This window comes from Callorhinchus milii, unplaced genomic scaffold, assembly GCF_018977255.1.
Source record: "Callorhinchus milii isolate IMCB2004 unplaced genomic scaffold, IMCB_Cmil_1.0 Scaffold1, whole genome shotgun sequence".
In the NCBI taxonomy this organism is placed as follows: domain Eukaryota; kingdom Metazoa; phylum Chordata; class Chondrichthyes; order Chimaeriformes; family Callorhinchidae; genus Callorhinchus; species Callorhinchus milii.
Genome location: NW_024704742.1, coordinates 122,015,881 through 122,592,596, shown reverse-complemented (window position 1 = coordinate 122,592,596; position 576,716 = coordinate 122,015,881). Strand labels below are relative to the sequence as shown.

At 41.2% G+C, this 576,716-nt stretch overlaps 2 protein-coding genes across 7 annotated transcripts; one reads left to right on the top strand and one right to left on the bottom strand.

Annotated features, from left to right (window-relative positions):
* The first annotated feature begins 47,545 nt into the window (after positions 1 to 47,545).
* Positions 47,546 to 159,058, top strand: rab3c (RAB3C, member RAS oncogene family). 3 transcript variants are annotated; one of them, XM_042335187.1, is made up of 5 exons: positions 47,546 to 47,799; positions 54,885 to 55,112; positions 137,229 to 137,347; positions 154,291 to 154,415; positions 156,273 to 159,058. In XM_042335187.1, the coding sequence occupies exons 1-5, from the start codon at positions 47,782 to 47,784 to the stop codon at positions 156,458 to 156,460; spliced, it is 678 nt and encodes a 225-aa protein (XP_042191121.1). In that variant the 5' UTR covers positions 47,546 to 47,781; the 3' UTR covers positions 156,461 to 159,058. The 3 variants fall into 3 exon arrangements, with proteins under 3 accessions (XP_042191121.1, XP_007890351.1, XP_007890352.1); XM_007892160.2 differs by lacking the exon at positions 47,546 to 47,799 and adding an exon at positions 49,919 to 49,959; XM_007892161.2 differs by lacking the exon at positions 47,546 to 47,799 and adding an exon at positions 51,376 to 51,475.
* A 22,528-nt stretch (positions 159,059 to 181,586) lies between these two features.
* On the bottom strand, positions 181,587 to 542,162 carry pde4d (phosphodiesterase 4D, cAMP-specific). Of its 4 annotated transcripts, none has more exons than XM_007892156.2 (17): positions 542,077 to 542,162; positions 298,983 to 299,174; positions 288,892 to 288,951; positions 284,010 to 284,081; positions 273,086 to 273,122; positions 271,341 to 271,417; positions 268,911 to 268,960; positions 232,224 to 232,336; positions 205,352 to 205,445; positions 194,631 to 194,803; positions 193,192 to 193,290; positions 192,270 to 192,434; positions 189,787 to 189,886; positions 187,195 to 187,349; positions 186,187 to 186,309; positions 185,417 to 185,599; positions 181,587 to 184,122 (listed from the first exon to the last, which is right to left on the bottom strand). In XM_007892156.2, the coding sequence occupies exons 1-17, from the start codon at positions 542,121 to 542,123 to the stop codon at positions 183,703 to 183,705; spliced, it is 2,160 nt and encodes a 719-aa protein (XP_007890347.1). In that variant the 5' UTR covers positions 542,124 to 542,162; the 3' UTR covers positions 181,587 to 183,702. The 4 variants fall into 4 exon arrangements, with proteins under 4 accessions (XP_007890347.1, XP_042191079.1, XP_007890348.1 ...); XM_042335145.1 differs by lacking the exon at positions 542,077 to 542,162 and adding an exon at positions 331,336 to 331,371; XM_007892157.2 differs by lacking the exons at positions 284,010 to 284,081; positions 288,892 to 288,951.
* Positions 542,163 to 576,716: the final 34,554 nt, after the last annotated feature.

Sequence of the window (576,716 nt, the reverse complement as noted above, 5' to 3'; positions counted from 1 at the left end):
AAAATCACCGCCTCATTCTTTTAGAATCGTTTTGCGTTTAATTGGTCATACTTAAAATTCACAGATTAATGAAACAAGCCAGAGGCATTGAATAATTTAAAATTTGCAGTTGAGCCTTTTTGAATGAGGAAATACTCTGAGCTCCGATCAAAGAGATAACTGATTTCCTTCTGTGGTTACAAGATCCGTTTGGTCATGTATATGGTCATTTTTCATGCTAAAGTATATAGTTCTTCACAGCTAGAGTTTTCTTGCACTTGGACTGTTCTGTGACCTACTGAATTATCACAAACAATCATAAGACGACTGCCTCTCTTTCACTGAAAGGTAAGCAAGTTGACTGGTCTCTAGACTTTTCTATCTCTGCAAACATTTAGTTAAGTGTGGATTTTTACTTCTAAGGGCAAAACAATTGGCATATTAATAATATGAAAAAAGAGTTGATCTATCCGTGCTTACCCTTTGAGTTTTGCTCCTTATTTCAGTTTGAAAATGATTTTCTCTGAGGAATCTCAAGCGTTTCAGGAAATCATCATGGAGTTTGTGAGCATTGGATATTCAGTAGATTTCAACCATTAGAGTTACTTTCCAAATACAAAGTAAGGCTAATCTGTGAAGAACAGAAAAGAGCGTTTGGTATTCTGTCTTTATAATTCAAGTTAGTCAAAAGGGATAAACTACAATAATCAGTTTTACCCATTATAACAATAATAATCACATTTGATACAGTGTCTGTAGTGTCGAAAGGTCTCAAAGGCCTGTACAAAAATTACTGTTAAGTGTAATGCTGTATTTGTGAGCAAACACGGAAGCTAATTTGCACATAGCAATGTCCCACATATAGCCCGCAGGTGAATGATCAATTTGTTTGATAGTTTGTTGGCCAGGACTCTAAGAGAAACTCTCTTCCCTTCTACCAATATCAAACTTCCATTGTAAATATTAATACAGAGGTGGTCCTCTTTTACTGAGAATATAAAGGGATGAATTGCATTGAAGTTGTGTACCTTGCCTTGTGTACTAGAGGAGTGCGTTTTAAGTAATAGGTGGCAAATGGATCAACTGAAGCTAAATAAAGGGACAACAAGCATATCTATTATAAAGGGTATCCTTTAGCAAAGGCTGAAAATAAATAATATTTTGTTGCATTATTTATAATCACTGCTTCAAGACAAATCATTTACTGAGATGGATCTTAAAGACATTTTGAGTATCCTACCTTTAATACACTTACTGGAAAGGGTCCAGATAAAAGTGACTATGATGATTCTGGGACATATAAACTCAAAAAACTGAGCTTGTTTTATAATAATAATAATACTTCTTGCATTTGATATAGCATCTTATCATGTCTTCGCGACGTCTCAAAGCCCTTCACACAATATACTGTAAAGTGAATTGACTATATTTTGTGGGCAAAATGCGGCAGCCAATTGAGCACAACAGTGTCCCACAAACAATTGTGGATTGAGTGACCAATTTATTATTTTTTTAAGGAATTATTAACGCTAGAAAAGCGATCCACCAATCAACTACTAACCGTGTTCCTACTTACTGCTAGGTAAACAGAAGCGTGTGGAGTAAGAAAATTTGCCCAATGCTTTGACCTATTGGGAATTAAACCCAGGTCTCTCGCTCACGAGGAGAGTATTCTCAGGAGTCCTGTAACTCTAACCACTGAATTATAGGACTCCTCTTTTAAATGAAGATGCATAACTGAAGAATGCGAAAATACTACCAACTGAGTTAGGCACAATGTAGAAACCCTTGCTATTAATGAATATCTTTTGTAAAATAGGGAGATCAGTAAGGATATGCGGCACTCAAAATCCGTATGTTGTCTCACCAAGGCTGGATACAATTTTAAAATCACTTCTCGACTTAACCAGGGGAACAAGTTGTCCACTTCTTTTTGGAGTACTGAGAGAAAGGCATAGAAATTAACCATTACAGTATATGTTCCTCACTGCAATAGATTCTATACAGAATAAAGCCATTCAGAATTGCTGCTGTGTGTTATCACAAGCAACACCAGCAAACAACATTGTCAGAGGAAAGAACAGGTGAAGTAGCAGAGGAGATAGATTATGCCCACTCCAGGTGCCTTAGCACAGATAAATTCAAAACAAATCCTATGAATGTTTCACTGAATAATATGATGCAGTTTAAGCACCTGCAAATTTCTGCAGTGTTCCCAAATTAAGCTAAACTGTGAGGATTAAATGCTGAGGGGAGGGGAATTCTAATTGTTTTCATATAATTTCATATAAGCATTAGTTATTGTGGCACCACCACAGTTCTATTGTCTGTACTGCTGAATAATATGAATAAGGATAAAGATAATTACAGGTATAATATTGATGTAGAATTTGATGTTGCATAACGCAATTTCTTGTTTGCTTCTATTGTCAGATATTAATTTGTCTCAGAGTTTAATACTCGCAATTCTCACTCTCATTATGGATAACTACAGATTAAATATTATTGCCGTATCAATCACTGTCCCCTTGTTGCTGATTGCCATTGCTGGATTCTTCATCTGGTACTGCGTATGTGTCCGTTCAAATGGCTTACATTTACCAAGAATGAGGAAGTTCAGAATTAACAGAACCAGCAAGCGTGTGTCATTTCAGCTAGATGATCAGGTTTTCTGCAATCAAGTGGCAACCAGTTGCACAACTGAGCAGTTTTCCAACTCAATCGATTCATCGATCAACAATGTATTATATTCAAAGTATTCCCATCCATATGCAAACATCACAATTGGTCCTCTTAACCCAATGGAAGGAGATGATTTGAAGGAATCATTCTCATCTATAGACCCTCAACAATTTGACGATGTCCAGGCCGAAGAATATAGCAACCACATTTATGGCAATGACGAATCAGTGGAGGATTCATTGTATTACAATTATAGAGGTCCTCACAATGAATATATTGAAGAAGACGATATTTATATTATTCCAAGGGAATAGACACTTGTTATGGACCTAAGGATAAAACAATACAAGTATGTCCACTTTAATGCTTTGGCCAAGCAAATTAGATGCAAAGGCCAAACAAATCCGTTTTAACAAACTGCATAACACTGTATTACTTTTGCAATACAATTTTCAATACAGTAATAGAAGAATGATGAACATAATGAACAAAGAAGCAGAATGAGGAAATAACATTGCCCTTTATTGCACCAAAGAAAAGTCAATCAGCAACGTATTGAGGTACATGCATTAATTCCCAACGTTGGACATTGTGGAAGCAGGAAAATGTATTGTTTCAGATTAGTGTATTAAACTTGATTAAAATGGTGTTGTCAGCAAATTCAATACTTCCTCTACAGAGACTTGTTGGCACAAATATATTGCATTCCAAATCTCCTCAGCAGATTGATGGCCGCTGAGGAAAAAGAAATTCAAAGCTATCTCTCAGTCGTGAAAGGTAGTTCATCTGATCATTTTTTCTGAAGCAGCTCTACAGTTTTGTAAAACATATGTTCAACATTACAAACATTTTGGTCACCCAAGTGTCTGACACATGTGGAAACCTATCACGATGTTCAAGAGTTCCAAACCAGAATGATTTCCAAATAAGTACATGTACATAATAATAATAATCCTTGCATTTGATATAGAGCCTTATCACATCTTCGAGATGTCTCAAAGCGCTTCACAGAATATACTGTAAAGTGAATAGACTATATATTTTTGTGGGCGAAACGCGGCAGCCAATTGCACACAACAGTGTCCCACAAATAGTAGTGGATTAAGTGACCAAATTATTATTATTTATTTTTGTGAAGGGATTATTACCCCCGGAACAGCAATCCGCCAATCGACTAACAACTGGGTTCCTACTTACTGCTAGGTAAACATCGGCGTGTGGAGTAAGGAAACTTGCCCAACATTTCGTATCTACACATGTACACCTGTGACTGGAATGAAGTACGCAGTCTCTCCCTAAATTTACCCCATTTACCTACTTTCAGAAAGTATTAGGCACAGGCAATGTTATTTTATATACTTCACAAAGTGTCATTTTGGCTTAGTTCGTAGAACACTCACTTTTGAGATTAGAAAAAAGTATTTGTGGGTTCAAGGCCTACAGTGAGACTTTGATCAAGCCCTATAGTTGGACAGGATAGACTTTAAGATCCTCACTCTTACATATAATAAATCCCTTCACACCCTATCATCTTGTTACCTCTCTGATTTGCCCATACCTCACTCTTCTGTCACACCCTCCATTCAGCTAATAAGGGCCTGTCATGTATCCTCCGACTCCTCCACACCCCCTTTGGCAGCTGTGCCTTCAGGCACTATGATCATAAACTCTGGAACTTCCTACCTCAATCCCTCCTGCCATCCCCTCTTTATCTATCTTTAAATTCTACTTTAAGTCTGGCTGCCATGTTTTGCCCACAAAATACACAGTCAATCCACTTTACAGTAAATCAAGAGAAGTGCTTTGAGACATCTCGATGATGTGATGAGGAACTGCATAAAATACAAGGATTATTTATAACAATCCCCCAGATAATAATGATCATTCACTTCATGGTTGTTTGTGGGACATTGCTGAGTGAAAATTAGCTACCATATTTGCCTACAAATACACAGTCACTGTTCTTTACAGTAAAATCCTAGTGGAGCTCTCTGAAACATTTTCCCAATGAGATAAGATGCTAACATCAAGGATTACTGCCGTTTGACATGTTGTAATGTAAAATTTAGAAGAATATTAAATACCAAGGTAATGCATAAAACTAATAGCAACAAGTGGGGTGTCAGATAGCTTCCTTCCTTTCGCTGCATTTTTTTAATTATGTGGAAAATGATTTAAATAAATGGCGAGCTAAAGAAAAATGACAGTTGTAAATTTTGGAATCAATGCATGATGCAGTGAAAGCAAAATAGAGGCAATTACATGAAAATAGTTGTATAAAGTAACGTATAACTATAACTATATATAATTTGATTTGTACACATTTTATTTTTCTGACAAATTTTCCCTGCCTTCAATGCTTCAATTCCTTCTAAATCCTTTCAGACTCAAACTCTAGCACCTCCTTATCTTTCTAATCTTCTCCTTCCCCATTCCTTTGCTCACCCCCGCTATCTCCACTGAGTTAACACTAGTATGTTATGTTAGCCCCACCCTAGCTGCACCACCATTGGGGTTCAGCTTTCCAATTCTACTTCCTAACCTCTGGTCACCCTCCCTCGACCTCTGTCTCATCCCCTTTCTATCAAGTCTTCAAGTCTTATCTTAATACCTACCTCTTTGACCAGGTCTCTGGTTACTCCCCCTCTCCCCTGCTCAACATTCATCCCACCACTATAAAACACTCCATGACGTTATTCTATGAAGGGTGCTATATAAGTGGATGTTCACAAGATTGGTCAGGATGAAGAAGGTCCTTTTCCATCCAGACCAATCTGATCTCATCCATCCAGACCATCCACCTACCATTATTATAATAATAGTAATAATAATAATGGCATGAAGGAGCTTTTTAAATTAGTTTAATCTCCTAGCTTCTACCATCATTTCTGGCAATCTTTTCCAGTCGTTGATGCACTTAGCAATATATTTGTTCTATTCAACTACTATGTTTACCAAAGTAGGACACCTCTCTCTTTTCACAACAAAATTCAATCTGCACAAATACTTCATCAAATCCAATAGAACTTCAGAAGATTTCACCTCAGTTGATAATTATGGGTTGACCTGATTGCAATTTTACTTGCTGTATTACATCACATTACTTTTTTTGCTCCATGTTTGTAATAAATTATGACAAATTATAATAAATATTGTATGTCTAAAAGTAGTTTACATTATTTGTATGTCGCTCATGAATCATTGCATGTGACTTGTTCTGTGGGTTTACAATTGAATATCGGACGGACATCCCAAAGAGCTTGACAATTCTGGCTAGGCTGAGGGTGGGAACTGAGAGGAGGCTGAGAACTCAGAGGGCATCAATTTAGTTTTCTGTGCTGTTAGTTTCAATGATTCTGTGGACGAGAGCCATTGAAGTAACACAACAAAACTTATTTGTAGTTTCCGCATCCTTTTCCCGCAAAAGTAATATGTAAACTATTTATACATCATTTTGGTATTCTAAGGAGGATATGGGTGAAATATTACAGCACCTCTCCAATTCCAATTGCTGACAAAAAATAAGTTGGACAATGCAAATTGTTGGACCTAAATCTAACTTGTGGGAATTTCAAGGCAGCTGGCAAACAGGTCTGAAGAATTGGTTTACAGTTGTGGGATGTATTAAGCACAACTTCTGTTAAAGCTCACTAATAATAATAATAATAATCCTTGCATTTGATAAAGCGCCTTAGCACGTCTTCGAGACGTCTCAAAGTGCTTCACAGAATATACTGTAAACTGAATTGACCTTTTGGGCGATAATAAATAACACTGCTGCAAAATAACTTGAAGAACAACAATTTGCATTTATATAGTGTAATGTCTCAGAGTGCTTTATAGGGATGGGGTTCAATACAGAAACATAAAATCAGGAGAAGGCCATTCAGCCCCTTGAGCCTATTCCATCATTCTATAAGATAACAGCTGATCTGTACCTCAAGTCCAATTATTCGCCCTTGCCTCGTATCCCTTAATACCCTGACCTAACAAATAGCTATCCACCACAGTCTTGAATGGTTGGCTGAATAAAGTGGGGGGGGAAAGGGAAAGGTTACTAAAGACGCATTCGAAGAAGTAGAATATTAAGCAGGCTTGTATTTGTAATTTGCGTCACACACTGTAGCACATTTTTTCCAATTGTGAGGAAGAATTCAGTCACTTGTAAGTTTGCGAGTTATTTTTATCCACCTTCTGTATTCAATGTTCTTTTTCTACTCTGTCAGTTACATGTTCTTTGCCCCATTTTGTCCCTCCATTTCAATCAACACAGAGAGTTTGACAAAAGTTTGTTTCTGTTACGAGAGTTAAAATGTGATTGTGCAAGATTTTGTAACACGGAATTCCTCACACACACATACACATACACGCCCCTGTCCCCTACCCCTCCAGCCCCCTCTGAGTCAGGCAGATACAGGGACACACACAGAGGGGAAATCTCAACAATCTATATTTTTGAAAATATATATTTATTTATGAATATAGCATTTAGTACAACAGAAATCCAAAACAAACACAACATCTTTTGTTACAATTTTTTCCCTTTTCTCCCAGTACAAAAAACATTCCGTTGTTTACGGTACATTCCTTCCCCGCACACAGGTTGTGCACACGTTTCTTTTGGGACGCTCCCTTTGGCACAGTTGGGAGTCGCCCCTCCTACACCACATTGATCTGCGCGCCCCCACACACCCTGATAAGGCGGCCTGCCCCTTTCGGAAGGTGCCCCGAGATGCATCATACACACACATGTTTACGGTACATACATTCTCGGGTCACTCTTTGGTTACATCTCGAGCGTCCTTCTGAACCCTTACTTCAGTCAGGTTTGGGTGCCTCGTGGGCTACCCCCTGGGTGCGCCCTGAGCGGGTTGTTCTGGTGCGGCTCCTGGTGCGGTCAGGCCCCAGGCGGGAAACCTCAACAGCCCTCACACCCAGTTTCCAGAGTCTATTACTATAGTAATCCTTGCAAGGTAGAAACTTACAATGATGTCTGGAAGATATATTTTCCTTCCATTTATATGAGTCAATTTTTTTGGATTAGTTTGGATGTTTGTGTTTAAATATTAGGAGATTTTTGTTTGGCTGATGTTTACTTCTATAAGGGATATTTTAAAAGCTTTACTATGATGGAAACCACAAGCTCCTTTTATCTTTAGATCTTGAACCGGCCAACTGTTAGTACTTGACCTTCATCAAAACTCACATCACTACAAAACTGTTATTGTTCTTGCCCAGTTTCAAAATGGTATTTTTATTTAACAAACTTGTAACGTTCACTTAAACAACACGGTTTATACAATTGTTCTGAAAAAATCAATTGTTCTGAAATTTGCTTCAGAATGTAAATGTCATTTGCATCTCTCTGGTATGTAACCACTTTTGGTCGAAGAATGCAAATTTCCTTACTTCTCAATTGCAAAATAAAGTTGATTAACAGAACAATAGCTGACCAGCGCACAAACCTGCACCAATTTTTAGGACTGCACAAGTTACCTCTTATTGCAGAACCCTTATAAAATTAAACAAAGCTGCATATTTTAATGACAGCATTTTGTAAAATGTATAAATTGTATCATGCGCGTCCATTTAGAAAGTTCTCATTCTTGGCAGATGTGCCCCAATTTAACTGTATACAGTATTAATAAAATCTACCATTCTGTGGATACACAACCGTAATAAAGATACATAGTTCTCAAATGCACAGGCGTGGAATGTTGCCCAGAAGCACAAATCAAGAGGGTTACAGACAGCGCATGGTTTTGCATTTAATTTCACAGCCAAAAAATAACCCACAGTATGGGAAGGGAGAAGGCAGAGTGAATTTAATCATTTAAAAGTATAAACCTATAGACAGAGGGGGAATCACACCCAATATTTACTTAGAACAACAGAAAGTCGTAGGTGTAATGCAGGAGGATGGCCTCAGTGTGTCTTGCCTCACATTTGGCCTTAAGTTAAAAAATATGATCTTTCAAAAGTATGAACATTTCATTTCTTATCTATATATTCTGAAGAGAGAAACTATAGAGATAATATCACAGGAAAACAATGTTGTGATCACAAGTTGACCTTTGAGCAAACTAGATGGTTTATTTTCACAAGCACAGAGACTGCTGAGAGGAAAACTGATAGAGGTCTTTAAAATAATGAGGGGTTTTGATAGAGTCAATAGGGAGAAATTATTTCCACTGGTCGGAGAGTCAGTGACTAGAGGGCATCAATTTAAGATAGTTACCAAAGGTACAAAGGGGGGATTAGGAGGATTCATTTGACACAGAGAGTTGTTAGGTTGTACACTGGATAGATATCTAAAAACAATTTTTTTGCAGGGGGTTTGGGGTAAAGGCACGTAAATGGGACTGAATGGATTGTTTTTCTTGTAAAAGGGAATTTATATTCTTATTCTTTCATAAAATAACATATGGGGAATGAGCAAGAGAGTGAGATTAGTTTGAATGACATTGTGGAGAACAGCACCAGACATGATGGGGCATAAAGCAGGTCTCTGTGCTGTAACATAACATGACTGTAACATTATACGACTAGTTTTCAGTTGTTATGCAGTATTAATAATAATACTTTCATTTGATATAGTGCCCTATCATGTCGTCGACATGTCTCAAAGCTCTTCACAGGATGTACTGAAGCGCTTTGAGACGTATCACAATGTGATAAGGCGCTACATTAAGTGCAAGTATTATTATATTATTACTGTAAACTGGTGTGACTGTGTGTATTTTGTGGGTGAACAGGGCAGTTTTCTCAGAATGGACATAGCCCTGAAGCTGTTTCTATGATGGAAAACCTAAAAGTCCTGCATATCAAAAGCAAAGATAATAAAAATAATAATAATTGTCTCTGGTTTCTAGCCTTCACACTGTGTGCCAGCCTGGCTCAATGGTAACACCTGGCTTCTGAATCCGAAGGTTGTGATTACTAACTCCAAATGGGGTCTTTGGAATCACATACTCTAAGCTGATGCTCCAATGCAGTGCTAGCGGTGTTTTGAATTGTGGGAGTCCCATACTTCGGATTAAACATTAAACTGAGGTCCCGTCTGCCTATTCAGGTAGATGTTATAGGTCCCATGGCCCTATTCAAAAAGAAAAGGCAGTTTCTCCTGGTGTCCTGGGGAACAAATCCCCCAAATAAAATTGATCACACACACCATGGCTGTTTATGGGAGGGATCCTCCTGTGCGTGAATTAGCTGCTGTGTTTTGCCCATAAAGTACACAGTCAATCCACTTTACAGTATATTCTGTGAAGCACTTTGAGACGTAGTGCTTTAGTGATAAAGCATATAGCAAATGCAAGGATTATTATTGTATTATTATTATGATTATTCTGTACAATTTTTCTCTCCTCCTCAAATACAGTAACAATAATTTGTATTTACATAACACCTTTCACATTACATTTAAAAGACCTTTACAAATCAAATTCTGATATTTCACTATTTTCCTTTATGATGCAAGATAAAGGATTAAATACATGAGGCTGAAGGAGAAAATGACAAGTTTATTGAACATCTGTAACACGCCAACTAAAGAAATACTACTAATGATAATCCTTGCATTTGATATAGCGCCTTATCACATCTTTGAGATGTTTAAAAGCGCTTCACAGAATATATTGTAAAGTAAATTGACTGTATATTTTATGAGCGAAATAAGTAACACAGTGTCCACACCTTCAAAGCCCTCCATGGTCTTGCTCCCCCCTACCTCTGCGACCTCCTAACCCCCTACCACCCTGCTCACTCCCTCTGCTCAGCGGGCTCCAGCTTGCTTCAATCCCCCACCTCACTCGCCCCAACATTGGCAGGCGAGCCTTCCGCTAGTCTGCCCCCACCCTCTGGAACTCCATCCTGCAGTCCCTCCACCTTGACCCCTCCCTCGCCACTTTCAAGATGTGTCTCAAGACCCTCCTCTTCGACCGTAACTTTGATCTCCCAGCTTCCCCCACTGCCCCCCCACCCTCCCCCACCCCAACCCCTAGCTCGAGTCCGTAACCCTGTCTATCCAGCACCATGGGACGTCCTCCCGATGTGAAAGGCACTATACAAATGTAATTTTGTTGTTGTTTTTGTGTTCTTCAGATCATTCATTCATGTGATCATTCATTTCATTAATTTTTGGGGGGGCATTATTATGTGCAAATTGACTGCCACTTTTGCCCTTTACAAAGATTTTTGAGATGTCCTCACTTGGATATAGCAAAATATCTAAAACACCTCACCCTAAGGTTAAATTTTTTCCAGTATACCAGCTATTGCTTATTCATATTTTCAATAGTGTTCATATTTACAGATTTTATTGTTTCAATTAAAACACTGACAGAGGATATTGAATTACAACCGTCCTTCAAAAGGTTCCCTTTTTCTTCTGATTCAGCAAATTCTATACTTTTGTATAAACAGGGTAGGGAAGATGATGAGTGTGAAGTCCATGGTAATTAACAGGCATTTACAGAAGTGCCATACATTACGATTTCACAGAATAACCTGACCTGCAGTTCCCTCTTTTAAACTCACCAACGTCAAGTCTGATTACTATAAGATGTTAAATTAAGGTTTCATCTGATTGTTCGGGTGGACCACAGTCTTAATAAGGGACACCATACTGTGGATGTAGTTGTCAATTCAGTCACACCTTTCCTGACCCAGGAATTTAATCTGTTCAGTCCTATCAGGTGATTAACACCCGATCTGAATAAATGTAGTATCATAGTAATTTACAGTTCAGAATAAGGCTATTCGGCCTATCAGGTTTGTACCGGCTCTCAGAGCAAGCTGCAGTTTCAATTTCACTGCCCACAACCCTTCAAGCCTCTATCTTTCATATACCCGTCTACTTCCTTCTTGAAATCTACAATGGAGTCTGCCTCTAGCACCTAATTTGGCAGCGCATTCCACATTCCAACAATGCTCTGTGTGAAACAAAATCTCCTAAACTCATCTTTTGCTCTTCATTTGATTATCTTATATCTATGTCCCCGAGTCACTGATTTCCTCTTCAACCTCTTCACCTTCTACAATTTTTATATCTCTATCAACAACAACAACAATTTGCATTTATATAGCGCCTTTCAAGCGGGGTAACGCCCTCCTTGGGATGTCCTCCTGATGTGAAGGGCACAATACATTTGTATAGCACCCTTCACGTCAGGAGGATGTCCCAAGGCACTGGACTGTCAATATTTCGGACCCGAGCTGGGGGTTGGGATTTGCGAGGGTGGAGGGCAAAGGGGGAAGCGGGGTAATCAAAAGCACGGATGAAAAGAAGGGACTTGAGATGGGTCTTGAAGGAGGAAAGGGAGGGTCAACATGGAGGAACTGCAGGATAGAGTTCCAGAGGGTGGGGGCAGAGTGGCAGAAGGCCTGCCCACCATAGATGGGGTGGGCGAGGTGGGGGACGTGAAGCAGGCCGGAGCCCACTGAGCGGAGGGAACGGGCAGGATGGTAGGGGTTTAGGAGGTTGCAGAGGTAGTGGAGCGTAAATGGAGGGCTTTGTAGGTGAGGACCAGGATCTTGAACTGTATCCTCTGTGTGATGGGAAGCCAGTGAAGTTGGGCAAGGATGGGGTTGTTAGGGTCACGGAATCTGCTGTGGGAGAGAACACGGGTTGCAGAGTTCTGGATGATCTGCAGCCTTTGGAGAGAGGAGTTGGTGAGGCCGACAAGCAATGAGTTTGCATAGTCAAGCCTGGATGTTATGAAAGCGTGTATGAGGATTTTGCAGCCTGCGGTGTGAGACAGTGTTGGAGCCGGGTGATGTTGCAGAAGTGGGGGAAGGCAGAGCGGGTCATGGCACAGATGTGGGGTAGAAAGGATAGTTGAGGGTCAAACAAGACCCTAAGGTTCCGGACTGGCTCAGTAAGGTGGAGTGTGCAACCATGGATGGTGATGCTGTCAGCGCCTGAGCTGTGGAGGCGCTGATAGGAGCCAATCAGGAGAGCCTCGATCTTGTTGATGTTCAACTGAAGAAAGTTAGCTCTCATCCAGGACTTGATGTCTGACAGACATTCTGTCAGGACAGCAGAGCATACCAGGGCATGTGGAGAGTTTTAATAGGTCACAGAGTGGGCAGTTTACACAGTTTTTTCTTACTGCTGTGTTTCCAGAAAGCACTTCCCTTAAGTGCTGTGTGGTCTTTAAGTGAATGTTTCACTTTGTGGCTTGTTATATGGGCTGAAGTTAATCTTGTTCAAATGTCATATCGTTTCACAGGCAAACAGGAAATGTAGGGCAGTATTTCCAATTAGCCCACTGCCAGTTGCTGGGGTGATTTATAATTAATATACGTTCATCTGCAAGGAAACAGCTTGGAAACTAATAATGGCAGCCTTTAAGCTCCAGACTGTCCTTTGAGAACAGAGGGATTTAACGGGCACCACACAATTCAGTCTGCATCCCCAAATTAAACATGTCTAAAGAATAGAAAACTGTTTCATTAAAGCAGTAAAATATTGTTGTGTTTTGACAGTGGGGTTCAAATATAAGCTGGCAATATGGCAATATAAGCTAGATTGTAGAATCTTAAAGGGAGTGAAGGAAGTGAGAGATTTGGGGGTTCATATAAGTAAATCTTTGAAGTTGGCAGGACAGGTAGATAAAGCTGTTAATAAAGCATACGGGATACTAGGCTTTATAAATAGGAATAGAATAAGTAAAATATAAAAGTCAGAAAGTTATAATGAACCTTTATAAAACACTGGTTAGGCCTCAGCTAGCGTACTGGTATCAGTTCTGGGCACCACACTTTAGGAAGGATGTCAAGTCATTGGAGAGGGTGCAAAGGAGATTTACCAGGATGGTACCAGGAATGAGGGATTTTCAGCTATCAGGACAGGCGAGAGAAGCTAGGATTATTCTCCTTGGAGCACAGAAGGTTAAGAGGAGACTTAATAGAAATTTTCAAAATTATGAGAGTATTCGATAGGGCGAACAAGGAGAAACTACTTCCATTGATGGGTGGGTCGGTAACCCGAGGACACCGATTTAAAATAGTTGTTAAAAGAAACAGAGGGGAGACGAGGAGAAATTTTTTCACACAGCGAGTCGTTCGGATCTGGAATGCATTGCCTGAAAGGATGGTGGAAGCCGATTCAATAACAACTTTTAAGAGAGAAGTAGATAATTATTTGGGGAGGACAAGTTTGCAGGGCTATAGGGAGAGCGCGGGGCAGTGGGATTGATTTGGAAAAGCTCTTTTCAAAGAGCCGGCACAGACAGGATGAGCCAAATGGCCTCCTTCTGTGCTGAATAATTCTATGATTCTATGAATAACAACCAACAGCAACTTGCATTTATACAGCAAATAGGGAAACATCTCAGAAAGCTTCACAAGGACAAGGTCAGATACTGAGCAAGACAGAAGGTGGAATGGGAGGCCTAAGGGGGAGGTGACCATAAACGTGGACATAAAGGTAAGTTATAGATGGAATTCAGAAAAAAAGCAACGAATTATGACGTTTCGCAAAACAAAATATAAAGTAAATCCACTTACCAATATATTCTGAAGTGTTTTGAGACGTCTCAATGACATAATAAGGCACTATATCAAATGTAAGGATTGTTATTATTGATATAGTCCCCTTCATGTGGGATAGAATCTTGGAATGATTAGAGAAATAGAGAGAGTGAGATGGAGGGATGCAGACAGGAAATTATAAATTATAAATTTGTGGAGTCCTGTAGCTCAGTGGTTAGAGCACTCGCTTTGCAAGCGAGAGACCTGAGTTCAATTCCAGGCAGGGCGAAACCTTGAGCAAGTTTCCTTACTCCACATAGAGCCTAATAATAATCCCTCCAAAACCAAAAACAATAATGAAATTGGTCATTTTCAATCTACGATTGTTTGTGGGACATTGCTGTGCGCAATTGGCTGCCGCGTTCGCCCACAAATATAGTCAATTCACTTTACAGTGTGTTCTTTGAAGCGCTTTGGGGCGTCCTCCTGACGTGAAAAGCGCTATATCAAATGCAAGGATTATTATTATTATTAAAGATTAGGGGTAAAGTGAACTGAACGCTCAGCAAATAGCGGTGGCAAGGAAGGGCTCAATTCTCATATTGTTTAGTGTAGATTTGGCTTCTGGAAGAAAAGTAATACTGCTTTTATATTTCATATTTTGCTCCGTTACCAAGCCTTTCTCTAGATGTACATTGCATATGTGAGCGAGAACGGAACAGAGGTTTATAAGAGGAAGCTAGGGAGGGGCGGGGTGGAGGCTCATGTGGAATGTATACACTGGCGTAGAGGGGATGGGCCAAATGGCCTATTTTAGTGGCAGATTCTATGTAATTCTATTTTTGTCAGCCAGATATCTGACACCAAGCTTAAAACGATCCAAATAAGACTGAGAGTAGCATGTTTGCCACCTACATATGGACATTCCCAAGTCTGTAATGAAATCACACTGTTTCCCCAGAGGGACAGATCCTGCTTATCTAATCCCTGAGGGTATTAAGTACAGGTTGATGAGAGACATGTCTTAGCTCCACATTAGGTTCAGGGTGAATCCTAACCCAAACTATAATACAGGGACCCCAGAATGTTCACTGAAGTACTGCTGTAGTTTAACTAATTAAAACCATATAACTGTCCACTGAAAGCATTGTATTTCATACCATATGCAACTCTCCATCTGATTTGGATAATTTTAAGATTGGTGTCAGATACCTAGCTAACAAAAAATTAGAATTACATGGAATCTGCAGCACTAAAGTAGGCACAGTAGGCTTAACTATTCCACGCCAGTGTGTACATTCCACATGAGCACTTCACAGGATTTACTGTAAAGTGCAGTGACTGTGTATTTTGTAGATGAGTGCGGCAGTCAATTTGCTCAAAGTAATTTCCCCACAAATAGCCATAAAGCAAATGTATATGGGGAGAAACTGCCTTCTCTAATCAAATAGTACCATGGGAAGGCAGACAGGGCCTTGGTTTAACATCTCATTTGAAGAAAGACAATGCAGCACCCAGTATTATTTTGGAGTGAGATCGTAAACCAGTCCTACTCAAATACATCTTGTTGTTGGCCTCATTGTGTGGTCGACCTCACACTGTGGGAAGGAGAGGGTCATGGTGGGGAGGATGCAGCCACAGTAGTCACATTTGAGAACCACTGGCCTGAGCCTATATGAGTTTAAAGTCTCAATGAGAGTCTTCAAAGCACAACCTTCAGTGCGTTGGGACGTCCTCCTGACATGAAAGGTGCTATACAACTCTATTATGTTGTAATATGTTATAACTCAGAGGTAAGCGTGCTGCTAACTGAGCCAGGCTGACTCACATATGAAATAAAATGCTGATGTGAAATGATGCAACAATACGTCTAACCTCGTAACCATGGTAAGTGATTGTGATTGCAACAGAGGTCTCCCACCTCAATTTCCTGTAAATCATGCTCATTGCTCATGCTCAAAGTGAAATCATCAAATCAACTTTTGGGGTAAAATTCCCCCTGGGTCTAGATTTACATATTATCTTATTTACTCTACTAATTTATTTACTCTGAGCGTTTCGGAGCATCCCAAATTGGGTCAATTGTTGAATTCAGTTTTCGCTTTGAAGTTGGTTCAATAGATTTTAATATAACATAGAAACATAATCTACAGTGCAGGAGGACAGAGCAAGGAGATCACTTCAAACCTGCTGGCCCAAATTATACGCATATTCATTCAAGCCCCTCCCTTTCATTTCCTGTGGACTCCACCACCATGACTGTACTTAGCATGAACTTACAGAAAAACAATCTCTCAAAATTAAGGCTTTATTAAAGAATTTGCTAAATTCTGGATGCTCTGAAATACTACGTTAATAAATCAAATCTATCAATGAGCATGATTTACAAGAGGTGGGAGACCTCTGTTGCAATCATTTTCTGTGGTTAAGAGAACCTAACGTGTTGGTTTCAAAATTATGAGGGGATTTGATAGGGTGAACAAGGAGCAACTATCTCCGCTGGCGGGTGCGTTGATAACCCAAGGACACTGATTTAAAATAGTTGTTTAAAGGGGAGGTGAGAAGAAGTTTTTTCACACAGCGGAGTTGTTCGGATCTGGAATGCATTGTGGTGGAAACCGATTTGATAATAACAACAACAAGATTACATTTGCATATCTTAAAAGATAACAACTTTTATTTGGGGAGGACAAGTTTGCAGGGTTATGGGGAGAGCGCGGGTGAGTGGGATTGATTTGGATAGATCATTCCAAAGAGCAAGCACAGACACAATGTCCTTACTCCACACACCGAATAATAATCCCTCCAAAACCAAAAACAATAATAAATTGGTCATTTTCAATCTACAACTGTTTGTGGGACATTGCTGTGCGCAATTGGCTGCCGCGTTCGCCCACAAATATACACAATGTCCTTACTCCTCACACCGAATAATAATCCCTCCAAAACCAAAAACAATAATAAATTGGTCATTTTCAATCTACGACTGTTTGTGGGACATTGCTGTGCGCAATTGGCTGCCGCGTTCGCCCACAAATATACAGTCAATTCACTTTACAGTGTGTTCTGTGAAGCGCTTTGGGACCTCCTCCCAACGTGAAAAGCGCTATATCAAATGCAAGAATTATTATTATTATTATTAAATGGCCTCCTCCTGTGTTGTATAATTCTATGATTCTCTAAATCAAGACCCAGGTAAAATGTTACCCCTATAACACATTATTAAATGTATTCTCAAATCTGTTAATATATTAATAAACATTGCATTTGTGTGTCTACTTGGCAAATTTGGTAACACTCCCGCTCTTGAGTCAGTTGTGAAATGTTTTCTGTACCTGAGAATCACTTTTTAACAAGTTAGTATGGTGCTTGTTTGCTTCAAACATCTATCATAGCAGCTTGTTACTTACTTACACTACAGTAAAATGTTCTCCTATAAGCTGTGAAGGTTATTACAGGCAAGGTTCTTTATGTATTGATTAAACAGAGCTAGAGTTTAAAGCTGGTCTATGTTAATGAATGTGTTTGTTGGTTTGTTATTATTTGCTGATACTGTGGGTCATTTCTTCCTCCTTGAATCTGCACTGCTCCTTCACTGCCAACAGGGGACCTCCTAATCCCATTACAGAGGCAATTAAATTAATTTACGTGTTATCTACCAACAGAGAAGTGTCCCTGCAAGAAATGGCTGGAGAACACTGCTGGAGGAAAGGGAAATCCTGCAAAACAACATTTTGCTGCCCACCAGAGACTGCGAACAGCTCCCACTGAAAATGAATATACTGATAAATTGCTGGAAGTTGTTGCCAGTGCAGCCGATTCATGTACATATATAAAACAACAACAACAAAAAGCACCTTTTACGTTGGGAGGACGTTTCAAGGCACTGGACAGACAGAGTTTCAAACATGAGCTGGGGTTCAGGATCAGGGAGGGTGGAGGGCAGGTGGGGGAAGTAGGGCGATCGAGGAGGATCTTGAGGTGGGTCTTGAAGGTGGCAAAGGTGGGGCGAGGCGGAGGGACTATGAGATGGAGTTCCAGAGGGTGGGGGCAGAGTGACAGAAGGCCCACCCACCAATAGTGGGGCGAGTGAGGCAGGAGACGTGAAACAGGCTGGAGCCTGCTGAGTGGAGGGAGTGAGCAGGATGGTAGGGGTTAGGAGGTTGCAGGGGTAGGGAGGAGCAAGTCCATGGAGGGCTTTGAAGGTGAGGACCAGGATCTTGAACTGTATCCTCTGTGTGATGGGAAGCCAGTGGAGTCAGGCAAGGTTGGGGGTGATAGGGTCACGGAGCCTAGTGCAGGCGAGGCCATGGGTTGCAGAGTTCCGGAATTTCTGCAGCCTATTGATGAAGGAGTTGGGAAGGCCGACAAGCAATGAGTTTGCGTAGTTGAGCCTCGATGTAATCATGTATGAGATTTTTGGTGGCCTGCAACAACAACAACAACAACAAGATTCCATTTATAAAGCGCCTTTCACGTCAGGAGGACGTCCCAAGGCGCTGCACAGTTGGGTCATGACCCGAGCAGGGGGAAAATGGTCAGGGTGAGGGAAGGGAGGGAGCAAGGAGGGGGGAAATGGTCAGGGTGAGGGGAGGGAAGGGAGGGAGTGAGGAGGGGGAAGAGAGTCGAGAGGGGAGCTGAAGGCACGGTCAAAGAGAAAGGTTTTGAGACCGGCCTTGAAGGAGGAAAGGGAGGAAGCAAGGCGAAGGCACTGGGGGATGGAGTTCCAGAGCCTGGGGGCTGAGAGGCTGAAGGCCCGACCACCGATGGTAGGGCGGTTGGGGCGGGGGACGTGGAGCAGACCAGAGCCAGAGGAACGGAGGGTACGGGCAGGTAGGTAGGGGGATAGTAGGTTGGAGAGGTAGGAGGGAGCAAGGCCTTGTAGGTGAGGATGAGGATCTTGAAATCAATCCTCTGGGGGATGCGGAGCCAGTGGAGGCGAGCGAGGGTGGGAGTGATGTGGTCCCGAAGCCTGGTGCGGGACAGTACACGAGCTGCAGAGTTCTGAATGACCTGCAGCTTGTGGAGGGAGGTGGCGGGAAGGCCGGCGAGGAGAGAGTTCCCATAGTCCAGCCTTGAGGTGACAAAGGCGTGGACCAGGGTTTCAGCAGCGTGAGGGGTGAGGTAGTGCCGTAGTCTGGCGATGTTCCGAAGGTGATGGAAGGCGGTGCCAGTTGTAGTGCGGATGTGAGGGAGAAAGGACAGCTCAGGGTCGAACAAGACGCCGAGGTTCCTGACTGGGTTTGAGAGGTGGAGAGTGCAGCCTTGGATGCTGATGGTGTCAGCGCCTGAGGTGCGGAGGCGCTGACGCGAGCCAATCAGGAGGGCCTCGGTTTTTCGCACGTTGAGCTGAAGAAAGTTGTCTCTCGTCCAGGACTCGATGTCGGACAGGCAGACTGTCAGGACATCGGTGGTCGTGGAGTTGAGAGTAGAGGAGGAAAGGTAGAGTTGGGTGTCATCCGCATACATGTGGAAGTTAACTCCATGTCTGCGGATGATGTCACCGAGGGGGAGCATATAGAGGGTGAAGAGGAGGGGACCGAGGACAGAGCCCTGAGGGACACCACCTGTGGTGGAGCCTTGGTTCAGACTGGGTCTGAAGCAAGGCTTCTTTAGATTTCCACATATATCACTCTGAAGCTTCACTCAGAATGCTCAGATTACACCATGCACTTTTACTGGGAATGCAGATTAGGTGGTACATATTAACTGGGATCATTCAGTATTTAAGTGCTCTGAGACGCTATCTAGCGTGAAGGGCGCTATATAAATGCAAGTAATAGAATTTTTCAATGAGGTAAGGGAGAGGGTGGATAAAGGTAGTGCAGTTGATGTGGTTTATATGGACTTTCAAAAGGCATTTGACAAAGTGCCACATGAAAGACTTGTAAGAAAGATAGAAGCTCATGGTATGAAAGGGAGAGTGGCAGCATGGATCCAGAACTGGCTGGGAGACAAAAAGCAGAGAGTTGTGGTGAACAGCTGCTTTTGTGACTGGAGGGAAGTGTACAGTGGCATCCCCCAGAGATCGGTATTAGGACCACTGCTCTTCGTAATATACATAAATGATCTGGACTTGGGTATAGCAAGTTAGATAGGGTGGTAAACAATGAGAAGGATAGTAGCCAACTGCAGGAAGACATAGACACAATGGTAAAATGGGCAGACACATGGCAGATGAATTTCAATGTAGAGAAATGCGAGGTAATGCATTTTGGTAGAAAGAATGAGGGGAGGCAATATAGGCTGGTAATACAATCTTAAGGAGGGGTAAAAGAACAGAGAGAGCTGGGGTTGCAGGTAAATGAATCCTTAAAGATGGCAGGACAGGTAGATAAAGCTGTAAAAAGGGCATATGGGATACTAGGCTTTATAAATAGGGGCGTAGAGTACAAGAGTCAGGAGGTTATGATTAACCCATATAAAACACTGGTTAGGCCTCAGTTAGAATACTGCGCCCAGTTCTGGGTACCACACTATAGGAAGGATGTTAAGGCATTGGAAAGGGTGCAGAGGAGATTTACGAGGATGGTACCAGGAATGAGGGACCCTGATTATGAGGAAAGGCGAGAGAGGTTAGGATTATTCTCATTGGAGCAGAGAAGGTTACGAGGAGACCTAATAGAAGTCTTCAAAATCATGAGGGAATTTGATAGGTTAGAAAGGGAAAAACTGTTTCTACTGGTGGGTGTGTCGGTGACTCGAGGTCACAGATTTAAAATAGTCTCTAAAAGAAGCAGAGGGGAGGTGAGAAGAAATTTTTTCACGCAGCGAGTTGTTCAAATCTGGAACGCATTGCCTGAAAGGGTGGTGGAGGCCGATTCGATAACAACTTTTAAAAATGCAGTAGATAGCTATTTGAGGAGGACGGGTTTGCAGCATTATGGGGAAAGGGCTGGGGAGTGGGACTGACATTAATTGCTCTTTTCAAAGAACCGGCACAGACTCGATGGGCCAAATGGCCTCTTTTTATGCTGTACGATTCTATGATTCTAAGTTGTTGTTGTTGATCCAGTATACATGGTGCACATCTATTGGGGATGTACAGTTTACATTGTATGCGGATAATAGCCAACTCTACCTCTCTGCCTCCACCCTTGAACCAGGACCACTGCTGTGCTGACAGAATGTCTGTCAGACATCAAGTCCTGGATGAGAGCTAACTTTCTTCAGTTGAACATCAACAAGACCGAGGCCCTCCTGATTGGCTCCACAGCTCAGGCGCTGACAGCATCACCATCCATGGTTGCATACTCCACCTTGCTAAGCCAGTCCGGAACCTTGGGGTCTTGTTTGAGCCTCAGCTATCCTTTCTACCTCACATCTGTGCCATGACCTGTTCTGCCTTCCCCCACCTCTGCAAGATCACCCGACTCTGCTACTGTCTCACACCGCAGGCCGCCGAAACCCTCATACACACTTTCATTATATCAAGGCTCGACTATACAAACTCATTGCTTGTCAGCCTCCCCAACTCCTTCCTTCACAGGCTGCAGATCATCCAGAACTCTGCAGCCCGTGTCCACTCCCGCACTAGGCTCTGCGACCCTATCACCCCCATCCTCGCCCAACTCCACTGGCTTCCCATCACACAGAGGATACAATTCAAAATCCTGGTCCTCACCTTCAAAGCCCTCCACGGTCTTGCTCCCCCCTACCTCTGCGACCTCCTAACCCCCTACCTCGTTGTTCGTTCCCTCCACTCAGTGGGCTCCAGCCTGCTTCATATCCCCAGCCTTACTCGCCCCACTATCGGCGGGCAGGCCTTCTGCCCCACTCTGCCCCCACCCTCTGGAATTCAATCCCGCAGTCCCTCCACCTCGCCCCCTCCCTCACCACCTTCAAGATCCATCTCAAGCTTCTCCTCTTCGACCGTGCTTTTGATCTCCCTGCTTCACCCCGCCCTTCACCCTCACCCACCCCGACCCCCAGTTTGGGTCCGTAACTCTGTCAGTCTAGTGCCTTGGAACGTCATGTTTGATGATAATAATAGCAATCATTGGATTTGCTATAGCGCCTTTCAAGTCAGGAAGATGTCTCAAAGTGATTGACAGGATTTACTGTAAAGTTTAATGACTGTGTATTTCTAGGTAAACGCGACAGCCCATTTGCGCACAGCAACATTCCACAAACAGCCATGAAGAGAATGATTACTTTTGTTTGGGGAATTATTGACCAGGACACCAAGAGAAATATCCTTTTTTCAAATAGTGCCACAGGACCTTTAATGTCCACCAGAACAGGTAGACATGACCTTGGTTTAACATCCCTTCCAAAGGATGGCACCTCCACTGATGCAACGCACCCCCAGCACTGCACTGGAACATCAGCATAGACGATTTACATTGAAAGAAATGTATCTGTTGTGTCGTTCTCAAAAGATTCTATGGTTCCTGACACATCACCTATGCTCCCTGCTCTGCAGTATCACTCTAATAACCTGATTTCACTCTGGAGTCTTGCTCGCAACTTTTAAGGGGTAGTATGGTGGACAGTCGCAAATGGAAAGAGATTGATCTGATTGCAGTGTTCAGGGCTGATTGCTGAAATGGAACCGTAAATTCAAACTGATGCTTCAAATAAAAGGTCTTCTCAGAGGTCGCCCACCAAATTTTCTTGTGTTTGAAACTAGTTTGTTTTGCTAAAAACCTTGTTTATTTTCATTGCCTGGGGTCAGTTGGGTATGCTTGTGGCTACACACTTCCATTAATTGTTGCTGCATTTTACCAGAAATGTTACCTGTTTTATTGGAAAACGGGTAACAGAAGAGGCTATTCAGCCCTTCGAGCCAGTTCCAACTGTCTATTAGATGTTTCAATGTTCTAATGTTTTTTTACCCTGATGTGAACAGCCCTGAAATGAAAGTGACAATGTGCAAATAGTGGGGGCTGAGTCTCTACTTCAGCACTGAATTAAAAGTACACCACCAACGTTTAATTACATCCATGCACCACTTGCCCACATTTATACTGAGGTGGAGGGAGTGTTTGTATGAATTCAAGAAAATAAATGCTGAAGCTCTTTTATAAATAGGTCCCCAGAATTGTCTCTGGTTGATCAGCTAGAACTCCCCTCAGGTGATGGTGGTTCTGTGAAGCTGGGTTGCAGCCAAAGTAGGTATCGAGACGGAGATTGATGTCTAAGCAGAATGCAGAATAGTTTGTCTGAAGCAACAGTAACAATAACAGCTTGCATTTGCATTTGTACAGCACCCTTCACACAGGGTAGCATCTTGTGGAGACACATTCAGGTACTCTTAAGATTCACTCTTGTCATAATGTATGCCCCCGCTCCCTAATTCAATCGAAAATTACATTTGTATAGCATCTTTCATGTCGGGAGAATGTCACAAGACAGATTTGCACCCAAGCAGGGGATTGGGATCAGGGAGGGTAGGAGCATATTAACAATATGGACAAATAATTCTGAATTTGCCTGGATTTTGACCACTCCTCCGATCAGGTTTCCGTGTTGCATGGAAACTGCTCTGGTCAAAGTCACAAACGACATCCTGACCATGTGTGACCAAGGCTCCCTCTGCCTCTTCGTCCTCCTCAACCTCTCCACCAGCTTTGACACCGTGGACGACTCAATCCTCCTCCACCACCTCTCCTCCCATCTCAACCTTCAAGGTTCTGTCCTTGACTGGTTCAGGTCCTACCTTTCACACCGCCTCCACTTCATCGCGGCAAACGGTTCTCATCCAGCCCCTGCACTGTCTTGTGAGGTGTTCCTCAGGGCTCTGTCCTCGGTCCCCTCCTCTTTACCCTCTACATGCTCCCCTTTGGTGACGTCATCTGCAGACATGGGGTAAATTTCCACATGTATGCGAATGACACCAAACTCTAACTCTGCCTCCACCCTGAACTCCAGGATTACTGAGGTTCTGACCGACTGCCTGTCCAACATCAAGTCCTGGACGAGGGCCAACTTTCTCCCACTCAACGTCAGCAAGACTGAGGCCCTCCTGATTGGCTCGTGCCTAAATGTTTTCCTGATAGTAGCCTTAAAACGACTATCATAACATTTAACACTGTGCAGAAGGTTGGAAACATTTTACATTGAGTAGTAATTTGGTAACTGGTTTTCTGCAGTTCTTAAACCAGAATTTTTCCCAAATTTTTCCAAAATTCTGGACAAACTTAAATTTTCAGAAAGTTGACTTAAGGCTGCAACCTGGTGGAATTGTGAGCCTTAGGTGTGGCTTCACCAGATTACTGTACAATTTGAGCAGGCGGATTGAAACTGAATGTTCGTACCTATAGGTACGAAGGGAATTCATCAAGGGAATTCGCTACGCGGTCACTTCACCTCCAACATCCGCCAACCCCCCACCCCCTCACTCCCACACTCCGACTGCTATCCATCCTCCACTACTCACTTTTGTACCCGTTTCCCCACCCTCTGTCACCAAACTCATCTTATCCCTGAAACTAACCACCTGCTCCCTTGACCCCATCCCCACTCCACTCCTTATATCCCAGCTCCACTTTCGTGCCCCACATATCACCGACATCGTCAACCTGTCCCTCTCCTCTGGCTCTGTCCCCATTCCCTTAAAAACTGCCACCGTGATGCCCACCCTGAAAAAACCCTCCCTTGATGCGTCGCAGCTATCAAGCTACCGGCCCATCTCCAACCTCCCCTTTCTCTCCAAGGTCCTGGAAAGAGTTGTCGCCTCCCAACTGCGCTCTTTCCTTTCCACCCATTCACTTTTCGAACCCCTTCAGTCAGGTTTCCGTGCTGCCCATAGCACAGAAACTGCCCTGGTCAAGGTCACCAACGATATCCTGACCATCTGTGACCAGGGCTCCCTCTGCTTCCTCGTCCTCCTCAACCTATCAGCAGCATTCGATACGGTCGACCACGCTATCCTACTCCACCGCTTGTCCTCCCACCTCAACCTTCAAGGCACTGTCCTTGAGTGGTTTAGGTCGTACCTTTCTCACTGTCTTCACTTTGTCTCAACAAATAGCTTCTCCTCCACCCCCCGTATTGTCTCATGTGGTGTCCCTCAGGGCTCTGTCCTCGGTCCCCTCCTCTTCACCCTCTATATGCTCCCCCTTGGTGACATCATCCGCAGACATGGAGTTAACTTCCACATGTATGCGGATGACACCCAACTCTACCTTTTCTCCTCTACTCTCAACTCCACGACCACCGATGTCCTGACAGCTGCCTGTCTGACATTGAGTCTTGGACGAGAGACAACTTTCTTCAGCTCAACGTGCGAAAAACCGAGGCCCTCCTGATTGGCTCGTGCCAGCGCCTCCGCACCTCAGGTACTGGCAGCATCAGCCTCCATGGCTGCACACTCAACCTCACTAAGCCAGTCAGGAACCTGGGTGCCTTGTTTGACCCTGAGCTGTCCTTTCTCCCCCACTTCCGCACCATGACCGGCGCTGCCTACCACCACCACCGCAACATTGCCAGACTCCGCAACTGCCTCACCCCTCAGGCTGCCGAAACCCTCACCCACGCATTCATCACTTCAAGGTTTGATTACGGGAACTCCCTCCTCATCGGCCTTCCCAACTCTTCCCTTGACAAGCTGCAGATCATCCAAATCTCTCCAGCTCGTGTACTCTCATGCACCAGGCTTCATGACCCCATCACTCCCACTCTCGCCCGACTCCACTGGCTCCCCATCCCCCAGAGGATCGAGTTCAAGATCCTTGTCCTCACCTTTAAGACCATCCATGGCCTTGCCCCCTCCTACCTCTCTGACCTGTTGACTCCCTACCAACCTGTCCACTCCCTCCGCTCATCAGGCTTACGCCTGCTCCATGCCTCCCGCCCGACCTGCCCTACCATCAGTGGTCGGGCTTTCAGCCTCTCTGCCCCCACACTCTGGAACTCCATCCCACAGTCCCTTCGTCTCGCTTCCTCCCTTCCCTCCTTCAAGGCCGGTCTCAAGACCCTTCTCTTTGACCGTGCCTTTGGTCTCCCTCCCCCCTCTCTGCCTTCCCTCACCCCTACACCACCCCCATGCTTGGGCCCCGACATCATAATAATAATAATCCTTGCATTTGATATAGAGCTTTTCACGTCTTCTAGACGTCCCAAAGCGTTTCACAGAATATACTGTAAAGTGAATTGACTGTATATTTGTGGGCGAACGTGGCAGCCAATTGCGCACAGCAATGTCCCACAAACAGACGTGGATTGAAAATGACCAATTTATTATTGTTTTGTTTTGGAGGGATTATTATTAGGCTCTGTGTGGAGTAAGGAAACTTGCCCAAGGTTTCGCCCTCTGCCTGGAATTGAATTCAGGTCTCTCACTTGTAAAGCGAGTGCTCTAACCACTGAGCTACAGGACTCCAGACATCTGACTGTTCAGCGCTTTGGGACATCCTCCCGACATGAAAGGTGCTCTACAAATGTAATTTTGTTGTTGTTGTTGTTAAGGAGCGATGCGTGTCTCACAGTCACTCAGATAAGCCATTCAATATCTGTGGAACCATTTCTTCGTATGAGGCAATCCCTTTCAAAAGAGCAATTTCAACATCTAATAACATGTACCCTTTTAATTTCCAGGAACTTATCTAAATTTCTTTTTGAAAACCTTTATATTTTACCTGTTCTGCCACACTCAATAACTTAATAAGAGCTTGCCTCTTTTTCTGCTCACAAGAAAAACTACAATAATTTTTCAGCATCAGTCTCATTCACCAACTTCTGAAATATACAATTGTGCAATATGTATATATCTGTAAACACGAAGTAAGCATTATAATAATGGAGTAAGCATTACAGTAACAATACTAAAAAGCCTTACATTTGATAATATCTCCTATAATATAATAATAATTATTGCATTTAATATAGTGCTTCATCACGTCTTCTAGACATCTCAAAACCCTTCACAAAATATATTGTAAAGTGAATTGACTGTATATCTTGTGAGTGAAAAATAGTCCCTTTCATGTCAGGAGGAAGTGTCAAACGGCTTCACAGGATTCACTGTAAAGTGTAGTGACCCTGCATTTTGTAGGCAAATGATATTAGATATCCTCAAGCAATCTTAAAAGGTCTATGCTCACAAGTCTTCAAACCAATTAAACAGAAAATAAACATCAAGATGTAAAAAGGCAACTTATTCAAATCTTTTGAAATGGCAGTGGGCAGAGAGACTACAATAGTCGGATAAATAATGGTTGAGACTCATAAATAGGGACAAGGCTTGCATATGCCCAACTGTGTGAAACTTGGCTTTGTCACAGAGACAGATTAAATACGTACATGAATTGGAAGTGATATTCCTTCCAGCTTCCCCTCCAAAATCTTTATTAAAAATTAACATTTCTGCAACAATAAGTAGGATTTTAAAAGTTGTTAATATGCCAATGGCCCCACCTGCTGATTTAATTTAAATCCAAATCCTTTTAGACATTTTCACTCTCTTGATGTACTGGATATATTAATAGTCAAGAAGGACTGTCTATAGCAAAGGAACAATATTAGAAACTAATGGAAAGATCCAGTGATGGCCTAAGAGGATAAAGGCACTGTTTGTTCGGTACTAGTGAATATTGAACAGAAGGATATGAGTTTGAAGCTGTGCTGAATGACTGATCTCAGTTCATGCATTAAAATTGGTTGTGGTGCCCTTGGGTTAGGGAGAAGAAATTCAACCAAGGTCCCTGAACTGGCTCCAAGGGGACATGCCGGACAATGGAATGTCAAAATCGAGCAAGGCCTCTGCGGCAGTCTTGTTAGTCCGGTTCCTGAGCCAGGCGGGTTCGCAGTATTCTAGTGCACTGCTGATGACAGCACAGCCAGTCTGGCTCATCAGCAGGACCTGAAAGGGCAGACCAGTCGCTTGGGGCAGAGAGTCATTCCACTCAGCTCCTGTTAACTCTGCCAGCCAAAGCCCTAATGGGTAGAATTGTCCTCGCTGGACAAGGGACGTGGACCTGAAACGTTGACTCCCTTCTCCCTAGATGCTGCCTGACCTGCTGAGTTTTCCCAGCCCTCTCTATCAATGGCAAGCTATGTGGTTTTAGCTGATTAGAAACCGGTAGTACCAAAAATAATTCTATTCTGTATTGTCTCTAGGATCTGAGTGCCCCCTGTAGGTAGGGTGATCATACATCCCTGGCCAAATTTGCCCTGTCTTAACTTCAGCAATAACCTGAACAAGAACAATATAATTCTTAAACAGATACACTCATCAGAGAAATACGGCCATTAATCCAACAAGCTTCTCCAGTAATTGCCAGCATCAGGAATTGTTGCAAGTTTAATTTTTATTATATGTGTTCCTGGATTTGGTTTACAAAACCCTACTTAAGCCACAGTGTTTAGCTGTCTATGTAGTGGGTTTGAAATTCTACCCCAAAGCCTAAATGTTTTCCTGATAGTAGCCTTAAAACGACTATCATAACATTTAACACTGTGCAGAAGGTTGGAAACATTTTACATTGAGTAGTAATTTGGTAACTGGTTTTCTGCATCCTTAAACCAGAATTTTTCCCAAATTTTTCCAAAATTCTGGACAAACTTAAATTTTCAGCAAGTTGACTTAAGGCTGCAACCTGGTGGAATTGTGAGCCTTAGGTGTGGCTTCACCAGATTACTGTACAATTTGAGCAGGCGGATTGAAACTGAATGTTCGTACCTATAGGACAAGCTCAGGCTCTGTGAATAACAACAACAATAACTTACATTTATATAGCGCCCCTCACAAAGGGTAGCATCCCAGAGCACCTGATAGTGGTGGAGCATGATGCCAAGCCAGGGGGAGGGGGGAAGTGAGCGTAAGCACGGTTGAAGAGGAAGGTTTTCAGGTGTGACCTGAAGATGGAGAAGGAGGGGACAAGGTGGAGAGATTGAGGGAGAGTGTTCCAGAGTTTTGGGGGCGTAATGAAAACTATTATTTGTGGGATCTATTCAGGGAATCTTTATAAGTAGCAGGAGTCTTGCTCATCTATCAGACGCATAGCCAATATTTCTGCCGAGATCTCGGAGCAATCGTGTTTAGTTTGTGTAGCCCATCTACCCTGTGACTTTTCGCCCAAAGCTGTAGTCAAGTGGGAAGGTGCGAGACAACTTGGTCTGCCAAGAAATTATTTTGGTTTTAACAGAAAAGGAGATTTTAATAGGCAAAGTTCATTGAGTTCAGCCTCAGAGTGCAAGGTTTTGCTTTTGAATGAGATGTTGAAAACAGAAATCCTGTTTGCCTGTTCATCTGAAAGTAGAAGCTCCCAGAGCACTATTCAAAAAGAGAATGGAGTTTACCTGCCTAACAATCCCCCAAATAAAAAGAAACAGTCATTTACCTAATTTCTGTTTTGCTGCGTGCAAATTGTCTGTCAAGTTTGCCTACAAATACACAGTCACCGCATTTTACAGTGAATCCTGTGAAGCGCTTTGAGACCCTTCAGGGTGATAAAGCTGCGTATCAAATGCAAGGGTTGTTTTTATTGCTAACTGGTGCATTTCTAGTGAAATCTGTTTGAAATATTTGAAAATGATATTCAGATCCCCAGCCATTCAATAATGAATTGTGGTAAACCAGATCAATGTATAGCATTTCATTTTCTAACATAACCATCAGTTCCTTTGACATCAAAAGTTCTTATAGCAGCTTATTTCAGAAATGGTTACACACAACAACCAGTGCAATCATATCTTACTTTTGGCCTTAGTAACTATAAAAATGGCCGCAAATAAGTAGAATCCTTTTTAAAATAACTGTATTTTCTGATAACTGATTGTTCCAGGTGTAAAGATGAAGAACATTCAATGTGGACTTCAACAGACATTTATTCCATTTTTATCATGCACAAAACTGTTTTGGCATTCATACCTGGTGGCGCTGTAAACTGTAGTGCTTGTGTTTTAATAGGATTTGCATAGAGTTTATGCCCCTAGCAATATAAATGTGGTGTAAAACTTCCAGTACATTGCAGGCAAATCAGATTCTGTTTCAGTTGCCTCACTGAGAAGCAGTCACATAAGTAGTTCAATATTGAAGTAACAACTTGCCAGCAAAAGCATAAGTGCTAGAGGCAATACAACACCCAGAGACCTGTTCAAGCCACAGCATTCGTTAATCCAACATTATTTGTGCAGTGCAAATTTATTTCCCCTGGGACCAGGATACTCACATACTTGTATTCACTCCAACAGTCTTAGCTCATCTGACCATTTTGACTCACAGGATGGTGTTCAAGCAAAAGCTGGTGTCCACCACAGCCCCTGGATACAAATAAGAGTCAACAATTGGGATAGATGCTCCTTGTATATTCCAATCAATACCCTTGACGTTTCTTTTTGAGCTGTGCAGAGCCATGATCCTGCACTTGGAAGCACCCACCATCATATTCCACTGAGTGGCCCAGTGTTCAGGACAGTAAGTACAGTACATCAGATCCCCAGATGAGTTTGCCAGCAGCACAATGTCATCCACAAACAGAATTGTTGTAGTTCTGTCATTAATACCTGTGATAGATATACCCAGTCCATCCCCATCAATGTCATCTTCCAATACAAGAGGGATAGAATCGGTGCATTTACCATCAACCCTTACACAGGTTCCTGGAACTGGAAGACACATTCTCGATAAAAGGTCTAGCGACTGAATTAATAGGCGAATGCAGCAGGTAATTTTCACAGAGGAATGTCCTACCAACAGCAATGAGTGACCTCTTTTCTTTATTTGCCAGGATTGTTGATACCAGAAGAAGTTCCTTTCTCTTTTCAAAAAGTGTCAAGGGATCTTCATTGTCCATCTGAACAGGCAGACAAGGCCTTGGTTTAAAAGTCTCATCCAGAGGATGGTATTTCTGACAATTCAGTACTCCCCACTACAGTAAAGAATTGTCAGCTAGTTCATGAGCTAGTCCTGACATGGGTCTTGAACCCATGACCTTTTGACTCAGAGGCAAGACTGCTGCATACTGAGCCAGGCTGACACCATTGAGCCAGGCTGACACCTCTAAGACAGGCTGGCATCAGTTTCTATTTGCCAATATATATTCTATGGCTCTATTCAATAGCAACCTCACAGTCATACTCCTACCTTTAACATAACAATCTTTAATAGTTATGCAATGCCGGTAAGATGATGTTTTGCCTCCTTGTAATGCTGATTTATACCAGTACAGCACTGAAGTACCATAACTACAATGAAACCATTTCTGACAAACACTTCTTTATATATGTTAAATTTACTTCATAATAACATTAAACAAGAGAAATATTAATTGATAACTAGGGCATTTAATTTGGTTAGATTATTGGAAAATGATTAGAAACATACACTAACTTAAAGCAGTAGGTATGATGCCTGAAACATCTAGTCAAACATTTGTAATATAAATAATCCAGGAAGCTCTTCTTAAAATGATTATATTTCTTGAATCCTCCAGAGCAAAGTCCCAAGAGATCGGTTGGGCTCAACTGAAGTGCCGCTGTATTTTGAAAACACCTCTACCCTCTTTTCCTCTCACCTCTCACAGGTTTGCAGCAGTCCCCTACCCCCTCTGCCCCACCAATAGTGGCTCAGCCATCAGTCACTATGCCCCTAACCTCTGTAACTCCCTGCCTCTATCTCTCTATCCCTCCACCTTACTCCCTCTCTATCTGACTTTAAATCCCACCTTAAAAAATATATATTTTCGACTCGGCCTATGGTCATCTCCCCCTCCACTTCCTTCCTGCTTGATTGTGAAGCGCTCCAAGATATTGTACTATGTGAAGTGTGCTATATAAATGCAAATTACTGTTGTTGTATTTAATATTCTTGTAGAGTACAATCTGAGCAACACATGTACCGCAAAAAATATTAAAACTGCAAATTAACTTCAACTGGAAATATCTTCAGTCATAATTTCTATCAAAGATTCATGTGAATGTTGAAGAATCTGGAATCATGAGTAATTTTAGGCCTAAACTTTACGTTAATCTTAAACCACTAAATATTTTGAGCACACACAGAAGAGTAAATAACTGGGAATCACCACAAGGTATAATCTAATCAAAGGCTTCAATTTTATACCATGATCTGTAAGTACAAGTTCATGCAGTTCATAACTGCCACGTGAACTCCATTTATTTACTGCCCTGAATTATCTAATTGGTGATTATTTTTATGGTGAATTTACAATGTGTTCTATTTTATCTTTTATCCAGTGTATTTTAAACTTTTTTTCAGTTCATCAAAGCGAAGGAAGTCAGTAATGGAAAGTCTTGTACACCCAGTGTCAGCATCAAGCACATCCATGTCATCTACAGTACAGATTGGGCACAAGGTAAAGCTATTTCTACTGTCCACAGCCTGAAACACACAACGTCCCCTGTGCCAATGGGACATTTCTATTTTTTCATACAAGCGTCCCCTCTTAGCGAGATTGATTAATTGATGCCAAATTAATGGTATTTTTTGTAGTTACAGTAAACTCATTCCAAGGGAAAAGAGCTCAGTGGCTACATCCAGGGTGACTATGTAGGCACGAGTCCTCTGGGGTCACTGGGGGGCGCTGTGACCAGGAGGATCTACACCAATACATGCACAGAGAGAACAGCTGTCAACATGACAGAACGTATAAGCCAGTATAAGCATGTGTCTGTCTGTAAAAACCCTTTTGTTTATTTTGCTCATTTTAAAACCCTGAATCAATCAGACTTTAGTAATCTGGCAAAACCTCACAGAAGGCAAGGTCTAAAATCTCTACTCACAGGGATATTGAGTGGTCCAGGCATGCAGAACATTTGGCTGAGTGGCTATCTGGACAGAGAAGAAGTGATAAATTTACCCATAGTCTGCAATGGTGGGCTGGTTTGGTTTTCGCTGGTTAAATTCCATCAGTACCCCAAAGTACATTCTAGGTTCCCCAAGCATTAGTCTTTCTCAATCTGCACCTTAAAATCCCCTGGGTTAAATAAGTAGGGTGCAATCCTCGGAGGAGACAAATGGAAACCGTACATATGTGGAAATCTCATTAGTTTGGTTTGGATACATGGTAGTGTGTCAAATACCATGTTGACCAAAAACAATGACAGTCACCTGAAACCTAAGATTATTATTTGAGTCGTAGCCCTGAGAACACTTCCCAGCAGTGATCATATGTTTACCATTTGATTGTGACACATCTGGGGTTTATTCTAGCCTCGGTCAATTTTCATGCTGGCAACAGCTGCCCTTGCCAACAGTAACTGCTACTGAACACTGTGTTCATTAGCTGTGATGTACCTTGAAAATAGAATTCATGACTGTAATAGGGATTCACCAAGAAATAATCCTTGGTTAATTATATATATTATATGCAGGATAATAGATGGTTGGTAGTATGATCCGAGGCAAAAAAGTTAAATACCGGAGATCTGATGTCAAACGTAGCAGAACAACCTAAAAAGTGATGCTTACATTTGATATAGAGCCTTAATATTATTATTATTAACATATCAGAGAAATGCCTCAAAGCTTTACTGTATAGTGGAGTGACCGTATATTTGTAAGCAAACAAGACAACCAATTTACGCACAGTAATGTCGCACAAACAGCCTTGAGGTGAATGCTCGCTTTTATCTGGAAAATTACGTGAAATGGGAAAGACTGGTCAGCTGTCAAGCCTGCTGCTTTCACAGTTTGGAAAAGGTACCTTATCATGGGCTTCAACACTCGGAGGAAAGTATTATACAAACACTTCCAGAACAGCAAAGGCAAGCAAAGTAATATTATTCATCCATCCCCATCCCATCACTTTCAACTCTAAAAAACAATGAATAAGTCTTGCCATCATTGTTGCCCCAAGAAGGCTTTGCAAAGCCTCCCAGAAAGTAATAATAAAATAATTCATGCTTTTGGTATAATTTTCTCTCTCTACATCGAGACTAACATTTCATTCATAATCTGCCCAGTCTAAGTCTGGTAAATAAGCATGTACTTTACATTTTACATTTTTCTTTCAGTGAAATGTAATGAGTAACTTGACTCCCCATTCAACATTAAAGGGGTTAAAGCATTTGAATAGGCTGTGTTATACATCTTTGAATTTTAAATAAACTATTCTTAATTTTTGCATGAATTTCACATGGTGATGGTTCATGGTGTGCCATTTCAGCAATTTATCTTGTTATTGTCTTTGTGGCTTATTTTGGTTTGTGTGTTATATTGAAGTTCATTCTTCAATTTAATTGCCACTGAAAAGTTCAACTTGCACAAAAGGTCAATCTCCAACAAAATCTTTGAAACTATTGTCTCTAGCAAAACACAGACCCACCACAACTGCGAGCAGCATTCTTATCTAAAGGGTAGAAAGTTATTATCTGTTCAACCTCACAGTGAGATTGACTGTAACATTTACTATTGTTAAAACCACTTCAAAATATAATTAATGCCCAACAATACTTGCTCTCATGTTTTATAAAAGCATTTCAACATTTAATATCTTGATCTTGGAAAAGGTACCTTATCATGGGCTTCACCGCTCAGAGGAAAGTATTATACAAACACCTCCACTTCTCTCGTACCCAAAGACCTTGCTCAAGCAAGAGAACATCAATATGGTCAGTTACCTTCTGCCTACAAATATGTATTGTTTACACTTTACAGCAAGAAAGAACTTCCTCTTTGACAGCGCCTTCAGACATCTTTCCCCAGCACACGCACAACAACAATTTGCATTTATTATTATTAAAAAGAAAATAAAACCACGTTCCTTGGAATGTAAGACCTTCAGCTGGTTGAATTTATTTCATTGTCTTCTTGCAATAGTGGGACACTGCTGTGCGCAATTGGCTGCCGCATTTCGCTCACAAATATTACAGTCAATTCACTTTACAGTATATTGTGTGAAGCGCTTTGAGACGTCTAGAAGACATGAAAATCACTATATCAAATGCAAGGATTATTATATATTATATAGAATCTCAGCCATCATAACGTCAGCTCCCTTATGTCATGGCAACCAGAATTATATGCAGTACTCTAGGTGCAGTCTGATCAGAGCGCTATTTGCTTGAGTATGATTTTGGGGGATCTGAATTTAACTGATTGTTGATGGTAACAATCTGTGCCTGTTCATTTTGCAAAGTGTATGCACCTCCCATCTCCTCCGTAGAAGTGTATTCATCACCTCACTGATGCTATTGGCTAGTATTGACTATATAATGCCACTAAAATCCTTCATGAAGACTGGAAGGAGCCTGTGGCTGGTGTTAATTGCAGCAGTCACTGTGACTGATAAACCTGCATTACAGGAATGATGAATGGTGAGCATGTGGCAGATGTTAGTATCACTGGTGAGAAATAACCCAAACTGCCACTATGTCAGACTCAGCCTTCAGCCTACAGATTTTTACAGTCCAACTCCTCCTTGATAGGGTCTATCTCATTCCCTGAAATTGTCGATAATACAAAGCAGTGACCAAAGGGCACAAGTTTCTTACACGAGACAGCTCTGATTGTCACAAAAGTGGCAGTGGAATTCAGTCTCTATAGCAGTATTTACTCCTATAGTGAATGAACATAGAAGGAATGTCAATAGGAAATTGCTTTTAATAGTTATTTTTGTCAGATCGATAGTTGGTTTGCAAGGAATCTTTTGTTACATTTTCAACACCCAAATTTGGTGTCCAGAGTGTGGGCAGATTAGCAGATCTAAATGGGAGTTTAGGAGTAACTTCTTTAGGAAGAAGGTTGTGAGAATGTAGAACTCACTGCTGGAAGCTTTTGTCGAAGCAGAAAGTATTTAAGAGGAAACAACTCATATGAAGGGTGGACGGAATGTATGGTTTTGGAGAGGAGATGGGGTGGGGGGGTGGCTCATATAGAGTATATGGATGTATATGGCATGGATTAGTTGGGCTAAATGGCCTATTTTTGCAGTAACATCTGTATAATTGTATGCATCTGCTCAGAATATCAAAATTGGATATTGTTTTTTAACATATGATTTGTCCTTTAATAACATTAGGAAATGGTCAGTTGAATGATTGCGATTTAACTAATGAACAATCCAATAACTTTCAATGTTCCATTAGTGAATGAATGCACTTCAGTTCACAGGGATTATACTTATTCCGCAGTGAGTGACAACAACACAACAACATATTACACTTGTATAATGCTCTTCGTATTGGAAAGAAGTTCAATCCATTAGGACATTCGATCACCTCTATTCACACTATTCCTTAGATATATCAGTTCAATTCTTAAACCAAGTTCTATCTAGCTATTTTTCAAAAAAATTAATCATCGCAAATGCCAGGAGTCTGTAAATATCCACCACAGAGTGCCTCTTGTCTTGCTTAAGGCTGGTTGATTTTGTACTCTTGTTCTCCAATTCCCCACTCAGTCCAAAATAAAGGAGTTTATTCCCAGCTACATTTAACCATGCCTCTCAGCATTTCAAAAAGCTGGCTCACAGCTCCTCTCAAACATCTGGTCTCTTCAACTCTTACAGAATTACATAGATACATAACAATAACAAATTACATTTCCACAGTGCCTTTCATGTCAGAAGGATGTCTCCAGTGCAGGATAGTCAAGTATTTGCACCAGAGCTGGGGGTTGGGACCAGGAGCGGTGGAGGGTAGGGAGGATGAAGGTAGGAGGGTGACCGAAGATGTGGTCGAAGAGGAGGGTCTTGAGATGGATCTTGAAGGGAGGCAAGGGAGGGGGATGAGGCAAAGGGATTGTGGGATGGAGTACCAAATGGTTGGGGCAGAAAGGCTGAATGCCTGACCGTCGATGGTGGGGCAGGCAGTGTAGGGGACATGGAGCAGGCCTGAGTCTGCTGAGCATTAACAGGAACATAAACAGGAAGGAGTGGAAAAAAGGTTGAGTGGCCCATCAAATCAATTTCCAAAAGAATCCCCACACAAACCTTCCACACAATAATCACTTACACATCTCTCTCCTGGTGCTGGCCCTTCCTAGAGGAGGGGAAAAAATTGAGAGAACCCAAAATAAAAGAACATTTCATCCCAGAATCGTGCTTTCCTCATCTTCTCCGAATATTGTTTAACACACAATCGTCATTGTGTTCGTAATGTTCCAAATGTGACTTCAGCAATGACCTACATAAGGATAGAACGCCTGCTTCAGAGGATGAATTAAGAACATACATAAGAATTGCTAGATAGAAGAACACCAAGGTCCATCCACTTCACCTTCCACCATCCTGGGAGTTGCATACACTTATCATAGCCCAATCTATATACTGTATCCCGAGATACTTTTGCCTAAAAGAAAAGTATCTAATAAAATGCTCTTGCAAATACTTAACTTTCTAACAACAGACACACTTAGTGGTTACTTTCATAAGAACATAAGAAATGTTAGTCGAGAGAAGACCAAGGTCCATCTAGTTCGCCTTCCACCTTCCTGGAGGTCGCATGCCCATATGTCCCAAACTAGCTACCTTTCAATGATTGGTCAACTTGAGGTGACATTGTAATTACTCATATTCTAAAATAACAGGCAAAGTAACTTTAAAGATTGGATAATGGTAATTATTTTTGGTCCGACAAGTGGAAATCCATCATATGCCACTTACACATAGAAATTTCTCCGTGTTTAGAATGGAATGCGCACTAGAGGGTGCACCCTGTTTACTTAATTCTGGAGAGTATTAGGCACAGGATGGCAAGAGCCAAGGATTGTGGATCCCTGAGTGTGTGTTGGGGGTATTGCATGAGGTTAACCAGCTAAAACTACATGGTTTCTGTCTGGCAAGATTCTCACTGCTTATCCAGCTAAAGGACCACCATATGTGTTAGGGCTTTGGCCTGGAGGGTTAACATCAAACAAAAAAGCTGTCAATCTCAGTGCACTCCAATCAATAGAAATCAAAGGTAGGAAGAAGAAAAGGAAAATTGTCTGTCATTGTTGGTGGCATTCAATAAGGTATAAGAACCTAACAATTTTGCTATGTGAACTGAGCAAGCTACAGAATATAGTAAAAATATTCCTTGTAATAACAATAAATACCTTAAATAAATATCTTAAATCAAATTGCACATAAAATAATAGATCGTTTAAAATATGTTAGTAGACTAACACAATCTGGAGATCAGGGTGAGGTTATTAAACTGATTTAGCTTTTCTTGAGGGAATTGTTATGTCATTTTGAACCCTGAAATTATGCTACAGCCTTGTGATGTTCCAAGCCATCTGTTTTACGTTTAATGCTACAGTAAGTTCTCTCTCAGTTTGGAGATACGCAGTCCACCAGACAATTTGTTTGGAAGGTAAACAAGTGCAATCAGAATGACAGATGATCTGAACATGATGAACATATAATGCACCATAGAGAGAGTGAACAACATTAACAGTATGTTAAATGTAGTTAAAATATTTAATAGAAAATACACTATAAGGGCAATCATCCTTTATGAGTGTGCAAGCCATGCTCAAAGTAAAAGAAAACTGTAAAGAAAATAGTTGCATGGGGTTATCTGTTAACAGGGAGTTGCAAACCAATGCAGTCAGAGGATCTTGCATATTAGAGTGTGTTGTAGTGAGGTTCTACAATCGTAGTTCAAGACTGAACTTTGTAATAATACATTCAGGCTCTGCCACTGTTAAGCACTCTGAAACGCTAACCTGCGTGGAGGGTGCTATATAAGTGCAAGTTGTTGTTATTTTTGTAATAATAATAATCCTTGCATTTGATATAACGCCTTATCATGTCTTCGAGACGTCTCAAAGCGCTTCACAGGATCTACTGTAAAGTGAATTGACTGTATATTTTGTGGGTGTAACATGGCACACTGCAGTGTCCCAAAAACAGTGCATTGAAGTGACTATATTTTTAAAAAAAGATTTATTACCGCAGAAAACCGATCCGCCAATCAACTACGAACCAGATTCCTACTTACTGCTAAGTAAACAGAGGCACGTGGAGTAAGGAAACTTGCCCAACATTTCGCCCTGGCGGAAATTGAACCCGGGTCTCTCGCTTGCAAGGTGAGTGTTCTAACCACTGACTCCACTACAGTGGAGGACTCCACTACGTATTATTGTAATACCATGGTAACCTAATATGTTTGCAACAGTCACACAATGCAGTCTCTCCATCTTTTACAGTGAATCGGAAGGCTTGTTGCTTGTAATCCGAATTGCCCCTCCTGAATTCATTTTCAACTGCTGTAGCTGGGGAATTTGGCTCTGAAGATAAATCTGTTTGTTTTGCTTTATGTCAAAACAAACTGATTTATCCTCAGTTTGTGAAAACACAATGATATAATCAAAGTGCAGCTCGTTTGTTAACTCTTATCTCCTAAAGGAAGAGACTTTCCATATGGTAACTACAAGAAAAGATATTGTAAGTACAATAATACAGCCTTGCTGTAAGTCACCATGCTTTTTCATCATTAATATAACATTTATGCTGCATTTTTGATAGCAAATTGCCCTAATTATATTTGTTAGCAAATGTGCGCTATAATTGTAAATGAGGAAAGTGGGATTAGTAATAATCTTTGCATTTGATATAGTACTTTATCACATTTCAAAATGCTTCACAGAATATACTGTAAAGTGAATTGACTGTGTATTTTGTGTGCGAAATGCGGCAGCCAATTGCGCACAACAGTGCACAATGAACAGCGTGGATTGAATGACCACGTTTTTTTTGAAGAGATTATTACTCCCAGAAAGCGTTACGTCAATCGACTAACCCGGTTCCTACTTACAGTAGGTAAACAGAGGTGTGTAGAGGAATGAAACTTGCCCAAGGTTTCGCCCTGCCTGGGTTAGCAGCACAAATTATTCTGGAGTCTGGTTCCTGATACCATCTGGATTTAAGGCTGAAACCATTAGCAAGATATGTGCTTTTGTAAGATTTCAGTAGCTTGAAATGAAGACTCTTAAGCATGGCAATGGGGTTCAACGGGTGTTAGACTCCAGACTGAGAAAAACATGGACCAGCCTGGACACTGACAGTATCGGTGATACGCTCACTTCTGAGTCAAAAAGTTGTGGTTCCAAGCCCTTTGTCAGGACTTTCAACTTATGTAGTTCAGTGCAGTGACATTTTAGTGTAGTCCTGGAGAGGCGATGCGTGGTTGAGGCTTCCTTCCTTTAGGTGAGACATTAACTCGAAATACCATCTGCCTATTCAGGTAGATGTTAGTTCATATTTTTGTCAGCCTGGAAACTGGTATTTCATGCCCTGAATTTTGCCGCCCACCCCATGGATGACATAGAAACTTTGCATTGATTTTTTTGGGGTCAGTTGGGTATCTTGATACATGCAGAAACCCAGCATCATACTGAAGAGTTTGCAAACAACTAAGAGTTCCACAGTTGCATGAAAAATTCCATTTATCTCTGTCTGGAATGAAGCACATACTCTATCCCTGGATGGAATAACCCCCTCCAACTAATCCCAGAAAGTATTAGGTGCAGTTTGGAAGAGCTAAGGCTTGGGGAACCCAGATTGCATTCAGCTTGATTTTACAAACATTCTTGGTAAACTGCCTGCCAGCAAGATCAATTTAACAGTTGGAGATTTGGCTTGCAGAGTTACCAGGAACCAAGAGGGAAGAACCTGTACTCCTAGTGACAAAGACCTGCTGGCAGGTCAGGCCGGCCAGTTCAGAATCAGCAGGGTCTTGTGGATCTGCCAGGCCCAGGATGAACAAGAGTCACAGAGAATACAACACAATTTACATTTAGTTAGTGCCTTTCAAGTCTCAAAGTGCTTGATGTTGCTGGCTGGGACCACAAACTGGGGTAAAGAAAGATGACCAAAAGCTTGGTCAAAGAGGTGATTTTGAGACAAAGGAAAGGAACAAAAGGGAGTATTAACTCAATTCAGATATTCCATTGATAAGAATGTCACCAGGGAGATCTTGCTTACCTCATAGGAGGTAAGTATTTGATTATGGGGGCAGCCTGACAGCCTCAAATTTAATTTTAACGGGTCAGGCTCTGCCACTGTTAAACCCTCTGGGATGCTGCCCCGTGTGAAGGGCGCTATATAAATGCAAGTTGTTGTTGTTGTTGAACAGCCTCAGGGCCACACTCGCACACTTCCCCACAGCATTTATTGGACATTGGTCTGGAGTTGGAACTCTTGTTGAATGTTATAGCCTCTTTCAATCAAGATTACCACCACCAACAACAAAATTATATTTGTAAAGCGCCTTTCACGTCAGGAGGATGTCTCAAGGCGATGAACAGTCAGGGATCAGGACCCAAGCGTGGGGAGCAGGGTTGGGATGAGGGAGGGCAGAGAGGGTAGGAGGGCGGCCGAAGGGACGGTCAAAAAGGAGGGCCTTGAGTCGTGTCTTGAAGGAGGCAAGTGAGAGAGCAAGGCAAAGGGATTGTGGGATGGAGTTCCAAAGAATGGGGCAGGGAGGCTGAAAACCTGGCCGCCAATGGTAGGGCGGGTTGGGCGGGATTCTGGAGCAGGCCGAAGCAGAAAGCGTGGACTGGTTGATAGGGGGTCAGCGGGTGAGAGAGGTAGGAAAGGTCAAGGCCATGGAGGGCCTTGAATGTGAGGATGAGGATTTTGAACTCTATCATCTGAGTGATGGGGAGTCATTGGGGTTGGGCAAGGGTGCAGGTGATGGGGTCACGGAGCCTGGTGCAGGAGAGAACACGAGTTGCAGAGTTCTAGATGCTGCAGCTTGTGGAGGGAAGAGTTGGGGAGGCTGACAAGGAGGGACTTTCCGTAGTCTAGCCTTGAGGTGACGAATGTGTGTATGAGGATTTTGGCAGCCGGAGGGGTGAGGCAGTGGCGGAGTCGGGTAATGTTGCGGAGGTGGGGGAAAGCAGAACGGTTCATGGTACGGATATGGGAGAGAAAGGACAGTTAAAGGTTGAGCAAGATGCCCAGGTTCCTAATTGGCTTAGTGAGGTGTGCAAATGTGGAAGCTGAAGCAAGGAAAGGCAGATTGAAGCTCCCCTACTGCGTTCTCAACTGACATCGGCAAATGCATCACAGACCAATGACTTTATGACTCAAACTTCAATAACTCAGCATAGTGCAGGCACCACTCACTCTAAAAAACGGCATTAAGCCACTTTACACCTGCTTAAATAAACGGTTGTTTGATTGGCTGTTAAAAAAAATCATAATAATAATAATACCTGCATTTCGTATAGCATCTATAACATTAAAATGTCTCAAACCACTTTACAGGCAATTACTGTAAAGTGAAGTGACTGCATAAATGTAACTCAATGCAGCAGCCAATTTGCACACAGCAATGACTGTCCCTCCTGCACTGAGTAGGTAAATTTCACACATCATAATTGAATTAATCTTTCTGAAGGTTTTAATAGGTTTGTTAAGGCATTTCATTGGTGTAAACCATGGAAGATGTATTTGCATTGGAGAAGTCTCAGCAGATCTTATTGAGATATTCAAGCTCCATAATTGCATAAGCCTAACACTCAGTTCATGTTTTACTGAGTCATAAACCCTATAAAGGGGGACTCAAAGTCTCACAGTTCAGATTGATGAACATAAATTTCCTGCAGCTGAATGTCAACAACACAGAAGCCATACTCTTTAGCTCCTGTCAACAATTTCATTCCTGTGGGTCTGAACTCCTCAACCTCAGACTCTCTGAACCCATGCACAACGTAGGCGTTAGGTTCAATCCCCAGCTTTTTTTTCTACCACACATCTGTTCCCTGACCAGGACCATTTTTCTACCTCCACCACATTGCCGGACTTCGTCCGTACCTCACAACCAATGCAGCCAAACTCTTGTTCACCCCTTTGTCACGTCCTGTCTATTCCAATACCCTCCTCGCTGGTCTCCCCAGCTCCACCATACACAAAATCTAATTAATTGAAAACTCCACCACCCGGATACTCACCTGCACAAAACCCTGAACCCCCATCACACCAGTCCTTGCCAGGCTCCACTGGCTCCCAATTACCGAATGGATCGATTTCAAAATGTTCTCACTCGTTTTCAAATCCCTTCATACCCTCGCACTTCCCTACCTATCCAATCTGCTTACCTCCCACTCCGCTCGCCTGGCTTCAGCTTTGTTTGTCCTTCGTCCCCTCTACTCCACCACCAGTAACCGCACCTTCGTCCACTAAGCCCCAAAACTCTGGAACCCACGCCCTCCCCAATCGCTCCACCTTGTCCCCTCCCACCCCACCTTCAAAACCCACCTAAAGACCTTCCTTTTTAATCGTGCTTACTGCCACCTCCCATTTCCCTCTCCCCCGGCTCATTGTCTGACTCTGCCAGTTCCAAGCGCTCTGGGATGCTACCCCACATATATATAATATATAAAAATATATATAAATGCAAATTGCTGTTATTGTTGAATTACTTTACATAGAGGGTGGTGCTGATAGTATGTGGAATGTATTATCTGGCTAGGTCGGCAGTGGATGCAAATTATATCAGCAAATTCAAAAGGGAATTAAATTACTATTTGACCATGAAATCGATTGAGGTGGTATGAGAAGCAGAGTGTAGTCTTTTTGTTTGTTTTGTGACCGATCATATGAATCTTTCTTGTCCTGTATCCCTGATCCTAAATTCGAATGACACTGGGTCATCAGAATTAATGCCATCCCATTACCCCTGCTCAACACTAAGGTTTTCAGTGCTAATATGATGTTGTTAACTTGCCACATGCAGAGTGCAAAATATTCTGCACGCATATTTTTAATGCTCACAGCAATATCACCTCCTTAATTTTTACACTAATTAGATTCAGGCACCTTTATATTAATTCAGCAAAGCTGTAAAAAAACAATAAGCATATGAGGTGTTATGAGTGTTTGTTTAATCTATGTCAAGCTGTACCAGAAACCCTTAAGCACTGTATATTTACATTTAGTTGCCATAGCAAGCCAAAGAATATTACCTAGAAGGGTAAAAAAACAAAACCTTATGTAAACAACCAGTTATCATTTATCTACCCTGCTTTATATTACATTTAAAATGTTAAACTAATGTACTGCATAACATTTACATTGTCAGTTCCCCCGATATATAATAACCATGAGCGTGGAACCTAAACTGTGGTCCTTTTTGAATTATCGACTCCTCTTTATTTTTGACCGCTGTGGATTGTATTTTCCCCCATGACGGTATTTGTTGAAAATCAATCATTGTCTGTGGTTGATTCTGCCTTTTACAATTTGCTGCTGCAATTGGCAGAGACCAGCATGGTTACCTTCTGATCAGCTCACAAAAGCTTTTGCTTAACCATTGCGTTTGTGTTTGCCACCATATATTTTATGGGGTTTTGTATGTATTGGGTTATTGTATAGGAAGGAGGTGACCATAGGCATAGTCAAAAAGGTAGGTTTTAAGACAGGACTTGAAGATGGATAGTGAGGGGATGAGACAGAACGGATGAAAGGAAAAAGTTCTAGAGGCTAGGATTATAGAATTGGAAAAGATGGGGGATTGGGTAGGCTAGGGGACATGCAGTAAGCCTAAGTTACCTAAGTGGGCAAGCAGAGGAACGGTGTAGGAGGGGATCACACAGTAGGGAGGTGCTAAAATATGAAGGGATTTATAGGTAAGGGTGAGGATCTTATAGGTAAGGGTGAGGATCTTTAAATCAATCCACTGGGAAATGGATACTGAATGGAGATTGGTGAGGACTGGGGTGATGAACATATGGTGTTTGGTGGAGGTGAGGATGCAGACAGCGGGGTTTTGAGATGTGTTAGTTTGTGGATGGTGGAGCTTGGGAGACCAACAATTTGTGGGTTAGAAAAATCCAGCTGGGAGGTGATGAAGGTGTGGATAAGGATCTCAGCAGCATTTAGAGTGAAGTAGGGGCAGATGGGAGCAATGTGGTGTAGGGGGGTAATATTTTTAATTACAAGAAAAAGGGAAACAACCCCTTATAAGATAATAATCCTTGCATTTAATATACCACTTTATCATTCATCAAAATCAAAGCCCTTCATGGTATTTTACTGTGAAGCAGAGTGATTATATTTATAGAAAATCATGCTATACAAAAGATAAATAATTTGTCGAAAGCTAAACTGAGTGTCAAACGATAATGTTAAATTTCACCTTCCAGTCGACTATAGAGCCCGAGGTATGCTGATATTAAGACTGTGTGTGGCAATACACTAGGATGTCTGTAATTCCTAAAGGAGTACCACACAGTCTTTGTTGATTTCCTCCATCTAGTGGATTTATTGTTTGATTATTTGGCTTGACCCGTGGGTTAATGGAGATCAGTCAAGTTAAATGGAGTGCAGGTTTTCTGACACACACAATAACTGCATCTTATCAATATCATCGGTCTACAGTGAAGGTTAAGATAAACTCATATGGTACATTTTATTTATGCACCGTATGAGCTTATCTTACCTGCTCCCTCGACCCCTCCCTACACCTCTCCTTACCTCCCAGCTCCACCTCCTTGCCTCTCTCTTTTCACAGACATCATAAACCTCTCCCTGGATACTGGTACTGTTCTCACCCCATTAAAAACCGCCGTCATCACTCCTATCCTTAAAAAACCTTCCCTGGATTCAGCTCTACTCTTAAACTACTGCCCCATCTCCCTTTCCTCTCCAAGGTCTGGAACGATTTGTTGTTTCCAGCTTTGCTCCTTCCTCTCCTGCCACTCCCTTCACGAACCCTCCAATTGGGTTTCCATGCCACCCACAGCACAGAAACAACCCTGGTCAAAGTGACAAATGACATTCTATGCATCTGTGAGCAGGGCTCCCTCTGCCTCCTCGTCTTCCTTGATCTCTCTGCTGCCTTCAACACTGTCAACCACTCTATCCTCATCCACCACCTCTCCTCTCACCTCAACCTTCATGGCTCTGTTCTTGACTGGTTCAGATCGTACCTCTCACACCACCATGGTTTCTCCTCTAGCCCCCACACCATCTTGTGTGTTGTTCTTCGGGGCTCTGTCCTTGGTCCTCTCCTCTTCAATATCTATATGCTCTCTCTTGTTGACATCATCCGCAGACATGGGGTCAACATCCACATGTATGCAGATGACACCTAATTCTACCTCTCTGCCTCCACCCTTGACTCCAGGACCACTACTGTCCTGACAGAATGTCTGTCACACATCAAGTCGTGGATGAGAGCTAACTTTCTTCAGTTGAACGTCAACAAGACCGAGGCTCTCCTGATTGGCTCCTCAGGCGCTGACAGCATCACCATCCATGGTTGCACACCCCACCTTGCTAAGCCAGTCCAGAACCTTGGGGTCTTGTTTGACCCTCAACTATTCTTTCTACCCCACATCTGCGCCATAACCCGCTCTGCCTTCCCCCATCTCTGCAACGTCGCCCGACTCCACCACTGTCTCACACCAGAGGCCGCTGAAAGCCTCATACATGCATTCATTACGTCGAGGCTCAACTATGCTTGTCGGCCTCCCCAACTCCTCCCTTCACAGGCTGCAGATCATCCAAAACTCTGTGTTCTCTCCCACACTAGGCTCCGTGACCCTATCAACCCCATCCTCGCCCGACTCCACTGGCTTCCTGTCACACAGAGGATACAGTTCAAGATCCTGTTCCTCACCTTCAAAGCCCTCCGTGGCCTTCCTCCCCCTTACCTCTGCGACCTCCTAACCCTCTACCATCCTGCTCACTCCCTCCACTCTGCGGTTCCAGCCTGCTTCATGTCCCCCGCCTCGCTCGCCCCACTAACGCCGGACTCTGCGTCTCTGCGGACACTAACATCTGCGACTCTGCCCCCACCTTCTGGAACTCCATCCCACAGTCTCTCCGTCTCACCCCCTACTTTGCCTCCTTCAAGACCCATCTCAAGAGCCTCCTCTTTGACCGTGCTTTTGATCACTCTGCAGTTGATCACTCTCAGCTCAGGTCCGAAACTCTCTCTGTCTGTCCAGTGCCTTGGGACGTCTTCCTGACGTGAAAGGCGCTATACAAATGTAGTTATATTGTTGTTATTTTAATAATCTGACTTTTGATTTTTATTTAGCTTCCACACCACATACTGAAAGCTACTTTCAAGATTGATCTGTATTTAATAATAATAATAATCCTTGCATTCGATATAATGACTTAACACATCGTCGATACATCTGAAAGTGCTTCACAGAATATATTGTAAAGTGGATCGACTGTGTATTTTGTTGGTGAAACATTTCTTATTTGTAAAAAAAGGTGGAAAAAAATGCAATAACGATAATAATAATAATAATAATAATGCTTGCATATCGATTGATGTAGCACCTTATCGTGTCGTTGAGACGTCTCAAAGGCGCTTCCCAGAATATACTGCAAAGTGAATTGAACTGTATATTTTGTGGGAGAAACGTAGTGGCAATAATCCACACACACACACACACACATCTCTGAGTAATAAGCAGAAAAGATGTGGTAAATAATTCACTGCACTGTGTGTGTGTTGTGTGTGTGTTGCGTGTGTGCTATATCCAGAAGAGGTGGGAATAATATCCCACAGCGATGCCGAGTTTCCGCGCGTTGTTGGCGGTGCAGTGAAGAGGTTCGGGTTTTACAGTGTCCGCTTCAGAGGCAGAGAGTCGCCGCTCGGTGGCTGAGAAGCTGTGAGATCCTCCGGTCAAACCCACCGACTGGAGCAGAGGAGCGCCCGGGACTCTCCGCCTTCGCTTCGCTTCGCTTTGCTTTTCTCGGGGTCTCTTTTTTTTGGGGGGGTTGTGGGGGGGGGGGGCGCAGGAGGAGAGAATTGTTGGGTGTTGAAGTTTGGTGTGTGCAGATGGAGCTGTACGGTAAGGTAAGGCGGTGCTACTGTGGCTGCACTTCTGCACATCGATTGCTCTCTTAAATCCACCCAAACCCCCAAAAAAGACACACAAAAAAGAAAGAAAGACCTGTGGGTCCGTCCAGAGAGGGTTCGTTGACTGTGCAGATGTTAGACACACACACACACACACACACACACAGACACTGACTGACTGGGTCTCCAGTGGGAGATCAAAGTGTTTAAAAATACTGTACATAACAATTATTGTCACTGTGATAATTGTTACATATATGCAGTGCAGTTGGGGTGGGGGTGGGATGTGTGTGGGGTGTGTGGGGGTGGGGGTGGGGGGTGGGGGTGGGATGTGTGGGGTGTGTGGGGTGGGGGTGTGTGTGGGGTGTGTGTGTGTGTGGGGGGGGTGGGGATGTGTGGGGTGTGTGTGTGGGGGGGGGGGGTTGTGTGTGTGGGGGGGTGTGTGGGTTGTGTGTGTGTGGGGGGGTTGTGTGTGTGGGTGTGTGTGTGGGGGGGGGTTGTGTGTGGGGGGGGTTGTGTGTGTGGGGGGGGTTGTGTGTGTGGGGGGTGTTGTGTGTGTGGGGGTGTGTGTGTGTGGGGTGTGTGTGTGTGTGGGGGGGTGTGTGTGGGGAGTGTGGGGGGTGTGTGTGGGGATGTGTGGGGGGTGTGTGTGGGGGTGTGTGTGTGTGTGGGGTGTATGTGTGGGAGGTGTGGGTGTGTGTGTGTGGGGTGTGTGTGTGGGGGGGTATGTGTGTGTGGGGGTGTGTGTGGGTGTGTGTGGGGGGGGGTTGTGTGTGTGTGGGGGGGTGTTGTGTGTGTGGGGGTGTGTGTGTGTGGGTGTGTGTGTGTGTGGGGGTGTGGGTGTGTGTGTGTGTGGGGGGGGGGTTGTGTGTGTGTGGGGGGGTGTTGTGTGTGTGGGGGTGTGTGTGTGTGGGTGTGTGTGTGTGTGGGGGTGTGGGTGTGTGTGTGGGGGGGGGGTTGTGTGTGTGTGTGGGGGGTGTTGTGTGTGTGGGGGGTGTGTGTGTGTGGGGGTGTGTGTGTGGGGTGTATGTGTGGGAGGTGTGGGTGTGTGTGTGTGGGGTGTGTGTGGGGGGGGGTGTGTGTGTGGGGGTGTGCGTGGGTGTGTGTGGGTGGGGGGTTGTGTGTGTGTGGGGGGGTGTTGTGTGTGTGGGGGTGTGGGGGTGTGGGTGTGTGTGTGTGTGGGGTGTGGGGGTGTGTGTGTGTGGGGGTGTGTGTGTGTGGGGGGGTGTTGTATGTGTGGGAGGTGTGTGTGTGGGGTGTGTGTGTGGGGGGGGTGTGTGTGGGTGTGTGTCTGTGTGCGGTGTGTGTGTGGGGGGGGTGTGTGTGGGGGGGGGGTGTGGGGGGGGGTGTGGGATGTGTGGGGTGTGTGTGTGGGGGTGTGTGTGGGTGTGTGTGTGGGGGGGGTGTGGGGGGGGGTGGGGGGTGTGGGGGGGGGTGTGGGATGTGTGGGGTGTGTGTGTGGGGGTGTGTGTGGGTGTGTGTGTGGGGGGGGTGTGTGGGGGGGGTGGGGGGTGTGCGGGGGGGGTGTGGGGATGTGTGGGGTGTGTGTGTGGGGGGGTTGTGTGTGTGGGTGTGTGTGTCTGTGTGCGGTGTGTGTGTGTGGGGTGTGTGCGGTGTGTGGGTGTGTGCGGTGTGTGTGTATGTGTTGGGGGTAGTGGTGGGGACTTATTTTATTGTCTTTGCTATAAAAGGGGTCTGGGAAGCATTTGCAGGGCGTTTTTTTTTGGGTGGGGGATATTTCTGCGATGTGTTTTTCTTGTGCCGTTTCCTCGCAGTAATTCCCCTCCCCGCCCTTCCATGAACGCCCATCCATAAAGCGCGAGGCAGGGAATATCACAGGGAGCCATGGCTCTGAGCTCAGCACAACACACACACACACACACACACGGCAGCGAACACACAGCGAGCGCAGCAGCTGGCGCGGAGGGGGTTCTGGGAGTTGTAGTGCTCGGGACCTGGTCCTTCCCGTGCGCGGGGCCGGGCTGCTCGCGGGCCGGGGAACTACAAATCCCAGAGGGCCGAGCGACGCCGGCGCATGCGCAGAGGGGAGCCCATGCCAATACAAAAGTGTTTGGCTCTGGTCCCCAGTCAGACTGATACACACAGAGCTACTCACTCACTCACTCACTAACCATGAGACAGGAGGCTCCTCTGCAGGTCTGTATAACCTTTGCTATCTCGCACATAGCCATTTCAAAGCCACAAGGTAAACGATGACCCTTTGTACTTATTTATTTTGTATAATATTTAATAATTTGTGGTTTTTTTTGAAAAAAAAAGAACTTGTTCTATCATCACCTCCTCCCAGCAATTTTCTGTGCCCCTCTCATTTCTGTCCATCCACTTAGGATGGCATTAGTGCCATAACCAAAACTGGAATGGTGTCTGGGAAAGAAGTATTTAAGTAATTGCATGATGTTCAGTTAGTTGTTTCATTGCCCGTTTGAATCAGCTGGTCCAATAGTCTGATTTTGTTTGATTAAAAAAAATCTTATAGGATTTAATCTACATATTAAATCCAGATTTCTGCTTTTATCAGTTTTCCCTGAGAACCATCTCAGGTCAATTTAATTTCGGCTTTTACTCTCCCCACTGATGCTCTCTGTAAAATTGTCTTTTGAGTTTCAGAATTTGTAGTTATAAAGAAGAAGGACTTTTAAGGTGCGTGTAGATGAGAAATAAAATAACGGATGCATTACTGGATCCAGAGCGGATTGCATTCTTCATTTATTACTACGGGGTGTGGTATCATTCTGTTGGCAAACACTGCCTCAGATAGTCATTGCTTTCATTCCTCTTCAGCTAATTTAAGTGGTGGGCTCATTTATCAAAATGTCTGGTTGTCCGAGTTGTTAATCACCAGCTTGTAAGTCCTGCTAAATTGTACGTCCACTTTTTATAGTAAGGTCTGGAAATATTTTATGACCAAATCTTTGAATGAGGATCTTATTTTGTGTGTTTCAAAGTACACATACCTTTTATACCAACAAACCTCAGTCAAATGATCTCCTAGCAACATTTCCATGCTCACAATTGTAGAACAGCAATAGGAAATCATCTCTGGTTTGAGCTCATATTAATGTTTGTTATTAATTAAGACCCAACATTGAATATATTTTTATTTGGCAATTATATGTTTGTTCAGTAGATATTTATGATTATAATGCAAAATAAATTATATTTATTGTTAATCATGCTTTTGTGCAATTTAAATATTATATATTTGCATTGATTAACTTAGATGATAAACCATTACTCAATATCTATTTCATATTATAAAGGGGTAGAATTTGAAAGTGATCATTGGACTTTGCCACATTCAAAGCATTTTTACGCTTGGAAGAAATAAATCGTGTCAAACTGCATTCTGTTTGCTGTGATGTTTTCACACTGCATACAATGCACGCTCAGATATGAAAGCACCTGGAACATAAAGTATTGCTGATGCTGCTGCTTGGTTTTACTAATTTTGAAGATATTCTTTTAAATGTTCATTTTGATATTAAATATGTTGACGTGAGTAAAGTACCACTATTAATCCCAGCCATAAAGAAAACGTGGATCACTGGAGAATAATGGCTAAACTGTACACTATAAGTGTCAGCTATTCGAGCACTACCCAGTGAAATCTCCGATCAGCTGAGGAAGCAGTGACTTGGTGACATTGGATGTGGTTAGTATTTGGAGCAGTCCTGTCTGTACCAGGGCTTGAGTACGTTAACCTTGAAATTTGAAATCGGGGGATGGGGACAAAGAAACATCAGAAAAAGACAAGTAGCAAACTGCTGGCTGCTGTGGAGCAAAAGATAGGTTTTTCACCATCTTTTGCTCCACAGCAGCCAGCAGTTTGTAAGCGCTTTCCCAATGATTTAAACCTCTTGTTTGGTCCTTTTATGGTAGGCCTGAAATTTCACTGGTTTTAGCTTAAATTGGCCTTGAAATTCCCAACCATGCAGAATTTTCAAATTCTTCAATCCAGTCCGAATTTGGTTGTTGGTTTGCTTTAGCTCTTCATAAAAGAAATGTGGAAAAGCGGCTTCAAAATTGAGACCGAAATTAAGAATTGCCAAATTCTCCACAATTTGAAGACAATTTTTGTAGATTTAGACAGAAATTTGGAATTCCTCTGCTGATTCAATGAATTTGACTTATTTTTGCCTTCTAGTGGAATATTAATCCACTGATCCCAATCACCCTAAGGGTTGGACAAGTGGCCTTTCTTGACAGCTAATGACAGCAGGCTGACCATCGCAGCTGAGCTTGATACTGTCGTCTCCCAATATTAACATCCACACAGCTCCAGCAGGGGTCAGCTAACTGATTCCCCTCTCCCTCGTTTTGGGCACAGAGGCCAATTGTAGCACCATGCATTACCTTTGCCTGAGATGAGCTAATTCAGCACAGATCAGGGATTGAATTTGGGATGGTTTTGTATGGCTCAGTTACTAACTGAATCAATTCTCTAAGCTATCAGGAAAAGCTTTGCCAAAATCTTTATCTAATGGAAGGCAGTTTTGCTGAGTACTGGCGGATGATCCAAATGCCATCGCTCATATGTAAAGAAAATATTGCAATTAGTATTTGATTGAATTAATATTCAATTTGATATCACTTTCATTTGGCAGATAATAATTATTGAATGTGGGTTTGGACAGAATTTTTTCAATTGTGAGTAGAAAGATTCTATCCTTTTAACTGGTGGTATAAAATTGCGTTGCAAATTTATGTCTATTTGATTCAGTTTTGGGATATATTTAACATCCCAAAACTGTTTTTATGTTGTAACTTCCTGTACATTAATGTCAGTGCTGCATAATTGTTAATCATACTGAGATCATTGGCTGCTCCGGAATTTTTGTGCCAAATTAGAGAACACAAAAACAGAAGTCACTGGGAACTCTCAGCAGGTCAGGCAGCATCTATGGAGAAAGGAAAGTGAGTCAACGTTTCGAGTACACAGCCCTTCAACACAACTTGGTTGAAAATCTGTGATGAAAGTATGACCTGCTTCCATTTGTTACATCAACCAAAGTGACCCCCATTACAAAGGCGTTATTCCCAAAGGGTTGGAGGGTGATCTATGAGGAATGAGGCCAAAGTGATCCCCAACAACAACAAATTGTATTTATACAGCAGCTTTCACATTGGGAGGACATCCCAAGGAACTGGAGCTCTCGGATGGAGTTCTAGTGGGTGGGTATAGAAAGGCTAAAAGTCTGACCTACGCTGGTGATGGGGGCAGAGTGGGGGGCGTGGAGCAGGCCAATGCACACCGAGCAGAGGAAGTGGACAAATTGGTAGGAGTTTAAGAGGTCATAGAGAGAGGATGGAGCAAGATTGTAGAGGGCTTTAAAGGTGAGGGCAAGGATTTTAAACTTGATCCTCCGTTAGATGGGGATCCAGTGAAGCTGGACGAGTATAGAGGTGATCAGCTTATAGATCAATGAGGTTGTTCCCCCAGTGTTGGAGGGATAAGCTAGGCCTCTCAAGGCTTAGAAAGAAAAGGCTCAGATGTGTAGGGTGGGGGTGGGGACGTTCCTGTGGGATATTATAGATATCCTATTAGATGCTAAACAGGTTAGAAAAAGTAACCCCAGAACAATACTTTACATATCTAAAGGCAGCAGAACAAGAGAGGGGTTGTGAAGAACAACTTTAAGTCAAACACAAGGGAAGTTTCTTGACACAGAGGATGATCGACACTGGAGTAGATTACAAAGAAGAGTGGAACAGGTCAGGACATGGGATTCACTTTAAAAATCGAACATTGTAATGGGAGGACAGTAGGGGTTGGTATTTTGAACAAAGGAAATCAAATGGACAGAAGGGCTTTCTTCACCCAAATCTGTTTTATGGTTTCTTGTGCTGCAGGATTTTTGCTGGCGCTACCCTAGAGGTGTTATCATAGAATCATACAGCACAGAAAGAGGCCATTTGGCCCATCGTGTCTGCGCTGGCACCGAAAAGAGCAATCCAACTCAATCCCACTGGCCCGCTTTCTCTCCATAGCCCTGCAATCTTGTCCTCCCCAAATACCCATCTACTTCTCTCTTAAAAGTTGTTATTGAATCGGCTTCCACTACTCTTTCAGGTAATACATTCCAGATATGAACAACTCGCTGGGTGAAAAAATATTTCCTAACCTCCCATCTGTTTCTTTTAACAACTAACTTAAATTGGTGTCCTCGGGTTACTGACCCACATGCCAGTGGAAACAGTTTTTCCCGGTTCAACCTATCAAATCCTCTCATGATCTTGAAAACCTCTGTTAAATCCCCTCTTAATCTTCTTTGCTCTAGGGAGAATAATCCTAGTTTTGCTAACTTCTCCTCATAACTAAGGTCCTTCATTCCTGGTACCATCCTGGTACACCTCCTTTGCACCCACCCTCTCCAGTGCCCTAATATCTTTCCTAAAGTGCGGTCCCTGGAACTGAACGCAGTACTCGAACTGAGGCCTAACCAGCATTTTATAAATATGCTAAAAAAAATCCCTGCGTTAATGTGTCGTCAAAACATCTCAAAAGGATTTATTTTGAAACGTAGAGATGAGTGTATTTTGTAGGCAAACATGTCAGCCAATTTGTGCACAGTAACACTCCACAAAGAGCCAGGAACTGAATGATCAATTTTCTTTAATCGGTGGGGGTTGGTCAGGACATTGAGAGAAACTTCCTTCTCAGTTTGAATAGCTTTGTCAGGATCTTTAACGTCAAAGAGGTTGACAGCACCTCAGTTTAATGTCTAATCCAAAGGAGGACACTTACCAACAGTGCAGCACTCTCGCAGCACTGCACTTGAATGTCACACTGGAATGAGTTCAAAGTCCTTGCTTGGAACTCAGAGGCAGGAATGTTCCTGACTGAGCCAGGCTGACACCCACTGTTATATAACCGTTTGTGATATTTGATTAAAATTGTATCTTTGAGATGTTTATTTTTTCTGGGGAAAGCGCAATATAAATGCTCTTTGTTACTATTGTTTGTCAATGCTGTAATAGTTTGAATCTTGCAGATTCAGATTCTCCTTTGCTTCATTAATGTTTAAAGTGACTGAACCATTTGAACATATTTTATATTCCAGATGGCGGCCACACAAGATTCTCGATATGGGCAAAAGGACACGGCTGACCAGAACTTTGACTACATGTTCAAATTACTAATCATTGGCAACAGCAGTGTTGGGAAAACCTCATTTCTCTTCCGCTATGCTGATGATTCCTTTACATCTGCCTTTGTAAGCACTGTGGGTATTGACTTCAAAGTAAAGACCGTGTACAGGAATGAAAAAAGAATCAAGTTGCAGATATGGGTGAGTTGATGAATGCAGTTATGGTTTAAACCACTAAGATAAGCTTCAATATAAATGAACAGCTTGGTGACAAATGTATCTTTCTGTGTGGGTCTATTGCTTGAGGATATTTCTTTGTTCAAGGATTCGAAAGATGCCTTTGTTAAGTAGTTGTGAGAAGTTAATGCATCAATCCTGGTAATGATAAATACCTCAACCCAAAAGTTGCCGATACCCTTGTCCATGTATTTGTCACCTCTTGGCTGGAATGCTCTAATGCCCTCCTCCCCGGTCTCCCCTCCTCCACTATTCACAAAATTCAGCTCATTCAAAACTTCGCTGCCGACATTCTCACCTGCACCAAACTTTGTACTCCAGTTACTCCAGTCCTTGCCAAACTCTACTGACTCCCTGTCACAGAGCGGATCGACTTCAAGATCCTCACTCTAGTGTTTAAATCCCTCCATTCCTTGGCACCCCCCTATTTCTGCAATCTCCTCTCTCCACACAGCAGTACCCACTGCCTCCGCTCTACTGGGTCCAGCCTCCTCCATGTCCCTCGAATCCTCTGCTCCACCATCGGCGGCCATGCCTTCAGCCACTATGCCCTGAAACTTAGGAACTCACTCCCTCAACCCCTTCGCCTCGTCCCCTCCTTCCCCATCTTCAGGTCGCGTCTGAAGACCTTCCTTTTCCACCATGCCTATGATCACCTTCCCCCTCACTCGGACTCGGCCTCGGTCTCCACCATTGTTAAGCGCTCTGAGACACCGCCAGGCGTGGACAGTACTGTACAAATGTTACAAGTTATTGTTGTTAAATGGGAGGGAAACGGGGAAATCCATTTTGTTGTTGATCAGAGCAATACATCTACTCGCTCTGAAAATAATCACTATTTGCAAACCTCTTTGTAGAGAAGATTCATCACTGAAAAAATACAGCTCTAGCTCTGGTCATGTACAAGTGGTTGACACAGAATGTAGTTGAAATAGACAGGGAAATGACTACAGCTCAGTTTGTTTTAAGATCCCTTTGGTCAATGCCATGGAAACTGGGAAGAAAAACTTTGCAAATGGTAGGTTTCTATCAAGAGAACAAAATTCTCTTTTGTTGTATTGCATGTACTTTATTTTTTGCTTGTACTCAAAAGGAATCCTTTAGGAATTAGAATTCAGTGTGAATCAGTGAACATAGAGGTGGCTAGTATGTATGGTGAGGGGGAAAGTGAAGATAATAGTAATAATCCTTGCATTTGATATAGCGCTTTTCACGTCCGGAGGACGTCCCAAAGCGCTTCACAGAACACACTGTAAAGTGAATTGACTGTATATTTGTGGGCGAACGCGGCAGCCAATTGCGCACAGCAATGTCCCACAAACAGTCGTAGATTGAAAATGACCAATTTATTATTTTTGGTTTTGGAGGGATTATTATTAGACGTGTGGAGTAAGGAAACTTGCCCAAGGTTTCGCCCTGCCTGGAATTGAACTCAGGTCTCTCACTTGCAAAGTGAGTGCTCTAACCACTGAGCTACAGGACTCCACAGTCGGCTGGTCTGCAAACATCTCTCTGAGGCTGAAGGCAGATGTTCGCGTAAAATTGACAAGAAAACTCTGAGGCTTAGTACGACAGCTACTGAAAGGCTCCAGTGCCTTGGGACATCCTCCCGATGTAAAAAGCATTTTCTAAACGCAACTTTTTTGTTGTTGTCAGAACTGGAGTGAGTGACAAAGACATGCCATTTAGTGGGTACCCTAAATAGTACACTGAGCGCCAAGCAACTGCTACACAAAGTTTATATTTCTAACCAGGGTAGGAACTGTATGATGAGGTCTGCTGGGTGGTGTGAGATCTACATTTTGTGCAGCTTGTCCATATTCTTTACCATATTGTTTGAGAAGAGTACCTTGTACCAGCTAGCTCATCAACGAAGAGCTCAAACTTGAATCCGCGCAGAGCTCAAAGGTCTGATGACCAAATTGCAGCTATTTTTCTAAAGAAGTGGAGCTAAGTACTGGCTCCATAATAATAAGCCTGATGAAGATGAACAGAGCTGAGTCAACTTTCTATTGTGACTCTGTGATTCTCTGATCCAATATATAAGCCAGGCTCATTTCAGTGTATTGTTGACCGGCCAGCCTGGCATCTCACTGAAGATGTAGACTGTCACTGGGACACAGTCTTCCCACTCAACTCCTGGTAATTCTGCAAGCCAACTCCATAACGAAGATGGTGTTTTTATCTGAACAAGACCACAGGAAATCTAGCTGTTCCGTGTGTGGTTTCAGTTTGGTTGCTGCCAACCTGTACTAGACATCTAGACATGAACAAGCAGGGTGTCTCCCTCCAGAGTGTTAGAGTGATTGTACATTCCAGAACCGACAAGCAGGCAACGCTCACTCAGCTTCTGTGAATTCTCAGTTGGTGGAATCTTATGCATGGCATGTATTGTGCACGTTGAACCCCAAGCTGACCAAGAAAAATGAAAATTCTGTTAATATCTTTTTTTTCAAGTAGTGATGTTTGTAAATGATGGTTGGCAAAGGCACCAGGCTGTGCTCCACTCTCATCTCGCTCAGTGGTTAGAGCAAGCGAGAGACCTGGGTTCGATTCCCGACAGAGCGAAACCTTGGGAAAGTTTCCTTACTCCAGACAACTGATAATAATCCCTCAAGAAGAAAAAATGATGAATTGGTCACTTCAATCCACAACTGTTTGTGGGACACTGCTGTGTGCAATTGGCTGCTGCGCTTCACCCGCAAATACACAGTCAATTCACTTTACAGTATATTCTGTGAAGTACTTTGAGATGTCTACAAGATTTTATTTATAATTTGTAATTAATTTTATAATTCATTTATTTTTAATATGGTAGGGAAAAGTGTTGCTGGAGAAAAAAAAAGTTGTCAACTACTATGAGTATTCAGGAATCTGTCAGACTGGTTATTTTGTTATTAAAGGAAAAAAAAGCTTACAATTACAGCATACGTGCAGCATTAGTGATACAATTATCTGTTCATAAAGTCCTACTGCTGCTTAGTGCCTGTGTTCAGATGACGCGAATGGATAATTTCATTACAGGAGGACAGTAATCCATAGATAAGGTCATTTTCCTCTTTAAAACCAATTGGTGCTCCTCCAGTTCCATACAGATGCACATTGCAGGTTCTGTCTGGCTTTCAGAGCAATCAAATTACTATACCAACTGTATTATTGACCGTTGCTATCGGTCACGCAGCATCAACCAGTGACTTTTAATCATTTGTTAATGGTACTGTAAGATCAGATGGAACATTGTTTGAAAATTAGGTTTGATATTTGAAATATCTTTTTAATCTTATTCAGACATTAAATAATGACATATCCGTTCTGTTAAATAACATTTAAACAGCATTTTATTCAATGGCTGTGCTCCTTGCTTGCTATAGAAATGTTCTGAATGTAACCTTGTAAACTGCTCAAACAGTATGAAATTCTCCCATTACAGAATCTGGTGTAGCTCTATGGTAATTTCAAGTGAATACAACAAACCAATTACTAATTCACAAGGCAATATTTCGGTAATATTAACATGCAATTTGGGTTGTTTCACAACATCATGAGAGATATGGCTGAAGAAGCATTTTGGCTCATTTGATCATATTCCTCTTAAATGAATTTACTGTTCTGGCCTTAATCACCTTTTTAGTAACATGTGCCAGCCATTAATTATCCTCTGTGTAAATAAACGTTTCCTAATGTGTGTCCTAAAATTTCCCTTCACAACAAATAGGCACAGCATTAAATGTGCCTGTTTATCCTGCTGCCTTGCCATATCTAAATTATTGTTCTGGGTTAAACGTACATAAATCCTTAAATGTAGGATGGCAGGTGGACAAAGCTGTGAAAAAGCTAATGGAATCTTGGGTTTTATAAATGGGGGTATAGCATATAAAAGCAAAGAGGAAATGCTAAACTTATGCAAATTGTTAGTTAGACCGCAGTTAGAATACTGTGTCCAGGATTGGTCACCCCATTTTCGGAAAACTGTCAAGGTTATAGAAGGGGTGGAAAGGAGATTTACTAGGTTGATACTGGGGATGAGTGGTTTGGGCCTATGAGCAGAGACTGGAGGAACTGGGACTTTTTCTTTTGGAACAAAGAAGGTTGAGGGGCAATCTAATAGAGGTGCTTAAAATTATGGGAGGTTTTAATCGAGTCAATAGGGAGAAATTATTTCCGCTGGCCAGTGAATCAGTAACTAGATAGCATCAATTTAAAATAGTAGATGAGCAAAGGGGAGCATAGGAGAANTTTTTTTCTCACAGAGAAGAGTTAGGTTATGAAATGCCCAGACAGGAGTAGTAGTTGAGGCAAAATTCATAATTGGCCTTCAAGAAATGGTGAAAGGGACTGAAAGGAAAGCTCTTGAAGGAGCCGGCACAGACACAATGGGCTGAATGGCCTTCTCTGTGCCGTAAATTTCTATGGGTTTGCTTTCTCTATTCCATTTAGCATCTTAGACACCTCTCCCCTCTGGAGTAGTCTCTTCAAACCTGAACAGCCTTAGTTTATCTGGTCATTCTTTCCTTCTAGCATTGGGTAACAGTTCTTTGGGCTTTTCAGTGCTACCGAAAACAACAAAAAATATTTTTCTACTTGTGACTTTTAGTAATACATTCAAAATATTTCAGTAGTTTTTTTGGATCTCTTATTTGAATATTCTCATTGATTAACTTTTAATATTCTGGGAAAGATACTGAAGTTGCATTGTCCTTCTATCAGTGACTCGTTAAAGTGACTGTCAAGCGCTTTGAGAACCAACTATAATTCATGCAATTTGTATTCATTCAGAAGAACTTGGATAACAATTAAGTTGAATGATGGTGTTTCTTAACTGGATTCTTAATAAGCACTCTGAGTGACAAGTGGGGACATCTAGTAATCAAAATATGTTATACTAACTTACATCTGTTTCCATTTACAATTCAATAGTCCTTGTAAAAGAATACAATGGAGAAAAAAATATTGCAATTTAGTCTCCCATTTGTGAGTATTCTTTCAAGGATTAGTTTCATATCAAGTCTGTACCATTTTCATTTAGGTCCGGGGAGTAAGCAGTGTGGTTGATTCAATAATACTGCAAGTTGAAAATCTGATCTCCTGTAACAAGTATGTCATGCTATAAAATACACTAAGCAACAAGTTAAACTGGAAGCCCATAAATCAGTGGTCTGACTATGTAATTTGGTAGTTTCCATTATTTAACTGCACTGCAACTTTTAATGATGGTAGTTTAGTCTGCCGCTGAGAAAGGGCATTATGGAAAGAAAAACAACAAATTTGCTGCTGAGTCAATCCACTGTAGTTGTATAAATTGTATGAAAAAGGAGCTGTTCTTGAAATGGAAGAATCATGAACAACAGTGGCAGAAATGGGCTATTTATCATCCAATGATCCTAAAACGACAGGGTAGAATTTAGACATTCTAGAATATCTACAAAATACAGTCACTGTACTTTATAGTAAATCATATGAAGCGCTTTGAGAGGTCCTCTTCTCCTCTTCAATATCTATATGTTCCCTCTTGGTGACATCATCTGCAGACATGGGGTCAACTTCTACATGTATGCGGATGACACCCCTCTATCTCTCTGCCTCCACCCTTGACTCCAGGACCACTGCTGTCCTGACAGAATCTCTGTCAGACATCAAGTCCTGGATGAGAGCTAACTTTCTTCAGTTGAATGTCAGCAAGACCGAGGCTCTCCTGATTTGCTCCCGTCAGTGACTCCACAGCTCAAGTGCTGACAGCATCACCATCCATGGTTGCACACTCCACCTCACTGAGCCAATCCGGAACCTTGGGGTCCTTTTTGACCCTCAACTATCCTTTATACCCCACATCCATGCAATGACCCGATCTGCCTTCCCCCACCACCGCAACCTCACCCGGCTCCGCTATTGTCTTACACCGCAGGCTGCTGAGACCCATTATACATGCATTCATAACTGTGCATGCTTGATGATGCAAACGCTCTGCTTGTCGTGTTTACCAACTCCTCCCTCCATAGGCTGCAGATCATCCAAAACTCTGCAGACTGTGTCCTCTCATGCACCAGGCTCCATGACCCTATCAGCCCCATCTTGCCTGACTCCACTGGCTTCCCATCATACAGAGGATACAATTCAAGATCCCGGTCCTCATCTTCAAAGCTCTCCTTGGCCTTGCTCCCCCTACCTCTGTGACCGCCTAAACCCCTACCAACTTGCTCGCTCCCTCTGCTCAGTGGGCTCCGTCTTGGTTTGTGTCCCCCACCTCGCTGGCCCCACCATTGGCAGGCAGGCCTTCCATCCCACAGTCCCTCCGCCTCGCTCCCTGACGTGGAAGTTGCTATACAAATATAATTTTGTTATTGTTGTTGTGAAAAGTGCTGTATTAAAGGACAAAATGTTCTAGCAATAATTTCTCTCTTTCTATTATTTGGTGGAATGCCACATTCAAACGATGTGATTTTCTCCAAGTTACACTCAGTGTACTGGTTGACAATCTCCTGGCTATTTGTGAGACATTGCTGCCTTGTTTACCTAGAAAAATCAATATGCAGTCCAGTAAATCCTGTGCTATTGAAACAACAACAACAAAATTACAACAACAACAACAAGATTCCATTTATAGAGCGCCTTTCACGTCAGGAGGACGTCCCAAGGCGCTGTACAGTTGGGTCAGGACCCGAGCAGGGGGGAAATGGTCAGGGTGAGGGGAGGGAAGGGAGGGAGCGAGGAGGGGGTAGAGAGTCGAGAGGGGAGCTGAAGGCACGGTCGAAGAGAAAGGTCTTGAGACCGACCTTGAAGGAGGAAAGGGAGGAGGCGGTGAAGGCACTGGGGGATAGAGTTCCAGAGCCTAGGGGCTGAGAGGCTGAAGGCCCGGCCACCGATGGTAGGGCAGTTAGGGCGGGGGATGTGGAGCAGACCAGAGCCAGAGGAATGGAGGGTACGGGCAGGTAGGTAGGGGGATAGTAGGTCGGAGAGGTAGGAGGGAGCAAGGCCGTGAATGGCCTTGTAGGTGAGGATGAGGATCTTGAATTCGATCCTCTGGGGGATGGGGAGCCAGTGGAGGCGAGCGAGGGTGGGAGTGATGTGGTCCCGAAGCCTGGTGCGGGACAGTACACGAGCTGCAGAGTTCTGAATGACCTGCAGCTTGTGGAGGGAGGTGCCGGGAAGGCCGACGAGGAGAGAGTTCCCATAGTCCAGCCTTGAGGTGATAAAGATGTGGACCAGAGATTCAGCAGCGTGAGGGGTGAGGTAGTGCCGTAGTCTGGCGACATTCCGGAGGTGATGGAAGGCGGTGCCAGTTGTGGCGCAGATATGAGGAAGAAAGGACAGCTCAGGGTCGAACAGAACACCGAGGTTCCTGACCGGCTTTGAGAGGTGGAGAGTGAAGCCTTGGATGCTGTCAGCGCCTGAGGTGCGGAGGCGCTGACGTGAGCCAATCAGGAGGGCCTCAGTTTTTCGCACGTTGAGCTGAAGAAAGTTGTCTCTCGTCCAGGACTCGATGTCGGACAGGCAGCTGTCAGGACATCAGTGGTCGTGGAGTTGAGGGTAGAGGAGGAAAGCTAGAGTTGGGTGTCATCCGCATACAAGTGGACGTTAACCCCATGTCTGCGGATGATGTCACCGAGGGGGAGCATATAGAGGGTGAAGAGGAGGGGACCGAGGACAGAGCCCTGAGGGACACCGCATGAGACAGTGCGGGGGCTGGAGGAAAAGCCATTTGTGGAAACAAATTGAAGACGGTGGGAGAGGTAGGACCTAACCCACTCAAGGACAGGACCTTGAAGATTGAGGTGGGAGGACAAGCGGTGGAGGAGGATTGCGCGGTCGACCGTATTGAATGCGGTATCAAATGGACTCACTGCAATTCCTGATGTTGGCAGTCCTGGAGAAGTTTGTTAGGTTACTGGTTGTATTTCTCTAATGAATGGATCTGTTTTAGATTTTTTATTGTTCTTGCTCAGTTTGTTGCTGAATGCCAGGGAAACAATATCTAATTTGGTGATTGTCCCCGAAAATTAGGGACTTATGGTCACCCTAGCCTCTGGGCACTCTCATGTCTTCAAATGGACATTAATCCATTGCAGAGATTTTAGAGCAAGGACTCAAGGGTTTAAACTCTAAACCATGAAGAGAAGCTCACAGAATTTAGCTTGTTTTCATTGGAGAAAAGATGATTAAGAGTATTATAATCCTGATATTTCAAATGATAAGCGGGGCTGGATAATATAGATGGAAGCAAGTTATTTAACTTGGTCTGTGGTTGAGCACTGGAGGATATGAGAGTAGAATTAATAAGCCTCAAAAAGACTGCAGATTAGATGATTCTTTGCCCCCAGAGCACTAGATTTACAGAATGAATTCCCAGCAAAACCAATTAATGGTATGCCAATTACTTCCTTCATGAAAACCTTGTTAATATCTGATTTATGAAAAAAAAAGAGAAAAACTTCAGCTTTGAGTCTGGATGGAAGGGTGTTTAAAGAGAGACTTCACAGAAGTAGATAAAATATTTATTAGTATAGATCAGGTAAACTACGCTACAAGACACAACAGCACCTGAGGACACAATCGAAATAAATACAAAGTTTATTACTCAAAGTGAAATGTTTGGAAATAATCTATTAAATAATGTAATAGTGGCAAACACATTAATATTATTCAAGAGTTAGTCTGGGATTTGAGCTCAGAGTTACACTGACATTTTGGAGCATTGTTGGAAGAGTGTTGCAATATTTGAAGTGCCAACCTTCTTCAACAACAACGACCCGCTTTTATATGATGCCCTTCATGTAGGCTAATGTCTCTGGGTCGGGAGGGTAGGGAAATGGGTTCACAAAAGATATTTCCAGTTAGGAAGCTAGGACGAACAGAGGCAAGTTTGGCAATGGGCCCTTTTGGTTCTTTAAACATTCTTTGATTCAATGTCATGGATTAATACAAATTTAAATGTTACTAGTCTGTGTAATGGACAGACTATCACATCATGCTCTGGACGTAAAATTTGTGCCCTCACTCAGTCACTTATGCAAAACTCAATCGTAACTCGTGAATCTTTCACACCTCTAAGCTAAATTGAGTAATACACTCTCAGCCTTGTGATTTCTTGTGTTAGATCAGTTAACCTGTCTAACTCTACTGGCTTTCATGGGGAAAAGAAATGAAGAATGATCCTAAAGGCGGGATTGATTTTTCTTCTAGCAGCTGAATTCCCAGAGGGAACATGACAGATGAGGGTGAGTTTGCTTGGTTTTAGTGAAGCAATGGAGGTAGGCAACAGCAATTATTCATATGAATATACACCTACCCGTATCAATTGACTGAGTTACGTTCTTGGGTACAAGCTGTCAGTAAAGCCTTTTCCAGAAATCCCCACAAGCTATCCTCATATCATTAACCTCCAAATAACCTTATAGTGTAATATACAATGGCACAGTAGCAGTCTCCTGAGCAACAACTAATACTTTAAGAGAAAATTAGGAATAACATATTAACTTCTATTACAGACTTTAAAAAAAAATCTTTTTTTGTGTGCAAATCTTTGGATGCGAGGTCCTCCAAGAGCATCTTTGAGAGGCACAACATTTAAAACGTTGAAACAGTTTCAGACTAACATTGATTTCTTTATCTACAGGGCATAAAATAAGAGGAAGCATTTTGATTAGTAAAGGGCATTGAAACTGCCATGTAGAACCTCTTGATGTAATAATTTGGAATGTATATATACATTATTCAACAACGTTTTGTAAATAGTTCTTTTGGTCTACGAATGAACACGTGATAGTTTTTTAAAAAAATAATGAACTGCAAAGCCCCAGATAACCCCTGCCAGCCCCCCCACCCCCGAGGCAACATTCGGCAGTGCTATGTAGGGCATCTGGAAGAGAAATCTGGACTAATCAAGGAGAGATAATGGGGTTGAAAAATCCTTCAAACGGCATAATCACAAGAATTATTATTATATACCTGGGAATTCCCTGAAAAAACAGTTAATGTTGTGGTGCTAGTTTTGGCAATCACTCAGAGGTTAAACTGTTCACTTGAGTTTTCAAGTACAATATTTTGTGCAGATCCATGGATTAGGGAAGGGGGGGGTGCAGGCTGCAATGAATATTCTAGGTTGGATTTTCAATGATGTTCTCAAAGTGTACTATCCTGCCCAGGAAAGGAATATTGTATATAATCATTTTATTAAAGGAAAGAAAATGTCAATAATTAACATACCAGCCCATAGATTTTCCAATTTAGTTTTCTCTCCATCTTTTTCACCCCAACCCCCCTCCCCCCTCTTTCCTTAAGGCACTGATGGTTATTTGAATATGTGATTCTAGACTGTGAAGAATGGCACAGTTTAACTCTGGGGGGATTACAGCCAAGTGTTCTTGCCTAATCCATGCACATACTTCGCAGCAGGAAACGTTGGATAATGATCAAGAAGCCTTGGTTAATTTCCTTTTCTTATCCCAAGTCTACTCAAGCCAGATTTAGTGACATTATAATTGCCTCTACAAGAGTGGAAAAAAAATTGTAAATTAAAACAAATTGCAAAATCGGTTTGGTTACTGACTCTACTCAGTGGGAACCTGTCAATTTTCCATTTTCATATCTGTACAGCGATAACAATTTTACATATATGTAGCCAGTTTCACTTCGGGAGGATGTTTCAAACGCTTCACAGAATCAGCTGAGAACTCAAACTGGCGGTGTAGTTTGTTCTAACTATTTTAACACACAGACATTTAATATTTTAAGGAAATAAGTTTGCTGACCAACCACTAAGATATGATAAATGGCACCCCAAAAATCACCGGGCAACTGCTCAGGGACTTGCCTTAATTAATAATGATGCTTGGAACAGGGGCATTCAACAATGCTAACTCAGCTTGCAAATGCTGCATTCTCAAGTGGTGCCTCAGCTGTATCTTTCAGCTGGATAGTGTAGGTAACATCCATCAAAAAGCCACTGATGTAACCTTGACACACAAAATTGGTGATCTCGGATCATATATTTAGCATTTTCTGTTTTACATGAACTCACCTTTTCCGGAATCTAATTTCAGCCAGATTTGAAGGTCAGATACTACTTTTTTTGCTGCCCATATTGTCACGAACTATTAATTTTGATATTTAATAATGCAGTAATTCAGTGTTCTTACCCATGATCTAAATTGAAAAACAAGATCTTCCTTTTTCCTGAATAAGATGACCTTGAACTATATTCAATGTCTATTGCTTTCAGGAGAGTGATCAGGTTAATAAGGTAGTTTGGCTCAGTTGTTCCAATGCCTTTCATACCAGAGTATTTCAGATTCACTTTATAAATGGAACAGATAGCCATCTGTATGGATTATTTATATTACACTTCAAATGTTTCATGAGGCAGTGCATTTTCAGTCATTGTCAGAGGGGATAAAGTAGAACAGAAAACAGCTGTCAGTTTTATACATGTTAAAACTCAAAAATGAAACAACAACAACAAGATTCCATTTATAAAGCGCCTTTCACGTCAGGAGGACGTCTCAAGGCGCTGCACAGTTGGGTCATGACCCGAGCAGGGGGAAATGGTCAGGGTGAGGGGAGGGAAGGGAGGGAGCGAGGAGGGGGGAAGAGAGTCGAGAGGGGAGCTGAAGGCTCGGTCAAAGAGAAAGGTTTTGAGACCGGCCTTGAAGGAGGAGAGGGAGGAGCAAGGCGAAGGCACTGGGGGATAGAGTTCCAGAGCCTCGGGGCTGAGAGGCTGAAGGCCCGACCACTGATGGTAGGGCGATTGGGGCGGGGGACGTGGAGCAGACCGGAGCCGCAGGAATGGAGGGTGCGGGCAGGTAGGTAGGGGGATAGTAGGTTGGAGAGGTAGGAGGGAGCAAGGCCGTGAATGGCCTTGTAGGTGAGGATGAGGATCTTGAAACTCTGTATGAAGCAGGAAGTATCTTTCAATATTGTTAAAGTTATCGTTACACTTTGAATTCCAAATGAACTTTGCAATTTATTTTCCGGAGTAAAGAGTGTCTTTGTACTTTGGAGAATGATAGCAATTTACAGCATAGAAGGCGATTTGGAAATTGTGCTGGCTTTTTGAAAGAGCAATCCATTCTGACACATTTCCCTACTTTTTCCACAAACTTATGCAGATTACTCTTTTGTGTACAGTTCTGTACATAAGGGGACTGCCAGGCTCTACAGGCAGAGGAGAGCACTGATCCACAGTGATACAGGAATTAATTTATTATTCAATTAATCCAAAACTCCGCCATCCGGATATTCACCTGCACAACACTCTGACAGGCTCCACTAGCTCCCAATTACTGAATGGATCAATTTCAAAATCCTCTCGCTCGATTTCAAATCCCTTCATGCCCTCGCACCTCCCTACCTATCTGATCTGTTTACCCCCCACTCCACCACCTCCTGCCTCTGCTCGGATGGCTCTGGCCTCCTGTTTGACCCTCGTCCCCTCTGCTCCACCATTAGTGGCTGTGATTTCAGCCACTTAGCCCCAAAACTCTGAAACACTCTCCTTCAATCCCTCTGTCGAGCTGCCTTCCTTCCCACTTTCAAATCCCACCTAAAGACCTTCCTTTTTGATCGTGTTTACGGTCACGTCCCCCCTTCTCTCCCCCTGGCTTGGCATCAGACTCCTCCACTGTGAAGCCCTCCGTGACACTACCCTGTGTGAAAGGCGCTATATAAATGCAAGTTGTTGTATTATGACGAGTGCGACAAATAGACAAGCTTGGCCTCGTACATCTTTTAAATGGTAATGAAAAAATATTCTTACTGCCTATACATAGTGCCTTGCATTTATCTGTATTAAACTTTGAATGGTTGATGTTCAAATGGTCGGTGTTATCTAAATCAGTGAAATAAGAGTGAAGGTCATATCCTGTTGTATATTTTGTCTATATATTTTGGTGTGAAGTGAATTGACCAATCTTGCATGGATACTCTAACATTTATCATGTTATGGCTAGGCAAGAACAGTTTGATAAACAGTACTGAGCAAGGTAACTGAAATTACGTTGTATACTAATTAAATGAATGAGCAGAACTACAGCTGAAATATTTTTAGGATTACTGATAGAATGCATTCAGAACTCTTCAAGATACATTACTATTCTCATTAAGTTAGAGAGGCATTTTGTTACTGGACATATTACAAAGAATGTGAACTGATTGAACATATGAAAATGGGATATTTATTTTTCAGTGTCATTTATTACTGATCTTTTTATTCTGCCTAATTTGTTCCTGTGCAGTATTTAGGATATGCTAATAAGGTAATCTGCAGAAATAGCCAGCTTCCCTGGGAGTGGAACATTCTACAGCAGAGCTTGCAAGGTCCTCAGAGGTCTTGTGTATTAATTATAGCCAGTTTCAGCCGCACTGAGAAGACCTCATGATTCTCTGTCCTCTTTATACTCTATAGCTTGTCTTAGCTCAGTTTTCATGCTGTGCTTAATTAAATTAGTATCTTTCATTACCTTTTGACAAATGCAGGTAAAAATAAAAACAGCAACTTGCATTTATATAGCGCCCTTCACACTGGGTAGCGTCCCGGAGCACTTGGAAAAGGCATAGTGTGGCATATTAGAAACCCTAGTAAATAGTAATAAATCTACAGATTGTTGACTTAGGCTGTATATCCGTGTTGCTGCATAAATCTCAAGGATAACGGTAATGAAAGGCAATGCAGCTGAATCCTGTATCCTTTCAAGGGGGAAGACTAAAAATACAATTCGGAAGCATTTGCCTTTTGAATCAGGTTTGGCTGCATAATCTATGGAGAAACGAAAGTGAGTCAACGTTTCGGTTCCACGACCTTTGTTGGAACTGGGGCATGTTGAGAGGGAGAGGCTTTTAAGGACTAACAGAGAGGGGGTAAGGGGGAGGCAGGACAAAGGAGAAAATGGGATAGAGGACAGGGGATGATGGGTTAAAGAGGTGTTAGTGATGCAAAACAAAATGGGAGATTGCAACAAAACAAGGGAATAGGGAAGTTAAGAATACAAAATAAAGTGGCGGGCGAGGGGGGGGAATTGCAACAAAATAGGCAGACCAGAGAGAGAAAAGGTGTGTCTGGGACCTAGATGATGTAATGGTCACAGAAATGGGGGAGGGGGAAGGTGAGCTGTTATGGTCTGAAATTATTGAAATCAATATTGAGGTCAGAGGGCTATGAGGTCCCTGGCAGATAGATGAGGTGCTGTTTCTCGAGCTTGCGCTGTGGCTCATTGGAACAGCGTAGGAGACCATGGATGGAGAGGTCAGAGTGCGAGTGGGAGGGAGAGTTGAAGTGGCAAGAAACTGGTAGCTCAGAGTTGGGCTTGCGCACAGAACCGAGGTGTTTGGTAAATCGGTCGCCCAATCTGCGTTTCGTCTCCCCAATGTAGAGGAGACCACATCGTGAGCAGCGAATGCAGTAAATTACATTGGTGATAATGCACGTAAATCGCTGTCTCACTTGAAATCTACGTTTGGAGCCCTGGACAATGGTATGGGAGGAGGTGAAAGGACAGGTATTGCATCTCCTGCGCTGGCATGAGAAGGTGCCGGTGGGAAGAGAGCAACTGTTGGTGGTGATGGAGGAATGAACCAGGGAGTCGAGGAGGGAACGGTCCCTTCGGAATGCTGGAAGGGGAGGGAAAGGTATATTTGGCAGTTGGATCACCCTGAAGGTGCTGGAAATGGCAGAGAACTATTTGTTGGATGTTGAGACTAGTCGGGTGGAACTTATAATAATAATAATAATAATAATAATCCTTGCATTTGATATAGAGTTTTTCACGCCGGGAGGACATCCCAAAGCATTTCACAGAACACACTGTAAAGTGAATTGACTGTATATTTGTGGGCGAACGCGGCAGCCAATTGCGCACAGCAATGTCCCACAAACAGTCGTAGATTGAAAATGACCAATTTATTATTGTTTTTGGTTTTGGAGGGATTATTAGGCGTCTGGAGTAAGGAAACTTGCCCAAGGTTTCGCCCTGCCTGGAATTAAACTCAGGTCTCTCACTTGCAAAGTGAGTGCTCTAACTACTGAGCTACAGGATTCCAACTTGAGGACTAGGGGGACCCTATCATGGTCTGGGAAGAGGGGAATCCGTGAGGGCAGAGGTACGGGATATAGGGCCCACACAGTGAAGGGCCCTGCCTACTACAGTGGATGGGATTCCTTGGTCGAGGAAAAAGGAAGACATTTCAGTTACTCTGGTGTGAAAGGTGGCATCATCAGAGCAGATGCGGTGGAGGCAGAGGAACTGGGAAATGGGAACAGAATTTTAAAAGAGGTGGGGTGGGAGGAGGTATATTGCAGGTAACTGTGGGAATTGGTCAGCTTGTAAAAGATATCTGTAGATAATCTATGCCCTGAAATGGTGAGGTCGAGGAAGGGTAGAGTTGGTGATGGACCATGTGAATTTTATGGAGGGATGGAAGGTGGAAGTGAAATTGATGGATTTTCCAGCTCACTGTGAGAGCAGGAAGGAGCCCCAACAGTCATTAATGTATCTGGGGAACAGCTCAGGACACGGAAATGAGTAGGCCCACAACAAAGAGTGTTCCAGGTGGCCAACAAACAGGCAGGCATAGCTGGGACCCATGCAGGCTCCCATAACAATGCCTTTTACTGGGAGGAAGTGGTTGGAGTTGAAGATGAAGTTGTTTAATGTCAGTGCAAATTCAGCCAATGTTTTGGCTCCATGATCTCCAGCTTCCATTTTGCAAGACTCCAAAAAAAGCAACTTCAGTTTTCACAGAAATCCAGATAAAAGACAAACTGGTTGTTGGAGCTGCAGTTTCAGATGCAGCACTTTAATATGTTCCATGTAAAACTATTAAATCTGCAAGTGAAAAAGAAGCATGTCAATCAATAATAATCCTTGCATTTGGTGTAGTGCCTTATCACAGTGGCAAAATGCCTCATAGAGCTTCACAGGGTATTACTGTAAAGTGCTTATTTGTAGGCAAATGTAGCAGCCAATTTGCACACAACAATATCCCACCAGAAACTGTGAGATGAATGCGTAATTTTATCTGGGGGAGTTGTTCAGGACACTGGGAGAAATTTCCTTCTCTTTTCGAATAGTGCCATTGGATCTTTAATGTCTACTTGAACCGGCAGACAGGACTTCAGTTTAATGTCTCATCTGAAGGATGGCACTTTCAACAATGCAACACACTTCCAGCATTATATTGGTGTGTCATCCTAGACTACTATATTTAATAATAAAATCATAATAATAATTCTTGCAATTGATATAGCGCCTTATCACGTCTTCGAGACATCTCAAGGTGCTTCACCGAATATACTGTAAAGTGAGTTGACTATATATTTTGTGGGTGAAATGCGGCGCACAGCAGTGTCCCACAAACAGGAGTGGATTGAGTGACCAATTTATTATTGTTGTCATTTTTTTGAAGGAATTATTACCCCCGGAAAAGAGATCCGCCAATCGACTAACAACCAGGTTCTGACTTCTAGGTAAACAGGTGTGTGGAGTAGGGAAACTTGCCCAACGTTTCACCCGGCTGGGAATCAAACCCAGATCTTTCGCTTGTGAGACTGGTGTTCTAACTACTGAGCTACAGGACTTCAGTTTTTTTTAAAAAAAGGGTAATAGGGTATTAAGGGATATGGAGAAAGAGCAAAGGAATGGGATTAAAAATAAATTTGTGTTTTGCTTTTTGGGGACATTGCAGTGCACAGATTGGTTGCCCCGTTTGTCTACAAAATACTACCCTTTACAAGCAAATCCTGCGAAAAGGTTTGAGACTTTGCTCACAAAAATAGACACAGTCACAGCACATTGTAGTATACCCTGTGAAGCGCTTTGAGACGCCTCAATGACGTGATAATGCAACTACAAGGCATTATTATTATCCTCCTGACATGAAGGGCACTATATCAAATAATAATAATCCTTTCTTTGATATAGAGCCTTATCACACCTTCGAGACATCTCAAAGCACTTCACAGAACATACTATAACATGAATTGATTGTATATTTTGTGAGCAAAATGCAGCCAATTGCACACATCAGTGTTCCATAAATAGTCATGGATTGAGTGACCAATTTGTGGAAGGAATTATTACCTCCGGAAAAATAATCCGCCAATCGACTGACAACCAGGTTCCTAGTTACTGCTAGGTAAACAGAGGCGTGTGGAGTAAGGAAACTTACCCAAAGTCTCGCCATGCCTTAGAATCGAACCCATGTCTCTCGCTTGCTCCTGTCAGGGCCTCCACACTTCAGGCGCTGACTGCATCACCTTCCATGGATGCACACTCCACCTTACTAAGTCCAGAATCTTGCTGTCGTGTTTGACCCTCAACTATCCTTTCTACTCCACATCCGTGCCATGACCCACTCTGCTTTCCCCCACCTCTGCAACACCGCCCGGCTCCACCACTGTCTCACACCAGAGGCCGCTGAAAGCCTCATACGTGCATTCATAACATCAAGTCTTGATTATGCAAACTCATTGCTTGTCGGCCTTCCCAACTCCTCCCTCTATAGGCTGTAGATCATACAGAACTCTGCAGCCCGTGTCCTCTCCCGCACCAGGCTCCGTGACCCTATGACCCCCATTTTCGCCGGTTTCCGTTGGCTTCTCATCACTCGTAGGATACAGTTCAAGATCCTGGTCCTCACCTTCAAAGCCCTCCATGGTCTTGCTCCCCCCTACCTCTGCGATCTCCCTAACTCCCTACCATCCTGCCCGCTCCCTCCGATCAGTGAGCTCCGGCCTGCTTCATGCCTCTGCCTCGTCCGCCCCACCACTGGCGGGCAGGCCTTCTGCCACTCTGCCCCTACCTTCAGGAACGCCATCCTGTAGTCCCTCCACCTCGGCCCCTCCTTTGCTCCTCCAAGACCCATCTCAAGACCTTCCTCTTTGACCGTGCTTTGGATCACTGATTCCCCACCCTGCCCTCCACGCTCCCCAATGCAGACCCCCAGCTCAGGTTCAAAACACTGACTGTCCAGTGCCTTGGGATGTCCTCCCAACATGAAAGGCGCTATACCAATGTAATTTTGTTGTTGCGAGGCGAGTGCTCTAACCACTGAGCTACAGGACCAGTAGTTATTATTTTGCATAAAGCTACAGTGATCTAATCAGATGATAAAGTAGGTCAATGGGTCAAATTGCCTATTCCCATTCCTACGTTTACTAATAATAATATTTATGTTTGATGTAATGAGAACTGACAGATCATATTGGATTGATTCAATTCTAAATCACTTCACCTTACCCCCTCTCCCTCCACACCCAACTTAGGAGGATAAAATGACAAATTACAAAATAGCATAAAATTAAAAAATGTTGCTGGCTGATGTAACTTGCTAGTTGCTGGGACATACTGTAGGTGTGCTTTTGATTGATGCTTGGTTTTAAAAAAAGACTAATGTATGTGATGGAAAAGAACATCAAATTGAGTGTTTGGATAGAGGAATAGCAAAGGATTATTTAGCAGGTGAATTTGCAAAAAGAGGACATGAAAAGAAGAATATTACCAGAAGCATAAGGGAAAGAAGGGTTGGACACATGGGGTTAATAGGATGTGGAATGCATTGCCACAAACCACTATTGCAGTTGAGTCAATTACTCCACTAAAAAGGGAATTAGATAAACACTTGTAGGATAAGGATATAAAAGGATATGGAGAAAGTACAGTCAAATGGCATTAGAGTAGATGGTTCCAGTGGGGAAGTTAATATGGCAGAGGTATAATGGGCTCCTTCTGTGCTGAAATTTCTATAATTATTCAAGGCTTTTAACTCTCAAATCATTATCTGTGGGAGATGAGTGTACCCAGGTGAGATCAGTGTTTGAAGCATACTTAATAGAAAACTTACAGCTATTTGAAAAGACCTGTAAAATTTGATTGTTTCAAAAAATTATGAGAATGCAACTTCAGCAGTAGTGAAAGACATCACCAGAATGACTTAAGTGGCTGGAAGTCAGCACCCCCCTCCACCTCCATAATTGGCATTTATTTTACTCAGAACTGACATGGTGAGAGAGCCAGCGTGCTTGGTGATGTTTAATCATGCGTTAGTTAGTAGCTCCTGTTCTTGTCGGAAGGGTTCCCAGCCTAAGGCCAAAATGTTTCAATGTCTCAGCTTTAGTACCGTTGTCTTGTCTCACACTAAGATTGTGTAGACATTTGATAATTTCTTAAATTTATGTCGAACGCTGATTTTTTTTGCAGGTTTTAAAAGATTGAATTAGCAATTTTCTATCAATTCAGATTTTTAGCATTTTCGTTAATCCGCATGTTTGTCCTGTCACCCAGCTGTACAATGCTTAATCTTTGCTCTGAGTCGTGTAGTTTCTTCCGCACCTATTGTTGGATCATCCAAGCGTTACAGAGGCCTGGTATTTATGCCCCAAAGCTTGGCATCTCCTTTGATTCTTGGAGTTCTATTCCTACACCCAAACATGTCACGATGCTGGGTCTCAAGCGAAAACATTTGTTTTTCAGCCATTTTCACCTAGGATTCCATACTCCACAGCTACATACTCGGGCATGAATGTATGTTAAAAAATTCGATTGTTATTACTTTATTGAAATAGGCGGCAGTGAGTAGATGACCTTTGGCTACAGCCTTTGCACTTTAAAGTCTTATGTGATTTAACCACTTGATAGATAGCTATTTTGTAACGATCACAAATGAGCCTCCACATTCTACGCATTTAAAATTGCGTGTATAAACAAAACACTGCTCTTAGCTGAATGCGAGTTATAACAAATTGTATTGAAGTACATGGCTCTCTGCAGATGAGACACTTTTTGTCCCAAGGCATTTTCCTGCGCAAGGCATTATTTATGCTGCAGTGTTTTGTCATTGAAGCATTTGTTTCAACTTGAGTCCCATTTTGTCTTAAATTTAAAGATCTCACAGAATTGAGGAAAATTCAATTCCTTCATAATTTGGAGGCCGATTTTATGCTCTTCAACAGAAATGGCTTCCAAATCAATATAGAATTTAGAATTTTCCAATGATCTTAAGTTTTAAGACCAAATGTTTTTTATCAGCTATGATTAGGTGGAATTTAAGGTCTTTAGTATTTACTTTCCTTGCTTCGAAAATTCTATCAGGATAGCAGAGCAGTTAATGACTGAATTTTAAATTAAGCAGCAGGTTCCTTTTTGTTTGCTAAATTAAGAAATTTTATTTAAAAAATATGCTGTAGCATTTGTCAAAGCCTCAATTATACCTTGCTCACTGCTTATTCATGGCCCAGGGTAACTTGACTCTGAATTCTACCACTTTTGTACTCCACCAGTGAGGAATGAGTTTGTCACCTCCCATTTGGATTGCTCAAACGCACTCCTCGCCGGTTTCCCCAGCTCCACTATTCAAAAAGTCCAGCTCATTCAGAACTCTGCTGCCCGCATACTGACCCAAACCAAACTCCGTACCCACATCTCACCAGTTCTGGCCAGGTTCCACTGGCTCCCCATCACCGAATGGAACAACTTCAAGATCCTCACACTCGTGTTGAAATCCCTTCACTCCCTACCTCTCCGACCTCCTCACTCCCCAATCCACCACCCAGCACCTTCGTTCGACTGGCACCGTCTCCTGCTTGTCCCTTGCGCCCTCTGCTCCACCATGGGAGGTTGCGCATTCAACCACTGCACCTCGAAACTCTGGAACACTCTCTCTCGATCCCTCCAACTTCTCTCTCTCCACTTTTTCAAATCCCCCCTGAAAACCTTCCTTTTCGACGGTGCTTAGGATCATCTTCTGCCCCCACCTTCCCCCGGCTTGGAATCAGGCTCCGCCACTGTTAAGTGCTCTGAGACTCTACCCTCGTAAAGGGCACTATATAAGTGCAAGTTGTTGTTTCGTTCTTTTACAGATGTTGCTTTTGGTGTTAATATTCTTGAGACTCATCTTGGAATGGCCATTTTTGGTTTGGCAAGAAATACGATGGAAATCATGTTCCGTAAAGAGTGGAACTTTTTTTATATATCTTATCTATAAATTTATGTCTCTTTGAGATGAAGATGTCAGATGTGGACTCCTGTAGCTTAGTGGTTAGATCACTCGCCTCGCAAGCGAGAGGACCTGGGTTTGATTCCTGGGCAGGGCGAAATGTTGGGCAAGTTTTATTACTGCACATACCTCTGTTTACCGAGCAGTAAGTAGGAACCCAGTTGTTAGTCGATTGGTAGATCACTTTTCTGGGGGTAATAATCCCTTCAAAAAAAGAAAAATGCTTAAAAAATAATAATAATTTGGTCACTCAATCCACAATTGTTTGTGGGACACTGCTGTTTGCAATTGGCTGCCATGTTTCTACTACAAAATATATAGTCCATTCCCTTTACAGTCTATCCTGTGAAGTGCTTTGAGATGTCTCAAAGATGTGATGAAGTACTACATCAAATGCAAGGATTCTTTGACACATGCCCTCAGGGCGAAACCTTGGGCAAGTTCCCTTACTCCACATCCCTAATCATAATCCCTCCAAAAAAACAAAACAATAATAAATTGGTCATTTTCAATCCACGACTGTTTGTGGGACATTGCTGTGCGCAATTGGCTGCCGGGTTCACCCACAAATATACAGTCAATTCACTTCACAGTATATTCTGTGAAGCGCTTTGGGACGTCTAGAAGACGTGAAAAGCGCTATATCAAATGCAAGGATTATTATTATATTATAGAAACTCAGAAGCACGAGTAATAAAAAGTTATCATCACCATAATAATAATCCTTGCATTTGATACTGCACACTTCATGTTGGGAGGACATCTAAAAGTGCTTCACCGGAATTACTGTAAAGTACAGTGACTAAGTAATTTGAGGCAGTCTCTCTACTTCCTTTAATTATTGAACACAGCAGCTCAATAGCACACAGCAATATAGATAATGGAGCAGACAAAGGGGTGTCACAAATAAAGCAATTGATGCTAGCCATAAATGGTGAACAAACAAGTCAACTTTATTGAGTCCAACACCAGCAGATCAGGTAAATTAAGTAGTGCACAATTGGCTGCTGCATTTTGCCCACAAAATATACAGTAAATTCACTTTACAGTATATCCTGTGAAGTTCTTTGAGACGCCTCGAAGACGTGATAAGGCGTTATATCAAATGCAAGGATTATTATTATTCGAGGGCACCCACAGCAAAGGACATATGCTCCTCTCCAGTTCCCAGGTGTGGGAGCGCTTCTTAAATCCTTCGAGGCTTCTCCCCAGGGCCAACCACAGGCTTCCCTTTCTCAGATGAGCCTGGATTGTCTCAGTTGAAGAGCGTGGCTTCTTTGAGTTGGATTTCCAATTGACCAGCATTCCCATCATCCTCACCACCTGGTTTCATCCCCTGCACAGCAGGAGTGTCATCTCTGTGTGCTCAAATACTGCAGATTGATCGCTTCCCGGCCTCGGTCAGCCCCACTCCATCTTGGTACGCTCCCTAACTACAGTGGATGCCGCATTATAATGTGGTGGTTGAAATCCATAAAATTCCAACCTGCCCTATAAGGAGACCTCAATAGCATATGGACCCAGTGGGCTAGCTCACTTTCCGGGCTAAAACAAATGGCCTGAGCCCAGGAAATTACATTGGCGGAAACCTAATGATCTAGATACAGACATTTTTAGCATTTTTATTGAAAACTGGGTGACGCTTGGGGTGACTGTGCACATGTGCAGTGAATTGGGTCCACACGCTATTCGTTTTGTTAATAAACTATACTGGCACTAGGCTTCACAGTAAAATTGTGTAAAGCACTTTGAAATGTTTTGACAATGTGAAAAAGTGCTATATCAAATGCAAGGGTTATTATTGTAACTGGGGCTGCACTGTATCTTGTCAGAGGCCCCTTTTCATGCCACAATGTGATTGATTGCAACTCTTCCCACTTGCTGGATGATGCTATCAGCAGTGAGCACTGCCCACGGAATTTCTACACCAGTGAACTGGCTCCAAAAAATAATATAATTTCCCTTTACGTTTTTAGCACTTTGGCTCCCAGAATTTCTCCAATAGATTTCAAGTGGCTTAATTTCAGGCAATCAAAACAATCAGTTGAATCTGAATGAGTCATGTCTGAACAAACTATTTGAATGTATGGACTAATTTAATAAACTGCCGGATACTGTAAGAGAAAGTAACAACTTAATACACAGTGACAGGACTTCACAGTATATTCTGTGAACAGTGAAATACTTTGTGACATCTGGACGAAGTGCTACATCAAATGCAAGGATTATTAAGATGGCAGAGTTGGCATTATGGAAGGTTGAGATCAAATGGCCTTAAGTCTTCTTAATCCAAACTTCTCCGGTGATCTCTACCTTTACAATATTCAGCAAGGCTTCAGCCACTTTGAAATAAGTGTTCATAAATGAGCAGCAGACCAAGGACTGTGTAGACCTGCTCCAAACTCCTCTTATCTCTCTGGGCCCAAATCTTTGAGACACGTAAGGCATCCTTAGGAAGTGTGTTTGAGGCAGTCTCGATCACCTCACCGAGGCATGAAATTTCATCTCGTCTTTGAATATTTTGACTCAAAATTTAAGATTGCCCAGAATTGTGGAAAATACTTAAGTTGAGATCTTAGTTTCTAAAAAGAAAAGGCTTCTAAATCAAGACTCAGTTGAAGAGTTTTTCAGTTTTGTATGATTTTAATTTTTAAAACAAACTGATCCGACAGAGCAAGAATGTGTGAAACTTCAGGTATTCAATATGCAAGAGCCTACAGACAAAACTGTTCACACTCTGAAACAAAGGTCTTAACTATGTCTGATGAGGAAATGGGAAAAACCCTCACAATGGTGTGGTAGAGAATGCTATTCTCAGAAGATATATTGTTGGGACACATAAGAAAGAGCATTATTTCTAACCCAACTCATAACTGATCTGGGTCAACAGTACCTGATATTGACATTGGATTAAAAAATCCACAATGCGATTTACTTATCTTGATACATACCAAGATATTGCTCTTCCTTCTCCGAAAACATAAACAAAACCTCCACTGATGGAATCATAAATAAACCCTTATTTAATAACTTCCTGCATAGCAACCTGCGAGATGCAGTGCATGGCTATAGAAAGTCAATGTTACCCGTTCAATATTGCTGCTCACAAATGTTTTGGCATTATGTCATAATTCAGAAATTGAACCCATGCTACAATGTAATTCCAAATCTAATATAAAGCTATCGTAATATCATTGTTCGCCCCTTTAATCTATTTATCATGTTGCACTTTTGTAATCTAATACAGTTCTTTAGAATTATTTTTGTTGCTTATCTCCAAGAAATGTGGCGACTTGAGTGAGTATAGAAATAGAAAGGGCCACTTGATCCATCAATTCCCATTGTATAAAACCGTGTAGGATTCTCACTATCACCGCTCCTTAAAGTATTTGTTTTGGTCAGCCAAGTGTCTGACACGTGTAGAAATCAATCACCACATCTAAGAATATGTAAACTAGATTGCAAGCTCTATATGCCACCCACACATGAATTTAAATATTTAATTCCCTGCAGAAGGTGAATAATCACATGTGCAAGTTCCAAAAAGACAGAACTTTGCAATATCTCCTTCAACCTGAAAGGGATTTTAAGCAAGATTTCCAAACAATCACCTTGTACATTATTACATTACATTATTCAGCACTACCATGATAATAATAATAATAATAATCCTTGCATTTGATATAGCACTTTTCGCATCTTCTAGACAACTCAAAGCGCTTCACAGATTATACTGTGAAGTGAATTGACTGTATATTTGTGGGTGAAATGCGCAGGCAATTACGCGCAGCAGTGTCCCACAAACAGTTGTGGATTGAGTGACCAATTTATTATTGTTTTTTTCTTGAGGGGTTATTATTAGGCATGTGGAGTAAGGAAACTTGCCCAAGGCTTCACCCTGCCGGGAATCGAACCCTGGTCTCTCGCTTGAGAGGTAAGTGCTCTAAGCACTGAGCTACAGGACTCCATATGATTTCCATGGACAATTTTCCCATTATTCCAAAAGAAGTATATTGATCATCCAAGTGATAAAATACTTCCTCCATGGAAGTTATGACCTTTCACATTGGGAGGATGTCTCAAAGCATGTGTTTACCACAAGATCACCAGAATGGTTCAAATGCAGAAGGTCCATAGGCCCAATTGATCTCATCCTTCCAGGATACCCCCACCACATTGCCTTATAGAATGAAGTTGTTTCTTAAATAAATGGGGCCTCGAGGCTTCAACCACTCACCCTTTCTAGTCACTAAGTATCCTGTGGGTAAACAAAAGCTTCCTGGTGTTTCATCAGAAATTGTCATTTGCAGCTGTGAACTTGTGCCCTCTTGTTCTGATGATGTTCTTCATTTGAATGATTCTGGTGATCTTGTGGTAAGCATGTGCTTTCAGACATCCTCCCGACTATATTTTATTCTGTTTTTAGCCAGCTTCCAGCTGATTCTTAGAGGAGTTGATTGACATTTTCATGGAAATCTCTGTTCCTCTGTGGGAAAAAAAATATTTGTTCTAAAAACTACTTTCACCTGGGGTGTTCTTATTTTGTGTCACTAGACTGGATTGTAAAATGCATCAATCGCATTTTACAGCATTTTAAAGACTTGGATCAAATCTCCTCTCAATTTGTGTGTCAATATGTTAAGCCTCGTCTCGTAATTTAAGGTTTGAGTCACAGGGTCCTGCTTTCAAACTTCTGGGACGCTACCCTGCGTGAGGAGTGCTATATAAATGCATGTTGTTTTAATTGTTATTGTTAAATGAATCGATAAAGGGTTCTTAAAATAGCACATACTGGTTACTTAATTTATACAATACATTGAAGACCGACTCAATGAGACTCTAGTATATTTAACACTTTACACTCAGCCATCTATAGAATTTGGAAGTAAAACATTATTTTAATATTCATATCTATTCGTTTTGTTTTTCCAAAGCATTAAACTCGATCGTGTTTGTGTTCCAATTTTTTAACAGTCTCACTTCATCCTACCTCTACAATTACTTGTACTGCTATCAACCTGCTGCTCCCTCAGCAAACACTGACCTGTTTAATGTTACCACAATTGGTTGTAAGCTTTCAGCTATTCTGGTGCTGCTTTCTGAACCCCACCCTAGTGTGCTCCCACCTCACCTTCTCCCTCTCCATCTTCAAAACCTGCATGTGATAAGGCGCAATATCAAATGCAAGTATTATTATTAAGACCTTTCTTTTTGACCCATGTTTGGTCACCTTTCCCCTCCAGCTCAAGCTTCCAGTTGGTACGCTATGATGTGAAAAGCATGATATAATGTAAAATTATTGTTGAAACATTTATTTGATTGGTGGGAACATATATCTGATATTACAGAATTGTTAAGATTCTTTGGGACAACTTTCTGATGTGTAAGGCAATATATAAATATGGAGTCCTGTAGCTCAGTGGTTAGAGCACTCGCTTTGCAAGCGAGAGACCTGAGTTCAATTCCAGGCAGGGCGAAACCTTGGGCAACTTTCCTTACTCCACACGCCTAATAATAATTCCTCCAAAACCCCCAAAAAACAATAATAAGTTGGTCATTTTCAATCTACGACTGTTTGTAGTACATTGCTGTGCGCAATTGGCTGCCGCGTTCGCCCATAAATATACAGTCAATTCACTTTACAGTGTGTTCTGTGAAGCACTTTGGGACGTCCCCCTGACGTGAAAAGCGCTATATCAAGTGTAAGGATTATTATTATTATTAAATATATATTTTTGTTGTATTTTATTGAGTTGGGAGCAGCAAAATCAATTGTCTTTCATATTTCCAATGTTTGAGACAGTTGCTTTGGTCAGATTGTTTTCATTCCATATTTTACTGCACCAAATGCTTCTCCGAAAAAAGATGCTATTTTTTGGTAAGGATTAAATGGGGCCGTGGCATTTTAATGCACTTCAACTGACACTTTATCTGACCGTGAGGAAAAGAATATTTTTCTTTTAAAATAAATTTCCCCACATTGGAGTAATATTAGGGGGTAATGTTGGGGTAATATTATTTGTTAAAATCGTTTTGAAATATGTCAGATCAAATAAAAATATCTGTTCACAGCAGCTTGTTCAAAAGCTGCAAATATCGAGGGAAACTGGCCTGTCCTTACAATCTGAAATGAGTGATTTGATCTCATCATTCTCAATATGTTACTACTGTATTTCATTATGATGAATCTATTCACTTATTCACATGATCGATTGATAAAAAGGGAGAGAATCTTTGAAAGAGCCGATAATATTCCTAGCATTTAATTGTGAGCAAATGGAATTGAAAAAAGACATGAATTAAAATGGAATTGAGAAAGTAAACTCGAAACAGTACTTTCAGATATTAATAATACATTACATTTAATCCTTACATTTGATATAGCCTTTCACGTTAGGAGAATGTCTCAAAGGGTATATTGTAAATTAGGCGGACCTAGGCGTATTTTGTTGGTGAATGCGACAGTCAAATTGTGCACAGCAATGACCAACAAACCTGCAAAGTGAATGACCAGGATACACTGAGGGGGAAAAATAAGAGCACTTAGGTTTAGGGCTGTAAAGGGGAATTTCAGGACAGACATCAGGAAATATTTCTTTACTCAGAGAGGAAATAATATTTGACGCAGGAGAATGTCAGGAAAGGTGGTTGAGGCCATGACGATGGACCCATTTTAAAAAATATATCTCAATGCTGTGATAGGAGGACAGTAGAGTGGGTGTTCTGAAAGGATGGGGTCAAATGAGTTGAAAGACCTTCTTTATCTAAGCCTCTTTTATAATCGTGTAATATTTGTTTAAGTGTAAAATGCTTTTATTTTAAACTGACCAGGGAGCATACAAACATCCACTCGCTGTGCCAATATAAGGAGTAAAAACAGAACATTTATTATTGACTTGTTCCTGTATGTTTCTTTGGTGATTGTGAGTTTCATTGTAAAACAATGACACACTTGGGATCTAATGCTAATCTCTTGATTGTGTAGCCGAGTTGCATGGTTGTCAGGCACTGCAGTAACAGATCATTTCACTTCCCTTCCAGCAGCCTCATGGGTACAGTAGACATGATCTGTTGTGGTTTGGCACTATGCCAGTTGCACACAGCTTTCAGTGATATTGACATGTTATTGTGATTTTGTGGGAAATTAGTTTGCCTTTTATTTTGCTGATATTACAAATATAACCAGTGCAATCACTGAGAGGTCAAATTATTATCTCAAAAAATCTGAACACTTTTCTTAGGTTTTAAGCTGTGGGTTCTTTATACCAATAGAGTTTGTTTTTAGTTTATTGGTTGTTACAATAGTAACTCGCTTTTTTCTGTGTCCTTTGTTCAAAAAAAGGGCAAGTTAAAGATCCTTGACCTAACCTATGAACCTCCATGGTCTTGCCCCACCCTGCCTCTGCAACCTTCTCAAACCTCACCAACCTATCTAATCCCACCAACCAGTGAACACTGGCCTGCTTCACATTTCTCACCCTACCCGCCCCACCTCAGCGGTTGAGCTTTCACATTATCGGTTCCTACAACTCGTCCCTTCCCTCGCCTCATTCAAGGTCCATCTCAAGATCTTCCTCTGCAACCGTGCCTTTGATCATTTTTATACCTCGCTCATGTCCTCTCCCGCACCAAGCTCCGTGTTTACCCCCATCTTCGCTTGGCTTCGCTGGCTCCCTATCCCCCAGAGAATCGATTTTAAAATTCTCATCCTCACTTTCAAATCCCTCCAAGATCGATTAACACCATATCAACCTGTTGCTACCTCCACTCAGCGGGCATTGCCCTGTTCCAACTCTCTTTGACCTACCCACCCCAACATTGGCAGTCGGGCCTTCAGATTTTCTGCCCCCACCCTCTGGAGCTTGATCTCAGAATCCATCCCCATTGACCCCCTCCCTTGCCTCCTTCAAAGCCCATCTCAAGATATTCCTCTTCGGCCACCCTCCCACCCCTATGCATCTTGATTCCAATCCCTAGTTTGTGTCTCGATGTTTTGAGTCCTCCTGATGTGAAAGGCACTATATCAATGTAAATTTACTTGTTGTAGAATGAGGCAGGCATCACCAGCAAGTGTGCAAATGTGTTACAAAAATGTTACCTATCTTGAGACAGTCACTACGTTCCACAGTGTATCCTGTGAACTGTTTTTATGACATTTTGATGACACAACAAGGCACCATATTAAATGCATTCATATTGTTATAATACTTTCTGGAATTGGGTGAGTCTCCAGGAAAAAGATGTCCATTCCATTTCAGAACCAGAAAATATTTCCATGAACAGATGACATGTGTGGATCTCTTGAGTCTGGTTTGGATACTCTTTAACATAGTGATGGGTTTCTGCAAGTGTTAAACACCCAGCTGACCAAAAAGAACATTACAGCACTAAACATTGTTCTAATGATATTGTTGCTAATTCTATCATTTTGGGTTTAGCCCTGCTAATTTTACAACAGGAATTGTGTAAATTAGTAAGAAATAACCTCCATTTTTACGATTTCTTATCTCATTGAAAAGCCTATTTCAGTCCCGTTTGCTCTGTCCAGGACTCAATCCAGCATTCTGAATTGCCTGAAAGAGATAAATATAGATAAAATATGTAAGAAGGCAATACTTATACACAATTTCTCTATGACCTTGCTTCCTCCTCCCAAAATATAATCTTAACTCTTGCATTATTCAGCTTCGACTAGATACCATTCACTAATTTCTGTACTGCTAGCGGCAAAGAAAAGCTTTTCCTTTATTTTTGACCCCATTTCTGTCCTGTGCCAACTTCTGGTATGGAAGGCATTGAATAAATTATTGCAAATGACTAGACAAGCTCTTTGGTCTTGAAAAGAGACTTTTCCGAGAGGGTCTTGGAGAGCTGAATGAGACACTAAAAGGATAGACAATGTAATCCCGGAACAATATCTTCAGATACATCAAGGCAGACAAGTCAAGGGGGCACAGGTTCAGATTTACAAAGGGCAATTGCAAGACTATACCATGAAATATTTCTTTACATGAGATATTTCTTTACATTAGTGCAGATTGAAGAGTAGATGAAGCCAGTACATTTTTAATAAAAAAAAGCTTGATGCTATGGTAAGAAGTTGGTGGTGTGGGTATTCCAAAAGGATGAGATCAATGGGCCGAATGGCCTTCTTCAACCATTGCTCTCTTGTGATCTCATTATCATACTTTACGTTCATCCATTTCTATCCCATTTTAACTCAATACTGATCTAGATCTTATAATTGAGATTATTGTTTGCTTTTGATGGGCGTCTATTGCACATATTTATTAATCCTTGAAGAATATTGTTTTTTGGGATGCTGTCCTTAGTGATATAAATGCAAGTTGTTGTTCCTCTGAACTGAACACTCCCCGATCTAATCAATGGTTTCCAAATGATGATTCTTGGAATTGGACAGAGCTCTGTATAGGGTCAATTGTAGTACATTCAATAGTTACCTTATTGAATTCAACAGTCATCAAATGTACCCAGATGTATGTGTCACAGACTTCCTCCCCAATGATGTTCTCAATAATGACATCCTTCGTGATGTAACTGAGGCACTGACTGTACTTTCAGCTTGTCAATCAGGTTGTTCAACTGCAGGGAAGTGAACTTTTAAAATAAGTAAAAACTTAAAATATCTTATTCACTGTCAGTGAAATGATGTAATCCATAAGCTAACATTTCAATGCTGTTAGCCTGGCTTCATGGATGTCACCATTAAGAATCGTGTCATGGTGGGGATCTGTGACACATGCAAGTGGGTCCATCAGATGGCATTAATGTCAGCGTTCTACTTCTAAATTCACCCCCATAGTCTCACCAATGAGTTTTAGAAGGTTAGAATAATATGTTTCCCATTGTAATTATAGAATGTTATAGTGCAGAAACAGGCTATTTAGCCATCAAGTCTACACTGGTGTTTTTCTCCACATGAGGCACCTAATCAAATTTCACTCTCCTGCATGCTTTCCCCTATATTTTAATATTCTTCACTTTCAAACCTCTGCCTAATTGCCTTTTAAATGAATTAAATGGACTGAGGTTTTAACCATTACTACAATTTGAATGTCAGCCTGTCTCAGTTGGAAGCACTCTCACCTTTGAGTCACAAGGTTGTGAGTTCAAGCCCCACGTAGGGACTTTGAACTCGTATAGTATATGTTGACACTTCAGTGCAGTACGGGAGGTGTGCTGCATTGTCGGAGGTGCTGTCCTTCAGATGAGACTTTAAGACAAGTCTGCCTGTTTAGGTAAATATTAAAATCCCATTACACCATTCAAAAAAAGAAGGGCGTTTCTCCCAGTGTCCTGGCCAACAATCCTCAAGAAAAAAATGGTTATTCACTTCATGGCTGTTTGTGGGAAATCTCTGTGCACAAATTGGCTGCCGATTTGCCTACAAATACACAGTCATTACAGTTTGCAATAAAAGCACTGTAAAGCACTTTAAGATGTTTTGATGACATAAATAAGGCATTATATGAAAAAATGCAAGGATTATTATTAGATGGTGAAATATCTCCCATCCTTTGTGGAGGTATGCCTGAACTAAAGGTGGTAAGGTTACCTCTAGGTATAAAGTAAGAAATATTCCAAGCCCTGGCACAACAACAACTTACATTTTTACACCACCCCTCACACAAGGTAATGTCCCAGAGCACTTATCCATCGCCTTGATGGGCATAGCCCAGATGCTCTCTGAAAAGAGAGTGACAAGTACGTGACCTGACATAACTTTGTGTAACTTTGATGAACAGGAATATCATCTTTCCTTGATTACTATTCTGAGCCTCACATGAAAATGTCAGGTGGAAGCATCAGTCGATACGCATTATCATAGACTCTACAGCTGGATTTTCTTCTTGACAATACTGTTGAAATGTAAAGGTTGTTGCGTTAAAAGGAAACTGTCACTCAGAGAGGAGAATGTAATTTTAAAATGCACAAGTCATCAGAAATTGGCAAACTTCTCTGAAGGTTTGAATTGAACCTTAGTAACAATAAATTCTTGGTATCATGTAGTTCCCTTCACGTCAGGAGGACGACTCAAAGCAATTGATAAGATTCTACTGTAAAGTGTAGTGCCTGTGGCAAACTGTGTAAAGTACTGTCATTGTTTAAACAAATGGTTAGCTGACTTACTGAGGTTTATCTTCATCACATTGCCAGTCACTGTCCGTACCTCACACCCAACACTGCCAAAACCCTCATTCATACTTTGGTTACCTCCCACCTTAATTTCAATGCCCTCCTCGCTGGTCTCCCCAGCTCCACTATCCACAAAATTCAATTAATTAAAAAATCCGTTGCCTGTATATTCACCCACACTAAACTCCATACCCCCATCACCCCCAATCCTTTGCCAGGCTTCACTGGCTCCCTATCACAGCACGGATCGACTCCCAAGATCCTCACACATGTTTACAAATCGATTCATGCCCTGACTCTTCCCTACCTCTCTGACCTGCTTACTCCCTACTCCACCACCCTTCTACCTGTACTCGGCTGACTCTGGCCTCTGATTGTCCCTCATCCCCTCTGCTCCACCCTTAGCAGCAATGCTTTCAGCCGTTATGTCCTGAAATTTTTGAACCCTCTCCCTCAATCCCTCTGCCTCGTCTCCCCCTTCGACATCTTCAGCTCATGCCTAAAGACCTTGCTCTTCGACGGTGCCTATGGTCACATCTTCCTGGCTTGCTTTAGGCTCCACCACTGTTAAGCGCTCCTGAGTAAAGGATGCTATATAAATACAAGTTATTGTTTTAACATTCACTACAATGATTTAGACAAGGATAACGGAGAACTTGTATATGAATCTGGGAGTAAAATTAACTTAATACAGGGTGTATGCAAAATTTGAGCTATATCTAGGACGTACATGAGGAAATTAGAACAGTATTTGACTGAGATATATGGTAGCTAATGCCTTCACTGCCCATTCTTGAAACTGTAACTTGATGCACAATTTTGTACAGATATGAATTGCTAATGCTGAGTAGAGTCATTACAGTCTTAACAGGTATCCGGATGTGTCTCTGGAAATCTACTAGGATGTCCACTGAAGTCCTTCAGTAACAAGATGTCTTCACAGAAGTTGGAACTTCAGGTGGGGATTTCCAAAGGGTTGCCTCAAGTACATCTAGGTACTTGCCACACCTGCCGTTTTGAAATCCTAGTGTGAATCTCATACATTGGACCCCACCATCTCCAATTTGTCATTAGGACCTCTCCTAAAGGGAGTCAGCTTCATTTGTACATACCTCCTACTTGTCCAGAGTTCTAAATCACTGCCATTTTAGAATTTCTCAGTTTCTGCAGTTCCAGTTGAGGATTGAGACATCCTAACAGACCATTTCAGTAGATGTTCTTTCTCTGCTCTTGACTTAGATATAAAATCCCATCTTCAATGTTCTCTTTAATGTCTGACTGCTGTGTCCTAGTTGTACATCTTGCGTATTTATCACATTTCTCAGGAGATCTGAGGCAGACAATTTGTTAGATGCGATAATGAACTTGCCTTTTATTGCAAGGTCTTCCGTATTGCAACGAGTTTTAATGAGCACAACATAATTCACCAAAAAAAATGAATTGATAAGGAAATTAGTTCTGAAGCACAGCTATAAAATAATACAGAAATAAACAAGTGCAAATTACAATCCACTGTATCACAAAGATATTTGTAGAGCCCCATTCAGAGGAATACTATTTAACATGCAAGTCCAAGGAATTTTCAGTCAACCTGGCCAGTCGCTCTTTGAATTTTTCAACAAACGGTGTGACCCTGAAATAAACAATAATATTAGAGTAATTAATCTACTCAACAACAACAACTTGTATTTATATAGTGACATAGAATAACGTCTTAGAGCGCTTCACATAGATGAGGTTAGATTTGAATGTCAGGAGTAACATTAACTTTACAAAATATAATGAACATTTAAAAACCCAATTTTAAACTTTGCTTCTATTTCCCGTAATCCTTGTTCTTTCCTCTCTCTTTTCTACTCTTTATTTTAACCTTTATTTTTACATTATTGTAAAATGGACCATTTCAGTAGATGTTCTTTCTCTGCTCTTGACTTAAATATGTAGCCTAATGTAAATTAATCTACTACAACAGCAACAACTTGCATTTATATAGTGCCCCTCATGCAGGGTAGAATCCCAGAGTGTTTGAAGTGAATGGGATTAAGAATAGCTAACCTTAAAATATATATTGTAACTTGCTTCTTGTTCCCCTGCTTCCAAAGGCTATTTTTCTTGGACTAATTACAAATAATTATATTCTTAATTGTCTATAAAGACCATTTTTCTGCCAGTTGACCACCAAATGTCTGAAAAATGCCATAGTTAGTTCCCAATTGAGAGTTATCCCATAAAAACATGTCACAGCAGGAATGGCTGCTGATAGACAAATTAGGTCAATTGTAGGGAACAAACATTTAATGCACCCAGGTGATTAAGCTTACATAGTATGCTAAACTCAAAAAGACAGCAGTAAAGATACTGCAATTGGCTTTAGTACCATTAAGCTAAGGGAAACCATTGACCAGGGTTGCCAATCTTGATCACTACCCAGTGACCTGCTGTAAAGTGTGCAAATGAGGATATTGGCAGTGGATAGAATAGGGCTCAGGTGTAATATGCACACATACTTAGGTAGCTTGTGATTCCTCACTGTCTGGGTTGCACTTAATGAATGACTACTTGAGGAAAGTATCTGTGCAACTGAATGTGGAGTCCTGTAGCTCAGTGGTTAGAGCACTCGCTTTGCAAGTGAGAGACCTGAGTTCAATTCCAGGCAGGGCGAAACCTTGGGCAAGTTTCCTTACTCCACACGCCTAATAATAATCCCTCCAAAAAACCAAAAACAATAATTAAATTGGTCATTTTCAATCTACGACTGTTTGTGGGACATTGCTGTGCGCAATTGGCTGCCGCGTTCACCCACAAATATACAGTCAATTCACTTTACAGTGTGTTCTGTGAAGCGCTTTGGGACGTCCTCCTGACGTGAAAAGCGCTATATCAAATGCAAGGATTATTATTATTATTATTATTATTAACTCCAGCATGAATCATCCTTCAGGTGTGAAGCAGAGAAAATGGGAAGTTTTTTTTTAAAAAAGTAATGTAATTGGAGAGTGTGAAACAGTCTGGGTAAATAGGTCAATAAGTCATTCATCTTCACTTCACTAGACAGCGGGATTATTTCAGAAGATTGCATGTTGATATCCATCTGCTTGTTTTCAGACATTTCTAATACAAATGTACTGTCTTTTCAGCAGATCTTTAAAGTCACCGACTTGTAACCATACTGTATATGTCCATTATTCACTGGATATTGACTTCCATTGGAAAATCCCAATAATTCAGATTTATAAATTGTGTAGATAAATATACAAGGGACTGATTTTTTTTTGGTCAGCTGAATGTCTGACACATGCGGAAACCCATCATCATGCTTAGGAGAATCTAAACTAGACAGAGAACCATGCATGCCAACCACACATGAAAATTCCCACGTCTGGAATGAAATGCGCACTCTCTGCCCCAGAGGGAAACATCTTGCTTACCTGATTCTGGAGAGTATTAGTCACGGATTGGTGAGAGCCAAGACTTGGGGACTCAAAGATGTGTGTTGGGGTAACTCTGGAGTGTAACCAGCTAAAACCACCTAACTTGTCAATGAAAGCATTGTTTTGTAAGTCAAGGGATTGTTGGCCATTTCCCCCCATGTCCTGGCCAACAATCCCTCAAACAAAATTTGTCATTCACTTCATTGCTGTTTATGGGACATTGCTGTGTACAATTTGGCTGCTGGGTTTGCCCACAAAACACATAGTTACACCACTTTACAGTCTTATCCTGTGAATAATTCTCAACGTGTAAGGTACCAAATGTAAGGATTATTATTAATCCCTGCTCCAGTGACAGCAACAACAAATTGCATTTATATAGTGCCTTTCACATCGGGAGCACGTTCCAAGGCACTGTTCCAAGGCACTGAAGTCTGCCATACCACTCCTGCTAATAATAATAATACTTGCATTTGCGCTGTCTCACACCGCAGGACGCCAAAAACCTCATACGCGCCTTCATTATATCGAGGCTCGACTATGCAAACTCACTGCTTGTTGGCCTCCCCAACTCCTCCCTCCACAAGCTGCAGATCATCCAGAACTTGGCAGCCTGTGTCCTCTCCCTAGCTAGGCACAGTGACCCTATCACCCCCATCCTTGCCCAACTCCATTGGCTTCCCATCACACAGATACAGTTCAAGATCCAGGTGCTCACCTTTAAAGCCCTCCACACTCTTGCTCCCCCCTACCTCTCCGACCTCCTAACCTCCTACCAACCTGTCTGCTCCCTCCGCTCAGCGGGCTGCAGCCTGCTTCATGTCCCCGCCTTGCTCGCCCCACTATCAACAGGCGAGCTTTCAGCCGCTCTGCACCCTCTGGAACTCCATCCCGCAGTCCCTCCATCTCACCCCCTCCCCGCCACCTTCAAGACCCACCTCAAGACTCTCCTCTTCGACCATGCTTTTGATCTCCCTGCTTCTCACCCCTGCCCTCCACCCACTCCCACCCCCACACTCAGCTTGGGGCCGGAACTCTGTCTGTCCAACACTTGGGACGTCCTCCTGACGTGAAAGGCACTATACAAATGTAATCTTGTTGTTGCATTTGATATAGCGCCTTATTACGTCTTCGAACGTTTCAGAGCACTTCACAGAATATACTGTTAAGTGAATTGACTGTGTATTTGGGGGCGAAATGCAGCAGTCAATTATGCACAGCAGTGTTCCACAAACAGTCATGGATTGAGTGACCAAATTATAATTATTTTTTATTTATTTATTGTTGAAGGGATTATTACTCCCGTAAAAGTGATACACCAATCGACTAACAACCGGGTTCTTACTTACTGCTAGATAAACAGAGGGGCGTAGAGTAAGGAAACTTACCCAATGTGTCGCCCTGCCTGGGAATCGAACCCAGGTCCTCTTGCTTGTGAGGTGAGTGCTCTAACCACTGAGCTACACAATAAACCTGGCTAGCTGGTCTGTTCGACCCTGAGCTGTCCTTTCTTCCTCATATCCGCGTCACAACTGGCACTGCCTTCCATCACCTCCGAAACATCGCCAGACTACGGCACTACCTCACCCCTCACGCTGCTGAAACTCTGGTCCACGCCTTTATCACCTCAAGGCTGGACTACGGGAACTCTCTCCTCGTCGGCCTTCCCGGCACCTCCCTCCACAAGCTGCAGGTCATTCAGAACTCTGCAGCTCGTGTACTGTCCCGCACCAGGCTTCGGGACCACATCACTCCCACCCTCGCTCGCCTCCACTGGCTCCCCATCCCCGAGAGGATCGAATTCAAGATCCTCATCCTCACCTACAAGGCCATTCACGGCCTTGCTCCCTCCTACCTCTCCGACCTACTCTCCCCCTACCTACCCGCCCGTACCCTCCGTTCCTCTGGCTCCGGTCTGCTCCACATCCCCCGCCCCAACCGCCCTACCATCGGTGGCCGGGCCTTCAGCCCCGAGGCTCTGGAACTCTATCCCCCAGTGCCTTCGCCTTGCCTCCTCCCTTTCCTCCTTCAAGGCCGGTCTCAAGACCTTTCTCTTTGACCGTGCCTTCAGCTCCTCTCTCTACTCTCTACCCCCTCCTCGCTCCCTCCCTTCCCTCCCCTCACCTTGACCATTTCCCCCCTGCTCGGGTCCTGACCCAACTGTCCAGCACCTTGCGACGTTCTCCCGACGTGAAAGGCGCTCTATAAATGGAATCTTGTTGTTGTTTTATTCTCTTTAAAATGCTCGTGTTGGAATTTCTCTCTAAAGACTTTTCAACCACTGAGGGGAAATAATACCCTTTGTTCTCTTGTAAATCTGTAAAGAAGTGAGACAAAAATGGCATAAAACAGGAATAAAAGCAGGAGCATCTTTCATGTGTACATCTTTCACATATTTGGTTCTTAGCTATCTTCCATATTCTTCTCTGTGGGGAAGACTTTTGAGAATTGCTCAGATTTCTAGTCTCTCATTGTGTGCATGACATTTTCTATCCTCTTTTAATATGTTCTGTTTCCAGACAGTGCATGTGGGTTCCTGTGGTTAACTCTTGTCAGGTAATGAATGCATGGTACTGTGTCTTAGCAGGAACAAGGAAGTTAGATGCTTCATTCAGAGCTAAGAAACCATCTAATTAGCAGAGAAAACAGTGCAAGTAAGTTCTTATGACTCAGTGCTAGATTCTTCACAGTGAATAAATCAGACAGACATTCCTAGTTCTTTTAAACAGTCCATAATTCAATCCCTTACAAGCTTATTCATTTAAAAAAGCAATATATGTAATGACAATAACTACAGTCACAGTAAATATCTGTGCGGTACGGTTTGAAGTTACAGATCCTATAAAACAGGTAATTTTGCAATTAATCTTTGGAGAAAATATTCTTTTACATTGAATAACATGTGGATTATAAAATAATTTTATTAAAGCCTAGATTCTTTATGTAAATTGTGTTGCCTTTCAGATTAACATACTGCAGTTAAAATTAATAAACTATGCAAAACATTATGAACAGATGACTGTCAGGGCACAGTTATTTTTCCCCACATCAAAGAAATATGAATAATTATTTAACCTTTCAAAAGCTGCCAATTAATAAATCATTACATTCCAATGTTTGGCATGCAAATGTATAACTGTTAGAATCTAATGGTGAAATTAGATTCACGTTTCATGTAACTGAAGTCATGTCCTGATAAAGCTTCTTTATCCAGTCAAAAAGGAATTCCTTCTCTGAAGTCCTTCCTTAGCCTTCAGCAGTTCTGAACTCAGCAGAAGCTAGCAAGGGTTACTAATGGTTCCTCAGACAGCTAGTCAAATAAAAGTTAGGAAATCTGATTTTTAATCCTCTAAAACACCGAGAAGATACTTTCACTTGTCTTTTTTTCTAAATCTAGCAGTCAATTTTACGATATTGCTTAACAGATACATCACTTAATTAAGAAATCTGAACATCTATGATGCTGACGTATGGAAAAGCCACTTCACTTCAGTTTGTTTACAGAGTGGGATTTGCTTCAGTTATGATGATGTGGTGACACACTTTCAGTTACCAATAGGAGTTCCCACTTCTTATTTAAGAATTCTATTACAAAATACTTCAAAATTAACCCCACTACTTGCAGATGAACACAAAGTAAAAAATTGGAAAATGTTAGAAGAAAATGGCTATTTAATCTTGTTGCATTCATTATTTATAATAATATCATGAAAACCAGAAAAATTAATTTTCCATCACTATAGAAGCAATCTCGATCGAGCAAGAATATGACATCCATCAAAGAGAACTAGAAAGTAGCTCAACTGAACCAACAAAAATGTTGCATGGAATGAAAATTGCCCTTAAAAACTAAATTATATCCTGCAGGAAAGATGAATGGGAGAAGAAAGTCATGCATGGTCAGTTTCTAAGAGAAATGAAAGAACAACGTCTAGATATGAACCAAAGCTACAGCTCTTTGAACTAACGGCGATCTGAGAGCCAAAACAAAACTTCTCATAATATCAGCGCAGGATCAAACTATTGCTATCTGTTATTATGAAAATAAGATTTTGAAGAAAAACATTGATCTGAAATGCCGAATATGCCATCAAGCAGCAGAAATAGTCGACCGCTTATTGTCATCATATCATATCGAGCCCTAGTGCCATCAACATAACATTGTAGCTAAATATATCCAATAGACAATTTGTAAACACTTTGATATAGACTTAAAGACCAACTGCTATGAACATCAACCAACAAAACTGACATCAAAAGGTAACATCACAATAAGCTAAAACTCACAACCACATACATATAGAACAGCATCTGTAATGAACTAGACATCATCATAAAAAAAGCAACTAGATTGTGCACGCAGTATCATTGATGTGGCTGCAACATACAAAATAAGAAATTCGAGAAGATCAGGTACAAATTGAATGTGGATGCATGTGGCAGTACAGGAAACATTTCATCCAATGTGTGATGTGCATCTCTACGAATATGGGGCCAACAGTTCAATTATCCATCACAATTATTTGGATTCTTTTTTTTTTGCAGTAATATTTTCTTTATTCTTTATCCCAGCGCCCTGCTCATCGGACTCCCAAGCTCCTCCCTACACAAGCTATAGACCATCTTGAACTGTGTGTCCCGTGTCCTCCCCTGCCCTAGGCTCCATAAGCTCATTACCGCCAACCTTGCTCAGCTCTACGAACTTCCCATCCCCTAGTAGGATTGTATTCAAGAATCGTATTCAAGATTCTTGTCCTTAGTTTCAGATGCCTCCTCACCCCATTGCTACCTCTGTGCTCTCCTGGCACCCTACTGTTTAGCAACTCAGTGATTTGGCTTGGCTGTATTTTTAATTTCCATTTCCATGTAGGAATAGTGAGTCTGTTCAATATTCCCTCCCAATTGTCAGATAAAAAAACAAAGCAAAGCATGTGAGGTAAGACTAGAGAATACCTGGTTTTATCTTATGATCAGCTTCCACAGCTGCTTACGTCAGACTGCAAACAAAGAGAGAAAAGGAAACCTTGTAATGACAAAGCCACATTGAGTGTTTCCCTGACAATGTGTTAGCAGCCACCCACATGAATACGGTGATAACTGATGGAAAATATTGGTGAAGCTCATTCACAAAAGACGGACATCTGTTCTTTAAAACCCTTTGACACAATATCTCTTTTGTATTCCTAATGGCTTTCTCTGAAAGAATAACGACTATTTTCTTTCACTGATGTATGTCGACAGCAACAAATAATAAATCTGACTAAAATTACACTTATTGAACCCATCAGCAAATACACACTAGTTGGAAAAATGTTCATTGGCATGTGACCGATTTATGAGCAAGCAGAAAATCAATGAATAAGTGTCCAGTATTTTTTCCTGTGCTGTTTCAAAATAACAATTTTAATAGTGCTCATGTGAGGCTAGAAGAGTTCATGTCTTTAGACTAAATCATCGGGTAGTATTCATGTGCATTGTATGCTCGTATTGAAGCCAGTATGCAAACTATTGGTATTGGTCAAAATGCTTTACATATTTTAGGTGTTAGGACTCTCGCCTCTGAGTCAGAAGATTGTAGGTTCAAGTCTACAAGGTGGGAACTAGGCTTACACTCCTAAATAGTGCTGGGGAGTGTTGCATTGTCGGAGGTGCCATCAGATGTTAAGATGAGGTCCCCTCTGGTCTTCCAGATGTATGTTAAAGATCCCATGGCACTGCTCAAAAAGAGAAAGGCATTTGTCTCGGTGTCCTGGCCAACAATCCCCCACATAAATTTGATCATTCGTTTCATGGCTGTATCCAAAACATTGCTGTGTGAAAATGGGCTACAACATTTGGAACACAAAATACAGTCACTACACTTTACAGTAAATCCCATGAAGCACTTCGAGATGTTTTGATGACGTTTTAAGGTGCTATATCAAATACAAGGATTATTATATATTCATTTTATAAATAATTTTGTGGCTTTTGATTCCCCTGTTGGTGCATTGTTTGAGTACATGTATTTTGAGAGCCATTTGAGTTTTATGGTGAGATACAAGCAACTGTTCAGTGTGCAGACAAATCGAGTATATAGGGGAGAATTGTTCGCATTTCTATAAGCGGAAAGTCCTTTATAAATCCTTGATATTTGATATAGTGCCTTTCACATTAGAAGGACGTCTCAAAGCGTTTCACAGGATTTATTGTAAAGTTTAGTGACTGTTATTGATGTAGGTAAATGCAGCATTGACATCATGGTTATTCGTCATATAAATAGCAACGATGTGAAAGACCAATTTTATTTAGGGATTTTTGGAGAATAATGCCATGGGACCTTTCAAGTGCACCTGAAAAGGCAGTCAGGCCCTCAGTTTAACATCTCTTCTGGAGGATGGCACCTCCAACAAAGCAGTGCTGCATTGAAACATCTAACCTGTAAGCGTCAAAGTCCTGAAGTGGAGTTAATATAGAATACAAGTGGGTTATAGAAAATGTAATGATGTAATTAGGAGTTTATTAATGGGTTGCAGATGATGCTAAGCAATTCAACTCTGTACTTTTATTAGACTTGTACATCAAACCTTTCTGCTGCGAAATAGTATTGAAGTCCTGCGCTCCTTTCCTGTTCCAGCAAGTCTCATATCATTTTAATCATCCTGAGTCTGAAAAGAGGAAAGATTTGAATAGAATGTCTCAAAGCACTGCTGGCTGGGCCCCAGGCTAGGGAGACGAAGAGGCTAGGGGAAGGGAAACATGACTGAAAGGAGGGCTTTAAATGTGGGGAGGGAGGGAATGAGTTGAAGGGACTCCTGGATGGAATTCCAGAGACTGGACACAGAATGGCTGGAAGTCCACCTGCTGATGATGGGGTGGTTAGGGAGGGGGATATAAAGCAGGACTATATTCACTGAGCGAAGGGAGCAGCTGGATCAGGCGGGTTGTAGGAAGTTGTGAAACAAGAAACACCAGTTTTTCTTTCCACTGTGGTGGATCAAAGCATTTTGTTTTCCAGCCTTTTAAAGCACTGTCATGTGAATATAACCATTGCCTTGAAAGGGTTTGTGGCGTCTCTTAGCAAGGCAGTGTGTTATCTGACTATTTCTGTTTCTATTTTTTTTAATAGGAGTAATCCCAGTCGGTAGGTAGAGAGCCATTGGTTTTTGCATGGATTGACATGTGTATGTGATAATTATCACATCAAACAATGTGTCATAGAACATCTTTTACCCTTTTTTATTCACTTAAAACCTTTTTAAATGAGACCTTATCGAGTCCTAATTTTTGAAAACAAAAAGCAGGTCTTGCAAAGATAGCACCAGGCCACTTGTCTTTCTGAATGAAATATTTTTAAAAGATCATTGAATTATTTCGTTTTTTTGACCTTTGCATTCAAGACAGTTTTCGAACTCCCTTCACATTGCTTCACGTATTTTCTATACTCACAGGAAAACTTTAAACAGGTAGCTTGCTCTATTTCAATGCTGGCCACAGTGTGCTGAACACTGCCACTCTGTGCTCCAATGAGGAGATTAATCAAAGAGACAGATGGGTACCTGACTGAGACCCTCATTCAGGCATTTGTTACACAAACTCCCTGCTCACAGGAGTTCCCAACTCTTCCCTTCGCAAGCTGTACATTATCCAGAACTCTACAGCTTGTCTCCTCTCCTGTACTAAGCTCCAATGAACTGATCACCCCCATCCATACCCGGCTTCACTGGATCCCCATCCCTCAGAGGATCGAGTTTAAAACCCTTGTACTCATTTTTAAAGATCTCCTCGGCCTTGCTCCTCCCTACCTCTGTGACCTCTTAACTCTTAACACAATACTAACCTTCCCGATCACTTCATTCAGTGGGCATTGGCCTGCTCCATGTCCCCCGCCCTGCCTATCCTTACCCTTCACCCCTCTTGATTCTAACCCCCAGCTCGGTGTAAACCCTTAATTGTCTCGAGCCTTGTGATATCCTCCCGACGTGAAAGTCATTGTATAAATATTATTTTGTTTTGTTGTTGGCTCTTGCCACTAAATATTACCAACATTGACACTGCGCACTCATAAGGACAAAATTAATTTACCCTTATCATTTTGTGTGAGTATTAAAAGCACATTTTCTTCCCTCTCCCAAGCTTACTCGGTGCTTCTTATTTTGTGGTCTCTGTAACATATTAAAGAGAAAATCAGCTATCTGATTTAAGCCTAGCCAAAATTTTGGGAGTTTTTGACATTTGTATAGTGACCTTCAAGTTGGATAATGTTTCATTGTAACAACTTTACAAAGATGTAGCCAATGTCAAACGGCGTGGTGGAGGGGGGTGATGTTAAGTACAGGCAAAGATTCAGGTTTTAAAGTGGAAATGAAATTAAAGAGCAACTGTAGACTTCACCCCCTTGGGACGTCCTCCCGACGTGAAAGGCGCTATACAAATATAATCTTGTTGTTGTTGTTGTTAATGGCGGAGCTGGATTAACGGGCTGAATGGCCTACTCCTGTTCCTATTTGTCTGTCAGCCTGACTTAGTATCTCACCTCTGAGTTAGAAGTTTGTGGGTTCAAGCCCCACATCGAGTCTTGGAATCACATAGTGTATACTGACACTACATTCCAGTGCTGAGGGTGTGTTGCATTGTCCGAGGTGCCATTCTTTGGATGAGACTCTGGAACTCTATCCCCCAGTGCCTTCGCCTTGCTTCCTCCCTTTCCTCCTTCAAGGCCGGTCTCAAGACCTTTCTCTTTGACCGTGCCTTCAGCTCCCCTCTCGACTCTCTACCCCCTCCTCGCTCCCTCCCTTCCCTCCCCTCACCCTGACCATTTCCCCCCTGCTCGGGTCCTGACCCAACTGTACAGCGCCTTGGGACGTCCTCCCGACGTGAAAGGCGCTCTATAAATGGAATCTTGTTGTTGTTGTTGAGACGTTAAACTGAGGTCTTGTATACCGTTTCAGATGGACTTTAAAGATCCTATGGCACTATTCAAAAAGAGAAGAGTTTCTCCTGATGAGGGACGGCATTAAGAGGTCTTTGGCCAGCAAACCTGCCAAATAAAATTGATCACTCATTCCATGGCTGTTTGGTGGACATTGCTGTGTGTAAACTGGTTGCCATGTTTCGTACACAAGGTATACAGTCCATCCACTTTATAGTGTGTGCTGTGAAGCACTTTGAGACGACTCAATGATGTGATAAGGCGCTATATTAAATGAAAAGATTGTTATTATTCTGTCTAGCAGCCTGGGTAGTCCATCAAACTCAAGTAGTGACAAGATGGTTCAACTGATTAGTAATTGGTGTTTTACACGTGCCCCCCCCCCCCCCCCCCCCCCGATGGGAGCTCATGGTGCAAAGCATCAGTTGTTACCACTTTTATAAAGAACTGATAGTTAATGATCTGAATCCGCAACATTTGTTTTCAAGTGGAAAGAATGGATAGATCAATGGCTTTGCTTTTCTGTGGCAGGAGACATTAAATTATCATCCACTCAATAGAAAACTTCTTCCATGTTCTGATTATTCAGTGCATTTATTGAACCGTGTGAAGGTGTCTGTTTTTTCCTCTCGCTTTTAGTCAGCCAAGAAAGGTAACAAATCAAACCATCTTTATAATAAGAATTCTTGCATTTTATGTAGTGCCTTTCATGTTAAGAGGATGTCTCAAAATACTTCATAGGATTCACTGTAAAGTGTTGTGATTGGGTATTTTGAGGCGAGCTCGGCAGCCAATTTGCACACAGCACAGACCCACAAACAGCCACAAAATGAAACCTTTTGTGTTTCAGACCCTTATGATCTGATCCATTGTCCCTTTCCAAGCCTTCAAAACTCTCTTCAAAACATATTTATTTCACCACGCCTTTAGTTATCACGTCAAAATTCTCCTTCCTCTCCTCGCTATCATCTCGGTGAACATTTATTTTATGTGAAAGGTGTTAGATAAATGCAAGTTGATGTTTCGCAATTGACAAATTATAATTTATAAAAATATTCTCTTGGGTAATTTTGGTGAAAGCGTCCTGGAAGACAAAGGGACTGGATGAATCATACGTGCAAATTGCCTGCAGCAGATTTCATGCTTGCCCTGATCTGTTTTCCTTTGGGCGATGGTAGGTTGTGTTACCATCTGGGAAGCATCTGTGGGCCACATTTTAACACATGATTAGAGAGTAGCATTGAAATAAATATTCTGAGACTGTTAGACTTCATTATATGATGTCTATAATGAAGTCTACTGCAATTAATGGAACTTGCAACGTATTTGTTAGTAACTGGGGCTGAATTGGTCTTTGTTTTACTGTCAGCATCAAATGTAAACTATTATCCATTTCTACAAAACAATCCTCTTTTGTCTTGTGTGTTAGGAACAGTGAGTTTCCTGAGTGGTCACCTCCAAAGGGTTTACACTCTCAGGAGTGAACTGCATTGAAAGTACTGTCGTTACAGTTAAAGCACAATACTGTATCAAATTAATTGCTTTACAATCATTTTTTAAATGTAAAAAATCCTTGTGTTTGATATGTCGAACATCTAAAATTGCTTCACAGAGTTTCCTGTAAGTGCCTGTAAAGGTTGTGTATATGTAGGTGAATGCAACGGCCAATTTGCGTATCAGCGGTGTCCCATAAACAGTCATGAAGTGAATGGATGATTATTTTTAAATCTGGAGGATTGTTGGCCAGGACACTGGAAAAGCCTCCCTCGCTTTTCAAATTGTGCCATGGAATCTTTAGCGTCCACCTGAACAGGCAGATGGGATATTGATTTAATGCCTCATTTAAAGGACGGCACTTCTGACAATGCAGCCTTCTAACAGCACTACCCTGAAGTGTCAGCCTGGACTCTGTGAGTTCAAATTCAAGATAAAAGCCATTATATTAAAGCCAAGTATTATTACTATTACAAAAATCTTTTTATTGTCACTTCTTATTTCTGCAGCTCCATTTTATCTAAGACATATTCCATGTGATATATCTTGGGTGATGTAATCTTTCCATAGAAGAAGAGTTGGAAAGTGGGATTAATAAAAAAAAGGGTTGATTCAGTAAAGCGGCATTGGCATAATGAGCTGAATGACCCTCTTCTGTTCAGAAAGTGTCCGTGTTTGGGAACAACGAACACAAATTTTAGAACCATCTGCTTTTCCAGGCTCAAGGAACATAAACCTTATTTTTTTTCTTTAACGATTGATGGCAGAAAATTGACTTGTTTTAGTCTAAGGGGAAATTAAAACCAATTGCGCACCATCTTTATAAGTATTTTTACAAGGCAATTAAGAAGTAGCATTTTTTTAAAAGAACTGGAAACCAATTGGCCAGTTTTCATTAGGGAACCAAGATTCTTTGCAATTATTTAAGCGGAGCTTTAAACACTGATGCATTTTCTCCTCATCTTTTCAAGGAGCAGCATTGAGATAGAGATCCACAAAAGCCAACTGCTCTCTGCTATCTCACCACAGTTACTTGACTTTATGGGGAGACATTCCACCAGCGTCTCAATTTATTCTATTATGCAACAAATCGTAGCATCCAGAAATTAGCCAATTTTTGAATTCAGCCTTAATTTTTAAGTCTTTTTTTTGAGTTCTTAAAGAAACGCACAGAAAATCGGCTTCAAAACCAAGTCTTTAATTAATAATTTGCCATTTTTCCCCCTAACTCCCCCTCCTGTAGGTGTTTGATTCAACCATTCAGTCCATGCTCTCCGGATCTGCAGCCTCTCCTCCTCCCTCTTTTAAAGGTCTCCTTAAGGTTTTATCTTTTCAGCCATGCTTTTGGTCATCTTCACCCCCGCCCCCACCCTCCCTAAGCTAAGTGCCGATCAGCTGTATAAATCTTGTCTTCCTTTCGCTAAGGTATGATCCCACAGGCTCCAGTTGCTCTCTGGTTCATCACAAAGCAGACAATATTCCTATGTGTTACTTGACTGCGAATGTTGGCAGGTTGTTCGACTCGAGAGGTTATCACACCCGAGATTGATTCTGTCCTTGTCTGATGCTCACTCACACATACCTTCCAGTAGCTGTCTCTGAATTGTGAATATCTAAATTAGGATATGAATCTATAACTTTCAGATCTGTGTGAATTAATGCTGAATGGGTGGCTGGAAAGCTCCTTAATGAGCAGAATGGTCCTAGCTGGACAAACAGTGCTTTTAGCCTCGACTCCAGAATTAGGTAAGCAAGGTGTGTCCCTCCAAGGAGAGAGTTTACATTCCAGGTACACCCTCAAATCACTCATTTGTTTGAGCCTCGACAGAGAGGATCAACAACAACAGCTTGTGTTTATGTAGTGCCCTTTATGCAAGATAGCAGTTGGAGAGTTGCACAGTGGGCCTCAAGTGAGGGAGGAGGGGGAGATGACCAAAGGCGCAGTTGAGAAGGTAGATCTTAAAATGGGATTTAAAACGAGTGACTTGTTTGTGTACCCGATCCACACTTTCATCACATCCTAGCTTGACTATGCCAACTACCTGCTCGCTGGTCTTCCCAACTCCTCCCTCCACAAGCTACAGATTATTCAGAACTCTGTAGCTCGTGTCCTCTCCTGCAACAGGTTCTGCGAACCAATCACTCCTGTTCTTGCTGGCTTCACTAGCTCCCCATTCCTCAGAGAATTGAGTACAATTCTCAATTGAGTACAATTCGTTCTCACCTCGTTCTCACCAAAGCCCTCCACCATCTTGCTCCCCCCAACTCTCTGACTTACCTAAACCCATATCAACAAGAACAATAACAACTTGCACTTATATAGCGCGCTCCACGCAGGGTAGTGTCTCAGAGTGCTTAGCAATGGTGGAGCCTGACTCCGAGTTGGGGGGGGGGGGTGACCGTAAGCATGGTTGAAAAGGAAGAGAGAGAGGGATTGAGGTAGAGTGTTCCAGAGTTTTGGGCTTAATGGCTGAAATCACAACCTCCAATGGTGGAACGGGGGGAGCGAAGAATAAGCAGGAGGCCAGTGCCAGTCGAGCGGAGGCGCCGCGTGGTGGATTGTGAAGTGAGGAGGTTGGAGAGGTAGGGAGGTGCCAGGGAATGAAGGGATTTGGACACGAGTGTGAGGATCCTGAAGTCGATCTGTTCAGTGATGAGGAGCCAATGGAGCCTGACCAGAACTGGTGAGATGGAGTTACGGAGTTTGGGGGAGGAAGGACAGCTGGGGGTTGAATCGGACGCCTGGATTGCACACTGTTCAGTGAGTCTGAGGGAGAGCCTAGGGAGGCTGAAGAGTTCAGATCCGCGGGATTGAAGACATTGACGGAGCCAAGGAGTATAGCTTCTGTCTTGTCCACATTCAGCTGCAAGAAGTTTGCACTCATCCAGGGCTTGATGTCTGCCAGTCAAGCTGATAGAACATCCGCGGACCTGGTATCGATACTGGAGGATGCAAAGTAGATTTGTATCAGCCTGTTCATTTCTTCCACTCACAAACACCAGCCTGCTTCAGTTTCCCCACATTTCACGCCCCATCATTGGCAAACGGGCATTCAACATCTCTGCCCCACACTCTGTAGTTCTATCCCACAATCCTTTCATCTCATCCCCTCTCTTGTCTCCTTCAAGTCCCGTCTAAAGACCTTCTTCTTCGACCGTGTCTTCGGCCACCTTCCCACCCCACCTACCCTCCACCCCTCCTGACACCAACTCCCAGCTCGGGTCCAAAAAACCCTGATTGTCCAGTGCCCTGGTATTCTTTCCATGTGAAGGGCACTATACAAGTATCATTTGTTGTTGTTTTTGTGAGGCATCATGGCTGTGCTTGATTCTGTTCTGTATTTTGTGCCACTTTCTCTTTATTCTGCCCACAAAATATATAGTTAATTCACTTTATAATATGTTGTGTGAAGCTCTTTGAGACACCTCGTTATAAGGTACTATATCAAATGTAAGGATTATTATTATTTCTTTGACAGTGTTTTTTTTATTCAGCTTTTTGCCTTAGGTCGAGGATTGAACCTGGACCCCATATGGTCTTTATTACTCAATTCTTTATATTATTGAGCATTTATCCTCTTTCTATATACTATCCATTTTACCTAATCTGCGACATAGAATCATAGCATCATAGAATTACATATCACAGAAGGAGGCCATTCAGCCCATTATGTCTGTGCCAGTTCTTTTAAAAGAGCTATCAAAATCAATCCCACTCTCCCACTCTCTCCCCATAGCCCTGCAAACTTGTCCTCCCCAAATTACTTATCTCTCTTAAAAGTTGTTATCGAATTGGCTTCCACCACCTTTTCAGGCAATGCATTTCAGATCCGAACAGGATCCAGAACTGTACCACAGCGTACATTTATATAGCGCCCTCCATGTTGGGCAGCATCCCAGAGTACTGCATCCCAGGTCACGTACTGTTAAGTATTCCGAGATGCTATGCTACGGGAAGGACACTATTTAACAACAACAACATATTATACTTGTATAGCTCTCTTCAGATCGAAAGGCGTCCCAGGGCGCTGGACAATCAGGGTTATTTTAAATGCAAGTTGTTGTTGATGGAGAAAGCACCAATATATTTAAGAGGAAACTCGATAATGCATACATGAGAGGGAAGGGAATAGAGGGGTATAGGAGATGGGGATCAGGAGGAGTGGAGGTTAATGTGGAGTACAAATATTGGTGGAATGAACAGGACCAGATGGTCTTCAGTGCCTTGAAGTTCCCTGTCATTTACCATTACAGAGGGCATTTTTCACCCATCTGCAATTCACTGACGCGAAAGACCAATTATTTTAGTGGATAGGAGGACCAAGGTCTGTAAATGCTTTATGTTATTGAGCACTGTGCTATAACGGTAGCGAAAAGGCCTCCATGGAGCTCTGGTCTTCAAAAGTAATAAAAGAGCCAGGGCTGAAAAGTCAGTTGATGGGCACCGCAAATGACTATCAGTCTCATTTAATGAAATCAGATTCAGTGAAATGTCCTGGGATTCCACTCTCATCAGCTTAAAGCTACCTGTACTTGCCATTCAAGCTTTGAGTCTCAGTGCAATATGGCAACTTAAAATAGCTGAGGGATGTGAAATGAAAACGCCCTGACTATTTAATAATATAAAAGCTGTTGACTAAAAATAGCCATTTATTTCGCTTTCTGCAGCTTTCTATCAGGCCCCTTGGTGCTTTGTGGAAAATGTAATTAATTAACACCAGGAAATGTATTCAATGCAAATGACATGCTGATTTATAAACTACATTTCCAAACTGAATCCAACCTAGTTTCCATGGCGCCCATCTTTTATTTAAAACATTATGAGACTCCTATGTTGCAGTACAATTTGCAGATGTCCGAACCCATGCATCCTTTAAAATAATTAATAAAATTGATACAAACTGTTGCAAACTAAATGTTTTACCCAACAATAGCAGGCGAGCTTTTCTGCCCCTGCTCTTTGGAATTCCATCCAGGAATCCCTCCGGTTCACCTCCCCATGTTCAAAGCTCATCTCAAGATTTACCTTTTTGACTGCCCTTTCAGTCATTTTTCAACATTTAAAACAAATCTTTAATTCAGTCTTAATTTCAAAGTGTTTAACACTTAAGAAGTGCAGAAACTTAGCTTTTAAATTAAAACTGGATTTATGAATTTTCCACAATTATGTGCCATCTTAGATTATGATACAAAACCGCCTTAACAAGCTAAGACTAGGTAGAATCTGGATACTATTGATAGCTATATCAGCTGACTTAATCTTGCATCTTTTTGTTAGATGATCAAACCATTGTTATAACTACTAATAAAATCCTTATATTTGGTACAGTACCTTTCACATCAGGAGGACATCTCAAAGTGCTTCACAGGATTTACTATAATGTGTAGTGACTGTGTATTCTGAAGGCAAGTGCAGCTGTAAATTTGCACACAACCATGTCCCAGGATATGGGAAGAAACTCCCTTCTCTTCTCAAATACAATAGTGAAGGGATCTTTAACCTGCCTGAACAGGTAGAAAGGTACCTCAGTTTAAACTCTCATCCAAAGTTCTGCATTTCTGTCAATGCAGCAGACCCTCAGCACTGAATCAGTCTAGATTATGTGAGTTCTAAGCCCCAATGTAGTTAAACGCACAACCTTCCGACTGAGAAGCGAGAGTGGTACCACCTAAGCCAGACTGACATTCACTTTCGGTGATTAAGAATGTGGAAATGTTCGGGTCAAATCCTGAGATTTACACGCACCTGACTGGTAGACAAACCCAGACAAAAATCTGGGAGAAAGCTTGTCTGACATTCAGAATCAGCACACAGCTATTTTTTCAGTGAATGCTACCATTAGGCAGCATGTCTTTCAGATGAAGGCTTCTCCAAGTTTCCATGCTTCTGCAAGTCTTGTGATGCCATTGATCCTGTGCGTGTTTCGCAGCAAACTTGCCAATGCTTGACTTTCAGCTACCAGGAGCAGCAGCTGGAGCAGGAACTGGCAAAGACACAACAGATAACGGCAGCGTATCAGTTCAGCCGCCGATGTTTCAAGATCGACTCCCTCTTCATTTATTAATTATAGATTTAATAACCGTTTCATTGGTTATTAATTACAGAATCAAGAACGCATGTAATTCCTACTGTACACCATGGTTTGCCAATGGTTTACATAAATTGCTTAATAGAGCCCCAAATCACTTATTATAATATAAGTACAATACAATTTACGTTTAATAATAATATAATCATTCTTGCATTTGGTATAGTACCTTTCACATTGGGAAGACATCTCATTGTGTTTCACAGGATATAGTGTGAAAAGGAAGTGACTGTGTATTTTATCAGAGAATACGGCAACTACAACAACAACAACATTCCATTTATTGAGCGCCTTTCACGTCGGGAGGACGTCCCAAGGCACTGTACAGTTGGGTCAGGACCCGAGCAAAGGGGAAATGGTCAGGGTGAGGGGAGGGAAGGGAGGGAGCGAGGAGGGGGTAGCAATATCCTACAAACAGCCTAATTTATCTGAGGAATTGTTAGCCAAGACACAGGAGAAATTACCTTCTCTTTTTGAATAGTGTCATGGGAGCTTTAGCCCATGCACCCGAACAGGCAGCTGGGTCCTCAGTTAACATCTCATTCAAAGCATGGATGTAGTATGAAATGGTATGAACTGACAGACTGAATTTTACTAAGTAATACTCCACATTCATGGATCTAAGGCTTTAACAGTGTAACACAAGTGCCCCCATTGATGTGCATGTGTGCATCTGTCACTCTGGAAATGGCTTCTAATAAAGTGACATCTTTCATGATTTAATAATAATTCACACTGCTAATCAGTGACACGAAGCCCCACCCCCACACCACCCCTGCTTTCCCACTGGAGGTGTGTGTGCCTGGACATTAAACGTGGTATGCAGTGGGCTTGGTTGCAGTGGTATCTAATCCAACATCAATTATCTGAGCTCGCACCTGAATATTGGCCATTTGCACAAGGTGACCAGCAACCGTGAACTTGTACCTCAAACAGGAGGAAATAACTGCTTCAGAGGAGGAGGGGAGGGATGACAATTTTGGGAGAAATTTGCCTAGCAGTAAAAACAAATCTTAATTTATTTCTGATTTATAAAATGTATTTATAAGTTGGAAAGATGGGGTAGAGCATGGATTCTGATTCAGTGTCACACTCGTATACCTCATTGGTTCAAATCTCTTCTTTCAAAACCATCTTCCACCAGCTGCCAGAGACAGAAATGGATTTCAGATTGTGTATCCAAAGCTGTCTTTATACTCTATGATTTCTAATATCAATTTGATGCCATTTCGCTTTTGGGTCGGCATGAAAGGTGGAGTATAAATGGGGCATAATGAGTTTCTATGCTGCTGTCTTGTTGCTAAGATGGGGACGAGGCTTTAAAAATCTCTGGAGTATATAAAGTCTCTTATATTCTATTGTTATTGACCCATTGCACTGCCAGAGGCTCAAAAATAATAGGATATAAAAACACTTAATGAGGCATTGAAAGTAATCAGACTGCACAATCCATACAGTTTCTTTGCAAAACTAGTTAGTGTGCCATTCGTTTCTATACTATTATACTTTTCAGACACAAGTAAATGTATTCTAGTCATTTCTTGCTTTGTAACACTTGAAATCATTTCCTCAGAATGAAGATGATTTCAGAAAGCAAGAAGCCACACAAACCTTGCACTTACTTGTGTGTCCAGTGTCAATTGTACCTTTCCCCACAAATACACAGTTGTTACACTTTACAGTAAATCTTGTGAAGGACTTTGGGATGCCCTTCCGACATGAAAGGCGCTATATCAAATGCAGTGATTATTATTATTATTTTATTATTACGTCCATACATGTAATGGACCTGCATTATTTCCAATATAGGGGTAAAATTTACAGTCTCGGGAATTATCGGGAGTATAATTCATTAACCCTGCAATTTGCAATGGTTAGTTTATATCTCAAGATTCACACTAAATGTTGACCCTCTTCCTCTTTGACCGCGTTTCTACCATCTTTTCCCCCTCGGCCCCCCTCACCACCAGTTCGGGTGCAAACCTTGGACTGCCCAGTGCCTTGGGATGTCCTGCTGACATGAAAAACACCATATAAATGTAAAATTGTATTCTAATATCATGTGAAACCAAAGGTCACCACTAAGTGACAAAACTCCTTCTGATAGTGGTGACTTTTGACTTTTAGCTTTCTCCCTCCCTGCCTTTTTTTGGTGCACTAGTTTTGTTTTGCTTTTAAATTGTACTGCCAGAGCCTGTTGTGACTTTACGGTACTCAAATTGTCTGCCTTAGTCACCTACAAAATACAGTCACTACACTTTGTAGTATATCCTCTGAAGCACTTTGAGACATCCACCCAACGTGAAAAGGTGCATTATCAAATGCAAGGATTATTATTATTAATTTTTTAATGGCATCTTTGAAATGCCAGATTGCTTTACTTTAAATCCAGTCATATATAGTGACATTTTAGGAAGCATAAAACGATGGAGATGAAACTTTATTGAATCCATTTGCACGTAGACACAGTAGAAGTGTTTTAACCAGTTTATCTCTTTAATGTGAACTACATTTTCAGTCTTGTGGTGCAAATAATTTTGCCTGTTGGTTCAGTTATAATATATATCATTAAGAAGTCTCAAAGTGCTTTGCAGGATACAGTGTAAAGTGTGGTGGCTATACATTTTGTAGAACAATGCTGTACATAGTAATATTCAACTATCATCCATGGAGTGAGTGACCAATTTTATTTGGGGGATTGTTGAATTAGATATGTGGTCCACTCCTTGTTTTGTACATTACATTAAAGAACGTTTGTATGACGTGAGAGTAAGGACAAGGTTACGTCGAATGACATTGGCTTCTGGAAGGCAATGATTTAAATGACTAATCATTTTTGTTTGGTAGAAAGTAGTGTCAGTGAAGGATAAGCAGTGATGTTGCACTTTACTCTCTCAGAAGCTCATGCCCACTTCCATGGCAGCTGCTGGAGTGAATTAGCAGCTGCACTAAGTTAATTTTAGCCTTGTAAACTAGTTGAATTTGCTTGCTGTGATCATGTTGCAGAGCAACCTCTTCCACCTCCAGGGTATGGATTTAATTTTGCTCCACAGCAAGGTAATTCATTGTTTGACATGTAAAGTGCTCACCCCCAGAACACATTGCTTCTCCTGGAAAGAGTATTTAAAAGGGTCTGTTCAAATAAGCAAGATCCAATCAATTAAAAAAGAAGCCAGTAACATCTGGTTTTAGAATATGGCTGACTTATCACTTCATTTTCCTTTGTGTTAGTTTTAAAAATTAATATTATAATGATAAACAATAATATTCTTTGACTTTGACATTGGGAGGATGTATCAAAGCGCATTACAGGATTCCCTTTAAAGTATAGTGTCTACATTTTTTGTTGGAAAATGCAGCAGACAATTTTGCACACAGCAATATATGACAAACAATCATGAAATGAATAATCAGTTTTATTTGGGGGATTGTTGGCCAGAACATCGGGGGAAACCTCCTTTTCTTTTCGAATAATACCATAGGATCTTTAACATCTGTCTGAACCTGCAGACGGGACCTCAGATTAACACTTCATCCAAAGGTTGGAAATTGTTAAGATTTTGTCAAGCATACATCAACAACAACAACTTGGATTTATATAGCGCCCTCCACACCGGATGGCATCTCAGAGCGCTTTACAGTAACGGATCCCGGGACCGAGCCAGGGGGAGGGGGAGGAAGGTGATCAAAGACGCGGTCGAAGGGAAAGGTCTTCAGCAGAGACCTGAAAATGGAAAGGGAAGGAGCGAGACGCAGGGAGTGACGAAGGCAGTTCCAGAACCTCGGGGCATAGTGGCTGAAGACACGGCCACCGAGGGTGGGGCGGAGGACTCAGGGAACAAGGAGGAGGCCAGACCCGGAGGAACGAAGGCATCGGGTACTGTCCTGAGGAGAGAGGAGGTCAGAGAGGTAGGGGGTTGCAGAGGAGTGCAGGGACTTGAATACGAGTGTGAGGATCTTGAAAATCGATCCTCTCTGGGAAAGGCAGCCAGTGCAGTCTGACAAGGACTGGGGTGATCGGGGAGCGGAGTTTCGTGCGGGTGAGAATGCGGGCGGCAGAGTTCTGAATGAGTTGGATTTTATGGATGGTAGTGGATGGGAGACCGGCGAGGAGGGCATTTGAATAGTCCAGCCGGGAGGTGACAAAGGCATAGACCAGAGTTTCAGCAGCTTTTGGGGAGAGGTATTGGCAGAGACAGGCGATGCGTCGGAGGTAGAAGAAAGCGGTGCTGGTGAGGGACCGGATGTGAGGGAGGAAGGATAATTGGGGGTTGAACCTGATGCCTAGGTTGCGTACGGGTTCGGAGAGTTTTAGGGGGAGGTCAGGTAGGTGGAGGAGGTGAGAGCTGTGAGATTTTAGATGTTGACGAGAGCCAAAGAGTATGTCAATGTTCAGCTGAAGGAAGTTTGCGCTCATCCAGCCCCTGAGATCTGACAGCCAGGCTGACAGAACATCAGGGGACTGGGGGTCACAAAGAGAGGTGGAAAAGTAGAGTTGGGTGTCATCTGCATACATGTGGAAATGTACGCCATGTCTGCGGATGACATCCCCAAGGGGGAGCATGTAGATTAGAAAGAGGAGGGGGCCAAGGATGGATCCTTGGGGTACCCGCGGTTGACTGGGTGAGAGCGGGAGAAGCCGTTTATGCAGATGTACTGCTGGCGGTTTGTGAGGTAAGACTCGAACCAGGCGAGTGCGGTCCCACTGAGGTGGATGACGGAGGAAAGGCGGTGAAGGAGGATGGTGTGATTGACTGTGTCAAATGCGGCGGAGAGGTCCAGGAGGACAAGGAGGCAGGGGGAGCTCTGGTCACAGATAGAGAGGATGTCGTTTGTTACTTTCCCTCTGTACTGTGGGCAGGGCGGAAACCGGACTGGAGGGGTTCGGAGAGGGAGTGGGAGGAGAGGTGTGTGCGAAGTCGATTAGCAACAACGTGTTCTAGAACTTTTGAGAGGAAGGGCAGGTTAGAAATAGGGCGGTAATGGCTGGGCTTTGAGGGATCTAGGGAGGGATTTTTTCAGGAAGGGGATGATGACAGCAGTTTTGAGGGAGGCAGGGACTGATCCAGAGGAGAGGGACTGGTTGATAATGTCAGCCAGTAGTGTGCAGAGAAGGCGGAGTTGTGTGACCAGTAAGTTGGTGGGGAGGGGGTCGAGGTACAAATCCAATGCTTTCGGATACACCAAGTTGAGACCTGAACAGATTTTAAGTAAAGTATTGTGGAGTGCATAAAACGAGCTTCAAGAATAGATACATGGACATGGTATCACGCCTAAAGCAGGAGCAGCGGTAAATGGGATTAAGAAAGTAAGATCAGAACAATGCCATCTCTTGCAATAAGAACAAAAGACGCTGGTCAGATTTGCGGAGACGACTTTCACTGCTGATCTGAATTCTCCAATCTGACTTTGAATCTGACTTTCTTGGAAATTCTAATCTGCTAATAAACCTGGGCTCTGTAGTCTGTGGGAAAGATTCTGCTTTCAAATCGATTGAATAAAATAATTCACAAAAGTATCCCTCAATCCTGTGCAGTTAATATAAAGAGGGAAGTGAGGAGGTCGGAGAGCTAGGGAGGTGCCAGGGAGTGAATGGATCAAGATGTCAAAGCGAGTGAATTAGACAAGAAGTGGGAGAATTGTTAGTCAGGAGAAACTCCCTCCGCTTTTCAATTAATGCTGTGCAATCTTTAACCAGGCAGGACCTCAGTTTTATGTTTGAATTGCAGGACGGCACCTCCGGCAATTCAACACCTCCCATCACTGAATTGCTTTAGCTCAAAGTCCCAAAGTGAAGCTTGAGCCCACAACCTTTTGACCCGGAGGTGAGAGTCCTACTCACTGATCCAGGTTTACACTTGGGTGTCACCTGTCAATAATTCAGGGTGTGAAGAATCTCACTCTGTGGCAACATTGAAAAAGACACTATCTCACTTTAGTGAAATATTATTACTTGTGAACTTTTGCAGAAAGTGTTTAAAACATCAATATGCATTATCCATGAACAAATCAAATATCACACCATTGGTGATGTGCTGCTGTTTCCTTTCACTGTGTGAAAGACACCCTGAATTCCAATTAGATGGCTCATGAATAAGGACTGTTAAGTTGTTTTTCTATCCATCTAATAAAATCTTTTTTTATTCTTTCGATGTCACTTTTTTGGCAACAAACCATCCAAAGATGCACACTTCACCTCATTGAGCCAGTCCAGAATGTTGGCGTCTTGTTTGACCCTCAACTATCCTTTCTACGCCACATCCGTGGCATCACCTGCTCTGTCTTCCCCCACCTCCACAACATCGCTCGACTCCTCCACTGACTCACATTGCAGGTCGCCAAGACCCTCATGCATGCATTCATAACATCCAGGCTTGACTACGCAAACTCCCTACTTCCCCAACTCCTCCCTCCATAGGTTGCAGATCATCCAGAACTCTGCAGCCTGTGTCCTCTCCCGCACCAGACTCTGTGACCCTATCAACCTCATCCTCGCCCAACTCCACTGGCTTCCCATCACACAGAGGATATAGTTCAAGATCCTGGTCCTCACCTTTGAATCCTTCCATGGCCTCCCTCCCTACTACCTCTGCAACCTTCTAACCACCTACCAATCTGCCCAATCCCTCTGACCAGCGGGCTCCAGCCTGCTTCATGGCCCCCGCATCGCACGCCCCATCATTGGGGGCAGGCTTTCAGCCACTCTGCCCCCACCTTCTGGAACTCCATCCTGCAGTCCCTCCGCTTTGCCCCCTCCCTTGCCTCCTTCAAGACCCATCTCAAGACTCTCCACTTCAACCATACCTTTAGTCACCCTCCATGCCCCCCTGCCCTCCATCCTCACCGATCCCGACCCTCAGCTCGAGTCCAAAACACTGACTGTCCCGCGCCTTGGAACGTCCTCCCAATGTGAAAGACGCTATACAAATGTAATTTTGTTGTTGTTGTTGGATGATTTATACAGTAGGAATTACAGGGGAATATGCAGTGTCTTATAACAGATTCAATAATTATCAAATCTGAATCAGACTATTTTGAAACATCACATTCTTCCATCAATTCCTAAAGAATTCCTAAATTGCTGTATGCAAATTGGCTGCCACATTCGTCCACTAAATATATGTAGTCACACAACTTTACTGTATATCTTGTATACACATTGAGATGGCTTGATGACGTGATAAGTCCCTATATCAAATGCAAGGATCATTATACACTCCTGAAAGGGGTAGCCCTTATGGTATAGCGGATAGAGCTGCAGGTTCACATCCTGGTCCATGCCTAGTTTACTGGTTTCATCTGGGGCTGAATGAAGAGGCTAAATTATCTTAAACCTTCACAGAATTAAGGTGGATAAACCAGCCAGGGATCAGGCTCCTAGTTCTTCTACAACACCCTCTTTCTGGTTGTGAACATGTGTGTCAGCTGGGTTGGGAGAAGTCAGGCTCTATTGTGATATCTTTGACAATCTGTACTGTAAAGGATATCCCTCTGGCTCAGTGTCAGACTCCGTCACTGTCAAGCCATATAAATGCAAGTTGTTGTTGTTGTAGACTGTAGGCATTACAGGCATACTGACACACACTGCCAATCATCACACATTAACAATGGCCACTTGGGGGGGTAGCAGAGGACAACCAGGACCCATGGAACTGCACCCCAGCAAGAGGAGGTCAGATCCCTCTCCCACACCACACGGTATCTTTGGGAGCAAATAATGACACAATATATGTTCTGAAAGAGATCAGTGAAGCCACTTCATTTGATGACTGATTTCACAGTTAAAGTTCAAATTCATGGAATGCCAGTTTTATCTCAATGGTTGTCCCATGAAGCGGCATTTAAAACACCTGTTGCAAGCAAGGAAGATTTACTTACTTTTGCCCTATCCATGATAGACACTGTATTGGTGAAGTAAGTGCTAGCCCATACTGTAATACATATATATATTTATCTATAATATATATATAACCTTGTCGTTTAATAAAAAAAGAAAGTTATATTCTGGGAAACAAATTAATTCATCTGCTTAATGGCTAATGGAGACTGCCTGTGTCTAATACGTCAGAACATAAAGTAGATAGAAGTTCCTGGCCCCAAACGGCAGGAAATCAATGTGGAACACTAGTCATGTTGTGAAGACAGATTGGAGAAAGGCTGGTCACAAGGCTATTTCTGAACCAGCAGACAGGATACCATGGAGTGTGGAGAATTAGCAACCTATCCTTTAATTTAGTTAATTGCTTAAAAGAATTCATTCTCAGCATGAAAGTAATCATAGACAAAGCTTTTCATTTTTTCCAAGTGTACTGTAAGCTGTTTTAAAACCCTATAATTCTCAAGACTCTTCTAAAAGCTATAAATTTTTGAAATGTCGCAAGAGGCATACTAAAAGCTTTCCAGGATTTGCTGACTTCCCCATTCCATGACTTGTGCTGAGTGCATTTGTTTTATATTGACGTTCCGCTGAGGAACTTTACTGAACATGGCAGGTTATTTTGTGCAGGGTAGTAATGTGAACAATTATACAATGTGGTTAGTACCACACAGTATTTTTAGCAAAATCTGTTTCTGCGAGTTAGAGTACGTTATAACGGGGATTAACCTAGTAAATCTGGGAAAAGCAAATCTGATGGATTCCAGATGATACTCTGGAATTCTTCTTTAATACTGACTTCATGGAGTTCAGAGGTGTCAAAGAAAGCAAAGAATTATGAGTGAAAACTGAGAATGGAGTGTGAGCAGGGTTTCAGCGTGTTGGCAATAACACATTCAAGATTGCTATTTTCAAATGTTTTTGTGAATCTTGCAAATTGGATTTCAACATTGATCTTTCCTCTCTGGAATATTGGATTTGAATCAAGACCCGCCTGATGTGATGAATTGCTCCACTTTTTTTCTAGAATAAAAAAGATTCTATATGAAGAAAGTTGAGAAGTTTTTAATGAAAATCATAAGCAAGCAGACATGATATGAAATTTTGCTGAAGTCCTTGATATTGGTCCGGTTTGGACTGCCATACTAATTGGAACTTCGACTCACAGAGTTGATAACTGAGCTATAGGTTGGCCAACAATGCTTTGGATTCCTGATTTGGATTTATCTCCTGTGAGCCAGTTTCTTACCACTAAACATGGCAGATTATTTTGTACAGAGCAGTAATGTTGATTCTAGTGGCCACATCAGGAAGATAACAATATTTAATAGAGCAGAAAGAAGAAAGCAGAATGGCATAATTAGAGTTCTTCTCCAGCATTTGATGGAAGCAGATTTTTTAAAAAAAGCATTGTTTGAGAAAGGTATTCTGTCCCAGTGACAATGACAAATGAAAAGGAGCTGTTTCAGTTCCTTTTACAGTTCACACTGAATGATAGACTTTTCACAGATGATTCCCTGACTGTTGAAATTGTGGTTGAAGAAAAAAGAACTTTAATGATGTACTGTACTACTCTCCCAGGTGTATAATCATTGAATCCTACATAATCCTGTGAGAATAATTTATGCTTTTGTGTGTACACCAAGAAAAAAGCCAACATTTTACCGTATTTTGATGCCCTTCACTGTGTCGTGTACAGTGTATCATATAGAAAACTAAATAGAACAGTTTTGGCAGTTGTCCACTTTGCTGATGCAGTAGATGACACCAAAAAGCTTTTGACGGATGGTGCATTGACTAAAGAGACAGAATAAAGTATTATGAAAGAGATAAAAATAAACATTGTGAACATCAAACATCGGGAGTGAGGCCAACCCGGGAGCAAGGCTGACGAGGAGCGAAGCCAGTGGGGCCAGCACCTATGAGGAAGCAAAGCAGGAGTCTTTGAATTACTTCTGTCAGTATGTTAATAATCTTACCCGCAGCCCAACTAATCATAATTGTATTGTTTGTTCCATTTATGAGCTCTGTTCCCATTGCCCCAGACTTTTATCACCCCACCCGCTGCTCTCCTTAGCCCCCCGGGTTCGATTTCCAGCAGGACAAAACCCTGGGCAAGTTTCCTTACTCCACATGCCTCATAATAATCCCTTAACAAAAAAACATATTAAAAAGTAAATAGTAATAATTTGGTCACTCAATCCACAACTGTTTGTGAGACACTGGTGTGCGCAATTGACTGCCAAGGCTCGCCCACAAATATACGGTCACTACACTTTGCAGTCTATTCTGTGAAGTGCTTTGAGACGTCTAGAATACGCAAAAAGTGCTATATCAAATGCAAGGATTATTATTATCATTATTATTTACATGCTCCCACTCGGTGATGTCATCCACAAGCATGGGGTTAACTTCCACAAGTATGCAGATGATACCCAACTCTATCTCTTTGCCTCCACCCTCAATTCCAGGATTACTGCTGTCCTGTCTGTGAGACATCACGTCCTGACTGAGAGCTAGCTTTCTATAGTTGCTTTTCCATAAGACAGAGGCCCTCCTGCTTGGCTCCCGTCAGTGCCTTCTCACCTTAAGTGCTGACAGTATTACTATACATGGATGCACTCTCCACCTCACCGAACCAGAACGGACCCTCAGTGTCTTGTTCGACTTTCAACTGTCCCTCAAACCCCACACCCTTGATCCATTCACCCATCTTCGCAACATTTCCCATCACGGCAGATTATTCAGAACTCTGCAGGTCATGATTTCTCCCGCACCTCACTCCGGGAGCCTATCACCCTCATCTTTACTGGGCTCCAGTGGCTCCCCATCCATCAGAGGATCGAGTTCAAGATCCTCATTCTCACTTTCAAAGCCATCCACGGTCTTGCCCCATACTACCTCTGCGAACTACTAAAACTTTATTAACCCACCTGGGCCCCCCACTTGGCAGGCACTGGCATGCTTCACTTAAGCCTTTCTGAAACTCCATCTCGGAGTCCTTTTGACTTGTCCCTTTCCTTGCTTCCTTCAAGGTCTGGCTCAAGACCTTCCTCTTTGACCATGTGTTCAGTCATCTTGCTACCTCCAAATCCCTTGTCCCCCCCATCTCTCTTGAATTTAACTCTCAGCTTGGGTGCCAACCTTCCAACTGCCTTGGGATATCTTCCCGATATGAAAGGTGCTATATAAATGCAATGTATTGTTATTGTTGAAATGAAAATCCACAAATGCTGGAAATGAACATGATGACTGACTGCTGATGTCCAAGCCAGGAGCTTAGAGTACTGTTTTGGGGGAATATAAATGGTTTAATTTGAATTCACATGAACAAAATCTGCAAGTATCCCAGCAATTTGTCACCCACCTCCATCACCTGCAGCCACCGTGGACTGGGGAGGGGATTAACACCTGGAAATTGGAGGAACTTCAGGTCAGATATAAACTCTGTACAGCTTTGTACAGTTGTACAATTAAAGATCCTGTGATACTATTTGAAAAGAGAAGGGGGGTTCTGTCTGTCCTGACCAATGCACAGATAAATGTTGTAATTCACCCCTCGGTTGTTTTTAGGACTTTACTGTTTACATATTGGCTGCAGCTGAACCTTACAGACAGCATAGTCACTTCACTTGACAGCAATTATTGTGAAGTGCTTTGAGAGACTTTAATGTGTTTTTAGGTGTTGTATCAAATAGAAAGATTTTTATAACATCGGCTCAATTTAGTCTTTTTGTTAGAGGGCACCTCCGGTTTAACCAATTACAGTTAGGAAATATACCCAATCAAATCAGGAGTCAGCATTATTGTCCAGTAATAATAATAATAATCCTTGCATTTGATATAGCGCTTTCCACGTTGGGAGGACGTCCCAAAGCGCTTCACAGAACACACTGTAAAGTGAATTGACTGTATATTTGTGGGCTAACGCGGCAGCCAATTGCGCACAGCAATGTCCCACAAAGAGTCTTAGATTGAAAATGACCAATTTATTATTGTTTTTGGTTTTGGAGGGATTATTATTAGGCGTGTGGAGTAAGGAAACTTGCCCAAGGTTTCGCCCTGCTGGAATTGAACTCAGGTCTCTCGCTTGCAAAGCGAGTGGTCTCACCACTGAGCTGCAGGACTCCATCAGTACAACGAAACCTTCCACAAGGTGCCAGACTGAGACCTACTCAAAGTGGATCTAAAGACTATCCAGAATTGTTGATGTTGTGTTATTGGGCAGTGAATCTGAACAATTGCCACAGCAGTTTCATTGCCTAAGGAGGAGTGTGAAATGTAGCAAAAGAGGACACAAGTCAAGCAAAGTCAATATTCAAGCAAAATGATTTGCCGTCCAAGACTTAATTACCTTGGTTTCTTGAAATAGAAGTGTATAAGCTGAGAGATCATCATGAAGATCTTTGAGTTGATTACACTAGACTTGGATGCAATTTTAGTCAATCCCATTCCTTACCTGTGATAGTGAAATCTAAAAAAAGCTTTGAATTTAAAGGGCCCAAGGGTTGCTCCATGGATACCGATTATGACGTTGCTCAGAGCTTTTGTGTTCAGGAGGTTTTGGTGTTAGGCACGCATCACTTATTTCTTCAGAACAGAATTGTTAAGGCAGCAGAAGTTCAATTATTTTTCTGAATTGCTGGGTGTTCTTGAAAGAACATGCATTAAAATCAGGGTACTATCTTCAAATGTGCTGCTCTGCAATATCTGTGTGAAATGTTCTAAGTTTATGAAGCACAATATTTCATTCTGTTAATTACTACAACATTTTCTGGATCAATATCATTAACATGTAGCAAGTTGGAGAGGTAGTTGAACAGCCAGTATAAGAGGTAACTGAATGCATTTTTCATGTGAAAGGGGATTGGGGATATGTGAGGAAGGGAGAAATTGCACTACATTTGAGAAAGGAGAGTCCCTTTGCCTTGCTTCTTCCCTTGCTTCCTTCAAAATCCAACTCAAGCCCCTCTTTGACCGAACCTTTCGTCATCTTTGCCGAGAGGGTAATTAACAACTGGAATAGGCTTCCAAGAGGGTGGTTGAGACCAGGGCACTGGACTCATTTGGAAAAAAATGCTCAATACTGTAATGGAGAGATGGCAGGGTGGGTATTCTGGATGGATGAGATCAAATGGGCCAAAGAACCTTCTTCATCCAAACCAATCTTGTAATCTTGTGACTATTGTGATTCTTTCCAGTCCTGAACAGTCCTATGTTCTTATTGCATTATTCCTTCATCTTGCAATTCTAGTGTAACACCTTGGATATATTACAAACCAGATTTGGTGTGTTAATTAGCTTCTAATTAGCAAATATTGGATTATGGCATTTGTGCAAGAATGAGAAATCCCCAAATGGCAAAGTCTAAGAAAAGCGTAACCACTCACTTTATAAGAATAGTTCTGTATAATCTGAGGCTATGACCCAAATCCTTTACTGATGAGACTCCTGCTGAAGCCAGAGAATGAAGTAGAAACAAATGACAGTCTGGCAGAGAAAACTGTTGTGGAATAGGCATTTTAAAAATTTTAAATAGATTTAAAGTAAATCTGGTAGTAACTTATAAGGCCTTTAATGAAAGTATATTGCATTCCATTTCACATAATATAGTGAACATAAAATAGTGGATCTGATTGCAAAATAATGGGGAGTAAATGTGTCTAATAAATCCGAGGAGGTGGAACTCCAAAAACTAAAGTGTGAGATTGTAACATTAGCCTAAATATATTTAAGTGGTTGATTACTACTTAACATAGAAAATCTGAAATTCATTCAAGCGACAAATTTTGTTCTTTCCTATTTACTGAGGTAACATTTCATAGAATTATAGAAATTTAACAGACAAAGACTATTCAACCATTATGTCTTTGCTGGCACTTTGAAAGAGAAATCCTTTCAGCACCATTGATTTTCATTTTCATTCATTTTCCACTTTCACTGCAAATCATTCCTTCATTCCCTCATTCATTAGAATGCAGAGTGAATGCGGTTTACATGTTTAGCCATCTCACTATAGAACTATCTCACTGGCCAGCATTTTTTAAAGGATTTATTTTTATATGTACTGGTTATGTACTGGGTAACAAAATGACAGGATCAAGTTGACCAGTCTTGGTTGTCTGGTTCCTGAGCCAGGCAGATCTGCAGTACTCTAGCCACAACTGTTGATACACCAGCCTCCTTGGCAGGTTTTGGAAGGGCAGACCAGTCACTGGGAGCAGATATTCTTTTCATTCTGCACCTGTTAATCCTGCCATACAAAGCCCTAACTAGTAGGTGGTTCCAGCTGAACAGGCAGTGGCAAGTTTGCCAGCAGTGCCAAGCTATGCAGTTTTAGCTAGTTAAACTCCAGTAGCACCCCAATGCTTAGTATAGGGTCCCCAAGCCTTGGCTTTCACCAATCTGCACCTAATACTCTCCAGAATTAGATAATCAGGTGAGTCTGTCCAGGGAGATAGTATTCATTCAATTCAGAAACAGTAACATTTCCATATGTAGTTGGTAATACATATAGGGAAATCTTTGCCTGGTTTGGATACTCTTAAGCAGGTTTATAGGTTTCCTCATGTATCAAAAAAAACCTACATCATGTATTAAAATTTTGTACAATCTCAAAAAAGATTACATCAAATTTGATAAAATTGTGTCAGACATTTTTGAATTGAATTCTCCTTTTGAATTACCAGAGTGATTGCATTCTACCTTCTGTTGATGGAGGAGCAGTAACACATTGCCTATTGTTTCCAGATTCATCCTCTCTAGCCCCATCATGTTATCAAAGCCTCATCGAAAACCATTTATTCTCATTGAGTTTTGTAAAATGTCATGTGGCAACTCATTAAAAAACAGGTGATACCGATAAATAGGTAAAGGAGTACATTTTATGGTATTTCTTAATGAATTTCTGAAATCTGTTCAATATCTCAAATTTAACACTATTTAATTATTCTATCCTGATAGCTCAGGGGAAAGAGCTCAGTGACGATTAGCCAGAGTGGTGAGTTAGGCATATGTATAAATGCATAAATAAATGTGACCGGGAAATTGACAGCTATCAAACCCATTCATTTTACAATCTGACATGAGTAATTTGCTGTGTCGAGGGCTTTATCCAGCTTTTAAAGGGCCTGTTTTCCAGTGTTGTGTATTTGGAGATTGATGGAGTCTGAATGTTACCAAAGATTTGTGAACACTTGGGATCGCTGAACATTTCACATGCTAACTGTTTTTGGCCAGGTTCAGCGAATGCTATCGAGACAATCCCAGCAGACAAGAATTGGAGAACACAACCAAGACCTTGAGGAAGGACCAATGTTAATGAATTATTATTATTATTATTATTATTACTGCTCTTTCTGCGGTTGCTACTCCACACCTTTGTAGAAATGTCTGAAATGTCAGCGCTACGGAAGAATGCAGCACTCAACAACAACAATATTTCATTTATAGAGCGCCTTTTATGTCGGGAGGACGTCCCAAGGCACTGGACAGTTGGGTTGGGACCCGAGCAGGGGGGAAATGGTCAGGGTGAGGGGAGGGAAGGGAGGGAGCGATGGGCCTAGGGGCTGAGAGGCTGAAAGCCCGGCCACCGATGGTAGGGCGGTTGGGGCGGGGGATGTGGAGCTGACCAGAGCCAGAGGAACGGAGGATATGGGCAGGTACGTAGGGGGATAGTAGGTCGGAGAGGTAGGAGGGAGCAAGGCCGTGAATGGCCTTGTAGGTGAGGATGAGTATCTTGAATTCGATTCTCTGGGGGATGGGGAGCCAGTGGAGGCGAGCGAGGGTGGGAGTGATGTGGTCCCGAAGCCTGGTGCGGGACAGTACACGAGCTGCAGAGTTCTGAATGACCTGCAGCTTGTGGAGGGAGGTGCCGGGAAGGCCGACGAGGAAAGACGTAGTCCAGCCTTGAGGTGATAAAGACGTGGACCAGTGTTTCAGCAGCGTGAGGGGTGAGGTAGTTCCGTAGTCGGCGATGTTCCGGAGGTGGTGGAAGGCAGTGCCTGCTCTGACACGGATGTGGGGAAGAAAGGACAGCTCAGGGTCGAACAGAACACCGAGGTTCCTGACCGGCTTTGAGAGGTGGAGAGTGCAGCCTTGGATGCTGATGCTGTCAGCGCCTGAGGTGCGGAGGCGCTAACGCGAACCAATCAGGAGGGCCTCAGTTTTGCGCACGTTGAGCTGAAGAAAGTTGTCTCTCATCCAGGACTCGATGTCAGACAGGCAGCTGTCAGGACATCGGTGGTCGTGGAGTTGAGGGTAGAAGAGGAAAGGTAGAGTTGAGTGTCCTCTGCATACATGTGGAAGTTAACCCCATGTCTGCGGATGATGTCACCGAGGGGGAGCATATAGAGGGTGAAGAGGAGGGGACCGAGGACAGAGCCCTGAGGGACACCCATGAGACAGTGCGGGGGCTGGAGGAAAAGCTGTTTGCAGAGACAAAATGAAGAGGGTGGGAGAGGTAGGACCTAAACCTAAAATGTTTACAACATTTTCCACCTCTTAGCCATATAACCCATAACCATATCATATCAAGCGATTTACTAAACCAAAATGTTTCATTCCCATCACAATCAAAACCAGGGAAATAACAAACATGCTGGCAAATTCCCTGAGAGTAATGATGTTGATTCACATGATGATGTTGATTACTCTGCAGGTTACAATCACATGCAGCCAAGTCAGTGCCATCAGCATGTGGTGGGTCTTGTAATACACTGATACCAAGTGAAGGCCAATTCTAAACATTGGAACACTGAATAATAACAACAACATTGGTGCAACTGGGACCGTTAATAAGACTATTCAAAAATGGTTTGACAAAATACCTGGTGAACAAAATATCACTCTCCTTCAAAAGGTAGCTATTTTAGGAAGCTCAAATATATTAAGAAAAGTAACACCCATTCATATATAAAGTGTCAGTGTTATAGGTCAGGCTGACCTATCATTGAAAACCATTAAGAGATTACCTATACAGAGTGATGTAAACTGTAATAACACAATAATAATAACAATAATAAATAAGCCTTTTATTTCACATTTATTGTTATCTGTTAACAATAATAAATAAGCTTTTTATGTGCCTTTTATGTGGGACGGTGTCTCAAAGCGCTTCACAGGATGTATTGTAAAGTGGATGAATGTAGCAGCTAATTTGTGCATACCAGTGACCCACAAACAGCTATGAAGTGAATAACTAATTTTATTTGGAGAACTGATGGCTATGACACCAGGAGAAACATACCTAGAACATAAAATAGAATTGTTTTCCAAATGGCTAATTGCACAGAATTTATTCAAAAGGGGTGACACCTTATCTGCCAGAACAGGTGAAACAAAGGAATTTGTTGTCTACAGATATAACCATAAAATAGCAGCACCCTAGGCTCTAGGAAGAAGCAAATCCCTACATTTAGAGACTTTACTCAGCTTCACACAAATAAAAAATTATACATAGACATTTTGCAGCTCACTAAATGGATCAGTAGGTAAATACCATAAGTGAGGTGCATGATAATGTATGATGCGGTATTGACATGCACATAGATACTATGTTCATACTTTGGTTAGTACTAAATTAACTGATCTTAGCCAATAGTGTGGTTAGGGCAATATAGTTGGCTCGTGTCTTTGGGATGCTCAGGAGAAGTGAATTCAATTTGGGTTACCACTCACGATTGTTCCTCAATTACTAATTCTAAAAGGTGTATGTTTGGGTGAGTATGGGTGTGAGTATTGTTGTCAGTGTATGAGTGAGTATGTCAGGATGCGAGTGAAGATCAGATTCAAATGTGACACCTACAATGGCTGAATAATCAATTGGCATCTGATGCTCAACACACAAAATGAAGAAGGGCTGCTTAGCAGAGAGCTGGAGAAGAACATCTTTTGTTATTGTCCCAAATTATTAAAACTTTTACTCACACCCAGTATTCATTGGAGTTACACATTATTGAACAGTATTGAATGGATTTAAAACACTCCAGCGCAGTTTTTTTCTCTTAAATTAGATTCTATTTTGTGTAATTGTATCGATGATCTATTACCTTGATGGTTGGGAATTACTGACTGTGGCAGAGCAAATATTCTTTCTTGTTCATTATGTAAAATGTCACATTGATGCAGAAGGAATAATCTTTGGAGATTGGAATTGACGTTCATTATTGCAGTAAATTACTTGAAGCTTTAATCTACATTGTGCTGTGCCTGAGCTGAGAATGGTTTTGCCAATTTGGAGATCAAAGCACTGTGTGAGATAAATCATTCATATAATCATGTCTTCTCTTTGTCTCCTACATTTAAAACACCAAGAAAACCAAGAAAACTCTTGATATACTGAGTGAAGGAAACTTGTTATGTAGCACTGAGCCATATAGACCAAACGGTCACAGGTTTGAATCCTGATCTGAATTGAGTTAACCGATCTTAGCTGGGGAAGCAATTGGGATACTACAATTATCCTCAATGCTCCCTGGACTGAGAAGAAGTGAAATCAGCCAACTCGTAACTCGTGATTTCTAACCAGTGATCTCTGCTGGAAAGTGCAAATGTGTGGACTTTGGAAATCAATCAGATCGCTTGGCTGTAGTGCCCTCCATGGTCAAATTTCCTGCCCACATGGACTTTCTTGGCTGCAGTGAGAAGAATGGACATTTGGGCAAAGTGCTAGAGGGTGACCGATATGCATGAAGGCAATACAGCAGCAAACAGTCAGCGCTTCTGACATTGAAGAGAAAAATGGTTAAAGGTGGCTACCAAGAATAAGAAAAGGCTCTCCAATACACCATAGGAACGAGCTGATAGAGAAATAGAGAACATAGGAAAAAACTATAATTAAATAGGAAAGAAGCTTCAAGGTGACTACTTGACTCAGCTGTCAATTAGACATTTCTCATTGAAATGTCCATTGACAGATCTGATGATTTGTAGCTGATCAAACCAAGCTCTTACCTTATTGTCAAAATTGAGAGCGAGCTTTATAGATTTTAATTCTCTGATTTAACAATTTCCTGCAGCCAAAAGTTTTCTGGAAACAAATAAAATACAATAAAACTTTTCAAAATGTGCCAGGGGATTCTGATGCGCAGAGCAATAAAGTAATATAATATTCATTTGCCAGGAATACCCTGGGCAAGAAGTCTCTTTTGTGTTTTGATTAAGTGCCTTAGACGTCAACCACAAGATTTAATCAGCACAAAAGCAATTTATTGCTGGGCTTGGTTGGCGAATTTTTCTAAATAAATTTAAATTAATGTCATTTGGATTTGGTGTTTATGCCTTATTATTGTATCTCTTTTGCACCATTTTCTGCAAATTTTGGTAGTTCACATGATACAGTATAGCAACCGTTCAGAACAAAATCAAAGCAATAAATTACAATTCCTCATATCTAGTGAGTGATTGAAATAGATGTTATTCAGTATCTTCTAATTCTTATAAAACGCTGTTATAAAACACTAGTTAGGCCTCAGCTGGAGTACTGTGTTCCGTTCTGGGCACCACACTTTAGGAAGGATGTCAAGGCATTAGAGAGGGTGCAAAGAAGATTTACCAGGATGGTAGCAGGAATAAGGGATTTTAGTTATCAGGAGAGGCTAGGGAAGCTAGGATTATACTCCTTGGAGCAGAGAAGGTTAACAGGAACTAGAAGTTTTCAAAATTAAGGGGATTCAATAGGGTAAACGAGGAGTAACTATTTCCACCGGCGAGTGGGTCAGGAACCCAAGGACACCGATTTAAAAAAGTTGTTAAAAGAAACAAGGGGGAGGTGAGGAGAAATGTTTCACACAGTGAGTTGTTTGGATCTGGAATGCATTGCCTGAAAGGGAGGTGGAAGCTGATTTGATAACAACTTTTAAGAGAGCAGATAATTATTTGGGGAGGACAAGTTTGCAGGGCTATGGGGAGAAAGTGGGCGAATGGGATTGATTTGAAAAGCTCTTTTCAAAGAGCCGGCACAGACACGATGAGCTGAATGGCCTCCTTCTGTGTTGTATAATTCTATGATTCTATGATTTTCTACACTTTATCAGAGCCAAGGAGGTTTTGAAGGATTTCAGTCAAAAGTAAAATTTCAAATGCAGTTACAGTAAACCTGCATAATTCGACCCTGGTCTGGCATAACTCCTGTTTACTCAACCCTGGTTTAACTTGTCACTACCACTTAAGTCATCATGCTTTCAATATCCCAACCACATTTATTTATGTATTTATACGTATGCCTAACTTGCCACTCCAGATAACACGTTATAGAGCCCTTTTCGCTTGGAGTAACGAGTCATCAGCTGTAGCTTATTTTTTCATATTACCATGGCAACATATTAACCGCATTATAATACAACAGTAACTCCAGTCTGTCCGTTCTTTAATTCTGTTTAATTTTCTGAGCCTGACATCTCTACTTAACTTGTAAGCAATAAAATCAAGAGCAATTTACAATGGTCTCATTGATGAAAGGTGGATGGGAGAGACTCACAAAAGAATGACCTGGGAAGACGCTCATTCACTAATGACCTCCTGTTTACTTCGCTGCTCCCGACACAGTAATACCGCTTTTACATTTGGCTTCATATTGCACAATGAGTGATGCCCAGTGGTGACACATATATTTGAGTGTTCATGGTGTGTCAGCCTGGCTCTTTTTTTTGATCAGATAAAATTGGCCATTCACTTCATGGGACATTGCTGTATAGAAATTGCCTGCTGCGTTTGCCTGCAAAATAACACAGTGACTATATTTTACGGTATATACTGAATAGCATTTTAAGATGTCTTCCCAACATGAAAGATGCTGGGAAGACATCAATTGCATGGATTATTATTCTTTTTTGTTTCCTGATCAGATGCAGCCTATAAAAAGATAGTGGTGTGTGAGAGTTGTGCCTGACTGTCAGAGAACTTATGTTCCTGCTTTTTACCCTGTTCTGCTTTATTGTTGTTTAGGTAGCAGCAATTGAGAAGAACATTGCGGAAGATTCCATAATAATATGGAATCCCTTTAAGAAATGCCACAAATTGGACGCAATAGCTATCTCTTGTTATATGTTCATTCTCAATGGCCACAAATATAAGAACAATCTGTTCTGGAGATGTGCATAAAATAAGGCAGCTTTAAGTATTTTTCTTTCCGAATTGCTGTTTTAATTGTTATAACTACCAAATTACATATTTGGAGAGGTTCAAAAATGTGAAAATGTTCCTGAAGTAATCAATATGTCGCCGAATGGTAATGCAGTGACCTTTTTCAGATGTCTTGCATCGTAGGATATATCAGCCATTGGGGCCTCCATACGACTTAAAGCGCAGAGCCGACAGAAGCCAAAGATAGATAACGTTCGTGCACAGACCTGCGCAAACCAGAGCAGCTCAATTCAACTGGATTCATCTCCCCAAGGACATTGCTATGGCTAATCAAGCAGGGCTAAGATGCCACAGAGGAAGTACTAATTACTGAAAAATGCAGTCATTCTTTATTCACCCAAGCCATTAAGCTGCAAGACAAAAGTCTGTGATGCATTTATGCTCTCTTCCACTTGCACTAAAATGGTAATGCCTGGCTGAAATCAAAACAGAAACAAACCTTCACTGAAAAAGAGAGTGAAAGAAAATGAAATTTGTCTAAAAAGGCACAAATACCACTGCCGACTGCCCAAAATTTGATCTTTTGCAGAGTACAGAACATTGTATCTTTTAGGGCAAATAAATAAAATATGCACTTTGTGCGGTTAAGTGCAATTTTTGCTTGCAATTGTTTTTACTTGTTGTAAAACAATAAAAGAAACACATTCTAAAGTGTTTGGGCAATTTGTTGTTGAAGCAGAGGCCATACATTACAGTAAATTAAAAAGTAAAATGCATCGATTAATTCAAAAGAATTATATTAAAAAGTGTCAGGAGTGAGCAGGAGAATGGGATTTGATGGCTCATCTGGAGGTAAACACCTGCACAGACTTGATGGGCTGATCAGCCTGTCTCGGTGCTCTAACATTCTGAGGCGGGGGAAAAATGCGTCATGTGAAATTATTTTATGATCCGTATCAGGAATTTCATCTAGAATGATACTCCAATGCAATGCAGGTATGCTGCCCCAACCCCTCTCCCTTGCTGAATTTCCAATCCAACCACTTTGAAAAGTTCCAAGGCATGAAGGCCACTACACAAATTTTCCATATCGTACTGAAACCTGTGTCGATGCTGCCCACAAATTCTCAATGACAGACTGTGCATTGTATGATATTTTTTTCTGTTGGAGCAATTAAGAGCTTCTGGGTAAAAAAAATGGTGAGTTGTTTTATCGGGAAGTTATTTTGGCTTGTACTGTACTCAAAAAACATGGGAGCAGCAAGAACCATCCAATGTGGCTTCTTGGAATCCTCACCTTCATTGAGTTGGGAAAGAGATTGCCAGAGCCTAAATGGGAAAATGAAATGAAACACAGGTGAGGCTCAAAAGGACTTTGGAAGATGACTAGGATGACCGTAGAGAATGACTAAGAGAAAATAGCAGACATACCAATTTGGATATTTATGGTTGAACTCTGGTAGTTATTTAACATTTGGCCATAGGAAGCTATGTCGTGCGTGTAGCAAAAATGGGTTAGTGTGAAATAAGGATTGTGTATGGTTCATAAATGCTGTAACTGCTATTTTTATGGATCCCCATTTCACAATAGCAATATTTTTTGTTTTCATACTGAATGCTTGTGATTTTTACAGTATCACTTACACTGTTGATTCACTTTACTAGTTCATTTTTGTTCGTTCGTTCAGAATTCTTGTGCTTACATTGCACACCTATGATTTGTACAAATACGTTTCCATGTAAATTTGGAATTCAACACACGCATAGGCACAGTTTCAATTATTCTGTCCCGACAACCTCGGATTTTAGATCAGAAGAAAAGTCTTGTTAAGTTTTAAGAAGAATGGATGCAACACAGATGGTGAAAGACACTGCAGACATCAGAGCAAAGATCAAATAACAGGTGGCTGAATGAGGAAATCACAGAGCAGCTTATTTTCACAACATAGTGTAGCATATCCTATCAAAAAAAATCTTTGCCTTTGATACAGTGTCTGATCACGCCAGGAGGATGTCTCAAAGCGCTCCACAGAATAGAAAGTGGAGCAACTGTGCATGTTATGGATGAAAGAGGAACCATCCTGGCATCAGCCACGTTTCTGGTAACCTGATATAATAATAATAATAATAATAATAATCCTTGCATTTGATATAGCGCTTTTCACGTCGGGAGGACGTCCCAAAGCGCTTCACAGAACACACTGTAAAGTGAATTGACTGTATATTTGTGGGCGAACGCGGCAGCCAATTGCGCACAGCAATGTCCCACAAACAGTCGTTGATTGAAAATGACCAATTTATTATTGTTTTTGGTTTTGGAGGGATTATTATTAGGCGTGTGGAGTAAGGAAACTTGCCCAAGGTTTCGCTCTGTCTGGAATTGAACTCAGGTCTCTCGCTTGCAAAGCGAGTGCTCTAACCACTGAGCTACAGGACTCCACATGATTGAGCTGTTAATGACCTGAAACCTACAGGGGCAAAGGTGGTACTAAAAGTAGAGGGGGTGTTCCGAACAACCCTTCAGTTTCAGCACAATGGTTGGGCCCAAAGTTAGCTCAGTGCCTTGTGAAGAAGCAATCCAGTGCTGCCTCCAGGGCAAGTTAAATAATATTTTTGTCCTGTTATCTATCGCTGGGGAAGTATTCAAGATGACAGCCAAACAAATTTGGAAACAAACCTTCAGACCAAACGATTGTGCTCAACCTGAGCCCAACAAATATTTGGTCTCTATGTGACAGTCGACTAAAAAATAAACAGTCGCTCCACTTTACAGGAAATCCTGTGAAGCACTTTGAGATGTTCTCCCATCATGTGTATATGACACATGTGGAAACTGACCACCATGCTAGGAGCATCCAAACTAAAGTCAGAGTTCCATACATGCCACCTAAACATGGAAATATATCAAAGCAATGATTATTATTATTAATTAGGTTTATCACATCAAATACGCTGGAGACAGCGTATCAACCCCAACCCCAACCCCTGACTCCGTTCTCAGTGGTGAAGTCCAATAAGCTGAATCAGGTATGTGGGACATTCGGTTTGTACCATTCAGATATGGGGTGGAGTGTGAAGAAGGAAACCCCAACTTTGGTCTATTTAATGTGATAAATCTCACATGGAATGCAAATTTGAGCCCAAGTCCACCATGTCTGATTGATCTGCTGGAATCTGTTCAGATTTGAGACACTCCCCTACGTGAAGGACACTATATATTATAATATATATATATGTGCAAGTTGTTGTTATTGTTGAGAAAGAAACGGAAGAATGAGAGAAATTTGTGACATTAATGGCTAATCAGTGGTCTGAATTTTCAGTTGTTACAGAAAGGCCACATATAACACAGAAAGCCCTGGGCCACTGGGAACAACCTCGCTGAACACTACTCTCAGTTGCAGCTACACAACATTAGTTATGGCTCAATCATTCCAACATTTATAATTGCTTATTAATTTCTTGCTTTCTACCTCCAGCTGTCATCCTCTAAAGGTTACAGCTGTCATCTCTGAACCAGTAGCTAACTGTGAAAATAAATGTCCTGTTGTAAATATATATGGGAACAAATTATATATGCGAGTTGGACTGAAAGTTCCAAGGCTATGTCCGGACAGAAAGTCATAATATTATATGGAACATGACAGTTCTTGAGTGGCTAGGAAATGCCATCTGTGGCAAGTGATCAAACAGGGTTGAATAATATAGTGTGTAAGGTAATGTGGCTACTTTGATGTCTGACTCAATTTTCCTTGGGATTAGTTCAGAAATCTTCAGAATATTGTCTCACATATTAAATGTGTGTGTGGCGGGGGTGGGGGGAGAATTGAGAGGGGGAGTAATTTCCAGCTGATGTATATTTTGCTCACAGTATGAACACCCAAAATTAGCAGCATTGTAGGCTTTGATACGTTTCCCAGGCTTTGGTCACAGAGATTATCAGTTTGATATCTATTTATTGATAAAAATGTAAGCAAAATATCAGTTGAGCTCATTTTTAAATCCGTAAATGGATAGAACAATTAAGCAAAACTTGCAGGTAGAATCTCTCAGGTAAAAAGAAGTTCTCAAACCTCTGGCAAACTTGGTAGACATTGAGCATGAAATTAAGAGATTTNAAAAAACACAGATACTAAGAGAAGGGAGTTATTCCCAGTGTCCTGGCCTACCATCCTTCAAATAAAATTAGTCATTCACTTCATGGTTGTTTGTAGGACGTTGCTGTGTGCAAATTGGTTGCTGCGTTTGCAATACAGATACACGATCATTGCACTTCACAGTAAAATCTTTTTTAAGGCACCTCTATGATGTTATAAGGCACTGTACCAATTGCAAGATTTATCATTCAGTTTTCAAGGAGGTGTTTGAAGAGAAGACAGAGGGAGAAAGGTATTCTAGTTTTAGAAGAGATTTCCAGAGTACAAGGTCATGGTAGCTGGAGAAAGTTGTGAGAAATGAGAAATAAGAGTAAAGGATACTGGCTGGAGGGCAGGCTGGAATCTGAGAAGGCCCTGTTACTGTCTTTTCTCTACCAGCCTCAGTGCTGCTGCTGAACAAAGTGTAAAAAGCCTGTCAGAAACACTGTAAAATGAATTTCCCTCTGTCAATGCTGCCTTTATCCTGAATAGTTAGATATAGGGGAGATTGAGAGCACATAATAGCTCTCACAGTTTTCAATAGAAGACATCCCAGGGAGTAGCTGCACAAGACCACAATGTTGTACATGGGGTTGACAGAAGAGAAGTCTCTGAGGAAGATAAGGCTCTCCAAGGGATGCAATTACTTATGTATGTCAAAAAGGTTTCCTCTGTGTCTAGAACAAGAAACCTATGGCTGTGAAGGTCACAGCAGTGCTGACATTTTTGCTGCAGATCATTCCAGTCATCTGCAGGCAATATATTATACAATACAATACAAACTACATTTGTATAGCGCCTTTCACGTCAGGAGGACGTCCCATATTGGGCATTAGTCAAAGCACTGCATCCAAAATGTGAGATATAAAACGTCCACTCCCTCTGTAACAAGGCCCTGGTCATCAACGATCTCATCCTTGATGAGAGCGTTGACATCATGGCCTTAACAGAAATCTGGCTCACCCCAGGCGACATGTTTCCCCTCACGGAGGCCACACCACCCGGCTACACCTCCCACCACATCCCTCGCCCCAACCGCCATGGCGGTGGTGTAGCCCTTATCTCAAGGACACCACTTGCCCTATACCCCTACTCCTCTGGCTCTTTCCCCTCTTTTGAGCACCTTACCCTCTCCCACTCCTCCTTTCTCTCACTCAAAATCCTCCTCCTCTACCGGCCCCCTAAAACCTCTCCCACCTTCATCTCCGATATTTCTACCCTACTAACATCTCTCTGCCTCTGCTCTGATCGCCTCATCATCCTGGGCGACTTCAACCTGCACTTCACCCCTTCCTGCTCCATCTCCTCGGACTTGTCCTCCCTGCTCTCCTCGTTCAACCTCTCCCTCCACATCAACTCCGCCACTCACAGTCACGGCCACCCACTCGATTTGGTGATCACCCGGGGCCTCAGTGTCTCGGATGTCACCATTACCGACAAAGCCGTCTCTGATCACCACTTCATCTCCTTCACCACCTCCATCCACTTCCACCAGACCCACCACCATCTTCTACCGCCCCTGGAAGAAGTTACCCCCACAATCCCTAACCGTTGCCTTGGAGTCCTCTGAACTCCTCTCCCTTTGGCCTTCACCCCTCACTGACCCCTCTTCTGCTCTCACCCTCCTCCACAACACCCTCTCCTCCACACTCGACACTCTTGCCCCCATCACCTCCCGTACTGTCTCTTACTCTCGCTCCTTCCCCTGTTTCACCGCTCGCTGAACAGCCAGGTGCGGGCCGCTGAACGCACCTGCCTCAAATCTGGCCTAACGGTCCACTGACAAATCTGGCTGGACCTCCTCAAAATCTACCGCTCCACTCTAGCCTCGGCCAAGTCGTCCTTCTACTCCAGGATAATCCTGGAGGCGAAGAACAACCCCAGGCTTCTGTTCTCTACCACATCCCAACTCCTCCACCCCCCCGCCACCCCGCGCAGGTCATCTCCTCCAACCTTCACTGCAAGGAGATGCTGGATTTCCTTGAATCCATAATCAATGGAATCCGCTCCGCGGTCACTCCCCCTCCAACTTCCACCCACCACCCACCCCTTCCCTTCCACACTCTGACTCCTACCCATCCTCCACACACCTTCCAACCCGTTTCCCCACCCTCTGTCACCAAACTCATCCTGTACCTGAAACCCACCACCTGCTCTCTTGACCCCATTCCCACTCCACTCCTTATCTCCCAGCTCCACCTACTTGCCCCACTTCTCACAGACATCATCAACCTGTCCCTCTCCTCTGGCTCTGTTCCCATTCCCCTAAAAACTGCCACGATCACTCCCACTTTGAAAAAATCTTCCCTTGATGCGTCGCAGCTATCAAGCTACCGGCCCATCTCCAACCTCCCCTTCCTGTCCAAGGTCCTTGAAAGAGTTGTCACCTCCCAGCTACGCTCTTTCCTCTCCACCCATTCATTATTCAAACCCCTTCAGTCGGGTTTCCGTGCTGCCAATAGCACAGAAACCGCCCTGGTCAAGGTCACTAATGGCATCTTGACCATCTGCGACCAGGGTTCCCTCTGCCTCCTCGACCTATCGGGCGCATTCGATACGGTTGACCACGCTATCCTCCTCCACCGCCTGTCCTCCCACCTCAACCTTCAAGGCCCTGTCCTTGAGTGGTTTAGGTCCTACCTCTCCCACCGTCTTCATTTTGTTTCCACAAACGGCTTTTCCTCCAGCCCCCGCACTGTCTCGTGCGGTGTCCCTCAGGGCTCTGTCCTCGGTCCCCTCCTCTTCACCCTCTATATGCTCCCCCTCGGTGACATCATCCGCAGACATGGGGTTAACTTCCACATGTATGGGGATGACACCCAACTCTACCTTTCCCCCTCTACCCTCAACACCACGACCACTGATGTCCTGACAGCTGCCTGTCCGACATCGAGTCCTGGATGAGAGACAACTTTCTTCAGCTCAACGTGTGCAAAACTGAGGCCCTCCTGATTGGCTCACGTCAGCGCCTCCGCACCTCAGGCGCTGACACCATCAGCATCCAAGGCTGCACTCTCCACCTCTCAAAGCCGGTCAGGAACCTCGGTGTTCTGTTCGACCCTGAGCTGTCCTTTCTCCCTCATATCCGCGCCACAACTGGCACCGCCTTCCATCACCTCCGGAATATCGCCAGACTACGGCACTACCTCACCCCTCACGCTGCTGAAACACTGGTCCACGCCTTTATCACCTCAAGGCTGGACTATGCAAGCGAGAGACCTGAGTTCAATTCCAGGCAGGGCGAAACCTTAGGCAAGTTTCCTTACTCCACATGCCTAATAATAATCCCTCCAAAACCAAAAACAATAATAAATTGGTCATTTTCAATCTACGACTGTTTGTGGGACATTGCTGTGCGCAATTGGCTGCCGCGTTCGCCCACAAATATACAGTCAATTCACTTTACAGTGTGTTCTGTGAAGCGCTTTGGGACGTCCTCCCGACGTGAAAAGGGCTATATCACATGCAAGGATTATTATTTATTATTATTATTATTATTATTATTATGGGAACTCTCTCTTCGCCGACCTTCCCGGCACCTCCCTCCACAAGCTGCAGGTCGTTCAGAACTCTGCAGCTCGTGTACTGTCCCGCACCAGGCTTCGGGACCACATCACTCCCACCCTCGCTCGCCTCCACTGGCTCTCCATCCCCCAGAGGATCAAATTCAAGATCCTCATCCTCACCTACAAGGCCACTCACGGCCTTGCTCCCTCCTACCTCTCCGACCTACTATCCCTCCACGTACCTGCCCATGCCCTCCGTTCCTCTGGCTCCGGTCTGCTCCACATCCCCCGCCCTAACCGCCCTACCATCGGTGGCCGGGCTTTCAGCCTCTCAGCCCCTAGGCTCTGGAACTCCATCCCCCAATGCCTTTACCTTGCCTCCTCCCTTTCCTCCTTCAAGGTCGGTCTCAAGACCTTTCTCTTCAACCATGTCTTCAGCTCCCCTCTCGACTCTCTACCCCTTCCTCGGTCCCTCCCTTCCCTATCCTCCTCGCTCCCTCTCCCTGCTCGGGTCCCGACCCAACTGTCCAGCGCCTTGGGACATCCTCCCGATGTGAAAGGCGCTCTATAAATGCAATCTTGTTGTTGTTGTTGTAAACCCAGAATAATATTTTAAGAAGTGCCAAGGCAATTGAACAAGAGGATATAGGTTTAGACTTGCAAAGGGCAATTTAAAGATAGATACTGGGAAGCTTTTTTTAATCCAGAGGATGATTAACGATTGGAGCAAGTTGTCAGGAAGGATGGTTGAGGGCAGAGCACTAAATAAAACAGCTGGGAAGACAATAGGGATGAGATTGAATAGGCCAAAAGGTCAAACCAATCTTCTGATTGTGTGAAAATGTTTTTACCCAGAAAATAATTAATGACTGGAATGGATTGCCAAGAAGCATAGTTGAGGCCAGGACAATGGACTTGCTTAAGAAACAACTTGATGGTATGATGGGAAGATGGTAGGGTGGGTATTCTGGAAGGATAAGATCAATGGCTTTATGGACCTTCTTCATCCAAACCAAACTTGTGAACTTCTGATGTCTGCATCCAAATAATGAGACAAAAGTCTGATCAGTTCTCCCAAGAAACCATAAAATAGATTACTGCTTACCTACCTGCTTGGTTTTGCTCCCATTCTCTTGCCAAGAAGAATATTTTTAAGGGTTGGGTATGTGCATTCAAGTTCGGACATGGATTTGAATCCACAACCTCTGACTCAGAGGCGAGACTGCTACCACTGAGCCAAGCTTGACACTATAATAATTATCTGTGCTGAACCAAATGTGTTTTTCTTATAAATGTACCTTTACAATATGTGTTCATTATTCAATGCAACACTTAAACAATGTTGCACCGGAGGGGAGATTTCAAAGAAAATTGGAAGTATAGCAAAGCTTTCATTACTGCTTTTTTGTTTCATGCAGGACACAGCAGGACAGGAACGTTATAGGACTATCACCACAGCTTATTACCGTGGCGCAATGGGCTTTATTCTAATGTACGACATTACAAATGAAGATTCTTTCAACGCAGTACAAGACTGGTGAGTGGAAAAACAGAGGTTTTATGACACTGAATGTAATCCGGGTCAGGCAGAAAACGCATTACAGCTTGATATAAATGTAGCCTATTATAAAGCATTAGTTGGGGTGGTCCATAAAATTCCATTTCCATTTCACCTTGTAACCAAACGTAATGGAGAGTTAGCTTCCTCATCGTGATGCTACTGATCACATGACACCCAAAAATGTAGCACACCAGAAAGTATCAACCTCGACTTCGTGAAGTGTCAACCCCAAGGTGAGATTTGAACCCATAAGGTTCTGACTCAGAGGTGACAGTTCTACCGGCTGAGCCAAGCTGACTGGCACCATTTAACATTTTAAGAGCTAAGTTTCGCTGAAATGTTTCAGTTCCATAGACTTGAAAAGCTTGAAAAAGTGTATGGCCCATTTTGTTATACATCTGTTGACTTTAAAAAGATCCACAATACAAAATTACATTTTTATAACAAAGGCGCTGGGCATTCAGGGATTTGGACCTGAGCAGAGGGGTTGGGATCAGGGAGGGTGGAGGGCAGGGAGGGTAGGAGAGTGGCTGAAGGTCCGGTCGAAGAGGAGGGTCTTAAGATGTGCCTTGAATGCGGCAAAAGAGGGAGCGAAGTGAAGGGAATGTGGGATGGAGTTCCAAAGGGTGGGAGCAGAGAGGCTGAAGGCCTGACTGCCAATGATAGGGCTGGTGGGGCTAGGGCTGTGGAGCTGGTCAGAGCCTGCTGAGCGGAGGAAGCGGACAGGTTGATATGGGAGTAGCAGGTCACAGGGGTAGGGAAGAAGCAAGGCCATTGTAAAAGAGTAAAAAATTTACAATTCTTTATGATGTATGATCATTGTTCACAAGCTCTTACTGGCTTTGAATGTCATTTCACTGTCGAACGCCTGGTTGTAGAGCCTTAAATCATTCTGCAAAGTCCGATCGCTCACAACATTTGCTGTCTAGGAAACCATGGGAGCAATAAAGTGTTTAAATGATGCCTTTTCATAATAGGCATGGACCGTAACCACAGCAAAGACTACAGAAAATAGCAACATCTTCAACCTTAACACGTTCCAGAGTTGTTTAATAAAAATAAGTCTTGTAGGATTATTTTACTACTAAAATAATTCTCAACAGTAATTTATTAGTATGGGCTTCTACTTACCAAAATATGATATCAGTGACAGAAATCTTATTTAGTTTACCAGTTGACCCAGTGGCTAGTTTAAATGCCCTTTTTCACAATTGAGAATAGGCAATATGGTTTATCTTACACTGTATCTTTTTTATAACAGTAGCAGCAATTTGCATTTATATAGCACCCTTTGCGCAGGGCAATGCCTCAGAGCGCTTAACAATGCCAGAACCTGACACCAGGGAAGGGTGGAGGTGACTGTAAGCACAGCCGAAGAGGAAGGACTTTAGTTGTGATCTAAAAGAGGAGATGGAGGGGTTAAGGTGGAGGGATTGGGGTAGAGAATTACAAAGCTTTGGGGCGTAATGTCTGAAAGTGCAGCCACCGATGGTAGGGCAGAGGGGACGAGGGACAAGCAGGAGGCCAGAGCCAGCCGAGCAGAGGCAGCAGGTAATGGAGTGGGGAGAAAGCAACAACAACAAATTACATTTGTATAGCTCCTTTCACGTCAGGAGAGACGTCTCAATGATGTGATAAGGCATTGGTTTTGATAGACATCAAATGCAAGGATTATTATGATAAGTATAATAATAATAATAATAATAATCCTTGCATTTGATATAGCGCTTTTCACGTCGGGAGGACGTCCCAAAGCGCTTCACAGAACACACTGTAAAGTGAATTGACTGTATATTTGTGGGCGAACGCGGCAGCCAATTGCGCACAGCAATGTCCCACAAACAGTCGTAGATTGAAAATGCCCAATTTATTATTGTTTTGTTTTTTGGAGGGATTATTATTAGGCGTGTGGAGTAAGGAAACTTGCCCAAGGTTTCGCCCTGTCTGGAATTGAACTCAGGTCTCTCGCTTGCAAAGCGAGTGCTCTAACCACTGAGCTACAGGACTCCACAACAAGTATTGTTGTTAACAGCAGTCGCCATCTCAGGATTAAGGACTTTTTGTCCAACAAATCAATATCCTTTTAAAACGCAAGCTGGTTGACACCAGATCACCACATTGCAAAGTATCCTGTCTTCTTTCCTTCTCTTCCAGCTTGATATTGCTCTCCATTTATTGTCTTTTATTTTTCGCATTCATTCTGCTTTCTCTTTTTGCATATTATATAGAATTATTTTACAAAATTTATGCACATCAAAAATTAAAATTTTGTTTTGGGCACAGTGGGATCCAAAGTTTCCATCAGGGAAGTGTCTGTTATGGATTTATGTATCACTGAATCTGATAGCAATTCTAATACACAGGAAGTGACATTGGATCCATTAGAAGCAAAACTTCTCTTTGTCATTCATGTCTAAAAATTGCATTATTCCATATATTTATAACAATAATTATCCTTGAATTTGATATTGCTCCCATAGTGTCTCAAAATGCTTTCCTATAAAGTCAGTTGACTGTAGTTATAGGTGAAAGCAACAGCCAATTTGCGTGCAGCAATAAAAACAATTTACATTTATATAGCACCTTTCACCTTGAGAGGTCATTTCACTTTACTCTTCATATAGCTGAGATTGAGGGAAGAGGGGGGGTAGGTGGTGAAAGGTAACCCTGATCCAGGCTTTTAAGAACAATAGAAAAACAACTTCAAAGTTAAGAACAAGTTAAGTTCTCTCTGTGTTTCTGAGGGCGTGTCTCTCTGTGTGACTGTGTATGTGTGTCGCTCTGTGTGTCTGTGTATGCGTGTTGCTCTCTGTGTCTGTGAATGTGTGTGTCTCTGTTTGTGTATATGTGTGTCTCTATGTGTCTCTGAGTGTGTGTGTTTCTGTCTCTTTCTGAGTCTGTGTGCAGTGCTGGGCCCTGAGAGCTGTGTTCTGTGTCTGCCCTCCCCCCCCAAAAAAAAGCCACCGAGTTTTTGTTCAGAGGATCGAGTTCAAGATCCTGGCCTTCACCTGCAAAGCCCTCGATGGCCTCACCCCACCCTACCTCTGTGACATCCTATCCCCTATCAATCCACCAGCTCCTACTGCTCAGCCGGGTCTGGCCTGCTTCACGTCCCCGATCCACCTGCTCTACCATTGGCGGGAGAGCCTTCAGCCACTCTGCCCCCAACCTCTGGAATTCCATCCCCCAATCACTCCGCCTCACCCCTTCCTTAGCCTCCTTCAAGTCCCACCTCAAGGCCCTCCTCTTCGACCATACCATCGGCCAGCCCCCCTTCCGCTCCTCTCCCTTCTCCCCCCCTGACTCCAGCTCGGGTCTGAAATCCTGTACACTGTCCAGCGCTTTAGGACGTCCTCCCGACGTGAAAGGCACTATACAAGTGTAATCTTGTTGTTTGTTAAAGAAGCAATTCATTTTTTTTTGCAACAGTCTAATATGTGTTATTTCCTCATGTTTAGTTTTTATCAATAAAGTGAAAAAATGTAGGTTGGCAGTAAAATGTACCCCAATAGCACCAATCAACTCCCTGACGTTTCCTGCAAATTTGTCAAATTTGCAGGAAATTGCCCACAAAATTTTCAAATCTCCCCGCAACTTTTGGCAAATATTTCCGCACTTTTCTAATCGCCCAGGTCATGACCACCTGAGCAACTTAAGTGACCGGATTGCAAATGTACAGTCAAGTCACTTCACAGTATATTCTGTGAAGCATTTTGAGACGTCTCAGTGATCAGAGAGACGTCTCAATGAAGTGATAAGCACGGATTATTGTTATTATTATTTCCTCTCCGGCCCAGGCTCGCCTGGCTTGAGCCTGGTGGCAAAGGGCTCAAGATAGATTTGTTTTGCAGTTTCTCTTTGTGAGGCCGGATCAAACTCCTCAGATCAGACCCCGTTATCAATCCCAGCCAACAGAGGATGAAGGTATAGTCTCTGGCAGTGGCTTTGTCCCCCATGAACAATCATGCAGAGGCTTAGATTGTGGCTTCCTAACATGACTGAACCTCAAAGGGAGACCACTGACAGGTGCACAATCCAAGAAGCAATAGATCAAAATAGATACTACACTTGATCTGAGGCAAAAGGCCGAGAAGCAGTTCTGACTAGCTTGGCTCAGAATTTACGACTATGCCTCCCCTTGTAATGGATCCCTCTATCACGGAGAAAAGTCGTCTACTATTTAACCTTGTCAATTCCTTTCAATATTCTAAATACCTCAATCAAATAGCCTCTTAACCTCTTGCTCTAAGGAATATAATCCTAGGCTCCCCAGCCTCTCATCAAAGATAAACCCCTTCAGTTCACATTATTTGCACTGTTGTCATTTAAATGTAAAACTTGTGAATCATTATAGATGCAAGTCTTCAATATTTTGAATAACACCCCATCTCAGCGAATAAACATATGATTAGCTTCTAAGGAAATAATTACCATAAACCAACTGAAATTGCCATAACTGAAAGCCTATCTTACCTCTGCCTTCCATGTGGTCCGGATTCTGACCTCTGCTCAATAAAACAGCTGACAAAACCGTCCATCAGATACTCAGGGAAACTCACAGAGCACATCAATTAGGCTGTGATATAAAAACGTCGGATTAGTCATTTGGATCCTGAACTCAGCAATGCATATATTCTGATATGAGTCGTCAAACTATTGCATTTTCTAAGTCAACTATAAAGAAGATTTATTTCATTTTCTTTTTATTTTGATATATAGGAAGAGGTTATTTTAAATTCTGTTGATGTAATTGCTTTTGACATGGTCAACCTAATATCCATGCAGTGTATAACACTGAATAATAATTCTTTTAAGATAGGTTTATCGTATCACATTATGTCCTAAATCTTGCTTCTCAGGTTTACAGTGTAGCTTTTGTTTTTCAGAGTTAGCATATTTATATAAAATTGTGATAATGCATTTAGATGCTTTAAGGGGTCTGGCAAAGGGCTAGAGTATTGGAATTAAAAGATGCCAAGATCCCATAAACTGGTGCAACAGGCTCGATGGGCCGAGTTGCCTACTCCTGTTCTTTTTTTCTGTGTATTTGTACCAGCTTCCAAATTAATAATAGTTGGAACAGTATGTTTTCTAAAGTGAGATGCACTAGAACAGAAGCTCCAGCTGTACAGTAATTTGTACATTGGGTCCCATTTGACTTTAATCATTGATTTGGATAGCTCTTTTAAAAGAACCGGTACAGACACAATGGGCCGAATGGCCTCCTTCTGTTCTGTATGATTCTATGATGATACCACTAGACTGTATCCTGGCAATATTATGAAGAGAAATAGCAGGTGCCTTGGCTGTGGACTGTCAGTAGATGTGACACCAAATTTGTGCCAGCTGCCCCTTAACCCAATGATCTGAATATTTGAATAGTTTCCTTTATACTACAAACTAGCATCTTGGTACACTGAAGGGAACATGGCAGCTGGTTTTGTGGTGAGCTGCCACTACTGGTGCTGCAACCTGGTATAACACATGCCTTGAAGGATTAAATCAGATACCATCTAATTCCAGAAATATTTCCAAACATCAAAAGTAGGCAAAAAGGTGTTAGATTAAGCTTCCACCTCAGTCAAAATGCATCATTGAATTGTGTCTGACTGAAACACAGCATGAGTGAGTCATGGAGGTGTTTGTATACTGAGATGGTGTGGGGGGAAATTATTTCAAAATATAGTAGTGTCTGTTTAAAAGAGAAAGTGAGAATTTCAAGTGGCAGAAAAAGTACTGTACTTATATCTTGGGAACTCATTTATATACATTTTCACATTATGCTTTCATTATTGTCTTTTGGAGTTCTATCAAGTAAAGGAATTTAATACAAAATCAAATAGTGGTCTTCATATAATATAATATATAATAATAATCCTTGCATTTGATAAAGCGGCTTATCATGTCTTTGAGACGTCTCAACGTGTGTCACAGAATATGCTGTAAAGTGAATTGACTGTATATTTTGTGGGCAAAACCTACAAATTCAGTGTCATTCTACCCTAAATTCTGTTAAGCGCTTTGAGACATTCTCCTGTGCAGAAAGACACAATATCTGATGAGATAGTAAATCAAGAGAACGAACGTTCACAAAAACAACCAAATTACATTTGTATAGCGCTTTTCATATCGTGAGGACATCCCAAGGCGCTGGATAGTCATTGTTTCAGACTCAAGCTGGGGGTCGGGATCGGGGAGGGTGGAGGGCAGGAAGGGAAGGAGGGTGACCAAAGACACAGTCGAAAAGGAGGGTCTTGCGATTGGTCTTGAAGGAGGCAAGGGAGGGACAAGGCGCAGGGACTGTGGGATGGAGTTCCAGTGGTTGGGGGCAGAGTGGCTGAAGGCCCGCCCGCCAATGTTTATTTAATTATAAAGGGCAATTTCAGGTGAGATCCCAGAACGTTTTTCTTCACTCTGGGAGTAATTAACGACTGGAACAGCAAAGATATTTACAGCCAGGACAATGGACTCATTTAAAAAGCAGCTTGATGGGGGAACGGTAAAGTAGCTGTTCTGGAAAGTGAAATTGGATGGGCCAAAGATCCTTCTTCATCTAAATCAATCTGTGATCCCTCGAGTACTATCTCCTGTGGATTATTCTACAAAGAAACTGCATGATCCCTGTATGTAATGAAGCTAAACTCCAGAATGCTCATCCAACCCTGCATCTCTATTCTACATGGCCACCTAATAATATAATAATATAAGCACAGGGGAGTCCAGTTGGCTTAAAGTCCTAGAGCCTGCTGAGCTCTTCTACTGGAGCTATTTATAGCAATCCCATTTTCTAACTCTTCCCCTAGATCCTTTTATTTGTTCTTAAGTATTTATTCAATTCTTTTTCAAATGCTGTTCTGGCTTCAAATGCTGTTCTCAGCTTCAACACTATTTATGCTTGTGCATTTTTCATGTTCTAACAACCCTTATTTTTAAAAAAATCTTCTCACTTTACCCAATTGTATGCATGGGGGTGGTAGGTGAATGTTTCTACTTCCTAATTTCTTTCACTTTACAAGCATTTTGCAAATACCCTACAATTTAATTATCTTTTGATGACAACTATAGGTAGCCTCAGTTAAGGAGTCTTGTAGCTCAGTGGTTAGAGTACTCGCCTCGCAAGCGAAAGACCGGGGTTCGATTCCCGGCAGGTCGGAACCTTGGGTAAGTTTTCTTACTCCACATGCCCGATAATAATCCCTCAAGAAAAAAACAATAATAAATTGGTCACTTTAATCCATGACTGTTTGTGGGACACTGCTGTGAGCAATTGGCTGCTGCGTTTTGCCCACAAATATACAGTCAATTCACTTTACAGTATATACTGAGAAGCGCTTTGAGACATCTAGACGACGTGAAAAGCGTCAAATGCAAGGATTATTATTATATATTATTTATTATTAATTTGTTGTAAGTAAAGATCAGGAAACTATTATTTTAGATGATCTGTGAATTCATGGCTATCTTCATATATTGACTGTTCTGAGGTATATCAGTTCCCTCATTTATCATGATTTTGCTATGAATTTTTCTTGAGGTCTTAGATAAGGTTACAACAAGAATGTAGGGTTGCTCCTCTTTAAGGATCCGTAAAGGATATTCATCTCTGTTGCAATAATGATCTCTGTATTTGCTCTTAGTTACTCTTACATTTTTAATAACTGTTTATATCACTTTGTGATAATGGAGAAATGAATCTAATATTGAGATAGTGGCTGAGTTTTAAAATTCAGCGTGAAATGAATGTTGCTGTTACCTCTCTCACCTTCCAAAGGAGATAGTCACGAGTTAGTATTTGATCTTTGACAAATGCAGATTTCAGTCTAACTCAGTTGATAGCACTCTCACCTTTGAGTCTGAAAGTGTTAAATTTCAGTCTCAAATCAGGACTTTGAGCTCAGTCTAGGCTGAGAGTCTAGGGCAGTGCTGGGGGTTGGAGATTGTTGTTGGAGGTTCTGTCCTTTGGATAAGTCATTAAACGAAGAGCCTGTCTGCCTATTCATTGCTGGATTACATAGAAAATGATTAACATTTTTGAAAATAATATAAAGGTGATGATAGATAATAGGATAGAATAGCTAGAGAAGAAGGATCGGCAAGGTGAGCATAATTAGTGTTCACAATGTTTTCCTTTTATTTTAAAATATTGTTCCAGATGTTTATTCATGTATCTTAGGGAGTTAATATTCCAGTAATGAAACTGCTCCTAAATGTTGAGAGGCTTTATTATTAATAATGCAGGTTCTTAATTATGCGTGGAAATTGAAAACAAACCATATCAGTTGGCCCAGAGAGAGAGGAATTTCCTTGCTTCTGCAAGCAGTCAACAGTTTATGTAGCTTCTCTTGTTAGTGACTGCAACATCCATTGATTCATGTGTTTCCAAGGCAACTATTATATTCCCTGATAAAGCAGTTTTTTGTACCTGCCTGAATTGTTAATCTCAAATATCTTTTTAATTTATTGCCTGTCATTCTGAACTGTGAGTTGCAGCAGACACATCGCTTTCAATACAATATGAACAATTTGTAAAATGCACAATCCAGAAAGAAAACATTCACTTCATTCAACACCTCCTCCCAGTAGCACTAGAAAAAGACACAATCCTTTGTTCATGTTACAATAGGGACCTGATACTTTTCTATCACTTGTACAGTGCATTTGGAGATAGGTGACAACCAGATCACCTAGTGAGGGCTGAAAACTAACGGGAACAATAAAAATCTCTGAATTTAATATAGTACTTCATCACATCATGTAATCAAAATGACTCAAAGTGCTATACATGAATTACTGGCAAGTGTAGTGATTGTATTTGCGGCAGACAAGTAAATTGTCTGTATATTTTGTGGGCGAAACACAGAAGCTAATTGCGCACAGCAGTGTCCCACAATTAGTCGTGGAATGAGTGAACACTTTTTTTTGTTGGAAGGGATTATTACCCCCAGAAAAGTGATCCGCCAATCCACTAACAACTGTGTTCCTACTTACTGCAAGCTGAACAGAAGCATGTGAAGTAAGGAAACTTGCCCAACGTTTCGCCCTGATGGGAATTGAACCTAAGTTGTCTCACTTGCGAGACGAGTGCTCTAACCAATAAGCTACAGAACTGTACCATAAGCCACGAGTGAACAATTTTACCTGGAGAATTGTAGGCTAGGACACCTGGGGAAATTCTCTTTCCTTTTCAAAGTGCCTTGGGATCTTCAAGTTTCACCTGAACAGGCAGACAGACACTGCCACATCTGTAGGATAGCATCTCTGGAAGCACTACCCCCAGCACTGCACTGGAGTGAGAGCCTTGATTATGAGTCTCAAAACCCAATGTGGAGCTTGAACTCAGAACCTATGACTCAAAGGCGAGTGCTACCAGCTGAGCTGACCAAAAGAAAATAGTCAGAGCTAGAATTTCATAAGCGATTTATTGAAATCTATAAACTTTTTTTACACATAATTAAAAATGTGAACATATATACAGGGTACATAACAGCATCTTAGCTTTAGTTTTTCACTTCCATAAGTGCTAAAGGCATCAACAGCGAGGCACAGGAAATTCACACCAATTTGGAAAGTTGTTTTTAAGACTGTAATCTGAAGAACACTTTACACTGGAGTTTGAGAAAAAGAAATTGAGTTAAGAAGTGAAGTCCAGGCTGAGCTGAAGGTTATTTTCAGGATGTAATTACAGTATTAGGTGTTCTAAGTGGTTAAATGCTGTATGTTTAAACTCAACAGACCTCCATGCCTGACTCTGAGACAGTAAATATCAGTAGATGCACATGGTAATATCTGGGGATTCAATGCAGATTTACTACACAAAGAGGGAAGACTCTGTAGGATAATATTTATTTTGCCACTAAATTTATGCACACTCTTTTTTGATCAATCAGGTGTGAGACACATGCAAAAACCCATCCATCACCATGCTTAAAAGTATCCAAACCAAATGGAGAGTTCCATGCATTTCACCTAACCGTGCAAATTCTAGAGCTGTTTATTGGAATGGAATGTGTGCTCTCTCCCTGGGGGGATGTATCCTGCTTACCTAATTCTAGAGGGCATTAGGCGCAGTTTGGCAAGAGCCAGAGTCTAATTGCTGGAGTATAACCATCTAAACCCACATAGCTTGCCATTGAAAGCACTATCTGGCAAGGTTTCCCACTGCTTGTCCAGCTAGGACCACCCTACCTATTGGGGCTTTGCTTGGCAGAGTTAATGAGAGCTGAGGGGGACGAGTCCCTGCCCCCATTGACTGATCTGACCTTCCAATCCCTGCCAATGAGCCAAGTTGTGGATTGATCAGCGTGTGAAACAAAAAGCTGGGTTAACATGTCGGGCATGGAACTTCCCCAGAACTCAGCATCAGTTTCTTGTTCAAACGCTGAGCCCAGCTGTGAACTTTCAGCTTTTGTTTTTATTGTATTCTTGATTCTTCTTCTCAGGCAGTTGTGAATTGACAGAAATCCATCAGCTTCATCTTCATTGATAGCTTTTTCTGGCTGCACATCATTTGCCTGGTTGATTCCTCAACACTTGAACCCAAGAGAGCTGAGAACAATTGGAGGTGTCCCTGTTGTTTTCCAAGCTAAGAATAGCTACTTCAGCACAGAGTATGGTTTAGTCTCACACTACGCACTGATTTTACGAACTGAACCATGGGGGAGTATTATTTTTATTTAAATGGATGGTTCAAAGTAGGAATATCAATGTTAGTTGACAATTTATATCGCTTACAAAGAATGAGTCTAATTCACTGAAATCTAAAAATACATGCAGCACTCGCATGTTAATTGCGTACAATGTTAAAAGGCACTATTTCAAAAGTGAGCGTTATTATTATTATTAAATCTTGTGAAGTGTTTGAGATGCTTCAATGGCATGATAAGGCGCTAAATAAAATTGAATATCAAATCATGTTAGTATTGAAATTGGTACATGTGATGCTGGCCAGTGGTCTGATTTTTCCATCTTTAACTATACACGTCTGTGCTGTAAACTGATATTATCCCATGACATATTTTTACTTTCTATGCAATAACTGCTACTCTTTGTCAAGAATCAATGTATTCAATAGGATATTTGATGCTTACATGAGTGAGAAGGGTTATATGGAGAGGGTATTCATAGAGGTGGAGGCTCGTGTGGAGGATAAACACTGGAATAGATCAGTGATTGACATGTATAATATATAATAATAATCATTGCATTTGTTGTAGTGCCTTTCATGTTGGGAGGTTGTCTCAAAGCGCTTCACAAAGTTTACTATAATGTGTAGTGACTGTGTATTTCGTAGGTGCATGCGACAGCCAATTTGTGCACAGCATTGTCAAACGAATAGCCATGAAATTGTATGACCAATTTTATCTGAGGGATTGTTGACCACTACAAAAAGAGAAATTCCCTTCCCTTTTTAATCAGTGCCATTGGGATCTTTGACATCCAACATATTATCCAAAGGACAACACCTCTGACAATGCAGCATGCCCCCAGCAGTGCACTGGAGTGTTGGTCTAAATTTGTGAGTTCAAAGTTCTGAAGTAGTGCTTGAACCTCAACTTTCTGAATGCTACCAACTGAACTAGGCTGACGCATGAGGTTTCTGTGCTATATCAGTCTATGCAATTCTATGCATGCAATAACTTGGTCTTGTTCTTCAGATGAGACATTAAAACTAGGTCCCATCTGACTGTTCAGATGGATGTTAAAGATTCAATGGCACTATTCGAAAAAAGAAGGGAATTTGTCTAAGCCAACAGTCCCCCAAATAAAATTGGTCACTCACTCCATGGCTGTTTGTGGGACATTGCTGTGTGCAAACCGGCTGCCACATTTCAGCCACAAAATTACAAGTCACGTTAAAGTATATCCTGTGAGGTGTTTTGAGACATCTCAATGAAGTGATAAGGTGTAATATCAAATCCAAGTATTAATATTGTTACCCAGCACATTGAAGGGAGAAGCCAAGGCATCTGTTCATTGGCTGACTGAGTAACAAATCTTTTCTTGTCCACATATACAGGATGCCTGCAATTAATGCAGCAGTTACTAATAAGTAGTACTTAATCTTGTTTAAAGGTGTTAACAAACTTATTATTACTGCTCTATTATTGTCCATGTCCATCACCTGGAGTCCTGTAGCTTAATGGTTAGAGCACTCACCTCGCAAGCAAGAGGACCTGGGTTCGATTCCCAGGCAGGATGAAACGTTGGGCAAGTTTGTTTACTCCACGCTCCTCTGTTTGCCTAGAGGTAAGTAGGAACCCGTTTGTTATTTGATTGGCAGATTGCTTTTCCGGGGGTAATAATCCTCTAAAACATTTTTTTAAATAATAATAATTTGGTCAGTCAATCTATGACTGTTGGTGGGGCACTTCTGTGTGCAATTGACTGCTGCGTTTTGCCCACAAAATGTACAAGTCAATTCACTTTACAGCATATTCTGTGAAGCGCTTTGAGACATCTAGAAGACGTGAAAAGCGCTATATCAAATGCAAGGATTATTATTATTATTGTGCCATGATATCTTTTAATGATTGGGTCACCAAAATGGCATTCAGTTGATGCATGTGATCCTGAGGGCTTCCTGCTTTATTTCCTTTTCTCCAACTTGATTCTCTCACTTTTTGAACAAATTAAACAGCCCTTGCATTTGAAATAGTGCCTTTCAACTCAGGAGGACATCTCAAGGAGCTTCATAGGATTTATGGTGGAGTGCAGTACTCTATGTTGTAGGTGAATGCAGGAGCCATATATGCATACAACAGTGTTCCACAACATTTTTGGGGGGTCAACCAGCTGTCTGAGACATGACGAAACCCATTACCAGCTTAAGAGTATCCAAACCAAACTGAGAATTCCATGCATTCCATCTACACATGGTAATTCCATAAACAGCCAAACAGTGAATAACCAATTTTATTTGGGGGATTGTTGGCCAGGACACTAGGAGAAACTTCCTTCTCTTTTTGAATAGTGCCATGGGATCTTTAGCATCCACTTGAACTGGTAGAGAGGCCCTTGGTTTTACATCTCATCCGAAGGGTGGCACCTCCCAACAATGCTGCACTCCCACAACACTGTACTGGAGTGTATGCATAGAGTATGTGAGATCTATGATGGAACTCACATTCGACCCAGTTTACTCAGGGGTTTTATCATTCTGCCAGTACACCAGTCAACAATCCACATACAGCAACTTAACAATTATAACTAATAATATTTTGTTCCATATCCCCAGTCCAGTTCTATGAATTTAATTATCGTTTGGAAATGAGCTCAGATGCTAAGGAGGCATCACTAACTATTTTCCCTTAATAAAATCTTGAGGGCCAACATCTAATGTTCTTCATTATATCCTTTCCACAGAAACAGACTATTCACTAGTCTGTGCAGATGTTTATACTCCACATGAGGCTCTCTCCATCCTAATTGCCTCTCTTACACCCNTTTTTTTGCTTCTCTTTTACAAATGCATTAAGTTTACTCTTGTTGATTATAATAATAACGCCAGCATTTGATACGGCACCTTATCACATCATCAAAATGTGTCATAGCGCTTCAAAGTGACTCACCGTTCACTGTTAGAACAGTGCGCAGCAGTAAAAACAAGACAAACAGGATACTGGGCTATATTGCTAAATCAATTGAGTTTAGATCCCCAAATGTCACACTCAAACTATATAGCCAGTGATAGGCCACACCTGGAGTACTGCATACAGTTCTGATCACAGCAACATACGGGTCTGCAGAGGCAATTTAATGGAGAGAAACGAAGATGCTCCAGTGTCAGGTAAATGAACCATGAGCAATTAGACAAGGGCTCTTTAGTATTAAAGAAGATGTCTCTGCTTTGGGGTGTTAATCAAGACTGTGAGCTCAAAGTTCTGACATGGTGGTTGAATCCACAAGCCTAACTCAGTGACAGCCGTTCTCCCAAATGAGTCAGGCTGACATCTTGTTTTTTGGTATGATTGTACAAGTAGGTGATCTGGATAGCCATTTGCTTCTCCTTAAATGAGAGTAAATCAAATGTAAGATCTGCTTGGGACTGTCCTGTGTGTCTGGTTGAAGTTTTTCTTCAAATAGTATTGCAGGGACCAGATAGTCGTGTATGTGATCCCTTGACTGAGGAATCATGTAGGGAAAGATAAAGAATAGAACAAGTACAAAATGAGCACGAATGCATGCATGAGCACAGAAATCTGGTGAAAGATTAATGGTAGATGTAAAAATATTGGCCACAAGCATTTAATACAGTACTTTCTCTGCCTGCTACTAAATGTAGATTAGGTAACCCAATTTCACAAAGCCCAACATTTTTAATAGAAGACAGGTTTGTTACCTATTTATCGTGCTTCATCAACTCAAGACTTATTCAGAAGTCATATGAAAGGATTTCAGTCACAGACACTAGCTATTTTATAACCAACCTTCTATATTCTCTGTCAAGGTACAGTCACATTTTTTTTCGCAGAAACACTGTACTGCACTTACCAGTGGATCCTGTGAGGAGTTTGAGACATCCTCCCGATGTGAAAATATGTAAGAATTATTATAATAATAGGAGAGAAATGTTGTTGGAAAGTAAGTTACTAAAATCATCCACCAAAAGGCCACGTTAACAATATAAAGATGCCTTATCTGCTGAGATCATGAGCTGTTCCATTATCATTTCGCATCACAAGATTATCTGTGGAAAGGATACAATGAATAGCATCAGTTTTTGGCTCTCAATATTTTATTAACGGAAAATATTCTGTGCCACGGCTTAGCATCTGCGTCCACTTCCTGTGGATGATTAAACACAAAGAATTGCACTGGAGATATGGAACCAGGTTTTAAAAATGGATTTGCTTGATTGAGAAAGCTTTGGCTTCAAATTTGAGTTATAATAATAATTATCCTTGCATTTGATATAGCACTTTTCACGTCTTCTCGACGTCTCAAAGTGCTTCACAGAATAGTCTGTAAAGTGAATTGACCGTATATTTGTGGGCGAAATGTTGTGAGTTGTGACTGAAATGATGCAAAACATCCCTTAGAATGTCTGTTTCATTATATGTCAGATGAGATGCCATTAAAAATCTCTTACTGAAGCATGCCTGCTACTTTTCTCCAGTAAAGTGCATTATTTATTAAGATGTCAATAACAACTGACCGAGTTCTGGCACAGACAGCCAGGAATGTTGACAGAGATCTCTGGATCTTAGTTGACTCATCACTGTTTATAATAAAACAGTGTGACGCAGCAATAAACAAGGCAAACAGGATGTTGCACTACATTGCTAAATCAGGTGAGTTTCACATCCCCAGATGTCATACTCAAGCTGCACAACAACAATTACAACAAATTACATTTGTATAGCGCCTTTCAAATCAGGAGGACGTCAGAAGCACAGTGCTGTGGTCAGGCCAAGTTGCGTGAAGCTCCAGTCAGTGTTAAATAAGGAATGGCCCAGGATCTAGAAGCAGTGCAGAGGAGAGTAATGATGATAATTTCCAGTGTTAGAGGACCAAGATACGAGCAATGAGGAGATGAGCTGGGGCGCTTTAGTCTTGAAAATGTCTCAGACTGCACCTTATGGAGGTATACAATATTTTCATAGAGAAAGGAACCAACAGCAATACTTTTGGATGCAAGTTTAGGATGAAATCAACTGGATGAAACTGCTTTCTTAATCCAAACCTGTCTTGTGGTTTTATGAATCTATTTTGTTGTGCTACATCAAGAGAAAAGTATAGAACATGGCAAGTATTTGAGGGGTACATAGTAGGCTATCTATCAGAAACAGGAGTGAATTGCAGAGATAATTCTACTTTTTTTTGTATTGCCCTAAATGTTTGTGAGGATTTTTGTATAATATTAACTAAATTGTGGCATTTAAAATATGTTCCTTGTGTCAATTGGCATATGAAATATTTAATGAAACACTGTAAACCTTACCCCCAAGATTTCCTATTTAATCTGTTACATTACAGTACTTATTTGCTTGTTCAAATGTGTTCTCTGGTTCCAGCTGTCATTTGTGAAATGGTTAAAGTGCAGACGTATTTTGTACAAACAAATGAACAGATGGAGAGTCCAATCTCCAATTTCCTGCCATAGCTTTCACTTTGGCAAGCTTTGTGCCTACAGGGTGAAATGGGGGACGGGAAGGAAAAAGGTCATTATTACGAACAAAATGAAATTATCTGATCAAAAGACCATTGTTTTTGCTGATAAAACATACGCAGGTGGAATAATCTCACTGCTCTTTCCTTCATAATCATTCAGTAATCTGTGTTTAGCAGTGACAGGTGCACCACATGTTTCCCATTCCCATGATTTTTCCCACCTCTGAAAGTAGAGAATTCCTTATCAATCCCAGTTCTATCATCGTACATCTGACCACAATGGAACTAGGGTACTAATCAATTATTCACAATAAATTCACTCAGAAACTTATTATTATCCTTCAGTTATCCTCCCCTCCCCACCAATACCCTTTTCAGCTCCCCTCCTCCTGTTTGACTCAAATATCATCATGGTGCTTCTTACCCTCTGTACTATGTTGTTCTCTTTCTTAAGGTCCCATAGTTCCAGGTGTATATCTAGCCCTTCTAAAATGTTGTCTGTATTGATAGCATTACACAACGGTGTCATCTTGTCTGGCTTGATCTTTGAAATGATTCATAAACAGTAGGATCATGCTTTTGTGGAGAATAACAACTGACATGAATTTATTCCAAGAATCTTATCAATGATACACTCGTCAATATCAATATAACTGTCACGTAGCATTTACTTTCCAGAAGTGTAAGGTTTGGTGATTGGTAACTGTAATAGAAACCAGTGATAAAGTGCTATGATCTGTACAATTATAAAACTATAGAAAGTTAAACCTGCCAGTGATGTATGAACTTATTCTCATCTTTCCTTTTAGGTCAACCCAAATCAAAACGTACTCCTGGGACAATGCTCAGGTCATATTGGTTGGCAACAAATGTGACATGGAAGATGAAAGGATAGTATCTGTGGAAAGGGGCAAGCAGTTGGCCGAGCAACTTGGTATGTTTTTTTTATTATTGACTGGCAGTTTGTCCTTTAATGTTAATAAGTGTTACTATTCTGCAGAGTATGCTGTCTATGCATAAGAAAATATGATATTTCATAACTGATTTGATAACGTGTTTGTTAATTATGAATCTGTTAACAAGCACCCAATTTCAAACTTTGCTTGCTCTTATTTATTTAAGTACACTCGACATAAAACTGCATACGGACAAGAGCCTTTTATAACAGTGCTTTGAGTCCAAAAAACGAGGCAGCTTGAATCTATAATAGAAATCATAAAATCAGAATTACACAGCACAGAAGGAGGCCTCTGTTATTTCCACCCTTACTTCCCTCAGTAACCTAGGAATATAACAAGTTGCGCTACAATGCTACCTCTGGTCAGTATTTCTGGGTCATGGTGTCACTGCTGATGTCACCAAGTAGTGCGGCTATACAAGCACGCAGCGCTGAAGGAACTCGTCTACTCTCTGCAACACAGCTCAGTGATGTCAGCCCCGTGAGGTTAGAGGAAATGGGGTTATTTTCAATGTAACAGAGAATATTGAGGAGATACCTGATAGAGGTTTTTAAGATTATTGGGGAAGGAGGTTGATAGTCGATAAGGAGAAATTCTGTTGTGCTGTAGATTCTATGGTTCTATACGTGAAAACTCAGATGATGACTTCTGTTCACAAATGCTAACTTGCCTTGCCATATTTTGGAGAGGTGCAGAAAATTAATGGGTGGGGGGGAGTGGGGGGAATTCAGAGGTACACTAGATGGTGAAAGGATGGAGGTTTGAACTTCTGAATCATGGAGTGGTGGCCTTATGTCAGCCACGAAGCAATGGGGAGGTGCTGAGTCGAGTATAATACTGGACAATGGAATATATTGATTTCTCATTCTGTGCCTGACTCAGTTGTCTCTGAGTCGGAAGGTTGTGGGTTCCAGACCCACATCAGGATTTTGAACTCATATAGTCTAAGCAGTGCTAGGGGTATGTTATATTTTTTGGAAGTCCCATCTGCCTGTTCAGGTGGACATTAAAGATCTCATGGCACAATAATAATAATAATAATCCTTGCATTTGATATAGCGCTCTTCACGTCTTCTAGACGTCCCAGAGCGCTTCATAGAATGTTCTGTAAAGTGAATTAACTGTAGATTTGTGGGCTAAATGCAGCAGCCAATTGCGCACAGCAGTCTCTTACAAACAGTTGTGGATTGAGTGACCAAATTATTATTATTATTTTTTTGAGGGATTATTATCTGCCAATCAACTAACAACCGGGTTCCTACTTACTGCTAGGTAAGCAGAGGTGTGTGGAGTAAGGAAACTTGCCCAAAATTTCGCCCTGCCGGGAATCGAACCCAGGTTTCTCGATTGCGAGGCAAGTGCTGTAATCACTGAGCTACAGGACTCAAAAAGAGAAGAGGGTTTCTCCCAGTTAACAATCTCCCAAAAAAAAAAATGATTGTTCATTTCACAGCTGCTTGTGGGACATTGCTGTGTGCAATTGGTCTGCTGTGTTCATCTACAAGTACACAGCCACAGGAGTAAAATCCTGTGAAGTGCTTTGGGATGTCCTCCCGATGTGAAAGGTACCATAGCAAATGCAGGGCTTATTATTATTAAAACTGTGTCCATGGCACTGTTTGAAAAGAGGAGTTCCTCCTCGTGTCCTGACAAGAAAGCCCCAAATAAAATTGGGCATTCACTTCATGGCTGTTTGTGGGAATATTGCTATGCTCACTCACAAAATACACGGTCAAAGTGCCATGAAGTGGCTTGAGACGTCTCCCAATTTGAAAGTCAAATGAAAGAATTATTATTATAACTAACATCACAATTATTCTCCTTTACACAAGGCTTTGAATTCTTCGAAACTAGCGCCAAGGACAACATTAACGTGAAGCAAACATTCGAGAGGCTTGTCGACATCATCTGCGAGAAGATGTCGGAGAGTTTGGACACGGACCCTGCAATCGCGGCAGGAAAACAGAACACAAAACTCACAGAGACTCCTCCTGCACAGCAGCAAAACTGTGGCTGTTAGTGACTCGCCCATAGTACATGGAGGCAATGAAATTATGTCTGCATTGCAAAGATTAGTCTTTAGGTATTAGTCCATGAAAATGTTACTGTATGGCCTCTATATATTAAACAAACTAATCTATTTATTTTTTGCTAGTTTGTGCACAGTACTGTTCCCCAAGACCTCTTGCATTAAAATTGACATTTAGTCAACCTTTACTGATATCTGTACTGGTTCTGCAATTTCTCTGTAGATTTGAGATCTGTGTGACTGTTAAAAGAAATGGTGGATTCCCAGGCTTTGTACACTAGGTTTATAAATGATCTAGACCCATGTGCTCACTAGATTTATGTGGCCTTTCAAGCTTTTTCTCAATGATTAACTGCTTGCATGTTGAGCTTATCTTCAATCTGCACACACTGTGAATTCAGCAACAGAAATGCACATTTTTAAATGACCGTGTTGTTAGTTTGACCATTCAAATAAGCATTCTATATGTTGCAATAGCATACCTGCACCTCACCGTAGGAACATTCACTGACTAGAGATGTCTTTGGTAACTAATAAATGCTCTCCAAAAGTTAGGCCACAAGATTAGTTTGGATGAAGAAGGCCCTTCAGTCCATCTGATCTCATCCCTCACAGGAAGTCATGAATATAAATCTGTGAACACACCATGCCCAATAGCAATGATCTTGACCATAAGTTGTACTTACTCATAATTTTCAGTTATAATTTGACTTTTCACACCGTTTCTCTGTTATTTTGCCTCTAAGCAAAGCTCAGAGAGGACGCTGTTCCAAAGTACAAAAGGAACAGATTACCAAACTTAAGTGTTTTATCGAGACAAAATTTGCTTCCTAGTAAGATTATGCATTGAATGTACTTGAGAATTATTTTGCTGGTGTTTTTCATTGTTTTTTTTTTGCCTGAGGAGAGAAAATGTAAAATAGTGGTAGGTGCTGAAGAAATTGGAGTTTTATATCTTTGTGTAGCCTCTGTATTGGGGGACAATAGGCCACTAAGTGCAATATTTCAAAGAACACATACTACATCTCTAACTCAGTGCAGATATGAGTGCAAAATCACAGAATGCAGGGCTTCAAGTTAATGCAGATTTCTAGAAAAACACTAAATTTTCTTCTGATTCGCTTTCACTTTCATAGCTGGCAAAGGCCAGAATGTGTCACTAGAGAAGCTGTTATTTATTCTTTATCCTATCTTACCATTCCAAGCTATTGAATAAATAAGAACATAATACAGAATGAGTACAAGGAACAGCATCCATTGAAACTCAGAGAATGCTCATATCTTTTTATCATGCCACCTCTGGGTTACTTCATTGAAATCTTTCTTTTGTAGAAAAAAAACTATTGGCTTTACTGGTAGAAAAGAAAACTCACCAGAGACAGTCATAAAACTGCTATGCTACTAATATATAGAGATGTCTATTCAAGCCCTGCACATGGTGTGCTTTAGCCAATGTCTGCTAGCATGGCGTGAAGTGAGAAGTGATGTGAGAATTCATGGAGACATTTGTGGGTCCTGTGCGAATGTATGTTGTGTGATTAAAACATATTTAAGAAGATAATAAATGTGCAGCGTGCCTGTGTAATAAATGTGCTGAATCTATATGGCTCAGTGTATCCGTATAGTAATATGTCCACAACGTCCTGGATCTGTGTGGCTCAGTGTGTCTCTACAGTAAATGTGCTGAATCTGTATGGCTCAGACTGTCCGTACAGTAATCGTGACTGGTTTGTAGTGACTGCTCGTAGTTGGAGAAGCTGGAGAATAATTTACGTATGCAGATGCAGTACATGTTGCCAGCTTTTCACCATTGGTGTATGAACGGGTTTGGTTTGTGTGAGTGTATTTAGTATAATCTCTCCATAGGTCCTTAAGCATATTTTAGAAATTAATTACATTATTGATTATCGATAAGGAATCATGCAAAACTTTCTAAAGAAGTCATTAAAAGACATTTTCCAAATTAGGAGGGATGCAGCTGGAGTTAAAATAAAACAGGGCATGGTGTAGGTAGCTGGCAAAGCAACGTAGTGGAAAGAACCCCAGTTGAATGGGGATTATTCTTAAAGAAAGCTTTACAGAATATTGTGCAGACTGGAGATATACAGATCATTGTCTACTGAGGCCTTTTTGATGGACAAACTTCACCCGAAGTACAACTGCCACAACATATGAACTTTGTTACTGCCTTTCTTCAAATCACTGAATCAAGCTTGCCAGACCTCTTGCTACAGATGTACGTGTAGTTGCAATGGTTGTTTACAAACATGAGAAAAAATCCAATTCTTCAGTTCCCTACGTTTACTACGTTTACTGCCTGTGAAAGCTTAGTGAGGTGGTGCCATAACAGACATATAGTTGAAACAGCTATTTGATCAATGTTGTAATCCCTTTATATATATATACTGAAACATGAAAGGTTACCTACACTAGAAAGTTATGTATGTGCATAATATATTTTACCTCTGTTGACATTTGTTCTATATAGATTGTACAGTAGATCAGACATTTTGTGTTTGTCTGTGAGATATGTAAATGAACAATGTGTTTTTGAAAGGAAAATAAACTTGCAGAGACGATATCAATCCATTTCATTGTACTGATCGTTTTTCCGTGTTCGCTCTCTAGAATTCCACCCCCTTCCCTCCCTACCTTTAACGCCCACCTTAAGACCTTTCTTTTCAAGCACGCCTTTTCGTCAGTTTTCTTTCCCCCGACCCCCCCGCTATCCTCAGCTCCCCCCACACCAGTTAAGCTCCCAACCATCTCTGTGAAGCACATTGAAATGTCCTCCCCACATGAAGGGCACTATTTAAATGCAATATTGTTGTTTTAAATAACTGATTTTATCTCAGTTGCGACCACAGTTTTCGAAAGCAGATAATTGACATGTGGAAATCAAAACTGAGATACTTGTGTGTAAATAGTCCTACAATGAACAGTTAAACAACTCAATCAGTAGAGCTACTGTCAGGACAGAGACCACAACATGCAGAACTGAAAGTCGTCAAATCCAATTCATCACCTGGTATGAATCAGCTGATTTCAGTTGGGGCAGTAGTTCAGGGATCGGCCATCATAGAATTGCATGGAATTTATAGCACCAAAACAGGCCATTCGGTCCAATGTGAAACCCCAATCATCTTAATTGATCTGTAATTAGGTAAGCAGGATGCATTCCCTCAGGAAGAGTGTGCACATTCAATTCCACACACAGAATTTCGACGTCTAACTGGCATGCATGGAACTTCAGACTAGTTTGGATCCTTTTAAGCACAGAGATGGGTTTCCGCATTTGCCAAACACCTGGCTGACTAAAGAAAATTTATCTAGTGCTAATAGAGCCAGTTACAGCAACAAAAAGTTGCATTTATAGAGTGTCCTTCACGCCAGACAGCGTCTTGGAGTGCTTAAAGATGTCTCAAAGCATGTCACACAGTTGACTGGGAGCCCGAGCTATCGGGGGAGGGCAGCAACTCAGACTGGGAGGGGAAGATGGCCAGGATTGCAATGGAAAAGATAGTTCTTAGGATGTGTTTTGAAAGCATACAGTGTGGGGGAGCAAGGCAGAGAGACTCAGGATTGAAATTCCAATGAGTGGGTTTGTACTGTCTGAAAGCTTTTCTACCGATGATGGGGTGGATCTAATGGGAAACGTGAAGCAAATGTTACAAAGGATTCTAAAACTTCTAAGTGATGCAACTCCTGGTATGAGCCAAGTTCTGACTGATCGGGTTCCTCATTTTCAATGTTTATCCTTTTAAATTTCCTGAACTGCAATTTTTTCATGGAGATTTATTCCTTTCTAACAGCCTTCCTGGAGAGTTTACGAGAAAAACTATTCCATTCTCCCCCCAAAGTGTTATGTGTTTTGAAACATCATTCCAAGGTGACAGACATTAAAAAATGTAAATTGTATTGCATTATATACAATGGGGCTGGTCACATACTTATATGTGTGGGATATATAAATTGTATGCCATCTTTTAAGATTGCCATCAAAATGATGCGTTCTCCCCAAAGACTGCAGGTTTCACTGCCATGGAAAGATTACTGAAGACTTTCCTTGTGCTTTCTTCCATGTTAGTCACAGCCTTTACAGATCTCCTGGCTTTACATAATTTTCTTAAATCTTCACACTGTTTCTGATCAGCTGGGCTGATGCCAGCAAGCAATATTTTATAAATTTCCTGTAAATCCCCTGAAAATTGAGAAAAATTGCAATTTTATCAAATTATAACAGGGAATGAGCAGCATGTAGGAAATGTATGTACTTTTACTTTTACTGCTTAAAGCTGCAGCTGCTGGGCTGTGGCAGACTGATATCTCACCACGCATAGCACTCAGCAACTGGCTTAGCTTACTTGATAGCATCCAGTCTGGTTACTTTGAAGCTTTGTTCATCCTCCTAGAGAGGGGAGGAGCGGAGATAAACCGGGTCTTCTCAGAGCTGAACTGCCTCCAAGGTGATATGCTTAGCAACGGAATGTCATAATCAAGTTAACCCTATATGTGACGATCTGCAGTATTTCGGGGCACTGTTGGTCACGCATCAGCCAGCCTGGCTCATCGGCAGGACTTGGAGGGGCAGAACAGCCATTGGGAGCAAGGGTTCTTCCGACTCAGACATCTTTAATCCTGCAAGCTAAAGCCCTAATGCAGTACTGGCGATACTATGGCCCGCAGACCGGTTTTGGCCCACAGGGCCATCAAGAAGCAGCCCACAAACATTCGCACTAGTCTAGGTAAATCTGTGTTCGATCATTAGTGAGTTTCCAGAGTTTTCTTGATGGAATATTTCTTGATTTATTTTGTCGGCCGACCAAAAAGATTGGCCACCACTGTCCTAATGGATAGTGTGGTCCTAGCTAGACAAACAACAGCGCTCTCAAAGGCAAGCTTTATATTTTCAGCTGGTTAACCTACAGCAGTACCCCATTGCACACTCTGGGCTACCCAAGTTTTGGCTCTTGCTAGCCGCTGCCTAATATTTTTCGGAATTAGGTAAGCAGGTTGCGTCCCTCCAGGGAGAGAGTATACATTCCATTCTACACAAGGAAATTTCCGTGTGTTAGTGGCATACATATGTGGATCTCTCAGTCTGGTTAGATACTCTTAAACATGGTGATGGGTTTCTGCATGTGTGAGAGACCCAGCTGACGAAAAAAATATTTTGATATTTCTTCAATCCTTCCTTGTTGGTTGCATTAGAAACAGAAACATTCCGATAAACTGTGGAGCCAGCCAATTCTATCAATCCTCAAGAATAAGGCAATGCACATCGCACAACAGTTGGTTGCCCCGCGTTTCGCCCACAAAATATACAGGTAACTCACTTTACAGTATATTCTGTGAAGCACATTGAAACGTCTTGAAGACATAATAAGGTGCTATGTCAAATGCAAGGATTATTATTATAAGAATGGCAGTAATCCTCTCTGATTTCTGGATTAAAGGTAGAAACTCTGAGGAAGAAAATGAAGTAAATTTGGCCTTTCTATAGCTCCGTATGACATCGAAAGATCCCATATCACATGTCACATGCTTGTTTGGTCAGCCAGGTGTTTGACACAAGTGAAAAGCTATCACCACGCTTAAGAGTATCCAAACGAGACTGAGAATTCCATGTATGCCACCCATGATGTGAATAATACAAATAATAATAATTCTTACATTTGATAGAGTTCTTTTCATTTCAGGAGGACATCTCAAAGCACTTTACAGGATTTACTGCATTTTGTAGGGTTACGAATGTAGCTGCAAACCTACGTACAGCAATGGCCTACAAATAACCACAAAGTGAATAACCAATTTATCTGGGGAGAAAGTCCCTTCTCTTTTTGAATAGTGTCAGGGGATCTTTAACATCTATCTGTGCAGGCAGATGGGACTTCAATTTAACATTTTATCTAAAAAAAACGGCATTTGCAACAATGCAATGCTCCCTTGTACTGCTACCAAATGAGCCAAGATAATGTCAAGCTTACTCTAGCATCTGCTGTGCTTGTGAGACTATATGACATGAAAGCCAATGTTAACAAAAGACAGTATCCAACTTTGATCAGCAGGCTGCTTTATTTACCACTAGAAGTAAAAGGGCGAAACACATCGAAAACTAAAATCATAAGGAATTCATGCATATGCTGAATGGATTGAATTTATCAGCTTCCAGCACACCCGGGAACTGGTTGATAATCTCCACACCAAACTCATCGCTTCTTTTCACCAATGTGCTAATTAACCCATCACACGTGGCAGTTTTCAGCCTGCCATTCCATAGGCTAAATATGGGACACAAATTCGCACTGAGATTTGTCAGCTATTTCGCAATTTCGCACAAAAGAAGAAATCTCATCATTTCTTTGGATCATAGAATTTCACTGCACAAAAGAAAACCATTCAGCCCTCGCATTGCAGGCATTCTGTTCCTCGGCTACAGCCTGTTATTATTAACTCAGTCTGTCTGCAAACTCAGCCTTTCACGTAAATCCACACGTTCCTACTTAAGAAACATATGACGCTAGCAACATACTGTAGAACAACATGAACTAAGAAAACTGTGTGAGCCTTCCTGGGATTATGATGTGTCAGCACTCACTGTTAAATTCATCTGTGGTTAACCAGCACTAGAAATGATCAGATACAGCACTGCATTAAAAGAAGTGATGAATGAAAACAGCAGTGAAGCAGTGAGCTAGATACCAGACACAAGATCAAAATTTAAGAAAAATTGATTTTCTCTCCTGCCAGGAGCTATCCGAATACGAAGGTGTGCAGTGTAAACTCAGCTTCTAATCTAAGTATTATTTCCAGTTGATTTTGGCATGGGATGAGAAATTTAGAGATAAGGTTCATGTCCAAAGATATCTTGTGAACTGTGGAAATGACTTGCCTCAAGCTGTTTCAGGCTGGTTTGGTTGATAACACTCTGGTCTCTGATTCGATAGGTTCGAATTTTGAACTCACATAGTCTTGATTGACACCCCAATACCAGTGCTGGAGGTGGCCTACTTTGGATGTGACGTTAAACTGAGGTCCTGAAAGTTGAGTCTAAACCAGCTGAGGCCCGGAATACCTTGTGATTTGAGCATTACAGCAGCTGTCTTAAATTATTCAACAGTACAACATTTTAGAAATGTCTTTGTTTTTGCCTTCAATTGGATGGAATCTGACTTTCCTCGGTTCTTAAAAATAATCTAAATTTTAAATCAGCATCTTTAAGGGGTAAAACCAGGAGGAAATGTGGATCTCAGAAACCACAGTTTTATTGCCAGATATGTCTCCTCAGCAAAACAACAGCAACTTGCATTTATATAGCACCCTTTACGGCGGTGTGGTGACCCAGAGCGCTAAACCATACTCCTCGTTTGCCAATCTTGTCTGTTCACCTTCCAGTCAGAAACTTTTTGTGGGGCATTTCAAACCCCAAGTGCCCTCCCTCCAGGTATAAGGACAGCAGTGGCATGTAAAGCAACCTACGTCAGTGAGAAACTGAGCTCAACTGTGCCTATCTGTGGAGAATATCGCTTTGGTCAGCCCGGTGTCTGACACGTGTGAAAACTCATCACCACACTTAAGAGTATCCAAACCAAAGTTCTACATATGCATTCCACCTGCACATGGACATTTCCTTCTGTCTGAAATGCATTTAAGGGACACATCTTGTTTACCTAATGCTGGAGAGTATTAGACATGTCCTGCCAATGTGAAAGATCCTGTACAAATGTAATTTGTATAATTTGTACAGATAATAATAATAATAATAATAATAATCCTTGCATTTGACATAGCGCTTTTCACATCTTCTCAACGTCTCAAAGCGCTTCACAGAATATGCTGTAAAGTGAATTGACCGTATATTTGTGGGCGAAACGCGGCAGCAAATTGCGCACAGCAGTGTCCCACAAACAGTTGTGGATTGAAAATGACCAATTTATTATTGTTTTTGTTTTGGAGGTATTATTATTAGGCGTGTGGAGTAAGGAAACTTGCCCAAGGTTTCGCCCTGCAAAAGCCAAGGCTTGAGACACCAGAGTGTATAATAAGGTACTGCTGGAGTTTAATCAGATAAAACCACATACTTCCATTGAAAGTACTGCTTCCTTCTGCTTGTTAGGGTTTTGACTTGCAGGGTAGAGCATATCTTGGCAAAGATTGAGGGGAATTGGTGGTGCAGTCACCTTCGGGGGCTATCCTGAGTTCTGGCTATAAAGCACTACAGATGCCTGGCAGTAGGATGCCAGAGCACAAACGAAGGGAGTGAAATAGATTTCACGAAGTCTGACATCCACCAATTATTTTGTCTGTTAGGAAGACTGTCAGGCTGTTGTGTGCTCAACTGCGTAGCAATAGACCTCATTAAAGTGCTTCTGTGATATCTATAGCTGCCAGGTTGCAGTTGGCAAGACGTTCGAATCTGTTTGGCAAAGTTCCCCCAAATGGGATTTAGAAAATCAGGACGTTGCTGAATAAATATCAGATCATCAGCTCTCTAACATCCTGTCAAACATTTCGGCTAATGAGCTCCTATTATCTAAACAAGGATCAGTAATTGCAAGCCAGGTTGTTCCGACAGAAAACATGGACTGGACCACAATAGGAATTTCTTCTGCTTAAATCACGGTGGGGGGGCAGGTATTTGGACTTTCAGTAATTGTATCTTTCAGATTTCTGTCAGTTGAGTTATTTCTGCTGAGTCATTAAACCGTACCTTGAATGGTGTTAGCACCAATTCACATATTCCATTGTAGGATTAATGGTAAACAATTAATGTTACTACACTACATTTCACTATGGTGTCAGCTTTGCTCAGTTGGTAGGACTCTCACTTCTGAGTCTGAAGGTCATGGATTTCGCCCACAAAATATGTAGCCTATTCACTTTACAGTATATCCTGTGAAGTGCTTTGTGACATCTCTAAGACGTGATAAGGCGCTATATCAAAAGTAAGGATTATTATTATTATTCAAGACCCACGTTCCCAAATTAGATAATTATTCTGGGAGGACAAGTTTGCAGGTCTGTGGGGAGAGAGTGGGGGAGTGGGATTGATTTGGATCGATCTTTTCAAAGAGCCGGCACAGACAAGATGAGCTGAATGGCCTCCTTCTGTGCTATATAATTATATGATTCTATGATTCCGTGTCACGACTATGAATTACCAATCTAAGGCTAGATTGACCCACCAATGCAGTGCTGGGAGTGTAGTGGATTGTCGGAGGGGCTATTGTCAGAGGAGACATTAAACTGAGATCCTATCTGTATGTTCAGGTGCACAATAAAATTGGTCACTCACATGGCTGCTTGTGAGACATTGCTGTGCACAAATTGGTTTCCATGTTTGCCTGCACAATCACTTCACACTCACAGTAAATCTTGTGAAGCACTTTGAGACATTTCAGTGAAGTAATAAGGCCCATCATGGATTAAATACATGGATTATTATACAAAAAATAACAATATGGTGGAGTGAGTCCAATTAGTTGAAGTAATTCCACTGCCCAAATCCCCAACTGCCCAATGGATTGTGATGTTGTTCCGACGTGAAAGGCACTATGCAAATGCAATTTATTGTTGTTGTTAACTCAATAGCAACTGGCATTCATACAGTATATTTTACACAAAAGAATATCTTAAAGCATTTGATCAATGTACAGGTGCTCAGCGAGCATAGAAACAATATGAAATGGCATCGACCAAATAGTTGACCAAACTCATATGCTTTAAAGGTTTTTTTTGCAACATGTAGCAAGGCAAAGTGGTTTTGGGAGAGAATTCCATAGGACAAAGGCTTAATAACTGCTGATGGTACAGTGAAGGAAGTGAGGAGTGAACATTTATACCATCACTGTTTTAAGTTGTAGTCAGATCAGATTTTATTACTGAAAAATACTTAAGGCAATTAGTTTAATTTGTGATATTCACAACTAGATTAAATTGCAACTCGGATATTGCAAAGTCAACAATCAATAAGTTGTGAATCCCCAAAATGTAAATACCAAAAAAGTCAGCTATTTTCCATAGCTGTTTCCCAGAAACACAGTCGCCAATTTTGCACACAGCAATATCCCCATCCTGCCGTCTCACTTTCAACTGTTGGGCTTTCAGTCTTTCTGCCCCCACTCACTGTCCCTTTGCCGCATTCCTTCCCTTGCCTGCTTCAATGTCTGTCTCAAGGCCTACCTTTTTGACCACGCCTTCCATCATCTTTGCTCCCCCCTCATCCTTTCCAAATCCAACCCTCAGCTTGGGTGCAAACCCTCGACAGTCCAGGGCCTTGGGACATCCTCCTGCTGTGAAAGGCACTATATAAATGCAATTTGTTGTTGTTGTTGTCCAACAAACAGCCATGAAGTGAATGACCAATTTTATCTGGGGAATTGTTGGCCAGGCACTAGTGATGGACTAGCTACCTTGTAAGGGCTCGGGATTTCCATGGACAATGGGAGCCACCAATTCATAGAAACAACATACAAAGGCACCTGTTGACCAGGACCCCGGAGAAACTCCTTCTCAAATAGTGCCATGGGATCTTTAAAGTCCACCTGAACAGACAAACAGGACTTTGGTTTAATATCTCATCCAATAATGCATCTAGTAGAGACTGTGAGTTCAAAATTCCAACATTGCTTTGAACTCACAACCTTATTACTCAGAGGAAAGAGTAAGAGTGCTACCAACAGAGTCAGGCTAACACCTTTACCCCTGCAGAGGCCTTATCTTGACTGTTACTCATTCTTCCATTTATTAATCTCCCAATTAGGATTGCTAACCCTCCCGGATTGTCCTAGAGTGTCCAGGATTTAAAGATTAATCTTCCGGACACTGCTGTGAGCAACCCAGGATAAAACCATAGGAATTCTTGGGGCTTAGGGACATCATAAGGGCTTTACGACGCTTTCTGACGCTACACTAAAGTCAGTGCTGTCTTATTTTAGAATAGCAACCATTCCCCCCGGAATACCAACCAGAGAAGCAACCCTACTCCCAACACAGAACACAACCAACTGCAATATCTACTAGATCAGAGATCATTGATGAGAACTTTATTAGTGATGATACCCTCTGCCAATGGACAGTCAGTTTTGTAACATTTGTCTCTGGAAGGTGTTTAGGGTATTCTTCATAGGATAGCCCCCTCTGGTGACCATAAGCTGCCAAACAATTGATACCATCTCCACAACGCTGGAGAGACTTCTGTTGAATTTGCAAACCCAGGATCATAAATCTGCTAATGAGCTGTGTGTTTCCACTTTAAGTGCGTATTACACATGTGTTTAAATTCTGGATGCAAATTGACTGATGTGTTCACCTACAAAATACTTAGGGTTAGGGTTACCCACTATACTTTACAGTAAAAAATGTAATGAGCTTTGAGACGTCCTGCCGACATGAAAGGAGCTGTATATTATTACTATTATTCCTTCTACTAGAGAGGGCGTGGAGTAGAATATGTGGGTTAAAAAAAAAAATTCTAAAATATTGTACTTGTTTGATTTACAATTTTTTTAAAAAACAGGTTATTTTTAACTTTCTAAATACAAGAACATCAATTTGCAATTATATAACACCCTTTCAAGTGAGGTAGCTTCTGTAAAAGCTGCAAGAGAAAGCCCCAAAATGGAGAGAAAGCCTCAGTTTTGTGACTAGAATCTTTTACAGTCAGCCACTGAAAAGCTACACAGAGAAAGCACTTTACAAAATACAGTATGTATTACATTACATTAGAAATGAAAGCAAATGGTGCTGAAAAAGGCAGAAAACAGCAGCTAATCTGTACTGGAAATATCCTGTAATGAGCAATGAGATGATTTGCAAAAGAATTCAAATTTGGGGTAAATTTGGACGAAGAGAGAAATCTAAGGTAGGATAACTGGGAGAAAGATCCCATATTTCTTTGAAATAGCAAAGGCACAATGTTCACAATTAAAGAGTCTGGTTTGAACCTGGTCCGTGCTGTTTGTTTTTCTCAGCAGAAGCTGCATTGGGGAAGCTAAACTGACACCAGCCTTTCCTGGGTGAGTGAGGTTAAAATTGGATGGATTTATTGATCATTGTGCCCATTCAGCACTTGTAGTGTGTCGGAATACCGTAGCATGATGGATAGCACACTCGCCTCACAAACAAGAGGACCTTGGTTTGATTCCTGGGCGAGGTGAAACTTTAGGCAAGTTTCCCTACAGTAGTAAGTTGGAACCCCATTGAGAGTCGATTGGTGGATCGCTTTTTGGGTGTAATAATCCCTCNAAAAAAAATGTGGTCACTCAATCCACGACTGTATGTGGGACACTGTTGTGTGCTAATGGCTTGCTTCCATATTTCCCCCGTAAAATAGACGGTCAATTTACTTTACAATATATCCCGTGAAGCGCTTTGTGACATCTCAACAACGTGATAAACAACAACAACAAAATTATATTTGTATAGCGCCTTCCATGTCGGGAGGACGTCCAAAGCGCTGGACAGAGAGAGTTTTGGACCTGAGGTGGGGGTCGGGGTGGGGGAAGGTGGAGGGCTGGGGAGGAAGCAGTGAGATCGAAAGCACGGTCAAAGAGGTGGGTCTTGAAATGGGTCTTGAAGGTGGCAAGAGAGGGGGCAAGGCGGAGAGATTGCGGGATCGAGTTCGAGAGGGTGCGGGCAGAGTGCCAGAAGTCTCGCCCACCAATAGTGGGGTGAGCGAATTGGGGGACATGAAGCAGGCCATAGCCCGCTGAGCGGAGGGAGCGACTGGGCCTAGATCAAATGCAAAGATTATTATTATTAGTGTTTATGTGTGGTAGTCAGGTGACGCTCCACTGTATCACCCTCTACTGTCCAGTTGCCTGGCCACACTCACCGATAAGCTTCGTACATAAACAAAGGCAACTTGGATGGAACACTGGTGGGAAACCTGTGCCTGTGGAACCATATTCCAAAAGGAGAAGATTGAAGACCAGGAGTGGACGTTGAGAGTTACTTTTATTCAGCAGTTGGGGGGGGGACGAGCGTTACATTTCAATGACATTTCTTGAATAAGTAAAACAATGTGTTAACAATATTGTAATTTTGACCCTTCTATCTCTGTCTGGATTTGTGAATGAGGAAAAATCACTAACCACAATTAATCTGACAAGGTGAAGAACAAGCTTCGATTTTCCTTGCACCTCAAGCATAAAGAATAAATTGCCTTCATTGTTAAAGAGGATGTGGAGGGGTTATTAATTTTCTGACTGACACCAAGTCTAGTTGTGCAACCCTAATGGATCGTTGTCACAGACGCAAACCAGCTCACCTTGTATCAATTGTGCTCTGTTGGTTGGTGGAGACTGAATTTGTCTATTTAAAAGACTCACAGCTCTTGCCAATCATGCAGATAGGGTGAGTTTTCTTGTGTTCATCTGAAACCTAGATTTTTACCTGTTCATTTTTTATTTAAAAAATTGCATGACTTGTATTGTCTTGTTGGGTGGATTATTGGACAGAAACAAAGGCATTTTGTACCGCCTTTATGACGTGTGGCTTGGTTTCAAAATGTGGTACATTTTGCAGCAACTAGTTTTTTACCCCCTGATCGTGCCTCATCTTTTCCTCTCAACTTACTAAAGCTGTTGCGAGGTCAAAATTCTGGTAGTTGTGCGTTAGAAGTCTGGCCAGCCGCTCTCATGCCGAGCCCAGGGGGAGGAGGTGGTTGTTGGAGTGCCAGGGCTTGATTGATATTGATTTGGGAGGGTGGGGCCGTGCCTTTGTGTGTTGTTTCTATGAATTGGTGGCTCCCATTGTCCATGGAAATCCCGAGCCCTTACAAGGTAGCTAGTCCGTCACTTGTGCCTGGTCAACAATTCCCCCAAATAAAATTGGTCATTCACTGTTTGTGGGCTGTTTGTGGGACATTGCGGTGGTCAAATTTGTGCTGCATTCGCCTACAAACGCACAGTGAAATCCTGTGAAGTGCTGTGAGTAGTTTGGACAATGGTATAAGGTGTTGCATCAAATGCAAGGATTGTCATTAGTATTGTGGATCAGGTCCATGGCCCTTCACATGGGACCTTCAGGGTGTCACTGATGAAATAATGGAAGATGGCCAGCAGAGGGCGCCATTTTATAACCCATTTACTATGTGTGTTGCAATCTCAGTCTCCACACATTTTCAGCTCTGAAAAGATGAGGATTATTTGTCTCTTTTGATTTCTTGATCATGACGAGGACTCGAGCTGACTTCTACACAAAGATTTTTTTGTGTTGTGTCAAAAATTAACCAATTGTTGTGCGTGAAGGAGCACACAAACAATAATGTTCAGTACAGATTCATATTGGCCAAGTTTTGTTTATTCTAACTGATGTGAAGATCATGTTCTGGGATGACACCGTACAATCCTGGGGGAGCACTGCATTGTAACAGGTACTGCCCTTCGGATGAGACAAATCAAAGTCCTGTCTGCCTGTTGAAGTGGTCATTAAAGATCCCATTTCACTATTTTAAAGGAGAAGGCAGTTCTCCTGGTATCCCAGCCAACAACCCACCAAATTCAATTGGCCATTCACTTCATAGCTTTTCCTGGGACATTGCTATGTGCAGTTTAGCTGCCACATTTGCCTATTGTAGAGTCCTGCAGCTCAGTGGTTAGAGCACTCACCTCTCAAGCGAGAGACCCTCGTTCGTTTATCGGCAGGGTGAAATGTTGGGCAAGTTTCCTTACTCCACATGCCTCTGTTTACCTAGCACTAAGTAGGAACCTGGTAATTATTCGATTGGTGGATCATTTTCCAGGGGATAATAATTCCTTCCAAAAAAAAAATTGTCACTCAATCCACGACTGTTTGTGGGACTCCACTGTGTGCAATTGGCTGCCACATTTTGCCCACAAAATATACAGTCAATTCACTTTACAGTATATTCTGTGAAGTGTTTTGAGATGTCTTGACGATGTGATAAGGTGTTTAACAAATGCAATTGTTATTATCATTATTCTTATATAACATTTATTTAACATTTGCAATCTGATCCTCAGGACTGGAGACGAGTTTGCTTACTTGTGTAAAATGGGTGATTAATCTAATCCAGGTAACTATAGCCTATCGGCCTAACATGTATATTTGATCAAATAACGGCCAGAATCCACACAGCAATGAGCATCAGCCAGCAAGGCTTTGGAAGGCATGTTTCTTGGCTGTTTGTGAGTCATTGCTGTGGGCAAAATTTCCTGCCGTATTCACCAACAAAGTTTAAGACACGACCGTTTACAGTAAATTCTGTGAACACCCCCGCCCTTCATGATTATCAGCTTATGATTATCATAGCCTCTCTTGCTAAATAATTGTTCATCTTGAGCTGGGACAAATTCTTTTTTGAAATCTCGAAAGCACAGAAATTACCAGCTACGGGGTTTTGAAATCAATTAATGCTGCATCTACTGTGAGTTATGCACCTTGCCTCACCCATGAATCATTGAGCATCCTCATATCCATTTTTAAATATCAGTTGATTACAGCTGTAAATAACAGTGATTGGGGTGTGTGATTGACCTGATGGGAAAAAGCCAGAAATCTGATTATGACAGTAAATTTGGGGTTATTTGAGTTTTATCATTTCTATCACTAATATTTAACTCACTAAGACAGGAAAACCTCAGTACTGTACCTCTGCAGATAGATTTTGATAAGATACCAAAAGGTCTCTTAACAAAGCAACTCATTTAGAGCATCACTAATGTGGACAGACACTGTTTCTTACACACTGATCGGCTGAAATATCCTTTAACTAATTTAGAAGTTGGGCAAGAGCAATGCTTATACACCATGACTCAATACTTGGAACACATGTTTGGCAAATGCAATTCAGCAACCAGAGAGAGTGACTGTGTCAAAGTGTTAACCCTGGTGTGACATTATAATTTTGTTCATCAGTACTATATTGTAAAATTGGTCACTTACGATACGGCTGTTTGTGGGACATTGTTTTACGCAAATTGGTTGCTGGGTTCGCCTACAAATGAATAGCCACTGCACTTCAAAGTAAAAATCTATGAAGTGCTTTGAGACATCTCAGCAATGTGATATGGCTCTATATCAAATGCCTAGATCATTATTGCAATTATTATTACTATTCAGAGATTGAGGACGAGTCTACTTGTTCTATTATTTTGCTCTAGGTACCATCTCCCCACACAACACCACACACACAAAAAAGATCTATATATATTAATCAAAAAAATTCTTTGCATTGAACCTAGTGTCTTATCAGGACATTGAATTGTCTCAAAGGACTTCACAGAATTTTACTAAGGCTAGTGATTTTGTATTTGTAGGCAAATACAGCAGCAAACACACAACGGTGTCACACAAACAACCATCAGTGACCCAATTTTATCTGGGAGATTGGTTGCTAGGATACTGAGAGAAACTCCCTTCTCTTTTTTGAAAGTCCGCAAAACTGAGGCCCTCCTGATTGGTTCGCGTCAGCGCCTCCACACCTCAGGCGCTGACACCATCAGCATCCAAGGCTGCACTCTCCACCTCTCAAAGCCGGTCAGGAACCTCTGGGTTCTGTTCGACCCTGAGCTGTCCTTTCTCCCCCACATCCGCGCCACAACTGGCACTGCCTTCCATCACCTCTGGAACATCGCCAGACTACGGCACTACCTCACCCCTCACGCTGCTGAAACACTGGTCAACGCCTTTATCACCTCAAGGCTGGACTACAGGGACTCTCTCCTCGCCGGCCTTCCCGCCACCTCCCTCCACAAGCTGCAGGTCATTCAGAACTCTGCAGCTCGTGTACTGTCCCGCACCAGGCTTCGGGACCACATCACTCCCACCCTCGCTCGCCTCCACTGGCTCCCCATCCCCCAGAGGATCGAATTCAAGATCCTCATCCTCACCTACAAGGCCATTCACGGCCTTGCTCCCTCCTACCTCTCTGATCTACTATCCCCCTACCTACCTGCCCGTACCCTCCGTTCCTCTGGCTCCGGTCTGCTCCACATCCCCCGCCCCAACTGCCCTACCATCGGTGGCCGGGCCTTCAGCCTCTCAGCCCCCAGGCTCTGGAACTCTATCCCCCAGTACCTTCGCCGCTTCCTCCCTTTCCTCCTTCAAGGCCGGTCTCAAGACCTTTCTCTTTGACCGTGCCTTCAGCTCCCCTCTCGACTCTCTACCCCCTCCTCGCTCCCTCCCTTCCCTCCCCTCCCCTCACCCTGACCATTTCCCCCCTGCTCGGGTCCTGACCCAACTGTCCACCAACTTGGGACATCCTCCCGACGTGAAAGGCGCTCTATAAATGCAATCTTGTTGTTGTTGTTATTGAATGGGATCTTTAATGTCCATCTGAACGGGCAAACAAGTCCTCCACTTACTGTTTCATCCATAGGATGCTATTTCAACAATGCAATGCTCCCCTCATTTGTGGAGTCCTGTAGCTCAGTAGTTAGAGCCTCGCCTCGCAAGCGAGAGATTTGGGTTCAATTCCCGGCAGGGCGAAACGTTGGGCAAGTTTCCTTACTCCACACTCCTCTTTTTACCTAGCAGTAAGCAGGAACCCGGTTGTTAGTCGATTGGAAGATCGCTTTTCTGGGCAGAATAATTCGTTCAAAAAATAATAATAATAATAAATTGGTCACTTCAATCCATGACTGTTTGTGGGACACTGTTGTACGCAATTGGCTGCTGCATTTCTCCCACAAAAAATATAGTCTTTACAGTATATTCTGTGAAGCGCTTTGAGACGTCTCGGAGATGTCATAAGGTGCTGTATCAAATGCAAGGATCATTATTATTATTATTATCTTTTGAATTGGAATGTCAGCCTAGAATATGTCCTTGAGTCTTGATATGGGGCTTAAACGTACAACCTTTTTACACAGAGTCTCAGTGCTAAGCAATAGCTAGGCTGACACTACATCCATGATGTGAGCATGTAAATTGTCTATTATTTTAGACTGTTCATTGGCAACAAAATTGGCCAGTTAAAAAAGACACAGGAATAGAGCTACAGGAATAGAGCTACAGGAATAGAGCTACTGTAATAGAGCTACTGATATAGAGCTACAACAACAACAACAAGATTTCATGTATAGAGCGCCTTTCACATCGGGAGGACGTCCCAAGGCGCTGGACAGTTGGGTCGGGACCCAAGCAGGGGGGAAATGGTCAGGGTGAGGGGAGGGAAGGGAGGGAGCGAGGAGGCGGTAGAGAGTCGAGAGGGGAGCTGAAGGCACGGTTGAAGAGAAAGGTCTTGAGACCGGCCTTGAAGGAGGAAAGGGAGGAGGCGGCGAAGGCACTGGGGGATAGAGTTCCAGAGCCTGGGGGCTGAGAGGCTGAAAGCCCGGCCACTGATAGAAGGGCGGTTAGGGCGGGGGATGTGGAGCAGACCGGAGCCAGAGGAATGGAGGGTGTGGGCAGGTAGGTAGGGGGATAGTAGGTCGGAGAAGTAGGAGCGTGCAAGGCTGTGAATGGCCTTGTAGGTGAGGATGAGGATCTTGAATTCGATCCTCTGGGGGATGGGGAGCCAGTGGAGGCGAGCGAGGGTGGGAGTGATGTGGTCGCGAAGCCTGGTGCGGGACAGTACACGAGCTGCAGAGTTCTGAATGACCTGCAGCTTGTGGAGGGAGGTGGCGGGAAGGCCGGCGAGGAGAGAGTTCCCATAGTCCAGCCTTGAGGTGATAAAGGTGTGGAGCAGTGTTTCAGCAGCGTGAGGGGTGAGGTAGTGCCGTAGTCTGGCGATGTTCCGGAGGTGATGGAAGGCGGTGCCAGTTGTGGTGCGGATATGAGGAAGAAAGGACAGCTCAGGGTCGAACAGAACACCGAGGTTCCTGACCGGCTTTGAGAGATGGAGAGTGCAGCCTTGGATGCTGATGCTGTCAGCGCCTGAGGTGCGAAGGCGCTGACGTGAGCCAATCAGGAGGGCCTCAGTTTTGCGCACATTGAGCTGAAAAATGTTGTTTCTCGTCCAGGACTCGATGTCGGACAGGCAGCTGTCAGGACATCAGTGGTCGTGGAGTTGAGGGTAGAGGAGGAAAGGTAGAGTTGGGTGTCATCCGCATACAAGTGGAAGTTAACCCCATGTCTGCGGATGATGTCACCAAGGGGGAGCATATAGAGGGTGAAGAGGAGGGGACCAAGGACAGAGCCCTGAGGGACACCGCACGAGACAGTGCGGGGGGTGGAGGAAAAGCCGTTTGTGGAAACAAAATGAAGACGGTGGGAGAGGTAGGACCTAAACCACTCAAGGACAGGGCCTTGAAGGTTGAGGTGGGAGGACAAGCGGTGGAGGAGGATAGCATGGTCAACCATATCGAATGCGGCCGATAGGTCAAGGAGGACGAGGAGGCAGAGGGAGCCCTGGTCGTAGATGGTCAAGACGTCATTAGTGACCTTGACCAAGGCGGTTTCTGTGCTATGCTACAGTAATAGAACTGCTGTAGTAGAAATGCTGTTATAGAGCTACAGTAATAGAGCAACCGTAATAGCGCTCTAGTAATAGAGCTACTGATATAGAGCTACAGTAATAAAGCTACAGTAATAGAGCCACTGTAATAAAGCTACAGTAACAGAGCTACTATGATAGAGCTGCAGTGATAGATACAATTATAGACCTAGAGTAATAGAGCTGCAGTAATAGAGCTGCAGTAATAGAGCTGCAGTAATAGAGCTAAAGTAGTAGAGCTACAGTAATAGAGCTACAGTGATAGAGTTACTGTTATAGAATTACAGTAATAGAGCTACAGTAAAAGAGCTACTGTTGTAAAGATATAGTAATAGAGCTACAGTAGCAGAGCTACAGTAACACAGCTACAGTAACACAGCTACAGTAACACAGCTACAGTAACAGAGCTACAGTAACAGAGCGCTAATAAAATACTGTAACACGAACCCTAACCACAAAACGTACCAACGTAGCAATTTCAAATTAAAGCAAACATTTAAAAAATGTTGGAAACACCCAGCAGGTCAGGTAGCATCTGCGGAGAGAACTGATGAAGGGTCATTGACCTGAAACGTTAACTCACCTCACTTTCCTCTCTCTCCATAGATGCTGCCTGACCTGCAGAGTGTTCCCAGTGATTTCTGTTTTTATTTCAGATTTCCAGCATCCACAGTACTCTGCCTTTTATTTTAAAAATGTTTGTTGTCCTTGCTTTCTCATTCCTGTTTCCTATTGACTCTGTTGTTTTCTTTTTTTAAAAAATAAAATGTTCTATTTTAAGTTGAACTTTAGCTTTACTTTTATTGTACTTCTACCCATACCAGGCTCTGCAAACCCATCACCCTAATCCTTGCTCGTTCATCTCCACTGGCTCCCTATCCCCCAGCAGATCAAATTCAAGATCCTTGTTCTCACATTTAAATCCTTCTATGGTCTTGCTGCCCCTCTTCTCCTTCCCCACCCCTCCTCCCCTGCCAAAGCAATCTCCCTCACCCTTACCAACCCAGTCATTTTAGTCTGCCAACGCTCCAATTCCACATTGCACTCTGTCTGCCCCACAGTTGGTGGCCAGGCTTTCAGCCACTTGTGCCTACTCTCTGGAACTACATTCCCAGGTCGCTCTGACTTAATCCAATTTTGACTGTGCCTTCAGCTCCCCTCTCGACTCTCTACCCCCTCCTCGCTCCCTCCCTTCCCTCCCCTCACCCTGACCATTTCCCCCTGCTCGGGTCCTGACCCACTGTCCAGCGCCTTGGGACGTCCTTCCGATGTGAAAGGCGCTCTATAAATGAAATCTGGTTGTTGTTGTTGTTTTGGTCATCTTTCCCCTCCTCGCTCACCCAACCCCCGCCAGCTCTCACCCACAGCGCTGATGCCCAGTCAGAATTGTCAAGCATTTTGGGACGTCCTCCTGATGTGAATGTCCCTTCCTTCCCCATTTTCAGGTCGCGCCTGAAGACCTTCCTATTCGACCGTGCCTACGATCACCTCCCCCTTTCCCCCGGCTCTGAGTCGTGCTCCGCCACTGTCAAGCGCTCTGGGACGTCACCCTGCGTGAGGGGTGCAAGTTGTTGTTGTTGTTGAAAGATGATATATAAATGTAATTTTGTATTGTATTTAATTTTCTGTAAAGTTAATCTGCCTATTTCCTTTTTAAAAGAAAAATTTCTTCTTCACTAACTGAACGGGGTGTTTTTGGGGGGAGAATAGATACCAGGAAAAGACTGACGATGCCCAGGGTTGGTTAATGTGAACAAGCCAGTTTCTGAGGTAATAGTCATGTCAGCAGGAAACTGTAATGAATTTACTCTTTGTTACGTCAAGAGATTGCAAAGTTATGTATCACACACATCCTGTTATTGCTGTACATTTCTTTCCTTGACGTAAATACAGAGTCAAGGAACACGTCAATAACATGAGGTATGGTTTAAAGGGTGGCAACAGCTCAAAATCTATTTTCACAAGAGTCATTTGATGTTATGTTTGAACATAGAGTTTGATAAATTTGATACTTTTTTCCTTGGATGCAACAACAGAGCACTCACCTATGGGGTGAAGAAATTCAACTTTTTTTCCACAGCTGGTTTGGATACTCTTAAACACGGTGATGGGTTTCTGCGTACGGTAGGGCACCCGGCTGAGCAGAACACATGTGTTGCTTTACTTATTGAAAAAATATTTAAAAAATTCCTGAGATAGCCATGTAAATTCCTGAGATCTCCAGTATTAGCCTGGCTCAGATGGTAGCATTCTCGCCTCTGAGTCAAAAAGATTGTGGGTTCCGGCCCCATGTTGTCACTTGGAGTGCTTATAGTTTAAAGCCAGTTTAATGTTGGGGGTGTGCTGTATTGGGAGGTGCCATCATTTGGATGAGATGTTAAACTTTAGACGTCTGCCTGTTCAGGTGAATGTGAAAGATCCCATGGCATTATACAAAAAGAGACAGAAGTTTGTTTCCAGCTCAGCACAGCAATCCCCCAAAATAAAGTTGGTCCTTCTCTTCATCGCTGTTTGTGGGATACTACTGTGCATGGGTTGGTTGCCACGATTTCCCATAAACACATAGTCACTACACTATATCCTGTGAAGTGCTTTGGCACATCCTCCTATACCAAATCTAAGAAATTTTCAAAAGTTTCCTCTAAGTGTTCGCTTCAGTCTTGAGGGGTTATTTGTACTATTTGAATGTGACTGTATGTTTAGCTGTGGTGTTGACTCCGCAGATGCACTCCTTGCTGGTCTCCCCAGTTCTACAATCCACAAGGTCCAGCTCATCCAAAGCTCCGCCACCCACATCCTCACTTGCACCAACCTCCGCCTCCCATCACCGCAATCCTCACCAAGCTTCACTGGCTCCATGTCTCCAAAGGTTTCGATTTCAAAATCCTCACCCTTGCATATAAATCTCTGCATACCCTGGTACCTCCCAAACTCTCAGACCTGCTCATACCCTACTCCTCAGCCTGTCCCTAGGCACAGCTGCACATTCCCTTAGCCTTCCACGCCACGATCAGTGGTCACGCCTTCAGCCACGATGCCCCTAACTTCTGAAACTCAATGCCTCCATCTTGCGCTCTGTTTATCCATCTTTAAATTCCACCTTATGACCTACCCTCTTCAACCTCCCCACTATAGTCACCTCTGCCTTCCCCACTTGCTTGTTATTAACTTCAAACTGCCATGACGACTTTAGAATATTGCATTATCTATCCATCAATAATTCCAAAGAGTGCTGGGATTGGTGAGGTGACCAAGGAGTCTGGGCCTGAGGACACTCTCCTGCAGATACATGTGGAGAGTTTGCCTCACTAACAGCCTCCAACTTGTCTTTCAACCTCTCCTCTTTGGATAATACCACTATCCCATGCTTCGAAGACAATGTCAAAGCATTTAGGACTGTCGAGGATTTGAGATATCCTCCCAACATGAAAGGCGCTATATTGAATGCAAATTATATTGTATTACAATACCATAGCGACTACAGTTTCAGCATTTGGCATGACTTAGTGTCGACTCAACACCTGCTGCTGAAGTTGCAGCATTCTGCGAACAGATGTCTAACTTGCTGCCCACTGGGACCACACTGACATGCTCCAAAATTCAGAGAGTCTCAGAAGAGACCTGGAGACCTGTAGCTCAGTGGTTAGAGCACTCGCTTTGCAAGCGAGAGACCTGAGTTCAATTCCAGGCAGGGCGAAACCTTGGGCAAGTTTCCTCACTCCACACGCCTAATAATAATCCCTCCAAAAAACAAAACAATAATAAATTGGTCATTTTCAATCTACGACTGTTTGTGGGACACTGCTGTGCGCAAGTGGCTGCCGCGTTCGCCCACAAATATACAGTCAATTCACTTTACAATGTGTTCTGTGAAGCGCTTTGGGACATCCTCCCGACGTGAAAAGCACTATATCAAATGCAAGGATTATTATTAAGAGTGGAAAAGTGTAGTTTCACAGCAGAACCAGCCGAAGGCAACAATTAAATGCTCTGAATGCTGTTGTCAGCAACACTGCTTCTCGCTGACCATTTGTAGTTGGGAGAAAATTGGCAATTTCTCTCTTCGACAGATATCAAGAAAGATTGGATAAGTTGGAGCTTTTTTTGTCTGGAAACACGATGATTCAGAGGGGACCTGATTGAGCTGCTTAAAATTGTGAAAGGATTAATAAAGGCGGCTTCCACTCGTTAGTGAGTTCAAAACTAAGGTGTAAATATAAGATACCCAGTAGCAGAACTAAAAAGGAGTTTAGGAGGAAGCGCAGAGGGTGGTGAGAATGTGGAACTCGCTGTTGGAAGCTGTGGTGCAAGCGAAAAACATCAGTGCATTTAAGAGGAACTTGAGAAGGGAATTGAGGGATGTGGGCAAAGGGATTAGGAGGAGTGCAGACTCACACTCATATGGAGCATAAACACTGGCACATATACAGTTTGGCTGAATGTGTGCATGTTATACTGTCTATGTATCCCTTAATGTAAAATAGAGAAACCTGTTTCTCCTATTACTATTGAAGCATTAATTTTACTAGCACAAGGAAAAACTCTCTCAAAGTTCCTTAGATTCCTTAAATGAATGCATGTTGCTGTGAGATTCATAACTCCACTGTAAAGCTGAATTTCTCTGGACCAGCACCCGAGTTGCTTCAAGAATGATGAGGCAAAGGGGATGGGAAGATGAGTGAAGGCGCGGCTAGATACAAAGATTTTGAGACCGACCTTGAAAGAGGCAAGGTAAGGGCCAGGCGAAGAGACGCCAAGGATTGGGGGGCAGAAAGCCTGAAAGCTTGACCGTAGGATGGGGAGGGTGCGGGATGTGAAGCACACCATTAACTGCCAAGCAGAGTTTTTGGAGTTCAAAGAAGTAGGGTGGGGACAAGACTGTGAAGGGATCTGAAAGTGAGGACGAGGATCTCAATAACATGTATGACTTCACATACAAAGGGGCTATCAGCCACCTTTCTGGTCAGGAATGGTGAGTGATATCAGAGAAAATCTAAAGTCGGTTACAAAATCGAGGTGAGAGGAAGCCCTTTCTTTTCAAAATCATCTTGAGACTACAGCTGTTCAAAATAAGCTGAGTATAAAGATAATAAAACTGATGTCTGGATAAACACCCTCTGTGTTACATCCTCTGTTTACCTGGTCATAAAGCCCTGCTTTTGTTTCATAACAAAATAGATATTTAAACAATGGTGGTTAAGTTTGTGTTATATGGTGATCTGATTATAAAATCCTAATGCATTGATAAGTAAACTGGTGTTGTTCAAGTCTCTGTTATATGGTGATCTGTTGGCCAGCCAGGTGTCTGACACATGCAGAAACTTAAGAGTATCCAAACCAAACTGAGAATGCCATGAATTCCCACGTACGCATGGAAATCCTAGAGATGGATTGTTGGAATGGAATGTGCACTCTCCGCCTGGAAGGATGTATGCTGCTCAATTCCATAAATTCCACATTAGGCGCACTTGGCAAGAGAAAGGGTTCGGGACATCATTCAGGTACCGCTGTAGTCTAAACAAATAATGAAGTCCTAATATAATGTAATATAATGCCTGGGTAAGTAAACTGATGGGGTTCACATCTCTGTCTAATATGGTGATTTGATCATAAAGTCCTGTTTCTGTTTATAACTAAACTACTGGTATTCAGGTCTCTGTTTTACAGTCACCTGCAGGTCATTACGTCCTAATATAAACGCACGGATAAGTAAACTGGTGGTGTTCAAGTAGAATCAACTCATGCTTTTATTTTTCATTGCATATAAAAACATTTTATGAAGGTTGTGAGCATGATATACAGTACTAAACTGTAGACTGTAAGAGACTAGGAAAACACTGAAAGAGTTTTCTTCAGCAACCTCCAAACAAGTTGGCGTTCCAAAGACATATTCAAAGCAAAATGAATTGTTCAGGAGTCTCTGTAATTAGCATTTTGTTTGTGTATCCCTTTTATTACTATCGAACTCAATAAACAAAAAATTATCCAATTCCTTTGGGCCAGGGCTGCTGAAATCTACAGTTTGCGTGTCAAAAAAGGAGGCTCTTGTTTTTTTGGAAAAAGAATCTCCCCTTTCATCGAACTGTCACTCAGCTATTACGCTTTGAAATGCAGCAGATAGTAACAATACATTGGAGAAAGTTAAGGCACAGCCCTGGGGCCAAAGACCTGCAACTGTTCTACGTCAGGTTTTGATTTCCTCAAAGTTCTCCTTAGCCAAGCTGTAGGTGATAATATTACAGATAAATTTACAGGAATAAGTATATCCATTCTCTGACCAAGAGTTTCCAATACAGCAACACCACCCTGTTAGGAATTATGTTATAATAAGAATCAATAATTTACAATAAACATTACAGTATGTACAGTTCAATAAATACATGGTTGTAAACAGAGAGAAACAAGACTGGATTACAGGTAAGGTCATCTGGTGAGGAAAAAAATAGGTATGGCACCAAAAATTAAATAATGCAGTAAAACGAGCTCATTCAACAGGTGCTCCTTAACAGCCAGATCTATTCAAGTTTTACAGTTTATTCTACCTACATACTTTCATCATAATATCCATGGGGAAGGAGGTGGAGAAAGCATTCTATTGGTACAGTAACTTGCAAGCTAGAGTGTACTGATTTGGAAGCTATAAGCACTGTTATACAGTAGTCTATTAAACTCCTCACAATTTTATATGGAAAGATTTCATCAGAATCTTAAAGCCACTTAATGCAGTTTTGCTTTTTCAAAAAAAACGTTGTTTTTTTAAAAAACACACAAGCAGTGCGTCACTCACGACCGCACTTTGACAAGAAAAAGCGTGTTGTGAAATTCAGTGCATTTTATCCCCAACTCCTGAGACGGCCTACCATTCCTCTAGATCGATTATTCTGCTTTTGAGATGTTTCCATTACCTGTCTGAGCAGCATTTAAAGGAACAGTGCTTCTTATAAATCCAATGCCTTTTCGATGCCGCTAATAGATGCGATGAAGAAAGGTGTGGAGTCCAGGTGTATGGCATTTGTGTTACAAACCTACAAAGAATAATTGCCTGAAGCTATCTTAAGTGATAAAATCACAAGGTGCAACATGACCAAGAACTACTAGTACTCAGTATTTAAGATTTGTACAGAGAACTTGCAAGTTACTTGTAATATCTAGCGATTACAGATGAAAGTTCAAAGTATTTTTTAAATATAATACCTCCATAAATCTGTATTAATAAAAGTAAAATCTAAAAAAGTTCTCTGTATTACATATGATACAAAAAGAGGTCAGTACAACTTATAAGTTGTACAGTTTTTTACAGTCAGGTTTCAAGGAAGACTTGAACTTATAAAACGTCTCATGATTTCCAGAGGTGATCTTCCCACTGGTGACAGATCCTCACTGAGCTCAATCTCACACAATACTGTGCGCTTCATGCGTCATTATCGAAAGGTTTGCTGAAACCAGAGTCCGCAGCATAATCATATCAACATAAATTGATATTGTAACTTTCTTCTCATCGGTAAAAGAAAAAGCTCAAACCTCTAACAGCCTTGTGAAAACATAACCCACATTTGGTTTTTAATATTTTTGTCCTCACCAAAAAAAACAATCCATTCCTATGTCAGATTTGCGAATCTGATAGTAGCAGTGGTCAACTAGTTTTGAAATGGATTCCCCCATGCTTTAATGTTGACGTGGAGCTGAAATTCTGACGGTATTTCCTGAGTGCAAAGTCATCTAGATGATTCCAGACTTTGTGACGTACAAAGTCCTGGTAGATGAGGGTGAGACTTGGCTGTGGCTACATGTGTGCTTGGAAGCCGTTTCCAAGATATTTTTCCCGTCAACATTGTTATGTGTCTGCAGCCTCTTCCTCTTCCTCCACTGCACAAATTTCTATCGGAGCATCATCATCATCTTCTTCTTCATCTCCCTGGTCATCAAGTTGAATTTCTGTGGATTCAGAGTTCTGGGTGCAAAGTGTCTTTGAGTCACTGCAACTGTTGTCATCTTCTCCCTGACTGGCACCACTGTCCTTTTCAGTGTCTGATTCACAATCTTCCTCTAGTGTTAATTCAAACTGAAACTTGTCGACCTGTCCTGGCCGTCCCTCCTCATCCTCATCAGGTGCAGGTGAAGGGCTCTGTGGGATTGTGCTCTGATACCACTCCCTGTTATCCTCCAGTGTATCTAACATGTCCTGTGCATCAGGATGGACCAGGTCAGCCCATGTCTCCCAAAGTGGATGGACAATGTAGTCTATGAAACCCACCTGTTGTGAAGTAAATTCAAATGACATTGTTACTTCCAAGGTTCACATGGCAACACACCAAGTTTCTCAATGAAGTCAACATGTTGCAATTATTTTCTAAAAAAACTTTAGTTATGGAATGGTCTACTGATTCAGCAATGATCTATGACACCAGAATCGTGCTTGGGAACAAAGGACCCCTTCTACGCTGAGTGTCAAGAGGTCAGGCGTTGCTGTGGTTTAGTGATCAAAACAACTTCGAAAGAGAGAGAGAGAGAGAGCGTTACAGGGCATGAGAAGAGAGGAACTGAGAGGGGAAGAAGGGACGACAGACACTGAGAGCAGAGATAGAGAATGGATTAAAAACCTAGAACACATAAACAGAGAGAAAAGTAGTGAGAAACGAGGAAGAGAAAGTGAGTGTGTGATACTTCATGCTCTCCCTGACTAACTTGAAGTAGACGAGTATAGCGTACAGAGACATCCTGTACATTAATTCCTTAAAATAGCAATGCTTTCATTGCATCTTTGTAAAAAGATGTTACTTTCAGCCATCAGTGCATGATAAATTCCATCATTATTGTATGCTTATACAATAATAGTTATATTTATAAATAGCTTTTGCTCATAGTTTAACAAAATGTCGGGGAAGCTAAGATGGCTCCTTTTCAAAACCAACTCTCTGGTGTTGCCAGATACAGATTCTTCCAAAAATACAATAATGAGTACACAATCATGTAAATTACTACAGTAATTTGAATCAAGTTACATTTCTCAAAATAGAGCAGGTGAAGTTGTGGACATTTTTATTATTTCACAAAGGATTTTAGAAATTTCCTATGGAAGGATGATGACATGTTCGCTATCTTAGATTTAAAACCGAATAGTTCAAGTGTGTGACAAGTGTAGGGCATCCCACCCTACCCTGCGACCTCCTTAAAGCCAACTGACCCGGCCATTCCCTTTGCTCAGCGAACACCAGCCTGTTTCATGTACCTGCTCTGTCCATCTAACTATCAGCAGGCGGACGGGCAGCCTTTCAGGTTTTCTCCCTCCCTCCCTCCCCTTGTTAAATTCCTGTTGCAAGACCTACCTCTTCAACCACACTTTCGGTCATCTTTCCCTTCCTCACCTCCCCTAGCTACCACCCCCAGCTCGCCCAGCTAGGACTATTAAGAGCTTTGGAACATCCTCTCGATGTGAGCACTACATAAATGTAAATTTATATTGCACTGTGTGAATGGGTGTGTGAATACACTGCTGTCTGACGCAGGTCTAGGCTCAGTGTACATTACAGCTCGCTGTGCGGACCTACCTGTGTTTTTTCAATAGAAGCATTGTTCTCATCACACATGGGGCTTATTTCCATTCCCCTTTCCCTTTCTCGATCGCCTTGGCGAAAGAATTCTTCCATGATCCTGTCTGTCCACTGACGGTACAGCTGCAGAGGCTTTGTGGGGTTGCTCAAGTCTGCACAATGTACCATGTTCTGCAGAACCTATAAGATCAAAACAATATATTTTCCGTCTTACTTTATTTTTAATAGAGATTGCAAGTGAGTGTAATCCTCTACAGGGTGATTTAAAATTAGTAATTACTCTTAATGAATATGCAATCCTAAAAGCTTCATAATTAATTAATGGAGAGTTCCAATGGCTCAGTTCATAAAAAGCTCAAGCCAGAGTGAATCTGATTAATCTAATAATAATAATAATCCTTGCATTTGGTACAGTGCCTTTCATGGTCTCAAAGCAGGTCTCAAGGTGTTTCACAGGATTTACTGTGAAGCGTAATGACTGTATATTTATATGCAAACCACAGCACATTTGCGCACAGCTGACACTTGTTTTCTAATCACGAAAAATTGGAGAAGATAATCCAGGAAAGAGCACAGCAAAGAGTCAGCCTTCTCCTCAGGAGAGGAAGGGAGAACAGAAAAAAAGTTCGGAATTAAACTTATTCCAATATCCGAATAAAAAACAAATCAACTATTTTGTTCCTAACCATGCCTCCTTTATGCACACGATGCAATAAGAAGACTTCTGCCCCTCTGATTTTTGTTGATCTTAATAAAATGTTGCTTACCTGTATCCTGTCTGAGTAATTGTCCAGGAGAAGTACACCAGAGCTGGTCACTTTCTTTGTTTCTACCATGGTTTTCAAGTCAGCTAAAAGGTTCATGTGTTTGGACATATCCGTAGCAAGAACCTGAAAGATAAGGTTTGGAACCATATGAGGAAATGTTCTTAGTTATAAAATATCACACCGCCTGACAGTTAGATACCTCAAATCATACATCAGCGGCAAATTGTGTAAAATCATTTTATAGTATTCATGTCTGCAGATCTGTGGGGATTTCTTTATAATGAGTTTTCTGCACATCATAAGTGATGACACTACTGAGAAATGGAATACATTCACCCTCTGGAACTCCATCCCGCAGTCCCTCTGCCTCATCCCCTCCCTTACCTCCTTCAAGCCCCACCTAAAGACCCTCCTCTTCAACCATGCTTTCAATCTCCCTGTTCTCCTCCCTCTCCCACCCCGGGTCCGTAACTCTCTGTCTAGTGCCTTGGGACGTCCTCCCTACATGAAAGGCGCTTTACAAATGTCATTTTGTTGTTGTTGTTGTTGACTGCAGGATTCAGTATCACAAGAGCACTAGAGAGTTTCGGATGAAGAAGACCCTTAGAATTTGATCTCATCTTTCCAGTTTACCTATCCCACATCCTCCCATTGTAGCATCAAACTGTTTCTCGAATGAACGCAGTGCTTTGGCCTCAACAACCCTTCCTGGTAATCCATACCTATCATTAATTTCTCTCTATAAAGAACCACTTCCTGGTCTCTGTCATGATACTGGCCTTGCAACCCGGAACCCTTGCCTGCTTGTTCTTCGACCATAATATATGTGAAAGTAATAATAATCCTCCATTTCAAATGAAAACAAATTCAAGCTCAGCCTTGGTACATAAGCATAGTCACTGGAGTTCACATTTTATGAAACTGACCTAAATTGAGAAGATTATTGGACCAGGCTATTGCAACCTAGACTCAAACAGGGTAGCATGCCTTAGAGGCCCTTTAACTTACAATGTCAATGACCATCTTCCTCAGCAACTGTCTCTGTTTCTTGGTCAAATTCTGGAAAATGTCGCAGTTCTCTTCCTGTAGCAGCTTAAAGCCAACGGCCAAATGATGATTCTCTAGGACTGATGAATCATTGTACATCAAGGCAAGTTCTGAATCTGGAAGAGGCAGGAATTGATGGGGGAAGGGAGGGAGGAAGAGAAAGAGAAACAAAGAAGACAAAGCATTGAGCATTAGTAATGGTTGATTTTTTTTACCGCTATCTGGGTTATTTAGAGATTCTACATATCATGCTCTTGGAAAATCATGTGTATCTTTTGCCAGTGGAGTTCTGTGAATAATCAGGATTCGTTAAATTAGACTGGCAGCATTCCAAGACAGAAATCAAAGGTCCACCCTTTGGATTTATACACAATTTACCAAGAGAACTACAGTGATGCCTGGTTCTGAGACAGGAGTTGGGGGCTATAAAATTCCAACCAGCCATTTCCACATTTACTGCGTGCAGAGCTTCCTATATGCCAGCCATATAGTGGAGTCCTGTAGCTCAGTGGTTAGAGCACTCGCCTTGCAAGCGAGACACCTGGGTTCATTTCCAGACAGGACAAAAGCTTGGGCAAGTTTCCTTACTTCACACGCCTAAAACAAAACAATAATAAATTGGTCATTTTCAATCCACGACTGTCTGTGGGACACTGCTGTGCGCAATTGGCTGCCGTGTTTTGCCCACAAATATACAGTCAATTCACTTTACAGCATATTCTGTGAAGCGCTTTGAGACGTCTAGAAGACATGAAAAGCGCTAAATCAAATGCAAGGATTATTATTATTATTATTACAACTCCTCATGCTAACAAAAAGCCAACTTCTCATCAAATTAAACTCATGTGCAGAAGTCCAACTTGGGGTTAATTTTCTAATGTTATTGAAGAGTCCTTTCATGATGTTAATAGATGATACCTTGAAACTTGAGGGACGGTACCAAAGGCGACCTTGAAGACGCTTTGGTAGTTGGGGGTGGATTCTTGTATTATCTATCCTGAAGTGCTGCAAATTAAAGTGTTGCTGAAACCACCTCCTCAAGATGCTCTCAGCAGCAGGGATATCGTGCGATTTGCTTTCAAATCACACCGTTCAGCCCTGCCAATAAGCCACAAAGAGCCTGACAGCCACAGTGTTAGTGGTATGAAATAAAGATTGACAGGTTTAAAATCTGAATTTGAAGTGCTGTGATTCTATACGTGGTAATGAGATTGCTGCCTCCAAATGAAAAGCTGTCAGCAGCTGTGGGATCTGTGAATATCGCTAAATGCTTGTTATCTGCTCATCCAACACCTCAGCATTTCAGCGTCCGTGTTATTCTCATGATGTCTTCAGCATTACCAGTCTGCTCTGCTGTTTTTGTTAGCATGAGTCACTAGCAAGCTATGTAGCCATGGGACTGCGCAAGCTGTCCCCAATGAATGTCTCACAGGAACAAGTTTACAGAATCCACCAGACCTCGAAAGGATTTTAAATAATTTTTTTAAACCCCCCCCAAAAATAATTAATTTTTAAGATTTTTACAGTCTGAAATTTACAGTGACTCAACCATCCATTTAACTGCTGCTCCTTCAACCTACAATACAGTACAAATTGATATTTACATAGCGTCGTTCACGTCGGGAGGACGTCTGATGAGTGTTTATTGTCTGGGCACTCAAGCTGGGGTTTGGAAAGTGAAATTGTGGTCAAGCTAAAATCACATTGGTAAGCAGACTGCGTGGGGAACCATTGGTGATAGTAGAGATCATTTTGGTTTTATCCTTTGTGTGTGAATTCTATGCTCAACAAAGTGAGGGACGGTATTGCTCAAAGGTTTTCTATGTCAGGGACAGACTGTCAACAAGTCTACAGATTAGGAACAGCAGAGATGGTTATAATGTGCCTTAATCTTAGAATAGCTTCAGGTGACATCTGCACCTCCCAAACCAGCTATCTCATGGTATCTGTGAGTTTGCTAGTTGAACAGCAGTGCTGAATTAACAACATTTTGTGCTGTCAGAAGAATACCACTAGGATTTGAACTGAAACAGCTCAAACTCGTTACTCACAGAACCCAACAACGCATTTTGCTCCCTGAGAGAGAAATGATGACCTGCTGCCATACCTCTCACAATGTCTCAAAAATTGCCCACCAGAGATGCATAGCAGCAAAACAACTTGCATTGATATAGTGTCCTTCATGTAGGATGATATCTCAGAGTGCTAAACAATTAAAGAATCGGGCAAGGGAGGGGGAAGGGGCGTAACCAATGGCGCGGTCAAAGAGGTAGGTCTTAAGGCAGGATTTAAAGACAGACAGAGCGGGAGTCAGAGGGGTAGAGCCTCGTCATATCTCCCTCGGAGGCAGCAGATGTCTTCTGCTCCTACAGTGGTACAATTGTACAATGTTACAGCTGAGATATACATTTAGGGGCAGGATGTCAATTCCACCACAGAAATCATTTTAACAGAAGAAAACCAAGTACACCACGCGAGCATCCAAACTAAAGCCCTGGGGATTGTGTGCACTCTACTGGCCTGTAACAGTTGAACATTAAGCAGTGCACTCACTTGTGTTGATGAGGAACTGGTTTGAGACGCCAGGGTGATCAACATCATGAATAGCACTGGCAAATATTGCAGTCAGGACCTCCAGATCTGTGAAGACAGCCTGAAAAAAGAAACAAGAATCACATGTAGCACACTGAAAGGATTGCAAACTGCTTAATGCTTCCAGTCCAGCACTGTTTTTTAGTGTTGATCAATAAGTCTATGACCTCAGGCTGTAGTAGTCTACGTATAAAAAAATAAATTTTCTCCTAGCTTAGTCTAAGAATACAATGAATTTAGAAAGAACAATACTTTATGATAATAGAAAGCATCTATACTTAAATATTAAAATATCTTGGCAGGTGCTATAAATAAAGTACAGCGTAGTCGTATTTTCAAAGCTGCAAAAGCATTAAATAAGCAAAAGGTCAATCAACAATTGATGTTAGGATTTTTCCTTGGTCAGCTGAATAGGTGGCACAAGGAGAATTCCATCACCATGTTTATCAGTATCCAAACTAGACTGAGTTCCACATATGCACACGAGTGCACACTCTCTCCTCAGGGGACCATGTGGACAGACACCAGGGATTATTTGTTGCCTGATATCATAAGTGTTTTATTAAAAGTGGAATGAGCTAACTGTGCAGCCTGCTATTGTTTATTGCTTTGTCTCACAGAGTTGGCCGTGTCTAAGCCTCTAAGTCTTCATTTGATCAATTCAGTATCAGTTCATTCTAAAATGAAACCATGCTTATCAGATGCCCCCAGGAGGACATTATTAGGCAGGACTCTCATTTTATCAACTAAAAAAGCTCAAAGAACCCTGGATACGAACTCAAAACAATCAAGTCTTAAATCCTGCGCTCAACTCATTGAGGTAACCCAGAACGCTATGGGGATTTTTTTTCCTTTTGTGTGACTCAAACCAATATAATTCATGTGTTATTTATTCAGAGTGAAAATCCACCCACAAAAGAATTATTCAGTGAATATTGAAATTGGAAGTGGTACAGTTCTGTTCTCTGAGGTTCTGTGATATTGGGATGACTGCACCTCAATGTATCGGGTAAGACAGCAGAAACCTGAATCTACTGACACTGAAGTTAGGTTACTGGAGGTTTAACTCACTGGCCTGTCATTTATATGGCTTTATTCCAAATGCGCTACGTATCACTGCTCACAAAAATACTTATTTGGTGTCATGCTGGGCTGTTGAAAAGAAACCCAGCTAGAGCTCAGTTAGAGCATATAGCTCCCTGGTTAGAGCACTCGCCTCACAAGCGAGAGATCTGTGTTCGATTCCCGGCAAGGCAAAACCTTGGGCAAGTTTCCTTACTCCAAATGCCTGATAATTATCCCTCAAGAAAAAAAACAATAATAAATTAGTCACTTCAATCCATGACTGTTTGTAGGATACTGCTGTGTGCAATTGGCTGCCGTGTTTTGCCCACAAATATAGTCAATTCACTTTACCTTATATTCTGTAAAGCGCTTTGAGATGTCTAGAAGACATGAAAAGCACTATATCATATGCAAGGATTATTATTATTTAATTTCTCAAGGAAATCTTTAACAGGACTACCTTCGTATCAAGACTGATCTCGTCATCATGATATCAAAGAGAAGTCTCCAGTAATAGGAGAACCTGAATCACTTCCAAAGTTGTATTGTGTAATTCGAGAAGGGGTGGCCTTATGAAGTGAAGTAAACCAGTCAAAGCAAACTTTGTACTTATGTGCATTGGCAAAAGACTGGGTGACCTTTCCTTAAAAAACAGAAATGATCAGACATCCTATAAGAGGCACCGGTACATTTTGTGAGACTTGTCCAGCTACTTTTATCTGTTACTCACAGGGTTCAAGAGAAAGCCAACATAACCTAAAGAGTCTCTGCTTGCCTCTCCCTCCTACAAAAAGAATAGTTTAACATAGCCTAAAGGGTGAAGAACTAAATTGAACCCCCAGGAGTCGTGCCTTCTGATCTCAGGTTCACTACTCAAACAAATGAATAATAATAATAATATAATCCTTGCATTTAATATAGCGCTTTTCACGTCTTCCAGACGTCTCAAAGCGCTTCACAGAATATGCTGTAAAGTGATTTGACTATATATTTGTGGGTAAAACGCGGCAGCCAATTGCGCACAGCAGTGTCCCACAAACAGTCTTGGATTGAAAATTACCAATTTATTATTTTTTTTGGTTTTGGAGGGAATATTTGAACTACCCAGGTTGCTCTAAAGGTATTTACAAGGATGTTCCAATCTAACAATGTGGCCACTTTGGGGATCTTTCTGGTCAGATCAATCCCTGGAACAAATTTTTGCAATGCTACTGTAGCTTATGCTATATCTCTCAAATGGCAGTTAGCTGAAATCAATTTGATAGCAGACACTGAAACAATGACACTGTTGAATGCATCTCTCTACACTTCTCTACCAAAGGATAGCAATTTGACTATGGAATGAAATACTGGTGATTTAACAAGACTGCTCTGCTTACCTCCAATGCAGGTGTTGATAGTAGTACATGAGTGGATTGAGCAACATCTGCTGCGTGAATGTTGTTGTGAAAGGCCACATCTGCATGGTAATGGTCTTCCAGGGTCATTAAGTATGTAAGTAAGGTATCTACTGGAATTTTGAAGGTTTTTAACAAATCTCGCTCCTGAAAGCAGTTAAAAAATGATTCAATTTAGAACCTGGAATAAATATAAATAGGTATCTAAAGACAAATGCAATTTTTGTTTCCATGTTTTTTATCTTCTCCGCATCCTGTAAATTTTAGGTTACATTGGGTTCCGCAAGGAGGCAGGGGAAAGCCCTACTCTGACGCCTCTGTCTATACTGCTCTATGCCTGGTTGCCAATAGATGCATGAGAATGACAGCAGATTTCTCACTCACCAGTTTTCTGCCTACTTTGCACTCCCACCCTAGCAAATACTTGGCTTCCACTTTGTCCCCTCCCACAACAGTTCATTTGTAGACTTTGTCCTCAATATGTCAGCGCACAAAGGATATAAATTCCAGGCAGGTTCTTAGTAGTACGGGTTACAATGCCTCATCCAAAGATCAGTACCTCTGACAATGAGGTACACCCCCACCACCCCCAAAGTATTGTATTGGAGTTCTGACGAGAGGTTATCGACCTGAAATGTTAATTCATTTTCCTCTCTCCATAGATGCTGCCTGACCTGCTGCGTGTTTCCCAGCGACTTCTGTCTTTATTATTGTATTGGAGTTGTCAGCCTATACTGTGAGTTCAAAGTCCTGACCTGGGGCTTGAACCCACAAGCTTCTGACTCAGAAGCAAGAGTGTTACCAACTGAGCCAGGTTGACACTTGACCAGTTCTGTATAGAACTAAAAACCTCACTAAGCACAACACTTTCAAACAGTTCATGATGACTAAACTCCAAACTCACCTGAAAAATTGTATACATGACAACCGTTAAAGGTCTATTTCCAGAATGTTCTGCTACTTTAAAGATATTAAGGCCCCATTTGTTAACCTTTTCTAATTCCTGAAATAAAGAAAGCATAAATTCAAGAAAGGTTTGTATGTTAAGGACAACATTAAACAAATATAATTTTGCATGTTTCTAAAGAACAAATACTGTACTCAAATTCCACACAAATCAAGGATTGTCCACACAGCGATTAGAAATAACTACCAAGCTTTTCATTGACTAGGTACTCAGTTCATTATTTTTTTAGCAACATTATTAAATGTTAGCATCTTGGCTGTTTTGTGGGTGGAGCGATCAGTAAAATAGCATTTTGCCATTTCCTTTGGAAACTCAGGAACACTTCTTATCAAATCCCAAAGAACAAAAATCAAATATATCACAGGCGATAGAACAACAAAAACAAAATTACATTTGTATAGCGCCTTTCACTTTGGGAGGACGTCCCAAGGTGCTGGACAGTCAGTGTTTCGGACCCGAGCTGGGGGTCGGGATTGGGGAGGATGGAGGGTTGGGGGGAAGCAGGGTGATCGAAAGCACGTTCAAAATGGGTTTTGAAGGAGGCAAAAGAGTGGTGAGGCAGAGGGACTGAGGGATGGAGTTCCAGAGGGTGGGGGCAGAGTGGCAGAAGGCCCACCTGCCAATGGTGGGGCGAACGAGGCGGGGGACGTGAAGCAGGCCAGAGCCTGCTGAACGGAGGGAGCGGGTAGGTTGGTAGGGGGTTAGGAGGTCACAGAGGTAGGGGGAAGCAAGACCATGGAGTGCTTTGAAGGTGAGAACCAGGATCTTGAAATGTATCCTCTGTGTGATGGGGAGCCAGTTGCGGGAGAGGACACATACTGCAGAGCCTGGATGATCTGCAGCCTATGGAGGGAGGAGTTGGGGAGGCTGACAAACAAGGAGTTTGCATAGACAAGCCTCAATGTTATGAATACATGTATGAGGGTTTCGGCGGCCTGCGGTGTGAGACAGTGGCGAAGCCAGGCAATGTTGCAGTGAAGGCAGAGCGGGTCATGGCATAGATGTGGGGTAGAAAGGATAGTTGAGGGTCAAACAAGATGCCAAGGTTCCGGACTGGCTTAGTAAGGTGGAGTGGATGGTGATGCTGTCAGCGCCTGAGGTGTGGAGGCGCTGACAGGAGCCAATCAGGAGAGCCTCGGTCTTGTTGACATTTAACTGAAGAAAGTTAGCTCTCATCCAGGACTTCTATCAGGACAGCAGTGGTAAGCCGAAGCAACTGGTAATGCCAGTTGACCCGAATATTTAAAAACTTGGTAAATAAATGGCGACAATTTGATTTCAAACATTTTCCTAGTCTTTGTTTTTCAGATCAGCACAAGTGCGGGAAGTGAGTTGCATAAACTAAGCATCCAAACAGTGATAGGAATTAAACACACCTTTGACAGGAGTTCCTCCTGGTCAGTTTTGACACCAAACCTGGCTATACTGGAATTTGTTAAGCTCGAGCTGTGCGTGAGTTTCTTGACCCCACTGATCTGTGACATTGGCCTCTTCTTCTTGTCCTTATCTTTCTGTGAGGGTGACGGCATTTCACACTCATGTTGCTTGTCTAAACAAAAAGAAACCAAAGGAATTATTACAGCCTGGGTGAAACACAGCAAAGCATCACCGCTGTTCTGAAAGCACACTAAGAACATTAATTAGAGCGAAGCTAAAAAATAAAGTCATTGAGCCCATCTATCTAGATATATCATTCAAATTCACAGTAGGTATCTATTCAGCCTACATGGTTAGCCAGTAAAATTTTGTTCCGGGTCCATAATATCAGATCCTATGTTAAATAGAGGCATGCTAAAAATGGCCACCTTCCTGGTCATTAGGTCACTGCTATCATTACGTCCTGTGCATGTGGTGGAAGTGACATCTGCAATATCCTTATGAACTGGAAGGCAGATTTTTTTTTAATGTGTGAAGCCAGTAAGTTAGTGTTGAGGGAACCATGTTTCTGATAAAGGACAGGTCCACAGTAGACCTATGCTGTAAGTAAACCCAAGCTCAACTGTGGCCCTTTTAAATGGAGTCATCTTGCACTTCATCCTTGCCTTGGTGTCAAACCTACAACCTTCTGCTCCCTGAAACACAAAGATCACAAGAGATGTTCAAATGAACATTCAGCTCATTTGATCTGATCCTTTCAGAATATCAGCCCTACTATTTTCCCATTGTAGCATCAAACTGTTCCTTAAATGAGTCCAATATCCTGGCCTCAACTACGCTTCCTAGTATCAAATTTCAGCTGTTGGTTCCTAGTCTTTGTTGTAAATGTGCCCTTCACAACCCTCTACACAAAACTAGGCCCTGTCCTTTTACTGTAAGAAATGCACAATAATTGTGACGTTGGTTGAGTTGTCAGGTAAGCACAAAGCGCTCTTGGTTGTTATTAATTGCTGACATTGCTGTTGGAATTACAAAGTCAGGTTGCTGCCTCTTCAACTGTAGAGACGTCAGCAACATAGAATTTCTATCATGAGCCACTATATAACCAACAAAGCAGCAACGCTCAACAGAACAGAACTTTACTGTATCACCCACATAGATGGTAGATGTCAAAAGCGATTGTTCTATTGTGAGCTGGGAAATGGCAGGTGATTCTGTGGCGGGGAGAGAGGTTTTAATGAACAACTTCACAACATGCAATGTATTCATTGATGATTGGGATGACATGGCGTTAGAGAAGCAGCGATGTGCACCCTGTGTGCTGATACCTCTCACCTCAAAAACAAATGCTCTTACAAACTGAGCAGAGATTCACAAAATAGGCAGTTCAGCCCCAGGGGCATGACAAGTGAGCTTGATGCTCTCCTCACCCAACACCCACACACATATAGACACACACACCTTTTAGCAGTGATCTCTAAAGAGAGATTAGGAGTGGATAATTTAGTGGATTTTCGCTTCTTAAACCAGGAGCATCGAGGCAAATACAAACACCCCATCTGCTGTCCCAGCTAAAATCAGTTACCTCAGGATAGACTGTGATTAAATTATGCTATACTCCAGCATATATGACTTTTACACCCCGCCCGGCCACCCCTCAGTCAGCCACTGGAGAAAGTTATACTTCCTGTTGAAATAATATGAATATTGCTGTGTTCAAATTGGTTGCCGCATTCACCTACAAAATACAATTACTGTTCTATAGGGTCAAAGTGAAGGGCTCTGAGATTTCCTCCTGATGTGAAAGGCACTACATCAAATGCAAACATTATTATTATTAGCACTAGATCAAATGCAAGCATTCTTCCTCTTTTCAACATTTATTTTTTAAAGACAAACAACTAGAATTTCAAATATTCACACAATTCTTATCAGTTTTTAGGTGAGCTAAGAATGAGCCTGATTTACAGCTAGATTTATATGTTGTACAAATTGGCTGCAATGTAAAATCCAACAAGATCATACGATTGATAATGAAACAATTTATCTTCATCGAATGTGATATTTCTCACTCTGTTCCCTAAAGGTCTAATTTCCTATTCCAGAATAGTTATTTTGTCTGGGAATAGTAATAACAATAATAATCCTTACATTTGATATAGCGCATTTCAAATTAGAAGGACATCTCAAAGTGCTTCACAAGATTTACTGCAAAGTGAAGTGAGTAGTGAAGGGTGGGGAATGGAAACGAGCATTTTTGGAGGAGGTGGGGGGCAGCTTGGTTCAGGTGTGATATAGTGACTGTGTAATCGTAGGCAATCGCAGTTATCATTTAGTGCACAGCAACGTCCCACACACAGTCTTGAAATGAATGACCCATTTTAACGGGGGGAATGTTTGTCAGTACAATGGGAGAAAAAAACTCTTCTCTTTTTGAGTAGTGCCATAGATCTTTAACGTTCACCTCAACGGGCCTTAGTTTATTGCTTCATCTGAAAGACGGCATCTCTGACAACACAACACTCTCCCAGCCCTGTATTGGAGTGTCAATCTAGACAGTGTCCCCAAAGTCCCAACATGGGACTTGAAACCAAGCCTTCTTGCTCAGAGGAGATGTTACCAACTGAAGCAAGCTGACATCTATGTGACCTTTTTTGAATCTAAACTTCTTAAAACAAATACTGCATTCTTATAGCTTTTTAGTACAAGAACTAAACTCTCTTTGTCTAATTCCATACAATTTGTGTCAAGTTATATTATTTTTCTATTCAGAAGTCTCTTTTGTAACTGAGAACTTGCAAATAGGCAATTAATTGTGTATAATTAAAATCCTCAAAATAAACTGCTATCGTCATGTGCTTTTCACAAAAACTCAAATTGATTTAAGTGTTTTGCATATTGGGCTCGCACATATAATTGCAGTTGAGATCAGACTGAATAAAACATAAAATTCCAATTGTGATTTGCATTGAGCAGATTTCTTAAACCTTGTAAAATGACTCCAAATGATATCATCCAAAAGACATAATTAATGTCTGCATCTTCGCCATATAACATAGAATTACAATAGACCGTTAAAGCAGGAAAATAGACCATTCAACCCAACTCGTCCACATACTCTATATGTTTGTGCCCTACATGAGCCTCCACTCCTCCAAATCCTCCCATAACCTTTCCTTCTCCCTCATGCGTACAACTATGGATTAAAATATGGATGAGAATTATGTTTTGCACCCTCCCCAGCAAATGTTTAAACATTAATGGGAAATGATGATCTCAAGGCTTTGGACCAAAGTAAATGTAAGCAGAGGCCTGAAATTTCTCATGGTCTTAGCGTTAAGATCATTGTCTTTAAATGTAGGATTGTGTAGAATTTGGGAAAATTCTTAAATTCAGTCTTAAATTGGAAGCCAATATTCTGTCCTGGCTTCCAATTTAAAGCTGAATCGAACATATTCCGAGGCCTCTGATATCCAGTTTTAATAATTTTGACACTTATGGCTTGCTATTTAACTCCATTCCCATTTTGCACGTATGGAGAGCAATACAAAATACACATTAACTACACTTTACAGGAAATTCTGTGAACTGCTTTGAGACGTCCTCCCAATGTGAAAGAAACTGTACCAAATGCAAGGATTAATATTAACTTAACGCTGGGATATTTATTTTGAATGCAGTGAAGCTTATCAGCCATTCAAATCAGAGAGCCATGCAAAAAACATCGGAAAATGTCAGAGGGTCACATGAGGTGGTCCAGAGATATCAGAAATGGACTTGTCACTGCAGTGGTCTAATAGCAGCTGAAGAACAAGGCTGACGTTTATTGCATCTGTCATATGCTCAGAGTCTCTGTCTGTCAAAGAGGTGAAGAGTAAGTTATGCTGTCAGGTGATCTGAGGTGGAAGAGAATAAATGCCTGTGTTTTCTTAAGATCACTTGGAATTCCACGGGATTTCCTGCAGGCTTCAAAAAGCAGCCGGTGCTAACTGCTTTCATTGACCGTTTCAAGCCCGTCATTTCCCTAAAAGGTTCATTTTCCTTCATCAACCAGAACAGGAAATCAAGACATTTCCTTTTAGATTTTCCCTGCAATTCTTTGCAGCTAATGTATTTCATTACCCTCGGGACAATCTGAATCATTTTACAAACTAGACATTGACAGATGAATGAGGAATGAGTGGAAAGAATGAAAATTAGGAATACAGCAGCATTAGAAGGGACTTCTCCATAAGCAGCCCTTTAGGCTTAAAAAATGCTTATGATGCTTTGGAACAATGCTAATGAATCTTGTTATTCGCACTTCAAAGCTGTAATCTCTTGATTCTTATTGCCTATTAAGAACATTAAAATTGTCCATGTACCATTAAAAGAATTTTTTAAAAAACACATAAGCAGAACTCAAATGGATCTCCAAGATTTTACAATAAGACACTTCTACAGTCTCTGGGATAAAGAAATGAAATTCTATCTGGGTCTAGCATTTTAGAGTGTCTAGAATTTGGTAAAATCTTAAATATAGCCTTAATTTTGCTGTAGTCTCTTTTAAAAAAAGGTGCCAGAATTAAGACTGAATTCAAGAATTTGCATTTTGCTCTGAAATGCAGACATACTAGATCCAAGTAGAATTTCTCTCCACTCGCAGATTAACCTCCTTAAAGAATTATTTATATTAAAGGTTTTACAACTGCTGATTGTTGTACTCCCAGGAAACACTAATGTTTGTGATATATTTATTAGCATTACAAAGGGATCTTTACTTTGAGGATGTTTCGCGTTTTACTCAAATATCTACTTATTATCCAATCGTTACCTATTTTTGCATAAGCCATTAAACTAAGGTCCCATCTGCCTGCTGAAGTGGATGTTGTATGACATTGCTGTGCTCAAATTGGCTGTTGTGTTCATCTACAAAAAACACAATCACTACACTCTACAGTAAATCCTGTGAAGCAGTTTGAAAGATTTTGAAAACACAATAAGGTGCTATAGCTATATATTTTTGGGGGCCAGTTCGGTCTCTGACACTTGCAGAAACCCATCACCATGCCTAAGAGTATCCCAAACCAAAGATCCTGTATCAAGTGCAAGGAATATTACTATTTATAATACGACTAGAAATCTGTGCCATTCCTCCTGGAATGTTTTAAGTGTTGTTGACAAGATGGGACTTTGTTGACAAATGCCAACACATTCCATCACATCTCTGACCACAAACTTCAGCTCTTGGTGACAGCTAATTGATGGCTGCAGATCTGTTGGCAAATGAATCTAACAAACAAAAAAGAAAAACTGACCAAATTCTAAACAGCAACTCTGCTCCCCCAGCAGGCCCTTGTTAGTCAGCTTCCTCAATAGTCTGATCAGCACAGTGCGTCATAAAGAAAGCAAAATAAAAACAAGCAATGCTTCCATTTGGAATAGCGTCTTATGCAATGAGTTATTTTGAAGTGAAGTGCAGTGACTGATGCAGTGTAAGCAAGTATGCAAGTAAACTGCACAAGCAACATCCTACAAACAGCAACAACAACAACATTTCATTAATAGAGCGCCTTTCACGTCGGGAGGACGAGATAAATAAGCAATTTGTTTTAGTGAATTTGAAATATATATGTATGACATGTTTATGTTTTATAATACAAAAAATATATTTTTGTAAAATAAAATGTTTATAAAATAATATATAATTTTTAAAATATTAGATTAATAATTTTCAGTTGGTGCAGAGAGTGCGCATTCCATTTCCAGACACCAGAAATTTCCATGTGCATGTGGCATGTCCATGTAATCTCTCAGGCTGGTGATGGATTTCCATGTGTGTCAGACACCTGGCTAACCAGGAAAAATTGGACCAGAAGAATACTGACCAGGACACTGGCAAAACCTATCTGTGCTTTTCTTCGAAATAATGCCAAGGGATCTTTAATGTCCACCTAAATCATCTGAGCAGTCAGATAAGAGCCAACGTATTTGAAGGGAAATGTATTACATCCCCATATCATATAAGCACACAGGTTATTGTGGCTCAATTGCATGCCTCTTGTTTGGAAGGTACTAGGAGCCCTTTAAAATTGTAACAGGAACAAATCCTCAAATAAAAGATGTAGCTCGTGAATTATATTATTCATGGTAAATAGCTTTTGGGAGCAGCTTAGAAATGGTCCCATCTGTTTTACTCCTTTTCTATTAACTGTCAGTTAACCCTCCTTAAGCACGGAGTAGCGTGTATTTTTTCCTGACATTAGCACTTGGCTAATCTTGTCTATCTTAAAAAAAAGTTTTTCTTCTATAAACATACCATTTAATCCCTCTCTACACAAAACTGGCAAATTATTTCTTGAAAAAGAAAGTACGTTGATAACGATTTTTCATTTTCTTGTTTGTTTTTAAACAAACTATAAATATCTCAATATAATTTTTGTGGTTGGGGGAGAACATGGTCAATGAGGGTTGGCCAAATAGCTTACAATGACCTGCTCACTTGGTCGGGCCTAACCAGTGGAAGGTTTGATTCTTTTAAAGGCAATCTTAAAGTTTAAGAATAGTAGCAAGAAAAATAAAACCCTAGTTATTTTCTCTTGGTTTTCAGGCACCAAGGTCAAAATGGATTATACTTGGAATAATCCTAATTTGAAATACAAGCCAATGTTTGCTACTGCTTTGGCAACACATAATGAGATTAAGAAATCCCATCGAATGGTGTTCCCTGGCACACTTTGAAGATTACACCATGGGCTAGTATATAAAGTTCACTACAGTTAAACCTAAAGCACTTGAATGTTTGGAAACCCTTGGGTAAAAATTCTGTTTTCACTCTGCCATTGCCTCACCTCTCAGGCCGCCGAAACCCTCATACACGCATTCTTCACCTCAAGGCTCGACTACGGAAACTCCCTCCTTGTCGGCCTCCCCAACTCTTCCCTCCACAAGCTGCGGATCAACCAGAACTCTGCAGCTTGTGGCCTCTCCCGCACCAGGCTCCGTGACCCCATCATCCCCACCCTCACCCGGCTCCACTGGCTCCCCATCCCTCAGAGGATAGAATGCAAAATCCTCATCCTCATTTTCAAGGCCCTCCACGGCCTTGCCCCCTCCTACATCTCTGACCTGCTGACCCCCTATCTCCCTCCGCTCAGCAGGCTCCAGCCTGCTCCAGATCTCCCGACCCACCCTACTATTGACAGCCCTGCTTTCAGCGTCTCTGCCCACACCCTTTGGAAGTCCATCCCACAATCCCTTCGCCTTGCTCCGTCTCTTGTCTCCTTCAAGGCATGACTCAAGACCCTCGTTTTTGACCGTGCTTTAGCCGCCATCCTATCTCTGCCCTTCCTCATCCCTACCCTGCCCCCCACGCTTGGGTCCTGATCCCTGACTGTTCAGGGACTTGGGACGTCCTCCCGACGTGAAAGGTGCTTTACAAATGTAATTTTGTTGTTGTATCTTAAAATGTGACTCACAGATTGATAACATTGTTTTTTCACCATGTTCACTTTTAGTCACTACAAGTGTAGTGACTGTAATGGTGAACATGGCAGGCAATTTGTGCGCAACAATGACTCACAAACAACCAATTTTATCAACAACAACAAATTACATTTGTATATCGCCTTGTATAACATCAGGAGGACGTCCCAAGGCGTTGGGCAGTCAGGGATCTGCACCCAAGCTGGTGGTTGGGATCAGGAGGGGTGGACAATTCCTCTTGTTCTGACCGGTTAATAATGTCACATGAATTTTAACACTGGATTTTTATTTGTGTGATTATGTCCTATGTTTCTTTCCCCCCCCATCCAATCCATCCATAAGAAATCCATTTGATGAACAAACTGAGATTGAGTAAATTTTGATAAAATCTCATTCTAGCTGTCTTGCCATTTTTATTTTCTTTCCTCCGCGCATATAATGAAATTCAGAAGTCTCATCAAGCAGTGTCTCTGGAGATTAGTCAGGGGAACTGTGACTTAAGTCGGATCGTGAAGCATGCCAAAAATCTTCTCTGCGCTTGTCATAATAATCTGAGCCATTCACGCCAAGAAAGAATTACTTTGTCAGAGCAGTCACGCAGAAAATTGTTCCAGGCTTGAACTCTGCAGTACAATGGAAATAGGAAAAAAATATTTTGCACAGTAGGTGAAGTACAAAATAGTTGAAGTAAAAAAACTTACAATCAGCTCAGATCAATCTATTTTATGGGAACAGATAAATCCATTCTGTATTTTAGATGCAGTGATATTGTGCTGACGGTGTGCGATTGTTGGTATTTATTGCAAAAGGGTTAGAATACAAGAATAGGGAAGTTTTGCTGCAACTGTATAGGGCCTTGGTGAGACCACACCTAGAATATTGTGTGCAGTTTTGGTCTCCTTATTTAAGAAAGGACATACTCGCCTTAGAGGGGGTGCAGCGTAGATTCACTAGGTTAGTTCCTGGGATGAGGGGGTTGACCTATGAGGATAGGTTGAGTAAACTAGGCCTATATTCTCTAGAATATAGAAGAATTAGGGATGATCTTATAGAAACCTATAAGTAGACAGTGTGAGACTGTTTCCCCTGGTAGGAGAATCTATAACTAGGGGTCAAAGTCTTAAGATTAAGATTAAGGGTCAACCTTTACGAACAAAGTTGAGGAAACACTTCCTCACTCAGAGGGTAGTGAATTTATGGAATTCTCTACCCCAGAAGGCTGTCATTTTTATTTGCTATGAATTTGCAATCAGAAGGAATTCATCAAATCTTTGCAGGAATGCATGTTAACAGACTACTGAATAAAATAACCTGTTCCATTTAATTCCCTATTATCTACCTTCCATCCGACTACATAATTTGTTCAGGTTATAGAATCATAGATATGATAGCACAAAAGTGGATCATTCAGCCCATCTAGCCCATGTTGGTGCTAGTTCCTCTACTGGACCTAGCTACATGGAAACGTTTCTTCTATCACACCTAACCCCATTAAGATTCATACGAACGGAAAGGGATTTCCCACAGCAATGAGCTCAGATCCTGGCACTCACTGACCGGATTTATTAATGTTGGAAAGTAATGTAGAAATTTTGAAAAGACATAAGGGTAAGGTAAAGGTAATTTTTTTTAAGAGCTTCAGAATGACACTCGGGACATAAATCATTTTTTCCCATTAGCCAATTTGATTAATTCAGCTGACTTTCAAATATTTCCACCTTTCACCGCAGTCAGTGTGCACTGCATCATCATCTCACGATCTCAACTATCTGATCATCTGTTATATGTTAATAGGGTTTCTAAAGAGATGGGGGATTTATTGAGGCAGAAGGGTTTCCACAGAGTGTCTGATACAATCAGAGATTCATCTTTGCTGAAAGCGTTAGAGGTACTCTGCAGCACAAACAAGCCCTTCTCACAGAAATGGGATGCCTCCATTTAAGCAGCTCCATGGTTCATTCTCACATTCAATTAGTGTCGAGCATCTAAGCTGCCAGATCATTTATCAAACTTTACATTGCAGCACTGCAAGAACTGATTAAGTCCAAGTACATTGTTTTTGAAAACAGAACGTTGGCAGCAAACTCATCCGTCTGCAGAGAAAGCAATTACAGGACATAAAATAAAACTGTCCTAATTGCTTTTTATCATACAAAATCCTTCATTATTTCAAGCAGCAATGCATATAAAAAGATCAAAAATATTAAACATTAAAAACTAATTGGAAAACCAATCACATCCGACATTTTTTTAATGATTAATAATACTAATAATAATCTTTGTATTTGATGCAATGCCTTTCATGTTGGGAGGATGTCTCAAAGCGCTGCAAAATGTATTGACTGTATTTGTAGACAAAACGATTCCTGTGAATTCTTCGAACACAATTCCGACTACTGAAACAAGAATTTTGTTCCTGATAAAGGCAAAGGAAGCGATTTTGAGTCAAATTATCCCTATTGTTTCATATCTAGTGCAGCGTGATGGAGCAGAGGCAAACAGTAGAAAAAATAGACATGGAATGGTGTGTTATCATTCCGAATATAAATAATTCATGAAGATTAATTGATTTGGGCTTTCTGCATGACATTGTTGTCACTCCTTTTCTTGGGTACATCACAGAATAGATAATTGGCTTTCTGAAAATATACCACCAAAATCATGGTAGGCAAATGGCATTACATCTGCATGGTAGTTGAATGAGTGGGAATCTCTGCTCCATACCATGTGCACCCAGGAGAATAATGCCTGTCTACACAGTACCCAACGCCTGATTACAGTGACAAATATATTTCATTTGAAAATACATCCTGTGTTGCACGATTTGTTTTTTTTAGCAGTGCTTATGTAAGTATGAGACATAAAGAAATTTATGCTTGGGTTGGAAGTCTTGACTGATCAACACTGAATATAAGGCACATTTCCACCATTTACTTCACAAGTGGGCCAAAGGAAACCCCACCACTGCTTGCACAGGAGCTTGGAAACAGGAAGGAGAACTGTTTGAACCACAACCTTAGCTTGCATTGGGATCTTGTTATCAATGGAGGGAGATGAGAGTGACCAAAATCCCTTGCCACCATCTTAGTGGGATTGTCAGGAGGATGTCTCAAATCATTTGACACTACTAATATATAATGTATATTGAACACCAATGACAGTCTCTCATAAAATTAAACTCCACTCAAAATCTTAATTACACTTAATTCCAAAAGGTTACAAATGAAAGGAAGCTTTGAGTCTTGACAGTACTTACCCAAAAATGTACTGGATATGAATTCGGAGACCTGATTGCCAGATCGGCTCATCTCAGACAGGTGAGTAAGCTCCCGATTGAGCATTCTCTTGAACTGTAAAATAAAGCAAAAAAACATAAGAAACATTAATATTTCAGAATTTTTTTGTTATATTTTGATGCTTGGCATTTAATTTTATTCATTAAAGTTGCATGTATCAAATGCTTATTGCATATTACAATATCTGATAATCTTCTGCAAAGTCCCTTACAGCCATTCATCCAAATACACTCCATCACACAGGTTATTCAGTTCCATTTTGTACATTTCGTATCCTGGTGTTTGGTGAGAATAGCTCAGATACAATGGAGCTTTGTGAGCAAATATACATGACTCAATTTAACCTTTGGCATTGTCTGTCACTTCATTGTGATACATATTTTTAAAAGATTTAATATCCAAATACTGAAAATATTTTCACCTCAGCAATCATGAGGCATGAAATTAATTTTATTGGTAAAATCATCCAACTTGACTTTTAAGCATATAAAGAGGTGTAGTTGGCAGTATGAAAAGGTTAGTAAGATTTCAGAAAATGGATTTTAGGATCAGATGGCTTTGAAAGAGGAAAATCAACTTATTGTCTATCCATTTTTGATCTAACTATCAAACCATGTAGAATCATCATATTTATTGTATTCCATTCCATCTGCATGTACTTTAATATTAAACCTCCATAATAATAATCCTTGTATTTGATATAACGCCTTTCATGTCAGGAGGCCTTCTCAAAGCAGTTCAAGGATACACTTTAAAGCAGTGGCGGCCAACCCATGGCTTTGGGCCATCAAGAAGTGGCCCAGCAAACATTCGCACGAGTCTGGGTGAGTCTGTTTTGCATCAACGTTTTGTTTCAAGTTGTTTCTTGATTGAATAATTCTTGATTGATGAAAATTTATTTTGTTGGAGGACCAAGAAGGTTGGCCGCCACTGCTGTATATTTTTAGGCAAATGCAGCAGCCTATTTGCACACATTAATTCACAGCCATGTGAATTATCAATTTTATTTGGGGAATTGGTGGTCAAGACATTGGGACAAACTCACTTTTCTTTTCAAATAGTGCCATTGGGATTTTTAACCTCCACCTAACAGGCAAGAGGGTGATACGTAGCGCAACTAATAAAGTGTTTTTTTTAACATGCTGTAAAAAAAACACTATTTTGGAATGACCAGATTTTGTGCTGTAACATTCTGCAATTTTATGAAAACAAAATACATCAAAATAAATGTGTCAGCCTGGCGCAGTGGTAGCTCTCTCGCCTCTGAGTCAGAAGATTGTTGGTTGAAGCCCCATGTGGATCTTGGAATCACACAGTCGAAGCTGACACTATAATGCAGTGTTGGGGGAGAGGGTGTTGCATTGTTGGAGGTGTCATCTTTCATATGAGATGCTACACCCAAGATCCTGTTTGCCTGGTCAGGTGGATGTTAAAGATCCCTTGGCACTATTTCGAAAAGAGATGGGAGTTTCTCCCGGTGTCCTAGCCAATATTTCCCCGAATAAATTTGGTCACTCACTCCATGGCTGGTTGTGGTATATTGCTGTGGGCAAATAGTCTGCCATGTTTCTCACACAAAATTCACAGTCAATCCACTTTACAGGATATCCTGTGAGACGTTTCAAAAATATGAGAAGGCGCTACATCAAAGGCAAGAATTATTATTATCTATTATTAAATGGCAAGATATCACAAAAAGTATTAAATATTCACCAATGAAAATTCCCCCTTCCCATTCTAATTTCTCCCATCCTCCTCTACAGGAAACTGACACAGATGCTGGGGTTTGGTACCCAAGGTGTTAGGCAAGTGCCCGTTGTTCACGTCTCAGCCCAGTTAGTGGATACCAGCAGGCTATCTTGATCATGACAATCCAGCTCAATCCAATTTGTTCCGTACAGAGCACTTTCTTGCAATGATCAGAGGACACCATCAGGAATGTGACCCAGGCAGATCTTGCCCCCCCCCACACCCTGGGGAACTGAGCCCGCTTGTGATGCCCTCGCCACTGCCTGCGATCAGCTAACTTAGCACTCACTTAGCATCGCTAACCGCTTCCTATTGCTCTAAATCATGGGGGAAAGCTGGGTGGTGGAGGATAGGGGGAAAGCTTCATATTGTAGATTTTAATTACAAAATGATTAAGCTGTCCTTCCCTGAGGAAACCCCAGCCTATGGGAGTGGTGCTCATATTAGATAGAAGATGATTATTGTCACATTATGCTGGGTTCTTTAGAAGTGACACAATTAAAAGGCATCATTATATAAATTTGGCAAAAAATATGAATGCATAAGAGAGAATAAACTGACGGAATCACTGTTGGCACAGCGTTACTGCTTGTGGTTATTACAAGATTTCAGATTAATCAATATCAAGACCGCCTGACAAGCAAATGGATAGATCAAAGCACTGCTGCCTTAGTTGCCGTGTGTTCTCCAATTGGACCTGGACTGGCTGAAAAACACAAAGGAGCTCTTCAATACTGTAGTTATCAGGTCAGAGTACATTGTCATCATCTGAAAAGAAAATATGCTTTGGACTAATTCCAATGTCAAGAGAATGGTAGCAGGAAATATGAGGGAGGGGGGCCGTGCAAGAATCTTAATATCTAATGTAATATAGGAGCCCACCATTAATTCCATTGTTTCCACCAGAAAAGGTGATGTCGTTGAACAAGAGAAAGGGTTCTGACAATCAAAGTCATCTTCTATGATATCTTTTTTTTTGCCGGAAAAGTCAATTAACAGGACTTCAAAATATAGTTCAGACATAATATTTCACTCCAAAGAGAATCAGATCATGGTCATTTCAATTTGAAGAGGTGGTTACGTGATGGGAGAATGAATCAGTGAAGAAGGGAAAGCTCCTTCACAGATAACACTTCTCCTTCGCTATTAACCCTTCATAGTTACCATTCTTCCTTCACAATTAACTCTTTGCAGTTAACCTTTCTCCTGCATAACCAAACCTCCTCCTTCACAATTAACCCTTCTCCTGCACCATTAACCCCTCTCCTCCACAATTAACCCCTCTCCTCCACAATGAGCCTTTCTCTTTCTCTTTCTGGTTTCAAATATAAGGCAGTTTTGCTGAATGCAAACATTTTTCTTTCTTTTCTGATGAGTTTTACTCTTACGAGTGTGATTACAGCCTTGCAATGCATTTTTGTTTCTTATTTTTTTTCTTGCAAGCCCAAACCAACACAGGTTGGTTAATTTGCAACAACTTGTATTTATACAGCACCCTTCACACAGGGTAGTATCTTAAACGACTTGAAGAACTCAGTTAACTCCTTTAATTCTTAGCAAGGAACTCTGTTAATTATTAAACATTTGTTACGTTTTCATCTATTTGCTTAAATACAAATTAAGGGAGCCTGGAAAGCTTGCAATGAGTGGCTGGAAGGATTTTTGACAGATTAAAACTAAATATCAACAAATGAAGAACTTTGTATCTTTCCATTCTGGTTAACAGCACAAATATGTCAAAGGTCCTTTGCTACTGATGTTCTACTTACAGTATCTGTTGCTAAGAAAACTGACCAATTCCATTTGAAAACATGTTTCTACTTAATTTAATAAAAGGCACAAAGCGAAAGACTCAAAACCTTCATCCGATTTAGACCCCAAAATTTGCAACAGTTCAGAGAACAGAAACCTGCTTCAGCAGTTTCAGGACTGACACCATATTCCTTTACATTAACAAAGGCTATTGCAGCTGACGAAACATATGCATACAGCAAGTAGGGCAATTGCAATCAGATGCCTTGCAGTATCCTTCATTCGTATACCTATTTAACATTCAAAGCATCCAGTTAAAACTTAAATTTAACATTGCAATAAAGGTCATTTACATTTAAATTCTAGATCACAACAAAAATACATTTGGTTTGCATACCTTTATATAGCCCCAGGAAACAGAGAGCAGGTAATTAGCTTCAGGCATCTTGCAAGTGTTCTCAACAAAAACAATTCAAGAAATATGTAGAATCTGTACTCCTTCAAAGAATCGGTGTGAAACAGTTCCAGAAATCAGTAAAACTGATTACTCATAGAGCAAGTAGAATTGAAATGTGCTTATTAATTCCCATTGCTTTGTCACCTGGCTGGTGTAAAATGGCCATCGATTCAAATCCGGCTCTGAACAATGCATTAAGAGTTTTTAAAGGCATGTGGAAAGCTCTGGCCGAAAGTAATGCTTTAAAGAAGGGATTGTGGACAAGCATCTCCCTGGCAGTTGCACTGATGAATAATGTATGTGAGGATGCTTTGCTACTGGAAGGACTGCTTCTGTTAAGAGCTACCAAATAAGGGACTGAGAACACGGTTGCTATACATGCTATTCAGCAATCGCACCTACTACCCACTGTGACAGCCAATGAATTCTTTCTTTGAGGAAGAGAGAGTGCTTCTAGCAAAGCTTAGGTACCAGTTACTGATTGGCCAAATGGAGAGCGTATCCTCAGGAATAGGGATTTTCTTCATTTCTCCATTAAATGTCATTTAATGGTAATATCCCCGCAGCTTTAGCTCTTCACAATCACATTACATTTTCTCCTCTACTTATAGTATCTGTTGCTAAGCAAACTGACCAATTCCATTTGAAAACAGGTTTCTACTTAATTTAATAATTCTACTTAATTCTCTGCTGAAGACCTTTCTTTTTGACCGCGCCTTTGGTCACCTTCCTCCCCCTCCCCCTGGCTCGGCCCCGGGATCTGTTACTGTGAAGCGCTCTGAGACGCCGTCTGGCGTGGAGGTCGCTATATAAATCCAAGTTGTTGTTGTTAATAAAAGGCACAAAGCGAAAGCTTCAAAACCTTCATACGATTTAGACCCCAAAATATGCAACAGTTCATCAGAGAACAGAAACCTGCTTCAGCAGTTTCAGGACTGACTCCAGATTCCTTTACATTAACAAAGGCTATTGCAGTCGACGAAAAGGCAGTCAACATATGCACACAGCAAGCAGGGCATGATAATAATGAAAATAATAACTACCCGCTTATTCTCAAATCATAAAATAGCACAATTGATTTTGTGATTTTCTCAAAATCAAAATCAATTGATTTTGTCACTTCTCCCTGTAATGTTTAAGTCCATAATCCTAAGAATTTTTGCATTTGATATAGTGCCTTTCATGTTAGGAGGACATCTCAAAGTGCTTCACAAAATTCATTGCAGAGTTCCTGTGCATTTTGTCGCCAACCAATTTGCAAATAGCAGTGTCCCACCACCAGCCATGAATGAATGAACAATTTTATCTATTGGATTGGTGATCAGGACAATGGGAGAACTCAGATTTTTGAATAATGACCTGAAATCTGAACAGGCAGATGTGACATCTGTTTAATGACTCATCTGAAGGATGGCACCTCTGAAAATACAGCTCTTCCCGAGGGCTGCATTGAAGTGTCAGCCGAGATACCGAGCACAAAATCCCCGAATAGGGCTTGATTTGACAATCTTCTAACTCAGAGGCAAGAGTGATACCAACTGAGCCAGGATGACCCCTCTTTCAGGGTCAACTGAGGAGCCCGAGGGACAGCATGTGTGGAGGTGCCTGGAGCTGGTCGCCCACATTCATATGACCATAGCAACTGTCCTCCTTGGGAATTAGGTAAGGAATGAGGTAAACAGGATGTACCCCTACAGGGAGAGTGTGCATTCAATTCCAATAAACATCTCTGGAATTTCCATGTGTAGGTGGGAAGTATGGAATTCTCACTTTGGTTTGGATATTCTTAAACATGATGATGGGATTCTGCACCTGGTTGACCAAAAAAAACGCAAGTGAGGATAACATGGGAATAACCTTTTTATTTTAGGTGAGAAATAGGGAAAATATGGTTTAAAGTAAAACTAAGACAATGGCAGCTGTCTCCTACATCCATTTCCTTAACTACTCTTAGCTCAGCCCACGCTCGACATATCTTTAATAATTTAGAGTGTTGACATTTAGGATGGCAAAAAGGTTTGGAAAATGATTTATTCATCCAGAGGAATGGGGGAATTCATACTTAAATGCAACAATCCTCCAATATTTTTCAGAGATTCATAAATGTTTGACTAATTTGAATAAGCTCACACTAAGATATAGAACATTATAATAGTGTATTACAGGCAGAGTCCACGTAAATATATGACCCTTTTTATTTAGAAACTGTAGAAGGTGCCTTAGCAATAAGATGCAACTGGAGACAACTGGAACAAGGACAGATGTGCCCAAGATTTGACCCTGTGGTTGCTGGGGACGCAACGATCTGGAGAAATTGGACTGGCGAATCACACAGTTCCCAAAACCGATTGAATGCTTCAGCAACAGTGATTCAAGTGCGATCACGCTCCATTCACACCTCTGAATAGAAGGCACCAAATTTCAGGCAATGAGAGAGTGTCCAAAACACTTCCACAAACAGCAAAAAACAATGTGAAGCTTCATTATTAGCATCCAATGTACTTTCACTGTGGGTGTAACTGAAGTGGCTCTGATATTACTGAAACACAAAGATCTCATTTAATATTTACCAAAATTGCTTCCACTGCTCCAATATATTCTCCAACCTCCTACTAATGAATTATATAATCATGCAATTCCACACTGCAAAAAAGTGCCAATTTGCTGTTTATAACAGGGAAACCAAAATATTTTTTTAAAAAGACCCGTTGGAAAGATAAGGGCATTAGCAGACATGGCCATACCTCATTATGCACATGATTATCCCAAGCCACCTCACATCACCTTTTTATTTTAAACTATGTCGTGACAGTGGGTGTACAATCTACATGACGGAATGGGGAGTCACTGCTCAAACTCACGCACTGAGGCTTGTGCTGCTGAAAGTCATCAGCTAAATTTAGGAAACATTTTTGTTCCTAAATTCCGAATAGCGTTTAAGTCCCGGCACAGAAGCAACATCGATCACCGTAATGAAATGAGAGTAACTTTTACAGGTGCGTGCGTCTCTTCTTCAACAGTACAATTATAATCATATTTAAAACAAAATTATAATGAATTGAATTGAATTTTGTTACTCAAGGAATGTCATAGAGAACAGAAACTGGTCCCAATCTTTTTTCTCCCACAGGATTTGACTTGAGTCCAATAGGCATCATAAGGTATTAGCTGAGGAGTAGCCATGGCAACTGATAATGTATTTCAACTGGCTTTCACCACCTCAGGAACTAGGAGCGATGTAGTCACCATCTCCTTTCATGCCATGGAAGTGATACGCTTTATATCAGTGTATCGGGGGAAATACAGAGAATACCACTGCTGCTGCCCACGGCTCATCTCCCAGCGAAGGAGGAATTTTAAACAGGGTTACACATCATTAATCATGAACGTTATGTTGATTCTTTGAAATTGCATGGCATTCTGTTGAATACAGTGGAGCCCCAATCTAAAGCAGTAGTTTGGGGGTCCGTAAAATCCCTGGGCAGTGGTAGCCAGCTGGCTCGCTTTCCACGCGTTTCGCAATTGCCGCCAGGCTATAGTACGGTCAATTTCCAGTCACCGACATTACTTCTTATGAGGAGCACAGCAAGAACCCGATGACCCAGAAGTCAGCCATTTTTTAGTGCGGGAGGAGGTGAGCTGGCTACCTGTATGCATTCCAGTGAATGGAGTCCACATTCTATGTTTGCTCTGTAATTAAGCCCATGTTATAATACATATAATACAATTTGTATTTATGTAGTGCCTTTCACATTAGGAGGACATCTCAATGTGCTTAACACTGCTGGATAGGCATCTTGCTGGGTGGGAGTGTATGCCTAACGGTGTGGGGAGGGAAAGATGACCAAAAAGATGGTCAAAGTGTTATGTCTTGAAACAACACATCATTGTGAGGTTCCACTGTATCTCCAAACATTTTTCTGCAATAAACACCACCTCAAGCTGGATGGTTCTAGAAATCTCTATTTTTATTTGTTGGTGTCAAACAGCAACTTTCATTTGAAAATGTTCCAGCAAATATGATTTAAATAGAACATGTTTGAAAATTAGAGCACAACTCCATCTGCTCCTTTTTACAAATGAGGCGATCGTTCAAATCGTTGAAAACTCCTTGAAACAACCAAGTTAAAAAAAGCACGTACATCACTAATTAGGAAATGATGCACAGTTTTAAGAGACAAAGGGCAAGGGAGACTTTTTTTTAAAAAAGAGGGATGTATCATAGAGAAATATGCAAAGCAAAGCAAGATACAGAAGTTCTACTAGTTAAGGTATGACTACGTTTTCTTTGTCTGTTATTTGGAGTTTATGGTAATGTACAATATAAAATTACATTTGTGTAGCGCCTTTCACGTCCAAGGCACTGGACAGTCAGGGATTTGTGGGGCGAGGGATCGGGGAGGGTGGAGGGCAGGGAGGGTAGGAGGGTAGCCGAAGGCGCAGTCTAAGAGGAGGGTTTTGAGACAGGCCTTGAAGGAGGCAAGGGAGGGATCAAGATGAAGGGAATGTGGATGGAATTCCAAAGGGTGGGGACAGAATGGCCGAAGGCCTGATTGCCGATGGTGGGGCGGACTGGGTGGGGGACGTGGAGCAGGCCACAGCCTGCTGAGTGGAGGGAGCGGACAGGTTGATATGGGGTCAGCAGGTTGCAGAGGTAGGAAGCAGCAAGGCCGTATAGTTAGTGTTGTTGAATCCATTCAACTGCAATATTGTTGTATTTTACTAAACCAGAATATAAATTGACGTAATAATTGGTCACTCCCTATCATAGCTGTTTGTGCAACCTTGCTCTGTGCAAATTGGCTGCCGCATTCAGCTACAAAATCTAGTCACTACACTTTTCCATAAGTCCTGTGAAGCTTTTTGAGACAAAGGCATTATAGAAAATGCAAGGATTAGTATTACTATTTTATTATCATGCTATATTTTTGCCAATACTTATTGTAAAAGGTATTGTCACCATATCTTGCAAGTCACTTTGGGATTTAGCACCAGCTTGTTGGTAAATGTACCCATTTTAGCAGCTCGGTGGGTTATTTGCATTCTACATCTATCCTTGCCAAGGTCAGCCAATTGACCCCTATGTCCTGTTTTCACACAGGGGAGACATACAGTAACGGCACTGCATCACTGACTACATCTGCAGGCATATTACACTTCTGGGGTTAGGGACTGAACAAACAATAAGACTGAAACTTGAAACTGCACAAACCTGCATTGAAGGAGATGTAGTGCGAATATTACCTAACAACAACCCCTCCTCATCTGCTTTTATCAGAGCTGTCCCTTTGAAAAACCATCAGTGCAATGGCAATACATTTTTTATCATTGTTACGCTCTGCTCTTCTGCCCTCAAGTAATATTGGTATTTGATTATAGCTCGGAAAGTTATTTGGATTATTTTGTACCGGGATATACTTTATCTGTAATTCTCCAGAACTAATGGATGTTTTATGCTGAAATGCGAAACTGAGGAACAAAGTACAAGTACGGGTAGAATCAGACAGCATGGATGGGGGGGAAGGAGAGGCAAGGCCATTTGGCCCATTGAGCCTAAGATGATGCTAGCTCATTCAAAGGAGCTAAATTGCCACATTAGACCTACAGAGTCGACCGCACTTATGGTCACCTTAATTCCTCTTCAACCCTTGCTCGGCATCCAGCCCCACCACTGTGAAACATTCCCTCCGAGAGGCTATCTTACGTGAAGGGTACTATATTAATACAAGTTGTTGCTATTGTAAATTCCCTGTAAATTTCATGTATCCTTTTCTATTCATCTTAGTGAAACAAGAAGCTACAAATTGTTTCAAAAAGAAAGTAGACAAGTTAAACTCCGCAAGTTAAATTATTGATAGAGTCATCTTTGTTGCTCATTTCTGTACCATGTCCATGGTCATAATACTCTTCCTATGGTGAGGTGACCTGAACTGTGCATAATACTCTTAAGTAGAATTTGACTATTATCTTGCACAATAACAAAATAGCCAGCCACGTTTGATCTCCATGCTATCCTTTGTAGATGCAATGAAGCACCTTATTTACTTTTCTTGTACTCTGAAAGCCTTTCTTTATCTGAACCTTTCCCATGACCTTGGATGCTGCTGAATACAATCCATGTTGTATGCTTAAAAGTTTTTTTGTGTTCAGTGGTTATACTTTATTAACAAAGCAGACTGCGCAGAGTGTGCATTACTCTGTTCATAACATGGTAATGGAAACATACTGGGAGTCTTTGCTCACCACAATAGCAGCCAGTCTCTCAAATGTTGCATGTTTTTAAACCTAATGAAAGCAGAGCAGTGTCAGGTGTACTTCAGAACCAAAATGATTCAATTCATGTACAACTAGATCACATTTTCTCCTTTTATGGGAGAACAAAAAGGCAACTTCAAAGATAGCTTCATCCTGAAGTGTAGCAACCTTTGAAAAGAAGGCAAATCACAGGGAGGGAGCAGTCCACGTGTATATTGCATCGGACTGAACGCTACCATAAGCTTAGGTTTAATTATTCAACTTCTTTTTAACCTCGTAATATTAAATAAATATAAAATGATCTCATAACTAACTGTATTTTTCAGTGAAACTGTAGTATTTAGTCTCCTCTGATCACTCCATGCGTAAACACACTCACTGGATGCGTTAAAGACCAGGAAGGGCACTGGGTTCGATCATTTGTCTGGGCTGAGTTTATTGATCTCAGTCGGGGCAGCAATAGAGACTGTTATCAATGGATTCAGTGTCCCTGATGAAAGGAACAGTCTGGGGCCCCTTCCTCCCATTAGAAAGAACACGTGTGGATGGATGTGGATTTACCTCACTGTTTGTGCTCACATGGGAAGAATGGGCAATACAGGGTGCACCAGATACTGCCAGCACATGTAGCTTGTATAACACAACATGAGATTTCACCGTCAGCAGGGGAATGGAAAAACTGGGAAACAAACAGTTCTGTCAAATCTGAACTGTCACCGTGTCGATCATGCTGGCATTTTAGTTAAAATCCACAAGTTAAAATTCTTGATAGAGTTTTACCTATAGTTCAACCCTTTATAGGAAGCATTTAGACGTAGTCTATAGCACTGTGGTTTCTGTGTATTCTGTGAAGCATTTTCAGATGTATCAACAACGTGATAATGAGCTATATCAAATGCAAGGATTATTATTATTATTATCATGAAGCACAGCAAAAAGCAGGTGTCTATACTTACAGCCATGCCATGCAAAGACTGAGCAAAACCTCAATTAAAGCCCACTACAGAGTATCGAATGTGTGCATTATTTATAACAGCAGATGCCAGCGAGCAATTTCAAAGCAGTGGACTAATATCAGTGGTGCAGATGATGCACACAATTCCATTGAGCTTTGCTCTCATGACACTTGACCAACTAAAGACACAGCTTGATCCTGCAATGAGAAGAAGGTAAGCTTGGTGTTCTGGGAAGAAAAGCTCAAATGGGCTGAAAAGCATTCTTCATTCCAAGCAAGCTTGCAATTTTGTATCTGTTAAAAGTCATCTAACTTCCTTATTGGATTACCAGTATATTTTATCATCTATATATCTGCAGGAAATATCACATATGCTTTGGCTGCTGTACTACACAGCACAAAAGCATTTCAAATTATTAATAATAATCTTTACATTTGATTTAGTGCCTTTCATGTCAGGAGGATGTGTCAAATTGTTTTATGGGATTTACAACAACATAATTTTTATATTACTATTGTGTCATATTTACAATACACAGGAATTTCCCTGTGTAGGTGGAATGCATGGAACTCCCAGTTTGGTTTGGATACTCTTAAGCATAGTGATGGGTTTCTGCATGTGTCAGACACTTGGCTGATCAAAAAAGTTTCCATTTGTGATTGTGTATTTTGCCAGGCAGACAATTTGCGTACTCCAGTGTCTTACAAACAACATGAACAACAAACAACCATGAAGTGAATGACCAATTTTATCTGAGAGATTCTTGGCCAGGAGATAGGGAGCACTTCTCAGTGCTGTGGGATCTGTAATATCCACCTGAAGTTGCAGGCAGGACCTTGGTTTAACATCCGAAGGGTGGCACTTCCAATAATTCAGCACTCTGCCAAGCACTGCAATGGAATGCCAGTCCTGGACAGTGAGATCAAAGTTATTATTGAATCATAGCTTCCTGCCAACACAGCAACATTATTGAGATTATCAGGCTTGTATTTGGTCTAAAATCATCAGAAAGATATCACATTGAATGTTTTCCAGCAGTGGTGTCTTGAAATGTTGGCGTAGGAAGAAGTACAGGAAGTAAGACTGCCAATTATTAGTAGGTTGCAACAAACTAGCCAGGTGTGATGCGAATATCACTACAGTTCAAAGTGAGACTACATATGCTGAACTGACAGGAAACCTTTGAGAGCACAAGCCCAGTTGCTGGGTTTGTGTCAGGAAGTGAATGAATGACTCAATGGTCGTTTTAAATATTATTTCATACATAATTTCTATTCAAAAAGTCAGACATTGGTCTGTCCAGCTGTTCAGCAAAGCATTCCATGAAATGAACACAAGGAGGCAATTACACGCGTAATATAACCGCCACCAACTATGTAAACGCAGTCCTAAATGCGTCCTATTCTGCAAAATGGTTAAGTAACTGGTGAAGAGCACCACCTCTGACGTACAACATGCAAACCACAGTCATCAGGCAAGTAGTCATCAAGGAAGCTTCTGCACAACCTGCTCAGTTGTTGTCATAGTGGTCAACCTCCATATCGTCAATGAAAACAGCACATCGGAAGGTTTCCTTAAAGCGGTAAATTACAACAAATAATAGTGGTGCTCTGAAACTTTACCCGACATGAAGGGCGCCATAGAAATGCAAACTGTTGTTGTTGTATTATATTTGATTTGCAATTCCTGAGATGAAAAATGCTACTTTTCAATGTTTGCCATCTAAATGTCCAGTGCCTCAGCTCCAGCTCGGGTGACCCATCCCCAGCCTGGGTGCCCGGGTAGCACTGTCAAGAGTTTTGAGACGTTCTCTCAGCATGAAAGGCTCTATATAAATATAAATTGTGTTACACTGTATGTACTTATATCAAGGGTAAAATACTTAAAAAAACAAGAGAACCTCCTTACAGCATCTTTCCATAAAGCTCTATAGCTCTGCTTCACTTATAGCACACGCCTGCTGTGGATCTCTCTACCTGGAAAAGTGGTATACCCAATGTCCAGCGCTGACTAGCTGGGCTAAAGATGTCTAAACTCTGGGCTGTCAGGTTGCCAGTGAACTTGCCTGCAAGTTAAGTTCATGCGTGCTATACACAGCTATACAGCTAATGTCACAAGAGACAAGACTTGGATTTAAAATACAATATTCACAAACCTCATTTGAGTTGCTAATTTGAGACGCATGATTTGCAAGTTTCACATGAGATTTTGAGATTCATAAAACAGCAGGTTGCAAAATTCCAGGCCAGGACAGTCTGAAAATAGGCAAGGAATGAAAACTTGGATCCCAACCACAACAATAGCAATATATCCAATGTCCCATTGTGGTTGTCCTTTATTATTCCGCACCATCTCTTTATAGAGACCGTGGGATCTATTATGTGCCATATGCGAATCTTATGCATACGTGTCATTTCTGAGTCAGTCTCAGCCGAAGGGTAGAAATTTACCAACAGCACACAGAGATTTCACTGAGGACCATTAAAACATTGATCTAAACCCAGTTTCCACAGTAAAAATCTTCCTTGCAAATGAGTCTCTGTTTATTATTTCTTCTATAAAAGCAAACACGTAAGTGAGAAGTGATGGTAGACAGGATGGAGGTGGTAGGCGAATTCTCTGGGGTCTTTTGGTATTTCCTGAGGGAAGCAGACTTTGGTCTGGCCAGCTGTTCAGTAAAACATTCCATGAATTGACACAAGGAGGCTATTACACGCGTAGCATAATCAGGAAGAACTATGTAAACTAAAATGCGTCTTATTCTGCAGAATGGCAATGTAACTGCCGAAGAGCACCATTTCTGACGTACAACACGGAAACCACAGTCATCAGGGAAGTACTGACTTCCGCAAAATCCACTCAGTTGTCGTCAGACCTGCCTAACTCCAGGATCCATCTGTTGCTGGTGTTTGGAGGAAATTGCTGGATCCGGAGTATTTACTGCCCTCTAGAGTTTAATAAGGTTTCCATAATGATCACCAAATGCAAAGAAAATCGCGTGCTTTCTAGGTGTAGAAATGCTATTTGGTTGAGCCAGAAATGTTTAGTACTACAGTTATAAGGGCATGCAATAACTTTATGGTTGGAAAAGAGCATCTCAAGAGAACCTGTGCATTTTGCTCCCCTGTGGATTCCTGTCCTCTGGACAGCATGCAAAGGGCTCCAGTGTTTAACCTGACACATGACATTCAAACCAAAATGTTGATGTCTCTTTATGGAGGAAAAAAAATGTGACTTAATTCCTAAACCATAGGAGTTTATATTATTTGTATCACAGCCGCTTGAAAAGGAAATACTTTTCTGACCTTCGCACAACATGGTCTACTCTTTGGGCACCTGAAGGGCTTTCTTCCTTCACATTATACTTTATGATCAGGAGTTTCAAATACACTATAATAATATATAATAATTCTTGTATTTGATACAGCGTCTTATCATGTCTTCGAGACGTCTGAATCACAGAATATACTTTAAAGTAAATTGACTTTAAAAAATACCAAGTGACCCTGATATAAAGTGCTGCTCCAGAGAGCATGTTCACTTAGAACATGGGTGCCCTTGTGGAACTGGGGGTTACAGGAAGTGTGGTACATTTCCTGTGTGGACTAGCGCACACAGGGAAGTCAGGAACACTCACAAACGTTTTGAACATTAAGAGACATTTGGGAGAAGTGGTCACAGCTGACCAGCTGGAGTCCTGAGCGCACAGGGAGCCAGCAAGTTTGCACTGGAAGTGACATCAGCAGTGATTGTGTGACCCGAAAATGGCCATTATATTTTTGCGGATCCATTATAAACTTAATATTATGGAGCCAAAACACCACATTATAATGGGGATCACCCTGTATTCTGTCACATTGCAACATGAATAAATAAGTGGTGTTAGTAACAAGATTCACTCATAAAGAAGCACAGTCGCCAATGGTGAATCCTGTTGGGTGTATCACTGCCAATTCGAAGGAATCCTAAGATCTACTTTTAGCGGTGTGGAGTGAGGTGCCACAAACCAGCTGCAAAGTACCTGTTACAAGTAGGATTCTCCATTACTGATGCTAAGTTACGGTGAATCCGGTTGCAATTTCCAATTATAATTTTAATTTCCAATTTATAATTTCTCTGTTATATATTACTGAGAAATACAGGGCAGAGCAGGTCTTGGAACAAACTGAGAGAAAATGATGGCTAGCAGTTGTCAACGCTACACCAATTATGCAACATTCTTTGAAAATAGCCTCTCACTGCCACAGCACACCCAAGACTGGAATCCAGGACTCTACCACCATTGGCCTGAGATTCACAGCAAAAATTACCCAGCTGATGAGAATTGTAAAATGTATAACAGTGTTTAGGATATACTCCTCAAAGATTTTGATGATACGGTATTTGGTTTTGCTTCCTGTTCTCTTCCATTGCTGTTTGCAAGAGGCTGGGAGACTGATCTACTTGCCAGGCTTTCATCAGTGCTGATCAGCCACCAGGTGCTGCAAAGGATTGAAACCAGCCTGGGAGCAACTTTCACTTCCTTTGCTTGACAATCCCCATCACAACGCAGCTGAGATCAGGAACTAAAGGCGTGGCTGAACGCTGAAAAACTAACATGTTCAGCAAGAGAATTAGAATAGTGTAACTTTTGAGTAAAATGTATTTTGCAAAAAACATTGCCTTGTCCCATGAACTTCCACTATGCTGCTTGAAGAAACAAGTGTAATTCTGTGTATTATTGTTCCTTGAAATATGTTTTCTTGCATTTGATTGTGACATTCCGTAATTATAAGTTCTATCTACTGACTCCGCTCACGCTGAAATAATAATAATCCTTATGTTTGATATAAAGCCTTATCAAGTTGGAGCATGTCATCCAGAGGATCGATTTCAAGATCCTCATCCTCACCTACAAGGCCATTCACGGCCTTGCTCCCTCCTACTTTTCCGACCTACTCTCCCCCTACCTACCTGCCCGTACCCTCCGTTCCTCTGGCTCCGGTCTGCTCCACATCCCCCGCCCCAACCGCCCTACCATCGGTGGCCGGGCCTTCAGCCTCTCAGCCCGTAGGCTCTGGAACGTTATCCCCCAGTGCCTTCGCCTTGCCTCCTCTTCCTTCAAGGTCAGTCTCAAGACCTTTCTCTTTGATCGTGCCTTCAGCTTCCCTCTCGACTCTCTACCGCATCCTCGCTCCCTCCCTTCCCTCCCCTCACTCTGACCATTTCTCCCCTGCTCGGGTCCTGACCCAACTGTACAGCGCCTTGGGACGTCCTCCCGACGTGAAAGGCGCTCTATAAATGGAATCTTGTTGTTGTTGTTATCTCAAAGCTCTTCAAATTCTGTGTATTTGTAGATGGACACAGCCAGCCAGTTTGCACACAGGAATGACCCACAACCAGCCATGATGAGAGTGATCAATTGTATCTGGGGTATTGTTGGTCAGAACAATGAGAGAAAGCTCCCTACTCTTTCTGAATAGTGCAATGGGATCTTTAAGGTTCACCTGAATCGGTAAACAGGATCTTAGTTTAACATCTCAGCCAAAGCAACTCACCACATACCCAACACTGGACTATTCAATTCAAATCCAAACTTGGTGCAGTATAAAAACCCACTTAAAAACTTAACTTCCCAGGCAAAATTGTGGTGGGTTACACTGTTTAGTATGTCTCAGAAACATCTGAGCCTTTGGTCAACATTTCGATGCCAAGGACTGAGGGAAAGTGCTGATTGGATTTGGGCAGCATTGGTAGCTGGGGTGAGTCACCTGGCGCAGAGACAGGGAAAGCCTTCTGCAAAGCGGCTGGTGCAACTACGGGAGGATTATTTCTCATGACTCACAGAGTGAGGATGGAGAACTACACAAAAGAGGATTAGAATGTTTTCTTTCACATGATGCACATCAAACAAACCGCAGAAAGATATCCTCGTACTAATGATCCAGCATCTCTCTCCTCATTATGGTGTAGGCAAGGATTGAACTACATGTCAAATTTGTTTCTATTCCTGAAAAACCTGTGAAATTATAATTCCAGAACATCAAAAGTTTGTAGCTGCGAATACCACCTCATATTATGTCATATTCTTACAGGCCAGACACCCAATGGTGCTGATCTTATTTGTAGCTGCTGTCGCCTAGTAACTGTTGTCCTGAACAAGTGATCATAAATGAGAGCTCTTTCAGCAAAGGGAGATTTCTTACGGCAGTGTCAGTTCCAGTGTAAATAGGACAAGTCCTCAGCCTCCAGAAGAGGCCAAGTCAAAGCCATCACCTGGATATGTTACAACATAACAGTGTTACATCGCTGATGTACTTGGATGCTGGGCACGCTATTTATTGATTTGCTCGGGTTCAACTTAATTCTGTTTTTTACAACTGGTAGCCTGAAGATAATACTGATTGGGACAAGGAACATATTTTACTTCTTTGGAGAAAGGAAAGGAAATATGATCATCTGCTCTTCCAAGAATCTCCATATTTAGAATAGCAATGATCCTCATATTAAAAGGAGCTGGTCAAAAATGTTTGCTGCGTAGCACAGCTTCAATTACTGGACAACTTCATAAAGCCCAGTCAACCCAACCCCTCTTATATTGGTGCCAATGTGTGTTATAATATTGACCTTAATAATAATAATAGTGTGCCAGTATGGGTTGTATTAATAATAATAATAATCCTTGCATTTGATATAGTGTCTTATCAAGTCATTTGAGACGTCTCAAAGCATTTCACAGAACATACTGTAAAGTGGATTGACTGTGTTTTTTGTGGTCAAAACATGGCCCCCAGTTGCACCCAGCAACGTCCCATAAACAGCCATGGAGTAAGTGACAGATTTTATTTGGGGGATTGTTGGCCAGGACACCAGGAGAAACTCCCTTCCCTTTTCGAATAGTGCCACGGGGTCTTTAACATCTACCTGAACAGGCAGATGGGAACTCAAGTTTAATGACTTATCCCAACCAAGACGGCAACTCTGACAATACAACACCCCGCAGCACTGCATTGGAGTGTCAACTAAGTGATTCCAAGTCCCAACATGGAGCTTGAACCTACCACTCGCTATTGGTGTGGTGTGATATGTCAGTAGGTATTATATTGGTGTGCTTGTGTGTGTTAACACAATTTCACTTGAAAACTGTTGCACAAGGAAAATATCAAAGGCTACATGGAAAAAGTAGGGGAATGGAACTAGACAGAGAAGTTATAAGGCAATGAGAATCCTCAAGAGAACAAAATTTGAGAATAGCAACACAAGGTAACAAATCAAGAAAAGAAACAAATAACGATGAAGAATCAGTCCCCTGCTGCTAGATTACACAGGACTATAGTTAAAAGGAAGACTGAGGAACAGAACATACACAATCATCTTATCAGGAAGCACATTGCAGCTTTAAAGCATTCTACAGTAGAGCATGACTAGCATTTCACAGAAAGCTCACTTCAAGGAAAAAGGTCTGGTTACAGATCATTGTGAGAATCCCAATCTTCAAGCACTATTGACCTTAATAATAATAATCCTTGCATTTGATGTAGCACTTTTCACTTCTTTGAGACTTCTCAAAGCGCTTCACAGAATATACTGTAAAGTGAATTGACTGTATATTTGTGGGTGAAATGCGGCAGTCAATTGCGCACAGCAGTGTCCCACAAACAGTCGTGGATTGATATGACCAATTTGTTATTTTTTTCTTTCTTGAGTGATTATTATCAGGCATGTGGAGAAAGGAAACTTGCCCAAGGTTTCACCCTGCTGGGAATCAAACCCATGTCTCTCCCTTGCGAGACGAGTGTTCTAACCACTGAGCTACAGGACTCCATGGACTCCTTCCATTAATGGAAGATCTTGATAACCTAACACCCATTATTTTATGGCTGCTTCACTGTCTAAAATCTCAGAAACTCTCTTTTATATTGTGACTCTGAATCCGATTCCTATAGCAAGAGGTAGATTATTTTATTACTGAAAATTGGTAAAGAATGCAATGTGCTAATTAGTTTTAATTGAATATTTCCTTTCAGTGGAACTAAACCAGGCAAATGAAGGATCAGTTTACTACTCTGTTCATTTATGAACACCACTGACTCACGCAGTATTATTGAGATTCCACACCAATAATAATACATCATGACTGCTCGTGAGAACACATTAATGGAAGCGTGATTAAACTGTCTGTGTGGCTATGTTACTCAACTTTGCTTGTCATATTGTGATTGCTTTATGTTGAATTATTGCTGACATGGTACAATTACCTATTCACGTTATTTTTCTCTCCTCTTTGAATGATATGAAACAAGTCATTTCTTGTCTTGATAGTTTTCATTTCTTAAATCTAAATTGCCAAACTATCTTGTCAGATGATACACAGAACTCCAAGTACTTGATGTGCAAAGTCCTATATTCAGAGAACACCAGCCTGCTTCACAGTCCCCGTCCAACCATCGCGAGTGAGCTTCCAGCCATTCTGCCCCTGTTGTCAGAAACTCCATCTCAGAATCCCACTCATTCTCCTTTCTCCCCATCTTTAAAGCCTGCCTTGATACCATTTTCTTCTTGACTCAGGATTGTGGTCATCTCTTCAGTACATCTTTTGTCCTCTTTTTCCATGCTGGATGGCAGTGCTTTCAGTCATTATGCCCCGAATCTCTGGAACTCCCTGCCTCAATCTTATCATCTTACCCCCTCTTTGCCCATCTTCAGATCACACCTGAAGACTTTACTCTTTGACCATCACCTTCACTCTTTCCAGCTCACCATCAAACCACATTGCTCTTAAGTGCACTCAGAGGCTACCCACATCACTGTTATACTTTAGATTTATTTTAATGGGGAAAATTTTCATACCATTGATATTCCGAATAAAAGATATTTCATGGAATGAATAATTGATTCAATTTATGTGAAATACAAAAAAGCTTATCATTATATTTAAGAGGAAACTTGATGAATACATGAGGGAGAAGGGAATAGATTAAGAGGGGTGAAGGCTTGTGTGGAGTATAAACACTGACGCAGATAAATTGGGTCGCATGGCCTGTTTCCGTGCTGTAATGTTCTAAGTAATTCTATATAAAACTGCAGTGGACAATACATGCTGCATATTTGCTGGAACAATGAAAGAGCAGCCTGCCATAAGGAGCACTTTTCACACATGAAATGACCAATATTATGTTTCTGGGGATTTCATTCAAAACTGGTTAAAAGCTGCTATTTTTCAGAGACTGCCCGTTTGTGATGCATTCAAGCCGAAGGAATGATGACTCCAATGCTCTCGCTCACCTGTCATCTGAGACAATACCCAGTCAGTGCGTTTAGGCTTATAGGCACGACTGACTCCTGTCTTGTCAATATTTATCCTGACCCAGAAGTAAAGTCAGGGAAGACGTGCTCCACTATTTCAAAAAGAGCTTAAAATTCTTTATACTGTGAATAATATACTGTGAATAAATAACGGAAATTATTGTGTAATTTTTGAAACTATACTGGAGCCAATTATAATGTAATGGATGGGTTCCATAAAATCCCAATCAGTATCATAATGAGCCACAATTGCTGGTCAGCTCTTTTGCATTCAGTGTGCGTATGTGGGCAGAAAGATAAAGAAAGATGAATTTGTGGCTGGTGCGTGGAAGTTAAAATGGTCAATTTTGGGAGCATGAATCGCCACTAAAGTGACTTCCTGTGGACTGTGCACGTGTACAAGAAGTGAAAATAACAGTGATCTGATCTGATAACTCACCAAAGTCAGCAATTCTGTCTCTGCGTGTATGCAATGAAGTGGCGATCGAGTGGGATCACGCATTTTTGATATTTTGAGTAAATGTATGTCGGGGTCCACACCCCAAACACCCAATAAGCAATCTCACATTCTAATGAAATGCTTTATAATGGTCCTCCATGGTACATCTATTCCTATAGAGAACCATGCTATTTCCCAGTAATCCTCTGGAGATTCAATCAAGTAATCTTCCAGTGATTACATCTCAAACGCAATCCATCACTAAAGAGGTCAACGCACATTAACTGAGCCAGACAGCTATGTTAGTCATTATACCCATCAGCAGAAATGCTTTGTGCAGCAACACAATGGCTCATCATTAACTTTATTAAGAAAACAATAGAGCTGTACACATACTTAACAAATACAATGGAAATAATAATAATCCTTGCAATTGATATAGCGCCTTGTCACATCGTTGAGACATCTCAAAGCACTTCACAAAATATATTGTAAAGTGGATTGACTGGGTATTTTGAGGGTGAAATGCGGGAGCCAATTGCGCACAGCAGTATCCTACAAACAGTTGGGGATTGAGTGATCACACTTTTTTTTTATATAATCCAAAGCAAATCAGGGTTATTATTCCCCTCTTTGACAGGGATACTGTGTAGCATAGGATGGTATAGGATGAGATTGGGGGAAGATAAAAAGAGAGGGCTTTATTCTCATAAATAGAGAAGCTGTGTAGGGAACTGCAGTACTGCAGTTTGGAGTCTAGGTGGAGCCGATGAGCCTAAAGTGGACCTTCAGCAAACTTTATTTAAATAATAAATAATCCTTGCATTTGATATAGCACTTTTCACGTCTTCTAGATGTCTCAAAGTGCTTCACAGAATAGACTGTAAAGTGAATTGACTGTATATATTTGTGGGCGAAACGCGGCAGCCAATTGCAGTGTCCCACAAACAGTCGTGAATTGAAGTGACCCAATTTATTACTGTTTTTTTTCTTGAGGGATTATTATCAGGCGTGTGGAATAAGGAAACTTGCCCAACGTTTCACCCTGCCCGGAATCAAAGCCAGGTCTCTTGCTTGCGAGGCGAGTGCTCTAACGACTGAGCTACAGGACTCCTATTTGTTTGATCTGTTTGTGTGACCGCTCCTACGGTCATCTTCCCCCTCCCCCAGCTCAATAGGATCATTTCTCGGAGCACTAAAACTGTTAAGCTTGCTTTTTCTAACGTAAAGATTTTTTTAAGACTAAAGGTGTTTCCACAAATCCAAATCGGAAGCTCTTTACCTGAATTGTTAATGCTGGTAACCAATGATTACCTATACAAAAATAAAGAAAGGAAGAACGAGTTGGCGTCAATATTGTGGGTGTAACCCAATTTTCTGCTGGTGGTATTTGCCAAATTATTTGACATTCATTCTAAATTGCTACAGTAAATACCTTTCACGTCAGAATTAAATTCCTGGGGTCATTCAGTGACACACATCCACATGACACTCCTATTGATTTTCTCCAATAACTTCTTGAAGCAACATCCCAATGTCAAAACAAAATCTAAAGATACAGATAAGATGCATCATCACACCATAAGGAATTTCTCCTGGTGAGCTGGCCCAGACGGAATCAGTCGTTCACTTCATGGCTGTTTTGAAACAGTGCTGCATGCAAGTTGGCCTCCGCATTCACCTGGACACTTCACAATAAAACCTTGTCAAGCAATTTGAGACCTTTCAACGATGTGATAAGGCACTATATCAAATGCTAGCATTGTAAGGATTATTATTATTGTATCGGTAGTTTTCACTGGATTATAATTATCCTGCAAAAATGCAATGATTAAGGCTTTTCATCAAGGGTCAGAATGCAGTTTTGGCAAAAAGATTCAAACGGACTCGGAAATATCAAATCTTACAATTAAATAAATGTGAAATATTGTGGCGTGGCCCATGGGAGCTGTGTTCCAACATGGCTAGAAAGTGTTTGTGTCAAAGAGCTGAGTTCCTGTACGTCAACTCGACACATGTGGTTTCAGGGTGATTTCGATATTTACAAATTCGTGTTACAAGAACAGTATTTTTAACCCTTCTGTGTTCCTGTGGTCTTAGCGCTGATGAAACGTGCATATCAGTAGTTAGGTCAATTCTCTTAATGAAACTGAGCCATACGGGTCACTTAGGTCTCAGATCTGAACAGTAGTTTGCACTGAATTAGTTGATGGAGGCCAGGTCTCTCTTTGAGGCCCCTGGCTAGAGTGGAGTCGGGCACTGGGGAAGATATATTAACCAGGGTTTCTAGTTCCTACTCAAGATCAGTATTCACTGACCCATGTTGGAAGGTTTCCATTGGTGTATGGATAAACAAGCTAGGACAAAATTGGGCTTGACTGAGATGCTCTCTGCAGCTGAATAGCCGATTAACACTCACTGTCTAGACAGGTATATTAGGAGTCCTGTAGCTCAGTGGTTAGAGCACTCGCCTCACAAGTGAGAGATCGATGTTTGATTCCCAGCAGGGCAAAACCTTGGGCAAGTTTCCTTACTCCACATGCCTGATAATCTCTCAAGAAAAAAACAATAATAATTTGGTCACTTCAATCCACAACTGTTTGTGGGACACTGCTGTGCGCAATTGGCTACCGCGTTTCACCAACAAAATATACAATCAGTTCACTTTACAGTATAATCTGTGAAGCGCTTTGAGACATCTAGAAGATGTGAAATGTGCTATATCAAATGCAAGGAATATTATTATTAAGAGTGTAAGATATCAGAGGGTGACCAATGGCCATGGAACACATTATCCTACAGGTGTCAACACTTCCAGGGAAGGTCTGGGGTTGAAAATTGCAGAGGAATGCAAAAAAAAGCAACAATAGGGACCAGAAACTGTACTCAGCAGTGGCGTGCAACAAACAACAGATAAAATAAATATCATTGTAAATTCAACACATGCTGCTATCAAAATTCATCAAAAAAAATGATAATTTGTGGTCATTTTTCTCACTGCTGTTTGCTGGTTCCATTGCCTTGTTTGTCTAAATTATTTATTATTATTAAATTGCAACAGCAAGCGTGGTAATGTGCTTATCATATTAATGTTGCTTCAGAACGACCACTTCTATGTTTCTCCCATTTATTTTGGTGAAAATCTGTTAAAAAAATTGTGTGTATTATCTTACCTGCCTCTTGACCCAAAGGAAAGAACAGTCCGCAGAGAGATTTGATTTGTAAAATTGACTCTAAGTGCACTATGAACGTGGACTATGGCCATGTAAAACGTGAATGAACCAAAGTTTTATTCATGCAAAGAACTTCCCCACAGCTCAGACACAAAAAATTCACCACAGCTCGGATACATTGGTCTTTTCTAATCTAACATTTCTTATGTTCTTATTTTAGGAAATAACATTATGGGATATAGTACATAGGTAGTTTGTGACATATGTGCATGCAACCCCCAGGAAGGTGGAAGGCGAACTAGTTGGACCTTAGTCTTTTTTCGTCCAGCATTTCTTATGTTCTTAAAAGCTCCAGGAAAATACTTAAAATAAAGTATGCTGGACAAATCTCCAATGCAAATGGGCAAAAGGGAACTTGTACCAAGTTCTGAAAAAAGAACTTGTAGTATTTATCCACATTAGAGAGGTGCCCAGTGGAATAATGCCAATACTCTCTGGTGTCCACTTCAATAAGAATTAATTCAGGGGAAATATTTCAGGATAATCTCTATTCTAAACTCTATTAATGCAAAACATATTTAAAAATATTTTTAAAACATTTGATATAGCGCCTCATCACATCGTTCAGACGTCTCAAAGCGCTTCACAGAATATACTGTAAAGTGAATTGACTACATTTTGTGGGCGAAACCCGACAGCCAATTGCGCACTGCAGTGTCCCATAAACATTTGTGCACCAAATTATTATTATTATTTACATACTGAAGGTAATATTAACCCTGGAAGACAACTAACTAACCAATCGACTAACTTACTCGCTTTGCAAGTGAGAGACCTGAGTTCAATTCCAGGCAGGGCGAAACCTTGGGCAAGTTTCCTTACTCCACACGCCTAATAATAATCCCTCCAAAAAACCAAAAACAATAATTAAATTGGTCATTTTCAATCTACGACTGTTTGTGGGACATTGCTGTGCGCAATTGGCTGCCGCGTTCGCCCACAAATATACAGTCAATTCACTTTACAGTGTGTTCTGTGAAGCGCTTTGGGACGTCCTCCTGACGTGAAAAGCGCTATATCAAATGCAAGGATTATTATTATTATTATTATTACAGATTCCTACTTGCTGCTTGGAAAACACAGAAGCTTGTGGAGTAAAGAAACTTCCCTAAGGTTATGATTATTAATTATTATCAATAATTATGAATTAATGCGAATGAGATAATCCACACATGTACATCTGCATGATTAAGTGTGATTATTGAAGACAGCGAGTGTGGACAAAATAACCAAGGTCCTTGCTTTTCCTTATCTGGTGAACCTTTATAAATCTTGAAGTTAATTTTATCAAAGGATTATACATTACTGGATGTGTTCCATTGGAAACGGCTAACTGTAATCGACAGTAAGGAAGCAGTGAAAGCTGAAATCACCAACTGTGTAAATGCAACCTTGTCAATGCTTGCTTATCCATTTGTGTTATAACCTCAAAGCATTCAATCCAAAGCAAGCCACTGTACTGGACCTAATAAAATATCACATTGTTCTAAAAATAAATGCTCCATACAGTTCCACAAAGCAACTAACCTGCATGCTAGATCCACAACGAACATGATCAGGGGTAATTCCAGCAGTATACATCAGAGGATACACTATAGGTGTTTAAGGACAAGCTGGTGCTGCTCTATCATCTTAAATTTGCCAAATTACAGCTTCGTATTATAACCTGTGAAAGATGGCTTGTCGCTACTTCAAATAAACTTTGCTTCTTTAAAAATCATCTCAGTTCCCAGAAAAACAAATAAAATGGAGTGAATGTCATTGACAGATGCTATTTTTATAGATGTTTTGACATAGCATCATGCAATTGCTTTGTATTACGGTGTTTATATGACAAGTGCACACTTCCAAACCACAACCTGGCAGCTGAGGCAGACAATTATTGGCCTGACTGGCAGGATCCATTCCTCTACAGCTGTTATAATTTTAGTAATACAACCGGAAAGCCGTCCACAAGGATTACGGTCTCTCTAAGGGAAGAGAGACAAACTGGGAAAAGCTTGGCTTTAAAATGAGCTTACTCCTGTCACATTAATCCACATCTGCCTTTGCAAACACAATGATTACAAATCACTCTCCTATAATCCTGGCTGTGCAGCATTCACACAGTTGGAAATATTTAAACGCACCTATGACATGTCTCAGACTACATTGCATGTAGTAGCTTGTATTGGATTAACTTGTTGAAACTATTAACTTACTGTGAGAAAATTAAAGAGCACCAGGACTTAACTTGCAAGGCTGCTTCTACTCGACTATGATATGAAGAGGTATCCTTTTGTTTAGATAACATAACTTGCATTCACAAACAGATCTGCACCTCTTTGTATCTGGATTCCTGGAAGGGTGCAATTCTTTGCTGCAGATACACTGAAGTGATTGAAGTAGACTTCTATGCATGAGGCACAAAGGTACAATATTGAAGATATAGAGTACGGGCCAGCAACTTGACACAAATTTACCACATGGATAAAATGCTGATGTGAAGGGGTGTCTTTTAATGCAAACAGAGTACAGTACTGACAGCGTAATATTGCAGAAGGCAAATGTGAAACCAGATTGTGAAACCAGCCAAATTCTGATCACTCACATGTTTCAAACTTTTACACAATGATCGCCCAGAACTTGAATCTTGAAGATTAGTATTACATCTCAGCAGCTTGCATTTTTCTAGTCCGAAGGTTTTGTAAAGCAGCACGGTCTTACCTTATTGGATGCCATTTCACTGACAGAATTCCTGGTCTGCAGGGTCTCCAACTGGTCCAGGCACCAGTCAAGCTCCTCCAGGGTCTCAGTTGCAAGTTTTTGGTAGGCCTCCTCTGCGAATAAACAGATGAATGGGCATTCAGCTTTCGAATGTGCTACAGAGCTAGCATGGATATCAAAAGGGTCCTCCATGCCACACAAAGCCATGTCCTGATGACAAGAGCTCACACATGAGCTGTCCTTCATAGTGTTTCTAAGAAGGTAAAACACCTCGAAAAATATGCTTTCTCCGTCAAGCTAAAGTCACCGCTACAGCTTCGATATTCTCTGCTGCACAAGAAAAAGAACTGTTGTGTGACCCTCAGAGTTCAGTCAGACACACAACGTGCTGAGTGAAGAATTCTTTCTTTGTGCAGCTTTATATCTGAGGGTATTATTCAACCCAGAAATGAACAAACGTATTCAGTCTGTAGTACTTTCCATAAAATAACTCGATGCCTTTATCCTCATCCAGGTGGTTGAGTCAATTTCTTATCGCCCATGAAAACTGCTCCATGACGATTTGAAACAAATTACTTTAAACCATTCCAGAACCGCATGTTTCAAAGCATAAACCCGCCAATGAAGTCCTCTCAATGTAGTCATTTATAAAATATGCATTTCTCTGGTAATAATAACTGGGTTCACTGTTTTTTTCTCTCAGCTTCACTTTTATCAGCCAACGTGCTCACTAAGAAATTCTGAACCAGTTTCATCTTCGTAGTACAGTACTTGAGTCAGTTAGTTGATTCTTTCTTATATGGCATCACACAAGTAAAACAAAATCTGCCTCTTCCTTTGAACCACAAACCAGAACTATTAGTACATTGCACAAGGCTGTGCTGAGCACAAATCCTGGCGTGGATTTAGGCGGATTTGCTTCTGGCTATCTACCAGCAGGAGAACAAACCCTATTCAGCTTTCTAAGAAATTACTGCGGCGATAATTTCAGGGTTCAAAATATTAATGGATACAGTGTGTGAAATTTCTAACGTAGAGCTTTTTTTTAAGATTAAGTAGAATTTCAAAGCAAATAATGGTGAAGTGCATTGTAGCAATTTTCGCATGATAAAGATAGGATTTTATATGGCTCCAGGAACCCAGCTCGTTTTTCTACTAAATGGAACAAATCAGAATAAAAAGGCTGAAAACAAAACAAAAAAAAGTATAATATTAGTCTGGTATTCCTCATGTTTAATCCGGAATGTACAAGCCACTGATGTTTTGTAACTTTGCAGAAAAATGTGTTTAAAATGTCTTTCAGTGGAATTGGCTGCAGATTTCACAACTGCCTGAGCTCCAACAAAGGATGTGGGTTTTGCAGCTGACTCCCAATTGGGTCAATTCTTTATTTTGATTGTGGAGGGGTGCAGGCTGGATGATGAGAGTCGTGCAGTCGCGCTGGGCTGGTCAATAAAAAAGTAATAAAAAATAATTCTTGTATTTGACATAGCGCCTTATTACGCCTTCGAGACGTCTCAAAGCACTTCACAGAATATACTGTAAAAGTGAATTGACTATATTTTGTGGCTAAAGTACGTCAGCCAATTGCGCACAGCAGTATCCCACAAATAGTCATGGATTGAGTGACCCATTTTTTTTGAAGGACTTATTACTCCCGGAAAAGTGATCTGCCAATTGATTAACAACCAGACTCCTACTTACTGCCAGATAAACAGAGGCGTGTAGAGTAAGGAAACTTGCCTAAGGTTTCGCCCTGCCAGGAATCGAACCCGGATCTCTCACTTGCGAGGTGAGTGCTCTAACCACTGAACTACAACACTCCACATATATCCTACCATCTGGAAAGGCATTAGAAATATAGAAGTTTACCGTACAGAAGAAGGCCATTTGGCCTGTACTGGCTCACAGAGCCTTATCGCCCCCATACCTCCTCAAGCCCCTCTCTCATATGTCTGTCTACTTCCCTCCTGAAAACTGCAATAGAAAGCTCCAATATACTTGGCAGTGCATTCCACATCCCAACCACTCTCTGGGTGAAAACAATCTTCTCCTTTCACTCTTTCACTGTGGAATCCGGGCACAAACCTGTACACACAGTGCGCTAGGCCCCGCTACAAACCTGTACACACAGTGCGCTAGGCCCCGCTACAAACCTGTACACACAGTGCGCTAGGCCCCGCTACAAACCTGTACACACAGTGGTCTAGGCCCCTCTACAAACCTGTACACACAGGGTCTAGGCCCCTCTACAAACCTGTACACACAGGGTCTAGGCCCCTCTACAAACCTGTACACACAGGGTCTAGGCCCCTCTACAAACCTGTACACACAGGGTCTAGGCCCCTCTACAAACCTGTACACACAGTGGTCTAGGCCCCGCTACAAACCTGTACACACAGTGCGCTACGCCCGGGGTCTCTCGCGCTGTTTGCTTGATGCTGCTACTGCGGGCAGAGCGGCTCTGGTTGCGGATGCGCGGGAATGTGTCGGGATCATGGAAGCAGCACGAGCAGGAAATCGGCTTCGCCCAGCGCCGCGGCCTAGACTGAGCTCTTGCGACCAATTCTCGGTAAGTGCTGTACTATTCGCATTAAACGTTTTAGTATTTGGAACATAACTACATGTTCAAGAAATACTTTTTTTTTGAAAAGGTACTCTCTTTATTCAGTAAAATTAATATGTGTATATTTATGGTCATTATATGTAATACATATAAAATATTATTAGGCAGAATGAAATGAACCATCCACTATGCAACAGGTAGATTGGGAAATTATATTTCTGTAAGAAAATATTCATATTTGCCCCCTTTCTTTTGGCTGAATTATAAATTATTATAAATAATTATAACTTATACTCAATTATAAATAGGAACCATGATCTTCACATGTTAATAAATGCCACGCTTCTTGTAAGCAACACACCCTTCAGTGGTGGTTAACCACTGAATTCCTGTAATTATTCATCTCTTTCATATGCGTAACAGTGTGAACCTGGGGTTTTATTTTGATAACAGGTACTTTTTCAATGTGTCATAAAATAAATTGCTGTGTAATTTCAAGTTTAATGCTTCATTAGAGCAAGGTTTTACAGAAACACACCACCTTTAACAAGTCTTTTTTGTTGTTTGTGTTTCCTTTTAAATGTATTTATTATGCAAACTGCCTTGCAACAAATTGAAGCGGAAATTCAACGAGTCTGCAGCAATCCAGCTCAGCTGTGTACAAATTGAACAAGACATAATCTGGCCAGTCGAATACAACTGGTTTAACAACGTTTCCAGCAAGCATCCTTTTCACTTTGTTTATTGCTGCCTCACACTGTTCGGGCATGGTGAGCAAGACAATGGACTCATTTAAAAAGCAGCTCGATGCTGTGGCAGGAGGACGATGGGGTGGGTGTTCTGGAAGGATGGCCTGAAGGGACTTCTTCATCCAAACCAATCTTGTGATATTATGAACACACTAACTAACAACTCAACTTTTTTTCAACATCCTTCCTATTTCTTCCATGGAGAATGTGCACCGCTTATTTTTGCTTTTTCTCAGTAAAACAACGCATTTATAGTATCTACATATTTTTGACTCAAAGTTGCCTGAGATCAGCCAAGGTTGATATCTTATCGAGCTCAATATCTTATCAGGCTGTCTTTATCAGATGTTGGCTGCCCCCTCTGCTTCTTCAGTTTCCCCTAACGTGCTGTCACCTGCAACTTTAACTTGCATGGAGTCTGCAAAGCTAGATCATTTATGTAGGAGGAGGAAGGGTCGCAGCACATACTCGTGGGACGTCCCCATTTAATGGGGTTATAAAAAACAACAAAATAAGCCTCTAAAGACAGGAAAACCACTGTGAGTCACACTGACACTTTCTCAGGACGTCAGCTTCGACGTGATCTTGTATCAGAATTGAGATCTTGTTGGTCAATGTGGCATACATAGGCTTTCTAGATAAAGTTTGTTACAAGGCACTTTTTCTAACAGCTAGGGGACAGTAATACTGCAGCTTTTCCGAGTAGTGGTTTTCCATCCCAAAACCAACCCCGATTTCCTCCCCATGTCGACCTATCTTCCCCTTCAATTACCCAGAGGCTTTGATCACCTTCTGCTTCATTCCTTTTAACCAGTTACTAGTGCGTATCCATCTTTTACCCTTGATGTCAAAGTGATTCGTGTTTTGGATGATGCATTTCATTTTTGGACAAGAAATTGGCTTATTTCTGTGACTGAATTGCAATCTTAATGGAAATCAAAATAAACTCTTGGGTTTGTTTACACACTATTTTATCTACAGGAAGACTGGAACTGCTAGAGAGTGAATTGGCTTCACGCTGAATCAAATGCAATGGCCACAATACCTATTTTTTAACTCTAGTACAGGTAAACTTGCATAAGTCATCTTGTTATAAATCGACTAATCACCTAAGTCATACATTAACTTGAGTCCCATTCAATTTCCTACTTAAGATTTCTTTGCACTAGTTGTATTTACAATTTGGATAGATTACGTCGTAACTGCTTCTTGGTCCCAAATAATCCTAATGAAAATCATCTCCCAACTTGTATTGCAACTACCCCACTTACCTGCTGTACTGATGAAGAACTGCATGCACAGTGCTGTGCTTGACACAAGTGTGGGAAATTATCACTGCTTTCACACTTGCTGCTGCATTGATGGAAGTACTGTATGCGCATTGACTGGTTGCACTGATAAAATAACACATGCGTAGTGCTGCATTTGAAACAAGGTCTTGAACCGTCATCATGGTGTTGACATTGTAAAGGCCCAAAGACAAGTATTGTACTTATTCTTTGCTTAAGAATATCTAGTTAGTCGACAGGTAATGTAGAAAAATTTTTTAACAAAAGAGGCACTGGTTTTGAAGGCACTAATGTGGTGTCACATTACATCCCATAATTTCACGTAAGTCGTATTAAGTCAGACAATAATACTTATGGGAGTTTCCCATAACTTGTACTTTGCATAAATCATATTAAATATTTTGGTCCCAACTGATACGACTTATGTGAATTTACGTGTAATAATAATCAGGCAGCCAGTTTTGAGGCAATCTCGGATCGGGAAGCACAGTCTCTGAAAGTAGTACTTCAGAGGGGGGAGGTGGCCGTAAGCACAGTCAAACAGGAAAGTCTTCAGGCGGGACTTGAAAGAGGGCTCCACTAACTCCCCATCACTGAAAAGATCTACTTCAAGATCCCTCACTCACGTGTTCAAATCCATTCATTTCCTTGCACCTTCCTACTTCTCCAACCTCCTTATTCCCCAATCCACCACCCGGCGCCTCCACTCGACCGACACCCTCGACCGGCACCCTCCGCCCCACCATTGGAGGTCATGCTTTCAGCAACTACGCCCCCAAATTCTGGAACACTCTCCCTCAATCCTTCTGCCTTGCCCCCTCTCTCCCTTCTTTCAAGTCCCACCTGAAGACTTTCCGGTTCAACCATGCTTACGGCCACCTCCCCCTCACCCCGGCTCGACGTCAGGCTCTGCCACAATTAAGCGTTCTGAGACGCTACCCTGGGTGGAGGGTGCTATATAAGTGCAAGCTCTTGTTGTTGTTGAATACAAGATTTACAAAGGGATTGAGAAAATAAGCACAGAAGAATACTTTCAGATGCATTGAGATGGCAGTCAAGGAGACAATGGTTTAGGGTTGCAAAGGGCAATTACAGGGCAGACACCAGGAAGTATATCTTTACCTCAAGGATAATTAAATACTGGAACAGGTTACTAGGAAGAGTTGTTGAGGTCAGGATGTTGCATTTACAAGTTTAGCAAGACATGACTTGGCCATAGGAACAAAACTGGTTAAACAATGTAGCCAGCAAATATCCTCTTCACATTGTTTAAGGCCACATCACACGGTTTGGGAATGGGGAGGAAGATATTGGACTCATTTAAAAAGCATCTTGATGTTGCGATGAGGTATGGTAGGTGGATATTCTGGAAAGATGAGGTCAAATTGGTTGAAGGGCCTTCTTCATCTGAACTTCTCAGATGTGAGAAGCCCCCGTGAATAGATGTAATACACATCCCTGTAAGAGATGAACCTTAGGCACTATTGCTGCCATTTACGCTGCAGATTTCTCATTCAAGCCCTTACATTTTTTTCAAACAACTTTTAGAATTTAAATTCAATGTACAGCATATAGCCCAGGTTCTAAATGTGTGATATGACCAATCTGAAAAGTAAGAAACCCCCATATATTTGAAACCATTTTTGAATGATTTTCTAATTGTTAAATACTTTTCTATTTAGTCTATAATATTGGTGCTATCTTTGTTGATAACGATAATAAACTCAAGGATGCCTACATCCGTGTAACGATCAGAGAACGCCACAGAAAGTTTCTGTGTAAGCACAACTTGCACACTTCCTGTCCTTCAGACTTTGTTTCTCCATCCAGTCTTTATGAAATGCCTCTAGTGATAGCTACACATCTACCTCAATGTAGCGCTGTCTAAATAATGGAATCTAATGACCATACAATAGAGAGCCTAATATATGTACCAATTGGGACCTCGTTATGGATATGGAAACATTGCAGAAATGAAGTCATACTAACCAAAACCTTATTCCATGGGTGTTATACAATCAATAGAGACCAGCACACCTTTCACCCACAAAGTATACAGTCAATTCACTTTACAGTATATTCTGTGAAACGCTTTGAGACATCTCAAAGATGTGATAAGACGCTACATCAAATGCAAGGATTATTATTATTATTATTACCTTAACTTTTAAATCCTGAGGCAGCATTTGAGAGTTCCTCCACAAGTTACAAACTGAGGAAAGTCAGTACTCTATTCTTAGTGGCTTTTAAATGCTAATCTCTGATAACACTTAAGAGGCACTCCATGAAGACTGGGTGCACAAACTAATACTTCATCCGATTGACGTCATCTTCAACAAAACAGCACTCCCTCAAAGAAATGCAACTGATCAAACTGGTAATACCAGTCAAAGAATGCAACAGTTGATTTATTTATAGGGATAAATAGGATGAATGCTTGGACCTCAGCTCACTTCAAAGTGAGCTGATTACTATAATTTTCGTGAACTGAGGTTGCCCATACAGCAAATTCCGCTTTGGTTGGAAACATAGAGCTGTTCAATACACAAGGTCCATTCTTGCAAGTTCTGCTCAGGTCAGTTCTTGCAAATTCTCCACTCTTCTCACTGATCCTTGCCATATTGAGTTTGTGTATTTGAGGTGAAATGGTGAGAAGAGGAGGTTGATAGTAACAGCGCCCGGGTGCGGAGGAGTTGATGTGTGTCAAGCATGATAGCCTCGGTTTTGTTGATTCTGAGTTTGAAAACATTATGACTCATCCAGGACTTGATGTCTGGATAGGCAATCTGTCAGAACAGCAGAAGTTTGGAGTTAAGGTTGGAGACAGAAAGGTAGAGTTGGGTGTTATCCGTGTACATGTCTGTGAATGATGTCACAACGGGGGGAGCATTGATGAAAAGGTGACAACTGAGAATAATGCACTGGGAAAAATATACAAGGCCGTGTAGGGGCAGAAGGAAAAAAACACTGTGTGAGACAAAGTGGAGATCCTGGAAAGGAATAAAACCAGGAAAGTGGAAAGTCTCATGGAGGAGAGATAGTGGAGAAGGATAGAATGGTCAAGAGTAGCAAAGGCGGCCGAGAGATCGAGAAGGATTAGGAGGCACAGGAAGCACTGGTTGCAGGCAAAGAGAATGACATTTGTGAATTTGACCAGGGCTGTCTCGGTACCTGGACAGGGCGGAAGAACAACAAGATTCCATTTATAAAGCGCCTTTCACGTCAGGAGGACGTCCCAAGGCGCTGCACAGTTGGGTCATGACCCGAGCAGGGGGGAAATGGTCAGGGTGAGGGGAGGGAAGGGAGGGAGCGAGGAGGGGGGAAATGGTCAGGGTGAGGGGAGGGAAGGGAGGGATCGAGGAGGGGGAAGAGAGTCGAGAGGGGAGCTGAAGGCTCGGTCAAAAAGAAAGGTTTTGAGACCGGCCTTGAAGGAGGAGAGGGAGGAAGCAAGGCGAAGGCACTGGGGGATGGAGTTCCAGAGCCTCGGGGCTGAGAGGCGGAAGGCTCGACCACCGATGGTAGGGCGATTGGGGCGGGGGACGTGGAGCAGACCGGAGCCGGAGGAACGGAGGGTACGGGCAGGTAGGTAGGTAGGGGGATAGTAGGTCAGAGAGGTAGGAGGGTGCAAGGCCGTGGATGGCCTTATAGGTGAGGATGAGGATCTTGAAATCAATCCTCTGGGGGATGGGGAGCCAGTGGAGGCGAGCGAGGGTGGGAGTGATGTGGTCCCGAAGCCTGGTGCGGGACAGTACACGAGCTGCAGAGTTCTGGATGACCTGCAGCTTGTGGAGGGAGGTGGCGGGAAGACCGGCGAGGTGAGCGTTCCCATAGTCCAGCCTTGAGGTGACAAAGGCGTGAACCAGGGTTTCAGCAGCGTGAGGGGTGAGGTAATGCCGTAGTCTGGCGATGTTCCGGAGGTGATGAAAGGCGGTGCCAGTTGTGGTGCGGATGTGAGGGAGAAAGGACAGCTCAGGGTCGAACAAAACGCCGAGGTTCCTGACTGGCTTTGAGAGGTGGAGAGTGCAGCCTTGGATGCTGATGGTGTCGGCGCCTGAGGTGCGGAGGCGCTGACGTGAGCCAATCAGGAGGGCCTCGGTTTTTCGCACGTTGAGCTGAAGAAAGTTGTCTCTCGTCCAGGACTCGATGTCGGACAGGCAGCTGTCAGGACATCGGTGGTCGTGGAGTTTAGAGTAGAGGAGGAAAGGTAGTTAGGTGTCATCCGCATACATGTGGAAGTTAACTCCGTGTCTGCGGATGATGTCACCAAGGGGGAGCATATAGAGGGTGAAGAGGAGGGGACCGAGGACAGAGCCCTGAGGGACACCACATGAGAAGACAGATTTGGAGGGCTGTTACAGGGATGGTGGGAGAGGAAGGAACAACTGGGAGACAACAACTTGCTCCCACACCTTAGGAAGGAGGGGCAATTAGGAGTTGGGGTGATAGTTGGGAGAGTTGAGAGGGATCCAGGGTAGATTTTGTTGACAAGAAGTAATGACAATGAATCTAAATCATCAACTGGAACAAACTACTGTACTTCAATCCCACTCTCAACCCAGTGTCTCCATTCTGATTCATCCAGTTGCAATGAAAAACTAGAATTGTATTCAGAATTCCAAACACTGGAAGAGTTGTCGATGGGCTACATTAAAACACAGCAGGGCCTAAATTGCAAGATTCGAAAATAATTTTAAAAATAGCCAATTGCTAATATGTTGCAGACAACCCTCTGAAAATCAGGTGACGATCTCATTCTGACTTATGTGAGTTCAACGTTTAAATGGAGTTTCAGATAGTCAGACTTGTATATCCCAGATTTGCTATTTATTAATCCAATAGTATAAAGAATAGAGGGGAATATGGACGGGGACTTGTATTGAGTATAAACACTGGCACATACTCGTTGAGCTGAATGGTCTGGATGAATCGTAACTTTTTCCAACGTCAACAAAACTGAGGCTAGCGCACTCAATTCTCGTCAGCGCCTCTTCCTCTCAGACACTTGACAGGATGGGTCAAATGTATTTCTTCTGTGATGTAAAACATTTCTCTAATAACCACATCAACCAGTCTCTGGGGTTGTTCACTCCAGCTCATGGAGTCTGTGTTGAACCTTGGTGTTTTGTTCCATCCTCAACTCACTCCATGTAATTCTGTGTGCAAACCTCAAGTATTTGACTCAGTGGCACAGAGCCACAGGATGAATGTTTAAACCCTTTATTGAGCGGATTCCTGGCCTGAACTGTGCTGCTTCGAAGAGACAGAGAAGATACTATCAGAGGAAAAGATACGCTTTGTTTGTTAGTGCACGCTTTGGTAGTTCTCTGCAGAGCAGTGCAGGCATGGGCTTGGAAGCAGCCTGCACACACTACCTCTCAGTTGCCTGGTCCTGAAATGGGGAGAGGCAGCAGAACAAAGAAGCTTTCACGGCTTCATTCAAAAATGATAAATAAATATCACTGTCAAATATTTCCAATAAAGTCGTCAGATGCCTTTGACAAGTATTTATGTGCATTGCCTATAAATAAACGTTAAAGCAACAAGTGTCATTTAAATGTATTGCATTTGTGATATAGTGATTTGATATATGCATTTCCATCACCCACAATCTGATCTGTAAGCAGAACACACAGTGACATAGTATGCTTCGCTTACTGCATTTCCAATCGGCGTGAGAGCTGCTGGTTCGGCACACACATCAGCTTCAGTGGACTGTGTGATGGCAAGGAGTGAGCTGGCACAACACGAGGCTCCATTAAGTAAGCTTGGCGATCGCTTTCAGAAGCTAACTGTGCCAGGTTGCTTGGTGCCTGATAAGATTGTTGTTTTGTTTTCATACACCATGGTCTCAAACATCTTCTACTCATTCGCAAGACACAGCACGAGCTACAATGCCATGATAATCATTGCTTACTGTCTGATATAATGCATTAAGACTGAGAGTACACTGTTGTTTCCTAAGATGATGTCTTTCGCAGCCCTGATAAGATAATGTTTATTTTGAATCCTGTTGCAAAGAACACAGAATGGGTAATGGGTGATGTTCACTTTATCCCATTTATGTGAGTAAGATCCACTCATGTGTAGAATAATGTACAATATGTATTCCACTGTATTGTCTATTGTACAATCTGTTTAGACTGTACCAAACAAGTCAATTTCTTCTTACATTTTTTTCCTGGAACTATTGATTGCAAAGGGTGCTATAATATTCCCTATGATGCTGCATGACGCATGACGACTGCAGTCACACTGACCCTTCTTGTCTCCAATTACGCCAGGTCAGGGCTAGGAAGGAAAGGTGGACCCACAGCACAAGACGGCAGCATTTAGAAAGGTCACAGTTAGTTTACTGGAATTGAGGTGGATGATAGGAAGATGGCTCCATGGAAACAGAAAAGCCCAAGACAAGATTATTCAGACCTGAAGGTCTGTTCCCTCCTTATCTGAGGGTTCATAACAAAAGAATATAAATTGAAGATCATCACAAGAAGAAATTGGGAAGGTTAGAAAAAAATCTCTTACACAGCTAGACGTTAAGAATGAGGAATGCCTCAGCCTCAGAAGTAGTGAGACCCTGCGTGAAGGGTGCTATATAAATGTAAATTGTTGTTGTTAATGCTGAGTTCATAACATCATATAAAACAGCACTCGACCCTCACTGATTGTTTTTAAATCCTAGCTAAAATTTTACTGCTTCAATCTTATTTGTGCCTCAGCACAAGTAGCTGTTAAGTGCTCCAAGATGCTGCTCCGCTTGAAGGGCGCTATATAAATTCTGCCTAATATCTTACCACTTCAACTGAATTTACATTCAACTCCTCCTTCCTCTCGTGGGAGTCCAATGCAGTCCTTGTGAAATGCTCCAAGAGTTTATCCAAAGTAAAGGCTGCTATATAAATACAAGTTGCTATGTGGAAACGAAAAGGAAAATTATCAAAGAATAGAGAGAAAGAGCTAAGAAATGAGAGAGTAAGAAACTCCAGTCGGGGAATTGGCAGCAATACAGACATGCTGGGCTGAATTGCCTCCTGTGGGCTATAAAACATTCGATGAACCTATGTTTCTACCAGTGGCCTGTACAAGGTCAGAATAATTTATTTTGACTTATATTCATGTCTCCTCAAGATTCAATCTAGTATTTGATTAGCTTTGTTGACAGCAGCTAGTATGACAAGAAGTCATTTATGAATAGAGCAAATAGCAAGGGACCCAGAACAGACCCTTGTGTTTCGTTCTGATGATCAATCAATGTTGCACGAGTGAATTTAACAGACTGAAGACATCCTACAATGTATCATCTAAGTCAATGTTCAGCAGATAGCTCCATATCCGCACTAATTGGAACCAGCTCAAATGTGGACATGAACACAAGATGAGACATTAAACCGAAGTTCCACCTGCCTGTTTAGGTGGACATTAAAAATCCCCTGCTCGAAAAGAGAAAGGGTCTTTGCTGATGTCCTTGCTAACATTCCTGAAGCACTGCTGTGAGCGTTCATTTACAAATACACAGTAACTCCATTTTACAGTAAATCCTGTGAAGCACTTTGAGACATCCTCCCACCGTGAAAGACAAGCCAAGGATTATTATTGATTATGGTTATTATGATGTGAATGATCAATTTTATCTGGGGAATTGTTGGCCAGGACACCAGAAGAAACTCCCTTCTCTTTTAGTGCCATGTGATCTTTAACAGAAGTGCTTTGAGATGTCTCAAAGACATGATAAGGCGCTATATCAGATACAAGGATTATTATTGTAACATCCACCTGAAAAGCCAGAGGAGACCTTAATTTAATGGCTTAAACAAAGGACTGTACCTCTGGAGTGCCATCTTAGACTGTAACCTCAAAGTCCATACATGAGAGCTTGAACCCACAACCTTCTGACTCGGAGGTGAGAGCCACACAGACCAAGCCAAGCTACTGATGTGCACAAGTGCAAAGATCATCGGAGTGTAAAATTCATACAATCTTTGCACTTACGCACATCAGTCTTGCCTCTCCCTCATTTTGTTTTCTTTGATTAGGTTGCAATTGTGTTAATTTCAAACTAAGTGAATAGACAATGGAAAGAATACACGTGAGGGGGTGATACAGTTTTATGGACCAATGGTTCCTTCTGCTTTGGTACCATTGCTTATCCCTAGACTACCCATGTACCCGCAGTTATAAAACTTTGTTTTTAATTTGATGAACTCAGAGGAAAACCAAAGCAGCTTGAAGATCCTCCGGTGGATCTTTTACGTCACTATTCAAAATAAACAGCAGCTAATCCAGGCTGTTAGAAAGATCATCTTGGGAGGGAACATTATGATCACATATTTAACAGGAAGCCTTAGGGCCAGAATAGTCCCGAACAGACCAAAATAGTATTCAGCTGCAGAGTAGTAAACCTGAACTACAGAAAGGTAGTAAACCCAGAACAATTCATTCAAAAGGCAATGATAATAATCATAACTGCAAAAAGCAGTGATTTTAAGAACTCAAATATATTAAGAACATATTATTAAGAGCCCGACATAGGGCTCCCCCAACACTTCCCTGGAATATAATCACACCATGTAGGCGTGAAGCTCAAACCCACAAACCTTCTGATCTTGCGGCGAGAGTTCTACCAATTGAGGCAGTAGGACGAGACTTCACAGGTTCACACGGAAAGTACTCTGAAGAGATGAGGCAGAATGCGCTAAAGGACCTACTTCACCCGGCTCCCTCTTGATTTTATCATAAGATCTTTGTATGGTTTTTAATATTAACAATGCTAATATTAATATTAAAATGAAAGAGAAAGTTTTCACGGCACTCTGAAGTGGTTTAAAACGGAAGGTGGTACGTGGTGCAAAGAAGGCAATGGAAGTGCAGGCCAGTCAGATGCAACCAATTCCAATTTAGTTCTGTCCAACTTAAGCAAAACAGGAAATCTGGGGTTATCCCAGCTGTTTAATAACCTGATGTGAAACATTTCGCACAGGCCACAACTAGCACCTTGTTTCACTCCATGAAGAGAGCACAAACTAGGTCTAAAAATAAGGGAATTTTAGAGAGGATTTGAGGTGATAACAACTTGCATTGATATAGTGCCCTTCACGTCGGATAATATCTCAGAGCACTCGGATAACTTGCCATGAGAATGCCTGTCCTTAAAACATTTCTCATCAAGAAATCCATTAAGAAATATCACAAATCAGATTCCATAGATTTCATTCTACCACACACACACACACACACATCACAGTCTCCATCACACACACATCACAGTCTCCATTGCACACACACACCACAACCGCCATCATACACACACACCACAGCCTCTCTGTCTCTCTCTATGTGGACTTTATGGAGTCCTGTAGCTCAGTGGTTAGAGCACTCGCTTTGCAAGTGAGAGACCTGAGTTCCATTCCAGGCAGAGGGCAAAACCTTGGGCAAGTCTCCTTACTCCACACAGAGCCTAATAATAATCCTCCAAAACCAAAAACAATAATAAATTGGTCATTTTCAACCCACGACTGTTTGTGGGACATTGCTGTGCGCAATTGGCTGCTGCGTTTGCCCACAAATATACAGTCACTTCATTTTACAGTGTGTTCTGTGAAGCGCTTTGGGACGTCCTCCCGACGTGAAAAGCGCTATATCAAATGCAAGGATTATTATTATCATTACCAAACCTGTCTCCAAAGGTAGCATTTGAGTGTTAGAAGATACTAATAAGAAGATCAGGGTAAAGTACTGGTAGTTCTAGATAATAATATTAATGATAATAATCCTTGCATTTGATATAGCGCTTTTCACGTCTTCTCAATGTCTCAAAGTGTTTCACAGAATAGACTATAAAGTGAATTGACTGTGGGCGAAATGCAGAAGCCAATTGCGCACAGCAGTTTCCCACAACAGTCGTGAATTGATAATGACCATTTTTTTATTATTGTTTTTTGTTTTGGAGGGATTATTATTAGGCGTGTGAAGTAAGGAAACTTGCCCAAGGTTTCACCCTGCCTGGAATTGAACTCAGGTGACTCGCTTGCAAGGCGAGTGCTCTAACCACTGAGCTACAGGACTCCACAGATGTGTGTCAACCTGACTCAGTTGGTGATACTCGGGTTCAAAGGTTGTGGGTTGAAGCCCCAGGTCATAGTCTAGACCGGGAAAACCATGTAATCAAATATGTAACCCCTTATCCGTTTCTTCAGCCTATTAGGAAATAAAATGGCCACTAGCCCAAACACACATCCTGGATGAAACGCATAGCCACCCGCCACATAGTAACTGAGTGCACTTGTGCATAACTTCACACAGCTTCATTTCATCAGTGCCAATGTCTCTGCTCCTGCCATCCGGTTCTGGTGTTCAGCTGGTAAATTAGGGTTTGTTTTTAAATTGCAGTACAGTGCAGTACTTTGATGCAGTGCAGGGTTGGGGCCAGAAACAAATGCCTACCTTCTACAAAGTAACTAAGAAAGAAAGGTAGAGTGACTCGGAAACTGAGAGAAAGGCAGAGTTAGAGAGAGAGAACGAGAGAGAGTGGCAAAAAGAAAAAGAGTGGTACACCGTGAGAGAAAGAGACTGACACAGAGAAAGAATGGGGAAGAGAGAGAGAATGGCAGAGAGTGTGAGCGAGAGCGTAGTACAGAGTGCGAGATAAAAAAGGAACTCACTCCAAAAGGTGAACTAAGTGCAGGTGATCAAACCTGACATTGGTGGCCTCATAGCATCAAAAAGAGCATCAGCTTCTAATACTTCAACTTCTGAAGACAGACAACACTTATTGACGTCCAAGTCCAAGTATAACGTGGATGTTGTGTGGATTTGTGAACAGGGTTGTTGGCTTTCCTGTAACAGTGGAAATTATGTCAATGTCAGCTATTTTGCAGGAAATTATGCCAACAGTGGCCATTTTCACTGAAATGATGTTAGTGACAGACTTTTGTCTCCAAAAGACACCATCCAACCTGACCTATGGTTCATGCTCACCTGCTCTTGCGGCCCAAAGTCTGAATGAATTTGACACCCCTGGTCGAGGCTGTACAGTAGTGAGGAGTGATGCATTTTTGGAAGTGTGCCTTTAGGAAAGCAGTCCAACAGATAAAAGTAGTCATTTGCTTCATATTTGTGAGACATTGTTGTGCACAAATTGGCTGACTCGTTTCCCTACAAATACACAGTAATTTCCTATAAGCGCTTTGAAATGTCTTGACAAAATGATAAGCCCCTATATTAGATGCAAGAATTATTATTTTATTATAACATAACATAACATGTAGGAACAGGAGTAGGCCATTCGGCCCTTCAAGCCTACCTCGCCATTCAATCATGGCTGATCTTCTAATCTAACTCCAGATAATAACCTGACCCTGCCTTATCCCCACATCCCTTAATCCCTTTTGCAATAAGAAATCTATCTCAGTCTTGAATATGTTCAAGGACTGAGCGTCAACAGCCCTTTGGGGTAGTGAGTTCCATACATTCACCACCCTTTGAGTGAAGAAGCTCTTCTTCAACTCAGTGCGAAAGGGCTGCTTCTGATTTTAAGGTTGTGACCCCTGGTTTTAGTTTCTCCAACCAGGGGAAACAATCTCCCACTATCTACTCTATCATGCCCTTTGATGATCTTATAGGTTTCAATAAGATCCCCTCTAATTCTTCTATATTCTAGAGAATATAGGCCCAAATTGGTCAGCCTATCCTCGTAACTCATCCCCTTCATCCCTGGCACTAACCTAGTAAATCTACGCTGCACCCCCTCCAAGGCAAGTACATCCTTCCTTAAATGAGGAGACCAAAACTGGACACAGTATTCCAGGTGTGGTCTCACCAGGGTCCTATACAGTTGCAGCAAGACTTCCCTACTCTTATACTCTAATCCTGAAATGCTTGCTGGGTTCCACTGGCTCCGAAAGGATTGATTTCAAGTCAAATAATAATAATAATAATCCTCGCATTTGATATAGCACCTTACGTATAGTTCCCGGGTGCAAAACGTAATCAAGAAGGCGAATGGAAAGTTGGGCTTTATCTCAAGGGACCTGGAATACAAAGGGGAAGAAATGATGCTTCAGTTGTATAGAGCGTCAGTCAGACCCCATCTGGAGACTGCGTTCAGATTTGGGCACCACACCTCAGGAAAGATATATTAGCCCTGGAGGGGGTGCAGGGCAGGTTCAATAGAAAGTTACCAGGCCTAAAAGGGTTAAGTTACAAGGAAAGGCTGTGTAAACTTGGATTGTATTCCCTTGAGATTAGAAGGTTGAGGGGTGATTTGATTGAGGTATTTAAGATGATAAAGGGATTTGATAGGGTAGATGCAGAGAAGCTATTTCCTCTGGTGGTGGAATCCAAAACAAGGGGGCATAGTCTTAAAATTAGAATCAGGTCATTTAAGAGTGAAATCAGGAAGCATTTTTTCACTCAAAGGGTAGTAGAAATCTGGAATTCTCTCCCTCAAAATGCCGTGGATGCTGGATCCATCCACACATTCAAGAGTGAGGTTGATAGATTTTTGGTAAGTCAGGGTATTAAGGGATATGGGGAGAAAACGGGAAACTGGAATTGAAAGGATTAGTTGAGGTACAGATCAGCCATGATCTAATTAAATGGTGGAACAGGCTTGAAGGGCTGAATGGCCTACTCCTGTTCCTATGTTGTTCCAATGTGCCTCTCTGACCTACTTGTGCTCCTCTCCTCTGCCTGCTCCCTTTGTTCAGCAAATATAGACCTGCTGTGCGTCCCCGATCCCTCTGCAACCAGGAGAGGTCGAGCCTTCAGCCTTCCAATCTCTGGAATCTCAATCCCTCCATCTTGTTCCCCCCTTTATCTATCTTTAAAGACCTTCTCTTGGACCATACCTATGATCACTCTTCCACTCCTCTCCCTTGCTCGGCATCCAATCCTGCACCGTGAGTGCTCCATAACACCAGCTTGCATGAAGGGCACAATAGAAATACAACTTGATGTTGTTATTTTGTTTCAAATGTCTCTACGTCCTGACCCCACACTATAAGGTATCAACCTGGCAGAGTTGGTAGTACTCGGGTCCAAATCCCTGACTGTGACGTGCCTTGGGACGTCCTCCCAACGTGAAATGCACCATAAAAATGTAATTTTGTATTATATTGTACTCTCACCTCTGAAGCAGAAGTATGTAGGTTCAAGCCCCTCTTAGGGCTCAAAGTCTAGGCTGATACTCCAGTACAATGCTGGAGCACAATATTGTCAGATTTGCTTTCTTTCAGATGAAATGTTAAACCAAGTTCCCGCCTAGCTATTCAGGTCAAAGATCTCATGGCACTATTCGAGAAAAGAACCCTTTCCCCCTGGTATCATTCTGGTGAATCTGTGCTGCACTCTCTCCAGAGACAATATATCCTTTCTGAGGTGCAGTGCCCAAACCTGAATGCAGTACTCCAGATGGGATCTGACCAAGGCTCTATATAGTTAAAGTATCATTTCCTCTCCTTTATATTCCAGCCCCCGTGAGATAAAGGCCAACATCCCATTAGCCTTTTTGAGAACTTTTTGTACCTGTGAGCTTGTTTTTAGTGATGTGTGTACGTGGACACTCAAATCTCTTTGCTCTTCCACAGTTGTTAGTTTCTTACCATTTAGAACATATTCTGTTTTGCTATTCTTGGATCCATAGCAGATGACCTTACACTTCCCCACATTGAATTCCATCTGCCAGTTTTGCCCATTCACTTAATCTGTCTAAATCCCTTTGTAACTTCCTGCTTGAATCTACACGATTTACTGCGTTTCCTAACTTTGTGTCATCTGCAAACTTGGATATAAAACTCTCTACTCCTTTATTCAAGTCATTTATATATATTATATATAGTGAAGGCTTCCTGTTTCACACTTTCTCATTGTGCATTCAAATGTTGCCTATGGTTCTACCTCTTTGATTGTGATTTTAGCCACCTCCCCCACCATTCACAGTTCCCTACCAGGCGCTAAATAAATTGTTGTTGTGATTTAAGTTAATTCTTATTTGCCACACCTCCTCCTCACTTTTACACCATATATTGTATTATGATGCTCAATGCATAAGATATGACCCTCATTGCCTGTCATTGCATGTAACAGTTCCACTTTATTCCACTTTGCTAAGCGCTCTAAAGGCTGCAGGATGTTTGCTGCCTGCCTTGCCAGATCACTATTCAGCTTTCCATTTTTCCGGATAAAGAAGCCAAGAAATAGAAGCTTGGAAAATTCTCTGGCAGTTTTCCATTCATCATCACAAGCTTACTCTTGTTAGCGTCACCTATTGAGCCAATGTACGCCAATGAGCCCAGCACCCGCAATCTATCACATCCACTGTTTGAGTCATGAACTGTAGCTCCTTTAAGGTTACTCCTTAGTAAAACAATGCCTTCTGCAAGATCCAATTCAAGAGGTCATATTGTGGTAACTTGTTATGTTTAACAACCCTTCCTATGTTTCATTTTTACGTCTTGGATCTGTCCGAAAGGCAGCGTAGAATCACAATGTTAAAACAAAGAAAAAAGGACATTTGACCCATTAAATCATCACTGTTGTTTCACCACATGAGCCATCTAATCCATTCGCATTTTTCTACTAATTTCCCAATACCCTTTAACACTATTCACACATGCTAAAGAAATGGACGATTTCTGGATCATCAGACCGCTAGCAACGTCACTTCTTGTTTTACGCAAGTGCAGCGAACAGGAAGTGATATTGGCAGCAACCTGATGACCCAGAAGTAGTTTTTTTTTCTAGAGTAGAAATCAGCGAGAAGGTGCAGTTAAACCAGCTAGCACACCTTGTTATCGTTATTAGCACAAGTTAGGATTTTATTGATTCCAACAACCGGTGTTACAGAGGAGCTCAACTATATTTTACATGATGTCCAATTATTTGCTATGTCTGCTTATCCCCAAAGAGGCCAGTCCTAATTGGTGCAGACATTCCTTGATCTGCTCTGACCCACTTGCCACCCTTAGTCTCATTGGATTCAGAACTCTCCCTGCAGTGACAGGTTGCTCTCATTGACTGTGGATGCAAATCATTTGAAACAGCTTTGATGTTCAAAGAACTGGCTACCAGGAGAAGCTGGAACAAGAGAAGCTTCAGCCCAACAGGAGTAATATTTGATCAATGCACTGGCATCCACATGCAAAACTGACCTCTCTGTGAAATGTCATAGACAGTGCTCTGAGCACGAGCACTAAACTGAACACAAACACCAGACTAAACACAAACACCAGATTGAACATTTTCTGTTCCAATAAAAAATAGAGCTAAAGTTTGGTAAAGTTCTTGTGAATTAAACACATTAATTGCCATTTTGTTCTGAATAGCTTCCTCTTGTACTGTGGTTGATATAATTCTACGATCACACTGGGTTGTGCTCTGTGAAACTACTATAGAGGATGGTATAATGCAAGTTTGCACTGTGGACCCTACTCACTGTGCACGTATGCACCCCTGCTCACATTGGAAGTTACCAGTTAGGTGTCAGCCTCGTTGAGTTGACAGCACTCTTGCCTCTGAGTCATAAAATTGTGGATTCAAGCCCAAGTTGGAACTTTAAACTCACAGCACTGCATTGCCAGAGTTGGCCTTCTTCGGATGAAATATTAAACTGAGGTCCTGTCTGCCTGTTCAGTTGAATATTAAAGATGCCACAATGCTAATCAAAACGAGAAGGGAATTTATTCCAGTTTCCTGGTAAACAATCTCCAAGATAAAGTTGGTCATTCACTTCATGGCTGTTTGTGGGATGTTGCTTATGCAAATTGAGTGCCATGATTGTCTAGAAATACCCTGTCAGTAGAGCGCTTTGAGGTGTTTCAATGTCGTGACAAGGTGCTAGATCAAATGCAGCAAGAATTATTAAACAGCCCAAACTGAAAATCATAAATGTGAATGGGACTGACAGGAGTGTTCATAAAAGAGCCAGCACAGGCATAATGGGTCTAAAGCCTTCTTTTGTGCCTTAAATTTCTAAATATAACAATTCACCCTCACATAATGATATGACTTTTTCTTCCCAGGATATCAGGGAAATATTTGCAGTATTACTTACTGCATTATTGTTAACTTATTTAAGGATCAGCAAGTGACACCACTCTCCACGTGATTTGTTTTTCTTGTGGCGCTTTTACCCTGAGGCAAGTGTGATTTTATTTTGTAAGCTGTAGGCCCCGTCAGGCACTAGGATGATCCCAGAGGGGATCTGCCTAGCAAGGCTACAATTTTCTCCTTGGCTAAAAAAAACCTAACTTTTACCAAACAGCCAAGAGGCTTCGGACCTAACCTGTCTCATAAGTTTAAAACATTAAGGAGTGCTTTAAAGAAGTCCACAATTATTACTCCATCATTCCACAGCTGCCTGATAACAGTTAAACAAGATATGTGTAATAATGTTAATAATTATGTAATAACTCTTGCATTTAATATATCACCTTTGACATTGGGAGGACATCTCAAAGCATTTCACAAGATACACACAGGATACACATTTCACAGGATTGTGAAGTCCTGTAGCTCAGTGGTTAAAGCACTCGCCTCGCAAGCAAGAGACCTGGGTTTGATTCCTGGCAGGGCGAAATGTTGGGCAAGTTTTATTACTCCACACACCTCTGTTTACCTAGCAGTAAATAGGAACCCAGTTGTCAGTAAATTGGCAGATCGCTTTTCCGGGGATAATAATCCCTAAAAAAACCCAATAATAATTTGGTCACTCAGTCCATAACTGTTTTGTGGGACACTGCTGTGCGCAATTGGCTGCTGTGTTTCACCCACAAATATACAGTCAATTCACTTTACAGTATTTGATTTCATCCTTCCAGAATGCCTGCCCTGCCTTCTTCCCATGACAATTGTGTGGGGTTGGGAGGGAAAAATCAAAAGCAATCCTGATCCTGTGTTCGGTAATCATCTGTACATATGCACTATCCTGCAGGGTTTCTGCACAGTTAAGAGTAGTGACCCTGACTGATTGGCCTCAACCCTAGCCCAAAGGAGTACTGAATTACTACCACAGCATTAGCTAAGAACAGCACCGAACTGATTTCGAAAACATCACTTCCTAGTCTACAGGAGTTAGTCGCAAGATAAATAAACTGTAAAATATACAATTTCAGATTTTAGATCAGAAAAATAAAACGATTTGCTAAGGGCTATTAAGATGCAGTGCACTCAGATGTTTGCACACAACAGAAAGGTCATGGAGCACTCCATGGCACCTGGCCACGAGTGTTGCATTTTGTATTAAAAAAATGACTGAAGATAGACCAAGTTGTTACACACATGTTCAATAGTATTAAACCACTGAAGCCTGGAAATTCTACAAGTAGCCAAAATTACAGACTTTGACAGCATGCGCTTATCATGGGGAAATTTTCACGATGAGCTTGACTTCATGGATTATTGATTTCACTTTGTGTTAGTCAAATGCTAACTTTAATAATTCATCACAGAGGAATGTTCCGTGCAGGATTTTTCACGAATTCCAAAGGCAGTTTTTAATAATCCTTGAACTTGATATAGCACCTTATCATGTCTTTGAGATGTCTCAAAGCGCTTCACAGAATATACTGTAAAGTGAACTGACTGTATAATTTGTGGGCGAAACATGGCAGCCAATTGCTCACAGCAGTGTCCCACAAATAGTCGTGGATTGAAGTGCCCAAATTATTATTACTATATTTTAAGATCCAGCTTTGAATGTTTTAATACTGTTATTCTATTAAGCAATTTGAATGTTCTAGGTGAGAGTTAGTACAATGGAGCCCAGTTACAACTTTCTTTTAGCGTTGTTCTTTGCAGGGTCAGAGTGCATACGGAAGGTCGTCACCTCTCTCCCATCTTCAGATCTCATGTTCGTGGAGAACCCGGTGCTAAATAGCTCGCCCATGGTGTTTGAGATACATAAAATACCAACCCACACACACCATAGCGAGACGCTATTACTGCATCCTGCACATAGGCAATTCCCATGCTAAAAGATAAAGAGTTCACCATCGGGTCATCAGGTCATCGGCAACATCACTTCCTGTTTGTTTCGCTTGCGTAAAGCAGGAAGGATATTGGTGGCGTCCTGGTGACCCAGAAGCTACCTTTTTTAGTGCAGGAAGATAATGCAGAACTCTTCTGATGTTACTGCATTTTGAAAGGTCAAGAATTCCAGTGAAATGGCACTCGGGAAATTTCCCGTAGAGCTAGTCTGTCCCTGTTGATCATAACATGCCAGCGTATTGTCAGCATGCACCCTTACTGTGTATTGTGTGTTTATTCACATAGAGCAAATGTTTCAGTTAAATGTACCCGTTGAAATAAAAATCTGGATTCTATTAGGGAGAAATTCTACTTACAATACGATTTACATTTATATCATAGTTTTCACATCAAGAGGACATCCCAAAGCATATAAAGTCTAGATTTACTCTGTTTATGTAACATGTAAGAGCTACATAAGATGCCAAGGGATAAATAATCTCCCAGTGTTATATAATAGATGCAGGTAATATAATAAATAATAATCTTTGTATCCTTACCATGTTGTCGTGATGTCTCAAAGATCCACTGTGTTTTGCTGTGAGTGTGTTGTGTGAGAGAAATACAGCAGCCAATTTGCACACAGCAATCTCCCAGAAACAGCTATGAAATGAATGACCAATTTAACATGGGGAATTGTTGGCCAGAACGCTGAAAGAAACTCCCTTCTCTTTTCGAATAGTGGCAAGGGATCTTTAAGGGATCCACCTGAACACAGGAAACAGGAGGGAACACTCCAGGCTCAGTTCAGAATGCATTTTGGTCAAAGAGAACAGGCTGCAAAGGTCTTATGAAGCTGACTCACTAAATTTATTGGAAATTCCAGTTGATGGTAAACCCTTCCAAATGCGTATCAAAAAGGAGTAGGACAAAGGTATCAATTTGGTGCCTTCCCAATTCAAAAGGAATTTTATCAACAACTATGAACTCAGGTTGGAGATGAGATGTCAACTGAGCAATTAAAATGGGATTGAAGCGATAATTATATGGACAAGGCAGTAGAGGGTGAGCTCATGAACAAAAAAAATTATGAATTGGGTGGAAAGACCTTGATAGACCTGTCAAAGTGAGAGATGGCCTAGATGAGACATCACCAGTCAAAACGCGAGGGACCGCTCTGCTTATCTGCACCAGTCAAACCACGAAGAAGCAGAACTGCTAATAGTAAAACGGTTCTATTACTTGAAAAACACTTTAAATTGGGAACTGATTCTCTTGACTTATCTGTCCTGGCAAACAATCCCACAATAAAATTGGTCATTCACTTCATGGCTGTTTGTGGGACATTGCTGTGCCCAATTTGGCTGCCACGTTCACCCACAAAACACAGTCACACCACTTTACAGTATATCCTGCGAAGAACTTTGGGCTATACCAAATGTAAGGATTATTATTGTGGTTTTGTCAGTTACAACTGTTACTTTGCTGCAATAGGAAAGGAAAGTTTGGAGACTTTCAAAGAGATTGTTAAACAGAAGTAAAAGACTTATCAAATGCGCTAAAGGATCTGAGTGTTTACAATTTTGTGCTATTTTTAAAATATGCACTTGATGTCTCCTCGAATTAAACCTGGTCATAGCAGGTTGTCAGCCTCAGAAAGTTACTTTGATCAGATATGGAAATTGGTCTTTAACAGTCGAACGCAAAAACACTTTATGGTCTAAATGTGTAAATCTGTTTGTGTTTGTAAATCTAATGTGCAAATTTGGGAAGATATCAGAACTGGTAAAGATCATCTATGACGATTTAGAGCCACTTTTAGAATCACTAAAAAAAGAACAACTTTTAGCATTATGAAAGATCTCCCAAAGTCATTTCATAATTCTGTGTATTCTTCATTACTTTTTAGCATCCAGAGGTGTTTTTTATGTCAGATCTGTGCGCGCTACCTATTTCCTTGAACTTTGTCCAGCATAGAACTAATTCTCTTACAGTTTTTCCACTATATTTGAACAATTTTTATATTGGATGCTTGTTTCAAAAAATATAGAATAATCTTCCAGATGTGCTAAATGGCCTTCTACTGTTCCTGCATTCCTATGAGCCTACCTCAGCCTGGCTCAGTTAGCAGCACTCTCGCCCCTGGGGTAGAGTTGTGAGCTCAGACCCAGCATTGGGTACTTGAAGCTCATGATCTCTTTCCAGGGTAGCATTGCATCTTAACAATGGGAAATTAAACTAAGACTTCCTTTGCTTGTTTACACTGGACATTAACGACATGGCAATATGTGACAAATAAGCTAATTTTCCAGTTCAAAATAGTCGTTTATGACTGCTTGTGGCATGTTGCTGTACACAAATTGGCTGGGCTCTGTATCATATTCAAGGATTAATAATAATAACCATTTGATGCAATAGGGGACTCGATCCCACAACTTTGTAACCCACAGGTGAGAGTGCTACCAACTGAGCCAGACTGAGTTAGGCTCGCAGGAAAGTGTGAACAGAAAGCAATTCAGCCCCTCTTGAAGAGTATTATCATGTTATCGAGACCTCTCAAAGCGCCTAACAGGGTTTACTGCAAAGTGTATTGACTGTATTTTGCAGGTGAAAATAAATTATGAGACGTTCGTTACCATTGTTGGCAAGATCAAGCAGCTTCTTCTCTCAGTATAAGTCTAATGTCTTCGGATGTGTCTTTCTGGAGTATTGTATTACTTTGCTGCACACAGCCAGACAAAGGAAATCATTCCAGCTTCCAATCCACTGCAGACCCTGTTACAGTTAGGCCATTCACGTTTCCCATCCCCCTTGTTTATTGTGTTTAATTTAGCAATTACAATTGGCTTCCCGCCTAGAAACAGCACACCGCCTCATTAAAGGCTTTTCTGTTCAAACCTTTTTCACTTCAATGAAAGAAGGTTTCAGTTCCTCTGTAAAACTTGTATGGCAGACTCAAAAGGAAACACACAGGGAAATCAGAATCCAGCTGAGCCTCCTCCTCTCTCTCAGTCCCCCTCCTCCCCGGGCTTTTCTTTGCCAATAGTACTGCAATTGCTCAGTGTGGTTTCAAAAGCTCGGTTGCCATTCTCCACTAATGATGACTCTACTGACGTCAATGGCATTCTTATCATACTTAGTGCGACATCAGAAACCAGCCCTCAGAGGCCACTCTTGCTGAAAGTGATACGGTTGTGTCTAAACACTGGAGCAGAATTGCTGCACTGAACAGAAGGGATTTCATGTCAAACAAAGTGCATTATTTTACAGCTTGCAAATAGTTGAACAGCCTGGTCCCTTTAGTTCTTTGTAGAAATGTAGGAATATAAAACATTCTACAGTTATTCTAAAAGACGTCCTCCTGATGTGAAAGGCGCTTTACAAATGCAATCTTCTTGTTATTGTTGTTGTAAAAGCCACATTAGTTCTTTAGTTCGTTGGTTTGTTTAAGGCACTGTTGGGGAGAAATTCAGTCAGGTGCAAGATCGACTGTATTAACATAACATTTTAGAGCATCCCAAATTTGACACATTACTTTAATACAGGCTTAATTTTGAAGCTCGATTTTCTGTAAGATCCTTGAAAACTATAGAATCATAACTTCAAAGTTCAGACTGAATTCAACAATTTGTCAAATGCTGGACACTTTTAAAATGCAACATAAATAGAGACAATCTAAACCCACATGAATTTCTCTCTGTACATGAAGTTTGAAGAGTGTAGGTAGTTAACAGATCTAATCTTTGTGAGTACATCTCAAATGCATTATATAATACAAACAAATTCATTTCCTATTTTATAGTAAATTAATAAAAATATATAATAATATAAATATATATTTTAGATTGCTCACTCGGTTCATTTGCTATGCGCAAATTGGCTGCTGCATCTGCATACAAATACACAGTCACTACACTTCACAGTAAAACCCTGTGAAACAATTTGAGACATATCAATAGCGTGATAATCATTATATCAAATGCAATATTATCATATTAAGGATTATTACATATTATCTTAACAATATTATTAATATTAATAAAACAGTTCATATTAAAAGTACTATAAGGATTGTTTGTGTGGTTTGACTGTCACAACAACAACAACAACAACAAGATTCTATTTATAAAGCGCCTTTCACGTCAGGAGGACGTCCCATGGGATTGGCTGCCACATTTACAACATTCACTTTATTTCTAATAGATTGTATTTTGTGAAGCGCTTTGAAATGTTTAGAATGCCTGAAAAGCACTTTATAAATACAAGTTACTATTGTAAATAGAGGAAGATGAAACTGAGTTGTTTTTAAATAAACTGAAACAAGCTTGTTCTATAATTCTGAAATACTGGCATGTCAAGGGAAGGGAAGACTAGTTTTGCCCTTTTATTATAATATACAATTTTATCCAATGTCTTTAAAACATCCTGAATACTTTCAAGCTTTATGAAATGGTCAACTTTGTGGTAATCTTTGTCTAGTATTTTCAGTCTGCGGGAGTCAACCACAGAGATATCAACCTGAGTTTATTGATATCGGTAGCATTTCAATAACTATTGTTTTCTGAAGCTGTGTGTAAATAAGGACAAGGATAAATTATTTGCCCCAAATAAAATTGGTCACTCATTTCACGGCTGTTTATGAGACATTGATATATGCGCATTGACTCCCATTGTCACCTACAAGCACAGTCACTACACTTCACAATTAAATCCTGTGAAGTCCTTTGAGACATGGTAAGGCGCTACATCAAACGCAAGGTTTATTATTATCAATAGGAAAAAGATCTTGATTTTGTGTATTTACAGTAACAGACCATTGCCCAAACTCAACTCTTCACTGCAGCCCCTTCCCACGTACACACACTTCCTGGCAAGCTATCTTTAATAAATATTCCGCTGGCTAGACTAAAAGGAAACAACAGGTGGTAGTTCCAAAGCAACAATGTGTCTTGCGTCAATGCACTCTGTAAAAAAAACCTGGGGCCAGCCTTCTTACTATCTAAACTTGAAGAGATTATTTTGTGTTTGCTCTTTAGAACCAAGCAAAGGAGCTAGCTAAACTGTTTATTATCTGTCAACAAGCAGCCTTCAAAATAACCATTGCATTTTCACATTAGCTAATCCTAAGTGCCTAAAGTATATTACCTAACTGCTTAATTGTTGTGAGGACATTTAACAAATTGAGTTAAGATTTAAAGAAGGTGAAGAGGTAAAGAATAACTTTGGAGAAATTAACAAGCCATTATCATATAATTTTGGATATATGTACAGTGAGGCCCTATTATAACGGGCTTCTTTATAGCGCTGATTCCAGGTTCTCCGGGAACTCCAGCTCCAGATTTGAGCTCACAGTCTGGGTGACGCTCTATTGAGTTGGAGTGCATTGCATTGTTGGAGATGCCATTCCTCCATGAGACATTAAAACAAGGTGGAATGGAGTCCTGTAGCTCAATGGTTAGAGCACTCACCTTGCAAGCGAGAGACCTGGGTTCGATTCCCGGCAGGGTGAAACCTTGGGCAAGTTTCCTTACTCTACACACCTAATAATAATCCCTCAAGAAAAAAATAATAAATTGGTCACTTCAATCCACGACTGTTTGTGGGACACTGCAGTGCGCAACTGGCTGCTGCGTTTCGCCCACAAATATGCAGTCAGTTCACTTTACAGCATATTCTGTGAAGCGCTTTGAAATGTCGAGAAGACGTGAAAAGCGCTATATCAAATGCAAGGATTATTATTATAAGCTCCAATCTACTGGTTGTTGTGGTTCAGATGGACGTTAAAAAACAATTTCGAGCAAGAGCTGAAGACTGACCTGGTATTTTCACTAAGTTGGCTAAATTGGTATCACTCTGATCTTTGAAGACAACGCAAGGCAATTTAACAGCTCTTTACCCTGTACTGCCATGAGCATTTGTTGAGATGTTGTTCACTATTTGTAATGTCCCTGTGTGATCATTTCATTGCTTGTACTGTCAAGTGTAAGAAAACAGTTCTGAAATGGTTCTTCAGTGCTATTTTCATTCTATTTACTGTATATAACAAAACTGTCACAACAAGATTACCTAACTAGTTACTGGAAAGCACTAAAGGGTTTTGAAAACATAAGCAGCTGGAAATAGGAAAGCAAGGTCAGATGTACGATCCAAGTCACAAGCAACAGCAGTAGACAGTGTCATAAGTCAGTGTTGCTCTCATTAACGTAAACATGCTTGATGGGCTGTACAACATTCAACCGAAACAAGACAGCAATAGTTATTGTGTACTGTTTGGAAAAAAACATACATACAAACAAGTTATACTTGTTATAACCCTGTTATAATAATAATAATAATAATAATCCTTGCATTTGATATAGCGCTTTTCACGTCAGGAGGACGGCCCAAAGCGCTTCACAGAACACACTGTAAAGTGAATTGACTGTATATTTGTGGGTGAACGCGGCAGCCAATTGCGCACAGCAATGTCCCACAAACAGTCATGGATTGAAAATGACCAATTTATTATTGTTTTTGGTTTTGGAGGGATTATTATTAGGCGTGTGGAGTAAGGAAACTTGCCCAAGGTTTCGCCCTGCCTGGAATTGAACTCAGGTCTCTAGCTTGCAAAGCGAGTGCTCAACCACTGAGCTACAGGACTCCCTATAACAAGTTTGCTTATAACATGTCATAGCAACAGATTTGAAGCCCAATAGCGAGCACGCCACGGCTGTTTGTGGGACATTCCTGTACGCAATTGGCTGTTGCTTTTCACCCATAAAATACAGTCAATCCACATTACGTATATAATAATTCTTGCATTTGATTTAGTGCCTTATTATGTCTCAAAGCACGTCACAGGATTTAAAGGGAAAGAAGTGGAGTGGAAGGGGGATGGAGGGGGAGTAAGCGCCTGAGCTGGCTACAAGGTCAATCTGTGTCAATGGAATGTTGGAATTGAGTCAATCCTGGTGATCTCAGTAGTTCAGTTCCTGAACCAGGAGGGTCCACAATACCCCAGGGCACTGTGACAGAGCCAGCAGTGTGATTTATCGGCAGGATTGCAGGGACAGATTAGTCACTGGGAATAGGAAGTCTTCCCACTCAGTTCCTGTTAAACCTGCAAGCCGGAGCCCTAATGAGTAGGGTGTCTAGATGGACAAGCAGTGGTAAGCTTGCCAGACAGTGTTTTCAATGCCAGCATTATGTGATTTTAGCAGGTTAGAGCACAATGGTATCCCAACACACACTTTGGGGTCCTCACACATTGACTCATAACAAATCTGCACCTAATATTCTCCAAATGCCTCCTTTTGGAGAGAAAATGCACATTCGCTTCCAGACACAGGGAAATTTGCTTATGTAGGTGGCATATACATGTGGAACTCTTAGTCTGGTTTGGATACTCTTAAGCATGGTGATGGGTATCTGCAAGTGTCAGACACCCGGCTGACTAAACAAAGAGCAGCATCAAGCAGATGTTCGCCCACAAATTTACAGTCAATTCACTTTACAGTGTGTTCTGTGAAGCGCTTTGGGACGTCCTTCCGACGTGAAAAGCGCTATATCAAATGCAAGGATTATTATTATTATTAATGGCATACGCATCACGACTTCGCCATGCAAGGTAACATTGTCTGGTTTGCACAGGCACATCTGTCCTGGAACACTCCTTTCCACACAAGGAGATTCCAGCTCCTGATCCTCCCACATCACACCTCCCTCCTCCAGCAATAATAGAAAAGTAGAAATCCACTTACACCCTCTGTTCCTACGCCAAGCACCGAGTGACATTTATAGAGTTAAAAGTGGAATCACAGGAAGAGAAGGCCATTAAAAGGGCAAACAGGATTCTAAGTTTTATATACAAAGCCATTACATTTTCTCTTTCAAATCAACCTGAAATCTTCCTAGCATGTCAATCTAATTTTGTCAACATTAAACTGCACTTACACTGCTCACTCAGAAAGCATTTCACAGCAGTGCAGCATGTGTCCTAAGCCTGTGTCTGGGAAACCCAAATCTGGAAGCCCATCAACAACATCAACAAATTGCACTTATATATCACTACGGTTAAGAGTATCCAAACTAGATTGAGAGTTCCGTGTATGTCACCTACACATAGACACTTCCCTGTGCGTGGAATGGAATGTACACTCTCTTTCTGGAGGGAAACACCCTATTTTTAACAACAACAACTTGCATTTATATAGCGCTCTTCATGCAGGACAGCATCTCAAAGCACTTGAGCTATTTCCTTAATGCCTGAGAGCATTAGTCGCAGGTTGGCAAGAGTCAAGACTCAGGGACCCGAGTGTGCGATGGGGTACTGCTGGAGTCTAACCAGCTAAAACTGCATAGCTTGCCTTTGAGAGCACTGTCTGGCGAACTTCACACTACTTGTTCAACTAGCCCTCTCCAAGGATCCAGAATCCACGGTCAATGTGCTCTCCTATCCCTTTAAGGAGCTGTGATAAGAAGTGAGCCATGCTTCACTGCATGGTTTTATCACACTTTCTTTAGAAAACACTACTTTGAGTCTGGCAAGTGCTTAACTTGATGGCATAAAGTCAAATCATTTTCTATTAAATGAGCATTTTGCTTTGTAGCATTAAGTAATTCTAGGTTTATGAATCAAGACTTTCTTTAAATGGCATTTAGCCCATTAGTTCGGGTCCATATAATGTTGGTATCTGAGGTGTTCGATCGCCACCCACTGACACGGAAAATTCAAGTGCTTTCTCACTGGTCTGAGCAATGCAGAAACAAACACAAGCTCACAGCATTCAGTATTTGGATCTTTGTTCTGTTCATTTTGACCTTGCGACATATAGAATTGCTACAGCAAAATGACTAAGCAGCAAACCAGGAAACAGCTATTTCCCATTCCGATGATCGTCTTTTGAGTTGTCTTTGGCATCTGGTATATCTTGCAATGCATCGGAATGGCTCGTGAACACCCCACTACACCATGAGAGGACTGCCGAGGATATTAGGCTTCATTTCTATAGCAATACAATAATCCTTGAATTTGATAGAGCGCTTTTCATGTCAGGAGTCAATGTAAAGTGCAAGGAGCATGTATTTTGTAGCCAAATGTGGCAGCCTACATCCATAACCTCTGGAACTCCCCCCCACTTTCCAATGCTGCCTCTTTCTGTCTTTAAGTCCCGCCTCAGATTCTACCTCTTTGACCATGCTTGTTGCCACCTCCTATTTTCCCAAATCCTTCTTCCTTGCTCAATGACCTGTGAAGTGTTCTGAGGTGCTGCCTGGATTAAGGGTGTTTGTAAATGCAAAATACTGTTATTGCATTCTGTTTCAAACCTTTTGGTAGCACTCATCCAAAGTCCATTTCTTCCTCCTCCAGCCTGGTGATGGATTGCTACGTCTAGAGGCATTTTCCTGCACTTTTCAGCATTTGAGCATTTCAGCTTTCAGTGACTATGCCCCTAATCTCTGGAGCTCCCTCCCTCCATCCTTCCAATCTGTGCCCTCTCTATCGGTCTTTAAATCCCACTTAAAAACCGACTGCTTCAACATTGCCTATGGACACCTTCCTCTTTCCCTTTCCTTTGCACAGTGTCCGACCCTGTCTTTGAGAAATGATCCAAGATGTTATCATGTTTCAAAAGTGATGTGAAAAATGTAAGTTGTTGTTCTTGTAACTTGAGCTGTAAACTCAATGTAAGGTTATTACAAGACTGAAAATTCCTTCATGGTTTTGTAATGTACTGCCATTTGCTGTTTATCCTCAAAAAAGCTCACATTCACGTGCAACAGAATCGTATTTCTCATTTGATATAGCGCCTTATCACATCCTGAAGACGTCTCAAAGTGCTTCACAGAATCTACGATAAAGTGAAGTTACTGTGTATTTTGTGGTCAAAACTCAGCAGCCAATTGCGCGCAGCAGTGTCCCACAAACATTTGTGGATTGAGTAAATCAAACCCAGATCCTTGCGAGGCGAGCGCTCTAACCATTATGCTACAGGACTCCAGAAACCATGTATCCACATATTGACCTATTCTCATCAGGTTCTGGTGTGGAAGTGCGATGCTGGTAAAAAAAATACAATTATGCGCATAACCATGAGATAATGTATGATTATACCATGTGATCTGACCTGCAAGGATATTGAATTCTAATTTGCTAAACAACACAGGAGCCCTTTCATCGAAGTTTACATTCTGGAGCATCTCAGCCATCGTCTAATGGTAAATATTTGTTCTCTGCTACCATCTAGTGTGTTTTTGTGATATTACATCCAACTTGATCATCTCTGTTGCTGCAATTCATGCTCTGCATAGGGAGAACTCATAAGCCATTAGATTATTTAATTTGTCTCATGCTTTTTGTGGTGTACAGTTCTTGAGAGCAGCTGAAAGAAAAGCACAGCTAAAGAGAATATTTTTTTCTCCATCCCTCCCACCAATTCATGAATCCAGTTACATAAATATCTCAATTACATAATTGGGGTCTCGCCCCAGCTCCACTGCAGCTCATTAGTATAGTGTAGCACCCTCAAACCTCTGGCGCGGGGGTGGGGTTGGGGGGGGTTACATGCAGCAGGCCTGAGCTAGCCGAGAGGAAGGGGCGAGCAGATGAGTGGGGTAGGAGAAGATCAGATGGATAGGGAAGTCCTGGGGGGGTGAAAAGATTTATAGGTGATTGATGAGGACCTCATTTTTGTCACAGACTGACTTCTGTAACCAACTGTTAAGCTGCATTTAATTTTATTCAAAAGGCTAGGATGCAATTAAAAAGCGTAAACTAAAAAAAAATCTGAGTCCTGCAGATGAGGGCTCCTTCTGGTAACAGAAAGCACATCACAGAGACCCATAGGATATCTGCTCTGACCCAACCTACATTTACAATTACCATGGCCACAGCAGTTCGAGTAAGATTCCTAGGAATCTCCACCCCTGCACCCTCCCCACCTCCCCATACACACACAGAGAAAGACAGAAGTGCACAAAACCTTTTTTGGGTCAGTCAGTTAATCCAGAGATCCATCACCATGCTCAAGAGCATCCAAGTCAGAGAAACAGCCTCACGTAAGTACGCATTCCATTGACTTGGTGCACAAATGTCTGCGGTCTCAATGCAAAAGGACAAAAGACAAGCGCAAGAATGCTCACGTACTGTCACGGAAGTTAAACAGTGACAAGGCAACAAGTTTCAGATTACATAGAATATACAGGACAGAAACAGGCCGCTCGGCCCAACAAGTGCGCTCGTGTTTATATTCTTCACCCATTGATTACTTCCTCCCACACCTTCTATTCCCCTCCCTCATGTGAAGGGCTAGCTTCTTCTTAAATGCATCCACACTATCTGATTCAGCCAACTTCAGGCTGTGAGTTCCACAATCTCACCACCATCTGGTGAAGTCGATCGTCCTAAATTCTCGTTAGATCTAGACACTATATTATATTTGTGTCCCCTGGTTATGCACTCCTCAAGCAGTGGAAATAGCCTATTTACGTTAACCTTATCGAACCCTTCAAACACTGTTATTAGGTCCCCCGTTAAATGTCCCTGCTCTAGCAAAAAAAGGTCAAACCTATCCAACCTATTCTGATAAGAGATAACCTGAGAGCAGTACTCTTTCCATTTGCTACTAAATACGTCTTATAGTATGGAGAACAGAATTGGACACAATATTCCAAATGTGGTATAAATTTAACATCATCTTCTCACTTTTATATTTTATCTCTCTGGATATAAAGCCCAAGACCAAATAGGCCTTTTTATTGCCTTACATTATTATTACTATTACTATTATTACCAGTGTGGTTACTTTTAGAGATTTGTAGATGTGAATCCCCAGATCTCTTTGCTCCTCTACTCCTCCTAGGTTCCTACCATCTAGACCAGTGGTGGCCAACCAAACAAAATAATTATAGAAATAACAAAATAGCATAAATTTAGGCCATAAATCAAGAAATATTCAACCACGAAACATTTATTTTGTTGGCCAACCAAATCCTATACTGAATCCAAATCATTTATGTATATGGTGAATAGCAGGGTCTAATATGGATCATTTTGGATCAATATAGATCATTGGTCTATCCAGCATAAATCCTGTTTCCCAACTGGAACTTTCCAAAAGATTCCTGCAACACATCTGTTTCATCACCTAATAGTCCTGAATCGTTGAATAACCCGAAACTAGTTCCCTTTAGAAAGCCTTTCATAGAACCACAGAAATTTACAGTGCAGAAGAAGGGCGTTCGCCCTATTGAGTGTCTTGTAACTTAGTGTTTAGAGCACTCGCCTCACAAGCAAGAGGACCTGGGTTTGATTCCTGGGCAGGGCGAAACATTGTGTATACTCCATGCACTTCTGTTTACCTAGCAGTAAGTAGAAACTTGGTTGTTAGTTGATTGGCAGATCGCTTTTCTAGGGTCGAGTAATCATTCAAAATAAATAAATAAATAAATAAATAATAGTTTGGTCACTCAATCCACAACTGTTTGCGGGACATTGATGTGCGCAACTGGCTGTCGGGTTTCCCACACAAAATATACAATCAATCACTTTCCAGTATATTCTGGGAAGCGCTTTGAGACATCTCAAAGATGTGATCTTGCAAGGATTATTATTATTATTATCGAGTCTGCAGTAGTTCTCGTAGCAAGCTGTTGGAAACAGCTCTGAGATGCTAACCGGTGAAAAGCGTTACATAAATGCAAGTTGTTGTTCATTTAATCCCACTTCTTCACCCTATCCCTGTAACCCCTTCAAGCTCCTCTCCTTCCATGTCTATTTATCTACTTCTCTCTTGAAATCCACAATAGACTCTGCCTCGACCACCTTAATTGGCAGGGCAATTCACATCCTAATAACTCTCTGTGTAAAACGTATTCTCCTAAGATCTCCTTTTGTTCTGCTTGGTAACACCTTAATTCTATGTCCTCTACTCACTGACTCCCCTACGAGTGGAATTAGCTTCTCCCTATTTACTGACAAAACTCTTTCAAAACTCAGTGATTAGTGTAACGTAGTATGGGTGAGTCAGTTTTAAGTGTGAGCTGCCAAGTGGGGAGATGGAATTCCAGTGACAAACAGGAAATATGTAAATTACAACAGCTTGCCTTTGGCTATGTCACTCCTAAACACAGAACATGTTTTCGATTTACCAAACTCTCAAAACGTTGCACTTAACCTTTTGGTGTACAATGCATTTTCCAATTCATCTTCATAAACCAGAGCCACTGCAGTCTCAACCAATCACTGGTAATACTTCTGTTATTTTCAATAAGCTGATGATATGTGCAGCTTGTTTTGATGTCTTAAGACTTAAGCAACAAACCCATCTCTCATACCCATCAAATGCATTTCCTATCAATTGAATTACAATATGGTAATCCTGTACATAAAACCAGCAGGCTGTGCAGCAATGCACTTTCCTCTTAGACTCCACATACAAGCGCCAGATGTGGACGAAACCTTCAAACAAATAGCATCAATACAAAGCAAAGATCAAGAAAAAAATTATCAGATCATTAAAATACAAGAAGCATTTATAAAAAAAACACTACACCCCTGTTCTGTTTAAATTATGCACATTTGAAAGGGATCTGGACCAGTACTTGACTCAAATCATATTGAAATAGTATGGGGGAAAAAGCAAGAAGTGGAATGAGAGTATATAATGCCAGTTGAGGATCTGGCACAAGCACAGCCCCAATAGGCTGAATTGGTTTTCTGTGCTGCAAATTTGCTACTATTCTTCCTTCTCCTCTCTATAGTTCGCTGGGACAGGTGTAATTCATAAAATCACAAGATTGGTTTGGATCAAAAAGACCCTTCGGCGCATTTGATCTCATCCTCCCAGAATACCCACCTTACTGTCTTCACACCACATCCAGATCAAGCAATGTTTTCTTTTAAATGAGTCTAGTGTCCTGCTCTTGCTGACAAACAACACAACTGGGAGGCTGGACTGACACCACCACCACACACACACACACACACACACACACTTCAGGAATCACCACAAGATCAAATCAAAGGTACAAACCCAATGTCCTGCACACAGCATAAAAACGGCATCACTTCTGCACAGTCTTGATCTTATACTGAACAATAACACAATCTATTTTATTCCAAACGACCGTAAGAGTCACTCACCTGTAAAGTTTGTCCTAGTAATGGGTGTCTGGTTACAGATTGGTGAGCGCCTGAATCATTAAAAATAAAATGAGAAAGTTAGTGTTTCGATAACAGAAGTCCCACATCCTCATGTTCAGAGGCTCAACAAAACCTTCCCCCTGATGGGGTTGCTGGGCTTACGGTATTCACATGCCAGCGTGAGCTTCATAACAACAACTTGCATTTAGATACCCTTCACACAGGCTAATGTGCCCTGAGGAAATGGACACTGTGTAAGCTCTGAGGGATCCAAGCTTTTTTATTCAAGCCTTGGCTTTCAAGAAAGTTGAACTTTGAGCAATCTTCTGCAGTCCTACTTTCTAACCTGAGTAATGCATTTTCTGTGGCAAACCAAATGTAAATGAATCCAGTTGTTATGTTTAATTTGATGCCTTTGAATATTTCAGTATCATTGTTGGAGAGAATCATGAAATTGTACCGTTGGAGGGTTGCCAATACAAATAGTATTGTAATAATAATCTTTGCCATTTGACATTTTGCCTAATGTCGAAACGACTCAAAATACTTCACAGGAACTTTGTTGTTTAATGACTTTATTTGTAGACAATCACAGCAGCCAATTTGGACTCAGTAAAGTCCACGAACAACCATGAAGTGAATGATCAATGTATCTTTCAGGAAGGGTGAAAGGTGACTGCAGTCACGAGTCAGGCTAACTTCCACAGTGGGTAAAACTTCGAAAGCCACAAAAGGGATAACATTAATAATCATTCAGAGAGGCATGGATTAGAGACTAACTATTTTGAACTGTGTTCAAACTTGCATCTAAGGTGATCTGATCATTCTGTATCAGGTACGAAAACATGAGCCGCTAGAAATCTAGCAATCCTCGGGAACATGCAGTGAAAATTCAAGTAACTGTATGGCAAATTGCACGTGTTAATCTAGGTTTCACCACCAGAGGTCTCTGTGTTACATGAAATGATACAGCTGTACTAATTACTGCATATTGTTTAATTTTATGGTAGTTTTCTCTCTGATGTGCCTCTCAGACCCTCACGGACACTGGTGGCATGGTGGGTTAAGACTTCAATCACTTCTGATTCTTGGGTCTGAATGCAGCCCAGACAGATGGGATGTAAGTCTCCTCTGTCTGTCAGCCTACGTGAAAATGGGCTGACAAGAACTGACACTTAATCCAGCACGAGATCACCAACATCTCACCATTCAGACAGGCTACAGGACGGCTAATGTGGGAAGTGAAAATTACAGCAATGGAGCAGAACAGGGTTAGATGATTTTCTGAGGCCAGGATCTCAAACATTTGTGTTTAACTGTGTTTATAACCCTGGACATATCCTGGGAGTGCTTAATACTGATCCTGCGGTTCATTATGCATTGATTGCAGAAAACAGTGAACGTATATTATAGGAAACACAATAATCAAAATGGTATTAACATAACCCCTTGTAAAGGGTGGGAAGTGGATTCTTACTGAGCTAGTGACATGGCTGCCAATGGAATCGAATCGACCTTCTGTAGCGATCTTGGAAGTCAGGTTCCTGAGCCAGTCTGGTTCCAAAGCATTGCTGGTCCCTCAACCTTCTTTGTTCTAATGATTTTGAGCCCAGTTCCTCTAGTTTCAGAGCATAGTTTCAGCATCTCCTCTGCACGCTCTTTATGGCCCTGACATCCTTCCTAAAGTGGTGTGACCAAAAACTGGACACAATACTCTCCGTCACCTTCTCTCTCCCCACCCCCCTTGGCTCCCACCCCCAGCTCAGGTGCCCAGCAAGCAGTGTAAAACAATTTGAGGTGTCCTTTTAATGTAAAAGGAACTAATATTAAATGTAAATTTGTATTGAATTGATCGAGATTAAGCATGGTCTCTTTGATTTTATATTTTATGCCACTATTTATAAAACCTAGGATCCCATTAGCTTCCTTCACAGCTTTGTCCACCCACTATGCCACCTTTAAATCACCACTTTAATAACCAATGTGTAATAGACCCCACATGGTGTGCGAAATGGGCACTTTTTTTTCACACAGCATTAACATTCTTCATTGGGTCATGGAAGTCACGAGGGAACGAGCTAACTATGGTACCAGGCAAAGAAATCCATTGAGAGTTGTGAGCCAGATGGAGTCGAAATTCTGTGAAGCATATATGTGCAGCCCCATTGGTGATGTGGGATTTCCTATTATAACAACGCTTTGCCAAAGGTGAATGGAATTTTTACCCTACAGAGTCTTGGAGGATAATTTATTTACTGTTATTTTGGAAGCAGCCAGGTGATGTTTTCTGATTCTGTACATCCCTACTCTCCTCACCTTGCTGGGTACCAAAGATAATTTTAAAAAAGTGTTATAACACAAAAGTTCTCAGGTTTTTCTCGACCTGTGAATATTGCCACCCACTGATGCCACAGCACAAAGCACTCTTACTTGCTACTGGACGCTAGATCTTGCAGGTTGGTCAGTGCAGCAAAGTTGTTCCTTACAGTGCGCAGGCTGGCTAGCACCTATAGAGACACAAATGTACATGTTTAGATACCAAGGAAACAAACACAGTTGATTAGCACTCTGTCAATTAGAATAACTGGAACATAAAGAGAGATTACTCCTGGCCAAGTGTTTGCTATCTCATTGAGGCTGGTGCTCGGGAAATGTGGATTTGTGTTGTATAGCTGCAGTTGAATCAGACCTCAGATTTTCACACTGTATTCTTCAATTCTCCCACCCTGCGCTGAAGTGGATCTTTCTAACATCTCCAGGAACAGATCCATGACAGCAAGTGAAATAGGTTCCCAAGAGTGCATTGGTCATTCCCCAGCCACCCAGGACAGGACAGAAATGAAGGTTTGCTCAATGTTCCTCAGACATGGGGGTTGGTGTACGTTCAGATGCAAACGGTTATGAGGAGTGACTCAGAAAGAACTGTGGAGGCTTGCGTTCACACGCTATGCTCAGTTTTGGGTTCACATGTGTTGCTCAGTTTACAACAACAAATTCAATTTGTACCGCACCTTTCACGTCGGGAGGATGTCCAAAGGCCCTGGACAGTCAAGGATTTGGAACCAAATTGGGGTTGGGATCAGGAGCGCAGGGAGGGTAGACATAGAAGGGTGACTGAGGGCACGATTGAAGAACAGGCTCTTGAGATGTGCCTTGAAGGAGGCAAAGGAGGGAGTGAGGTGAAGGGACTGTGGGATGGATTTCCAAAGGTTGGAGGCAGAAAGGCTGAAACCCTGACAGTGATGGTGGGTTTTTATATACAAATTGATACAGATTGCATTCATATAGTGCCTTTCACCAGGAGGACGTCCCATGATGCTGAACTGTCAAGGGTTTGCACCAGAGCTGGAGTTTGGAGTCAAGAGGGGTGGAGGGCAAGGGGGCTGGAGGTGGGAATGTGTTAATGGAGCCCCTTGGATATTCAACCCTCAAACTGAACAAGATGGATTCCAGGCAACAGCAGCCTCAGGGTAAGCAAGACCCAGTTCTACCAGAATAGTTTCTCAAGTTGTCTGTAGGTTAAACAAAGCTTTTGCCAAACTTGAAAAACATGATTCTGCTCACAATTCTGTGTCACGGATTTTACATCACCCATGACCTATTTGAGAGTGTAAGTTCATGCGTGGAACTTAAGTCCTACTTACTGCAGAGACAAGCACTCCAAACTATGCTGTAACTTTCTATGGTTTACAGATGGTTTGCAGAACCACTGACAATGAACAAATTGTAACACCTCGTAGAGCTCTCTGATAAAGTGCAGCCTCCAATGGAATGTGTGTGGTTTATGGATCTCGTTAACAAACCACATGCACCTTCTCCGGAACACACATTACTCAATAAGACATGTCTTTGTGCGGCTCCTAAAAAAAAACCTTAGGAATAAGACCTGCCGCAAAAACTAAACCAGGAATCAAGCCTGTATTCTAAACCGAAATACATCTGTCTCCCAGATGTTTAAAATAATTCTCTGTCCACATCTCTTAACAACTTTCCTTACGCGGAAGATAGCATAAGTGTCAAACACAGCCTCTTGATGCACTGACATTTGTTTGGATTAAATTGAAAGATATGTTACAGGCTTGTTTGTATTCAAACTGGTACTTGGGCAAGAATCCTCCCATGTGGAAATGTGATCAGCAAGATTAAAACATGCAAGAAGGTGGACCAGAACCTACCTGCGCAAATGGGGTCACAATAAGGTCATCTCCATGGCTGTAAAATAGAAACATAGCAACAATTATATTTAATATTTTATCAAGGGTGTTTAGACATGCCTCACAAAGCTATTGAGAAAAGCTAACACCTTTGTTAAAGGCAACGTCATTGAACATTTCTGGATAAGCAGTGGCCTTGCTATTTGTGAATGAGCCCAAGCAAACCTCCGGGGTGCATAGGCAGCCACGTCATCGACTAGTAGCACAGGAGCATCACTGTCATCTGAAGACAATGAGAGCTCAGCTGAGGGGCTGACATGACCGCTTTTTCTGGTGCATTAGAAAGGAGTAGTGTCTCTCTCTCTCTCTCTCTCTCTCAGCACTTTCAACGCTTAAATATATGCAGGAGGAAGCAAGGATAGGATCACATTGACCACAATGTCCATCACTACAGGGTCTTGATTTACATTTTAACACAAACGCAGATACGGATACAACAGTCACATAGAAAGGGGCTCAGAGTACAACACATATGCATCTGTTGCAGCAAAAACATGCTGGAGCAGACAACATAGACATTATCATAGAGCAGCCTGTTCTGGCAACTAAATTGCCTGAAACACTCCCAATACGACAACACTGCTTTTATGGATATTTTGTCTACTTGAACCCGTGCCCATTGCAATCACTTAGGAGTGTCTCATTGGTCTGTTTCAAAAACGTTCAACATTTGCGGAAGGAAAATAAAGCGTTGACCTGAAGTTTAACAGGTTACAAATTATTCACTGTGATTCGTATTTTAATTTATGGTTTTAATCTATTTGATTTTCACCTTTCATTTGAGGTCAGATGCTACTACTTTGCAATAAGGTGCTATCTTGCTGTTCCCTGTAGAGCAGCCTGTGCAATTGACCTGTGACATCCAGAGATGCCAGGTGTCCTCAGCACCAAGTCAGAGCCTTGTTTCATTGTCAAAAAAAATCCCTGACCTTCAATCACACCGAACAAAAAGCTCAAGAGGAGGCAAGAAAGATACAGAAAAGAATCAGAAGCAGGCAGTGCAGAACAATAGACTAATATAATACAATAATCTTTGCATTTGATATAGCATCTATTACATCACCGAGACATCTCACAGGATCTTACTGTGAAGTGTAATGACTGTATATTTGTAGCCAAACAAGCAGATAATTTGCACACAGCAATATCCCACAAGAAGTCATAATATGAATGATCAATTTTATTTGGACGATTGTTGGCTAGGGCACTATGAGAAACTCTCTTCTCTTTTCAAATAGCGCCATGGGAATGTCTACCTGAATAGCAGATGGGAACTTGGTTTAATATCTCATCCAAAGGATGGCACATCAGCATTGCATTGGAGTATCAATTTAGACTAAGTAAGTTTGAACAACAACAACAAAATGACATTCTGACATGAAAGGCGCTTTATAAATGTAGTCTATAAAAGTTTGAAGTCCCTAAATGGGGCTCAACTAACAACCTTCTGATTCAATCCAGTTTATAATAATATAATAATCCTTGCATTTGATACTGCGCCTTATCACGTCCAAAACTTTGTTAAAATAATTTCACCTGAAACAAGAGGGATGAAGGGTGGGGACTGCCAAACTCTGGTTGGAAAAGTTGCAATGTATCAAGCCCACATCTTGTTTTCATTCTTGTCAGTCCATTACTGCATCAGGCACAGATGGATTATGTTTTAACACTCCTTCAATAACAAGCATTTTAAGGTTTTTTTTTGGACATATCTTCTAAATAGTCCGGTAGCTCAGTGGTTAGAGCACTCGCCTCGCAAGCGAGAACCTGTGTTCAATTCCTGGCAGGGCCAAACCTTGCACAAGTTTCTTTACTCCACACACCTGATAATAATCCCTCAAGAAAAAAACCAATAAGAAAATGGTTACTTCATTCCACGACTGTGTGTGGGACACTGCTGAGTGCAATTGGCTGCCACGTTTCACCCACAAATATACAATCAATTCACTTTACAGTATATTCTGTGAAGCGCTTTGAGACATCTAGAAGACGTGAAAACCACTGTTTAAAATGCAAGGATTATTATTTATTATCAATACTGTAATGTCCAAAATGTTAATGCGATGCAGATGTTCATTCTCATTTTCTTCCAGAAGTTTTCCTAGCGATGACCTTTGTGCATTGTTATGGGAGAGATTTGACTTTTAAAATAATGCCAGAGAAAGAAACTGTGTTATGATCTTGCCATGGCACCCACTCGCTGATAAAACAAATCGGACAACTTCATTTGGACATTTTGCTGACAGCATGCAACGTTAACCTCCTACACAGAATACCGGCCTAATGCAGAAGTCATCTGTGGGGACAGATATAATAATAATAATAATAATCCTTGCATTTGATATAGCGCTTTTCACGTCGGGAGGACGTCCCAAAGCGCTTCACAGAATATACTGTAAAGTGAATTGACTGTATATTTGTGGGCGAACGCGGCAGCCAATTGCGCACAGCAATGTCCCACAAACAGTCGTAGATTGAAAATGACCAATTTATTATTGTTTTTTGTTTTTGGAGGGATTATTATTAGGCGTTGACTATTAACAAAGGAAAGACCTGGTGCATTAGGGCAGGATCCCAACAGAATGGCTGCATTTTGCAGTGCAACACCTGTGTCAGCTCTTCCATTCCTCCGGGTAACTACCACAATACTCCGAATGGGTAAGTGATTGACAAATAACACAGAGCTGCACTTTAAAGCCCAGTTGGCAGTCATGCTCACACTGACACATTATGTCTCTGCCCCAGTCACAGATAGCAACACAGCTCTCCTCTGCATTACTTTGGGGGCTGATAAATGGCAGCATCACAAGCACATGTCATGACTCCAGCAACGAGGAATGTTCTCCAAAGAAAGTACTGTATATTCTAAATATAGCCAGTCAGGAAAAGTATCAGGGTTATGATCAAAAGATAATATAAAGGGATTGTGTCAGTAAAAGAGAGAAAAAGATCAAAACATATCGTCATTATTTTCAAATGCAGATAAAAAAGATGTCAGATTTGCATGAAATGTTGCTAACATTTTATTCGTAAATCCAAGTAGAAGAAAAATGATTATTGCAATCCTTTGGACTTATGGGCTGAAAGCTGCAGCTATAGAACAAATAAGATCTGGAATACACAGGTCAGGTTTACCAATGACAAAGTCATTGTTGTCATAGAGAAGAGTTCAGCAAACTCTGACAGTGGGGACCATGTACATGTGACACAAGACAATTGTTCGCGTGACCCTGTGTGCAACTTTTTGATCTTTTGAAAGCTTTATTTCAAAGAAAAATTGGCTAAAAAAAACTACACATTTTAAAAGCTTACATTGCAGGATACACAGCATTTAAGTATGAGCCAAGTGGAGTCCTGTAGCTCAGTGGTTAGAGCACTTGCTTTGCAAGCAAGACACCTGGGTTCAATTCCAGGCAGGGCGAAACCTTGGGCAAGTTTCCTTACTCCACACGCCTAATAATAATCCCTCCAAAAACCCAAAACAATAATAAATTGGTCATTTTCAATCTACGACTGTTTGTGGGACATTGCTGTGCGCAATTGGCTGCCGCGTTCGCCCACAAAATATACAGTCAATTCACTTTACAGTATATTCTGTGAAGCGCTTTGGGACGTCCTCCCGACGTGAAAAGCGCTATATCAAATGCAAGGATTATTATTATTATTATAAGTTCAACTGGCAGCACTCTCGCCTCTGGGTTAAAAGGTTGTAGGTTTAAGCCCCAAGTTGGGAAGTTGAACTCACAGACATTAAACCGAGGTCCCGTATGTGCCCGTTCAGGTGGATAATAAAGATCCCATGGCAATATTCAAAGAGGAGTTTCTCCTGGTGTCCTGGCCATTAATCTCCCAAATAAAATTGGTCATTCACTTCATCGCTGTCTGTGGGACATTGGTGTGCCCAAATTAGTTGCCAAATTTTGGTTACAAAATGCACAGTCACTACACTATTTATTAAAATTGCGTTTAGTGTCTTGAAGGTTCTCCCTTATTTGAAAGGCGCTATATCAAATTTAAACATAGTTTTAATTTTATTTTATTGGGCAGCATAATAGATAATAAATAATAATAATAATTTGGTCACTCAACCCACGACTGTTTGTGGGACACTGCTGCGTTTCACCCACAAAATATACAGTCAATTCACTTTAAAGTATATTTTGCAATGCTCTTTGAGATGTCTCAACGACTTGATAAGGTGCTATACCAAATGCAAGGATTATTATTATTATCCAATTTCGCTTTCCTCAGTGCAAATCTCACAGGAGTTCAATATGAAACCTTCAGAGCAAAATCCAAGCTGAGCCTGGAAGATGTCTGAAAGGTCTACCAGTGCTCTACCCACAATCTGTCCCTAGGAAGTTACTGTTCAATCAGTGCAGTAATTTGTTTTCTTTCTGTTCAGTTTAATTTGGGATAAGTATTTTCAGCTCATTAAGGCCTGGCAGCATCAGGGGAATGGAAGAGTCCCTTTTTAATATTCCCCAATGACAAACTTTGACTGCATCAGTAAATAATAATAATAATAATAATAATAATCCTTGCCTTTGATATAGCGCTTTTCACGTCGGGAGGACGTCCCAAAGCACTTCACAGAACACACTGTAAAGTGAATTGACTGTATATTTGTGGGCGAACGCGGCAGCCAATTGCGCACAGCAGTGTCCCACAAATAGTCGTAGATTGAAAATGACTGATTTATTATTGTTTTTGGTTTTGGAGGGATTATTATTAGGCTCTGTGTGGTGTAAGGAAACTTGCCCAAGGTTTTGCCCTGCCTGGAACTGAACTCACTTGCAAAGCGAGTGCTCTAACCAATGAGCTACAGGACTCCACGAAATCTTCCATCTCTCATACCAACTAACCTAAAGTTCGACTGTCAATTTGGTGCCAATTGTGAAATAATAATAACAATCCTTGCATTTGATATATCACATCTTCGAGACGACCCAAGCGTTTCACACATTATACTGTAAACTGAATTGACTGTATATTTTGTGGGCGAAACAAAACAGCCAATTGCACACAGCAGTGTCCCACAAACAGTAGTGGATTGAGTGACCAAATTATTATGTTTATTTTTTTAAACAAACATTTCTTTTAGAAGGGATTATTACCCCCGGAAAAGCGACCCACCAATCGACTAACAATCAGGTTCCTACTTACTGCTAGGTGAACAGAGGCTTGTGGAGTAAGGAAACTTGCCTAATATTTTGCTCCACCCAGGAATCAAACCTAAAATGTACCATTGACTTGGATCCACTGGGAACAGAGCTCAGTCGGTTCCAATTCCTCCCATTTAGGACCTCTGCAAACACCAGAAAGCGAGACAGAGAATCCTCTTGGTCTATCACTCTAAACCAAACTGAAACTCTGGTCCTAAAGGCAAAAGGATAATGCCTCAAAGAACTATCCAATCCCTGAAACACCTCTTGCTGTTCAGGACTTATACTATACTACAGTATTAGTGTTATTCTATACTAGTAAAATTTTATTGTCAATTCATTGATCTAACTCTGAACAGGTTGCTCTCCACACACCATTAACCTGTAGTTATTCACTTGGTTTTCTCTCTGTCTGTCATTTCCCATTGTGGTGTGTGGTTGTCCATGCATAACGTTGATAAAAGAAGCAATTCAAAGGGAAACAAATTAAAAGTGACACAAATAAACAAAAGCAGATGTCACCTGCCAGCCAGATGGTTCAGACTTGCATTTTCATTGGATTGTTTTGACATCGGACATTTTAACGTAATGAGCCAGTGAAAGTGTCACATTTTTGGGGGAATCAGAAAAACATTCAATGTACAGCTGTCCAAACATTCACATCCAATATAAAAATACATAGTTTTCTGCTACACAACACTCAAGAATACCCTCCAATGCCTCTTGTCTTAAATAGGGGCACTATTGTTGGGTACAACTGCTCAGCTATTTCGCTGAGAATTAATATAATTAATTAATTAATTAATCATTAATAGACATTAATATTATCAATTTAAGATGTGCCATTAATTCAACACATTTTGTGCCTATTACTGTAGAGGGGTAATATCCCACTTACTACCAAGTGTTCCTACTTTACCCAGTTAGGGAAAACATATTGTCTAGCCATACGACCAAATCTTCTGTAGGAAATGAGATGTCGCATCTTTTCTGTCATTTTCAAATACTGCAAAACCCATAAAACCCACTCATTTTCCAATAAGTGGATAAACGGATAAATATTTGTACAAAGACTTGTTGTGGTATGTGATTTCTCCTTTCCCACGCTGAATCCATTTCACAGGCCCATTGCACCGAGAATCATAATGGACTTTCTCAGTGGCTGTACGTGATGAAGACAGCATTTCACAAACAAGCTGTTTGATGTGTTTGCAAGGACATAAGCAATGTACCTCCATGCTTTGTCCATTTGCTGCTGATAAAGCAAGAGGTTGCATTTTTAGAGCACCTTATCATGGCTATACATCTCACAAATCTTGACAAATAATTATGTCAATGTAGTGACTGTGTTTTTGTTGGTAATTCCACCAGCCAAAAATACCAGCAAGCTCCTTCAAACAATTGAAGTGAATGAACAATTAATCTGGAGGATTATTGGCCAGCACACAAGAAGAAACCACTTTTCTCTATGAACAGGATCATGGAATCTTTAATGTCCATTTGAAAATAGGTAGATGGGTCCACAGTTTAACAGCTTATCCAAAAAATAACTCCATTGGCTGTTAAACTTTCTTTAGACTCTCTCCCACAGCTCCATTCTGCCAAAAGTGTTTCGAAGTATCTGTATTCCAGAGAAAAGTTGACGATTTTTCCAGAAAGTCTACTTTTTTCTTGCAGTAAAATGTCCTCCTTAGTAGGAAGTGCTTTGCCAATGTGCTTTCTCCAGAGGTAAAATTCTGATCAAAATCAACACCAAATTCACAGCTAACCTCACTCTACAGTAGGAAGCAATGTTGGATTACTGCTACTTCAACAAGAAGATCATACAGAATGCACACAAGTGAATGCAACAGACTTCCAATGTTACCAGGGGACTCCATCTGTGATTGTGGCTAGAGGTAGTGGTCCTTTATTTTGTATGCTTCTCTCTTGATGATTTATTTGTTCGAGTTTTCACTTGTTTGCTCTTCTTTTTCATCCCCATATTTCTTTCTTCGCTTTACTATTGGAGAGAAAACAACACAACCATAGCCCTTTTCCGGGCACCAAACTGGTTATGTTCTGCAACTGCGCTTGGTGTTGGCAGAGAAAAGGGCTGAAAATATAGTTACTTTTAGCATCATCCCAATTGTACATCATCGCATGCGTGGCTACACTCTTGTTTTGAAATGAGAGTAAAAATGGTCACTTAAGTTTTATTTTCACTCAGTGCAGCAATGCTTATGACACTGCTGCCATCCAAAATCTTTACACAGGGCAGGCGGGTACACTCAGTCTCTTTCTGGATTCCTCCTTTTACAAGAAAAGTAACGCATTTTACAGCAAAGATTGAACTGTAGATTCACAAATATTACAGCACATAAGGAGGCTCTTCAGCCCACTGAGTCTATGGCCAACTCCTCCACTGGAGATATCTGACCACACTTCCCTACTTTCTCTCTCTCTCCGTTCCCTTTCATGTTGCTCCTCTTCAAATATTTATCCATACATATTTATCTCTTTCAAGCCATTTTGCAGCTGTTCCAAGTTCCAATAACCCGTTGTGTGAAAAAACAATAAAATAATGTACGGAGCATTGCTATGCTATAATAATTGGCTCCACAATCAACTCTTCACCTACTGTAGGGATTATGCCACAATTTAACTGTTCAGAAAGGAACTGATCACAGGTTAAGTGCATGGGATATCTTGGCTATTGATGCCAGACCATGATGCCAATGTCAGGTGACGTTCATAAAATAATGAAGGGAATTGCAATTATACAGACTCATTTTTCAGCCAGAGAAATACACAGTAAAGAAAATTAATTTTAACTATAGAGCTGGGGTGGTTTGAAGTGAGATCAAATGACATTTCTTCACACAGAAGGGTTGTGGAAATGTGAACACACTGCCTCAGAAGACTGTTGAGGCGAATCAATTGGGATGTTTAAAAGGAAGATAACTGGATACATGGCAAGGAAACATATTAAAGGATATGTGGAAAAGACAGGGAAATGGGATTAAAACAATAAAAACAAAATTACATTTATATAGTGCCTTTCAAGTCGGGAGGACATCCAAGGCGCTGGACAGAGTTTCAGACCCGAGCTGAGGGTCAGGGTGGGGGAGGGTAAGGGGGGAAGCAGGGAGATCGAAAGCACGGTCGAAGAGGAGGGTCTTGAGGTGGGTTTTGAAGGAGGCAAGGGAGGGGGCGAGCCGGAGGGACTGTGAATGGAGTTCCAGAGGGTGGGTGCAGAGTGGCGGAAGGCCCACCTGCCGATAAGTGGGGCGAGCAAGGCGGGGGACAGAGTTGAGCAGAGGGAGTGAACAGAATGGTAGGGGGTTAGGAGATCAGAGAGGTAGGGGGGAGCAATACCATGAAGGGCTTTGAAGGTGAGGACCAGGATATTGAACTGTATCTTCTGTGTGATGGGAAGCCAGTGGAGTTGGGCAAGGATGGGGGTGATAGGGTCGCAGAGTCCAGTGCGGGAGAGGACATGGGCTGCAGAGTTCTGGATAATCTGCAGCCTGTGGAGGGAGGAGTTGGGGAGGCCGACAAGCAGTGAGTTTGCATAGTCGAGCCTTGATGTAATGAAGGCATGTATGAGGGTTTCCGCGGCCTGCGGTGTGAGACAGTGTTGGAGCCGGGCAATGTTGCGGAGGTGGGGGAAGGCAGAGCGGGACATGGCACAGATGTGGGGAAGAAAGGATAGTTGAGGGTTGAACAAGGCACCAAGATTCTGGACTGCCATGATCTAATAAAAGATCTGCCATGATCTAATAAACTGGCTTTAGAAATTTGCCAGGCTGAACGGCCTTCTCCTGTTTGTATATTCCTGTCCAACACAGGAAAAACAGGGCTGAATTCATGCTTAAAAGCAGTGTTGCTTATGCACATTGTAAAAAATCACAGGTTGGGAGATTGCACTGAAATAATCTCATTGTAGGTTTTAGGTGAGAATAAACCAAAGAAATTATTGGTTTGCAATCAATCTCACTCACCCATTATTCTCTCTGTAAAATAAATAATGGGAGAGACATCAGAGAAAATGTCTAGTTTACAAACTTCACCACAACACACACTTCTATCTACGGATTAGTCGCAAGGCTTTTTGTTAACCAGGAAGGAGTAAATGGAGATTTCTGACACTCAGAATAAAAATCAATAGCTGGAATTTGGTGTTGGCATGAAAGATTAGCGCCAAATCTGCCACGCTTGGATTTGGGAACGTAATCCATATCTCTAGGATTAAGTTGTTCTATTTAAGTGTATCTTTCTGTGGGGAGGACGTTATTTTAAAAAGGTGCCACTTCCATGGAAAAGTATCTGGTAAACATTTTTTTCCATTTGTTTCCTACACAAAAAAGGGACATCAATTACACTGGGGTGAATGGTTCTGAACCCGTGAAGGATGCCCCAGTAACGGAAATAACAATCAGCTTTTCTCCTTCACCAATAAAGATATGGTTGGCGCCTCTCTTGCTGATATCTGACTGGGATATGTGCCCATTCTGAGCTCAGGTGGTTACAGGCACCACATACTGTGGAACTGAGTCACAGAACATAAAGGAGCAAGTTAGCTGGTTAGATTCCAGCAGTGCCTCAAGCCTTGGCTCTTGCCAACCTGCACCTCACACGCTCCAGGAATTAGGTAAGCAGGATGTGTCCCTCCAGGGAGAGTGCACATTCCTTTCCAATAAATAGTTCTGGAATTTCCACATGTCAGTGGGATGCATGAAGCTCTTAGTTTAGTTTGGATACTCTTAAGCACAGTGATGGGTTTCCGCGTGTGTCAGACACCCGGCTTTTCAACAAAAAAAGGAGCCAATCTGGAATCCCCAGGCTGAGTTGGGAAACTTAATCTGATCCACTGCAAAGGCACAATAGGATCACTATAATTGGCCTCAGTGCCGCTGGGCTACCAAAAAGGGAATTCAGGGCAGAGTCTAGTTCCTGAATGCTGTTTAGTGTTTGTCCTGTAAAATGCCTCTATGTATGTGTGTGTGTGTGTGCGCACTCAGACCTCTTCTCTCCTTTCCTCCATATATACACAGAGTCTCATTTTGCTGTACAAATAAGGAATGACCACTGAATGATTTGATGGGTCAGATCATCACCAGATAGTGAAATGTTTAGCCAATAAGAGATGACAATGCGGCAGGTTCCACCACAGTGCCCCCTACTGGCTCGTTTGCAGAGTCGCTGGGCTAGAGCTATAAAAATGCCTGTAGATGCTACCTGCACATTCAGACCATGCTGAAATGGGGAATGTTTAGAAGAGGTCCAATAGATGTGTCAGTTTTAATACTCCCCTCCTTTTTGTAATAACTTGCACAAAATACATAAAATAATATTTTTGGTGACTTAATTGAGGGAAAATTTGAAGAGAGACATATTTCAGATTAGAAAATAAAAAAGTTATTATCGGGGCCACTTTGAGCCGTTGCTTTAGAAAGAGGCAATGAATTTCACAAACACTTTGCAATGTTAATGTACAAAAGCCATGTGACTAATTTCTTCCCACTTTAAACAATGTGAAATGTCTAAAAAATAAGATAATAAACTGAGAACGAGGGAAGACTAACACAAATATCCAAATTGTTTGTTTATTTTCTTGTTACTTGTGAGCAAAGTACTATAGAAGCAATCAGTTAAACACCACAGTAATAGTTCTAGGGGAATTGTCTAGATTTGGTTGTTAATAGTTATGGTAAGGAGCAGCTACTGCAGTCACTTACTTTCCTACAGCCAATGTAAGCACTGGTTCTGATCTCCTTGAAACCAAACCGGGTCTCTGATGGCGATTTATCCTATCAACAGGGACAGAGTCATCAAACAAATCTCAAGCAGACAAGTGATACACTTATCGATTTGGGTAGTAAAGGGGAGAAAGGAATGGAAAACCATCTCTTTATTACTCGCGGTTAAATACTGCAAAGGAGGCACACCACCATCAGTATTCCTTTAAAATTACAAAGAATTATTGATGTTAATATCTTTTGAATCTCTACGTAAAATCACTTTTTGGCTTGTCAGTTTCCCATCGCCGAACACTGAGATATGCACTATATTTCCTTTGTCTTGCTTGCTGTAGTTGGACATGCCCTGTCTATTACTGTTCCACACAGTTTTATTTTGCAAAGTAAAGTCTGTTTTGCTGCGATTGACTGAAATTATGTTCTGTTTACCTGTGTTTTGGAAACTGCATTCACTCTCGGCATTTACCACTAAATATTTTTTTTAATAATCCGTGTTATTTGTCTTATATTTCACCAACGTTTTAATCGTAATATTTTCTGGAAACAGTGAATACAAATGCTCCTAACAGTGTGAGGCACAGAATTAACACTCACAATCAAAATTGGAGAATGAAGGTTTAATGGTAAATGGAGAGTCACTACCATCTGTCCATGCTGCTTTGGTCCCTGATCTACTGAATGACAGAACCATCATCACTCTCCCAGCTTGACCAAAAACATTCAATAAAAAAAATCGGGAGAGAAAACAAAACAACAATGTTAATTCTTTGTATTTGTTTTTTTGTAAAAGGAGCACTGATGGTGTGTTTGTATTTTTTAAAATAAACTTTTCAATTTGTAGAGTACTAGGATAAGTTTTAGCAACAACAAAAACACGATGCAAGACACCATTATTGTTGTAACCAAGAGAAAACTATGTGTTCAGTGAAATGTGTGGTGCTACAGTAGTGCTTCTTCAAGGAAAACCACACTGTCATGCGTTTGCTGTCACATGCAAACCTGGTTTTGGCGTGAATCAATAATTAAAGGGTTTAAGAAGGGGCGTGGGGAGTGGAGGAAGAGGTCCCTTTAGCCCTGTGAGTACTGTGGACTAATGGCATCAGTTTCTCTGGACTTTTCCAGTTTTTGATCTCGTGTTGAGAAATTTGTGCGTGTAAAATAAAAACAAACTATGTTAACACACAGTGGGTCAGTCAGATCTGAAAGAGAAAAGTCTCTTAACCTGTATTATTCTTGTTCAAATCCCCTCGTTTTGATTATGTTATTCCCACAATGTTAAACTAAACTATCTTTATCTTTTGAATGCTCAGCATTTTCTGTTTTTACTTAATACGCACCAATCTCCATACCATCTCGATTTTTATCCATACAAGAATCTATCTCAGTCCCAGTACATAAGGTTAATAGTTATGTCATGCACAATTAAACCTGAGATAGTCAATGTATTCACTGCAGCAGACCTTGGTGTACCAAACACCAGTTGTCCTGGTTTACCAAACTACCAGTAATCTCCCAAAAACTCCCAGCACTTGGTGAACAAATTGAGAAACATCAGGGGGAAAAAAAAACATTCTCTCCATTGTACTGTAAGAGTTATAATAATCCTTGCATTTGATATATTACTTTTCACGTCTTCTAGATGTTCTCAAAGTGCTTCACAGAATAGACTGTAAAGTGAATTGACTGTATATTTGTGGACGAAATGTGGCAGCCAATTGCGCACAGCAGGGTCCCACAAACAGTTGTGGATTGAAATGACCAATTTTTTTTTCAGGGATTATCATCAAGCGTGTGGAGTAAGAAAACTTGCCGAAGGTTTCACCCTGCCGGGAATCGAACCCAGGTCTCTCGCTTGCAAAGCGAGTGCTCCAACTACTGAGCTACAGGACTCAATACCATAAGCTTAGCCAAGGAAGTGATCGCTTGAAAGTTTTTATGGTCCCAGATGCCATTTATACAACAGCATTATACAATTCAGCAAAGATTTCCTTTGTATTTTCAGTCTGAGGGACTCCCAACCAGGTAAACAGGGTTCAATTGCACTAAAACAAATACATGTGCAAGCTATCACCAAAACAGCACCAACACAGGTAATGTCTTTTGGTGTTGGGTTACAGTTAACTCATACAATTAATAGCCTTTTATGCTAATGTTGGTTAATTTCTTTAGTTCAGGAATGCCATTTGGAAATTGTAGCATTCATTTGTATTAACAGACATCTGTCCAAACTAAAGAAGGAATGGTGATTTCAAGCTTCCTACAGAGAGTATTTCCATTTCCATTGTCAATGCAGGTTAGATACTTCAGTGTTGTTTGTTTTCTTCACTGATTTATATTTCATTGGCCAACAAAGGCTTAATTCAATAGACACCATACAATTCAATAAGGCTTCAAGTGGGCAACAGTAATGTTACAGATCTCAAAGTAATCATCTGAAACAGTTATAACCATTTAAACCCATTCCTTTAATGTACATCCAAGCCTTTAGTGGCTTGTCGATATAGTGCTTATCAAGCTCTGCCTCTCATTGTTCCCCACCCAATTGTTGCTAAAGGCTTGCCAGTGTGTTTCAAAAAAGCGAAAACCTGATTTTCATAGAAGACAGATTGAAGAGCTAGCATGTTTGGCATCATAGAAATAGTTGATTCAAGTATATTAGGATGGGAGCCTTGGTTAAGTGCATCAAGAATATCCACCTACAAGGAATATAGGCTTAAACTCAGAACATGGACAATTAGAACTGAGGACAGGAAAGAAATACGGTTTTTCACAGAGGGTTGGGAACAGGCTCTGTCCCAGAAAGTTGTAAAGGCAAATCAGTAGGAATGTTTGGATAGACAGATTTTTGGGTAGAATATGTATTAAAGCGTATGAAGAAATGACAGGACATCAGGATTAAAAGATCTGTCAAGGTCCAAAAATAGTGGAATAAGCTCACTTGGTTAAATGCCTTATTTTATTCCCGTTTTCCTATGTCCCAAAGGCACGGTTGTGAAGTGTATTAGGAATAGCAACCAGTGTTTGACTTTGCTCTGTGTGTTAAGTAAAGCAGGATTAGAGACAAACTGGGCCACTCTGCAGTAACCATATTGCACTGACTGATTGTGGTCAGAAGTTACAAAGAAATAGTTTATGGGTTTTTGAGCTCTGCCAACCAAATAAAGGAGACATTGAGTTAAAACCTTGTGGGCGGTTTTATTTACTTTTAATCTCTCGTGCCTAAACAACTCAGGATTAAAGCCATTAATTCAACGCAATTCATACCATTGATCTGTATAATTAGGCTGCAGTCCCAGTGTTAGAGGAATGAGCCACAAGCAACAATTAGGCGTACGGGATTTCAGTTTTGAAAGGAGGTGTCTCTAAATGGGTGTTATAGAAGAATGCAAGATTTTAAACTAATTAGGAAAGTAAATTCAGAACAATACTGTATTTAGTTAAACAGCAAACAAAAAGATGTAAGTTTAAGAGTTGTAAAGAGCAATTTCAGGATTGATACCCAGAAGTATTTCTTTATCTAGAGGGTAATTAATAACTGGAACCAATTACTTGCTAGGGTGGTTGAGGCGAGGACACTGGATTCATTTAAAAATAGTTTGATGCTGTGATCAGAGGACAATATTCTGCAAAAAATAAGTTCAACTGGTCTGAAATACAAAATGTCACACTGATAAAATAAGAGCATTACTTTGGATTTGGAGTGAAGGCACGGGGGGGGGGGGGGGGGGGGAGGCTATTGTGAACTTTTCACAAGTTGTTGTAAATATGTTTGTCACTTGGAATAAGATTTTGTCATTACAAACAAGCAATGCCAAGTTCATTACAGCTCATTAATCAGTGGACAGTGCTCCCCCCTCCCCTCTGCTTTGGGCAGAGTCAGGGTAGCTGTGTCAGAAGCTGTGATTGTTTAATGCCCAAAATGGGGCCTTGTCCTTTTCTCAGCATAGTTGCAAAACAAGGATACAGAAGCTGTAGGTCTCACTGGGGTGGATGTAACGCCTTACCATATGTGTTGAGGCTACTTTGGATATCTGACCTTTCGGAGCAATTTGTTAGTGTAATTTTCTTTCCAAATCATGCTCACCTTGCTCACTTGTTGACCCCCCCCCCACCCAACACACAGACACACAAATAAACATTGTAGTCAAGGCTTATTCAACCTAAAATGTAATAAAAGTCTATTCAAACATCTTTCTGCTCAGGATGGGAAGAATGAAAAATGGGCAGCCCCTACCTTGATACAGAACTCCAAGAAGTATTTATGTTTCATCTCCGGGGGGGGGGGGGGGGGGGGGGAGAGGGGACAATACATCATAAACAAATCTTTTTAAACCATGTTAATTAGCCTTCAAAAACCTACTGTTTAAATGCTCATTTGAATCCTCACTGGAAAGCCTTGATGTGTGAACAACTTTGTTTGCTTAGATTTGGGCTATTAAAGAAACACTGCCTATGTTGGCCAAGAGAAATGGTTACTAAAAATATCTGTACATTCACTTAAAGCTGCAATTGTTTTCTTGTGACTTATTTCTGATGATAGAGTTTGGTAATTAGCAATTTTGTATTTTTGTCTAGTTTTACTTTTTTATTAAATTGCAATTTGTTAATTGTCGATAGTCTTCATTTTTATACACACCATTTGAGAGTCTGTAGACTTTGGACCAATTAAAACTGTTCTCCCACACAAGAGTTATTAGAACATTTTGCAACTTTAAGCACCAGGCCAGGGGAGACCTGATTTTAAAAGGATCTTGTTACATGCAAAATGCCAGGTCTCTAGACATCAATAAATCTCACAGGCACATTGTGAACAGACAATGGGGAATAAAACCAGGCAAACTTTTATTAATACGTGACTTACAAGAAATTCAACCCGGTGGAGCAGCATCGTGATCTCTCATTTGGAGGGCGTTGGGACCCTCTGATGGGTTAACATTTCATACAAACAAATAGAAAACAGTTACATTTTGGAGATTTGTTCCAATACGATCTTGCAACACTTGTGCAAGGCACACAATCATTACAGTCTCAGGGTTAGTCCCTTTATTTCTTCCAATTAGGACATGCTTTTTCAGCCAGTCATCCCTTTTTAACTTGGTCTGAGAAGCGGATTACTGCATGATATATTGAAATCCTCCTTTGTAGGTCTTTGAAAAGCTCCAAATGTTTGAGTGTAAAATATTTGTTGTGATGCATCAATGTTTGAAATCATCCAGCTACTTTAACAGACATTTACCAACGTCTCTGATGTGTCGGGTTGGCAGATATTGGAAATGCTATTTGTAGTGACAGAGTTCTTTAACCAAAAGAGCTTTTCAGTGTTTAATAAAATAAACATTTATACACTGTATATATTTAATATAAACAATTTGGTTTTGATGGTAGACATGTAAATTCAACATTAAATAACTTTCTTAAAAACTACTGATAGCACAACAGAAAGGACAGCGATCTTGATTATTTCTACTGATCTAACAATCCAATGATCACAGGTACTAAACCAATCACTATTAAAATAATGGAAACTATGGTGGGAGCTACAAGGATGTAACTACTCAGGCGGTTCTGGTGCCATCAACAACCACGAGAACAAAGGGACATCCATCTATCTTTGAGACGTCTCCACAACATGATAAGGCGCTATATCAAATGCAAAGATAATTATTACTATTATTGTTACAGCATTGAACAATAATTGCCAGAATCCAGTATTTAATATAGAATAACACAGGTAATGCGATCTGATCTACAATTCTGAAATTAAAATGGGAATGAGTAACCAGCATGATGAGACCAGGTATAGTGATGTGAGGAGATTGATGGTAGTTGTGAGTGGCATAGCACAATCCCACTAAGGAGTAATATATAAAATCAGGTTGTGCTACCTACAAAGTACAACTGAGGGCATAATGCTTTGAAACTCCTTAAATCGCTAGTATGCAGTGTATAATGCTAAAGGTCAGAACATAATCTCTGCCGACGTAAAAAGCTTAAGGATTAAGTTACATTACACCTTTTCTAGTGAATTGCTTATCAATTTCAGCTCAACCAGCCAGCCCTCTTCATGCGCACAGTCCTCACACTATCAGTAACACAAACACTTCAATAAAATTAAACCACCCATCATACTTCTCGAGAATTTTCTATTCCATAGAAATCCAAGGTATTGAATGAGATGAAGTTCTACATCATTTGGAATTTTGAACTTGTTTCATCCATTCGTAAATTTCACTTCTGCATAATCAAGTGTTATGTCTTAATTAGTTATACATTAATTAATTTTATATGTAGTAGTTTGTTAAATGAAAAAAGTTAGTTTTAAACGGTATCTTATAATAATAATAATAAATAATCTTGATTTTGATTTGGCACCTTTCATGTCGGGAGAACATCTCAACACACTTGCTTCACTGTATCTTTCTTCACCTTAAAGTGATTTACTGTAAAGTGTATTGCCTGTGTATTGTGTATGCTTATTTGTTTGACTATCATGGCTAATCTAGCTCCAGGGAGTGGTTCACTCAGTAAGTGGTTGTGAGGAGAATGAATATTTGGCCATTTATTAACTAGAGAATCGTAATTTTTAATAACTTAATTGAATTTTCTAAGACCACTTGAGTTCCAAGAACAACATGTTCGTTCTCATTTCAGCTGCATTGTACTTCTGCAATCTACAGTGATACATAAGAACATAAGAATTAAGAGCAGGAGTAGGCCATTCGGACCCTCGAGCCTGCCCTGCCATTTGATAAGATCATGGCTGATCTTCAGACCTAACTCTAATTACCTCCCATATCCCCTAATCCCTCTATTTTTAAAAATCTATCAGTCTCAGCCTTCAAGATGTTCAAGGACTGAGCATCTACAGCCTTCTGGGGTAGTGAATTCCATATATTCACTACCCTCTGTGTGAAGAAATGTTTCCTGAACTCTGTTCTAAAAGGCTGACCCTTAATTTTAAGACTGTGACCCCTGGTTATAGATTCTCCTATCAGGGGAAACAGTCCCTCAGTGTCTACTTTATCAGCCCTTTAAGAATGTTATGTTTCAATAAGATCTCCCCTAATTCTTCTGTACTCTAGAGAATATAGCCCTAGTTTATTCAGCCTATCCTCAAAGGTCAGTCCCCTCATCCCAGGAACTAACCGAGTGAATCTACGCTGCACCCTCTCTAGGGCAAGTATGTCCTTTCGTAAATAAGGAGACCAAAACTGCACACAATACTCTAGGTGCGGTCTCACCAATACTCTAAGTGTGGTCTCATACAGTTGCAGCAAGACTTCCCTACTCCTGTACTCTAAACCTTTTGCAATGAACGCTAACTTTTTGAGACTGGTGTACAAGGACACTCTCTGAACACTAACACTATCTAATCTCTCCCCCTCTAGAAAATAATCTGTTTTTCTATTTTTTTTACCTAGGTGAATAACTTCACACTTCCCCACATTAAATTCCATCTGCCACCTACTCGCCCACTCCCCTAGCCTATCTATATCCCGTTGCATCAATCTTTTTGCATCATCCTCAGAGCTTACTCTCCCACCTAGTTTAGTGTCATCCGCAAATTTAGATACGTTACATTCAATGTCCTCGTCTAGATCATTGATGTAAATAGCTGAGGCCCAAGCACTGATCCTTGTGGCACTCCACTAGTCACATCCTGCCAATTCGAGAATGACCCGTTTATCCCTACTCTCTGTTTTCTACCCGTTAGCCACTCTTCAATCCATGCTAATATGTTCCCATTAATCCCGTGGGCCTTAACCTTGTGCAATAGCCTTTTATGTGGCACTTTGTCAAATGCCTTTTTAAAATCTAAATATACTACATCTACTGGTTCCCCCCTATCTAACTGCTAGATACATCTTCAAAAAACTCTAAAAGATTAGTTAAGCATGACTTCCCTTTTGTAAAGCCATGTTGACTCTGCCTAATCTTGTTATGGTCTTCCAGGAATCCCATAACGACATCTTTAATTAAGGACTCAAGAATTTTCCCTACCACTGATGTCAGACTAACTGGTCTATAGTTCCCCATCTTTTCTCTCCCACCCTTCTTAAATAGTGGTGTTACGTTTGCAATCTTCCAATCAATGGGAACCGTTCCAGAATCCAGAGAATTTTGGAAGATCAAAGACAAGCCATCCACTATCTCAGTAGCCACCTCTTTTAAAACCCTAGGATGTAGGCCATCAGGTCCAGGAGATTTATCAGTTTTAAGACCTGACAATTTACCTAAAACCATTTCTTTACTAATATTAATTCCCCAAGTTGCTCGCTAACATTGTCTTCTTGGTTCCCCTCTATTCTTGGTAGGTTTTCAGTGTCTTCTAAGGTGAAGACAGTAGCAAAGTACTTGTTTAATGACTCTGCCATGTCTTTGTCCCCTACTGTAATTCCCCCGTCTCTGCCTGTAGTGAACCCACATTTACCTTTGACAGCCTCTTCCTCTTTATATATTTATAAAAACTCTTGCAGTCTGTCTTTATGTTCTTGCTAGTTTGCCCTCATATTCCATTTTCTCCCTCTTAATCACTTTTTTGGTTCTCCTTTGTTGATCCCTAAAGTTCTCCAAATCCTCAGGTTTACTACTCATCTTAGCTGTTTTATAGGCTTCTTCCTTTAACTTTATACTTTCCCTAACTGCTCCAGTTAGCCACGGTTGGGCCACCTTTCCCATGGCATTCTTATTCCTCAAAGGAATACGTGCTCGCTGGGAATTTTGCACTATCTCCTTAAACGTCTGCCATTGCTGGTCTACTGTCAAATCCTTAAGTCTAATTTCCCAGTTTATTTTGGCTAAATCCTCTCTCATACCAGCAAAATTGGCTCTACTTAAATTTAAAACCTTTGCTTCGGACTTAACTACTTCTCTCTCTAACTTAATGCTAAATTCCATCATATTATGATCACTTTGCCCTAGAGGAGCCTTAATTTCCAGTTTGCTGATCAGCCCTGCTTCATTGCACAAAACAAGGTCTAATATGGCTTGTTCCCTGGTTGGCTCCTCGGTATACTGATCTAGATAATTATCCCTAATACATTCTATAAACTCTTCCTCTATCATACTTTTTCCAATTTGGTTGAGCCAATCTATGTGCAGATTAAAATCACCCACAATTAATGTATTTCCTTTACTACATGCTCTGCTAATTTCCTGATTTATACCTTGAGCGATACTGTGACTGCTGTTCGGGGGTCTATAAACTACTCCCACTAGAGTTTTCTGCCCCTTGTTATTACGTACCTCTACCCATACTGACTCTACTTCCTGCTTTTCTGATTTAAAATCTTTCCTCTCTACTGTTTTTATCCCATCCTTTATTAGCAGGGCCACCCCCCATTCTCGTTTACCACATAATAATAATAATAATAATTATAATTATCCTTGCATTTGATATAGCGCTTTTCACGTCGAGAGGACGTCCCAAAGCGCTTCACAGAACACACTGTAAAGTGAATTGACCGTATATTTGTGGGCGAACGCGGCAGCCAATTGCGTACAGCGATGTCCCACAAACAGTCGTAGATTGAAGTGACCAATTTATTATTGCTTTTTGTTTTGGAGGGATTATTATTAGGCATGTGGAGTAAGGAAACTTGCCCAAGGTTTCGCCCTGCCTGGAATTGAACTCGGGTCTCTCGCTTGCAAAGTGAGTGCTCTAACCACTGAGCTACAGGATTCCAGATATTGCCTGTCTCTTCTCTATGCCAGATACCCTGGAATATTTAGCTCCCACCCTTGATCTTCCTGTAACCATGTCTCAGTGATGGCTACCAGATCATACCCGTTTGTTTTGATTTGTGCATTTAACTCATCTATCTTGTTTCGAATGCTTCGCACATTCAGATATAGCACCTTTAATTCTGACTTCGAGCTATTAGTCCTATTCACCAGTATCCTATCCCTGGGCTTCCTTTCCCCGCTTGACACACTTTGCTCATCTCCCTGGTTAATCTGCTCTCCCACTTTTATCGGTCCTAATTTTAATTGTGACGGATTACATGTGATTGAATTTACCCCCCTTAGTAGTTTAAAGCCCTGTCTACCTCCCTATTTATTCGTGTTGCCAGGACATTTGTCCCAGCCCTGTTTAGGTGGAGTCCATTCCTTTGGAATAGCTCCTGTCTCCCCCAATACTGGTGCCAGTGGCCTATAAAGTGAAACCCCTGACCTCAGCACCATTCTTTTAGCCAGGTATTCAGTTCTTTAATTTTTTTTTGCCTGTACCAATTGCCCCTGGCTCAGGTAATAATCCCGATATTAATACCTTCGAAGTTCTACTCTTTAGCTTAACTCCCAATTCCCGGAACTTGCTCCTCAACTCATCCCTACCTGTCCTACCTATATCATTGGTCCCTATGTGAATCATTACAGTTGGATCCACTCCCTCCTGCTTCAAATTTTTCTCCAGCCCAGAAGTTACGTCCTTCACCCTGGACCCAGGAAGGCAACAGAGTCTTCTTGTCTCCCTGCTACGACTGCAGAAAAGTGTGTCAGTCTTCCTGACTGTCTCATCCCCAATTACCACTATATTCCTTCTGACTATTCCCAATGTGGCCTCCTGTATAGAGGTGTTGTTTGCCCATCTTCCTCACAGACTTCCTTGTCCACACAGGTTGCAAGTATTTCATACCTGTTGGACAAGGTTAAAGCCTGGAGTTCCTCTGCCCCTCTCTTTCAGGTCCCCTTACGCGCCTGTCTGACCGTCACCCAGTCCTGTCCGTGGCTGGCAATGGAATGTTCCCTGGGACTTGTGGGAGTGTCTGGCTCCAGGATGAAACTGTCCAGGAAGCTCTCCCCATCTCTAATGCTGAGCAGTGTCTCCACCTGAGACTCCAGCTCAGCTATTCTAAGCTGGAGCTTCCTCAGTTGCAGACATTTGCTGCAGATGAAGTCGCCCAGGCTTAGGTTGCTCTCCATCAACTCCCACAATACCACATTCCTCACACATCACCTGCCAGGTCATTCTCTCCTCTCACTCTATTTATCCCTGTATTATTGTTGTTTAGAAGAAATACTTACCCCTCTGCACCTAATTCCCACTCTCACCCAATTCCTTCTCACTCTGACCTTGCCTCACTTCGGACGTAGCTCACTCTGGACTCTCTGCTCGAGAAAGGCTCTCGCAGGTATCCCCTTTTTATACCCTCTGGATGCAACCAGTTTCCAATTGGTCAGCAATAATTTAGAGATGAGAATGTATGAGAACATTACAATAATGAAGAGGCAACACTCATATTGGATTTGTGTCAATATAGATATAAAATCCTGGCATTAAGGAGGTACCAGTGATACTACCAATAGAACTGGATGAGCATCAATTTGTATTTGTATCAGTGTACTAGTACCAGATTTGGATCAAACCTGTCTGCCTGTTCTCAAGATTGGTCTGGATGAGATCTGGCATTTCTGATCTTATCGCCCCAGAACACCCACCCTACTGTTCCCCCCTCACTGCATCAAACTGCTTTTTAAAGGAGTCTAATGTCCTGGCCTCTACTACCAAATAACGTCTACTACCAACGTTACTGACAACCTGTCCCAGTCGTTCATTACCCTCTGTATAAAGAAAAACTTCCTGGTATCTGTCCTGAATTTGCCCTTTACAACTCTAAACCTATGTCCTCTTATTCTGCTGCCTTGAAAATAAAATATAGATCTGGGTTTACATTTTCAATCCCATTTAAAATTTTATACACCTCTATTAGTCCTCCTCTGAGTCATTTTCTCTCAAGACTGAAGAGCCTTAGCTTGTCTGGTCATTGCTCATATCACGAGGTTAGTTCCTGGAATGAGGGGACTGACCTATGAGGATAGGCTGAATAAACAAGAGCTATATTCTCTAGAGTACAGAAGAATTAGGGGAGATCTTATTGAAACATATAAGATTCTTAAAGGGCTGGATAAAGTAGACACTGAGGGACTGTTTCCCCTGGTAGGAGAATCTATAATTTATGGAATTCACTACCCCAGAAGGCTGTAGATGCTCAGTCCTTGAACATCTTCAAGGCTGAGACTGATAGATTTTTTAAAAATAGAGGGATTAGGGGTTATGGGGATAGGGCAGGTAATTAGAGTTAGATCTGAAGATCAGCCATGATCTTATCAAATGGCGGGGCAGGCTCGAGGGGTCGAATGGCCTATTCCTGCTCCTAATACTTATGTTCTTATGTTATTCTTATCTCATTCCCCTAATACTGGGAATCTTTCTCGTTGCTGTCTTCTGTACCGCCTCTAGAGCGTAGGCACCTTTATAATGTGATAACCAGAACTGTATGCAGTATTCAAAGTGCAGTCTGACCAGTTCACTGGACAGCCTGAATAGACATCCTGGTCTGGGACCTAAACTCAACCGACTTAGCAATACAGCCCAGCATCCTGCTCAGGTGGATGTTGAAGACCCTATGGTACTAATAAAATAGGGGAGTTTCGCTCAGACCAAATAATATTGTTAATTCATGTTATGGCCATTTGTGGAACATTGCTGAATGCAAATTGGCTGGTTTGCTAATAAAATACAGGCACTACACTTTACAGTAAATCCTGTGAAATGCTTTGAGATGTCCTCCTGATGTGAAAGGCGTTTTATCTAATATAAGGATTAGAATTAGTGGTATTGTTTTATTACTACTGATCTTAGAGCCCTGCATTAAAACAGGCACTAGATTTGTCCCAATTGCAACACTGATGCTATCCCAAGAGATCTACTATAGCTGATAGATAGATGCATTGATACAACATGTGCCGAGTGATAGTATGAGGTGTTAAACATTCAACTACCTCAATACTGATATTTGGGGCTGAACATGTGTCAATCAAGGCACCAACTATTGGCAAAGGCTTTAGACCAACAGATATCAGTGATCAGTGCTAATCATGGTATCAATTATTGCTATGAACAAGAATGTTTTATTCATGAAAGCATTAATGCTTGAACGAGGTACAATGAATTCAAACTGAGGACCAATTCAGGATGGGCTCCCTCCAGAGACCAAATGAGCTCTTGCTCTGTTTCTATTCTGGATCATATTCTGAAATTGGATCATCACTTGCTGAATTAGGTTACAACATAATGTCTGTGAGGAGCAGTTATTTTTCAAATAGTGCTAATATGGTCAGTAACCATTTACATACTTATTGATCCTGCAAAAGCATTGATCTGTTAATGGGATGAAGAAAGAGATGGGCATTGATATTAAATGAACTGGTAGAACTGGCTTAATGAGTTCTATTCTTAGAACTCATAATAGGTGGGATGCATGGAATTCTCAGCTTGATTTGGATACTCTTAAGCATGGTGAGGTTTCCGTATGTTTCCATACGTCCCACTCCAATTTTAAGGAGTGAATTATTGGAGACTAACTTCAAATCCAAATCTAGCCTTCCATTCCCAAGCCTGTGCCAGAAAGTTTATGGTAATTCATTACTGCAAAAAGAGATGGTCTTGACATAAAAAGTATTTATTACGCTTCTCGTAATAAGATTAGACCCTGACATGAATAGACTTACCACTCAGGTATTTTAATTTGGCATCAAAGGTATCTGGTGTCATGGAACTGAAAGTGAGCTTTGAAGATAATTCAATGGGATCTATATCACTGTAAAACTCTTAAGGTGAATTTGAAAGATTAGAGAGCTATTCTGTCCTGTTCTTAGTCAATGGAGTGAATTCTTTCGACAATGAAAGCCTGCAGTCTCAGTAACCTGGCCTGAAACTGCATCATTTATTGGTGATGTGGAAAAAAATAAGATTTCTGGAAAATGACATAATTTTTTCAAAAAACAAACCAAGAACCAGTTTTGGAAGGAGATGCGAGTGACAGAGTAACCTCTTTAAACTGGTGTTAAGGTACCAGTTTTTGTTCCATTAACTATTCCATTTTATAGAAAAAATTCCTAGTCCGAGAAAAAAATATTCTGAAGATTTTGTAGTCAATTAACTTTACAGTATATTTTATGAAGTGCTTTGAAACGTATCGAAGGCATGATAAGGCACTATATAAAAATGCAAGGATTATTATTATTATTTGGTAAAATCGTCATTTTTATTATTCGCATAAAAGGGTGAAAGGATTTGATGAGGTGGATGTTAATAAGCCGTTTCCACGTGTCGGTAAGTCCAAAACTATGGGCATGAATGTAAGAAAACCAGTAGCAGATCTAAAAAGGAGTTTAGAAGGAACTTATTTATGCAGAGAGATGTGATAACGTGGAACTGACTGCCAGAATCAGTGATTGAAACAGAAAACAACAAGGGAGTATTTAAGAGAAAACTGGAGAAGGGAGAAGGAAATACAGGAGTGTGGAGAGAAGGGATATAGGTTTATGTGGAGTATAAACACTGAAGCAGATTATTTGTGTTCAATGGTCTGTTTACATGCTGTAGTGCCTTATGTAATTGTATGCATGGAGAGCCTCGCCTCAGACTGGTTTGAAATCTCCCTTCCCCACTGTTTCCTCTGGAGATAGGCCAGGATTCAGAAAAACACAACCATTTAATGTCAGCCAAACAGAGAGTGAGACCCCCAATCAAGATATTTTGTTTCCACTAGAAACTTTAAATTAAAAATGTTGTTCCTTCTGAATGTTTTATCACAATATTAGATTCTAAATCATTAAAGTACTGCATCTTCCTCCCCTGACCTGGGGTTTCCAACACAGTTTATTGAAAACAAATACACGTATATTTCACAAAGAGCAAAATGATTCCATAAAAGAGTTTGTTGTCTCTGGATGAATCGTAATAAGAGCTGTAGATTGATAAGAACTAACTGATCGGAAAGGTTATGCTTAGGTATCTGTATAATATGAAACAATGCATGTTGGTAACATGCAAACGTCTCTTCATTTATCGTGGAGCATATGGATAATAATCGAGTCACCATGCTTTAACATTGTTACAATAATCATGAGCACTGGCCTGTAACTGGAGATATCAATTCTACTTACATGTCACTTGCAATGGAGGAGTTTCTGGACATAGACTTCGGAGAGAGGTCATAGTCACTGTCAGACCGGTACAGGAAGGACTCCCGCCGCTGACCATGTGCAAAGTTGGCCTGTAGAATGAGCCCCGAGCCAGGGCTCGTCATTGGGTCTAAGGGACTCCGTCCTGATGATGTGCCATTGTCTACATCGAAACTGAAAGAAAAAAAGGACATTAATGATATATACTGTAGTTCAGGGCAAGCATTCACTACTCCTGTTCTACTTTCCATGAATCTTATCAGTGACAAAGATGAATCACAATCATATTCATTCACTTTCAAAGTGCTGGGAACTAGTCAAACAAGAATAACAGTTTGTATGGTATTAGTTACAGGCAGACCCCACTGTAGCACGCCCAGAAGTTGGGTACACTTCCACTGACTGGCCAGCTTCTTGAGCTCCCAGGTGCAGAATACAATCCAGGCATTTAGCAGTCTTCCAGCAACTACTGGAAACACTCACAAGAACAGTCATTCATCTGAGAGTATTTACTTAACTTTTTATATAATATTCCTAAGAACATTGAGGCCTGAAAACAACTGGAGACGAACATCTCCTGAAGCAAATTATGAGCAGCTCATTTTTTTTTCTGAAAAAATCCAGAGATGATATTGGATACCAACTACAACAACTTACACTTATGTAGCACCTTTCACAAAGGAAAATATCTCAAAATGCTTCTCAGATTGGTGCAGGAGCCCGAATGGGGTGAGAGATTGGGAGGGTGGGCACAAAGAGAGTTTTTTTTAGACAGCAGAGAGGGTTGGTATGAAGTGGAGGGACTTAGGGAAAGAGTCCAACAACAACTAGAATTTATATAAAGCCCTTCATGCAGGGTGACGTCTCAAAGTGCTTAAAAAATCCAAGAAAGTGTCTAATATTCAGCTGTTGCAATATGAATGGCAAGCTGTGCAGTTTTAGCTGGTTAGACTCCAGCAGTACCCCAACGCACACTCTGGGGTTCCCAAGGTTTGGCTCTTGCCAACTGCCACCTAATACTTTCCGGAATTAGGTAAGCAGGATGTGTCCCTCCAGGGAGAGTGTGTGCATTCCATTCCAACAATTTATCTCTGGGATTTCCATGTGTAGGAAAAATGGAAATCTCAGCTTGGTTTGATTTCTGCATGTGTCAGACACCCGGCTGACCAAGAAAAAATGTCTCTAGTGCTGTTTCTTATTGACTTTCTCTACTTCCTTTTTGTTTCTTGAAGTTTTTTTTGACTCAGTTGTTCTTTCTTTGTTTCCGTGGGGAAGGGGGGAGAGGGCAGGGAAATATTTCAGCCAAAATCCAACCATGTCCTATGTAAAATTGATATATGGTTCAATGGACAACAATAAGAAGTCAGAACAATGGATGAATAAATATTCTTTGCATTTGATATTGCACTTTATCACGTTGGGTAGATATGATAAGCGCTTCACAGGATTTTACTGTAAAGAGTAGCGACTGTGTATTTTGTAGGTGACCCCTGGAGGGCAATTGCAGCCAAAAATAGCTAACTCACTGCAGACCTAGGATCTTCCTGCTTTTTAATCTCTGAGCATTTGGGGGCCCTATTTCTCCCTATATTGTTAAAGTACATCATTGATGAAGACTAGAAAATTCAGACCTTATATCTAGTTTTATTCCACATTTCACAGAATTATCAGTTCCAAGATGTTATAACTCTGTTTAATTACATCTGCTTGTTAGCATTGGGCAATGATTCAGAAGTACTGGGGCCAGTAATTCTGCTAAAAAAAAGGGAGTAAAGATAATTTTACAACTCCACTGTAAACTTCCGTTGGTTCTGGAAAATATTTTATATTTCAGAATAAAAGACACTCTCTTCCTTATCTTTTCAAAAAGTGCCACAAAATCTTTAAAGTCACCTGAGCGGGCAGAAAGAACCTCGGTTTAACGTTTCATCTGAAGGACAGCACCTCAGACAATGCAACGTTTCCTCCAGCACTGAACTGGAGTGCCATATTAGACTGTGATCTCAGTCCTGACGCGGAAAAAAAAATACACCCAAATACTCATGAGGAAAACAGCTGATCAGACTTTTGTGACTAGGAATGCACCAAGTAATAATTTCTGTCCTGGGAGTATTCGCTAGTATTCGCTGCACTGTGTACTCTAATGATTGTAGTATTGCAGAGCTGAAGCCAAGCTACGTCAAGCCTGATGGATTGTGTTCTCTTCAACAGCACATCTGTTTACAGTTAAATTCCAATGTTTTAATCCTTCTCCATACGAGTGCATGTTCAGGTTAAACACACTGAAATCATGAATTGTGTGCTTTTTTTTACTGGGGCGGTGGGTGATGACCTGAAAACTATTAATGCTGAAGAGTGAATTTTTGACAGATACTGATTTAGGAAACTTCTCTCTACCTGCCTCCGGGGCTTTAAACCACACCTTTCAAAGAGAAAAGAAAAGCAATCTGATGATACTCATTAAAAAAAATGCACATAACACAGTGTAACTCAGAGAACAAAAGTTACATTGAGAGAAAACGGGGCCATACATTTTAACTCTGGCAAAATGAATATTTTTGCACTTATTTTGAACGCACACTCAAATAGATCTGAAAGCAAATCTCAGTAGAGTTGCAATGTACAATTATCAGCATGCACGTCAACATGCTGCTGACCTGTCAGTGACATTGGAAGATCAAAGGATCTTTCACAAGAGGTGACTATTGATGTTAACCAATAGACATCTTGCAGCTGTTCTGTGCCTCAGTTACCAAATGTATATCTAATTTATCTTTGGGACAAGGTGTATAAGCAAATTGAAATTCAACTTGGGCATTTTGTCAGGAATTTGTACAGATTTCCTGCAACAATTTGACAAACTTAAGCACTCTGTGCTGGAAGACACTGCGCCAAAGGCCATAATTTCTCAACATCAAATTCTGAGTTTACACCATCAGCACTGTGGCCACAAACATGGAAACGCTTGATGATTTGCAACTGTAATTATCTGAGACACAAAGTTAACAAGGGACAGGCTTGAATACAGGGCAACCATGTTATAATGCCCCTTCTTAGTTTGTTTATAGTGTTGGTGTCCTGTGGACTCATGCGAATTAGATGTGCTGTCTGGGCTGATTCCCACACTAAAATATGCTTGACTTGTCATCAGGACATCGTTGACCTTATTTCCTGTGCATTGCGCACATGCAGCACTGATATCACTTCTGGTGTGCTACATGCAAAGGAAGTACCATTAACACCGCTTCCTGTGCATACACACTAGGCACATGATGCCATCACTTTGCAAAGAAACTGACGTGCATATAATCCACATGTGCAGGAAATGACAGTCACAGTGCCTCCTATGCATCGTACCCAGTGGTGTAGGAAGTGACTACCTGAAAACCTGGAAGTCAGTAATTTTTTTCACAGGTAACCAAGGGACATGTAATATTAATACACTACTGACTGTAAGAGGATGTCTTCCAAAGTAGTGAGCAACAGAGTGATTGGGATGTGAACTTTGAACTCACAGTCTGGGTTGACACTCCATTACAGTGCTGATAACTCATGCATTGCAGTTTTTCTGCTTTGTGGGCCAGGACACCCGAGAAACTCCCTTCTCCTTTCAAATGGTGCCATGGGATGCTTAACATCCACCTGCACAGGCAGATGGAACCTCGGTTTAACATCTCATCCGAAGTACAGCACTTCCGACAATGCAACAGACTCCAGTGCTACATTGGAGTGTCATCTTAGACAATGTGAGTTCAAGCCCTGATGTGGGATTTGAACCCACAACCTTTTGACTCAGAGGCAAAGTGCTAGCTAGCACCGAGCCAAGCCATATGTCAAATGCAAGCAGTATTATAACAAAGGGCAAACTTTGATTTCGTACACAATTAACTAAACCCGTACACTTTGCCCAACTTACAAATTAGACCCATGAGACACACGGGTTAACAATACTTTGCACAGTATTAGAAACAAATGATTTGAGAAATGCATTAAAAAATGAGTAGTTCCAAGCTTGAAGAGACACATGAGTAATGTGCCTGCTTTAAGTAACCTCCCAAAAAAAAGTTTGTTATGGCGTTTAGTGAGGTTTCTCAAACAGCCATCAGAACAGTCTGGGTAACACTTTTAAATCAGTACATAGGCTGTAGTCCAACAGCATTCATCTTTCAAAGAAAAATGTGCTCTGTCTACATAGCATGCACCAGGTTATTGACTGTTTTCTACAAGGCTCATATTTAACTATATCTGGATAAGGAAACACATGTAAGCCCTTCAGTTTACCTTGTCAGCTTTCTAGCCAGTTGTACATTGCTGCTTTGCAAAATTCATAGCTCGTTCCTCCCCCACCCCACCCATCTGACATTAAAACATGCCTAGTCCCATGGGAGTCTCGGAATGAGTTTAAAACGTTGCACTGATTCATCTGTGGTGAATGCTTTGCTCTGAGTCCGACCAGTACTTGCTCTGGATCTCATCAATGCGAATCGCCCTGCTTGTGGAAAATAATAGCACTCATAAAACTATTTAACATAGATATTGTTGGAGGAAAAAGCTATTTGCTTTGAACTGCTACAGCCAATAGACAAGTCAATTCAAGCCCTGGGTTGGGCTGGAACTAATGCACAAATCCTGTTGTTTATCATGTCGGGCAGCGTTGATTTGAGAAATGCATTAACAGTTTACATATAACTTGTACCACTTAGACGTAAAGTGGAATCAACATCTAGAACAATTTCCTTGTGGGGGAAGGGGAGGTGTGATGAAAGAGGCAATTCTGATGACTGAATTTGCAAAGGATTTGTAAAGCCCGATTCCTGTTGATAACTGGATTTGTAAGGACTGATTCCTGTTGAAACTGGTAGCGGCCACCATCCCAAAATCATCAATGAGGGCTCTTTTCCTGTAATTCTTATCATTGTCTGTTTATTATATAAATAAGTGCACTACTATATTGGTAGTTCTGGCTGCACCCTGACACTGGTTTACTATCTGCCAGTGCCAGTTTGGGCAGATGGTAAAACAGTTTCAGGATGCAGCCAGAGGCGTGGCAGCAGAGAGGCTGCTGTGAACCTTCTCAACAACAAATTGCATGTATGTAGCGCCTTTCACATCGGATGATGTCCCAAGGCTCTGGCATAAGACTACAAAAAGATGAGATAAATCTATGTCCTTGATTACACTGCTGAAAACATATATGAAATATATAATGTATACAGTATATATTATATGCAATATATTATGTGTATGTAGTATACATAGAATCTGCTTTGCTTTTGTATTTGATTTTTTGTACCCACCTTGACAAAAAGGAAGAGTGAAGACCATGAACCTTTATAGTGACAGCTCTATAACTGGCTGCTGGAAGATGCTCATACAGTAATCGGCAGGGTGGAGAGAGCACAGGGACTGCTTTTGCTTCCCTGTGTTAAAAGCATTGCATTCACCTCTAAATAACCAGGCTGAGATCAGGACCTGAACATACACGATACAAATCTACATTTATATAGCCTTTCACGTGGGGAGGACGTCCCAGGGCACTTAATGGGAATAAATGCAGACACCAAAATCCTACAAAATACACTACCACCAACTTGCATTTATATAGCACCTTTCACGTGGGACAGAATCTCAGAGCCCTTGACTGAGCTTAATGCTGAGCTGGGGAGAAAAGGAAGTTGACCATTGTGTCCCACAAACAGTTGTGGATTGAGTGACCAAATTACTATTTTTTATTATTTTGCAGAGAGTTCTAGAGTTTGGGCTAGTGGAGACTGAAAGCGCAGCCACCAATGGTGGAACGGAGGAGACAAAGTACACAGTAACTACACTTTCACTTTACAGTAAGATCCTGTGAAGCGTTTTGAGACAGTGTCCCTACATGGACGTTGGTCAATATAATGCAAGGATTATTATTAGTAGTAGTGATTATTATTCTCCTCTTCACAATACATGGTGCACAATAGCCCTCCCCCGACCTGACCTATCCTAACTTGTTTTTAGATTGCTTCCAGTAACACCTGCCAGCCCATGAAAACAAAGGAACTGGAGAAACAAGGATCATGTTTCCATTCTTTCAAATATTAATGGGCTGAATCATATCAGAAAGGAGCCACATGAAATCTGAAAATATCTTTCCATAAAGAAGTTTAAAGAACAGACTGCTTTTAAACAAATGATGATTAAACAAACTGATTTAGATTAAGTGTAACCATAACACCAATCTAGAAGGTAAAATAAACACTGCAATTGATATAGCACCTTTAATATAACAGAGTGCTACGTCAATTGCAATGTTTAAGATAACACGTCATCTAAATGTCTCAAAGTGCTTCACATGATTTCCGTGGAGTGTTGTGACTGTGTATTTTGTAGGCAAACTTGACAGCCAATCTGTGTACAGTAATGTCCCTCTAACAGGCATGAATTGAATGATCAATTTATTGGGGGTTTGTTAGTCAAAACACCAGGAGAAACTTCTTTCTGTTTACACACAGTGCTATGGAATCTTTAACATCCACCTGAACCTCAATCTAATGTCCAACAATGAAGCGCATGGTTGCATTGGAGTGTCAGTCTTGACTGTGAACTCAAAGTCTCGACATGGAGCTTGAAGTCACAACCTTCTGACTCAGACGTGAGAGTTTCAGGCTGACACACGGGGTGTGGTTCTGTTCATGACGTAACGAAGCATCCGGCATACAAACTTAATTAGCTGATGATTTGCAAACAAGCAGCTGCCGGCAAATTTTTTAAATTACAGTGCAACCTTGTTTGCTCAGCTTTTCTCAGTTTCGAGTACTAATGTAGGTTCATGAATAATCGCAGCCCTTCAACTGTAACACAGATGCAAATAAAATATTAGAGGTGCCCTCCTTCAGATGCGGCGTTAAACTGAGATCCTGTCTACCTGTTCGGGTGCCTGTTAAAAAATCCATGGCCACTACTCATAAAGAGAAGGGAATTTCTCCATGTGTCCTGATCAACAATCCCCCTGAGCAAATTGTTTATTCATTTCATGGCTGTTTGTGGGACATTACTCTAGTTGGCTGCCGCGCTCACTCACAAAATACAGTCACTACAATTTACAGTGTATCCCACCAGATGTCCTCCTGTCATGAAATAATAATAATAATAATAATCCTTGCATTTGATATAGCGCTTTTCACGTCGGGAGGACGTCCCAAAGCGCTTCACAGAACACACTGTAAAGTGAATTGACTGTATATTTGTGGGCGAACGCGGCAGCCAATTGCGCACAGCAATGTCCCACAAACAGTCGTAGATTGAAAATGACCAATTTATTATTGTTTTTTTTTTTTTGAAGGGATTATTATTAGGCTCTGTGTGGAAGGCACAATATCAAATGTAAGAATTATTATTATTATTATGATGAGGTATTTGGGACATCCTCCTGATGTGAAAGGCGCGCTATAAATTTTGTTGTTGTATTTCAGGCTTCTGGTGTCTATCAGTCTCAGTTCAGAAATTGTTCAATGACCAATTAAATCGACAGGGCATTTGACTTAATACACATCTCTGGAAATGTGCAGAAATAAATATTTTTGTGTAATATTATCTTTCAATTAGGAACAGTAGCACCATGTACATGCTCAGGGCAGTGATTCAGGAAAACAACTGCTCACGCACACTCCCACGGATACTAACAGCTGCTACCTCAAGAGCGGTCTCGGCAGCCTCAGCGTTTCCCTCATTTGATCTGCAACTCGGAAGTTACAACAATCTCTGCATAAACCCCAAGTGTAATCAAGTGGAGCTCTAGATTATCTATCTACCCTCCAATGTCAACCCTGGCTGGCTGCCTTACACTAGTCACAGCAGAACAGACCATCAGGCCAATTGAGTACGTGGCTCTATTTGTCTATTAATATCCTGTAAAATTCTATCCCTTTCCTCAACAGATACTTATCCACTTACATTCATTCCTTTATTCGCTTCACATTTCCATTGGAGATTTGCCAATCTAGTAATTGGGTCCTCCAATTCTATCCGCTCAGACCAATGTTCAATTAGTTGTTCACATCTACTTTATTCATCTTAGTCTTTTAATGACTTGAATCAAGTCCTGGCCCCTTTCAGGCTTGAGTTTTACATTTGATCCGCTAACAGTAAAGCTAAGAAAAATGATCTTATTATTCTTATCACAACTCTTCTCAATATGCCTAAGTCCCATGTGGAAGCACAATGACCAAACCCTACACAATATTTCAGGAGTGGTCTCAGCAGTGATAATAACAATAATAAAAATAATATTTGCATTTGATATAATAGAAATAGAAGGTACAAGAAAGGTTTAGGTTTTCTTCTGACATTTCCAATGCACTAAACATGTAAAAAAAAACTCAATTGGTGGGCAATCCAATTTCTATTCAATATATAAATATAAAATTATAATCTTTGCATTTTATAAATGCATGGGATGTTCTCCCGACGTGAAAGGCGTTTTACAAATGTAATTTTGTTGTTGTTGTTGTTGATGTTCACAAACCATACTATTCATGCATTTGCTTGACTCTGAAGTACTGAACTGTCCTAAAATATCTGAAATATCTGAAATGATAATATGAAGCCCTTCAGATTTCAAAGGATTCACACTCCATTATCCAAGTTCATCCCTGACATTGCCCCGTACATCAGGAGGATATCTCAAACTGTTCCACTTTTCTCTAGTCACTGCATTTTGAGGCTAAAACAGATTTGCGCACAATAATGCTCACAAACAACCGTGAATGAATGATCAAATTTTTCTGAGGGATTGTTGGCCAGAACATCAGAAGATGTTCCCTTCTATTTTTGAGTAGTGAGTAGTGCCATGGGTGTCCACTCGCCAGACACCTAGCTGGCCAAAAGCAAATGTAGGAAAATAATGAAGTGAAGGTTCTCCCAACAGTTCTACTGCCAGCACTCACCGTCAAGTCTCATACATGAATATTGGCAAATTGGATGATGTGGGAGTTGAGTAAGTCTAAAGGCTGTTGAACCACTCACAGAAAACAAAAAATTTATGTCAAAAGTATTCAGGAGAGTAGCTTGGAAAACACTACAAAATTATTCTTAGTAGTGATATTATCTCCCACACAGGGAGACACAATACCCTCAATCCCTTCACTCTCTGGCACCTCCCTACCTCTCCAACCAACTTACTCCCCAATCCACTATGCAGCGCCTTCACTCAGCTCTCATCCCTTACACCCTCTACCCCATCAGTGGAGGTCGTACTTTCAGGCACTACGCCCCAAAATCCCAGCCAATTATTAGTAAGAGAAGCCAGCTAGTCAGCAGCGTAAGCCAGCTGTACAGCACTTCCAGTTAGTAGAGGAGCACTGAACACCTTGTTTATAAGTGACACTGTAGGGGTGGGAGGGGGGGGGGGGTTTCTGTGGGTAATGTTCAAGAGTTTTGGAGCATAATGGCTAAAAGCATGGCCGCTGATGGTGGATCAGAGAGCAGGATGGACAAGCAGAGGGTTGGAGCCGTCGAGCGGAGGTGACGGGTAGTGGATTGGGGAGTAAGCAGGTCAGAGAGGTAGGGAGGTACCTGGGCATGATGGGATTTGAAGACAAGTGTGAGGGTCTTGAAATCAATCCATCCATGGTAGGGAGCCAGTGGAGCCTGGCAAGAACTGGTATGATAGGGATCTGGAGATTAATGCGAGTGAGTATGCGGGCGAAAGAGTTCTCGATTAACTGAATTTTGTGGATAGTGGAGCTGCAGAGACCAGCAAGGAGTGCATTGGAGTAGTCCAGATAATAATAATAATAATAATAATCCTTGCATTTGATATAGCGCTTTTCACGTCAGGAGGACGTCCCAAAGAGCTTCACAGAAACACACTGTAAAGTGAATTGACTGTATATTTGTGGGCAAACGCGGCAGCCAATTGCGCACAGCAATGTCCCACAAACAGTCGTAGATTGAAAATGACCAATTTATTATTGTTTTTGGTTTTTGGAGGGATTATTATTAGGCGTGTGGAGTAAGGAAACTTGCCCAAGGTTTCGCCCTGCCTGGAATTGAACTCAGATCTCTCGCTTACAAAGCGAGTGCTCTAACCACTGAGCCACAGGACTCCACGATGTGAGGTGACGTACACATGTATGATATTTGGGCTAAGTTTTGGGTAAGATACAATCGGAGATGGGCAACGTGATGGAAATTACTATTTGTTTTACAATGAAACATGCCTCCAGTCAACATTTCCATAGTTTTTTGCTCTCTCATTTTTCTGCTGTGTCCGAATTTTTTTGTCCAAACAAATTTGCTCCTTGTTCAAAAGAATTCAGATGCTCAATGCAATAAGCAGTTAAATGTAACTGCTAGTTTGCTATTGTCTGGTATAGGGCAGAGTCAAGGATGAAACTAGGTAATTGAAGCGTTATCCTTTGATCCCTGAAGGGTATTCATAATGGTTCTCTTTACAAGTTACACATGTGGGTGAGATTGCACACTGGTTTATTAATATCACCCAATAATGTGGGCTGTTCCTTGTACACTGGGTATTCTCTCCTCAAAGTCTCTTAAAACTAGGCTTTATGTATCAAAATATATTAAAAATGTCAAAGCAGATTAAAGAGTGGAATGATTAAAACATAGTACAGCATAAAAAATTATCTTTATTAAATGACCCATGAATAAGTGGAACGAAAGCAATAAATCATAAGTTATAATGCCAGCATTCCACTGGCTGCTACCCAAGATCAAGTCAAAACTAGTGAGCACAACAAACCCTCAGCATATCCAAACAGAATCACCAAGTTTTAAGTAGTTTTTTATACTAAATTTAACAAGAAACAGCACTTAACTTGAATCAAAATGCACTTACTGTAAAGCCTCAGGAAACAATTAGCTATAATAATAGCCGTTTCCCCGAGGCATCAACAGCAATACAAAGCCTTTAAATTCCTATCCAAAATCATACAAAGTCCAAAAGTTTTTTGGTTGAGAAAGGCTTAGTTTAAAGCCAGTTTCATTCTTCAACAATAGAACTTGAAATTAAGAGCACTATAATCTGACTCAAATTTAAATAAGAGTGTGTCCGACAGTCTTCACTTGAAACTCTTGATTGTTCAAGAAATAGTTTCTTTTTTGCTGGTATTGTTTTACATTGATAAATTGGCAATTGCTTAAATCAGAAAATGTGTGCAAAAGCTGTGAAAGCAAATTGACAAAGCTGATATCACCAATCGACATTACAGACCTTATCTCATTCGAGCAATTAAAAAAAAGTTAATACAAGCTCATGAGCAATGTTATCAAAGGCTATTATTACAGCTTGAAAGGTAGGGCACGTACAGCATTGAGTTCAATTCCATTCATTTTGTAAAGGGCTTGGTGAATATGGTTAGCACTGATGCCATCAAAATAATGCAATGCCACCAGAGGGTAAAGGCTCTCAGAAATTAATGCTTCACCAGTTGTCAGATGGATGGGACGAGAGAATGATATGTCTGGAACTAGGCTTAGTAGCAGAGGTGCTATGGTAATATTTCTATTTTTAGCCAAAATAATATTAATCAATTGGGGATTGCTTAATGGCTTGTTGGTATACTGTTGGGAGGGTAAATAACATCATTTTAGGCAGTAAAACAATGTATTGACTGACAGTTTCCCCTCCAGCCCCACACCATCTCCTGCGACGTTCCTCAGGGTTCTGTCCTTGATCCCCTCCTCTTCAAATATCTACATACACCCTCTTGGTGACATCATCTGCAGACATGGGGTCAACTTCCACCTGTATGTGGATGACACACAACTCTACCTCTCTGCCACCAACCGTGACTCCAGGACCACTGCTGTCTTGACTGTCAAGTTCTGGATGAGAGCTAATTTTCTTCAGTTGAACATCAAGAAGACCGAGGTTCTCCTGATTGGCTCCCGTCAGCGCCTCCTCACATCAGGCGCTGACAGCATCACCATCCATGGTTGCACACTCCACCTTGCTAACCCAGTCCGGAACCTTGGCATCTTGTTTGACCGTCAACTATCCTTTCTACCCCACATCTGTGCCATGACCCGCTCTGCCTTTCCCCACCTCCGCAACGTCGCCCGGCTCCACCACTGTCTCACACTGCAGGCTGCAGAAACCCTGCTCGCCCCCTCCACTCAGCAGGCTCCAACCTGCTTCACGTCCCCCGCCTCGCTTGCCCCACTATTGGCCACTCTGCCCCCACCCTCTGGAACTCCATCCAGCAGACCCTCCACCTTGCCCCCCTCCCTTGCCTCCTTCAAGACCTATCTCAAGACCCTCCTCTTCAACTGTGCTTTTGATCTCCCTGCTCCCCCCCCTGCCCTCCACCTTCCCCGATCTAGACCCCCAGCTCAGGTCCGAAACTCTGTCTGTCCAGCGCTTTGGGATGTCTTCTCGATGTGAAAGGCGCTTTACAAATATAAATTTGTTGCTGTTGTTGACTGCAACTGAGAAAAAGTCTGTGCAATACAATTCTTTATTGCCTTTAAAATGATTCCAAAAGTTCTTGGTGGTCCAGTGGATCGGAGAGTACATGGTGAGGGCTTAAAACTTAAGATTGTGGAAAATTATTAAATTCAGTCTTACTTTGGAAACTGGTTTTCTGTAGTTCTTAAAAACAAAACTGATTTCCACATTTAGACTCAACTTAAAAAATGTCCAAAATTTTTGTAAACTTAAAACTTAATGGGGTAAATGGCTGAACCTAAGTCTTCTGCTGTCCTGTAATAATTAACTGAGGAAAGTTGGAGTCCTATAGAGTGTCGATGAAATCTTCAATTTAATTTTTTCCTATGTAAAATGAAACATTCTATTTCTCTTCGAGGACAGGATGAAGAATGTCTTCTTTAAGCCCTAGTTAGGTCAACAAACCACTCGTCTCCCAGTGCTCCTGGCCAAGAATGGTATTGATGGCACTAACATCTGGCATGAGGACAAACAACCATTAACATACTAATTTGGTAATATTTAATCCCATGACAGATTCTATTATTAACAATCATAAAGGTGTACAATGTGCACTGATAAGGTCAAGAACTTCAATTAAATAGCGTTTTTCCTCTTGTTTGACAAACTTTGGTCATCAATTGCAACAGTTATAGTGCAACTTAGAGGTTCCAGAAAACAGATCCTCTTCACCTACACATCAAGATCCGTATCTCTTCAAGATTCACACAACAATCTGTGCAAAAAGGGAGACTAGGAAAGCAAACTGAGTCTGTTTTCAACGGAGCAGAGAACATCGAGAGGAAATCTAATAGAAGTCTCCAAAATTGTGAAATAGCAGTGAAGAATTCTTCCTGCTGCTTAGTAAATCTGTGACAAGAGGGTGTAAGTTCAAGATTGTCTGGAGGAGTTAAGGAAAGGTTGGAAGAAACATTTTTATGTAGAGGGTAATTGCATGGAATGTTTTGCCAGTGAGGCTGAGACTATAATAATGTTTAAAAAGAAAATGGATACATTGAGAGAGGAAGAACTATAGTAAACCTTGGATTACTCGTCACTCCAAGGGAAAAGAGCTCAGCAACAAGTTATTCAGAGTGGTAAGTCAGGCATAGGTCCTCCCAGGCCACATGGAGGCGTTGTTATTGGTGCGAGCGCTTGGCAGAGGTTGGGGGCGCATGCTCAGGCACATCGCAGAGGCCTCTGGTCTATTGGAGAGACTAGGGATCTGGAATTCGAGTAGGTAGCTCCAGCATCAGTGTTCATGGAAAGCTGAGGGAGTTGGAATTCGAGCCCTGTGATTAGCTTCACCTGCTTACGCACTGTATTGAATGGCCAGCTTCTATGCTGTCACATCTATGATTCTATGAATATTTGAACACACTCTTTAATAAGCCAAGCACAACATACTTATCCCACAAAAGCCAAGTACAACAGAGACTCCCTTTAAGCCAAAAACAATCTATCTCCCATACAACTAAGCCTTTCCCCAAGGCAAGTACGTCAAACCCAACTAAACCCACATACAATTAACCATTTGCCCAACTACATGAAGCCAAATGTAACCCACATACAAATGATCTCAAAGCCACAAATATCAGTCCCAACCTAACTCACATACAACTCACCCTTTCCCCAAGCCAAATGCGTCAGACCCAGCCAAACTCAAAATATAACTGGCCCTTTCTACCTAAGGCATTCACACCAAACCCTCTGTCTCAAGCCATGCACATCAGCCCCTCCTCACTCAAGGCACATTCAACAGACTTTCTTTAATCCATGTGCAACAAACTCACTGAATCCAACATACCCCAGACCTTCTGCTTCAACTATTTGTAACACTCTCCAAATATAATCTATAAAAACCTTCTCTACCTAAGACACATACACATATTGTCTCTAAACCTCATCCTAGAAGCCAAATAATATAGTGAGGGACGGTTTATCTATAGGAGTCTTGAATTTTTAGAGGAATATACAACAACAACAACTTGGATTTATATAGTGCCCTCCACGCCGGAGGACCTGGAGCAATAATGAAAAGTATATTTTATCCTCAAACTGCTTCAGTTAGTTCTTCTCTTAGTATAGCTATTTCAATATTTAAATACATTGATAATCTGGTTACTGATAACCTTCTATGTGAAAATGGCTCAATTTACTTTCAAAGGAACAGTCAGTGACCAATCTTAGTCTGGTTGAAAAAAATTCCAACTATGTCCAAATTTACCCAGATCCTTTTAAGGCAATTGTGGTTTGGTTTGGTCATTGGCCAAAATGATAGTTCAGTATAATGACTAGATCATCAAGTGCAGTGGAAGTGATACCTTGAATCACAGCAACCCACAAATAAATAGTTTGTGTTGTGGGATGATTTACGATCAGCTAACCACTAAAAGTAGTTGTTCAAGTGTAAAAAAAACAATAATATATGTAACACGTTTTATGAATAACACAACCTAACACATTTGCTGGTAACCGGATCTACCACACAGAGACCCAAGAGACTCGTATTCAACGCAATATGCTTCCGGTTTCATTGCAGCTGAATTCACAAGAGTCAATGTGACGTGCATTCACTTATAAGTGGAATGATTGCAAATCCTTTGTGGATCATGTTGAGAATACCATGTATCAGACTCCCCCTTCTCCCAGTGGATGACTGCAACCTTCTTGTTCTGATATGTCCAAAACAGGAGCTTTGAGATTCTTCATAACTTTACTACAGTGTATCACAATTGTGCTAAGGCAAATGCTGCTGATTCCAGCACCTTGGGAGGTACTCCTGATGTGAAAGACGCTGTATCAATGCAATCTGTGTTCTTGTTGATCCAAGGTAGAGCGTTCTCAAAGAAGATAATATCAGGCCCTGCCCTGGTATATGATATGCTTGCTCTACTGAGAAAGTCACCCAAAACACAAAGTGTGATATCGGAGTGTATCACAGTACAACAACAACAACTTGTATTTATATAGCACCCTTCACCCCGCGTAGAGTCCCAGTAACTCTATATGTATATGGAGTTTTGAGGAAATTCTAAGAATCGTGCTTTTGCAACTTATTTTATTTTAACAGCTGCTTAATTGAGCTAAATACAGTAACATGAAGATTGGGTAAGCAGTTTCTAAAGGACAACTAGTCCTTTGATCTCGGGTCGATGATCAAGCGCCCTTTAAAATCTCTTCAAGGCTGGCGAAATTATCCCAGTGACGAAGCTCATGAGGAACCAAGAATTTCACACACGAGGATGAAAGCATGACAGGAGCAATGCTGGGAGCAACGCAATAGGAGCAGCTGTCACTGCTGGTGTGAACAAACACAGCAACAGTACAACTGTGCGTAAGCAGCCTGCGTGCACATTGTGCTACACCCTTTCCATAATGTAGCTGACAGCAGATCGAATTCCCATTTTTTTCCAATGGAGTACTTGTCATTCCATTACTTAAAGAGTTAATTATTCACAAGGCTTGAGTTTTACCGTTTACCCAGATGATATATTTTTGCCAATGGCAATACCTATCAATACTAAATGTTCATTTTACTGCAATGCCTCTCTTCGTACCAAGCATGAAAAACCGCAATGTCTGTTTCAAAAATCACTCCATAAATTGATAAAATGTCTCAGGGGATACAGGCACATCCTTTACATTAAGTTGGTGAGTATATGTTTGTTTGAAACATACAAGAGGTGCCATCCTTTGGATGAGACATTAAATTTGTGGAGTCCTGTAGCTCAGTGGTTAGAGCACTCGCTTTGCAAGTGAGAGACCTGAGTTCAATTCCAGGCAGTGCGAAACCTTGGGCAAGTTTCCTTACTCCACACGCCTAATAATAATCCCTCCAAAAACCAAAAACAATAATAAATTGGTAATTTTCAATCTACGACTGTTTGTGGGACATTGATGTGCGCAATTGGCTGCCGCGTTCACCCACAAATATACGGTCAATTCACTTTACGGTGTGTTCTCTGAAGCGCTTTGCGACGTCCTCCCGACGTGAAAAGCGCTATATCAAATGCAAGGATTATTATTATTATTATAAATTAACATTCTGTTTGCCTATTCAGGTTAAAGATCCCATAGACTATTTCAAAAGAGAAGGAGTTTCTCTCTCCCGGTGTCCTGGCGAACAATTTCCTCAAATAAAAATGGTCACTCACTCCATGGTTGTTTGTGGGACTTTGCTGTGCGCAACTGGCTACTACATTTTGCCCACAAGATACACAGTCAAACAACTTTACAGTGCATCTTGTGAAGCGCTTTGACATGTTTCAACTATGTGATAAGGCGCTATATGAAATGTGAGGATTATTATAAACTAAATCCAGTCACACATGAGGTTTGTGTGCATTTTTAAAAATACGCTAATAAGCAAGTGTGTGTATTTGTGGGTGGGGGGGGAGCAATCAAGTACTATAACACAGGGAGGGGTGTGGGGGCTTCAGTGCTCAAAGTTTGAAAATCACCGCACTAGACATCACTCAGTGGGTTATTTTTAGTAAACAATGTGTCATGTTGTGTTACCTTAGCAACAGATGCTTACCCACAAATACAATGACTTGAATTTAACCTTCCCTTGGTGTTAGCATAAATGTATTATCACAAGAAAATACAACAGTTCTTTACAGTAAAGGTTGTAGATTCAACGGTGAGTTGCACCTTCTAATTATTTTAAGCATTCAGGTCAATTAGCTGCCATAATAATAATCCTTACAATTGGCATACAGCCTTTCCCATCGGGAAAACGTCTCAAAGCGCTTCACAGAATATATTGTAAAGTGTAGTAAGTGTGTACGTGTAGTTTCCCCCTCCCCCTAAAACACACTGGAAGGTTGCTATATTTGCACACACAATATCCAAATGTAAAGATTATTATTAAAGTATTATTAAAAAATAACTAACACAAAATGTCCTTAGACTTGGTGTAGAAGTATCCTAACAAACATTGACAAGTCATCAAAACACAGTAGAACTCTTAGTGATTTTTCTTCTATCCTAGATAAATATCCTTTTGTATTACACAATGTCCTATTGTACATTTTACCTGGATTGAGGGACCCTTTCATTCTACCATTCCATGAGCGGATACACATCCTTGATTTCGCCTGGAGAGACTTATGAACAGCTGACCAGTGATAAGAATAGGTTGCCAGGTGCACAATTATATTTCATAATAAACATTCCTACTTCCACTCATACTTTCAATATCCTCTCCAAACAATTGCTGACAAACTGGTTGTTTGTGTAGCAGAAAATTAGTCCTGTTACTTGGGCTTAATCTCAACGCTGTACAATTGTTTAGACTGTACAATTCTGCACAAGACACTAATCCGAAACTCTTGACTGTCCAGTGCCTTGGGATGTCCTCCCAACATGAAAGACGCTACACAAATGTAATTTTGTTGTTGTTGCAGTTACCGAAGCCACAGACCTTTACCCAAATTCAGTCAGGAGTGATGTTTTGACAATAAAGTGAAGGGCTCATATTACTGATCTGGAACTGTATTACTGATCTGGAACTGTGTCTGATCACACATCAATAACATTAAAAAGTCACAGAATAGGAAAAAGCCATTTGACTCGTGAAACCAATTCCTTTTGCAGATTGTCAAGCAATCCATCTCCATCATTTCGCCCACAAAATACAGTCAATACACTTTACAATATTGTATAAAGACCTAGACGACCTGATGAGGCTCGCTCTAAAACAAATGTATTATTATTGTATTATTATATAATAATCCTTATGATTAATATAGTGCCATATGTTGCTGAATCTTGTCAAAGCACTTCACAAGATTTTACTATAAAATGTAGTGACTGTATTTTTGTAGGTAACTAATTTGCCCACAGAATGTCCCACAGACAGCTAAAAAGCGAATGAACAATTTTGTGGAATTCCACTCTGGCACTATTTGAAAAGAGAAGGGAGTTTCTCCCAGTTTTTCTCCGGCACACTGGGAGAAACTCCTTTCTCTTTTCCAATACAGTAGTGGCGCGGGATCTTTTAACGTCTATGTGAACAGGCAGACAAGACATTAGTTTAATGTCTCATATGAAGGACCGAACACCTGGAAGAAATTTCAGTGCAGATACTCCCTGATCCCCAAAGGTGGTACAATCAATCTCTCCAAAATATTAATGTACTGAGATCTCCACTATTTAAACACTCTTTAGACCTCAACCGCACAAATATATGTCCCTGAGACCATTAGTTCATCTCAATCTGTTCTAAAGCCTCCAATGAGCACATAACAGATTTTTGTCTAACTAATCTGCAAAGGTGTTAATCATCACACTATTAGTTGTGTTTTGCTGGCAGATTTCTTCCATATATCTGCTACTCTGGAAGAAAAAAAACTTCCAATTTCTAGTTTCAAATAATGCTTTTAAAACTAATACCTAAATTCTTATTCTAGGTTAATTAGTCTTTTTACATCTGTGTCATCCATAACTGCCTGCAAGTTTAAAGAACCCCATTAGTATTCTTTCTTTTTCAATGAAAACATGATCAACCCTATAGCCTCTCCTCAAAAGCTAGCCACAACTGTAGATGACATCAAGCAAGAAAGACTCGACAGCTAAACCTTACAAATAATAATAATAATCGTTGCATTTGATATAGCACCTTATCATGTTGTTGGGACATCTCAAAGTACTTCACAGGAGTACTGCAAATAGGATGTTCAAATGGAGAACACATAATAATAATGATAATAATAATCCTTGCATTTGATATAGCGCTTTTCACGTCGGGAGGACGTCCCAAAGCGCTTCACAGAACACACTGTAAGGTGAATTGACTGTATATTTGTGGGCGAACACGGCAGCCAATTGCGCACAGCAATGTCCCACAAACAGTTGTAGATTGTTTCATTTCATTTAGCGCCTTATCACATACTTGAAACATGTCAAAGCGCTTCACAAGATGCACTGTAAAGTTGTTTGACTGTGTATCTTGTGGGCAAAATGTAATAGCCAGTTGCGCACAGCAAAGTCCCACAAACAGCCATGGAGTGAGTGACCATTTTTATTTGAGGAAATTGTTCGCCAGGACACCGGGAGAGAGAAACTCCTTCTCTTTGGAAATAGTCTATGGGATCTTTAACCTGAATAGGCAAACAGAATGTTAATTTATAATAATAATAATAATCCTTGCATTTGATATAGCGCTTTTCACGTCGGGAGGACGTCGCAAAGCGCTTCAGAGAACACACCGTAAAGTGAATTGACCGTATATTTGTGGGCGAACGCGGCAGCCAATTGCGCACAGCAATGTCCCACAAACAGTCGTAGATTGAAAATGACCAATTTATTATTGTTTTTGGGTTTGGAGGGATTATTATTAGGCGTGTGGAATAAGGAAACTTGCCCAAGGTTTCGCCCTGCCTGGAATTGAACTCAGATCTCTCACTTGCAAAGCGAGTGCTCTAACCACTGAGCTACAGGACTCCACAAATGTGCACACATGTGCTCTATGCATTAGATAGAAATTCCCAAGGCAAGCAGTGGTGAAGCGGTGGGGGTGGGGGAGGAGGGTAACTGAAGTTAAAAAAGTACAGATTTCCAGGAAAATAAATGATGTTCAGAAATCTTGCTCAAGTTGTACAGTTCTGGTCACCACGACATAAGGACCCACGCAGTCCCTAGAGGTGGTGCAGAAAGCAAGCAATGAGTCTGTTCCCAGTGTAGATGTAGATGAATTATGAAGAATGATGAGATAAACTAGGGATCTTAAATCTCAAACTGAGATATCTTGGAGGGAAAAAGGACTTTGTTTACACATGGTACACAATATGCTAACATTAAAACATGGTTTACACAGCTCGCATTATATGTTCCAAACATCAGCCTGTACAGTATATGCAAAATTAAAATAGCTTAAGGCAGGGTGGGCCAGCTGGTAGCTCTTGGGCCACATCTGGCCCCGGGAATGAGTATCTCTCGCTTCACCCCACTTCTCATCACTCTGCGATGCCTTGGGCCTCACACAACCTCACACAACACAACGGGAAGACAGGCAGATCTGGGAGTATTTGTTGCATATTCTGTAATTCTATAACTACAGAACTATGAGTAAGAAACGTAAGTTAGATGTGCAAAATAGAGGACATTGGAGCTCTGATTCAAGACAAGAATTTTCTAGTGTTATCATTATTTTGTTCACTGTTAAGGCTATTAAATTATGTGTATTTTTATGAACTTAACTATTTATTTTACTTTCATTGTTTACTCTGGATTTAATAATTATTCTTGCATATATATATATACATACACACACTTTATTGATAAATGTGTATTATTGTTTCAAAACTTGTCTAAATTTTTCTGTCACTGATTAAAAAGCTTGCATTGTCACTAAAATATAATGAGATTAAATAATACAGTGGCACAATTTAAAACATGATTAAAGGTGATTAAAACTCCCATTTCCTATTAAAGAAGTGGGTCTTAAATAGAATCATAGAAATTTACAGTGCAAAAGAAGACCATTCAGGCCAGTGTATCTGTGCTGGCTGTTTTAAGGGGCAATCCCTTCAGTTCTCACTTACCTGCCCTTTCCCCATACCTCTGTAATTTATGTATTTGAGGGACATTAATAGTCAACACACTGCACAGTATATCCTGTGAGATATCTCGACCATGTGATAAGGCACTATATTAAATCCAAGGATTATTATTAGTATTATTTAAATATTTATCAAGTTCTCTTTTGAAAGCTAATATGGATTTTGGCTCAACTATCGCTCCCGTATTCCATAGCTTAACAATTCTGGGTGTGAACATTTTTTCCCTGATCTCTCCATTTGCTCGTTTGGTAGCTATCTTAAGTTGCCCTTTAGTCACTGACTTACAGACAAGTGGATATAATTTTTCTCTATTCACTCTATCAAAACCCCTCATAATATTAAAAATTGTTAATCACATCACCCCTCAAATCTAGGGGATTCATCATAACAATGTAGAACAAAACATAAAATGTGTGTGTGTGCTCAACTTACCTGTTTGCTGCTTAAAAAGGTATACTGCAAAACTGAACCCTGCAGACAATTAGACATTTCCATTTTGTAAACAGAATGTCCTGCTTCACTAAGAATTCACAAACGATTCAACACATCCACACAAGATTGCCAGAGTGAAACCAAAACCATTTTTTAAAAAATCGCTTTCCCTCCGGGTGGGGAGTTGGCACAGTTTAGTACCATCATGTGTAAGCTGCAGGGTGACGGAATGCACATTAACACTCATTATTCACCACGTGCCAAGTTATCTATAGAAATTTACAATGCAGAAGAAGCATCTATGCTTGCTCTTTGCAAGAACAATCCATTCAGCCTCATTTACCTGCCTTTCGACCTAATCTTGCAAGATATTCCTTTCTATATATCTATTTAGTTCCATCTTGAATGCTACTGGAACCACTGAAAGGAATCAGAGCCTTTACTCACAAGTCCAAAAGAAAACTGAAAACATCGACAGACGTCTCTTTCCTAGATTGCCCTTCTGACTTGGGCCTTAGGATATCCTCTCAAGTGGGTATATAAACACAATCTGCTGTTGTTGTACTTACAGGGAACTTCATACAGCTGATAACTGAGAATTTGGAGTAGGCATTCTGCCATCGAGCATCAAAGGTAATTCAAGACTGGGGCAGACTTTGAAGGGAGGATAATAAGTGTTTTTGACAACTCAAAATATATCATTTGTCATCCTATTGCAGCATTACCTAGCAGTAAGTAGGAACCAGGTTGTTAGTCAATTGGCAGATCGCTTTCTAGGGGTAATAATCTCCCCTACAAAAAGATTAAATACTTTGGTCACTCAATCCACGACTGTTTGTGGGACACTGCTGTGCGCAATTGGCTGCCATGATCCACCCACAAAATACAGTCAATTCACTTTACAATATATTCTACAAAGCACTTTGAAACACCTCATCGACATAAGACATTATAACAAATGCAAAGATTATTATTATTATCATCATTAACCTCAGTGGGCTTTTGTGCACTGGATCGCTTCAATTTTCAAATTGGCATTCTTTCTGAATAAAAGAGACATCACCACCCAGTTTCAAACAGATGACAATTGAACACTCCCCAGCACTGTATTTGACGGTTAACCTAGACTATGAGGCTAAAGTACTCACGTGGGGATAGAACTGACTCAGATATGAGACTGCCCCAACTGAGCCAGGCTGACACTAAATAATAATAGCTCTTGCATCTGGCAGAATACCTATCACATCAGGAGGACATCTCAAAATGCTTCACAGATTTATTGTCAAGCGTAGTGACTGTGTACTTTGTAGTGGAACACGGCAACCAATTTGCACACAGTAGTGTTCCACAAATAAAATGACCTAGTACTGGTGTCTCTGTTTACCATGTTCAGTAGGCCACAATTTTCCAGCAGATAAAATATCAGAGCATTAAATCAGAAGTCATATTCACATGAGTTTGTGAACTGGCTTGGTGAGCTACAAGTGTCACTAAAATTCATACACTTAAAACACTTAAAATAACAAATTACCACTAATCAATCAGGACACAATTTCCTCCATAGAACAACCATTCAATTATTACTTGCCATAATGTAACAATTATGCAGCAGTAACAGGCACTCAGCAGACATTACACCCACAAAATGCACTTCAGTTCTCAATAGTGGCAATCATGCAACTTTAAATATTTGCAAAAGCGATTTGGGCCAGTCAGTGCTGCGACTTGCAGTTACATTGTGCAGTTCATGTAGGATAATGTCTCGGGGCACTTGACAGAGATGAAGTCGAACTATGAGCAAAGTGGGGTGGCGGGGAGAGGGTGTAGTGATTATAGGCGCAGCTGAAAAGGTAGATTTTTGGTAGGATATAAAGGAGGGGGAAGGGGAGACAGTGGGGTGGTGGCTGGGAGTTTCCAGAGGTTAAGGGTGTAGTAACTGAAGGCTTGGCCACCAACAAAGGGGCAGAGGAGGCAGGCCATGTGTTAGCCGAGTGGAGGGGCAAGCAGAAGAGTGCAATAGGGAAAGATCAGAGATTTACAGGTGAGAACTAGAGGTTGATCCGATGGGAGATTGGGAGACAATGGAACCCCAACAAGGAATGGGGTGATAGGTAATGTGACGCAAGTTAGCATGTGGGTGACAGGGTTTCGTATTAGCTGGAGCTTATGGATGGTGGAACTAGGAATGCGTTTGAGAAGGTGAGTATGACGTATGACGTATGAAGTATGACGATGGCATAAATAAGGTTTTTGGCAGCATTTGGTGTGAGATAGGGGCGGGAGGCAGGTGATGTGGTGGGAATGAAGAAAAGCAACCTTGTCAGGGACAAAGGATGGAAAGATGAGGATTAAACTGATTACCAACTCTTGCAGTGGTTCAATGAATCATACTGTGCTCCTCTGACCAGTATTGTAGCGAATGACACATTTTGACACACTTTTGAGAGAGAACCACCTTTCCATTAAATAGAAAATATAAACATGCAATAATCTGAACTCTTCATTCTTGAAAGGATATATTTCAGAAGAGCCCTTACAGAGATATATAAGGTTTTAAATGGAATTGAGAAACCCAGAACAATACTTTCAGATGCTCTGATTGCAGAAAAGGAGGATTTGTTTAGACTTACAGAAGGGTAAAGTGTTTATTTATCCAGTGGGTAAGTAATGACTTGAACAGATTACCAGGAAGGATGGTTGAGACAAGGACACTGGACTCATTTAAAACACAACTCAATGCTGTGTATGGGAGGAACATAAGATGGGTTTTCTGAAGGACGAGATCAAATGGGCTGAAGGGCCTTCTTGCTCAGAACTGATTGTGTGACCTTGTCAAGTGAAGATCTCAAAGCACTTCACAGGTTATTGCTGTGAAGTGTAATGACTAACTGTAGGCAATGTGAAGCAATGGTCTGTGCCAACAAGTAGCCATGAGATGAATGACTAATTCTATTTCAAATCATGCCTTTAGGGATCTTTAATCTTTACTTGATCAGACAGCTGGGAACTCAGATGAATATCTCAGCTAAAAGAAAGCACATTGTCGCCCCCCACCCCCCATGCCAGTAGCTTTAAAAGGCGGCCACCTCTGGGGGGTACGAGATTGTTTCAGTGGGTTCAGGGTGCACAAGGTGGTAACTAGAAAAATATCATTGCTAACAGCTCAAGCTCTTGCACCCTGTGACCATTGACAACCTCACTCTCACACAACCCTTTCCCCCTGTGGACCAATCATGGCTTCATCCTCACACACCAATCACAGTCTTTCTCCCCTGTGGACCAACCACAGTCCCTGAAGCTCCAGAAGTGGTCCGTTACTCACTGAAATCTGACCAATCGGGTGAGACAATGCCGACAACAACAACTTGTATTTATATAGTGCCCATCAAGTGGGGTGGTGTCCCGAAGAGCTTGCCAATGGCGGGTGGGGTGAGCAAAGCCTTATTCATTAGGCATACAGAACCCAGTGTTTGTGTGGTATCTGGATTAACATTGCAAGCATTACTTTGGATTTATTTTCTTTAATTTTTTTAAAAAGTTGTTTGCAGTTAACGTAAGGTATTACATTTCTATGGATTTATTGTGTGGGGGTCCTCAACACGATGCCTAACATCATGGGAGGCCTTGAGCCTAGTGAGTTTAGTTATTTGTGCCCTATACCGTATAGGACTATCGGCTCAAACCCTGACCTGGGGTTTGAATCATCAACCTTCTGACTTAGAGGCAAGTGTCACCAACTGAGCCAGGTTAACAAATTCGATGTGTTATTTGTGAACAACTTAAAACTTTGTTGCTTATACAGTAGCAAGGGATTTAGCTTTTAAGTTGCCAGCAAAGTGCTCTTGATTGATATATTTTTCATATGTATCAGCATACTGTATTTCTCAAAATTAATTTTCTCTAATAATATGATTAGATAGTATATTGAATGTTTCATGCAGCTTTGAATTGCCATGCTTTTGAATTAGAGGAGAATGTCAATATAATTAACCTAAACTGTGTATGCAAATGTTGTCTATCTGACAGCTGAGTTATCCATGTGAGCAAAATAAATATAGCCTCCAACTAAATGGAGACAAACTGAGGTCCCGTCTGCCTGTACAGGTGGACGTTAATGATCCCATGGCACTAATCAAAATGAGAAGGGAGTTTCTCCATGGCCAACAATCCCCCAGATAAAATTGCTTTGATATGATGCCTCGCATGAAGAGCACTGTATAAACCAAATTGTTGTTGTTGATCATTCACTTCAATGGCTGTTTATGGCACACTATTGTGTGCAAATTATCCCCCACATTAGCTGCAAAATACACTTTATAGTAAAATCTGGTGAAGTGCACATTTTGAGGCAGATTAACAATATGACAAGGAGCAATATCAAATGCAGGGATTATTTATATTATAAATGCGCAGCAGCAAAGGTTGTTCTGAAGATAAACCCCAAATTGTGCCTACTTTAGTATGTTGAGAAAGGAAACATATTGACTTTCAATGGAGCATTGAATTAATCAATTAAAACGTAACACATTATTAAAATTTACCTCTACACATAAGTGTTTGTTTAGAGTATTTACTAAGCAAATACAAAATACAAGTTTATGAAATTATAAACAATTGTGTCACAATGTACACCAGAAAACATACATTCACCTTGAAAATGATATCTAATTACAGAACAAAATTGTGAAATTGCTAGGCCCTACATACCATCTAATTAAAATGAAAAAAATTCAAAACTACATAAATGAATATTTAGCTGAACATCAACAACTTTATTTAGCGCCTTTCACGAACATCTCGGAGCACTTCACAGTGGCAGGGGTAGACGTTAAGCAACAGAGACAAGGGAAGGGGGAGGTAACACTAGGTGTGATCTTGAAGTGGGATTTAAAGACTGATAGAGAGGGAACGAGGTGGAAGGGTAGAGACAGGATGTTCCAGAGGTTAGGGGCATAGTGACGGAGTAGGTTCTCCTAACTACTTTGGTTGCAATCTGCTGGTGTGAAAAGGATTTTTATACAAAAAGCAACCCCGTTATAATGCTGTGATCTGGATCTATACGATCAGATCCCCTGGTCAAACACAAAGCAACGAATGGCACAGTGATGCCACTTTCAGTCAGCGGTGACCTGATGAGCCGAAAGGTGTCTATTTTTCAACACTGGAAGCCATCAAGTCCCTGCTGGAAGTGTACCGCATTTTTGTTAACCAAGGCTCCACAGGATCACTGTGTTAAAAAAACAAACTCCTGTGTTAGCAAAGCGCTTTATAATGAGGTTGCCCTGAATCAGTGCAATTGCTGGTTCAATCCCGAGTGGTGACTGATCTGTGAAATGTGCTTTTTTTTTAATGATATTAAATGGGAATTGCATTTATCGCTCTTTCAGTAACAACTATACTAATAAATGGAACATTTGATAAATTTGGGGTTTGCTCAAAATGACTCATCCTGCACTAAGAACCTATTTCAGCCCGACTCAAAATTAACAAGAATAGTTTGGCATTGGCATCTTCTGAGTATTTTGATGGTATCCCCCAACTCAGAGGCCTGAAATTGGGCCCCAAATTTCTCTATGGTGTCAACCTTAAAGTCTATCTCTTGCAATGAAATAGTGTGCAGAATTTTGGAAAATTCTTACATTCAGTCTCAATCTGAAAGTTGCTTTACTACATTTCTAAGATCCAGATTCTGAAGGCAGCTGCTGATATTGGTCAAAACATCAAAGACACTCTGGGCATAGAATAATAATAAATAATCCTTGTCACGTCATCCGAATTCTCAAAGGGGTTCATAGGATTTTTATGATGTCATTGTCGGCAAATGTGGTCGACAATTTGTGTAGAGCAATTTCCCAGAAACAGCCTTTGAAGTGAATGACCCACTTTTATCTGCAGAATTGGCGGCCAGGAAACTGTAAAATTCTCTTTTCTACGTAAATCCTGCCATGGGATGTTTAGCAGAATGCAAACTACTGCAGTTGCTGGAAATCTGTAAACAAAAATACTGGGAACACTCAGCAAATCAGGCAGCATCTATGGAGAAAGGAAAGTGAGTCAACGTTTCGGGTCCATGACCCTGGAGTTCTGATAAAGGGTCGTGGACCCAAAAGGTGGACTCACTTTCCTTTCTCCATAGATGCTGTCTGACCTGCTGAGTGTTCCCAGCGACTTTGTTTTTTGTTATGGGATCTTTAACGTTCATTTGAATATGCAGACGAGGCCTTGGTTTGTCTCATCCGAAGGACAATACCTCCAACAACGCAGCACACCTCCAGTACAGTGGATTGTCAACCGAGGTTTTTAGCATCCCAAAGAGCATATTGTTTGTTGCCCAATAGGCAAGCGTGTTTCAAACAACAGCAGCTGTTAAGCACTTGCATTGGTTCCACCATTTATATGTAATTATATAACAGATGACTGCATATTTTGATCTCCCTTGAAAAATTGTAAAAACAAATCTGTTAAACACGATACTGTTATAATGAAATATGTGATAACAGTACTAATCTTTAAAGACTTGGTATCACCATATTAGGGTGTCTGACAAGCTGAATTCTTGGATGTGGCTGCTCTGAACAACTTGCTCTTCAGCCACTGCGATGACCAGTATGTGTATACGACAGCGCACAGTGCAAACATCTATTTAAGTATATGAACATCCGTAGATTCCGCTACACGCTGATCATCGCTTTAAAAAATCCCACTGGTTCAAAAAATCAAACAAGGTTCTATCAATAATAATAATATACATAATAATCCTTGCATTTGATATAGCGCTTTTCACACCTTCTAGACGTCTCAAAGCACTTCACAGAATATGCTGTAAAGTGAATTGACTGTATATTTGTGAGCGAAAACCAAGTGGTGTTTACACATGGCTTACAGGACTCACAATGATAACCCCAATATTACAAAGTCGACACTGCAACTTTCATATGAAATTTTACTTCATGCCACTTCATTTTCGAACTGTAATCAAAAGAAAATTAATATGTAATACAAAATAACTTACTCAATTGTTACATCAAGTTTTGCCTGATACAAATGTTTATCTCTTGCTGTAATAATAAAATGTTTGTATTTGATATAGCGTCTTATCATGTCGTTGAGATGTCTCAAAGTGCTTCACAAAATATATTGCAAAGTGTATTTTGTGGGTGAAACGTTGCAGCCAATTGCGCGCAATTGATTAATTAATTAAATTGATTTATGTAATTAAAGAGCCTCCAGTTTGAGATGTTAAGAAACATGCAAAAAGGAAAGGTTTTGTTTGTTGATTGTGGACTATGCACTCACTCTCTGGGGTACACATCCTGCTTGCTTATGGACTGAAACACAATCAGGAATGGGCACTTTCCATTCTATTTTTTTCCTTTTCTTTCTCCAGACTTAACACCCCAGAGTTGTCTCAACCCAAAAGAGACCCTGCTTAATTACCTTATCCCTCCAAAGCCAGACACCTATTGCAGGAAACCATCAATTCACTGTTCATCAGTAAGTATGATGGCAATTTTTGAAAGTTTGAAACTTCCTGGAGAGTCCATTGCGCCATCTTTAAGGCTTTTAATATCTTGTCTGTCTGGCTCAGTCAGTAACATTCTTTCCTACAGGTCAGATGCTTGTAGGTTTGAGAACACACCAGAACTTGAGTTCATAAATTGCATTGACACTCCAGTACAACTATAATACTGTTTGGAGTTACTGTTCTAATCAAAGTTTAAACTGAGATCTTGTTGCCCTGTTCTGGCAGTCCAAGTACATGTTAAAGGATCTCCAAAGAGAATGCATGGAGTCCTCTCGGTGATCTGGCCAATTGTTCTTCTTCATCCAAATGAATACATTAAATAACAAATGAATTGGTCACTGGACTTCAAAGTCACTCAGTGGGGTGCTCTAGCAGCTTCATCAGTAAACAAACCTGCAGCATAAACAGTAACTCAAGGTATAATCACATTTCTCGTTTCTCTTTACAACATTTTAAAAATGTTAATGTTTTTTTCTTTACTCACAAATTCCTGTACTATTGGTAAGATCTGCTGTACGAAGAGGGTTTGGTAGTGTGACACTGAGCCTTGTACAGTTCAGGATATAGAATTCAGACATGGCAACATGCTAAGGCGCTATATCAAATGCAAGAATTATTATCACAGAATAATTGGGACAGGGTAAGGCTGGAAGGAGTCGATGGATACAAATCCAAGCTTGAAATAAGCAGGGCTATGAATTTTGTTTGCAGCAACTATTGTAAGTGCATATAAAAGGGTGAAAGTACTGAAAAAAGTCAAATTACTACCTTGTAATTCAGTTCTGACATGCGGGGTGTCACAATATGTCAGAAGTAAGCAAACTGCACGTTATGATGGTGAGCATTAAAGACCAGAAGGGTCCCAGTTTCACTGCAGTGGGAAAACAAGTTATCTCAGGTTAGGATGGAGAAAAGTAATTGAGGGTTCCTCCTCCTGATTATCCAGTGATTCATGCTGGAATGTGCACGTGTGTGGATGTCAGATGATGACAATATAAAGACCAGCTGTAAAGCCAGCCATACTCGAATACTGTACAGCCTTCCTCACTCACCATCCATGTTCACACACGTGAAGAAAATACACTTGTGTGAAGTACAGCAAGTATCCATGGAACTAAATCCATGAAAAATAGGAACAAAAATACTGCACAAACTACCTCAATAATGTAATACATCTGTATTATAAAGAGTGTCTGTGTGAACATTAAATTATTTGTTTCAAGTATACAAAAAAAAGAACCAAATGACCTGCAAGATCAGCAATAGGCTTGTTGGCTTTGTACCCAGTGCCAGATTTTGCATACGCAGAGAATTCAGCGCAAGATGTGAAAATAAATCCAAACAATATCTTTTCAAAAATTAGCAAATCCATGAATGTGTCAATTTTCAAATACAGAGTATCCTACTGGAAATCACCAGCACATTAAAGAAACCAGCATTTTGCATCCGAAAGAACTAAAACCCATGAATATTAAGAGGCTAAGACTGACCCAGCACAGAAAACCAATGACCTTAGGCACAAGACTATATATAGGAACATCATTATATGGCTCACTGCTTTAACACTATAACTGCATTTGCCGAAACAAACCCTTCACTGTATAGAGTACTACTGTCTAATAAAAAATCATTGTGTGATGGGATTTTCAAAAGCAAAACACAGGAATGATCATATTTTCTCGGCAGTATTCTGAAACGGGCTTTAAGATTTTGCAAACAAACTCTTCTTTGGATTTTTAGACTTGTACACTAATCGCTTTTAATAACAATAATAATAATCCTTGCATTTGATATAGGGCTTTATCACATCTTTGAGACATCTCAAAGCACTTCACAGAATATACTGTAAAGTGAATTGACTGTATATTTTGTGGGCGAAACGTGGCAGCCAATTGCACACAGTAGAGTCCCACAAACTGTCATGAATTGAATTTTTTTCTTTGAAGGAATTATTACCCCCGAAAAATGATCCGCCAATCGACTAACAACCAGGTTCCTGCTTTACTGCTAGGTAAACAGAGGCGCGTGGAGTAAGGAAACCTGCCCAAGGTTTCGCTCTGCTGGGAATCAAACCAAAGTCTCTCACTTGCGAGGCGAGAGCTCCAACCACTGAGCTACAGGGCTCCACATCTAGTTTGGATCATTCAAGGGTGGCCTTGCTGTTGTATTTTTATTTCCGCGACTTTATGATCTTCTATTTATTACTTAATATTAGATTTATTTCTTTTATTATTGCAGTATTTGTCATTTCACTGCTCTGCGTGTACAGTAACAGAGGGTGTGAATGGGAACACACAACTTGGGTTACACACATACACACGAAATGCAGCTGCGAGTCCAGCAACAACACAACACAGTCCTGACAGTCACACACAGAGCAAACATCGCGACCACCCTGAGCAGCCCTCCCACCTTGAGCAGCCCCCCCACCCTCCCACCCTGGGCAGCCCCCCCCACCCTCCCACCCTGGGCAGCCCCCCCCACCCTCCCATCTTGAGCAGACCGCCCCACCCTCCCACCCTGGGCAGCCCCCTCCACCCTCCCACCTTGAGCAGACCGCCCCCACCCTCCCACCCTGAGCAGCCCCCCCACCCTCCGCAGCCCCCCTACCCTCCCACCCTGTGCAGCCCCCCCTACCCTCCCACCCTGGGCAGCCCCCCCTACCCTCCCACCCTGGGCAGCCCCCCCTACCCTCCCACCCTGGGCAGCCCCCCTACCCTCCCACCCTGGGCAGCCCCCTCCACCCTCCCACCATGAGCAGACCGCCCCCACCCTCCCACCCTGAGCAGCCCCCCACCCTCCGCAGCCCCCCTACCCTCCCACCCTGGGCAGCCCCCCACCCTCCCACCCTGAGCAGCCCCCCCACCCTACGCAGCCCCCCCTACCCTCCCACCCTGAGCAGCCCCCCACCATCCGCAGCCCCCCTATCCTCCCACCCTGGGCAGCCCCCACCCTCCACCCTGAGCAGCCCCCCCACCCTGAGCAGCCCCCCCCACCCTGAGCAGCCCCCCCTACCCTCCCACCCTGGGCAGCCCCCCACCCTCCCACCCTGAGCAGCCCCCCCACCCTACCACCCTGGGCAGCCCCCCCTACCCTCCCACCCTGGGCAGCCCCACCCTCAGCACCCCCCCCCCACCCTGAGCAGCCCCCCACCCTCAGCAGCACCCCCCCCCCCCGGGCTGCCCCCACCCCCACCCTGGGCAGCCCCCCCACCCTGGGGAGCCCCCCACCCTCAGCAGCCCCCCCCCCCCGGGCTGCCCCCCCCCCCGGGCTGCCCCCCCCCCGGGCTGCCCCTGGCGGCAGAGTAAAGAGAAGTGAAGAGCCGGTGTCGGACAGCGCTGTTACACAGAGAGAGAGAGGGGGTAACGGGGTGTTTTTTACCCGAGGTTTTCCGAGGTCCTGAGAGAGCTGGTGGACCGCGATCGCGGTTTCATCACAATGTGGTGGCTCATGGTGATGGTGATGGTGATGGCTCTCTGTCTCTCTCACTCTCACATCCACATCCACCAAAGCCTCCGCTCTCCGCAAACCCGCAGCCGCTACATTGTATCTGGAGCCGTCAGTCCGCTCCGCTCCGCTCCGCTGTGGCTGTGGCTCCGCTCGGGTTGGGCTGCAATGCACAGCTCTCCCCCCACACCTCCCGCCGCCACAGACTTGTTTCTTCACTCGAGCGTGAACTTTACTTCACTGCCACCGTCAAACTGTTGGGAAGTGACGGCCACAACCTGCAGCCCCGGGGAGGGGGGGGGGGGGGGGGGGGCTGGGTGCGGGGGGGGGTGGGTGCTGGGGGAGGGTTGGGAGCTGGATGCTGGGGTGGGTGGGTGCTGGGGGGGGGGGTGCTGGGGGGGGGGTGCTGGGGTGCTGGTGGGTGCTGGGGGGGGTGCTGGTGGGTGGGGGGGTGCTGGGGTGCTGGGGGGGTGCTGGGGGTGGGGGTGCTGGGGGGGGGGTGCTGGGGGGGGTACTGGGGGTTGGGGGGGTGCTGGGGAGGGGGGGTGCTGGGGGGGGGTGCTGGGGGGGGGGGGTGGGTGGGTGCTGGGGGAGGGGGTGGGTGCTGGGGGGTGCTGGGGGGGTGCTGGGGGTGGGGGGGTGGGTGGGTGCTGGGGGGGGGGGGTGCTGGGGGTGGGGGGGGGGGGGGGTGCTGGGGTGGTGCTGGGGCTGACTATCTGAGAGCCTCTGCAGATCGCTGGCTTCAGGGTAAGTCGCACATGTCTGGTGGTCAGGAGGCACCGCTGCCTTTTTGCATCGACAAAGATCCACGTGAGTCAACCCCAGGTCCCTCTCTGTGTGTCTCTGTGTCTCTGTGTGTGTGTGTGTCTGTGTGTGTCTCTGTGTGTCTCTGTGTGTGTGTGTCTGTGTCTCTGTGTGTGTGTGTGTGTGTCTCTGTGTGTGTGTGCCTCTCTGTGTCTGTGTGTGTGGGTGTGTGTGTGTGTGTGTGTGTGCCTCTCTGGGTCTCTCTGTGTGTGTGTGTGTGTCTCTGTGTCTGTGTCTGTGTGTGTGTGTGTGTCTCTGTGTCTGTGTGTGTGTGTGTGAGTGTGTCACTGTCTGTCTGTCTCTCCGCAAAATAAAAAGGATCACATTGTGTTCAGCTCAGGACTCGCTCCTTACAAGTCACTGCAACACCATCGGCAGCAGAGACACAGAGAGAGAGAGAGGTGCGGGGGGGGTCCCGGCATTGGGGAGGGTGTCCCGGCACTGGGGGAGGGGGGTCCCGGCACTGGGAGTGGGGGGGCGTCCCGGCACTGGGGGGGGGAGGGGGGTCCCGGCACTGGGGGGGGGGGGGGGGGGGGGGGGGTCCCGGCACTGGGGGGAGGGGGGTCCCGGCACTGGGGGGGAGGGGGTCCCGGCACTGGGGGGGGGGGGGGGTCCCGGCACTGGGGGGGGGGGTCCCGGCACTGGGGGGGGGGGTCCCGGCACTGGGGGGGAGGGGGGTCCCGGCACTGGGGGGGAGGGGGGGTCCCGGCACTGGGGGGGGGGGGGGGGGTCCCGGCACTGGGGGGGGGAGGGGGGTCCCGGCACTGGGGGGGGGAGGGGGGTCCCGGCACTGGGGGGGGAGGGGGGTCCCGGCACTGGAATCGCTGCCTCTCCTCTCCTCTCCTCTGATGGTATCTCCAGACTATGGCAGACTGTTCTCCGAGGCTCCGGCACAGTGGGAGCCGCACAGCCCCTCGCCCACCCCCGCATCAAGTCCTCTCCATTCCTCTCTCCCCCTTTGACGCAAAAAGCGGCCAAGAAATGTCAACCGCAAAGATTGTTTTGATCCGAATCCACTGGAAGTGAAATGAACGCGTGTGACCAACTGCGTCAAAACCCGTGTACGGGGCGAGTTGGCTCTCACTGCCTGTGCCCTGCTCGCCCACACTGGCCCTCCTTGTTGTCCCCAGGCGGCTTCCAAGTGGCTTCTTCTTTGGCATTCACCGGTGAGTGCAAGTGAGTGTCATCCACGACCGTTTGCGGGGCATTGGTGCGCACGAATGGGCCGCCTTGTCCCGACACTCAGTCACTACAACCACTCGAGTTCACTCCACTTGGCAATAAAATCCAGTGAAGCGCTTTCAAGACTTCCGCCCTATCTCGAAGGCGCTTCAAAATGCAAAGATTATTATTGAGGCCGCAAGGCTTCAGCGCTCTACTTTATTTTTTAAGAAGAAGGATAATGTTACTAAGCAATTCTTTTTCTCAGCCTTAAACCTTTCAGAAATGATCTGCCCCGGATTGACTGAATTATAACTTTATGGTAAATCCTGTCAAGTCAAGAGTTATAATAAAAATAATCCTTGCATTTGATGTAACGCCTTAGCACGACAATGAATTATGAACTGAATGATTACTGTTCATATACATAAATAATAGCGTCAGATAGGAAGACAAAATGTCCCATCATTTAATGTAAGACAGATGAGATCACAGCACTTTAACTTTAAGATTTGGGACACAAAGTACACACTATCCATTGTTATCTCCCAGGATGGTCCCATGTTTCTTCCTACAATAAGTACATTATTCGGATTTGCAATTCATTCTAAAACAATCAAAAAGTGAGATAGTTTTAGATAGTTTTTTTTGTCAGACGGGTTCCGATTCATGCGGAAACCCATCACCGTGCAGACGAGTGTCCAAACCAGACTGAGAGATCCACATATATACAACACCCTCGTGTGAAAAATTCCCTGTGGCAAGGAAATCATCTCAGGTTACAGAAAACAATCAAGAGACCAAAGCCACTTCTGGAAGTGCATGTTATTATTATTATACCCGATGACATACTCCAATATTAAGTATTATAACAACTTGCACTTATATAGCGCTCTCCACGCAGGATAGCACTTTACATAGAATTATATAGAATGTTACAGTATAGAAGCAGGCTATTCGGTTCAACTAGTTTGTGCCAATGTTTATGCACCACACAAACCTCCTATATTAGAAATTATATTAGAAAGCATTTTTAACTGGCAGCAATTTTCAAATAAATGAACTGGAATAATAATTAACAGTGGACACTTTTTTGATTAATGTCGTTAATTTTCACCTGCTGTCTGTTGGATATATTTTTGCATTCCTGTGAATATTTTTGAGTAAATTAATGGGAAGGAAGAATAAATAACAAGATTGCCTCTAGACAGGTGAGTGTTAACAAATTTGCATCTATTTCAAATAATTAGAAATCCAAAAAGCCCACAAGAGAAAATTCAAAAAGGAATATATATTTGATTTAGTTTTCAGTGTGGTAGTTTTTATTGATAGTTGCACTAAGGAAGAATAATTAATAATCCTTAGATTTGATAAAACACCTCTCATGTCAGAAGGACGTCTCAAAGCATTTCACAAAACATACTGTAAAGTGCAATCACCCTCAAAATATAGTCAATTCACTTTACAGTATATTCTGTGAAGCACTTTGAGATGTCTCGAAGATGTGATAAGACGCCTGAATTGTGTTAGGTACAGTGAGTATACCTGAATTAGGTCCTTTCTTAAATGTTTCTTCTCTAGCGAAAAAGGTCTAACCTATCCAGTCTATCCTAATAGCAGTAACCTGCCAGCCCTGGCATAGTTCTTAGTAAAACTCTGTACTTTTCCCATTGCTGCTACATCCTTCTCGTAGTGTGGAGACCAGAATGGCACACAGTATTCCAATTGTGGTCTAACCAAACTCTTTTCAAATCATGTGATCTTTAATTTCCACCTGAATAGACAGGCTGGACCTCAGTTTAATGTCTCATCCAAGATAGCATCTTCAATAATATAGCACTCAGCAGCATGCATTGGAATGACAGCCCACAGTTCAAAGTCCTGAAGTGGGGCTTGAAGTTACAGCTCAGAAGCATCAGTGCTAACAACTGAGCTAGGCTCATAGAATTATACAGCACAGAAGGTGACCATTCGGCCCATTGTGTCTGTGCCGGCTATTTGAAAAGATCTATCCAAATCAATCCCACAACTCCACTCTCTCCCCATAGCCCTACAACAACAACAACAAGATTACATTTGTATAGCGCCTTTCACATCAGGAGGACGTCCCAAGGTGCTGGACAGTGTACAGCATTTCAGACCGAGTTGGGGTCAGGAGAGAGAAGGGAGGGGAAGGGGGGTGTCCGATGGCATGGTCGAAGGAGGGCTTTCAGGCGGGACTTGAAGGAGGCGGCGAGGCGGAATGATTGGGGGATGGAATTCCAGAGGTTGGGGGCAGAGTGGCTGAACGCTCTCCCGCCAATGGTGGGGTGGGTGGGTCAGGGGACATGGAGCAGACCAGAGCCGGCTGAGCGGAGGGAGCGGGCGGGTTGGTAGGGGGTTACGAGGGTGAGAATGGAGATGGGGTCACGGAGTTTGGTGCGGGAGAGGACACGGGCTGCAGAATACTGGATTATTTGCAGCCTGTGGAGGGAGGAGTTGGGAAGGCCGACAAGCAGGGCGTTTGCATAGTCGAGCCTGGAGGTTATGAAGACATGAACAAGAGTTTCAGTAGCCTGAGGGGTGAGGTAGTGGTGGAGTCGGGTGCTGTTACGGAGATGAGGGAAGGCAGAATGGGTCATGGCTTGGATGTGAGGGAGAAAAGATAGTTAAGGGTCGAACAAGACACCGAGGTTCCTGACTGACTTGGTGAGTTGTAGTGTGCAGCCATGGAGGTTGATGCTGCCAGAGCCTGAAGTGCAGAGGCACTGGCGTGAACCAATCAGGAGGGCCTCAGTCTTGTTCACATTCAACTGTAGGAAATTTGCCCTCATCCAGGACTTGATGACCGAACAGGCTGTCTGTCAGGACAGCAGTACAAACTTGTCCTCCCCAAATAATTATCTACTCGTAGACAGGAAATTTAGAGAATAGGGTCAAAAGAGGGCAGACATGAACTACAGCTTTTTCAATCTCATTTGTTTTTGAGATTCCTGGCCCAGGCTAGTGATGTGAGTGATCCGTTTCCTCCTATCCCTAGAAACCTCAGAGCAGTAAACAACATGAGTAATAAGCATCAATTTCTCAAAGTGTAACTTATAGGACCATAATTGTAGAAGCATAGAAGCTATCGTACTGCTCCTCTCACATTATTCACGCAGCACGGAAGAAATTCCATCCTAGTTGGTCTACAAATACACAGTCACTACACTTTACAGTTAAATCCTGTGAAGGATTTTGAGAGGTTTCAACGACATAAGACAGTCACAATATCAAATGCAATGATCCATGATCATTTTATTACAATGTGGTTACAATGCTTATCCCTGGGACCGGGGTCCTGGACATGATGAAGTGAGGCGCAGTGCTTTACTCTTGTTATACTTTGGATGGGAAGTGGCCAGCAATTGGTCATTCACCTCATTGTGCAGTCCTGTAGCTCAGTGGTTAGAGCACTCGCTTTGCAAGCGAGAGACCTGAGTTCAATTCCAGGCAGGGCGAAACCTTGGGCAAGTTTCCTTACTCCACACACCTAATGATAATCCCTCCAAAACCAAAAATAAATTGGTCATTTTCAATCTACGACTGTTTGTGGCACATTGCTGTGCGCAATTGGCTGCCGCGTTCGCCCACAAATATATAGTCAATTCACTTTACAGTGTGTTCTGTGAAGCACTTTGGGACGTCCTCCCGACGTGAAAAGCGCTATATCAAATGCAAGGATTATTATTATTATTATTACTATTGCTGTTTTGGGGGACTTTGCTTGGGCAAATGGCTGCCAAGATTGCCTTCAAAAATACTTTACTGGTCTGTTTAGAGTTCTATCTGCACAAGAGAGTTTAATAAACCACAGGGAGTGGCGGTAGTTTGGTACATAGGAAACGTCTGTTGTTGGTTTAAAAGCAGAATGATCTCTGCTATCAGTTTGATCACAACGCTGCTAATTGATTGCTCTTATTAAGTGTATATATTACAGTGTAATGTGAGTTCAGGGATGGACTGACTCTGCTCCTCTTAGCAAAAAAAAATTAAAAATGCTGATCTCCTGGGACTCAGCCTGGCAACCGCAAGAACATTCACATTCAAACTACTCATTAGGAAATAGATTCAGGCATTCAGTACAGAACTCATCTCCAAAATCAGCGATAAACCAGAGCTGGAATCATCACAATAATGATCTTTGAGATATCTTGAGCATGTGATAAGGCACTAAATCAAATGTAAGGCTTATTATTATTATTACTTACTCTTAAGCAACGGTAACAGTTTGCACATTAGGGGAAAATTAATCAGATGCTGACAGTTATTACCAAGATTGTTCAAAGTTTAAATCAGTGATTTTTATTCCCAGTTTAGTTTTCGATAAAACAACCTCCACTCATACTAGTTTTATTTTAATCTTGTCACTTGATAAATTAATTGTACTTTAAACAGTTAGCGAGGAGCAATACTGGAGTGCTTGGAAGACTTTTTTCTTGTCTATTAGCTACAAGGATTTTGCAGAGGTTTTGGTTAACACCGACACAATTAAGGAGACATTTCTATTTTTAATCCGTCTGTCTGAATATCTTCCTGTTCAAGTGCATCTGCAGCCAGAGTGATGAGGGTTTAGAATGGAATTTATTCAGCAGAGACTTTACAATGAAAGGAAAAAAAAATGAGATATAAAATAATGTCACTGCAGATCCTCTGTTGTGCACTAGAGAACAACCATTTTTCACTACCAAAGCTTTGCCACTTTTCAGAGAAAGTGTCTGCAGACAGGATCATATTGTGTACTGACTCTTGATGCAATGCTTTAGTTACTTAGTTACTTAGTTACTTATTTACATATCATCGCTAATGATGTTTTGCTCATCAGCCACTTAGTGTATAGTTTTGTTGCCATTTAGTTTTGTTTGAGCACTCTGGGACTCTACCCCATGTGAAGGGTGCTATATAAATACAAGTTGTTGTTGTTGTAGTAGAGTATTCTTGGACTGTTAAGTCATGTTATAAGAAAGTTACCAGGTTTTGCTGCAATTTTCATTGATACAGTGGTGACAGGTTATAATTGTACTCTGAACATTGATACTGAAGAAGTGAAATCCATTTGATGACATTCAGTTTTGTTTAGTTGAGTACCTTATCTCTACAGTGAAAGCTAGATTTTTAATCCTTTAGTGTGAAGTGGTTGACAAGAGTTTGAAATCCTGCCTTCTGTTTTGCACACTGAAAATGAGATACAGATCTATAAAGAAGTAGACAACAGATATGAAATATCACTACAATTTTCAGTAAATCTGAAACCAGATCAAGGCAGATAGTATCACCATGGTGAGTTGTTAATCTCTGGCTTGCCTTTAGAAAAGGAAATACTGGCTTGGCAGCAATGCTTTGTAGAATCGTAGAATGTCACAACATTGAAGAAGGTCATTCAAATTATTGTGTTAGCTCCCTGTTCGATCAGTTCACTGTAATACTATTCTTTTGCTCATTCCCCTTATTCTTCAGTGTTTTTTTGGACCAAGCAGCTATTTGGACCATCTGCTATTGATCTATTGAGGGCTCAAGCACATGCTCACAGGGTGTCAAATGACCAACTATTGTTAGGGTGTGGGGGGAGAAAGGTAAGTGGAATCTGATGTGCTTGGCAGGAGAATCTTGGAATTGAGTCAAGCCTCTGTGGCAATCTCGGTAGTTCAGTTTTTGAGCCAGGCAAGTCCACAGTACTCCTGGGGCATTGCTGATCACATCCCAGTCAGCCTGGCTCATCAGTAGGACAGACCAGTGACTGAGAACAGGGATTCTTTCCACTCAGCTCCTGTTGCCCTGCAAGCCAAAGCCCTAATGGTTAGGATAATAATAATAATAATAATAATAATAATAATCCTTGCATTTGATATAGCGCTTTTCACGTCAGGAGGACGTCCCAAAGCGCTTCACAGAACACACTGTAAAGTGAATTGACTGTATATTTGTGGGCGAACGCGGCAGCCAATTGCGCACAGCAATGTCCCACAAACAGTCGTAGATTGAAAATGACCAATTTAATTATTGTTTTGGGTTTTTTGGAGGGATTATTATTAGGCGTGTGGAGTAAGGAAACTTGCCCAAGGTTTCGCCCTGCCTGGAATTGAACTCAGATCTCTCACTTGCAAAGCGAGTGCTCTAACCACTGAGCTAGGATGGTCCCAACTGGAGAAACAGTGGGAATAATTGCAAGCTACAAGGTTTTAGTTCGTCAAACTCTGGCAATAGCCCAAACGCACAGTCTAGGGTCCCCAAGACTTGGCTCTCGCCAACATGCCCCTAATGCTCTCTGGAATTAGATAAGTAGAAGTGCATTCCTCAGGGAGGGAGTGCACATTCCATTCCACACACAAGAAATTTTCCATATGTGGAGCTCTTACTGTTCGCATATTCGTAAGCATGATGATGGATTTCCACATGCATCACATACCTGGCTGACTCAAAAAAAACAGGGACTGGCATAGGCAGCAATGTTTTGGATCTAGCAGGTACTGGTGTATAATTAATTTGTTATGATAAAATTCCTTGATGTAAAAACAGGCAGGACTTTTAAGCTCACAGTCTAAGGTGACACTTCAATGCAGTGCTGGTGGAGCGCTGCATTTTTTAGGTCCTTAAATGAGACGTTCAACCAAGGTCCCAATAACTGTCTCTTCAGGTAGACATTAAAGATTCCATGACAATATTTGAAAATGAGTTTCTCCTATCCTAGCTAAGATTCTTGCATGCTGTTTGTGGGAATCTGTGGTACGCAAAACTGGCTGCTGCATTTTGTCCACAAAATACAGTCAATCCACTTTACAATGTATACTGTGAAGCACTTTGCGATGTCTCAATGATGTGATAAGGTGCTATATCAAGTGGAAGGATTATTATTATTACGTAAGAGTATAGGCACAGGAGCAAGCCACCCAGTCCTACAAAAGAAAAATCTATACAGCATATAAGAAAAACCTTTTTGTGTGCATGTGGCTCAATAAAGGAAATTGGTTGTAAGCCTACACTTAGAATCATACAGCACAGAAAGAGGCCATTCTGTCCATCGTGCCTGTGCCGGCTCCAAAAAGAATAATCCAATTCAATCCCACTGACCTGCTTTCTCTCCATAGCCAACAACAAAAACACTTGGATTCATATAACGCCCTCCACACCAGACGGTGTTTCAGAGCGTTTCAGAGCCCTGCTATCTTGTCCTCCCCAAATACCCATCTACTCCTCTCTTAAAAGTTGTTATTGAATCGGTTTCCACTACCCTTTCAGGTAATGCATCCAGATCCGAACAACTCGCTGGGTGAAATTTTTTTCCTAACCTCCCCTCTTTTTCTTTTAACAACTAACTAAAATCGGTGTTCTCGTGTTACTGACCCACCCGCCAGTGGAAACAGTTTTTCCCGGTTCAAACTATCAAATCCTCTTATGATCTTGAAAACCTCTATTAAATCCCCTCTTAATCTTCTCGGTCTAGGGAGAATAATCCTAGTTTTGCTAATCTCTCCTCATAACTAAGGTCCTTCATTCCTGGTACCATCCTGGTAAATCTCCTTTGCACTCTCTCCAATGCCCTAACATCTTTCCTAAAGTGCGGTGCCCAGAATTGAATGCAGTACTTGAACTGAGGCCTAACCAGCATTTTATAAATATTCAACATAACCTCCTGACTTTTGAATTCTATGCCCCCATTTATAAAACCTAGTATCTCGTATGCTTTTTTAACAGCTTTATCTACCTATCCTGCCACCTTCAGAGATTTGCTTATGTGGACCCCCAGGTCTCTCTGTTCATTTGCCCCCTTTAAGATTGCACCCTCTAGCTTTTCCTACCTCTCCTAATTTTTCCTACCAAAATGCAACACTTCCCATTTCTCCACATTAAACCTCATCTGCCACGTTTCTACCTATTTTACCAAGTTCTCTTGGAGTCTGGTGCTATCCTCCTCACCATTACAACTTTTCCTAGCTTAGTATCGTCTGCAAATTTGTAAATTGTGCTCCCCATATCCAGGTCCAGATCATTAATATAGATCAGAAAGAGCAGTGGTCCCAATACCGACCCCTGTGGGTCACCACTACACACTTCCCTCCAGTCAGAAAAGCAACCATTTACTCTCTGCTTTCTGTCTCCTAGCCAGTTCTGGATCCATGTTGCCACAGGCCCTTTAATACCATGGGCTTCTATTTTGTTTATAAGTCTCTTATGTTGCACTTTGTCAAATGCCTTTTGAAAATCTAGATAAACTATGTCTACTGCACTACCTTCACCCACCCTCTCAGTCACTTCATAAAAAAATTCTATTAGGTTTGTCAGACATGATCTGCCTTTATCAAATCCGTGTGGACTGTCCTTTATTCAACTATATTTTTCTCAGTGAGAATTTATATTGTCCCAGATTATAGTCTCCAGAAGTTTCCATACTACTGATGTTAGGCTGATTGACCTGTAGTTCTCAGGTTTATCCTTCTGCCCCTTTTTGTACAGGGGAGTAACATTTGCAACCTTCCAGTCCTCTGGCACCACTCCAGTGTCCAAAGAGGATTGAAAGATTGTGGCCAGTGCCTTTGCTATTTCCACCCTTGCTTCCCTCAGTAACCTAGGATGCATCCCCGTCCGGACCAGGTGACTTATCTATGTTGAGCACCAACAGCCTTCTCCAAGGGACTCAGCTGTCTGTTTTATTAAACAATCCTTATAGTCAGGTTCACCTTTAAGAACAAGGCAAACAGGGCTATTATTGCCAAATCAGTGCAGTTCAGATCCGCAGAAGCCGTACTCCAGTACAGAGCACTGGTCAGGCCGCACTTAGAGTACAGCAAAACAGTTCTGGTCGCTGTGACATAAGAGAGCTACTCAGGCCCTAGATGCCGTGCAGAGGAGAGCAACGAGGATAACCCCCAGTGTTAGAAAACAGAATCATAAACTCATAGAAATTTACAGCACAGAATTAGAAACTAGGAACTAAAAAGAATGAACTCTGAACAGCTATTAGAAAAGTTGGACTCTTCGTTCTTGAAAAGAGTAATTTCAGAGGGAACCTTATTGTGGTATACAGGATTTTAAATGGGTTGAGAAAATAACCCAATGCACCCCTGTCAATATTCCTCGGCATTTTCAAGACAGTTGCATTCTTTTGAATAATAAACCTGAGCGGATACCTGGCTCAATTGATAGCACTCTGCAAGTTGAAGCCCATGTTGTGACTTTGAATTCACAGTCTGGACTGACACTTCAATATGATGCCGGGGGAATGCTCCATTGTTGGATGTGCTGTTCTTCGGATGAGATGGTAATCGATATACTATCTGTCTGTTCAAGTGGAGGATAATAATCCAATGCACCATTCGAAAAAGCGAAGGGAGTTTCTTGCAGTGCACTTGATTCCCCAAATTAAGTTGATCATTCACTTCATGGCTGTTAGAGGGAAATTACTGCATGCTAAATTGACTGCCATTTTCACCTACCCCACAATAAAATCCTGTTAAGATATCTCTATAATGTGATAAGGCACTACATCAAAAGGATTACTATTATATATACATTCACCAACCTGGGAAATATTGGTTGTAGGTCGGTCCAACCTTTTGGCTGCTGAGGGCTGATGCCCTATTTGAGAAACGTCCAGGGGCCAAATAAGCAATATTTTTGGGTTTCCCCTCCAGAAAAATAACAACATTTACGGGTTATGGAGGGAGCAGGTGGGCCAGATGAGATGGGGGTTTCCGGGTGAAAATGGCTCTCAGGCCACCAGTTGTACCACCCTGGGTTAGAAGAAAGCTCATCATCAGAATTGAATGAAGGCACACATGACAGGTAGGAGGGTGTTGTCACTTATGGAATTAATTCAAGTGGAGGAATGTCTACAGTCTTGTCCGTGGCTCATTGCTGTTATCTTTGGTTAAAATGGAATTTTTTCTGTCGGTTTCAGACTCTAATGACACTGAAACGTTGGCACCGACCTACCCCCTCTGTGTAGAAAATGTCTGTGTTTTCTGGCAAGTTGTGTTAAAATTGTGTTCCTTATTTAGTTCTGACTTTTAGCTAGATACAGAGAAAACAGCTACACCAAAAGCTGACGTGGGAACCAGTGAGCATGTTGTTCTCTTGTACATACTCATGTGGCTCTAACACATACAATAATATGGAATCAATCTTTCCCTGAAATAGTTATTTTTTGAGGAGGGGCAGAGATATAAGACTTGAATTTGCGATCTTCTGAGTTGCTATTATAGGGCTTAATATCTTGAGCTACAGGTCACTTCAACATAAATAGATCTTAATAGAAAGTGAGTGATACATTTTGGCAACTGCATATTGCTGTAAGAAAATGTATTAGAGTTATAGAATGGTTGACTGCACTAAGCTGAACTCCTTGTGAAGCTGCCCGTGGACCCTGCCAGTTGGAAGCTTGCCATGCGTCAGTGTCTAATACATTGGAGGATATCTTGGAATTTTTAAATTTGCCTTTACTAGAATATTTTCAGCCACATGAAGATCAGCATCACTTGTGTTTACTTTGATTTTTGGGAGCTTTAAGTTTGGATTCCAGCTTCTGTTCTGTTCCACATGTTATTTTCTGGGGATTTTGGTTCCAGCTTCGGAGGTTCTACAATTCTCCAGAGTAAAAACATACAAAAGGTTGTGTCTAACATCATGCATGGTGACAAGCCTTTTTCAATCACCTACCACTTGATATATTATAATGTGTTTGCATTACACGGTCTACACTTTAAAACAAATCCTTTGAAACTTCCGATGACGTGATAAGGTACTGTATTAAATGCAAGAATTATTATTAATAATAAAACTACAATTACAGAATTGGTTTAAACTTCATCAGAGGTCTTGAAGCAGGATTAATCCAGCATATTTCACAAATCTGCTGAATCAGTTTCCTTTTTGTTGCAAAAGTCTGCAAGTTCTGAAAAGTTCTACGCTTAGAGTTCTACTTAAAGATTTATTGTAAGTCCGTTAGAGTAGTGGTTACTGTGAACCTCACTGGGTTCAATTCCTGGTTGGGCAAATCTTAGGCAAGTTTCCTTACTTCATGTGGCTCTGTTTACCAAGCAGTAATTAGAAACGTGGTTGTTAGTCGATTGGCAGCTCGCTTTCCCGGGCCAATAATCCCTTAAAAAAAAATCATCATCATTTGGTCACTCAATTTACAAATGTTTGTGGGACACTGCTGAGTGTACTTGGCTGCTGCAATTTGCCCACAAAATATACAGACCCCATCACTCCCACCCTCGCCCGACTCCACTGGCTCCCTATCCCCCAGAGGATCGAGTTCAGGATCCTCGTCCTCATCTTTAAGGCCATTCATGGCCTTGCCCCCTCCTACCTCTCTGACCTGCTGACTCCCTACCAACCTGCCCGCTCCCTCCGTTCATCGGACTCCGGCCTGCTCCATGTCTCCCGCCCAACCCGCCCTACCATCAGTGGCCGGGCTTTCAGCCTCTCTGGCCCACACTCTGAAACTCCTCCCACGGTCCCTTTGTCTCACTTCCTCCCTTGCCTCCTTCAAGGTCGGTCTCAAGACCTTTCTCTTCGACCGTGCCTTTGGTCTTACTCCCACCTCTCTGCCTTCGCTCACCCCTACACCACCCCTCCCCCATACTCGGGCCCCAACAGCTGACTGTTCAGCGCTTTGGGACATCCTCCCGACGTGAAAGGTGCTCTATAAATGTAATTTTGTTGTTGTGATAAGGCGCTATATCATAAATCCACAAACAGTTGCTGGCAGCTACCTATTATCCCCGTAAAGTACGATGATTCCCTGCTGGAATATTATGTCAGACATTCTGTAAACCTTTAAATCATGAAGGTAAGGCAAGATGCTGGTGTATAGACACGGTGAGGATAGGGCAAGATGAAATGGGTGACACAGTGAGATGATCTGTGGCACCCATTTCATCTTGCCCTATCTTCACTGGGTGTATACACCAGCGTCTTGCCTTATCTTCATGATTTAATTTCACCTTACCCCATCCTCACTCCACTGCTTCTACTACTGATAATCCTTCAATCTGATACAGAGCCTGTAACATCTAAACATGGTTCATAGATAATTACAATCAAGTGTAGTGACTGTTGTAGGAAAATGTAGTAGCCAATTTGCACACAGTAAACAGCCATGGAATGATCAAAGATTATGGCCCAGAAACTCCTTTCACTTTTCAGTCATAGAACATTTAAAAGTTTTCATCTGAAGAATGGTACCTCTGATAATGCTGTGCTCCAGTACTGCCCAGGAGCATCAACCTGGACTGGGAACTCAAAGTGCCCACTTAAAAGCTTGAACCCATCACCTTCTGACCTCAGCCAGGCCAACACCAAGCTGACTACTGTTATTAGGGGAGCTAAAAGGTATCGCTTTAAGGCTACTGTCGCAGCAGATACATTACCTGCTTAACTTACAATAGCGAGCAGCATGTGACAGGCGCAATTTCTGATCAAGCTATTTCAATCTGTTCCAGTCTGTCTGGAAGCTGAGTGAAGAGGCACCAACACCATTTAAATACAGCAATAGTGAAAAGTTGCTGTTCATTCCAGACACAGTAATTTATTGTATCGCCCCAAACTCGGCATACCAACAAAACAAAAGCAGTCTGGCACTGTAAAAAACAATCCTTAGGTAAGGCAGCATATGCCATCCTGAGTGAATGGCATCGTTGAATCAATACTTTTGATCAAAAGAAGAGAATTTAATGTTAGGGTTCAATCCATTTTCTTTTGGTTTTCTATATACTTCCTGGCCTCTGAGATATTTAGTTGCTTTTGTGCCCAGCCAGACTATGGTTGGAAAAGATTGAGGCTTCTGGCAGTATAATTTGGTCTCGGGCTTGTAAGCTTCACAAAAATTACACAACAACAACTTGCATTTATATAACACCCTTCACGCGGGTAGCCTCCCGGAGCACTTATACCGCTATTACTACTTGGGCTAAACATCTGTAAGGCCGCAGTGGCTCACAAATAAATGATATTGTTTTAAAGCTTGTTATTCAATCACTTTACTTATCAAAAATCACCTTTGAAACATGATCTGTTTACGAGATTTAAAAATGGAGGTCGAGATTCCACATCTTGCATTTTGCTCACAAATAGTGGCGTGACTGACCGACTCTGACCTTCCTCCCAGCAGTCAAAGGCGCAAGAAACGGAAAGAGGAGCTCAGCATCTGTACCCAAAAACTACACTGTAGAAACATGAAGAGTTTCTTTTAGGAAGCAGAGCAAAGTTTCTGTAACACAATGTTAGTATTACTCTGTAGAGAAGGGCACTGCAACTTGAAATCAGCAAACTGATTGAGGGTCTTAGTGAGAAATTAACCTCATTCACAGAGCAACTGGAGTCCTGTAGCTCAGTGGTTAGAGCACTCGCTTTGCAAGCGAGAGACCTGAGTTCAATTCCAGGCAGGACAAAACCTTGGGCAAGTTTCCTTACTCCACACGGAGCCTAATAATAATCCCTCCAAAACAAAAAACAATAATAAATTGGTCATTTTCAATCTACGACTGTTTGTTGGACATTGCTGTGCGCAATTGGCTGCCGCGTTCGCCCACAAATATACAGTCAATTCACTTTACAGTGTGTTCTGTGAAGCGCTTTGGGACGTCCTCCCGACGTGAAAAGCGCTATATCAAATGCAAGGATTATTATTATTATTATTATAACTGAAAGCCATCATTTCAGATTATGGTTCTTTTTTGTACGTTGTTGGTTTGTTCTTATTAACACCATACTGACCTGACTGCTCAGTGGGCACTGGCCTGCCACATGTCCTACCCCTGCCCATCCCATCTATGGTGGTCAGGCCTTCATTTCTTTCAGTTAGCTAGTTATAATAATAATAATCCTTGCATTTGATATAGCGCTTTTCACGCATTCTCGACGTCTCAAAGCGCTTCACAGAATAGACTGTAAAGTGAATTGACCGTATATTTGTGGGCGGTGGAGTTATACCACCGCTGCATCTGCACCAATGCACTATGAATCGATCTACAAACACTGCATTGTCCAAGTGAACAGACTGGTCTGCCAAACAGAACTTCTTTGTACATATATGGCCATGATTTGTCACTTTTAGCATCTTTCATAACAGGCAGTTATTTAACTTATTATGAAGAAAAAGTAGAAAGAACTTGCATTTTATTACAAGTATTACTGTCAAATGTAGTGACTGTTTTTGTAGGCAAATAAGGCCACTATTTTGTACACAACAACCTGCTCAAACAACAATGAGACTCGATGGGATGAATGACCCTGTTCCTATTTCCCTATGTTCTCAACCCGGTTCCGTCAAACTGCAGATGAAAATAGATACTGTGATGATGGGTTATGAAAACTATGGTTGAATGTACGGTATAAACCCATCCCATAACCTCATTGAACTTCACTCTTATGGTTTGCATCTCATCAGCCCCTTATCAGATTCCTTGTAATTGTTCTCAGGTAACAGGAACAATCTTACAATGTTTTTATTCATTCCACTGACCAAGCTCTCTTTAAACAAGTTTGTGCATGACATGCCTCAGGCTGGTATATTTAATAATGCTCAAGTCTACAAACATACATTGAAATCAATAGATTATGAATGTACAAAACTCTGCGGTTTCACAAAGATTTCTGAATACAATGGAGATATTATCATCATAACAACAACAACAAGATTACATTTGTATAGCGCCTTTCACGTTGGGAGGACGTCCCAAGGCACTGGACAGTGTACAGCATTTCAGACCCGAGCTGGGGTCGGGGGGGGGGGGGGGGAGAAGGGAGGGGAAGGGGGATGACCAATGGCATGGTCGAAAAGGAGGGTCTTGAGGCGGGACTTGAAGGAGGCTAAGGAGAGGGCGAGGCGGAGTGATTGAGGGATGGAGTTCCAGAGTTTGGGGGCAGAGTGGCTGAACGCTCTCCCGCCAATGGTGGGGCGGGTGGGTCGGGGGAACGTGGAGCAGGCCGGATCCGGCTGAGCAGAGGGAGCGGGCGGGTTGGTAGGGCGTTAGGAGGTCACAGAGATAAGGTGGGGCGAGATCATTGAGGGCTTTGTAGGTGAGGACCAGGATTTTGTACTGGATCCTCTGAAGGACAGGGAGCCAGTGGAGTTGGGCAAGAATGGGGGAGATGGGGTCACGGAGTTTGGTGCGGGAGAGGACACGGGCTGCAGAGTTCTGGAGTATCTGCAGCCTGTGGAGGGAGGAATTGGGAAGGTCGACAAGCATGCTGCATAGTACAGTAATAATATTCCTTATATTTAATACAGCACCTTTCACATCAGGAGGATGTCTCAAAGCACCTCACAGGATTCAATGTAATATGTAGTGTGTATTTTTTGTAGGCAGCCAATTTGTGCATTGCAATATCCCACAAACAGCTAATTGAGTAAGCAAGTTAGACCAAGTTCTTGGACTGGTTATCAACAGAGAAAATGCAGAATATTCTTTGGAGCTCTCACTACCCAACATCACCTGCATCAAGTGGCTGATAACTTCACCTTGAACCTTCAGCCTGAACTTCTTCCACCTCAAGCAGGCCTTGACAATTTTAATAGGCAGTGAAGCTGTCTGCCAGTGTAATGTAACCCGCACTGTACCATAACCCAAGAAAGATGTAAACTTTACTGAGATCAATATCTGAGACTATTCTGCCACCAGCCTTTTTTTCAGGTGTTAGCTGGCTCAGTTGGTAACACTCTTGCCTCTCATTCAGACGTGAGTTCAAGATCTTGGTCACTCACAGCCTAGGCTGACAACCTAATGCAGTGCTGGAGGAACGTTGCATTATCAGAAGTGTCAGCTTTCAGAGTAAATGTTAAATTGAGGCCCAATCTATCTATTTGGGTGGACATTAAAGAGTCTCCACCTTGGCAAGAGTCAAAAAGGGAAGGGAGTTTCTTGTGGTGCCCTGGCCAACAGCCTTCCAGATGAAATTGATCATTCATTGTGAAATAATGCTTTGCACAAATTGGCTGCTGCATTTGCCTACAAATACACAGTCACTACTCTCTTCAATAAGTCCTTTCAACCTTGTGATAAGATGCTATATCAAATGTAAAGATTATCATTATTTTCAAACATTAATAATAATCCTTGCATTTAATATAGTGCCTTTCATGTCGGGAAGACTTCTCAAAGCATTCCACAGATATATTGCAGAGTTAGTGACTGTGTATTTTGTAGACGAGAGCAGCAGCAATTTGTTTCTGTTATTTCATTGTACAGGTGGCGTTAAAGAGATGTATGGAGCTGAATTTGTTGTATTTAATGGGATTTCTTGCAGTGAATTGCGGGAACTCAACTTTGCGGGTGGAGTTGCTGGAGCACAGTTCCGGTGAATCACCATGACACATGTTCAGTAACAGGAAAAAGTTCCATTTTATGTAAACTCAGATTCTGTATTCACAAATTCTGTTAAGAACTGGACCCCAATCTTCTTGTGCACAGAAAAAGAAACCAGTCACACCCACACTGTGATTCTGTCACATAAGCGCACAATCAGTTTGGAATGGAATGATGTATATTAGTCCAGATTACATCATTGGATCTAAGTATTCAGTGAACAAACAACTAAGTTTACCAAATGTCTATAAAGATTGCTCCTTGAGCACACAAAGTTCCATTCATCATGGCTACCTCCTCCCTTTTTTATTTTTATAACCTAAGTTTTCTGTTTAACCTTTATGACCAGAAAGTGATACTTTTCTATGCAGCTACAAAAGTCTATGAACAGTGGGGTGTTAAGATTATATAATGTAGTTTATTTTATGTTTGCCTACAAAATACAGTTCCTACACTTCTCACTAAATCCTGTGAAGCGCTTTGAGACATCTTCTGACTTGCAGGCACTGTGTATCAAATGCAAGGATTATTATCATTATTACTCAACAACAACTTGGATTTATATAGCGCCCTCCACGCCGGACGGCGTCTCAGAGCGCTTTACAGTTTCGGATCCTGGGACCGAGCCAGGGGGAGGGGTGGAAAGGTGACCAAAGGTGCGGTCGAAAAGAATGGTCTTCAGCAGAGAGAAACGTGGGGTTGCTGCTCTGGGACAGCCAGTGCTGGGAGCCACGATGGGCCCAGCGGAGGATGCCCAGGCTGGAGCAGAGGGAAGTGGTGATGGGGTCGAGGAGAGAGAGAAGGCAGGGAGGGTGGTGGGAGAGAAGACAGAGGGGGAGTAGCGGATGGGGGTGGTTGGGAGGAGAGACATAGAGGAGATTGGGAAGAGAGACGTAGTGGGGGTGGGAGGAAAGACATTTAGGGAGAGGTTCACTTTCACTACAATCATTTAGTAGAATCTTATTCACCAATTCCCTTCAAAAGACCATTATTTGATTGTAACAGCCAGAAGTCAGTCCGCAGCAACAACGAACAATAATTACATTTGTAAAGCACCTTTCACATCAGGAGGATGTCCCAATGTGCTGATAATGCACATGTAGTACTATAGTCCTCCAGACATGCTCCTGAGGTGAATGGCTCTGTATTAAAAGCAAGGCTTATTATCGTCGTCTATAGTACTCTCCTCTGGTTCACTTCTTGAAATCTTTGCCCTGTTAATGAGTCATTAAATGGCAGTGAAAATAGTTTCAATCAGAGTGCTGCACTTTAGTTAAGACTGATAATTCATCACCACATCACAAAAATAGCAAGGTACACAAATAATAGACAAGAATAAGAAATTAATTTAAGAAATTTTGGACAGGAAAAAGGAAATATTGTCAAGTAGTTTATATGGTATGTATATTCCGAGATGCAACTGAAAAACTCCATTTTTAAAAAAAAAATCAGTCTAAAACTTGTCAATTTGTAAATTTCTTTTGCAACATTTTTGCAGTTCATTTCGTTGAAAATTTGGTTTATTCACCAGCTTAAGTCAAGGAAAGTGTTTTACACAATTCCAGGAAGAAGGAAAGAAAAGCAGTGTCCAGATCAGTGCACGACCTGCCCTGGATGCACTGCTGGAAGAGGCAGAGGTGTAGTTATCCTGGTGATTTAAAGCCAAACCAGGAGTCCAAACTGGATTTTTCCACAACAAAGTTCAGAAGCCCCAGCAGCAGGAAGAGACTGCACAGCACACACTGCAAACAATGGATTGAGTAATTAATTTCAAGGTGAATGAAACACTATAGAGCATATTAGCCCAGATATTTCAGTGCATTTTCTATTGCATGAGCAGTTGATTTGGTAACAGCTGATAGCACTCTCACTTCTGAGTCGGAAGTTTGTGATTCAAGCCCCACAACGGAACATTGAACTCGATCTAGTCTGACACTGCTGTAATGGGACTGTGCGGTATTGTTGGAGGTGTCATCCTTCAGATGAGGAGTTAAATTGAGGTACCATCTACCATCTCTATATTCAGGTAGATGTTAAACATCCCACAGCACAACTCCAAAAGAGAAAGGAGTTTCTCCTGATGCCCTAGCCAACAAATTCCCCAGATGAAATTGGCTATTCATTTCATTGCTGTTTGTGAAAAAAATTGTGGGACACAGCTGTGTGCAAAGTGGCTGCTATGTTTATTTACAAATACAGTCACTACACTTTACAGTAAAATCCTGTGACGTGCTTTGAAGTATCATGATGGTATAAGGTAATAATCCCTCNAAAAAAACAATAATAAATTGGTCATTTCAATCCATGACTGTTTGTGGGACACTGCTGTGCGCAATTGGCTGCCGCATTTCGCCAACAAATATACAGTCAATTCACTTTACAGTCTATTCGGTGAAGCGCTTTGAGAAGTCTCGAAGTCACGTCTAGAAGATGTGAAAAGTACTATATCAAATGCAAGAATTATTATTATTATTAAGGTGTTGTACCAAATTGCAAGGATTGTTATTTCTAAAGGATCTTGGTGCTTACAAGCCAGCAAATATACTTAGAAACTTTGTTGCACTTTAATACATTGCTTTTTGTACAGTAAAGGTTTACTTTTAACAATATTGGTTCTGAATACACTAAATCTGCCATCATGTTTTGATCAATGCAGTGAAGAGTCAATACCAAAGTCCTTAAGGAAAACGATTGGGTATGAAATTTCTCAGACCACTAATGTTGGTAATCATATTGCTGTGAGCAAACTGAGCAGATTTCAGGCTAACAGAAGATCTTTCTTCCATTTTCTCCTCTCCCCCCCCCCCAATATTCTCTTAGAGACTAGAATAAAAACATTAATTTAAGAATGCACAGGACTAAAAAAAAAGGACAACTGTAATTCAACTGGTCAGTTCCAAGTCATTTTTTAAGAAAAAAAGAAGAAATGATCCCCAACCTACTCTCTCTTTTTCTGTCTCATACCTTTAACTGAATCACTTCATGGCCTTGACGCAGTCTGCTTCTGTAACCTCCTGGGTCTCTAGCCCCTGGCATTCCACCCGCTCAGTAAACACCTCTCCTCATGTCGTCTGTAAGCTTTGTCCCACCATTAGTGGGTGAATTTTCAACCATTCTACCCCACTTTCTGCAACACCATCTTCCCTGCTTGCCTTCAAAAGCCACCTTAAGACTTATCTTTCAGTGCTGTCACATTTCAAAGCACTTTCTCCTGTGAAGTGCTTTGAGATATGCTCCCAACATGAAAGGCACTACAGAATTGTAAATTGCCCTTGCAATAATATATCTTTGATATTCAAGACAGACATTTAAAACTCCCAAAAGTCTTTCCGATACACCGAGAAACAGCCCAGAAACCTGTAGCCTCTCTACAATATATGTGTTGTGCCCTTACCAACTGCACTTGAACATAATCCAATTTTACAAGGATACTTCAACCTGCGCCAAATGCTCTCTGGAATTAGGGAAACAGGATGCATCCCTCCAAAGAGAGAGTGTGCATTCCATTCCAATAAATACCTTGGGAATTTCAATGTATAGATGTAATGCGTGGAACTCTCTTTTTGGTTTGGATACTCTTAAGCATGGTGATGGGTTTCCATAGGTGCCAAACACCGCATTGATCTAAGAAAAAACCCTGCATAGCAGGCTATTGAAAGTACAGCACAGAGAAACTGTGAAAGGTGAGATATCAGTGTAAATTATATTGTAAATGAGCATGCTTTCAATTTCTTCTGCTGGGATTTTCATGTTCTTTTTCCTCCATCCAACTTTGCTGTTGACCTATTGCCTCTAAGGTTTCCAGGCTCCACAGCTGTACCACTGCACCTGTTGCTGTTCCTTGTTTCAGTCAGGTATTAGTGTGAATTGTGTATTACCTCATTGTCTGTAAAGTGAATGACATTGGAACAAATGTACCATTGGCATTGACATCTCTTCAGTGACCTCAATATAATAATAGCCCTTGCATTTATGTACCACCTTATCACATTGAAATATCTTAAAGTGCTTCACAGAGTTTCTTTAAAGTCTAGCATCTGGGGCAGAAAGTGCCAGCCAATTTATGCACAGCAATGTCCCACAAACAGTCAATGAAGTGAATGGCCTTTTTTTTTCACAGAACTGAAGCAGGGTGTGTGTCTGTCTTGACTCTTTTAAGAACAATCACTTCAGACCCCATTTACCTGTCTATCCCCATACCCTTGTAGTTTACCTGGAGGATTTTTGACCAGGAAGAACTCGCTTCTCTTTTTGAAGAGTACAATGGGATATTTAATATTAATCTGACTCGGCACAGAGGCTCGGCTTATCCAAAGGACTGCAGCTCTGACAATGCAACGCTCTCCCAGGAGTGCATTGAAATATTGAGAGTGAAGAGATGAGAGTGTTACCAGCTGAGCCAGGCTAACATTGAAACATTTCACAGCATTGACATCCCTCAACTAGATCAACAGAAATATAAGTAAGCTGACCCTATCGTTTACAGATTCTCAAATAACAGAAGAAAGTTAATAAATATTCAGTACTAAGCCCATGTGTTTGCAAAGGAAGTTGTGTGTAAAAGAATCACCTACTATATAATTTGTCACACTTTGAAATGTGAAAAGTTATTCCACGATTTTGAAATAGCAACTTATTAATTGGTGTCATGAAATTTTACAACACGATCAGCTCTGAATTCATATCTAGAAAGTCTAAAAGCCCTTGGTCAAAACTGTGCCTAAATAGGTTCATTCTCTGCCTCTTCTAGCAATTTCCACAAAAACGTGGATGCCACCCAATGCTCTCTCTCTGCCTTTCCCCCTCGATTCCAGGACCACTGCTGTTCTGACTGACTGCCTGTCATATATCCTGAATGAGTTGTAACTTTCTTCAGCTAAATGTCGACAAACCTGAGGCTCTCCTGCTTCGCTCCCATAAGTGTCTTCTCACCTCAGGTGCTGCCTGTATCAATATGCCTGGGAGCTCACTCCATATCACAGTGCATAACTTTAATGTCTTGTTCATCCCGCAGTTGTCATCCAAACCCTGCATCACTTGCTCTGCTTTCCCTTACCTCTGCAACATCGATCTCCTCTGCCTCCATCTCTTCCCCCAGCTGCTGAGATGCTCATCCATGGCTTCAAAACCTCTAAGTCTCACCTATAACACCCCGCTGACTGGTCTCCCCAACTCCTGTTTACACAAGTTGCAGACCATCCAGAACTCTTCCATTCTGTGTCCTCTCCTGCACCAGGCTCTGCCCGGATTCTCACATCACACAGTTCTATCCTACTTCCATGGCCTCCTGTATCCCTACTGTCCCAGCCACTTAGCAAACACTAGCCTGCTTCACATTCCCCACCAACACGGCCACCACCATTCGTGGGCAAGTTTTCAGCCACTCTGCCCTGCTATCTGGGACTCGATCTCAGGGTGCCAACACCTTGCCCCTTCCTTTCCACCTTCAAAACCTGTCTTAAAAGCTTTCTCTTTTGACCCTGCTTTCAGCTACATTTCCCCTTCTGATGTGAAACCTGTCAGCCCCTCCTCTGTCTTCAACACGGTAACTTCCATGAAGTCCACCACCTGCTCCCTTGACCCCATCCCCACCCCTCTCCTTATATCCCAGCTCCACCTACTTGCTCCACTACTCGCCGACATCATTAACCTCTCCATATCATCTGGCACTGTTCCTTCCCCCCCTCAAAACAGCCACTATCACCCCCACCTTGAAAAAACCTTCCCTCGACCCATCACAGTTATCTAGCTACCGGCCGATCTCAAACCTCCCTTTCCTATCCAAGGTCCTTGAGAGAGCCGTTGCCTCCCAGCTTCGCTTTTTCCTCTCCTCATTCCCTCCATGAACCCCTCCAATCAGGTTTCTGTGCTGCCCAAGGTTCTATCCTTGACTGGTTCAGGTCCTACCTTTCACACCGCCTCCACTTCGTCGCGGCAAACGGTTTCTCCTCCAGCCCCCGCACTGTCTCAGGGCTCTGTCCTCGGTCCCCTCCTCTTCACCCTCTACATGCTCCCCCTTGGTGACATCATTCACAGACATGGGGTAAATTTCCACATGTATGCGGATGACACCCAACTCTACCTCTCTGCCTCCACTCTGAACTCCAAGACTACTGAGGTCCTGACCGACTGCCTGTCCAACATCAAGTCCTGGACAGGAGCCAACTTTCTCCAACTCAACGTCAGCAAGACCGAGGCGGTGCCTGATTGGCTCGTGCCAGCGCCTCGGCACCTCAGGCGCTGGCAGCATCAGCCTCCATGGCTGCACACTCAACCTCACTAAGCCAGTCAGGAATCTAGGTGTCTTGTTTGGCCCTGAACTGTCCTTTCTCCCCCATGACCAGCACTGCCTACAACCACCTCCGCAACATTGCCAGACTCAGCAGCTGCCTCACCCCAAAGGCTGCCGAAACCCTCACCCATGCATTCGTCACCTCAAGGCTCGATTACGGGAACTTCCTCCTCATCGGCCTTCCCAACTTTTCCTTTCACAAGCTGCAGATCATCCAAAACTCTGCAGCTCGTCTACTCTCACACACCAGGCTCTGTGACCCCATCATTCCGACCCTCGCCCGACGCCACTGGCTCCCCATCCCCCAAAGGATCGAGTTTAATATCCTCATCCTCACCTTTAAGGCCATCCATGGCCTTGCTCCCTCTTACCTCTCTGACCTGCTGACTCCCTACCAACCTGCCCGCTCCCTCCATTCATCAGGCTCCGGCCTGCTCCATGTCTCCTTTCTCTTCGATCGTGCCTTTGGTCTCCCTCCCACCTCTCTACCTTCCCTCACTAATACACCACCCCTTCCCCATGCTCGGGCCCCGACATCTGACTGTTCAGCGCTTTGGGATGTCCTCCCGACGTGAAAGATGCTCTATAAATGTAATTTTGTTGTTGTTGTTGTTGTGTTATATGAATGGAAATTGATTGCCTGCTGTTGCTCATTGCTTGTTTGTTTGGTCGGCTGGGTGTCTAACACATGCGGAAACCCATCACCATGCTTCAGAGCATCCAAACCAAACTGAGAATTCCATGCATCCCACCTACACATTGAGTGTAGTGTACAGTGCAGTGACTGTAGGTGAAATGGCAACCAATTTCCGCACAGCAACGACCTATAAACAACAACAAGAAGAGACCAACAACAACAAATTATTTGTTTAGCGCCTTTCACGCCGGGGGACGTCCCAAGGCGCTGGTATACCAGTATACCAGGAGAACCCTTTTACTCTTTTGAATAGTGTCATCCGTAATGTTCCCCCTCGGTTTAATATCCCACTAAAAGACAGCACCTTCGATGATGCAACACCTCCCCAGCAGTGCACTGATGTACCAGCCTGTGAGCTCAAAGGGAAAGAAAAGTATATCTATGTTTGCAATGGAATGCAATAAAAATATTTGCCAAGAACAGTGTTATTAATAGAAAGTGAAGCTTTCTGCTCTTTCTCATATGATCTGTTGATCTGAGAATGAAAGCAGGACATTTTATTTTTTGCTTCAATTTAAAATAATTGCAAATGCATCACAATTCCGCATGGATGTAAGAAAACGTCATCTTATTTTAGTGAAATTCTCTCAGGGATTTTATTCCGTGAAGACATACGTACCTCCTGGGAGTAAGAACTCTTTGCCAATATGCTACGTCATGCCTTGCAGATTTGAATTCAAGCAGATTGCTTTCATTACGGCCTGTGATATCAATTCATTAGTGGATTGTGCTTAAAACATTGTCAGCTCCAGATAAATACTTCACACAAGTTGATACCCAAGTAAAATTCTAATCTGCTAAACCACAGCCCTACTGTATAGAATTCCAGATCTTAGCACAGCAGGAGTCCAAGTCTTTTCCCGCACCAGGCTCTACAAACCCATCATCCCTATTCTTGATAATAATAATAATCCTTGCATTTGATATAGTGCCTTATCATGTCTTCGAGACCTGCTTCTCTGGCTCCCAATCCCTCGGTGAATCGAATTTGAGATCCCCGTCCTCACCTTCAAATGCCTCCACAGCCTCATCCCACCCTACCTCTGTGACCTCCTGTGCCCCATTGCCTCAGTTGCTACCTGTGCTCAGCAACCAATGGCCTCTTTCATGTCTCTGTCCAATTTAATCTCTGGATCTCCCTACCTCAATCTTTCCGCATCACCCTCTGTTTATCTATCTTTGAACCCCAATTGAAAACCTTCCTCTTCGACCCCCTCCTTCTCCTGTTTGATGTCCACCCTGCCACTGTACAGTGCTCAGAGCCATTATCATACATGGAGGATGCTATGTAAATAAAAGTTGTTATTTTCCTGAAAAGCATTTTATTCAACCCAATTGTCCAATGTAGCACTAATCAATACAGACAAGAATTGGTTTGATATCTGCTAGGTCTGTGCTGAATTAATTAAACTCATCTAAGGTAGCAGCAAGGACATCACAATTGGTCTTCATCCCCAAAAGTGGCTACGTGGGGGATAGGGAGGAAACCAACTAAGGGTCCTACTACTGATCGCTACCTGACATCTCCTGCACAGATATAATAATAATAATAATCCTTGCATTTGATATAGCACTTTTCACGTCGGGAGGACGTCCGAAAGCGCTTCACAGAACACACTGTAAAGTGAATTGACTGTATATTTGTGGGCAGCCAATTGCGCACAGCAGTGTCCCACAAACAGTCGTAGATTGAAAATTACCAATTTATTATTGTTTTGGGTTTTGGAGGGATTATTATTAGGTGTGTGGAGTAAGGAAACTTGCTCAAGGTTTCGCCCTGCCTGGAATTGAACTCAGGTCTCTCGCTTGCAAAGCGAGTGCTCTAACCACTGAGCTACAGGACTCCACGATATAGATGTTGAATTAGAAAATAGGACTCAAATGCTGTGCCTTCCATAGTTGAATAGTCTTTAAATTCCAGTGTATCATTGGTCATTTGTTTTGGGAGGTTTTCCTGAGAACTTCAACCTAGATGTTCTTTTTTCTGCATCACTGGGTTATAATGAACACCCTGACATTTTCACTTCTTATAGAGGGGGTAAAAAAATAAAAAAGGGTTCCGTTAACATCATGGATTGGAACATGAAGGCTTTCATTTCATTCCCAGAGTGGAGAATCACTGTCATTATTCCGGCTCAGATATTCTGATTACTGTTTCTGAGCTCCCGTTATTTTCTGGATTTCTGAAATAATTTCCAAAATAAGCCTCACTTAAAAATAGCCATGCGTTCTGTGCTTTGTTGAGTTCCACCAATGTCAAGCTGTTTTAGGAGCCCCTGTCCATCCAGTCAATCCAATAGTCAATCGGGGAATGTTACCTTTCCCAGCAGTCTATGAGGTGGTATGAACAATAATATTAATATTCCTTGCATTTGATATAGCGCCTTTCCTTTTGGAAGGATGTCCCGGAGCACTTCACAGGATTTGCTACAAAGTGTAGTCGCTGTGTTTTAGAAATTTTTCTTGTTTCATTGGCTCTCAAGTACTATGCCCCTAGCCACTGGAATGACCTCTCTCTACACCTCTGTCTCGCCCTCTCTCTATCTGTCTTTAAATCCCACCTAAAAACCACCAAACCCATCTCTTTGGCTGTGCCTATGGCCAACTTCAGCTTCTTCCACTTCTCCTTTGTGAAGCACTCTGAGATGTTATCCTTACGTGAGTAGCACTCTAGAACAACAGCTCACAATTTTATAGTGTGCCTCATTGAGGACAGCATCTCAGAGCCTGTACAGTGGTGGAGTTAGATGGCGAGCAAGAGAAAAGGGAGGAGGGGGAGGTGACCAGAATGGAGAGATGCAGGTTTTGGCATCAAGACAGAAAGCTGTTGGCACTGTTCTCCGAGCCTTGTTCTTGGCCTTGCTGTGGTGGGGAAGTAGTAAGTGAAGCTCTGGGGCACTTGGTGGTATGTTGTGCGTCAATTTCAAGCATTAAAGAGATTACAGTTTGTGTGCTTTTACTACTTGTGCTGCGCTGTGTGCGCAGTGTTCAACTATGTCTAGGAAATCGTCACTCATCAACTAAAGATAAAGTCAGCGCGTAGTTACAAAGATTACAAATAATGTACAGCATGGAAAGAGGCCAACTAGCTTGTGCCAGTATTTATACTGCACAATAGTCTTCATCCATTCATTACTCCTTCCTCAATTCACACATTATACTTAAGATTATACGTCATTTGTTTCGCTTAGTTTCCAGAGTTCTTCCCTAAGTGACAAGGAGCTACACTGCTGTATGAGAACACATTTCACAAGGTTTCTTAATACTTTGGGGTCCTGGGATTGGGGAGCAGGGTGACTGGGCAAGGGGTTAGTTGATCCACACAGTGTTGGTTTGAGTCTAAATGCTCTGGGAAAGGCAAGATTGGCAACCGGCCATCATATCGATCAGTAGAACCAGGCTGCCAGCTCCAAGGACCTCGGGAAACCCCAGGAATAGCAGGCAGGCATCGGTAACCACTGGCCACAGAGACAGCTAGTGGCCTATAGGAGCACCCCTCCTCCATTGGGTTAGTCTAGAGTTGTCTGCCAGAGTGGGAGGAGTGAAAAGGTCCATAGACAGAGTTACGAGCCTATATGAATAGCACTGCAGTTTGGTACCAAGCTCAATCTGAGCCTCCTGACCCCCAGCTCAGTTCGAAACACTGACTGTGCAGCGCTTTGGAACATCTTCCCGACATGAAAGGTGCTCTACAAATATAATTTTGTTGTTATTGCTCTCATGCACATTTTTCTTTGGAACTTTATCTTTGAGTCCCTCCGATTCACTCCCTCCTGTATTTCGAGGCACATCTCAAAATGTACCTATCTGACCACACTTTCATCTTTTCCCTCCTCATGCCCCTTGGCTCCCACCCTCAGCTCAAGTACCTTCCAGCACGTGAAGCACTCCGAGATGTCTTCACGACGTGAAAAGTGCTTCTGTTTACCAAGCAGTAAATAGTAACCCGATTAGTTGATTGGCAGATTGCTTTTTGGGGGTAATAATCCCTCAAAAAAAAATCTTGTCACTCAATCCACGATTATTTGTGGGACACTGCTGTGTTTAATTGGCTGCTGCATTGCGTCCACAAAATACATAATATATACTGTGAATCACTTTGAAACGTCTTAATGACATGGTAAGGCGCTATATCAAATGCAAGGATTATTAATGTTATAAGTGTTAATTGCATTGTAATTGTGTTGTAAGTTGCAAAGTAAATATCAGGCGTTGGTTTAAACACTGTTGGTGTTCATCCCCACCAACCCAAAAAAACAGGAATCTGCTACAATCTAGTGTTCTCAATCCTCTCCAATACACCGGTCTACAGATTAAGAGATTCTAATATTTCACAAAAATTGTCAGGCGGGTGTCAGACACACGCAGGAACCCATCACCTGCTTAAGAGTATCCAGTCCAGACAGAGTTTTACATAAGTATGCCCTTCAAAATTCAATCTTTGTTACAGGATTTGCAGATGATGACTCTGAAATTGCAGTAACTGGAGGTGTGTCCTGCTGATCTGCGGCACAGCATCCCAGATCACAGAGCCAAGTTCCCATGAGTTGGAGTGATGGATTCCCAGTTACCAGCAGTGTCGCTACTTGTGACTCCCATTGTGAATATTGCTTTTAAAGAAGTCTAGTGAGTTGTTACAGTGGTATTGGATTTGCAAGGCACTTTGAGTGTTGAAAATACATTATATTTTAGTTCAATAGTACCAACTCCTTAACCATAGAAATTTACACACAGAAGAAGGCCCTTCATATCTGTACTATCTCTTTGAAAGAGAAATCCATTTAGTCCCATGTATCTGTACTTCCCCCATTCCCTTGCAAATTTCTCCTTTTTAGATATCTATCTAGTTCCCTCAGCTACTGCACCCTGCAGAAAATTCTACATCCTGATAACTCTGTAAAAAACTTTGCTCTTAATCTTCTCCTTTTCTCCCTTGCTAATCAACTTAAATTCATGCCCTCTTGTCACTCAATCACCGAAAATAATTTCTTCCTACTGGCTCTATCAAAACCCCTCACCAAGTCAAAAATCTTTTTCAGATTTTCCTGCACTCATCACGGTTCCAATGAAAATAGACCCAACTCATCGATCCTTTGGGGGTCAAACCCCCAATCTGTAGCATTGTCCTAGTGAATAATAGTAATCCTTTCATTTGAGATAATCTCTTATCATATTGTTGAGATGTCCCAAAGCACTTCACAGGATTTTTTTTTAATGATGAAATGTAGTGACTGTCCATTTGCAGGCAAACATAGCAGCCAATTTGCAATGTCCCATCAACAGCAATGAAGTGAGTAACTAGCTGTTTTTTTCTGGCAGATTGTTAGCCATGACACAGGGAGACAAAATTGGCCTGAACATCCTGAACTGAGAAGAGGACAAATCAGACAGGGGTCCTGTTCATTGCTGTTCCAATAGGTACTTGCACTGTCAAAACCTATAAGTTTACAGACGAGTGGAGAGCTCGCCATCCTCACCCGGAAAAGCCTGGTACATTTACCGAGCTTTGGAGAATCAACTCTAAAGCGTCTGCATTAGCAGAAACACAGTGGAACCCAAATGGCAGCAACACAGGGTAATTTACACACCAGGCTACACCTGGCTGGTCCAGGAACCTTGACAGCTAAAATCACCATCTCCCTTTTAATTAGCAGGAAATGTCATTACGATTGGAAAATACACTCCTACTTTGTGATTCTTTATATAAATACCACCCCCTCCCGGATACATGCACAGGAAACTATTGGAATCATAGTGTTCATCTGAACAGGCAGATGGAACCTTGGTTTAAAGTTTCATTCAAATAGTGGCATCTCCGACATTGCATCACTGAATTGTCAGTATAGACTGTGAGTTCAAATTCCAAATGTGGGGTTTTAACCCACAATCTTATGACTTGGAGGCGAGAGTGCTACCAACTCAGCCAGGCTGATGCTTAAATTAGTTAATAGTACAACAACAACAACAACAACAACAAGATTCCATTTATAAAGCGCCTTTCACGTCAGGAGGACGTCCCAAGGCGCTGCACTGTTGGGTCATGACCCGAGCAGGGGGGAAATGGTCAGGGTGAGGGGAGGGAAGGGAGGGAGCGAGGAGGGGGGAAATGGTCAGGGTGAGGGGAGGGAAGGGAGGGAGCGAGGAGGGGGGAAATGGTCAGGGTGAGGGGAGGGAAGGGAGGGAGCAAGGAGGGGGGAAATGGTCAGGGTGAGGGGAGGGAAGGGAGGGAGCGAGGAGGGGGAAGAGAGTCGAGAGGGGAGCTGAAGGCACGGTCAAAGAGAAAGGTCTTGAGACCGGTCTTGAAGGAGGAAAGGGAGGAGGCGGCGAAGGCACTGGGGGATGGAGTTCCAGAGCCTGGGGGCTGAGAGGCTGAAGGCCCGACCACCGATGGTAGGGCGGTTGGGGCGGGGGACGTGGAGCAGACCGGAGCCAGAGGAACGGAGGGTACGGGCAGGTAGGTAGGGGGATAGTAGGTTGGAGAGGTAGGAGGGAGCAAGGCCGTGAATGGCCTTGTAGGTGAGGATGAGGATCTTGAAATCAATCCTCTGGGGGATGGGGAGCCAGTGGAGGCGAGCGAGGGTGGGAGTGATGTGGTCCCGAAGCCTGGTGCTTGTCCAACTGGGTCATTTAAAGTCTGAATCAGTAAAAGAAAATGCTCGGGAAATTCAGCCAAACATCATAGGCTTTTCATCCAGTGTTGAAACTCATGAAACATCCTTGAAAGCGCCTGCTTTCGCTTACAATTAGGTAACAACAGCTTACTTTGTAGGCTTTTGTTTGTAAATCTCTCTGCATAACTGTTGACTGTCTTAATTATTAACTAAGGGCTGGAACCATAGAAATGTGAGTTGACATTATGCATAAATAAAGAAGACAAATAATACATCTTTCAGTTCAGATGTTAAACCAAGGTCCTGTCTCCTGATCAGGTGATGTTAAAGATCCCATGACATTAGTCAAAAAGAGAAGGGAGTTTCTCCCAGTGTCCTGGCTAAATAAAGTTGGTCATTCACTACATGACTGTTTGGGGAACAATAATGTGTGCAAATTTGGCTGTTGTGATTGCCCACAAAACAGTCACTACATTGCACAGTAAAATCCTATGAAGCACTTTGAGATATCTTGTCAACATGATAAGGCGGTATATCAAAATGCAAGGATTATTATTATTGTAAATCTTTGCCCTCATGCATGTGTGATGTGGAATAATTTCTGATTAAGATGATAGTTCAATGCAAGTTAATATGGGGCAATAAAATGTAAGAGTGAATGTAAACAAGTTACTTTATGACATAAATAGGAAGAGCCATAAAAAGATTCAACGTCTTCATGTTAATGGCCTCAGTTATTCCCATAAATCCTTGTGACGTGAGCACCACCAATAACCTAATCTAGAATCCATTGCTTTATTTTCCTTTTTGTGAATAGAAAACAACTAGGTCACTATCTGGGTACATCAGAGTTGACATGTTAATCCAAATTGTTTTGCTTATTGCAGGTATTATGTCATTTACTGGTTTTACTGNAAAAAACATTTGTGGCTGATAATTCTTAGTGCTGCTAAGTGACTGTTTTGATCTGAACTTACCATGCGAAAATTACTTAACCACACCGTTGAGGAAACTTATTCCCTAGCAATAATCATAGACTGATCACACTGCTCACTCTCATAGCTTCAGCAATGGTTGAAAATACTGAGCAAAACTGCAACAATTTACTGTTAAGCAACAACAGATCCACTGGGACTGTTAACAAGGGACCGTTTGTTATCCTGCTTTTAAACTGTTTGTTGTGTGGGAACTTGCTGTGATTTGCCACTAAACAGACTATATAAATGGAGGCTGAGACAGTGTGAAATGCACTAGAGCTATGTTCCTGACACCACCTGGAGAAGGTGATTTCAGCAGCTGTGTGAGTTGTTCGAATCTGGAACGCACTGGTGGTCGAAAGGGTGGTCGAGGCCGATTCGATAACAACTTTAAAAATGCGATGGACGGGTATTTGAGGAGGACGGGATTGCAGGGTTATGGGGAAAGGGCTGGGGAGTGGGATTGATATTAATTGCTCTATTCAAAGAGCCGGCACAAACTTGATGGGCCGAATGGCCTCTTTTTGTGCTGTACGATTCTATGACAGATACAAATCACGTTCAGACAGCTCCATTGTGAGTTATTGAAAGCTCTCAATCCTATCAGTTTGAATAGACTTTTTAAAAATGTTTCTAAAGCATCAACTCTCTAATAACATTCAATAGCACACACAACAGCAATAACAAATTGCATTTATATAGCACCTTTCATGTCAGGAGGGTGGCCCAGGAGTTTGCGCCCAAGCTGGAAGTTGGATTTAGATGCTATCTAAACATAAATTTGTATTGTCCATTTTTAACATGAGAAACTGCTAAATTAAATAACAGTAATGTGATTTTAATGATATTACACTAAATTGATGAAATTTCTTTGATGTTATCTGTGGTAATTATTGAAAAAAATTATTATTTTTGACCAGCCTGGTTCTGCACATGTGGAATATAGCTCAGTAGTTAGAGCACTCGCTTTGCAAGTGAGAGATTTGGGTTCAATTCCCGGCAGGGTGAAACCTTGGGCAAGTTTCCTTACTCCACACCCCTGATAATAATCCCTCAAGAAAAAAATAATAAATTGGTCATTTCAATCCATGACTGTTTGTGGGACACTGCTGTGCGCAATTGGCTTCCACGTTTCGCCCACAAATATACAGTCAATTCACTTTACAGTCTATTCTGTGAAGCGCTTTGAGACGTCTAGAAAATGCGAAAAGCGCTATATCAAATATATCGATTATTATTATTATTATTATTACCATGCACTGAGCATTCCACACACCATGTCTATAGACATTTCCATTTCTAACAAAAAGGAAATAAATAAACTTGGATTATACTGAAATCGTCTTCTGTCCTTTTCAATAATTTTAAAGTTATATTTTAAGCAACTTTACAACAGTTCAGGGACGGTACCCTGCGTGAGGGGCACTATATAAATGCAAGTTGTTGCTAGAGCACCCACCTCTCATGCAAGAGGACCCAAGTTCGATTCCTGGGCAGGGTAAAACCTTAGGCAACTTCCCTTACTACCTCTGTTTACCTAGCAGAAAGTAGGAACTTGGTCGTTAGTCGATTGCCAGAATGCTTTCTGTGGCTAATAATTCCTTCAAAATAAATAAATAATAAATTTGGTCACTCAATCCATGATTGAGTTTGTGGGACACTGCTGTGTGAACTTGGCTGCTGCGTTTCGCCCACAAAATATACAGTCAATTTACTTTACAGTATATTCTGTGAAGCGCTTTGAGATGTCTCGAAGATGTGATAAGGCACTATATCAAATGCAACGATTATTATTATTATTAAATACAACCAATCTCATTACATTTCTAACAATTTTATTTTCGATAGAAACTCGTGGCCAGAGAAGCGCAACCAGTCCAGTGAAGTGGCCAGAAATGTTTAATTATCTTTGTGATCTCTTCCTACCTCCTTCAAGTCCTCCACTCTGCTAACTCTGATCTGCTGCATGTTCCCACCCACTCTGTGCCACCATGAGCCTTCAGCTTGTGTATCTGTAACCTCTGGAACTTCCTCCCTCTCCCGCTCTGTCTCACCCCCCCACCTTCCCTATCTTCAAACTCAGCTTTAAACCTACCTTTTCAACCACACCCTCACCTTCCTCTCTCCCTTGTTCGGTGTTCAACCCCTTCATTGTAATCATGAAGGGCGCTATGTAAATGCAAGTTGTTGTAATCATAAATGGGTGTGAAGTTAGATTTCGCCAGCAGCTGAAGAGAATAAAGGACGTTACATTTTGACCACAATATGTAATAAGTTACGTACATAGAAACACACAGACGAGAAGCAGTGGAAAATAAGGCCTAGAGGCCTATCAAGTTGCAATGAATCATGGAGCAGAACAAAGGGCTTTTCAGTGGTGTGTGTTTCTCATGGTATGTGATGCCTGCTGAAAGAGCATCTCTCTCAAATTCAGTGCCACAACAAATCGATTTATCTTTTTCGTAAAAAAAATCATCCTGTTGCAGCAAAACTCCCAGCAGAAATATTCACGAATAATCACCGTGCTTAAAGCAAGTGGCAATTTTCCAGTTTAAACCTTGGGGTATCCAGTAAAGAAAAAAAATCAGAAAATTGCATTTTTATAATATGTTGAAATGTCTCAAAATGCACTTTTCGGACATTATCGTCAAGTGTAGTGATCATTTTCATAGGCAAAAGCAACAGCCATTTTATACGCAGCAAGATCCCGCAAGCAGCGATAAGGATAAGCAATATGATTGACCAATTAATCTGGAGAACCTTCCTTCTCTTTTGTTATTGTTATTAAGTGTCATTGGTAACACCTGAAAACAGAAAGAGAAGCGCTTAGTTTAATGGTTCATTGATGAAAGAGGATAAGCAGCTGTATGCTAACCTCTGGAACTCCCTCAATCTTGCTCTCTCCAACTTTCTAATCCATCTTTAAAGCCTGCCTGAAAACTGAACTCTTCAACCGGGATTTTGGTCACCTCCACCCTCCCACTCCTCTCTTGTTAGAGATCTGACCCTATCTCTGTGAAGCACACTATATAGTACAGTTGGACCATGAAATCTGGGTTAAGGAATGGTTAAAGCCAAACAGGAGGGTTTGAGGCTCTGGGTTGAACAATCAGTTCTGCCAGTGGACTGAAACTACTGTCCAATAAATATAGGTCAGGAGCTGCTAACAATAAGGAGAAACAGAATCAATTAATGATAAACATATGGCAGGAAGACAAGAAAATAAAAAGGTGGAATAAAATGGAATCTTCAAAACAAAGACGTGTATGTGTTGAAGTGTGTTTGTTTATATGAACTTATGTGTACGTGCATGAGATGTGTAATTACGTGTGTGTTATATATATTGATGTGTTTATGTAGGCAAGTTTCTGTGTTTGTTTATATGTATTTATTTGTGTGTGTCTGTACGTGAGTGTTTGTTTTGTGTGGTGTTTTTTATATTTACGTGTTATGTGTGTGTTTATCTGTGTGGTTTTCTTTTGTATTTATATGTTTCTGTGTGCAAGTGTGTGTGTATAAAGAAAAACACCTGACATACAATAATCAGACAGGCACTGACGTTGATGCTGACGTGTCTTTGATCCTGATAAGCAATAGTAAACAGTGTGCTGTCCGCACCTCTAACTTGTGAAGTCAAATGGAGCAGTGTGAGATGAGACACAAACCAGCAGTCTGTGTGTGTGTGCGTACTAAATAACACAAGTCATTCAAATAAAATTAGTCTGCCTGAAAATTTACCATTAAATGATGTATTGATGTTGAACATTTTGTAATTTTTAAAAGGTCAAATCAACCAAAGCTGCACAAAATAAATATTATCTTTAAGAAATAGTTTACAGGTCTATGGTCCAGTGGAGAGAGCTGCGGCTTATGGACAGGGAGCTTTCTGGTTAGAATCCTGATGCTTGTTTGCTGGCTAAATTGGCACTGGCTTTCTTGGGGTTTAGGTAGAGTAAAATCAGTTCCATCTTGACTTTCTATAAGGCCCTCTACTGATAGTCTATGCGCGTAGCAGCCGAGTGAGGAGAGGTCAGGCTGTGATGTCCTCCATCATCGAGTATGCTGACTCTCACTGCTGAGGCTCACATATTGCTCACACAATGGACACTTGAGGTGAGTTACAGGAAAACAACTGTGCCTGTGTAAACGTCATCCCAGCATGAGGAGCCCAGACCAGGAGCAGAAAAGCAGTGTGCCAACAGGGGGAGAAAAAATGAGAGAGAATAAATCCAATTAAAATGTTTCAAATAAAATAGTATAATAAATCAATAGCAGCTTTCAAAAGGGAATTGGATAGGTACTTAAAAAGAAAAGAATTGCAGGGCTATGGGGTAAGAACGGGACTAGTTAGATTACTCTTTCAAAAAGCCGGCACAAGCAAGATAGGCCAAATGGCATCCTGTGCTGCGAGATTCTATGAAAAGAAATAAGTTAAATGTAAAGCAGTTCGCAGAATTCCAGGAGTTTGCAGAAAATCTCTAATGCTGACTTGCTGCAGGTTACATATCATTCACAATGCAACAGAAAAAAAAGCGTCGTGGCATCAGAGGGTCTTAAAACACATGAGCAGGTACCACGCCTGAAACCTAGAGCTGACAGCAGCTGCACAGAAAGGATGAGAAGTTCTGGGGCTGTTCACAATCCAATGGCATTCTACTGCAGATTGGAACATCTCCTCCCAGCATTCACTGAGGACATATGTACAAAGGTGTGAAAGTCAGCTAAATGGTTACCGCTTAATCATCTGGGCCTGCTAAAGGAGCTTGTTTTCCACCCACTCCGGAATCTTGCTTTTATTCAATGTATCCTTCCAGCATAAATAGCTTGGTTCCATGTACAGCAGAGGAAATATCAACAGCTGTAGCTTATAACCCTTGGCCTCAGCACAACCAAAGTATAACGGAGTTGGAAGGATGTCAAGTCCAGAAGAGATTTACTAGGATAATGAGTGGTTTGACCTATGAGCTGAGACTTATGGAATTGGCCTGCTTTTGTTTGGAACAGAGAAGTTTTATAGGTGACCTGATAGAGATTTTTAAAACTCCAAAGGTCTAATACAATCGATGGGGAGAAATTATTTCCACTGGTCAGTAAGAACAACAACAACAAGATTACATTTGCATGGCGCCTTTCATATCGGGAGAACGTCCCAAGTCCGTGACTAAAGGGTATGAATTTAAGATAATTAGCAAGGAAGCAGAGGTGGAAATTAGGATGAATTTCTTGAAATAAAAGTTGTTAGGATGTGGAATGTCCTGCCTGGTTCAATGTTTGAGGAAGGATTCATGTTAACTTTCAAAATGGAAGTTTATAGCTACCTAAAAAAGAGCAATTTTCTATGGCTTTGAAAGGTAGTTAGATGAAACACACTGGTAACAAGTTAATCACTCCCTAATCTTTTAAGAGTGCCATACATAAAAAAACTTACATTTTGTATAACTTCTTTCACATCAGGAGGATGTCTCAAAGTGCTTCACAGGATTTATTGTAAAGTGTTGGTGAACTCAGCAGCCAAATTGCGCACAACGGTGTCCCATAATAAAAAGCTTTTTGCTGCACTTCCAGCAAATAATGTTTAACCATAATAAGTAGTTTAGCCAATACAGTGCTCTTAGCTAACATAGAACTTGATTATTAGCTCAAATGGAGTTTTCATGGAGTTGTGATTCATGAATCTGTTGAAATTGCCAAGTGCTGCATAAAACACAAAGTTAAAGGTTGAACGATTTTATCTTCCTTACTTTTGTACAGGGTTTCACCCACAAAACACAGAGTCAAAACCACTTTACAGTATATTCTGTGAAACGCTTTGAGACGTCTCGGTGACATGATAGGGCGCTATATCAAATGCAAGGGCCATTATTAATATAGATCAAAACAGAAAGAAAGAAATGCCGAGTATAGAACATGCACACTCTCAGCTGAAGTTTGATAGAATTTGAAATCCTAACTCCTCCCAAAATTCTTTTCTGTATTTACCCATTTTTTGGAGGCAGGTTGGACATACAACAACAAGTTAAGAAATGAATGCGACTATTTCCACTATTCCTCCCTATATGGCAAGAAGCCTGTCCGTACAAGATATATAGTGTCAGCATGTTGGAAAGGTTCCTGCACATCACAAGATCATCAAGGTTAGTTTGGATGAAAAAGGCCCTTCGACCAATTTGATCGCATCCTTCCAGAATACCCTACCAACTTCCCATCACAGCATCAAGCTCTTTCTTAGATGCAACTGTATAGGGCCCTGGTGAACCGCACCTAGAGTATTGTGTGCAATTTTGGTCTCCCTATTTAAGAAAGGATGTACTCGCCTTGGAGGGGATACAAAATAGATTCACTAGGTTGATACCTGGGATGAGGGGGATGAGTTATGAGGATAGGTTGAGCAATTTAGGCCTATATTCTCTAGAATATAGAAGAATGAGAGGTGATCTTATAGAAACCTATAAGATTATTAAGGGGCACGACAGAATAGTAGTGGGAGACTTTTTCCCCTGGTTGGAGAAACTATAACCAGGAGTCCCAGTCTTAAAATTAGGGGTAAGCCCTTTCGCACTGAGTTGAGGAAAACTTCTTCACTCAGAGGGTAGTGAATTTATGGAATTCTCTACCCCAAAGGGCTGCAGATGCTCAGTCCTTGAACATATTCAAAACTGAGATTTGATAGATTTCTTGTGGATAAAGGGATTAATGGATATGGGGTTAAGGTGGGTAGGTGAAGTTAGAATAGATCCATGATCTCATTGAATGGCGGGGCAGGCTAGAGGGGCCGAATGGCTTACTCCTGCTCCTAATTCTTATGTTCTTATGAGTCCATTGTCATGGCCTAAACCACCTTCCTGGCATTAATTAGTCCCGGGGTAAGGAAAACCTTCCTAGTGTCTGTTCTGAAATTGCCTTTTGTGACTCTAAACCTATGTCGTCTTGGTGCATCCTAAAGCATTGTCCAGCGTTTACTTTTTCAATCCCATTTAAAATTATATACATCTTTATAAGGTCCCTAAGATTTATTTTCCCAACACTTAAGAGTCCTAGCTTGTCTAATCGTTGCTTGGGGACAGCAGCTAGTTCTGGAGTATGCTACAGCTGAGCACTGCAGCATAGGTACGTCGAAATATGGAGAATGTAAAAAGACAAATTGCAATCCATCCAGCTGAAATACCATCACTCCCGACAGTCAATCGCCTATTCAATCCCCTTTTTAAACTAACCATACAATTCACTCAATGCAAGAAAGCATTCCACATGTAACCCACATCTTGACTAATGTATTGAATCCAGACCGCATATATCCTTCAGAATTCAATACAATAACCTCTCAATTATCTCTTCTCCATTGCAATTGTCCTCAGCTTCTGCTATCCTCATAGATCAAACACCCAACGTCTGTATAAATTTAGTCTCTCTTCACTAATGAAAGGATGAGCTGTTTGGAATTAGTTGAAGTGCAGTGAAGTTTTTAATTTTCCATTTGCCTTTGGTTATTCATCTCCCATCCCTTCAATCCCGGACACTATGCATCATCCCTTTTCTGAGAAGGTAGAAAATAACCAGGTATGAACCCATGCAATTGCATTGACCTGGTAAGGACTGTATGGGATCACACCCCAAGTTTCCCTCCTGTGGAGTCACGCTTTGGCTGTTCGCTTTCAAGTTTATGCACAAGATCAAAACCCACTATGTGGTTGGCGTAATCCCGCACTGCAGGTCTCTACTGCACAGAACAGTATGTTGGTGCATCAACAACTATAACAATAACTTGCGTTTATATAGAGCCCTTCACGCGGGATAGCGTCCCGGAGTGCTTGACAGTGGCGGAGTCTGATGCCGAACTAGGAAGAGAGGGAGGGGGAGGTGACTGTAAACACGATCAAAAAGGAAGGTCTTTAGGTGGGGATTTGAAGGTAGGAAGGGAGGGGGCAAGGCAGAGGTATTGAAGGAAAGATTTCCAGGGTTTTGAGCTGTAGTGGCTGAAGGCACAGCCACTGATGTTGCAGCAGAGGGGATGAGGGGCAAACATGAGGCCAGAGCCAGCTGACTGAAGGATGCCGCTGGTGAAGTGGGGGTAAGCAGATCGGATAGGTAGAGAGGTGCCAGGGCATGGTGGGATTTGAAAATGGATGTGGGAAGACATCAAAACATTAGAGTACCTAGATTCATTTATGAATCACTGTTATTTTGTGCTCCATACACCATCCCCATTCAAGTTCATCCCTGAACATCTTTGTACAAAAGAGGCATTTTGATCTAATTCATTGCAGATGTGAGTTTCTGTTATTCAAACCAAACATCTGTTATTGACTCAGACTAGGTGAGTTATGATATCTCGTGATAACCTTGCCAATGTGGCTATTTATTATGAGTCAGTTGGTGTGTACAAACAAACTATTTGACTATGGATAACATCGCAGCTCTGGTAGTTTCTCAGGTTACCTGTTTGTCTTTTCTCTTATCCACGCATTTGTTACCTCTCGCCTCGATTATGCTAATGACCTCCTCGCCAACTCCACCGATCATAAAATTCAATTCCAAACTCTAATGGCTGAATCATCAGCCATACCAAACTCCGTATCCCCATTACCCAGTCCTTGCCAGGCTCCACTGGCTTCCTATTGCAGAATGGAACAATTTCAAGATCCTCACACCGGTGTACAAATCATTTTATGCCCTGGGACCTCCTTACCTTTCCGATCTGCTTACACCTCACTTCACTCCACTGCTTGGCAAGCTTTCCCGCTGCTTATCCAACTAGGACCACCCTACCCGATAGGGCTTTAGGGTTAAAGGCAGCTGAGTGTGAAGTGTCCCTGCCCCTACATATTACAGTACATCCTCTAAAGCACTTTGAGACACCTCGGCATTGCGATAAGGCACTATAACAAATGCAAAGATTATTATTACCTCTAAATAGTGCAGGTCCATTTTAGAGCATGCTTGCCTAGGCAACCCATGATATACCAGCAGTGTAGGCTTAGAAGGCTTCCTAGTGTCCCAGTAAGAAGATGTAAACATTATAGTACAATTAAGTAATTGGCGAGATTATCAGCAACCAGCCAACCTGGAAGTGTTAACCGGCAGCCATTTTAGAGTACAACCCATTATAACACAAAGTTTGATTTTATCAATTTAAACCTCTGTTACAATGAAGTCTGACTGTATGATAGTATTTAAGTCTTATACAGAATTGGGGAATATAAAGAGTTAAAGGTTATTGAGGAATAAGATATTGTGCAGTCTGGGAGCACTCTTGAAGGAAGTTTACTGTATCAAATTATCTGTATAATTATAAAGAAATATGTTGGCATACCATCCATTTCAGTGATACCCTAGAATGCTAAAAGGATGAATGTACTGTAGAATCATTCAGACATGACTGAATAACAAGTTAAAACAATGTCTGGAGTTGTTCTAAATGTACTTCCTGGAAAAATTTGTGGACAACAACTAGAGCTCTTCCAAGTGGGATGATCATTTAAAAACCCAGCATTTTTTCAGTAACGAGGATAAAGCACGCCTGTGTCATTAACAGACTGCCAATGGGCTTGGTGAAGAAAAAAAGTCCTCAATGTACATTGCTGCTTGCCGAGCAGCTGAAATGTGTTACAAAGACAGACGCCAACTGGCTTGAATGCTGGCAGGAGGTCCTAATGTATACAGATGACTCCAGAGTACTCAAGACAGACTTTACACAGTAAAGCTGCTTGTTCAGCAAAAAGAGATTTATGCAGCAGAAGAGGACCAGATCCAAACCTACTCAATTGTCCTACATATGAGAAAGTCTATCAGATTACTACTGTCCAAGCCATCAAATGGGAAATGATTCCCCCCCAGGTTCAAATGAAGAAGATCCTTTGGCCCACTACAACAACAACAACAACTTGGATTTATATAGCGCCCGCCACGCCGGCCGTCGTCTCAGAGGGCTTTACAGTTTCGGATCCTGGGGCCGAGCTATGGGGAGGGGGGGGAAGGTGACCAAAGGCACGGTCAAAAAGAAAGGTCTTCACTAGAGAAGAAAGGTCTTCAGCAGAGATTAGACTTTATTTGTCTTTGTTTGCCTTTTTTTTAAGCTGTCCTCTCCTGAACTAATCAAAAGTATTTGGATTACAATAGCTCTCTTGCTTTCTCAACCTTCGATTTCTGCATTCAACATATTTAGCATATTTTGCCCACAAAATTAACAGTCAATTCACTTTACAGTATATTCTGTGAAGTGCTTTGAGACTTTAGATCTTATCTTTCCAGAATACCCACTAACCATGTTGCTATTGTTTGTCATTTCTAGAATCTATGTGTTTCTTAAACAAATGGCCTCCTCTGAACCACTCTTCTAGGTAAACCAATCCAGCAATTGGTTCTAATAGAGGTAGGTAGAGGTCTGTTCAAAAATTGCCCTTCTCAATCCTGAACTTGTGCTTTCTTCCCTTGGTGTAACTAGAAGTATTGGTATTGGATTACTTTCTTTACTCCACATCTACCCTCGCTTCTGAAGTTGCTGATTCCTGCCATGATTTGGGCTCTTTGGACTCTGCATCCTTCCAGTACCTCGCTCAAGTGGTTATTCTTTATGGATGAGTGCCTGGGCTTGATAGATTGACATAGGGGACACCACAGACAAGGTTGGTCCTCTCCTCACTTCTTTACATAGGTTCACTATGTTAACCTTGGGCAAGTTTCCTTACTCCACACACCTAATAATAATCCCTCCAAAACAAAAAACATTAATAAATTGGTCACTTCAATCCACGAATGTTTGTGGGACACTGCTGTGCGCAATTGGCTGCTGCGTTTCGCCCACAAATATACAGTCAATTCACTTCACAGTCTATTCTGTGAAGCGCTTTGAGAGGTCAAGAAGACATAAAAAGCGCTATATCAAATGCAAGGATTATTATTATTATTTGTTTTCACTGCCTAACAGGGACTGCTGCATATAGCTCAGTAGAGAGAATCCTGTCTCTTTTATATTTGCTCCCAGCCCAGGATTGCTGAACCCAATTGCAGAGCTCCTAACAACAACAATTTGCAATTATATCAAAGCCTTCATGCCAGATAGCATCTTGGGAGTGCTCCTAAAACTACTCCAGCACTGTACTCCATTAAAACACATGACTTTTACCTAACTAGCATAACAAAGACTCTTGTTAAAGACACTGAAAAGCTGACATTTGCCTGAACCAATATCATATCTGAATCAGAGAAATGGCACTCATCCATATCCTCAAGGCTGTCTATGGGAACTGAACTCAATCCAATAAAATGTAAGTATTCAGAATTGATAGATTTTGTTCAAAATATAACAGTACCCTCTATTGGGTGTTAGTAGTACAACAGCAAAAGTAAATGTGTTTATTGGAGGAAACTAAGTATTTTGACAAATTTCAGCACAAATCGGTTACCTGAATGGTGGTGAGTGTTAGCCTCGGAGGTTGTCATAGTTTTATGCTGATGTGTCCATTACAGTAGCTGTCAATAGATACTTACTGTGCTGTATACGTACTGTCCTGTGGGTCTCCCATGGCTAGGTATGGGGCATTTATGGCTAGATATTCACTGATACAATTTTTGCTTGTAACATCATTACATACGGATTTTTATCAAATATCTAATCAGCACATTGCTCACCTCTCAAATGCTCTGCATTACACATAGAAAAGCTCACACATCTTAGCACAAGGAATGCAGCTGTCTGCAGGAATTCATTTCAACCAAAGTTAAAAAGTAATATGCAATGTTACTGAATGGAAAGCTCGGTTTAATATAAGAGCATCTAAAGCCTATTAGCTAAACCTAAAGAATAGTTTTATTTGTGGAGTCCTGTAGCTCAGTGATTAGAACACTCGCCTTGCAAGCCTGGGTTTGATTCCCGGCAGGGTGAAATGTTGGGCAAGTTTCCTTACTACACAAGCCTCTGTTTACCTAGCAGTAAGTACGAACCCGGTTGGAGGTTAATTGGCGGATCGTTTTTCCGGGAGTTAATAATTCCTTCAAACTTTTTTTAAAAAATTGGTCGGTTCAATCCGCGACTGTTTGTGGTACACTGCTGTGTGCAATTGGCTGCTGGGTTTTGCCTACAAAAATATACAGTCAATTCACCTTACAGTATATTTCTGTGAAGTGCTTTGAGACTTCTCGAAGATGTGATACCTTGCTATATGAAATGCAAGGCTTATTATTAATAATGCAAGTCATGGTCAGATTCAAAAGGTCATAGAAATTGCACCAGAGAAGGAGAGCATTTGGCCTATCAAGCTTATGCTGGTATACTAAAGTACTCCGAGACGCTATCCCAGGTGAAGGGAACTATATAAATGTAGGTTGTTATTGTAGCTTCTTTATTAAACCAATCTAATCTATTCCCTTGCTCCTGAATTTATGTTTCCTCATTTACCCATTTTTTTTTCTTTTAAATACTGCTTTGGTATTTTCAAAACCAATGAAGTAGTGATGAATTGTAATGCTAAATAACATTAATATTAATAATTCTTGCATTTCATACAGCGTCTTATCACGGCGTTGAGAAGTCTCAGAGCACATCACAGGATATACTGTAAAGTGAATTGACTGTACATTTTGTGGGCAAAATATGCTAAATATGTTGAACGCAGAAATCGAAGGTTCAGGAAGCAGGAAAGCTCTTGTAATCCAAATACTTGTGTTTAGTTTAGGAGAGGAGAGCTTAAGGCAAAAAAAAAAAGGCAAACAAAGGCACATGATTCTGGATTGAATAGAGAAAGCCATGTGATGATGTCTACTTGCTTATACACACACATACACAGTAAAGAGCAACATACTGGTTCCAGATCCATCACAATATGGAATCAATTGGAATACGTAAACAATTGAGCTTTAAGCTGTTTGCCGAGCCCAGTAATCAGTTGTACTGAAATCAAATGCTGCTCACCACCAACGTAAACTACACAATGTGTAATATCGTATTAGTCCCTTTGTGGTGTCCCAAAGGGATCACTTATGTGTTACTCGGTAATGCCATTTGAATGTCAACCTGATTCTGATGTCACAGGAAATTGAGTAAACCAACCACCCAGATCTGACGTGGCTGATACCTAGCTCTTGTGGAAATAGTTTTTCAGGTTTCTGTTTTTAGTTTTGAACTTTTCTCATTTTTTCTTTTGATTTTCAAATCAGTATCTTGTTACCCGCCTTGGCACACGTTGCCCCCACCCCCCCCATAATCATCAGCAGCTGCTTTGTTATTGAGCATTTCTCCCAACTAAAGTCACAAAAGTCATCGCTGGAATAGTTAGTTGGTCAGTCATTTTTGAATGTGTGCAAAGGTATCTCAGATACAATAAAATTGGAAATTTTTCTGGTCAATTTGGCACCAAAATAAAAAGGGGATCAGAAGAGCAGCATCTTTGAGACTCTGAATTGCTACCATCCTCCAGTGAAACAGGATATTTTTAAAAAATGCGTAAATACAAGGAGTCCACAAAAATCAAGAGTCCAAGCACTGCTTCCCTGAGTGTCCAATCAGGTGCATATAAAGAGGAGCACTTCATCATACAATAAAAGGTTAACACTCCAGTGCATTGCTGGAGGAGTGCTACATTGTTGGAGGTGCCATCCTTTGGATGAGAAGTTAAATCAAGGTCTTGTCTACACAACACATTTTTCAGGAACAGGAAAGAACATCCCCTCCCTCCAAAAAATCTCTTCATTCTAATGGTCACACCCTTTCGAACAATAATTCTTACATTTGATATCGCACCTTATCACATTGTCGGGTTGTATCAAAGTACTTCACAGGATTGTTGCAAAACCTAAGCAAATGCCCCTCCACACTATTTGTAGTGAAGTTAGTGTTTGTTTTTCACTGAGATTATTTTAACAGGCACAGAGTTCCACACCTTTATTGACACTCAGAACTATAATTCTTAGTCCTGTATGTAATGTTTACCTTTACAATGCTCAGCTTTGCCAAAGTGAGTCAGTCTGCTCCTTCTTCATGTTTACAGGTTTACTCCGTAAGTTTATGTGAACCGTCCAATACCAGCAGAACGGTTCACTGAATTAACTTGATGCCTGCTTTTTATTCTGACTATTTTTGGACTATACTGCAGGGGTTTACTCCCCTTCTCACTGTGATACTTCAGTATCTGCAGGATGCAAGTTTAACACTTGGCCATTTCTGTTTTTTATCAGAACAAATCAACTAAACTATTGAGACAGCTTTATGGTCTGCGATTTAACAAGCAAAAGTAATAGAAGCTAAACAGCTTTTTCTTCTTCTTCATGTTTCACGTTAATTCATGGAGTCTCTTCCTGCTCAGATATTCCAGGCACAATTTTCAGTCAGCAAAGTACTAAACATAAAGCATTGTGTTACTACTGGAAGCAAAGCTGTATTTTTACTTCTCTATGTTGTTAGCTCTCCCCACAAGTATTCAACACTGGGTTTTCTTTCCACATCCCAGGTGTCTCACGCTGAGATTCAGTTAACGTGACTATGGTCTCCAGTACTTTGCCTAAGTAACCATTCAAGTCTGAAGAATACTAAGAATGTACAGTATAGAAACAGGCCACTCGTCCCAACCAATCTGTACCAGTGTTTATAACTTGGACAATACTGTGAATGGGCTTATCAGCTTAAGACAGAAAGGGCACGATAATAATAATTCTTGCATTTGATATAGTACCTTAACATGTTGTTGAAATATTTCAAAGTGCTTCATAGGATTTACTATAAAGTATATTAATTGTGTATTTGTGGTAAAGCGTGGCAATCGATTTTACATACAGAAATGTCCCACAAGCAGCTGTAAAGTGATTGACTAATTTTAGCCAGAGGTAATGTTGACCAGAACACTGGGAGAATCTCCCTTCTCGTCTCAAATAGTGCAATGGCATCTTTAAGGTCCACCTGAACAGGCAGATGGGAACTGATTTTAATGTCTCACCTGAAGGTCGGCACCTCCGACAATGCAGTGCTCGCACAGCAAAGCTATGGTGTGTCAGTCAAGACCATGAGCTCAAAGTCCCTGATGTGGGGCTTGAACTCACAACCTTCTGAATCAGTAGGAGAGAGTGGTACCAACATAAAGACAGCTGAGTCCAATCCTTACCCTAAAAGTCCCTGAATGTGTATTTCCACCAGGGGACAGTGTGCAGTAAACAGATGTGAGAATTCTTGCTGATAGTTTGCTTCACTCACCTGGGAATGCTGCAGGCAATTATATCCCACTACTTTGGCACAACCTGGACCTAACAACAACGAACAGCAATAAACTGCATTCATATAGCGCTTTCACATCAGGATGAAGTTCCAAGGTGCTGGACGATCGAGGATTTGCACCCAATCTGGGGATCAGATTTAGGAGGGGTGGGGCCAAGTTTATCAGAAAGGGCGGGAAGATGTCCTCGGCGCAGTCTTGAGACAAACCTTGAAGGAGGTGAGGCAAGGGGAGAGGCAAAGGTACTCCGGGAGTGGGGGCAGAAAGGCTGAAGGCCGGACCACCGATGGTGGGCCAGGCAGGGCGAGAACATGAAACAGACCAGTGCCCGCTGAGCGGAGGGAGCGGGCAAATTGGTCTGTGTGGCACAGAACACCAATATTTGCCCATTAAGTAACTGGAGAAGCCTTGTCTGTAGTTTTTAACCCATGGGAATATAAATGGCAACGCAGAAGAACCTTGGCTGTGCTCTGACAGTTAGATTTGGGCCTCCAGCAAAAGGGAGAAAGGGGTAGCCTATAAAACACATGTGTCTTCTAGTAAAAGTGAATGTGAACAGCAGATTGCGGCAGAGACAGCAGTCCATGTAATGCTTTTGTAAACAAATTTCTGCACGTGTGCGGCACAAGCTGGTTTAACAGCAACCAGATTTCTCAGGGGAAATGTGTCAGGGGAAAATAGGCCTGGGGAATCTCCTACTACCAGGTAGACAGCACAGGCATGACCTTCACGGATCAGTCCATATATCTGAATTGGTGACTGGGACAAATAGCAAATCTATTGGGTGTCAAGTCAGATAAATTATCCTTGACTCCTGTTTCGAATCATAGGACTTGGGCCTTATTTTTCCATTCATAACAATAATACAAGCAAAACACAACATAAGAACATAAGAATTTGCTTGGCCACCTAGTTTACTATCCTGGCAGATGTTTGACATGTTATGTTCCAAACTATATACTGTATCCTGAGATATTATTTTCTAGCAAAAATCTATCTAATTTGTTCTTGAAACAAATGACATTTTCTGCTTCCACTTTCTCCCTAGGGAGCCTGTTCCACAAGTTTACGACAAGATTTAATTTGGGCTGCACTGGCTTTCAAATAATAATAATTGTTGCATTTGATACAGCAACTTTCACATCAGGAGGAGATCTCAAAGTGCCTCACAGATTGCAGTCTAGTGACTGTGTATTTTGTAAGGTACAGAGCAGACAATCTGCACGCAGCAATGTCCTATTGCTTCTAAAGTGGGAATTGCATAATTTTCCCTTTTTATAGACCTGTTTAACTGTTGTGATTCTAACCATATCCTTAATGATTTGTCTGGTTTCTCTTTGATTACCACTGCACTCGCCCTCTCAGTGGGTTTGTCCGCATTTGACACATTTGTCCATTGTGTTTGGCCTCCCTCTTGGTCTGTATATTCTGTGCACTCCATACTCTTCATTTGTATCATTCCAACTTTGTCCGTTGGCTTGTTCATCTATTTCCATTTCAGTTTCTCTCTCCATGTCTCTCATATTTATTTTTGTCACCTCTTCAATCCTTATTATCTCCATTGTCGATTCTAACGTCAGATCCCCTTTTTCCCAAAAGCTTTCCTCTTAAGCTACTATCTTTTATGCCAACTACAATCTGGTCCCGTATATTTCCTCTCTTAATGTTTCATAAATACAATTTTTATTTAGGGATTTCAGTACCGCACAGTACTGATTGAATGATTCTGTGGGTCCCTGCTTTCTTGTTCCAAACTTAAATCGGTCAATTACACACATTATTTTTCCCACAGTATCTTTCCATCATAATAGTCATCATCTCATTCACTGGCTTGCCCACCTCTCTTTCTCGGGTTGCAAAATATTCCCTTGCTGCCTCGACTGCCACATTCAAAAAAATTTCAGACTGCTGTTTCTGCGGCAGTTTCATTAGTTTGCCTCTAATCCCAAAATTTGAAAGTCTCTTTCAAACCATTGCCAATTGTGCCTCAAATTTCCAACTAACTTCAGTGATTTTGGTATCTGCACATACCTTGGTACAGCATTCAATTCTGTTTCTCTCGGCATTTGGCTTTTCAGTCCGTATTCAATCTCATAGTCTGTTTAACTCCAGGTTTCCCTTTTCACTCTGACACCATGTAATGTTTGTTAATCCAATACACAGTTTAGATTCACTGGTTCCTTTATTTAAACCTTACACATCCACCCTCTTCCACAATCTGCCCAGTCACTTTCCTAGAATCCTTTTATACTTGCTTGCTTCTCATTGTCAATGTCCAATTACCATTTAAGTCTCTAAAGCAATATGCAACACACCTGAACAGGCAGACGGAACCTCGGATTAACTGAATTATCATCTGAAGAATGGCACCTTCATCAGTGCAACACCCCCCCAGCATGGCACTGGAGTGTCAACCTAGACTATGTGAGTTCAAAGATCTGACAATGGGGCTCAAACCCACAACCTTCTGAATCAGAGATGAAAGTACATCTAACTAAGCCAGGCTGACACTCAGACCAAACACAGTATATACAACTTGGGTTAACTTCTGAGGAACGTTGACCAATTTAGTATGATAGATTCCAATATTAAGACACTCAGCTCTTGGCTGCACACCTGGTCAAATTTGTGGTCAAAGGCACAGATATTCACAGTTCTCAACTACATGGCATCACTGTTATAACACGGTGCATCGGATCCAAGAAATCACGCCTTTGGGTTGTAATGGCTGCTGGCTCGCTTCCACATAGAAAGTTATCACTGACACCACTTCCTGCTTCTGGCACAGAATAGCCAGCTCACTGCACATTCACACAGGAAGCCAATTGTTCTTGGAAAACAATAGTAGCAATAGACCACTCGCGATAATGATGGTGCCTGAACAGACAACTTCCCGCACAGTAAACAGGTTAAACCACTCTGAAAGTGTACCACCCTTCTGGTAACTGCGGGGTTCACAGATCCATGTTTTAAGCAAACCAACAAGGAGCTTCATAACAGTGTCGTACTGCTATTGCTAATGTACACAATTTCTGGTCCAAACGTTTGATCAAGCTTACATTCCAAGTATAAAATGTTCTCCAAATAATTGTTTTATGCTCAGAAAACAAGGTTAATTCAATCACTCCACTGCCAGATTCCATCTCCAAACAACAGCAGAGTTTCAAACTCCATTCACTACTGCATACAATGTGGGCGTTCTGTAAACTGAACTGCTGATTGATAATTAAATGGTCCGTGGTGCACAGATCTGAAGAGCTGATTGCTTTTATTTGCAGTTTAAAGAGCTTGCGAACCAGGTATAATTGTGATTCAATCACAGTGGTTTTTTTGGCAATCAAGTTGCACACTTTTCAATAATTTTGCAACTGAACAGTGAAACAAAGCTGCTTAAGACATAATATTCAAGTGAATTTCGAGAGAATTAGATCTATGTACTAAAGGCATAACCCTTAGGATATGTGTGGGTCCATGACCACACCTTCCCCTGCCATAAAAGAAAACACTTTGAGACATCCTTCCAATGTGAAAGCATTTTAGCTCACTTGAAGAATGAAACTGAAATTTGACCATCCCAACCATAGAAAATACAGTAATATACAATTACCGAATACCTGTATAGCAGCAGATTATTCAAAGTTACAGAGAACTGAGCACAGAAATTCAATTGAAGGTGATGTAGAGGTAGTTTTAGTCTCTACAAACTGGCTGGTCTCCGATTATTGATTGATTATATTTCACACTTAATTTCACACTTATTTCACACTGCAAGAATAATATTGGTTACTGCAAAAAATAAACACATTTTACTTTCTTACAACTGTCCTTGTTTCAGAAAAGTTTGTTAAATACAAACATTGCTAATAACGTGTTGTTGAGAAATTGCTCCCAACGATGCAATAAATACCACAATACTGTACAGACCGCTGCAGGTTAATAAATTGTATTGGAATGTAACCTTCAGCAAGGTGCTGGAGGACATTAACGCAATGAGACATACAGCTACCTGTAGGACTTTAAAAATCGCACTCGTTTCCTGCCTCTTGGAGACAAGCGAAGGCCGAAGGCTCCTGCGGAATCACAATAGAAGGCCATAAGCTGCTAAAATGCTTAGGCCAGCAGCACGATTTGATTAAAAGGGGAATTAGGCCAATAATGGTCTACGTGCCTTGCGCTAGTTATTCAGCACACTGACTGTCAATGGGAATTTCCTTTTTATTACGCTACAGCCTGGCCAGCCATGGACGGTTGTAAGCAGAATCTGGATGGGAACTTCAGGATTTTGTGCACAGGAAGAGTGGTCTGTGCACACGAAGCGATTTGGATTAAATGCTTTTAGTATCTGATTACCATAGGCAAGCCTGGCCCCCTTTTCACTCGCTCTACCTGATTAAAGAAACGTCTTGAGTACACAACTTTATTTGGCATTACAGAATATAACGTCACCAGAAACTGTAGACTTGCACTTTGTTAATGTTGGGTTCTATGTCATCAAGCAGTGAGCACTCTGAGCTTCTTATGAATCCTGTCCAAGTTTCACTTCCAGCCTGATTACAACCACTGATTGACGTCAGTTGACGTCACCAACAGCCTGTCTGAAAGGAATTAATTATCTGGCAATCCACTCGCTCTGCATCAAATGATTATACAGCTTGCAAGGTGGAAGTTCATTTTGTTAAAACATATATATAATAAATCGGGATAACAGGTTACTTTTGTAATCAGAGCTTTTTTTAATCAGAGTAAAGCCAGCTTTAGGAAAACAAACACTGCTTGCTCAGTATTCAGCCACAATATTTTCTATTGTTTAACAAAACATTTGTTGTCGTCAGTAAAAGGCATGGAGGACAAGCACCTTGAAAACCGATTGAGATGGGTTTTCCTTCCTTGGGATTTAGAGGTCAGACAAGGCAAGGAATTTCTGCAGATGCTGACACCATCTATTATCGCTCAGAACGTTTGTAAAAATTAAAGCAAGAGCAATCACACAACATAATAGTTATTTTTGCCATTATCTATCTAATGACTGGCAAGTCGAGCCTTCCCTTTGCTTTTCTTTATTTACTCTCGACTTCATGGGTGTTTGTGAGATATTGCTGAGCACCAAATTAGCTGCTTTGTTCACCAACAATATACACAGACACTGCACTTCACACTAAATCCCGTGAAGTGCTTTGAGACGTTCTCCCAAAATATACAGCCACTACTACACACTCAAAGCTCTTCACGGGATATTAGATGTTTTCTTGACGTGAAACCGCAACAACAACAAATTACATTTATATAGCGCCTTTCGAGTCGGGAGGACGTCCAAGGATTTGGACCCGAGCAGGGGTGAAAAAAGAAAGGTGCTACATCAAATGCAAAAAAATACTTCAGGGAATTCCTAGCCCAATTAATTCAGCCTCTGTTTTTTCAAACATTTGCACAATCAGAATTCAGTCTCCTCCGTGAGTTTTCAGCATAATGCAAGTGTGCCATTTTCACAGCACCTGCACACAGCAGTCACAAATAAATTAGTGATGTATTTCATCATGTAGAATAGTTACAAGCCACATTAAATTGTTTTTTTGTGAATTAAGATCCCTGCACTTTTAAGTGATCCAGCACTCCCCTACATCCTCTGTTCACATTCATCATATTTTATGTAGCATTCCTTTGTCCATCACTGAAGCCACTGAGGCATAACACGACAAGCTTCGGTGTTTCAAACCATTACTGTCTGCAGGAATCAACATCTCTTTTAATGCTGTGCAGACAGATATGCTTGGAGAGTGAGTACCGCTGTTTTTAATGACCTTGTATCAGTTTAAATATTGAATAAAAATGCTGAGAACATTTTTTTTAATATGACCAGATTCGGATGTTTATTATCAACTTCTTTCTAGCCTCTCTGATGATTAAAGTTTCCAGCAAAAAGGTTTGGAATAATCTACCAAACAAAGTAATAGAGGTCAAAAACAAATAATCCTAGTATTTGATTTAGCTTTTTATTATATCATCAGGATATCTCAAAACACTTCACAGGATTTTACTGTGATGTGTAGTGACTGTCTGGGTGATCGTGGCAGCCAATTTGCGAACAGCAATATCCCACAAACAAGTATTAAGTGAATGATCAATTGTATTTGGGGCATTTTTGGCCAGGAGAGAATCTTCCTTCTCTTTTCAAATATACTAAAATCCTAGCTGAGGAGATTCTAATCTCTAGTACTGCTTGGGACCTGCAAATTCTGGCTGCCCATTCACTTACACTACAAGTCATTTGTGAACAGAGTGAATAGGCATGAGTTGAGGACTGTAACTAAGCTCATCCACATGGTTGACGTGATGCTTCTCAACTTGTTGGAACGTCCCTTACCGGCATCATAATCATCACTGAAACTTGAGCTTCCCAACCTCATAACTGACTCTACATCATTCATTACTACATACATCTCACTGCCTCACTACAATTTGAATTTTTTTGATATGCACTAAAATTAATAAATAAACACTTCTGCAGGAGAATCTTAACACAATGTTCCTCTTTCTCTGAGGCATATTATTCTTGGAAGTCCAAATGAAGTATGCTGTAGTCTAAAGAGTTGACAAAATGGCATTTGGTGGCTAATTTGGTGGCTCTGCCTTGCTCCACCTCCGCAACGTCACCCGGCTCCACCGAAACCTTCATACATGCTTTCATTACATCGAGGCTCGACTATGCAAACTCATTGCTTGACAGCCTCCCCAACTCCTCCCTCCATAGACTGCAGGTCATCCAGAACTCTGCAGCCCCCGTCCCCTCCTGCACCAGGTTCCTTGACTCTATCACCCCCATCCTCTGCAACTCCACTGGCATCCCATCACACAGAGAATACAGTTCAAGATCCTGCACCTTCAAAGGCCTCCATGGCCTCGCTCCTCCCTACCTCTGCGACCTCCTAACCCCCTACCATCCTGCTCGCCCCCTCTGCTCAGCGGGCTCCAGCCTGCTTCACGTCCCCCGCCTCACTCGCTCCACTATTGGCGGGTGGGCCTTCTGCGACTCTGGCTCACCCTCTGGAACTCCATCCCGCAGTCCCTCCACCTCACTCCCTCCCTTGCCACCTTCAAGACCCATCTCAAGACCCTCCTCTTCAATTGCTTTCAATCTCCCTGCTTCCCCCCACTGGCCTTCACCCTCCCCGACCCCGATTCCCAGCACAGGTCCAAAGGTTTGTCTGTCCAGCACCTTGGGACGTCCTCCCCGATGTGAAAGGCGCTATTCAAATGTAATTTTGTTGTTGTAATTTGAGGTAGATCAAACAATNAAAAAGCTTAACATTGTCGAGAAAAACTGGGGTGTGAGTACCAATACTGTGACAGGTATCTTAATTAAACAGCGGTACGAAATTCAATAACTCATCAAAGTCAATGGGAGGAAATACTGGTTTTACACAAACTCCTCATTTATTATCCTACAAGTCCATATGGATTCCATCTTAAATTCCACCCTATTTCCCATTTTCCGCATTTATCTGTCATCATTAATACAGATGGCAAGTGGAAACACATTGCTGTAAACCCACTGCAACCTTTGACCTGTGCAAGACAAAACCTGCATGTTGCATGAAGTGATGCAAATTGGTTGTTCACCATGTTTAACCTGCACAGCAACTTGCTGATAGCATGGTACTCTGTGATAGTATGTTACTCACTGATAGCATGATACTCACTGATGGTATGATACTCACTGATGGTATTATACTATTACAATTTACATTTATATAGTGCCTTTCACATGGGGGTGTTGGGGTAGTGACGGGGACAAACATCTCAAAGCACTGACTGGGAGCTCAAGCTGGATGTGAAATTCATATCATTGCACAAAGCGTTTAGAAATCCCACCATTTGGACATTTAAATAAACGTACTGGTTAAGATTTAATCGCTACATAGTGTACATTTGCATCACCGGCTTTAAATCTACTAAAGTAAACAGCTTCATTGAGGTCAGAAAAATAATCTTGTTACAATTTGGATGATTACAGGATAAGATCAAAGCTTTGACTTCAAACTGAAGATGCATACCAACTGCTCAGAATGAATGCTAGGGGAGTGTGAAGTGGGGGTAGAGGGTGGGGTAGTTGGGGTGGGGAAGGGGATAAAGGCAAGTGGATATTATGCATTACATTATAAGGAAAAGTTTCAATGAGGTAAATGTTGATAGGCTTGTTCCACTGATTGGTGAGTCCCAAACAAGGGGACATAAATATAAAATAGTTAGTGGTAGATCTATCTCTCCTCACCTCCTCCACTGGATCCCTATCCCTCACAGATTACATTTAAGATCTTCATTCTTACTTGCAAACGCCTCCATGGCTTCATCTCATCCTACCTCTGGAATCTCCTGCGCCCATACTCCCTTGGCCAACTCTATCCTGTTCCTCCTATCTCGCTCCCAGCTCAGGCTTCCCATGGCTTCCCATGCTAAATAATGCTAAATAATACAAACTCAGTCTTTGTAAACTACTTTGAAATGTTCTCCCTCGGTGAAAGGCAAATTGTTATTGTTGTTGAGAGATTAATAGAGAGAAATACTTGGATGTATGTGAGGCCTGAAGTGACTGTCTCTGCACCTTTAAATCTCTTGCTGTGGTGAAACCAAGTACAATATTGTCTTCTTTGACATGGTGGCCATCTGGAGCTCACTATGCAATAAACAGGAGCATAATACTTCCCCCACCCGCACTTCCTATCACTCACAGCAAAGCTCACTGGAGAACCCGTCCACTACTGTACCATGCTGCCCAGACAGTAACTTATTTAATTTGTGAAGAAATCAGTGGATGATCTAAAGGTCAAACCAGATCAGTCTTCAGTAGATCCAACTGCACTAATAGCAGCAGCTTTGAAACGAAAATTTGCACATCGCTACAAGAATGATAGTTGTGAAAATGAAAGCCAGTTTTCAAAGTCTGACTTCATGGAAACTGCAGAACCTCCAAACTTTGGACAGCACATGCTGAAGCCAGCAGGAAAAAGGAAGTTATTGCTAGCAAAATCTTGATTAGAAGCAAAGTAAGAAGAAAGACTTTTGTAAAGAAAATAGTGTACTTATTCTCCAGTTTTGTTCTCCTCAGACTTCATTGCTTGAAGCTGTTACAGAAATTTCCGGAGTTTTACATAAGCATATATGTGTAAAATCTGGTAAAAATATGAATTTAACTTTTGCTTACTTTCCTTGTGGCAGAGGATAGTATCCATATACCCACAACAGAAAACATTCCTGTAATCAATTTGTTATGTTATTACATATTTGTGTAAAGTTCCATCCGTAGCAGAAAGGAGTAACTAAGTAGATCTCCTTTAAAACCTGCTTTGTTATAAAGCAGGTTCAGTTCTAGTAATAATAATAAGTTCTAGTTCTAATAATAATAATCTCTCAAAAAAAAACAATAATAAATTGGTCATTTTCAATCCAGGACTGTCTGTGGGACATTGCTGTGCGCAATTGGCTGCCGCGTTCGCCCACAAATATACAGTCAATTCACTTTACAGTATATTCTGTGAAGCGTTTTGGTACATCTCGAAGATGTGAAAAGCGCTATATCAAATGCAAGGATTATTTATTATTATTATACATAAGCAGAGTACCTGATGGCATCACAACAACAACTTGCATTTATATTGCAGCCTTCACATGGTTAATGTCTCGGAGCACTTATGAGTTTATATCTTATGGTGAATTAATGTCATTCACACAGTTTAAGAAAACTGAATTTACAGTTGTCTGTAAGGCTCTTACATGGCTGAGTTAATAATAATAATCTTTACATTTCACATTTCACTTCAGGAGGATGCCTCAAAGCATTCATAGGACATACTGTAAAGTGCAGTGACTGTGTGTTTTGTGTGCATAAGAACATAAGAATTTGCTAGGCGAAAGAAGACCAAGGTCCATCTAGTTCGCCTTCCACCATCCTGGCAGTCACTTAACATGTTGTGTCCCAAATTATACACTGTATTCTGAGATATTATTTTCCAGCAGAAATCTATCTAATTTGTTCTTCAAACAAATGACATTTTCTGCTTCCACTGTCTCCCGAAGGAGCTTGTTCCCTAAGTTTACTACTCGCTCACTAGTGTTTCTGCAGATTTGTTCTACTTTGAGCAAACATTTTAGTTTGAGAGAAAGTTCAATCCTGTTCCCAGTGAGTGTGGAACAGGTTCAATAGTACGAATGGCCACCTCTTGTTTCTATTTTCCTTTATTCCTATGTCAAGTGAAACCTTTTACCACAGTACCTTTTTTTTAGAAAATAGCTTAAGACAAACTTGATGATTGGATGTCTCAAGTTTAACTGCTTTAACACAAAGCAATGGGTAACATGTTTGAGACAATCCGGACGATATTTATGTAAGAATGAAGTACTATGTATTTTTCAGAGTATGTGTACAGCATCTGAGCCATTTACAAAGACCAGGATATTGTTCAGGCTGCAGATTTGTAAGTGGGTGGTCAGGTATTTTTCACTGCATGTTTGCAAACTGTCATTTTGATACAGTGATGTTCCTCTTTGACCGTGATTAAGGCCACCTCCTCCCTCCCCCCGGCTCACATCAAACTACACTGCTCCAACACCCTGCCCTACTTGAAGGGTTGCTATATAAATGCAAGTTTTTGTTGTTGTTCCAAATGATTCTGGGTCCGTATCTGTTTGGTTTGATAATAAAAAGGATGAAATGCAATGTTTTTCCTGCAGTAAACAGATGCACAGCACTACAGATCCATTTGTAGTCCAGTTTCTGAATCTCACAAGTTCCTCATTGTATGCTGCAAGATAATAGAGTTTGAATAAACAAGTTACTATCAGGGTATACAGGGAAACCTTGTGGCAGTGTGGTTAGCTGGTCCATTATCCCAGGGCAATTAGGCATGAAAAAAATGGTCATCGTTAATGTCATTTCCTTTCAAGAAACATCACTGATGACACTGGGCAGGAAGTGATGTCAGGGATGACCTGACAACCAGGAAGTTGGTCATTATTTAACATGGGAAGCCAATTCCAGAGGCCACATGTACTACGCTTCCAGTTAGTGTGGGTCCTCAGTAGACCTGGATTTATTATGAGCGACGCAATCTATATTGAAAGGTGCTATAACAGGGTTCCTCTATATCTATTAAGCTACAGCTCTTAATTGAATTTACTTCTAATCCGGTTACTCCACTGTACACAGGGCATATCAATAAGAGTGAGCAAATGTAATAGAGTACGTGGAGAGAGCAGAATTGGTCAAGGTGTATAGCTCAAATGGATAAACTTGATGGGCCATTAGACGTAAAAACGCGATTCACATTGAATTGACTTATCCTTTTGTGTTTCTCCTTTTCACCTCTGCTTAGTAAATTCACGGTTGAAATAAGTGCTCAGCATGCTGTGGATTATAACTGCAAACATCATGTTTGCAAACAAATGCATAATGCAAATCAACACTCCAAAGCAGTGTGCCACACAGCTGTCCAACCTGTCTCATATTTTAAGCTGCATTGCCATTAGTGCTCTTGTTTGGGAGAATTAAAGATCTAACTGTAAATACAAAGGGCAAATGTGTGCATCTGATGGCACCAGGCTACGAAACTGTCACAATGTTAAGAGCAGCAAAAGTGTAAACAGTATACTTTGCAACCCATTTGTGCTTCCAAACATAAACTCTGATAAACCTCCAGGATTACATTTCCACATTTCCTCACATTTGTTTCTGCTGAGATGTGTTCTGTTAAATGTACAATTAAAGCAACTTTCTTTTAAGTTGTCTTGTGTAGGCATCCATCAACCTTTTCCAGTGCCTTGGGACGTCCTCCTCGTTGTGTCTAACATGGTGACCTTTGATAACAAGGGATCATGTCTATGAGGGAACCCGAGAAATGGCTTCTACATCCAAGGAAGGCTGCCTTTTAAAGTCTGAAACCTCATCATTTTCTGACTACCAACTACATACTGCTAACAGGTACACTATACAACCAAGTTCCCCAAACTGCAAGAGATCCTGCACATTGTAGGAATTATACAAAGGAAAGACAACAAGGAGGCAAATAATCTAGAGGCCTAGAAGGTTTCACCACACTTGTAGCTGCTATGGATGAAAACCTCTCCACCATGTCTTTGGCAGAGCAGAGCATAATTTTACAGAGATGAGGACATTCGTGGATGTCAATTGGTTGTTGACATCACTCTGCGTTAATCAACGCAGCAATTCAATATTCAATTATTATTATTCAATTATTCAATTAATAGCTTTTCAATTACTGTGCGCAATTGGCTGCTGGGTTTCGTCCACAAAAATATACAATCAATTCACTATGCAGTATATTCTGTGAAGTGCTTTGAGACGTCTCGCAGACATGATGAGGCACTATATCAAATGCAAGGATTATTATTATTATTTTATCATAACATTGACAGGAACTAACAATTCATTGAACTGGACTGCTTTAAGCAAATCTCATTAATAGTGAACCCAATTTTCTGTGCTCTGTAAAACCTATCATCTTTTTCTGCACAATGTAGTGTATACAATTTAAGACTGATGAAAGGGCTTTCCCACTGGCAATGCCCACCGTCAGACACAAATCACTGCAACGATCCCAAACATTCTGTGAGTAAAATGTAAATACTTTAACGTTCCAAACTTTTATCTCAAGGTATTACCTTGGTAAAAAAATGAAACATAAATAGCAGTTTAATGATAAAATCATGCTGGCAGACAAATCACTGTGAATGTGAAAGAGAAAGAATTTGCATTTTTATCCTGTCAAAATGTCTTAAAGCTCTTGACAAGTCATAACTAACAAGCGTGGAGACAGTATTTGTGTGACTTGGAGCATTGTTAAGAAGAGAGTTGGCCACCTTTAAGGGATTAATGCCTTTTTATCCACTGTGTACTGTCCTAAGGAGCACAGTACATGCATTTAGGGGAGAGGAAGAAATTCTCTAATTATCAATAATTTTTACTGATGTACCGCCAAGGTTGGTAAATTTACTGACCAACAGATAACTCAAGAAAAATTCAATCACTGATGGTAATAGATTACTTATGGTTGTAGAATCCCAAAACTAGTTTCATTTTCCTGCTCCAGCATTGGAGCTATAATCCCACTCTCATTTACATTGAATTACAAACAACATTGCAGCACAGAAACAGACCATTCAGCCCAACTAGTCTGTGCCCGTGTTTATACTCCAAGCAGTCTCCTTTTCCTGTCTTCCCTACCCCTGTATTCCCTTCTCACCCTTGCATGCAGTTAAATAAATCATTTATGAAAAGAGGAGAGGGAAGGGGTTGAACATTAATAGATTAATAATAAGTGACAGTTTTCTCTGAAGTCACTACACTTGACAATAATTCCCTGTGAAGCACTTTGGGAAGGTTCGACATTATAGACATGGTATCAAATGCAAAGATTTTAATGGCTGTAATTCACAGGAGGCTGCCTTTCCAGTGACAGAGGAATGCTCTGTTGCCAATCACTGAGGCTGCTGATTTATTCATCTCTCTTGTCCAGCTTTCATGAGCATATTCTTAGTCTCAGTTGAGACATGTCATTCTGCTGACATGAGGCTTGAGGTTGAAAGACACAATGTTCAGCTCACCACGATTTTTCATTTTCAAACATTGTGATCACTAGTTACAATGAAGGCTCCTTCATTTCCTCTTTCAACTTTGATAAGAGACCAGTATACTATGAAAGTGATCTTTCCCCCCACCCTTTTCTTTTGCACCCATAAACTATTTCCCCCCGTCCTTCTCCCCTGTATCAATTTTGCACCTAAGGGTAAACCAAATGAAGCCTAAAACATTGATCCAAGTGATCTAAGTACCTTCAGAAATGAATGCCCTTATAATAAACAAAGCCAGAAAGATTTACAAATAGTTCCCAGGAACTGTCACCTCTTGTGTCTGTTTTACACCAAAACACAGAAGATCACATGGTTATTTATATAGTATGCCAATAGCGTCAAATGGCTACTTTGATCAAAGCACTTTGCTGGTTGACATAATTCTTCCTCAACAACCCTGAATGGTCTTGGACAGCCCACTCCCTTTTCAGAGCAAACTGTGTTCCATATGGCCTTCGCTTTCAAGCCGTTATGTGCAAATTGAAGATCTTGCAAAATCTGTGAAATTCTTAAATTGAGTTTTAATTTGCACGCACGCAAACCTACCTATCTTTAAATCCCACATCAAGACCTATCTCTTTAAACGCGGCTATGGTCACCTCCCACTTCTCACTTCCTTGAAGTCCTAACCATGCCACCGTGCAGTGCTCTCAATACACTATCCTGCATTAAGGACACTATATAAATGAGAGTTGTTGTCATTGTCCAACGACTGTGGAATCTCATTTTAAGAGCCAAAAAACGAATTATCCAAAATTTAGTACAATCTTCAACGTTAAAATTAGAACTCAGATTAGACCTTGAGAAATGTTGAGTCTATGCTCTGTTAGTATGAGATCCCTTTGTGAATTTGCTACAATCGCTTCAAGGAAGGACAAACCTATAATCCCAGGCACCTGGAGAAATGTCATGGTGACACACATTGCAGATTAGTAATGAATCAGAATAATTATAAGATTTTACCAATTTGATTTGCCTATCATTATAAATTTTAATTTTTAGCCATTTCTCAATATCCTTTATCCTGAATTGCTGTGTCAAGAATGAAAAGCATTTCCATCTTCCTTTCACAGTATGGTGATTAGATAAGGTAGGGCTCTTCAGTCTTGAAAGAGCCCTAGTTTATCTAATCTCAGAGAGGCCTTGAAGAAGTATGTACAATTTTAAATGGGATGGAAAAAGTGAATTCAGAATAATATTTTAAGTAACACCAAGATAGTAGAATAAATGGCCATAGGTTACAGTTGCAAAGGGCAATTTCAGCACAGTCACCAGGAAGTTTTTCTTTACACAGATGGTAATTAATGACAGGAGCAGTTTGCCAGAAAAGATGGTTGAGATCAGGAACTGGCTTGTTTAAAAAAAACAGCTTGATGCTATGATGGGAAGACAGAAGGGTGGGCGTTCTGGAGAGATGAGATCAAACAGGCCAAAGGGACTTCTTCAAAAGAACTAATATGTTAATAGCAAATCCACTGGCCGCTTCCTAGCATTCCATGTATGTTTTTTTATTTAGTAGAATCACCAGCTACAAAGTCTTGAGTTAGTTTGGATCACTTTACCAATGGAAATAAAAATCATACCACAAGATATTTGTGAAGGATTATAACACTTGGATTACCTAATTAATTAAATCAAACTATTTTGGATTAGTATTTCCCAGAGGCTGGGAATAATAAATCACGCAAGCTCACTGTTTGACTGTGATCTCCGGAGCATGAATTTTTTTAATTGATGCTTTTGGGCCACGATGTTAGCTGTGTGAAGCGATTTAAGACGTGAAAGACACTATACAAATGTAAGTTGTTGTTATAACCCTGGGATGCGGCAGATAATTTGCTTTAAAGTTTTTCAATTTGTTTTTATTTTTCACCAATTTGTCTCCTCCAACTTTCTCCACCTCTTTCCCTACCCACCTCCCCACCCAAAACCCCCAGAACTTTTTAAACTTATTTTTCCTTCTACTAATCTGAGAGCCTTGACAGTGAGTTTTGATAGGCACTTTTCTAACACATATATCAGATGATTCCTTATGAAATGCACATTTTTTTATCATTTGTAATGGCCCCATCACTGCAGGGCAATCATCCCATACAAACAACTTCCTTGTGGCATATTTCGGATATGTGCAAAATTTAAGCTATGTTTTACCATTAAAACGTACCTATTTGACCACGATTTTGGTCATCTTTCCCATCCACCACCTTGACTGCCATCCCCCAAAACGGCCTTTAAAATGGCTCCTTAACAATGCCTAGTAAAATAAACATTATGGGACCCTTCAGGGAAAATAGCATGTGTTCCTCCCCCATAGTGGCATAAGTTTGGGTATTTCTCCCTCTAAATGTACACCATGTGCCAAAAGTGTGTGCTTTACACTAAGGCCAGAGTAAATCTTCTGAACTGCATCTAGCTAATTGCCTCGGAGTACATGCAGCACAAAGTGGAAAATCTTCTATTTTTCAGCAAGTGGTATCTGTTAGAATTTCAAGTGACAAAAAAAAACTTTTAGCCGCATACTTTCTAATCTTATCAACCCCAGTGGTCTTTAAATAGTACCTTTAATTATTAATTTTTTTCTGAAATATTTAAAGGCAGCAAAACGTTCTTGAAATGAGGAATCCTTCTTTGTTTCCAAAGGCCCAGTGGTAAAAAAAAATTATGTTTTAATATTAAATTAGAAATCATCTCTAGCATTAATGTTCAATCAAATCAATGCAGTTTAATTTTCAGTGAAGGCCTAATAGCTGTTCCCTTGCGGTTTGAGTAGGCAAATGAAACAACAAAGAAATTTCATCATTAGATTGTGAATCCTGGATATTTGGAAGCCGTATTGAAACATAGCTCAAAAGATTTTGATTAGGTGTGTGATTTGGTTCATTAAAGAAGGTTATCATCTATGATATGAATATTCGGAGTGTTCTCTGCTCTGTCACCCAATGTTTGCTGGGATATTCAGGTCGAAACTGCGATGATTTGTAAACTCAATTTGAGTTGCTAAATGTGACTTCTGCTTTATGTGTCTCGGAATCCATGCAATGTCTGAATAATCCCTGAGCGAGCCATTGGCAGCTTTCCACGAGTCTTTTTACAGACTTTCTGTGGCTTGGAATTCGCAATTGATCATTTTGCAAATCTAGTCACGAGTCTCGTAACCCAACATTATAATAAACAATAATAATCCTGGCATTTTATATAATGCCTTTCACATCAGGCAGTATGTCTCACAAGATTGACCGTAAAGTGGAGTGACTGTGTATTTTTGTAGGTGAACTTAACAGCCGATTTGCACACAGCAATGTCCCACAAATAGCTATGAAGCAAATGACCAATTTTATTTGGAGGATTGTTGGTTAGGATACCAGGAGAAACTCCCTTTCTTTTTGAGTAGTGCCATGGGATCTTTAAAGTCTACTTCGACAGCTGGACGGGGTTGTGGTTTAAAATCTAATCCGAAGGAAGCTACTTCCAACAATGCAGCACACCCCCAGCACTATATTGGCACTGAAATGTCAGCCTAGACTGTGGTTCAAAATCCCTATGTAGGGCATGAACCCACAATCTTCTGAGTCAGAGGCAAAAGTGCTACCAACTGATTCAGGCTGAGCTTTCACCTTATTGCCTTGAGAATTGGGAAGTATACATTCCAAACTTTACCCCAGGTAATACAGTTGGGTGGGCTGAAGAGTTTTACAGTAGCAAATGCTGGATAAACTTAGCTGGGCTTTGTACAGAAGATATAGTGAAAGGCATGGATGAGGATCTCATCAGACCGAGGGGAGAGGTAGTGGCAGAGGTGGGCAGTGTTTTAGAAATGAGGGGAAATTTGAGTGGATAAGAGCACACAGGTGAGGTATTAAAGAAAGTTGGGAATTTCTGTACCAGTTCCGTGAAGTGGAGTGTGCATCAATGCAGGTTGATACAATCGGCGCCTGAGGTGAGAATGCAAGATAGCCTCTGTCTTGTTGGCATTCAACTGAAGAAACTTAGAGCTCATCCAGGACTTGATGTTTGACGGGCAATCAATAATAACAAAAACTTCACAAGGGTAGCATCTCAGAGCACTGAAATCAGTCAGAACAGTAGCCGTCCTGGTGTCGAGAGTGGAAGCAAAGAGGTTGATACTGAATGAAAGATTGCAAGTGATAGTAAATTTAGATAGTAAATGAGGAAATGGGGAGATTAGGAGAATTTTTTTCACGTACAGAGTAATTAGTATGTGAAATGTCCTGTCGGGAGCGATTATTGAGCTAAAATCCATATTGGCCTTCAAGAGGGAACTAGACAGATACCTCAAAAATAATAAATTGATTGCTAGCTAGAATGCTAAATACTGTAACATCACTATCTCTCAAGTCCGACGATAGATTTTATTTGAAATAACAATAAAGTGGTGTCTGCAATCAGATTGGCAAAGCCAGTCAATTCCACTTGTCTTTCTGTAATTCCTGAAGGTGATGTGACGCCCTCTGTTGGATGAGACGGGGAATACACACTCCAACTGTTCATCCACAATCTGAATAATAATCTTACGTTTGGTACAGTGCCTTTCACATCGGTAGGAAGTCTTAAAGGTTTCATAAAGTGCAGTGACTGTATATTTTGTGGGCAAAAAAACTCCAGTTGTACTGACTGATATCCTATGAAAATAACCATCAGTCCTTTGATGATATAAAATATGTTTTGACTTCTGCTGTAGATTTCCATTATTTCGCCTTTCTCAATTTCCTTTTGGTAATTCAAGACCAATTGTATGTAGTCTACCTAGAATCACACTCTAATAATAATGATAATAATAATCCTTGCATTTGATATAGCGCTTTTCATGTCTACTAGACGCCTCAAAGCGCTTCATAGATTATACTGTAAAGTGAATTGACTGTATATTTGTGGGCGAAACGCGGCAGTCAATTGCACACAGCAGTGTCCCACAAACAGTCATGGATTGAAGTGACCAAATTATTATTTTTTTTTTCTTGAGGGATTATTAACTATGGACTTAACCATTTATTTTTACAGTAAATCCTATGAGGACTTTGAAACATTTCAAAGAGGTATTAAGGTGATATACCAAATGCAAGGATTATTGTTGTGGGTTTACTGTTATTTTGGGCTGCATTGGATGAGAAACAGTTAATTCCGTAAGATTTTCCAACTATTATTCTTTAGAAGTAATGCCAACAAAATCAAACATGTGGGATCCAAATAATTGGAACGTTTCTTTTTCCAGTGAATGTTTTCCATGCTATTTATGGTTAGCTTGAATTCAGAGTGTAAACAATGAGAAAGTAGTGCTTAACACAAGAAAAGCTGTTTACTGGAAATCTAAGAAATCAGACATTGCCTATTCTGGAACGCTTGAGGCTGCAAATGATTTTTTAAAAAAGTTTCATCCTTTCATGGTATTAGTACAAAGTTGCTTCCCTGAAATATTATCATTTCCTCTACACACGCAACTTGCATTTATTTAGCACCCTTCATGTCCTGGAGGAAGCCTCTACCGCAGTATTTTCCTGACCGTGGACAGCCAGATGAGAACATGGTTCAGGCAGAAATACTGTGCAAAGGGATCTAAAATGCATTGATTCTATTAAAGTCATTCCGAGTCACAAATGGGGACTCTCTGATAAACAGAAGTAGATGATTGACACCTGAGGGAACACCAATCTGGAAGTAGATCACATCAGAACAGAGCTCCCACGTCAGTGGACCTACGATCACCAGAAGGAATCCTCATCTGTATCTTGGACTTCTTGTTAAGGAATCCCATTAGATAATCATCGCTTTTTAGATCCTAATATCTGAGTCTCTTCAAAAGGTTCACAGTATGCTGAGAAGAATAACAACCATATAACACTGCACAAGAGAACGAACCCTCAGCTTTAACTCCATGGTTGCTTTATAAAGCGATTCTGGAATGTATTCATATTATGCTATTCTCCTGTCACACTTCAATGCAAAACCTAATACAGTACCAATCCTGATCAAATCATATGATGCAATTTCCCTCGAGCTGAATCCACACAGTTTGATTGTGGTAACCTCTTGCCCACTGGTGTAAACATTCCTCTACAGTTCAGATGTTATTGGGACTCATTGAAGAAAAACCTTCTGTTAAAACCTATTGGCTCACCTGTTAACATCCTGTAATAAATGTGCAGTACATCTTAGGACGTTACACATCTCAACATACTGCATAGTAATTATTTTTCCCAGTGTGGTTACTGTTTTTAAGCAATCCTGGGATGTGCGGAAAGTGGGAGATAAGTGTAAGGGGCGGCGGGGGAGGAGAGAGCGTAGGTGGATGAAGCAGTAAAAGAGAAGAGATATTTACAGGGGCTCCGAAAGCAGGGAGGGAAGTAGCAGGATTGAGGGTAAGTGTTCCAAAGGGTGGGGCAAAGTATCTGATGTTGGGAAGGGAGGGAAGAATGGGGTCGCAGTGGATATGAAGGGAGGGGAAGTGAACAAACGATTTGCCTTTATTTAAAATCAAAGCAGTTGCAAAAAACAGTCAGTGATTGATATTTTTGAATGTAAAATCCAATGCAAGAATAAAGAACTACAATTTTTGTGGCTCAGAGCAGCCATGCTTAGGTGGCACTGCAGGTTTGTGTCTCAATATTCATTACTGGGCTGGTAAAACAAACATCAGTGGACAAGGACTGCTCTAGTGACGAGCTGTAAGGAGAGGAAGGCTAAACTACCACACACTTTATTCTTTACCTAACCTGAGAGGGGTAATGTCCTCAATTTCCTGACTTGTAGTATGAAGTCAAGTTACTTTACTAGCACACAATTCAATTCAAATATAATAATAATAATAATAATAATCCTTGCATTTGATATAGCGCTTTTCACGTCGGGAGGACGTCCCAAAGCGCTTCACAGAACACACTGTAAAGTGAATTGACTGTATATTTGTGGGCGAACGCGGCAGCCAATTGCGCACAGCAATGTCCCACAAACAGTCGTTGATTGAAAATGACCAATTTATTATTGTTTTTGGTTTTGGAGGGATTATTATTAGGCGTGTGGAGTAAGGAAACTTGCCCAAGGTTTCGCCCTGTCTGGAATTGAACTCAGGTCTCTTGCTTGCAAAGCGAGTGCTCTAACCACTGAGCTACAGGACTCCACGAGTCACTCTTCAATATTTCAGGTTGTAAATGGCAATATCAGATGTTCCTCCTATAAAGACCCTTTCTTTCATCAACACCACAATAGTCTCTACAATACAATGAAATTAAGGAAACTAAAAAAAAACTTTAAGCCTCTTCTGCACAATAATAAAACAAATATCGCTAGAGCCATATTGTGACTACTATACTTTCCTTTAGATGGCAGAATGATAAAACACCTGGGTCTAGATTTACTCTACTGATGTTGTATTTCAGAGAGTGTTGAATTTGACAAATTCCTAAATGAAGCCTTAATTTTCAAGCTGGTTTAATTAAAGTTTTTTTTATGAATTACAGAAAACCGACTTCAGACTGAATACAACAATTTGCTGAATTCTAAACCCTCTATAAAGTTTGACCTAAATAACAATCCTTGCATTTTGATATAGGGCTTTATCACGTCTTTGAGATGTCTCAAAGCACTTCACAGAATATACTGTAAAGTGAATTGATTGTATATTTTGTGGGTGAAACGCAGCAGCCAATTACGCACAACAGTGTCCCACAAACAGTCGCGGGTTGAAGTGACCAATTTTTTTTTGAAGGAATTATGATCCCCGGAGAAGCAATCCGCCAATCGACTGACAACCGGGTTCCTACTTACTGCTAGGTAAACAGAGTCGTGTGGAGTAAGGAAACCTGCCCAACATTTCACCCTGCCAGGAATTGATCCCAGGTCTCTCATTCGTGAAGCAAGTGCTATAACCACTGAGCTACAGGACTCCACTAAATAGACTGATTGGGAACACTTGTTGAATTTCTGCCCCTAAATTTAAATCCTACTGTTTTTCTTAAAGCAATGACTCTATCCAGGCTTGTGGAAAAGCTAGTCAAAGTCCTCAATTAACCGAAACAAGGTGCAAACTAACACAAATATCACCATTGTACCTTGGTATAATCCAGATCCTTGGAATTCAGGTCAAAAAGATTAGAACATGCTGTACTTACCTAAAAGAAAGGAATATTTTTAATTAAAATCAATGCCCCATTAATTATTATATGTGCTTCTTTTACATAAAAGGAACAGTACATCCAAATAAAAAAACGCTTTGTTTGGCTGAATAAACAATGCTTGTTAAATAATAATAATCCTTGAATCTGATATAGCACCTTTCCTGTTAGGAGGATGTGCCAAATTGCCTCATAGGGCATGCTGCAAAGTATAGTGGCTGCGTATTTTGGTGGTGAATACTGCTGCAATAATTATAACAAGACATAACAAGCAATTGTCTCTTTTCAGCAGGTAACTGTTCTTTTATTTTTGTCCGCTCCCTCTTCTATTTTGAACTCATTTAAAGAACTATCTTTCTGACCCCTCTTTTGATTACTTTCCCCCCACCTCCTCCCCGCCTCCCCCCCCCCCCCCCCCCCACCCCGCAGCTTCCAGTTAGCTGTGTGAAACACTTTGAGATGTCCCACCAATTTGTTGGAGTATGTGATGATATACAACACTTAACTTCCCTCTTAAATTATGCTTAAAACCGTAAAGAAACCAGGACAAAAAAAATCAGAAAATATCTTAAAACAATCAGGGATGAAAAGAGAACAATACAATGGGATTTTATCCCCATTCATCATTGTTTCTCATCTGTGCTACTGACGTCAGCTGTTTGCAGTGGCAAAATGCCCACTTCTAGTTTAATACATTAATATTTTCTCTGTGTTCAATTATTTATACCACCTCTCACTCTTAGCATTGTGACTATTGGTCTATAGTTTTGTCTTCAATAATTACCCTAATTTAATAGTATGGGGAAAGTGGTAGCTAGACATGAAGGCTACATAAAGTATCTGAAAGGCAGTTTTAAAGTAGGTTTTTTACACCAGTGAACATTGAAAGCAAATGGTGGTTTCAGCAAATTACCACATTTATATGGACCTTCTCCAGTCCTACAATCAGCCTGTACCTTCCACTCTGCTGATTCTTGGTTATTGCTGGCTCCTCAGCCGTCATGTCATTGCCCTTCGTAATTCTCCCCTCAAACCACTTTCCCTCGCTACCTCACTCTCTGCTTTCAAAAACAGGTTAAACCCATAATCTTTAACAATACCATTTGGTCAACATCTTGAGATTTCTCAGTTCTTTGTTCAGTGAAATTTCTCAGTTCTTTGTTCTGTTACTGTTAATTTCTACTGTTAACCCTGCAAGCCAAAGCCCTAACAGGTAGGGTGGTCCTAGCTGGATAAGCAGCGGGAAACTTGCCAGACAGTGCTTTTAATGCAAGCTATGTATTTTTAGCCAGTTAAACTCCAGCAGTACCCCAACGCACACGCTGGGGTCCACAATCCTTGGCTCTTGCCAACCTGCATCTAATACTCTCCAGAGTTAAATAAATATGGTGTTTACCCCTTCAACCCCCACTCCAGGGAGAGAGTGCAAATTCCATTCCAGCCATGGGAAATTTCCATGTGTGTCAGCCTGGCTCAGTGGTAGCACCCTTGCCTTTGAGTCAGAAGGTTGTAGGTTCAAGTCCCACGTCAGGACTTAGAATCATATAATCTAAAATGACACTCCAATGCAGTGTTGGGGGATTGTTGCATTGTTGGAGGTGCCATCCTTCAGATGAGACGTTAAACCAAGGTCTCATCTGTCTGTTCAGGTGGATGTTAAAGACCCTATGACTCTATTCGAAAGAGAAGGGAGTTTCTCCCGGTGTCCTGGCCAACAATTCCCCAAATAAAATTGGTTACTCACTCCATGGCTGTTTGTGGAACATAAATGAGCGCACACTAGCTCCTATGTTTTGCCCACATAATACACAGGCCATCCACTTTACAATATATCCTCTGAAACACGTTGAGACATCTTGACAATGTGGCAAGGCACTATATCAAATCCAAGGATTATTATTATATGTTGGTAGCATATATATATGGAATTCTCAGTCTGGATAACATAAGAACATAAGAAATGTTAGATGATCAAAAGACCAAGGTCCATCTAGTTCGCCTTCCAACTTCCTGGCCTTCGCAGGTCCCTCACCCCATCCGGACTGTGCTCAAAAACTGTGTGGAACACATGTGGAATCACAAGATCCTCTGGGGGATCAGCACATTGCGTCAGTACATCATTCCTCGAATGACAACATATTTTAAATACGTTAATAATTGTGCTTTATTTAGTATCTAAAAAATTTAGATGGAGAAATGTAGCTGAATTTCTCAAGCAAACAGTAAATACTAACAAGGTTGGGAAGGAAAACAAATGCAAAATGGAGAATGACTATCATATTTACTTCGCTACAAATAACAGATCTGGGTATTACAAATGTCAGTTCTTTTTTGGAGTCTTAAATGTATAAGTTCTTATCTGTAATAGAAGCACTACGCACTTGAAGGCCTTTTGCTAGGTATTTATAAATAGCAATGTAATGAGTATCACAGCTGTTTACCCTGCACCTAAGACGTGTTGCATAGCAGTTGCTCTTTGTATTAAACCCACTGTACTGTTGCTGTGTAGTGTACTTATCTCAAATGGCTTGTGACTTGTTGACTGTCAATATCAAATCGCAGTATCCAATATTATACTATTCTCTGACAATTAGAACAGCAGTCTTCAGTCAGTCGTTGGGGCTACAGTAAAACAAGGTACTGCGTACATATATGTATGCTACCAACATATAATAATAAGGTTGAAGATCTCAACCAGTGTCATAATGGGGGGGTGATCGCCTGTCAGTGCAAAAGGCTTCATTGGCACATCAAAATGTTGTCTGGCTGGCACACAGGAAGAACAAAATGGTCGAACTCTGGTTTATGGTGTACAACCAATGCCACTTGCCGTTATGTCACAGGTTGGCAGTTTAAAGTGCAAATGGAGTTGATGGCACATTTTGGATTTTTTTGCATAAGTAAATGGTGGTGTCCACGGTCCAACCATGTTCTGAGCTAACCCGCGTTATAACAGGATTTCACTCTAGCATCACACTCCCCTGCATTTTACTATCAAATCCAAAGGTAGCATTTTCACATACATTGAAAATAAACTGCAATTAATATTTTTAGAAATATTTCATATTTGGATAAAGGTCAGTTGAGCAAAATACTGGCAAAATATCACAGTAGAAAGAAAAAGGAGAAGAGAGGTAAGCTTTTAGAGGGGAATCCACAATTAATCAACTTGGATATCCATGGTTTTCCTTTGGTAGCTATGGCACCTCAGGCTGGTTAGTTTCCACATGAATCATCCAGCCACCCATACAAACAGTTTGACTCTAGTTGAGTTCTTTTTTAATACAATCACTGATACTGAATACTGAGTCTTCTGAGTTCACCTAGAAAATACACAGTCATTACATTTTACAGTATATCCTGTTAAGCTCTTTGAGACGTCCTGCTGAAGCGAAAACCACGTTAAGGATTGTTATTTTTTCATAATTTCACACAGTCTAAAAAGTATGTACAATGTCATACTTGTGCACATACTCATATTAAGCACTGAAATGGGAGGGTGGTGAGGTGTTACTTGGTAAGAGACAGGTTCACGGCTCCATACACTGAGTTCCTTATTATAAACATACTGCTATGTAATGTGACCTTGGAATAGCCAGACATATCCCCACACAGTTACTGGTTATTCTCAGGCACCTTCTTATGATTGGTATTGTTCAATCCCCAGTCATGGTCCCCCCTCAACTCTGCTCAAACCCCAACCTCAATCAATCCCCAACCCCAGTCCCTAATTAGACCCAAAAAAATTCAGAGCCCAACCCCAGACCCCGATCAAACCCTAACCTCAATCACCCCAGTCCATGATTAGACCTCAAGCCCGATCAGACCTCAACCTCAATCAGACCTCAACCCCAAATAATTAATCTGCAGAAGAGCACATATGTGATGGGATAGGTTAGCTCATTGCAAGGTCATTCTAAGACAAAATAGTACTGTAATGCAGGCCCAAGATAGGAAAATACAGGGTATGAATATGAGATGGTAGCTTTTAAAAGTCCTATCACCCTCCACCACCCTCCTTGCTGAGGCTTCCAGTGCTGGTTCACTGGACCACAGCTGGTCTTTCTATTGCATTTGTCTCGATCCCACCATTCATCGTAGCTGAGCTGGTGTGGATCGCGAATGCAATGATACACAACAGCCGGAAACCATTTGAACACGTGTTTGCCTGTCTGGTTCAAGTGGGAAGAGCTTTGGGCAAATCACTAATGCTCACAGATGGCTGTGAATACGGTGCATCTAGAGTGTACACTTAGGAGAGACCTTGGAGAGAGCTGCTGATGACAGTAAGGGGCTGGGACTTTGTACAGTTACAGCAGTAATTATGTTCTGTAACACTTGAATTTTCTAAGCATTGGTAGCAAACATTAAAGAAACTCCTTTCAAGTAGCCATCATCTAACAACTATAAACTACGAACAGGTGAAGTTTTGGTTATGTCAAAGTGAGCTCTGGGACATTGCTGTGGTTGGATAGTTCACTGCAGCACATAGAATTTCTAGATTATTTGAAAGAAGGCCTGAATAGCAAACTAAGCCAAGAATTTTATATTTGGGTAATCACATGGGCTAAAAGCTGGCAAAACTGTGCCACTGCCACAGCTCTTATTTGGTGTTAACTAAAAGCCCATTTTATTTTTTTAAACTGCTTAAAACTGTAGTAACTGTGCATTTGTAGGCAATTGTGTCCACCAATGTTGCACAGCCAGCCATAAAATGAATGATCAGTTTTAATGAGAGATTCTTGGCCAGGACACCAGGCGAAATTCTCTTCTTTTTACAAATAGTGCCATGGGTTCTTTAATGTCTACCCAAACAGGCAGAAAGATCTCGGTTTAATGCCTCATCCAAAGGATGGTACCTCCAACAAAGAAGTACTCCCACCAACATTGTATTGGCGTATCAGCCTAGACATGGAGATTGACATGGAGACATGTTGGTTTCTGGGGATGTGAACTCAAGTAATTTAGAGATATAGATTAGCATTGTATATATAGATTGTCATTGCATATGCTTTGTTTATTGCCAACTCACACTGTTTGGTAAAGGTGAGCAAAGAGTCAGCTAACACAATACAGTCTTTTTCAATTTCCCATCAATCCTGTTCAAGCCTTCAAGTCCTCTGGGGTATAGATGATCTACTTTGGGCCCGATATTGGTTTTCAACCACATCTAGAAACTTTGCCATTCACAAACTCTTACAAGTTTGCCAATGTCTTCCCTGGTTAAATAAAACCTTCAACAAATTACCATTTAATATGTTTACTGTTTATTTCCAACTGCCTTTAGGTCCTTTACCATTTTAATTTGATCTCTGAATATTTAGTTCTATGTTTTACTTCTGCTGTCATGACTCTTCCAGCTCTCTGAAATGCTGTACACTGTCCAACGCCTGGGGAAGTCCTCCGGACGTGAAAGGCGCTATAAAAATGTAATGTTGTTGTTGCTGTTTCTGTGTTGCCTTATACTCAGCCCAATGGTCGCCCTCTCTCTCTCTCTCCCAAGTTCAGTATCAAAAACAATGGGATCTGAACGCCTAGAGTTAGACCAAATGTTTTAGCAGATAAAGCATATAAAAATAACACTCTTTATTAGGGGCTACAATAACTTGCTAAATAGATATAGTACCATGAATACAAAGACCAGCCAACTTTTATTGAGGTATTAAGATAAAGCATCTGCTATGAATAATCCAGTTCTATGAGGAGTGAAAGGCTGCCAAAGATAGCCTGAGGATAATTCCTTCACTGTAACTGAGGACACGAAATTTAGAATGACTTAGCATGCTATAAAGAACTGCTAATGAAAGGTAAGAGGAGAAAAATAGCAGATTACCAATTAATCACTAATCACAGGCTAGAGACCTATCTTTTAAAATCATCATTTAACCACGAGATTAGCCTTAAAACCTTTCTACCGATTGTGTGCATCAGAACATTCATGGCAGCTGTCAACAACATTCAAAGACAATAGGGTTGTAAAAGCACTCATTGAAAAAAATCAGCAGCACAAAAAGCGGCCAGGTACAGAGGAAAAAGCACTTCAGGACACAAAGGGCATCTCCTACTGGGAACCTCATGTGCATCACACTGACTGAGAACTTGGCTTACATCCTTTACATCTGTGGAGTCCTGCAGTGTATTGGTTGGAGGCCTCGCAAGTGAGAGGACCCGGGTCGATTCCAGGGCAAGGTGCAACCATAGGCAAGTTTCCTTACTCCACACGCCTCTGTTTAGCAGTAAGTAAGAACCCGGTTGTTGGTCGATTGGCAGATTGCTTTCTGGGGGTAATAATCCCTTAAAAAAATTATAATTTAGTCACTCAATCGACCACTGTTTGTGAGGACACTGCTGTGCGCAATTGGCTGCCGCACTTCAACCACAAAATCTACAGTCAATCACTTCACAGTATATTCTGTGAAGTGCTTTGAGATGTCTCAATGACGTGGTAAGGCGCTATGTCAAATTCAAGAATTATTATTATTTTCAGGATTGAGTCAACATTGATATAATTTTCCTGATGAATACATTTTCAACTAAATACCACATTATAAAACTTTAACAGATTATTACCTAGATATTTCTCCTGAGTCTAGATTCTTAGCATTTTTGAGTATCCAGAGTTGGGCAGATTTGTCAATGGCGTTTTACTTTTGAAACCTGTTTTCTGTAAGTTTTTTTAAGAAATACAGAAAACTAGCTTCATGGTTGAAACTGAACTCAACAATTTTTCTCAAATACTGCATACTCTAGAATACTAAGAAAATAACTACCCAGTATGTACCCAGTATGTTCCCATGTTTTCTCCTCTCCTGAGAGTTAGTGATCTTGATGGGTTTATTGGATACTGTCAACTTCCAAACCCTCACCTTTAATTGTGTCAAGAGGTTTCAAAATGTACCTTTTTGTCCACAATTTAGGTCATCGTTCCTTTACCACCCCAACTCCTACCTCTAGCTCAGGTACCAATCCAGAATTATTAAGTGATGTCCTCCCATCGTGATAGGCTCTATAAAAATATGAATTGTGCTGCATTGTACAATCATCTTTAACTTCACCGAATTCCTGTTCAGACGGAAGTTAAAGATCCCATGGCATTATTCAAAAACAGGAGGGAGTTTCTCCTGGATTATTATTATTAATATATTTACTGCCATAAGTCAAAAATGTCGGTAATTGTAATCGCTTGAATCCCACAAGTGAATAAACCATCTTCTGCTCACGGGATTAAAACTGAGTCAAAGTCGATATCCCTGGCCAGGGTGAAGGTCAGCAAGCACGGTGAGGCTGCTCAGCTTGGAGTTAGGGCTTGCTGTGAGAGTGGGCTGGCAGAAGTCCATACACACTCAAGTCGCACAATTATCTTTAAATTTTTAAAATTGGTCTCAGATACTCTGAGTCTGCTGAGCCGGGGATTTACTGTATATGGGACTGTGCTGCCTGTTCCTCCTTTCATTCTAATAAGAAGTTTTTGCTGAAGTTTAAGCTGTCACAGAGCGCTCTGCCTGACTACAGTAAGCCGAGGACAAGGAAATCTTGTCCAATCCATGAAAGTGAGTTTAAATCTCAGCTCACCATGGGATTTGAACTTGTGATTTACTGTGTTCAGAATACAGGCTTTGACGAACAAAAACTATCAGGGCATCCAAATTCCCGTATGTGTGGTCATCACCCAGATTTCTGTTCACAGGTCTCTCGATGCTCTTGTGCAAAATAGTTATAATAATAATAATCCTTGCATTTGATATAGCGCTTTTCACGTCTTCTCGACGTTTCAAAGCACTTCACAGAATATGCTGTAAAGTGAATTGACCGTATATTTGTGGGCAAAACGCAGCAGCCAATTGCGCACAGCAGTGTCCCACAAACAGTCGTGGATTGAAAATGACCAATTTATTATTGTTTTGTTTTGGAGGTATTATTATTAGGTGTGTGGAGTAAGGAAACGTGCCCAAGGTTTCGCACTGCCTGGAATTGAACATAGGTATCTGGCTTGCAAGGCGGGTGCTCTAACCACTGAGCTACAGGACTCCATTCCAATTGCAGCTGACTGGCATTGTGTTAACAATGTGCACTTTGACCAGTTGCTGTCTCATCTCAAAACACATTTGTACAGCTGCCAAGATCCTCATAAATATTCTCAAACAGGCAGAGTATAGTGGACAAAACTGGAGTGTAATATTCACTCAGAGCGTGCTACAGATCAATCTTAGTTCAAAAATTACTTCTTTGATATTAATAATAATCCTTGCATTTGATGTAGCACCTTATCATGTTGTTGAGACGTATAAAGTGCTTCACAAAACATACTGTAAAGTGAATTGATCAATAAGGAATTCTGTTAGAATTCCCATCTGCACAGCTGGAAATCTCCTCTAGAGATAGATCAGGTCAGAGCAGAGTTCCCATGGGTCGGCCTAATGTGTAATGAGCGTCTGTTTACAGGAAGGATACCCTAGTTACAAACTCAAGATTCCTTTTTAAAGAATTCCATACCGCTATTTAGACACCAACATTCAACCCCCCTCCCCAGTTTGTCTGATATATCTTTGTTATATAAGACCTGCACCCTTCAGTGACTCACTTGTTGATCACAGCTATGATCCCCAATAGAGAATGGAGACAAACTGCACAACAGGCACTTATTAAAACAACGGTCCTACTGCTGTTTCGGCTGAAAGACTGTGTGAAATGCAAGAGATCAGAATCCCCCACTATCCGAAGTGCAGCGTTTTCAAAGTTATTTATTACACCACACAGCTGTTGTGGTGAAGAGATAAAATACTACTATAGTAAAGTTCATACAGCAAGTAATCTTGCCTGCGCCTATGAAACCGGCATTAAAACATCACATTAATAAAAAGAGCATTACCGTCGTTGATGGTTGATATCAATGGGCTTATTGATGGCGTAAGGTGAGCCATGAAGATGGGCATTCCAGTACCTAGCCACTTTCTCCAAGGAAGTAAACTTCTCACACCTTGTTGGCAAACTCATTTTTCATGTTCACATCACAGCTACACAAGCTTTAGTTCCATTCTGCCTCACTATTAGCACCTTTCCATTTATTGAACGGAGATTGAATTCTCACGGTTTTGGGAGCATTCTCCACCTCCAGCACATTCTCTGTGTATGCTCTGTGCAATACTGTTGTTTGTACTCGATATCTTGCTCTCTCCCAGGACATGCACTGATAGCTCACTAACAGAACAGGTTGGGCTTAAGGCTGCCTGACAGAAGGTAGTGGTTATTCTAGTGACCATAGCTTGTCAATCAAACATGCAGGAACTGCTAGGCTGACTGTGGCATTGGATGATTATCTTAGGTCATTTGCAAGGGACAGAGTTAAGAAGCTGCTAATGTTTTCAGTCAATGATTTAAAATTGTACTACATGGCAGCGTCACAGCTGCAGTCATTAAGCTTCAGGTGCGTCAGTTTGCCTGTCACTGGCACTCTCAGCCGCAAGATTAGTGGGCTCACGCCCACTTTAGCATTTGAATTCCTAGATGTGCCACTACGGTACAGAGGATGTTTTGCATTGTTGGAGGTATATTCCTTTGGATTAAAAATAAAACTAAGATCCTCACCTACAAATCCTTTCACACCCTCACACCTCTCTTCCTTTGTGATCTTCTTCAGCCTGACTTTTCTGCTCATGCCCTTCACTTGGACCTGCTGCATGTCCCCTGCCCCCTCCGTCCCATCATCAGTAGCCAAGCCTTCAGCTACTATGCCCCATCTTCTGGTAGTCCCTCCCTTCCCTTCCTCCAATATTCTACTTTGTCTTCCCCTCTGTCTTCAAAATTCACGCCCCAAAAAACTACCTCTTCGACCGTGCCAACAATTCCCTCCTCTTCCCTTATCCTATGCTCAGTGTCCATCACCATCTCTATAAAGCCCTCAACAACAACAACTTGCACTTATATAGAGCCCTTCACACTGGATAGAGTCCCGGAGCACTTGACAGTGGTGGACTCTGACCCCGAACCAGTGGAAGAGGGAGGCATAAGCATGATCAAAAAGGAAGGTCTTTAGGTGGGATTTGAAAATGGAGAGGGATTGAGGGAGAGAGTTCCAGAGCTTCAGGGCGTAGTGGCTGAAAGCACAGCCACCGATGGTGGAGCGAAGGGGGCAGCGGACAAACAGGAGATCGGAACCGGCCGAGAGGAGGCATTGAGTGGTGGAGTGGGGGGTAAGCAGGTTGAAGTTATGCGAAGAATACTATATAAATACAAGTTTTTGTCATTGTCATCTATCTTTTCAGATGTACGTTACAGATCATTATAACATCACAGCAGAGAACCAGATATCCACAGAACCATAGAGATGTGCTAGATAGACAGAGGCAATTCAGCCCATTATACCTATTCTGTTTTTCTGAAAGAGCAACTCAATTTATAATAATAATAATCCTTGCATTTGATATAGCGCTTTTCACGTCTTCTAGATGTCCCAAAGTGCTTCACAGAATACACTGTAAAGTGAATTGACTGTATATTTGTGGGCGAATGCGGCAGCCAATTGCGTACAGCAATGTCCCACAAACAGTCATGGATTGAAAATGGCCAATTTATTATTGTTTTGTTTTTGTGGAGGGATTATTATTAAGCGTGTGGAGTAAGGAAACTTGCCCAAGGTTTCGCCCTGCCTGGAATTGAACCCAGGTCTCTCGCTTGCAAATTTAGCCCCATATTCTTTTATATTTCTCTTTTTTTTAGAATATTTATCTAATTCTTCTCAAAGCTAATTTTGATTCAACCTCACTCTGTCATTCTAGACATTTCACAACCGAACAGCCTTTCTGTGTAAAAAAAAGTCTCTCCTACCCTCAGATGTTAATTCCATGTTCTTCAGTTGCTGACCATTCTCCTTGTGTTATCAAATTCCTTATAATTTCCAAAAAACAGATCTCTCCTCAACCATCTCTCTTCTAAGGAAAAACTGGAGTTCCTCCATTTTTGCCTCACCGGTAAAACCTTTCATTCCTGGCACACCCTAGTGAATTTCTTCCACACCCTCTTTATGGCCTTGTTATCCTTCCTATTAGTATGGTTTCCAAAGCTGGACATAGTACTCCAATGGTAATCTAACCAGTTTACCTTTACCTACGTTATACCTGTACTCTATAAAATCTAGGATTGCATTAGCTATTTGTTTTACAGCTTTGTTAACTTCCCTTTCCATCACCTTTAATGATTTGTGTACATAAGGTAGCTGTACTATCTGACTATTAAGGTGGATATTTAAGATCCCAAGGCACTATTTGAAAAGAGAGAAGTTTCCTCTTGGTGTCCTGGCCAACAATCCTCCAGATAAAATTGGTCATTCAGTTCACGGAAAATGCTGTGCCCAAATTGACTGCCACGTTTGCCTGCAAATACAGTTAGTACACTCAGTAGTAATTACTTGTGAAGCGCTTTGAGATGTTTTGACGTTGTAGGCCCGATATCAAATGCAAGGTTTATTTTAATTGGAACCAACCCAAACAGGCAAATGAAAGCAGTGTGAATATGAGATCTATGTGTGTGTTTGTGTGTGCGTGTGTGCCGGCACGCACACAAGAGTGTCTCTATATATCAATGCTTTACCAAGATCAGCAGATCTGACCACCTCCTTTGCTCGACTAAAAATTGCATAGTTGGTTACATCATGTACAACTAAAAATGTTGATAGACATTATAGCCTGTCTTTACTTGCAAGCGAGAGGACCTGGGTTTGATTCCTGGGCAAAGTGAAACGTTAGGCAAGCTTCCTTACTCCACACGCCTCTGTCACCTAGCAGTAAGTAGGAACCCATTTGCTAGTTGATTGTGGATCGTTTTTCTGTGAGTAGTAATCCCTTCAAAAAAAAAATCCACGACTGTTTGTGGGACACTGCTGTATGCAATTGGCTGCCGCGATTCACCCACAAAATAGACAGTCAATCCACTTTACAGTATATTCTGTGAAGCACTTTGAGACCTCTCGAAGACATGATAAGGTGCCTTATCACATGCAAGGATTATTATTATATTATTTACTTATGCGTCTGTGCCCCAAAGCGGTTAATCACTCAATTAAAATAATGCCTTGAATTAAGCACTTTGAGATTTTTCAATGCGATTCAATTTGAACTTTCAAGATCAATTGCAATTTGCAAGACTGAGGTCGATAGATATTGGTTAGGTAAGACTATCAAATGATATGGAGAAAAGCCAGATAAATGGAGTTGAAGTACAGATCAGGCTTGAAGCCCTGAATGGCCTACTCCTGTTCCTATGTTACCATTGATGGCAGAGCTGGTGAGGAGGGGAGGAACGAAAGCGTTGGCAGGGGAGGTGCAGAAGTATGTTTCTGAGCCCCCAATGTAAAAAGCTTCTATCGATGGTGAGCTTGGTTCAGGGTTAAGTTAGGACTCACCGATTCGTCCTGACTTGGTCAAATGCTGTACAATCAGGTTATAAACCCCCATTTCATGTTCCCTTAAATGCTGTTTACTTAGGGCAAATATGGAATCAAGAGAATAATAATATTCAATTTATGGAATCAGAGAATAATAATAATAATTTGGTCACTCAATCCACAACTGCTTGTGGGACCCTACTGTGCGCAATTGGCTGCCGTGTTTCGCCCACAAAATATACAGTGAGTTCACTTTTACAGTATATTCTGTGAAGCAATATGAGACATCTTGAAGACATGATAAGGCAATATATAAAATGCAAAGATTATTATTATTATAATAATAATAATAATAATCCTTGCATTTGATATAGCGCTTTTCACGTCGGGAGGACGTCCCAAAGCGCTTCACAGAACACATTGTAAAGTGAATTGACTGTATATTTGTGGGCGAACGCGGCAGCCAATTGCGCACAGCAATGTCCCACAAACAGTCGTAGATTGAAAATGACCAATTTATTATTGTTGTTTTTTGGAGGGATTATTATTAGGCTCTGTGTGGAGTAAGGAAACTTGCCCAAGGTTTCGCCCTGACTGGAATTGAACCCAGGTCTCTCACTTACAAAGCGAGTGCTCTAACCACTGAGCTACAGGACTACTGTAAATTATTCATTTACAGTACACAAAGAGGTGATTTAGGAACCAGTCAGCTTGGCTCAGTTGGTAGTGTGCGCGCCTCTTAGTCAGAAGGTTGTGGCTTCAAGCCCCACGTTGCAACTTTGAACTCATAGTCCAGGCTGACACACCAACAGAACCCTGGGGCAGTGTTGCATTGTTGGAGGTGTTGTCCTTTGGAAATGTTAAACTGAGAGTTTGTCTGCCTGTTTAGATGGACGTTAAAAAGATCCTATTCAAAAAGTATTTCTCTGGTCAACAATGCCCAAATAAAACAGATAATTTCCTTCATGGTTGTTGTGAGACATTGCTGTGTGCAAATTGGCTGCCACATTTGCCCCAAAATACAGTCATTGACTCTACAGGCTTTGAGATATTCTGCTGACATGATTAAGGGTTATTATTTATTATTGTTTATTCCAAGGTTCCAGTTCAATTCACTTTATTTGCTTTGATATTGAAAACAAACCAAATATTAATTTGTTGCTTGCTTTGAGCTCACAGTAGAGACATTCCAATGATTTAATTAGAGAAATATAAACTCTGTGAACCATAGAAATGGTCTGGATATTATGTAACTGTAACCATTCGGTTTTCAATCCCCTGTACAGTTTAAGGGGATGAGATCAGCCAGTAGTGTTTGTGTTATGGATGTTTTATAATTATACACTTAGCCTATGTTATTTGAAGGAAACTTACAAAGGTTAAAGATCCACCTCTTGTTGTACATTGTCTCTGTAATGCTGTTAACAGATCAGTTTGCTCTGGACTAAAATAATAGTAATAATAATAATCCTTGCATTTGATATAGCGCCTAATCCCATCTTCGAAATGTCTCAAAGCGCTTCACAGAATATACTATCAAGTGAATTGACTGTATATTTTGTGGGCGAAACGCAGCAGCCAACTGCTCACGGCAATGTCCCACAAACAGTCGTGGATTGAGTGACCAAATTATTATTTAATTATTTTTTTTTGAAGGATTACCACGGACAAGTGATCTGCCAATCAACGAACATCTGGGTTCCTACTTACTGCTTGATAAACAGAGGCTTGTGGAGTAAGTAAACTTGCCTAACATTTCGCCCTGCCCAGGAATCAAACCCAGGTCCTCACGCTTGTGAGACAAGTGCTATAGACTGACACACATTGTTTCATAAAGCTAGGAAGTCTATGTGGTTACAATAAGAAAATTCTACTTTAAGCACTTCAAAGGTTAAGTGAGCTTAAGCCCTCTGTGGTTACTCTTGTTGTATGCCTTTAATCTTCTTAGAATATGTAGAACAGTGTTATTTACCAGTGATCCAGGGCAGATTAATTTTCAGTAATCTCATAAGATTTATGTCAGAAATCTAATCTTTCAGTAAACATCAAACAATAACTCAAGGGAGTAACCTGGGCCTTGGCACTGATATAGACTTTAATAATTAAAGCATAAGAACAGGTAGAGGCTATTTAGCCCATCAAGCTATCCCACTAAAAAAAAGTAGGCGAGGGGAGACATGACATGTCTTTTCATGCAACATCAAATCAGATTTATTTTTAATGGATAAAAATTACACCTTATAATTCAAAAATCCCCAAATAATAAGAAACAAAAGAAAATAAACTGTCTGGAAGATGGAATTTTCACTGTTGAAATTAGATTGTTTTCTTTTAATAATCCTTACACACCCAATTTTCTCAAGTACCTGTTATTAAAAGAAAGCAATCTAATTTCAACAGTGAAACTTCCATCTTCAAGATAGTTTATTTTCTTTTGCTTCTTATTATTTGGGGATTTTTAAATTATAAGGTGTAATTTTTATCCATTAAAAATAAATCTGATTTGTTACTGTTGCATGAAATGAATATCCTGTAAGTTGTATTAAAGACAACAGGTGGCTGTAAGCACGGTCGAAGAGAAAGGTCTTCAGGCGGGACCTGCAAGGTGGAGGGATTGAGGGAGAGTGTTCCAGAGTTTCGGGGCGTAGAGGCTGAAACCACGACCTCCAATGGTGGAGTGGAAGGTGGGAAGGACGAGCAGGAGGCCAATGCCAGTCGAGCGGAGATGCTGGATCGTGGATTGGGGAGTGAGGAGGTCGGAGAGGTAGGGAGATGCCAGAGAGTGAAGGGATTTGAACACATGTGTGAGGATCTTGAAGTCGATCCGTTCGGTGATGGGGAACCAGTGGATCCTGGCCAGATCTGGTGAGATGTGGGTACGGTCTAGGTAAGACACGTACAAATTACTCTAAATTCCATCTCGCTGAAATAAAAAGGCCAGTCTTCTAGCTCTCTACACAGGCATTTAAGCTCTGATCCTACAATTACTGTTTAAGTACATATTGCTACCAGTTGAGAGAGGGACAAATCATGTGTCAATTTCATTTCGATGATCACCCCCAGAATTGATGTTGTAATGTTTTGTGATGTGAATTACACCAAGCGTTTTATATTGACAAAGCAATAAACTTCTCAACGGCTTAAAACAAATACAAATTTATTGCTGAAAATTGTTTGAAATGATCTATTTCATCTACATCTTGCCAGATGGATCCCTACAAAATTATATGTTGTCTGGAACAAAAAAACAGAAAAGACTGATAATTTCAGTTGACATCAAGGGACATGAAACTCTTAATTCCAAATAGCCAATTGCTGAAAATTCTTAAAATCAGTTTAAATTTGGAGGCTAGTGCTTTTTAAGACCTATTCAAAAACAGCTTTCAAATTAAGGCTAAATTTAAGAAGTTTCACAATCCTGCACAATCTTAAACATTTAAAACAAAATAGTCTCAGTGACTAAAGCCAGATGGAATTTCAAGCTCATTCAGATTGCTGTTCTGCATGAACCCGCAAGTCATATTTTTGCATTAAACGGCTTGTGCATTTGTCAAAGCATGGAATGCCATTCTTGAAACATAAAGAACAGTAAAGTAAAACCTCTCACACATTTTAGACTGGAATCTGACAATGCAGCCCCACAGTGGAAGAAAAACAACAGAAATTATATTTAATAAGATGCACTGGGAGTGAGAATCAGACTATTAAGTATAATAAATAATCCTTATGTTTGTTATAAGGCCCACAAAATATACAGTCAATTCACTTTACAGCATATTATGTGAAGCACTTTGAGACGTCTCGAAGACATGATAAATCGCTCTATGAAATGCAAGTATTATAATGTCTTACATGTCAGGAAGAGTCTCAAAGCACTTTACTGGATATCATGTAAAGTGCAGTGACTATGTTTTGTGGGTGGACAAAGTCGCCGGTTTGGACATAGCAATGTTCCACAATCAGCCATGAAGTAAGTGACCAATTTTATTTGGAGGATTGCTGCCCAGAACACTAGGATAAACTCCTTTTCTTTTCAAATAATGCCACAGGATCTTTACTGTCCACCTGAACAGGCAGACGGGTGCTTGGTTAACGCTTCATTTGAAGGTCAGTAACTCCCACAGTTCAGCACAACTATATCTTAACGTAATGAGTTCCTAGTCCCTACGTGAAGCTTGAATCCAAAACCTTCCATCTCAGAGGCAAGTATATCAGCAACTGAACCAGGCTGACCCACTATTGTGCCATTTGTAATGCTAATGACTAATTTGTGTTTATAAAGTGTGTGCTATTTTGATGAACCTCGCTATTTAAAAAAAAAGATAAACCCAGCTCATATGTTCAAATTGATTTGGAAACTTTGTCGCAGTTGGTAATCATAAATGTCATTCCTAAAGGTAGACAGTTCTGGAGCTTCCACTGGATACTAATTGGCAGGATTGTGTCAGTCTTCCTGCTAGGTACAAAGTTTAAAGCGAAAGTAAACGAGAAAGTGAAGGCAAATATCACTAAGAAGTCAGTACGGATAAAAAACACAAGATTCATAAAGAGAAACTTTGGAGTAGTATAAAATGTTTTAGAAAGAAAGATGGAAAGAATTCTGTCCAGAACCAACAGGATGTGCTCATTGACAATAACTTTAAAGACGTGAGAACATTCAGCAAGATAGTAAACATTTCTAATCAGCTGCGAAAAATAATTTGTAGGTCAAGATTTGATAGTGCAACATCCGAATCAGGTTGGAACAATATAGAGTACTGTCAGAAATCAGAGAATAAGCAAGACCAGAGATAATCTGCTAGAGTACAAGAAGCTGAACAAAAGATAATAATAATAATAATCCTTGCATTTGATATAACGCTTTTCAGGTCGGGAGGACATCCCAAAGCGCTTCACAGAACAGACTGTAAAGTGAATTGACTGTATATTTGTGGGCGAACGCGGCAGCCAATTGCGCGCAGCAATGTCCCACAAACAGTCGTAGATTGAAAATGAACAATTTATTATTTTTTTTGTGGTTTTGGAGGGATTATTATTAGGCGTGTGGAGTAAGGAAACTTGCCCAAGGTTTCGCCCTGCCTGGAATTGAACTCAAGTCTCTTACTTGCAAAGCGAGTGCTCTAACCACTGAGCTACAGGACTCCACGATTCAGTAAAGACAGATTGTTTTTCATCTAGATTTTAGAAACTGAGCTAATCCTTCCCACTTGAAGACACTTTCAGATACACCAAGGCAGCAGGGCATAAAATCATACATTTAGGAATGTGAAGGACAACTTTGGGGCAAACAACAACTGCAACATTTGTAAAGAACTTTCACATTGGCAGGACATCCCAAAGCGCTGGACAGTCAGGCATTTGGACCCAAACAAGGGGGTTGGGATCGGGGGTGGATGGCAGGGAGGGTAGGGGTAGAAGGGTGGCCAAAGGTCAAAGAGGAGGATCTTGAGATATGCTTTGAAGGAGCCAAGGTAGGGAGCAAAACGAAGGGACTATGGGATGGAATTCCAAAGGATGGGGGCAGAGAAGCTGAAGGCCCGATCGCTGATGGTGGAGCGGGCCGGGCAGGGGACCCGAAGCAGGCCAGAGCCTACTGAAGTATTTCTTTAGCTGGAGGGTAAGATAGAGCTGTAATGGGATACAAGCAGGATTGGTAGAGGCCAGAACCCTGGACTATTTAAGAAACAGCTTGATGCTGTAATGAGAGGAGATAGTGCAGGTATTCTGGAAAGATGAGATCAAAGAGGTTTTGACATCCGAACCTCTTCTGTGATTTGTTTTGGTCAGCCAGGTGTCTGACTCATACAGAAAACCATCACAATGCTTAAGAGTATCTAAACCAGACCAGGAGTTCCAAGCTTGTTACCTACACATGGAAATCCCCATATCTACAGTGGAAAGCACACTCACTCCGAAAAACTATTTGAAGTGCATCAAACAAACCATGGTCACAAATTGCACGTCCAGGTTCCACAAACAGCCATGAGGGGAATAATCAATTTAATCTGGAGGCCAGGATCCTAAAGGAAAATTCCTATCTCTTTTTCAACAATGCCATGGAATCTTTAACAGCCATCTCACAATTAAAGGACAAACCTTTGACGATAGAACACTTCACCAGTGACAGACTGGAGTGCCAAATGAAGCTTTCTAGTTGGGTGAGAAGGCAAAGTTTGCTTAAAATGCTACCTCTTCGAACGTGCCTATGGCCACCTCCTTCGTGCTCGGTGTCTAACCCATCTCTGTAAAGTGCTCCGAAACTTTATCGTACGTGAAGGGCACTATAATAATGAAAGTTATTGTTGTTGTTGCACAGGTTTGCCTACAAATATCACTTGATCAATCCACTTGACAACAATTACCTTTGCATGTTTCGACAATATATATGCTACATCAAATATAAGGATTATTATATAATATTGATCTTGCAGCTTGGTGGTTACTTATAAGCATCAAGCCATAAAAACAAAAGAGTCATAAAGTGATCAATACAAATTTAGTCTGACTGATTTGTAAACTGTGGATGGCTTCTAACTAGCTTTCAATCTTTATGATCCTTCGATTGGGCTGCTGCCAGGAGCTGCAATATTAATTGATTTAAAGAAAAAATCTCTTCTACACTGCAATTGATCCCAGGCATAAGGAATATTGCAAAGACGTGTTTACCATTAAACAGTCATTTAAGATGAAGCAGTAATTCTTCATCTGGCACTAACAGCATCAATCTACATGGATGCACACTCCACCTCAAAGAACCAATGCAGAACCTCTGTGTCTTGTTCCACTCCCAACTGTGCTTTAAACCCCACATCTATGCCCTTACCTATTCAGCTTTCCCACCTCAGGAGGTTGAAGCATGCCTAAGTCAATGCTCTGCTTGCCAGACTATCCCACTATTCCCTACACAAGCTGCAGACTATCCAGAACTCTGCAGTCCATGTTCTTTCCTGCACTAGGCTCCACGAGCCAAACATTCCCCATCCTCAACTGACTCCACTGGCTCCCCATCACCCTGTGCGTTGCGTTCAAGATCCTCAACTTCATTTTTAAATCACTCAACACTCTTGCCTCACCCTACCTCTATGACCTCCTCATACCCATACCAAGCTGGCTGCTCCCTTCGCTCAACGGGCGCTGACCTGTTTCATGTCCCTGGTGATTAGGTGTTCAGTTCACTGTTCAGTTGATCAAAAAAAAAATAATAAATTGGTCACTTCAATCCACAATGGTTTGTGGGATACTACTGTGCACAATTGGCTGCCGTGTTTCGTTGTATACAGTCAATTCACTTATATATATTCTGTGAAGCGCTTTGAGATATCTCAAAGACGTGATAAGGCGCTATTTCAAATGCAAGGATCATTATTATTATTAACTGTCTCCAGAGAAACAGGCTCACCCTTCACATTAAGTTGGTAAGTATATGTTTATTTGCAATTTACAAGAGGTGTCGTCCTTCGGATGAGAAATTAAACCAGTTCCTATCTGCCTATTCAGGTGTACGTTAGAGACCCAATGGTACTATTCAAAAAGAGATGGGAGTTTCACTCTGTGTTCCGGCCAACAAATCCCCCAAATGAAATTGATCACTCACTCCATGGCTGTTTGTGGGACACTGCTGTGCTCAACTGGCAGCCGTGTTTCACCCACAAGATATACGGTCAATCCACTTTACAGTATATCTCGTGAAGCGCTTCAAGACATCTCGATGACATGATGAGGGGCTATATCAAATGCAATGATTATTATTATTTTTAAATAAAATTGGTAACTGCCTAGCGCCATGTTTGGACATTTTCTCACAAATGGAAAATAACTATGCGTCTTGTTCATTGTGACGTCTCACAATTTCCTTTTCTTTTTGAACAGAGTTGTAGCATCTTTAGCATCCACTTGCAAACACATACTGAACTTTTGATGTTTTACCATTACTGATCTCTGGCAATGCTTTCATGGGTACTGCCTCACAAAGGAAGGAGGGAAAACCCCAGTGACAGTCACACTCAGCACCAGCTCGTAAATTAAGTCTGTGCAGGTGTTCTCTTACAATGCACAATTTTACCACATTACAACATGCAATTAATGAAACAAATACCGTTGCATAACCAGTCCTGTATGAATTGAAGCTATTAATTTCTCGTGGCTCAGCGGTTATGATAATGCAGGTAGTGTGTTTGCAGCTAACAGAATGGGTGTAAGCCAACATCTGTGTGAGTGGGCTCACATTGAGTTCACTAAATAATTTACTTCTGTTTAAAGCAAAATTCTGGTATTGCATTTCAAAGATATGGGAATTGCCTTGTGATTTGGCTGCTAAATCAGGTGCCCCTCACTCTGCTGCAGCTCCCATGGTTTTGTTAGCAGCTTCTTTGAATGGCTTTTAGCTGCAATATGCAGACGCGGTTAATAGCAGCAAGCTCCACTGACCGGCTCTACACAAACTCTATTAGTGCCGTGCTGGCTGCACTAACACTTTATAACAATCAAAAGGTAGCAACCTTCACTGAACAAGTAGATTTTATCAGCTACACTCAGGTACAAAGTGCTATTCAAAACTCCATTAGTCACTGATCCCAGTCAGGAGGGGTTATTCTGCACCCATCACTGTAGCAAATGCTTCAATGTGTGGTTTTAGTGAGAAATCCAATTGTAAGTGCGACTACATTTAATGTTTTTGAGCAGAATACCGCAGAATGTTTCCAATTGATCATGGCTGTTGAATTTCTAAACCTCACATAAGTCATATCAGTTGGGTTATGTATACGTCATACATTTAACATGACTTATGCAAAGTATGAGTTATGTCAAACTTATATAGATTATAAATGCTTGAACGGGACTTAAGCAGCTGGGGTCTCCTTCCTATCACTGGAATAAGTAAATAAATAAATCCAATTTATACAGATCAGACATATGGGAGTTTTACTGTACCAAGTTTCTTCTTTGCCCAGCTTGTTAAATTGTTATAAATTCCGTGAATGTTGATCTTTATGAAAGCTGTGTGTGAAGGCAAATAAAGAAATAGGTTGTTAATGGTTCTGCATTAGCCTTTCCCTGGTGACTGAGTTGGTAACTTTAAGGAGTCAAATTTGCACTATTTCGTAGTGAGATTCACTCTCTTTGACTGTGCTTTTGGTTATCTTTCCCCTCTCACCCTCTATAGCTCCCACTCCTAGCCCAGGTACATACCCAGTACCTCCCAACATGAAAGATGTTTTGTAAATGTAAATTGCATGTGTTCTTTAGTAATGAATCGGAGTGCCCTAAATGGGGGCTCCTTCGTGTCACAGGACTAAGTGAATAAATAAATCATAAATAATTCTAGCAATTGATAAGAGCGCTTAATTACATCTTCAAAATGTCTCAAAGAGCTTGTGTTCCGCCATTGCCAAGCGCTCTGATACACCACCAGGCATGGAGGGCGCTATATAAATGCAAGTTGTTGTTGTTGTTGTAATGCACCACTACAGTACATTCTGTTTCTGGCATAGAATTCCTGACTTTGTTCCACAAAATCAAAAGATGTTTTCTTCAATTCACTTTATTCCCAAGTGCCACTGTGTACTCTATCACCTTGTAGGGAATTGACACCGTTCACTCAGTGATGCAGTTTTTAAAAAATGAAAGAAACTTTCAACATTTATTTTTATCGGTGGAATGATGTTAAATACTACAAATTAAAATCCGCAATGGCGCTCTTTGCTCATGAAATACGTTTCTTAAAACACACAACTGTTATAACAACACATTCAAATTGCATTGCTAGATGTCAAGGGAAATTGGTTTCTACAATTGACTCACTTAAATTATCATTACGTTGCCATTATTCAAAGCGTTATGGTTTAAAGTACTAGTGTTTGCCTTGACTAATTATTTATAAAATACAGTAGAAGCATAGAAACAGGAGTAGGCCATTCAGCCCCTCGAGCCTGTTCTGCCATTTTATAAGATCATGGCTGATCTGTACCTCAGGTCCAATTAACCCCCTTGACTCATATCCCTTAATACCAGTACTGGCATAATGGACGTTATTATTCGGATATGCCACTCAGCTGAAACATTTCCTTTGAATGTGACACTCTTAAATATCATAAAACCATCAGTTATAGAGTGCTGCAACATGGACCCACAGCTTAGATGTGTTGCTTTCCTTGGTTAGAACTGTGACATGTTCCAGGCATACAGTTCACTAAAGTGTGCAAAATCTTGTCTATATGGATGGTATCACAATGACATAAAAATGTTACAGAAAGATTATGGGAAATAATAAATATTGAAAGTTTCTTTCATTTGCTTTAAACTGCATCACATCTTTGAACAGTGTAATTTACCTACAAGATGATAGATTACACAGTCACAGATAATCCATGTAAATTGATAAATGATCTGGACTACATAAATGATCTGGACTTGGGTATAGTAAGCACCATTTCCAAGTTTGCGGACGACACAAAGTTAAGTAGGGTAGTAAACAGTGAGAAGGATAGTAGCCAACTGCAGGAAGACATAGACAGAATGGTAAAATGGGCAGACACATGGCAGATGAGTTTCAATGTGGAGAAAGGTGAGGTACTGCATTTTGGGAGAAAGAATGAGGGGAGGCAATATAGGCTGGTAATACAATCTTAAGGAGGGGTAAAAGAACAGAGAGACCTGGGGGTGCAGGTAAATGAATCCTTGAAGGTGGCAGGACAGGTAGATAAAGCTGTAAAAAGGGCATATGGGATACTAGGCTTTATAAATAGTGGCATAGAGTACAAGAGTCAGGAGGTTATGATTAACCCATATAAAACACTGGTTAGGCCTCAGTTGGAATACTGCGCCCAGTTCTGGGTTTACGAGGATGGTACCAGGAATGAGGGACCCTGATTATGAGGAAAGGCGAGAGAGGTTAGGATTATTCTCATTGGAACAGAGAAGGTTACGAGGAGACCTAATAGAGGTCTTCAAAATCATGAGGGATTTGATAGATTAGAAAGGGAAAAACTGTTTCCACTGGTGGGTGCGTCGGTGACTCGAGGTCACAGATTCAAAATAGTATCTAAAAGAAGCAGAGGGGAAATGAGAATTTTTTTTCACGTAGCGAATTGTTCGAATCTGGGAAGCATTGCCTGAAAGAGTGGTCGAGGCCGATTCAATAACAACTTTTAAAAACGCGGTGGACGGGTATTTGAGGAAGATGGGTTTGCAGGGTTATGGGGAAAGGGCTGGGGAGTGGGACTGACATTAATTGCTCTAATCAAAGAGCCGGCACAAACTCGATGGGCCGAATGGCCTCCTTTTGTGCTGTACGATTCTATGATTCTATGAAATTTGAGAAAACTTCTTTTCATTTTGGGGAACAAAACCACTTTTTGTTGAGGTAACTTTGCTTCAATTACTATAGAGAACTGGCAGAGAAATTTCTCTACCACTAAATGAATCCACTTCAATGAAAAATCCTATTTTAAGGGCATAGAATAATAATAATCCTTCCATTTGATGTAGCGCCTTATCACGTTTTCGAGATGTCTCAAAGCTCTTCACAGAATATACTGTAAAGTCAATTGACTATATGTTTGTGGGCAAAACCCGGCAGCCAATTCCGCACAGCAGTGTCCCACAAATAGTCATACTTGTGTCTTGCTTTTTTATTAATAGAATATATCATTTTAAAAAATGTATATATTATTAGGATTGAGTGACCAATTTATTATTTTTTTAAGGAATTATTACCCGAGGAAAAGCGATCCGCCAATCGACTAACAACCGGGGTCCTACTTACTGCTAGGTAAACAGAGACATGTGGAGTAAGGAAACTTGCCTAACGTTTCGCCCTGCCGGGAATCAAACCCAGGTCTCTCGCTTGCGAGGCGAGTGCTCTAACTACTGAGCTGTCTAAGTTGCATTTGGTTGCAGAACAAATTTCCCCCTTTTTAAGGACTTGAGTTTTAAAACTCACAAAGTTAAGTGAGGCGTTTTATTTTTTATTATGAGTAACAGATATTTATATTGTTTCTATGAAATACTGTTGCTCAAGATTCTTCACTATCAAATTTGTCAGTCTTCCTTACATTGTTCCTGAGTTTGAAACATCGATGCAACATACCTGTACCTCTAGTCCAAATGCATCACCAAAACTATGCTACAAAAATTATAAATGTGTGCTCTAGCACACATTTGGCCCAGTACCTAGGCATGTTTTGAATAACATTTTCAGGCCACATTGTTCAGAGCTTAGCTTAGCTCCTGGAATAATACAGAGACCTGTCATGGGTGGATAACAACAAGCTGTTGTTTTTATCCACCCACCATCTCAGTTAGGGTGAGAGCTGTGGAAGATGCAAAGGGGATCCCCCTCCATCCTATTGGAGGAGGGTAAGCAGAGTCTCCTTCAAGCTGAACTGACTCCAAGGTGATAATGTTTGGCAATGGAATGTCAGAATCCAGCCCATCCTCTGGCGATCTTGGTAGTCCAGTTCCTGAGCCAGGCGGGTCCGCACTACTTCAGAGCACTGTTGATGACACCACCTGGTTCATTGGCCGGACCTGGAAAGTCAGACTACTCATTGGAGGCATGGAGTCATTCCATTCAACTTCTCTTAACCCTGCAAGCCAAAACCCTAACGGGTAGTGTGGTCTTCGGTGGATAAGCAGCGGGAAAGCTTGACAGGCAGTGCTCTCAATAGCAAGCTATGCAGGTTTAGCTGGTTAGACTCCAATAGTATCTGGAACCTTGGCTCTTGCCATTCTACGCCTAATATTTTCCAGAATTAGGTAAGTAGGATGCATGCTTCTAGGGAAAGAGTGCGCATTCTATTCCAATAAATATCTCAATAAAATTTCCATATATAGGAGGGATTTCATTGAATTCTCATTTAATTGGTTTGGATTCTCTTAAGTATGATGATGGGTCCCTGCATGTGTCAGACACCCAGCTGCCAAAAAAAAATGGAAAAGGAAAAAAAGGGAAATCACATCAGCAAATCACACCCAGAGTGTTGCTGTCTATTTGTGTTACTTATTTTGTTTCACAACAGTAACATAAGTAAGGATTCAGGTGAGATCAATATACAATACAATATTATTTGCATTTATATACTACTTTTCATACTACTTTGTGGAGTCCTGTAGCTCAGTGATTAGAGCACTCGCCTTGCAAGCGAGACACCTGGGTTCAATTCCAGGCAGAGCAAAACCTTGGGCAAGTTTCTTTACTCCACACACCTAATAATAATCCCTCCAAAAAAAAAAACAATAATAAATTGGTCATTTTCAATCCACGACTGTTTGTGGGACACTGCTGTGCGCAATTGGCTGCCGCGTTTCGCCTACAAATATACAGTGAATTCACTTTACAGTCTATTCTGTGAAGCGCTTTGAGACGTCGAGAAGACGTGGAAAGCGCTATATCAAATGCAAGGATTATTATTATTATATTATTCATGTCGAGAGGATGTCTCAAACTCTTAAATATAGCAGTACTATACTAAACAGTACTATAAATATGTTAGCCAGGTTTCTCTCGTGATGTGTTACTGTCTTTGAATTTCTTCAAAGTTACATCAAAGTACTTCACAGTTTGGCATCGATTGTTCTGTTCAATTTGACAAATAATCCAGCTGTTGTATCTTGTCTGCACCTCTGAAAATGCATCACAAAAGTCATGCTATAAAAATTATAGTGTCTGTTGGAATTAGCTGCTAGATTTGTTGTTTATTAAGTGAAGTTTATCATAGAAACATTAGAATTATACAGCATAGAAGGAGGCCATTCGGCAGGATGCTTTGACATCCTTCCTAAAATGTGGTGCCCAGAACTGTTCACAGTCTTCAGCTGAGGCCTAACCAGTGTTTAGGCCTAACAAGTATCCTGTATGCTTTTTTAATAGCTTTGTCTGCCTTTCCTGCCACCTTCAAACATTTACTTACATTAAGCCCCAGGACTCTCTGTTCCTTCAACCCCTTTAAGATTGTGCCATCAATCTCCTCTCCTCATTCTTCCTCTGAAAAGGCATCACTTCGCATTTCTCTATATTAAACTTCATCTGCCATGTGCTTTCCCATTTTACCAGTCTGTCTATGTCCTCTTGCAATCTGCTACTCTCCTCAACACTTACTATTTTTCCTAGCTTAGTATCATCTGCAAACTTGAAAATTGTACTCCCTATACCCAAGTCCATGCCATTTATATAGATCAAAAAGAGCAGTGGTCCTAATACCAACCCCTGGGGGTACACCAATTTGCACAGTTAATTCACACAGTTTGCCATATGTTGAAATAATTCAGTGCATGACAGGCTTCACTATCCAGTGACTGGTGCACATATTGCAGAAAATCAATGTAGATTTCATCCAGCAGTGTTTTTTGACACAGAAATAAAAGGTCAACCAGTTGATTTAACATCCTTATTCACCAAGAAGTCAATACATGTGAATGTTTAACAGTAAATGTTTTATGGTTGTCCGAGTTCACAACACTTTCAATTGGAGCTCATGGTCCTCTTCTTTGCTGATGTTCACATCAAGCCATCAGGAATGGTTAACAGTAACTATTATATGGCTTAACTATTTAACAGACCACAGAATTGAACATAACTATCACTTAAGAAATCACAATTGGGTAATTGAATAATGATTGAATCTTATGGGTTTAATATGATTTAATTTAGGAGAATACTGACCAACAAGGCCCCAGAATAAAATTCATAACTTTTTGTGGCACATTGCTGTGTGCAAATTAGCTGCCGCAATTGCCTATAACATACATAGTCATTACAGTTTACAGCATATATTGGGAAGTGCTTTGAGACATCTTCCTGACGTGAAAGGTGCTATTTCAAATGACTTTATTTTATTGATTTTTTTTACCACTTCCCAATTTGAACGCTGTCAAAATCTTAAATCGGATTGGATTTTTTCTTTTTACAATGGATTTTATGTTTATGAACCTGAAATATTAGCTTTCGAAGCCATACATACCAACAGCGCCCATGATAGTTGGTAACTGCACAGAATCCAGATTGGTGTAATAGGCACTCAGTACAGCCTGGTTTTGTAACCTGTAAATATTATGCTCATACCCCAGTTAAATGGTCCAGTTAATAAAGATTAATAACACATACTGTACAGTAAAAGCTGTGAATAAATTCTTCAGCTATTCTGTCCTATATCTATGCTGTCAAGTATTGCGATTGTTTTGTAGACATAAATCTTCCTGCTCAGATGATATCTATCAGTGTCGAAGAGGTTTACTGTTCACCGTAATAATATAATAAAAATCCTTGCATTTGACTTTGAGACGTCTTCTAGACGTCTCAAAGCACTTCACAGAATGTACTGTAAAGTGAATTGACTGTACAGCATCTCAAATGTTTACTATTTCAATGGGAAGAGTGTTCTGCATCAACATTAACAGTAATATTTCTTGAACTAATAAATCTCACTGTTAACTAAATGGCAGATAATCTGAACATGACCCAATCAGATAACTTACTTAAACTTTTACAGGTATTCATAAACAGTAGAAATGATCAAAGGTTGGGATTTTTGACTGGGATAACGCTGAGTGCAAATAAATATAACAACATTTGCGGAGCTTAATGCTGAGCTGGGGAGAAAGGGAAAATGGAAGAGGAAAATGTTCAGATGCAATCTGAAGATGAGGTAGGAGGAAGCAAAGTGGAGAGATTGAGACAGGGAGACAACATATCCCTTCTTTTGATTTAGAAAATATTTGGTCTCTTTTGCTGTTTGAAAAGCTATCAAAAAAACAATGGCAAATAAAATCCCAGACCAGGCTAAAATGCTTCACCGTTTTATGATCTGTAAGGTACAGAGTATCAAAATCATATTCTGACAAAACAAGAAACGCAAAAAACATTTTTTTTGAAAAGATCAAATGCTGTCCTCTGCAGGTTGATAGTGAAAGGGCAAGACAGGCAATGAATTTTACATTCAGAACATCAGGAACACTGATCACTTCTGGAGTTCAGCAACATAACATTATGAAGCATAGTAGAGTGGCTTTCTATTGAATATTTAATTCCCAAATGAAGTTAGATATTCATTTAATGGTTGTTTGTGGGACACTGCTATACACCATTGAGCTGGCCTGTTCACTTACAAATAAACATTCATTATATTTTATAGTATATCTTGTGAAGCGCTTTGAGTCACCCTTGTGATATGAAAGGTGCTGTACCAAAGGAAAGGATTATGATTATTATTAATAATAACTGCACAATTGTATCATATTCCCCTCAAGACAAATGTGACAGCCAATTTGTGTACAACAAGGCTCACCAACAGCCTTTGAGTGAATAACCAATTTATCTGTGGGATTGTTGGCAGGAAAACAAAAATAAGATGATGATTGAAAAAGTAGTGTTCTGCAGCCTCCAAAAAGACTGTCTCAAAGTAGACCTTACAGAGTTAGGTATAAAAATGCTCAATGGAACAAAGAAAACAAGCCATGTATAATATTTCCAACAATTAAAAGGCAATAGGTTCTGGGCAGTGAATTTTAGGACCGACATTAGGAAATATTTATTTGTACCAAGCTGAATCATCAGCAAGAATTGTGGTAGAGACCAAGAGTGAAGTGTTCAAGAAATTGCTTTCAGTATGAATCATCCTCTGACATTTCCTCCCAATGTACTGCTATTTAATTCCAGAAAGGGTATTTGTGTACATACCTGCGTATACCTTTTAACAATATGATCTTCATTATTCCCATTATTAATGTCATTGCACTGCACTGATTAGGAGAGAATTCATAACCATGTTTAGCTCTCCGTGATATAAGGGAGCAATATGACTACCGTGCTTTATTCATTTCACTATCTCATTCAGCATTCTTCAGAAAATATGCTTATATTATTATTGTCTATTCCAATGTCCCACAGCAGAACTGTTATAGTATACAAATCAAATCCAAGATAGTAGAAAATAAAATATAATCCCAAACATTATCTCTTCGTAATCATGTTCACCAAGCAAACTGAAGGAAACTAATGGTGTGTTTTAGTCAGTGTGTTACAACAAAGGCTTCTCCTCCCTTCCCTCCCCCCCAAATAGTTTTTGTTCATCATTTAATTTTTTCTAATAAAATACATGCTTGACTGCAGGCAGACTAGTAAACAAATGAATTGTTCTGGAATTAGTCTGGCACTGAGAGGAAAGCAAAGTGAATTAATAAGATGTGCAGTCACGCAAAAGTAATTGTACGCAGAAAATGGAAAATGGTGTCTAACAACAACAACAACAAGATTCCATTTATAGAGCACCTTTCACGTCGGGAGGACGTCCCAAGGCGCTGGACAGTTGGGTCAGGACCCGGGCAGGGGGGAAATGGTGAGGGGAGGGAAGGGAGGGAGCGAGGAGGGGGTAGAGAGTCGAGAGGGGAGCTGAAAGCACGGTCAAAGAGAATGTCTAAGAAGAGTGTCTAAGAAGAAAATGACATAAACTTCATCCAACACTACCACTCAACTTCCATCCACCTCTCAACTCACCCCATCCCACCCCTCCGACTAGACAGATCCATTACCCCACCCACATCTGTGTAAAAATACACAATGGGCAACTGGAAGTGTCAGCTTTGTCCCAAGAGGGAGGGAGACCTCAATAGCAGGGCTGACAGAGGGTGCACCTTGCAATATTAAACTTTAATAAGGAATCTTGTGTTGTGCAAATGGGTTTCCTTCTAGTAACCAAAGGTACGTCACGTTAACCTGTCAGAAGTCACGCCCTGAATGTGCCAAACTACCAGAGGGTAACTCCAGTCGTCGGCAATTACTGTGTTATGGCATCCCAAGGAGACTTACTGCAAATTAAACCATCCAGTCACGGGTGGGTCATTATAAGATATTACTCACACTTATCGTTAACTGCAACTCTCAGTATTCTTCATTTTGTGTTCTGGGTCATGAGGTCACCACCATCACTTCCTGTCTGCTATGCATGCACAGCAAACAGGAGTGATATCAGCTACAATCTCATGACCTGGAAGTTAGCTATTTTTTAAGATTATGAGGAGTGAGCTGGTTAGCTGAGCACATGCACAGTTGCTGTTGTAATTGGCCCATTAGAAACAGAGAAATCTACAGTGTAGAAGGAGGCCATTTGGCCCATTGAGTCCGCACAGGCTCACAGAGCAAGGAGATCACTTCAGTTCCCCCGCCCTGCCTTATCCCGATACTCCTTCAAGCCCCACTCTTTCATATGCCTGTCCACCTCTCTCTTGAAAGCTACAATAGACTCCACCTCCACCATACTACTTGGCAGAGCATTCCACATCCAAACACTCCATAATGCAGTTAAAGTGCAGTCATCCGAAATAGTTTTAGAGCAATATATTCAGGTAATGCAGCAATAAATTCTACTTACAAACTAGAACAATCCCGGTTTATTTATGTATCTGATTGTTGTTAATCCTACAACAGAGAGCAGCATATATCATTAAATAAGGACCAAAAAACCGACATATTATTTAACAAAACTTCCAGGTACAGTTATGAAATGTAGCATAATGGATTTCACTATGTTTTATGTGGTTCATGATGAAGAAACTAGTAAATTTTGTCTCTGTAAATATTTAATCACTGACTAAATTGATAAAATTTCAATATATGAAATGTAAAGGACTGCAGAGCTTCATGGAGTTTGGAACTGGAGTATGCAAGAAATATGGAGCATTTGATTCCCAGTTGCAAATACAGCAGGAATATGGGGACTGAAATGTATAATTCTGAAATTTTAAATGGGGTTCTTTAATCAAGTAAAATGGGGACTCCTTCACCCACTTCCTTCGAACTCCTGGAAACTCCCATCCAAACGTAGACCACATCAGAGGAAGTTCCCAAGGTACTTTCGGATTCCCTAATTGAGCATGTCCTCTTTAAATTTCCACAGTGTACACTCTATTGTGTGCAATATCACAGGCAACAAGATAGCTGACAGATCATTTCTGTGAGGGAGATCCAGAGAGTCCTATAATTTTCTCGGGGAAAACAACATTAAGGCAAAAAGAGTAAAAAATTAGAAAAATAACAAGAGACTGCCGTACTGCTATTGCTAACCCAGTGTTCAATGCAGCTGAAAGTGCATATTTACAATTGTGATTCCCCCATAGACCTTATTTAAATGTTATTCACCAAGATAGCAAATAAAGTTGAGAATTGTTGTCTTGTAAAATGACCTTTGATTCACCATAGATGAGCAGTCTAGGGTTAAGATTTCCTATACTCATCAGATGAATCTCTTCTGCTCTCTCACTGCCATCAGATGCTCTTTGTTCTTGAAACCATTTTAAACAAACTTGGTCAAAGGAAATCTTGACTGGAATCTGAATGGACCAGCAAAGTCTTACCGTTTCTAGCAGTTACTCTCCATCCTTAAGATCCTGAGTGGTTCCTATCCCCACAGCTCACAGGAGGAAAAACTTTATTTTCTTTCACGTAAATGTAGGGTTAATGAAAGCAATGTACTTACCTAAAAAAACGAAAACAAAGACAGTATTAGTTTGTGCTGCATACATACTTATTTACTGAGTGTTCACAAATCAGACCCGAAATTTCTCATAGTCGTAGATTCTTAAACTCAGTCTCAATTGAAAAGTTCGCTCTCTGCAGTTTTTCTCTACCTTCTTTTTAAGAATTGTGAAATACAAATTTAAGAATTAAGGCAGAGTTTTCCAAAATTCTACAGGATCTTAAATTTTACAACCAGCGTCTTAAATCTATGATCTTGAGAAATTTCAAATAAATAAAACAAAGCAGGAATGAAATAAAAATCTATCTTCAATAATACATCAGAGAAAAAAAAATCATTTGAAGGCAATGAATTAACCAGCGTCAGTGATACTTTATCATCTAAAACCACTTCAGATGAGCGCACAGAAATACCAGGCTGCAGGTGAGAAGCAAAGAGGATTAGAGTGGAAACAAGAAATGCCACTCAATAAACTGTTATTTATTGATTATTCTGTCCTTATTAACAGGTTTGCAATTTTCATCACAATTAGTTTCAAACAAACGACAAACTGAGAAAGTAGCCTTAACAGTGGGTTGGTGAGATTTTACTGTTATGCTATTATTGTTATTTTTAATAATAATCCTTTCATTTGATATAACACTTTTCACGTCTGGAGGATGTCACAAATGTTTCACAGGATTCACTGTAAAGTGTAGTGACTATGCATTTGTAGGCAAAAGTGGCAGCCAATTTGCACACAACATCCCACAAACAGCCATCAAATGAACAACCAATTATATTGATATTGTTGGACCAAGATACCAGGAGAAACTCCCTTCTCATTTCAAACAGTGCCATAAGGGATCTTTAACACTTGCACAGGTGCCTTCCATCCCCAAACTGTGTGGTGCTTGTAACACCCATTACTGGCGTTGTACAAGTGTATCAGACGATTCTGGGTCATAAAGTAGGTCAACAGTGGAGAACCCTGTAAATGTCTCTTTTGCAGGTGAGAAGAATATTCGAACAGATGAAGGCAATGCAAATGTTAGATCAGTAAAACTAGATGATGTAGATTATTTTGCTTTAAAATGGAACCCCACTATTGCCTTGTTTATTTATTCATTTTGACAGCTTCATCAAGAAATAAAATATAGTTGATTGACGAGAAATTTTGTGCTCAGTTCATGTTTAAAAAAATTAGACAAATTCATTCTGATTTTGATGGCACTATTCAATAGGTTCTGGCCAACAATCTCCCAAATAAAATTGTTCACTCACTCCACGATAGTTTGTGGGACATGGCTGTGCGCAACTGGCTACCGCATTTTACCCACAAAATACACAGTCACTTCACTTTACACAATATTATTATTATTTACACAATAGCATGTGAAGCACTTTGAGAACATCTCAATGTTGGATTAAGGCGCTGTATCAAATGCAAAGATTATTTTGGGCCAAAGGGCCTTATTCATCCAAACCTCTTTTGCGGTCTCCTGACCCTTGATTGACACCAGCAGAAGCAATCTTACCGCTCTTTTATTTGTTCTTAATATGTAAGCGCTACGAGATGCCGTCCGGCATGAAGAATTCTATTTTAAATCAAGTTGTTGTTGAGCCCAGAAAATATCAGTGAATTAATTTGTTCGGTTGTAATGAGGAGATAGACATAAACAGCACAACCTCTCCCTATATCTATACCAAGTACACTTTCTAACTGGGTCACTGTTGCGAGCTAAAGAGGGAAACCTGGCAGATTTTCTCATGACTAGCTCAGAGGCAATAGAGGCTATCTCCAGTCAGCTAACAACAACAACATTAGTAAAGCACCTTTCACGTCCGGAGGATGTCCCAAGGCGCTGAATAGATGGGGATCAGGACTCGAGCGTGGGAGGGCTGGGTAGGGATGAGGAAGGGCAGAGATGTAGGATGGCAGCTGAAGGCACAGTCGAAAAGGAGGGTCTTGAGTCATGCCTTGAAGGAGGCAAGAGAGGGAGCAAGGTGAAGGGATTGTGGGATGGAGTTCCAAAGGGTGTGAGCAGTGAGGCTGAAAGCCCGGCCTCCGATGGTTGGGCGGGTTGGTTGGGAAACATGGAGCAGGCCAGAGCCTGCTGAGCGGAGGGAGAGGACAGCCTGATAGGGGGTCAGCAGGTCAGAGATGTAGGAGGGGGCAAGGACGTGGAGGGCCTTGAAAGTGAGGATGAGGATTTTGAACTCTATCCTCTGAGGGATGGGGAGCCAGTGGGGTCGGGCGAGGGTGGGGTGATGGGGTCATGGAGCCTGGTGCGGGAGAGGACATGAGCTGCAGAGTTCTGGATGATCCGTAGCTTGTGGAGGGAAGAGTTGGAGGGAACTACTTGCCTGTCTTAGATTAGCTAACTCAGTACAAATTAAAAACAGGACTGGAGGTCGTCCAGGTCTCAGTTTCACTCTGTTCAGGAGCTTTAGTTATGAAAACCACTGGGGAGCTCTGTTCCATGCTTTCTGGTGCTTTTGTGAATTTCCTTTCTACTGTTACGACTGGGTGTTAAACCACAACAGCATTGCCTATAATCTCAACTCTTTCTAAAGCAGTTTGTGATCTGCCAGTAGTGCTACTGAAGCAGAAAGACACAAATGTTTTGCATCATGGTGCAATTGTGTTTGGCGCTTGTGTGGGACGGAATTCTTTTTTGTAAGTAATTTCAGGTTATATGTCTGGGGTCTGTCCTGTTTGTCTATAAAATGGAGTCGAGGAAGGAAAATAATTACAGGTTCACAATTTCAAAAGTGACTGGCTTCTCTTCGATTACTACATAGTTTTCTCTTGTTACCAATTAAAATGCAGAATCAGATAAGAGAGGGGAGATAATAAGCATTTTTCTCTCTTTACAAGCTTTGTAACACACTTCTGGAGGCATTTTGTCTAAACATACTGGCTATCTGGTGAAAAGCCTGATTATGGTATGCACTGAACATTGAATAAGTGTCTTTAATCATATTTCTTAATAAACATTTGTTTATTACATTATAAACTGTCACATCAAGGACACAGAAAACACTAACAGTTGGTGTCCATACGATCATTTGCTGCTCACAGACAAATGGACCATAAAAAGAAAAATAATCGGAATAAAATACAAACACTTCATATTCTAAACATCACAGATACCTGGGAGTCCTTCCAAGCCTGTAATCTAATCTCAAGGTTCAGATGACTATAATAAATTGCTTGAGCTTTGTTCTAACAGGTTTTGATGTCATCCAACCTCCTTCACCCCAAAATTACCCTTCTGCTTTGCAATCAATCCCGCCTATCTGTTATTCTGTATGCAATATGCACCGTAAAGTACGTAGGCTGGAAATGATAGTATGAGAAACTTGCAGACCCACGGCTCCTATATCACTGTCAACACAAAGATCCTGTATTTCTGCATTACCCAGTCCTGCATTTAGCTTGTCAAGCAGCACGAAAAGCTTCGTATATCAATAGAACAACTTTCCGCTACAGTTGAACAGAGAGAAATGCAGAACGTGCAGGGTGGGTTTGCTTGGATAAGCATTTTAACTACACAAAAAAAGGCAATTGGCAAAACCTTGTAACAACAGCCCATTTAATCATTTGTTCAGCAATTCAACCCAAACCAAAATAGAAAACAGGAAAAGGTGCATGCTGATGAAACATCCTTTGCATGTGAATTATGAAACAATATAATAACAATCCTTGCAGTTGGTGTAGTGTCTTACAGTCAAGATATACACTAATTCACTTTACAGTATATTCTGTGAAGCGCTTTGAGACATCTTGAAAATACGATAAGGCGCTATATCAATTGCAAGGATTGTTATTTTTATCAGTCACATTGCGAGGATGTTTCAAATATATTTAGTTAGGTGTTATTTTACTGTATTGAATGATTGGACATAGAATCGTAGCAACTTTACAGCACAAGAGAAGGCCATTTGGCTTATCATGTCTTTGCTGGTGCTAACTTTTATAGAGTTATCTGCACTAATTCCTGCTCTATGCTGTTATTCTTCAATATTTGTCTTCATTGTTTTGTCCAATTCATTTTAGAAGCCAATAGGACTCGGCTTCACCAGCTCTAATAATAATAATAATCCTTGCATTTGATATAGCGCTTTTCACGTCGGGAGGACGTCCCAAAGCGCTTCACAGAATATACTGTAAAGTGAGTTGACTGTATATTTGTGGGCGAACGCGGCAGCCAATTGCGCACAGCAATGTCCCACAAACAGTCATAGATTGAAAATGACCAATTTAATTATTGTTTTTGTTTTTTGGAGGGATTATTATTAGGCGTGTGGAGTAAGGAAACTTGCCCAAGGTTTCGCCCTGCCTGGAATTGAACTCAGGTCTCTCGCTTGCGAAGCGAGTGCTCTAACCACTGAGCTACAGGACTCCTAAGTGATGAGGCGTATTCTAATAAACAGCAAGGGTGCTTTGAACCATACAAGTTGTACTTATTAGATTTTAAGTAACCAACAGACTATTAAAAGTCAAATATTCAAACAGAAATAAAGGAGATTGCCAGCTGGGTTTATATTTTTATCTAAAAGCACAATGCACTTGATGTTAGTTTGATTCAGAAGATCTACCAAGGAACAACTTTAGGGCAAACACAATTAGAAATAAAAGAGGCTGGTTTTATAACTGCCAGTTTAGATCCAAAGTGATTTTTTTTACCCCATAGATTTCCAGCAACTTTCTACTGCTCAGTTAGTCTGTCCATATCCCTGAGGCTGTCAACACTGGTTTTATATACTTCGGGGTAATGACATTCAATTTTCAATCACAAGTACAAAATGCATGAGTATCACATGAGCAATTATATTCAAATAGCCTTCAGTTGATCACTCTCCATAAAACACCAAGAAATAATTAGCATCAAGAAACCTTTAATGGTTACCAGGACTAACAAATCTCAGAGCTCTAATTGACTATCCTTGCTGTGCATTAATGCTGCATTTATATTGAAAGTTTGGCAGCATTCACAGTGACTTGCTGCCTGATGTGCAGTATAAGTGGTTTCTCAGGCAGTGTGTATGTCCATGGAAGATTGTGTCTTTCTAAAGCTGCCTGAAGGAAGGGATTTCAGTTACAATATAATTTCCTGGCTTCGCAATGTAAACAAGAAGGCCGGTGGGATGGGGATTGGAGGTATTGAATGTTATGATGGTAGATTGAACAGTATGTGGGATTGAATGGTTCTGGGGGGAGGAAGTTGAATGGTATGTGGGGATGTGAATCATATGGAGGGGGGGCTGAATGGTATGTGGGACTGTTGAATGGTGCCATATACATTGGGAGGACGTGTTCAGAGAGATTCACAAATTGTACTGTAAAGTGGAGTGACAGTAGGTGAACACTTTGAAATAGCTAAATCAGCTCCTTACTAACACTAACATCAACCTTGTCTGATAACAACCCTTGTTTTTAACAGCCCAAATAAAAACAAAAGGGGGCAGCGTAAACCCAGTTTGCCGCTCTCCATCACTACACTGCTGGGAACAAAGTTCACGTCTGCCAGAACAAATCAAGCGTAGGTAAACCTCTTAACCAGTTTGCAAAAGACTAGCTAATGTGCATATCTTTGATGAACAATGCACCACTGCACAAGTTGATAGCACTGGTATTCTGGTTATGTATGAAGATAACTATAAAATCATAGTAAGCTGATTCACATGGTATAGACTGTTGAGTTGTATTTGCCTACAAACTACACAGTCACTACACTTGACTAAAATTCTGTGAATCTTTGTAGTGTCCTTCTGACATGAACAGTACTGCATCAAATGCAAGGATTATCATTATTATGGTTTGGGATTCACATAAACTATCAATCTCAGAGACTTTCAAATACATACTACTTTCTTGGAGTAAAGTCAGCAGGGTCTGATGGCATTTAACCTTTGCACTTTATTACCATTAAAGTACATTCCATGTTTCACTCTGACTCTGTGACAGAGTGAATTGGGTGATCCCTGATACAGCACAGATACTGTACTTGTGGATCAATAATAATCCTTGCATTTGACATCCTTGCATTTGGTATAGCGCTTTTCACATCTTCTAGACATCTCAAAGTGCTTCACAGAATATACTGTAAAGTGAATTGACTGTATATTTGTGGGTAAAACGCGGCAGCCAATTGCACACAGCAGCGTCCCACAAACAGTCGTAGATTGAGTGACTAAATTATTATTGTTTTTTTTGAGGGATTATTATCCCTGGAAAGCGATCCGCCAATCAACTAACAACCAGGTTAATACTTACTGCTAGGTAAACAGAGGTGTGTGGAGTAAGGAAACCTTCCCAACATTTCGCCCTACCCGGAATAGAACCCAGGTCTCTCGCTTGCGAGGCGAGTGCTCTAACTACTGAGCTACAGGACTCCAATAAGTGAAGATATTGAAGTGATCAAGTCATCTGTGGACCCGAGTTCAATTAATTCTTCAATTGAGGAAATATTTTCTCCTGCTCTGCTTCTATCACAGACACCTATTTGATGCTGTGCCTGCAGTGGTGCGATTCAAAGCAGGGTTCAACTGTAGATTCAACTATAGCTATGCTATCCTTTTTGAATTGCTCCAGCCCGAGGCTGAGTTCATAGGAAGTGGAGTTCCATTCATTGCAGAGCTCCACCAACCAGCACCGAACACCAGTTCTCAGTTTTTTGTTACTCAACATCATCCCTATTTCTTTACAAAACGAGCCTGTCTGATGGGCTGCAATGCAGAATTTTAAGCTTTTGCATATCTTTCACAATACTTTTAACACTGGCTGCAGTAAGGTGTGAATTAAGCCACAGCTCGATCCATTGATCTCATTCTGAACCAACCTCCAGGAAGATAGCTGTGGAAGCAGGTCTCAAAAATTAGATTACACCAGAGTTGTACTGCACTGTCACCCTGGCTCAGTTACCAATACCCTTAAGTATGAGACAGGAGATTGTGGGTTCAAACCACACATAACTATGAACTCTGAACTCACAGTGTAGGCTGACATTCCAAAACAGTGCTGGGGAGGACTGCAATGCTGTAAACCCGGGTTCTATTTGCCTGTTCATGTGTATATAAAAATCCCATGGAATTACTGGAAAATAGAAGGATGTTTCTGATGGTGTCCTGGCCAACAATCCCCCAGATGAAATTGGTCATTCACTTCACGGCAGTTTATGGAACATTGTGTGTCAAATTGGTTGCCACATTTGCCTAGAAATACAGTCACCACATTTTACTGCAAAGAAAGTGATTGAGATATCTTGATGACATAAAACACTATGACAAATTGAAGGATAATTACTAGATTTTTAGTAATTTTTGATTCCATATGGACCTTCTCATTCAATCTTGCAAATATGTTGTATAACTGCTGCATAGTTCACTGTTACATGTTTCCAATACTTCTGAAGCACAGTGCTCCAGTACTCTTTGATGTACAGTATCTTGCTCTTTCTAAATTCTCAAAGAATGGCATTGTGCAAAGTTAAATATAATTTTTCCAGCTCTTTTGTTATATTCAAAAAATGCAATACGCTGTGAGCTAACTACTATTCAAAGCATTTCATTTTGAAGTCACAAAACTGAAGATCACTTTGTGAAACACTTTTGTGAAATTATTGGATGAACCGGTTTTAGTTTGAAATGTGATTTTTGCCCGAAGCTTGCGATGTCAGCCTAGCTCAGTTGCTATTGCTCTTGTCTCTGAGTCAAACAGTTGTGGGTTCAAGCCCCATATAGACTTTGAGCTCAGTGTCCAAGCTGACACTCCAATACTGTGGTGGGGCACTCTGAATTATCAAAGGTGCCAGTTTGCAAAATATAGTTTCAACTCAAGACTTAATATCCAGTATTATTTGGCTATGAGGTTGGAGAAAAATACTTAAATTGGACAAATAATGGAGAACTAATATTACCGTTTATGGAGAAGTAGCAGGGAAATGGGAATGGAGTTCATAAACTAGCACCAGGACAGACATGACAGGCTGAATGACCTTTTTCTGTGCTATAAACATTCTATAATTCTTAACTCCTCTTGTTTGATTTGTAGCACTTGACAAATGTTCAACTTTGCAGGATAGATGATCTTTACCCGAGGGATCTGCCCTTTGAGCTAGGGAGCACCATTTCTGCACCAACATTACTCTTGTCCCAAATCAAAGCACACATTTGTATTTTCCACTAAGAGTATAGCATCTGCACACTGAGAACTGAACTTCATTTCTGAATGTTTCTCCAATCTCTTTACCACTGTATACACATGATTCAAAACAAACAATCCTCTTAAAAGGGCAGAAAACGTTCGCACTCTGAAAGTTCAGTGCACCATTCAGTTTAAAAATACTACACTAGAATGAATGCATATGATTAGGATGACTATCTCTGGAAACATTGCTTCGGGAATAGAAACAGCATTGTTGCTGGATAGCAGTAATTCCAAAACCCAATCATCAATCTTTACTAAATTATCTTTTAAGAAACATTGACTTAATTTAGCAAAATGGTTAGCAAAGTATATGTGCCAGCAAAAAAGTTTTGTAATTTAAACTAAAGTAAATACAAGAAGAAATAATAATAATCTTTGCATTTGATATAGTATTTTATAAAGTTGGAAGGATATCTCAGAAGCGCTTCACAGGAGCGAAGTGATTGTTTGTAGGCAAACTCGGCAGCACACTTGTGCACAGCAATGTCCCACAAACAGCCATGAAACGAATGACCAATTTTATTTTGGGGATTGTTGACCAGGACACCGGGAGAAACTCATTAACAACGTATTGTTGCACAAATGCTCCCAAATTTCTGTTCTTTGATTCTGCCACAGAAATAAGGGGGATGAGGGTGGGGAGGAGCCCAAATGTGAGTTGATTCGTGGAGTTGCAGAGTATCTCCTGTTGGTAGCCAAAGCACTTCATGCCAATCCATTGGAACAACAGTAGATCGCATCGGAATAGAGTTCTAACTGGTTGACCTGATGTTCCAGTTACAGCAGTGATTCTGATTATGAATTGCTACATATTAAACCCCTAGAGTAATATTCCACCTGGGTCTAGATCTATTAACACAGCATTTCAGAGCTTTGCCGAATTGTCAAACTGTTGAATTCAGTATCAATTGACTCTGAATCCTTTTTGGCATCGAAATTGAAGACTAGATTTAAGAATTCGACAAATTCTAGAGACTCTGATATATTACTTTAATAGAGTAAATCTAGACCCAGGTGGAACTTTACCCACCTGTTGTCATTTTTGTCATATGCAGTAGATTTTTTTGCATCATAATTCTTTTATATTTCAAATGTGATTCAGTAACTCCCATAGCGATGTAGCAGAACAGGAACTCAAGGCTGTGAGAGTCCATCACACACCTGCATCGTTCTCTGTGGTTGCATGTAATATTTAAATTAAACAAATGTCTGTGGCAACAGTCCACATACATATTAAGTTAGTTCCTTGAGAGTTACCCAAGTAATGGAAAATGTGAACACTTACAGGGGGAGTTTTTCAAGTATCTCAGTTATTGGATGGTTTGACACAAAAATGTTCCAATAAATACATCGGGGTGCTTGTTTGCAGGGAAAATAATAATAATATTTCTTATATTTGATAACGCTTTATTACATCACCGAGATGTCCCAAAGCTCCTCACAGGATTTTACTGTAAAGTGTAGTCACCGTGTATTTGCAGACAATTGTGGCTGTGAATTTGCACACATCAATGTCCCACAAACAGACATGAAGTAATTTTTTATCTGGAGAATTCTTGGCCAGTACATTTGGACACTGCAGGAAACTCCCTTCCCCTTCTACAGAAAACAGTTTTAGCAGCAGGTGTATATCTTTAAAGAAAAGCTGTCAACTTGATGGCTGAGCTGTCAGAAAGTGTATCTAAATACAAGTTGTTGTTGCTGTTATTGTGCTGTGACCATCATACTCCACATTGAACCTGAATAGGTGGTCAGCGACTATTTACATTTTTCTCTGCAGTCATATCTCAAATGCTAATGCAATATCAACCAAATCCACAGCAAGTTTAGCACTAATGCCAGGGAAAATGAAAAGAAAAGCTAATGTCTTTATGGACATAATTTGTAAATTGTTTTGACTCAGACAACAAATAGGGGTGAAGTAGATAATGAACAATATTAATATAAGTGGATTTGAAAGCCAGAACTCAAGTGAAACACAGCAATACAGTTAAAGATATTATTTGCGTATTTAGCTACTTCAGTGCAGTATCTGATGAGGACTGTAATTAATTCCGTAACAAACACAGTCAGCCTCTGTTCAAGTTGATGCTAGTGAATAATGGAGAAACCATTGGCAAATTTCAATCACGTCTTTCATGAACATTTCATATATGCAGATAAGAATTAAAAATGTATTTCAGCATATTACTTCCATTTTTATTGGGATTGTTTATAAATTGCAGTACTTGAATATGAGGAGGGTATTAACTGGTTATTATATTAAACAAAAGATCAGCTGCGAGTCTAACACATCATCATGTTTAAGAGTATCCAAACCAGCCCATCCTCCACCTCATCTTACGTACCCATCCAGGATTGTGAAGCGCTTTGAGATGATCTCCTGACATGAAAAGCGCAAGATAAATGCAAATTGTAATGTATGGTAAACCAGTTTGAGTTCCATGCAGTGCCACCTAAACATGGAAATTCCAGCGTCTGGAATAGAATATGTTTTCTCTTCCCGGAGGGACGCACCCTGCTTACCTAATTTAACATTTTAATAATCCTGTACACAGTATTTACTATCTCACCGATAATATAACAAATAATCACCTTAAACGGCACCCCTCCCAAATGCTCATATTCTACAGAATCTCAATATTATTGCATATAGTTATATGCCAATCTTGAGAGCCCCAGAAAAGCAATCCAGCAATCAACTAACAACCGGGATCCTACGTACTGCTAGATAAACAGATGTGTGGAGTAAGGAAACTTGCCCAACGTTTCTCCCTCCCCAGGAATCAAACCCAGGTCCTCTCACTTGCGAGGTGAGTGGTCTAACCACTAAGCTATAGGACTCCACTGTATTTCAATCAGAACCAGATTACAGTTATAAAAAGCACCAATGTCTCTTTTGCAGTATTTTAATAATTCCTGCAGTGTTTATATATATCAATGAAAGGGGAATCATATTGCTAGACGTTTATATAGCACTGTACAGTAGCGAGGCTGCAAGGTGAGCAAGGGAGGAAGAGGAGATGACCATAGTCAGTCGACAAGATAGATTTTCAGGTGGGATTTAAAGATAGATACAGAGGGGCATGGGTGGAAGTTTACCTTATTTTTCTAACTTGGAGCTTTTCTATAATGGAAATGTTTTGTGGCCAGTTTGCGCACAGCAATATCCCAATTTTATCTGATGAGTTGTTAGCCAGGACACCAGGAAAGACTCTTTTCTCTTTTTAAACAGTGGCATGGGATCTTTATCATCTATCCGAGCAGGCAGATGGCACCTCAGTTCAACCGGCCCATCTGAAGAAGGCACCTCTGACAGTGTGGCACTCTCCCAGTTCTGCATGGAGTGTGAGCCTAGACTGTGAGTTCAAAATCCTAACAAAGAGCTTGAACCTATGACCTTCTGACTCAGAGGCAAAAGTGCTAACCAAATGAGCCAAGCGCTCCAGGACGCTACCCTGCATGAAGGGCACTATATAAATGCAAGTTGTCATTGTTGTTGGGCCAGGCTGAAATCCTCGTCATAAAAGTCTAAAGAATTGTAAAAATAAACCTTTTCTGCAATATGCTCTGTGTATATTAAGATGCATTTCCTCAGACATTGTGTGTTTCAGACATAAATGCAAAACTCCCACCTACATCTTCTGAGTGATAGTTACATATTAATGTTTTCTCACTGTGCTGAGAGCTGTGACAAGATGTTGCACATAACAAATAGGTTAATTACATGACATTGGGAGGCAGCCCAATACCACTTTGATGAGTACATGGTGCAGATATGGAAATAGTACAGACTTGAAGAACACAGATGGTGGTTGGATAATCCATTAATATTGATATGCATTTCTGTTTCCACAATGCATATCTCAACAGAAGGTTAGGTTTACATACCTGTGCTGCCAATCAAAATGCACCAGGATTTGACTTCAGCACTTTCAGTCACAAGGCTGGAGTATGAACCATGAGTTTCCTCTTTCCTTTGCTGCATTCTCCAGTTGTTGCTCCTTTCTATTTCTTTCTTGAAGTCTTAGTTACTGGTTTCCTCCTGAACCTCTCTTCTAATTTTTAGTTTTACTCTATACAGAAGACACAGCATCAGATGTATGCTTGGAGAGATGGGAGTTTAACCAGGGAGAAAACAATTCGAAGAGGCCCTTATAAATTTTAAATTGGATTCAAAATGTAAATCATACTTTAGGATGCACCAAGATAGTAGAATAAGAGGACATAGGTTAAATAATAATACTACTACTAATAATAATAATTCTTGTATTTAATATAGCACCTTATCACGTCGTTGAGACGTCTCAAAGCAATTCACAGGATACTGCAAAGTGTAGTGACTGTGTATTGTGTGGGTGAAACGCGGCAGCCAATTCTGCACAGCAGTGTCCCACCAACAATCGTGGATTGAGTGACTAAATTATTTAATATTATTATTATTAGTTACAAAGGGCAATTTCAGGACAGATACAAGACATTTTTCTCAACTCAGGCAGTAATTTATGCTTGGAACAGCTTGCCAGGAAGAGTGGTTGACTTTGTGGGTCTTTCCTTGCACACTCTGAGGTGCCCAAGATTTAGCTCTTGCTAACTTGTACTCTCTGGAATTAGGTAAGCAGGATTTCTCCCTGTGGGGAGAGAGTGCAGGATATGATTATTAAACTGAACTACATTCAATTTAATAATCATGAACACTGCCTAAGGCAAAAGGATCAATCTTATTCCAAGTACATTTCTCTATTAATCAAAAATCAATTAATTTGTATAAACACATCCTAGAAATCACAAATACCCAGTTCATAATCCCGGCTTCTGTTCTTGGCCATCTCAAAAATGTTAACAGGTTGATACACTAAAGGAGAATGAAAGTAATATCTGTGCCTCGAGTTCTTTGACGCACTAAAGCAAAAAGGAACTCCTAGAGGATGTTCAAATTGCACATCCAAGCACATTCAAGTCCAACATTAGGGCTTTTATGGAATCTTCTATTCCCTTTAGCATTAGAGCTTTGCACAAATGCAAAGTTTGACTGAGCTTTGCTGCACCAAATTGTCTCTTTTACTAATGCTCCTCAGTTTGACACATGAATTTTTCTCTGCTCAGCGGGCACCGCTCTGCTTCATGCTCCCCACTCTACGCACCCCAAGGCGGCATCTCAGATGACGTGACAAGAAGAAAATTGGTGAACCACAGTGACATTTGGCTACAAGTTACCAGAAATTTGTCTATTTTCTAAATTTGCCGTTTTTTTATTCAGTCCACGTAAGAATATGCTTTTCCATTAGATACAAAGCTATCTATTGTTCCTACGCACATCAGCACCCACCCCACCCACAACAGGCCAGGGATTACGGTTTCATTAAATGATACGGTTATGTAATTGCCAATTAACATTTAGTTTTCTAAAGGGTAAATTATTTGTTGCATTACAGAAGCAATAACTATTCCTTCAATACATAATCAGAATGAAAGAATGTGCTAATTGGTATAAAGGATTGTGAACATCCAAATAAGAACTGGTTCCTTTTCCTTCTCACTCACCCCTGTCTATCCCCTCCCCCATTCCAACAGAGCACATCCTCCATAGAACTGGGTTCCCAGCAATTTCTATAACGTCACTGTCACATTCACATAATATCCTATCTGCAGGCTGCTGCTCCGAATCAACCTGGCCTGTGCTTGTACACTTTGCAGATATGAACTTTCTGCGCTGTACCATTTTCTGTGTTATAAATTATTACTGTGGTATAATTCAACTCTCCTAAAGTCTAATTGCAAAACAATGACAATGCCCCTGCAATGCTTCAAGGAATGTGCCATATCGAACACACTCAACCTTTAAAGGATAGATATGCCAGGATTGTGGCCTATAGTATAAATGCCTTAAAACATATATAGGCTTTGTATTTGCTCTACATGTTGGCATTTCTGTTATGAACTTTTTTCTTAGTTCACTACAAATAGAGAATAATGAGATTTGAAAATGAATTGGATTTGTGCATTCATTGTATCAGATAAATGTACTAGATAAATAGTTTAAAATGTTCTATTCCTTTATGCCACTGTTAAGCGCTCAGAGACTTGACCCCGTGTGAAGGGCACTGTATAAATTAAAGTTGTTGTTGTATAAGGTTGATGGGAAATGAAAAAAGAACATTCACTGGATATGGGCTCTAAACAGTGCTAAACCTGATGGAAATATTACTATTTCAAGCTATCACTCTCCAGCCCCATTATAAAGTGTTTTGATATAGTGCTGGTTAATCATGTGAAAGGACTGACCCCATTCACTATGCATTCAGCTGGCCAGTCCGCTCTGCTAAAAATAGTGACTAGATCATCAATGACTCACTTCCTGCACAAGGCACAGGAAGTGACATCAGCAGAGACGCTGACTCAGATGTTGACCATTTTTGCTTCCCGCGCACTAAGAATGACCAACTTCCGGGACATATGCTTACTGCCAACATCACTTCTTGCATTGCCCATGTGAAGTACACAGGCCGTGACATCAGCAATGACTGGACAACTTAGAAGTTGGACATTTGTTTAATTCAGGATCTGGCAGGTGCACGGGAAATGAGTTGGTCAGCTGGGCAGATTAGTAGTAAAGCTAGCGTCTCATAATGAGGCTCCACTGTATAGTTCAAAAGTATCTCCAAATGAAACAGCAACTGAATCCAGTCTTTTCTTTGGCTGGTGAATCACTACAGAAGTTCATTTCTAATATGTTAACTATAGGTGTGCCTATAAGCAGCTTTACTTCAAAATGGTTTGTTATAGAAGCAGACGGACGAAACATAGAGCTGCACTTCATCAGGTTCAAGTAGTTTCAGACCCAGGTTTGACTGCAATACCTTCCATGGTCAACAGGTTGGCTGACGCTCACAATTAAGACTCACACGTCAATCAAGGCAGCTTGGGCAAAGCAGTATCAGGCACCTGAAAAACTGTACTGAAGTGGAAGAAATTGAGTCACATGCCTTCAGGAGGGAAAGAAGGTGGAAAATTGGCAAGCGACAGAAACTGATTTAGTTATCGACTGATGTGTTGGTGCATTGTGATTGAAACACACTGGTGACCCCCGCAGCGGAAATCCTCACATTATGGATTGGGCGCTGTCATTTCTTACAGTTTTGAAGAGCCATATCACCTGCATCCATGGTCACCACCCCAGTACAGAAATAAGTGATTCACTGACTGAAAAGGAAGCATACTTGGTCTGATTGGCTTTGTAAACTTGGATTGTATTCCCTTGAGTTTAGGACGTTGAGGGCTGATTTAATTGAGGTATTTAAGATGATACAAGGATTCAATAGGGTAGATATTTCTTCTGGTGGGGGAATCCAAAACAACGGGACATAGTCTTAGATCCAGGTCATTTAAGAGTGAAATCAGGAAGCATTTTTTTACTCAAAAGGTGGTAGAAATCTGGAATTCTCCCTCAAAATGCCGTGGATGCTGGATCCATCCACACCTTCAAGAGTGAGGTTGATAGATTTTTGCTAGGTCAGGGTATTAAAGGATATGGGGAGAAAGTGGGAAATTGGAATTGAAAGGATTAGTTGAGGTACAGATCAGCCATGATCTAATTAAATGGCGGAATAGGCTCAAAGGGCTGAATGGTCTACTCCTGTTCCTATATTCCTATGTCTGCAGAATTTATAGCAATAGCTGAACAGTCAATGGTTTACCCTGGTGACAGTACATAAGCCATTTATGTTGAACCTGGTGCTAAAACGATGGATTCAGTTTCAGTTTCTGGACTGCAAACACAGTGGCCTCTGCAATTGTCAAGTCTGTAACTTTGACATATGAAGTCAAGATCAAACAAACAAAATGCTAATGCTGTTGGATGATCTCAATTACCCTTGAAAAGTAGAAAATCTGTGAGAGGTACTGATTGCATGCACCATGAGGGTTGATATTTTCGACGCAGACAGTTATCGCTTTGTAATAACCTGTTTATAAAATCCATCCAGTAACAACAAGTGAAAGGTGTAAACTGGCACTCGGACATAGAGTAAATGTTTCTCATCTATTTTGTACTTTAGGCTATTTTGTTGCCCAGGTGAGAACGCCCTCACAGTAATAAAGATACCCTATGACTTGAGATGGGGTGGACTTGATGTCAACTTGTCTCAGTTGGTAGCATTCGTGCCTCTTGAATTAGAAGGTTCCATGGGTTCAAGCCTCACATTGGGATTGTGAACATTGTCTAGACTGATATTCCAATACAGTACTGGGGGAAAGCACAGCATTGTCAGATTTACCATATTTCAGGTGATTCATTAAACTGTCTGCATGTTCATGTTGGGACATTAAAGTTCCCATGACACTATTCAAAAATAGTGTTAAGTAAACTTCTCTCAGTGTGCTGGCCAACAATCCCAAGATAAAACTGATCATTCATTTCATGGCAGTTTGTGGGACACTGCTGAGCACAAATAGGCTGCTGTAAAATGTAGCTTCATAAAATGCTATTAAAATAAATTATTCTGCATTAAGGGCATTGTGTTGGGCGCAAGCTGTTGATGTTGTTTTTGGTTATCAAAAAGAATCTCTTAATATTTCATACTGCATAATTTGTGTAAAAGAGGTTTCAAATTCTGCGCCCTAACCTCTTGAATCTCCCTCACTTTAACCGTCCGCTCTTTCCTTCTCTCTCTATTTTGAAATCCTGCTTTAAAACCCACCACTTTAACAGCAACTATGGTCACCTCCCCCTTTCCACTGCTCAGCATCTGAGTCCCGCTCTTGTGAAGTGCTCCAAGACCTTACCTTACATGACGGCTGCTATATGAACGTAAGTTGTATAATTGTTAGTCGATTGTAACAAATGAAAAATGGGCTGGTTAATTTTGTTCACAGAACAAGTGATAATCAGAAACACAAATACTAACTGCTTTCCAATATCTTTAAGATTAACAGATAAAGTCCACATCATTTTATTGCTGGTTTGAAAAGTGTACGTAACAATTTGCTGCATATAGTATCTGGTGACCCATTTGGCTTATTAGTCAATTCCCAGCAATACTGAATCTATCAGATGATTGAATCTCAGGGTTCTATGTCTTTCAAATATACCTGTCACTCAAATACACTGACCACATTTGACTTGTCACGAGTTGACAGCGAGGCACTGCATAGAGCTAGTGGATGGATAGTGAGATGGTACCAGAGAACAGAAAGGAACACTGACAGAACCCACCTTGAACAGAACACCTGATATGAAAGATTCTATATCATAAGAAAGGATTATTATTATAATTATTATTATTTCCACCACTACTAACCCTACCAATAAATCATCCAACCATGACCTGCGAAGAAATTGTCTGAATCATACATATCCAATTTTTTGTAAAAATTTAAATACAGTTTCCAATAACCATTGTGATCTGTAAAGTGTTCTGAAATGCTGTATTCTGTCCAGCACCTTGGGACGTCCTCCCGACATGAAAGGCGCTATACAAATGTAATCTTGCTGTTGTTGTTGTTCTGTTTCAAATAACAATACAAAAGAAGATATTCAATAAGCCTCTGATCGATGAACTACCATTTGATTGTAATCAAGACTAGTGTTACTCCACAATGAATCAAGGAGTTAGAAAAGTCCCTATGTCATAAACGCCACAGTGAAAAATATAACCTGAAATGTTATGCGTTACAAAATTGAATAAAATATCAAATAAAAACAGTTAAAAGAAACTAATAAAATCTCCAATTTCAACTTGCATGCATAACTACTGAACTTAAGCATTGCTCTCAAGAATAATAGACATTGATTCTGTTACTGCCTTGCAAATTCCAGTATTCTACATCCATTGCTTTTGCAACTATGGGTTTCATATTAGACTAGGCGGTGTGGGCTGCATTCGTTGTAAATTAGGAAGCTAAGTACATGGAGTACAGAACATTGTATCTGAGGCTGACATTTTTAGTCTGATGATATTTTCAGTTTTATGTAAATTGTTATATAACTTGGGTCCTCAGACAGAAGCAGATAGCTGGTTTGTAACAGAAGGAATGACCTACATGTTTTGCTAGAACTTGCATCAGCAGGATTCTTGTGCTTTCATTTTTTAGGGCCATCATGTATAATTCATGATGACAGGATGTACTGTGACACTTACACAATCCTTAACACATATGTGTTTCCTCTTTTTAAGTTCATTTGTAGATTTTGAAAATATTGTGCGTTTATACATTCTTTCCAAGTGAATGTTTGGCCAGTTTATAAATGGATTGCTGAACCTTGAGAATACTGGGGTAAAATCGAGTGTATGAATAGCATTCTCAGTAACATAGGAAATTACAATACAGAAGGAGGCCAGAGCTGATTTTCACTATAATCAAAACATTGTATAATTTGCAGCACAGGACTATTCATCCCATTATGTTTGTGCTGGCTCACTGAAAGTGCTACCTATTTTCCCACACACGCCTTATAATATGTCATTTCAAATATTTATCTAATTCTAAAAGCTATTGTGCAGTCTGCTTCAACCAGGTTGTGGGTAGGGCATTCTGGAGCAAGCCACTCTGATCCCAATTGTCTGCACTTTCCTGTACCTTTTTACATTCTCTTCAAATACTTACCCAATTACCTTTTAAGTGTTGTTAAAGTCTTAGGCCCAATAGCCACTTGTGGCAAAGTATTTCATATACCAATAACTATCTGCATGAAACAAATAATTCTAACCTCCCTGTTAACTCTTTTAGTTATCACTTATTACAAGGTGATATTTTTAAAAATAGAACCAAGGCAGTTATAACTGAGGTCAGGAGGCATTTCCTCACACAGAGAGTTGTGAAGATGTGGTTTATAAGAGAAATGGGCAGACACTTGGGTAGTAGAAGTATTAAGAGGTAAGGCGAAAGGATTAAATAAAAAGGGTTAAAATATCTGCCTTGATCTAAAACACTCGNAAAAAGAAGGGAGTTTCTCTCTTCCGTTGTCCTGGCCAACAGCCCCCAAAATAAAATTAGTCACTCGCTCCACGCATGTTTGTGGGACATTACTGTGCACAACTAGCTGTCGCATTTTGCCCACAAAATACACAGTCAGTCTACTTTACAGATTATCCTGTGAAGTGCTTTAAGCAATAATAATAATAATAATAATCCTTGCATTTGATATAGCGCTTTTCACGTCTGGAGGACGTCCCAAAGCGCTTCACAGAAGACACTGTAAAGTGAATTGACTGTATATTTGTGGGCGAACGCGGCAGCCAATTGCACACAGCAATGTCCCACAAACAGTCGTAGATTGAAAATGACCAATTTATTATTGTTTTTGGTTTTTGGAGGGTTTATCATTAGGCGTGTGGAGTAAGGAAACTTGCCCAAGGTTTCGCCCTGCCTGGAATTGAACTCAGGTCTCTCGCTTGCAAAGCGAGTGCTCTAACCACTGAGCTACAGGACTCCACGAGCACTACATCAAATGCAAGAATTATCATTATTACTATTTGTGGAACAGGCTCAATGAGCTGAATGGATTCCTGCTATTTTTCCTATGTTCCTGTGCTATGTTTGCTTTTTACTAATTTCCAAACCAGTGGGAATAATCTTTCACTATTTATTTTCTCAACACTTTCAAACAATTTTGAGGTCCTATAATTAGATCCCCAAATTTCTACTCTTTTGATTCCAGGTCCACTGATATTCTGTTTGTCTGTCTTTTGGACATCAAAGCTTGGATGAGCCTCAATTTTCTTGCAACTCTGTTTCTTAAATGAGTCCAGTTTCCTTGCTGATGCTACCTTTCCTGGCAGCCTGTTCCAGCTACTCTCTCTGTAAAAAAACGTTTCCTGGTGCATGTCCTAAAATTGCCTTTACAACAATGAACCTGTGTCCTTTTGTCCTCCTATTTGAAAGTATTAGAATCACAGTAATTTACAATGCAAAAGTAGGTCATTTGGCCTACGGAGTCTAAACTAGCCTTCAGAGAAAGCTGCAATTTCAATCCTACTGCACGGTCCTGTTCCCATACTCCTTCAAGCCTCTAATTTTCATACACCCAGAATGGTCTCTGTCTTACCTGGCAGGACATTCCACATCCCAATGTTATACGGTGAAGTAACAACACACAATTCTCAATACTTCCTTGCATAAATGATCTTCTTAACATTTTATGCAGAGTAACATTGCCTGCTCTTTTTACAAAAGTCATTATTTGTTCAGAAAATATTTGTTCAAATAGTCTGATGTTTCAGACTGAGAGGACATGAATCTACCATGACCTCATGTGGCAGGAAATTATAAAATAGTTTCTATTGGCTGCTAGGGCAACATATGGTCAAATATGATGTTAGCAGTCATGGATATACAAAGTGCTAAGGTTCCTTATCTTAGGTGGAATTTTGTGTCTCCCAGTGAACAATACAAATGTGTTTTTTGCTGTGGCTGAAGATACAAAACTACATCTGTAGCATTGAAAAACCCTGCATCACTGAATGTTTCTTTTGAATCCAAGTTTGCAAAGGCTCAGTACTACAAAGCACAGCCATGAGAATGGAAAGTCTGCCTGTCAGATGAACAATAAACCTACTGCTGGTTCAAAACAATAAAGTAGCTGACGCAGAATGTGGTTCCTCTCTTTTCATTCTGACGAAACGCTCCGCCCACTGTCAATGACTGATTGAAATTTCCAGCTAACAATTTTTTTCAAGACATCACGAGGTCCAACGAACATGCAGTCTGAACAGCGCCTCAGGCAGTCCTGAAGCACTGACGTCAATACCCATCAATGCAAATCCTCTCTTCGCTGTCAGCCCTCCACATCCCATGTGCCTTGTACAAATGCTATGTTTCTTTAAAACAGTTGCCCCAGAATAAATGCCAAGGCAGCAAGCCTGAAACATTGACAAGAGCAGCTGCCGGTAAAGATTAATCTCACACTCTGGCTAGTTTTTTTAATAATAAATTTCAACGGATTCTTTGGAAGCGTTTTTTGTTGCTGCTCTGAACTGGCTGTTGGTGTCTCTGTTCACACAGAACCAAATTTCAATTTCCAAGAACACGTTTGATTGACTCAGAAAACTGCTGGAAACTGCTTCGAATATCCTTGCAAGCAATATTTGCTGCGAGATCCAATAAGATGTTAAGCCACCTGCTCCCTGCTTGCAGCCCCCCGTTTCCTAGGAAACAGGCTTCTTTGGGTTATTTTCTCAGGACCCTATATTCCAGTGTCTAATGGAAAATAAGGGTTTCATACAATGCTGATGGAATTTTTTTTAAAATTGCCTTCATGAAGTTAAATTAATATTAATATTATTAAATCAGTATTCAATAAAATCTCAACCTTGTTGCTCAGTCCCAAGAGTTGAAGTAGCACTGTATCTGACTGACATAATACCACAATCCTTTACAAACTTTGACCGAAAATCTTGCATGAGGGCAAATCAAATGAGCATTGTTTTGGGTAGAGCTCAAACAGAGCAATTCAAAAATAGCATTGCGTGTCTTAGTAATATGTTTATGAACTGTATCCCGGAATTAGGTGTCAGCTTGGCTCAGCTGGTAGTACTCATTGCCTTTCAGTCAGATGCTTGTGGGTTCAAGCCCCACGTCAGGACTTTGAACTCATATAATCGAGGCTGTTGCTCCAATGCAAGGCTGGGGTGCACTGCATTATTGGTTGTCCCATCCTTTGGATCAGATGTTAAACTGACGCACTATCTGCCTGTCCAGATTGACATTAAAAATCCCATTGCACTATTCAAAAAGAGAAGAGTTTTTCTGCCAACAATTCCCCAGATAAAATTGCTCATTCAATTCATGGCTGTTTGTGGGACATTTTTATGCTCAAATTGGTTTCCAAATTTGCCTACAAAATACACAGTCATGCTGACATGAGACATTATCCTTCGAGAAGGTAGAATCAGTATAAGTTGTTGTTATTATGATTTTGAAGGAGTTTATCACCACAGCATCAATTGCATTTGTTGGGAGTTTGTTCCATACAAGTACTAGTCTCTGGGGAAAAATCTCTACCACCATATGAGGCCGTTACATTTTAAACCTATTGCCCTCTTATTTTGCTCTCACAGTCCAAATCAAATAGTTGATAACTACCTCACATTGTTATACTAACCGTGCGAAGATCCTACTTATTTACAAGGGCAATACTGTAGTTATAACTGTTTATTATGCTGACTTATGCTTTGTTTTTATTCAAACTTTATGGCAAATGGCCACAAATGTGGCAGCAGTTTACTACCAAACATGCAACAACAACAAAATTACATTTATAGAGGGTCTTTCACATTGGGAGGACCTCTCAAGGTGCTGGACAGTCAGGTGTCGGGGCCCGAGCATGGGGGAGGGGTGGGGAAAGGGTGAGGGAAGGCAGAGAGGTGGGAGGTTGACTGAAGGCACGATCGAAGAGGAGGGTCTTGAGACCGGCCTTGAAGGAGGCAAGGGAGGAAGCGAAGCATAGGGAGCGTGGGATGGAGTTCCAGACTGTGGGGGCAGAGAGGTTGAAAGCCTGGCCGCTGATGATAGGGCGGGTCGGGCAGGAGATATGGAGCAGGCCGGAGCCCAATGAACGGAGGGAGCGGGCAGGATGGTAGGGAGTCAGCAGGTCAGAGAGGTAGGAGGGGGACGAGAATTTTGCATTCTATCCTCTGGGGGATGGGGAGCCAGTGGAGTCGGGTGAGGGTGGGAGTGATGGGGTCACAGAGCCTGGTGCGTGAGAGTTCAGGAGCTTCAGAGTTTTGGATGATCTGCAGCTTGTGAAGGGAAGAGTTGGGAAGGCTGATGAGGAGAGACTTTCTATAATTGAGCCTTGATGTGACGAATGCGTGGGTGAGGGTTTTGGCAGCCTGAGGGGTGAGGCAGTGGTGGAGTCTGGCAATGTTGCGGAGGTGGTAGTAGGCAGTGCCGGTCATGGTGCGGATGTGGGGGAGAAAGGACAGTTCAGGGTCAAACAAGATACCCAGGTTCCTGACTGGCTTAGTGAGGTTGAGTGTGCAGCCGTGGAGGCTGATGCTGCCAGCGCCCGAGATGCGGAGGCGCTGACGTGAGCCAATCAGGAGGGCCTCAGTCTTGTTGACATTGAGTTGGAGAAAGTTGTCCCTTGTCCAGGACAGTCCAGTTTTGGAGTTGGGTGCATGCACAGAATGTCAAAATCTAGTTTCATAGAAATTTACAGCAAAACAGGAGGCCATTCAGTACATCAAGTCTACACCAGTTCTCAGAGCAAGCAGTTATTTCAATCCCACTGCCCTAGCCTATCCCCATACCCCTTCAAGCCTCTAACCTTTATATACTTGATCACTTCCTTCTTGAAGCCCACAATAAACTCTGCCTCTGTCACCTTTTAGGGCTTCCCAAATCCCCATAATTCTCTGAGTTAAAAAAAATCTGATACTCTCCTTTTGCTCTTTTTGTGGCTCTCATATATATATCCCCTAGTCACTGACTGCCCTACCAGTGAAAATAGTTTCTCCCTATTCACCTTTTCAAAACCACTCCTAAAAAAGCTGGTATCTCTCCTTTCATTCTTCTTGTGACTCTCATATCCATGTCCCCTTCTCAGTGACTGCCCTCCTTTAATTGGGACCCGATTTTCAGAGGTCAGTATAAAAGCAGGCTTCCTGCTCCAAACTGTTATTGTGCTTGAGCCAAATGGCTTTGCTGCCGGCCATGCAAATTCAGGATAAACCCAATTTTACGGGGTTTCTGAGATGTTGTAGCTCGCCTGAATCTAAAAAGAAACTATCTTTGAGACTGGATACAAAGACTTGTATCTTGACAGGCTGATTCTCGTGGTTCCAATTCATGACATTCAATTGATTATTTCCTTCCACCTAGGACCTCACCGGTGCTTCCTACTGACACACTTCCTGCCTTTCCTGGAAGGCTGATGGAGGTCAGGGTCATAGACTTTTCCATCTCTATTGTCAATACTGCAAACCAGGCACAAGTTAAGAGGTTCGAATGACGCAGTAGGCTACGACAGTGAAGTTTGATCTGTTTATCAGAATCTTCAATGAGTAATAATAATAATCCTTGCATTTGATATAGTTCTTTTCACGTCTTCTAGGCGTCTTAAAGCGCTTCACAGAATATACTGTAAAGTGAATTGACTGTATATTTGTGGGCAAACGTGGCAGCCAATTGCGCACAGCAATGTCCCACAAACAGTCGTAGATTGAAAATGACCAATGTATTATTGTTTTTGTTTTTGTAGGGATTATTATTAGGCGTGTGGAGTAAGGAAACTTGCTCAAGGTTTCGCCCTCTGCCTGGAATTGAACTCAGGTCAGAGTATCAGCATCCACTGCTGGAAGTGCTTTGAGAAGACACCCCTGACATGAAAGTTGCTGTATCAATGTAAACTGTATTTTATTTCTGCAGTGAAACAACAACAATTTACATGTATATAGCCTCTTTCACATTGGGAGGACATTACAGAGCCATCTGGAAGCCTAAGGTGGGATGGAGGAAAAGTAGAGGTATACGCTGTACAAGAGATAAGTCTTAAGTTTAGCTTGAAGCTTATATATTCAAGACTGAGATCAAAATATTTTTAAAAACTAAAGGGATTAATGTATATGGGGATAGGGCAGGTAAATGGAATTAGGTTAGAAGATCAACCATGATCTTATTCAATGGCGGGGCAGGCTCAAGGAGCCGAATGGTCTACTCCTGCTCCTGTTTCTTATGTTCTTATGTTCTTTGGGATGAAGGAATAAAGGGGGAAAACACAGAGACTATAGCATTGTGTGGGAGTAGGTGGGAGACTGAAACAGGCCAGTATTTCCAGAATGGAGGCAGCAGCTGAATGGGTAGGGTGGCTGGAGCTCTTTCTAAAAAGGCAATGGAGTAAAAATATAAGAACATGGATCCATCGATCCACACATTTCTACTCTTCATGGTAAGCTTTGTGGTTTTAGCTGGTTAAAGTCTGGCTATACCCCAACAAATACTCTGTTGTCCCAAGCTCTTGCCAATCTCCAAATAATAATGATAATCCTTGCATTTGATATAGTGCTTTTCACGCCTTCTAGAACTCTCAAAGCGCTTCACAAAATATATTGTAAAGTGAATTGACTGTATATTTGTGGGCAAAACATGACAGCCAATTGCGCATAGCAGTGTCCCACAAACATTGAGTGACCAAATTATTATTTTTTCTTGAGGGATTATTATCAGGCATGTGGAGCAAGTAAACTTGCCCAAGGTTTCGCCCCTGCTGGGAGTCAAACTCGGTCCTCGATTGCAAGGAGAGTGCTCTAACCACTGAGCCACAGGACTCCACAATCTAAATACTTATCTAAATACTCTCCAGAATTAGATAAGATGGGTGTAGCCCTCCAGGGAGAGAGTGCACATTCCATTCCACACACAGGGAAATTATATGTAGGTGGCATATATTTGTGGAACTCTCAGTCTGGTTTGGATACTCTTAAATATGGTGATGGGTTTCCACATGTCAGATATCTGGCTGACCAAAAATATTAAGAAATAACAGATGTTTCACACATGACTTTTATAATAATGCTTACATTTGGTATAATATCTTTCATGTCAGGAGGATATCTCAAACTGCTTCACGGGACGTACTGTAAAGTGGAGTGACTGTTTTTTTGTGAGTGTATGTGATTAACTCGATTAAACAGAAAACTTCAAAAATCAAATGTTGTTGCTGGCTGTGTTGGGAATGCACAAGTGAAAGGAATGAAGGAAAATCTTTTTTTTGGAGATGTCACTTGCAGAGTTTAAGGTAGCAAAGGTGACTTTGTACTGAATGTTAAATTCAGAGATTGAGCCCAGCAAAACAAAACGGTAATGAGGATAGAGAAATGTCATTGTAAATAATAGGCTAAATTCAGAGAATTTAGTGTATTATTGGTTATTAATAGGGTAAAATCAGACACACGGAGTTGGGATAAAGGCTGTTGAGGAAAACTGGTATTGTTTTATGTCATGTTGTTTATTACCGTTGTATTATGGGATTAAAGTTCTCACTTTTACACAACTGCTAACTACAAAGAATCACACAGAAAGAAGCATTGAAACAGGCGAATCAACACAACTTATCCATGTTGGTGTTTGTTCTCCAACATGAGCATCCAACCTCATTCTTATTCCCCCCTCCCTGGCCTTCCACAATTCACCTCTATTCCTTTCTTCCTATTGTTTCCATCAAGTTTCCTGTAAACTGCATCAAATCTGTCTGCTTCAATCATAGCTTCATAGAAACATAAGCCATTCAGCCTTTCAAGCCTATTTCGTCATTCTTTAAGATCATGGCTGATGTGTACCTCAAGTCCAATTTCCCATCCTTGTCCCATATCCCTTAATACCCTGACCTAATAAATAGCTTCCATCAGTCTTCCACAGTCTCACCATCCTCTGTGTGAAGAACTTCCCCTTAAACTATTTTTTAGTTTGTGGCTATTTTATATTTATGCCCCTTGGGATGGACTTGCCAACAAGTGATAAACAGTCCATTTACATTTACCTTACACCTAACCTTAACTTGTCTTCACTAATATCCAAACGTTTGGACATAAAGTTTGGAAATTAAAATTGGAATTCTATTCCACTCGAGCTTCACAACCAACAATGGATTATTTTTGTGGCACACATTAAGACAATCTATGAGACATTGGTAATAACCATAGTAATGCTGCATTATTGAAGACTTTGAGGTTGAAGATCCATCTCAGTCTTGTTGTTACTAGAGTGACCGTCTGAGTTTTCCTGGAGGGTGCACTCTAAAGCCATTGACAGAAAACATGAAGACATTGGCATGGCTCTACTTATTTGTACACAAGTCATTTTTATTTTGACATATAAAGCAATTGTTTCCTCTCATGTTAGTTAATATCTGACCTGTACAAACTTTGTTCCTTCTGCCGTCCTCATTTTACAGTATATTCTGTGAGCGCTTTGAGATATCTTAAAGATGTGATAAGGCGCTATATCAAATGCAAGGATTATTATCATTATTCCAGTCAGTGTCGTCAGATCTATGCACCAGACTGTCATAGCATTAGCAGATCTGGACCTTGGCAAGCTATGCAAACTATTCTGTACATAATAATTCTTTTCAATCTGAGGAAGACCTTTGAAATGTTATTTTAGAAAACACACACATCAAAAGCATGTGAACCTAATATCAGTGCTAATCTCTTGTTTCATTCAATTCAACTGACTGGAATTTCACATTCTTGAGAGGCTGGGATTTGCAAACGAATGTTATTTTTTCCCTTTCATTATCAGACTGTGTACAGATAAAAATACACGTCCATTGTCTCTTAATGTGATCTCAGTTTTCTAGGGCAAGGCTGCTTGTTACAACATATCCTGGTGTATTCTGTCCCTTAGCTGCATGGCGTGTGTTACCATCTTCCAGAATAAGTGCTGCATTCCCCGTGACGTCTGCCTCAGTATGACAGACTGCGTCATCATCCCTCATTAATGAAATGACAGTCTAACTGAGCATTCATTCACATAGCATCAGCTGACTCGAGTTAATCACTAATCTCTGATCCCTCGCTGTAGCTTTGTCTCCAGCCAACAACAGAAGCCTTACCTCGACTACAATGCCTGCAAAGAAAAGACAGCACCATTTTCAATTCTGTACACTTAATATGTTGTCCCATGTGTTTTACAACCAGGGCTTTTCAGCAGGCAACGGAATGCAATCTTATTAGATCAGAGCGAACACCAATGGAAGATGTTCTTCATTAGAAAAATAATCCTGGTGTACTGCCCAACGAACCTCCAAGTAAAATTGGTCATTCATTTCATGGCTGTTTGTGGGATATTACCGTGAGCAAGTTGGAGGCCATATTCGTCCACAAAATACACAGTCACTGATACTTTACAATATATCCTGTGAAGCTCTTTGAGACATCCTCCATGAAAGGCGTTCATACCAAATGAAAGATTATTATTATTATTATTTTTATTATTAACCCATTGCCTCACTGATCATTCTAAACCATATGATGGAAAGCAGCATGCAGAGTCAAGGCTAATGTAAATGCTCCGAGCTTCAGCTTACTACGTTTGGAATCCTTTTACTTGCATGAACACTAGAATGTTCAATAGCTGTTGGCCAAATTCCTCTATCATTTAACCAGTGTCAAAAGATTTTCCATCATTTTTTTTAAAAACAACAAACAGCACTCATAACTGCAGTGCTTAGTGCCAACCCGCATACAGCAAATGATTACTCCTGCAATGTTTTCTTAAGGGAATAAAATTAAAAGAACAAATAAGAAACAAATTTCAAATGATCTAACGATCATTAGTGGAGCCAGAGTGCTGTAATGAGAGCCATAAATGTTTACTTCAGATATTAAATTGGTGTCTGCTCATAGCAAATGGCGACCAGGGTAATATTCCACCCCAAAGAACATAAAACGTTAATGCTTCTGTGCACACTGAAGGAAATACAGGCAAGCTGGCAAAGCCTCCAGTATGTACTCCTGGTGCCCCTGAGCACACTCTTTGAATTTCTATTACTATTATTTAAAAACAAAATCTTTAATTTAGGCAGTGCGTCACGTAGAGTATGTGTCACATTATTCGTACAATTAATTTAAAAATGTATTTATAAAACTCGTTTTTTTTTATATCCAGCAAAGCAATCGCTCTCAAACATTCTGACTGGAGTATATTAATTCATCAGTTACTAAGATTCAGTCTGACATACTGGTTTTGACAATCCAATCTACTGTACCTTCAGGATCCAATTCCCTGAGCACTGTGCCAAATTCAACATAAATGCATATCAACCGTTAAGATTTGTACCACACAGAACAGTGAAATTAAATGAAATAAACCCACTTAAATTAAATGAAATAAACCCACTTAAATACCCTAATTCCATGTGGTTTATAGTCTATAAGTTATATAAATGCATTCTTATGCATTCATGCATCCAAATAATTCCTCTCGTCCTGTTTTCCTCTGTGCAAAAAAGCAATCCGTTTACACAATTGATGAAAACTGCAACGAGTGAGTGTAAATGAACACAACTTTACTGCACGATATTTAGTATTGGTGGTACAGTATTTCTTAAGAGCATTCCTTAAAAGGCAATTAAATAGTAACTCCTTCTGAAATACGTTGTATCCAACCATGGGAACACTCCACTCCGATCCAATCTACTTCTAGAGCAAAGATCCAGGATACCAACTACAATTGTAGCATTAAGAAATATCCTATTTGGAACCCAATATCAAGACGGGAAATATGCAACTTGCCAGGAAAGTTCAATGAACAGAGCAGACCGGCAAATGAACTGAAGAAAACATCCGAAGAATTGAACTCCTGATTTCATTCCTGATTCTTGATCATGCCATTGAGGTCCAGGATCATGTTGCAGGATATTTGCTTACTGTAGGCCAGTGAATCAGGGGTAATAGGGATGTGGAAGGAGAAATGATGTGGAGACAGGATTTGGTAGGTTTGTGAAAAGCACACCACAATTGATCGTTGGCATGGTAACTTATGGGCCTGAGGGTAAGTGTGTTCTATAGTGTAGAAGAGAATTTAAAGTTGATCTGCTGAAGGTCAGCCAGTAAATCCAGGCAAGGATAGAGGTAACGAGCTTGCAAAGTGTAATGTTGGAGAGATTACAGGCTGCAAAGTTGTGGTTGATCTGGAACTTGTGGAGGATAGAGACGGGGAGGTGAGTGAACAGAGAGTTGGACAAAATCAAGCCTGGAGGTGGCAAGGATATGGATGAGGGTTTTGGCTGTGATGGGGATGAGGTAGTGGCAAAGGCAGGAGATGTGACAAAGATGGAGGAAAGCAGACTTGGTGAAAATCTGCAGAAAGGTTTTGAGGGAGTTTTGAAGGTCAAAAAAACACCAACGTTCTATAATGGCTCTTTGAGTGAACAAGGAGGTCAATATGGTCAGTCCCTGAGGTGAGGAGGCAATGGAGGCGCCAGCACAAATAGTGATGATGATGACAATAATAATGTTATAAATAGTGATAATAACAATTAGTATTATTATAGTGATGAACGTAAAAGACAAATTTCAGACTTAAAAATTGACCCTCAAGAAGTATTTGTCGTAAAATGCCTTAAATATTATGATACTAGGATGCTGCCTAATTTGGTGTCCTCAAGAAACAGCACTCAGAGATACAAGGCAGTCAGGTTATTCCACATCACAAGCTTCAAAGAATATCCGGGCTAGAAGTAATTAGGAATGGAACATGCAAAAACAAGGCTGTCTGTGTTTTTTTTGTCAGACGCACAAATATATGGAAATATGCAAGTTTCACCCATTTGTCCATATCAAGGGACAAAGCAAGCTGATGGGCCTTTAATTCTGAAATTGGGACTTTCTGCTGGTGTCCTGGCCAAACAATCCCCCCAAATAAAATTGATTATTTCCTTCATGATTATTTATGGGACTTTGCAGTGCTACAAATTGGCTCTGTGTTTACCTACAAATTCACACCACGGAAAACTCAGTAAGACAATTCAACTTGATAAGGTGCTATTTCAAATGAACATATGGCCTTTGGAGCAATAAAGGGGGAGGATGATTAGAAAGTGTGGAATAGAAACACCATTGCAGACAAGTTGGACTGAATGGCTTGCTCTGGTGCTGTAGAGTCTATGTGATTCTTTGCAATTTGATGTGATACTTAAGAGAGAAATGTTATCCCACAAAGGCCAGAGATTTCAGTGAACATTTTACTGGTAAAGCCCAAAGTCTTCAGTAAAGCCTTAATTGTAGTTTCGTAGTACAGAAAGTAGGGTTAGTCATGGAACACTTTGGGATATTAGGTGGGGCAGCCAAGATCTTGATTGTGGAATAAACATTTTGTGCAATTATTTTGCCTGATGCTACCAGGCACAGAAATTCTTGCATAATCCAATGATATACTCAGCACTTCCCAAGTCAACAAATGTTTCAGTTTTTTAAAAAATCAGCAGAAAGAAATATTAAAGTTAATTCCAATTCTTTTTCAGTTTGTTTCATAAAGGATTGCAAATGGGGGGCTTTCCTTCAGTTCTCTGTCTAGCAAACTGCCAGAAGCAGCTGTCACTTTGAGATACAAGTTGTTCTACACAATCTGTTTGTTTCCTTATCTTCCTTCAACTTTCCTTTCCACAGATGTACAGGAAGATTCATTCATTTTCCTTCTTGTATGGAAAATGCAAAGGTAAAAATTTTTTCATTTTAGATCTCGATCGTCCATGAAAATCTCATCGTCTGTCCTACAGTGTGGCACAGCACAAGCTAGGCTATGACAGTTCAATTTCTTTCTAAAGAAGGCTCTAAACAAAGCTTTGGCTGGAGCTTCAAATTCCACAGTGTTGCACTTCCTACAGAAAATATTATCAATTCACTCGGGCAAATACCATTTAGCTCCTTGATTCTATTACTTTAGGCAGAAAAAAAACAAATGTAATTCAACACCAATTCTTGTATCATTAGTACTATTTAGTGAGGACTGATATCCCACTTTATACTACCCAATCCAACTGATTCCACTTCAGAAATTGTGAAGTGTGTCTTTATGTGTTGACAATTGTCGCTGTGGGCATTATAATTGTTCCAAAGTTTCCCACCAGGTCTAATCTAAGAAATTCCCCTGTGGTTTCCCAAGGTACAAATGAAGTAGCAGCTGAATGTAGTCAAAATTCTCATTTGCATCTTTGTCACTATGATTTCTCTAAAGTTCTCATCACTGGTTTTCCTTGTTCAACACTTAATTTAGTTCCAGTTTATCCAGAACTCTGCAGCCTGTATCCTCTTGTGCACAAGGGTCCACAAGCACATCACCAACAATGCCAAGCTTGCTGATTTTAACTTATTGAACAACAGCAGTACCCCAACGCAACCGCTGGGGTCCCCAGGCTGATACTCTGACCACCTGACAAACTTACCAGATTGAGGCAAGCAGGTCTCTCCAAAGAGAGTGAGTGTACAGCCCAGTTCAGACATATGGAAGTTTGGCACTTAAGCATGGTGATGGGTTTGTGTGTGTACCAGATACCCAGTTAAGCAAAATAAAATTCCTCATCAGGTTCCATTGAATTTAAAAATCTCATTCTGACCCTTAAGATGTCTCCATACCTTGCCGTGTCCCTAAACTCTGCAATCTCCTCCAACTTCACTCCCCTACCCACTCCACCTGCTCTATGAACTCAGGCCTCCTGCACATCCCTGCCATTCCACCCAACCATTCACAACCAAGCTTTCAGTCACTGTACTTACTGCTCTGCGGAACTCTTCCTCTTACTCATGCTCTGCCACTGTAAGCTCTCTTGGACACTACCCTGTGTGATGGGTTCTATATAAATGTAAGTTACTGTTGTTGTTAATTTCTCTGCATCACACACCTACCTTCTGTTTGTACAATTCTAAAAGCCTTCACCCCTGCATTTGGCCATCATCTTACCCACATTTGTCTCATCTTTCATCCTGTTCAGGTTTGCACTTCATTCTTATGAAGTGCTTTGAGGAGTTATCCTATATGAAAGGTATTACACATGTCCAAGTTGTTGTTGTTGATGGCGTCATTAGATGTCATTAATTTGCAAAAATTCAGTTGGAATTCAGATTGAAGGACGAGTGACATTTTGTGTGTCAAAATAACAAAGAAAAGCAAGATTTGTTCAAGCTATTAATAAATCCTGAGTTGCTGATTAGGGTTTAAAAGTCATTATCGGCCGTCATTTCATTCTATACTATATTAATGCCGAATGCTAACAATCCCAAACACATAATAAAGTGGGCTCTTTTTAATTCCATTTTGAATCAGTATTTGAAATTCACAACAGTTTTCATTGACATGATTGGAATGGTGTGTACATATTCAAATGGGGGCAGTCTTGTTAGTTAGTGAAAATGGAACCTGTAAGGTATGCTGGGCTTCCTTAATTCAGTACTGGCCTCCTTCTAAAGCCACACCAAATCGATAGAATGGGAAGGTTTCCTGTGAAATTAGTTTGAGCTCAGTCTGATTCATGGTGTGCAAATACTCACGATCACAATCACAAATGACTTGTTGACACAATGATAATGTCACTGTACAATCTGCACTAAAAGAATATCACAAAGAATTAGGTCTGCATTGAAACAATTTCAAATACATTTTAAGATTACTTTATAAATCATCTTTCTTTCACAGACTATATTTCAGTTAGGTACTATTGAACAATTTTATTACATTCCTTCCTATTAACAAAACCAGCAGCTTACACACACTTGTCATATGAGCACTTTCATATTTGTGATTCATACTGTGAGGATTCACTACACTGTAAAATTAGGAAGTCTAAGTCACTTTGGTGTGTGATCTTGTTTATTTTGTCATCTTATTTATTCTGACACCTGTGCATCTGATACATACAGAAACCCATCTCTACGCTTAAGAATAAGACGCTATGTTAAATACAAGCATTATTATTGATTTATTGTTAGATGGGTTTAAGTTAATGATGCAGCAAGGCCTTTTAGTGAGAATGAGTCTGAGAATTCTATGTATGCCACCTACACAGAAATTCCCGTGTCTGGAAAGGAATGTGCACTCTAATCCCAAAGGAGTTACCTTGCTTACCTAATTCTTACCAAAGTATTAGAAGTAGGTTGGCAAGAGCCTACATGAGGGACTCCATAGTGTGCATTTGGGATACTGCTGGAGTTTAACCAGCTAAAATCACATAGCTTGCAACCTTAGAGATACCATTTCAATAAAAGTCCTTGCTGAGTCATTAACTGTGGAGTCCTGCAGCTCAGTGGTTAGAGCACTCGCCTCGCAAGCGAAAGACCTGGGTTTGATTCCCAGCAGGTCGGAACCTTGGGCAAGTTTCCTTACTCCACACGCCTGATAATAATCCCTCAAGAATAAAAACAATAATAAATTAATCACTTCAATCCACGACTGTTTGTGCGCAATTGGCTGCCACGTTTCGCCCACAAAATATACAGTCAATTCATTTTACAGTATATTCTGTGAAGCGCTTTGTGACGTCTAGAAGACATGAAAAGCGCTATAACAAATGCAAGGTTTATTTTTATTATTATTATAACTTAAACCCGTCTAATAATAAATTAATAATAATCCTTGTATTTAATGTAGCATTTATCTTGTCAAAATGTCTCAAAGTGCCTTACAGGATTTACTGTAGGGCGTAGTACCTGTATATTTTGTAAGCAAACTCAGTGTCCACTGAGGCTTTACCTCAGTAATTCCCACATACGCAGACTGAGGGTGCTGGCAGGTACCTGGAATCCCTGAGCCACAGGATACTGTGTTTGCACAATGTGTCTTTATATTAAATCCCTCTTGCTCTCATTCTAACAATGAAAGAGAGACAGAATTACGAAACCCTCTGAAATGGGTCCATCATTACTATAGCTAATACAGCACTATCAGTATTCCAAGCAGGAATAGAAATAGCTTTCCCTAATTTTTCATGGGTGTTTCCGGAGAAATTGCAGGAAGCTGAAGGACAATTTAAGGGAGTTTGGAATTCACTGCAGTGCAACAATGTGATAAGGTGCTATATCAAATGCAAGGATCATTATTATTATTATTGTTGGAGGTACCATCCTTCTTTTCACATGTTAAATCAAGGTCCCATCTACGTGTTCAGGTGGTTGTTAAAGATCCCATGGCACTACTCAAAAAGAGAAAGGACCTTCTCCCATCAAACCTGGCCAAAAATTGAGCCATTCAGTTGATGGCTGTTTGTGGGACATTGTGGTGCGCAAATTGCCTGCTACATTCACCTAGAAATACATAGTCACTACATTTTACAGGAATCTCTGTAAAGCCCTAGAGAAGTTTCAATGTGATAACAATGTGATAACTCCAGCGCCTTGGGACGTCCTCCTGACGTGAAAGGCGCTTTATAAATGGAATCTTGTTGTTGTTGTTGTTGTTGTATGGAAAATCGGCTTCCTAATTAAGGCTGAATTTACGAAATTTCAACAATTCCACGTGATTTTATATTTTGACACAAAATGGTTCTACAACCTCTGTGCTGGGGTTGCTGATCTCAGCCAGGGTTGTCTGGAATGGCTAAATTGCCCCCAGCCATGGTTAGGGAGGGAAAAAACAGCCAGCATGTATGATAGCTGGGTGGGGAGAGGTCAGGCTTGACTGTGATACCCTCAACAATCAAGTGGCCTGATGCAACTCAGCGTCAAGGTTCACACATGGACAATGGTCACTTGGACAGGGTACGGGATGGCAACCACTCAAGAAAGAGGAGGCCAGACCAGGAGCAGAGGTATATGACAGTGGGGAGAACATTAAAAAAAGTAATTAATGCAGTATATTTATATTTTAAAAAAACTAGGTAATAGGTGGAATTTTGGAGCTCAGATTTTAAAGAGCCAAGCAACGATCATTAGAATTTTGCTCTATTGTGGGAGATGCTAATTTTCATGAGCCATACATTGACTCAGAACAAACAACATCAAATATGTGATCCAATGACAATCAAACGATGTAGAAAACTTGGTTCATCACAATTTACGGAGAAAGCGGAAAGATTCTCGGCATTTTCCCGTAAAGCCAAACAGCACGGAAAGGCACTGTAAGTAATGGTAATTAATCACAAACCAGTGTCAGATTCAAGGTGCAAGCCGTCCTGTGACGCATGAATGAATATCTGTAATATTTAGTTTCACATAACCTGCCTGGAAGGAAACATAACAAACTCAGAAACAAGAAACATAACTTCTACAGAGACAGATGTGATTTGTCACGGTGAAAGGTTAAGTATAATCCTCAACACAAAGCCAAACTCTAGTTCTGTGTTTGAGCTGATTCCAGCTCCAATGTGTATTAACAGATTCTATATTTGTAACTTTAATCAGCTGTGTGGTTTCTACAGCAGCAGAGTTTTTTTAAGATTTCTTTCACATTCTGCGCATATTTTTTGTCAATGGGCAATATTCATACAGTCACAAATGGTTTTCAATATGGAATCTAAGTCATAGATGTTATTGTTTAAAATGCATTATTTGTCAATAATAAAATTATAACAATCCTTGCAATTTGATGTGGTGCCTTATTACATTACTTATTACAAAGTGCTTTATAGTATATTGAGTGTAAGGACTGCATATTTGTAACTAAATATGGCGGCCGGTTTGATCACAGTGATGTCCCCCAAACAGCTATGAAGTGAATGACCAATTAGCCAGCTCACTGGGAGAAATTCTCTTCTCTTTTCAAATAGTGCCATGGGATAGGTTAAAGTCTGCCTCAGCAAGCAGATGGGTGCTAGGTTTCACCACCTCTGAAGGACAACACTTCTAATGCAGCACACCCACAGCACTTCATCACATTGATTACATGAGTTTCAGGTACAGATATGGGTCTTCAATCCACAACCTTTTGACTCAGAGGCGAGAGTACTACCAACTGAGCCAAGCCGACATATCACTTCAACCGAATTACAAAAATTATTGTTTTACTAAAACCAAATTTCACTAAGTTAACATTTAAATCGCATAGAATTGTTGAAAATCATTCAATCTAGTGTTCATTTGGAAGGCTGTTTTCTGGCTTCTTAAAAAGAAACTGCCTCCCAAATTAAGACTGAATTCATAGAATCATAGAATTATACAGTACAGAAGGAGGCCATTCGGCCCATTGTGTCTGTGCCAGCTCTATGAAAAGAGCTTTCCAATTCAATCCCACTAGCCCATAGCCTTGCAAACTTGTACTCCACAAATAATTATCTACTTCTCTCTTAACAGTTGTCATCGAATCGGCTTCCCCACCCTTTCAGGCAATGCAGGTATTAAAGAGAATTTCAGCAAACACCAGTCTGCTTCCATTTCACCCTCCCAATCTGCCCCACAATCGGTAGGCAAATTTTCAACTATTCTGTCCCCACTCTCTGGAACTCCATCCCAGAGTCCCTCCACCTCACCCCTTCTCCCCACCTTTAAAGACCCTCTTAAAACACAACTGTTTATCCCACTACAGGCCCGACACCCTAACCCCAGCTCAGGCGTCCAGTTAGTGTGAAACACTTAAAATTGTAATTGAATTGTAATTTCCAAATCTGCACCTTCTTAAGTTTTCAGACAAAATGGTCTTATGTGTTAAAACAAGGTTAAATTGAAGGCTTCTGCTGGTATTCTGCAAAGATGATTTTAATCATGCAAAGAATACCTTGATCCAGCAGTGAAGGATGGACAAGGCAACTTAGTCTAGTTCTGCAGTATTCACATGTAATTCAATATATATTCACTGAAAAAAAACTTATCAGAACCACTTAGACATTCAGCCTTGAAATCCACATGGACTGATCTGCCTCTAGTGATTTTATAAAACATTCTGCTGCTGACAAGTTTTGCAAAACGAACCGTGGCAGCAACCTCAGTGAAAAACATTCCATAAATTAATTGTCTTAAAATTACAAGAGTAAAGGGTCAATTGCCAAACTAACTTAATGAAAAGGCAATTATTCAAACTTGTACAATTAATCAACTGGAATCTAAAAATAGTTACCGCCCTGAGAAGTCAAATCGTGAATAGTGGTGCTCAAGGTATTCAGTGTTATTAGGACCACTTCTATGCAGCTACCACTTGGTCTTCTCATTTCCATTCTCCAGTATTATTCTCAAAGTTGTTTCATTAATAAAGCTCTGTTTACTTACCTAAATAATAATAATCCTTACATTTGATATGCATTTGATGTTGGCAGGATATCTCAAAGTGGTCACAGGATATAAGTAAAGTGTAGTGACTATGTATTTTTTATGAGGTATGCATTCCATTAGAACATTTGAAGACTGATACAACAATATGTTCAACAAAGAAATGCAAGCAGAGACAGACATACAGTGGGAGTGAAAGATAATAATAACAATCCTTGCATTTGATTTACTGCATTCGCCTCGCAGGGAGAGGACATGGGTTTGATTCCCAGCAGGGCGAAACATTGGGTAAGTTTCCTTACTCCATACTCCTCTGTTTACCAGCAGTAAGTAGGAACCTGGTTATTAGTCAATTGGTGGATCAATTTTCCAGGGATAATAATCCCTCAAAAAAAAATGGTCACTCAATCCATGACTGTTATGCGGCATTGCTGTGCACAATTGGCTGCCGCGTTTCGCCCACAATTCATTTGGTCAATTCATTTGACAGTATATTCCGTGAAGTGCTTTGAAACGTCTAGAAGACATGATAAGGCACTATACCAACTGCAAGAATTATTATTATTATTATAGTGCCTTTCACGTCAGGAGGATGCCTTAAAAGCACTTTACATATATGTTAAAATGTAATGACTGTTTATTTTGTGTAGGCAAATGCAGCAGCCAATTTGTGTACATCTATGTCCAATAAACAGCAATGAAATTGATGACCAATTTCAGATGCACTGAGTCGGGAGAACAAGAGGTCACAGGTTTAAGAGTTGCAAAGGACAATTTCAGGACAGAAACCAGGAAGTATTTCTTTACACAGACGATAATTAATAACTGAAATGGGTTAATAGGAAAGGTGCAAGGAGGTTGTTGATAGCTATTTTGAAATGATGTCAAAATATATTCCAAGCATACACAACAGAAATGTTAAGATTTACTTTCAGGACTTTAGCCTGTGTGAAAGATACCATCTAAGTGGTTGTTGCAAGCTCCTCCAATAGAGAGATCTATCATAAACTCAATTCTCTACTCTTTCCCCACAGAAATATACAAAAGCAGATTTTTTTATGTTGGGATAATTGAAATATTTGCAGGTAGGGTTGCTGATTAGGACCAGGGAGAATTTCAAGAGATTTGGGCCAATGTAGATAGATCCTGTATTTTTACATGATGTTCCATCCCTGCAAAATGAGCACAAATAACGGTAACAGCAATTGGTGTAATATCATCAGTTTACCTTGCTTGAGCCACCAGTCTAATATTTAGCAGCGTAAGAGGCACATCATCGAGTACATTAGGAAGGTCAGTTCAGACCAGGCTGTTACTGAGCTGCGTGCTGTCGTGCATTGTTGGCTTCCGTAACTTCTGGCTGAGAAGCAAATGTAAGCATGTTGATTTTGGCTTACAACTGAAGTCTATTGTCTTTGATCCAAGAGATATGCTGATGCATGTGCCAAAGAGGACAGACAAAGCTATGATGAGGTGAATAACCAAACAAATAAAGCTCACTTAAAAGGCCTACAAACAAAGACAGCATGTATACCAATAGTCGCTGCTTCAGATGCCAAATCTATACAACAGCAGGAGATTAAAGTTTTAAAAAGCATTTCATTTTTTATCCTTGGTATTACAAAATTATGGGTGTCAGTGTGATGCTATTAAATCTGGCATGAATAAGATCATAGCATGGGCTGTGAGCCTATTTCTCATAGTAATTTGAGGTTTTGGCATCCTATCATACCACACCACACATAGCCGCTAATACTGTCCATATCTTGTCTACTAAAAATTAAATTGAATTTGATGTACACGTTTAAAGGCAATATCAGCAACAAATCATACTAATATTTACACATTAAGAACATACAATTTCTAGGAGTCCTGCAGTCAACAGGATAACATGTCCAGCATACTACATTGCCCTGAAGCAAGGTTTGAGATTCTAGATCAATGTCTAAGTGAGAATCTGCTGGATACAGAATATTTAAAATGTGAGCTGAAGATTCAAACCTTCATAGATCAAAACTTGATGTTAAATGTTAAGATTCCTAAAATGTTAAGATTAATTCTGAGGATGCAGAGGCAACTTTGATGGTGTAGTGGATGGAGCTGCAACTTACTGACCAAGAGCTCTGCAGGTTCATATCAACAACAACAAATTACATTTTATAGCGCCAAGGCACTGGACAGTGAAGCTTGATTCCAGCACCTGAGCTGGGGGCTGGAGTCAAGAGGGGTGCAGGGCAAGGGGGTGTAAGTGAGAAGACGATCAAAGCCGCAATCAAAGAGAAACGTCTTGAGACAGGCCTTGAAGGAGGATGGAGATTCAGAGGCTGGGGGGAGAAAGCCTGAAGGCCGGATCGCCGATGGTGGAGAAGGCAGGGTGGGGGACATGGAGCAAGCCCGTGCCTGCCAAGCGGAGGAAGAGGACAGATTGGTAATGTTTTAATATTCTGGTCCATGCTGAGTTGCTGGCCTCAGTCAGTCACGGCTCCATGGGAAAGTAAAATTGGTTCCAGTGTTCCCAGAGATAGGGAGCAGAAAAACAGCCAGCGTTCCTGCTTTTGGCATCCTGTATCCTGTATCCTGGAACTCCCTTCCTCACTCCCTTCGCCTCGCCCCCTCTCTTCCTATTTTCAGGTCTCTGCTGAAGACCTTCCTTTTCGACCGCGCCCTTGGTCACCTTCCCACCCCTCCTCCTGGCTCGGCTCCGGGATCCGTTACTGTGAAGAGCTCTGAGACGCCGTCCAGCATGGAGGGCACTATATAAATCCAAGTTGTTGTTGTTGTATTGGTACAGGTCAGACTCAGCTGTCATGCCCTCTAAAGTCGAGTGGCCTGTTAATGCTTGGCGCTAAGACTCACACATGAACAAGGGCCATTTTGATATTAAATGCAAGAAAATGCAAGGATACCAGAGGGTAACCTGAACCCCAACATCAGAAGGCAAGGAGCAGGAGCTGAGACCAATGGAAGAGAAATAATTGAACACACTAAAAATGGAAAATGATCAAGGGAGAGGTTATATCACATTGATGCAGAAGTTCCATAAGGCACCATCAACCTTGAACTCAACGGTTGAAATCAATATTCTTTTAAAAGTTCAGAACATATGCAGTGAAATTTGTGGCATTTTACAATTCATTTGGTGTGCATCAAGAAGCTTCCAACTTCACCAGTATAATTACTATTGTACAAATCACAGAGAAACAATTTTATGCTTTGCAATATTCCCTTCACGGTAACCTAAGCATTCTCATCTCTGAGGAAGAAGGTTGTGGTTTCGAGCCCCATGTCAGGACTTTGAACTCAAATATGCTCATATACTGGCCTGCTTCATGTCCCTTGCTCTGCTGGCCCCAACATCAGCTGTAGGTCTTCAGTCTTTCTGTCTCTGATCTCTGGAACTCCATCCCAAGTTCTTTCAACTCTCACCTGCCCTCGCTTCCTTCGAGGTAAGTCTCAATGGAGGGCAAGAGGGGTGGAGGTGGGAAGACAACCTTCAGCTCAGGTGCAAACCCTAGACTGTTCAGCGTCTTGGGACATCCTCCTGATGTGAAAGGCGCTATATAAATGTAATTTTTTTTGTGGTTATTGGCTAATACACCAATGTAATGCTGGAGTAAGTTGTATTGTTGGAGGTTTCATCCTTCAGATGAGATATTAAACTAAGATTTTGTCTGCCTGATCAAGTTGACGTTAAAGATCTCATTGCACTACTCAACAACAACAACAACAACAACAACAACAAAATTATATTTATAGAGCGTTTTTCACGTTGGGAGGACGTTTTGATTTTACTCAAAAAGAGAAGAGAATTGTGTCCTGGTGTCCTGCCCAACAATCCCTCAGATAAAATTAGTCATTCACTTCATGGTTGTTTGTAGGACAAAAATTGGTTGCAAATTTGTCCAAACAAACTACATAGTGACTGCATTTTACAGTAAATCCCGTGGAGCACTTTGAGACAACCTCCTGACACGAAAGGCGCTATATCAAGTGCAAGGATTACGATTATATTCTTTATTATTTGTTAGTATAAATTGGTGTGTTACATTAATCATGTGAAGTAACTGCACAATGGTGAGGTAATCCACATAATCCTCTTCAATGACTAAAGGCAAACCAGTCAACTCACTTGCTCTGTGTGTGATACTTCCACATTTATAAAACGTAAGCTTCTAATCTCTCTCAAGCCGTGCAGATGGAGATTCCCTACGTGTGACGCAGGAAGCAGGTTTCATGCAGATGTCCAAATACTATGACCAGCTACAAGCTGAGCTAGAGATTTGGTGACGTCCTGAGCAATTAATTGCTCAAGGTTTTGCTTCACTGTCAAGCTTTCCAAAGGAAAGGAGAGAATATCCAGTGTTATTTATTTTACTCACTTACATGCTAACAGGCCAGCTACTGTAATATAAAGGAGTTTGAAAAAATATATTTTTGGCCAAGTTAAAGTTTACAGTACAATCCTTTCGGCTTTTGTGGATCACAATGACAGACATATATATTGGCAGCTTCACAAAATCCTAACGATGAAATTCCCTTTGCTGTTAAGTGCGGCAGCTTTGGTGACTGGAGATTACTGTGAAAAAATCCAATTATAAGAGCAGATTTGCGTCACTTATTCTGAAGAGAACATATGCCTTCCCACTGAACAGTGAAATCCTGAGCCATAGGATGTTTAGGAGGGGAATGGGGACCCAGTTTATTCCTGGTAACTAATGGTTTCTTTTTCATGCCCACTTCATGTTATCACTTGCCTTCTCACCCCACTTTTAACCTTGAATTGTGAAGAGGAATAGGCTGAGTTAAATAGCAGTTCAAAATACAATAAACTCCTGATAACTCATCACTCCAAGGGTAAAGGGCTCAGTCCACGAGTTAAGCAGAGTGGCATGTTAGACATATGCATTAATACATAAATAAATGCAGCAGGGATATTGAAGCATGATGACTTAAGTGGTAGTGACAAGTTATGCCATGGTCGAGTTATCAGGAGTTTGCGGTATATAAGTAACCAAGATCAGCAATGCCACCAAGGCTCCCTAGTCTTGGATACTGAGTAAAGACATTCTGATTAAAGGTGACTTGTTTAGAAAAAAAAGCAGAAAGTAACTCATCTGTGCAACAGTCACTGTCTGTTTCTGAATTCCGGTTTGGAAAATTCTGTGCAAGTCGCTTTGTATTTTATTCAAAGAAATTCCTGGCAGAATGGAGCAGATGCAAGTGCTATTTTGTGCCAAAGCAGGAAGAAAAATCAAGCGGATCTGAGAGGGTCATGAGCATAAGACCCAGATGATGATGTAAGTCAGATAAGCTTAATTAATTTTTTTCACAATTTTTTTTACATTCATTTATTACCGTTGCCATTTCCATTAGGGTCGACAACAACAACAACTTAACAGTAATAATGGGATAAAAGTGCAACATGCATGTTGTAGAGGTGCTCAGGGATGCTACCCTGCGTGAATGGTGCAATATAAATGCAAGTTGTTGTTGTTTTATTGGTCATTCCCTTCATGCCTAGTTCTGGGCCTTTGCTGTGTGAAAATTGGCGGCCATGCTTGCCTACAAAATACATTCCTTACACTTCACAGTAAATCATGTGAAGCCCTCCGGGTGTGAAAAGGGCTGTATCAAATGCAAATATTATTATTAATATTTTTATTATACCAATGGTGATAACCATTACATCACAAAAAAGTGCAATCCAAATCTGCCTCTGACGGGGAGAATGGTATGTTTCAGTGATGTAATAATTATTACCATTTAGCACATTACCTACTGCATTCTCACCCCAATATTATTAACAATAATACATGCATTTGATATAGTGCTTTAACACATTGTCAAAGCATCTCAAAATACTTAACAGGGTTAAATGTAGAGTGCAGTGCCTGTTCATTTTGTAGCTGTGTATTTTGAATATGAATTGCAGTAATTCATTGCTCAATGGATCAAATGATACCTGTCGTATAAGCTTCAAACATTTTGCTGAGCAACAAAAAAATCCTGTTTTTCATTTCAGCTCTTGAAAAAGTTGAGATTCTGTCCAAAACACAGCATACTCTGTACTCATTTACTCTCCATTTCACTGAGGTTCAAAACAGGAAACAAAATTACACCAATCTTAAAACAGTGTTAAATTGTCGTGTAAATTAACAAGACAACAGAGACAATGATAGAGAGAGAGGTGCAAGAAAAATTCAACATTTTGCAGGGGAGCAATTATATTCTTTCTATGTCTGTGAAGCCACAAGGTCAGAGAGTTTAACACAAAAGAGATCTCTGGAGTAACCCTGGTCACAGTCCAATCATGTGCCGACAGCGTCAGTATCCGAATGCGCGCAGCTCTCAAAGCACATTCAGCCTCTTCAACATGCCCACGACTTTAAGTAAAAATACTGTTGACTTTTGAGTTCAAAAATAAGGATCGTAAAAAAATTGTGACCCATTACTTTGGTATTTTATGGTCTGAGAATCTCATTTAACATTTAAGGATTCCATTTTCATCGCTTGTGATGGTGTAATGTTTTTGACTTGCAATTATGTCACAATTGCCTTGTACTATGTGGCTGATGTATTTCTGTTCTGAAGTCAGCCACTGTTGTCACAAGAGGCCAGCAATGTTTATACAAAAAGAAGGAAGAGGAGGTGGAGTGCGATGATTCAGATTAAGTGCAAAACTAAGTGAGAAGGAAGGCAACAAGGATTGCATTATTTTTTGAATCCATACACAAAGGAATCAGCCTCTAAATTCTTTGTCTAAACTGAGTTGGGTATCTGCATGTATTTTCTCACAAACACACTTTCAGGTATTATTATAAAATACCACACTTTGGCATAATTAAATATCATGTCTTTGTTCACAACAATTACAGTGTAACACTTAAATTCCTTTTTGCATAAGTTACAAGTCTCTGGGTGCCAGTTACAAGCTAAGAAAAAAAGATCAGGTCTGAATCATTCATTATTCTGATTAAATCTTACTGTTTCACTTTGGGGGTATTATAGCAGCATTCACAAAGGCACAAGAACTGGTTAGATGATTTGCCTTCATTGGTAGTGATAAAGGCAGAATAATATCCTCTTCAGATAGTGTGCCAGTGAAGGAAATGTAGCTACAACATCCAGATGTACTGACGGCATGAACTGTGGATATAAATACAAAAATGCAGAGTGAACAAAGACACAAGGCTGCATTTTCACATTCTGCTGCTTTTAGGTCAATTCTGCTCATAGGAATTGTTTTTCTCAAGGGTGGGGACTTGATCCGTAACCTATCCTGATCCAATCTGAGCAGCCTATTTGTACGTAGTACAGGGGAATGCCGTTATAAGGGCCTTCAACATATCTCAAAATAAAATTGGTCACTCACTCCATTGCTTTGTGAAAGCTGGTTGCTGCTTTTTGTCCACAAAAGACACCGTCAATCCACTTTACAGTATATCATGTGAAGCACTTTGAGATGTCTTGTGGACGTGATAATGCACTATATCAAATCCACGGATTATTATTATTTATGTATCTCTGTGTTTCTTACACTGAGGTTGGACACCAGATCAGTCAGTGTTCGCGCATCAGTCACTCCCACACATGCTCTTAAAACCCTTTCTGCACATTTACCTCTAATACTCATTCACTCACTCAGTCGTTCAAATGTTCTGACATTTGAAAACATTTCATTACAAACTCACCACCAGTGATAATTTGTACATTGAATGTCACAATTGTCACCCCTATGTTATTTCTCCCGTGAAAGTATGAAAGGCTTACAATATCAAACACATTTTCCAAACATTACTGAATTGGAAGAATTAAGCGCCATAAAGTGCAACTACGGAGTATATCCAAACAACCAGCTGCAGAGACAGAATTTATTTCACAAGGAAAAGAAAGCAAATAATTTACAAGCAGCTTGCGCTTAAGCTTAATCATAAATTCCATTTTCAGTAGCTAATTGGTAAGTATTTCCTTATCCACAAATAATTAATTTTGTTCTAGACTATTAATATGTCACCAAAACTTTTTATTCGTGGAGCAACTTTTACTTATTCCACAGAAGGATTTCTTTCTCCTACTATTTGTAAAAATGTTGTTTGTGGGAACTTTTGGAAATTATCTGCCACCACAGCCCTAATAGAATACATTACAATTACTTACTGTGGCTTTATTTTTAGTTTAAGAAGGGAGTTTCTCCCAGTGTCTTAACCGACATTCCGCCACATAAAATTAGTCATTCTCTTCATGGCTGTGTGTCGGACACTGTTGTGTGCAAATTGGGTGCCACATTCGGCTACAAAATGATAGTCACTAAACTTTACAGTGAATCCTGTGAAGCTTTTTGAGACATCCTCCCGATATGAAACAACAACAACTTGCATTTATATAATGCCCTTCACATTGGACGGCATTTCGCAGCTCTTAAAATATATATAAAATATATATATTAAAAAATCTAATGCACTTTTTATATTATTATAATGACCCAGTGTGTAAAGTTAATGAACAATATAAATCATACACATCAGAAGGTTGCTGGTTCAATCCTTGGTTGTGCAGAATAGGAATTGCAATTCCGGTACTTTTTTTAATCCTAGGATTTTGGGATTTGAGTGCCCTAAATCCCGGTTTCTTCAGAAAAACACCAGGAACTTGTTTTTTAATAATACAATCCCAAATCCCAGGATTCTCTTCTTTAATTCCTGAGATTTTTATACTGGATCAGGATTTCTGGGATTGCAAACCCCCTCAGCTGAGAAAGCTGATCTCAACCAGTGCAGCAGTTGGAATGCTTCAGTTGATGAGAATATATTAATAATAATAATCCTTGCATTTGATATAGCGCTTTTTCACTTCTTCTAGACGTCTCAAAGCGCTTCAAAGAATATACTGTAAAGTGAATTGACTGTATATTTGTGAGCAAAACACGGCAGTCAATTGAGCATGGCAGTGTCCCACAAACAGTCATGGATTGAAGCAACCAATTTTTTTTATTATTGTCTTTTTCTTGAGGGATTATTATTAGGCGTGTGGAGTAAGGAAACGTGCCCAAGGTTTCGCCCTGCTGGGAATCGAACCCAGGTCTCTTGCTTGCGAGGCAAGTGCTCTAATTACTGAGCTACAGGACTTCACAATACCCCTGGTATATACCTCTTGAACAAAGAGGGGAGAAAAATAGCCAGCTTTCTACTCCTGATTGTCATCCTATGACCTCTGCTCATTGTCTGAGCATGTGGATGTCAGGTGAGAACTGGAGCAGACTCAGTTTTATTACTCACCACAGTAAACTAGCCTGTGGACACCCACCATCTAGCCTCATACATAAGGACTGGCAAATTAGGTAAGGTCCCAGACAGTTGCCATTGCTCATGGAATAAACCACTAGCAAAAGATGTCACTTAAGGGAGGTAAAAAAATGCCATCTTAAAATAATTTATTTACTTGTTTTTGAGGTTGCTTGGCCAATTCGACTCACCTCTAAATCCTATCATGCTCTAGCACCTCCCTATCTCTCCAATCTCCTCCCATTCACTTTGATCGTGCCCTCCGCTTGGCTAACTCGGATTTGTTGTGCGTCCCTTGCCCACTTGTCCCTTGGCTAGGCTTTCCAATTCTACCTCTGCAGGAAGTCCCCTCTTCAACCATACCTCTGGTTACCTCACTTGGAGTTTCTATCACCATCACTGTTATGCGCTCTGAGACATTATTATACACAAAGGGCGCTCTGAAATTTTAACCGGAATAATCACGAAATTTTAGATATAAAATACCATTGCCAGGGGAATGAAAGGGAGGAAGCACAATACTTTTTTCTAGATTTTCATTAAGACATTTCCATCACCAACAAATTTTGCAGCAATTAATAATTATAATGCTTGCATTTGGTATCAGACCTTTTACGTGATGAGGTATCCAAAAACACAGGTTGTATTGTGAAAGTGGAGTGACTGTGTATTTGTAGGTGAATGTGGCACACAGCAACGAGTGCCATATGAGACCATGTGAGTTCAAGTTTTGATGTGGGGTTTGAAGCCCAAACCTTCTAACTTGAAAATGAGAGTGCTACCAACTGAGTCTGGCTCATACAAGTTCCTGCATGATCAGGAAATATCCATTTTAATTTTCTATGTGTTGGTATTTTTGCTGATAATTATCCTTGCAATTAATTTGCTAAAATGTCTCAAAGCATTTTGGATTTACTGTGAAATGTGTTTGCAGGAAAAAGTGGCAGCCAATTTGTGCACATAAATATTGCACAAACAGCCAATGAAGTGAGTGACAAATTTTAGCTTGGTGATGGTGGTGGTGATGGGTGGGGGATGGAGAAAAACGATGACTGGTGACCTGGACATCGGGAGAATCTCCCTTCTATCATGCTAACTGCTTGTGGATCTAGTGTGTCCAGTGGAATATTCAAGGTTCCTCATCAGAAAAACTAGGAATTAGAAATACTGGCTGGGTCTCTACAAAAGAGTGATGCAGGTAGCAACAGGGTTGGCTGCAGACATCAGTCAGAGTGGAAATCCAATTATCTTGGCACTATTACAGTGTAAAATAATCAGTATCATCTCTACCAATAATATTCTTTCAATCTTTGAGTACTTATCTTGCGTCATAAGTTCAAAAACATTTTCTTTATCTTACATAAACCCGCATTAGGTTTATAATTTGCTGAAACATATTAGAATAAAGGCAGTCAATTCTAAAACAGCTGTTCAACAGGGCCAAGCTAAGTGAACCAGTTAGAAGGGGAATACTATAACATCACTGCTGTTGATAAGTCAGGCAGCAAAATAGTTATTAAATTTGCTTCTAAAACAAAATCAATTTATAGGTCCAGCCATATCTCCAGATGAGATGCTTTATGAATCTCCTTGCAAAGCACAACAGATTTTGTTGCAAGTTTAATTATGCTTTTTCATAGAACCGTGGTGTAAACTGCGATTACAAGTGAGAAAATAATTAAGCTGACAAGTAGGTCTAAAAATTGCAAGCCCCTGCTTGATGTTTCAAAGTTTGTTTCTGTACGTGCAAGGAAAGGTTGGGAGTAGCCTCAACAACTGCTCAGATCAGGCAGCTGGGCATAGCACCAGCCTATTTCAAATAAAAAAGCGACTTTTTATCAACCCCCATTTTTTTTGGCGGGGGGGTGGGGGAGATCAACCAGGTGGCTGGCACATGCAGAAACCATTCACCATGCGTAAGAGTATCCAAACCAAACTGAGAGTTCCATGCATCCCATCTATACATGGAAATTCCAGAGATGTGGAGTCCTGTAGCTCAGTGGTTAGAGCACTCGCTTTGCAAGCGAGAGACCTGAGTTCAATTCCAGGCAGGGCGAAACCTTGGGCAAGTTTCCTTCTCCACACGCCTAATAATAATCCCTCCAAAAACAAAACAATAATAAAATTGGTCATTTTCAATCCATGACTGTTTGTGGGACATTGCTGTGCGCAATTGGCTGCCGCGTTAGCCCACAAATATACAGTCAATTCACTTTACAGTATATTCTGTGAAGCACTTTGGGATGTCCTCCCGACGTGAAAAGCGCTATATCAAATGCAAGGATTATTATTATTATTATAGATTAGAATCACACAACATTACAGCACAGAAGGAGCCATTCGCCCCATTGTACCTGTGCCGGCTCTTTGGAAGAGTTACCCAATCAGTCCCACTCCCTCACTCTCTCCCCATATCCTTGCAATTTTTTCCTCTTCAAGTACCTATCCAATTCTCTTTTTAAAGTTGTTATTGAATCAGTTTCCACCACCCTTTCAGGCAGTACATTCTTGACCATAACAACTCTCTGTGTAAAAAAAATTCTCCTCATCTCCCCTCTGGTTCTTTTGCCAATTATCTTGAATCTATGTGCTCTGGTTATCGACTCACCTGCCAGTGGAAACAGTTTCTCCCTATCTACTCTATCAAAACCCCTCATAATTTTGAACACCTCTATTAAATCTCCTCTTAACCTTCTCTGCTCTAAAGAATGCAATCCCAGCTTCTCTAGTCTCTCCACGTAAAGTCCCTCATCCCTGGTATCATTTTGGTAAATCACATCTGTACATCTCTCCAAGGCCTTGATATCCTTCCTATAGTGAGGTGCACAAAATTGGACACAATACTCCAGCTGAGGCCTAGCCAGTGACTTCTAAAGGTTTAGCAGATCTTCCTTGCTTTTGTACTCTATGCCGCTATTTATAAATCCAAATTGTTTTTTAACAAATCTATTAACCTGTCCTGCTACCTTCAAAGACCTGTGTATGTGAACCCCCAGGTCTCTCTGCTCCTGTACCTGCTTGAAAACTGTACTGTTTATTGTCTCTCCTTATTCTTCCTCCCAAAATGCATCACCTCATATTTCTCTGCATTAAACTTCATCTGCCATGTGTCTGCCCATTTCACCAGATTGTTGGAAAGGAATGTACACTCTCTCCCTGGAAGGAAGCATCCTTATTACCTAATTCCTGAAAGTATTGGACACATGTTGGCAAGAGCCAAGGTTTGTGGTTCCCAGAGTATGCGATGTGGTACTGCTGGAATCTCAACACCTAAAACAGCATAGCTTGCCATTGAGTATACTCTGTGAAAGGCTTTGAGACGTCTCAATGACGTGATGAGGCACTATAACAAATGCAAAGATTATTATTATTTGTCAATGGTATCCATCAGATGATGTTAGAATAACTTGTGTGCAATGTTTTAGGTTCAAACTAAAATGCCACAACTGTCTTAAGTATCATCAATCAGTGTAGATTCATCTTTTATGAGTTTATAATTTTTATAGCAGATTAAATGTTCCTCCACTAACTTGGAACTCCCAGCAGGTCCTCAGAAACTTAGATCTCTGTGGGCCAACTACATCATGCATTTCGAGACACCAGAATAAATCCCACTAGAATTACAAGAATAAATCTGCTCAAAGCTGGAAGGCTGTTAACCCTGATCCACCAGAATGGATATGATATGGGATTATGCTGCTCCATTCAGAAAAACAGCTCTGATGAATTTGATACAGAGCCATTTTTTCTTTGAATTCCTGATTCACAGACATTTTGACATTTATAAGGAGCTGCTTAATTAGATTGTCACCTACAAACACGACAAATTACATTTGTATAGCACCTTTCACGTCGGGAGGACGTCCCAAGGTGCTGGACAGTCAGGGATTTGATTTGAGGATTGGGATTAGGAGGGGTGGAGGCAGGGAGAGTAGGGGTAGGGGGATGACCGAAGGCGCAGTCAAAGAGGAGAGTCTTGAGCTCATAGGTGAGGGCTACATACATTCCCGATTACAATCCCAGTCATGATAATGAATTGTATTTTTGTACGAAGGGAATTCAGGAACTTCCCATGCAATTTCCTTCAGCGTTACTTTAAAGATTTTGTTGAATGGATTTTATCCCTGTTTTTAACAAAGATTGCGGTGCCAGCCAACTATGTTTCTAATATGGAACTATTTAATTGCAAAAAAAACTTCCAACCATATGGGGTGGATTATTTCAGCTGGTACACTAACACTTTTACATGCATTTATGTTATATAGGTAACAATAAAATGAGAATAACAATAACCGTCACACTTGATACAGCACATTGAAACATCTCAAAGTGCTTCACAGGATTTATTGTAGAGTGTAGTGACTGTGTGTTTGTAGATGATCGCATGACACAATTTTATGAACAGCAATGTCTCATAGGAAGCCATGATGTGTACCATAACTATCCACAAAACAAGAGAAATGGAGTGGACAGCAAAAATATAAACACTTTCACTGTACATTTTCTCGGTTAAGCAGTAAGCTCCTGATAACTCATCACTCCAAGGGAAACGGGCTCAGTGACGAGTTATCCAGAGTGTCATGTTAGGCAATTCTATAAATACATAAATAATTGCAACGGAATATTGACAGCATGTTGACTTAATTGATAGTAACAAGTTAAGACAGGGTTGAGTTATCAGGAGTTTATTGTTTAAACAAAGAGAAGATTTTTAATACGTAAACCACTTCACCTTCTAACAGGTTGCAGTATAAAATACAAGGCTGCAATCGTCTCGAGCTTGCTTTTTTTCTCCCTAAAGTGACATCTTTTGCTGGGGTTTGATTCTTGAGCACTGGCAGCTGTCTAGGATCCCACCTAATTTGTCATTCCTTATGTATGAAGTAGTTAATTCTACGCGGTCAAGCAATGAGGAGACACCATTTTCATACGAAATCTGATGCTTTGCCTGCTTTTCCATTTCTGAACAATGAACTAAGTCTAAATGAACTATACATTAAAATGGCCTCGATGATGACCTGACAATCTCTTTCATGCATCACCCTCTGTCATGCCAAATGGGAGATTGTCCCTAACAGGAGAAAGAATTAGCATTTTAATAGTGTCTTTATCAAATCCAAACATACCCAAGAGCTTCTTAATTATTATTATCAAGGGCAGTGACTGATTTTGCAGACAAAATTCCTTCCTTTTCAAGCAAGCAATGGGATCATTAGTCCACCTGAAAAATTGCAATAATGTTAATAAGAATCTTTGCATTTGATATAGCAACTATAATGTTATAAAGTACTCCACAGAATAGTGCTATGTACCTGTAGGTGAACGCGGCAGACAATTTGCTCCAAGCAATGTCTCACTATTAGTGTGAAATTCATGATTAATTTTACCGAGATGATCATTGGTCAGGGTACCAGGAAAATCTTGCTTCTTTTTTGAATCAAGTAATATAGGTCAGAATTAATATCCACCTAAGCATGCAGATGGGACTTTAGTTGAACATCTCATCGAAAGGACAGCAACTCCAACAATGCAGCGCTCTCCCAGCCTAGACAATGAATATTAACTGAAAATGGCACACTTGACATTAATAATCTTTGGATTTGGTGTAGCACCTTTATAGCATCAGGAGGATGAGTCAAAGTGCTTTACTGTATTTTACTGTCAAGTGGAGTGACTGAGTATTTGTTGGCGAACGCAACGGGCCAATTGTGCACATCAATGTCTCACAAGCAGCCATGAAGCAATTGACTAATGTTATTTTTGAGGGGAGTGTTGCCCAGGACATCGTAAGAAATTCCCTCTTTTCGACAACTGCAGTGAGATGTTCAGGGTCCACTTCAACAAGCAGGCCGGACTTCAATTTAACATCTCTTCTGAATGACCGCACCTCTGACAACACAATGTACCCCCAGCACTGCATTGGAGTGTCAGCGTAGACTATGTAAGTTCAACTCCCAACGTTGGGCTCGAACCTGCAACTCTTTTAGTAACCTGTGCCCTCCCTCCCACCCACGCTACCGCATTATACAACAACAACAACAAGATTCCATTTATAGAGCGCCTTTCACGTCGGGAGGACGTTCCAAGGCGCTGATAGTGGAAATGATCAAATTCGACTCTGTTTGAACCACCAACGTTTTGACTCAGATACGAGAGCACTATTAACTGAGCCACTGCTGACATTGCAGCACTGCCCATACCCTCTCTCCATCCTCTACATAGATAAAATATAAATCCATATTATTGGCTGAATCCTTCAGCAGACTGTTCCCCAACCAGCTAGACAACTATTTTTTGAACGTCTGTCTGCATTTCTTCAATAGAAAAACACTGAGGCTGCCAGTCAGACAGGCAAAGGCAATTATTCAATTGTACCTCATTCACTGTTCTCCACAAAATGAAATTGCACTTATTATTTGCAAATCAAACAACATTTGTACACAATGTTCTCAACAACTCATTTTTTCCCTGAGTACTTGGAGCAATTGTGTGAGGAATGCTGCTTTGTGCAAGTGAGATCCAGTTCAGTCAAAATGCTTGTTAGTTTGGCTCAGTCATTTGCAACCTCACCTCTGAATCACAAGGTTCTGGGTTCAAGCGGAGCACAATTTTGCCCTATACAGTCAAACCTCGCTATAATGTGGTCGTAGGGGTGGCCAATAAAAGGGTTGTGGGTTCAAGTCCCATATCTGTCTGATACTCCAGTGCAATGCTGAAGATATGCTGTCCTTGGTTGGTAGGAGATCCTTCAATTGAGCTTTAAAATTGAGGTATGTTCAGGTGCACATTAAATATCCCATGGCACTGTCCTATGAAGGGAGTTTCTCATGATATCCTAGTAAGCAATCCCCCAAATAAAATCCATCTTTCACGGCTCTTTGCGGGGCATTACTGTGTGCAAAATGGCTGCTATGTTCATCTTCAAAATATTGTTACGGCCCTTTACGGTAAATCTTGTGAAGCGTTTTGAGACATGTAAATGTGAATGTCTACCTAGGCTCTGAATACTATGCCATGTACAGTAGTTTCCTTTCCTTTCCTGTCATAAAAGGTGCAATATCAAAAGCAACAATTATTTAACACTAATTGTTTAAACATTACAGAAGCAACCTGTATAAAGATGAGTTGCCAACAAGAGTGAAAAATTATCATAACATCACTTGTTGACAATAGTTGATGACATCACTCTGCGTTTCTTGGGTATAACATTTCTCATGGTCTTAGCCTGACAATATTGTCTTATAATTTAAATTCATGCAAAAATCTGGAAAATTCTTAAATTCAGGCTTAATTTGAAAGACAGATTTCTACAGAACTTTTTACAATCTGGCTTGCTAAGTCTGAAGTTTCGTTTGAAATTAACAATTTTCCAAACTTCTGCTCAACCTTAAATTTAACGCAATGGTCTTAAGCTTAAGTATATGAGCTACTTCAGGCACCAGGCAACTACTGTACATGGCATAGTATTCAGAGCCTAGGTAGACATTCACATTTACATACAATGTCCACTTACCATAGCACACAGGCTGGTATGTGAGACAAAGCTGGAACACTTTGAAGACTTCAGAATGCACTGTAAACTGTGAGTGTAGAAGGCTATTTATCAAAATCCACTAAACTTTGAGATCCCTTGTGTGTGCATTGACCACATTGTGGGTGGAATTATTCTGTGTGATCTATTCAGATGAAATTTGTGGTTCATATTCTGCTCTCAGGAAGTTGTTTTGACAGGATACATCAAAGCCTGGTTTGAAAGCATTGTAGGTGAAAATTTAACTCTCTGGGAAAATAAGTCCTCATTTCTCATTGTGAACTTTTGTAAAGAAACAGTCACATTTTCTTTCACTCACCACACACTCTTATATTAGTACAATATGATACTAAACAGCATGAGCCCCTCAATTTAACGAATGCACACTAATCCCAATATCTAAACAGGTAAATACTTTTAGAGGTGCCATTAAATGGATATGTTTAAACATTAATGAGAATCCTTGCCTTTGATACGTCTCAAAGTGCTTCACAGTAAACTGTAAACTGGATTGACTGTATATTTTGTGGGAGAACCAGTTCGAGCACAGCAATGTCCCACAACAGCGAGTGACTGATTTTATTTGGAGGATTGTTGGCCAGGGTATCAGGAGAAACTCCCTTCTCTTTTTGAATAGTGCCGTGGGATCTTTATGTCCACCTGAACAGGCAGACAAGACCTTGGTACAATGTCTAATCCGAAGGACGAACGTCTCCTCTGAAGGACAACCCCCTTGGGTCTGAGTAAACCACACCATAGAAATAAATATCCCCATCCTATACACAGAACTCTTAATTTATTTTAAGAGTATCCATTTCAAATATACTTGATACATTAATTTGCAAGTTGAATCATGAATATATCTATCCTGTGACATGGATCGATCTCCACTCTGTTTCAATTATATACATGAGCCTGATTTTTAAATAGGCATGGTCATTGCAGGGAATATTTTATGTAATATATATATATTATATATTCATGTTATTAAAATAACAATAATAATCATTGCATTTGATGTAGTGCCTTTCACAGAAGAATTTCTCAAAATGCTTCACAGCAAATACTGTACAGTGTAGTGACTATGTATTTTGTAAACATCAGCTGAGGTGTAAACTGAGCTCAAGTTAAAAACTCAAAATGTTGCAAAGCCGCCACAAGTCAATGAGTATCTACAAGGGAAAATTCAACCATCTCAGCCCAATTCATCATTTGAAATGTAATTCAATCTTTTCAAACAACCAAGACAAACTTTTGAAAGGAATAGCCAAAATTCAGTAGCCAACTGGAGCTTAACATCAGATATTTTATTCAAACAATAAATATTTTGTTTTCTACTTAGTTTGCCAGTTTTGTTGATAAAATCGAGGGCTATAATAATCTTTGCATTTGATATAGTGCTTTTTAATATTGTCAAAATATTTCAAAATGCTTCACATGATTTCCTGTGTACTATGTATTTGCAGGTGAACACGCTCACAGATCACTGACAGCTTGACAAGGATCAACCAATTATTAGTTGTAAACAGATCTTTAACATTACACATTATAATAATTCAGCTTGAAATAAAAAATGCATTTCAGAGCTGAAATAGTTAAAGGAGTTTCAAGGATGCAACTCTGGAAATTAAAATTTGGCAGGAAAAACATTCTTATGGCATGCTGCCTGATTTTATCTCTTTAACCTCCCCTTACCCACTGCCTCCCACCCCCCCCATTTGATTTTGCGTCATTTTTACATTCCACACATGAGAAAAAGACCTAGTTTGCATATATTGGGTGCCACTGACAACTTGCCAGCTTTCAACATCATTAACTCTTCGATGCTTGGGAAAGATCTGAGCAAGTTTCAGCAGAAACTTCGGAATGCTGTGCTACCAGTTATTATTATTCCAATTGTCAGTGACAAAAGGCATCATCCTTGATGAAACAGATTGCCTTAGTTTCAACCCAGATTTTGCTACCATTGCAAATTTCAGAATTTTCCAGATTACTGTGCGGAATTACTTTCATTATAAGGTGATTTCTTTCTCTTTCTCCCCCACAGGGCTCTTAATATCATTAAAAACATACTCACTTACTTTGAAAGGCGAATCTGCCTTTTGTTGCTTCCCATTATGGAGATGCAACATTTCAGCTTAATTCATTGTGCAGAAACTCATGCTAATCGTGAACTGAGCTGCTGAATCAATGAATTCAGCGAAAGCCATTGAATCAAAAGTGGGCATCATGTTTTTTCATCCCAGATAAGAGTCGTTTTGTTGCTCAGCGTAGCCTTAGAGCTGGTGTGTACACAGCTCAGGCTGAATTACAAAATAATTAGTGGCTTTCAATTGGCATCCAAAAAAGAATTGATAGAAACCCTTGATAGACCATAGAAATTTGTAGAAGGCCATTCAGCCCATTGTGTCTGTCCCAGTAAAGAATCTCACAGATATCATAACGCACATCAGGCTATCTGATTAATCAGTAGGGTGACTTGTTGACTAAACCTTTAACTGATGTTAAATGAATTACTTTCCAGTGATGACCCAATCTGAAATTGTACATCTTCCAATGGTGTAAAAGGAAAACATTGCAGTGGGTATTCTGAAAGGAAGTGATGACATGGACAAAGAGACTTCCCTATCTGTAATACATATTGTGTGTCAGCCTGGCTCAGTTAGCCCTATTCAAAAAAAGAATGAAGTTTATCCCGGTGTCATAGCCTGCAATCCCTCAGATAGAAATTGATCACGTACTTTATGTCTGTTTGTGGTACATTACTGTGTGCAAATTGGCAGCTCTATTTGCCTACAGAATACACAGTCATTGTACTTTACAGTAGTATCTATGGAGTCCTCAGCTCAGTAGTTAGAGCACTCGCCTTGCAAGCGAGACACCTGGGTTCAATTCCAAGCAGGGCGAAACCTTGGGCAAGTTTCCTTACTCCACACGCCTAATAATAATCCCTCCAAAAACAAAAGCAATAATAAATTGGTCGTTTTCAATCCACGACTGTTTGTGGGACACTGCTGTGCGCAATTGGCTGCCGGGTTTCGCCCACAAAATATACAGTCAATTCACTTTACAGCAAATTCTGTGAAGCACTTTGAGATGTCTAGAAGATGTGAAAAGCGCAATATCAAAATGCAAGGATTATTATCTTGTGAAGCTGTGAAATGCTTTGATGAAGTGATAAGATGCTCTATCAAATGCAAGATTATCTGTGAACCTATGCAAATCAGGCCTAAAAGAGGGAGTACTGTGAACTGAAACTACCCCTTCTCATAATCATATTCCTTTTTTAGCAGTTATTATCAGGACCATAGCTTAACCAGTGAATAATTGAATGGAGCAATACAGGTTATTATTGCCATTGATTTTGTAGATGACATAGTGAGGTTGTTAGCATAATGAGGTAAGAAAATGGAAGCGCATCTATTCTTCTGAACTATGGGATAAAGCAAGAGTATTATTAATAAATGGACTGTATCAATGGATGATTGTACCACCATGTAGACATCACAATTTTGCATCAGGCAACTAACTTCAGTTGTTGAATGACATACAAACCTTCTCTTACAGCAGACTGAACGATGGTCTAGGATTTGAATATTCTCATCTCTGTGGAAATAATAATGGTAATACTTCATCTCCTGTGGGAATTTCTCACAGTCAGTTTTGTCTCCCTCAGCAACACGCTTTGTAATGTGATTGCTAAGTAAATTCTGAAGTGGAATCATCTTGCTAGTCTGAGAGAGACACATTGAAGATGGGTTGAACGTAAGAAAGGTCAGGTTTGAGAAAAGGCCACTGAGCCCAATTTCAGCCAGGTAATAATAATAATAATCCTTACATTTGATATAGCGCCTTATCACATCATTGAGACATCTCAAAGTGCTTCACAGAATAACTATAAAGTGAATTGATTGTATATTTTGTGTTTGACACCTGCAGAAACCTCTCTGCATGCTATGGGGTAATTAAATCCAACAACAACTTGCATTTATACAATGCCTGCATGGGTGTCAGTGTCTTGGAGCCACCTACAAATGGTAATTTCTATGTATCTGGGAGTGGAATGGGATGTCTCGCTGGATGGGTGTACCATGCTTACCTAATTCCAGAGAGTATTAAGTATAGGTTGTTGCAGCTACGTTAATTGCAGCAAGCAACTAAGAAGGCGAGCGGCCTGTTAGCGTTCATTGCAAAAGGTTTAGAGTACAAGAGTAGGGAAGTCTTGCTGCAACTGTATAGGGCCTTGGTGAGACCGCACCTAGAGTATTGTGTGCAGTTTTGGTCTCCTTATTTAAAAAAGGACATACTTGCCCTAGAGAGGGTGCAGCGTAGATTCACTCAGTTAGTTCCTGGGATGAGGGGACTGACCTTTGAGGATAGGCTGAATAACTAGGGCTATATTCTCTAGAGTACAGAAGAATTAGGGGAGATCTTATTGAAACATATAAGATTCTTAAAGGGCTGGATAAAGTAGACACTGAGGGTCTGTTTCCCCTGGTAGGAGAATCTATAACCAGGGGTCACAGTCTTAAAATTAAGGGTTAGCCTTTTAGAACAGAGTTGAGGAAACATTTCTTCACTCAGAGTGCAGTGAATGTATGGAATTCACTACCCCAGAAGGCTATAGATAATAATAATAATAATAATCCTTGCATTTGATATAGAGCTTTTCACGTCGGGAGGACGTCCCAAAGCGCTTCACAGAACACACTGTAAAGTGAATTGACTGTATATTTGTGGGCGAACGCGGCAGCCAATTGCGCACAGCAATGTCCCACAAACAGTCGTAGATTGAAAATGACCGATTTATTATTGTTTTTGGTGGGATTATTATTAGGCATGTGGAGTAAGGAAACTTGCCCAAGGTTTCGCCCTGCCTGGAATTGAACTCAGGTCTCTCACTTGCAAAGCGAGTGCTCTAACCACTGAACTACAGGACTCCACAAATGCTCAGTCCTTGAACATCTTCAAGGCTGAGACTGATAGATTTTTTAAAAATGAGGGATTAGAGGAAATGGGGATAGGGCAGGTAATTTGAGTTAGGTCAGAAGATCAGCCATGATCTTATCGAATGGCAGGGCAGGCTCGAGGGGCCGAATGGCCTACTCCTGCTCCTAATTCTTATATTCTTAAGAGCCAAGTTTGGAGACACCAGAGTGTGTGTTGGGATACTGCTGAAGTTTACCACATATTATCACATAGCTAGTCATTGAAGCCCAGTTAAGCGCTGATATATTAACTCTCGCATCACGGCATATAGGACTGTACAGTATTTTGAATAGTCCAATATTTCTAACTCTGTGACTTTGCCTGGTAGACTATTCCAAACGTTTATTACTCTTACAATTTAGAAGTGTTTCCAGTGGAACAAGTGGCACTCTAGTACTGTACCTCACTAGAGGTTGTTTTTCATGTGAGTGCAACAACAACTTTATATAGTGCCCCTCATGCAGGATAGCATCCCAGAGGCTTATGTAGATTTACAAGGATGTTACCAGAGATGCGTGGATACAACTATCAAGAAAGATTGGAAAGTTTACAGCTATTCCCTTTAGCACTGAGACGATTGAGAGGAGACTTGATAGAAGTGTTTAAGAGGATGGAAGGATTTGATGAGGTCAATGTGGATAGGCTATTTTCACCTGTTGTTGAGTTGAAAACTAGACGGCATTGATATAAAAGAGCCAGTAGAAGATCGATTATGGAGTTTAGGCGAAACTTTTTCAGGGTGGTGAGAATGTGGAACTCATTGACAGAAGCTGTGGATGAAACAAATAGTATCAATTCAATACACATGGTGTATGATGGACGAGTTGGGTTGAATAATCTGTTTCTGTGCTATTTCACTCTCTGTAACTCTGGATCATGAATGTTAGTGCTTATTCAGTCAAGAGAAACATCAGGGCAATCCCTGCCCATCCATGTGAACGTTAAAGATCCGCTGGTACTACTCAAAAACAAAAGGGAACTTCTCCCAATGTTCTAGCCAACAACCTCCCAAATAAAAGTGGTCATTCACTTCATTGTTTTTTGTAGGACTTGCACATTGCACTGATGTGCACAAATTAGTTGCCATGTTTGCCTACAAAACACAGTCACTATACTTTACAGTAAATCCTGTGAAGCACATTGACATGAAAGGTCTATATCAAATGTAAGGATTATGATGATGATGATGTGCTATCTCCTACGCATAAGCATGGTGACTTTTCTTTCAAAGTAATTTTATTCAAGCAAAATTGCCCATTTAATGTATGTGAGTGACAGAATTCTGTTAGTTAATATAATGCAAATTGTCCACAGATATCAATGGCTTCATCCGTACTGTGTACAGTAATTATATTCTATTATGTAAAATGTGATTTTCAATCATTTTGCTTATTGCGCTTTCTAACCATTTTCTGCACACAATAAATTTAAGTTGCAATGGTATTGCTATTGCTTTTATATTGCCACTCAATTATAATAATAATAATAATCCTTGCATTTGACATAGCACCTTATCGTGTCTTCGAGACGTCTCAAAGCGCTTCACAGAATATACTGTAAAGTGAATTGATTGTATATTTTGTGGGCGAAACAATTGACTGCAATGTGTTTGGGATCCTTCAACCAAGTTTGTAGATTTGAGTTTGGTTATCACTTGCACTTATGCCACATCCAAAGCCATCAGACCTCACAAATGACGATAGAGCTCAGACCTTTAGGTTCAATATCTCCATCTCTGCCAGCCCAAAAAAGCAATTGGTAATAGTTTATTGATCTGACTCAACAGAATTATGCACTGTCAGGCCCAGCAGATGCAGCATTTATTGAAAAGAAACCAATTTTCTTGGTACACTTTTTGAATAAATTGACAGTGTGTTTTTCTTCTGTTTATTATTTGTCTTCCTAAGGGTCTCTAGTGACACCTAAACAATCCAAGGATACAGCAATTAACAAGTATACCACACAAACAATAGAGGCATGAAAGGGAGTAAAATTCCAATGTAATGCTGAGGTATGTAGCATTGGCAGAGGTGTCGTCATTTGGATGAGCACGTTAAACCTAGATCGTCTGTCTGTTCAGTTGAAAGTTAAAGATTCCGTACCACTATTCGAAAAGAGAAGGGAGTTTCTCCCAGTCTCTTGGCCAGCAATTCCTCAGACAAAATTAGTCATTCACATTGTTGCTGTTTGGTGGAACACTGTTGTGCACAAATTGACTGCCAAGTTTGCCTAAAAACAACACACTTTACAGTATATCCTGTGAAGGGCTTTGAGACATCCTCCCTATATCAAATGTAAGGATTATTATTATATGGGGCAGAAAAAGGTTAAAGAGCAAAACGGATGGTCTTGGTGTGGTGGCATTTTGTTCTCTCCTATTGAAGAACTGCAGACAACCATCTTCCAAATTAAGAATGATTTCAAGATTTTTCCAAATTTCAGTCTTACATTTTAAGATCCATAATCTAAAACCATGAGGACATAACAGGTTCTCAGTTTTATTTATTTTTAATACAAATAATGGTTCATGTGGTCTTAAATCCAGAGGCTACTTGCAGCAAACAGTCCTTTTATTCAGAGATTACTATTTGTGCCACTCTGTACAAGTTACTTAAACTATTCTGCACGAGATAAAGAATCTGGAGATAAAGAATCCAGCTGCAATCCAGTGAATAGCTTCACCTTATTCAACGCTGAGACATGAAAGTTACCATTGTATTATTCCAGCTACAACAAGAACAATAAGATCTCTACTTGTGACTGCTGCCAACATAAAGTAATGTTTCTGTTTCATGGCATTTTGCTTTACTGAGTTCTCCGCAAACAAGGAGCAGAATTCAGGGTACAAAGTGTTTCCTGTAAAATACTAGACGGTTCACTATAAAGTAATTTTCTCTGGCACCGCAGTTTAAAGTTTTCTTGATGATTCCAGTAATACAATGTCATTAGAACAAGCAACATCATCTGAAATTATCGTGAAAAATATTTTTAGAAGCCACAAAACCATGCGATCAACCATGGCTTGGCTAGGTTGACACCCAACTAATATGGAGGATATAAAGTTCCTCGGCCATCAGTTGTCATAGAAGTCTCAATGTCACAAATCAATGTACTTCTCTACATGATGCAATAATGAATACAAAATGTGACATGTGATTTCATAGTTATCACATTGTAAAAAATTTCAGTCAAACAACAATGTATATTTAAATAGTGCCCTTTACATAGAATGAGCCCACCTCCCAATAATGGTGTAATGGTTGAGATGAAGGCAACACAAAACCTCCCCTTCCCCCCACCCATGGAGTTGTCATAGATAATTATTGATAATTTGACTGCAATTTTCATCAATGTGATATTTATCATACTTCATGTTGCATTGTTTTCCCGAAATGTGTCCATTCGGGGCTGGGGGTAGGCGAGGGAAATCAGTTCTCTCCCTCAATTGACTCTGAATGTCTCGAATGTGCTCCAAGACTCTGTCCTGCATGAAGCACTATATAAGTTGTTGTCCTCGTTCGGCTTCACTGACTCCCCATCCCCCAGAGGATTGAGTTTAAGATCCTCATCCTCACTGAGGCAAGTTTCCTTCCTTCACACACTTCTGTTTACCTAGCAGTAAGTAGGAACCCGCTTGTTAGTCGATTGGTGGATCATTTTCCGGGGGTATTCATCCCTCAAAAAAAATTATATGGTCACTCAATCCACGACTGTTTGTGGGACACTGCTTTGCGCAATTGGTTGCCTGTTTCACTCACAAAGCGCACAGTCACTACACTTTACCGAAAATTCTGTGAAGCACTTTGAGACGTCTCAACGATGTGATAAGGCGCTATACCAAATGCAAGGATTATTATTATTATTATTATTATTATTATATTATTATTTAAAAACACTGCATGGTCTTGCCTCTCCCTACCTCTGCAACCTGCTAAAAATATATACCTACCTGACCCCTTCCTCCGCTCGGCAGGGACTGGCCTGCTCCCAGCACACCCTACCATTAGCAGTCAGGCCTACGTCTTTCTACCCCCACCCTGTGGAACTCTATCCTAGAATCCCTTCTCCTTGCCCCTTTTGACTGTGCCTTCTGTCATAAAATCATAGAATTATACAGCACAGAAGGAGACCATTCGGCCCATCGTATCCTCCCACATGACCCTTCCTTGCCCTCTCAATGCAAATCCTCGGTTTCACCCACAAAATATAGTCAATTAACTTTACAGTATATTCTGTGAAGTGCTGTGAGACATCTCGAAGATGTGATCCTTGATCAAATGCATGGATTATTATTATTATATTATTAGTAATATCCAACACCTTGGGATATCCTCCTGACGTGAAAAGCACTATATAAATGCAATCTGATGTTTTTGTTTTTGTTGAAATGGTACAGAATAAACCCTACAACTGCTAAATACTGCAGATGATGCAACCTGGAGGCATCATATACCTGATGTCACTCGTCACAACCTGCGTCTAACACAATGCTGATTCACTGTGTGGTTGATACCCTGCAGAACTCTCTGGAGAGATAGCACAGTTAGAAGTCCTGGAGAATTGAGGACCGTATATTCAGTACTTGATGCCACATTTACCATCATATTGTATTAACATGAATGTGGCCCTCAAAAATGCATACAGCAAAGTATGATAGCCTTTGTGTAAACAGAATGGTACAGCGCATAACAAAATGAAGGTGCACCAGTCACTATCATCATTGAGCAGATTACTAATCATACCTGGAGGTCGACAAATTGATGTCTGGTTGCCTTTCGACAACATTCAGTGTGTTAACCAATAACACACAACAGGACTATCACGTATGTTTGCTGATTGCAGACACCAGTGACTAACTACGGACCACATTGTGCCCACTTCAATCCTTTGCCCACTTTGCCGGTAGCATCTCAGACTTACACCAAACCACTTTTGAAGCTACTACTGACTCACCAATCTGGACCAATCACTTGCCATTTGAAAGAACAAAAAGATTGAGAAGGTTAGGTATTATGTATTGTTTCGCACACAAAATATTACAGTCAATTCACTTGATAGTTATTCTGTGAAGCGCTTTGAGACATCTCGAAGACGTGATAAGGCATTATATCAAATGCAAATATTATTATTATTATTGTTATATTAAATGCAAGGAGCATTATTATTAATTTGTTATAGTCTCCGGATTATTTAGGGGAACGTTATAAGGAATGTCTTCCTAAACTCAAAGCATTTTTAGTGTTTGGAATTTAAGTGCTTCTTGAGGTTGCATCAATAGAGTCATTAAAAAAGGAACCAGATAAACACCTGGGCTATAAAAACATTTAGCGATATGGCCAAGGAATGGGATTAACAAAGGGAAGATTTAGTAACAGAGATTGCAGTAACACAGACACAATCGGATGAATGGTCTTTTTTGATGAAAGCTTCCATATTTGTCCATCAATGAAATAGGAGCGATTTAGGTTCTGTTAGCCATTGTAAGGTACTTGGACTTTGCTCTCTCAGTTGATGAGAATGACTAAAGTCTTTGATGAGATTACTACATTATAACTCAGGTCTTTTCCAATATATTTATTTGCCTAAATTAAATGGTAGCAATTGTGTAGGGAATATTCTAAGTCTGTATTATCTTTTGTTGCTACTTTATTTTAACCGCACTCCAGTATTAAATGGAAAAAATATGCAGCAGTTAAATCTGCACTGTGAAAGCTAACAGCATAATCTCTGGAGATGGTAGCAATGCTAATAAAGGTGCACTTTATTAGGATTTTCTTTCAGCATTTATTTCCGACAATCATATAATGTTTTGTTACATAATAATAATGAATTGCATAAGAAGATCAAGATACCATACAAGCAATTTAGGATTTTGATGGTTTTGAAACACATTTTGCATGGAGCAATAAAAGGCTTATAGCAGCTTTAGCAAAGCAATCATGTTCTTTTACGAAGTATTAATTGTAGTTGGATGCAAATCAAGACAAGGCTTTTGGGTTGGAATTTGACCCTATTTTACATCAAAGTGGATGAATTGTTTTAATTTAAAATACATTCTTCCTGTTAATTCTTAGTTGTTAAGTCTTAGTTGCAAGATTTGCACATTAATTTGCAAATAGCATTAATTCTCTAATGTGTTATACTGTGATCCATCAGAACTTGGCTCGGAAAAGATATTTGACTATCTCCTGTGATCACCAGAAGCCTCTATGACTACATTCTAGTCTCACCAAATTGAGAAACCATTGGGATGAAATTCCACCTGGGACTAGATTTACTGTATCAATATAGCATTTCATACACGATTGGCAAATTGTTAAATTCACTTTAACTAAGGAGCCTATTTTCTGTAGTTCTTAAACAAATGCTGCAAAATATCTTCCTATGAATAACGTTGAATAATATTGAAGTTTATTAAAATGTACCAAATAAGGTTGTTAAGTTATGAACAAATCATGCCAATTAGTGCTAATGCACAACGTTATAAAAAATCTGTTCACCCAAACTTCACCTTGTTATCAGATGGTGGCTTTTGAAAAGGAGATTTTGAAAAGCCTTTCCGACACCCATCACAGATCAAATATTTATAGCTTACTAATAACTGTATTTGTAACACACACTGTAAATCTCTCCGAGCGAAGGACACATATCGTGCACTGCTACAGCAACAAAAAACTTGCATTTATATAGCGCCCTTCACCCAGGGTAACGAATCGGAACACTTATCAGTGGTGAAACCTGACGCTGGTGCCGGGAAGAGGTGACCGTAGACACGGTCGAAAAGGAAGGTCTTTAGGCATGATCTGAAAATGGGGAAGTCGAGAAGGGGGCAAGGCAGAGCGATTGAGGGAAAGAGTTCCAGAGTTTCGGGGCATAGTGCTGAAAACACAGCTTCTGATAGTGGACCTGAAGGGATAAGGGACGTGCAGAAGGCCAGACACCAAAAGGTACTGATGCATGCTCAATTGTTGTGAAAATGAGTTCAATGAACGTAATCTTGAGTAAAATCATAATTAAGATAGCTAAAGCCACTTTTGTTCTCCAGTTGGTTTGGTAATGACAACTATGTTTGTACACAGTCATTCTCTTCGTAATAATCCTTGAAATTGATATACTGCCTATAACATTAATATCTCAAAGTGCTTCATATGAATTACTGTTAAATAAGTGTCGTGATTGTGTTTTTGTGGTTGAACTCAGCTACCAATTTTGCACACAGGAATGACCCACAAACAGACAGGGTGTCAATGACTAATTTATTTGGAGAATTGTTGCCCAAGACACTGAATGAAACTCCCTTTATCTTTTGGAATGGTACATCGATCCCTCAATATCTACCTGAATAAACAGAATATGAATAATAATTAGCTTAGTATTATTACACAATTTACATTTTAGGAATACAGGGAAACCTTGTTGGACGTCTTCAAGATGTCTCAAAGCACTTCACAAGATACAGTTGTAAAGTGAATTGACTGTATATTTTGTGGGCGAAATACAGCAGCCAATTGAGCACAGCAGAGTGATGTTCTAAGTGATGAAGTAAAAAAAGGAAGACTTCCAGGTTGACAGTTCATCTCTGACATCACATTGTGCGCAGGAAGCACCAATGATGCAGTTTGCAAAGGAAACAATGTCAGCAGAGCGTCCTGTACACAATTCTGCAGAGTGTGTCATTAATGGTGCTTCCTGCGCATGTGCACTGCACAGGAAATGTCGTTCACGATGCTTCCTGTTCAACACACAGGAATGAATGTTAGAACCGTCCTTGGTGACACGCAAGCCAGCTCTTTTATGACAAGGGAAGCCAACTAGTCAGCAGCGGTCCTCAGTGTAAAAGTGTGGCAATGCTACATCAACAGGCATTATGGAAGGGTCGGGAGGGTTCACCTGTATTTGTTCCTGAAAGTCTCATTAGTTATCACTTGCAGTAATGAACTTTCCAGCCACACTTTGTACATTGTCAGTCTAATCCCTATTCCATGATAAAGTGTGCCAGAGCATTTATTATTACCATAATACAGGCCATAGTTTTGAAGTCTCAGATTTCACATTTTGCATATGTTATGTCATCTTATGTTAGATGTTACCTCTTCTTTTGTTATTGTTTAACATCTAAAATTGTATTCCAAATGTAGCAGTTTGAAAATCTGAACCAAATGTTGATGGAAGGATTTTCAGGCTGTGAGCTTGCTACATTCTGCAAAGGTTTCTTTTTACATTCATAATGTAGGACCAAATGAAGCATCCTAGAGTAAAGAAAGTTTGCAATTAAATTTTTATTACCTTGGAACTTTGGACTGCACAGAAACCCAGACCAACAAAAATCAATGGGTAGAATTATATCTGGGTCTAGATTTACTCTACTACGTTAGAACTTCAGAGTATTCAGAATTTGGCAAATTCTTAAATATAGCCTTAATTTTGAAGCTAATTTTATGTAGGTTTGTTTTAAGTAGAGTTGAATTATCAAATTTGCCAAATATTTGATGCTCTGAAATTCTATGTTAATAAGAGAAAATCCTGAGAGAAATTTTGTCCCCCAAATCTTTAATATTAGTTTTATAAAAAAATAAGAAATACTGCAAAGACATTTCACTTCTTCAGGAAGTAATTTACATTTAAATATATTTTTATTAATAATTGTCCCTGCACTTGACTTGAGGGGACATCTCAAAGAAATTCAGAGAATTTAATGTTTAGTGCACTGACTGTATCTGTAGGCAAATATAAGAATATATATTCAAAGCATAAAATGGCAAGAGCATTCAGTCCAACAAGCCTGCTTTTAAGTGTTACGAGATGGTACCCCATGTAAAGGGCATGATATAAATACAATTCGTTGCTGTTTTTCCTCCATACACCAATGGCAACAAGCAATTGTATTCCATGCTGTAAAATTTCTCTCGCACTGGAGTCCCAGGAATTATGTTCCACATGAATGAAGACATTACAAAGTATGACTAAAATGCTACAATACATTGTTAAAATGGCAAAAAATAACAATGCAGCACTTGATCCTGAGGATCGCATTCATCACCCTCACCAGAAATGTTAGAGAATTAAGTCTTCTTCATTCTAACTGATCCCAGTTCAGTATCTTGAGCTTTCCCAGCCTTCAGCAACATTACCATTGCAGCTTATTCTCATTTAAATCTAATAAAGCCTTGTGCTCACTCATAGCTAGCAATTCAAGACAGAACACACTTCCTTTTAGTATTTTCTGAAGTTCTAATTCAGTGAGAAAAATTGTGCCCTGAGATATTCTGTCTCTTTTGGAAGCATACTGAGTGAGTAAATGCAGACTAAAAGCCCATCAGATAAATGGCCGCTGCCCCCAAATAAAAATAAAACTCATATAAATTTCTCCCTGATAGCACAGTCATGGCAAAGGGACCAGATTCTTCAAGTGAACGTAACCAGATTTTGCTGGAGCACTTGTCTTGATGTTTTCAAATCGTTTAATTTCAGTATGATAAAATAAATCTGAGGAGAAAACCTCTTTTTCTGCCATTTGAGAAGCATGCATTCTTGTTAAGTGCAGAATAGATTATCTATTTTTATACAGTTTTTTGTGAAAAAAGAGTCTAGCATACCGCTTGGTGGGTTATTATTAAAAATGCATTTGATACAGCATTTTTCATATCAGGAAGTGGTGTTTCACAGGATTTATGGTAAAGTGTAGTGACTGTGTTTTTTGTAGGGTTCAATAAGAACGGACTTAACTTGGTAAAAAGGCTGATTTATATTTTACTAGAGAAGTTGGAGTGAAGAAAACCCTACAGCTTAGTTGCTCTCTGTTATACTCCAGCTGAGGCCTGAGTAGAGAGAACACTGTATAGTTACAATATGGTTTGAATTTTTGAATTAGGGAAATCTCCCAGTGCAATACTCACACTGGTAACACAAGTCATTGAATGATCAGAAGGTTCAAATTTAGAAGCGAGAATAAGACTATGAACTGCAAAAACATTTAGAAAGTATTCAAAACAAGTAATGTTACTCTCAGACACGCAAGCAGGTCCTTTCTTCAACCCAAGATTACATAATGTGAGAAAAAATTTCTCTATAACATTTATATTTGATGAACCGTTAAGTGGAGGAGATGGTGTTCATGCTACATGCACTCTGCAATGTCTTGTGAAATTTCTTTGATGTATTGGGATAAAAATTCAGAAGCATGGGATCAATTTAGCCACGGTTTACCATGTGGAATGTGGCTGGTGTGTTGAATATGAACAACAACAACTTGCATTTATTTAGCGCCCTTCACACTGGATGGCATTTCAGAGCTCCTCTTCTATTCCTTTCTCAGTGGCAATGTCTCTTAACGTGGATCCATTGCACTGAACATTGAACACATGGAGTGTGGCTTTTGCCTTCTGTTTATAGAGCGATACCTGCTATTCTTGTTCTCTTTATTTATATAAAAAAAACAGTATCCTATTATCCAGCAGGGAAAACCATCATCCACACTTCAAACGCCACATACCCAGCTTCATTGACATCGACATTAAAACACCATGCAAGGGGGAAAGAGGGGTCTATCTCTGATACATTGAATACCACTAAATTGACCCCATTGTGAAGGTGAATCCATATTCCATTGATATTCCACCCAAAATAGAGTGTCTGAACTTCTTCCATCAGATTAGCAGCCTTGAATATAAATTACACCATTGTACACAAAGTAGTTTGAAATCCAGTTACTGAGCCTGAACAGATTTTTTTTCAAAAGTGCAGATAACAAGGAGTTAGACAATGAGAACACACTGATAAATACTTTACTGGAGACACCTGTTAGGGTATTGATCCCCAGAAGCCCACCTAATGGTTGTTGTGGCCATTCCAGTAGCATCACTGAAGTGGGTGTGTGAGAACTGCTGATATCATGGCCCAAATTACAGTGTACAAATCAGTTAATTTTTTAAATGTTCTGCCTGAAACTCCCTGGGGGAGGGGGCCCTCAGGGGGCAAAAATATATATTTTGTAAACATATATCAGGCCTATATTTTGCTGCCAGTTCCATGTCTCAGGACTACTCTTTTGACTGATAGCAATCCACATTTGGAACAGAAATAAAATCAGCATACCACCAACAACAACTGGGTCCCTTCCTCACAAGCAAGACTGGAAGACAGTAATGGTGGGGGCAATTAATGTGAGAGTAAGCCAGTGTACATTCACATTGGAAAATGCCCCATATTTTGCTTTGGGTACTTAAGAAATCAGATAAAGTAAAACGAAAGGCCGATACATTGGTCCCAACTGATTAAGAGTGCTAACCGTTCAGATACTGTCAAAACCCTTGTATGTAATTTTAATCCAGTTAATCCAGTGGAGAAAACAGAAAGCTGTCTTACTGAGTCATAGACAGCAACTCTCTAAATATCGCTGACTTTTAAATGCATGGGATCCAAGTTGTATGTTTAGGTTGGGAGGAGGTACTCGTTGAATGGGGGCAAGGGTTAAACATTGAACCCCTATTAAATAGTTGGATGAGATACTTGCATGGGTGGTCAATTATTCAATCTGAACCACAAATTAACCAAATTGAATGAATGTGGCACTCAAAGTCTTGGAATGTTGTAACAGGTTAGTAAGTAACCCAAAATGTTCATTTAAACAGATTGTTTATCTTTACTGGAGGTCAAAAGATACCGTATTAAAGCAGTACATTAAGTTATTATTGTCCATTCTTACTATAAAGCTGTATTGAACCTAAAATAAGTCTGTCTTTATTTTGTATTTCAGGAAGTATTTACTTCAGAGTGGAGGAGGTATTGATGCTTCTACAAGGGAATGAAAATTAATGACACCTCAGATCTTGTACTGAATACATCTCTCCAACATAATAATGATGTCCAAATTCTACCAATTTCCTCTATCACTTTTAGTTAAAACATTTAGTTTTCCAATAGATACATTAAAAATGGAAACAAGGGCAGCTCCGATGTTGCAGTAGTGGATAGAGCTGCAGCTGGTTTGAGATGCTACCTCACATGAAGGACGCTATATAAATGCAAGTTGTTGTCATTGCTGAGTTTGTTGGAGTCTAAATTAACCCCGGCTTTCTCAAGGTTATGGAAGGGAAAACAGTCAGAGTTTCTTCTCTTGCTCCCTTTACAATACCCTCTATCGGGGATGCAGATGTGTACAGTCGGGTGGGGAGAGGTTAGGTTCTGCTATGATGCCCTATACAGTTGAGTGACACTCACTTCAAAGCTCACACATAGACTGTGGCCATTTGGTCAGGGTGCTGAAAGACAACCAGCACCCAAGGAACCTCATCCCATTCAGAGGAGGCCAGACCATATGCCAGTGAGGAGAAAAATTACAAAACAATCAAAAGCAAATGTTGGAACACAAAATGCTAAAGAAAAAAATAAATACTTTGGTGTAAGAATTCCTGAACATTTGGATGCTGAATTTATTTGATAGCTTACAAAGAAAATGTTTTACAGCCACCCCGGCGACATTTCTAAAAAATTGAAACCCTGTATCTTGAAGGCTTTTGAGGCTTCCTGAAATATGTCATGGTTTCTGTGAACGAATAATGCAAATTAGAAGGGAGATATTAAAAGAATTTTGTATACCAGAAATTCAGGTAAGTCGACTGTTGGGACCAACCTACATGAAGAATTCAAAGGAACTAGACAGGCGTCATCTTGCCTCAATTGGTAACACTTTTGCCTCTGACTTAGAAGATTGTACTTTCAAGCCCTTGACCCCAATTGCATCGGTTAGGCTGATACTCCAACGTATCATCGGGAGATCACTGCAATGTCAGTGATGCCGTTATTCTGATGAGACATTAAAAGCAAGGTCGTGTCTGCCTGTTCAGTTAAAGATCTTATGAAAGGATTTAATTTTTATTTCTATTAAATACTATTTAACAGAATCTGTTGACCAGGTTCCCGGGAGAAACTCCCTTCTCTTTTCCACACATGTTCTGTATGAGACCACCTCCTCCTGCGTTGCCTTGCACATAAGGAAAGGAAGCTCAAGTATAAAGCACATTTGATAATCTTTTCTTTACCTTGTGAGTTTATGAATTATTAATCGCAGTTTGGATTTTTAATATTAATTTCTCTCTTTATAAGTGCTTGCACTGACTAGTTAGGCCAAATGGGCCTGTTTCCTTGCCATATCACCCTATGTAAGTGTCGCTGGTCGCATCATGATTTATCATCCTGGAGTTCCCTGAAGAGAACTTGTGTCCCAATGGATAATGGCTGTATTTTGACTGCTGGAAATAACAGTTCTAGGAATGAACTGCAGCGGAGACAATTGTTCTCCTTTAAATTATGTGATTTTATTATTAGACTATAATTCTTCACAGTGAAGACAGTTATCTTTATTTGTAACTTATCTCAAACGTCTGTAGAATTGTAGCAACTTTAGAATTAAATTCTTGACTACATTTATGTCACATCAGTGCAGTGTGGTTGCTAATCTTTCACTTGGCATTTGCTACATTGGTAATGGTGCCTCTGTTTATCTCTTGTCTTTTAAATAAGCTTTTTATTGATTCTTTACCGTGTAGCACACTCCTGCCTTACAGCCTTTGTTTATTGATGGCTTGATGTGTCCTTCTCCAGTAAAGCACTTATCCTATTCCCCAGGCCTGTTTAAAGATATTTCCTTGTTTTCCCCCTGACTTTCTGTTGCTGAGTGAATATCCTTTTGAGGGCGACTTGTAACAAATTAGATGTGATAGGCCCTCAGTGTGATATACTAAAGCCTTAAAAAAATTGCATTCCATACAGTGTCTTATCACATCATCAAAATATCTCAAGGCGCTTCAAAGAATTTATTGTAAAGTATTTTCTGGGCAAACATGACATCCAATTTGCACACAGCATTGTCTCCCACACAGCCATGAAGTAAATAACCATTTTGTTTCCTGGGTGATTGTAGACCAGGACATTGGGAGAAATCCCTTCCCTTTTTGAGTAGTGCCATAAGATTTTTAACATTCATCAGAACAAGCAATTGGGACCTCATTTTAACTTCTCATCCAAAGGACTGCACCTCTGGCAATGCAGTGTTCCCCCAGTGTTGCATTGGAATGTCAGACTAAACTGAGAGTTCAAAGTCCTGATGTAGAACTTGAACTCAAGACCTTCCAATTCAGAGGCGAGAGTGCTGCCAACCGGGCCAGGCTGACACACATTAGCAAAGAAAAAAAAGATAGTTCAGTATTGCATTGCTTATTCTAATCTGAAATTCAGTACAAGTTTTAAGCACAGATTTCATAATACACCCACCCAGAATATGTAGAGTTTAAAGTTAGAACCATGTTCAATCAAATGGTTATTAGCTGATTCGTTATGAATTCATATTAAATCCCCATTTTACCTTTCAGTGTTCAAGGTGAACAAAGAAAAGAAGGGAATAAAAAAACAGAACCACTGAAAGGTGAAACAGAGATTTGATGTGATTTCATTTGCCAGCCCGTAAGGTGCACTTTGAGTTTCTATTTGGATGACTAGTGAATTTTAATCACCAACTTTCAGGTTGAAAAGGAAATAGTGAGGATTGCCAAATACAGTGTTTGATCACCAGCTACCGGGTGACAAGAAACGTTGAAGAAAATAAATCCAGAAGGCCCGAACACTGCATGCATTTATCACAAACTTCTTTCTACCCAAGCTAGAGGTGGTTCCAGTTTCATTAGCTGAGCTCTAAACCTTTCTGCATTCTTCTCTTCTCGTTCATCACAACCCTTTTCCAAGCTTTAGCGCAATAGTTGCACCAGTGGATTGATGTCAGTGCACTGCAGGCCACTGTTGTCTAGAAGGTAGAGCTATCTGTCACTGCAGGCTCAATGAAATATATCCAGACAACAAATCAATGGCACATTGTAGTACCAGGTGCCACAAGGGCTATAGATTCTATCAATTTGCCTCTATACATTTACAGTTGCTGAGACAGCACTATAATATTACAATAAACTCTGAAAACAAACACCTTTTCAAACTGTCAAATAGAGTATCTGATACAGTAAAAGCAGAAATAATGAATATGAAGTCCTTCAAGACCTTGCTTCTGTATTATGCAAAGATAATTTTGTTCCAACTTCTGATCCCGATCCTACTGAGTGCTTCACTGACTTCATTCACAGTGAAAGCAGCTCCCAACTCAGCATTACAATTGTAGGGAAATACTCTACATTCAATTACAATAGCCTACAAATTCACATACTTTACAGTAAATCCTGTGAAGCACTTTGAGATGTCTCAGTGATGTGATAAGGATAAGGCTCTACATCAAATGAAGGATTATTATTATCATCTAATGATTTAATGGTAACACAGATATTGTGAATGTCAATATATTACAGAAAGAAATGTTTTTCAGTAATGGTTATTTTCTTTCAACATTTCAATTGAATGCGGGTAGAGTGGATTGTTTAGTGAGATAATTTACCGTCATTTACCATGGAGATTCAAGTTCAAATTTTGTGCTTCACTAGGACTAAACAACAACAACAACAACAAGATTCCATTTATAGAGCGCCTTTCACGTCAGGAGGACGTCCCAAGGCGCTGCACAGTTGGGTCATGACCCGAGCAGGGGGGAAATGGTCAGGGTGAGGGGAGGGAAGGGAGGGAGAGAGGAGGGGGGAAATGGTCAGGGTGAGGGGAGGGAAGGGAGGGAGAGAGGAGGGGGGAAATGGTCAGGGTGAGGGGAGGGAAGGGAGGGAGCGAGGAGGAGGAAGAGAGTCGAGAGGGGAGCTGAAGGCACGGTCAAAGAGAAAGGTTTTGAGACCGGCCTTGAAGGAGGAAAGGGAGGAAGCAAGGCGAAGGCACTGGGGGATGGAGTTCCAGAGCCTGGGGGCTGAGAGGCTGAAGGCCCGACCACCGATAGTAGGGCGGTTGGGGCGGGGGACGTGGAGAAGACCGGAGCCAGAGGAACGGAGGGTACGGGCAGGTAATAATAATAATAATAATAATAATAATCCTTGCATTTGATATAGCGCTTTTCACGTCGGGAGGACGTCCCAAAGCGCTTCACAGAACACACTATAAAGTGAATTGACTGTATATTTGTGGGCGAACGCGGCAGCCAATTGCGCACAGCAATGTCCCACAAACAGTCGTAGATTGAAAATGACCAATTTATTATTGTTTTTGGTTTTGGAGGGATTATTATTAGGCGTGTGGAGTAAGGAAACTTGCCCAAGGCTTCGCCCTGCCTGGAAAGGTAGGGTAAAGAGAAGCACATTAATAATTCTTGCAGTTGACGATCAGGATGATGTCTCAAAAGCGCTCCACAGGATTTATTCATGGTTGTCTGGCACTTGCGGAAACCCAACACAATTCTTAAAGCATATCCAAATCCCAAAAACGTGTTTGCAAAATGTTTTGAGTTTGTTTATTTACAACTAGCTGTACCCATTGTGGCTATGCTTGCAGCCAGAGGATCCAATAGGGAATACAGATTGACACACAGACATTTTATCTTTATCTATACTCATCTGTGAGGACTTCTTTTGGGAGGACTCAGTGGGAGGACTTGGCACTTTAAAAATGTAATTTTGTTGCTGTTGCCGCGGCTTAGCTTCGTCTGTGTTCTTTATTTTGTTCCCACCGCTTGGCTACATGTGTGCTCTGTGACGTAGGATGCCACAGTATCACGGTCAGCCGGCGTGGCCAGTAGTATGTCCTGATCCTCATATACAAAGCCCTCTATTGGCTCGCCCCACCCTACTTCTGCAACCTCCTAACCCCCTACTAACCTGCCCATTCCCTCCACTCAGCCGACTCTGGCCTGCTCCATGTCCCCCGAACCACCTGCCCCACTATTGGCGAGAGAGCCTTCAGCCACTCTGCCCCCAACCTCTGGAATTCCATCCCCCAGTCACTCCACCTCGCCCCCTCCTTACCCTCCTTCCAGTCTTGCCTCAAGACCCTCCTCTTTGCCCATGCCATTGGCCACACCCCTTCCCCTCCCCTCGCTTCCCCCCCAACCTCAGCTCGGGTCTGAAATGCTGTACTCTGTCCAGCGCCTTGGGACGTCCTCCTGACGTGAAAGGCGCTATACAAATATAATCTTGTTGTTGTTGCTACATACGTACATGCTCTATGACGCACAACGCCACAGCGCCACTTTGACTCTTTTGCCACTTTTGCCACTTTAAATGCAAGTATAACTGCTGCAGAAAATACACAACTGAAAATAACTCATGAACTATAGGAGATACCCAAAAACAAATGTACCCATGTACCCAGATGCAAGACCTTTCCGATGAGGTATAAATCAAGTCTCTATGTCAATCAGTTATTGAGATCCTTCTTGATGCGCAGACACACATTGTCGTTTTATTGGTATATATAATAGAAGATAACAAGATTATTTACAATTTCATCATATAGTCATGGTAACAGGATCTCAAGAGAGGTGCAGATGAATTAAGCCTTTGATTTCACCCAATCCTATTGTCCTGCCAGTACAGCATCAAGTCAGTTCTTAAATTAGTCTATTGTCCTGGGTACCTTTCTTGGTACCTTCTTCAAGCTACTGGTTATCTTCTGTAAAAATAAATACTTCCCAGTATCTGCCCTGAGTTTGTACTTCACAACACTGAAACTGTACTTTCCTGACCTGCTGCCTTTGTGTATTTGAAAGTATTTTTTCTGGGTTTACCTTCTCTACCTTAAGTGACTTATGAATCGCAGCAGAACATGTGATTGTGTGACCTGGGGTTGATGTTACTGTGACAAATATGACGCACGGTCCTTCAGGCTCTGTGAGTGCTTATTCTCCCTCACAATCAACATTGATTTTAGAAGGCGGTACCAGATTAAATAATGCTTACTAACCAGTGATCAGTAATGAAAACCAGAGTGGTGAAAGCACTGCAACTGCCCCAGGCTCCCACTCACATGTCTGCCAATAGTGCAGCATCGAGGGTCACATTACAAGCTCCACCTCAGTGATTGGAGCCGCTGAGGTGGCAGTCTAGCAGATTTATGAATTAGTACTTGTGTGGTAATGAATTAAAATGATTTACTAATGAAGTGAGCTGTTTTGACTTAGGAGCTTTGAGAGATGGGTGTATGTTTATTCTGCTTTGTGGCTCTTTTCATTAGAGTCTGTGAGAAATGTTTTCAGTGTATTCAGAAAAGCTCAAAGACAGGATATCAGTATCAGGATGCAAAGATATAGACTCCGGTCAACTGAACTTGAAATAAGTAGATCTGTCAAACCTCTGCTCTCTACCATCTTTTCTTTCGTCAGGAACAGCACATTTTAATTATCGTTCAATATTCAGGTAGTTGGCACTCCGATTTGAGGCAGAGAATTAAGATCTAAGGACAAGTTAACGGTACAGCAGAAATTTCTGACTGTTAGTATGAAATTCAAACACGTTAAACGAACAGACATAATTGTTTCAGGCAAGTTAAAACAACTTGCAACAACAACAACTTGCACTTATATACCGTCCTCCGCACAGGGTAGCATCTCAGGGTGCTTAAGTTTAAACTCAGGTTTAATCTGACTGCTCTATATCCTTCAATCACAGACAGAAAAGTCAAACAACTAATTCTTAACAACATTTAAATTTTTTTTAAATCCATTCACAATTTCCAGGAATTTCAGGTGGACCTCTGGAAAGTGAACCAATCGTAATTCACACCTGTCACATTTATATTGCACAGGTTTCAGGAACTTTCATTCCTGAAGAAATCTATAGCCACCTTTTGACATACAGCCCTAGCACAATTTGTGCTGAGACCCTATTTATACAGTAACACACATCTGGTGATAAATCATTGTCAAAATGGCAGCGATATAGGCCAAGCATCCAATGTAAACACAACACAAATATGTATTTCTATATCCCCTTACCAACTTCAATACTCAAACCTTAAGCAATCCCAATGAATGAAAAGCTGTAAAATTGGTTACCTATAACTACACATTAAGGTGCTGAAAATGTAATTGATTAACATACATTCTGGAGTTTGAGTAATGATCATAAGTATCAAAGGTTTAATTTGGTTTCTTTGTTAACACCCATACATTGAAAAGCTTTCATGAAATACCTTGAATTTGAATCTAAAAGATGACATGTTTAAATTCAGTATCATTTCACTTCCTGATATTGTGAACGTGGATTCAGATTTTAAGTTGCCTGCATCATGTAGGAAATCTGGTTTAATGCTGCAGGAAATTCTCCCATTATCTTTGTAAAAAACATTCCGAGAGTTTTTATTTCAGTTTACAATGATGGATTCTTCAGCATTAAATATCTACTGTTGGCTGACTTTAGACCTATTCCATTCTGAGACAAAGTACTGAAAATACCAACATGGCCCAAAGCATCCAAAGAATTCTGAACATGTCCCAATTGTAAGATATGAACAGGTACGCCAAACCCATTTAACCCAAGTGAACTAGAAGCAGCTTCTTCAGAAATGTATGGGGAGAAATTCCACTCTGGTCTAGACTTGGCAAATTGTTGGAATTCAGTCTTAACCTTCGAGTCGGTTTCTTGTAGTTTTAAAAAGAAATATAGAGAAAACCAGCTTCAAAATTATTGTTTTCGGAATTTGCCAAGGAAGTCAGACCAAGGTGGAAATTCTCACCAGTATTTTTTTCGGGAAGGTTAATATTGGGTCAACAATGTCATTTTCGAATGTTTGCCATCAAGGACTCAGATAGCCAGTTGCAAAGCAAATGTTAGTTGGAGAATTAAACTAATGTTGTTTTAACATCCAGCCAGATTTCTCCGATCTCATTCAAAATTGCAGGAGTCACATTTTAACACATGGCTTCATGCCAGAGATGAAAGTTCCTGAAAGCTTTGGATTTTTTTTGAAATAGAAAGGCCATTTTCAGCAGTGGCCTGTTGATGCAATGTGCTGGTGTAGTAATGCATCGTGAAGTCAGGGGAGGTGCTGAGTGGATGAGAGACACTTCACCACAGGTATGGGTATCAGAGGGTGAAATGACCTACACTTCATTTCAGTGTTCGTCAGTTACAAAGTGGCACTGTAAGCATGCTTCTTATCCGTTCTTTTATCTGAGTTGAGAGCTGCTGGGTGGAGTACACACCACCCTATGTTGGGTGTATTGCTTTCCCTGGTGCAGGAGAGGACACAGGCTGCAGAGTTCTGATGATCTGCAACCTATGGAGGGAAGAGTTGGGGAGGCCGACAAGCAGGGAGTTTGTGTAGTCAAGCCTGGATGTTACGAATGTGTGTATGAGGGTCTTGGCAGCCTGCGGTGTGAGACAGAGTATACATATGTGGAATACTCAGTCTGGTTTTGGAGACTCTTTAGCATGACAATGGGTATTTGTAAATGAAAGATACCCCCCAGCCACCCTATGAACATGCCAGCCACCTTCATGTTCTAGAGATCTAAGTCTTTGCCAGGTACTAGGTTTACTCAACACCAACACCTTAATCCATGCCCTAATGTGAGGGTCTTTGGCAAATATACATCCCCACCATGAAGCAGAGTTTGTTTCCAGGATGCTGAGAGAAAGCTCCGTGTTGTCTAGAGCCCTCTCCCTGCAGTCACTTCCCCTTTTTACCACAAATCCACATCTTGTTTGGTCTCAGACATTGAAGGTGGTATTTGACTAACTCAAATAATCACTGAAGTAAATCACCAAATGTGTACAACACAGAATGAGGCCATCCAGACCATATTACCTCATCTTATCTGGGCAACTTCACAGGAGTTATCTTCTGCTCCAATCCTGTACCCTGTATTCTTTATTATTTATCCTCATTAACAGTATAATTTACATTTATATTGCACCTCACACATTGGGGGAACATCTCACAGCTGACTGGGCACCCAAGCTGGGGGGAGGAAATTATCTAATTCCCTTTTAATTGCTGTAATTATCTCAGCTTCAACAGACAATCTGTGTTAAGAGATTCCACACTGCAACAACGCTCTGTGTAACATCATCTCTGCTATCCTTTCCTTTTCCTTCTTACTTTGTTCCTTCCTGCTACTGATTCAACAACAACTTTTATGTGTATAGAACCCTTCACACAGGATAGTATCCCGGAGCCTGATTCATGGACTCAGGTGTCGATCTTCAGAATTCCTGTGGAGAATATTTCCTATCTTGGAAAATTCAAGCAGGAATCGGAATTTAGGATTATAGCGATGGAGCAGTTGGTCAGCCTCACTTTCTTCACTATTTTATCACTTATAGAATCATAGAATCTTACAGCATAGAAGGAGACAATTCAGTCCATTGTGACTGTTCCCACTTTTTGAAAGAGCTTTCCAATTAGTCCCATGTCCCCGAATAGTCTTGCAAATGTTTCTTTTTCAAGTACATATCCCAAAACATATATATTTGTTATCCCATTTCACTCTTCTCCATTTGCATTCATACCCTTAGTTTTAAGTATCAATCAATCCTTTAAACACTTCAGTTTGTGGTGAGGAAGCTTAAAACTCACTTTGAGGCTCTTTCTGGGTTTATAAGTTCTGTTCAGTTCTAAACCAAACCAGAAACATAAACCTGAGTTGCTTTGTTCAGTCCTACTTTTTAACCAAACTCCACTTTGTCTCGCAACGTAAATTCAGATTGCTGACATTGCACCTTGTGTGGTGTTCAACCATTTTCTTTGAAATGTAAGGAGAACAGGATGTGGTCATGGTTGAACAAGTGAATTTAAATATAACAGAGTGAAATATGAACCTTTGTTACATTCATCTTTCTGTGTGGAACTTGCATTTGATGGTTTCTGTTGGCAGATTCTAACTGACAAGCTGTTTCAGCTGACATAACATGACTATAAAGTTCACTTGAAACTAATCCTGCTTTACTGTCAGGCCAATTCCCTCCACAAGATATGCAAAAACCTATCCCATTATGGTCTTCACCTCAGCCACTATGTGGTGCCGCCAGTGAGTCAGGCTGAAACACAGTTTATTGGAAACTCCCTGAACCCCAAAGTCAATCGAGTAAAAGCTCTGTAACATTCTTCCATCTGCATAAAACCAGTATTAACAACTGTGATTCAACATTTCTCACAGCCTTAACTTTGGGCTATCGTCTTAGATTCTGCAGCATTTAGAAAAATTCAATTCAAACTTAATTTGGCAGTAATATTTTAAAATTGCAAAAAATGCTTCCAAATCAAACATGATGTTTCCAAAATACAGCCCAGTAGCACAGAACTCATTGCTTCTCATGGAACCTTTGTTCACCTCATTCATCACCCATTCCCAAATTCTCCATTTCTATTCTCAAACCCATATCTTGACGTATTTTTTCAAGAGATAATCATCTTGACATCAACTGCTTTCACTAAGAGTCTATTCTACATTTCTACTCCTTTGGGGGAAAAAATCTTATCTCTAATCCTGTCTGAGCCTTTTCATTTTCACAGTCACATCCTCCAGTTCTGATCTCACAGTCCAACTCACGATAGCCCGCTTCTGTCCCCATCATCCATTTATCTGTGCCTCTCAATCTAACTCTCAGTCTAATTCACAGTCTAACACATCAAATGAGCCTCTCAGTCTAACTCAAATAATCTGCTTCCATCTGAGGCTTTCAGGAAACTCACAATCTAATTCAAATAATAATTTAAAAAATCCTTGCATTTTTTACAGTGCTTTTCATGTCTTCTAGACATCTCAAAGCGCTTCATAGAATATACTGTGAAGTAAATTGACTGTATATTTGTAGGCGAAACGCAGAAGCCAATTGACACAGCAGTGTCCCACAAACAGTCATGGATTGAAGTGACCAATTTATTATTTTTTTTCTTGAGGGATTATTATTAGGAGGGTGGAGTAAGGAAGCTTGCCCAAGATTTTGGCCTGCTGGAAATCGAACCCAGATCTCTCACTTGCAAGGCGAGTGTTCTAACCACTGAGCTACAGGGCTCCAATAGTAAACAGTAACAGTTAAAATGATTCTGAACAGCTTTCACTATGAAGATAATTTTTCCTCATTGTGTGAGAACGTACAGAATCGGTGACTTAAGAAGGTTATTCAAAGGTTTATACGCTAATGGCATGTCACTAACATTAACAACATGTCAAGCGACTGCCAGGATGGTGGAAGGTGAACAAAATGGTCTTCTTTCGTTCTTATTAATTCCAAATAGCCTGCTTCCACCTCTATCATCTGTGCCTCTCATTCTAAATCAAATAAAGACCTGGATCATATTCATATCCTGCGTCAATCCTTTTTTTCCTAATGGGTTTAGCTCTGCAAGGTCAGCTTTTAACAGCTTGACTCCACTAATGGGAGGAATAGCTAAACTAATAGGGTAAACCTGGTTGCTGATTTGACCACTTTGTCACTTTCCCTTTTAGATCCCTTGTAGGTGATAGAATTACCATTGGCAGTAACACCATCCTCAGATAATTACAACTGGTAGGAAAATAATCCACATTGGCCTTTAAACACAGTTTTGTCTAGCAATTGTAACTAAAATGATGAATTCTAGGATCACAGGAGCAGGACATTAAGTGAAAGACAGTGGAAATCAACTGTTTCTGCCAATTATTTTATTTTTCCTTTCTGGATTATTAAATTGGGTGCTACTTAATAGTTTTTGGAGGTCCATATTTATCTTAATTATTATATGGACCAATAGAATTATAAGTTAGAAATAAAGGAGTAAAATGTATGTAAAATGTAGTGCTCCTTAATTTACATAAGGAAAGAGTTAAAGGAATGCCATAACGTTCCTAATGGTAGCATTTAAACCAGTGTAAACTGGATGGATTTGTGTATTTACTACACATTTCTGTGTATACACAATATTTTGTATAACACAGAATGGCAAGTTTGCCTTTAAAGAGTAGGATTTATGGGAATCCTGTTTCGACTGCTGTGACTCCTTGACGAACACATCACCACAAACCGTGCTGTTTATCCACAGTAAGGACAGAAAGGGATACAAGCAGATTTGGGGCTTCATTTTGCCGTTTATATTGATAACCACTCTGCAAGACTTTATGTTTGCACTAAACACAATTTCCTCTGTTCCCCAAGGCATGCCAGGAATCATAATTTATTGTACTACTGAGACTGCAGAAGCAAAGCCTTTGTGTGGAAGATGGAAACAAGCATCAGTAAGATAAACTTCTAAAAATTCATAAAAGTCAGTTGGAGAAAGCTCTCACCTACCATGAACCTCCTTTCCACCCACTTTAAGTACTGCATCTTGGCACTTCAACTCTTATCTTGCTGCCTTAGAAATGCACTTCTGAGTTTTGTTTCATATGTAATCTAAAGGCATCGAATAAAGCTAGATTTGTTGTGCTGTAGCATTTTAGTTTCCTTTGTATTGATACTAGGTTACAGGCTCAAACTGTAGCTCTCTGTCCCTTCATGCGGGGGAGAGGTTAGATGCCCAGTGCATAATGGGCTGAGACAGTGCTACGAAGAAATAAAAATAACATTGCTTTTATTGATGGAATTGAGAAAACAACATTGCTTTTATTCCAGTACTAAATGGCCCAGAATGCACCCAACGGAAAATATATAATGAAAAAATAATCCTTCCATGTGATGTGGCACCTTATCATATTGTTGAAATGTCTCAAGCACTTCATGGGATTTTTACTGTAAATGTGGTGACTATGTATTTGGTGGCAAACATAACAGACATTTTACACATTTGCAATGTTCCACAAACAGTAAATGAAGTGAATGACCAATTTTATCTGGGTGATAGTTGGCTGGAAACATCTTTTTGAGTAGTACCAGGGAATCTTTAGCAACAACGACTTGCACTTATATAGCACCCTCCACGCAGGGTCATGTCTCAGCGCGCTTATAATAATAATAATAATAATCCTTGCATTTGATATAGCGCTTTTCACGTTGGGAGGACGTCCCAAAGCGCTTCACAGAACACACTGTAAAGTGAATTGACTGTACATTTGTGGGCGAACGCGACAGCCAATTGCACACAGCAATGTCCCACAAACAGTCGTAGATTGAAAATGACCAATTTTTAAAATTATTGTTTTTGGTTTTTTGGAGGGATTATTATTAGGCGTGCGGAGTAAGGAAAGTTGCCCAAGGTTTCGCCCTGCTGGAATTGAACTCAGGTCTCTCACTTACAAAGCGAGTGCTCTAACCACTGAGCTACAGGACTCCACAATCTTTAATCTTAACACCTGATATGGACAGATGGGTCCTCGGTTCAACATTTCTGAGGGATGGCACTTCATTCAATGCACCCAACTGGAGTGTCAGCCTAGCCTGACCTCATGTCTTGATGTGCACCCCTTTTATTCAGCACTTTTGAACAATACATCAAACATAAGTCACCGCTAGTGTTACTGACTGAAGGTGTAGCTCGAACAAGAAAAACATTTCTGTAAAAACAATGATCAGATTGAATAGTACTTTGGAAAACAACTGTCTGCATATTCATTTCTAAATCCACAGGTTTCGGGTACAAAAATCCCCTTTTGTTTCGTGCTCTTTAAGTTTTACTCAGCAGAAACCTTTCTTGAATGGTTACATTGTTGTGAGGTAAAGGAAATAACAGCTCACAGAATGGATCGTTCATAATACGGCAAAGTCCTTCAGTTGTACACAAATCTAGCCGCATGCTGGCACATAAAAAGCAGACACCTGCAGGTCACAGACAACAAATATTACAGTGAATGGGCCAGTGTCCTGCTGTGTACTTCTTTATTTATGGCCTGAACATCTGCTGGAGAAGAGAGAAAATGCAACTCCTCTTGTGAGATAAACAGCAGCAAGAGAGACCAGAATTGCTAATAGTTACTGAAAGCATTTTAACGACAGATTTGCAATACACAAGTACGTATTTGAACCCTGCAATTTTTTTTGTGTAAGCCACCTTTGCAGAATAGCAAATATTGAATGCTTTATAAACCTAGGTTATGTACAACAGCAAAAGGAACCACTGACTCAGATCGTTCATACTGATTCATGTTAAATGATAAAAGGATTTCTAGTAATTAATAGCTAACAATCTATTCTGAATCCATTCCAGCAGGATTGGCTTCATTAAATGACACTGAAATAAATTACTCTGCAGTGAGGCAGTGGCAGCACGGCACAAACTAATATATACACTGGCAATGTGATTACCCTTTCAATTAAGTAAAAAACAAACTGAGGCAAGTTGCTAACATAAGCAGAAAAACCCACAGCTTAGCTTGCTGTACGTCTAATAAAAATGGGTAGATTTAACAAACAAACTACTGTACATACGTTAAATTAATTCCTTTAATTGATTTTGGTCTGTCCGCTGGGTGCCTGGCACATATTGAAACACTCTCTCCCTGCTTAGCTAATTCTGGAGTATATCAGACACAGGTTGGTGAGTACCAAGGTTTGGGGACCCCAGAGTGTATGTTGGAGTACTGCTAGAGCCTCAGGCCTACATAATATTGTGCACGTTACAGCTTTTTGGGGCAGATTCCAGGCAGTTTTATATGTTTTGTTCTGTGGTGACCTATTCCCTTATTTGAATCATATCTGTTGCCAAAATAAACACAAGAACAAAAGCACGAAGGAACTTTCTTTATTAATATTGTCTTTAACCAAGTGTAGTTGGCATGCTATTTATCCACCATGAGTTTTATCTGGCATGATGTCCTACTGGCTAGCCTTTTTATATATTCTCCTCCCACACGATGGGAGCAATATACAACCAACATTGAAGGCGAGCCCAGAGATTTATTCCGTCTCAAATGGCCACAATTATGAACAATGCACAACAGTGTTCTACTGTTGAAAAGGAAGGATAACATCTTCTGAAAAATGTTAGAGAAAGATCAGTGCGCAGATACGAACAGCATTGACCAAAACACCACATGTAGTACAGCCCATAGTCTCAACTGATTCCAATACAGTGCTGGGGGAGTCTGCACAGTTGGACATGCCAAACTCCAGATGACACATTAAACCGAGGTCTGTTCAGGTGGACGTTAAAGATCCCATGGCGTTATCCAAAAGTGAAGGGAGTTTCATGATGCCAAATCCCCAGATAAAATTTGTCATTCACTTCATGGTTGGAAATTGGATGCTGTGTTCCTCTCCAAAATATAGTCACTGCACTTTACAGTATATCCTGTGAAGCGTTTTTAGATATTTTCCCAACATGAAGGGCACTACACCAAATGTATTATCTATTGTGGGTATCAGCTTTACTCAGCTGATAGCATTCTCGCCTCTTGGTCAGAAGATCAAGACTTGAGCTCATAGTTTAGGGCCTAGGCTGACACCCCAGTGTACTGTTGAGACAGAGGTACCATCAAAGTCAAAATGGAAACTTTGATTGCCCGTTTTTCAGGTTTAAAATTTAAGATCCAATATCACTATTCAAAAAAGAAGGGAGTCATTCTCTGTGATCTGGTCGACAATCATCAAACTGATCACTGCTGTCTTTGAACAAAATGGACGTTGGGTTTGCCTACATAAAAGGTCATGAAGATTACACTAGTTACCAGTGAAGTGCTTTGTGATGTTTCAAAGTGATAAGACACCTCAAAAGTTATTTTATTCTCTCTCTGACTGGCAGCTTTTAGGATCCACTATCCTTTAATAACATGTTACGTTGCCACATATCAATTAAAGATTTAGTCTACTTCCACTTAAGGAATTTACAGCATAACACAGCTGCACCCAATCTAACAATTGACAGATAACACGGCTTCAGAAAAGATATATCAGGTCTAACTAATCTCACAGGCTTTTTTGAAGAGGCAACATCCTGATTTGACAAAGGGAAGTCGTATGACTCAGACTAGTGAATGTAGACTTCCAAAAGGCCTTGGAGAAAATAGCCCATGAGAGACTACTTTATAAACTGATGTTGAGGAGTGTCAAAAGTAACACGATTATACATCAGTGGCTAGCTAAACCAGTGGTAATTGGCTCGGGACTGTCAATAAAATGGGTTGGCGATTCGTGGGAGAGAGGGCACCAAAAAGCGTAAAAAGCATGGTTAAAATCTTTGACTTAATAGTTAATAATAATCCTTGCATTTGATATAGCGCCTTAACACGTCGTCAAATACTATCAAGTGTAGTGACTGTGTATTTTGTGGGCGAAACACGGCAGCCAATTGCGCACAGCAGTGTCCCACAAACAGTCGTGGACTGAGTGAACGAAAAGAGTATTATCTGAAGAGCGACCTTAAATGGAACTTCTGAACTAGACTGCATTGGGTGGTGAATATCGGAAGTCACATTCCATACAGAGACACGCTGAGAACACCCTCAGTGGTCGTAATAAATCTTCACCAAATGGAGAATTCTCACCAAAGCTTACAATAGGAGTTCAATTTAACACCATACGAATGCCCACAACACATGCCACTAAAACATTGCTATATTTAAGGATACTTAATTTGAACAAACTAACTTTTCTTTGTATAGTCGCTTACAACATCCATACTTTCAAGGCAATTCGCAAATAATTACTGTAAGGATAATGATTGTTTTATATAAGGAAATGCATTTTTAGGCCAAAGAAAGAAGCTAAATAATTGCACAATGATAATAAGCCTTGCATTTACCTTACTATGTTGAAATGTCTAAGTGTTTCACAGAGCTTTCTGTAAAGTGTAGTGTCTGTGTATTTGTGGACAAACTCGGCGGCCAATTTGTACATAGCAATATCGCACAACAACTATGAAGTGAATGGCCATTCTTTTATCTAGAGGATCGTTGACCAGGACACCAGAAGGAAGCTCCCTTTCCTTTTTGAAAAGTGATCTTTAATGTTCGTCTGAAAAGACAGGGAGGACTTTGGTTTAATATCTCTTCCAAAGGCCAGCACCTCCGACTGCACAACAATTCCACAGGACTGCAACGGAGTGTCAACTTAGACTATGAGCTCAAACTCCCAACGTGGCGCTTGGACCCACAAGCTGCAGACGTAAAGGTGAGAATATTACCAACTGAGCCAGGCCAATACTTATCTGACTGTGACTCACTATGTGTGACTTGGGATAATAAGGTCAGTTGCTGGTAGTAAAGACACAGGCAGCCCTACTGTAGGCACCAAATGGACACAGTTGTTGTAGTAGAGCCAGAAGCACAACATTAGATTGCCAACTCCCATGGTTGTTACCTTGGCTGAGTGAAAATTAAGCAGAGCTCTGTGCTTGCAGACCAATGTGCGCATGGCACATTATGCAGAGCTCCACTAAACTGGCACCCAAATTTCAATAAAGAACTGGCTGTCCTGCTAACTTTTTAATAATGCTGTAAACCTGAGGAGCAGTTCAATGGAACACCTGGGAACAGTTTAAACTTAAAATACGAGTTTCCAATGACGTCTTTGCACCAATTGGGAACCAAAGGAACATGAAGCACTGGAGTAGCATCAGATCGCTTCTCTGAAAAAAGACTTGAGCTTGATTAATCTATAGTGAGAAAATCACATTGGATCATTGCAAACAGTGGAATAATACTTTTTTTTAAGTACACTAGCCTATAAAACACATGGGTATTAAACAAGGTCTAGTCAGGCTTTGCTCAATTTGTGTCATGTTGGCTCAGTTGATAGCTTTCTTGTCTCTGAGTCTGGAGGTTTATGGGTTCAAGCCCCACTTCAGGGCTTCATAGTTTAAGATGACATTCTAATGGAGTGCTTGCGGTTTGCTGCATTGTGGGAGGTACCATCCTTTAATTAAGATATCAATTCAAATTATGTCTGTCTGTTCTGGTGGATGTTAAATATCCCATGGCATAATTTAAAAGAAAAGGGAATTTCTCCCAGGGTCCTGGCCAACAATCCACAGATAAAATTGACCTCTCACTTCATGAGACGTGCTTACTCCACACGCCTAATAATAATCCCTCCAAAACCCAAAACAATAATAAATTGGTCATTTTCAATCTACGACTGTTTGTGGGACATTGCTGTGCGCAATTGGCTGCCGCGTTCGCCCACAAATATACAGTCAATTCACTTTACAGTGTGTTCTGTGAAGCGCTTTGGGACATCCTCCCGACGTGAAAAGCGCTATATCAAATGCAAGGATTATTATGTCTGTGCGTAAATAGGCTGACCTATGCCTACAAAATATACTGTCACTGCAATTTACCATAAAATCCGGTGAAGTGCTTTCAGACGTTTTGATGAGATGATAAGGCACTATTTTAAAGTATTATTTATTATAACTTATGCTGATGCGCAACAAGCTGACTAGGTGAACAGCAGCTGCTTCCAAGAAAGCAGTCTAACAATGAATTTAGTGAAAGGGAGGAATAGAAGTCCACATCAAAGGGCAGACAGATTAATAGCACGAAACAGGAATAGCATCAATAATTAATTAATTAATTAATGTTTATTAATTTATTAGGGTTAGGGTTAATGTTATTAATAATAATAGCATCAACAGGATGAATAGGGCACATGCTTCTCTGATCTGCTGATGTTAGAATTACCACATTCTTTACCTCAGCAGGCTCCATGTCCCCCGCCCGGCCCGCCCCACCATCGGAGGTTGGGCCTTCAGCCTCTATGCCCCCACCCTCTGGAACTCCATCCCACATTTCCTTCGCCTTGCTCCCTCCCTTGCCTCCTTCAAGGCACACCTCAAGATCCACCTCTTTGACTGTGCCTTCAGCCATCCTCTCTGCCCTCCTCCCTCCCTGATCCCAACCCCTCGGCCCACTCCACCCCTGCTCGGGTCCTAATACCCAACTGTTCAGCACCTTGGGACATCTTCCTGGTGTGAAAGGCGCTTTACAAATGTAACTTTGTATTGTATTGTATTTCGCCCACAAATATACAGTCAATTCACTTTACAGTATATTCTGTGAAGCGCTTTGGGACGTCCTCCCGATGTGAAAAGCGCTATATCAAATGCAAGGATTATTATTATTATTATTATTATTGTGTTCTCTGTTTTCTCCCAACGTTCCAAATCATAGATCTTCCCACAGATGCAGATACATTTACTCTGCAAGAAACATTTCAATCTCCCGAAGAGCCAGGATAAGATCTCTATCTCTAATGTCTGGATGAGATTTTGTTCAAAATACTCATGGTTAAGAGATATGCAAATAGGTTTTCAATCCACAATGAATGATGTGAAAACAGGAACACAGGAAAACAATCATTGTTCTATTGTCTCAGGCACAATACCTTTGGCTCACAGTCCATTGAATAATCACTCCTATGAAAATATGCTATCAGTTTTACTGAATAAAATTGGATTGAGCTTTATTCCTAAGAATAAACTACAGAATAAACCTACTCCTGAGAAACAGCCAGATTCATTTATAAACAAGGGAAAGTGATGCACTGTTACCAAATTAATATCCTGTAGAGAATTCGAGATGAAGCACCTGACCTATAGCTTCCTATTACTCCTCACTTTCAAGAAGGAGCCCAACTTCATTGATTTGGACATGAGGACTCACTCCAAGAACATTACGACAGACTGACTGTTTCACAGAGCGGTGAAAACAGTTTTTTTTCAGTTACAAGGTCTAATTAATTGGAAGATACAACTGGTATATTCTTAATGAGTTCCCTTTTTGTTTCAGTGACAAATAATAATAATCCTTGCATTTGATACATGCTGTTGTAAAGTTTGATATAGTGACTTATCACGTCTTCAAGATGTCTCAAAGCACTTCACAGAATATACTTTGAAGTGAATGTATATTTTGTGAGAGAAACGCGGCAGCCAATTGCGTACAGCCGTGTCGTGGATTGAGTGACCAAATTATTATTGACGAAGGGTCGTGGAGCCAAAAGGTTGATTCACTTTCCTTTCTCCATAGATGCTGCCTGACCAGCTGAGTGTTCCCACTGACTTCTGTTTTTGTTCCTTATAATAATAATCCTTTCATTTGAGAAAGCGCCTTATGACATCTCAAAACGCTTCACAGAATATACTGTAAATTGAAATGAATGTATATTTTGTGGACGAAATGCGGTAGCTAATTGCATACAGCAGTGTCCCACAAAGATTCTTGGATTAAATGCCCAAATTATTATTTTTTTAAACAAAAATTTGAAGGGATTATTACCACCGGACAAGCGATCCACTGATCGGCCAACAACTGGGTTCCTACTTACTGTTAGGTGAACAGTGGATCCCGGGATCCTAAACTGTAAATTGCCCTGAGACGCCATCCGGCGTGGAGGGCACTATATAAATCCAAGTTGTTGTTGTTGGTGGTGGTGTGTAGAGTAAGGAAACTTGCCTAATGTTTCGCCCTGCCCAAACACTCCAGGAAACTGCACAAACATGCAGGGAAATCACACCACCAAACAACTACAGACCATGTCGGTACAATATCCATCAGTCCCACCCCATCAGTGGGAGGATGAGCGTGCCTTCTTGCTTTACAAAGTAATGGAATTTGGGGTTGCAGTGGAGAAAGGTAGAGGTGGATTTGTCCGTCGGGAAAAACGCTGTCACGGGACCTGCTTATGGTAGGAAGTGCCTTTGGAGGGCCTGGTTATCAGGGTAGTAGTCCCACTGGGGTGAGGGGTTAGCCCTGAGAAACCTGGCACGCAACAGGAGCCTCCACTGGTGCAAGACACCCCACTCCGCCCCCAGTCCCGTCCTGTCCCGTCCAGTCCAGGGAGGCACACTCCACAGTTTGAGAACCCCTGCTTTATAGTAAATCTTGTGAAGCACTTTGAGACACCCTCCTTATGTGAGCCCTATATCAAATGCAAGGATTATTCTTACACCATCAGAGTGCCCTATTCCATGTTAGTTTTCAGATGGGAAATAGATAGATATCTAATAAGGAGTAAACTTCAGGGGTATAGCGAAATAGCAGGTGAAAGAGACTGAAAGAATTGCTCTTTAAAAGAGACAGTATAGACACGATGAGTTGAATAGCCCCTTCTGTGCTATAAATTTCTATGGTTCTAAGATTATTGCTTTCGAAGCATGATATTTATCCCCTGGTCCTGCTTTACAGAAATGAGTATTATGCCTGGATCATTCTGTGTGAGTTAACATTATTGCACATTCACAGGAGACTGTGGTATATGGGTCCTAGTGGTGACCAACACTTATAAGAACTTATGACAATGTGATAGTAAAGAGTTTTACTAGAATAACCTAGCCTGATTGAGGCAGAGTTAAGACAATGGGGTTGAATTAGTGGTATTTCATTATAGATTCAGTGTGGCAATTAGCACATTGATTTCATGAAGAAATACCATAAATATTTTAACAATTAGATAATCATTTTTAGGCTCAATAACCCTCCTGCTCCTTCTTTTATCTGCATTGCGACTGTCTGTTTCCACTCAGCGCCTTGAGACGTCCTTCTGAGGTGAAAGGCGCCATATACAACAACTTTCACTTATGTAGCACCCTCCACTCAGAGTAGCGTCTCAGAGCACTTAACAGTGGCGGAGTCTGACTCCAAGCTGGGGGGGTGGTGACCGTAAGCACGGTCGAAAATGAAGGTTTTAAGGCGGGACTTGAAAAAGGGGAGAGAGGGGGCAAGGCGGAGGGATTGAGTATTCCAGAGCTTCAGGGCATAGTGCTTGAATGCGAGACCTCCAATGGTGGAGCAGAGGGTGCAAGGGACAAGCAGGAAGCCAGTACCAGTCGAGCAGAGGCGCCGGGTGGAGGATTGAGGAATGAGGAGGTTGGAGAGATAGGGAGGTGCCAGAGAGTGAAGGGATTTGAACACGAGTGTGAGGCTCTTGAAGTCGATCCATTCGGTGATGGGAGTCAGTGGAGCCTGGCCAGAACTGGTGAGGTGGGTACAGAGTTTGGTCCAACAACAACAAGATTACATTTATATAGCGCCTTTCACGTCGGGAGGACGTCCCAAGGCGCTGAGGTCCAGGTAAGTATGCGGGCAGCAGAGTTCTGAATGAGCTGAGATTTTTTAAATAATGGAGCTGGGGAGACCGGCGAGGTGTCCGTTCAAGTAATCCAGGCGGGTGGTTACACATAAATGTAATTTTGCTGTTGTTGATATTTACAGTGCTGGTCTCATGGAATCTAAAGGCAGCAATTTCAGAGCAGGAGAAAGGAACACAGATTTACTTCACTCGGTATCGTCGTTTGCTGCACACTAATGCCAGTGTTCACATTCTGGGCAGTTTTTTGGCCTGGAGATTCCATCAAGTGATATGCAGTGTGCCAAAGCCAATGTGTGTGTGGGGTGGGGGGGGTGAATCCCATATTGCCACAAGGTAACAGGGTTTTCTAGGTTAAAGCCTATCCTCAGTTTTTATACCATCTCGACACTAGCTGTTGATTTCAGGTTGTTGAAACGTTTTTCTTCCATTGGCAACATTGGATACCTGACCACCCTGACTACTTCTGCTTTGGGATTTGATGCCCTGATGACATTGGAACTTATTGTGACAGATTCCATTAATGTCCTCCATTCCTTATGTAAACCCTTGAAAAACACACTCTTGTAAGATGAATTTTTGGAGGGCTTCCTGAAATGAAAGGCGGAACTTGTAAAAGGAGGTCAAGTGGTCCATTTCTAGATGTTCACGTGCTAATAGATAATTTCTTCTAATTTGCCATTGGATATCTTACAACAACAACAACAACAAGATTAGATTTGTATAGTGCCTTTCAACTCAGGAGAAAACGTCCCAAGGCGCTGGACAGAGTACAGCATTTCAGACCCTTAAGTGGCTGACAGCAATAAGTTAGAAAGTGGGATTGCTGACAGTCGTGTTCTACTGTTTCACTGGTAAAAATAAAAAAATCTTTGTATCTGATACAGCACTTTTTCACGTCAAAATATCTCAAGGTATTTCAAAGAGTTTTTCTGTGAAGTGTAGTGACTGTGCGTTTTGTAGGCAAATGTGGCAGTTAATTCACTCAAGGCAATGTCCTATAAAAAGCCATAAAGTGCATCAAATGTCCTTTCTTATTTCCATGCAGTAGATTCCTTTACAGCTATTAACTCAATTGCCTTGCAGTTTTGATCTCAACTCCTAAAGGGTCCTGGTTGATATAAGGCCATACCATTCATATTGATCTGCGAGCAACATTGATCTGATGACTTTGCGATTCGATTCTTTGATTTAGATGGCTAAGCCTTCAGAAACTATAATCTCACTGTTTGCAACTACCTCCCTCGAACCTTCCATCTCACCCCCTCTCTCTGTCTTTAAATCCTGCGTAAAATTCTCTAGTCTTCAATTACACCTACAATCATCTTCCTTGCTCTTGCTCAGCCTCCCAACACAGAAGCACTTCAAGACACTATCCAACGTGAAAGGCGCTACGTAAATTGCAGTTATGAAGTTATTGTGGAGTCCTGTAGCTCAGTGGTTAGAGCACTCGCTTTGCAAGTGAGAGACCTGAGTTCAATTCCAGGCAGAGGGCGAAACCTTGGGCAAGTTTCCTTACTCCACACAGAGCCTAATAATAATCCCTCCAAAACCAAAAACAATAATAAATTGGTCATTTTCAATCTACGACTGTTTGTGGGACATTGCTGTGCGCAATTGGCTGCCGCGTTCGCCCACAAATATACAGTCAATTCACTTTACAGTGTGTTCTGTGAAGCGCTTTGGGACGTCCTCCCGACGTGAAAAGCGCTATATCAAATGCAAGGATTATTATTATTATTATTATTATTATTGGTGTTGATCTCACATGGGGATTGCAGATAGACTGCCAAACTTGGTCTCAGTGGCCTGGTGTCCTGGCCTATATTATAATTGTTATAATTTGACAAGTTATAATTTGGTCATTCACTTCATGGCTGTTTGTGCGACATTGCTGTATGCAAATTGCCGGCTCACATACAAAAAACAAATCATTACACTTTACAGTAAAATCCTGTCACATAGAGCAAAATCGCTTTGTGATGCCTCAACAATGTGATAAGATGCTATATCAAATGTAGGTATAATTATAATAATATTGTTTGAGACAGCACAAACACAATGGGCCAAATGGCCTGCTTCTCTGCCACAAATATCTATGGTTTTATGAGATGTGTCCCTCAAATGCTTTCCGGGACTGGAATTTTAAAACTGGACAACTCCAGCAATTTTTATTGACTCTTTCTGTGTCCCTAATGCTCTCAATTGTAAATGACGCAACAAATAACTAAACATCAACTGTAAACATAGCGATCATACTTTTCTTTTCCATTTTTCACCCGCTATAGATGGAGCCATTGTTAAGAATCTGCCACTTTATTAATGTAAGGGGACTGTACGCATTACAACACAAAAAGCGCACAATACTTTGGCTGACTTAGAATTGCTCTTTTCAATCGAAGATCTATGATCAACGGTTTTTATTATGCAAAAAACACATTCATATCATGGCTAGACGTTGTTTCTCATCATGCCAGCTCATGATCTTGGCCAAAAGTTCAACTTTGAGAAGGATAATGCCTTTGTTTAATGTGGCTGATGTCAGACTGACTTTACCACCAGTGTAAAGAGTTTGGGCTGATCCGTGAATATACCCCAAAGGAACAATATTAATGGCACAGCGCTTTTCAAATGAGAACAAAATGTAATCGGTTATGGAGACACACCTCAATAAAATTGTTTCCAGTCGATTTTGTTTGAAAAATCTGAGATTACCATCAACACGAGAAGGATTTATTTTACATGAGGGTAAATAAAATCCCATTGGGCACTGAGGCGCTACCCCATATAAATTCATATTGCTGTTTTTGTTGTTGCTGTTGTTATGTCTTTGCTTATGCCACCTCCTTTATTGCAGTCTAAGACCAATTCGTTTCCCTTTCCCATACTCTTTTCATACTGTTGGTCTTCCAATATTTATCGAATAACCTTTTAAGTGTTCTGGTCTCAGCCTCAGCAGGAGATTTGTGACAAAGCATTTCAAGTTCTCAAAAACCTCTGCATGAAATAACCCATGGTTCCAGCACTAGTAGTTCCTGTATATTATTTATCCCTTTTCAGCTAAAGTGCTGAGAATTGTGCTGCCGTTTCTCTATTGTGGCAGTCCCTAAACAAATGAATAATGATTACAGTGAATATATCCCTCTTACTTTGTTAAATTCAAGAATACCTGCAAGAAATGTTTTGAACAATTCCACCATCTGATTGATCGGTAGATCATTCAGTGCTATCAAAACATGAGCTCATTGTCAAAATATTGTAACCACTCACTTCAGCTGACTGTATATTTTTTCTTCAATCCACGTTTGAAGACAGCAATATAAAATGTAGAAATACCTTTTATTTTCATATCTTTCCCTGAGAAAATCACAGGTTCAGCATTGGTTTGTGGGAGGGCATACACTCAATTGCACAAAAGCAGAAAGCCCTGGCCAGACTTAGGAATAGAATTAGGAAATATATGAATCAGGTTTCATATTGGTTTATTGCTGGATATCTAATCACGTCCAGCAGAATAAATTGAGTCGATAAGATTTTAAAGAAAGACAATGTGCTCCTTTCTTTACAAACATTAAAATTACCTTAAGACAACCGAAGCAATGACGTTGTACCTCATGACTGGATTTCCTGTTAAAGGTTCTCGTGCTAATATATTGTGCACAATACCCAATAATTTTGCATTCATTAAGTGGTATTTTTCTACATTATGTCTGTCTGCTACTGCTGCCAGTATAAAGCACTCCTCGATCAATATTACGTCAATACAGCCTCAACTGAAACCTCAGTACGTTATCCTTTCCTGCATCATACAACATTTCCATTCTCCACACGTTCATCAAAAAAGCTGAGATTTCCAAACTACTGTGACCTTTAACAACTAGCAGCTGGAGACGATAATAATCCAAAATGCAAAGCCTATTGTACATTTTTTTTAATTCTATGGTTATTTGCTAAGCCACATCAAATGAGATGTCATTGGAAAATTATACTGCTTTCTCACAACAAAATCTCGGTATAATATTTTTTGTGTTCCTATGAATGTCAACATTAGACAGATTAATTTTGCAACGATTTTTTTTCTATCCAGATATATTATGAATTAAACTGCTTTATGTTGAGCATATTGCTGTAAATTGTTTAACAGTATTGGTAGAAAAACTGCAAATCTGAATGCTGGAAATGTGAAAAAATAACAGTAATGCTGGAAATCCACTGCAAGTCAATCGGAAACTGTGGGCTGGGTAAAGCCAGGTATAGAAATAACAAGGGTAAAAATGCATTCGCAGAAAGTTGATTAATGTTTACACCAATGGGCCATTAACAGAATACAAAATACCATTAAAGGGAGTTTATTAATAATAATCCTTACATTTGATAAAGTACTTTCAAAGCATCTCAAGGATTTACACAGGATTTACTGTAAAGTGTAATGACTGTCTTTTTGCAGGCAATCCCAGCAGCTAATCTATGTACAGTAATGTCCCATAAACATCCTTGAAGTGAATGATTGTTTTTATTTGGGGGATTGTGGCCAGGTCACTGTGAGAAACTCCCTTCTCTTTTCAAATAGTGTCATAGGATCTTTAACATCTAACTGAATAAGCAGACGAGCAACCAAAGCAGAATAGCTCACAATGCTTTGCAGTATTCATTGTCAAATGTAGAATATTTTGTAGATAGGTAAAAGCGGCAGCGTTTTGTACACAACACAGACCCACAAAAAGATGAGGTGAATGACCACTTAATCTGGTGAATTATGAGCCAGAACAACCTCCATTTCCATTTAACAACACAATACAAATTTACATTTATATAGAGGCTTTCAGGATAGGGGAGCGCCTCAAAGCGCTTAACTGGCTTCGCACACAAGCTGGGGGTAGGAGCCGAGGAGAGTGGGGTGGGGAAAGATGACTGAAAGCATGGTCAAAGGAGGGAGTGAAAAGTTGTGTTCTGTCATGAGATCGTAAAGCCTGAGGATAAGACCTCAATTGAATATCTTATCCAAAGAACACAACACCGAACAATGCAGGGCTCCCCCAGCACCTCACTGGAGTGGTGTCAGTTTAGAGTTCAAGTGCCAACATGAGGTTTGAACCCAAAAAACGCATTATAATGTGTTCAATTAGATTAAGCAACCAGGATTGGTGGGGATGATGGGGTGGGCAGAGGTGGGTTACAAGAGAATGACAACATAATTATAATAATCCTTGCATTTAATGAAGCATTTATAATGCCACACGGTCTCAAAGCATTTCTCAGGGAAATTCTACTGCGTATTCTTAGGCAAACTCAACAACAATAACAACTTACATTTAGACAAAACAAACAACCATGAAGCAAATTTTAATTTTCTCTGGAGAATCATTGGCCAGGACACTACGAGAAACTCCCTTTATCTTTTGAACTGGTATCATAGGATATATAATGGCCATCCTGAACAAATATATGGTTTATCATAATAATCCTGGCTTTTTACATAGAGCCTTTGACATCAGGAGGATGTCTCAAAGCGCTTCATAGAATTTACTGAAATTGTGGCTATGCATTTTGTAGGTAAACATAGCAGTCAATTTGGCACACTAATGTCCCACAAATGGCCAGATGTTTAACACCTCATCTGAAGGATCGTATCTCCAACAGTGCAGCACTCCCTCAATTACTACACTGTGATGCAGTCTAGACTATGAGCTCAATCCCAACATGTGGCTTGAACACGAAACCTTCTGATCTACGAGGTGAGAGCGCGAGCTACCAACTAAATCAAGCTGACACCTTTACAATGAGCAAATCTCGGAAGTATTTGCTTTGTGCTTCACATTATGAATTACTTTGCTGCAGACAGAAAACAAAACACAACTGTTTCTGCTTGTATTTCTACATCTAACACTCCCAGTTCAATCTCTGCACAGAATTGGCCTTGGTTTCTGATTGCTTTACATTTCTACACGGGATAAAGCCGCAGATTTACTGTACCCTTAGTAGGTAAAATACTCTTGTACTTGACTTAGGAATTCAATATCACAGCTCAGTAAGCTTTGAGAGAATATTTCCCCTCTGTGGTTGGGATAAAAGATCAATCTCTCCCAGGAACCATCAGAAAAAACTATAGAAGAGGCTCCCTTCACCTACCACACTTTCAAAAGGATTGGCAAAATCAAAGGGCAAAAGGTAAATAGGTATACGTTACCTTTATATTTTATCAACAGATCACTGCAAATAACTGCCTGGGATCCTGGCAACTGTGTACAGTAGATTATTGTGCATTGAGAGAGCATTATTGTTGAAGCCTGTTAAATTGTATGGGGACCAAAAGTAGAAGTCGCTGGGAACTCTCAGCAGTGTCATAGACCCGTAACGTTGACTCACTTTCCTTTCTCCATAGATGTTGCCTGACCTGCAGAGTGTTCCCAGCGACTCCTGTTTTTGTTTCAGATTTCCAGCACCTGCAGTATTTTGTGTTTTGTTTAAATTGTATGAGGATATGTAATTGGTCCATTTATCAGATCATCCATTTTAATCAAAGTCCAGCTATTCTTTAAATAATAATAATAATAATAATCCTTGCATTTGATATAGCGCTTTTCACGTCGGGAGGACATCCCAAAGCGCTTCACAGAACACACTGTAAAGTGAATTGACTATATTTGTGGGCGAACGCGGCAGCCAATTGCGCACAGCAATGTCCCACAAACAGTCGTAGATTGAAAATGACCAATTTATTATTATTTTTGGTTTTGGAGGAATTATTATTAACAATTATTTAATAATAAGAATTATTCTTATTATTAAATACAACGACAATCAATTGATGTTAGCGAAATGTCTTCTATAAATAGACCTGGGTTTGATTCCTGGGCAGGACAAAACGTTGGGCAAATTTCCTTACTCCACACGTCTCTGTTTACCTAGTAGTCAGTAGGAACTCGGTTGTTAGTCGATTGGGGAATTGGTTTTTCAGGGTTAATAATCCCTTCCAAAAAAAACATTTGGTAACTCAATCCATGACTGTTTGTGGGGTATTGCTGTTTTGCCCACAAAATATACAAACAATTCACTTTACTGTATATTCTGTGAAGCGCTTTGCGACATCCAAAAGATAAGATGCTATATCAAATGCAAGGATTATATTATTATAGTGTATATTCCTAATAACTAGATATCTATTAGATGAGATCAACGACACTTGGTATGCAATCAATCTTATTTTGCTATTACTATAGTTAGTTGTACTTTGTTACAATATGAATGGACCTCCTTTGAGTCAATGTTGATTTTTTGAGTTAATGAAGCTCGACTAAGTAAAATAGATACATGGTCCTCATGAAAGGGTATTGTAATTTCAGGGAGGTGTGTGTGTGGGGGGAGACAGTTAAAAAGCCACTTGATGTAGCGACGAGGGAATGGTAGAGTGGATATTCTGGAGGGGTGAGATTGGATGGCCTTCTTTGTCCACTCCAATATTGGGATCTCGTGAAATAAATATTCCTCATTTGCTCTGGTCTTGTTGAATATTCAGTTCTGAAACCCAACAAATCAAAGATTGCCGTGCACGGATAGATCTGCTGTGGCTGCAAGTCTATTGCAGCATCACTGGTTGGTTAGCTCTATATGGAGTGAAATTGACAGGAGAGCCCAGAGCGTATTAGATAAGAAAAACAGACCAATTGCAGCAGTGTGGTACGTCACAGCAGCACAGTGCTGCTTCATTCTCTACTCTGTTGAGTTTACCATTTCAGCCAGATCAGAGTGGGCAGATGACAACAGGAGACCAAGTACCTCATCAGCACAGGGTGAGAGAAATCAGAGAGTTACTGCTGGGCTGCCCTGGACACCTCCTAGCAAGCAGCGAGTAGTGGCAATGGAGGAAGCCTGGGAGAAAATTATTCATTTGACTTCTCAGTCGTGCATTGTTCTCAAAGATTACAGAAGAGAAAAATATTGTAGGGGTGGGAGGGGGAGAAGTAAAAATAAATATCCCCTCAAAAGAAAATAAATATTCCAGATCTTCTATCTAATTTCACCTTTGAGAGTCACATAACAAAACACAGAATAGCTTTGAAATCAAAGTTACTTTCTATTGATTTCTTGACCTCATCGCTCACACCCTCGCCCGACTCCACTGGCTCCCCATGCCCCAGAGGATCGAGTTCAAGATCCTCGTCCTCATTTTTAAGGCCATCCACGGCCTTGCCCCTTCCTACCTCTCTGACCTGCTGACTCCCTACCAACCTGTCCGCTCCCTCCGTTCATCAGGCTCTGGCCTGCTCCATGTCTCCCTATTACCTGCCCTACCATCGGTGGCCGGGCTTTCAGCCTCTCTGCCCCCACGCTCAGGAACTCCTTCCCACAGTCCCTTCGCCTCGGCTTCCTCCCTTGCCTCCTTCAAGGCCGATCTCAAGACCCTTCTCTTCGACCGTGCCTTTGGTTGCCCTCCCACCTCTCTGCTTTCCCTCACCCCTACACCTCCCCTCCCCCATGCTCGGGCCCCGACACCTGACAGTTCAGCGCTTTGGGACGTCCTCCAGACGTGAAAGGCGCTCTACAAATGTAATTTTGTTGTTGTTTTCTCAAGGAATAATGATAATAATAAGTTGTGTACATGGTAGATTGGGAGTTTATCAGAGTTATAACCAGGGCTAGCAGACTGTTTTAAACAGTCTGCCAAACAAAAAAATTCTTATTTGTAACGAATTGTAATCCATGGGACATCTCAGCAATAGCACTGATCTGACTCTTATCCCTATGGCAACAGCCTAGGCTGTTTTAACCTGTTCCCTCAATTGCATTGCCACCCTACCATCCCTGCGGAGAGCTGTGTCCTAACAACAATGTGTTAAAACAGATTTTTCTTCCCTCTGTAAAGCACCCGGCAGATCATGTGCACAATCTTTCAAGAAGTTTAATGAGAAATTATATGGTTAATGCATGCTGAAAATTGTAACTATTTTAATTTCCCCCTATTAGAGATAAAGAATAAAACTATTGATTCTGCTTATTCAAATACTCAACAAGAATCAGGGGAAAAAATTGGCCATTTGTTTGTTACCAATATATTGTCTCCATTTGTTACTCCATTTTTTTTGCCTCCATTCGTTTGTTCATTTTAAACAAACAGCATTCACTTTGTGGCTGTTTGTGGGACATTGCTGCTCACAAATTGGCTGCATCACTTGCCCTCAAATTCAAAGTCACTACACTTCATGGGAGAACCAGTGAATTGCTTTGAGGTGTCTTCCCAAACGTGAAAGGCATCAATGTATCAAGTGTAAGGAATATTATTATTATTATTAGCAGCAAACAGAAGCAAGCCTAAAACATTCCTCGATGTTACACTTTGGAAAAATACTATGGAGGGGGAAAGGGGTTTGGAACCACAATTTGTCTAACTTTAGGTTTTGGGCTGTATGAAGTACAGGTTCCACGTTCTAAAATCACTAAAGCAGACACTGGCACTTATGTTTACATGCGCTGTTTGACTAAAAACACCTTTAAATGTGCCAGGAATAGTGAGCAAGTGCATTTGTCAGATGACCAAATAAAGACTCGTGTGCTGTACAGGATCTGCCATCCCAGGTTGCATCTTATGGGCAGCCTGAAAGAATTTGCATTTCTGGCTCCCTATTCGTCTCTTAAATAGAGGCATTAAATGGAGCTGAGGTGGGAATACATAAAACTGAGAGCTTGATGCTAGTCAACTCTGATTTACAAGCAGAGTTGTGAGTTGCAGATGTGTGTGCGTAGGTGGCTGGGTTGCATATGCCTGCATGAGCCTCTGTTTTTTGTCCAGCTGTCTAAATTTCTGAATCAGATTACTGCAGTAGTCTTGTTGACGAAATAAAATAAAGGTTTATTGTCTCACATATAAGGCAGAATTTTAATTTAAAAATTGATAAGCACATACATTTGGAAAGAAAAGATTCTGATATGTGATAAAGCATCCATATTACGTAATTTCTGAGGTTTAAAACTCATTAGTTTGACAGAGAGTTGCTTTCAATGGTAAGCAGTGTGGTTTTGGCTGGTTAAACCCGAATGCATACTCTGTCAGTCCTCTGTGTCTAATACTCTCTGGAATTAGATAAGCAATGGCCAGCCCTTCAGGGAGAGCGCGGATATTCCATTCCAGAAATGGGAATTTCCATGTGTTAGTAGTGTGCATGGATCCCTCAGTCTGGTTTGGACACTCTTAAGCATGGTGATGGGTATCGACATGTGTTAAACACCCAGGTGACTCCCCCCCCCCCAACCACCCTCCCAAAAAAAAGTCATGAGAGATTGCATCTGCAGAAATCTCATAATAAAGACTGAGTTTTCTTCACATTACGCTCTCCTTAACATTTAATTTTACAATGCAAGCACAGAATCCTACAATGTTTAGCACACCGGAAGGTCATTTAGCCTAACAAGCGATCTGCAACATAGTCCTGGATGAGGAGCGCAATATAAATGCAAGTTGCTTTTGTTATTTATCACACCTGTGCCTGTGTTTCAGGTTACTTTTTTTTATTAATTCCACTTTCTTATTTTTGGTCAGCCTGGTGTCCGGCACAAACAGAAACCCATCACCATACTTAAGACTATGCAAACCAGAATGAGAGTTTCATATATCTGTATCACCTACAGGTGGAAACTTCCCTGTTTGGTTCCTTTCCAGCTTCCTTACTCTTATTTCCTTATTCCTGGCAAATGTGGAAAAGTCAAAAACATACTGAGCAGGACACAGTAAATTCAGCACTCAACGGGTTAAAATGCAAACTGTATGAACCACTGATTTGAGATATTTTGCATAATGAACTATGGTTGGCGGCAATGCTAAATGTTCAGACGATAACTTTAACCCTATCCATGCTAGAACTCAAGCAATGGCCACAAGACAATTGCCTGTTGGCACCACCATATTAACATAGATTAATAACTCATCTTACACACTACTTCTGCTCCGACAGCACCTTGTTTGTCTGTTGGATCTGGGAGAAATAGCAGCTTGCAATGCAGGCAAGTCCAGCACCATTGCCCCAGTTTTCCTCATTTTATAAATTAATTTTCCAGTGAAAAGTCCTGTTTTACAATTTACAGTTTAGATTTATACAGGACCTTTTGCGTAAGGAGAACGTCTCAAAGCTCTTGATACAACTGACAGAAAGCTCAAACTGGGGGGATAGGAGATGGGGGAAACTTATGGGGGTGGCAAAAAGTGAAGTCAATAAGAAAGGTGAGTTTTGAAGTTGGGGAGGGAGTGTGCTTGGATTATGCGAAGAGGGATTATGCGATGAAGTTCCAGAGAGCGGAGGCAGAATGGCTGAAAGCTCGCCCCACTTCAGGGACATAAAGCAAGCCGGTGTGACAGGAGTGGAGGGTATGGCCGGAACAGTAGGGCTGCAGAGGTAGGGTAGGGTGTGGACTTTAGATGCTTGTCCATTAGGATTGCCTGTTAGAATATTATCTTAAACGCTGACCAAACAGTGTCGTACGCAGGGAAAACTGGCTTCCGAACCCTCCCTAATACTAAACTCTGTGCTGTAACACAATTAAAACTGTACTTTTCAGCACTGAACAGTGTTCAGTACAGTTGCCTGCTACCAACCAGCCCATAAATAATGCAACAGAAATGTAACACCACAATAGAGCTGTTCGCTTGCCGCCCTCTCTATTGCCAGTTAGTTTGCTAACATATCATCGCATTGCAACATCAATGTGAAAATGCATCAAGAGAAAAAAGAAATCATAGTTTATAAAAGATAAATAATTTTCTTAGACTTTCAGAGATGCAAATCTTTAACAAGTCTCTACTGTTTCATAAACTCTGATAAAAACATGATGGTGTATTTGGGGGCTGGGTGGTGCAGTGGGTTGGCACACTGCCCTTTCATCTCTGGGACCTGAGCTTGTTTCAAGCCGAGACTTTGCCGCAGTGGCATAAATGCCTCTTGAACTGATGCAAAAAAGGAGTTGCACCTGGCACGAATACAAAACCTAGCTTTGGACGTCAGGGCTCCTCCTCCCTGATTCCAGTGCTGCTGTTTGGAGGAGCCGATAAGCTGCTTCACATCAGGTGGTTCTGCACTCCAAGCAGCACATCATCTGATCTTCCCCTTGTGTTGGTGGAAAGACAAAAGCAGGGAAAGCATCTTCTATCCCCACCCAAACGCCATGCTACATTTTGGGAAAAATGTAAACAATCTGTAATCAGACTGCTGCACCTGCAAAGATACGAGTTCCAACATGTTATATTCTTTAGAGCAAAAATCTTTCCATTCGTTCTCCCTCCTCCAAAGCACAGAGAAATAATAATGTCTTTGAGCACTTTCCTGCTCCTGGATCAAGCACACGCAGCGAATCAAATGGGCAGCAGATGGACAAAGTCATCATTCCCTCCAAATTTAAAAACCATCTGCTTCAAAATGTTTACTGATCACAGAAACACTGCAGGGGAAAACATCTAGAGGGGGAAACTCCAGGGGTGATATTATCACTGAAGACATTTTCACAACCACCAAAGATATGTATGATCAGAAATAATCAATAGTTAACCCATTTGTATGTTCAAGTGGACGTGAAAGACCCCATTGCATTAAAAAGAACCGAGTTTCTCCAGGTGTCCCGGCCAACTGTCCCCCTGATCAAATTGATTATTCACTTCATGGATGTTTTGGAACATTGTTATATGGAAATTAGATACCGGGTTTGCCTTCAAACACAGTTACCACACTCGACAACACATTCCTGTGAAGCCTTTGAGTCGTTTCGACGATGTGATAAGGCACAATATCAAATGAAGGGATCATTATTTATAACTGACCTCCTATCGGTGGCAGTTTCTTGATTTTGAGGTCAGTGATAACTAATGGTGTCCTGTTTTGAGCAATGGGATAATCCTCACAGATGATAATATCACATTTAGTATATTTTAGTATTTTTTCCTCCCTCATATACCCTACTTGAATGAAAAATAACAACAGAGCATATGGTGCGAATGTATACCAGGAATGGGAAATATGTTTATGCTAACCTGCTTTATTCAAGTGGATAGAGGGCAGAATCATGGTTACTAACCTCCAAGACCTAACTAATCTAAACATTTTATGAAAGAAAATGCAGTCAAGGGTTCGACTGTTGGCAGTCCTACAAAAATATTAGGACAGAATTCAATGCCTGCAAGTACCCATTAATGTATTTCAGAAGATTTCTTTGTCTAATTGAGTTACATTTACCTCCAACAAAGCATCGCTACTGCAGTTCTAAACAAAGTACCACCCATTATTAACCAAGGCTTGGAAACATCCCCCTGATGTCCAATAATTTGTCTGTGAAATCAGTCTCAAATAATTCAGATGCAATTACTTTTTTTGTTTCCATACTGTACTGATGATGTTTAAAGTATGAGAGCTGGTGTCAGGATTGGAAAAAAATACTGGGTGGGGAGGTTAGTGAACTCAACAGTCTGAATCGAATACAAGTGCGGAGTTGAAATGACGAGCTCAGTGAAACATGACTGTAATGACTCCAACCACTGGTATTAATTCAGCTCCCTCCCTGATGATATCACCAGCACCATTGTTTCGACAAAAACATTTTTTTAAATCAGCAGAAATTCACAGGGTCGAAGCACCGTAAAGTTGGCCATTGTGGCTTAAGAGTTCGACTTTTTTTCAAAAAAAAGGGGTCTTGCTAAGGCGATTCTTATTTCGTTGATTTTGTACCAGGATCAAACGTATATTTGCGACTCACGAGGTGGGGTGATTTGTTGTGCTGCTTAATTCACGAAATACGGTTCCCAGGCCAAGGGCTACGGGTCACTTTCAACTGGAGAGAGTGAAAATCAACAAAGAGATCATTGTTGATAATCCAAGGTTTTACAAACCAGTTTGCAAAACCGATCAAGTTAAGACTTGACTGGCTGTTTTGTCTCCTCAAACCAGCAGGGAGCACGGCCTTTATATCCTCACTAATGTCACGGCCTTCGTTATTCCCTACTTCAAATAAGATGCTAAATCAAACATACCTGGCGCAGACTATATGCAAAGAAATACAAACAATGACAAAGTACGGAAATGTAATAGATGTACACGTTCGACAGAAAAAAAAATCCAAAGGCTTTTGTGCAATTCGGTTGCTTGTCTTTGAGGTTGAACTTGCAAAATTTCTGAAAGTTTGTTGGCCCAAGTTATTTCAAAATTCGGTGGCAGTGTTCATCACATTGTGCAAACTGTAAGGAACACACAACTCCTCACTCCCTACTGCCCTGTGTCCATGTGCAGAACCCACCTCTCAGCTTCACAACTTTCCACAAGAACCTAATCTTTGCTTTTTTTAAAAAAAAACACCTGCATTCCTGATAACACGAAGTTCAATCGCATGGAACAGACGATCCATTTTCTGAGGGCAGTGTTCGGCACTGCTGTGCAGTGTTACATTTCCCTACAGCTGTTTTTACACAAATGTTTTTTTTCACAGAGAGCGGTCATCACACTCCCTGACGACTGCTTCACTTCCGAGCAGTTGTGTCTGTGTCCCCCAAAAGTTCTCCAGTCTCAGCTGCAGTTTTGTGCAGAAAACGCTCGGGTTTAAAACTTGCAATAAAACGTCTGTGCGGCGTGAGAGGGAGTGAACGCACAGCGAGAAAATAGATACCTCACCGCATCTGCTGCGAACCACACGGTCCGCCACACAGCGACTGGTCAGCGATTGAACTCCTCAACAGTTTCACACGGGATTTCCAAGTGGGGAAACGCCACCACCAGAGAGTCACCGGACACCAGAGAGTCACCGGACACCAGAGAGGCACCGGGCACCAGAGAGTCACCGGGCACCAGAGGCACCGGACACCAGAGAGTCACCGGGCACCAGAGAGTCACCGGGCACCAGGGAGTCACCGGGCACCAGGGAGTCACCGGGCACCAGAGAGTCACCGGGCACCAGGGAGTCACCGGGCACCAGAGGCACCGGGCACCAGAGGCACCGGACACCAGAGTCACCGGGCACCAGAGAGTCACCGGGCACCAGAGAGTCACCGGGCACCAGAGAGTCACCGGGCACCAGAGAGTCACCGGGCACCAGACAGTCACCGGGCACCAGAGAGTCACCGGGCACCAGAGAGTCACCGGGCACCAGAGAGTCACCGGACACCAGAGGGTCACCGGGCACCAGAGAGTCACCGGGCACCAGAGAGTCACCGGGCACCAGAGAGTCACCGGGCACCAGAGGGTCACCGGGCACCAGAGAGTCACCGGGCACCAGAGAGTCACCGGGCACCAGAGGCACCGGGCACCAGAGGCACCGGACACCAGAGAGTCACCGGGCACCAGAGGGTCACCGGGCACCAGAGAGTCACCGGGCACCAGGGAGTCACCGGGCACCAGGGAGTCACCGGGCACCAGAGGGTCACCGGGCACCAGAGAGTCACCGGGCACCAGAGAGTCACCGGGCACCAGACAGTCACCGGGCACCAGAGAGTCACCGGGCACCAGAGAGTCACCGGGCACCAGAGAGTCACCGGGCACCAGGGAGTCCGGGATAACACGCGACGACGGCTCTCAGCACCGCGCGCCGTGTGCGGGAGCGGACTTACCAGATCCACGAATGCCTCCTGAAGGGGAAATTATTCACGTGCATCATTTTCGGGAGTCGTCCTTCACGCGTGTGGGTGTGTGGGGGGGTGGGGGGTGGGTGTGGGGGGTGTGTGGCTTTTTTCCCCCCTCTCAATCCTCAAATCGCCGATGTGGTTCTCGCAGACGCACCAAAACGCAAAAGGGGGGAAAAAAAAACGAAAAAAAAAAAAAAAAAAACCCCAACTCCCGGTCACGATCCCCGCGCCGCCGCTGCCGCCGCCGCCCGGGGTGTGCGCGGGGCCGTCGGGTGCATCGCCGACGTGTGACCGGAGAGAGGAGAGGCTCTCAGTTCGACCGCGAGTGGCGGTGAACCACATCAGAGACCCCCCGCAGCCCCGGACCACCGCTCATCGCCGCCAACTCCCCGGACGAACGCTGAGGTCCGGACGCACATGGGACGGATGACACAGAAGTCTGGGAGGACGGGAGTCAGAGCATCGCAACCACCAGGTCCGGATACAAATAATAATAAAAAAAACCCTACTACTACCCCCTCACTGCCCCTCTCCCCCCGAACTAACAGCAAATGTACTCGATGTCGCAGGAACCATTCACGACGCGAACGCAGCCGCGCCTCTGACTCTCTTCCCGGCGCCTCTCCAACCGCGCGCTTCTGGCTCGTCCTTCCTCCCGGTCCCCCTCCCCGCAAACCCTTCGGCTCCCCCCCCCCCCTCCCCCGGGCGGGCGGGCGGCTCGGTTCCCGTGGCTCCTTCCCGGCGGGAGAGGAGAGGAGAGAGGAGAGTGTCGGCCAGGACGGCGCGGGGCTCATGCTATGGCGCGCCGCAGCCCGAGGAAACTTTCCATCGGCGATTCCCACCCCCCACCCCCACCCCCACCCCCACTCCCACCCCGACAGCTGTGTGGCCTCTCACCGCAGCCCCGACACCGAGAGCCCCCGGAGACCCCCAACCCGACCCTCAGCGCCCATGGCCAGTCACCCCGACACCTCCTCGCCCTCTCTGGGCAACATTTCCAAAGGGGGGGGGGGGTAAAAAAAAAATTCCCAACCCCTTTCGCAGCACAAACCCCCCCCACAAAAAAACCCTCTCCACCACCACCAACACACACACACACACACACACACACACGAAACGACTAAGCTGTTGATCCTCTTAGTCCGACGACGCAGTTTGACTGGAGGGGGGGAGGGAGGTGGTAAGTGAGCAGAGGACACACACACACACACACGCGCGCAAAAAAAAAAGGATGCCACACGCAGCACTGGGTCGATGCGAAGCAAAAGGGGGTTGAGCAGGAACTGGATGTCATCTGAGAACCTCTTCCCGACCGTCCCCGTTCCTTTCTTTCCAATCCACCTCAACAACACTTGTCATCACTGCTCTGTCACTGGGAGTGGGATCATCTCCTGGAAGCCTGCGTTCTCCCAACGCGGCATTGGGTTCTCCCGTCATTAAAGCATGTCAGTTAGGGGGTGGGGGGGGGGGGGGGGGATGGGGATGGGGGGGGGAGAGGAAGTGGGGGGAGTAGAAAGGCTGGCAGTTCAGTGGCAAAGTGTTCTGACAGCGCCTGTGCAGCGGACGAGTTCAGGCTTCTTCAGAGGGTCTGATCTGTGCAGTGCATTCTCAGTGACTCGGTCGGTTACTTCGGTGGTGCTGCAGAACCGGCTTCAGTCTTGTGAGAATGCTACTGCACAGAGGATGTACTGGCGTCAAGGGGCCCCTCGAGGTAGGTTCCTTCTCCAGCAGATTTGATCCAAGGCTTGTTTTCGGCTGACGCATCGCAAGGGAGCTTTGCACATGACAGCACAGCACACAGCAGACCACACAATAAATAAATAAATCCCTTACTGTCCATCTGACTCTAACCAATATGATCCATTCCTGAATCTCCCCCCAAATACCCCCGAAAGGCCCCTTGACAGCATCGTTAATGCCATTTTAGGACAAGTGGGAAGTAGTAAACAATGAACTAAACAGTTATGGGATATAAGCGTCGAGGGTAAATGGATCATTAAATCCAACGACTGAAAAATAGGGATTTTCCTTTAAAAATATAACCCTGTTTTCTTTTTAAAAAAAACACGGATTGACACTTCACCAGACTTTACTGCAGCAGCTCTCAAGCGATACTTGGACGTTTGTTGAATAGCTATTGTGACAGCAGAGTGATTTGAATTTGAACACAGTAGTCCGATTTAAAAATGAAGCAGTGGTTATAAAACAATGACTTATAACGCCATCTGTGGAGGTGGGCTGTCCAGGAGCACTCCAGTCTCAGCACTGCAGTCAGTGCTGCAACGTTGCTCATGTGTTTCTGTCCTGGCAAGACCTGCTTGTTTTCATTTATACTCTCATCCAGCTCACCCACATCACATCTCCAGCAGGATGAGTATATGGGCTACCGTTTTCCCTCAAGTACCCCCTTCCCTCTCCCCCCTGTAATCTTCCAGGTCCGGCATTCAGCACTCCCAGGAAGACAGCATCCAATAATAATCCTTGTGTTTGATATGGTGCCTTATCACATGTTGAGATGTCTGAAAGTGCTTCCTAGAATATGCACCACCAATTTCCATTGTTTCCATTATTATTAAGATGTTTAAACAGAGAATTAACAATTCAATTTACACAATACGTGACTGACAAGTTGCCTCAATTACAAACAATCAACGAGAAATCTTCAGCCTGAAAATCCCTTCAATTAAAAAGGAAAATGCAGAGATCTGCTTCGATCCAAAACAGTTGCAGTGTTGCGCATCTGAGATTTAATACCATATCAAGCAAAGTAATGTAAGTATAGGTTTGGCTTCCACATGAATTAAAATGTGCCAGTACTACTTTACATTTTTTTGTTCTAAAAAAAAGTAGAAGAGGGACTTGATCTCTTAACCTTAACCAGAAAGCTGTAATTGAATGCAAATGAATAGCCACTGGGAAAATCAAAGGAAACGTTCTTTAGGAAATGAATGTAATTCTTAACCTAATGATCAAGAGCGAAAACTATTGTGATCTGCATTCTCTGAGGCAGACTGCATTCACTGAGGATAGACGTTAGCTGAACTCATCCAGTCTCCTGGGAGGTGCAGGGCAGCATTTCGTTAAGACAGCACGTCTGTGGCAGAGCTACGGGTGTGTGAGACAGAAAGAGGCAATTCCTACATCCAGAGAATACTCTCTCATAAAAAATCAGTTCCTCCAGCCCAAACAAGTGCAGGCACAGACACAAGTCTGAGCAATCAAAGGCTTGTAACAGACTAGATTTAATAGGACGACAACATTTTTTGAAAGATTTTGTTGAAACTTTTCCCAGCAGCTTCCACCTTTAATCTTTTGAAATGAGTTCAAACAACAATAATGTTATTCAGAATCGCTCTACTGTTCCAAAATATTAGAATTGTATTGTTTACCACCTCACGTTTAGAAGTTTCACATGAAAGCAAGTGTCTAGGACAACATGCTGTCAGATATAATAATAATGTTTCCATTTGATATAGTGCCTTATCACATCAAAGCGCATCATATTAATTACTGTAAGTGTAGTGACTCTTTGTAAGAGAACACGGCAACCAATTTGTGCACAATGTCCCACAAACAACTGAGCGATAAATGATCAATTCATCTGGAGGATTTGTTTAATACTGGGACACTGGGGGAAACTGCCTTCTGTATCCGAATAGTGTCATGGGTTCTTTAACGTCCACCTGAATAGGCAGATAAGACCTCGATTCAACCTTTCATTTGAACGATGGCACTTCCATTAATGCAGTGCCCTTCCAATATTACTCAACATAAATAGTGAGCCCAAAGCAAACCCACAATCTTTTGACCCAGAGGCAAGAGTGCTATCAACTGAGCCAAGCTGATCAACAACTCTCAAAATGAACAATGCTCTATTTTAGCAATTTGCCACGTCTATCAATATATTCTGGAATGTCAGAAAGCTTTTAAAAGTCAGCAATTCTATAAGATTATCTTGAATCTATGACACAAGGCACAGCTTATATTTTAACCTGATTGACATTAAATAAACAGAACAAGTGAAGTAAAACAAATGAGTCCTGGGCCAGTGAATACGAAAGCTTTGCTCAGAGGCCTCATGTTGGAAGCAAGTTCTATTTACTTTTTATTCACTGTGGCATTACCCAGTGAAGTAAAACTGATGCATTATCGTGGTGTATTGTAGTGTAAGATACCATTACTCAGAAAATTGACCTTGCCTTTATAAACATCATGGACCCCAAATCCTTCATGTTCATGGCCTTTACATCATTTTCTGAACATTTGAGATTGTACATAGAGAGTAAAGCTCAGAAAACTCGTAAATTTACTCTTAATTTCGAGCCCCCTTTTACATAGTTAATAAAACACTATGGAACAATTGGTTGCCAAATTGAGAATGATTTGAAGAATTCTCCAAAATTAAGTTAAATTTTAAATCTTAAGGAAATTTATGGTGCATCATTTTGGAAAAGTTTTGGAAATTCTTCACCAAATTTTATCCATCAAGGAATTTTTTCTATAAACAAACTGAAGAAAGGTAATTATTTCTAGAACTATGTTAATCCCTATTTACACACGATTACAATGTTCTTTTTGTTCTTTTACTGCAAATAAAGACCCGTTTCATATCCACACAGTTTGTCCTCACGCATTTCTTTTTAGAATATCCTAATCCTTCTGCTATGGTAAAATTGAAGTAAAGGAAGTGGAGTGAGTGTTCATTCTTCTAACCCTCGGAAAGCAACAATACCCTTCATAATGTAAAAGGTAAAGATTCTTGCCAACCTACTCTTTGGAATTAGGTAAGCAGGGTGCTTACCCCCAGGAAGAGCGTGCACATTCCATTCCAGACACAGGGAAATTTCCATGTGTGGATGGCATTCATATGCAGAATTCTCAGTCTGGTTTGGATACTCTTAAGCATGGTGATAAGTTTCCAAGTGTATTAAGGACCGGGTAACCTTATCCTTAACCTCCTTAACCTCCAATCTTATGGAGTGATTATATGGGTAACACCCGTATAATCACTCCATAAGATTTTAGCCAAGCTTTAGCGAGATGGATATAAAGGCTTCAGGTCCTTTCTGTGTCTTAAGTTAGAGACACTACAAATGACTTCAGCAATCCTGGACTAGGGAAGGAAGAACATCAGCTCAGGCTCCTGCTCATGATTGCTGCCCAGTGACCCCAATTGGAGAATACAACAACAACAACAAAATTCCATTTATAAAGCGCCTTTCACGTCAGGAGGACGTCCCAAGGCGCTGCACAGTTGGGTCATGACCCGAGCAGGGGGGAAATGGTCAGGGTGAGGGGAGGGATGGGAGGGAGCGAGAAGGGGGAAGAGAGTCGAGAGGGGAGCTGAAGGCTCGGTCAAAGAGAAAGGTTTTGAGACCGGCCTTGAAGGAGGAAAGGGAGGAAGCAAGGCGAAGGCACTGGGGGATAGAGTTCCAGAGCCTCGGGGCTGAGAGGCTGAAGGCCCGACCACCGATGGTAGGGCGATTGGGGCGGGGGACGTGGAGCAGACCGGAGCCAGAGGAACGGAGGGTACGGGCAGGTAGGTAGGGGGATAGTAGGTTGGAGAGGTAGGAGGGAGCAAGGCCGTGAATGGCCTTGTAGGTGAGGATGAGGATCTTGAAATCAATCCTCTGGGGGATGGGGAGCCAGTGGAGGCGAGCGAGGGTGGGAGTGATGTGGTCCCGAAGCCTGGTGCGGGACAGTACACGAGCTGCAGAGTTCTGAATGACCTGCAGCTTGTGGAGGGAGGTGGCGGGAAGGCCGGCGAGGAGAGAGTTCCCATAGTCCAGCCTTGAGGTGACAAAGGCGTGAACCAGGGTTTCAGCAGCGTGAGGGGTGAGGTAATGCCGTAGTCTGGCGATGTTCCGGAGGTGATGGAAGGCGGTGCCAGTTGTGGTGCGGATGTGAGGGAGAAAGGACAGCTCAGGGTCGAACAAAACGCCGAGGTTCCTGACTGGCTTTGAGAGGTGGAGAGTGCAGCCTTGGATGCTGATGGTGTCGGCGCCTGAGGTGCGGAGGCGCTGACGTGAGCCAATCAGGAGGGCCTCGGTTTTTCGCACGTTGAGCTGAAGAAAGTTGTCTCTCGTCCAGGACTCGATGTCGGACAGGCAGCTGTCAGGACATCGGTGGTCGTGGAGTTGAGAGTAGAGGAGGAAAGGTAGAGTTGGGTGTCATCCGCATACATGTGGAAGTTAACTCCATGTCTGCGGATGATGTCACCGAGGGGGAGCATATAGAGGGTGAAGAGGAGGGGACCGAGGACAGAGCCCTGAGGGACACCACATGAGACAGTACGGGGGGTGGAGGAGAAGCCATTCGTCGAGACAAAGTGAAGACGGTGAGAAAGGTACGACCTAAACCACTCAAGGACAGTGCCTTGAAGGTTGAGGTGGGAGGACAAGCGGTGGAGTAGGATAGCGTGGTCGACCGTATCAAATGCTGCCGATAGGTCGAGGAGGACGAGGAGGCAGAGGGAGCCCTGGTCACAGATGGTCAGATGCTATGTGAGGTGAGGCCTTGGTAGTGCTGGACCTGCACTGTGCAGTGTGTTGGGTATCTCCAGGATGCTACCATGGTGAAGGACACTGTATAAATGCAAGTTGTTGTTGTTGATATTTTACATCAAATCTCATACATGAAAAATGGCATTGGAACAAATTGTAAGATGGATGGTGTCTATGGATCCACATATACAGGGTGACCAGAGGGTTGTGATACCATTACAATGTCTAATAAGTCTTAAAGAAATTATGATTTTTTTTAGATAATAGGGTAGCTGAAAAATAAGACTTTTTGGTCACCCTGAATAAATCCTGAGCTTCCCTCAGGAGGAGCGAAAACTGAAAGAGGAAAATCAACAACAACAACAACAAATTACATTTGTATAGTGCCTTTCACATCGGAAGGATGTCCCAAGGCCCCCGACAGTCAGGGATTTAGGATCAAAGAACAAATTAAAACAATGTTCTTCTATCAGACACATGATTGTTTGGTCCAACATCTCAGGTGTCAGGCTGGGGGGAGGGGTGAGGGACCAACTGTAAGCACAGTTGAAAAGGAAAGACTTCAGAGGCATAGTGACTGAAAGTGTGGCCGCCGAGGGTGGAACAGAGGGCACAGAGGTCAAGCAGGAGGCCAAAGCCAGTTGAGCGGAGGTAGCAAGTAATGAATCAATTGGGGTAAGCAGGTCAAAGAGATAGGGAGGTGTCAGTGCATAAAGTTAGAGCTGATGCAGATCTGGGTGAGGGACTGCCAAAAACAAATTCTGTGCCCATGCTCTACGTAAGCAAATTTCCCTTCAGGGAAATACCTATGACTTGTTTTATGAACAAGAAAATACTTTCTTAAGTAAAATATAAATGATGGTCGATTCCCCACAGAAAAATAGGATCACCAACGGTGACCAACTAACAATCTGCCAAGCCGTTCACCAGAGGAGCGGTAGAGTATACAGAGAGCTGCTTATTTCACCATTCAAAATATTTTCAGTCATTGAATCAAAAATGCTTGCAGCTACTCAAACAACATTTAAGTTGTCAATTCGGTGACATGAGACTTTCTTCTCAAACAAGTCAGCAGCGAGAGAGCAGGTCTGTTTTTTTTTAAAAAACATACATTTTTGAGAGATGCCAAATTACCGGTGTATCTGTCCATTGTGCAGCCAAATCATCACAATAATGCTTTACTGTTCATTTTCTGTTCCTTGCTCACAACACTAAAGAAGGCCATTTTGTGCTATGATGTTCACTGGTGACTTTGCATTCAAACATGCATTTAGCGAAAGCAAGTCTCACCTCCCCTTCCTCACTCCACACTCTCAGATATTTTGTCCTCTACGAAAGCAAAGGAAGCAGTTATGCTGTGGTTACAGTGTTGCGGCTGGCAATACAGCAATGTGGAGCAAAAAACTCAATATAAAACTGCCTGTATTGTGTTTAAACATGACAGAAAAATTCCAAGGCTCTTATTCCAGCGTTCTATTCACATGTTGCAGATAAGGCCCTAAACTTGAGTGTTTGCCTTTTAAACTTTTACGTCATATTCAGTAATAGTCTATTCAATGCTCCCATGGCAGCAACAAGACCACCTGAGAGCCAAATAATAATCCTTACAATCCTTACATTAGGTACAGGGCTTTTCACATCAGGAGGATGATTTAAAGCGTTTCACAGGATTTACTGTAAAGTGGAGTGACTGTATTTTGTAGGCAAATGTAGCAACCTGGAAACAAAGTCCCACAAACAGCCATGGAGTAAAGTGTACAATTTTATGTGGGGGATTATTGGCCAATGCATCATGGCAAACTCCCTTCTCTTTTCAAATGACGTCACAAGATCTTTAACGTTCACCTGCTCAGGGAGACAGGACGTCGGTTTGACAACAACAACTTGCACTTACACGTACCACGCAGGGTATCGTCTCAGAGCACTTAACAGTGGCGGAGCTTGGGTGGGTGAGGTGACCGTAAGCTCAGTCGAAAAGGAAGGTATTAAGGTGGGTCTTGAAAAAGGGGAGATAGGGGGCAAGGTGGAGGAATTGAGGGAGAGTGTTCCACAGTTTCAGGGTATAGTAGATGAAAGCCCAACCTCCATTGGTGGAGAGGAGGGTGCTAGGGACAAGCAGGAGGCCAGTGCCAGTCGAGCGATGGGGGAGTGAGGAGTCCGGAGAGAGGTAGGGAGGTGCCAGAGAGTGAAGAGATTTAAACACGAGTGTGAGGATCTTGAAGTCGATCTGTTCGGTGACAGGGAGTGAAGCCTGGCCAGAACTGGAGGCCTATAGCTCAGTGGTTAGAGCACTCGCCTTGCAAGCGAGACACCTGGGTTCAATTCCAGGCAGAGGGCGAAATCTTGGGCAAGTTTCCTTACTCCACATACCTAATAATAATCCCTCCAAAACAAAAAGAACAATAATAAATCGGTCATTTTCAATTCCACGACTGTTTATGGGACACTTCTGTGTGCAATTGGCTGCCGCATTTCGCCCACAAATATGCGGTCAATTCACTTTACAGCATATTCTGTGAAGCGCTTTGAGACGTCTAGAAGACATGAAAAGCGCTATATCAAATGCAAGGATTATTTTTATTATATAACTGGTGAGATGGGGCTACAGAGTTTGGTCCAGGTAAGTATGTGGGCAGCAGAATTTTGAATGAGCTGGATCTGTTGAATAGTGGAGCTGGGGAGATTGGCGAGGAGGGCGTTTGAGTAATCCTAAATTAATAACAATAGCAAAATCACATTTATAGAGTGCTTTTCACGTCGGTAGGACGTCCCAAGGCGTTGAGCAGTCAGATGTCGGGGCCCGAGCATGGGGGAGGGGTGAGGGAAGGCAGAGAGGTTGTAGGGCGACCAACGGCACGATCAAAGAGAAGGGTCTTGAGACCGGCCTTGAAGGAGGCAAGGGAGAAGCGAGGCGAAGGGACCATGGGATGGAGTTCCAGAGTGTGGGGGCAGAGAGGCTGAAAGCCCGGCCACCGATGGTAGGGCGGGTTGGGCAGGGACATGGAGTAGATCGGAGCCCGATGAACGGAGGGAGCCGGCAGGTTGGTAGGAAGTCAGCAGGTCAGAGAGGTAGGAGGGGGCAAGGCCATGGATGGCCTTGAAAGTGAGGACGAAGATCCTGAATTCGATCCTCTGAGGGATGGGGAGCCAGTGGAGTCGGGTGAGGGTGGGAGTGATGGGGTCGTGGAGCCTGGTGCACAAGAGTACATGAGCTGCAGAGTTTCTGCAAATGAATAATCCTTTCATTTGATATAGCTCCTTATGACATCTCAAAATGCTTCACAGAATATACTGTGAAGTGAAATGACTGTATATTTTGTGGGCGAAACCGGCAGCCAATTATGTTCAGCAGTTTCCCACAAACAGTCATGGATGGGTGACCAAATTATTATTATTTTCTAGGTGGGAGGTGATAAACGCATGCACGAGGGTTTCGGCTGCATTTGGGGTGAAGTACAGTCGGAGGCGGGCAATGTGGCAGAGGTGGAGGAAGGCGGTCCTGGTCAGGGTTTGGATGTGGTGGAGGAAGGACAGCTGGGGATCCAGCTGGACACCTAGACTGCACACTGGTTCGGTGAGTTTGAGGGAGAGCCCAGGGAGGTTGAGGATTTTAGGTTCTCAGGAGGAAAGACATTGACAGGAGCCAAAGAGTATGGCTTCTGTCTTGTCCACATTCAGTTGCAGGAAGTTTGCACTCATCCAGTCCCTAAACAGAGCTTTGAATAGAGAACAGGAGAGTGAGCTCAGGTTCATAATCAGTGATATGATATTGCTTGGGTGCAAATCACAAATCACAAATCCATGCTATCTGTATACCCGGTTTACACTACACACTTGGCAGAGAATCGCTGCCGAAATGGTGACGATTCACTGCCAACTGTGCGGTATAAATCCTGCTTTGCAGTCTTTGAAAAGTTTCTTCACTGTTTAATTTGAAACAGTAGTCACTCTCTGGAGCACTTATGTGAACATAAAAAAGGGGCCAAAAGAAATGAAAAGAACAGAAGGAACAAGAAGACTAATAAAAAATAAACCTAACCTAGTCAGTATTTTCACCAAGCTGGAACAAACTGGATACTTGTTTTGCAGTACAGTACATGCTATATTCATAATGAACATGGCTATTTCTTTTCTGAAACAATAGCTGTTCAGAGAGCTATAAAAATGCCTAAGAAGTCAGAAGGTTGTTAAGTGAATTCACAAGGTGGGTATCAAAATCCGGCTGGCAAAATCATGTCAATAATGGTTGAAATGCTCATAAATAAAAGCAAAGGAGATACTGTACAAATAAATGTTCTCCTAGTAGAGGTTGGCAACACTTTATATTGAATATCACTCCAGACATTGCATCATTTCATACTTCAATAATTTTTGAATATAATAAACATTTTAATGGTCTCTATTGCCTCGCCCCACCCTGCTTCTACGTCCTCCTGTGACCCTACTGCCCCAGATATTCCCTCTGCTCAGCAAACACAGACTCGCTTCACATCCCCGACTTGCTCCACCCCATCGAGAAGGGGGAAAATCTTCAGCCATTCTGTCCCCACTCTATGACTAACACTTCATTCCCATCTGAAACTTGCTCAGGTGACGAATAATACACAAGTGCATTAATTTTGGAACTCCATGCTGGAGTTCCTCCACCTTGCCCGCTCCCTCCTTCTCCTTATCCCCTCCCACCCAGTCTTCAAAACCTGCCTTAAGACCTATCTCTTCAATCTCGCTTTTGGCCATTCCCTCAACCCCACTCTATCAGTTTGGGCTTCCAGGCACTTGCGTGATGCACTTTCAGACATTTTCCAGATATGAAAAGCGTTTTATAAATGTGAATTGTTTTTTGTTGTTGTATTGTAATTACCTTTAAGGATTACACTTTAAATTCATTGGACACTGCCTCGTTCTTTCATTAACAAGTGGAATGTCTTTTTATTCAGAATTAAGCCTTTATTGCCAAACAAATTACTAAAGTGAATTATTATAATTGTATGATTGTGGAATCCCAAGCTTAGAATGGCCTTAGAGCAATGAGCTGATTGCTGCATGTCATAAAGTGTTTTACGCTTGAGTGTAATCCATATAAGGGACCCAGGTTTTCTCGCTTAACTGCTGGAGCTCAAATGTAGTTGGGCATTTTATGATAAGATGCACAACACTGTTGTATAGTTGCTTTGTGCTATTTTTTGTGTCTCTCCGAGCCATATTGGTGGAATGTGTGTCAAAATGAAAGAATTCGCAATACATCAACAATTAGTGTACTAGTATACTATAAGTCACCTGTAAAGGAGTTCCATAATGGATGTGCACACAGTAGCCGAGAAGTAGGACAGAATCTGTAGAACTTTATCATCTGAGAGGACTACAGTTGACACAAGGATGATATTCTTTAATTTTATGGAACAACCACATGGACAAATGGCAGTTTTTGGAGGGGCGGGGTTTCCAGCAAGCCCAGGATATGAGTTCTTGCTGAGGGTTTGAGTTATTGATGCAACAACAATTTGCATTTCTATAGCGCCCCTCATGCAATGAGCGTCCCATACGCTTGACAGTGGTGGAGCACGACTCTGAGCCGGAGAGTGGGGGAGGTGACCGTAGGCACAGTTACTTCATTGTTTGGATCCAGATAATTCAGGATTGTGAGGGGATCTGTTTCAATACCTGGCTTTGCAAGGTTTCATTTTGAGATATTTATTTCTAGCCTGTGGCTCTCTTTGTGGCTATGATTACCTTTGCGTAATGCTGTGGTTGATGATGTGAAACCTAACTGTATATACCAGAGAAGAAAATAAAGAATCTGTGGAGAGATTGTTAATTTGTCCTACCTACAATCTAAACTTCTTTTGATGTATTGCAGAAATGTCACTTTTTGTTTAAAAAAAACACATAAATCTGTGATAGCCACAGTGAGGGCTCAAGTGGTCAAGAAGCAAACCTGTGTGAACTGAGTTAGGAAAGTCACCATTTGGGAAAAGAAAAGAACTCTCAAAGTCTTAGATTGAAAATCAGTGTTTTAAAATGTAAGATTATGCAGAATTTTAGAAAATTCATTAATTCAGTCTGAATCTTGGGGAAAATTAGAATAATAATATTCCTTACATTTGCTATAGCGCCTTTCACACCAGGAACACAAAGTGCTTCATAGAAAGTGCAGTGACAATGTGTTGTGGGGAACGTGACAGCCAATTGCGTTTCGCCCACAAAATGTACAGTCAATTCACTTTACAGTATATTTTATGAAGCACTTTGAAACATCTCAATGACGTGATAAAGCGTAATATCAAATGCAAGAATTATTATTATATTAACAATGTACCATAAACAGCTATGAAGTGAATCCCCCCTGGATCTAGTTTTGCTCTATTTATGTATCATTTTAGAACATCCAGAATTTGGCAAATTGTTGAATTGAGTCTTAATTTTGAAGTCATTTTTCTCTAGTTCTTAAAAAAAACTACAGCAAAACCAATCTGAGGTTCTATTAAAACTGGTAAAATGTTACATTTACAATTTGATGACGGAAAACAAGACTAATCCCATCTCATCTGTCCAACCAGCAGAATTGGGTCAACCCCAAAGAGTAATAATAAAGCTGCTACCTTACAGGATTATTATCAGAAAATCAAAATCATACTGAACAGTCCAAACAGTCCATAAGCTTCAAATAAGAATCATAGAAATTTACAACGCAGAAGGAGGCCATTTGGCCCATCGAGTCTGCACTTGTTCTCAGAGAAAGCTGCACTTTGAATCCCATTGCCCTGTCCCACTAGATGCCCCTACAAGCTTCTATCTTTCATATACCTGTCTACTTTCTCTTGAAATCCACAATGAAATAAGACTTCCATGATACATCCTTAAAAAACATAGTTTCATGAAAAAGTCCTCCATAAGTATCTTACGACTTTCAGAAATGGTATAAGCCTTACAGTGAAAGGAAAGTCTAGGAGGATTACTTTCTCAGCGCTCTCCCAGCTTTAACCAAAAAGAGATAGTTTTGAAATTGTATCTTTGTGCTTGCTAGGGATGCTTGCTTTTCTTTGTTTTCTAGGACTCACCAACTCTACTCCTGAGCTCTTCAGGTAATGGCACTGACCAGGAGGAGCACTTCTATTTAATGTAATGTAGGCCACGGCTTCTGCCTGACCTGGGAGTTGATGCAGAGCTGTCTGACCCCAGGAAAGCGCAGTATTGGAGAGTATGTGACAGGCAGTAATGCTGTGCTTCCCTGGAATAAGGTGGCTCTGGATCAGCTATCATGCTGATCAAATGCATCCTCATCCATTAAATCACTGCAGAATGCACAGGACCCCTTTCTGGTCAATGATGTTACCATAGCAGCCTAGGAATGGAGGAAGCAGGATATTATTTTGTCACAAGCATGTTGTCTACAAGTAACCCAATGAACAGCTCAATTCTATTCAAATTCATGATCAAGTGACAAAAGATACGCAATAACAATGCCCAATAACCAATTTATTATTGTTTTGGGTTTTTGGAGGGATTCTCCACTTATTCAAAACTCCACCGCCCACTTTTTCATCTGCACCAAGCTCAGCATGCCTACCACCCCAGTCCTCACCAAGCTCTCACTGGCCATCTGTCTCTCTGCAGATCAATTTCAAGATCATCGCCCTCAGTGATCTATTCCTTAATGCCCCAGCTGTTCCTTATCTCTCTGATCTTCTCCTACCTCTGCTGCTCTGCTTGCTCTCTTTGGTTGGCTAACTCGGGCTTGTTGTGAGTCCTCCCTTCTACCCGTGCCCCCTTGGTGACCAAGCTTTCAGATTCTACACCCCTAACCTCTGGAACTCTCTTCTTCTACCCTCCATCTGAGCCTCTCTCTATACGATTGTTGAAACTGAGTCCAGTCCCTCCTTAAAACCTACCTCTTTGACCACACCTATAGTCACCTCCCCCTCCTCTCTCCCTTGCTTGGTATTTGACCCCATCTCTGTATTATGCCCCAAGCCTTTACACTCCATGAAGCTGTTGTTTCACCTAAGGAACCCACCCTTCTAGCCATTTAGTAATTAATTTCTTGCTGAGACATGCTTTAGGTAGCAATGTATTTTGGTTTGCAATTCCCCACATCATGACTAAGGACCATTAAAGTCATTTTTTCCCACAAAATAAACATCTGGGTATTTTTCAGGGTCTATTTATTAGGGGAATCAACGCAAAGTAAACAAGCAGATTCAGGGATGATCAAGGATTAATTTGTAACATCAAAAACTCAAGAAAACAGGCCGGATACTCACAAAATTGTTGTTTTATTGTTGAACACAATTACTGATAAAGAATGTCCATTATCTGCATTATCATTGTCCCCGGAAAAAAAAGTATTTATTATTGAAAAGTGGTTTAAAAAAATAACATTCATAGTCTTTGTTTGTGAATTTCACATCTGCCTGGCAGAATAAACGAAATCTGGCTCCCTCGTTAATAACAGCCTTTTTAAAAAGCAAAGCCTAATGCAACTCATCTGTAACGGAAGGTCGTTTTTTCAGATGGTAGTCAAGTCTGTCCAAATCAAACTCTAACATTTACTGAGTTATTTGGAATCACTGCCAGATTTTACTCCCATTAGTTTTTGATCACCAGAGCTTGGAATCCCACCACATCTCTGTTCCCCTGTGACATTCAGCTCTCATTTACTCCTGATCTATTATCCCACCGGCCTCGTCTCTTTGATAAATAGCTTTAACCCTCCACAACTCAATCTTAACCTCTTGTCTCTGAATATCATTTGTCGATTTCGCATTGCTGGCTTAATACATATTAATTGCCTGTCAGCGTAGCTGTTAGTTATTTCATTTGGTCCTTTGCTTGGATAATGTGCTTGTGTGTCACACTAGTTGTACTACATCTGCGACTACAACTGTGAAGTTATCACACCATACTCCATGATGTTTATATTCATCCAGACCATTCACTATTCACCAGGGTACCAGAGTTAGAGAGACTTTAATAGTTGGGCTGTGGTTCACTGGAGAGAAAGGTAGGGGATACAATGGAGATTTCCCAATTTCTGAATGGTCTTAATACAACAACAACAACAATCTCTTATATTTGTACGTAGTTCCACCAATTGGCAAATCAATAGTAACAGGTTATAAATTATCCTCAAAGAAAACAAAGGAGATTAGATGTTTTTTCATCTAAAAACAGTTTTTTTTCAGAATCTTTAGCTCAAATGATTGTTGAAACTGAATCCATAACAACATTTAATGAGAAATGAGTAAGTACCCATGGAAAAATATTAAAAGGGGAAGCAAGCACTAGTATAAGCATGGTAGGCTGAATGAGTTCCTCTGTGCTGTAAACTTTCTATGATTCAATGAAAGGGGTCAGTCTGACTCAGTTGGTTGCACTCTTGCCTCAGAGTCAGAATTTAAAGTCCCACAACAGGACTTTGAGCTCATAGCGTGACATTGCCGGAAATGATTGGGGAAAGTGCCGTCATTCGGATGACATGCCAGGATGTTCAAGCAGACATTAAAAATCCCATGGCACTATTTGAAAGAAAAGGGAGTTTCTCCCAGTATCCTGGCCAACAATAAATACCCCAGATTAAAAAAATTGGGCAGTCATTTCATGGTTATTTTTTGGGACATTGCTATGCACAAATTGGCTGCAAATACAGAGTCAATCGACATTTCAGAGAACTCTGTGAAGAACTTTGAGACGTTTTGAATCGATAAGGTGCTATATTAAATACATGGATTATTATTATCATCATATTGGCCACTGTAGATGCCAAATTCAATACTGTGCCATTAATCTGAACACACAGACTTATCAATGTGCATCATGATTTAGATAATCCAGTGCTACTGCCAAATACAATAAATTTAATTTATATAACACCTTTCATGTGAGGGGGAGTCTTAAAACACTTGTACACCAGATGAGCATTGGGTGTTCATTTTGACATCCAGAGGGGACACTAATATGTTTATAGGTAGACAGTAAAAAAGTGTATTAGGATTTTTCCTGCCCAGGTCTGCCAAGAAAATAGCAGTAGTAATGTTGGCCACAGACAACGGTTTAACCCAGACTATCCTTCTGCCCTTGAAGAAATTGTAATAACTGGAGGCAGTGGAGGTCATAAAAGATTTTTTTTTAATTGCAGTATATTTGGAAAGGAGTGGGGTAACTGGGCAAATTGTAAAATAAAATTTAAATATGTTTCAGTCAATAAAAATAATTTGTCCATTTCATTCACATAATTTTCCATTTACTTGTTTCACAATGACAATGAGGTTGAGGAAGTGCTCTTGGGAAATGGCAGTGTTAATGGCACTGTCTTTGGATGAAACACCTCAGATGTAAAGTGAGTCTCCTCCAGAGAACTCACGTACGTCATGTCATCCAACCAGACCACGGCTCAATCCCGAAATAGCCTGAGAGCTGGAAGTTTGTGAGTCAGAATGACGCACAATGGGTTCCCTCCAGGAGACCCACTTTCCATCCTGGGGCACCATTAATGCTGTTTTCCCAACGAGAACATTCACAACCCCCATGTGTTTTAAGATAAGAACATAATTAAAAGGTCTTTTGCCAGGAGTCTTTAGCTGTTACATAAACACATGCACAGACACTCAGAGTTACTGAGTGATACCCACAGTGTGTTTAAAACAATAACAACAATTTACATTTATACAACCTCTTAGGTTGGGAGAATATCAAAGTGCTTCACACAGCTGCCCTGGAGCCCGAGTTAAGGGGAGCTAAGGAGAGGGAGGGATGATGGACAAAAATGCAGGCAAAAAGAGAGGACTTAAGGTGGGTTTGAAGGCAAGACCATAAGCCTTATGGTCGCAGGAGGCCACAGAGGTAGAGTGGGGCAAGGCCATGGAGGCATTTGGAAGTGAAGGCAGTAAACAGTGTTTACTATTTTGTTAGATTATTAGTTCGAAAAAGCAGCTAAAAGCCACTGAAAACAATTTTTAAAATGGTGCATTCACCAGCTCGTTACACACAAGCTCTCTCTGCTGGTGTGTGCTGCTGGATTCTGGAGCAGTATCATAATCTTACGCTATTTACAGTTGCTTTTGTGAACCATGTGAAGAGAAGTGACATTTTAAGGTTAGCCTTCAAGGCAGTTCAGTAATGTGTTTGACAGAAAGCAGGATCAGTGCAGATTCAGGTCAGAGCTGACAAACCTCAACATTTGCGAAAAATCTACATCTATAATAACATTTATAATAAATAAAGCAAGTCAAAACATGCTTTGTTTATAACAAGTACTTTAAAGTTGACAATAATTACAATCTGGCAAATGGGTGAAAAATCACATGATTTTTTTCTGCAATTTGCCTTGATGAACAAACTGTAATTATATAAGTAATTAGTGAAACACGTGATAGTAAACAATTCTTAAATGTGTTCACTATTTTATAAACTTGAGAGGAAAGCAGAATCCAACAGTTTTGTCTTGTAACTTGTCACATCTATTCTATCTCTCCCCATTCTGACCTCCCCATTGAGGTACTCAGGGATGCTGCCTTATTGGAGATCACAAAAACTTGATCTGTATTCCCTTGAGTTTAGAAGGTTGAGGAGTATCTGATTGAGGTTTTTATAATAATAAAGGTAGTGTAGATATGGAGAAACTATTACCCATGGTGGGGGGATGCAGAATAAGGGGGCATAGTCTTAAAATTAGAGCTAGGCCATTTCGGAGTGAAATAAGGAAGCCATTTTTCATCCAAAGGGTAGTGGAAATCTTGAACTCTCTCCCCCAAAAGGCTGTGGATGCTGGATCCAATCACCACTTCAAGACTGAGGTAGATAGATATGTGTTAGGTCAGGATATTAAGGGATACAAGGCAAGGGTGGGTAATTGGACTTGAGGTACAGATCAGCCATGAACTTTTGAATAGTGGAACAAGCTCTACTCCTGTTTCTATGTAAAAACACAAGTCCCTTCGGCTGAAAGTCCCTTCGGTCAGCCCATCCTTCCAGAATATGCACCCTACCATTTTCCCATCACAATATCAAGCTGTTTCTTAAACGATTCCAGTCTTCAAACCTTAATCATTCTTCCTGGCAAACTGTTCCAATCTCTGGGTTAAAAAATAATCTTCCTGGTATCTGTTTAAAATTGCCATTTGCAACTCTAAACCTACATCCTCTTGTTCTTCTGTTTCAGTGCATCCTAAAGGATTGTTGTAGATTTACTTTTTCAATCCCATTTAAATATTATACACTCTGTAGGATCCTCTCTGAGAGGTATTTTTTAAATCATCACTTCAAGACTGAGCTTGTCTAATCATTTCTCATAGTGTATTCCTCTAAACTGAGAATCATCTGCTTTGCTTGGTGGCCTAGTGCCAGCCTTTGGATGATCCATTAAACTGTGGTCTCGCGTGCCTACTCAGAAGGACATCTAATTCCCATGGCACTATTTGAAAAGAAGAGGGAGTTTCTCCTGATGTCCTGGCCAACAATCTCCCAGATGAATTAATCATTCACTTTATGGCTGTTTGCATGGTGTGTGAAAATTGGCTGCCAAGATTGGCTACAAATATGCACTTCACTTTACATCAATTTCCTGTGAAGTGCTTTTAGATGTTTCAATATTACAGGCATTATTTCAGCTGGGAGCATTATCCTTGGCCCTCCTGCACTAAACCAATCAAGTTCAATGTGACTTTCAGGGACCATATCTTTTGCTTGTGAACCCTTCAACCCACAGTGAATTAAAAACCTTACAACTTTTGTTTTTCACCCTCTAACCTCAACCCCCCATCCACCCAGTTTGGATTCTGCCTTCTTTTTTCCTTGAATTATTCTACAATTTCATGCCTTCTTGCTTTTGTCTCTTCCGCTTTTCTTTTCGCTACACCACCTGTGAACAGCATAAACTACCTACCAGCTGCCATACTGTAAAGTGTAGTGACTGTGTATTTGTAGGCAATCACTTTTAACATCTTGTTGAAAAAGCAGTTGCCAGGCAAGTGGTACCTTGGGATATAAACTGTGTCTCCTGCAGGGAAACCCATATCACATCAACCTACAAGCATTTAGCCCCAAGGTGATATCAGCTTGAGATTTCCTTTTACTTTTCAAGGTAATTTTTTCCAGAGCAAGTTGCCTTTTATGCTTCTATTTTCCCAACTGGCCAATGTCTTATATCTCCAAAATCTTTATCTTGCTTTGCCCCTAACCTCCCCCCAACACCCCACACACACACTTCCTCAGTTATTTCACCTAGAAGATAACACAATCACTACACTTTACAGGAAAAGGAAAGGAGTTGGGGAGATGTAACAGACTTTAATTATGGAGTATCGGTTTTATTGGCTGGTGTTCTTATCCACAAAATATTAACCAATGCATCATAAGTGCAATTTTCGGCCAAGGGTATTTAGAGCAGGATATATCTTGGCTGTTTCAGCATGTGAGCTGATCAGAAAACCCCTTGTAGGAGCAGCTGTGCCCCTTCAATAATAATATGGTAATACATTCTGAACTATTGGTTATAATACTATGCATCATTAATGATGACTAATAGCGCAGGTTGCAGAACAAAAGGTGAACATTAATTCTAGTGCACAAGCAAAACAGGTAGTACTATGCAAGAAGGTACTGGTTGATTCATGAATCAAAGAAGGAAAAGGTAATGTAGAGAAAAGATGATTTTAAGTGGATTAGCTTCATTTTAGGGTTGGTTAGCAGGAATAACCAGACATCTAAAGAGTTCTGAGGAGCATGTAATGTAATTTACCGAGAACTCAATCAAAGATGCAGGGATCCTTGGCTCTCAAAAACATATAAAGAATACTGATGTTAAAAATGATTTTAAAAGATCATTGGCCCTGTTGGGTTTTATTCTGATTTCTGAGATATTAACTTGGGTTTCAACTTATTCAGTGCATCAGCCTGGCTCAGTTGGTACCACTCTCAGGTCTGAAATAGTGAAAGACCTCCGAGACACTACCCAGCATGAAGGGTGCTATACAAATGCAAGTTGTTGTTGTGTGGTTCAAGCCCCAGACATTCAGGACTTTGAATTCATATAGTTTAGGCTGAGATACCAGTGCAGTGCTGAGGATGTGCTGCATTGTGGGAGATGACATTTTTCGGATGAGATGTTAAACTGAGGTCCAATCTGCCTGTTCAGGTGGATGTTAAATATCCCGTGACACTATTCTAAAAGAGAAGGGAGTTTCGTGGCCAACAATCCCCAAATAAAATTGATATTGGAAAAGAATTGGGAAATAGGATTAACTTTTTAAAATCCTTGCACTTGATGCACACCATTGAAACACCTCAAAACTACTACTAATAATAATAATCCTTGCATTTGACATAGCACCTTATCACGTCATTGAGATGTTTCAAGGCATTTCACAGAATATACCATGAAATGAATTGATTGCATATTTTGTGGATGAAAGATTTACTGTAAAGTCCAGTGCCTTTGTATTTCAGGCAAATAGAAAAATAGCTAGCAATGGCACAGACACGATGGGCCAACATGGGCAAAAAATGTCTTTTGTTTCTGTTTCCTTGCCATCATGTTCTGAACTCCCTCTCAGTCCTACTCTTGAGCAGGCTGCTACTACTCCTACTAATCCTTACATTTGGTACAGTGCCTTTCACATTGGGAGGATAACTCAAAGCGTTCCACAGGATATACTGTAGCATGTAGTAACTGTGTGTTTTGTGGGCAAAGGCAATAGCATTTATGCACATCAATGTTTTATTTAAAAGAACATTGCTGTGCACAATGCTATGGAGTGAATGACCAATTTTATCTGGGAAATTGTTGGCCAGGACACTGTAAGAACCTCTCTTCTCTCTACGAATAGTGTCATGGATTCTTTAACGTCCACTTAAAACAGACAGACAGGACCGTGGTTTAGCATCTTATCTGAAGGAAGTCCACAAGATTGAAAATCTTCAATCTTGCCTCTCCTATGAGAAGTATTTTCCCTTTGCTTGTTGCTTCACCCCTTATGACACAACACAGCTTATGACACAACACAACATTGCAAACCCACTATTTCAGGGAAATTGAGCAAAACCGAATGCCATTCTATTCTGTCATCCTGTTGAGGTTCCAACTCTGTCTGGATTGTCAATCATATCTACAGATCATTTTTCACTTATCCCGATTCACTTATTTTTGACTCACACTTCTGTAATTAAATAATTTCACTTGATAAACAAGTCCATCAAAATCAGATGACAGTGAAGATTTCATCAAACACCAAAGTTTACAATAGAAAACAGCTGGTAAAAGCACGAGAAGCTGCCCAGCTATTATCGATATCTCCCAGCTCATTCCAATCAGCATTTATTTAAACCTCGCACTTACAAATTAACTAATAAATCCAATCCGGCTGAATAAAAAAAACACATAAGCTAAATGTACTTTCATTTAGCTTTAGGCTAGGAAAACAAGTAGAAATTTGTAATCCATAACAGTTTCCTTGTGAAGCAAGGATTTGTCATCACCTGTTCCTGCGATAACTATGAAATGGTGCAAATTGATTTGTGAAACTGATACATGTGGAAACTTCCAAATGCAAGGTGTCCATCAAATTTTGCTTTAAAAAAACTACAAATACTATGCACATATAAACACATATTTGCAAAGAAATTCTCTTTCTGTCTAGATTTATTCCTTTTAAGCAGCATTTTTGCACTGTCCAAATTTAACTCTTTGAACCATGCCTTCAGCTCCCCTCTCGATTCTCTATCCCCTCCTCGCTCGCTCCCTTCCCTCCCCTCACCCTGACCATTTCCCCCCTGCTCGGGTCCTGACCCAACTGTACAGCGCCTTGGGATGTCCTCCTGACGTGAAAGGCGCTCTATAAATGGAATCTTGTTGTTGTTGTGGTTGTTTGTTGTTGTTTGTTGTTGTTTAGAGTGTCCAGAGGTTGGCAAGAGTACAGCTTTAATTTTGAAACTGTTTTTCTGTGAGTTATTTTAAGAACCACAGGAAAACAGCATCAAAGTTAAACTGAATTCAATAATTACCCAATGTCTGGATGTGCTAGAGGCAAGCAGGTGTTCTCTGGTGCTGAACTGACCTTGAGGAGATCCTCAATGTCCACAGTAATCCAAGGTACACTTGAGGTGTGGATATGTCTTCAAACTGTCAGCCAAAGCTCTTGTGGTAGATTCCAACTGGACAGGTTTCATGCTGTGAGGTTACAATATAACACCCAAATCTATTTCTGTAAATCATGCTGTTGTTGTGTACATAATGTACACATTCATCACATTCATCACATCTAGGCTCAACTACGCCAACTCCCTGCTTGTCGGCCTTCCCAACTCTTCCCTTCCACAAGCTGCAGATCATCCAGAACTCTGCAGATAGTGTCCTCTCCTGCACCAGACACCACGACCCCATCACCCCCACTCTCGCCCGGTTTCACTGGCTCCCCATCCCTCAGAGGATACAGTTCAAAATCCTCTGCCTCACTTTCAAGGCCCTCCATGGCTTTGCCTCTTCCTGCGACCTGCTAACCTTACATCAACCTGTCCATTCTCTCTGTTCAGCAGGCTCCACATCCCCCATCCGACCCACTCCACCATTGGCGGTCGGGCCTTCAGCCTCTCTGCACCCACCCTTTTGAACTCCACTCCAAATTCTCTTCACTTCGCTCCCTCCTTTGCCTACTTCAAGGTGCGTCTCAAGACTCTCCTCTTTGACCGCGCCTTCGGCCACCCTCCTACCCACCCTGATCTCCACCCACACTGATCCCAACCCCCCACTGCTCGGGTTCCAATTACTGACTTTCCAGCGCTTTGGGACATCATCCTGATGTGCAATTTTGTATCACAAATGTAATTTTGTATAATGTGATACAGATTCCTAGAATCATAAGAAACTTATTGATAGAATGGAAGTTTCCTCACTCTACATACCTCCGTTTACCTCGCAGTAAGTAGGAAATCAGTGGTTAGTGGATTGGTAGATCACTTTCCGAGGGTAATAATCTCTCAAAAAAATGAATGATTTGATCACTCAATCCACGACTGTTTGTGGGACACTGCTGTGCGCAATTGGCTGCCGCATTTCGTCCACAAAATATACAGTCAATTCATTTTACTGTATATTCTCTGAAGCGCTTTGAGACGTCTCAAAGAGGTGATAAGGTGCTATATCAAATGCAAGGATTATTATTTTAATCAACAATTATTTGTTTGTTTTACAGATTCCTAAATCACACTTAGCCATGATATAAGTAAGTCTTTGAAGGTGGCAGGACAGATAGATAAAGCTGCTAAAAAAGCATACGGGATACTAGGTTTTATAAATAGGGGTACAGAATACAAAAGTTAGGAAGTTATGATGAACCTTTATAAAACACTGGTTAGGCCTCAATGAGAGTACTGTGTTCAGTTCTGGGCACCACACTTTAGGAAGGATGTCAAGGCTTTGGAGAGGGTGCAAAGGAGATTTACCAGAGTGGTACCAGGAATGAGGGACTTCAGTTATCAGAAGAGTCTAGAGGAGCTAGGATTATTCTCTTTGAAGCAGAGAAGATCAAGAGGAGACTTAATAGAAGTTTTCAAAATTATGAGGGGATTCGATAGGGTGAACAAAGAGAAACTATTTCCACTGGCAGGTGGATCGGTAATCCGAGGACACCCATTTAAAATAGTTGTTAAAAGAAACAGGGGGAAGAGAGGAGAAATTTTTTCACACAGTGAGTTGTTCGGATCTGGAATGCATTGCCTGAAAGGGTGGTGGAAGCCGATTCGATAACAACTTTTAAGAGATAACTAGATAATTATTTGGGGAGTATAAGTTTGCAGGGCTATGGGAAGAGAGCAGGGGAGTGGGATTGATTTGGATAGCTCTTTTCAAAGAACTAGCACAGTCCTGATGGACCAAATGGCCTCCTTCTGTGCTATATCATTCTATGATTCTACGATTAATATAATTAATAATAATATTTCTTACATTTGATATAGCACCTTTCGCGTGAGGAGGACATCTTCCAAGGATTCACTGTAAAGTGCAGCCGACTAAATTTTGTAGGCAAATATGACAACTAATTTGTGCACAACAATGTCCCACAAACAGCCGTGCAGTAAATGGACAAATTTATGCTGAGCCAACATCTGGGTTTAATAAAGCTGCAAATGTTTTGTTGCCCTGAAGGGAAAACTGGTGTAAAAAATGTCGGTTCCATGTGTAAATTAAAAGCAAAGGACAGCAGCTTATTGATTTACAGCAGAGAAGCGATGACAGCACTGTGAAACAGTGGTAATTGCATATGCTGATAGTTTGCACAAATAGAAATAATACTTCCTGTGAAGGCAATGACTAATGACTGATGATTCAGATCGCAGCTGCACATGTGAGCCTACACAGCCTCTGGCATCCCAACGTCAACTGGACAGCAGCTGCATTTCACAATACGTATGGTGAAATAACACTGAAATTATATATGGAACAAATAATACAATTCTGTGGTACAAATTCTTGGCATACAATAGAACAATCACCAAAAGGTTTATTCAATCAAAGCAAAGTGTGGTAAGATAATTTGTAGTCCTGTGGTTAACTGTACACTTCTACAGTTGAATTTGTATTCTGCGGGTAAGTTTCGAAAGATCAGAGGGACTTTCATAAGTTGATCCCGCCCAGTTACTTCCCCTTTGGTTCTGTCCCGTTAGATTCTGCTTCCAGGTGCAGGACAATTCATGCAACTTAAATGAATGACCACTTTCTTGTGTTTTCCTCGTTTTATGTGGAAATTGTACTATTTTCCACTCCTTGCTCTGCACATCCAATTAAAAGTTGGCATGTTCCACCAACTTCCAGTCCCCACAGAGATCCTCCACCACTGCCTCTCCCCTCAGGCTGCAGAAATCCTCATTCATGTTTTCATCACGTCCAGACTACGCTAACTCCCTGTTCGCCAGTCTTCTCAACTCTTCCCTCCACAAGCTGCAGAATTTTCAGAACTCTGCAGCTTGTGTCCTCTCCTGCACCAGGCTCCGTTAACTGATCACCCCCATCCTTGCACTGGCTCCCCATCCCCCAGAGGATTGTGTTTAAAATCCTTGTCCTCATTTTACGGTCTTGCCCCTACCTCTGCAACCTGTTAAAGCCTTACCTACTCACCCTCTTCCTCCGCTTGGTGGGCACTGACCTGTTCCATGTCCCCCATTCTGCCCGCCCCACCATCGCAGAGCCCCTCCGCCTTATCCCCTCCCTTGCCTCCTCCCTTTGCCTCCTTCTTAAGACCGTACCTTGGGTCATCTTCCCACCCCCTTGCTCTCCACCCCTCTTCATTCAACCTGCCAGCTCAGCTGCAAGCCCTTGACTGTCCAGCACCTTGGGACGTCATCCCAATGTGAAAGGCAATGACATTTTTGTTGTTCTTGAGCCTTCAAATTCTATGACTCTGAACTCTGGAACTCCCTCTCTTCATCTCGCGCTTCTTGATTTGTCTTTAAAACCTATAATAATAATCTTTGCATCTGATATAGCAGCTTATCACGTCTTCTAGACGTCTCAAAGCTCTTCACATACTTTAAAGTGAATTAACTGTATATTTTGGGGGCGAAACACAGCAGCCAATTGTACACAGCAGTGTCCCACAAATAGTTGTGGATTGAGTGACCAAATTATTATTTAAAAAACAATGTTTTTGAAGGGATTATTACCCCGGGAAAAGTGGTCTGCCAATTGACTAACAACTGAGATCCTACTTACTGCTAGGTAAACAGAACTATGCCTGAGAATCGAACCCAGGTCCTCTAGCTTGCGAGCCGAGTGCTCTAACCACTGAGCTACAGGACTCTAAGCCTATCTCTTCAACTGTGACTATGGTCACCTGTCCCTTCCCCCTTTCTTTGTTCAGCACTCATCTTTGTACAACGCTCAGAGATATAAGGCGCTATGCAAATGCAGGTTTTTGTTTTACATTTGGTTGGTTCAAATAAATGTCTTTCCATTAATGTAAATGCTCATTTTGCATGATGATATAGTCTACTGCAATTGGATAATACTGCAGGCAGGTTTAGTGCTCTTGTTACAATGTTGCACTATTAATAGAAATTGGAATTAACAGAGGAAATGATTGATTGGAGAATTTAATGTTAAAACCTGATTGGACATGAACTGCTGATGTATGAAAAAATATTCAATGTAACAAAATTGTTTCATGCACTAGGAATGTAGTCTTGATCAATGCTCAGAAGCAAAAACAAGAAGATTGTTGACTTCCATTATATAAGAGGGAGCTGACATGGATGACACATTAGGAATTGTTTAGGAATTGCTGTAACATGAAAAGTGTAGTACCTGTATTTTGTTTCAGAAAGGGCCATATTACTAGGTCATAGATACTAAGAAAACACACACCGAGACACCAGTAGAAAACCAGATAGTAGAAGTGTACTGGATCCAATATTGCTCCTATTGGTTTGAGAGGAATGAATGGTAAATGGCCTTTTGTCTTTTTATCTTTTATGTGGACAGGGCCATATTTTATCCAATATTTATGGTCATGAAAGAATTTAGCTCATTTATTTGTGAATTAAATGTTTATTACAGTTCTGTAACCACCATGATAGTATTAATATTATACATTAAAAAGTAGAATTTAGTGTGAGTTTCCAAAAAATATATTGAAACATCACATATACATAGTCATCTTTAGGCTCAGGGAATACAAAGTATATCCTGCTGTGCTTCAACCATTCAGCAAACACCACAGTTCAAATACAAAGGACAAGTAGGAGAGTTATATATGATTAGCTTTCTGATGTACACCTTAACATTATTTGGAATCAACAATATGCTTAATTAAACTTTGCTGAAGAAGTTATTTAAATAAACATATTATTGTTATTTGCATATTTTCTACTATTAGTCTGTACAGTCTTCACTTCATAGCATGGATGTATCCAAATACCTCACACTTGCAGGGGGTAAAGTTAAATGGCAGATGAGACGTTAAACCAAGGTCCTGTCTTACTGTCATTTACCCTATGGTTGTTTGTGGGACATCATTGTGTGGAAACATTGGCTGCTGCGTTCACCTCCAAAATACAGTCACTACACTTTACCAAACAAAAACTGAAGCATTAATCCTTGCATTTGATATAGCGCTTTTCACGTCGGGAGGACGTCCCAAAGCGCTTCACAGAACACACTGTAAAGTGAATTGACTATATTTGTGGGCGAACGCGGCAGCCAATTGCGCACAGCAATGTCCCGCAAACAGTCGTAGATTGAAAATGACCAATTTATTATTGTTTTTGGTTTTGGAGGGATTATTATTAGGCGTGTGGAGTAAGGAAACTTGCCCAAGGTTTCACCCTGACCTGCCTGGAATTGAACTCAGGTCTCTCACTTGCAAAGCGAGTGCTCTAACCACTGAGCTACAGAACTCCGACATGATAAGGATTAAAATAAATAAGGATAATAATGCTTACTTTTGCCATAGCACCTTAACACGTTGTAGAAAAGCGCATTGTCTCAAAGTGCTTTGCAGGATTTCCTGTAAAGTATAGTGATTGTGTATTTGGAGGCAAATGAATGAAGTATTGTTACATCTCCCTTTCCCGGTAGCTGTGGTGCTGTAAACATGCTCGCAGATCAGTTAAGCATCTTCAGCAACCATTTCCGCAGTAATGAGCCAATCTTTCGCAATGGAACCTTTCATAATAGAATCCCAGCACATGGAGTTAAAGGTCACATCGGCCATCCAAAAATGATACAATTCGATGGCACTTCTCAATGGGATTCTATGGAAACATTAGCTTCTATTTAACTGTTGGCGGATATAGTCTTCTGAATTCCCCTGCTTCTCCCGGAAACCGGGGTATGTTGTTTCAATGTCCTCATAGACTTCTGTTGATGCTCAGAATACACTCACCAATTAATGACTGGGTAGACATTTGGAGAACTCTTTCGACTTTCTACAGCACATCCGCCATGCAAGGTACTTGCAAGTGTGGAGGTGATAGCAAGCAAATTTCTCTCAATTGCCCCATAAATAAGTATAATGCAAAACAAAAGCAAGCTATAGGCTCATCTTCCTTCATTACAGAAAGGGTAGAGTAGGTCAGAAAGTCACTGATACTTGAGAAATTTATACTTTCACTGAAGTTGAGGAGGTTAAAGGGGGCAAGATACAATAGGTTTCCAAAATAATAATGGATAGAGCGAGACAACTTTACTGACTTGCAAGAAAGTAACAATAGGCATGTTTTAATAAAAAAAACCTTGCATTTGATATAGTGTCTTTGACACCAGAAGGATGCCTCGAAGCGCTTCATAGGAAATGCTGTACAATGTTGTGACTATATATTTTGTAGGAGAACCCAGCAGCCAATTTGTGCACAGTCATGAAGTAAACAACTAATTATACCCGGGGGTTGTTGCTCAGGATGCTGGCAGAAACTCTCTTTTCTTATTCAATAATGCCATGAGATCTTTCACATCCTGCATGAACAGACAGACGGACCTTAGCTTAACATTTCACCTGAAGGACAGTAACTTCCAACAATGTAGCACACCACCAGCATTGAAGATGAGTGTCAGCCTAGACTAGGTGAGGTCAAAGTCCTGACAATGGGGTATGAACCCACAACCCTTTTTTGGACCCCATACTACCACATTATAATGGGGTTGCACTGTACTCCATCATATTGCCCACCTCTGACCATACCTCTCATCCATAAGAACATACATAAGAGCATAATAATTGCTAGATGAAAGAAGACTCATGTCCATCCAATTTGCTTACCACCATCCTGGCAGTCACAAGCACATATCATACATTGTATCATGAGATATTATATCCTAACAGAAATCTATTTAATTTGTTCTTGAAACAACAACAACTTGCACTTATATTACTCCCTCTACCCAGGGTAGTAGCTCAGAGCGCTTAACAATGGCGGAGCCTGACTCCGAGCCAAGGGGGGAGGGGGGAGTTGGTCGTAAGCACGGTCGAACAGGAACGTTTTCAGGTGGGACTTGAAAGAGGGGAGAGAGGGCAAGGAGGAGGGATTGAGGGAGAGTGCTTCCACCATCTCCCTAGGGAGCCTATCGCATACGTTTACTACTTGCTCACTATAGTAATGTTCCCGCAGATTTGCTTTGAATTTACCTTCAATCGCAGCTCAGGCTCGCCACTGTTGAGCTCTACGAGATGCTGCCCCATTTGAAGGACGCGATATAAATGCAAATTGTTATATTGGTCAGCATTCTACTCTGCAGCATTTAACATTTTCATTTCCTGAAGGGAAAGGGTTGAGATTCCATGAATAAAGTGTGCAACAAGCAGACCTAGTTGCGTTCATTTGAACACAAATCAATTCAGCACGAAAGTGTTAATGTGCGTAGCAGTAAAAATGAAAGTTCAATTCCTCAGTACCACAGTGACTTTGAGACTTAGCAACAGCCAGTGTGGAATTCCAAAATTCCTGATGGCTCCAGATTACTGTTTAGGAATGAGAAGGATGCAGACCTTACTGATTCAACAAAGCTGCTACCTGATAAAGCCCATGGCTGATGTCAGTTCAGCAGTTCTTCTTGCCAACTTTCAGGCTTCAAATGCGTCACCTCAAAGGTATGGGGGAGGAGTTACAAACAATATTTCTTCAACTTGAGGAGATTTTGTTTTTCAAGAAAACAATCGGTGGAGTACTAAAACTAGTTTCTACCGCCTTATGATCTCAGTTGGGGCATTTTAATTGGCCTCGCTGCCCTTGGGTAAGGGAGGGGTAAAAAAAATTACTGAAGGTTTCTGCTCCTGATCGCTATCCACTGATCTTTGCTGGAAAATGTGCATGTGCACGGGTGTGTGGGTTTAGGGGGAGGTCAAGATTAATCTCAACTGTGACGAAGTTCTCGGTTGAATGGCCTGCCAGCACTCACAGTCTGGGCTCACGGAGGCCCCTTGAGTGAGATGTCTGTGGCCTGCCATCACCCATGGAACCAAATCCCAGCATAAGACAGCACGTTCTGAAGAGGCAGAAGGAAAGAAAGGGGAGTATCAGAAAGTATTCTCCTTACAAAAACTACTTTCCTAAAAGTAAATCGGAGTCCTGTAGCTCGGTGGTTAGAGCACTCGGCTCGTAAGCAAGAGACCTGGGTTCGATTCCCAGTAGGACGAAATGTTGGGCAAGTTGCCTTACTCCACACGCCTCTGTTTACCTAGCAGTAAGTCGGAACCCAGTTGTTAGTCGATTGGCGGATCGCTTGTCTGGAGATAATGATTCATTAAAAAAAATACTAAATAGCTCATTCAATCCATGACTGTTTGTGGGACACTGCTGTGCACAATTGGCTGCCGCATTTCGCCCACAAAATATACAATCAATTCACTTTACAGTATATTCTGTGAAGCACTTTAAGATGTCTAGAAAACACGATAAGGCACTATATCAAATGCAAGAATTATTATTATAATCTTGCAAACGGAAAATACAAAAGTTTATAATTTTACACTTTAAATTTGAATAAAATCCAGTTACCCAGGAATCAAATCCATTCCTATCAAAAGGCACTTTTTGGCTTTGAAGGCTCTGAAATGTGGGCACTTCTGAACCTGAACTACAAATAATGCAGCTGAGAGCGCAGCAGGGAATGCCATGCTCACATATAATTGCGAAAAGCTAATAGTTTGTGGTCAACTCAAACCAGTTCAGGATTTTGAGTCATTTCATATTGCTTCAATGATGTTAATCAAACAGCAATAAATGACTTTGGATGTCTCTTTCAATGAGATGAAGGTTTCTCAATCTGTGTGGTTTCAAATGGACAATCCATGCAGTTTTGTCCATTGTCACTACCAGCAGCAGGAGAGGAAATAATGGGATTAATGGATCTCTCACTCGTCCACAAATCCCTTTACGCCCTGGTACCTCCCTACCTTTCTGACCTCCTTTCATCCCACTCCTCTGCTTAGCTGTCTCTGGCCTCCTGCTTGTCCCTCGCCCCTCCACTCCAACATAGGCAGCTGCACTTTCAGCCACTACTTCTCGAAGCTTTGAAACTCTCTCCCTCAATCCCTCCATTTTGTCCCCTCTTTTCCAACTTTTAGATCGAGACTGAAGACCTTCCTCTTTAACCGTGCTATTGGTCATCTCCTCCCTCCACCGCTTTCATACCAAGGACTCAACCAAACAAATTATCCATATCCTCTAACAGTAGAATGGACACCCTAAATTTTGGAGCAAAAATTATAATAGACATATTATTTTGCACTAATAAAGATTTGATTCGAAATGATAGAGCATTTTGTCTGGCAATAATTTCACCACACCAACAATCTCAGAAGGGATGGTTCTGTCTTTATGTATCACCTCAGAGCAACAGAGGGATGACCTGCCTCAGTAAACAGGTTCCAGGAGATGGTTTCAACGAATGCACTATCTTCACTAACACACTGATTAGTTACTTGTGATGTTGTCTCCTATCTCTGACTGAAAGAGAACAAGATACAGTGCTATATTTTGCTTCAACACTCATTCCATTAATAAACTAGATAATGCACCTGAAAGTCATGTTTGAACGAAATATCCAGCGTACGATGCAGACGGTACTTTACAAGATACTCAGTGGATTTGACTATGCAATAAACCATCAGAGAAAGCTCTGTCCAGATAATGTATGAAATCGATTAATGTAAAACAACACACTTACTAAGGCTTCTAATTACATGCTTGATTGTCACAGCAGAAAACTGACCTTGAAACAAAGCAATATATATTAATGCTATACAATGAAAAACACTTTTGAGGTCTGATGTATGAACTAATGTATCTAGTGTTTTAGGAAGGAAACATTCAAAGTCCAAGTGGCTGGTGCATATATTGGCAGTGAAATGGACAAGGCACTGTGACCTTGCATGCATACATTTCCGAGTTTTTCTGCAAATAGGAACAGTGGAGTCAAACCTAAACCAGAGGTGTTAGCACAGCTCAGTTGTTAGCTTGCTCAACATTCTTGCCTCTGAGTTAGAAAGTTGTGGTTTGAAGTCACATTTTGGGACTTTGAGATCAGGGTCTAGGCTGGCACTGCAATAAGTGCTGGAGAAGTGCTGCATTGTCAGAGTTCCTATCTGCCTGTTCAGGTGGTCTTCTTGACAGTAGAAGGAAGTTTCCCCACTGTGTCCTGATCAACATTCTCGCAGATATATAAAAAAACTGATGATTCACTTCAGTTTCAGATGATGACTTAGTGTGTAAATTGTCTGTCATGTTTACAAAATATTCACTCATTTCACTTACAGTAAATCCTGCAATACTTTTGAGACATTCCAATGACGTGATAAGCCTCCATACCAAATGCAAAGATTATTAGAAAATAAAAATGTCTTATTATAAAAATGTCCTTCAGTTTTAAAGTTTGTAACAATTACAAACTTCTGATGGTCTTAGCCTTAAGACCCTTTTCTTAAAAGGTTGTGTAGAATTAGAAAAAAAGTTATATTCAATCTTAACTTGGAAGTTGGCTTTCCACATTGATTGAAAAGGCTTAATTTAATAATTTTCCCAAATTCTGCACTCTTACAGTTTAAGGAACCATTCAGGCCTTAAGTTGGTCGGTGGCTAAGAAACAAGTTTGACAAATAATTTCAGATTTATACGTCTTTTGAGTTTAACAATAAACTCAAGAAAATTACAGTAGAAACTATAGGAAAGGAGGAAATGCTTTCTACGAACAGACTGACTCAAGTCATGTGTACTTCAGTCATCGGAATCGGCTGCAAGACTGAGCAGTAACACGAGTGCTTCTGAAGCTGAACGACTGCATTTTCCATTCTTTGCACCCTTCCATTCTTTCCTGTGTCTGGCTCAGGAAGGTCTTTAATGGATAAGACAAGAGGCAAATTTAATGACCTGATAAGATATACCTGGGGATGTTGACAAATGAGATCCTGTCAGACTCAACACCAGTGGTAATGTCATACATTGCCACAGTGGCTGTGATATAGAGACTAAAAGTATCAGGGGAAGCTGCAGCAATCAGAGAGGTTTGATTCTGATGAGGCTGACTCTTCTAGCAACACCATTCTTCTCATACAACCTCAATGTCAAGAAATGAGCAGAGCTGGAGGAAGCATAGCAGTATCACTAGTTATTAACTTGGTCAATGGACAGTGTGGGGGAAGTAAGTCTTGACTATTGATATTGAGGTCTAAATGGTGTTTCGAGACGTGCACAGTTCCCATGCAATGGCTCTGGTTATGTCAGGAGTCCCAGGTTCAGATTTTTGAGTCACTATTTGCAAATTTGTTTGTGAATATCCCATTTGGCTGCCTACCTCAGTGGTTATATACAGTGTAGTGAAAATTGGATTGGATCATAATGCACTCCATGCGATAGTAACAACATTGAATGCAAAGTAAAATACCAACAGTTTATTTATTAATTATGGCTGGTCGGTCAACCCCTTCCCTCCCTACCTTGAACCTGCCCCCAGTCAAGAATTGCCTGCAATGTATTGGGCTTTAAAATAATAACAACTTGCATTTATATAAAATCCCTCATGCAGTTTAGCATGCTGTGCCACAATTGCGCTGCGGTCTTTGAATTACCAAGTGCCAGCAGTAGTATAATTCGAGATCCTGGAGGTAGGATGTGTGCGCTCTGCACATCACTGAAACTTCATTCAGACACAGCCCTGTGCTCCAAATACAGTAAACAACAATAACAACACATTACACTTGTAATAGCGCCCTTCACATCGGAAAGACATCCCAGAGCGCTGAACAGGGGTTTTGGACCTGAGCTGGGGGTTGGGGTCAGGAGGGGTGGAGGGCATGGGGGGGTGGGAGGGTGCCCGAAGGCACAAAGAGGAACATCTTTAAACGAGACTTGAAAAAGGCAAGAGACAGAGTGAGGGATTGCGGGATAGAATTCCACAGTGTGGGGGCAGAGATGCTGAATGCCTGACCGCCAATGCTGGTCTCCTGATTACACGACCCTGGCTGAACTTGTCACTACCACTTAACTCACCGTGCTGTCAATATCCGCTTCCCATGGAAAATGTTATCTGGAGGTGGTTGGCCAGGATACCGGGAGAAACTCCCGTTTCTTTTCGATTAATACTGAGGGATCTTTAATGTCCACCTGAACAGGCAGATATGACCTTGGTTTAATGTATCACCCAAA

Excerpts from the sequence above, each read along its gene's own strand:
- rab3c (XM_007892160.2), top strand. The coding sequence starts at position 49,936 with ATGAGACAGGAGGCTCCTCTGCAG. Across the intron at positions 55,113-137,228 it reads GAATCAAGTTGCAGATATGG|GACACAGCAGGACAGGAACG; the intron begins GTGAGTTGATGA and ends TGTTTCATGCAG. Across the intron at positions 154,416-156,272 it reads GCAGTTGGCCGAGCAACTTG|GCTTTGAATTCTTCGAAACT; the intron begins GTATGTTTTTTT and ends CCTTTACACAAG.
- pde4d (XM_007892156.2), bottom strand. The coding sequence starts at position 542,123 with ATGATGCACGTGAATAATTTCCCCTTCAGGAGGCATTCGTGGATCTG. Across the intron at positions 299,175-542,076 it reads AGGAGGCATTCGTGGATCTG|TTTCGATGTAGACAATGGCA; the intron begins GTAAGTCCGCTC and ends TTTTTCTTTCAG. Across the intron at positions 284,082-288,891 it reads TCCACCGGGTTGAATTTCTT|GATAAATCGCCATCAGAGAC; the intron begins GTAAGTCACGTA and ends CCCTGTTGATAG.